The sequence below is a fragment of the Lepisosteus platostomus genome, chromosome 8 (genome assembly GCF_059453375.1).
Source record: "Lepisosteus platostomus isolate fLepPlt1 chromosome 8, fLepPlt1.hap1, whole genome shotgun sequence".
In the NCBI taxonomy this organism is placed as follows: Eukaryota; Metazoa; Chordata; class Actinopteri; order Semionotiformes; family Lepisosteidae; genus Lepisosteus; species Lepisosteus platostomus.
The window spans coordinates 17195011-17761931 of NC_142618.1; the positions used below are offsets into that span (position 1 = coordinate 17195011).

A 566921-nucleotide genomic window follows, 5' to 3' on the forward strand; every position below is an offset into this window, starting at 1 on the left:
GGTAATTGACATGATTCTGACTAATTGGGAGTCATTTGTGGACTTTTTTGAACACAGTTTTTAAAGCAGGGATTTGGAAGTCTGTTCCAAAAGTGTCCGAGCTAGGGTTTGGGTTAGTGTTGGAACAACACCTACACATTTTCTAATGCCTTTGCTGTGCTTTAGGATGTATCTGCAGTGCAGGAAATGTGTTGTTTTGCTGTTTCCTGGAAAAACAAATTTGACCCAATTTTGCCGTTTTTGCTAAGCCGCGCGCCTGTCAAAAATGGTCGAAAATCAAAATTCTCAATCCACACTTTGTACATGCTAAACTTTCTTCTTTTCTGTTTTGAAAACTAGAGGAAAGAACAATTTTGGCCCAACCTTTCTGGTAATTGTAATGCTGACGTGAAAACCACTCGATAATGGCATGTTTGAAATGTCTTTCCAGCAGCAGTTTTGTCAAAAAAGCAATGCCACAGAATTGAATCCCTTTCACTCTAGATGCATTAAACAATAACTGTGGACTGGTAATTGACATGATTCTGACTAATTGGGAGTCATTTGTGGACTTTTTTGAACACAGTTTTTAAAGCAGGGATTTGGAAGTCTGTTCCAAAAGTGTCCGAGCTAGGGTTAGGGTTAGTGTTGGAACAACACCTACACATTTTCTAATGCCTTTGCTGTGCGTTAGGATGTACCTGCAGTGCAGGAAAGGTGTTGTTTTGCTGTTTCCTGGAAAAACAAATTTGACCCAATTTTGCCGTTTTTGCTAAGCCGCGCGCCTGTCAAAAATGGTCAAAAATCAAAATTCTCAATCCACACTTTGTACATGCTAAACTTTCTTCTTTTCTGTTTTGAAAACTAGAGGAAAGAACAATTTTGGCCCAACCGTTCTGGTAATTGTAATGCTGACGTGAAAACCACTCGATAATGGCATGTTTGAAATGTCTTTCCAGCAGCAGTTTTGTCAAAAAAGCAATGCCACAGAATTGAATCCCTTTCACTCTAGATGCATTAAACAATAACTGTGGACTGGTAATTGACATGATTCTGACTATTTGGGAGTCATTTGTGGACTTTTCTGAACACAGTTTTTAAAGCAGGGATTTGGAAGTCTGTTCCAAAAGTGTCCGAGCTAGGGTTAGGGTTAGTGTTGGAACAACACCTACACATTTTCTAATGCCTTTGCTGTGCTTTAGGGTGTTGTTTTGCTGTTTCCTGGAAAAACAAATTTGACCCAATTTTGCCGTTTTTGCTAAGCCGCGCGCCTGTCAAAAATGGTCGAAAATCAAAATTCTCAATCCACACTTTGTACATGCTAAACTTTCTTCTTTTCTGTTTTGAAAACTAGAGGAAAGAACAATTTTGGCCCAACCGTTCTGGTAATTGTAATGCTGACGTGAAAACCACTCGATAATGGCATGTTTGAAATGTCTTTCCAGCAGCAGTTTTGTCAAAAAAGCAATGCCACAGAATTGAATCCCTTTCACTCTAGATGCATTAAACAATAACTGTGGACTGGTAATTGACATGATTCTGACTATTTGGGAGTCATTTGTGGACTTTTCTGAACACAGTTTTTAAAGCAGGGATTTGGAAGTCTGTTCCAAAAGTGTCCGAGCTAGGGTTAGGGTTAGTGTTGGAACAACACCTACACATTTTCTAATGCCTTTGCTGTGCTTTAGGATGTATCTGCAGTGCAGGAAAGGTGTTGTTTTGCTGTTTCCTGGAAAAACAAATTTGACCCAATTTTGCCGTTTTTGCTAAGCCGCGCGCGCCTGTCAAAAATGGTCGAAAATCAAAATTCTCAATCCACACTTTGTACATGCTAAACTTTCTTCTTTTCTGTTTTGAAAACTAGAGGAAAGAACAATTTTGGCCCAACCTTTCTGGTTATTGTAATGCTGACGTGAAAACCACTCCATAATGGCATTTTTGAAATGTCTTTCCAGCAGCAGTTTTGTCAAAAAAGCAATGCCACAGAATTGAATCCCTTTCACTCTAGATGCATTAAACAATAACTGTGGACTGGTAATTGACATGATTCTGACTAATTCGGAGTCATTTGTGGACTTTTTTGAACACAGTTTTTAAAGCAGGGATTTGGAAGTCTGTTCCAAAAGTGTCCGAGCTAGGGTTAGGGTTAGTGTTGGAACAACACCTACACATTTTCTAATGCCTTTGCTGTGCTTTAGGATGTATCTGCAGTGCAGGAAAGGTGTTGTTTTGCTGTTTCCTGGAAAAACAAATTTGACCCAATTTAGCCGTTTTTGCTAAGCCGCGCGCCTGTCAAAAATGGTCGAAAATCAAAATTCTCAATCCACACTTTGTACATGCTAAACTTTCTTCTTTTCTGTTTTGAAAACTAGAGGAAAGAACAATTTTGGCCCAACCTTTCTGGTAATTGTAATGCTGACGTGAAAACCACTCGATAATGGCATGTTTGAAATGTCTTTCCAGCAGCAGTTTTGTCAAAAAAGCAATGCCACAGAATTGAATCCCTTTCACTCTAGATGCATTAAACAATAACTGTGGACTGGTAATTGACATGATTCTGACTAATTCGGAGTCATTTGTGGACTTTTTTGAACACAGTTTTTAAAGCAGGGATTTGGAAGTCTGTTCCAAAAGTGTCCGAGCTAGGGTTAGGGTTAGTGTTGGAACAACACCTACACATTTTCTAATGCCTTTGCTGTGCTTTAGGATGTATCTGCAGTGCAGGAAAGGTGTTGTTTTGCTGTTTCCTGGAAAAACAAATTTGACCCAATTTTGCCTTTTTTGCTAAGCCGCGCGCCTGTCAAAAATGGTCGAAAATCAAAATTCTCAATCCACACTTTGTACATGCTAAACTTTCTTCTTTTCTGTTTTGAAAACTAGAGGAAAGAACAATTTTGGCCCAACCTTTCTGGTAATTGTAATGCTGACGTGAAAACCACTCGATAATGGCATGTTTGAAATGTCTTTCCAGCAGCAGTTTTGTCAAAAAAGCAATGCCACAGAATTGAATCCCTTTCACTCTAGATGCATTAAACAATAACTGTGGACTGGTAATTGACATGATTCTGACTAATTCAGAGTCATTTGTGGACTTTTTTGAACACAGTTTTTAAAGCAGGGATTTGGAAGTCTGTTCCAAAAGTGTCCGAGCTAGGGTTAGGGTTAGTGTTGGAACAACACCTACACATTTTCTAATGCCTTTGCTGTGCTTTAGGATGTACCTGCAGTGCAGGAAAGGTGTTGTTTTGCTGTTTCCTGGAAAAACAAATTTGACCCAATTTTGCCGTTTTTGCTAAGCCGCGCGCCTGTCAAAAATGGTCAAAAATCAAAATTCTCAATCCACACTTTGTACATGCTAAACTTTCTTCTTTTCTGTTTTGAAAACTAGAGGAAAGAACAATTTTGGCCCAACCGTTCTGGTAATTGTAATGCTGACGTGAAAACCACTCGATAATGGCATGTTTGAAATGTCTTTCCAGCAGCAGTTTTGTCAAAAAAGCAATGCCACAGAATTGAATCCCTTTCACTCTAGATGCATTAAACAATAACTGTGGACTGGTAATTGACATGATTCTGACTATTTGGGAGTCATTTGTGGACTTTTCTGAACACAGTTTTTAAAGCAGGGATTTGGAAGTCTGTTCCAAAAGTGTCCGAGCTAGGGTTAGGGTTAGTGTTGGAACAACACCTACACATTTTCTAATGCCTTTGCTGTGCTTTAGGGTGTTGTTTTGCTGTTTCCTGGAAAAACAAATTTGACCCAATTTTGCCGTTTTTGCTAAGCCGCGCGCCTGTCAAAAATGGTCGAAAATCAAAATTCTCAATCCACACTTTGTACATGCTAAACTTTCTTCTTTTCTGTTTTGAAAACTAGAGGAAAGAACAATTTTGGCCCAACCTTTCTGGTTATTGTAATGCTGACGTGAAAACCACTCCATAATGGCATGTTTGAAATGTCTTTCCAGCAGCAGTTTTGTCAAAAAAGCAATGCCACAGAATTGAATCCCTTTCACTCTAGATGCATTAAACAATATCTGTGGACTGGTAATTGACATGATTCTGACTAATTGGGAGTCATTTGTGGACTTTTTTGAACACAGTTTTTAAAGCAGGGATTTGGAAGTCTGTTCCAAAAGTGTCCGAGCTAGGGTTAGGGTTAGTGTTGGAACAACACCTACACATTTTCTAATGCCTTTGCTGTGCTTTAGGATGCATCTGCAGTGCAGGAAAGGTGTTGTTTTGCTGTTTCCTGGAAAAACAAATTTGACCCAATTTTGCCGTTTTTGCTAAGCCGTGCGCCTGTCAAAAATGGTCGAAAATCAAAATTCTCAATCCACACTTTGTACATGTACATGCTAAACTTTCTTCTTTTCTGTTTTCAAAACTAGAGGAAAGAACAATTTTGGCCCAACCTTTCTGGTAATTGTAATGCTCACGTGAAAACCACTCGATAATGGCATATTTGAAGGCATCTACTCTTGTTTGTTCTTGGGGTGGATCCTCCTGTGTGCAATGCAAATGTACATCTGGTATTCTAATGATCTAACTCACAAAAGAGGATTGGAACAACCTGAAATAATTCAGACAGAAAAAGCAAATATCTGAAGACTTGAAAGAAGTATCTTAATATTCCAAGTCTAACACATCTTCAGATGTGTTATCTATGGAGGAATGTAGAGTTACAGAAAAAGACTTTTATTACACATGCCTGTTCTTTGATTCTGCAAGCTCAGCTCCACAGCTAAGCAGATGCTTCTCATTGTATTACGCAATTCCTTCATAATAATTTGAAAAACCGTTAATAAGATTAACACATCAACAGAGACTACATTCTGTAATTAGAATTTTGAGATTACAGTCATTGTTTTTCTTTAAATGTCAATGCACTAGCATGTGCAAACTTTAAATGTTCAATAGGTGTGTAGGAGGAATAATCAAAATACTGGTATTAAAACAAGAAACCTCCTCCTCACTGTAATTTAACTGAAAACAAAATATCAAAGCAAGTTTTATTAAATTCTATACCTGGTGGAAATTACAGTTTCAGTAACAGTGCTAAGTAACCACACTGATGTGTTTTTTATAGGTATAAAACTGATATTAGTGTTAGTTTCCTCAACCTTGCTAAGAAAAGGTCTGTTGGAATTGTATTTTTCTTGCTCTGCTTCCCCGGGGCATGACTCTATTCATCACTAGCATTACGCCAATGCACTTATGGTTTAAGAAATTATCATCGTATATCACTGCGATTAAATCATAACACTGTTATTGAAGTCACACGAACCTTTCTCGCCTTATCTTAGATTAACTCCCTACAGCTGGCACATCATTTGTTCTGTCTTTTGTATTTCAAAATAGCAGATTTGAAACCATAAAAATAGTTTCTCAGACCATAAAACCACCACGTTTTTTTTTCCTCATATGGATTTCCCTTTTCTCTTGTCTGTGTAAAAGATGTGTATCGAAAGTGCTTGAATTGCTGTTGGTTGAACTTGGATGGGAAAAAAAAGCATCTGCCACGCTTTGATTTTTTTTCACAGCTTATGTTGCAAACTCAAATGAAATTACCTTTATATGGGATTTTTTGTCACTGATCACTCTGTGTCGACATCACTCTACAATGGAGAAAACCTCATTGTAGGCCACCTGTGTTGGAACCTGGGCTGGAACAGAAGGAAAGGCAGACAAATTAGAGAGAGAAGGCAGTAGGACACCTGCAGGCTAAGCCAAGAGTGGGATGCCAGACAAGCCTGTGGCTGAGGAGGCAGCATCAAGAACAGCAGGGGAAGAAAGAGAGAAAATCAAGGTCAAAGGCACATAAGGTGTCATCTTAAGGTGTTATTCGATGTTGGGCACAGGTAGAAGAAAGGGTAAAAACAACATGCAACATGCAGGAAGGGCACAAACATGGGGCTGGGTTGTTAAAACAAGGATTATATAAATCAAGAGGCAGCAGGGACAGCATAAAAAGAAAAAGAAGGGATAGTGTCACAGATTGGGACTCCTAAATGCTTTTTTAAAGTTATGGCCAGCTACTCCACCTAGCAATTATAATGGTGCTGGGACCCTTTCCCCCCTGTGGTTCTCTATAAGTGGGAGAAACAGGGCACTCACAGACAAAACAGTCACCCCTGTTAAATACCCTATTTGATTACAGTCTGTCAATTTACTCATCACATAGAAGCCATGACTTAAGTTATCCACAAGGGACTCACTCACAGATCATATGAACACAAGGACAACAGTTACCACAATCCCAGTGTCCCAAGAAGCAGTTCAACATCCCTGTTCTCTAAATCCAGCTCCCCGTGATGACCTGGTGTGCCTCCTTCCATCACAGCAAGGAAAGTCCGTGGTGTCTGAGTCCTTTCCTGAGTCCAACATTGCAATCTGTGTCCCCCTCAATCCTACCTTCTCCAGTCCTCTTCTGAGTGTTCCAGACGTGGGTTCCTCAACCCCAGGCATGCCAGAGCTCAGGATTCCTTCTCAGGTGGGATAGAAATGTCCCTTTAATGTCTTGGGTGTGGACCGACTTAATTGCTTAGGGCTTATTGATCAACTGACTGTACGCGGATGGCCAGGTGTAATGATGAATTGTGTATTCACTCCCTGTTCTTAAAGCCCCTCCCCTCTCTCACAGTTTGACAGGATTTTCAATCCCACATGTCACCTCTAAACTGTGTGGTGATTAACAATGGTCTGTACACTTGTTGATGGGAATAAGATCAAAGAACAAGAACGTTTAACACATCAACTCATCATTGGGAGACACTGGCCAAGTCAATGCAACCTTAAAGTCAGCACAGTCCCTGATGCCTGCTGCCCCTACGTCCTTATTTTTCACTGAGTGGAAATAGCCTAGAAGCAGTAAAAGCTGAGTCCGACTATAAGCAAGAACAGGAAATGTTAAGAGAATTAAAAGGACAAGTTAGGATGGAAGCACAGGCAGCACAGGGTTCCTTTCAGTAGATGAGAAGCTCCCGTCACAATGGATGATGTCACCACCAACCATGGAAGTAGACTGGAAACTCACTTTCTTCAAGGCATTCCTTCTGAAAGAAATACCATTTTTATGAAAGGTCCTTTGCAGCTTGTCTAGAGTTAATGAAATAGCAGACAGAGATGGAAATGACAGCAAAGACTCTGGGATGAACACCAGGAGCAGTTCTGAATCTTTTGGGAGCTGCAGAAGTGCAGGAACATAGTCCTGGTGAGATTAAGAGGAGCAGCATGGTGATAAGGAACCAGAGACACCTGCTGGAGTCTGAACAGCTCTTTGTCAAAGCGGCAATCTGGAGATCCGTATCAAAGAGGAATACTTCTGTGAAACTACAGTGGTGAAACAGTTAAGAAATCCTATCAGAAATATTTTTTTTTCCATCTGTTGTTGTTTTATGAATGAGATGAAATATGAAAAGAAAAATATTTGCGTATCATATATATATATAGTAGCTTCAAGAAGTGATGTTGGAAATGATAATAATGGAGAACAGCTGGAACAAAAGTGATCTGGTTGTCTTCATCCCTCCTGAACTTCAGTTAAGAGCATTCTGTTAAAGCTAAGGTATGTTTCTTTGTTCAGTAATTTAAAAAAATGATTTGAAAGAAGACACGTCAAGTCACTTCAAATAACAAGTTGCTACCAGATAAAAAAACTTCTTATATAGCCAACCTCATTTAAATAAAACTCTGATAGCAACACATTTCCTTATCAAATAAAGCTTTATTTTTCCAAATAGCAACATATTTCTGTATCAGATAAAGGTAAAATAAACTTTTTTCTTTAACAAACTCTGTTATTAAATTACTTTATTGGTGGTTCTATTCTATTATGTATAGTTGTATCATTTCCTTTGGGTAATATATTGAAAAAATATATTTTAAAACATAAAAACATAACTGGGGATTTCACATTTTGTGGATTTTCATTCCTGCATTATTTAAAACTAGTGATGGCACATATCAAGGCTCTTAAATAATTAATCAATCTCGGTTTGATTACCTTATTCAGAAGGTTTGGAAAAATTGATATTGTTGTATAGCATTTAAGCAAGTAAACATGGATGACAAAGATGATCAGAATGAGGCATAATAATTTATTCAGGTTAATTAGCTTCACTGTAATCATTTAGATATCCATATAAAAGAATAAACATACAACAGTGGCCATCCCTGATGAGGTCATTAAGCTAGTCTTCATACTGTTGGAATGGGCAGTGAGATAAGTAACAGCACATGTCAACAAAAACCTAAGAGAAATAATAAAATGTTTATTGCATTGTTTTGAATGATTCAGGACCATGAGCCCTTTGGCTGCAATCAGGGTTACAAGTGTTTTTGGTAAGCCCCATGAACGCCGATCACCGTTCAATGCAATGCGGTTGGTGCAATTTTTGACCATTTGTCTTAGCAGACATTCTCATTCTATATCCAATTGCCTTGGGATCGCTTATGGATAGTAGTAGTAATAATAATAATAATAATAATAATAATAATAATAATAATAATAATTTCGTACACTTATATAGCACTTTTCTGGACACTCCACTCAAAGCGCTTTACAGGTAATGGGGATCCCCTCCACCACCACCAATGGTGGTGGTAGTTCTCACCTCTTTCCACAGATTCTCGGTATCTGTTCTCAATTCTCATTTTTTCAGGGTCACTCCAAAGTCAGCCACTGAACTCTGTAACGCTTTCAAAGTAGCCATTGACCTGAAGGTGACATCCTTATCCAGTTTACTCCATGCTCAGTTGCTCAGTTTGGAGGGACAGCCTGATCAAAGTAGTGTCTAAGTGCTTTCCATATTTATTTTACAAGATAATTTAAGAGATGAAGGGGAATAAATTCTGAAACAAAAAAGGATTCCTTGGGTTTACCAGAGTAACATAATAATCATGTAATTCCCTCCACAATTGTATGTTTTTAAAACGTGTTTTGAATTCCTAGTGTAGCAGAAAGGCATACATGACCCAAAGGATGACCCATGACCCAAAGGACAATCATCCAATGAGGAACCTGCTGGATACTGTAGATATCAGGATTATACCTGATGACATCCTAACCAATCATCAGCTGTAATTTATGCTTTTTAAGGTAGTACCTATCTCACTTTGTTGGTTAGCTTGCAGGCACGGTCATCTGCTCTCTCTCGTAGCCTGACAATCTGACTTTTCCAACCACGTGACTGCAAGCAATCCGAGTCGGAACTTTAATTTTGCTTTAATTGTACACCAGGTTCTGCACTGCTTCAGTCTGGCCTTGGTCACATGCGGTTTCCAAATAGCAGAAATTGGTAAATGTTGCTCTTTCTGTGACTGACAAACCTACAGTGTATGAACTCTTTCACAATCTGTTCTCTGTCTCATGTTGCTTTAGAAACTCACACATTAAACTGTCGATTTTAATATATCTCTTATAGCAGAAACACTTTGGTAATAATTATTGACATTAAAATTGAAACACGTTGAGAATCCTTCTTGATTGAAATTTAGTTACTTCAAAATACAAGTCTTTTTTTTGTAGGTTTTTCAACTATTCTATCCACCATCTGTACATACTATCTGAACTCCTAGTAAAACACTATGCACATATTCAGCGTGATCTATAATATCTATATATGGTTCTAAGGCAGCATGGTGGGTCCAAACCTGGACTTGGAATGTTGTCCAAGTGGAGTTTGCCTGGGTTTCCTCTGGGTTCTCCAGTTTTCTCCCACAGTCCAAAGACATACTTGTTGGTTAAATGGCTTCTGGGAAATCTGACCCTGGTGTGAGTGTGTGCATGTTTTTGACTTTCTCTCTGTGTCTAACCTGCGATGGACTGGTGTCCCACCTAGGTTGTGTCACGCCTTGCATCCATTTGCTTGCTGGGACAGGCTCCAGCTCCTCCGTGCTCTTGTAGTGGATAAAGCAGTTAGAAGATTACGGGCCTTTCCCCCAGACTATGCTAGCAGTGTTTAAATTGAACGTCTACATGGTATTTGATGGATTCTGTAAAATGTGAGAAGAAAAAAATAAATGCATTGAAAAAAAAACTTACATTCAAATAATTAAGGAGAGACCATCTAAAGAAAATTGGTATGCCCACCAATTATGTTTATTACAGCAATAATTACAATGAAACAATACAAAAGTATCAGTATTAGTAAGTCTTAAGTATAACATCATATTTATTAGTAATTACACGTACATGTGTGTTTGACAGTGTTTCTCAATGTAGCTAGTGGTTAAGTGTAACAGGTTAAGTTATAACAGGAAACATCACAAAATCACAAATAAATTGTGCAGTTATTCCAACATCATTAAAATTGCATGTATATTCAATTATATTTACCATGAAACAATCATATAAGTATTTATTTACCCTGTAACACCATAAAATAATTCAATGGATATTTAATAAACATAATGTTGAATTCAAATATTTGACAAACTGTACTCAAATATCTGGCATTATATCTTTGTTTTTTCGTTAGTAATACGCGATGTTTACATATTCATGTCAATATTTGTATTTCTTTGAAAAAATAAAACAAATGTATAGTCTATTTGTTAAATGCTTTTTGCGTTTCTCCAGTTAATTAAGCAAATCATAGACACATCTGGCAAATCAAATGTTCACACAATTTATCTTCACACATTAAGCTCATGAATATTTGTTTTGAACACATGCCTCCAGCTATTTTTGAGCCTTTCAGCTCCTACATGTTTGTGTAAAACACATAATGTAAAGTAGCTGAATTGTTTTTGTATGTGTGTTTGTGGTGTGACTTCAGCAGACACTTATTACATATTTAATAACTGAGAAACTGTTAACTGAAGCTCTCTACATATGCAATATGCTAAGGCAGGATTATATAAAAAGATTTTATGTGTAATGAAACAATGCCCTTGGGAATCTTTTTTGCTTAATTTACATTGCATTCATTGCTTGTGTTTGCAGTATAAAGTATTTGTCATCTGTAATCAAGACAGCTTCAATGAACAAATGTCAGTGCAATAAACACTTGACTATCAGCTAAATATTCTTTATATAGGAGGTAAGACCAAGTAAATAACATGGTCTCCATTACTTTAATAATAAAACCAGGCAAGTTCAAATTGTTTCGGTACCATTACCTACAGGAACGTTATTTGTAAACCGTGATTGAGGGGACAGCCTCTTTCTGTACAGGTTTTAAAAAATAGATTAATGCCATCTTCCATTTTAACATCATGTATATATAACTTCAGAAACATGTTTAACATTAATGTGGAGGATGTAAATAGGTTTTGTCATATCTAAAGCTTTAGGATAATAAAAACAAAATCAATATTTTTTTGTTCAAGGAAATTAAACGCAAACAAATCAAAGTATTTTCTATTCCAATGTTGTCATGTTCGACAGGTATACTCTAACGTAAGTAACATAAGGTGAAATTGTATAAAAACAAGGTCTAACTAAATTTTTAAAACAGCCCCGCATTATGAAAAAGCACCATTTGCTAGATTCCCAATTTAACAAAACATACTCATTACCTCTTTGTATGTATCTCTTTGTAAATCTTGTTCAAAAACTGGCAAAAATGAATCAGCTGCCATATAAATGTTCAGTATATCAGGTGGGACAGAAATGCAAATTAAACAGGCTCCGGGATTAGTGATCAGCATCATTTGTAAACTCTGCTTGAGGGCCTGATAAGGCTAACACTCAGTGTCTGAGATGATAAGTGAAAGTAGCTTGCCTTACTTTGTAATTAGCAGTTCATTAAACTGTCGTTATTAACTACTGATATACTATGGTGGTTCAAAATTTAGTTGTAGAGGAAGTGTGTGGACAGTCTGTCAATGTTTTCCACTAATTTAGAGCTTTTCACATTCCCCTGACAAGCTAGATCTGTGACAACATCAAACAGGGTCACCATGGTCAGAGGTAGAGAACCATGCTAATTTTTTACATCTTGTCCTGAAATTCGGTTCACTTGCACCGTTCAGCTTTCCTGAAGTCTGTGCTGGTGAAATTGAAGGCTGAAGTGGCTTCTACCAGTTTATAGTTATAAAACTCTTAACCACAGAAGTATAATTTCCTGTAAAGAAAAAAATAGTCAGTAGGTGGACTTTAGAGCTTGTGAGTCTGAGTATTCAAAGACATTCAGAAATAATCGGATTTTTGCATATGTGTGATATTATTAAACAGTTTCAGTGATTTTTTTGCCTCTTTAACCTGATGGTCCACAGGACAGGAATATATCCACATTTTCCAATAGTTTGTGCAGGATGTGATCGGCCCCCAGGCATACCTTCTCAGTTAATGGAAGTTGTGACCATTACTGGCTGATAGCTGAGCACCGAAGTTCCTGGGTTGTGATTATGCCTGGTGTTTCCACTGCATAGACTCCACCTTGAACTAGGTGTGATGACGATGACTCCATGTTTCATCGGCTCTATGTCCTTGCCTTTCAATTCCACTGATGCAGTTCCCCCTCCTGGAGGAATCAGGTGTACCATCTTGCAAACACCTTGGACACGCAGCAGATACCATAGTTCAGGTTTATTTTAAAAACAGTTCCACAAGAAATATAAAGTTCTGTCATGATCAAACGGACCAATAGGCAAAACATGTGTTTTAAATGCTTCTGTTTCAGCAATTGCTCTGAGTTGTCCCTTCCAATAGGTCTATGACCAAGTTTCTTCTAGAGTAATTCTAATGTAATGAGGTACACCATCACAAACAGACTCGTCCAGCGCGTGTCCGTCACTCGCGGAAGTTCTTCGTTTAAATAATAGATGCTCACAACTACAGTTCAACTTTAGGGGAAACTCTTTAGGTTTAAACGTTCATTCTGGGACATAGAAGGTCAGTCAAATAATATTGTCATGCTAAGCTGATGCTTGAATCTAAATAATTTGACAATTTTAAAATGTCTCCTAACAATGAGTCAGATGTGGTCCGTCTATAAATGATTGATTTAAAGGTAAAGTTCAATTACAGATAGTATTTTATTAAAAAAACGCAAAATGTTCAGTATTCTATTGAATAGTTAATTGTGTATATAATTAATAAATAAATAGTTTAAACAGACAATGTCTATGAAAAATCTTTCTCCAAAAGAAAGAAGACAAAAGGTTTCCCTGCATTTGTTTATTAAGGATCTGTACTTTGTGGTGCTTGCTGCTGTTTTGTATGCAGGCTATTTATAAATTCAGCAATATTAACTAATTTACTAAGATTGTATCAATTAATCTTTTGCATTGTACGGTACATCTTTTATCAAATCATCTCAAACAAAAATCTAGGGTTCGTATAGGCATTACAGATTGCATGCATTAAACATAACAATAAACCTTGACATACATAAGCTTCATTCACTTGGACCAAACTGCCACACTCACATCTAATAACATGAGTTAAACTTGCTTCATTTTCCTACGTTTTAAATGCCCGGAACATGAGATTCAATAAATGTACTCCCCCCGACAAACCCATTTTCCTAAAATATACTGGATATATTTTTTTGTCCACACAAATACTTCTGTCAAATTAAGCAAACTCACACTCTCAAACTCACACAGGTACAGTATTATTATATTATTGGGTTATTAACAGTACTGGTTCTTTTTCCCTTTTTTATTTGTGGAAGAAAACCTGTACAAGCTTCTGACTTTTATTTTGGTTATCAGCTTAGTAATAAAAATATTTGTCTATTATTTAAACACAAGTGGTACAGTAGATTGGTTTGGTTTCCATTAGTGGATATTCTACTAGTGGATATTTCAGATTACCTACAGATAGCTCATGCTGAATACTTAGCTGTTCTTCTTATGTTTTCCACTGACCTCGAAAGACTGACACTGCAGGTTGCATAAGTGCTAAAGCATACGGAAATTAAATTGCACCACTAAAAGAAACAAAAACACAGAATTTGTCATTTTAAAAGCAATATCACTGGTCATTACAGGATTTTTCACCATGAGTCAAATCCTATAATTCTTTCAGAGGAAATGCTTCAAAAACAATAAAAATACCAGATTCAGCATAGCTGAGATTTCACATTTTAACAATCAACACCCAAAATTTGAGTTGAAAATCATTTTTTAAGACGCAGTCAGTTCATGGTTAGGTGAGAAAGCACAAATCAGCATTTCTGGAAAAATAGTGATACTCATTTTTCCTTGTGTTTATGTAAAAGTGTAGATTTTGTGCCTGGTTCTCTTTTTTGTTTACAATGTTCACCACATTTTCTTAAAATAAAGATGGAAAGTGTGTCTAATTTTACTTTGCATATCCAAAAAATGTATTGTTGATTCATCTGAATGCTTGACTGCATCCGTAGTTGACTGAGCATTAAAGCGACAGCTAGTTTAGTCTTAATCTTTTAATCTGTCTTTTATGTTTAATTTGTGACTATAAAATTAATCTTTTCTCTTCCCAAGGTAATTCACAATCTTGATAATTTGATCCCCTAGAAACCATTGCTTGTTTGGAAATAATTACTATTGAATTTATTATTATTTGAGCATTTCCTTTGAAAGTTACACCTCTTTAAGCACAATTTAACCTTGTAATACTTCATTTATCTTTCTGCTGTTGGCATACTGCAGATTAAATTTTTTAGAAGATATGACTTCTGTTCAAACTCTAGAACAAAACTTGTAGTACAAGCACATACAAATGTCTCCTACAAACACTGTAACAAAATGCTTTATACATGACTTATTTTTCTGTATTCCATCATGTAATTTATTCAACGCTACACCTGTTCACTGGATTCTGTAGGCTTAATGCCAGATGTGCCCATTCAAGAAAAACTGGACTTGAGTGTAAATACTTGCGCTGAATTTAACACTTCACTACAGATAGATCACCCCATCCAGACACTTTGGACATTGCTGTTATATCCTTGAGCAACAGACTTTATCCTGATTGGTTCAATACACCCAGCACTATGGATACACTAGCACTGCTGGGGACAGTCCTGAGATGAAAGAGTACTCCATCCAGGAGTGAGTCCTAAAGAATCAGTCTACTTCACAACACAGGGACAGGGCCAGACATTGGCATGATGGCCCAACACATTTGAGGATAGTCTTTACATGTGTGATTCCTTGGGGTCTTGGCTTGATTTAACAGGTTTGTGTGTGCTCTACATCTGAATTGTACAGATTCTTCGCTTCCGTCTTAACGAGAGTTTGTATGGCCCCTGGCACCGATTTGACAGAATCTGGTAGGTATACATTAATGAAACTGGCTGGTTCCACCCCTTAATAAACAGTATATGACTGTCAGCTACACTAAAAGTCCTGATTTTAATTTTTAATTTTCCTTCCCCTTCATATTGTATGGCATAGTGGCTCAAGCGGTGTAGGCCCAACCCTAATGAAAAAGTGGATCATCTTGCTCTATAGAAGACTTTTAGAGATAATCCACATACTGCATTGTGTTTACAAAATGTACAGTTATTTCCTCATGTCATTTTTGTCACAGAAAACGCAAAACCATCTTTTAATATGGTTTACTGGCTTAAAAGGAAGCATGGCAGCATTGTGTTATAGAAGTACCCTGATGCATGTAATAATACATTTTGATAGAATTTCTAATGAAGCATCTCCACACAGTATTTATATTTCAAAGTATATTACATCACAATTAAAATATATTGTTTTTACATTCACATGCATGTGTACTTAAAATGAAACCGCGTTGCATAAGACACATATACTGTGCTCACGTGCCCTGAAAATATAAAAATATTGAAAAAGAGCAAAGTGCCAAGAGAAATATACATTTAACTACATTTCAGTTATAGTCACTTTTTAACAAAATTCTGTTACTGTCACTGAGTTTATGATATACTGAAGAAATAAATTCAGAGGTAGAAAGAACAAGGCAGGAAATGTTCATCAGTAATGATCACAACAACCAGTCTGAAATTATGCATCAAATTCAAATAAATTAAAAACTACTGAATGTTAAATAAAGCATCAATAAACTCTAATAGGAGAGTGTGATCTATATTGCAAAAGACTAAACTTTTAAAACTAGCCTTAACAGTAAGAATCTCTGTTTTACAATTAACCTGGATCTGACCATCCTTTTACACAAAGTGTTAATGAGAATACTGCAGTAGAAAATAAAAAAATGAGTTATAATGAATTTCCTAATCAGTCAAAACACTCAGTGTTCAAAGATTTCTTTACAAAAGTACAGAATTTGCTTTTAATTTACTTACTTTAATTATAAAAGTGTGACAATGCCTGTCAGACTAGAGACAATATGCAGTAGATTTGGAAAAATATATTTTTAAAATTTATTTTACTTATAAAATAATGTAGGGATTTTTGGTGAATGGTATTCAGAGAGAGGAAAACTGTAGAACATTTTGGAATGGATTATAAAAACATAAGCTATGAGTATACTATCCATTTTGTCTTAAAAACTCATTCAAATTTAATTCTTTTCCTTTACTCTGAAAACAAATACTAAGTAGTTTTTTTTTAACTGACATTTCAATCTCTTTAGACCTGAGGGCAATCATTATAATAAAAAAACAAAGTCTGCTTATCTCACTAAGGCCTGATACACAGATTAAAGATAAAACAAAGTTAATTGTTAATTGTTATAATTTAATATATTTTAAATACAAGTTTCTGCTTATAGCAAATTGTGGATATTGAATAGATAATCACAACTGGCCTAAATAAGATTTAATTTACCCCCTTGCAATAAAGTGTATATTTCCCTGCTTGTTCACAACTAGTATTTTGAAAATGGTACACATTAAATGTAAGACATTCACGTAAAAACAGTGCCTTGCAAAATGATTCAGTCCCTTCCAAGATGTCCCATTTTGTGAAATTACAAAATGATGGATACACGTTCTTAAACACAAGACTTAGGATAAGATAAATTACAATAAATGTGAGCAAAAACTAATGAATAAAAAACTGAAATATTCTGATTGCAGGAGTCATCAGACCCGTAAACTCAATATGTGGTAGATGCACCTTTGATGGAAATAACAGCCGTAAGACTTTTTGGGTGAGTCTCTACCAACTTTGCACAAACTGGTGCAATTTTCATTCATTAGTCTTGGCAGATTTGCTCAAGCTCACTCAAGTTGCTTGTGGATCACTTATGGACAGCAGCTTTCAAGTCCTTTCAAAAGGAATTTAAAATGATCCAAGTCACGACTTTGACAGGTCAATCAAAGACATTCACTTTCTTATTTTCAAGCCACTCCAGTGTAGCTTTTGGTCTTGTACTTTGGATCACTGTCCCACTAAAAGGTGAATTTGTCTCAGTTTTAGGTCTGAAACTGGTTTTTACTCTAAGAATTGCTAGTACTTTGCTCCACTTGTGTTCCCATCAGCCTTAACAAGTTTTCTGGTCCCTGCTGATTAGATGGAGAACTAAAGCATAAAGTTTTCTCCAGAATGCTTGAAGGTAGGTTTGGTATTGACTAAGTGATGTGCTATGTTGGGTTTGTGTCAGATATAAGAGTGCAATTAGTCCACAAATTCCAATTTTGTCTTGTCTGACTAAAAATCCTTTTGCGAAAGGTTTGTAGAAACAAATATATTGCTGGCCCATGGACCTTTTATACTATCTTAGCCACTGGACTCTCCTGTCACTCATTCTAATCGGTGTCTGGTCCACTTCTTAATGATCACCATGCTCAAGGAGATATTATCTTAGAAATATTCTTCTTGTTGTTCTCCTGATCTGTGCTTTGATATAGCTTTATCCCTGAGTTGATATTAAAAGTCCTTCACCTTCATCTGGTAAAATCTCTGCTTCAAATGTACTACCTGATCCAGAAACCTTACAGATGTACTGTATGTGTATTTATTCTCAGATCATATGAACCACTATTATTGCGCACAGAAACAGGCCACTATACTTATATTTTGTGATTTACTAAGATAATTTTGTATACCGTAATTAATTTAGGTTTGCCACAGCAAAGGGTTTGAACACGTATGCAATAACATTTCCTTTGTTTCATATTATCTATTTATATCATTTTTCTTTGAATGTGTAGAGTAGGTTGTGCATTTAAGAAATTCTAATTTATACAAATTACTAGGTGACCACAAGCTTTAAAGCAACAAAATGTGTACAAGGTCTTAATACAATTGCAAGGCACTGCAGACATTAATTTGTATTTATCCTTTAAATAAATATAAAAAATAACACATGGATTTACACATGAAAAATATTTACACTGGTCAAGGTAAAAATAAATCTGTAAATAAAAAATAAAAGCACTCTGAAAATACATGCACAAAATACTATGGGGTAGCAGCTTTTGAGTGTGCTGGCACTGTCTCCAAAGTTATCTCCAAGCTTTCAATTTCTGAACTCTTTTTACCTCTGACAATAACTCGGACAGATTTCTTGGAGGTTTGTCGCATTTTTGGTTGCTGTTTAGGCTCTGGGGAAGTGCTTTCCTGAAGGCTAAATTGCACAGTGTTGACACTCACCTGGCAGCTTTTGGGGTAGTTTTTAAAACATTCAAAAGTGTTGTCGCATTTTTCACACGTACATTTAGAACATTCTTGGCCCAGCTGAGCAGAGGGGGCACTGGATCCAGTTCTCCTTTTCAAGGACTTTAAACTGATCTCAATGACTGACCTGTAGTGACATTTTTGCAAGCTCCTGATACACAAACAATTTCCCGAACTAATGTGCTGTAGAATTCCACAGTCTTTGCACACGAAGTTCCTGAAGTTGGGTTTCAGCAGAAGATAGATGATGGGATTATAGAGGGTGGAGGATTTAGCAAACACAGCTGGGATAGCAAAGGCTAGTGGAGGAATATTTTCTATGGAGCCAAAGGCAGCCCACATAGACACCAGCGCATAAGGACTCCATGCGGTGAAGAAGCCGATGCACACTGCAACACTCAGCTGAGAAAACGGAGACAACACTGTTATAAGATATAATTTGAGGCAGCAGTTTTCAAAAGTAAACGTTTCTTTCATTTTCTGACTAATTGACCCAGGGATCTCCACCACCTGTTTCTTAAAAAAAACAGGAGATCAGTTTCAGTTATATAGCTGAGCTATTGTTTCACACTCCCACAACATCAAGACCTGCCAGTATAAATTTAAAGAAATATCAAAAAACTGTAAATAGCTCACCATGCTGACCTCACAGCTCTGTAGTGGATAAAGTCATTAGAAAATGGATGGATGAATAAATGGATTTTATAACGAACGTTCATGAGGGATGACAACCACCAAGTTTAATCAGCCTTAGTTGTCAGTAATTTGTAATCAACCCTGATGTCTTTTTCTCCCCTAAACATTAGAAATACTATAAGTAATACCTTTCTCTTCCTCGTATACATGGACCTGTTTTGCATGGACTGTTCTACAACTCTGCATCTTCCCTGTTTCACTACTGCTGCTTTGCTTCGCAATAGATTTTCCCAGTATGCTGCTATTGGTGTAGGACACCTCGGGTCCTCAAGCTTACTCTATACCTGCACGTTCTCCTTCTGCTGCTTCACCGTCTAAGTCAGTCACTTCCAAAGCTTGTTTCAGCGACGGGTTCTGTCACGAAAGCTGGTTCTGACCCCCGTGAAGGTGTGTTGTTAAAGATCCTATGCGGCACGGTATTATCCGGAAGTGACTGGAGAAGGACATCAGGGAAGACCTGGCGAGGAATGGGCGGGATGACGGGCAAGGGGCAGTGAAGACGGTGCAAGGGGGGAGCGCAGGCGAACGAGTCCAAAAGGAACTCCAAAGGGGGACATCAGGGCGCAGTCCAAGTTCCAGGTGCCGGGAGATCCACCAGAGACGAACACACGGTGAACGGGGAACTAGGAATACGAAAGGTTAAAACCATAACGGGACAAGGCGCTCCGAGCCCCGGACTCAGAGGTCAGGACATCTGGGGAAAAGGCCTGTGCCCTCGGCCTGCTCCTGAGCCCGGTGGATAGACGGGCCTTCAGACATCCATCTTCCAAAGCTGAGCCCGGAAAAATGGAGACACCGGGCTTAAATAAGGGAAAGGGAATTAGACACAGCTGGGAACAATGAAAAAGGGTAGGAGCGCCCTCTAGAGGAGGGCTGAAGATCATGACAGGTTTGTGACAACTCAAGGAACAAGTGTTCTTTAAACTAAGCCACTCATCCAATGCTGTAAATCATTGGACATCAAATCTATTGGATGTCAACTTTAACTCTTCAATCTGTTCATCCTTCTCTTGCCGGTTCTTCACATTGGCAGTTTCTGCGATGAAGCTCATAGCTGCTCTATGTGCCCTCATAGTCCTTTTCCTTCATACTCTGCGTCACGTTCACATAACTATTGATTCACGTCTCGACTCCGATTGATATTCCCAAACTGGCTTTCAAATTACGTCATTACCCTGAATCACTCCGGATTCAGAGCATCAATAGCTAGAGCATCAGGGCCAGTGGTGCAATGGATAACGCCTCTGAGTAAGGATCAGAAGATTGTAGGTGGTGGTTATCACATTCGCCTCACACACGAAAGGACCCGGTTCGCAACCAGGCGGGAAGAGCATCATGTTCGGCCAGCAGTCATATCACCCTGCAACTCACCACTGGCACCCCACTGAAGCCCAGCAGTTACTGGAGCCAGTAGGGGGCACTCACCCTGCAGTACGAGTGAGTCCTAATGCCCCAGTATAGTGACGGGGACACTATACTGTAAAAAGGCACCACATTTCGGATAAGAGGTAAAACTGTGGTCCTGACTCCCTGTGGTCATTAAAAATCCCAGGGTGTTTCTCGAAAAGAGTAGGGGCGTAACTTCAAGCTCCCATTTCTCCTTTGTCTCCTTGATGATTTCCTCACAATCAACTTTCCTTCTGCAAAGGTCTCATCCACTTTGATATTGGTTTTCAACAAACTGAGGGTCCCTCTTGCCCGGGATGAAACATCAGATGCCCCCTCTCTACAGTCCTGGAATTCACTGAAATCATTGTTAATTCCAAACATTGTACAGTCACTTTACCCCACAACACGCTTGACCACATTCAATTGTATATTTCCACCTACTTGTCTGCTACGTTTTATGCGAAAAAGGAACCGTTGTCCTTGCTGGGTCACCTCAACTATGCTATGCAAATTATGCCCCAAGACAGGTCTTTTATTCCAAATCTTCTCGAGCTTTCGTCATCACTCTCATCCTTACACCAAGACATAACTCTTAATTCAAATGGAAAAACAGAGCTTTGGTTCTCCTCTGAGTTATCCTTGATCCGTGCTTCTGATCATTCATCCGCCTTATTCTAATTGTTTCCAACTGTCATGGCTGCTTTTTTTGGGGAGGGTAACTACTGGAAACAGAAACACTCAATAAACCTTTTGCTACACCTAATCTTAGCTGATGTAATTCCTGCTGCAATATCAATTATCCTTTGTGGAAATAAAGGCTATATTTCTTTGTTTGGCATTAGCTCTGACCAGAGGGCATCTCCACACCATCTTTTCCACCATCCCCATGAAGATGCCCCTGCTCAGGTAGGTTTTGAGTAGGAGACTCAAATGGGTGTCCTGTTCTGCACATCTATTGCTTTTCATGTTTTTCTCTAATTCTGTTGTACCTACTGTAAATGTTTTTAGACCCCTCTGGAACTGACTACTTCATCACAATCTCATCAACTTTTTTTTATGCTGGAGACTACTGGACCAAGGGAAATGTATGAAGATGGTTGTGACTCAAGGCACTTTACATGTGTATTGAATGAGGAAAATACAGTACATTGTTTCCAAAGACTTTTTTCTGTTTCTGCTATTTGCTGTTTGCTGTTTTTAGATGACTTTTGGCATAAGTCTAGGATTAGTCTGGGATTAGTGGAGAGGGTCATATGTTAAAAATATAATTGTGTTAAACACAAATTATTTGCCACTTACTCAAGTGCCCTTGATTTTTTTTTTAGAATCTAAATTTTAAACATTTAGAAATGCATTAATTTAATTAAAAACCTTTTCTACAAATTAACCCATTAACGCTATGTAGAAACAAAGCATTTTTCTCCTCACTGTAGTCCAATTTGTCTACTATTATTGCAAAACGGATTAGGCTTACTAATGTCTAAATGTTTACTATGTTTTCAAACCATGGAATGCACAGTGCCAGTTCACACAAGGTAATTCTGCTTCTGAGACTTGATAATCGCATAGTAATTAAGTTTTCTGTGGCTTCATTCCCTCGCTACTTGACTTCAGGGCTTATTGGATTATTATTTGACACAGAAGCCATAAAACATGTTAACAGAAAACAAGTTTATATTAGAGGCACAACTAATGGGCAGATGTAAACACTGCTGGTATATAATTAAGATTATCTTTCCCTATATGTAAAGAGCTGTGGAATACTTTAGAAGAAATGGGCCTTATACTGTAAATGCTGTATTTATTCATTTTTATCTGTATAGTTATAGGAACAAGTATTGGTAACAATTATAGCATGCCGAACATACTGTACATATAGTACATTTGAAAGTTGATAATTTGGAAAGCTTATTTTATTTTCACACACATTTACTCTAAATGCCGTATTATGCTATGTTATCCTAGTGACTGCACATCTCTCCCCTTCTCTGTTTCTGCATTGTGGTCCACTTGTCTCTTTCTGAGGGGGTCCGTGTCTCCTCATCCTATGGCCAGAAGGCTACCCCCTTAACCAAGCAGGCTTAGCCAAAACATGTTGCTGATGGTCACCAAGCCACACAATATATGACTTACATATACCGTACTCCTACTGTACGTACACAGCAGCCCCATTAAAAAATAAAAAATAAAGTTCCAAGTCACTTGTAATCTTTTATAAAGCGCACGGAGCTCAGAACTACCGTATGTCGTGTTGAACAACGTGGCTGGGCTGTGAAAGAACATGCATCCCGGACTGAACTCAGCGTTTAATCTCATAAATTCATTCTAACCAAGGACAGCAAGCGAACAACGGATGTGAAAAGCAGTCCTGGTGCAGTGACGAAAACGATAACAATAAAATTATTATGCTAGAATAAAAAATGGATCTATTTCATAAATATGAAAAGGGCAACTCACTATCAAGACTGCACCTGAACGCTGTGGGCTGGTGTTATTTACCGGGGAAACGAATAATTGAACATGCTCAGCGATCTGCCCCCGTGAAATCAATTACTACAACAAAGCACTGAGGGGATGTTATTGAGGAAATAGAAAAACTTTTAATTTTGTGGATAGAAGATCAAACACATGCCTCAAAGCATTGCCTCTCATTAAGGTATATGTTATCAAATATTACATTCATTTTATGGTTGCATTTAATCATGTTCTTTTCCAGGTTTTTAATATACTGTATAACATAAATAATATACTATATACACATCAGCAATGCTTACTGTAGCTTTGTCATAATAATAATAATAATAATTGCTTACACTTATATAGCGCTTTTCTGGACACTCCACTCAAAGCGCTTTACAGGTAATGGGGTCTCCCCTCCACCACCACCAATGTGCAGCCGCACCTGGATGATGCGACGGCAGCCATAGTGCGCCAGAACGCTCACCACACATCAGCTATTAGTGGGGAGGAGAGCAGAGAGTAATGAAGCCAATTCATAGATGGGGATTATTAGGAGGCCATGATTGGTTAAGGCCAATGGGAAATTTGGCCAGGACGCCGGGGTTACACCCCTACTCTTTTTCGAGAAACGCCCTGGGATTTTTAATGACCACAGAGAGTCAGGACCTCGGTTTTACGTCTCATCCGAAGGACGGCACCTGTTTACAGTATAGTGTCCCCATCACTATACTGGGGCATTAGGACCCACGTGGACCACAGGGTGAGCGCCCCCTGCTGGCCCCAGTAACACCTCTTCCAGCAGCAACCTTAGTTTTTCCCAGGAGGTCTCCCATCCAGGTACTGACCAGGCTCACACAATTATATTAGGGTCTTTATATACACAGTGTTTGAAGCTCAGTTATTCCTACAATGATGATGACCTCACTCTGTATATTTAACATTTCTTTACCTGGAACTGTCTTCAACACAACTAACAGACAACAGATAGAACTATGATAAAACACAGTGATATGGCCTCTCAACAGCAGTAAGTCCTGCAAGGAAATAAAACACACAAAGTATAATACCTATACTGCTACACACTATCAACCCAATATAAAAAGCAACAATTAATTATATACTGCATTTGTTCTTGTTTTTTTGTGAAGTTTTTTATCTTATAGATAATATTGGAATTTTGTATACTGTACATAATATAAACAGATCAAATTGTGTCTCTAGCACATAGTTTTTCCACAGGTTTAAGGCTCGATACGGACAGTATAGAAATTCTATGGAAATATGAAAAGGCGAGTTACGTAATATTCAGGTTACGTAGCCGGTTCAAGAATGTAACCCCTATGACTGACTGTATACTTAAAATATTCAATTAATATTCACAAAGTATTTGATTCTTGCATGTTGTTATTCCCATTGAATTTGTGCTTGGATCTGGATGATAGGACAGACCCAAGCTAGATTGAGGTGATTGAGGCTGATTTTGGTAAGAAAAGTACAAACTTGCATTTAAGATCTGTATGATATGTAAAGATTTTGAATAATAATACCTGCTGCTTGCTGGGATAAACTCAGCCTCCCTTGCAACCTTGTATTGGAAGAAGTGATTAGAAAATGGATGGATGTCGTTTGTACCTGAGATCTCTCCTCCTGTGGCTCGTGAGGCCTGAGCACATGAACAAACCTCTAGTGAAGGAAATACTGGGAAATTGGGACTTGACTCAAGTCAAGGTCTGCAGTCCACACAAAGGAAACCTACTCTAGCACCCTGACACCTGCTCTCACCAGGGAACACTTTCTATACGTGCCTGGGCTAATGGGCACCTGTGTGAGAGTATGACTCTCACCCGCCACCAATTAACCTGATTAATTAACTAACCCATCCCACGTGAATCTAAATACAGTCTACAGTATATACTGTGGAGGTGTGTACGCCCTCTAGTGGCAGGACAGCAGAAACGAATTCTGTACATCAATCCTGCTGGACACAGCGCACTGTCCTTTGAATTAACCTCTATTTACGGGAAACTGCTGAAGTTAAAGCACTAGGAAAAACAACCAGCACCAGAGTAAGAGCCTCACTAAGGAGATATTCTCCTTTTGCTCAGGTGTTGTTTCAGGGGCTGGACCCAAAAAAGTCCAAACTGAAAACAGTTTCTGTACAAAGAAAATAAATGAATCACACAATTAAGCCATTACCATTGGGACACAAAATGAAGAATGTGAATAACTGTTCTGTATTTGTATAATAATACCCCCTTCGTGTTTGTTCCTTAGATCACTGCTTTTATACTAATACACCTGTTGTGTATGTGAATGGATAACATTGCCCTCCAAGTAGGTTTGTTACTGTAATAAGCTGCTGCAATTTTTGCTCAGCTTGTAGATTTCTATTTCCTGTGAGTTGTGCGGAAATGCAGAAACCTCAAGCAGCTCCCCAGCATATTGCTGCACTTATAAAACTACCTGTAATTACATAGCACCCATAGGTTAAAGGCATTGCAAAAAGGGTGGAAATGAAAGCAGCAGCCAGCACAGCAAACAGCATGGTATTTGTACAGCCCCAGACTGATTATCATGTCATTTGCCTGAACCATTGGAAACCAAATAGGCAAAAGCGTACTAATTTCTAAAATGTGCTCACAAGCATTTGTTTCCTTTCACAGTTGAGTATTGCAACCGTTTTCTTCAATGAATCAGCTGTAATAAAAGTGATAGGTTCAACGGCGTGGGTTTTATTGTACAGTACATTCTCCCCCCCAAAAATTTAAAAAGCCTCTAAATATGAAAGTCTGAGGGTGTACAGGGAGAATACAAACTAAGTTATTCTGGGTCTTTCCATTTGGATTGGTCCAGTGAAGTACGTTTGTTTTGTTTGTTTCGTTCTTTATCAGTCCTGTCCATCTTGGGGGGGGGGGTGATTTTCCACGGCTTAAAGAGACAACTTCAAATTCAGGAAATCTTAGGATAAACTTGTGAGGACTTTGTATTTCGCAGGTTAACTACCATTTTGGTGTAGTGTAAACTGCATCAGAAGAGGGAGAATCAAAAGAAAACCAGCAAAAAAGAGCAAATAGTTTAGGACTCGTAGTTAGAGGATCTGGCCTCACTACATTTCACCCTTAATTCAGTTGGGTGAGGCAGTGTTTCACTTCTCTGCTGTGTCTTGGGGTTGCCTGCACACGATTGCAGTCACACATACCCGAGGGGCTTTGGTAGCCTTGGGGGATACAATGCACTATACAGTACCTGCAGCCTTTTTAATGTGTTTGCCACGAGTATTAGAACCAAAGTACAACAAATATGGGCCACTGAGTTGTCAAGTGATTATGGTGAAATGAGAATAGAGACACATGGCTAGCAAAAGAGTGATGGTGATGAATAGAACATCAATGAATGCTCAGCAGCCCAATGAGACAGGAACGCTGGAAGCAAAGCACAATAAATCAACCTGAATGAACGAAGGATCTCAGAAACTACAGTATCTGAGTCTGTATCTCAGTGTATTTGAAAAAACTCAACAATATAGTATTTTTTTTTCTGTAAACTATGCAACAAATTAAATGCAACAGAGAACCATGTGTCCATAACACTGTTTCTACTGTCTGTGGTGTTTGTGGTACAGTAGCTGGCTGTGATAAGAAACGATCATTAACTCACCTTAACAATGATAGTCTGGATGTTGCCCATTCTTGTTGGGGTGGACACATGCTGCTCCACTGCTTTTCTGGATTCTTTTACCGTGATCAGGATTTGCGAGTAAGAGGCAATGATTATGCCGCAGGGCAGAATGAAGCAAAACACGAACAGGACTACGGTGTAGGATTTTGCCACCGGGTCCGTGTTGGAGGACTTCCAGTCGATGCAGCAGGCGGTGCCGTAAGGCTCAGGGCCGTACTCCCCCCAGTGCGCCAAAGGCGAACACGCGAACAGCAGCGCGTATGCCCAGGCGCAGGCGATCAGCAAACGCCCGTGGTCGAGAGTAAACCTGTTTCCTGCCAACGGAAGAGAAAGAAGGAGTAAGGGGCACGTCACTCTGTCGGGCTGCCGCTTCCTTTCATGAGCTCGCTTGCCCAAAAGAACGTACGGTACAATTACGTCTTTAGTTATTTGTGTACAAGAGACAATACCGAGGCTGAGTCAGTCTACTTCAGTGCTAATACTGTAGCTGCAACGTGTGGCCGAACTGATTCCGCTTCATGTTGACACTCGGCCAATAGCTCTTGATTAAGCTTCTCCGAGTGATGTGGGTAGAGGACTCAGCTGCACTTTCTGTTGGAGTTTTTGTCTGCCGAACTGTAAACGCTCACATCAAAAAGAGTTGTTCACTAGCGGTCCCGGCACAAGAGCCCGCAGAAAAATCCATAAGCGCTAAATTAAAGCAGCGAAAGAAAATCCACAAGCGAGACGCATAAACTGTACAGTGAAAAATAAAACCCAAGGCAAAACAAAACATCAAAGGACCAGGTTATTATTTGCTTCTACAGAGCCTTGTAAAAGTGTCCAGATCCTGCCTGTGGTGTCCCACTTTGCGAAATCACAAAATGATGTGAACACGTTTTTTGAACTTCACAATTGATTCGAAAGCTGAATGTCCTGACTGAAGTCTTCTGGCGGTAAGGTTAGTAACAGTTAATCGAACTAATGAGAAGAAATTGAAATATGTAATGTAGGTGGGACAGCATGCAAAGGAAAATGCAAAGGTTTATTCCACGCTGAAAAGAGAGGAAAAGAAACACAGTGTTTCGGCTGTGGAGCCTTCTCCGGGGGGAAACTGAAATATGTTAAATTAAAGTATTCAGATTTGTTAGCACAACATTTGGTGGACATACTGTATATTTGAAAGCAGTTACAGATGCAGCTCTTTTTGGATAAGTCTCACGTTGTGTCCACGTTTGGCACCGGTTTGGTGCAATATTTTCCCTTTTTTCTCAGTAGATCAGATCTAGCTGTTTCAGGTTGCTTGGGAATTGCTTAGAATCGACAGTTTTCAAGATTCTGCAACGGATTCGAGTCAAGATTTTCATTATGCCTCTTAGGCACATTTACTTACTTAGCCTTAAGCCACCCCAGCATGGCTTTGGCCTTGCTCTTTGGATCACTGTGCTGCTAGAAGGTGATTTTATTCTCTCGTTTTTTATTATTTTGCAGAATGAAACAGTTTCTGTTTCCTCAGGTCAGACCACAGGAATGGTCTTTGCAAAGCATTGTAAATGACAGATTTTCTTGCTGTAGTTCAGCAGGATGGTAATACAGATCTTTCTATGATCCTGAAAGTTAAATTTAATATTAACAGACTTAATAACTAACAGACAGCTTTGGTTCAGTTGTTCTAAAACTTCATTTTGTTTTGAGTACAGGAATAAGTGGAGAAGGGGGGAGGTTATGATTTCAAAAAATGTTTAAGGAATAAACCAAATCACTTGTTTGAGTTTAAACCCTGTGACCAGTGAAGTTTCCATACTTCACTGGTCACGCTATTATTGGACATCTCTGAATTTGTTTACTTATTGTGCTGACATGAGGGCAGTATGTATCCCACTTCTTAATAGATTGTGTGCATAGCAGAGCCCAGCACACAACAACTGAAGTTTTTCATCTCCAGATTAAAAATATTATTTTAATCTCCGGATCAAAAATATGATCTTGGGTTCTTTGAAAAGTGGCGATTCATTAAGCCATTTACTAAGCTGAAAGTTTTTTCAGCCATATATGAATTATCTATGATTTATTTTATTCTAGCATGAACATTTATTTTAATTTTGCAAAATGGACGTACTACCAATCATCAGTTTAGATCACCAGGTAATCCACTCTGACCTGACACTTTGCAGATGTTCTGAACACAGCCTCAAGAGGGAGCTTCAGCACTGCTCCAGAGTGGATTTAGAAGAGGCGCTACAGAACATGAATAAAGCCAATTCCCACGGGTCTGATGGAATACTGCCCATGTTCGCCCTTCCGGGACAGGCTGCTACTATTACTAGTGGAGATGATGCAGGGCTATAGTGAGATGCCTTTTATTAGCCATTTGAATACTACCATCGTTTCACTGTTACTGTTGAAAGAAAAGGACCCCTCTCTGTGTGCTAGCTATTGCCCCCTCCTTGATAACTTTGGACCTTAGGCCATGTGCCAAAGTATTTTCATGTAGACCTGAGACTTATGTGACTACATTGATTCATCCTCATCGTACAAAGTTGCTTACACTGGATGCCATTTGGCGAGAGTTTATATCCATCTGCTTCACTCTATTCATGCTGTCACTAACACCAAAACATCCACTGTACTGTACATTCCCTACTTTGAGAGGCTGAACGAGTATTCTTTGAATATAAGTGACATTGTGCGGCCATCAGTCAGTCACGGTTTCTCCTTAGAGGAATATTGTGATGATAGTCAGTTCCTCTGGCCAGGTGAACGGCGCAGCTGAAGAAATGTGCTGAGGGATGTGCAGTACATGTGTCCACTTCTTGCTCCAAGAAGCATGAAAGGAGCAGCTCTGCAGAGATCTCCAGAGACTATGTGAACTGTAAAGGATGTTGCCTTGAGTGTGAGGTGGTGCACTAGGCAAGGTTGTCAGAGGCCTAGAGTCATGAGGAGGCTCCTGAATTACTGTACCTACTGCAACTGACTGGGCCTTCTTGACTGGAGGTCATGGCCATCCCTAGGTGGGTGGGTTTTCCGTTGGAGCAGGCTGCTCTGGATCAACTGATTTGTCCAGGATTTTGGTGTCTTTTGGCAAATTAGTCAGGCTCATTATAACGTGATATTCTTCTGATATACTGTATGATGTTAGTGTATCACATATAATTGTGAGAGTTATATGAGATATACTATAACTAGTTCAGAAAGCTGTTATAGAAAGTTTTACAGGGGAAATGTTTTCCCTATTTACTTTGCTTTTTGTAACACCTGAAGCACTGAAAACACATTTTGCCAACTATTGTTAAAAATAAGGAGGATATTCACAAATGAAAATAACCAAGGGAGATCACAAGAGCCTTTGTTGTTGACAAAATACAGCAAAAAACAGGTTTCGAAATAAACGCATAGTTGTCACAAAAAATCATAAATCTAGCATTCATTCAAGGGGTTGGGATATATTTTTGAAAGAAAATTTATATAATGTGTAATAAGCAAAACTATGATATTTTAAGTAATTACATTTATGTTAAAAATCTCATACTAAGAGAGTAATTAGTAAGTTTTGTTAAATTGGCATCTAGTGATGCCAAAATGCAAAACACTAGAAGTGATACTTTGCAATGGTTGAGTCTAGTAAGTTATTGTACAGATTGCATAGTCTGCTTGAAGTACACCCACTCCCTGGGTTACATAAGATCCAGCTTTAAGTAAAGACCTCCCACGGGCCCCATAATAAACTTTTGGAGTTGTGGAAAGCAGAATTTCATTGTTTGAGAGATAAACCCAGTAGTAGCTGAGGTAAGAGGCAGAGTGGTAACGTAGCAAGGTGGGCATGCAAGATAAACAAGCAAGAGAATGCAATTAACAACAAAGCAAAACATGTAGCTGGCAATAAATACATTAACAAGGCCCAAAGGAAAATCAAAAAGGCATAGTGTCAAATGTAGTGGGGAAACTACAGGAAACTACAGGAGTCCAGGAACACAGGAAGCTGAGACAAAGCATTTGAGAGACTCCAAGTAAACCCTATACCAGAGTGCTGAGCACACTCAGAGGAAACCTTAAATTACCTGAACCACCTGAGGTGGGAGTGGTCTTAAATTGTTCCCAGGTGGCACAGGTCTCCTGTCTGATTACATATCCACGGCAACCAGTGTGAGTGGGCAGTTGCCATGGCAATACAAAGTTGCCCTGCAGCTCTCCAATAGGGACAAGTATGATGTAAAGATCAAGCAGTGTGGTGAGGTCCTTCTGCATGGAGTTAGTGCAATGTGGTCACACCACCATTATTCAATTTACTCTTCAGTCTCACTTTCTTTTCACACGTGTGGCACCCTCCGCATATTATCTTGTGCTCTGTCATTGGAAATGGTGAGTAATCCATACTGTAATCATGTCAGGGAAGCAGATTTATTATTGAGTATTTAAATTTGTGTTTAATTACTCAAGAGTGTAAGGTAATGACATCGTATATATAAGTTTGTCAAAAGGTAAATCTCTCTCTCCAATGTTTAATATACTTATATTAAGTGTATGTTGTATTAAAATTGTAATTATTCCTAAAGTAGGGTTACAACATTTTTATTCAAAGTTTTTAAATCTCTCTTCCTCTGTAATAACAAGGGAAGATTCCTTTTGTTCTCTGTACCTCCTGGACTGCTGGCATTCTGCTACAGTGCCTTGCGAAAGTATTCGGCCCCCTTGAACTTTTCAACCTTTTGCCACATTTCAGGCTTCAAACATAAAGATATAATTTTTTTATTTTATGTGAAGAATCACCAACAAGTGGGACACAATTGTGAAGTGGAACGAAATCTATTGGATTTTTGAAACTTTTTTAACTAATAAAAAAATGAAAAGTGGGGCGTGCAAAATTATTCGGCCCCCTTGCGTTAATACTTTGTAGAGCCACCTTTTGCTGCGATTACAGCTGCAAGTCGCTTGGGGTATGTCTCTATCAGTTTTGCACATCGAGAGACTGAAATTCTTGCCCATTCTTCCTTGCACAACAGCTCGAGCTCAGTGAGGTTGGATGGAGAGCGTTTGTGAACAGCAGTTTTCAGCTCTTTCCACAGATTCTCGATTGGATTCAGGTCTGGACTTTGACTTGGCCATTCAAACACCTGGATACGTTTATTTGTGAACCATTCCTTTGTAGATTTTGCTGTATGTTTGGGATCATTGTCTTGTTGGAAGATAAATCTCCGTCCCAGTTTCAGGTCTTTTGCAGACTCCAACAGGTTTTCATCCAGAATGGGCCTGTATTTGGCTGCATCCATCTTCCCCTCAATTTTAACCATCTTCCCTGTCCCTGCTGAAGAAAAGCAGGCCCAAACCATGATGCTGCCACCACCATGTTTGACAGTGGGGATGGTGTGTTGAGGGTGATGAGCTGTGTTGCTTTTACGCCAAACATATCGTTTTGCATTGTGGCCAAAAAGTTCGATTTTGGTTTCATCTGACCAGAGCACCTTCTTCCACATGTTTGGGGTGTCTCCCAGGTGGCTTGTGGCAAACTTTAGACGAGACTTTTTATGGATATCTTTGAGAAATGGCTTTCTTCTTGCCACTCTTCCATAAAGGCCAGATTTGTGCAGTGTAAGACTGATTGTTGTCCTATGGACAGACTCTCCCACCTCAGCTGTAGTTCTCTGCAGTTCATCCAGAGTGATCATGGGCCTCTTGGCTGCATCTCTGATCAGTCTTCTCCTTGTCTGAGCTGAAAGTTTAGAGGGACGGCCAGGTCTTGGTAGATTTGCAGTGGTCTGATACTCCTTCCATTTCAAGATGATCGCTTGCACAGTGCTCCTTGGGATGTTTGAAGCTTGGGAAATCTTTTTGTATCCAAATCCGGCTTTAAACTTCTCCACAACAGTATTACGGACCTGCCTGGTGTGTTCCTTGGTCTTCATGATGCTCTCTGCGCTTTCAACAGAACCTTGAGACTATCACAGAGCAGGTGCATTTATACAGAGACTTGATTACACACAGGTGGATTCTATTTATCACCATCAGTCATTTAGGACAACATTGGATCATTCAGAGATCCTCGCTGAACTTCTGGAGTGAGTTTGCTGCACTGAAAGTAAAGGGGCCGAATAATTTTGCACGCCCCACTTTTCATTTTTTTATTAGTTAAAAAAGTTTCAAAAATCCAATAGATTTCGTTCCACTTCACAATTGTGTCCCACTTGTTGGTGATTCTTCACATAAAATAAAAAAATTATATCTTTATGTTTGAAGCCTGAAATGTGGCAAAAGGTTGAAAAGTTCAAGGGGGCCGAATACTTTCGCAAGGCACTGTATGTTCTCTCTCTCTTTCCCTCTGCCTCGACCTGACCAGCACACACCCCTGTTAACCACCGCAGGGCAACAGACCCCGGTGAGCCTGCAGTTCTGCTCTCCTGTCTCTCCTTACTCACCTACCAGCACAGCTGGAGAAAATAAGGGAAAATCGCTGCAGTATCGTGAATGGTACATCTCTAGATGTGTTCATGCAGTGGGTAAGAAAGGGTCATTTCTGACTTATGTAAAATTCAGTTTACATAAAGACCTGCAGAGCAGAATCCTAATGTATCTCAGAAATGCACCTTTAAATCAAATCTGGCACACCTGGAGAGATTAACACCCCTGCCTTAAACACAAAATCAGACTCAGCAAAATAACAAGTAGGTAAAAACATACCTACCATACAGCGGATAACAGACTTTCATGCAACACACAATGCTAAGTAGGGTTAATGTTGAAAGACTGCATATTCCAAATAACACCCCACAGAATGCGTAGATTAAGCACATTGTTTTTCCATATAGCCACCTGCAACAAAAGAAAGAGTTCAGCCATTAGCTGTTAGTGTAAATCAAAGATCAAAGCTGTTAGTGCAAATCAAAGATCACCAGCCGTGGTCCTGTGGGTCAAATGGGTCTATTGGTTTTCATTCCAAGCAAGCCCTCAGTTACTTAAAAGATCCAATTATTTCTGATTAAATTAAGATCTGTGTTATTTTGGCTAATGCATGACCTCTTCAGGACAGGTGATGATTATAATGCAAGCTAATTTTAAAAATTATCTGCCCTCCTTTACTCCACATGTAGTGAGTTCAAGGCCCATGGTGGCTTTGCCATTAGAAGGCTGGAAAGACACAGCATTAGCATGAAAAAGTGAACATAAAAAATAAATACATCCAAACAGCAAACAACAATTATTAACAAAATTGTTAAAAAGCCTGATTTTACATTCTAGGCTACATACTATACAATGCAGAAAAGGCCACCACTGGTTTTGTAAGTAAACAGAGCAGACATGCGATTCCATACTGAGAGGGCTGGCCCGCACACTGCTTTAAACAAGTGCCTTGTCATGGCTGGTCCGAACACTCACACGTGTGCCTTAATGCTTCTCCCTGCTCAGTGAAGCAGCTCGTCACGGTGTGCCCCTGGTCCCGTGTGCATTGCTGAGCTGGCACATTCATATATAGGTTAGTGTGCTTCTGCCAAGCAAAAGCAGTAGTGGCATCTATTTATCCATCAATTTCTTCCAATTCAGGGGAAGTCTGCAGCCTAGCCAGGCAAACAACAGGCACACCCTGGACAGGACGCCAGTCCATCCCAGGGCACACACAGACACAAACGCGCGCACACTCACACTCACACCTGGGCCAGTTTTCCCAGAAACCAATTCACCCACCAGTGGGTGTTTGGATTGCAAAAACGGGGATAATGTACAAACTCCCCACATACTGTAGCACCTCAGGAATTAGAACCAGGGGACGCAGCACTGCAGGGTAGCAATACTAGCCACTGCACCACCGTGCCACTCTTTTTGGACACCGAATAATATTCGTTAATCACTTGTTTGCATTTTTTCTCGCATTTTTCATTAACACAGAATCTCAAAGTATGCACATGCAGGAGGAGAGCTACCTCCTCGACAGGAGTACAGCACCCGCCTGGGTGAGGTCTGCCAGTCATTCTGTAACAGCAGGTCCACTACACAGCACCACAGGTAGAGAAGTGCGCAATTTGCCCAAATCAGCTGTTCTTTGCCGTTTGGGGAAAAAAAAACTGTTAATGATTCATTTAGGCTCACTTTAATCAGTAGTCAAACCCATCCCTATTCTCACCACTTTATCCAGTACTGTGTCGCAGGAAGAGCCAGAGCCTATCTGGGCAAGCAATGGGCGCAAGTGCTGGAGCTCTGGGTTCGATTCCTGGTGCTGTCTGCGTGGAGTTTGTATGTTCTCCCCTGCTCTGGTTTCCTCCCACAGTCCGGAGGCAAGCTGGTAGGTTAATTAGCTTCTGGCCCTGGGTGAGTATGTGCATTTGTGGCTGTGTGCGTCCTGCAATGCACTGTTGTCCCATCCAGGGTGTATCCTGCCCTGCACCTGTTGCTTGCCAGTATAGGCTCCGGCTCCCCAGCGACCCTGAATTGCAAGAGGCTGTTAGGAAACGGATGGATGAATAAACAGACGCCTAAACATGCTTGTTTTTACATTCCTGTTTTCCTGCTCTTCATTTTTCTTGAACGCTGTCCTTAGGTGTAAGTATATAACCTGGGTGTTTTTGGACAGTTATCTTCCATGAAGAAATGTTTTGAATTTCCCAATCATATTGCCTTGTCAGGAAAGTCTCTTTATTGACGTGGTGATATTGACCTTCGAGAAGCTGCGAGGTGTGTGGTAAATCACTCTGTCATCTTGTTTTCTTCTTATTTTTCTTCTTCTGCCTGAGCCATTTCTCCCTGTGTAGCTACCCATTTCTCATATAGTACTGATTACAGTGTAGGCATTGATTTTCTTGCCTTTTCCCTATCAGAGCGCCTTTCTGTGTGAAGGGTAATTGCGAATACATGACTGTTCTATTTAGGAACACACGGAGGTTAATTCCATGCTGTGAAGTAGAAAGGGAGAAAAAAAGCAGTGCCATATCTACTGTGTTTTATCCAGGTCATTGTGACACTGTGGGGCTCTGGTGTTTCACTTACTGCACTTGGAACATTAGCACATAAAAAGGCTGCAAACAGATCCTCCTATGTTCCATTAAGCCCATTAAAGAGACTGATAACAAAAGCAGCTTGGAGATACTGAGACAACTCTGCTGCACATAAAGGGACACCACTCCAGTTTTTGAACCTTTCTCTGCTGTCCTGGTTTTTATCATTCAAGGCCATAGAGATCATCATATGCAAATGACTACTAATTCTAAGACATTTCATTATTACAATTTCCGAATTACATCTACTGTATGTGTTGTGGCCCCTTAGCAGTAATAATAATAATAATTAATGTTATTATTATCCTTGTTGAACTTGCAGACTCACTAGCTTGTATGTTTTCTTTCTTTTTCCTGAATCCAATTAAAATAAAACAAGGTGATAGTTTTTAAGATATCTAATTTATGCACAGCTCCGGGCTCTGTAGATTAAATGATGAGGAACACAAAGTCAGCATAGAATTCAGCAATATGTCGTACGCAGCCATCTTCATTGTTATTAAACTAATTGAACTTTTATAACCATCTTCTAATTTAGGGTATAGGATGCCAGTTCTTGTGTGCAACTCCATTCATATCTACAAAGCTGCATCTATTAAGCTCTAGACACCCAGTGTTTTAAATTAGTTTGTTCATGTCCATTTGTAAGGACACATATGGGTTCATTAAACAAAGAACAGGTACCACTGATAAATAAATATAACAATTAAATTTATATATAATTACTTAATAAAATCTAAAATTATAGCAAGTAAACTGGTTTTAGATCATTGATGCCAGGGTTTATTTCTGCAACTGCAATAACTATGAACTGATATTATCTCTCTGTTCTCCTCCACACTGAAAGCTGGTGTTGTGAGCGTTCTGGCGCACTATGGCTGCTGTCGCATCATCCAGGTGGGGCTGCACACTGGTGGTGGTGGAGGGGAGCCCCCATTACCTGCAAAGTGCTTTGAGTGGAGTGTCCAGAAAAAGCACTATATTAGTTCAAAAAATGATTATTAATAATCAGCAATACATTTCATTTGGTTTGCTAGCCAAGATGACAATGACCGAGATGGCTTTATTAATGTTGTGACCTTCCACACAGAAGAATTTTCACAACAGTTTCTTAGGCCAACTATCTATTGTCTCAATCTGTAAGAATAGCTGCGAGTCCCTTTCAAGGTCACTGGTTCAACTGTAATATTATCATGAGTGGCTTTCAGTTCCTTAGCTGGGGTGAATCTATTACTTAAAAAAGCTGTTGTTGCTTCTGCTTCATGATAGGTACTTCACATTGCAAATGTATTTACATTGAGAAAACATAGCTTACCTGTGAGATATGCTGGATGTTATTGCTAGAGGATATAAAGTCACAGTCATTCCCAGGTCACTGATGGCGAGGTTGATAATGAAAAATTCGGCTGGCTTCAATAAATGTTTTTTTTTGTATGAAACATACAGCAGCGTGCTGTTCCCAAATAAGGAGCAGATGCCTATGACAAAACAACAACGAACAAAAAAGTACACCAAGATATTACAATATATACAATAAACAAAACAAGTCAGTCTAGGAAGTACTACACAAAAATAATTTGTTAAATTATTCCATCGAGATTTGTAGTGAAAAGGGGTGTGGTACTAAAACAGTCTAAAAAGAGACCAAATACTTGTCAGGCGGAGTTGTACAGTAAAGCAGTGATTACACCCTTTCCATGGGTCACACAAGACTTAACTTACACAAATTAGACAATTCTCTCCACTAATTCTCTCTAATGTTTTTACTGTACTTTATACTTTTCATTGTGTGCTGTGATGAATAATTCTAACAACCAGGTTTTTAAATGATCTTTTTCATTCATGGTTATTTCATTTCTCTCCCCCTGTAGAAACAGGGCACGTTTCCTATCTCTCTCTACCTCATGGCCAGCGAACTGCTGCTACATCCTCTCTCTTCCTCTCTAACCCCTCCTTGATCAGCCACACACCTCTTAACCATGAAAGGACAGCAGACCCTGTTGAGCCTGCAGTCCAGCCCTCCTGTCCCTCCTGCCTCACTCACAGACACACCTAGAGCGAGTAAGAGAGGACGCACTGCAATACAATGACTGGTAATTCTCTCTGTTTAATCTCATAAAAGCTACAAAAGAGTCACTTTTGACTTACAGCAGACCCAGGTTAGAGTTAGACTTGTGGAACTGAACATTTAAGTACAGTAAGCTGGGCAGTGGGTGTAGAAAGGTACAGTACACATATGTACTGTATTGCAGAACTGAGGCATCAAAATGTCACTTTGCTCCAATTTTTGTAAGAAACTAAATGCTTTTATTTTCTTTTAAACCCAATATCCCCAAAGACCCACCCCCTTAAAACACAAAAATGTGAGGGGCCGTTACGGTGTGTCCCCTTTGTTTATTTAGATCAGGATGTCTACATCCAGTCCTGCAGGGCCAGCTTGTCATTCCTGCTCACTTGGTAATACCCCAGTCCAACAAATTATTGATTTAGCTTGAGCAGGTTAGCGACTCTTGCTGTTTTTTAAGGTGCTGCTAATTTAGAGATAACTATAAAATCTTCTGCACCTGGCACCTGGACCTCCAAGCACGGAATTAGTCCCCCCCCCCATTTAGGTTATCATCTGCGTGGCAAAGTCCTGTAGGAAACTCACTGTACGTGCACCAGACAAAACAAGCAGCTGACACCTAATGCTCATCAGAGTTTTGAATCTACAGTACCAGTAGTACCAGCATGACCAGATGAAAGAATGTTCAAAAGAGAAAAGGAACATACTGTAGTTAAAACAAGTAGAGCCATACTCTCTAGTAGGAGAGTGCTGAATGCATTTAAAATTGGCAGGCTACTTTGCTGTCACAGCTTTTTTTGTGCCTTTTGCCTACTAGAAGTTGTGTATCTTATGTTAAAGACTGGCGGAAAAACAGGACTGAAGATAACAATTGATGTAAAGCTCCAGGTAAGCACTTAAAATAAATGGATTTATCATTTTTCTTTTAGACCCCTCAAACCTGGAATTGTCCTTCTTACTGTACATACTTGGTTTTACCCAAGGTGCCCAATGCTGCATCAGTCGAATCAGGTTGAGGACTATGTACAGTACATTCTCCTCCAGTGCTGACTCAGCATCTCTCGGAGGTTAAATATGGCTCTCAGCCCTGCGTGTACTTAACAAGTTGATTTTTCCTTGACAGCAATAGTATGAAAACAGTAGATTGTCAGCGATACAAGTTCATCATTTCAAAGGTTCTTTTTTGTTTGGTTAATCTTTCCAAAACATTTGCACCCTTTGCCACGTCCTTTGTTCAATCAGAATATTGGAGCTTCCAAAGGAACATTAGAAAGGTTAAAAAACAAAAGGAGTCTGTTCGGCCCATCTAGCCCAGTGAGGTCGTTAGTGGACGACTGATCCAAGGATCCAGCTGTTTCTCGAAGGAGGCCAGTGTTTCAAGGTTTCAGCTTCAACACCATGGTTAGGTACAGTAGCTTGCTCCATACCCCCCCACAGCTCTTTGAGTAAAAATGTGCCTCTTTTTTCAAATTGAAATGCACTTCTACTGGGATCTCTGGTTGGTGCTTCACTGTTGATTAATTAATTCGGCTCACCCCTATTTATACAGTTTGAAGGAAGTTCCTTTCTCAAGCATAAGTAATAGCCATTAGAAACACAATGTTTCATTATTAGTCCAGAGCCCTAACTACTAGTCTCCAGTGTTCCCACATTTGGTAGAAAGACATTTCATAAACACAATTTTCAAAGGAATAAAAATATCACTGTATTTTAATTGTGAGGGCACAGCCAGTTCATACAACATGGCAGCCTTTTCTGGACCACATTTCCCAGAAGCCTTTGGGGAATGAGCTGCTGCTGCCCTCAGTCACCTGACCAGTGGTGGGAAGATGATTGGTCAAGTGACAGTTTAAAAAGCAGGACGTGGAGACTTTCTGGGTCTGTTTGTTGCCAGAATGGAGATGCCAGAATGGTGTGTTCAATATACCAGAGGGAGAAAAACCAATCATGGGGCAGTGGACAGTGAGAATCTGAGATTTTGGAGGAGTCTCAGAGAGAGTCTTGGTGAGAGACTTAGTTTGGTAAGTTTGGTAGTCTCAGACTGAGACTGAAGTTTTGTGAATTGTTGGTTTTAAGGGAGGAAAGCAGCTTATCTGTCTGGCTATAACAGTCAGGGACTGAAGAAGTTCAGTCAGGAGCACAAAAGGTGCTCTCAGGCTTTTGTTCTGATGTTTTGGTTTGTAGTGACTATTTTCCCTGTATTGTAAAGTAATGAACACTATTCTCTTACCCTAATGGCTGTATTGGTACAGTATGTCCGTTGTCCTGGGACTGCCTATTTTAAAAGATTCTATTAAGTTGTGCCCAGCAGGCCATCATAGTTATATTTGTCAAATATAGCATTAATAATTTAACATAGCAAAATTTTGTTTGACATTAGTAAAAATGAAATTTAATTCATGACTTTTAAATGTTATGATTGTGAATGTATGTGCAGTGATCAACAGTCCACAAGCTATTTACCATGATGTAAACAGAGAAAAGATTTCAAACAGATTTGAAAAACAGCATATAATTCAATTTACTTTTTCAAATTCTTAACTTTACATAAGATTAACCTTCTAGATATACAGTTGTTTCTGTATACATACACTCTTATTAGAAAAGAACACTTCAGCTTCATGCAAAGATTCTGCTTGTGGAGAAATATGTTCTTTTACATAATAGTATTTAATTACACCTTTGCAGACTATGCAAGATGACGCACCTGAACTACTTCAACCATTGTGGTATTTATTTTTGTTTATTCAAAGCGTCAAATGCAGTCGGAATCCAACTTTTTTTCCTTTGTTACAATGAGAAACTGCACCCAGCCTTTATAACTGTCGCATTGTAATGAAAGGATTCACAGCGAAAAATGATCAATAAACATTCACTACATAACATCTCAAGAATTACAGTTATACTTGAAACCCCCCATAGTAGAGTATACAGAGCACCTTGGACCTCCAAGCCATGTTTGGAGTTTGTGAACCTTCACAAAAAGATGATATTGTGGGGGTACATGAGTTTATACATTTCTGGGTACCTTAGACTATTTTGTTAGCGTAAATGAAAAAGGAAACAGAAGAACAAGGCAGATTCATCAGCCAATGTGGAAGCAGCAGTATTTCCACACAGACACTTGACCTGCCGATGATTATCACAAACTTTCTGCTTCTTCTAACTTACATTTAAGAGTAATCAGGATTATTTATATCCATGGATGGCAGAGGGATGTAAGTATGTATATGATTTATACTGCACTTACCCCAGAAGACTTTAATGATGTTCCAAGCATGGCAGCGAATTTCTCTAACCATGGTAGCATGCTTACTGGATCATTCATGCAGACAGATGGATTTATGGTAGGAAGACTGCAAGTGACCTAGATTAGAATATACTCTGATGAGAAGACCACCCGTTAAAAGCTGTGATACAGAAAAGCTTGTGCGCTGGCTCTCATGCATACTAAACAGCCACGCCAAATGTGACAGATTTGACACCCGCAATGGCTTTGCACAATGTTGCGATGGGGAAAGGGATGCATTTCTGCATCACGTGGTCCAAACTGACTGACTTCCAGTCTCCTTCCTCTTTTTTTCCAGTGCTAAAAATTAAAAAGCGATGCACGTTATTGTTAATGAGTGAGAATAAAAACCTTGCTGGATTTTTTGCATGCCCACGTACAAGAATGTTTATCGCTGATCCCAATTAAATATAAACTCTAATTAGCAACATGGTACCAGATAAATTATGCTTTCCACCAGAAGGCAGTACAAACACCTAATTAGTGCAATAATTACTAACTGAAATGATGTTGCTCATCAGCTGTATGTTAACAGTGGCTTAAGGATGCTTTTTCGCATTTGAAAAAAATATCCACTAAACAGCTTGACAGATATCAGAGGCATTAACTTCCTTTTCTTCTCATTAACTGAAATACTTTTTTATTCCATATGTTGGTTTTACTCATGTAGGTGCAGTGCACTACATACTGTAAGTATTGGGACAGTAAAGTAAAAAATGTTATCTTTGCGGTACAGTATAATCAAGCTCAGGAACAAGGTGTTATGGACAGAGGATAGATAAACCTCTAGGAAAGTGATGGCAAGGAGAAAGTGTGGAGAAAGGAACAAACTGCAGATGATCCAAAGTATACAACACCACTTCATCTTCATGGCTGCCTCTGGAACTGGCAAACTCGTCTTTATTGATGATGTAACTAATGAATGTAGCAAAAGAATGGCTTTCAGGAGTGTATAAAAACATCTTGTCTGCCTGTGTACAAGAAAATATCTCTAGATTCGTTGGTCGGCTTCAAGACAATGACCCAAAATACACTGCCAATACAACCACAGAGCCAACCATAGGAAAAACTGCCCACACCAGTCTCCTAGTTTAAATCCAGTTGAGCCTGTATTTCACTTGTTTAAAAGCAAACTGAAGTCACAAACCCCCAAGAACAAATAGCAACTAAAAATGGCTACAGCAAAGGCTTGGAAAAACATCTCAGAAGAACAAACCAATTCCAATGGGTTACAGGCTTGATGCAGTTGATGTGTGCAAGGGATTTGCAAACACCTGTTGTTTTATACTTCTTTAATTTACTTTAGGGTAATTTGTCCCAGAACATATCCTCACCAGAAATGGGGGAACACAACACAACACAACACATGGTGTTATTCTCAAATGTTTAAACATATATGCTCAGAAATACCCACAATTAAATCATGACATTCTGTATTTTTGTCTGATATTCATTTTTTCAGCTCAAACCTGAATTAGTTGAATATAGAGCAAACATTTTGATGACTTTACACTTTAAATACTTTTGCAAGGCATGAAAAACATGAGCATTGAGGCAAGAGCTTATAATGTAAGTAAAAATATAATTAGAGCTAGAAATATGTTTCTGTATATATTTACTCTTTACAAAATGATAACCCCAAACAGTATAGTATAAATAGACCATAATATAGGACTCATGCTACTTTGTGATTTATAAATGTGTTGCTCTCCCCATCTTCTTCATTGCAATACACCAGCGCAGTGCATTGCAACAGGTAAAGGTATTGAGTATCATTTCCATAAAACAAAATATAGAATTTGTCCATTTGGTAGCATCTCCTGATATAGAATAATATTTCTGTAAGTTCACATTTTCAAGCACATACTTATGTATTGGCATACTTTGTTCTCATTAAGGTTAATGGTAATATCCATTGGATCTTCATGAGAGGGCCTGCCAAGATGTACAGTTTATTGACTCTTTAAATGAGTAGAGTTGTTTTTGAGATATTAATATTCATGTTTTTAATATTATATTCAGACTCCTTTTTGATCAAATACAGAGTGTGTTCTAGCACTTGTGCAGTCAAGGTTATGGAACAGAAGGTCCAGCAGCTGAAAAGGTTTTAAAAATGCTCCTTCCGCTAAGATTTCTGCTGTAACATCATATTCCAGTAATGTAGTAAATTCATTAAGTTTAGAGAGAAAAAAATGTAATTGCAAAGATTCCTTTTAATTGTAAATTTGTAGTGCAATTCACATTCAGGGCTGCACTGTGATATATTACATAACATTTATTTTAAAATAATAAAATAAATTCAAGGCCCAGAAAAGGAAAAATACGGCTTCATCTACAAACAAGTCTTGGTTCTTTTAACTATACATTGCAGTTAGGAATGGTGCAATCTAATGCTTTAGAATCAAGGACTTTCATCATGTGTGAGTTTATACAGTATCCGTAGTATTTTAAATATGGGGCTTAGCTAATGCAAGATGAAGGCAGCCCAAGAAAATCTAAAATTAGACATGAATGAATACATCAAAAAAGCCATAAAATGTTTAAGATTGACAGAGTCAATCATTTTATTTTGTAAAGTGGGATATCTCAGGTGCAGTTAAACAGTGTGAGGGTTATTTCAGCTACTACAAATAAATTGCTACTCCTCCTAAAACTAATATCTTTCCCTTTATCTTTCTTTCCATTTATATATATTTCCCTACTCTTTTATTAAATTAATTTTCTTGTGCTACTGATTGGTTCTTAATGCCTTTAGCTGTCTTCATGGGGCTGTTAGATTGCTCTGTTTCACATTCATTTTGCCTCACATTAGTTCCCATCTATGGGTGAACAGGCAAAGCCTAATGTTTATACAGTTTGTCGCTTAATGTGATTAAAGACGCATATGTGATACAAATATGATCATTCTTTACTGTCTAATTTATCAGAAATCTCTTGTATCTAAGCAGATGTTATACATACAGAGAAACTTACAAACACATACTGTACGAACAGAACAAGCAAACAGTATACATACAGTAACAGAGATTCACCTATACACATTCATTTCACACGGCTTCTACTTAAATCTACATAACTACACCAGAGCCCTATCAATTTTCTCCCCCCACTATCACCCTTAACCCCCCTTCACTTTTTTACATACCTCCGATTGCACGTGTCCAAAAACCATTACTCCTTTATTGGGAACTCATTTGGTGATGAGTTATTTGACTGAGTATGGGATGAAAGAATTTATTGTTTTGCAAGTCTACACAGAGGGCCTGAACTGGTATGCTTCATGCAGAACACGTGAGGGAACAGAGATAGTAACACAGCCAGTCTCCACACACCCTTACCGTGAGCAGTGGGAAATCTCTGATCAAGTGGCTGCCCTGCTATCTTAGTACACGTCCTCAAGTGCATAATCTAAATCTAAAGGTCTAATAAAATAATTTAACGCTTAAATTTAAATTTAACCACAAGAACTCTCTTACAGGGATTAGGAGGGGAAATCTCTTAATCACTTTTTCCACCAGAAATAAACCGCAAAAAAGGAATTATTTCATTTCTAAAGAGAAGAAAAATGAATTTGGGTGATTTCCTTGATCAATAGCACTATGACATTGTATAATGAAATGGAAGTTCTTGATTGAAGTTAGGAAGGGGTTGGGATAAACAAAGCCAGTTTTACCTTTCTATTTTAAATCCCAATCATTACTGACTTGCTATTTACACATCTCTGCACACACTTCTTGCTTATTGTTGCATTCTTCGCTTTGTTGAGGCTTGGACCAGCTCCCATTTAAATATAAGACAGATGCAAAAATACAAATATTCTACCCTTTTCGCAAATCGCCTCACACATTATTCGTCTACACGTGGACAATGCTCCAAACAAAAAAGAAAGACAAAACGACAGAATAAAAGAGGAAAAGACATCTCGCATTTGCATCATGCATTATTTTGTAGACTATGCTCAGAACTACAAAAAAACAAAGAAATCTATTCTACAGTACATGTGATTGCAGAATGGATCTGTTACTGAAGTAATTTTGTAGGACATCTATTTGTTAAGTTCATTAAGAGGAACTTCCAGAATGCTTCGCAAAATTTTCTGAAAGAACTGTCTTTGATTTTCTCATGACTATCAGGTTTAGCTGCATATGAGGAAATAGCCAAATAGGAACACAGGCAACCTGGAGGGATGAGATTGTCATTAACTGCAACAGGGAGCTCATGAAGGTGGTTGATGATTCCATTAAAGACAGAAAATGCAGCTCCGTGAATTAAGAAGAATGTTATAGACAATTCCACTTTCTGTGAGTTGCCCCTTTCCCAGGTCGTCAGGTTTGTTCAGGGCAATAATGTCACTGTCAATGTACAGGCAGTGCGATGTACAGGACTGGGTGTTCACTGCCTGAACAGTAGATCTCAGTTTCATGAGTTTGCTGGAAGCATCAGAAACGATGAGGCAGACTATGTTTTGAACACCCTCTCCAGAAGAAGAACGGATCTGAAATCGGAATGCTCACTCACAGTTACAGCTGCTGAAATGCTCCTCTGCCTCTGCCCCTGCCCAGGGCTGGATCACCTTCTTGCCAGATTATGAATAGGAGTTTCCAGGATCACTATCCTGCTCTCAGTGCCCTTTGCTTTTCACCTGTAAATCTGTTGGAGCTGGACGTATTTTATTTTGGAGAAATTGCTGCATACCATCCTCTAAACACATCTTGACAGAGAGCTTCCTTGAACATACGACATGGAAACCAGGATGACTGTAGATTTAATTTTGCTGCATCCTTTGTCTGGCAAAACAGTTGTTATAATAATCCAGGTAGCAGAAGAATATTTCTTCAGCCTGTTTTGCCATTGAGGATGTAGTTGCTAGAATTAGCAGTAGCAGGAATCTGACCATCACATAAATGATGTATAGGATGCAATAAGTCACAGCATGGTGCAGCAAAGGCTTGAAATGAGTTTCAGTTTGGTATGAAAAAGGCCATTTTCTGAAGAACATCCAAGAAGACACACACAGAGTACATTTTCAGAAAGGTTTTATAGTCAGAGTGCAGCTCCAGTCACTATCTGTTATCACCAGAAATGGGTGTTTAGAAGTGATCATTGCACATGTGTCAGAACCCATGGAAAATGTTTACACACATAACACAATGGCTGTTTTGGTAAAACTCTACTTGAATGTTGTTGCATAATGGCTTTATCCCTTCATAACTGCTACATAAAATGTTATAATCCCGTGCTTGATGCTTTATAGGGACATGTGCAAAATATATAACGTGTGAATAAAACAGGACATTTGTTGTAACTTCACATCATACTAAGCACTATAAATAAACCAAATATCATGACCTCTTATGAAGCCTTTATGCAGCAACATTCAATTCAAACATTGCCACAGGTTATCCCTGTCGTAGAGTTATTACCGAAATGTCACATACAACAGATGTCTGCCTCTCTAAATTTAGAATGAACCCCAGGTTCTGCACTGAAGTGCTTCCATAATTCACCCTGTTAATCCAGATCCAGCATCACTTACTGTCCAAGTTCTGTTGTGACGAGAAAGAGATGAATCTTGAAATCCTTTTCCAAACACTTCTGTCTGCTTTGCTTATAGTGTTGTGATTCATAAAAAAGAAGGCTACTTGACAATAAATTACCAAGAAGCAACAAAGTGAGATTGATGGGCAGAATGGCTTACTCATAGTTTTCAGCTTTTCTAATTTACTAGTGTTGCTTTCCTATCATGTGTGTAATTAGGTACATTTTTTTTCTTCTGTTGTATTTGTAATTAAAATATTAAAAGATGATTTATGTACACAATGGTCAAGTGAATAAACAATTGTCCTACTGTACGGTGTATATATTGTTATTGGGTAGTGTCTGTTGTGGTGTCAATCTAAGGGACAGTGGTCAGCACCTGACTATTGTCAACATTTCTAGTTCTTGGAAGCTTCAGGGAAAGGAGATGTTTACTTAGCTGTGCTAGGTGTGAGACACATTGATGACCGGAATCAGCTGATCTATCTTGGTTAAGAAATATAAGAAATTTCACTGTTCACACTCAAAGCCAAGGGGGTAAGCTTTAATTTAAGACCTGAACCAGGCTCCTGCTATGTTCTGCTGCAGAGATATAACAAAATGTTTAAGGGGAGGAAATTCCAGGCGGACATAGGCTAAAAGGGTCTTCGCCACTATACTACCAGGTACCTAAATACACCTTTCTTCAGATATGGCAACAATTGAATTGAAGCTGAATTCAGCAGTAAAATAGCAAGATGATTTGGTTGCAAAATAGCCATAGGCTTCTAAACTTTCAACTACTAGCTTTTCAGCATAAGATAATCCTTGTCTGTACTGACTTTTTTTCAATTTCATCTGAGTTTTTCATAATTTAAATTCTTACATTTATCCCCTTCCTTGAAGCCATATAAAAATACTTAGTATACCAAATTCTGTCCTCTTTAAGGTTCTTTATTTAAAATAATCATTATACTTCTTGCAGATTTTCACATTTCTATTTTGCATTAGCATTATTTTAGTACATTTTTTAAGTATTGTATCACCATCATTTTCTCCATGAGAGAGCATAATATTAACTTAACATTTCTGTAACAGTAACAGTACTGGGAGAGGAAGGTAGGTGCAGACAAGATGGGGACACCTGTCTGAACTCCATTCCCCAGAAGGCTGTGGAGAATGACCTGCTGTCATCAATCACATGACCGGTTGGTGTGAGACAATTGGTCAGGTGTAAATTTTAAAACCAGGAAGTGGGGGGGGTCTTTATGACATCCCACAACAGGTGTATCACAAGTTTGTACAGTGTTTTAGTACAAAGGTACATTAAAAGGTATACTTACCAAATACTGAATATACAACTGCAACCAATATATCAGCATTTTCTGGTATACTTGACTTGAATGTAGAGTTAACAGCAGATATTCCCATCTGAAATTAAAGAATATCATGTAAAATATTGAAAACGCATATCACATAAACAAATAACAAACATCCATGGATCTTCCTTTTGTGTCAAACTCACAAAATCCTGGTATTCATAATTAACGCATTAGAACAAAGAGCAGCCCAAACATCTCGAAATCATGTCTGAAGGTGAACATACAGAAACAAGAAGTCATTTGTAGCATATTTCGGAGTAAAGCAAGCAGTTCAGTGTTTGGAACCTGTTCCCAGATCACAAATATGATACAGAAACTACAGAGAACCTGAAAGAGCAATAGTTAAACACTTGGAATATCTTGAAGGGAGAGAATAAACGCAAATGAGCTTGAGCACCAAAAAAAATAGCTTTATCATAATAAAGACGAAGATACTAATATGGCAATAGGTTGCACACGTAAATAAAGAACTGTTTATTGTTTTACCGGAGAAACACCAAAATTACACTTGCTGTTGTCCTTCAGGCTTTAAGATGGCTCAGACCATATTTCTGCCATTGCTGGTCTTTTCCTTCTCCCACAGGCCCACAATTCCATCCTAGAGGAATTAAGTGTAGGACCAAAAATAAAACCTATTGTTCTTTGTTAGGATTTGATTCTTACAGGCTGTGTCTTTCTGTGTTTTAAAAGTCATTATCATTTTTCCCCCACAGGTCACCTACCTCAATATAGTACAGTAGGACTCAACACTCGAGAGGGTTTGCTGCAGATAACTATTGCAAACAGCCAAATTCACAGTATAACCAAGTCCACCCCTATGCTTTTGCATAACGTACTACAGTATACTGTATATTGTGCATAGTTAAAAGTTACCCCTTCTCATATGATAATGAATATTGCAGTTTTAGTTTGAAATAGGCATTTGTACTTTGTACTGTATACTTTTCAATCAAAAGGAAATAGTCTTCAAAACCCTTTAGGTGAATTACAATGGACTGAAAACAGTGTACTAACTGGATTTTATCTCATGGCTAGCACACAGCTAACCACATATTGGCTATTTAGTTAAACTACTTCACTAACTAAAGACAAATTTAAACAAACCTGACTCTGAAATTAGTCCACAGCTCCAAAATAAATGTTCTCCATTGCAGCGAACCCTAAGTAACAGCTACTGCCCTCTAGAGATGACTAAAATAAGGGACTAATTTAAACCACCAATATTCGAATCACAATCAGGGCTAAAATTTCTCCCTTCTCCATCTGCTTTGCTATTGGAGCAGAGCATTGGCACTGTGGTTATGGCTCTCTCCCTGTGGCTGGAAGGTTGCTAATTCAAATCTCATGGCTGGCAGAAGAATCCTACTCCGTTGGGCCCCTGAGCAAGGCCCTTAACCCCAGCTGCTCCAGGGGTGCTGTATAAATGGCAGACCCTGCACTCTGTCCCCAAGCTTCTCTCTTTCCACCTGTGTGTCTCATGGAGAGCAAGCTGGGTTATGTGAAAAGACAAATTCCCAATGCAAGAAATTGTATATGGCTAATAGAGTGATCTCTCTCTTTCTGTCTCTATTTGGTGGGGCTGTAGGTGCCGATTAGCTGCCAGGTGTGTGAAGCACCTCAGAGGTGAATCACAGATCCCCTTTTGCCTGCAGGCTCTCCCATGGGCCAGGCTTTTGGATAAAAAGCGTTACAGCAATGTGTCTTAATTATGGGTGTATAAAGTTATATTTTTGACAAAGATTAGTGAAATAATGGAACACTAATGGACTGTCAGCACTGTTTAAACCTTTCATTATTTCACATTTCTTGTCTTTCTTCCATGTATGTACTTCATAGCACACAGCACAGGGCTTATTAAAAAATATGATTATTTCCTTCTCTAGGTCAGGGCATTAAACTCCATGAAGTGTATTGTTCTAATAAACTCAGTCGTTCCAAGTTACTGTATTCCACTGTGTTCCCCAGAGAGCTGGGGAGGTAGAGTTGAACTAATTGAGAGATTTCCAGCTGAAGGCTTTTTTTTTTAGTATGGCACTTAAAGTCAAGGACAAACCTAAACAATATGTAGATAATGATTTGTCAGAACAATCATTTTCAAATGGTGAAAATTAGTGTTACCTCAACGGGAATTTTAAAAAACAAGGCAAAAAAAAACTTAGTAATGGTTGTGAAAGTACTTCTCCACAAGCATCTTGATTGAGTTCCCTACAAGAGGCCAGCACAGTCCGGCAGTTAATCATGTTTGTTTTCCTTAATTAGTACAGTCTGCATTGTTATTTTAGCAAATTTTAGCTTTTTAAATGGATACAATTAAACATTAAAGGAAAGTGTATTTATTGGAAAGCCAATGCAATAGTTTTAAAGAAGCTGTATTTATTCTGAGTTGATCGCTCTTAGAGGCATGGGAATCCACTTGACCTGCTGGAACTCATCATAGTAAAGAGATCATAGGTTTATTGGTCCTGTGATCCACTACATACACTGACATATGGCTGACAAACAGTTAAGCACAAAATTCAGTATGATACCGTCGGTTCTATCTTATATTTGTTTCCAGCAGATACTGTATATTTCAACTGTCATTCTGCTGACAGCAGTCAGAGTCCAGAGTCAACCTGCTCAACAGGTTGGGAAAGAAGTGTTGACAGTGTCTTGAAGAGACTATGATACTGTATGTCAATCTTTCAATTAAGTCAGGGAATTTGGGATGACCTTTCTTCAGACTCCTTCAGCTGAAGATTGACCTTTTCAATCTGCTGTATTCCAGCATTTTTAACATGTGACCTCAGAATTATTGAAAAAACATTCTTAACATCAAGAGAAACATTTAAAAAATTGGCAAATCTATTAATATGCGACTAATTGACTTGAATTCTGACATGCAGAATCTAATGTTGAAGAATGTATGAAGCCTCAGATTCATTTTTGATTTCTGTTAGGAATAAACAGAATAAACACAATCCAAGCCATTAAAAGCAGGATTGTGTAGCTGCATGTGGTTCTGTACTGCAACATTCTAATGATGGATTAATTTGGAGTGCAAAATCAGATGACCTGCTGCTGTTTTTATGCATTACAGGTTTCTGTCTAACATTAAGATATGGATGTAAAAGAAATTGCTCAAGATAAACCATGACACGTTTTGCTCACAGGTTCATCAGTCTGCAAAGTTGGTGTCTTCAGGGTTGTTGCTGGCAGTGCTGAAATCAAGCCTTTGAAGGACATTAGAAACCATGGTGTTACTTTTGACCTTGTTTTAGCATTTGAAATGCATTTTAGGAACATCACAAGGGAATCTACCCATACAGAATCGCTAAGATAAGACCCTTGCTCTGAAAATTTGATATAGAAATATTGATACTCACCTTTATATTATCAAGAGTAAACTGTACTTTCTTACTAGGGTATCTTCAAAGACACCAAATAGGTTTCAGGATTCCACAGCCTGCATCCTAACTAAAAATACAAATCCATCAGCGACACTATGTTTTGAAACATTGTGAAATCTCATTTAAACACCTTAATTTTTTCCAAGGTTTTAATGTACAGTATAATGTCTTTTTACATTGGACCGTTACAAAGGCAATTTGATGAGTCTTTTTCCACTTTCTGCTTCTGCTGTGCATTACACGTTATGTACAGTGATTTTAGTTTGAGGAAAAGAAATCATAAATAATATTGTATGGTTTTTTATAAAATCCTGCAGTAAAAACATGAGAATGTTGTTATGATTATATACACTGATTATATACTGATATGATTATATACAGTGCTTTGCAAAACGTCTTCCAGTGATGTCACATTTTAATGGAATTAAAAAAGAGTCTAAATACTATTTCTTTCCTTTCACCACAAAAACATTAATTTCAGCATTTAAGTTTTGATTAAATATTCTATTTAAAAAAATGTATATACCTCATTTGTAATTTAATGAGGCCAATTAACAGCGGTGTTATATAGAGCTCAAAATCCAGAGGGAATATTTTTCTTCTCTGTACTCAGTGGCATGAATGGACTACAGCTAAGTCACTCCTATAACATGCAAAAGGGAACACCATGATCAATGACAGCCGCAAAGACCACCTACTGCTTCTGAGTGTACATCTGCATAGAAATTAGAACATTAAATAGATGAAAAATCAAAAGTACTGTATGTCAATTTTATGGATCTAAGAAGATGGATCATTCCAAGGCTGTTCTTCCTAATAGAGCCCCAATTTAACCAAGCAGTATCACTAGTGACTGACATCAACTGTAGTCTGTGAGATACTTCATGTATCACTACTGATATCAGCTGTACTCTGTAAGATACTTCATGTATCACTACTGATATCAGCTGTACTCTGTAAGATACTTCATGTATGACTAGTGACGTCAACTGTACTCTGTAAGATACTTCATGTATGACTAGTGACGTCAACTGTACTCTGAGATATATCATATACATGAATTACCAGCTGTAGTCTGTGGGATACTCATGTATCACTACTGATATCAGCTGTACTCTGTAAGATACTTCATGTATCACTACTGATATCAGTTGTACTCTGTGCCTTACTTCAGCACTCAGTACTAGTTAGCATGTTGAAGTCAGACCAAAGCTCCATGAGATCAAACATTTGTGTGGTATTGGACTCCTTTTGTTTCACTCCTGTAACCACAATCACTGAACACTGATGTTTCACCATTTATGGTCCATAAGCCCTGAAATCATATGCAGCCATTAAATCCTAAATTAGTGAGCTGTCTTCCAGTTCGAGTTCCACCGGAGCTCTCAGTTATTTACCACTTAAGCACTTTTTCCAGGTTTTAACCAGATGGTCAGGTGATGACGTAAAGGCATCAACAAATCTTACAGACCTGCAACTGAAGATTTGTTTGTCTTTTCTAGATTGTATTTTAGCTGGTTTCAGATGTGTATAGTACAAGGCTGGGGTTTTTATCTTTTTTTTATTTTTATTTTTCACTTTTTTTGTTGTTGGTGTTTCATGATTGTTTCTGTTTTCAAATTTTCAACTGTAGGTTATCTATAAATAATGAAATCATAGTTTTGATAAGGTCATCTACTTAGAATGATCCATTTTACATTATATTTTGTAGTAAAGGGTTATTTAGGATTTTAATTAGTATACACATGTCAAAAACATTTTCTATGGAACATTCACATCCTCAAAATTAATAATAACATTTTTATTCCAGTCTGATATTGCCTTTGGAATATTTAAACACATAACTACACACATATGGCAAGCAGTAGAAAGTGTACAGTAAACAATGTTTTTTTGTTTGTTTTAGCTATACCTTATTAACTAATAGCAAGGAATCAGAGCAAACAATACATAATATCTCCCCACTTCTATTAACAAACCCCTAAAAAATGAAAAAGAATGAAAGAAAGAAATAAAAAATGAAAACCTTCCCTATATTCTTGTGTCTAATACTTATTATGGAAAAATCAATTTTGTATTTATAGCTTCACACAGGTTTCTTTGAAAATGCCATATCGATTCAAATTCATTCAGAATTGTCAGTAAATTATGATCTACAAATTCAACACTGATCCTGTCCCTCACCCTCACCCGTCCTTCAGACTGCCTCATCACCCCAACACACCTGGAGACCGTAGGCTTAAGAGGTAATCTTTCCATTTTTTTACTTTTCTGTTTATTACTCTGTGTGACAACAGCAGTGCTTTTCCACGTGAGAAAGACTGTGCCACAGAGCTAAATTAAAGAGAAAGCTCAGGCTGTGGTTTTACAAAATGTAACAAATGTAAGTGTCACGCCTTGATGATTCCCACTAACTTAACTTCACAGGGATGAAAATATAAAATATTTAATATTTTAGTCCGTTTCAGTTTACCTCACCTCAGTATCAGTCCCTCTCCATACACTTTCTTGAACCTTGGTTTTTCTAAAGAGATTTAGATAAATGTTTTGTATTGTAACAAAAATGCAGCGCTGTGCAGCAAGATAATCGATTTAAAAGAGAGTGATGAGAAAAAAGGCTTGTTGTGCTCCCTAAGGGTAATACATATTATAACAGATTATAATGCTCGAACAGGAGTTTTAATTCCACTGACATGTATCGATGTTGGTTGGCTGAATGCCTAGCTGTATTATTAAAACAATGCGTGAGGCGTTTTCGACAGGTTGCTTCAGCAGGACTAATGATAACTGAAAATGCCTCTTGAGCAACTTTTGGTGACCAATGTATTAATTGTCCTGAATTATGTTGTGTACTTTGTGAAGGCCCATTAAAGAATGCCAGGAGTAAATACTACAATTATATCAAAATAATACACTTTTTACTTTTTACCCTTTGATAACATACTAAATACTTCAATTTAATCAGCTCATTAAAACAGAAATGCAACAAGGATCCAATTCCAAACCAAGTGTCAACAGCAATGGGTTCAGAGATGATGAAATAAACACGGCCGAATTGAATGGCAGCTGGAAATGGTAAATTATTGTCGATGTAAGAATTAGGAAAATCTAAATTAATTGGGCCATTTAACTTGCATTCTCACTTGTTGGTTGAACAAATCCACGTGTGTCTGCAACTCCTTCCAAGTGAGGCATGGTATAGCACTCTCAGATGTCATCCTCATGAACAGGGAAAACAAATACTGCACAATAAATGACCTACTAAAAAGCCACACAAGCTACAATATATGGGGCCAATAGCCTCCTCTCATTTTATGTTCTTATACCCCATTACAATTATATTATATATTAATAGTATGGAGGTGCAAATCACAGCTTCATAATATTGGGGTCCTACCAACCCTACAACTGTGAGGCTGTTCCTGTCATAGTAAGGCAAATAGCTTTGGAAATAAACTGGATAGACACTGTTAAGCTATGATCTTGGTAATTATTTGTGTGAGCCCCTGTGTCCTGGCTAAAAACATATACAGTATGAGTTTGCAAAGCCTGGCCTACATTCCACCTGAATTCAATTAGTGAAGCAATTTCTCACTTCTCAACCTGTTCTGCTCTGTAGAGGGGTTGGCCCAGGTGGGGCTGTACTTAGTGGTGGATGTAGTGGGATCCCTGCTATATGTAGAGCAATCTGGAATCCTTTGAGATGAAAAGCATTACATAACACAATTACTTTTACTATGTAAATGCTTCAGATAGATGAAATATCATATGAAGCATACTACGGTACTTAAATAAGAGTAGTACAGGGCAACTGGAAAGAACTACAAGTTGATCTTACACTTTCAATAATTGTATCATGTAGGATCATGTTGAGTTGTCACATAATCTGTCTAGATGGAAGAAAGACTTAAGCCTGTATCTCTGAAAAGCCCATTTATTTTGGAATTGTATAAAGTAACTGTAAATTTCTGGTCAGGGGGGTTTAAGACGTATCGTCTAGAAACATCAAGTTAGTGTTGAAAATGTCAACTGTAATAAGCTTGTCAAAGTGCAGACATCTATAAGCCTTTAAACATGTATCCCGTCAAGAGAGAATTTAAAAATGATCAAATACTCCATACATATGTAAGGATGATTAGTCATACACTTTAACCACCTTAACTACAAAATACAAGAAGATTTACTGTGAATAGTTCATTAAATAAAATCCAAAGTACACTTTTCAGAAGAACATTTTCTTGGATATGAATAACCCTAACGTTACACGTAACAGAAGTAGAAAACATGCAAAGACTAGGAGCTCTAAGATTTAAGACCCCTTAACCAGGCTTGACAACAATTTTCATTTGTAGTAAAATAAATGCAAGTTTACTTTCTGTATGTACTGTACAGTGTTAACTAGGATTTTTTGGAGCATCAATAAAGGTAACAAAGTGTGAACCAGGAAACTCAGACCAATCAGACTTATTTGAGATGAACATGTAAAGACTGATAAGGTACAGCTTAACATACTGTACCTACAATATACCTACAGTACATTATCATTTATAGCATGTGTTTTAAAAAAAAGTAATGTTTAAGTTTCCTGATGGATTTCCTTGATTAAACAACAGGTTGAACCTGCGTGTACTGTTGTTCCTGTATTCTACAGTTGTTAGAGCCCCTGTATTTTGTGTGTGGATGTCATGTGTCCCCAAACCATTACAGAACTGGCCTGTGCACCTAGACCTGTCTGTCTCCACTGCAATCATCATCGGAGGGCTGCCCGTCACCCCGCTGCTAGCTGCCAGCTGAGTCTCGATCCGTCCATGAAGACGAGGCTGTGCCACCAAGGTCGCAGCTGGCATGAGCACAATCGGCACCACTGGGAATCTGCATCATGGAAATTTTTGAGAATCCTGGACTTACAGTACTGTTGGTCAACAGTGACAAATATCATGTTATTGTAACCTTGTTGCCAAGGAAACATTGCTCCAGGGTAGGGTTTCCTTCTACATGAGCTTTCTTCCTAGGTAGTGCTGATTGTTTTACCTCTCTTGTAAAACACTTTGAGATGTCTTGACATTAAATGCACTATAATTATATTTGCAGATAGATTATTTAGTTGCTAAGACCGGGTTGTTAGAGTTGCTATCTCAAGGTGATTGTAGAGGTCTTGAACATGCCTGACTATTGACATTGTGACATTTTAACATTTCAAAATTGCTAGTAGTGCTTCTGTGGCATCTGTAGTGGCATGGAACACCTTGTTGGGATTTTTCAGCTTGAAGCACCTACTGTACGATCACGTACTGTTGGGTGATCATGGCAGGACTTAACTAAACTTAACTGTTTGTTTGCTTAACTGTTTTATACGAATTACTCCCCTGCACTGATATGCCACACTTAAATGTGTTTGTCTCCAGTTTTCACGAGAGAACACGATTTTAAAACAGTACGTTGTGAAATACAGTATACTCTATATTGGAGTAAAAAATATATACAATATGTGAATCACATAACGTACTACAACAATAACTTTTATTCATATTCGGTCATTTTCCTTAAGAAACAAAAACAATGGAACAAAGTATTAAGTGTAAATGCTAAACCATATCTTTCATGAGTATGGCAGCTGTTGCAATACCACTCACAAACAGATTGAACTTGACCTTTACATTAAAATTCAAGTCAAAAGCCCATCAAAATAAATGGATATGATCCTCAATACACTTAACCCACTGTACAGCATTAAAATAGAAGTCACAGAATTAATTAGGATTTAGAGTACATATGGCAAATTGGAGAGACTCTTCATCAAGGCAGATAATTTTTTGGTAATTCATGCTGCCAAGGAGTACAGAATAAAACAAATCACTGAAGCCAGTCTAGCTTCTCCAGCTTAGCCATTGATCTATCAAGTATATTACTGTATGTGTTAGATTTCTTAAAATCAGTCATCCAAAACTTTTCCATAAAAATACAAGCAAAGACCACACTGCAGATTTAATAACTAGTTTGAAATGATCACTGTGTAATATCTGAAAAAAGTTACATTTGTCTCAATATTTATAGTCTGTGCAGTTTTAAATGGAAAAGGCGGATATGATCAGATCACTTTATTGGCCATATACAATTTCTTGCATTAGGAATTCGTCTTTTTACGTACCCCGGCTTGCTTTCCATGAGACACACAGATGTGTGTGCCAGATCAGAAGAACAATAAGACCTTGACATTTCTGCAATGACGCAGACAGTATCATGTATATCAGAACATAACATAATTCAAGTGAAATATTAAAACCATCCTTTCATTCACTTTATTCTGCACAAGGTCCCCAGAGCCTATCCTGGCAAGCAATGGGAACAAGGCAAGGTACACCCTGGACAGGATGCCAGTCCATCGCAGGACGGATGGACACAAACACACAGTCACACCAGGGCCAGTTTTCCCAGAAGCCAATGAACCTACCAGTATGTCTTTGGACTGTGGGAGGAAATCAGAGCAGCTGGGGAAAACCCACACAAACACAGAAACTCCTCACAGAGAGCAGGAATTGAACCCCAGGCCCCCACCCTTGTGAGGCAGATATGCTATCCACTGTGCCACCCTTCTGTATTAACTATGTGTTTTTCACAAGAGCTGGAAAACGAAGGAATGGCTGTTGGAATTTCACAGACGGAATGGCAGGGGATAATGACAGCACATATTATGACTGCTTGGGGGAAGACGCCAAGAGCTGATTTACATCGGATGTCCTTTCGGAGAGCTTTACCCAAACCCTCACATTTCTCGTGCTATATCAGGGTAGCAAAGAAATTGTAAAGAAAACCTGATTGGCGGTATTATTAGCATGCACAACATAGTGAGGATCACTATCAGTACTGTGTGACACCACTGATATGAGGAGAAAACAAATGACTTGTGAGGGGCATCCAGGCTCCTCAATCATTTTAAAGAGCTGACGTGGTTCACTTTCATCAGTTTGAATCCATATTTTTCAACATCTCCAAATAAAACACTATGTGCCTTATAGTTAAGATACTTAAGCACCTTAATGCCCAGAGAAAGCATTAGGGATTTAAGCACCTAAGTGTTTTGAATACAGGCCCCCACATGTTCCTATATAAACAACATACCTTGTATCATATAGTCTCTCATCTTTGTTATTCAAGCTTAAACACACATAGCCTTTCAAATTATTTGGTCTTCACATATTTTCTCAGTTTTTTCTAAAGCCAGCTTTCAGAATGATCTCCCATTGTATGTGCTGGTCTAAGCTCCCCCTGTGCCATAAAATTGATTGTGGGATTAACTGTTTTTTATCTCCTTGCAGATTACAAAAACAGGCACTGCAGGCGTGCTTCCTCATGACGAGCTTTATGACACACACACAGCGGGCACACCTGTGTCATTGCGAGTACACGCACACACATCAATCACACACTCACAGAGTGCGATCAAAGAGGCCCCTGGTTGGTAAACTCAAAACTGCCATCTGTGTGTACATTTCCCGTTGCGATCTTCAATTTACAGCTTCAGCTTCCGAAAACCAAGAACATATCATAACCTGCCTCTGCCTCTTTACTCGTTGATATTTTCATTGTCCTCCCAAGTCCAGGCAAAGACTGTGTGATCCCAGAAACTCAGCTCATTTGACTGACAGACTTCCAGCACTGTCACACAAACATAATTAATTACGAACAGTATTATGTACTGTATGGCTCCTGTTCCTCACAGTGGGGAAGGTAAATCCTTCTGGAGGAATTCAATTATGGAAAGAGAGATAGTAATAAGCAAATTTCCATTTTCTCCATTCAGCCCTTTCAGCTTCCCATTAATGCACATTATATGTCCCCTTATACGATGATTAAAAATGGAATCATCATATAGCTGGATGCAAAGGTACTTGAAGATTCATGGAATTACCTTTCCCAACAAAAGGAGACACATTCATTGGCTGTGGCCTGTTTCCAATTGGCAGCAGCTCCTGAGTCTTCCAGTTCAGAGCATAAGACAAACCCATTGACCTAGATTAGTGTGTAAGACCAATGGGTCACATCATTAGTGTGACTGTCAGGACCTGGCTGAGTCATCAGTGAACCACTGACTTGCCTCTTGACCTTTACTTGGATTCCTGAACATTTGCTGGTATTGAGCATAATAAGACTGTCTCATAATTAGTACTCCAGCTCTCCTGTTTTCATTCCAATTCCAAAACATAAGATTCAACCTACCACCAGGCAGCCGTACAAAATTCTCAGATGGTATTCTTCTAGTAGAAAGCGGAGTTTGGGGATCTCTCAAATTACATAAGAATGTTATCTGTCTTTTGATTATTTAGATTATTTGATTTAAATGTTCTTAACTCGTGTGTACTGGTTTTGAAGACAATAAATGCAGATGTGATTCTATTTGTGTTTTTGACAACTGTATAACTGTATTTGTCAAAAACAAACTAGGATGTTCCACTGCCCTCTAAATGTATTGGGATGGCAAAGTCAAAACTCTTTTCTGTGCTTCACAGTCAAGCAGTCTGTATTTGTGATCGTGAGATTCATTCTCGCATACAGAGCGTACTCCATGACACCTGAACCTGCAGCATTTAACTTGATGAATTCTGAATGTCACATTGCACAATTAGAATTCTAAACAGAGCCATCTCGTTAATGTAAAGATGTGTAGAAGAATGTGAACAAGGGCCAGGAACCCTCGAGATGCTAAATCAAATTAGATCTGAATGGACTGTGGTTGAACAGAGGCGCAGCTGTTAGCATCGCTGCCTTGAATCGCTAGGGCCCTGGGTTCAATTCTGCACCTGAGATGCTGTCTCTGTGGAGTTTGTGTGTTCTTCCTGGTCTTACATGGGGTTCCTCTGGGTGCCCCAGTTTCCTCCCACAGTCCAAAGCCCTAGTGTTAGGTTAACTGGCCCTGGCTGAGTATGTGCATTTGTGTCGGTGTAGCGGAGCTAGTGCGGTGACGTCAGCGCCCTCACTGCGCGTAGCAGGGACCTCAGCTGCTTGGGCTGGGGGAAGTCTCCTTTAGCTCATGCGGTTGGTGCCCTGTTGCGTTACGCCGGAGACCCAGGTTCGTGCCCCAGGTGTGTGGGATGGAATGGGTGGCAGGGGGCACGACACCGCGGGGTAGCGCAATGATCACATTGGTGCCGTGACTTGGGCGGAAGACAGGAGACCTCCCTCAGCCCAGGCAGCTGAGGTCCCTGCTACGTGCAGTGAGGGTGATGATGTCATCGCACTTACTCTGCTACATCTGTGTGTGCCCTACAATGGACTGGTGTACCCCACCTCATGCCCATTGCTTGCCAGGATAGGCTCGGGCTCCCCCATGACCTAGAATTGGACTAAGTGATTAGAAGATGGATAGATGAATGAATATACTGTCTTAAGTTAAATAACTATATCATGATTTTTGTACATCAAACAAATTATTGAAATACATTGAAAGCATCACGCCTTTAATTAAAATTATCACGTGCTCATTTTAAACCACTTTAGAAATGGTTTCGAATCAAATGTTCCAGTTATAAATAAACTGTATCACTAACAGGTCTGAAATGTATAATGATGTGTGTGTGTGCTACTCACACGCGTTCATGCCATATGATTCTACAGGTTTTTAAGCGAGTCTCGCTGTACACTGACACCTTCCCACTTCACAGACGACTTCCAGCAGACAGCCTCTCCATCACAAACATATGGCAAAATATCAGACAGATCTGGATGTCTCTCTGTAATTGTTATTAATAATTCTGTAGCAATTAGCAATTCTTTTTCCCAATAAAAGAGTAAGAAAACATATTTAATTACAAGTTGCTGCTGATTAATAATCAGAACAACACTGGTTCTCAGATCTTGAATCTTGCATCATTATAAAAGCATACTGATTTAGTCTGTCTCTTAACGAAGGCATAATTTAACATTGTTAAATGCAAACAAGAAAAACACTATAAATGAAGATAGAAATTGTACATAGTATATGTTGTAACGTCATGACAAATCAAACTGAAATTACCCAGGGAAGCTTGTGCACAGAGGGCACTTTACTTGCTGCAATTGCACAAACCCAGTAGCTACAAAACCATCTGAAGAAATATAGTACAGGAGTACATTTTTTGGAATTTAAAGATGTGCAGCATTTTACCAGTGGCAGCAATAATTTAATCTAATACCATGTGCTAAAACTTTTCTACATGAATCACAGATTTGTTCAAAACAAGTCTTGGCATTAATGGACAGTTAAATATGGGAGTTAGCTGTCTGCATTAAGCTGTGTTTCAGTCACAAAGACAGAGCCGAATAAGGTTTGCCTGCCCTGTGGTATTGGACTGTATTTTATGAAGTCAGAAGATTGCTGTCTTGGGCATTTATAGCAGAAGACGGTGCCGATTGTTAATGGGCCTGGGAATAGTATCACCTGTTGCTGAGGTGCCCTTAAGAAAGCAGGACCTCTTTCTATTCCACCTTTATTGACAGTGGTCACCGTAGTCCTACAGTCATTTACTCCACAATCAGTGATGCTGCCTGAAAAACGGAGCCGCTAAACGAGACTTCCTAAGCCCCGTTCCAATGCCTCTATTCAAAACTAGCTTCCCAGCTAACCTCATCAGTGAGTCCCTGACATCTGCTCTTCTGCCTGTAGGACTCGAGTTTACTGCAATCACACCTATGCTGAGCAGGACCTCCAAGCCCTTAACAATTATTGACCTATTTCCATGATGTGGAATGGATCATGGTACTGTAACTTAATTACTATTGCACCAAGCATCTGATGAACGATTTGAATCTTCTCAGTTAGTGTTTAGACGCTTCTATTCTATTTGATTTTTTATGTACTTTATGTATTATTGTTGTTTATACAGAAGCTCACAGCAAGGCTAGGGTCTGGTCTAGAAATCTATGACAGTCTTTTTTCTTGTTTTGGAAATAAATCTAAGAACTGGTCAACTGATGTGACCCAGCTCCTGAGGACTATTTCTGAAGTCACAACAGAATCCCCTGGCAATGCAGCTACCATAACTATTCCAACATAATTCCGAGTTCATCCTAGCACCACCGGAGTGATGGTGATGCCGAGATCGGCTCCTCTCTGTTTGCAGTTCCAACAGGGATGCTCACATGTGGACATGTCTCCACCCGTCACAAGTCTACTGACGGGGCAGAGTGAACTATCAATGAGGAGTTTGCCACCACACCTGATGACGTCGGCACCAATCATGACACGGCTTCAAGCTTGTTGCAGTACATCCTGTGCTTGTTCTCTGAGATCCTGGCATGCTGACAAATGAATCACTCAGCGGTGACCAGCCCTGTCCTAACAGAACCGCTAAGCCAAAAGAAACACTCTTGAGCTAAACTTCTGACAAGATTGCCATTATGCTCATAGGCTCCAAATATCGGATTTGCGAAATTGCTGACTTCATGGTTGTTGGCAGTGCTGAAACCAAGCCTTGGATTGTATCTAGCTCTGACATTTCAATGGTTTCAATGGTTTTCCTGGTCACAACCCAGGCCCTAAATGCTCTAGATCATAATTAAAAGTTTAAGATATAAATACAATTTCTCGTATATTATATCTCAATTAGAACCATGTAAGTGATCTGCCCTCGTGTCTGACAATGCAGACATTAATATTGAGTAAATCCTGTATTTCTAGTTTTTACTTTATTCAAGCATGATTGGCAAAGATCCAGGTAAAGAGCTGGCAGGTATAGTGGCTTATAGAGCACGAGAAAACGATAATGACAAAAAGGGAAAAAATACTACCTAATATAGGCTAAAAGTAATATATTTATGATCTACTGTAGGAGAAAACTTGTGGATTAGGTTGGTTAGGTCCTAAAAATTTGAATTAAATGTTAGATTATTTTGGTCCCAATTATTTTAATTGTATTTTGCTTGCCTTACTGTAAGTGCATTGCACAATACAATTAACAGACTAATCCAAATTCTACTTTTAAAAAGCATGTTCTTTCTCCAAGTATACTTTTCTGGAGATAATGTGTAGCACTATAAATACCTTATTTACATAACTGGAACATATTTACATAACTCACTTATTTACATAAAAATTATATTAAGATAATTATGTAAATAACATGTGCAATACCACTTTTGTATCTAAAACACAGTTAAAAGAGAACAAATTGAACTTAACAAAGAAAACAGAAATGCCAGTGAATTGACCACCTCAAAGGAATCCCTCATTTTGTAAAAAACACTAATATTGTATTAGGATTCAGTAATGCAAACACAATTGCAGCACACACATCTCAGCAGTCACGTTCACAACTAACATTACTGGTGTTTATATAAACCAAGTAAAAAGGGAACCCAGAATTATCTGATAAAATGTTAATCACACAATCAAGATTAATCAAAATTAATTAAATTGCACAGTCATACACACACACACCTACTGGCTTTTGTTCCACTGGAGCACTCAATTAAAAAATTATATAAATCAATTCTTTAATACAGAGCTGATTTATTAAATACTTAAAATAAATAATCTATTAACTGCCAACTACCAAACAGGCTACATGGGTTAAATGACCTCTTTGTTGTGCTGTTGTAATTGCACTCTTTATAGAATTAGTTATAGGATTATCACGAAATCTGTTTTCTGTTCCTCTACAGTATATGCAAGAGGCAGTCTTTTAACTATTGCATTTAAGTAACTTAAAATTTCCAACATTTGAGTAGAAACAAAAGTTGCAAATGTTCTAACCAAGCAACTTGTTGGTTCAATAAAGGGTTCTTTGAAGTGCAATGAAAGCCATCAGGTGTGTTGGTCTCCAGGACCAGGAATTGGAGTCACTGTCCAAGTTAAAGGCTCAATATTTGGGTGATCACACACCTCAGCAGGCTGAGGAGTTTTTCCTTCATGTCACCTCTGGTTAATTCTCTGATTCTGAACGGGATATTATTCTCAGCCCAATACTTCGTCTTTCCAAGCTGGTTTCTCTCCTCCACCATTCCTACCTGAACCAGATCTTCAACACTCTTCACTGAGGCTCGGCGACACATGGCAAGCCTTATACAGTACATACAGTACATATCCTCTACACACTCTCTGGGTTGGTCACGGCAGTGCCTCCATCTCAGGCACAATCACAAACACTTTCACCAGGTCCTTGAATTCCACTACACACAATTCACAAGACAGAAGGGCTCCAGAAAGTGCACCTAAACTGGGACCAGGTATGTAAGCAAGAGCAGGAATCTCCAGATGACTCATTGTAAGTTACTACATCATTTTTGCCTCCTATCTCCCAGGTGCAGGAAAATTAAGATATATGGGGGGTTTGGAGGAAGTCGTGACTCAGCCAGCCCTACTAGTGGCTCCTTCCTTCATCAGGTGTATTGGCTTTGCTTTGACGTTAAAGAGCTGTGAGGTGGTTGCATACGGTGTCTGTTTCCTAATTATCCTTAAACCAGGTTTCATGTCCTTTCAAGCAGTCAACCATTGTTTTTTTTCAAACCCATACAAAGGTTTCAATCTTACTTTTGACTCATCCGATCTCTTGTTTGGTTAACTCTCTATTGAAGGAACTTTGCTAGGAAGATCAAGGTCAATTTCCGTCATACATTTCACAATTGGTCTTTACTCACCCCTGTACTGTAGTGTATGGGGGGTACTAGCTTCTAGCTCCTGTTGCCATAGTTGTGTACTAGAGTCTGAGTTATATATAAATCAAGTATATTGATGTAAAGTACTAAATTTAGCTCCACATTCTGTTTGTTTCAAGCAACCTATTACTTATCTGCTCCCTCATCAGGCTCAGTGTCATTTCTACCTTTATACTTCCTCTAATCTCCTAGAAAGGTCTCCATAACCCAGGTAATTTAAAAAAAATTAGCTTATTAGAATGGGTACCTGTTAACTTGCAAGCATTTAGCCAATTTCTGACAGAAGGGCCGCAGGAGACTGAAATAAGGAAGTAAATTCTTAAGATCCCACTACATTGTATGGAAGCAACACAGCTGAGACCTTACCATTGGAACATAGTTTATATTGAGCGCAAAACAGCTGGAATATTAGGCACACACAGTGAAGGGGTGAGTCATACAAACACAGTGAAAATTAAATACAGACAGCAAAGAAGTGACACATTTTTTTCTCACAAGTAGAACACAAAAACAAAATCAAAACAACTTATCAAGAAACAGCCAACCAGAAAACACAAAACAGTTGTAGTCCAGAGAGTCCAAAAACACTAAAAAGAAAGTTCTCACCCATGTGTCATGTGTCAAGTAATACTCTAGTCCAGTAGCTGCACTACACTTCAAATGTAGTTTGAGAGGGCAGAGAAAGCATGTGAGTTTTTAAAAGTCTGGTCTGTCTTCATGGTCTCTTCCTCCCGACCACCGTAGAAATCACCTGAGCGTCTTTTCCCATATGTTTCCCTCCCTTTATTCTTCCTGGTATGCTGACTCTTTCCTGGAAGTGAGCCTGCCCACAGTGCTCTAGGAACTGATCATTTCCCTTCCCTTAAAGGAGCATGATGGGTCCTAATTTACCAATGATAATAATCTGCAAACATTTTAAGAAAGTCCTGAGAACATCTTGGCCAGGGTGTTGTGCACACTCACAAACCACTTTAATTGATGTAATGCTTGTTGCAGTACTGTACATATCAGCATCACAAATTCAACCCCATAGGGATTGTATAATGATAAGCACATTTCACACTGCTGGTATTGGTATATATCAAGTAAAATCATTTTAATTCCACAAATTTACAAATTTGCAATAAATGTTTAATTCCTATTTGGACTAGACTATAAATGTAATATAAATGTAATGATAATCTCAATCATTATCACAGTCCTCAGTAATTGTGTTTAGATCCTTTGTGGCACGTGTATGATACATTTTAAGATAAAAATCAAAATATGAATTAAATGTCTTCATCTTTGAGCAAAACAAGAACCTGCACATCACAATTTCATAAACTGATCGAAAATTATTGGAAGCTTTAACTGCAAGTTTTAGAAACATTCTGATTAAGACATCTCTACATCCTTACCAGCTGGAGCTTTTATGAATAGATTTCAGCTGTATCTATAATAAAAATTATCATTGATTTCCTACTAGGTCTCTAGGTTTCATATCCCAAAATTCACAGAGAAGTCATAACAAGACTGTGCTCATTAAAGATTTCTGACATTGATGGCTGTTCCTAGTTTTGCTGTAATGAGAATAAATCCAATATTTCAGTTCTCTTGTGGTTTTACTCAAATGCACACAGTCCAGAAGGACAATTCAAAATATAATTAAAAATCCTTGGTAGGATAGGTATTCCATCCGTCCATTTTCTATCAGCTTCTTCCAATTCAGGATCGCAGGAGAGCCAGAGTCTATCCCGGCAAGCAATGGGCGCAAGGCAGGGTACACCCTGGATGGAATGCCAGTCAGGATTGGTAATCATTTTCTTTGCCATCAGAGAGTAAATTATTTTATAGTTCAGGTGCCAAAAGGGCAATGAGTAAAAAGCAGACCCACTTCAAAAGTGACTTTGTCTGCTCCTGTGACAGATGAGGATTTTTTTTCAATTTTTTTGGCTTAATATTCAGAATACAGAAATGTACTTCCATTAATTTTGAGAGTGTTCTGGAGGGTTACCACCTCCTTTAAAATGCTTACTTGTAGGAGGTATATTTTAAATATAGTGTCCTGGAAATTAGGTCAGAGAGCAACTCAGCAGCCTGCCAAGAAGGAAATCAACTGTCAAGAGTAACACTTCTGTGGTTCTCTCACCATTTGGAGAAACATTGAAAAATATTGAATGGTCCTGGCAGAAGGCATAGTCACCAGAGAGAAGGACAGACCAGGGTCAGGAGGAACTTTGGGACTGTAGGGGACAGAAAAGGCGCGAGGTGCTGAATTCCCTTTGCCTTGTCAAATAGGTTTCACTCAAAACGCATACTGTTACACAATGCACATACTGCTCAGCAAAACTGCAGAAAAAGACAGCAAAAATCACCCTACTGATTTCTCAGACTGATCAGTTTGGCCATAATAAATATCCTTTACTTTCTGCAATCCAGTTACTCTTTTACAACACTAATTTCACAGTATCTAGTTCCATGGGTAATGGTTAGCCCTCCGGGCTCTGAATCCAGCCATCTGAGTCCAAATCTCGGTGAAACCTGAGTTGAATATCCTTTTCAAGAGCAGACACTTACCACTAGATTCTAAAATAACTTCTACCCACAAGCAGTGCGACTGGCGAACACTTTTGGTCATGTCCCTCGGACCACACCTAAACCATCTACCTCATTGTAATTTCATTTATTGCACATCTGCAGTCCTTGTTTACATTCGAACTGTTTACTTGTACATCGTCTACTGTTTGTTTGTATATTGTCTTGATCCACTGTCTGCACTTTGTGTTTTACACTTTTTTTTAACAATCAAGAGACTGTCTGTAAGTAAGAATTCCATTGTACCAGTACCTGTACCAGTTACATATAGCAATAAAGCTCGAGTTCTAAATAATAAATGAGTCGCTTGCAGTGAAAGTGTAAATATTATAGAATCATCATGAAATGAAATTGCAGTGGAAGCATTCAGTGAAAAAGCGCACAGAGACCTTAAGATCCCCATCTCATCAGTGAGCTGATCTTCAGTCAGCTTCAGCTGAAGTATTTATTGAGGATTTAGCTCACTGGAGTGGTCATTCTCGAGTGGCATGTAAATTAACAAGTACTATACATCAATATCTTGGTAGAAAAAATGAGCATAAGCTATTTCCTTCTAGTGCAGTTATGGCATTAAAGCATTTATCTTGGGAAACAAAGTCATAAGGAATATTCTTTGTTTCATCGTTTTTCACTGAAACCAGAATCCAACACTTATACTGTATAATATTTAATGCTGCCCCTTGAATATTCTGTCCATAAACACATTCCTGTGTTGATTATATATACTAGTTACACAGTATCTTTTAAAAAAAAGATGTAAAAATGTTCATGCCTGGAAGGCATAAATCAATACACTTGCATCATGTTCCACATTTCAAACTTGCAAATCAAAAGAGAAATTTCACCTTTGCTGTTTCATATTAATTTATCCAATTAGATCAATTTATTTTGCGCGTTAGTTGAACCAATTAAGTTCTTTCTGGCAACCCTATGCATATAGTTTACATTATTGTAGAAGAGACATCAACACATAAGAGACTCTCTCGGTGCAATCAAAGGATTTTGGATCTTAGTTTTATATAATTTATGACAATACATTCCAATATTATTATTGTAAAAGCTAAACACCTTCATAATTAAATTAGAAATACTCTGAATTCTCTCCATTAAAAACCTACTAACATGATCACTTTAAAGAGATTGAATGGTCCTGAGTAGGTGGGGTACTGACATTAAGGCTGATTATTTTTAACTGGGAGTGAGGTACAGTAGAACCATTTTGTATCATTCATTTCTTGTCAATATACCACATTTTAGGCATGATCAGAACTAAACAGTTTTTGGAAATAAGTGGTAAAAGCAGTTAACTTCTCCATTTCAGTTCTTTCACCATTGGAGTCCACCTGGAAGCATACTTTAAGTCTGAATGACTTCAAGCTTTATGGGATTTTTACTCAATCAACAAACTCACAAAAAATCAGAACATTACAGTTTTTCTCAATTGCTTGCTTATATGCAGTTCCTGAAACAGTATTGCCAATGTCAATACAGTGAACACACCCCTCCAAAAACTATTTCAGTTTGCAAAATAATACAAGACCATAAACGTCTTACGGCACTCAAAATATTTTACACTAGTCTCAAAATCAAATAAATCTACCAACAAGTACCAGTATGGGTAAATGAGAAGCTCTCTTTCTTAGTGTTTAAACAGCACCATACTGTCACGATCGTCATCCTTCCTCTTAAGGTCACTCTGACCCTTTCCTATTTTAGTTCATTACTGTATGTGCACCTGTCCATTGCTTTCCTTATTACTCAAAGCCTGGCGCTCCCACTATCTCCCGGCTCCTGGACCTTGGACTGCGCCCCGGTTTCTCCTTAACACTACCTTAGGACTTGTTCGCCTGTGTCACGCCCCCTGAGTCTTATTCCAGTCACTTCCGGAATTATATCGTCTGCAGAGGGTCGAAAATAGTAGCAGCGTGAAGCTAGTTACATCAACCGATGTGAATGCACTACTCGGGAGTCAGGACCAGCTCCCGTGACACAAACAAAATACTGAGCATCAACATCAGCCACAACTGGGAACCCACTGAAGCTTGTGCAACTCACAACTGGGAACCCACTAAAGCTAAGCAGGTGTGAGCCTGGTCAGAACCTGGATGGGAGACCTCCTGGGAAAAACTAAGGTTGCTGCTGGAAGAGGTGTTAGTGGGGCCAGCAGGGGGTGCTCACCCTGTGGTCCATGTGGGTCCTAATGCCCAAGTATAGTGATGGGGACACTATACAATAAAAAGGCGCCGTCCTTCGGATGAGATGTAAAACCGAGGTCCTGACTCTCCGTGGTTTCTCGAAAAGAGTATGTGTCCTGGCCACATTTCCCATTGGCCCTTACCAATCATGGCCTCCTAATAATCCCCATCTATGAATTGGCTTCATTACTCTGCTCTCTTCCCCACTGATAGCTGGTGTGTGGTGAGTGTACTGGTGCACTATGGCTGCTGTTGCATCATCCAGGTATGGCTGCACATTGGTGGTGGTGGAGGGGAGTCCCCATTACCTGTAAAGTGCTTTGAGTGGAGTGGCCAGAAAAGTGCTATATAAGTGTAAGCAATTATCATTATTATTATCAATATGAGCGAGAGTACTTATTCCTCTACCTCACAGTCCCAGCAGACAGCGATTGTCATTGAATTGGGGGGTCTAATGTTGGAAAATCCTGTTCTGTCAATTACCGTACCTCCATACTGTGTGAGAAATGGTTTCCAAGTTTCGGTTATCTTCTAAAAATGAAAAGTGACACCCAATACAGCGCAGAACACAAAAACAGAATGCCACATGTGGCGATGCAGTCACTGCCCGTGGCCAATGCGCTGTGTTGCCGGCAATGATTGTTCTTGTTATGTTCTGATTAAGCACTGGCATCATGACTGTCTGAAGAAATCTCTTTTCTCTGCTGTGAACTGTAGGGTTTATGAACAGTGTGTACATATCAGACAGTTCAACACCCCCATACAATAAAAAGAAAAACGGGGTTTGAATAAAAAATGACTCGAACAGTTATCTAGTTACCAAGAAGTTCCATAATTCATTAACTTTTATTCTGCTGATCTATTCAACAGTACGAGTTCTTTTTTGGCAGTGGAGAGCGTCAGTAATAGAAATCATTGAACTACAGTATTTCTGTTCTCTTCATACTTTATGACTGTAGTTACAAACCACGTGACAACGAAAAAGAAGCTAATTAAAATGATCAGGTTTGTGAAGTCTACATAGGAAGATATTGTTTTAATCAATAAATCAATACCAAACATGATTCCCCGTGGGAGGATGTGTTCTAGTTAAATTGTACGCTAACCGCTTATACGAAAAGAATTCAGGGTACAGTACTGTGACAAACCCACATAAGTTGCTTCTACTTTCTTCAAATCTACTGTATGCGATAATTGGTATCATGGGATGCCGAGGCACTACCGAGGTAAATTTCCGAAAGCCTTGTTCAACATTTGTAAGATCATAAAAAACTTGTTTTCCTCCGTCTCCACGGCTCACCTTGAATAGGAACACCTGTTACTTGTACAATCCTGCGGACGTCTTGTTTTAAAGAACAGACAAAATGAATTTGCATCAAGACCACATCGTGAACCAGCAGGGAAAGACTACCATTAATTGGGCAACAAACACCTACCTGAACGCCTAAAATGGATGGGATTTTGTCTTCCAATGTGCTATGCAAAATCTGTTTTAAATTCAGCAGCTTGATCATATGGATTGAAAGCATATGCAGTATTTTCCCGGATATTCTTATATCCGTAACCCTTTCGGTTACTTTTCTTTGCGTTCATCTATTCAAGTTTACAGAGCTCGGTTATGAAATGGTATGTTTTTACCAATTTAAAACAGACCTACTTTGAATTAAGAATTAAAACACATCGCGCTCAATCTGACAAAGTACTGCCTGTCATGTCTTCAAATGAAGAGACTGAATTTTACCCATTGAAAAATGCTGTTCTCGTGGTACTACGTAGCCTTTATTTTAATTAGATTCATTCTTAGTTTTCGACTGCTGCGCACTCCGTCATACAAGAAGGGAAGTCCCGATTGCAGACATTATAGCTTTCAAATTGCTTCTCTGCAGCTCAAGTCAGACAGGTGGGTACTGGCGTCACGTCCCGGTGTTTCCAGTGGAACAGACGCGGGTGTCGGAGAGGTGCTGTTCTGTGCCGAGTGGTCAGGCGGTCACTGTCCGCGGATGCTAGAGGGGCAGAAACAACACTCTCGCCTGCTATCCCTGCTACAGTAAATAATACAACGAGACCACCCACCTACTGATGGCGAAGAGATTGGAAGTCGTCTGCTAAATTACGCGGAGCTCCGAGTATGTACCTAGTAATAAGGCAGTGACTGAAACGGAGAAGCTGCCAACTTCTACCAGTGTGGCACATTGAATAGCGCGGATCTATGGTATCTTCGAATTGCTCTGTGACATCTTGCTACAGAGCGCGTCTTTACTGTCATTGCAAAGACCGCACTTTAGGTCGAACATTTAGTTTGAACTTTTTTGAGTTAAACAACTTCTGTCCTGTCACACACCCGAAGAAGGCTCCACAGCCGAAACGTTGGGTTTCTTTTCTTCTATTTTCAGCATGGAATAAACCTTTACTGATTTCTGTCTTGGTTTGTTAGAACAGCGGTTAAATTAAATCGGAGCCACTTGCTGTTAGTGAAATGAATGTCACACATCCACATGATGCAAGAGTGGGCATTATCGTTAAATTACAAAATCACCATACAAAGCTCTTACCTTGCAATTATATCTGAATCTGTGCAAATCGCAGTTGCGACCTTTGATCCAGTTTCAAGCAAAGCCCATCCGTATAGCTCAGTCTTGCCGAAATGACGGTGTGAGAAAACTTCATTTGGATCTCTTTCTCAATCTAACTTTCTCGTCTGTCTCCGGAGTTGTAGTGGCGAATGAAAAGCATTCGGAATGATATGATCCAGGGGTTACTACTGTAGATGTAGTGTGAATCACAATCTCAAGACTGCAGCTTACGCACCGTGCAGTGCCATAGAGGCAACTTGCTCGGCGCTCCCCCCTTATAAACCGCTAGTGAGAGGCTGAAAGGGAGCGCTTTGCCACCTCCCACTCCCACGCGCGAGGCTGACACACTGACCCGCCACGCGTCGTGCACATTTCTCCGACTCCGACAGGTTTCCTTTCGTCGTCTTCCCTCTTTCCTCTGGTTTGGATTCATTTGTACACGACGTCGGAGGCTGGTGGAGACTGTCCGCCTAGATGAATGAAAGTGGATGGGATTTTGTTTTCCGAATTCCCGTGCAACAGCTGATTCAAATCCAGCAGCTTCAAGTCTTGCAGATAGAAAACACGTTATTTACCCGCATGTTTTCATATCCCTAACCCATTCGATGACGTTTCATTTTATACAACTCTTCAAGCTCACAGCATTCATTTATGAAAAGGTGTTTATTTTACAAATTGGAGGTTTTATGAGAACTACAGTATGAGTTCTAGAGTTCATATGGGTATAGAACACGATAAGTATTACTGAAACTGAAAAATGAAAGATGGAAAAGTAGCTGCTCCCCAACACAATGTTGCCTCTATTCAACTTTCTCCACCAAATACTGTCGCAAAATATGGATTATTAAGAGCGTACTGGTGGATTATTAAAGTCCACCAGTACGCCGTGGGAATTCTGTAGTTACAATGATCCGGCCATTTCGCAGTGTGATGACGATGTCGGAGGCTCTGTTGCCCGTAGATAACTATTCTATTATCTACATTGAACAACTGACTCTACACCATCAACGAAAAACGCCTTAAAAGGCCTTAAAAATTTCTTCGTGTAGGAATAATCTACATTTATAGCCAGTTCTCAACGTCATGCAGTACAAATGCAGATGACTGTGTAAAAAATAAATAATATTTTATAATTATTATTTACGCTAGCAGCTATACCACCCTGCAGCTCACAACTATGATGTCATTGAAGCTCAGCAGGTACTGTATGAGCCTGGCCAGTATCTGGATGAGAGAACTCTTTCTCTCCTGGGAAAACTAAGGTTGCTGCTGGAAGAGGTGTTAGTGGGACCACAAGCGTGCTTGTGATAAAAGTTTCAGGTTTTTCAAGGTAAAGTCCTAAATTTACTGGAGTATTTATTTATTATGAATTTAACATCTCTTTAAACTGTGCTAACATTTTTGTTAGAATAAGTATTAAATTTGGTAAAGCTTTGGTTAGGCATTTGGTTAGGTTTTGAGTGGCCTGCCCCTAACCCTATTTTTCCCATAAACCCTGTTATTTTCATTGCGCGATTTTGCATAACACGAGGTTTTATAGGAACGCATCTATCGCGTTATAGCAAAGACGCCTGTACTATAATAAATGGATGCCGTGGTGGTTCTGGGAGAAAAAAAGAACCTGTTGAAATTATGGACATAAAAATCTAAAAGTATAGAGACAGAAATGATCTTCACAAAATTAACACATGCAATTAAGTGGAGAAACAAACAGCACCAGTTGGTAAGGTCAGAAAGTTTTGCTTCACTGATCTGTACGTGTAGATGCAATTAAAACGGCAAAACGAAATGTTGAGTATAGCACGTATTTACAATGCTTTTTAATAAAATATAGTTAAAAACCTACAATTTAAATTAAAAGATGTCATCATAACATTAGAGTAGAGCACCAGTAGAGCCTCATGCAGAACATTATATACAATTTTTGTTACCTTGTTATAAACAGATATTGCAGCTCTAGAGAACAGGAGGTACTTAGTTATCCGAAGTGTTGTGAGAGGATGGAACAAGTTCCTCAGCTACCGATGTTGTTGAACGATTCTGTCACGCCCTCGACAGCTAGAGGGCGCTCCTACTCTACCCTGTCCCTAGGTTCCTGTGCTTTGCTTGTCCTTTCAGTGTGTCTCTGTCTGGAGCTATACTGTATATTTCCGGTTCAAGCTTTCCTCCTGGCTCATGCACCAGGTCACTCCCACGTCCGTGGCCTGAGGGCATAAGTTTCTATACGGCATTTCCTGGATAGCTGAGCCCCGGCTAAACCCCGTCCTGCCGCGACGCATAGGGTCTTTTTTCGCTATTTCACGGTTCGTCCCTTACGACATCCGTGACAGATTCCCCTGACTTGTTTCAAGAAATGACTGGACAAGGTCCTCGGATCAGTTAGCTACTACTGTGCATACCAGTCAGTAGTATGTCTGATCTAATTTTCTATTCTAATACTAACAGGGCCGAATAGTCTTCACTAGTTTGTCCTCCCTTATTATGTTCTTCTGCGAATGTCCTTGATTCCCAGATAAGTACTGCTGCCAGTCAATGGGTAATTAGAGGGAGGGTAATTTTCAGTAAGGCAGAGTGATTCGTATAGCTGCCTCCTAGTGCTGGGGCCCTGAATTCAATTCCTGGGGTGCTGTCTGTGTGGAGTGTGTATGGTCTCCCTGTGTTCATGTGGGTGATCCAGTTTCATTTCGCTGACAAAGACATATTGGAAAGGTTATGGCGTCTGGGAAAATTGGCCTTGGTGTGTATGTGTGCGTCACCATGTGACAGACAGGTGTCCAGTCCATGGTGTATCCTACCTTGTGCCTGTTGCTTGCTGGGATAGGGTCTGGCTCCCCTGGGACCCTGAATTGGATAAAAGAGTTAGCAGATGGATGGGTAATTTTCAGTATAACCTTGAATAGAAAATAAATCACCTTCATTGCAGCGTAAAGGGAACTGTCTGGGGAAGAAAAAGGATAAAATCAAGAGTATGTAAAGAAATCTTATGCTGTTGCTCACTACACTATATTCCCCACACCTCTTGGCTGCTTCAGAGAGGTATTCTAGCATCTTTAAGCAGATAGAGGGTTATAATTCTCAATCAACAATTCACTTCCAAAACCAAATTCTTTGAACAACTGGAACAACTACAAGGATTTTCTTAGATATAAAATAATTTATTTAGAGACCCATTGAAGTTTGTTTGTATCTATTAAACAGAACAGTAGGTGCTGAAGTATTTTCTGTCAAGATAAAATTAAATGTTATTATTGTAAAAAAAGACTCTTACCTTTTCTGATGATAGTATGTTTTTGGTTAATGCAATCTAGAACAACTCTGGTCCTCAAGTTTATTTGATTATCAGATTTATTATTTCCCCAGTCCTTTGCACCTGGCTGAAGTGGATCTGGATAGATTTTCTAGGTATTACTGGATGCTGTCTGTAAAACAGCAACACCTATACACAGGTCTAAGTTACAAGCACAGCACTGGTGTTGGGGTAGCTGGTACACAAGGCCAGTATCCATGTCTAGGATGCATGGCATGTCTCGGAATCTAGTTTTCTTCATCTGTATTTTTGGTTTTGGATAGGGGCGTTTTCTCTTCAGAAAACTGTTAGTCACATTGCAATTTACGTACAAGACGTTTGTCGCTGTCCACAGTGCAAGACAAGTAAAAGGAAATTTAGCTCAGTTCCAGGAGCCATCAGGCTTGCAAAGAGTGGCTGTAAAGAAGTCTTATCAATATGATGTCTATTGGACAGAGCCCCCTCTACAGATGTGTGCCTACTTTAACACCTTCCCAAATACCGTTTTCGGTTTTCATCTAAGTACAGTATATACTTTTTTTCTAAGCTTTTTCTGCTCTCATGTGTTGTGTGCTGCACTGCTTTCTGCTTAAATCGTCCCCCTACTGGAGACAAATAAAGTATTTTGAATGGAACTGAATATCACTTATGAGCAGATTTACTGCAGACCTTTCAGAAGGGGTTCGAAGGGTTCAGGTAATAATCTGATCCCTGCTGTGTCCAGGCCAATCATTCTTCACTATAAGCAGAGTCACAGCAGGATCTGGGTTATGAATCTTGGCCGGGAATTGATGTTGCTTTCTGTCCCCAAGACTAATTCATCAGCAATGTTGCAGTTGCTGAGACTGATAGTTAAACTACTGTTTAAATTTAAAATGTGATCATTTAGAGTGCACTTAGCAATCTTTAACAGTCATTTGTTCATATTTACAGTTCAGAATACAGTATAAAAAATATTGACTGGCCCTGATTTTATTACCCTTAACCAACCACCACATGTTCGGCACAAATGTTCAAATGTAAGTCTGTGCTTTCTGCATCTTTAATTTGTCTTTTAATTTTCAATGCTTATTTACCGCCCAACCAACAATTTTGACCTGGAAAATTAATGAACCTGACCTTGCTCTGTAATCTCTGGCTTGTGGGGGTGTTTGTAAAGAGGAAAAAGAAAAATGAACCGAGAAACAGAAAATCTATCGGAACTCGCAAAAATGATCATCCGCTCATTATTTAGTTTTTCCAGACAAATACACCTCTGTGTTTCTCCCCGCTGTTTTAGCAGACAAACAAAACAGCATCCAAAATCAAAATTCAAATTAATGTTTTTCCTCAGGACATGATTTGCTAGATATTTTAAAGGAACTTTGTAAAGAAAAGTAAAAAAAAACGACATTAAAAATACTGAAGAAAGGAGTTTGAAGATACTCTAATCGTTATAATAGTTAATGTTGTGGGTGGCGAGTTGGCACATTGGTTCAATGGTTAGCGTCACTTGCTTGCAGTGGGTTCAATTCCCAGGGTGCTATCTGTGTGGAGTTTGTATGTTCTCCCCATGTTCACATGGGTTTCCTCCCACAACCCAAAAACATACTGGTAGGGTAATTGGTCTGTGGAAAAGCTGGCGAGAGTGAGTGCCTGTTCATGTCTGTCTGTGCCCTGTGATGCACTGGCATCCTTCTCTTCCCAGTATAGACTCTGGGCCACCATGACCTTGAATTGGATAAAGTAGTGAGAAGATGGATGGGTTATCATTTGAGAAAAGTGCTTTCCTGTTTTTATGATACAACAGCAGTGTTTTCTTCTTGTGGCTTGATCTCGAAGATGAGTAAGTTGAACCCATTTGCGGCTGTAAGTGGACCAGCATTTTCAAAGCTGTGTCCCAAGATGGTGATGGGGAACATTATTCCCCATCTATTGGGGATATACATACTTTTGCAGGATATGCCATTCTAAGTAACTGGTCATTTGACATCCCACTGTTCTTAAGAATGGCTAAATTCCACACTGGGGCCCAGGGTTCAATTTCAGAGATGGGGTGCGATCTGCATGGAGTTTCTCCTGGTGCTCCAGTTTTCTCCTGCAGTCCATAGACATACTGGTAGGTTAACTGGCTTCTGGGCAAACTGGCCCTGGTGTGATTGTGTACATATTGTCTGTGTACTCTGTGATGAACTGGTGTCCCGTCTAGGGTGTACCCTGCACTGCGCTCACTGCTTGCCAGGATAGACTCCAGCTCCCCCGTCAACCTGAATTGCATAAAACGGTAAGAAAATGGATGGATGAAAATAAAGCGCTTTCGAAAAATGATTATAATGAATATCAAGTTAAAGATAATACATACAATGAATCATAAGTAAAATATAACAGGATAATCAATGAGCCAAGAGAGAAACTGAAAGGAATATTGCAATGGAAATTAAAAAACAGTAAAAGCTTTACTATTCAGCCTTTTGATACCCAGGATGCTCTGTTAACAAGCATTTTCTGCTGAAATTATTTACCACGCGGGAAACTGCTGGTTCAGTCCAGCTTGCATCCTCTGTCGGTGCCACGGTTCTGTAGTTCAGGATGCTGTCCAGAGAGTGCACTCAGTTACTGGAAACATCCACCAAAGCGCAGATATCACAAATTCACACTATTACAGTGTTATTATTTCTACACACTTTAACAATAAAACCATAATTCAAGCTTTTCAGCTGTGACTGAAAGGGAAACAATGCCGACATACAGTGTGAAAACACACAGTGGAAATTATTTCAGACCATGCACACACAAGAGCAGATATACACAAGAGGCAAAATAGAACTGAGGACGCAATCAACTTTTGTGCAAACTCAGATTTATGCAGGATAAAGACTATGAAGGAGAAATAGCTTAACGAATACTTCACTCAGGTGTTCATGAAGGAAGAAGTCAACAACATGCCTCAGACATTGGAAGGTCAAAGTCCTCCATTGGATAGTATCATCATAGAAGAGGCAAGAGGCATAGAAGAGGCAATAGAAGCTCTCAAAGATTAATCACCCCCCAGGGCCTGATGGTATCTTATCAACTTTACTCGAGGAAACAAGATGTTATTCAGAAGTCATGGATACGGCTCTTTCAACAGTCACTCAAGACAGAGGATGTACCCAGGGCCTGGGGAATCGTTAATGAACCCATTTGCAAAAAGGTTGACAAAAATGAATCAAGTAATTGTAGACCAATAAATCTGACTTCTGTTTTATTTAATGCTACAGATACTTATTTCTTAGAACTAGAGGATCTGAAAATAATTATCCCAGGAAATGATCCACATGGATTTAGAAAAAGGTAGGTCTTGAATAACCAACTTGTTAAGAGCTCTTTCAGAAAGTTACAACAGGGATGGATACACACAGGGCAAATTGTGTGTTTGGATTAAGAATTGGTTATTAAAGAGAAAACAGAGTGTAAAGATAAGTGGTGAATTCTCACACTGGGGTGAAATACCGTAAGTAATTGAGTAACTGGCAGATGACTTTTAAGGTAGACAAGTGAAGGGACTGCATGCAGATAATAAACATGTATACATACTAAATGGAAAATGCTGTCCTAGAAGATGCTACTTATGAAAAGGAGATGTTGAAGTTAGCACATATGGTAAAGATATTAAAAAGTCTAACAAAATGCTAGGATATATAGGTAAAGGAGCATAATTTAAGTCAAGGGATATGAAAATTGTTTAACGCACAAGCAAGGCCAACAGATCTACAGGACATTGTATACAATTCAGTGTGTAAATTCTTTTGATCTTATTTTCCAACTAAACAAAATAGACACTCTCTTATCCTGCCTTCCCATTGTGAATTAAAAAAAAATCTTAAAACAAATTATCCCTCAAAGTGCAATTTTACATTTTGTTGTATAAAAATTCTTTAAATTGATTTATCCTATTTTCCAAGCATTAATTTAAATTAAATATTATAGTCCATTTACATATTTGTTTGATCCAATAGGAAATTGACAGAATCTAAACAAATAAACCATGCGTCACTTAAAATATATTAATTTTTAAGGCTTATGGTTGATGAAACATTAGCATTCATATTCCTTCATATTCCTTTATATTCCAGCAATTAAAATCTCACGAGAACCTGATCAAGTTATTTAACTTCGCCTTTATATGCACATTTCTGAACACTACTTTCGGATATGTAAAATTGCAGTTTTCAGGTTTGTCAAGCCAGGTGGTGAAACTAACTTAAAATGCAATTTTACATGCCTAAACAATTCAAAGCTGTTGAATATTTTTTCTTTAAAAAAATCTAATAAGATTTGATATGCATGCATTGTTCTTCCAAAGAAGTGCTGAGCTCCAAGCTTTAAAAACTAAAACGCACTGAATAAAGACGAGACGATATTCATTTGCCATTTATCTACACTCTTCCAGCAGTCTCTTGAGACTAATAGGATAGAGTTCTTTAAACAACAGGACGTGATATAATGGGATATATACAGTATATGTAGATTTTCACTTGGCTTTAGATTAAGATCTTCATCTTAAAAGATTTTGTAAAGGATGCGTGTGCTTGGATTTAGTGGTGGTTAATGGAAAGGAAAGAGTACAGATAAGAGGTTAATTTACAGATGTAGGTGGCAAAATTGGAATGACACAGGGATCCTCTTTGTAATTTCTACCCATGACTAAGATTTTGGTAAAGTTAGCAAACTAGTCAAGTTCGCAGAGAACAGCACAGCAGGAGGATTAGCAAACACTGTAGAAGCTGCAAAACAAATTCTACATTAAATAAGACCTGGATGAACTCCAAGCAGATATTTCATTTATGCAAGTGTAGGGTTCTGCAGGCAGGTAACACAAAACCAGAAATCTAAACTGGAAAATGACAAACAACCTTTTCACTCTCCAGAGAATCTGGGGTAGCAATAAAAAGGCAAAGAGAAAATTGGATACGCAGTTAAAGGTGTGGAATTTAAACCAAGTGATGTGATATGTCAACATTTTACAATGCATTAGGTCTCATTTAGAATATCGTGTTCAGTTTTGGTCACCCTTTAGTCCTAAAGGGAGAAAACCATGAGGGGACCGAATTCACATATTCAGAATCCGCGAAGTAACAGACAAAAGCCAGACACAAAATCCTTTGGCATCAAGCCTGAGAAAGGGTACCTTCTAGCTAGTGTTACCTAGACGTCACCGGCTGAAGGGGAGCACGAAGACCAACGACGGGAACAACTAATTGGATCAGCCAGCGGCTCCCAGCCTCAGCTACCAGTACAAGGACCGGACAGTGGTGCAGCCACTCGAGACAGAGACTTCACATCTACCCACAACCCCAGCAGATATACAAATTAGTCTTAATTTAGAATCTGAAACTAAAATTTTTGGAGTATTTGAAGTTTACATTTGGTGGCTTTTAAAAAAAAATGTAACCTACTGTACATTAAAGCATCTCCCTAGAAACGACTGTTCAATACAATACACCTGTTAGTATAAAGAGGACAGTATCATTACTGACACACAGTTACAGCATGAAGAAAAGGACTAATGAGATCAAATTCACAATGTATTTTGGTTATGTTTTATTCTATTTACAGTAAATTTGTTATAAATATATTACATCATTTTCTGAAAAGCAGTCTAGATACACTTAAATAACATCTTAATCAAATGGTCAAGTTACACAGTAAGGGAAATGATTCGTTTATAGAACATTAAAATAACGTGCTTGTGAGATCAGCACAGTTTCCCTCGATATTTTAGGGTTGATTTTTCATCGTTGGCTGCATTAGTTGATTGATCCTCCTTTTCATGTATGAGTTATGATCAAATTTAAATAACATTAATTGTCTAATTACGGGATTCGTAATAAAAAATAAAATGCAACCAATGAAATCTAGTTTCTGCTGTAGTTGCTTTTATACCAAAGACATGTTCCTCTCATACAATATAGAATTAACCCAATGGAGATTGAATGTCTGTTTAATACAGCCCGGTAGATAGTTTTCCTTTTATTTTAAACCATAGAACCATAACTAAACAGCCACAAACAGAATGTGAGGAAGACAAATTAGTGCAGACAAAAAAGCTGCTGTTCATCTTCCGCCAGCTGTAAATATTTAGTTATTGTTATAAAAAAGACTAGGTACAAGCTGAGATGAAAGATAAATATGCTGAAAAAAATCATCACATACACACTTAAAAGTCCATAATGCTTTGCAGGTGACACATAAAATAAGTTTAAGATCTTGCCATTGCAATCTATACAAGCAAGTCTGATGCAGGAATTTTTAAGAAGTACAAAATGATATCTGTTTCCAGTATTTATCTGAATTGAGATCCGAAAGTTAGTTTCAGATGTTGTTGATTATGATTAATGCTGGCATAGAGTTTTGCTGGCTAGTTTCACACATTGATCCTTGATCTGTCAGTTTAGCAAAAACCCTAGGTGTCCCAAGATTGTAGACCCCAGCATGGATGAAGCAGGCTTTGAGATGAAGCTTGTAAACTTCCTGAGCTTTCAGCTGAAGCTTGTACTGGGTCTGCCCAAGCCAAGTGAAAGAACCGTGGACTTCTAATGTCTCAGGACTGAAGGCAAGGGAGAAAGACAAAAATTGAGAAAAAAATGTTAAGAATTTCTGTTACATATTTGAGAACATCAAATATTAACCTAGATGTATACAGATTGTGCCTTATTTTTGTCATGAATGTCTTGTATTGTGCTGTGCTGGGCATTACAGCAGTTTCACCTGATGAGCTGCTAAATATTGTCATTCTGTAACCTTATTCCTCTCTGTAGAAAATGAAAGGTGCAGTTCAGATGATACTGTACTAAATTTTTTAAACCAGTTCTCACATTTACTTATGCAAACCTACTTTATGAGCTATTTTGTTCAATAATTTTTATGGCGAATATAGAGCGACAGATATTGAATGTTCTAAACTATGCAATTAAAGCATACTGTATGAATGGTTCTCCAACAGTGCTGTCTGCTGTTTGGAATAGCATTATTGGCTTTGAAATGTCTAGAAATCAGAAACCTCCCTTTTATTTGGTTGATTCAGTCTGTTTAAAATTTTAATGAAGCTTATTTGCATGGGAATTACATGCTGTTTTTTATGCAAAGGCATTTATTATTTGGAAAAAATGACAGCAAAACTATATAGTATGTCATGGAAAAGGGCACTAAACACTAATACCCAGCCAAGTTTTTATAAAAAACTACACTTCATATGTTCTTTTTCCAATTGGAAATGCTGATTTTTGGTTATGTATAAAACATGTTATAAAGCCATTATAGCACTGAAGTACACTTTATTAGTACCATTTATCACAAATATTTTAATCTGAACTCTCTTTGTATCATAGTTTTTAAAAGTAAAAGTCAACAGTTTTTTTTTTAAAATAAAAACCCTAATCACTTAGACTTAGTTTTGGTAAGTCACTGTTCTCTTATCAACTACCACCAATGTGATACAAAATGAATTATTTTGTTACGTTTTAATCTGCATATAATTTATATCTCTTACCTTGTGGCTTTATGACGCAAGTCTATGATAACATCAACTCCAGCCAGGGAGCAGTTCGAAAGCATTAGAGTTACAGGTACCATGCACAGACTGCAAGGAGATAAAGAGAACCAATCATTTGTTACGCGACTTCAATATTTTATCTGTTGTCAACACATAACATTAAAGATTATGTAAATTTATTTTTGGGTACCTGATCCTGAGACACAACCAGTGATGTTAACTGGTGAATTAAAGCAGTTTATGGTAAAACACATAAGTAAATAATTATCTAATAACTGCTTATGCTAAACAGTTTTATAATAGTTTTATATAAAGAAAGATAGCATTTAATAGCTCTCAGCTTTGAGACAGCAGCAACAATAAACATAATCAGCAGCTCCTCATTAACAGTATTCTGATTCATGTCAACTCTGGGATTTTTACATATTTGCAAAGCCTATGTTGCTCAAAGCTGGTGAAACCCTTAAGAGACTTATTAGTGCTTTAAATAAAAAAGGAATGCTTTAAACAGCTCAGAGAAACCCTGTTTTCTCTCTCACTGATTTATGTACGGAGAATGGATTAAGAGAATGGGTTGATAATTTTTCATGATTTTCCAACAGAAACACAGCATTTTATTAAAGATATTTTGAGCCTTAGAATTTGTTTCATTTAAAAAATAATTAAAAAAAACCTTCTAATGAATGGCACCAAGTGGTATAGCATAGTTCTAAAGTTGCTGCAGTTTGAAAACACTGAGGGTCTATGAAATCACTGAAATGGCTCCCCCAGCAGGGACTCGATCTAATGCCGGATTAACTCGTGATCCGGGCACAGAGGTCTGAATCTAATAATTCCTTACACTTATAGAGCACTTTCCTGGACACTCCATTCAAAGTGCTTTAATGGTAATGGGGACTCTCCTCCACCCACACCAGTATGCAGCCCCAGCTGGATGATGCGACGGCAGCCATAGTGTACAGTATGCTCACCACACACCAGCTAACAGTAGGGAGGAGAACAGAGTGACGAAGCCACTTCAGAGATGGGGATTATTAGGAGGCCATGATTGGTAAGGGCCAAAGGGAAATTTGGCCAGGACACCGGGCTAACGCATCTATGCTTTTCAAGGAACTCCATGGGATTTTTAGTGACCACAGAAGGTCAAGACTTTGGTTTTTCATCTCATCTGCAGGACAGCGCCTTTTTACAGTATAGCATCCCCATCACTATAGTGAGGCATTAGGACCCACACAGACCACTGGGTGAGCGCCTCCTACTGGTCCCACTCACACCACTTCCAGCAGCAACTTCAGTTTTTCCCAGGAGTCACCCATCCAGGTACTGACCAAGCTCACACCTGCTGAGCTTCAGTGGGCTGCCAGCTGGGAGTTGTAGGGTGATATGGCTGCTGGCGTCTGGCGTGCTTGCTGGAGTCTGAGTTATGTGACTAGCTGACCGTGACCAGGGTGCCCTAAGCTGAGGGTAGGATGGGAAGCATCAGCCAGTACTCTGCAGCAGGGACCCCTGTGGCTTGTCGCATGCTTGGAGGTCGGCTGTGCCGAGAGTGAGGAAGATCTCTTCCAATTGACTCTGAACCTCCGGTATGTGGCTGTGCAGTCAGTGAGATCATAAAAGATGACTAGCCTAAAGGCGGTCAGACAAATCTTCCTACATTTCCATATTCTCTCCTCTGTGGTCCTCCTCTGAGGCTGTAGGATTTCAAGCACTGCGCTGAGACATAAAAAAACAAAACTAGCAAGCCCTGAACTGGAATTGGGGGGTTAAAACAAAACATTGGTGATCCTGATTTTTCATGAAAAAAAGAAAACTTAAATCACAAAATAGATCTGTGACTTGAACTGACCCACTAATATCAACTGCCTTATTAATCTAGTGTCTGCTGCATTTTAAAAGATCTAGTAAATCTTATAATAAATAATATACCTTCACTGCACACCAAAGGAAGAATTATGCACTTAACACAATACAACGGAGGAAAAACTAATCATGGGATATCATGTTATCCGAGATATAACAGGGAGGAAACATCCCGAATATCTCTCATCACAAGAAAATTCAGAATAATGTCTAACTGGCTTACTGTAAGATGAGTTAAGAGAGCAATTCAGCATTGGCCTTGACACAGATCTGGGTCAGGGAAGGAAACATTAACCTTCAACCCAACACTACAGAGAGGGTGACCAATAAACAAGGTTGCAATTTTAGACAAAGTAGTGTTCAGCACCGTGTACACCAATTAGTTTTTTTAGCCTTCTCGGTCACATATTTTTGCAAGGGGGTTGATTAGATGAGAAACTATTTTCACATTTTATTTCTCTCAAATTTGAGGACAGTCACCAAATCACAAACTGACACCACAGAAACCAAAAAGAGCTAGCTGGGGTGTTGTGTGCTGGATGATCAATATGATCAGGATACAATATTACATTGCCACAACACCACAGGCACAAGACAGTTTGTATGTTAGTATGTAACAGGCAAGCAGTAACCACCAGCCTGCAATAGACAGGCTAGAAATGTCACCCCTACACAGCAATGTCACTCATATCCTGGTACCCAGTAGCATAACAAGGATATCTCGACAGACCTACACCATAGATCTTTTACTGGGGTGTGATAAAAATGCACAAGTTCAAAATTGTGTGCTTTCTTCGGCACACATGCACCACAAGAAACAAGAACTGTATCTGCTTCCACAGGATAATCATGTTGTTCAGGAGCAGAACACAACATCCCCATCATGTGCTCACACACATTCTGGCTGAGGCAGTACTTAACAGCCTGTCAAGATGTTAAAACAAATTCTACACTTATATAAACTCTAATAAATCAAAATCAAAATTTCCCTCAAGAGTTTCAAGTTAAACACAAGCTACTACAAAGCATTTATAGATGTATTAGTGAAATACCTAAACGTGTATGTTTTGAAGCTTGTCAGTACTGATTGATAAAACTACATGTAGCTGTAGAGATGCTTACATATTTAACTGTAATTGAGGACCACAGGAGATACACAAATAGCTGCTTCACAAACCATTCTGTACAGCCAATACTTACATTTACAGGCCTATGTTGTCCTTAAATAGCAAACCACACAGTCTCAGACGACTGGAGGGCCTTCCAGACCTGCAGTGCTTCAGCATGGCTTTTTATCTTTGAATGTTTTCTATGAAGAAAACATTCAAGGACCAAATAAAAGTATTTTATAAATTAGCTCTAGTCAGTTTGGTTTCCATCGTTTGAGAGCTCTAATGCAATTGCTTTTGTACTGCCTGGCTCTGAGAAGGAATCAAGCTTACGTTCCCACTAGACACAGCTGAGAATCTAGCTACAGTTTTGGCTATTGATTGGCTGTTGAACTTCTGACTAACCACAACATTGTCTCCACTTGGACCATGGACCCTGCTGAGGGTGAGGTCTTCCTTAGCGATTCACCACCATATAGAAAACATAGGCCCTCTTTAGTCATACTGCCTCAGGTTTTTATCATTGCACTTTGCATCGGACTCATTAAACTTTTGCTTTTAGAAATAGCACAAAATACAGCAACTAAAACAAAAAGATAAATGAAATGAACTCTACACACTTTCTTAATCCGGAGATTAATTTTCTTGTTCGGATAATCTAATCTTTTTTTTTGCCACTCCTATGTCTCTATTCCCGGCCTGGAGGGAAAGTTCCACAGTTCCACAGGTCTACTCATTCAATAAGCAGAATTGTAATACGTCAGGAGGACTGATTTTTCACTTTGACAGTGTGTTTCATATTTTCTTTTCAATCACAAACAAAAGAAGAACAAGATCTTGGGCAGGTGATGGAGGTACAGTAGACATGGAGGAAGACTGCACTATACCGCCTTATTTGTATTCCGCTGTTTTGTGTTAGCTGTGCGATTTTCCAATTCAGAAGAAACAGAACACCTCAGTCAAACCTAGCATCATAGGGGTCATCGACTGTGCCTATAATTAAGCAAATTATTTGAGTAAACAACCATAAAAGACCTTAATAAAAATCTTATATTTGAATCGATTACTCAGGTTCAGAGAAGACTAGGCCATTCAGAAGTTTAGTCTGGAAGCCCTACCCTAAATGTTAAAACAAAAGGTTTTAGGCTCTACAAACAAGCAAAGTAGTTTCCACACAAGTTCATACATTATCTTATTAATTTTGTGGCCTGATGTGGGTCTTGTATTTCAAAGAAATTTCTTGAACTCTCATTAATAATGTCATTTGTCTGTCTCTGGACCCTTGGGAAATTTGATTGAATTGTCAACCTGAGGTTAGAAAGTAATGGAGGCCGTTTGACCCACTGTGCTTGCTTGATTGCGAGCAGCTTGTTGAAAGAGAAGACGTGCTACCTCTGATGTTCTGTGAAATCCTCCTTTAGGTTAACACAATCTGGCCTACTTAAAGTTTCTCCTTTTTGTCAATTGGTTATTATTGCAGTTAGGTCTAACTTAACATTCTCAAATTCGCGTATTCGTCATTCGGGCTGGCTGACAGGGACTTGGATGAAAGAGAAGAGTGGGATGAAACCGAGGTGAAGGGTAAGTGCAACTTTCAAATCGGCCAGTTGCATTAAAGTGGAGCTGGGTTGGGCTAAGCACAGACGCACAGAGGGAACGTGCAAGTATACGCTTGACGCACTGGAGAGTTTTGTGTTGTTTAACTGATTACTGTAAGTTTGGAATACCTGTTGGTTCTTTCAGTTGATCAATGTTATTTAAATTAAAGACAATGCATTAGTACTTTATCGTATAAGGAGGGCAACTTCCATCTTCTAATCATACATACTATATACTGTGTAGCTATGGATGGACTTGGTTATATGTGGATTTGGCTGTTTGCGATGGTTCTGTGCACCGTACACTCGCAAACGCTAAGACCCAAGGCAGGGTACACCCTAGATGGGATGCAGTTTTTCCTGCAATTCATTCTTGTATATTTGCAATTATCAACAGCCAACTATGAGATAAATTAACGTTGCTTAGTTTATGGCTGGGAGTTCCAATAACCGAACATCTGTATAACAAGCAAAAAAACGACAAAGTGAGATGACACTGAACTGCTTGATTAATTAAGCCTGAAGTAGACTGAAGTAGACTTTAAATTAAGTTTAAAGGGGAGGGAGAAAGATGGACATTTTAAAGCTCCAATTACATGAAAGTCCATTTAATCTGTTAATATGTTTAATTTGTCTGTAAAGGGCTGTTTTACTAGGAAGCTATGTAAAATGCCAAGCTATATAATATTAATATTATGAGAAGAAGAAAAAACAGTTTTTAACTTGAGCTGTACCCTTTTAATACAAATATACTTTAGTCTGCTCAATATAAAAGAAAAATGATTATTCAGTCTTATCCTTAGATCTTACATAGCCCTAAGTAACTGAAATTAGACACCTATTTGTATGGAGCCTCAACTTCAAAGTACCTATAAGTTAATAGAGTATGCATCTAACAATAACTGCCTTTAAGCTACTAAAATAGCTACTATAATAAAAGCACTTAATTTAAAAAATGTCAATATGCAAAAGACATTTTTTTCTGTGGTTAACATTTTAAGTAATGTTAAAAAGTAACAGAACAAAGACCGGAAAAACTGCAGTTAGTTTTGAAAGCTAAAAGCAAATCACTTTCCACTTTAACAGTGTAAGTAAAGTAAGGGGAAATGAGGCTGATATCTACTATGTTTGGGTATCAATGGACAGACAGTTTATATGCAGTTTCCTGATACAGACAGAAACTTTTGGCAAGACTACCAAAAGTTTGCCGATAGAAGAGAAAAGCCAACAGAGAAACGAAAATGTCTGATTAAGAGTGATTATTTTAGTTGTATAATTTCACTTATTTTTTTCCAACCTTTGTCTTATTCTCAGCTCAAACATACCAGACAGTTAAGTTACAAATCTTTCTAATACTTTCTCTGGAATTTCAGAAATTATCTTAAGACTTCCCTCAAAGCTGTAAAAAATACAGGAAAAATTATAGACTGCAAAAGCTTGTAAAATATTCAGTTAGGTTTTTTTACTGAATTATAATGTCATAATACATCAAAAACACATTTACAGTAAATCAGTAATAGGATTCAAAATATCCAAATCAGAATTAGGTGCAACTTAATCTTTTAACAAGCATCACGCAACAGTTAGAATTATACATTTTACCATCTTAAGTTTGTGGAATTAAATTTTTGTATACATTCAAGCTTTATACAATATAGCTTGAAGTTATACAATAAACAAGAGTGACAGAACAGAAGAGAAGAAAAAAGCAAACCATTGCTTAACAGTCTGGCACATGATCCAGGCAGCAATCTATTAACAGCTTACAGAACTATACAAACATATTAAGGTCACCTCTTCTCTTTTTAAACAGAGAAAGCATTAGGTGGTCCTAGTTGTGAAGTCAGGCAAAGCCTGTTAAATCACAGTGTCTTTCTTGTTGTCATAAAAATAAATTGGAAAAGAAATGAGACTGCAACAATAAATTAGGTGAGGCTACCATCATTTGTAGTTTTCAAACTAAAATTAAACTGCATTTTCCTCATAAACACCCCGTTAGCAGTGTGACCCCTTTGAATAAAAATGAACCTATGGTACAAAAATTAAATATTTTACATAAGGTGCTAAAAAATGACAGAGATTTTCCAGTAAAGTTCTTTTAAAAAAACACTTTTAGCAAGAACCAATCTTTATAAAACAAAGTATTTAAATAATGCAGTCTTGTCATATTATTCTTAAAGTAAGGTGCCCAAATAGTTTGTGTACAGACCATGTTGCTGCCAAAAAAAAAGAGATCTTGTAAAAACCAAATGAAGTGTGAGAGAATGTTAAGTGAATGAGATTAAACAATATGAGCTTTTATTCATGAAACTGAAGGAGGAGCAGTACAAAAAGAGCTGTGGTTCCCCGAAAGAACAAGAAAGATAGGTCAACACTATAGTTTAAAGCGGTAGCGCAGTAGTTTTTCTTCAGTACTAAGGAAAAAACTAAGTTCTGATTTAGCAACCCCTTCTTTTACATAATATTTTCTAATGTGGTAGGAAAAAGGTGAACTTCAATGTGACTCGATCCCTTCAGGACTAAACAAATGCAAATAGGTGGTTTTCCTGCAAATATGATTAAACGCAGATCTTAAGCATTTCAGTTTGAAAATAAAATAGCCAGTTGCCTTGAGGTTGAGATAAAGAATGAGTGACAAGAGAGGGAATTGAGTCTCTTGTTACTGAACAAGATACAGTCACTGGTGAATCAATGCCTTAGCAAATCATTGAAATTGCAGCTGGTTTCTTGCTTCACTTAGGAGGTTAATGCAGAAAACTCAGATTGGTTTTGTCGCAAATCCTGATTTTTCACTGCACCTTTTAAACCAAAGGCACCTTCAAAACTTCATAAAAATTTAAATCGCTTCGAACAATAAGCTAAAACGTTACAGAAGAAAATGTAGAGCGATTTAAGTGACTCACAATAAGACTAAAAGAAACGAGATCTCAAAGCAGTAATAATAAAACTAATTAAAACTGCCCCATTAAAAAAGTTGAACGTGTGCGCTTTAATGTGAAATGTGTACAAATGATGTTTTTCCCTAATCTACTCTGAAAGCTATTGGAAACTGAATTCGGAATGACCCAAACTGCACATCATCCAATACATATGCTGTCATCCAATATTCAGATTCTAAGAAACAAATTATATCCTTGTCATGGATTTAATAATCTTTCAACATCTTTAAAAACAACTGCACAAAACTACGAATACTGTCACATTTTATATCAATCAGCCGTACACGGGTTCTTTAAAATGACATTTCTCAACACAGGGACTTTTCAAGCCTTCTCTTTGGACAGTTGCTATACAGCAGGTAGGTATTGGAAATTACATGTACTTTTCAAGAACGCAATAAAAAAACAAGCATTTTCACTTTCCAAACTAACATTCTAATAATCAATAACTGTACAACCTTCACCCACATGATACAAACAAATGTATCATGTTGCAACCATTACATCCGAAGTTCAGTCAGTTACACATCTAAAACTAGTAAGGACTGAAAGAGTTTTAACACACTTGAGAAAAAAAAGCTGCTCAGTAGATAATCAGCAACAAACATGTAGAAAAAAACGGCTTTCTGGCAGCTGTACATGTGAAATGCTTAAGCAAGCAGCAGCATCGTCTTAGAATGTCTGTTTTTATTTAAAAGCTAATATCAAAACCAGACCTTTACTGAGATCACATCATAGCTTTATTGCACTCATTAGAACTAGTACCCTTTGAAGTATTTGTTCCTTAGAACATGTTGTATGCTGTGTATATGTATAATGTCTTAACTTTTTACATTGATTTTCATAGGCTATACACCAACAAAGCCCCCAAAATCTAATATTTTAAGCAAATCATATTATTTTGTACTGCCATTCAATAAACTACGTTCTTTATACCTTCAAGACACAAATTACGCATCGGCTGCCTCACAGCATTACTGATGTTATGTCATTCAAAGCACCAGTAGGCAGCCAAGGGGTAGCAATCTGAATTTTCCATTTTTTGAGAAATGTTACTAATTTCCTAAGGTTCAAAACAGCTGGAATGCCTACTGCATTCTATCAAAATGATAAAAAAGGCTTGGGGTAAAAGATGTCCCCTTCTCAGAGCTTCATCTATCTCACTAAGATATTTTTTCTTTGTACAACACTGTATTATTGGTGCTGCAAACACTAAGCGGGATAATAGCTCCCCTTATGAAAACAAATGGCTTCACTATTAGCTGAAGAGTGTGCATAAGCATATGTTCTTTTTCACTACATCAGTAAGTCAGCCCTTTTAAGGCAGGTGGGGTGTGAACCGGTGCAGATAATAAAAAACATGGCTTTTCTATGTTCCTGGGTGCTTTGTGATTTTATCAGTGCTGCTAAAAGGACGTTCCCTCCACCTGCCTTGACAGGGCTGTCGCCTGAGCCAAAAGCAGCCCTCAGGGCATCACCCCAAAGAGGAATTCCTTTACCCAGAACTGCATACCACCTCTCCTTCCCTTCCACCCTTCTGTTCTCTAGGCCAGCAAACACAAATTTGCCACTTTGTCAAAAGAACAAGTAAAGATTTATTCCATGCTGAAAAAAAAAAGAGACTAAATGTTTCGGCTGTGGAGCCCTTTTTACCTTTTCTTTTCAGCGTGGAATAAACCTTCACATGTTTCTTCGCAGTTTACACATGCTGATGCAGATTCCAACTTGCACTTTATAAAACGACCTTTCCAAGGGAAGCTTTTTTCCAAAACCCACTGAACATTTCCCAACACCTGACCAATTTACTAATCACCGCGGTCTTCTTGTCCACATGTCCCTTAAAACATCCACAATCATCGTCCAAGTCGGGCACCTTCCGTTGCACCAGAAGCTGTGATTTCACACAGAAATACTCATTCAGCATCAGAAGCATTCCTGGCCACTCCAGCTATTTCAGGATCATCCAGAGGGCATCACTCCTGTCCAGCTATTTAACCGATTTACCTTCTTGAAAAAGGAGTCCTGCAAGTTACATTGGTGAAACCAGGAGGAGTCTGGTCGAGCAGTTCAGGACATATGTCACATCAGTGAGGATCAAAGATTTCTCTAAGGTGGTAGTTTCACATTTTACCACTCCCAAGCATGATTATACAGCCCCTTCTGGTATCTATCATTTCACAGGGATTAAATGACATGTAATTTAAGGAGTTTGCCAAAATCATCTTTAACCCAGGTTCATGCATTTCTCATTCTCTCATTTCTAAACAATGAACTTTCTGAATCTTTTCACTCATTTCCAGATTTCAATCTCTTTGACCCTCATCCCACCTATCCACGCTTGTCTCTTCACATGTACTTCTTACCTACCCTTGCCACATATTCCTGCTCTTTATTCCTTCTCCCATATATATGAAAAGCTTCACAGGTTATCTTTTTTTAAACAAAGTGGAAATAAACACATAGCACGCATTCATACCGACACAGCTACCCACTCTAATCATGATCAAATCACAACAAAATATTACCTTATAAAACTAAGTCCGGAGAACCCTAATTCACATTCATGACCTTTCTAAATCCCCTGTTTCTAAAGACGGAAACAGTTTTTTGTTCTACTTCCAAGCTAATAATGTCTAAAATTAATAGAACTCTGGTCATTGGTTCACTAAGAGAGATGACAGCCCAGATTAAAGAGATGAAATGCCAGCAATCGCATGGTCTAACAGGTACTGAAATTGTTTACTTAAAGCATGTCTTACATTTTCCCTGTAAATTTTAAAACAACCGTTAATATATAAAAAAATATATGAATTGCACTCTTTATATACTTAGGGCCTCAGGATATTTAGAGAAAAATATTTCAACATTAAAATCCAAGAACATTTACCTTTTCTGTAGAAATGGATGATCATAGGACTCAGGATAATGAAGGCTTGTTTTTATTAGGTGAGAGAGCTGTTCCATAGATGGTCTCGAGAGTGGAGGGGGCTGTTCAGGGCGGATAAACTTCAGCAACACCATTTCTTGAGCTTCCTGTAGATTAAGCAAGTTAAGACTGAGTTTTATTTAAACAGGTTTGACAGAAAAATATCAATGTTTTTTGTTAAAGGGAAATGGTATAGTCATGAGGGAATATTAATCTACACACTCACAAGTAAAACACATATGTTTTACAATATAAAAATTAGTGTTTCACAATTCAAAAATCGACATTTAATTTTGATGTAAAAGAGATAAAGTCAATATTTTGTTCCCCCTACACATAATGCTGAATAGATTTCTTGTTTGAATACCTCAAGCCATTATTTGGTAACAAAATGTGAAAGTTTTTTTCATCTTTTTAAAGGAAAGCCATTCACAAGGCGCTCTGCGATTAATCTTCTAACTGATCAAGCAAACCAGTATTCTGTAAGTACATCAGTAACATCAGAAGTAGTAACCTGCTTTTACTTTAAGTATGAAATAATGACAAGGCAAGGAAAAAGGCAGCTGTACTTAGAACAAGTTGATCTGATTACCGACTTGCTGAAAAGCTCTCACGTGCAGGCTAAAAACAGCCACGAGCATAAACAGACGGGTACAATTTCTCCTCCTTTGAGAAGTTCCCTTGCCTTATACATGAATGCCTATTCTCGGGACACAGTTGCTATGCAACACTACGAAGTGATGGGTTCACTATGGTTTCATCCTTTGGTGGAGGCGGGATAAAAAAAAGCGTCACATTTCAGCCCTATTTTTAAACCTCTTTGTGGATTTTTTCACCAAACCACTAAGAATCATTCTGAAAATTATGGTAAGCACAACACCCTCAGAGGATTTCATGTGTGAGCTCCATTAAAAAAAAATGACTGCACAAAACACTGAAGGAAAGAAATATCCCTAACAAATGCAAAAACAATAAATGTACAATAATTGCACTAACAACTACATTGCACACTTTATTTATTAACAAATGATCATAAAAATGAAATGGTAAGTTTCCGTGAAAATGGATTTGTATAATTTCCTTAACCATCTCACAGTCATGTATATGAGAGAGATAACACCCTGGGTTGGAATTTAGTCATCTGCACTTACATTTCTACAAACTTGTGCATTCTTACTGTTTCACAAGAGTAAATCTGAAGGTAGAGCGCCTGTAGACATCTACACTCACATGTACAAACTGAATATTTTGAAACAATATGATATACAGTATGCACCAACTGGAAGTGTGTGTCTAAGTTTGACATCTTACAATATCTGGTAAACAGCTTGTATTTTCCTATATATGCCATCCAATCTGCATTACTGAGTTAACAGTATACAAATCAAGCACAAATCTGCTCATTCTGTAAAACAATACAGATCAGAAAAGGTTTTTGGGGGTAGTTCACAGTAAACTATCAAAATTCATGCTTAGATGGTTTAACACCCAGTACTAGTACTAAATAGTTCTATGACTTACATCAGGGTAAAGTAGGTGGGTCAATGAGTGCTAACCAGTTAACCGAGATAACCAATGGAACTAAAGATCGAAAATAATGTGGAGGAGCAAACTTAAATAATTGCAAGAAAGCAGGTCAGTTACTCTTCCTACAAGTCTAGCCTCATGCCTCGAGCTAAGGAAACATCAGCAGAACTGAGGAAAAAAGTAGTGAATTCTCATCAGTCTGGACAAGGTTATAAAGCCATTTCAAAAAGATTCGGACTCCATAAATCTACTGTTAAGCAAATAGTACACAAGTGGAGGACATTTAAAACAACGGCAACCCTGACAAGAAATGGACGTCCTCCTATAATTTCACCCAGGGCCACAAGGAGACTAATAAAAGAGGTAAAAGGTAATTCTAAAATAACATCCAGAGATCTACAAGCCTCCCTAGCTGCCTCTGGAGTAGTGATGCATAGATCAACAATAAGAAGAACCCTGAACAGAAGTGCCATCTACAGAAGTGTTGTCAGGAAGAAGCCTCTGCTGTCGAAAAAGAAAAAAGCTGCCAGAGACCACCCGGACAAGCCTGAAGAGTTCTGGAAGTCTGTTCTCTGGACAGATGAATCCAAAATATTTGGACAAAACAAGAGGGCTCATGTTTGGCAAAGAGCCAACACAGCCTACCACAAACAAAACTTTATCCTTACTGTCAAGCATGGTGGTGGGAGTGTCCTTGTATGGGGCTGTTTTTCTTACTCTGGCCCTGGGCAACTTGACATCGCAGAGGGAATCATGAATTCTGAGAAATATCAAGTCATTCTTAAGAAGAATGTCAGGCCATCAGTTCGAAAACTCAAGCTGGGCACAAAGTGGATGTTTCAACAAGACAACGATCCCAAACTTTCAAGTAAGTCCACTAAAGAATGGCTTAGGAAGAAGAGGTTCCGTGTCCTGGAATGGCCAAGCCAAAGCCCTGACCTGAATCCTATTGAAATGCTGTGGCAGGCCCTGAAAAGGGCTGTTCATGCAAGACATGCTTCACACCTCACAGAGTTGGCACACTGTTGTAAAGAGGACTGGGAAAAATCCCTCCAGCAAGATGTCAGAGCCTGATAATTGGTTACAGGAGCCAACTGTGAAGTTATTGCTGCTAAAGGAGGTGCCACAAGTTATTGACTGAAATGAGTTCATTTTCTTTTGCACACAAGAATATCTGGTGATTTGCTAAATATTACAATTTAATAATCTATGAGTTCAAATCCCTTTTTATGTGTGGGAAGTCTTTATTTAGGATATTCATTCTATATATTTATTAAGAGTTCAGGTTCATATTATATCCGTATAATATCTAAAATAATGACCACCTTGAAGGGTTCACATACTGTAGTAAGGGACCTACTGTAACGAAGGGTGCATTACCACATGGGCAATGCACAGCAGTAATTAGGAGCCTCATTACAGACCAGTTCATGTGGAGAACTGATTAACTGCTGCAAAATGATAAAGGAAGGACAGATTCTTACAAACTGGGACCTTGTTTTAATGTCTCACTCAAAGGACAGAATTGATTTGTGGAGTAATTAGAATCAGCACTCCTCCTCACTTTTGTAGGGGTGTTACCATAGCATCCTGGCCGAAGTTCTCCCTGGCCTTTACAAATCATGGCCTCCTAATAATCAGCATCTATGAACTGGCTTCATCACTCTTTTGCATCATTCAGGTGGGGCTGCACATTAGTGGTGCTGGAGGGGAGTCCCTTTTACCTCTAAACCGCTTTGTGTGGAGTGTCCAGAAAAGCACAATACAGATGAAGGGAATTATTGTTATTCTTGTTAATAAAAAAAAAATAAAACAATAATAAATTCATATTCTGCAATGAACTCATTCAGGTGGCTGAGAAAACAAAAAGAGAAAAATCGTCAGATATTGCTAAAAACAAGCTCCAGCTACAAAGGAGAGACTAAATTTTAAAGGTGCTACAATACATACAAAAAAGACAGCTGTGTACACTGACTGTATATCGTCTAGAAACAAAAGTAGGAAAAGAAGAAACAATGGAAAATGTTAGATTAGTGAAAAGCAAACAAAAAAATGAAATCGATGGTTGTTGGGTTCAAAATGTAAAATACATTAGTAAGACCTCATTTTCAAAACCTGTGCCCACTGTCCTATGCTGACAAGCTAAGACAGCTCAATCTTGAACAACCAAGACTGAGGAGCTTAGTTTCAAGCCTTAAAAATCCTCAAAGGCACTTGCAAAGCTAACACTAAGGACTTCTTCAGAAATCAGCGGGGAAAATAAAAGAAGTGGAAACCAAGTTGAAGTGCATATACTGTACAACTGAGAACAGCAGGCACTTCTTTACACAGTTTTTCTTGATGTTGTCATGTCAGTCCAGGCAAACAGTACTGCATTATCTGAATTTAAACAGCTTGTTGCTAACATCTGCCACTGCAGATAAAACAAAAGTAGGTCACAAGTGAATAAAACTTTCCAGTAAGGTATGTTAAGAGGACATGCCCGGGTTGAACACGTTTATTCTCAAGTTTATCACAGCACTAACATTTCTGATCGTGAGAGATTCTACCTTGCTCAGTGTGTAAAAATATTAGAGTGAATACTGGACGAGGTATACAGTAAAACTATAAAAACTGCTCAGAATGACAAAAAGTGCATATGTTTTGTGAAAGGCAGAGGGAATATTTCGATGAAGGATTGCAGTGAAATTATAGAACAGCACTTTGTTTTATTTTACTGTGAACTGATTTACTTCTTAAATATGATCATTTTAAACAGGTCTTTCTTTCTCGGCAACTGTACATTAAACTGAACTACTTGTATTGTTCTTTTAAAAACAGGAATTGCTTTTAAATGAAAAAAGCAGGTTTCCACCTCCCCCTTGTGGTGAAGTGCCACACAAAACAATATAATTGGTTACAATGTTTATCATCCAATGAAGCCCAAGGCATCAGTATATCTTCCTTGACCCACCAAGGCAATGTGTGAATTTCAACAAACATAAAAAATTTGACATTGCAGCCCTAAAAAGAGTTCAAAAAAGCACTTGAACTGTTGATGGTCTCAAAGGAATGTCATGCACAGCTAAATTAAAGGTATTGAATGTCTTCAGTCTTAAAACAGGATTACTGGAGGGATTTCAAAATCTGACAACTGTCTGAAAAACTCGGCGAAGAAGACTACTTCATACTCAATGATATGACGATCTAGGCTAAAAGAGAAAACTAGGAGTTTACAGGTAGGGCTTCAACAGTGCTGCAAGCACTGTGCCAGCATCTGGAGGTAAGGCAAGGTCTGAGTCCTCGGACAACACTCTTGGTTTACAGGCTGATCAACATTGCCTGTCCTCGCCTGAGATCGTGAACTCGGGGCAATGACAAGAACAGGAGTGCTGGTAGAATGAGCACAGGTCAGGTCTCTCTGCAGGGGAGCTGGGCTTACTTGCCATGACAAGATGAGGATGGGGCAGGGCCTCTTTAACGTCACTTCCCCTCTGGCTCAAGAAGAGGGAAGGTACAGTAGATAGGGAAAACTCCCAGAGCAGAGCTTCAGTAACCCTGGGCACGCTGGGCAGACTGCACATCTCGGCTAGCCTGGGAACCGCAGGAGAGGAGGCGAAATCTTTTTCCTCCGCTCCATTACTTGTGAATCTCCAAACACTTTCAGCACTCCAAGACGAGAGCTGTGTGATTTCACGATACAGCTGTGCAGACAACGTTATCTCTATCCAATATTAACATCAACAGACTTGTTTGTTCTGCAGGCAGATTAATTAGAGAAGATTATACCCTGCATTTCCTCCTGAGCTCACAGCTGGCACAAAACAAAAATCAGCTCCAAAGTTTACAATCAAACTCCTACAACAGAACCAATTTAAACACTTACAGGATATGCCAACAAACAAAAGAAAAGCATGTATTTTTTCACACAATTGAGTAAACCCTTTTAAAAAGGTTAGCTAGGCACTTGCTATGTTTTGTCAGTTATGAGAACAACATATACACAGCTTTCAATTTCACTGTAAAGGCACATATCAGCAAGCTGTGTACTGAAGCACATCACTTCTCACTTTTTCAAGCTAAACAAAACCTGTAACAAATCTTTGATACACCTTCCTTTGTGTGTAGAAGTATCTATTACATTTTAGAAAGTAAAACCTTATTAGTTTTTGACATGGTGGCACGATAGTTGGCACTGCTGTATTGCAGCACTGGGGCCCCTGGGTTCGATTCTTGGGCTGCTGTCTGTGTGGAGTTTGTATGCTCACCCTGTGTTCACGTGGATTTCCTACAGTTTCCTCCCATAGACCAAGGACATACTGGTACGTTAACTGGCTTCTGGAAACACTGGCCCTGGTGTGAGTGAGTGTGTTTGTCTCTGTCTGTCCTGTGGTGGACTGGCATCCTGTCCAGGGTGTATCCTGCCTGGCACCTGTTGCTCTTGTCGGGATAGGCTGTGGCTTCCCTGAGACCCCGTGTTGGAAGTTAGAAAACAGATGGATGGAAACCTTGTTCTATTACAAGGGTACCAATTACCACCTGACTACTCAATCTTCCCTCAATGAGTTAATGTAGCTTTACTGTCTCAATACAGAGAAAAACAGTTATTTACCACAAGAACTAGAAAACACTTAGCACTTTTGAGGTTTCTAAGCAAGTCTCTTTACAACTACTTGAAGAGTGTGAGTTAACTGTAAGCAAAAGAAAACCACAATGACTCCTATTAACTTTGGAGCTCCTTTTGAGGAACAGCCATCAGTAAAATGAATACTTCTGACTGCTGCACAACTACGGCAATCAAGTTTTATTGATAGATTGATTTTATTTATCGCCACACGGAAGAGGTGCACGGATTTGTACCTCAAATAATAACTCTCATACAGGGAAACCAGTGGTTGAAAACTGTAAGGACCGGGAGTACTGAAAAACAAGCTTCTCAACCTGTTCTCTGAACATACCTTCCTATTGCTCCACAGTGCTGGTCTCCCACTGAGGTTCAATTACTAACCAGAGCAACATTATTTTGTTGGGATAAAACAAGCAGCTGCAAATTAATTTTAACCATGAGCATTTAGACCGTGACAACTATCATTTATAATTCTTGGTTTTGTTTTTACCTTAACATTCTTTGCTGAAGATTTTTATGCCCTTCATCAATCTAGGACACAGCTTTTTTACATAACGGATATTTCCTACACAGCATTTCTCTGCCAAAGGCACATGAATGCAATGACATGCAGTAGTGATTTTGGTTCTATTCACAGCTGCACTCTCTCATTCACCTAGAACCTCAGCACAGAGCAAAAGCTATAGATCTATATTGGAAAGCTATTTTCCTTATAGCAGTAAGCATCCCCTGTTACACCACAAAATTGTTTTTTTCAAAGTTTCTCTTCTGAAAATAATGCACAGTTGTCCCAACAATAATATTAAATTTAAGCACATTCTGTATTTATTTTTTTACTGAAGAGAGAAGATCACTCACAAATTATTTTCAAATGATTACAGTAGACTTCAAGGCATTAACACTTGAAGGTGAAGGTGGAGGAATTAAAAAAAGTAGCAAGTTCACTCCTATACAGGCAAAATGATTCATGATGTAAAATTGCAGGAGTTACCTTTGATGATGGCTTTCTGAGCACTTGCTAATACCACCCTTACTATAAAGTGCATTTAAAATTCCAGTTAGAATTATTTTAGTAAATTGAACATTTCAATAATATTTTCTTCATTCAGGTCTGTTGAAGATTCAGCTCTGTTTTTGTCGTCACCTGCTTCCTTGATGCTAACATTTACGTACAGCTCCATACATAGCTATGTTAATTATCTGTAATTTAGCTTGCTAAGTAACCTTCCTTTGCAGCCGACCACAGAACAGACTATAAGCTGGCATGCATCAAGCAATAAGGTGCATTCTATCATTAATATAACCTCATTACTGTCAATCATTATTTCACTACTTCTTATCCTTTAAAGAAGAAAGTAAGCTTTTAGTATAATTGTTTAAACTCACCGAAAAAAAAGTCACAACAAAAGCCAAACTAGTTATTTCCTAATCAGATATTGAAAGCTAAAGTATTCTGTTGAATAATTCAGGCTCTGAACATCAGAAAGGACATTCAATCTAAGCTTTCATACATGCAGTACAGACTACTTTTATTTTTTGAATACTTAAAAGTTATCCACAACTTTTAAATGATCTTAAGAGGTTTTTAACTAGGCTACACAGAGAAAAATATAATCTAATGGCATGCATACAGTGCAGTTAACCTTAGGATGGCAGTAGTCATGGACAAACATGAAGGTTGCACAAAGGAATTTTTTTCTTTACATTAAAACCAGACAATAAGCCAATGTAATTTCATCACAGTTCAAAATGCATGACCACACTGTGAATCAATGATTGTTCTCTACTTGCAAATAGTGAGCAAACCTTCAAGCAGAATGGAAAAACAGGAAAAAATTCCCCAACGCTGAAGAAGTGCCAAAGCCAAATATAAGAAGTTAATAAAAATGTACCTGTTTCTGTGATAAAGAACATGCTTCCTTCCCAATGGTCTGAAGAGCCACATGGAGCTGACCTTCCAAAATGAACTGCTTGTTGTCTTCAACCACGTATGCCTGTGAAATAAGATCAGTAGGTCAAATCATGATTCATGTTAAAAGTCTGAACAGCAAAGTTCAACAATACAAAGAACACTTGACCTCAATCACTAAAAGACAGTAAACTGCCATTACCACCACCTGGTAAAGGGAAGTAAAATTGTCATATAAAATAGTTTTTCAAAGGTACATCAGAGTGCTGCAAGGTGGTGTTCAACAGAATAGACCCGAATACAGAGCTCTGCTGAGTGCTTTTACTGGAATAGGCTCCATTGAGAATGGGAGATAAACTTCATTTCCCCTGCTGTTGACAAGCTCACTCAATGCTACACATTTATCAGAAAGTACAGCAGAACTAGGGTTTCTGATGATGGTTATTAACTGTTAAGCACCAAAAAAACACTCCTGAAGTAAATTAATTTCATAACTTTGTTTTTTCCAATGCCAAGTAGAACAATACTAAACTATCAAAAATGTTTTACAATTAAAAAAGTATTAGAATACAAGTAAAACACTGGGGAAAACTCCCAAAATACAAAAGCTATTACATTTTAATTATAAAATAAGACTATAATAATATAATAAAATAATACAGTAATTATTATCTATATTATACTGGACCAGAAGTCTCCTTCACAGGTCCTGCAAAGTCCCAATCCAGTTATTCTCATACGATGCCTAAAATGACCCATCATCTGAATATTAAGAACAATGCAATGATGGGGAAAACTGGAAAATGCTGATCTCCCCGTTCTTTATAGGATAAACACCGATTTTAAAGAAAAGAGCAAAATGGAAGATCTCAACTGCTCAACTGTTTTGCAGCCTCTTTTAGCTACAGGAAGCATCAATTTGGTTGCAAGTGAATGCTGCCTCATTTAATATAGAACCATACAGCGGGGTGATAAGAACATCACTCTAATAATCCTGATGTGTCCCTGAGCACCAAGCATTGTTTTCCAACATAATTAAATTTCTTCCAGGACTTCGTTTGAGAGCCCTACATTTATTCGGTATCAGAGGAAAGAAAAGGCCCAAAGCTCTCCTACTTGATGACAGAGATCTCATAGTGCAACTCACTCGCTGCTCCATTTCTTCACACACTACAACTACAGGAAATTAGAGATGTGAGTTTTGTGCAAGCTCCAGTTAAATACAGCCCATTTAACCAGTAGATTTTGACCCCAATAGTGTAAATATACTTCTATAGTGCAAATCTAAAAAATACACACCAGTTCAGTTCATTAATTCATTAATCAATGCTTCACGTAAAAGCATACCTTCCACAACACGATGATATTCAGATCCACTTCAGTGCACTTTCTCACCACCCTTGTTATATCGTCTTTTGGCAATCCTGAAGGAACACCTCTGTTATGAGCAGCAGGTGCAGTCTTCTTTGGCTCTCTAGTTAGGCAGCTTCGAAAGAAGAAATCTGCACAAGGAGTGGTAGCACTGACTATCTATTAAAAGACAAAGAAAAGACAGGCAGTACATCAGATGGGAAAAATAACTGCTTGCTTAACAAACATAATTAGAAATATACAGTATAACAAGCATAATAAACCTAGAAACACAAAAAACTGTGTATTGAGTGTATCACACCTCTTAGTTTTGAATAATTATAAAGAGAGTGTTTTGATTGGGAAGGATATAATCTTTGTCCACCATAAAGAAAATCATTTATTTATCAGTTTGCCTTAGTAAAAGGATGTGAGAATATTGTGACACTGGGGGTGTGTGGCAAAATCAGTTTGCAGTTCACATCATGATTACACTACTCATGGCCTTACTCAGAAAGCATAAAACATAACACAAAACTCTGCAAGCACAAAGCATTCATAAAAAGGTGTATAGTTTTTAGGTTTTCCCCAATTGTAGACGGGCTTTAGACAGTTTCTGATTATGTACTCTGGTTAAGTAAATTAATGGTAAATCCCTAATTACCAAGGCAGAGGCAAAGGACAGAAAAGAGGTAAGGAAGACAGAGAGAAAGTGGAGAAGAGACAGAAAAGACGGAACCATCACTCTATTCTGATCAGTCTTGGAGACCAGATTCTGCGTAGGTACTCTGAATATTATTATAGTTAACCTGCTGTTTTATTTTAGCAAATTATTACCTCCTATATATTATGGAAGCCTCAGACTAAAAAGTTCTGTCCTAGATTGGTGATGCATATTAGAATAGGGAGATAGATTCCGATCCGATTTTGAGCGTCCATAATATAGGACAGAAGACTTAGTTCTGTTTAGGGTCCATTTTCTTAGGATGCAAGAAGCTATTTTGCAGTGTTTCCAGAAGGACAGAATTCAGCTTTTCAAGGTCTATAGAACATAACTAACACTCCACCCCAAGTGTTTTACAGGTAATGGGGACTCCCCTCCACCACTACCAATGTGCAATACCCACCCGGGTGGTGCACAGGCAGCCAAAGCGCACCAGTACACTCACCACACACCAGCTATCAGTGGGGAGCAGGACAGAGTAATAAAGCTAATTGATAGATGGGGATACTTAGGAGGCCATGATCCATAAAGGCCAAGGGGACACAGGCCTCTGGAATGCATAGATTAATATACTGTATATGGTATGTGTTATCATGTAACGTTGTGTTATGCTTCTGTGTTAATTATTCTTAAGTATTTGCCTCGTCCAAGTATGACTAATTCATTACTCCAGTACCAGCTAAATTGGAAAACATGAACGTGTGTGCCTCAATATTTTTCAAATGCACAGTTCATTTTCTGATCCTGTTATTTGTAACAATTTGCACAAAAAAAATAAAATTTCACCTGTTCATTTCCTAGATTTATGTCGGCAAATGTATACTTCTCTAATGCACTTGAGGTAGCTGTGGAGAAGAAAAAAAATGTTAAATACAGAAACAATAACAAACTTAAAAAAAGATAACTTTACTGTATATAAGTAACCCACCTTCTTGGCTTTTGCATTTTGATGCTCTGAAGCACAATTTTCCTCTTTCTCTGCTTGTAAGTTTTGCGTCTGCAGAAACAAGAAGTGTATTACATTCATGAAGCATGATTTTCATTAACTTAAATACTTTAGTTTTTGTGTTTGCTGTTGATCATTTCCTCTGAGCATTTTCTTGTGTTTAGATATACCCAGTTAAAAGAATGTACAATCTGCAGATATATAGTTTCTTCTCATTAAAAATATAGAAAGCAAAGAGATCTAAATAAATTCAGCCTTTGAAGAAACTTGAATACTTCTGGTCTACAACTCTAAATGGGAATATCAGAGCAGACTGATTTTTAAAAAGCAAATTGGTGAAACGAATGTACATGTTTTGATAATCAAAGAACATCAAAAGTATATTTTCCAGTGTGTGACTTGCAAATTCCTTGAAGCCTACTGACCCAGTTGTTTACAACAGACAGTACAGTCACCAGAAACAAATGCAAAAGCCTGCAACTCGTAAACAAAAATACATGTTTCACCCAATAAAGAAGACTATTCACTAGATCGAGGAAAGAGAGTTAGGAAGCTCCTGTGGTCAATCAAACCATAGAGGCCATTTATCACTGCAAATAGTAATAAATGCCAGAAAAAGCAATGTAGAATATCATATTACATTCTTATTTTCATTTTCCCACCATTTAACAAAGACAATTGTTTATTACATTTGATGTATTAACATTTCATGAAACAGGTAAAATAACATATCAATGAAGCAAAATGAAAACAGCACAGCTAAATTCATGAGAAAATAAAAAGCAAAAATAAATTATTAAAAGCTTTAGTGTACAGGTCTTTACAAAAAGTAAGTCATAAGAGTGTCTAATGGATTAGAGCAATGCATTCCACTAGTTACAAATGTTAAAATCTCTATCACTCATTGTGTGAAACAGCTGATTTCAATTTAAGAGCCAAATCATATTTATATAAAAAAGACCTTATAATAATAATAATAATAATAATAATAATAATAATAATAATAATAATAATCTGGATCTAGACCATTCTTTGCCTTTCATATAATCAGGAGAAGCATACATTCAACACAATATATTACCGCTAATTTGCAGTGGACAGGGCAAGTTTATTTAGAACCCACAGAGACCTATTTAATACCTTTCAAGATATCCCGGCAAGTAAGAAGATACAGTGGGCTAATCTTGATTAAGGTATGTATTTTAAGATCAGAGAGGAAGAGCAAGGGGTTACACTGAGCAGTGTTATGTAGGTGGAAGAAATACACCCTTGTGACATTCCATATATGCACCTGTAATGATCACAAATAAAAGTAACCAGAGTTTTCATGTATTTGGTATACAAATAAATCTGTGGGTCTTCAGCATAGCAGGGAATACAAATGATCTAAACAAGAGGCAACATGCAAATATTACAAATAAAGTACCTAGCACAGACCCTGGAACACTCATCATTGCATTTTAAACCACAATTTCCGTGCAATCCAGTTGGATGTGGTGACTGACAGTATCAAAGGTTGCACTGAAATCCCAAAAAAGAAGACTATTATATCAGAAGACTGTAAGAAAATCTTTAACACAATTACTGCAGTTTCAGTGCTATCATGTCTAATACACTCTGGGGAGCTCATTAAATGCCAGATGGGATTTAATACAATTGTCAATGCCTATTCCTGAAGAAAGGGCAGACTGGGAATAGGGGGTCTACACAATCACATATTCATTTCTATAATTATGAAGTACATTAAATAAACTGTATAGTCAGCAGCCAAAATATCTATTAAGAGTGTATACCTGTTTCCTGTATGAAAAAAAAAACAACAACCTCTAATATAGATTACATTCAATACTCCACTATTTTTTTAACTTTTTAAATTTTTAAGGTGTGTGACATCTAGGAACTCCAACAGCAAGACTACATGTGTGGTAAGTGGCTACAAAAATGAAGGAACTAAAGGAGTTCAAAGAGCTCCAAGAGACTTAAGAACCAGCAAAGCCAATATTCAGGAAGGCATGCAACTGAAATTATCAGAAATCACAACATGGAGAAACTAAAAGAAGCTAGCCACACATTTCCAAAGCTTTCTAAAAAATACCACTTATTATCCCACAACCAGGAAAAGTCAAGGCAATTAGAGCACAGCTTGGGTGTAAATTCTCAAAATGGGGGTAATGTAACTAGTGGAGTTCCACAGGGATCTGTACAACGAATACTGCTTGACCCAATTATATCCGTGTTCTTGAATGTAGTTACCAGACTGGTCAAACTTGCAGGCGACAACAAATAAAGAGGATTAGCCTAGACCAGGAGCACTAAATTAATTTTCAAAAGACAAAATTCAAGACTGAGAAAACACCTGGCACATGACATTGAATGCTGTGTTTTTCATGCAGGTAGTAAAAAGGGTTACATAAGTCTAGGCCAGAGGGACAGAACAATTCTGGTTTTCCTTTGTATTGTGAGCTCTTAATTATATGACTTGAACTCACTATTTGCTTAACTGAAGAAGCTGAAACCTGTCCTTGTTCTTCCGAAGCTAGGAGAGGACTAAAAAACGTGCTGGACAGCAGCCCCTGAGGACCCAAACTGAGCACCCCCTGCTCTAGAAAATGCGTATTGGCATAAAAAAAGGCAAGATAAAAATTCAAAATCAAAGAACATAAATTGTGGGATGTTAGGCTAAGAATATATAAGGCATTAATAAATTTAGAATATTGCGTTCAATTTTAGCTACCGTGTTATAGAAACTATATTGCTGGAATCAGTCCAGAGAAGAGCAACCTGACATTCCGGAGCTTAAAGGACTGTCCTACACTGACCAGCTAAAGGAACCAAACCTTTGTAGTCTTGAAGAGAGAAGACTAGGAAGGAAGCCAATACAAGTATTTCAAATCTGAAAAGGTCAAACCAGCAGACATCTTCAGAATGAACACTGAAACACAAAGAGGAAACTGCACCAATGTGTCTAATTGTGGTTTACAATGGCGAAGACTTCATATCTTACACTGCAACATTGTCAGAGCTCAAACCAATGGGTGGGGAAAAAAGCCCTTTTGTTAAGTGGTCCCCTTTGTAAATAGATGTGTTAGCCTTGTTAAAAGAACTAGGAATGTTCCTAAAGCTCCCTCCCCAGATGATGAGAAAGTTAAGCCTGTTGTGCACAGTTCAAAACATGTAAAATTAACTGCATACCTGGAACCTAAAAGTACAAAATGTGCAGTTCTCAATATAAAAACATTGCAGCTGAATTGGGAAATGGACAACTGACCTTTGTCTTCAGAAGGGTTAATACGTTTCTGTAGCCTCCATTGTTTACTGCTGCTGGAAACCTGCACGACGTGAAACTCTCGTACGCCTGCTTCATTCTGAAAAGAAATGTGCATATTCAGCTGGCATCAAAATTGGGTAAAGAAAGATTAGCTCAGATTCAAAGGCACAGGAATCTATAAGATTAATTCACTAAAATCACACACCATGTGTTGTGTGTTAATTAGGCGCTAAAGCAACATACACAAAGGAAACTGTAAGAAAACACACAAAATGCGTACTAATGGACATTAAGATCAATATCTTCCATCCATTCATTAGCTAACCGCTTCTTCCCATTATAGTTCAGGAGGAGCCGGAGCCTATCCCAGCAAGCAATGGGCACCAGGCAGGACAGGAGGCAGGTCCATTATAGGGCACACAGACACTCTCACTCCAGGGTCCATGTTCCCCAGTGCTAATTCACCTACTATTATGTATTTGGGACTGTGGGACGAAACCCAAGAGGTTATGAGGAGAACATACAAACTCCACGCATACAGCACCCCATTAATTGATCCCAAGGAAATGCTAACCACTGCTCCACTGTGCCACCCCAAGATCAATAACTTGCCAGAAGAAAACAGAACTAAGTAAACTCACAGTGTTTACATTTTCCACATCAACAAAAACAAGCATGTTGCCATTTCTTCCATCTTCCTCATCCTGGAAGGTATTGCTTCGGCACACTGTTGCCCTCACACTTAAAGACCGGCTTGTACAGATCACTGCCGTGTGGCGCAAGACCCTATGGCTGTAGAGAAAGTTCCACATTGGGAAGAATCATTTAAAATAAATTTCACATACAGTAAAACTTTTTTTTTAATCTATAACAACTTAATAGTTAAGATAAATCTCTTTTACTTCAATTAAACCCTTCCAAGTCCCTTGCTACTTCAAAATCATCATATTTATGTAGTCAGAGCAGATTTTTATTACTGTATACTGAATCAATACGTTTCTATGTATGGGATGAATTCAATTTTCGTTTGCATGTATATTATGGTCTGAGATTTATGAAACCCCTTGGTTGGTTTGTATTCTTGAGTATATTAAACTTAAAAAATACCTATATGTGAAAGATGTCATGAAGATCTTAATAAAAGATAAAGGTAACACTACTAAAGACGTAAGGCGAAGACATAAGATATAACTGGATGATTTGATGAACACAATATTTAAAAGCAAATACCCTCAATAGAATTAATATGTGAACCATTTGATTCAATAACAGAATTGCAGTTCAATAATTCCTTGACATGAGTAACAATCACTTAAACTAGACATTTCCTAGCTGCCTCTAACAGCAGGACTTGTGGCCCCTGTCTCCATTCAGAACCGCTTCTTGTCAGTGTAAGTTCTGACTCTGACTTGGACAGTCACAAATTTCTTCTTCAGCTATACTGTTGTAGAACTGCTTGTATATTTAGGATCACGGTCTGCAGTCATCATGACTGCATGACCTTTTCTCCTGAGTTTCGGCCAATGAACGGATGACCTGACTCCTTTGGAGGAGATGACTCTCCTCCAAAGCTTTGCCAATACTGTACAGTCCTGAAGCAGCGAAGCAGCCCAAACCATGATACTATCACCACGGTCCTTGATGGTCAGGAGGAGGTTCTTATAATAGAAGACAGGATTTGGTTTTTGCCATACACAATGTTTCTCGTTGGGGCCACAACTTTCTACTTGCCTCTCTCTAGAGACTATTCATCCAGTACTGTTGTGGATCGCCCAGGTGATCTTTGTTTAAATTAAAAGAGGGAGGCATTAATGTGCTATTTAGGGAGCACTGGTTAAGGATCTGCAGCCTGCAGATCCTTAGACCTAACTCTGGTGTTGTTTGTCATTTTCTGGATGACTTATTAGGTTCTCTTAGAGAAATCGTGGCAGGACGATTTTAGTAAATGGGTGGAGCCTAAGATGTTTAGAAATAGTTTTGCAGCCCTCTCAATCTGATGAGCATCATCTACTCTTTTTCTGAAGTCCCCTGAAATCTCTTTTGATTGTGGTACGATGTGTTTCTACTCAACTGTATGGTGCAGACCAAATTCAGAGTTTCAATCCTTTAAATAAGACAGGGCTGCCCAAACACCTTGTTTACTTTGACTATCTAATTAACTTATTCTAATTACTCCCTTTATTGCACAAAGAAAACTAGGGGTTCACCTAATACATTCATCAATTTTCTAATCACTTCATCGAATTCAGGATCACAAGGCAGCCAGAGCCTATCCCAGCAAGCAACGGGCACAAGGCAGGATACATTCTGGATGGGACACCAGTCACTTAATACACTTATTCTTAATGATTTGTTTTTCTAATTCATACCCAATTACATCTCATTGAATTTGGATTCATTCGATTTCAATGAAATAAGGGTTTCATGGCATAAAATTATAATTTCCATACTGAATTTTCGTGGCACTGTATGCTTACATCAACGTCCATATATAACTTAAGAATAATACAGCAGAATACTCCTACGCAGTGTCATTTCTTGAGCTGACAAAAATGTTAAAAATCGAAAGCATGTATGGACGGACGTATTAACATGATAAAAAGTTTTTATTCCTTTGGCCTTTATTATAAATGTATATTTGCAGCTTTGGATACATTAGCTTCTGTTACATAAACACGATTTTTTTTAAGGCAAGCAACTTTGAGATGAGCGAATTTTGATGCAAGCCAAAACTCCGTCCAAATCTTGTGAACTGACTGCAGTTGCCAATCAAGAACTCAGATTCTTTCAGAGGTTGAAACGTGAACCTACATCTAAACAAGTCTACAAATTAGAGCTAGTATTTCATGCAATAAAGTGTCTTGGTATCGTTCAGACCATGATGGGACTAACCACTTAAATCCCCAAAAATCCCAAAAGCTCTCATTGTAGTCTATTGTTTGTTTTCACAAGCAAGTCATTAAAGTGTGTATGACAAGAACAAGCAAAAAGAAGACACCCATTTATATAATTTTATATGTTATTCCAATATAATTCTGAGATCATGAAGCCCAAAAAAATACAGCCTTAAATATACACTAGAACAGCAATTAGACACTAGAGTTACTGCACAAGTCAGGAGAGATCTGTCACACTTGACTCAGATTTACATTAAAAATCATCTGCAAGTCTTGACTGAGACCAAATTACAAGACTCTAACACTTGCATCCAACACATCCCCCTGACATTTATAGTTGAGCAATGCCTTAGCTTTTGGTGTTTTCACTTACCTCAGCTTTGAGGTCTTCTCTGTGCTTTCGTAATAGAATAAGAAGTTAATTTCATGGACGCCCTCTTTATCGGGTCCTCGCAGCCACATGGGCAGCTGAATAGAGTTTCCTGGCAAAAGCACAGAATCCGGCAGTGGTATATCAACCACCCCCAGACAGGGGTTTTCGCACCCGACTCCAAAGTCCGCCGGCGACACAAGCGAAGTCACTGCCGTGCCCAAAGGAGAACCGGTGACTACGGTCTTGTAAGCACTACAGTTTTCAGACGCCGTAGGGCTCAGCGGTGTCAGCGATGCAGTATGGCTTCCAAATGTGAAGAACTCCGGATGCTTAGAAACCACCTTTAATCCTGTGAGGGGAACCTTGCTTACATTCACAAATTCCACATACGCTTTCCTGATCTCCCCACAGAGCAGTCCGGTAGGAAAATTAATGAAGAACACCTGCAAAAACAAAAAACAAACAAAAGTTTTGAATACTTGTGCAAAACTACAATGACAGCAAATAAGCATCTTCATTTTTGAAAAACTGTAGATAATTTATCGTTCTATTTTTACTTTTTTTTTTATCTTACAATTTAAAATACTTGATCATAAGTTATGTTCCAGCCATTGGCACGGTGGTGTTTATCATCTCAATTCCCAAACAGTATAGTATGTTACGGTGACGCAATTCATTCTGTTGACTGCAGAAAGCTGAGAGTGCAAACGCAGTACTTATGCTCGAATCACATCTCCTGACATCTCGAATTCGCATCTGTCAAGACTGAAGAGACTCAGTTCCCTTCAGATGCCCCTGACAAGCCCCTGAGGCCAGAGCCAGGCCCCGAAGCGGATAAGGAACGGTACCTCGAGCAGCGGCATCGGCGGGGCGACGATGGGGTCAAGCCGCCGGTCCGGGCCGTGCTTGACGGACGTCTTCTCTTCCTTAGTGCTGTTCAGGCGGGGCCCCTGGATCTCTAGGGCCTGCTGGCCCCGAACCGAAATTCCAGCGCTGCCGAGATTGCCTGTGGAGGAAAATGCGGATGGAACCTTCACTGGAAAACTGCAACAACAAAGCACCTAATGGGAACCAGTGACAGGGCTTTATGCTTTATGCTTTAAGCCTGAAGCGGTGTTGATGGGCTGTTGAACAATATTTTGAGGAGAAGCTCCCCAGCATTAAATAGAAGTGACGTAAGAGGACTTCTTAACAGATTTCATCAGCTCTACCAAATCTAAAGAATTCAAGAAACATTATTTACATTATTTATTCTAAGGAGAAGAAGAATATTCAAACCTCAAAACATCAATAAATTAGTTCTGTTCTTAATTTTAACTATTTTGAAAGTAAACAAACTAACTTACCTTTTTAAGATTTTATATATTTAAATCATACTTTATATCTGAGAGATGCGAGTAAGTTGAAACTGAGTACGCTATTTTTTATTTTGATCAAGCCTCTGTAGATAAGGTAATCATGAACCAATTTCCTGTTTAAAAACTACAACACACCATGTCAAGGAGTCTTAAGTTTTTTCATTTTTAGGCAATGAAGCAGAAAAAAAGGTCTGGAAATGTTTGTAAAGCATGTAGACTACTGGATTTAAAAGCGCACGTGTTCTAACTCAATATAAAGCCTTGCTTTCGCTACCAAGCTTTGGTCATACCTCTGAATTTTGTGTTGTACTGAAACTCACCTTCCATTTGGACCCCAGAAAAAACGTCTGTCCCATCTGCAGCTGGGACTGTACCCAAATTGTACACCACTCCAAGAATATGAAGCTCTCCTGTTTGATGAGGAAAGAGTTTCAAGCGTGCCTGTGGGAAAAAGTTTACATCAAAACCAACATTAAGGTTTTACAGAAAGCACAGTCAGATTTTCAGAATAAAAGTAGGCTATTTTTTTCCAACTGCAAAAATAAAAAATCAGTGAACCCTAAAAGAAACATTGTAGGTTGCACAATTATTTGTAAATATCAGTTACCAATATTTGCAATTATTTATAGAATTTACACAGTCACATATACAGAATGCAGTTGAGCTACAGCGCCATTTTCACTAGTTTAAAAAAATTAAAAACTTTTTCTGGCAATTCCAAACCAAGCGCTTTTTGAGTATACTCAGTAAACACTATGGGACTGTGACTCCTTGATGGGAAAATTTAATGTACAGTATACGTAATTTATATAGTAGACTAAAAAGTCATCATCTTCAACTAAAATTCTTGTGATGCCATTTTTTTTTATTTATTCACAAAGTTAATTTAAATTATATACTTACATAGCGGTTGAAAGCTAACTTTTAAAATACATCAATACTGTACACACACTTTAAATGTAGTTCTGACGGACAACACAACTCTATTGCCTAATGTACTAAGGATTATGTGAGAACAACTCACCACTTTTGTCTCTTCATGACCCATGTAAAATTCTGATATTACTTCAGTGCCGATAAGATCAGTTTTGAATGTGGCCTGCAAAATGGAAAACGAGATCATGATGTAATTTCTAAAAAGCTGTAATAATTAAAAACACAACGAAAAGTTAAAACCTGTCGGCTTGCCAGCTGGCTAAAGACAAATTGAATGGACTAGATCAGAAATGGCCAGGTTTAAGGAGCCTTGCTCTGATCAGCCCAGGGGTGGGAATTTAATACCACACAGGTATACATGCTGGTATAACGAGAACAACTCTTTCACAGGTGAAGAAAACAGTACATGACCTGTTTTTTTAAATCAGGACACATGGTTCCTAATTGGGAATCTGCTGAAACAAATTCTAGTAATATCACCAATTTCACATAAAATATTTTGCAGGTAAAGTTTTAGGATACAGTACAAGTTATTAAATGTTTTTGCTGAGAGGGGCAAAGTACAACATGTAGACAAAAGGAACATGATTAGAAACTAGAGGAGAAACTATACAAAGTATTTAGGCTTTTGGAAATCTCCAGTTTAATTTAAAAATAAAAAAGTGCATCCTGGACTGATTAATATCTTGAATACTCAAGTTACGTTTCCAGTTATCGCAAAATTGGCTGATTCCTCATGAAAAACATTTTATCCAACAAATCCAAAAAATAAAAACAACAAATAAAAACCTTTTATGCAATAATTGTGCACAATAAAAAAACATCATGTCTGACCATTAGGAACAAACTTCATAATTTGTGGTCTTCATATATAATCATAGTAGCACAGTATGTGCTAGAAATTCATTTTAAAAGTGTCGAGACTGCTTTTTAAAAACAAAATGAAAATACAAATTAATAATTGGTCCCTACTATCTGGAAATGATAACCGAAGCAATCTGCTTCTCTAAAATATGGTGACTTGGCTATTAAACACTGAAAAAATAGTCAACACAATAAGATAAACATTGTCATCTAGTGCATAAAGCAATGATTAATTTTACACTGAAAATCCTTGAATACTTCAAATTGCTTTGGACACAAAAAGGAATTCATGCATGCATACTGACATCTGTTACCTTAAACCTGAAGGTTTAAAACTACACTTTGGCAAACATGGGGATTTAACAACTGAAACTCAGGCTCAGCCTCACAGAAGTTTTTTTGTTTTTGCAGTTTTATTTTTAAAAGCAGGCAATTTTCATGTAGTTAACTGTTGTATTATCTGAATAGCTACCTTTCAGACAACCGACAGGTAATACAAAGTAGTTCTTTTCATTTTATACAAAGGAGTCCAATGTTTTGCAGCTTTCATTCTGGTGAACTGGTTTGAAATGCCTGTCACAGAAAAGTCATTTTATCTTTGACCAAACTAAACTTTTGATTACATTTATGAACTATACCAATTTTAGTGTATTTTGTCTAATTGTGTCCCTCACTAGAAAATGTGAAGAAATGATAATTAAGGCCAATAATTCCTTTGTTTACACGGTAAAATAAAATTTCCAGCAAGGGGCATATTAATGAGTTATTATATTTTTGTAATCATGTATCATAATTGTAATAATGTCACTTCAAGAAACAAATTTGGATGCATGATTAATTTTGGCCACTAAATGACATGAACTTCACTGCTTGTGCCGACATCAGTCTAAAAAAAAGAATTATTGATCTTACTGGATTCCTCTAAATTCTTCAAAAATCAACTAAGTTGGTCAGAAATAGCTACTTTCACTCATAACCTTTCATGTAGCCTTATGTTAATAGGATACATTTTCATTAATTCAACTTCCACCACAATCTAAGAAATGCTGAACAAAGAAATACAAACACTGCAGAAAACTCATCAATGCAGATTGCCAAACATTCTTTGTGTCTTACAAACTAATTTGCTAGAACCGTACAGATGCAATGTCAGACATCATTACACAAGTAAAACAACTCAAGAAAATCAGTCCTGCATTCAAACACTAAAGTGGAAATGTCTGTTTGTACCAAATGCTTGATTACAGCTTCAACTGCTTTAACTAAAATCTGAAGGCGTCAAACGTAAAATAAAAAACTTATTTTAACCCTAATACTATGTGTAGTACAAATCAAAATGAGTTGTTCATCATACATTTGCAGAACATTCTCCAGTTTATGCCGTTTTAAAAGTATTTGTTACATAAATAGGTTATCACCTTTAGGTGTAGATCAATTAAATTAACATGTAAAGAAATAGAAAAGTGAGAACTAAGACATCAGTACAGTTTATGCCAATATACAAATGTCTTTATACCATTAATCTGACCTCTATGAACATTGAGGCAATGACTTTCTGATGCGTAGTGATCTGACTCCTGGAGATATCAAAATGTCCTTTTTATAAAAAAGTAAAAAGAGTTGGTTATCAAACTGCTTCCCCATTAAACAGTTGAAACCCACACTCTGGGTTTACTAAACTATTAAAAGAACATGAGTTTATTGGCCTCCACACATTAACTAGCTTATGTTCCTCCACTCTTTCCAATGTACTCTTTAGTCACAAACGAAGCTTCATAAGAACTTATGCAGTGAACACAATTTACATTGGTGATAGGACATAAAATATGCTCAGAAAGGGTACAGGCAAAGCAAAGATCATGAATGCTGTTGAACTACAGGATTATTGAAACAGGGGCAGCATTCACTTCTGTAGTTGTACATTTTACAATAAATTGGACTAAGCAGTCTTCACAACTTGAGCAGCACACAGATATTTTGCTTTATACAGGGATTTACCTTCATATGTGCATCCTTCTCGTTAGTTACTGCCTCGACAGCCTCCCCATTCTGAGGCCGACAGAAGTCTTTAGGGTGGAATTTCCACAGCAGCGAAAGGTCAGTGAGGACAAGGGGAACCTTCAAGGGGTTTCTGAAGACCACCTCAACAATCATTGGCTCTAAAGGAAACCAAATCATGTTAATGTTTTAAATAGGCATCTTCAAAAGAAAATAGAGAAAAATGGAAAACAAAACACCATCAAAAGATCAGAAACCTGATATAAGACCTTTCACAGAATACAGAGGGTAAATTGTTAGCATAAATCATTTGTCTTGTTTTTTACCCTTTTTCAAAATAGGCTGTTTATGTTACTCAGAACAATCTGAAAGTTTAAATCAAAGCTTTTCAACACCCTACAGTACTTTTGCTCCTGTAGAGAAATTGTCCTTTAACAGTATGAGCTGATAGAGCCAGATAAAAGATTGTCACTTTCTGAACTGATGAAGTTAAATGTTTTAATAAATCCCAGTGTTTGAAAACAAAAACAAAAAAACAAAAGTGCACAAAGACCAATAGAGTGTGTTTTTATTCAAACAATTCAGGTTTTTATCTTTTATTCAATTCAATTCAAGGTGCTTTATTAGCATGACTGATAGGTACAATCAGTGTTGCCAAAGCAACAGCATTCTCTAGTGTAAGTCAAGAATGTTGTTTGAAGAAACATGGAAAGCAAAAAAATAAGGCTTTATAAAAATGAAACCAGGAGTTTGCTAAATACTTGCTCTTTGTGAGGGTCTGTACATATACAATAAAAAACGATTACAACACAAAGCAGCAAGGGCATTTGGGAAAGATGGTAATTGACTTTCATTGAGAGGAAGGTGCACTTTTATTCACAGAACAGGAAAGAAAGAATAGCTTTTCTATACTAGTGTCAACAATAGCAATAGAATAAAGAATTGTGTAAAACAACTCATTTTGATTTTTTCCTTTGTAATCTTCTGTACTGTTTGACCTCCAAACTGGACAAAATGAAAATAATGCGATTGTGAAAATGAACAGCTCAGTGATAGCTTTGATTGTTATACTTTTTTATCACTAGTGAAGGGAATGTTTTCCCATAATAATTAACTTATTTATTCAATATTAGAGTTTGGCAAGGAGGCACTGTGGTTAAAATTGCCGCACTGCAGCCCTGAGGCCCCCAAGCTTGCATGTTCTCCCACGTTCGTGTGGGTTTCCTGTGGGTGTTCCAATGTGTGTCCTTCACATCGTTTGAATGAAAGACAAACTGGTAGGTTAAATCGTTTCTGGGGACATTAGCCATAGGTGTGAGCATGTGCATGTGGATGGGTCTGTCTGTCCTGCAATGGACTGGAGTCTGGTCCAGATGTATCCTGCCTTATGCATGTTTATTGCTGGGATATACTCTGGCTCCTCTGCGACCCTGCAGGAAGCGTTAAGGAAACGGATGAATGGATTCCATAGATGAGGAAAAAATTCCTGTGAATCCTTCCCAGAAAAATTCGTCTGTGTGCATGGTTTCACTGTTTTGCAAATTACTCACCAGTGGCATGAAATGACGCACAAATAATTTCTGAATAATAATAATTATAACTATTACCTTCTACAACGGCCAGTGGAAACCGTAAATTGTCCGTCTGGCTGTTCAGACAATACTGAGTAGGTTGAAAGTTGACAGGGACTGTTCCTCTGTTGACAATAGATACAACTTGTTCCTCAAGCTCCTTCCACTGTTGCGACAAATCCCGATCAAATTCCTGGTCGAGGCTGACATGAGTGGCAGCCTGTTTCTCTCCTGTATGGAGAAAAAAAATTGGTAAAATATAAAAAAAACAACCAGTTTAATAAATTGAAAAAAAATTCATATAACACAGCATAAGAACATAAAGCTTACAATTTAGCCCAATTGGTTGATGGTCGCTACTGGCAATCGATCTGAGGATCTTGAGTATGCATAAATCTAACATGCTATACCTTACTAATACATGCGACAGGTTATTTGCATTAAAGATGATGAAAAAGATAAATGATTGCTTTCTCAGGACCTTATTCTCTTTTGCAGATGAAGCCATTATGTGCAGAACACATGTAAAATGAAAAAAAAAACAACCATAAGGCACATGTCTGAATCTCTAGTACTGCTCTACTCCATTCATGGAAAACACACCTATAAGGTTATATAAAAAATTAAAAGCTGTACAAATACTGCTTCCCTTACTCACAAAAGGCCACATGCTTTAAAACAATTTCTACCATGTTTCAGCTTGGATTTACATCTTTTGCAATACAAAGAACTAAGTTCAAGGACTTGAACACTCAGCTGACAACAATACAACAAAAGCTCAAGGCTGTCATTTAGTTCTTGGCTTTCGTACAATGTGTGAGTCCATTGTCCGCTCGTCTTTATTCTGTAACCACAAAACAGTGGTTTTTGACTTGATGCTCCTCTATGTGCAACATTTTTGCCAACATCTGCCAATTCTCCTGCTAGAATAGAAGCAGTAAAAACACAGTATTTTGAGTTGCCGAATAGGTTAAGTCTGGCCAATAAGAACCATTTGTAAATAGAATTATCCAAATTAGGTTAAAATCTTACTGAAAACTGACACCTTCATGAAATTCCTTAAGGCTATAATTTTGGTTAAAAAAAAAGAATGTTAAATTTTCTACCCTCAAAAATTATGATGCAAGACCTACTTTTTCCATGTTGAGTATCTCCTAGTACCTGATTCATACTTTAATTATATAAATACTGTCCTTTTATATACAGTTGGTGATCATGGATTTTCAGAAGGCTTTTGATCAAGTTCTTCATAAAATATTAATTCTCAAATGACAAGCAGTAGGAATTCAGAGAGCTCCGAGAGCTCTGGTAATATTGCGAATTGGTTAACAAACAGAACAGACAAGGGATGAACGCTCAAATTATGGTGACATTATTAGTGAAGCACCACAGGAATCTGTACAAGCAGGATTGCTCCTCCATGTCACATCACTAGTTTACACTTTGGCATTGTTTGCAAACAAGTCAGAACATAGCAAATTAGGAGGACTGGTAAACACAGTAGAAGCAACACACGGAAATCAAAAAGAATTTGATCAATTTAAAGACAAGACAAACACCTGACAGATGATGCTTAATGTAGACAAGTGCGGGGTTTTGCATAGGTCATCTATTGCTGACAAATCATTCCCCCCACACTGTACCTTCAATACAATGTGGGGAATGAAAATAGGCAAACTGTTAGCATTTTTTACTGCATAGTTAAAATGTAGAATTTTAAACAAGGGCTGTGATGCTACAATTGTACAACACACTAATAGAACTCATTTAGAATATTGTGTACAATACTGGTCACCATGTCCTAGAGAATACACTCTTGCTCTGGAATCAGTCCAGAGGAGAGCAACCAGATCCATTCCTGGGCTGAAGGGAAGGTCCTACACTAACAGGACTAATCGCTTTAGTCTTGAACAGAGAAGACCAAGAGGGGAGCAGATACAAATAGTCGAAATCCTCAAAGCCACTGACAAAGTCAGCCCAGTGCACTTTCCCATACATCTTCAGTCTTCTTCAGAATCCACAGTGGAACAGGAATCAGAGGACACAGGTGCAAACTATGTGGAAGTGCATTTAAAACTAAGAACAGGAGGCACTTTTTTTACACGAAGGGTTATGGCAGCGGTGAACAAAGTGCCCAGACATGATGTTGAAGGAAACAGATAGATGTGATCCTTCAATTACTTAGATAAGATCACTTTATTAGCCATATACAATTTCTTGCATTAGGAATTCATCTTTTCACATACCCCAACTTGCTCTCCAGGAGACACACAGACAGGGAGAGAAGCTTGGGATCAGAGCGCAGGGTCAGCTATTGTACAGCGCCCCTGGAGCAGTTGGGGCTAAGGGCCTGGCTCAGGGGCCCAACGGAGTAGGATTCCTCTGCTTAAATGGGCTGAACCGCTTATATGGAATGGGTCTTACGTTTTTATGGTAAATAATAATAGAAAATGTGTGTTTCACAATACATGAAATAAATCTCTGTTCGTCTTTTAAGTTTTGCTGCAATGTTTCTTACCCCGGTATTTCACTTGTGTGTGCTACGAAACGATACACTAGCCTTGAGATAAAACGGGTCATGCAATGAATAGAGTTGACTTTCTGTGGGATTGAAAAAGCAATCACCTTTTAATAGTTTCTTCCTTTCAAAGCTCAAAGCTAATACAACCTGATAAGGTAAATGTGGGAGGAATAAATTGGTACCTAACAGCTATGGTATGTGCATGAAATAACTTCAAAATGACTGCATTATACCGACAACATTTAATTTCTGCATAATTCCAGTAGCTCAGTACAAACCCAACTAAAAAAAACTCTAAAAGACCACCAGAAAACAGACTGGCAAACTTTTTTTACAGTACTTGAAAGAATACCCTCAAGACCAAAATTAATCAATTCATCCTATAAAACAATAGACATTAGAATTTCTTAGATTTCAATTTATAATTACTAATACAGACTGCACAAAACGTGCATAGAAGATATTTTCCAACATTGATTTTTGTCTGAGTTTAACAAGAAAAGACCATGTTAATGCAATCCAAATAATTTTAAGGCTGCTAATTTGTTCACCCTTTTAGACTGAAATTACCATAAGAACAGCTATAAATGAATTGATAATGTAAATAACCTGTCTTTTTTAATACTGCATTTCTATTACAAATTAATTTGCACATTTAGTCCAAACTAGAATAAAAACTAGTTTGGACCTAGCAGGTATGTTGTCCATAAACACATTTCCATGTGAGATTCTCAGCAATGAAAGCATGAAGCCAGCACATCTGAGGCGGCACCTTACCACGAAACATGCGCTCTTGAAGGATAAGCCTGCTGATTTTTTTCAAAGGAAACTTAAAGATCTGAAGCAGCGCAAGTCCACCATAAGGAACAGTGTCACTCCAGTTTCCAAAGCCCAAGAAGCATCTTACCATGCAAGGTTGCCGATTGCAGAGAGAGCGCGTTAAGATGAGCAGATGCTTTTCACCGCAATTAGATGAATCTGTAGGTGTCGTTGATTTGGCCAATTTGCTCGTTTACGTTAGATATAAGTTTGAGGGCATGTCGCATGAGGACTTTCTGTTCTGCAAGCTGCTACCAACAAGAACTACAGGAGAGCACATATTTCAGCTTCCGAATGAATGTATCAAGGAGCGTGGCATTGGCTGGAAAAAACGCATCGGAGTTTGTACAGACGGTGCTAGAGCGATGACAGGCAGACACAGCGGTGTAGTTGCACGAATTAGAGAGGTTGCTCCAGATATGAAGTGGACACACTGCAGCAGCTACCGCGAGGCCTTGGCAGCCAAGAAAATGCCTGAGGGTTTAAAATGTGTTAGACTCGGCTGTCAAAGTTGTGAATTCTATCAAGGCTCGCCCAATGAATTCACGTCCGTTCAGTGTGCTTTGTAATGAAATGGGTAACGAACATGTGCAGCTTTTGCTACATGCTGAAGTGAGATGGTTATCAATTGGGGAAAGTGCTCACGAGGCTCTTTGAACTACACTCTGAGGTACAGATGTTTTTGCATGACCAGCAATCTCCCTTGGCAAGTCTATTTGACGATCCAGTGTGACTGGTAAAACTAGCCTACCTGGCTGATATAGTCACGTTTGAATGAGCTGAATATGGGACTGCAAGGGCTCGTAACAATTTTTGATGTGTCTGACAAAATCACTGCTATGAAGAAAAAGCTTTTTTGTTAATAAAATCAATGCAAGTGATGTCTCTGCTTTCCCAACTTTGGAGAACTATCTGCATATGGTGTGGCACTTGATGCTGCTGCTCATGATGTGATTGCAGTGCACCTCTTGTCATTGGAAGAACAGTTCTCCGAGTACTTTGCAGTTGAGGCCACACCAGGGTGGATCAGGAACCCCTTTACTGTTGATGTCGTAGGAATTCCCAAGGATCTGAGAAGTTGCTCGAGTTATCATCTGATGTGAATTTGATGTCAGAATTGAAACAACAGTCACTGTTGGATTTCTGAATACCCAGCTCTTTCATTAAAGGCTGTGCGGTTTTTGATGCCTTTTACTACTTCCTACCTTTGTGAAAAAGGCTTCTCTACTCCCACTGCAATCAAGACAAAGTACCGCAACAAGATGGATGCTGGGCCAGATCTGCGTTTGAAGCTCACTGCCCTTGTTCCTGACATTGTAAGGCTTCACTCGACTAAACAGTCTCACCCCTCTCACTGAAATTGTAAATGCTCAGTGCAATTGTTATTATATATGTGTGTGCGTTCATGTTGGTCACTCATGATTTTCTGTGCTTCCTATGAGAAGATGATTTGTAGGTGGTACTTGGATGCTTTGGTTTGATCAGGGGTGGTACTTGGTCCAAACAGTTTGAGAACCACTGGTTTAAGCTATACACTAGTCACAAAATACATCAAGTTGAGCAGTCTCAAAGTCCTCAAATTGAACTATATCTGCAGTCTGATTTTTTTTATATAAACCAAACCTCTTAACAGCAGTACTTTGGCACATACCATCTATTTCGTTTACATGAACTTTTCATGCGACCTCTTGGCTTAAGAGACTGGTGCATATGTTACTGAAAGCATTAGTGGTTTGGCTTTGGAAGACTTCTGGTGAACAAAACCACATTTTCAAAAAGCTCTGAACAGCCATTTTGCAACGAAAAAATCTTGATTAATGAGAGAAACTCATTATATGGTATACAGTATGTGGCATGATTCATTTTTGGAAACAAAATGCATTTTCTATGAGACCTTATTTAGTCAATATGTTTAAAGTCTTCCGCTATCTGAAATTGCTCTGTGCTCAAATTTATAATAAAATGTAATAATAAATTTACCATTTTCCATTAAAAGAGAGTAGTTTTTAATTAAATGATGTTAATTCATCCTTCTTTTCTTTATCAAGAATTTATTCATGGAAGGGCTTCCAGTGGCATGTGTACAATTATGCGTTCAATTTAACCCTGCTCCAAGGATGTTAGATATCCAAGGTTTACTGTTAACCATATCTCCATTCAATAAACTGCATTTTTGTACAGTGCCATTCTGGCAACAAAAAGGAAAACAGGCTTTATAATTTAAGTAAAATAATGCAATGCCTATTAATCAAGCACAGCTTTGAATTCTTCATATGATGCATTCCAGCTGCTTTTGCAGAAGCAAAATACTTTTCTCTTTTCTCCTTACCTTTAGAAAGAAAACATTTGAAATCTGTTTCTCTAAAGAAAGGTGTGCGACACGGTGGCACCACTGTGGTTAGCATTGCTGCCTTGCAGTGCTGGGATCTGGATTCAATGCCTGGGGCGCTTCTTGTGTGGAGTTCGTATGTACTCCTCGTGTTCGCATGGGTTTCCTCCCAGAGTCCAAAGACATGCTGGTAGGTTAACTGGCTTCTGGCCCCGGTGTTGAGTGTTTGCACGTTTGAGCCTGTGGGCCCTGTGATGGACCGATGTCCCCTCCAGGGTTTACCCTGGAGCGCGAGTCGCTTGCCGGGACAGGCTCCCCCGCAGTCCTGAATTAGATGAAGCTGTCAGAACTCGATGGATGGATGGATGGACGCATGTTCGAGAGCTGTACAAAGACTTGTGACTAGCAGATTTTATCGTTCGCGTTTTTCTTTATTTAATGCACTGTGGCAGCTAGCAGCTTAAAAGAATTTTAAATATTATTTTAAACTATATGCCACTTGGGGAGCTACATGCTCAAATCATTAAATGCTAGATAGCATTCCCAGCAGGTCTCTTCGTAACAGTCTCTCCAAGGTCAGATTCATGCAGTTTTTCATGTGCAGCAGCAATTTCTTTGGGCGTGTTTAAGCTTCAATCAATACAAGGCAATCAATACAATTGCTTCGATGTAACAGCAGAATGTAAACCGCAGGTATTAATCGATGATGGAAAGAGATAAGCTTGTGGCCAATGAAAAAGGCAGATTCATTCCTCACTACTTCTTTGACGCACTTGTAGCGGCAATTCTTATTAATAATACAGGAATTAAGTTTGCTGTCCCCCTGCCAGTCTCTCTCCCTCATCTCAGTGGTGCTAGAAACAGAGAGGCCATTCCATGTGGTTCAGATTGAAGGTGTTTTTCTGTCTGATAAGAGTTTTCTGATAAGGAACAACTCCCAGGGCTGAGATTCTCCAGCTACCCAAATGAATGGTCATCTCTGGCGCCTTTCTGTCTGGGAGATTCCAAGGGAGAGTCTCATCCTAAGATGTTTACAACCCTAAGGTCAGAGAGCGCTGTTACTCATCCTCCACCTTGATCAGCCAATCAGAACTGGTAGGGCAGGGTAACCCCACTTGGGTCTCAAATGCCTGCAAAACATTCCACCAATGAACGACCGTAGTTCCTCCAGATAAAAGAGGCAGCACAGGGCCCAGAAGATGCCCCTCTAGGACATACTCAGACTTAGCTCGGACAATCATGTGATGGCCAATGTGGCTGAGTGCCAGGACTTTATTTTGTAACCAAAGGATCCACCCAAAGTTAGCCCTGCAGCAAGTCTCGTGAACCACCGGTGCCCCACCGCGAACGCTCGCCTGATCAACGAGTGAACTATGGTCGGAACTGCGGACAGCTGAATCTCAGTATTCAGGACTAGCGCTACATTGGGAACGAACCGGTCTTCTTCCTGTCTAAAGAGTGTGACTTGCTCGGACCTGCAGTCAATTTTCATGAGCACAAACTCTGCTAGTTCTAATTAGCAGGACTAACTAGCCAGGTCCTCAGAGAGGACAGTTTAATTTTTCATTGACAAAGGAAGAGAAAAACTGAGATACTGCTATTCATAGGAAACAAATCCACACATGCTATTTAACCTATCCTTATTAAAAAGAACACCAGTGGAAATGTAGAAAATCTGAAAAAAATTGTTTAAACCAATGCACTCAAATATATAGTTCTACACGTAGGTGATTAGGGTCTTGGTTAAAACTATACAACTACACTTTTCCCACTGTGAAGAAGACTGTAGAATTAAACTGCATAAAAACTGATTAAACACTAAACCAAATTACTAAAACCCAAATGAACTGGATGGGTTAAATGGCTCTAATGTACCTCTTATATCTATTTTTGTGGTAACTTAAATTTTGACAGCAGATATCAAGGTTGACTGTTACCGTGCATAGTTATTTAACATTATTGATAGGAAAATAATCGATGGTATACCAGAGGCAATAGTTTACATAGCCTACTTAGTTTCACCTGACTAGAACTAAAGTTGTGCAGATGGAAAAATATATATTTCACATAAAAAAAAGCTGCCGGACAAGACAGAGCAGTTTTCTGAGTGGTGCTGAACACAGAAGTGCTCACAAAGACTCTAAACTTAAACCCATCACTATGGAATAGGCTATATATGGAGTATATTGGTATATAATACTGAATGGATGAATGGACGCTTTATTAAATTTAAAGCAAAGAGACAAATAATATGTATTCAACTTTCAAGTACGCAACCATCTAAAGTGTGACTCAAATATTTTACCCAGAACAAATAACTTAATGTGGAAGAGATTTAAATATAAAGCATCCAAAGATGTCTCAACCTCCAGTTCCAGTTGTTTCTCAGGCGTGTTGAAAGAGAGCGACTCACCCTCTGCCAGTCTCCGGTCGTGCCCGAAGAAGACCCTCGTGGCTGAGCTCTGAATGCAAGGCAACGGCAGCTGTGGCAGTGCGCCCTCTGGGGACAGCTGGCTCACACTCTGCACCCCAGAAACATGAAGCAGTCAGTGCAACCAGCGACAGCCTAGACACGCACGGGTTTACTGCTGCGCAGCTGCTTTAGTTAACTTACGGAATTTAGGATACGTTTTTGTTCTCAAAATGAAAAAAAAAATACAATTTGACCGTTCTTGCACATAACGTTATAAGAAGGAAAGATTCACTATACAGCCAATAAAATGTGTGGTTTATTGTGAATTTGATTTTCTTTTTAATTCAAAGAAAATCTGATCTGCATCTTTTCAATATAATTACAAAACCATAAGATGAAATATAAAAATTCTGTCTTCCACTTCATTTCCCCTTTCACGCATCGTTTAAAAGTGTAGGCTCTCCTGTACACTTTTACACTCTGCTAAACTTTGTATCTTTTCAGAATTGTTCTTAATGGCAAACCTAAGACACTAATAAACAGTAAACTACAGAGAATGACAGACTGCTGTTTCTTTACTTCTTCTTTTCCTTTAATTTTTCTTAACTGAAATATATATATATATTACACAAAACTAGAGTCCCAGAAAAGCTTAATTAAAAATCTGTCTGGCAGGAAACACTCTATAATGACTATTTAAATACACAAAAGGTCTTACACAATACCAAAAATCGAAAACCTGCAATGACATTTTTATACTTTCACTGTAATATAAAAAACTAACACTGCCTAAGTACACCTCCATTAACTATCCGCTTGTGACAATAATAGACAGTTGTGATTTGCTTCATGTTGCTTTGCTTCGATACTCTTATCATCTTAGATAATTGGCTTCTAGGATGCCAATTATCTAAATCAATACATTACATAGAAGAAAAAAAATATTTTCTCTAGAGAAGCAAACGTGGCATATTACTTTGTAAAAGGTAGAGTCTATTTAACGTCGTAACAAGGTTGCAGTAAATTGACTGGACCTTTCAAGTGTGCAAACAAGGATGTAAAATGACAGTTTGGAGATCTGAATGTTCCCATTACAAAAATAATGTTTTTTTCATATTACAGTTGATGATGGGTGTTTGATTTAGGAACCACTTTGCCTCAAACAATCAGATACAAATGTTTGTATCAAAATATAAACAATTCATACAGAACATTACAAAAATGTAAACGTTCAAATTTCAGTTTTGCATTTTGCAAAACAGCTAGTGACATATTATATGCATTTGTTTTATAGCAAAAAGATATCAACAGTTCCTTAACCTGCAAAAATAAGAGCATAACCACATTAATGCAAAATGAACACAATCAAGAGAGGCCTTATCAATTTTAAGCCATATTCCCAGCCAGTCGCCTTCAGTTTACCCACCTTGTAAACATAAAGATATTCCCTCAGGAATGCTCCCTGCTGAGATGCGGTTTGCTTGCTCTCATTGATCAATATATGCCTGAAGGCTGAAACAGCATTTTCCAATTGCCTCAATGTGTAGGACTGTCGTCCAATGGTGAAATTAATATGGTCTTCAGCAAGGGACCAGCCTTTTCCCTTGTACACCTGCATTGCTTGACAGTAACACCTTAGGGCATGCCTCTTCTGCAAAAACAGGAGAATGAAAGCCATAATTTATTAAGAATACTTTCCATAAACCATTTCCACATTCAGCTGTTCCAACATCAAAAGGCTAAAATTTACATAATCAGTAAAACTTAAATTGTTAGCATGTTTCTCGATAGTACTTACAAGCCTTTTAAATTTGGAGGTATTCAAAAGTAATAGAAAAATTAACACTTACTGAAAATGCCACAACGTTCCCCATAGGAATTATGAAACTAATAATAAAAAAATCTCTTACTTATGGGATACACTTTTAAACTAAACAATCAGATGCATTTTAATTCAGAAAGAGTTATGACTTCAGGATGGATATGCTTTAAAAGCCTATCTGTGTGACAGTTTGAAAGTTGATTACAGTATTTTTTTTCCAGTGAAGTTGAAATTACTGGAAGGCTTAGTGAGAAGCTAAAATAAATATATATATACACACAAAGAAAGTCTATTAGATTGCACTAAAAATTTAAAGCTCTGGCAAACTAACATTAATAGTACTGAAGGTGAACTGTGTTCATAAAGATGAAGACAGATTAATTAATATTAACAAACTGAATTCAAATGACACTTTTCAAACTAAAGGATATCAGAGTACTATACATGTGCTGGGAAGAAAAAAAATAATTTACCAGTTGAGAAGACCTTTAGGTTGGCCAGACACTGCAAGGCCAGTGTGTAACTGAGCCAGGATATTGGAATTAACTCTACTGAGTGCCATGAGATCTTTAATGATCCAGAGATAAGGACCTCATTTTAATGTCTCTTTTCAAGGACAGGCCCTTCTAGAAATAATGATAAATTTTGTGTCCAGAGGGAAGAGTGTCACCTGGTGATTGACTTTCTAAGGCTGCTTTAAAGACCTTTTGTTCTAGAGCCCAGTTTGTTCTCCATTTTATTGAAGCTTTAAGCTAACATACCACAAGACAATGTATGCATGGAGAAGAATAGGGGAAACAATATTTTTCACGCAAACAACAGGAGTTTATTTTCTGTCACAATGTGAAACAAAACCAAGAGCCTTTAAGGGTTTCCACCTACTGCTCACTATTTTCTTCTCATTAAAAATGTGTAGCACACAGCTTCAGGGTACAAAAAACTAACTACACACGCCTCTCAGATCTCTTTCAATTCCCTTTCATAACCTACTGATTTTCTGATTTCTCTCTCCAGATACCCCCACCTAGACATACTTCCCATCGCCTCAGTCCTTCATCTCAAATATCTTCCCTGGCAGGATTCTCCTCATCTAGGTCTCGAAAGTAGTTTACTACAACTTTCCCCTACATCAGTGATATACTGTACCTTCAGCATAAAAGAGAATTTGCTAGCAAGGTGAATCTAAACTTTGCCCAGTCAATTCAGAAGCAGCTTTCACTGGTCTGAAATAGGCTTCCCAAAAACCACAACTCTTTGTAAAGAGTTTCCTGTTCCTAAACAAATTCCATTTTATTTTCCATTTGTGACCTCGTGTCCTCATTTATTTTTTATTTCTAGGGGAAAAATAGAGATCAAAGTGAAAGTGTTGCCCTTCAATGGAATGTGGAAACTAATTTTACAGTGATGCTCTAATTGTGGTTGCTATTTCAAATTTATATTTGTTTTATGTTGCAGTCCAATTCCATTTCAATTTTTGTAAGATATCAATAATGGCATTTGCTTTAAAACACTATCACTTTAAGTGTCCTATAATGTATATAATGTCCTATAATTTTTACTTCACTTTTACTTTCATACCGATTACTACCACTGAGGAATACACAAGAATAGGTCACAACAGGGAACAGCAAGTATACAATACTAAGAAAGAAAAATTACATTACCGAAAACTGCTATTTGCATAAGTGCTAGCAATCATAAAGACAAATGATCATGTGCCTCCTTACAAAAAAAATGCAAAGAAGAATAAAATGTGCAATGCCTGTGTACTGACCATAGTTTTGCGTTTACGTAAACAAAATCACTATTTCAAAAGTTTAAGACATTAAATTAAACATTCGTAACATAAAAGATTTTCACAATAACATGAGCTGCAAATTGGTTAACATGACAGTTTCAATCTGTAAGTAAAATGCCAGGTTAATTATATATTCCACCTCAGTGTGGTTTAAAATTAAACTTTCATGCCACCTAATAGAACACTCCTTTGATGGTATGAAATTGATTTAATTTGCAATCAATTTTTGCAAAGCACATGAATTTAGTCTTTTTCTATAAATTAGTGACACCTACAGTATGTCTGATCAAACGTGACTGTTTCCAGTCATTCAGAAGGACTGTGTCTGTATATTGTAAGAGAAGAAAATTAACAGAATTTCATCTTATCCACATTGAGCCTACATAGTTGGGCAAACGGCAGTACCGCAAAAGAAATAAGCTGTCCTATACAGCATCAGTCCACCTTTAACATAAAGGAATGCTGATGCTCAAAATAAGAATCAAAAACTTGCTTAAAATATGAGTGTTATTCCAGTCCAGTGTTGACTACTGGACTGAAAATCATGGTGGGATTTGAGCTGTAAAAACAAAACCACAGGGTATTTAAGCCTAGCAAGATACAGAAGGTACCAATGCCTTCTTTGTTTGCAGCCCATCCTATTGTTTCTGGAGTACAGAAAACTGATCAGTCTACAATACCCTGCCCTTACATTTTTAAGACAAATATCTCATTACATTAATTGTGCAGAAAATTATACTAAACTACGAAGTTGGATTTGATTGAATGTGAAGACAGGTGTCAGAATTGTATCTGAAGTACAAGAAAAAAAAAAACCTACCTGGCCAGCTTTACTAAATCTATGCCCTGCCAGGATCATGTGAAAGGCAAACTTCCGCACCATCGGGCTCCTCATGTTAATGAAGCAATGTGCTGCCTGCTCCAGCAAGAGGGCACTCCGCAGGTCCGAGTCCTAGAACACAACACAGAAGGGGATTAGTAAAACTGCCGGAGAGAAGCAAAAGTCTCCAGACAGAAATTACGTTTCCACTCTATGGTTAAGTATGCCTCCCATTAGCGAGTCTGAATGTTATCATGAAATTCTCTTTTGCACCATATAATAGAAATAAAGCACAAACAATGTACTTGTGTCTAAGTGTGGAAGGGCACTGACTTTCACCCCACGTTTCAAAAAGTTTTGTTTTGTTTTTTATTTAAAAAACTGAGCTACCGATACCACTCTGAACTCAAGACTGCTCCAGTGACGTCTCCTCTTCAGCACTCACAGTGTGTGTTGTGTAGTTTGGGGGCTGGAAGACGCCTCAAAGAGATGGTAATTAACCCTGATTGACCACAAGCTGCACCACAATCACACAGGAGCACAAAACAAGCATATAATGATACAGTGCTTAATACAAAAAATATTTTATATTGTAAAAACCAAAATGTTTACTTTGGAAAAACCCATTAGTTTAATAGTTTGAAGCAAAAGCCATAAAGACAGGATCCTACATACAATCTAAGCATTCAATGTTCATTCTAAATTCCAAAATGGAGACGTGCATGACTAACACCTCTCACCTCACTGGTCATTCTGATTAAGAGTGTTGCAGCTTCTGAGTACTTGGCCTGGCTTTTCAGAACCTCTGCACTGAGCAAAGCACACCTCTCCGCTAGCACCATATTTCTGCGCGAAAGAGAGGAAATTAAACTGTTCAGAAAAACACAAGTGCATAGCAGAAGAGAGACATGCAAAAAAATGTTAATGTTGCCAAATGTCCCAACAACAAACTTGTAGCGAGACAACTAGAGAAACCTAAACCTGCTATGGTGGTGTCATAGCCAGGTTGTTTTATGGCCAAGGGAACAGCTCCTCGGTGAATGGGATATCTGCACTATCATGAACATACTGCAGACAAACACACCTTGTTAGCTGTATACAAGGGGTGTTGCGTTGCTTGAGCACACTAGATTCTTTGCATGTCCACATACCTAACAAGCTGCTGTTTTTGCTATCCATTAAGTTCCCGTTTCTACCTTCTTCTTGAATAGTCTGGCATAAGTGCCTGACAGCTGTATCCCACCTAGCTATGCATAGATGTAATTTGACAATCATTCTGCGGCTGTTTTATATTATTACATATATATATTATATGCATAATATTGCTTATACAACATACTTGCACACATCCCTGTATGTCTGAATAGCTGTATCCATATAGTGAGCTGGGTAGGGTCTAGGAGCCCCAGGCTGTAGAAAAGCAGAAATGGCTGCCATTTCCTGTAAGAAAAGTTAGGCATTTAAATGTTCAAGAGCAGATCATGATTTAAGTCAAGTAACTCATCTCTTTGGAAAGAATGTACCAAGAGTTTAATAAATATGGTGAATCAGACAGTCAAACTACATTGTTAATATGGGTACCTAATACAAATATATTCTATTTAATTCCTTCTGTATCTGACAAATCCAAATGTTGTTAGCTTACAGACCTTTTGTAATTTAAGAGAAAGCTCAGGGAACAAGCATGACTTTTTCAGAATGTTTCTGTCTACTTGTCCCAACTACACTCCATGTTACAATTAAGGGACAGGTAACTTCCGGTCATTGTATTTCTTCCACATTAGAAAGTCAATATTCCATGTCGCTTCTTTAAACACGCAGTCATATCTACTCTAAATCAAATACAGCAGAGTTTCATGACATTTGTGTTTTACAAGATCACTGTTAATTAATAAAAGATGACACATGTTAATTCAAAAAAAGTGTACTTCAAAAGTATATCACAGGGATGCAAATCCATGCAGTCAAAAACCTTTAAGCAGACCTGGCAAAGTTACTGAGCTCCAAACAATATTGAAATGTACAACTTATAAATGTACTGGAAAAAATGAATGAACTGTTATCTATGTGTGCTGTCTGGAAGCAACCATACTAACCAGGGCTCCAGCAGCATAAAGCATGGCTTGATCATTCAGGAAGTCTTTCTTGGCAGTGTGGTAGCAGCTGTATGCTAAATCATAATGCTGGACTAAGAAGCACAGGTCCGCCATCTTCCTTATTTGCAGTTCAGGAGCTTCTGGAGGGTACCTACAACGAGAGATAGATCTGCATGGCACGGTTTGTAGTTTAAGGTCTGCAAATGCAAAAAACAGGGCATCTCTGCTAAACTGTAATGACTAAACACTTTCAACAAATGAATACAACCACTCCCCGGGTTAAACATCACTCAACCTAATTAAAAAACACCCCACAGATTCCATAACAAAATCTGAGCCACTGAAAGTTCATGCTGGATGAAGAGCCAGCAGGGCGGAGTAAGAGCAAAGTGGGGATGGATTTCCATTCAGTCTCACTTTGGCAACATCATGAATGACCCATATACCAGTCATAGATTCAATTTTGCATTTAATCACTGAACACTACAGAGTAGGGAAATGAAATGTACAGTATTTATATATCATCCAATGTTTATTTTATTATTTACTGTGTTTTGTTGATTTTGTGTTTAAGTATGCTAATCATAGGTTTTAAAAAACTTTTTTAATTAAGCAAAATGTTCTTATTTAGAAATATCATGAATAGAAATTATCTAGATGTATTCAGGCATTGGCTAAGAAAGGTTAAGTAAAAACTTGCAGAACAGAACCTAAACCTAAGTTGTGGAATGGGTGTACCTTCAAAGACATGGATTGATACACTAATCTATGAACTGGCGTCATTACTCTGCTCTCCTCCCCACTGAGAGCTGGTGTGTGGTGAGCGTTTTGGCGCACAATGGTTGCCGTTGCATCTTCCAGGTGGGGCTACATATTAGTGGTGGTGGAGGAGATCCCCATCACCTGTAAAGTGCTTTGAATGGAGTGTCCAGAAAAGTGCTATATAAGTGTAACCAATTATTATTATTATAACGGGACACAATGTCAGACTCCTTCGGTTTAATTACAAAGATAATTTCCATTACCTAATAAACATGGTGCGCTGCACGGCGGCACAGCTGTTAGCACTGCAGCCTCAAGGTGCGTTCAGGTCTGGACCTGGGGTGCTATCTCTGGGGAGTCTATATGTTCTCCCCATGTTCACATGGATCCCCTCTGGGAGTTTCCTCCCACAGTCCAAAGACATTCTGGTAGGTTAATTTGCTTCTGGGAGAATCTCTGGTGCGCGCGTGTGTGTGTGTGTGTGTGTGTGTGTACATGTCTTTGTTTGTGGCTGCGTGTGTCCTGTGATGGACTGGTGTCTTGTCCAGGGTGTGACCTGCCTTGAACCCCATGATTCCCAGGATAGGCTCTGGGCTCCCATGACCCTGAACTGGATAAGTGCTGATTGAAAGTGATGTGACGATGTTCATTTCAAAATAATATATAACAATGTCCAACAATTTTTAGTTTCATGATTGAGATTCTATTTAAAAGTGTCTGTTTTTAAATATTTTATACCACTGGCCTTTGTGCTTGTTTAAAGCTACAATAAATACCAGGATTACAAAATGTACTCACTATATTTTCAGCACATTGTAGACAGTAAATTAGATCAGACTAATGTGTAGCACAAGATATTTAAAATGAATTAGGATTTGTGGTATACTTCCATGATTGCTTAATGTAATAAAATAATTCTGTTCCTCTGAAACTTGTGAAGAGAACTATTTTAAAGAGGGCAGAGGTTGCAGTTTAAATAAAAGGAGGCTTACAATACAAAGATTAAAAGGTCCTGTCTTCTAATCTATGCTTAATCCCTTAAAGGTGGAAACCACGTACACATGATTGTACTTAAATGATTGTGTATTGTGAACAATTAGGTAAACTAAATATACAGTTCACTGTCAGGATTTACTGTAACCCCACATTTTTCAGTATAGTGACCCAATATCATTGTGTCAGGAAGCAATGAGATTACTTCAGATTCTTTCTGTGCATTCTTATTATCCTAAATTTAAGGTGGAAATACATACTTCAGCTGCAAAATACAGCAATAAGCAACAAGAAAGAAACAATATTACAAGCATCATTTAATCTTAGTTGTACCAAATTAATTCTGCTCCTTTATATACCATGCATTCTGAATTCCAAAGACAGCAAATAGTTTGATGAATGATCTGTTATACTTTGCTTTTTCTACTACTGACCAGGAAGAAAGAGCTTGTAAATGATAAAAATTTGAAAAATAAAACACTGAGCAGTATTTAGTATTAGTATGCTTACTTATGAAGATTTTGTTAATGAACACTATTATGGCATCATTTTGCAGATTGGTTATAATAGCTTTTTAAAATGTTTAAATTTGTTCAACATGTCTTATTTTGTTTATGGAATGTCTAACAAAATAATTTGATACCAACATACTCTGGTATTAATCTTTATTTTTTTATTTTGGTAATTCATCTGAGGTGTTATTTTCTTTGTAATTAAATAAGAGAGATCCAGTGATAAGGCTTTTTTTCCAGTAAGATGTTCAGGGCACATAGGTATAAGGAATGACAAATAGACATTTTTCCACAAAGCTTTCCAAGAGTGATACGGTAGTCATTAATTTACAAAATGTTTAGCATATTTACACAAAACTAATAATGCATAGCATTTTGTCATTACTAGATTTGTTATGAAAAAAACCATCTGAAGAAACAAATATAAAGATAAATAAGGGAAATACATTTTTATAGAAAAGAGCAGCTGCCATCAAAAACAAAATATCCAGATAAGAATCCCACTGCAAAATGCTTGGAAAACTATTATATTTTAAATGCATGTGGTATGTTTTCTTTTGTTACAATGCCCTTAAGATGGAGTGTTTTAAAAAAATGTTTCCTCTCTATATTGATTGGCATACAGTGTTTTACAAAAGTATTCACCCCGTTCAAATGATGGCCCATTTTGGTGAATTGCAAATGTACCCACTTTTTTAAAAATCCATACTTTCAATCAAAACTTGAAAGCTCAGATCGATCACTTAAACCTGAAAGAAGGAAGATATCAGCAAAAACTGCAAAGCAAAATATTTAAATTAAAAGGAGCGCTCCAAATGTTACTTACAACAGGCCTGCTGTGTTTTTCAGCTCATTGATGCTTTTTTCTGGTACTTTGCTCCCACTAAACCACTTCTTTGTTGCAGAAAATAAAGATCGGCTCAGGCCCTTCCGGGACAACAGCTGACGGAAAACAAATACAATGTAAGAGTTAGCAGTTCATCCAGAAAATTATATGCTCATTTAAGACACAGGGCCTCCTCTGGGGCTAGTAATCTTCCCTTTCGCAAAGCTATATCCTACTGTCAGTATAGAAAATGTAATAAGATACAGTACCATCTTTGGGCAGATGCTGCACTACAGGCATGCTATCAGCAAACTAAAGTAAGAAGATACAACACACTACAAGTGCATGAGTGACATCCCACCTCCTAAAGACTTGCTTGCTAAGACCGATTTGCTAGTCGGTTATGTGCACTCAGCTCCGCTCTGGACCCTCACTTCAGCAGGGACCCTCTTCCCTGTTCCAGACTAAAAAGGTTCAGTTCTGTTAGCTTGTAATGTGGGTGCCTATAGGAGATCATTTTGAGCCTGGGAATGTAGCTGGCTAATAAAACATCACTTGATTTAAATTCTATCCTTATAATCGGTTTATCATTTTATTGCTTCCCCTACATTGTCAAAAAACGTAAAAGGGATGTTGAAAAACAGCTAATTCTTTTACATAAGCAGCCTCTTCAAACTCACTTTTATTTACCCAAGTTTCCCATTTTATATTTATAGTTCATGCTTTTTCTACTTTCTTGCAACACTTTACACGTCTGAACAAATGTCACCTGCCAGGTGTTTGTCTGATCCGTAAGTTATCTAAGCCATTCTGAACTTCCTTTCCAAAATCTTCAATTCTAATTCTCCTTGCGTGATCATCTGCTAAGCTGACGAGGAGCCACACTTACCTGGTCATTGAGCTGCCGAATGGTTTTTTCTATGTGCGGCAAAAGCCCCCTGAAGGTGAACTCCTGGATGAACTGCCTGATTCGGTCGTGGTCGGTAAGTGTCAGACAAGCACCGTGAGTTGTAACACTGGTTTGTTTCTTAGCATCAGAGACTGGTGTGGTGGACTTTAAGACATCAAGGCCATCAAACTGGCCACCGGGATCACTGGGGTGGTCTAACTGCAGAGGGTGGGCTTTAAAATTGTTGGGGATCCCATCTACTGAAGAAAAAAAAGAGCACTACATTACATATTTAATAATACTGTTAACAAACTGAACAATTTAGATCAATAAGCACTCCTGAACTCTCGCTCTCTCCCTTTTCATTCATCTGAACAACTTAACTAATCTCCTGTTAGAACAGAAATTGTTTTACTACATAAAGAGTTTCCTACAGAACTGCTCTGATATATCAGCCATTAAATGCCGTGAAAGCATCTATGAACTCATGCTTCTGTTCTCCGGTTTGCGTGTTGGTTTGGTCTGTGCTCTCTCTGTAGACAGGTTTAAGTGAAGAACATGAATATTGTAATCAAGACAACTTAAATGTATTTGTGAATATAAAGAGGATGTGCCTAACGTGAAACGTTAACGTGCCTAAGACGAAAACTGGTCTAGAAGAAAACAATGCTTGATTTACCTTTGCCTGGATGATCAGGACCATCAACTTCTGGTGCACTTATGTTGTTTTCCACATTCTTATAGTTTATGACTACTGACGAATGTTCTTCATGTAACTCCTGAAAAAAGTTTTACAAGGTTCAATGTTTCAAAGAGGACTGGAGATCCCAGGTTCTGCAGTCTCCTAGGTAGAAACTGCATACATTTTACTACAAAACAGACCAAATGTTTTATTTAATAAAATCAACAAACTGGGGATAATAAATGTAATGTATATGAAGTTTTAAAAAATAGTAAATAAATATGACAGAAATTAAGAGCAAGCTTTGGTGGCTTTTGTTTTGGAAGGAAATTAGAGTAACAATCCATTGGCAAGGAAGAGCGAGGATGAAACAGGGCGAATGTTAAAACTAATTAGTTTTTCTCACAAGTACTATCAGAAAGCAGAAAACGCCTTGGGAGTTTCATGCTGTACCACAAAGAAAGGAGGAATATCACATGGAAGCCAGCTATTGCCATTAACTGACTGTCATGGACTGCCATCTTGTGGGGGGAAAAAAAAAGATATTTCTAAAGATAAAATCATCTCTAAATCGTAACGAACAGACTGTAACAAGTAACAAGTAACAAGTAACAAGTAACAAGTAACAAGTAACAAGTAATGGCAGTAAATAATATTTTGCAAGCTTCAGAGATACTGGATATAGTTTGCTCCTGTCTGTTCTATATGGTAATTTAGAATACTGTGGCACTTTGCAGCTGTCACTCCATTACAGCTCTGTCGTCCCTCAATGCTGTGGCTGGCATGCTAGTGTTCTTCTCGTGGGTCTAGTTCTGAACACACGGCACCACATGGACGTTTGTAATCGTAAACTAAGACTTTGCACTCAGGTACTAAGGTACAGTTCTGCAGCACTGTCAACAGGTACTGTTTTACAACTGCAGCCTACACTGTCCAATCCCACGCATGTATAGGTGTCTCTTACTAAAGAGCAAAATGCCAGTGCTATGCACTACGCTCAAAAATAGACTAAGCTTCTCTCTATATTCCATAATCTGAAGAATGGAAGGTATCAGTTACAAAGCCAGTTATAAGATGATGTTGCAAACTACTCAATCAAAGGGAATACAGTATACCCTGTATTAAGCTTCAGATAGTTCCTTTTTTATCATTTTCAGAATGGAAACTGTGAGTCTAACATGATCAGATTAGATCACCTCACCTTTATAGTTTTTTCTACACAGCCTTTTCTCGCTAAAGCAAACCACTGCAGTACTTTTCAACATACTACTTTTTCCAATAGTTGCATTATTTTCATAGTGTGCAATATGCTTTACCCTTCAGCTTTCAAATCTAACTCTAGTCTAACTGTTAAAAGTCTCAGCAGTGTGCCAATGAAAGCACCTCACATATATTTTTGGGTTATTTCTAAAGAAGCCCATTCATCACATTGCAGTGATCAGAAGAACTTTTATCCAAATTAAACAATACCTGATTCTGGAAGTTGCTTTTCTGTAAATACTGGCTCCAAGGGTCAGGAATCTGTTCGTCTGAGCCAACTGCCGTAGCCCGTGAGTTAATTTTGAGCAAGTAGCAACCCTGAGTTCCATACCTTTGTTTCATTTCCTCATAAACAGAATCAGCCCTAGAGAAGAAAATGCCAAAAAAAAAGTTTAGTTTAGAGGATAATAAATTATCAAAGCTCTCAGTGCATCTCAATGTATAATAGATATATATTATTAAAGAATGGCTGACATATGGTTAAATGCCAATTGCAGCATGCCTAACCACAGGTCTTGGAGCTTATGTTGGAAAAAGAGTCACCTCTAATTAATCTGGCATATCAACGCAAGAACTGTGGAAATGCACCAAAAGAGAAAAAAAATGTGTTGCTAAATAACCTTGAGAGGTAAAACAAACGTATCATAGTATATCAATAGTGCTAAAAAAAATCTAAAACTATTTTAAATGAGAAATCATGGATGTCCAAGGCCTGTTTCCAGTAAATACTCGGAATACTAGAATGCTTAAACTGTAGAGAAATTAATGTTCCAAACCAGACCCCCTCACTGGTGTATGGAGCACATCAAATCATTGTGTTCTGATTCCAGAAGATTGTATGACAGGCCTTAAAAGCACATTACCTTTGCTCATCTCCTTCACTGATGTCATGGAGTAACACGAAATACTTGAGCGTGTTGGGAATGAACCACTTGGGATAGGAGAACTCGCTGCTGTGTTGAATGCGGTGTTGCTCCTGAGACAGCTTCAGGAACTGCTCCACCGGCTCTGGCTCGTGAGAAGAAACTACAAGCATACCTTTCAAGAGTCACACATTAAGGAAATTATCGAACAGACTTTATTCTTCAGTGTACAAGATTCATCAACCAAATTTAAACCGTCTTCATCTCCAATGAACTATCATTCTCCAATCATAATACATATTATATTAATAATGGAAAAAGTGATTACATTAATTGATCTGTTCGCATAGACAGTTCATTTGTTTCTGTGCTCCACTGCGAGTTCCCCAAATACACCACTTCAAGGTTACTCTTTACAAGAATAATACCCAGAACCTTAAGCAACTTGCTGACATTTATTTTGTTCTAAACTGTTTCAAAGCAGATCCGCTACTGATGAACGGTAGCAGCCGGAAAAGGCAATGTGTAATCAACGTTGCAACAATGAGCAGTTTTGTTTTTTCCTTTTGGAGCCATCCAGTTGATGACATTTCGCAGTTCTAATGCTCTGAAACTGATACAAGGTTGATACCAATTACAATCCTCAGCTAAACCCACTAGAGCAGAAAGCAAAAAATCTGTCTCAAACAGAAAAGTGAAATAAAATTTTAAGTTCTTAATAAACCTTTAAATTAGTTATAAAAGACTCACACTGCCTCACCACATGCTCAACACAAGGAGTTCAACCTCCATAAACATTCTTGCAGCATTCAAGTTGAGTGTAAAAGGTTAAAAAAAACTTGCTTGTGGTTTGGGCATCACTATCAATAAATATGAATGCCTTGCAACACTGAATAAGTCTCATCTAAAATATGCTTGGTATTCTTCTTAAAAGTAAGAATTAAGCATGCTCTAAGGCTTTTCAGCCCTTTATAAAGCATATCTGTTAAAAGGACACCAAAATAAAATAAGTAATTCTCTAAGCAAGGACATGAAAGTCATTATAAATGTAACTTAATAAGCATGGGAAAGGATACATGCCAGATAATGATTAAGAAACTCATGATCTGAGGCCGGCATGGACTGAAAGAAGTTCTCTCTGTACGTCTCAAACCAAGGGGTAGTTGCTGAAAAGACACAAGTAGGTACAAAATCAGCTTAACTGCTGAATTAAAAGTTCTGTGCACAAAAATAAAACTGAAGAGCAGGAAGACAAACTAGACAGCACTGGAGACCAAACTATCAGAAAAGTCCACAAGAACTGTATATATACTCAGAATTCAGAGATAACATTGAAGATCTGCAGTGGAGTAAATTCTATGCATTTCTATGTACTATGTATTACTACCTACATACCTTACATAGTGATACCAAAGGCAAAAGAGAAGAGCTAAAACTCAAAACAAACATTCACTACAAAGACGTACCTGTCTGCACTTTGAGAATGCAACATTTTTCAAAAACAAAAGGAGTATATTTCCCTTTATCTGAACTAAAAACCAAAAAAACACACAATGGAAAGGGACATTCGTGCTCACCAGTTTCTAAAAGGATTTAAATAATAAGCAGTACAATATTCCAGTGCAAACATTTCACAAACTGAAGAAACAGTATCGTACTTGAACATTCTTCTTCAAGGTTGTTATTGTATTGTTCTTACAGCTCATAGCCTGAACTTCAAGAACTGTTGAGAAAGCTTGTCTGTGAATCAGTTGTTTATGTTGAATCAGCTGTTGGTTTATGTTTTCAGACTCCTCCTTTGCGTGGGATTTCTTCCTTCACTCTGAATCGCCACACCAGGAAAGATGAAGGTAACACACAGTAACGTGTGTCTGGTGAAATGAGTTTTGTCTACCTTTTCATTTTCTCACGCTGCAGAGAGGGTGACAAACTGGTGTATGAAAGACCAGTGCACCCCAGACTTCTACCCTACAAGCTACTCCACCCCACAGGTAGTTCCCTCCAGCCACTGCCGGGCTAGAAGACACTCCAAGCAGAACTATTTACCCTCTGAGGCACTTAAGAATAGCAAATCCTTTTACATTTAGCTTATTTTAAAGACCTACAGTAACCAACTTTGTATAAGAGACGTGACTTGTTATACTAATAAACTTACAACTACTAAGTAACATTATTTCAAAATAAAGTACTGCGTGGGAGAGGCAATTTTAATTCAAAGCATCGACATCCCATGTCTAATCCACCTGTAACCTTAACTACCATATTCTGCTGGAAAGAAAAAGCCTATATATCTCACTTCATGAATCAGTGAATGACACACAAGGTACAAAAACTGCATTTAAAGCCATGACTATATAACACCATAGCCCTATTGCTGGGATTCCCCTCCAACGTTTACGGAGTTCAACCTCCATAAAAAGTTACTTTTGCTTCAGAGTTCAATTAGACAGAAGACTATTACCTCTCCACTGGTACACTGGTATACTGGAGGAAAAAGCAGCAGCTTGAGATGTACCTGTTGATGGTTAAAACTTGAGCAATATCATGTGTACAACACTCAGCAGCAGAGAATTTGTTCTGCAAAGAATTTCTCATCATCTGCAAATGACTGATACTTCCAAGAAAAAACAGTGCGATATTTTTTTTACCAACACAGAACACGGGTAAACTTCAGCTATGCGTGATAAATTAGAGCTTCTGCTACAATACAGAGACAAAGAGCTGGAAGAACAAGGAACACTGAAATGATTTATTGCATTTTATTCAAAGCTCAGAATCAAGAAGGTTTATACAAAAAAAAACAGTGGTTACAAGAAGTGGCCCACAGCAGCCTATCCAGAGGCTTATACTGCCAGGATTATGACGATGTTCCAGGACGTCATACCCTAAAACTTTGTAACATCTTTCTGCTGACAATGCATTGTTTTCAGCTAATACAGGAAACCTATGCTTCTTTGTCCTGTACCTTTGCTCACTTTTTCTCTTTTGTTTTTTTTTTTAATTCATTTAAAAATTTCAATTAAATCCATTACGCCTAAGTATTGTTTCTTTTGTGAACTATTACATGTGGTATGAAACTTTCAATGAATCCCTTTGCTGTATTAAACAATAACCTTGTGTTAATTTCTAAAAGCCTCTAGTTAATGCACTGGTTGTGCAGAGATGCCCATTCATATTTTATTAAAGATCAAGAACAGAATTCATGTGAAAAATCCTGTATTCGTTTTAGGTCATCACACTGTAGAGGCCAACTATAAATGGAACCAATTTCGTTTTTATTTTATTATTTAATTGCACGATTTAAGAGCACTCCTGAAACTTCAGACAGCTACAGGAGACAATCGAGACCAATAATTTCAGTAAGCCAGGGTAACAGTACTTATTGTAACCACTTCATAATGATTTGAGCTTTTCTGCAATTCATCATTTTCTACACACTATAGACTAGAAAGCATCCCCAACATGAAGGAGACTGTACAAAAGGGGGATCTAGGAGGGAGAAACCAAGAGTTCACTACACAGCAAGTTAAGCTATAGGACACATTTGCAGTGGGTACAGGAAATGAAACCAAGACAAAGTATATTAGCCCCACACCAATTTGTAAGAATACCTGCATAGAACTTGGAAGTGTAGAGTTCCATCAGTGTTTCTTTCCAATTATTGTACCAAGGAACACTAGCTTTAAGAGAGCGATCTGATGGAAATAAAATACAGTATGATATTATTTACCATTTTTTTCTGTTGTCTCCAGTATTTTAAGATGAAAAATATGGACCTTAAGTTTTTGTAAACATAAGAGTTATTAACTAATGACCAATACTATAAATACTGAGAATGTATCTCAAACAGGAATGTTACTGTAATCTGCTGGAATTGTAAAACTACACATAGCTGAACACTAAACCCCCATAGCCAACTAACATCAATGTTAAAGTCTCACATCCACATTCAAAAACCCATAGAACCAAAAATCTGAAAAAGATCAAAATCACAAATAAAAAAAAAATTGTATATAATATATATATATAATTGGGTGCCTTCCTCTCTGTCACTTTATGGGTGAAACAAAATCCGGTCAGAACTTTTGCACTACTCACAGTTAGCTTTTCGTCTCATGTACAATATTAAACTATTTGTGCTATATTCTTAAATGCTCTCAAATGTATTTCTGCAATAACTGAGCATTTAAAGCAGTCTGTTAAGTCCAATATTTGCCCCCCCTTACACCATATGTTCCCTCATTAGAAAACAAAAAGCAGAAGTAAAAGAATTCCAAAAATTCACGAGTGATCGTGTTATTTGTTATGAAGGTGAACCGTTTGATTTTCAAGGCATTTTTGCCCTGGAGTAGAAGCTGGTAGTAACTTTCAAGCTAGTAAAATTTAGTAGTAGTCAGATTTAAAGTGACTAGTCTAGCAAAAAACATTAAAATTGTTCCATCGAGTGAATGTGACAAAAGTATACATTTCAAAATAATTTCACAGAGCTTTAAGTGTCCTGCAACTTACCACTTATATTGAGATCATAATCTCCTGCTGTAATCACATTAGCTACTAATCCTTCTGCAGGCTGACTCACTGACACAACTTCACTTAGCATGTTCTGGATAGCCATCGGCTGAGGAGGCTGTGTCACAATGTTCGATATGCTAATCTTCAGATTTTTGATTACGTGGATCTGGTTGCTGGGATCTCTCATATGACCTGCAAATAAAAAGGAAAAGAATTCTGTTGAAACTATAAAAAAGAATTCTTCAATTAAGCCTATTCCAATTGTGGATCCTGAATTGCCACTTGTAGATTTTAACAGATTTAGAGCTGTATTCTAACACCAACAGTCTGTCTTTATGAAGTATGCATTTTGCATGCCATGATCCTTCTTCATAAGCTATTGAAGTTCATAACAGGACAGTAAAGCAGTTTTAAAGGCCACACAAGAAGTCTAACGTATACAGTGAAACAGACTGAACAAGTAACTCTGAATTCCAGTTCCGCTGCATGTCAGTTGTTCCTGTAAAAAGCAATACCAAACCAACAGGTCTATGAAGGTTAAGCATCATTTCAATCAGAAGTGTATTCAGATTCTATTATCACAACGGACAGCAGTGCATAAATATTTCAGGTGAATCTTCTTTTTATTTCAAACGTTTGGGACAGCTGCATTTGAGTCTGCTGTGCTTTTTCTCCATACAATATATGCACCATGACCTATATTCACTGACAGTCTGCTTTGCTGTGGGAGTCTGGAATAAACTACCTCAGCAAGCCCTGCAAGATTGTATCGAGGATATCCTGGCTGCTTTCAGGAAACGGCTGGGGCTGAATAAGACCCTCCAATCAATTAGCTTCCTCTCCTTTTTAATCTTTCCACGGTCCAGCCACTACTAAATCATTCTGCCAGGTCTGAACAGTTAATCAATTCCAGATATTTCTCTGGAACACGTTCTTTTCCACCTGGTGAAGAATATTTTAGACCAGATCCAAGCAGGGTCTCAGTTGTACCTGAGCTTCACTTCGAAATTCAATGATACCTCTTTGTTTTTCTTATACACTCAACATTTAGATGTAACCAAGCTCCAACTATATTCTATATTCAAGAGTGGGCTGACATCAAAGAGTTTCATTAAAATGAATTTAAAAACATGTTTAAACATACTGTCTATTTATATAGTTCAGGTGGGTAGCTGCGTCACCATGCGTAGGCTGCAAAGGAACAAGTAATAGGTTTATTCCATACTGAAAAAAAGAAGAAAGAGAACACAACGTTTTGGCCGTGGAGCCTTCATTCCTCCTCCCTCCCAACCTTTGTTCTCCCGCTACTTTACATACTGCCCTGTCTCTCTCACACCTGAAGAAGGCTCCACGACCGAAACGTTGTGTTCTCTTTCTTCTTTTTTTCAGCATGGAATAAACCTATTACTTGTTCCTTTGTTGTCTATTTATATAGGCTAAAATACAAACTGCTTTGAAGTATGTGGACTTCTGTCAGAGAAAAGCTTCAAAAACAGGTGATTTTAACAATAAATTTTTTCATCTCTGTATTAAGGTGCAGTGCTTGCTCTGGGAGAAAACAGGACAGTGTGGGGGGAAAAAGGGAAAATCTGCCCCTCTTATTCCACCAGCATATACAGAGTTCACAGGACATAAACCAAAATAGAACCATGATCTGCAAGAGAATATTTCACAAAAGTGTCAGAAGGCTTTGAAACACTGAAAGAATGGGCCATACCTTTCAACTTTCAAATCATGAAAAGTCCACTCAAAAGCTGACATTGACAGCATCCTGCCAATATCTGTTTGAAGATACCAACTTAGAAGCAGCATAAAGGTCCAATCAGAAAGCATGCCAACAGAAAGCTAAGGGACAGCAACCAATAGGTAAGGGTCAGTTTTTTTTTATGTGGCAGACTCCCTTAAAACCTCCGGTGATAACTTGAACCAGAAACCAAATAAAAAGCATACAAATTAACCCTAAAAAAAAACTTCCTAGAAAAACTCTCAACTTGAACACGCATATAGAGGGATGAATATTGAAATACTACACGTAAGCTTTAAGCCTGAGCTGACTTCTAGTCATAAAGATAGACTTCGACTGTACATGAGAAGGTCTGTGTTGCCAGCAAACAAAACAAAGTCTAAGCTATCCGATAAAGTTAGTCTAAGCTAGTTCGATAAAGTATAACATTGATAAGGCACTCTGATATAATTAGGCAGCCTTAACCAGTACTGGTCTGAGATGTTTGTGTAATATGTTTTTAAATTTCTCTACACAGCATTCTCACCTGAGCTCAAACAGCATTATTGACAAGCAATGGGGATCTCCTGTCATTAAGTAGGAAGAGTAAACATAAATTATTGGGTTTGCTTACATGAATAATTTCTTTTCAATTCACAAATAAAGATTTGAAAACTTCGTTTTGATTACTACTGCTAATCATCAGGCTCCCACACAAAACTTGCTTTTACTTCAGTAAAATATAGCCAGACCGAATGGTGAGCAACACCAACATAAATCCAAACAACAATAATATAAGATGCAAGCCACTTATGTTATTTTGCAACAATGTGTCGTAATATGCCCCGCCCATTTCTAAAATAATTCAATCATATAGCTGATTACTAACAGACTGGCTGTCAGATCCATCCAGCCATTTTCCAACAGCTCTATCAAATTCAAGGTCGCAGGGGAGCTGGAACCAACAAGCACAAGGCGGGGTACACCATGGGTAGACCAGTCTGTCGCAGGGCACACACTCACACAAGGGCCAATTTCCCCAGAAGCCAAGTATGTTTGTGGAATGTGGGAGGAAACTGGGGCACCTGGAGGAAACCCACGTTGAGAACATACAAACTCCACACAGACAGCACCCCAGGGATGGAACTCAAGGCCCCGACACTACGAGGCAGAAACGCTCACCACTGTGCCACTGTGCCACCTACTATCAGATGCTTCCTTCACATAATGTACTATGATGTTATTAGCAGGGAACCTGAAACCCACAGAACACGGGACAAATGCGTGCAGGAGATAATCTAAAGTCGTAATACTTAACATGCATCTCGAATCACATAATAAAATCCCAGTTGCTACCTCAAATGCTACATGAATTTAGCCAAAATGTCAAAACCTACGACCGTGTGATCATTTTCACCTACAGCATAGTTTGAGAGTTTAATGCTTTTTGTAAAGTAGACATCTACTTCAGAGGTAGAAGAATACTTTTTTACATACTAGGATTTAGCCGTTTCCCTCTCATTCTGTAGATGCCAAGCATTCCCACCAATAAAGTGCTGAAGCACTCTCAGTACAGACAGCTCTCTTCTGATCGGAGAAAGTGTATTTGACTTAACAATATCTGGCCCTACAAATTTCATTGGGTGAAGAAAAATCTAAGTCAGAGGTGCTTGTGGGCAACCTGACTACATGAAAAAAAGAACAGAAACACTTTGTATCCTGAGTCACCGCTGCTGAAAGGAAATGGGCTAACACAAGACAACACATTGCTAATAATGTTGTGGAAGAGAATGCCTTAAGGGTGCAGTTGTGATTGCTAATAAGCTTTAGCATCCCAGGTTTTATTGTAATATCTTTGCAGTAACATTTAAACAAAGGATTTATGATGCTGTATTTTCTTTTGAGACGGTTAGCCTTTCATAAGACAATGTTTCATCCTAATTCCTTTCACGTCAGCGTGATTTTACCAACATATCCAGATGTTCCTATCATCTGGTTTGCCATTCGGTATTGTAATGGGATATATCAACGATGGTCCAGCTTGGTTTCCATGGAATCAGGTTACCAAGCTATTGGGCAACAACTGCTAATGGAAAATGTGGCACTACATGTCCTAGTACTGATTACAAGCAAGAAAGGAAGTAAATAACCATGTAACAGTCCACTTTGCCACTAACACTTTTGTTAGCAGGTCTCCTCATTTAGTGTGAACATGTTTTTTTTTCCAAGAAAATCTATGACAACACAAGCAGAAAGAACACAGAGATAAAGACTACAGCACGTTCAATATATCCAACTATTTTCTAACTGTTTCATCTGATTCAGGGTCACAGTGGAGGAGGAACCAATCCCAACAGCAAATGGGGATAAACCCCTGTCCATTCCAGGGCAGACAGAGACAAACAAACACACACATGCACGCACACCAGGGGCAATTTACCCAAAAGCCAATTAACCTACAAGCACGTCTTTGGGCTAGTGGAGATAACCAGAGCAACTGGAGGAAAACTCTACGTTGACAGTACCCCAGATCAGGAACACGGGACCCTAGTGCCATGAGGCAGCACTGCACTGTGATGCCTCCACATACAACAGAATCAAATCCAAAAAAACAATATGGTGGTGGGGTGCATTGCTTATGGTGAACCTTTAAAAGGTAAATTCCTGGGGCCTCTCAAGAGGCTCAATTGGAAAAAAGATGCTCACACTAGTGCAGGCTGAGCTCTGTGATCCTGGGTTATGTCACTAGCGGACTGTGACCAGTGGAGGAACTTGATGCAAATACTGTGGACCATTGTTCTCCCCCGTATTCATAGGAGAACTGGGCGGTATGTACCTAGAAAGCACTGAGCCATAAGTCAATGAAGGCTTAAAGCTCCAACTCTCCTCTGGGTGCAACCTGGAATAAATTCTCTGTTTTAGCTAGTTTAACTGCTGCCTCAAACTGCTCTCTACTAAGAGCACCATGTCAGTGACAGACTAAGACTTTAGGTCTTGTGTTGATGACCTACGGCTAATTTTAAAAAATGCCAAGACTTTCTCTTTTGCTCTTTTATTTTCCCCATGAAGCTCTTGGCAACTAAATACGTTACTCAAATTTACATGACATTTTATGAACTCAACCCCAGAACAAACCCTGGCCTTAGCCAGATTCAACAAAAACTTTCTCAAGTAGATGACAATTTAGAAAGCATCTGAGACGGTGAGGATTGTTCAGTATTGGGCAGCACCCAACGGCCGCAGCGGCTCGTATTGCTGCCTTGCAGAGACAGGGCCCCGGTGCTACTATCTGCCTGGAATTTGTAAGTTCTCCCCGTGTTTGTGTGGGTTTCCTCCAGGTGCTCCAGTTTCCCTCCCACAGCCGAAAGACATAACAGCAGATTAACTGGCTTCTGGGGAAAATGCTGCCCTGCTGCGAGTGTCTGTTGCTGTGTGCCCAGCAACGGACTGACGTCCTGTCCACGGTGTACCCCACCTTGCACCCGTTGCTTGAGGGGATAGGCTCCGGTCCCCCCACGACCCTGTACTAGATATAAAACAGTTAGCAGACGGATGGAAGGACATTCAATATTAGTGGTATAAACCAGTGAATCACAACAAGTGCATAAGACTTATAAGTGCATCTTTCTAAAGATTAGGTGGGTAGCTGCGTCAGCATGCGTAGGCTGCAAAGGAACAAGTAATAGGTTTATTCCACGCTGAAAAAAAGAAGAAAGAGAACACAACGTTTCGGCCGTGGAGCCTTCTTCAGGTGTCAGGTGTCACACCTGAAGAAGGCTCCACGGCCGAAACGTTGTGTTCTCTTTCTTCTTTTTTTCAGCATGGAATAAACCTATTACTTGTTCCTTTCTAAAGATTATACCGTTTAACCATTTACCGCCTGTCATGAGTTCTAAGGGGGTCCATACTTAGATGCAGAGGGGCTGTGCATGACGGGGGCCGGTGGCTCAGCCAGCAATGGGGTACAAACCGGCGGAGCGGCCCCGCCCACTTGCAGCCTCCCTGGCACTCCAGCCATACAGGGCTGCCGTCGCTGAACCCCTGCGGCCCTGTGGGCAGGCGAGAGGAGTCTGCCTGCGCTTCCTCATTCTGCTGGGTGAGGTCACGGTGTTTGCAGCCGAGCTGAGCTGTAAGTCACATGCAACTGGCCGGCCCAAATCAGGTCAGGATAGCAAAGAATTAAAGAATTGGCGATTCCAAATTAAAAAATAAATAAATAACAGATTTCATTTTCAACTGTATAATCCGATGACAGGGAAGAGTTTCCAGACACCTGTGTTCATATATCGGATATATACAATATATAAACAGTGTAGGAGAACACACGTATAGTGGTCCTGATCATTCCCATCCTAGAAAGGGGGTTTTACAGTAGTTGGCGTGATTTTTAACACGAAATAATTAAATGATTTATTCAGAAAGTTCCAAACCTATTTTAGTGATTTTTAATACAGAAAACACTGTCGTGAAAAAGTCCGATGATGCAAAAAACATGGTAAAGCTTACATTTCCCGGCCTGTGTAATGTAAGAGATATGTAGCCGATGCACGACTTAAAAGAAGGAAACACTAAAGCAAATTTTACAGTGCACATAATGTGGCATAAAGCACATATACATTGGATGCTGGCAACGTGATGCTTTCTCAGTCTTGTTATGAATGACCGTTCTTGTCGAAATGAAGAGTCCAACACGAACACCACGCCTCAGCACCGCTTCTCTAGACGTGAACAGGACTGCTCTCCCCGGACAGCCCGCAGAGCCGTGAGAACTGAACTTCTTCAGTCACCATCTACGGCTCCGCTGATATTACCTGCCCAGAGCAACAGCAGTTTATTAACCACTTCTACTCGCTGCTGTCATCTGAAGGGGTCAGTGGGACCGATCCTTTCCCTCAGGCGGCATCCGCTAACTTTCGGGAAACACGCAAAGGTGTGCGGCATTCGCGGGACACGGCTTCACTCACAGCCGTCACGCAAAAATACACTCGGCTGCGCCGCGTAAAATGTAGGTTACTGATTCTATATCCAGTCAGGCGTGGTGACCCACAGTACATTTCCCCCAAACACAGCGCCTTAACCCTTAACATTAGGGAAGACGCTATGCGGATCTGTGTAATGAAAGTGTATCCCTCACCGAACATCTCTTTCGGCCTGCTCCACGGAGAGAAAACGCCACATAAAACTAAGTGTACCTCCATTTTGACTCTTCGACAATAATGCCAAACTACTGAGATATTAATGAACCGCCTCAAGGAGACGGAACTTAAAACCCGAGAAGGCCCTGGTGCACCGAATTATCTCCCCTTTAAATATTGAATTATAACCAGCCCTGCCTGTCATTTGTCAAGCGCCGACAGAACAAGGGTATCGCAGTACACACAGACATCCCCACGAAACGAAACTACCCACATTGCATGGAAGTTAAAACAAAAAAAAAACACAAACCTTCCGAGGTGAGCCGACAGAAAGGCCTCACCAGCTCTGAGAAATTCAGGTTGTTTTTCCGAGTCACTTTCTCCGCATCTTCGCTGCACAAGACGGCCACCATGGGCACGAACGAGTCCTGAATAAACTCCTGCACGGACTGGAGACACTGGGCCATGGCGGACACTGCGCTCTCGGTCGCTACGTCCGGAACAAAAATCCAAGCCGCGGAAAGATTTGTCTTTTGTTGTTCTTTCAAAGTTAACCACTAGCCCCAGAGTTGAAAACAACTCCCCTACTGACAGCCGAGAGCAGCCATGTTGGATTCTCCAGCTGCCTGCTGATCGATTTCATTCCCGTGGAGCACCGGGGCGGTCATGTGATCGCGCTCACCCGCAGGTCACGAGCCGCAGACAGCTGTGCACCAGGTATTTCCTGTGCGCTGGCTGCGGGGATACTTCGTGTATAGAAGGGGACGTTTTGTTGTTGCAATCCGAAAAGATATGTGTTGTGATGGGTGATGTCGTACAGTACAAGTCGCAAGTTCAAATTAGACGCCGCAATTTCGATATTTTGCCTTCCTAGCGATAAATATATACCTCGATACTGGTAACGTTTCAAAGCTTGAAAAATTGGAAATGTGGAGTACAAAGTCTAATGTGTATCACACATCAAAACACTGCTTAGCTATGTGTATCGTAAATTATTTTGATTATTTCTAAATCCGACATGAGGTTAGGTTTCCAATTTTTTTTTCTTCTCTCGGTCAGAGAAACAAAGTTAATATAAAAACAAACCCGAGCAACGAGCGTGTTACAGACGAGAGGAGGTCATTCAGCTAATTTAGCCCTTTGGCAGTGAATTGATCCATGGAGCTCCTCCAGACGTTTCTTAAAAGAAGCCAGGGTACTGGCTTCAACATCATGGCTGGGTAGATTGACCCACACTCACCACCCTTTGTGTAAAGACGTGTCTCCTGTTCTCTATTATAATACTTCCCAAAAAAATCTCTTCATTCAAGCCAGAGTTGAACCAGTGACCTAAGGATAGTCAACAGCTGTTTCACTGCTGTCCTCCACTCTACCAGTTTGAAATTAAAGGAACTTTACTCTCTAAATACAGTTGTACAAACACAAGAGCACACCACAAATCCCACTACCACTGTAGTCAGCTTGCAAAAAAAGTGTAAGAAGGGAACCGAAACTGATTAAACTTTGAGACTTCGTTTTTATGAGTATACAGAAGTTCTTCTGCTTCTCCTAGCACAAACACACAGATGACACTGTGTGTTCAGAGTGATAATCTGACAAATGAGTTCACACTGAAAACAACAGAAACAGCACATTTGTTTGAGACAACAATTTAATGATATCAGGAGTAACCATCATTGGTCAAAGGTTTTTATAATAAATTCTCCTTGTTTCAGTCTGGCCTCGAGATCACCCCTCAGTCAGACAGTTCTATACAGCACTGTTAAACAGGCATGACATAGGTTGTTTCATTACGCTGAATAACAATTTGTCATTATCATGGGTGATCAACACAGCGTGTGCTGATAAAGGCTCGCAGGGCATCGCTGGAAACAACACACACTCCACCTCTGTGAAGCATACTTTTCCCCGGGATGCTGAGGCTGTGTTGTGGGAGTCAGTCCTTTTTTCTTCTTGCAGATCCTGGACAAGCATATGTCTGGTGTACGAGCCCTAGACGCCACACACGTTTCCAGCTCGTTGTACAAGACATTTTGGGCATGACGTCACATTCCCACCTCTCAAGAAAGCCCTGGCAGTGTGAATCTGAATCTGTCTCCGAAGAACATCTTTTGGATTTGTGATGTTTTATAAAACATCCAGCTAAAAAAGCTGTCCCAGAGTTTTGTAGTCATTCCCTGCTTTCAAATCTGACTCCCTATTTGAAAACAACACTGATAAATAAATATTTAATTAGTATGTATCTTCCCTTTAATGAGATCTGCACTAAGCAGGAAACAAGCACAGGCTTTATAAATATAAGATTGGATGGAAACATATGAGATTCAGCTTCCTGTTCTGTAATACCGAAAGTGAAAATGTTGCTTGTTGGCTCGTGTTTTATGGTACAACAGCATCAGCACATTTTAAATGCTTTGTGGACTGCAGCACAAGCGAATCCTGCCTCGACCAGCTCTTCTTACAACTTGGTAATGTGCATTTTTACTAAGGCTCCTCACTTCAAAGCGATAAAATGAAAATGGGCATTGTTACTGTGTCTGAGTTTCTGACTATTTTCATAACATCTACTGTTTGTGTTTAGCTGACGTTAAGAATGTTCTCTTCTTATTATGTTGTTTCTTTTTCTGACTGTGCAGTAAAGTTCAAGTAAATAAAGTACAGTATGCATGTGTTGTAGGTTTTAAAAGAACATGTTTATTTCTACCATTCATTTCATATGCAAAACATTTATTTTAATGTTCTCTGAAAAGCTCAATATTTCCCCATGGTGCATTTAATGAGTGATACTAGCTATACATGCTTATCAAGTTTATATATGACCATGTACAGTATGTATCTGTACAGCAGGTGAAAGATGATATTGTACAGCTTTAAACACAAGCATTGACACTACCTGTATATGTCAATGACTTGACAGAAGGATATCTATTAAGAATAATTAAAGTTGTTTGTCAAGCTCTTAGCCACTTGTGAACAACTAATTCAGCCTGACCAGTACTAAAGCTATTCTGATGAGATAAGGTATTCTGAAGGTATTTTTTGTCATCTCTATATATAAAAATTAGATGCAAGACACAAGGCTACAGTACACAGCTACAATTTATAGATAGCTGTTAAATATTCTGTTAACTGAATTTTCAAATACGTCTTTTGTGGCTTCCTGGAATGTAGGGGATTTATGTGTTTTAAAAACATTCCTTCAGCATCACTGGAGATAGATAGCAGTTTAACGGGCGTTTTGGCATACCGTGCTCTCACACGCAAAGTAAATTTGGACCTGCTGAATATTCAGTTTTAAGTAGGTGCCCAACAGCTACCTTAAACATTTGTTGTTTTCTTGCTTGAGGGGTATCGTGGGCATCATACGAAAAATAAACTTTCACTTTTTGTTTGCCTTTTTCCTTTAAATGTGTGTGACGCAGGAAATGTGCAAGCATGACAAAGCTGGAAAGTCCCGTAAATATTTATTTCTCACTAAAGGCAACGGATTTGGTTCACTTCCACTTTATTTTCTATTTCACAGCATCCTGTTTAATACCCGGTGAGCACTCACACAGATACGAATTCAATGCAATTTGACATTTTAAAGCAATTTTAAAACAATTTCAAAGCTATACTTATGCAAATTATGCTGTATTGAATTTTTGCATGGAATGTTTACCTAAGAATACTACAGAAAACAATTATTATGGTAATATATAAGGATGAATTAGCACTTAAATTATGCACACATTTATAAGGCTGAGTATTTGTGCCTCAGATGTCTGTGGAGTACTTTTAAAATATTATGAGACTTTGCGTTTGTATAAATTGAAAATTAAGCAGTTTACACCTGTACTTGTCTTTAAAGCTTAAATGCTATTAAGCTAATTAACCTTCTGTGAATGAAACATAAAAATAGATCGCAGAGCTTCCTTCCCACCTCACGATGGGATCCGCTGAAGAAGAAGGAGCCAGGCCGCCCGCAGAAGAACCATTCAGCGATCTGGATCTCTCGGGGGATTTTGACTGTCCAATATGCCAAGAAGTCTTCAAAACACCCATCAGGACCAAAACCTGCAAACACGTGTGAGTAAAATGGACTGATCTTTTCACTGAGCCCCTGAATTTAACATTTGATGGACGTCCTATTTTGCTTTTCTGCATTGTGCAAGAGCTGACCCCAGCTAATGATAATCGTTACTGTATGTGGAAGGTGAGCTTGTAGATTTGAACACTGCAGTATCTGCACCCCTTCACGAAACAGCTGGGAGGGGAGAGTGTGGGGGGCGTGGCTTTCAGCGATGTTTCCTCACGGCTTCGGGGTCCTGCGTTCAGTCCTGGGTGCTCCGGTTCCTTTTCACCTCCAAATGACACGTTGACTCAGCTGGGCAGACCCCTTGTGTCCTGCACAGCCTGTGTTTGCTCTCCGTCCTGCGTTGCTGCCCACTGCTGTGACCCTCTCCCGGATGAGCAGCTCACTGACCCTGCACACAACACCTCAAGGGTGAAACTGGACGTAGCAGTGCAGATTTAAAAACCAGGCCAGGGAGATCCTATGGGATGAGCCAGTGGGCTGGTGCAGGAGATGAGGGTTGAATTGCCTGTTAGCCCTCTCCGTTCTGCCACTTCTAGAGTCGGTTCCTTATCCCTTAGTCCTTGCTCCTCAGTGGAGGGATGAGCCACAAGCAGAACAAAGGACTGCCCAGTCCTGAGCTCCTTTCAGTGCATCCTGTCGGCTTCCTCCTACATCTCTCAAACTGCTCCTGCCGTTCCCTTGCTAGACAACAGGGTCCTCACTCCACCAGAGCCTCCACATAATGGCTTTGTACCCACACCACCGGGGTGTACACACATTTAATAATAATAAAAGCATCACTTTATTAACCCTTTATAATTTCTTGCATTAGGAATTTGTCTTTTCACATACCCCAGCTTACTCTCCATGAGACACACAGACAGGGAGAGAAGCTTGGGGTCAGAGTGCAGGTTAAACATTGTACAGCGCCCCTGGAGCAGTTGGGGTTAAGGCCCTTGCTCAGGGGCCCAATAGAGTAGGATTCCTCTGCCGGCTGCGGGATTTGAGCCAGCAACCCTCCAGCCACAGGCACGGATCCTTAGCCACAGAGCCACCTCTCCGCCCCGTTTGTCCTGGTGCTTCCCACTTCGTTCATGTATGGGTTGTATTTTGCATGCAGAGCCCTTTCCCACATTTGTGTGCTTGTTTTCATTTTCATTTCATTTTTTCATTTCCTTTATACTGTCTTGAATTCCATCTGTCCATTTCTTAAGCATCTGTCTGTTCCGTTACGAACCATTTCATCCAATTCGGGGTCGCAGGGCACGCACACACACACACACACACACACACACACACACACACACACACACACACCCACCCTTAACTGAGATCTTCTCTTTAATTGCCTTTTGTATTTACACTTAATATACAACTTCATAAACACGGTAAGCTGCCCTAGTTAAATAATAATATCCAGCAGGAAAAGTATTTTCAAGTATGCATTTATTTCTCAGTCAATGCCATGTTAGTTTACAGTATCAAATTCTGTGTATCAATGTGTGTGACCCTGCATCAATGTGTGTGTCCCTGTATCACTGTCTGTGACCCTGAATCAATGTGTATCACTGTCTGTGACCCTGCATCAATGTGTATCAATGTGTGTGACTCTGTATCAATGTGTATCACTGTGTGTGACCCTGCATCAATGTGTATCAATGTGTGTGTCTCTGACTCAATGTGTATCAATGTCTGTGTCCCTATATAATGTGTATCGATGTGTGTGACTCTATATCAATGGGTATCAATGTCTGTGTCCCTGTATAATGTGTATTGATGTGTGTCCCTGTATAATGCGTATAATGTGTATTGATGTGTGTGTCCATGTCTAATGTGTATCAATGTCTGTGTCCCTGTATAATGTGTATTGATGTGTATGTCCCTGTCAAATGTGTATCGATGTGTGTGTCCCTGTATAATGTGTGTCAATGTGTGTGTCCCTGTCTAATGTGTATCAATGTCTGTGTCCCTGTATAATGTGTATCGATGTGTATGTCCCTGTCTAATGTGTATCGATGTGTGTGTCCCTGTATAATGTGTTGATGTGTATGTCCCTGTATAATGTGTGTCGATGTGTGTGTCCCTGTATAATGTGTATCGATGTGTGTGTCCCTGTATAATGTGTGTCGATGTGTGTGTCCCTGTATAATGTGTGTCGATGTGTGTGTCCCTGTATAATGTGTGTCGATGTGTGTGTCCCTGTATAATGTGTGTCGATGTGTATGTCCCTGTATAATGTGTGTCGATGTGTGTGTCCCTGTATAATGTGTATCAATGTCTGTGACCCTGTATAATGTGTATCGATGTGTGTGTCCCTGTATAATGTGTATCAATGTCTGTGTCCCTGTATAATGTGTATCAATGTCTGTGTCCCTGTATAATGTTTGTCGATGTGTGTGTCCCTGTATAATGTGTGTCGATGTGTATGTCCCTGTATAATGTGTGTCGATGTGTGTGTCCCTGTATAATGTGTGTCGATGTGTGTGTCCCTGTATAATGTGTGTCGATGTGTGTGTCCCTGTATAATGTGTGTCGATGTGTGTGTCCCTGTATAATGTGTGTCGATGTGTATGTCCCTGTATAATGTGTGTCGATGTGTATGTCCCTGTATAATGTGTGTCGATGTGTGTGTCCCTGTCTGAAGGGCCTGAGCACAGCCGTGCTGTGACTCCTCTGCCTCCCGACCATGAGTGTGTCATGTGTGTGGGATCTCTCCCTGCAGGTTCTGTAAGCACTGCTTCGTGGCGGCGGTGAGGGCTTGCGGGCCGCACTGCCCCATGTGCCGAGGGCCCGTGTCAGAAGACGAGAAGAGAGCCACCGACGTGGCCCGCCGGATGAGGATGAGGAGGGGGCGATGCAGAGCCTGCGGAAGTTGTGTAAATACTGTGTTTATTTACTTCCTGTTGCTGAAAGGGTGCTCACTGAAATTGACTGCAGGTCAGCAGTATGCGTTCCCCCCCAGGAATAAAACTGTAGTTTGAGACATCGCAAAGGAGAGAATAATTTTCGCAATTTTGTATTAAAAATAGAAAACAAAAAATAAAAACACTCTAACTGACCCGTTTGCAAAAGCAAACTGAAACTTTTAGATGGGTATAAAATTACCGGTACTTTTCTGTTCCCAAACAGCTGTTCCACAATGGATTGACCATCATAGTATACTACAGTTTATTACTGCAGATCTGCAGTTTATTACTGCAGATCTTTTCAAAAGATATGCCTATATTAAAAAAAAAAACAACGATGGAAAGTACATTGTGCAAAAATGTTTTAAATGAAAGTGAAACTCAGATGGCAAGTGAGGAACGGACTTTTAGATTTTGAGTGTTTTTAAAAGCGAAAGTGATTCTTCAGGTGCTGGCCTGGTAAATTGGGGACTCTCTGTCCTTGTGCCTGTAAGTTCCCCTGCCCCAGGTTCTTGAGCAATTCTGAAAGCAGAAAACCTCTCTCTCCTGATTGCTTTCAGAAATGCGTGTGCGATCATGTTGACGGCCGATTGTGCGATAAAGCTGCAGTGTTCTTCCACAGAGTGTTTTCAGTCAAATGAGGAGGCATTACAAGTACTGCAGGAAGTACAGAGAAGAGTATGGGGACCCTGTTGTGCCCCGAGCCCAGGGAACAGTGTCTGGCGGAGCACAGAGCACAGCCACCATCAGGTAACTGGCACCAAGCAGCCCCCTTCCACTCATTGCTCAACAGGCTAAGAAATGCAGCGGAAATCTGCTAGTTCGCCTTTTGTGGCAAAGCAGTGCAAGAAGATTTCCTAATATCGTAAGCCCATATCGAACAGTTTTGTGCTACTCTGGAAATACAGTACCGCAGACAGGAATTGTGAATCTCTGTGCTTGGCTCAGAGATGCGATGCACCTTCCAAAATCTTTCTTGACTCTAAAAAAGAATTAACATGTACATCAGCTGAAAGATTTAGCTTAGTTTTAGCTGTGAAGTTACATCTATTCTGTATTTGGCTGTTCATATGTCCATGTTGACACATCAGGACTATTCTATTTCAACTACTATTACTGTCCAGTCCACAGACCACTTGTTGGTCAGTCATTAAGGACTACAGAGAGCCCAAATCTAAGACAATGTCGGAAAAGTGAACATTTCTTTAAAAAAATCACTTCTGTCTTCTTGTTTTATACTGTATATGTTTTCTAAATGTATCTTTGCCGGAGCTTGCGGGCATGGGAATTTTTCAGCGTGTGGAAACAGTGACCCCTGCTGTTCAGAAAGGTCTATGGCAGGTGTTCCTGTGTTGACACGCAGTGTGCAAGATCGCTTAGAGGGAATTTCCGCTTTCACAGAAGACTAACTGCCCTGGCTCGTCATTTTAGTCATGAAAGTAAAATAGTCTTTACAAAAATAAAAAAGTCTGACATCTGTTAGTGACTTTTACACAGCAAAGCAATAAAATGAGCCATATTGTATACAAACTCATTATAGTCATTATAGTATTTTGTTGACTTTTAAATATTTTGAGAAACGTTTTGTATGAAAATAGTTTTGCTGAATACGACTTTTATTGACATCTAGGAACCTGACTGCGGTGCACGACCATCGACCCGTTCTTGGGCCTGAAAGGTGGGAACGTTGAAGATAAATCAATAACGAGGCACAGATTCCTCAATAAGATGCTAGCTAGATTTTTGATTCTGCTACAAGAACTGCTAGACCATAACCTTTAAATGTTATTCTTTATTCAGACCGTTTCTAAAAATAACGCCAGGCTCTCATATCTTTCATAATGATGGGTGCATACAGGTGTTCGTATATATTTTACGACCTTAATCTTGAAAGTTATGTACTTGTAGTTTTCATATGAAATCCCCCAAAATGCATTTATTTGGAAGAGTGAAGGGACCACAGTGCTAACCTGGCAATCTTGTGTATTCTCGTGTCCTAGCATGAGCATGACGTACTCCTGCCCTTACTGTCAGCAGCCGGGCTTGTCTGACATGAGCCTGGTGCAGCACTGCAGAGGCAATCACGTGGGAAACCCCGCTCCGGTGGTGAGTAGCGGAGCGGTGACGTCATCGCCCCCGGCGCCTGCTCCTTGCGGTTTCACACAGAGATGATTGGCTCGCCTTGTTCTTGCAGGTCTGTCCTATCTGCGCAGCCACCTCCTGGGGAAATCCAAGTTACTACAGCACGAATTTCATTGGCCACTTAAATCAGAGGCACAGGTTCAGCTATGACAATTACACGGTGAGGCCTCATTTTACAAAAATTAAAATCGACGTTTTAAAGCTTAACCGGGGAAGTCAAAGTACCGTATACGAAATAAACGTAGTTCAGAAACTTCTGTCTGTATGCAGCCTTTCTGAATGACAAATATCCTCTTCCATTAGCTAAGGAAAATAATTACCACAAGTCATTTTTGTACAGCATACGGATAATTTGCACTGCTTTGACGAATAAACAAGAGAAAGTGACTTCTTTCCTAAAAAAAAGGCAAGATTCTATATTGCCTATTGATTGCTAGTAGAGGGAAAACAGAACTGTTAAAAAATGCTAGACCTTTACTTGTTCTCTGAGTTCCTGGCTGAAAAGTATAATTTCCCTTCTTTTATATCGATCCAGAAATCACATGCAAACCACATCACTCTTTCTGTACTGCTAATGCTCATATTATCCTTTTTTCAGAACACACGTGTGGATGAAGATGCCCTGTTTCATCTGGCCATGGAACAGTCTGTACGTCATAGTCAGAACAATCAGCTATAGTTTGGAAGCCTTTGCTGCCCCCAGCATTCTGCGTGAAGCTTGAACTCTGCCTCTTGCACCTCTTGATATAAAATGACTGCATTGCACACAGTGCTTGATTTCTGAAAATCTAGCTTTAACAAGAGAAGTGCAAGTGTTTAACGAACCCATACAAACCCCATGAGTTTACATATAATATCTGTGGATCGGGCGGGATGCCCACAAATATCACTTTTTAATTAAAAGATTTCTGTATTTCTATTTATATATAGGAACAAGTAATAGGTTTATTCCATGCTGAAAAGATAAGAAAGAAAACACAATGTTTCGGCTGTGGAGCCTTCTCACGCCTGAAGAAGGCTCCACAGCCGAAATGTTGTGTTCTCTTTCTTCTCTTTTCAGCATGGAATAAACCTATTACTTGTTCCATTGCAGCCTACCCATGCTGACGCAGCTACCCACCTGAACTATTTATATATAGTTTATTTATATATAATGATGAATACTTTTGAAAACTCTAGTTCTGATGAACTAGAAGTGCGTTACTTCCGCTAGGGAATAAACACAGTTTTAAAATGCTTCCAAGAAATCCATCGTGGGATAAAAACCTATAAAAATCTGTTGTGATGAAAGTGATGTACATATCTACCACGGGGATTATTTCAGCATAGGCAAAGTGCCAGAGGACATTTTACATGAAGATTCTTTCAGTCGTGTACTAGTAAAAACTGAATGTGATTTTACAATTAAAAATTATTATTTTGAAACTGGAGGGCATCCTTATCAGTAGGAAACAGTATCTTATATAAGCTCATGGATTTATAACACTTCTAGATTACTAGGCTATTATTCAGAAAAGTACCATGACATTTAAGTACACCTGCAAATAATCACTTTACTTTTCCTGGTTTGAAGCAGGTGGGAAAAGTATTATCCAGCATTAGCTCTTCTGTCTGCGTGCAAGTGCTTATGTTCAGCATTATATAGCTGATCACTCAGGAATTGCGCACATAGACTTTTTAGTGCCGTATTTTTGAAAGACATCATGTGTGAATTAAAAAGGGACAAAATAAAGTTAAACAAATCCAGTATGCAAGTTTCTTTATTTCGTGTTTGTTGTGAAAAAAATAGTATTTTAAATTATATCTTAAAATATTGTATCTGTACAGTAATACATTCATGACAGTACTATGTGATTAGTTTTATAACTTTTGAACACAATTATGACTAACAGTAGCGTAAGGCAGAATATTTACAGACATTCAGTTGTTGCTGTATATTTATTCTTTGAATCAGTGAATAATAACGGCCTGATATATGGGTTCTTAACGTATCATATGACATGCCATATTCTACAAGCACCTTTATAATAAAGACACTTTACTGTTTATAGGCTCACCAGTTGAAGCACTAATTTTATTAATATTGTATTGTATTGAAATCAAAATGTGCCTAAAGCCTTCGGTAAACCACTACTAGAATACAGCAAGCGTGGCTCTCTCATACGTACACTTAAGCAGTAATGCTGCAACGCAGTTTTTCCAGCTCCATAACACCTGTCAAGTGCCAGGTAGGTGAAATTACTTTCAAGCACGGTTCCCGAAGACCTTGTCTGTTCTGTTCCAATCTGACTAGTAAATCAAACAATTAACCTACACTGGACACATACAGCTTTGCCTGGACGCGTTGTACTGTACTGTAATTGTACAGTATTTATCATTCAGAAATGGGAGAGAGGATATTGCCTTATATTGATTTATGAGATCCCTTTTGCATTGTGCTTGGTATTAAGATACACCATAATTTTAGACTGACCCTTTGTTGTTGGTATCATTTATTAATAAGATTCACATTTGTAAAACACAAATTATAACAGACAGATAGCCCAAAGACATAATGAAAAATGATTTCCAGTGGCTTGCAAAAGTGGACAACCCCTTGGAAAGCTTCCTCATTTTATTGCTGTCAGAGTTTGCAATCATTATACTTTATATTTAGAATATCTTGCAAATACCTTTCATTATTTTTGCAGAGTGTAAATGCAACATTAGAAATAATAATTGTGTGCCCTCTAAACACCATCTCAGTGTCACTGTTAAATCAGTCTTTTCTGGGGGTGAAAGTAGCAACTCCTAAGTGAAGAGATAAGATCACTTTATTAACCATATACAATTTCTTGCATTAGGAATTTGTCTTTTCACATACCCCAACTTGCTCTTCATGAGACACACAGACAGGGAGAGAGAAGCTGGGGGTCAGAGAGCAGGGTCAGCCATTTATACGGCGCCCCTGGAGCAGCTGGGGTTAAGGGCCTCGCTCGGGGGCCCAACGCAGTAGGATTCCTCTGTCGGCCGTGGGATACAAACCGGCAACCTTCCAGCCACAGGCACAGATCCTTAGCTACAGAGCCGCCGCCCCAGTAAGAAGGACATCCAGCTCAGGTTCCACCGAGATTGAATTACACCATGGAACCGATAGCGAGTATCTTGGCTTGTTCACATGTTTTCATCTAAAACTAATCATATTTTATGTGGCTGTTTGTCACATAAACCACTTCAAACAGAGTGAGTTTTTTAAACATCTCTATATACATGCTGTTACTCTCAACATTTTCTTTGTAATATTTTCTTCTGTTTCACACTGTCCTCTATTACATCTTGATACAAGTGCAGCCTCGCAGGAGGGGATTTAGTAATATGAAGCAGTAGCGTGACTCAGATATTTCTGAGGGTTATTTGGGAGCTGTTTGTTGAATTACTGTAAATAGAGACAGAGATTGAACGTATCTGTACGTGGTGATAAAAATATCAGGAAGCTGGCAAGAAAACGGAAATTACAAACGTTCTGTGTGGTGTAGCGGCGAGGCTTATTAATAAGGCAGAATTAAGTGTTTCTGAGCTTCCCAAATTAGGCCTAATTTCTCTGTTCATCTCTGTGGTGCAGCCACAGAGAAAGAATTCATGCAAGCTGATTTAAGATGTTTTCTTGTGATAAGAAACCAGCTCCCAAAGGGGGATGCACTAAGCTAAGCCTGGCTATCATGATCAATGGTCATCCATTGGCGCCTATCTGTCTAGGGAGTGCGAGTTGGACATCTGGATTGCATTCCTAAGTGTCAGGAGTAAGTGACTCATATCTCACCTTGATCAACCAATCAGGGACTGGTAGGGCCGAGTAACCCACGTGGGACTCTGATGCCCATGGAACTTTCAGCCAATCAATGAGCTGAAGTTCCTCCAGGTAAAAACAGGCAACACAGAGATTCAACAAGATTCAGAAGGGATTCTGGAGAGGATTCTGTGGACTGTTCTAAAGGGAATTCAAAGGAGAATTCCAGGGCAGGACGGCCCAGGAGCAGAAGGCTCCCAAGGGCAGGACATCCTCGCAGCGCGCCTCCTGACCATCCTGAGACTCAGCCCGGACAACCACAGAACGGCCAGTGTGTCCGAGTGCCAGAACTTTCCTTTGTTCTAAGAGTCTAGAGTGGAGGTTGCCAGAGAGTAACCAGCAGCAGGCCTCGTGAACAGGTCAGAACTGTGGACAGCTGAATCGCTATTCAGAACTAGCTCTTCATCAGGAACGAACCAGTCCTCTTCCTGACTTGCTGGGACCCACAGTCATCTTTTCTCCTGTGCACAAACTTAACTAGCAGGCCAGTGAGCGTCAGCAGCACACCGTCGCAAGCCGCACAGCACAGCCTGGCACCGAGCCAGAGAGCGCGGATTGGACAGCAACAGCCTGCAACTGTTTCTTTGTGCCCGCAGGAGATCTGAATCCCCAGAGATTGGATGAGTATTCAACTTCAATGCATTACAGCTCGAGAATTCAATTGTTATCCCAACCAGTTGATATCAATTTAATTCCTAAGGGTTATGTACTTGTTTCGAGTATCTAATGTAGAAGTTATAACCAAGTTCATTTATGAAACGGTCTAAATGAATGATATACTGAACGTATGTCCTCTTGATATGTGTAACTATTTGTAACTGACTGAATATATACCTTTTGTATTCTGATAACCCTCTCGATAAGATCTGTTAGGTTTAATGCATATTCTATGTATTAATAAATGTATCCTCGTGTATTAGTACCTGTGTGTGCGCGTTGTTTGAGTTATGTCGCATGGTTGGATTCTAAAGCCATCAAAAGAATCAACTTTGTGATTTACTGCTACAATTAATAATTGTCTCAGTAAATGCCCAAACCCTACAGAACTGGTGCCTTCAGAGAGCCAGTTTTCTTACATATTTGGTGTCCCTGAACGGCTATGAATCACTACAGTGGTATTGTGGGTAAAGTTGTGTTGCATAGTTTGGGAGAGATGTGTTAAAGCAAAAGTAAAACAACTTTCTCAGTGCTTCAGCAGATCATGGAGTCTGGAACTGCAGGTGGTGACACGCAAGTCGAATTTGAGTGCCCAATCTGTAAAGATGTCTTTCTGGATCCTATTTATTTACCCTGCAGACATGCGTAAGTAGAGAACAGTACTGTCTGAACTCAGAAAGCGAACTGTGATGGAATACATTGAGCACAGGATTGGTCTTTTGATCTGCCTCTGTTAAGCGATAATTTTTCAGTTCTGTGGGTCAGACGGAATGCTGGTATTGTGCTATCTAGATTACATGACCCAGAATGAATTCTAAAATCTTTTTATTATGATTTTAATTGTTTTCGCACTTGAAAGTGAAGTCAAACGTTCAGCCTTCTAAGAGTGTAAAGAACAGATAAGCAAGTTGTGAGTCAGAGCAAGCAAAGGGTGCAAGGCAGTATACACCCTGGATAAGACACCAGTCTATCACAAGGCACGCACAGACAAACACACACACTCACACACAATTTTCCCAGGAGCCAATTAACCTACCCGGATGTGTCTGGGAGACTGTGGGAGGGAACTGGAGCACCCAGAGGAAACTCACGTGAACAGAGAGACAACATAAAACTCCATGCAGACAGCACCCCAGGAATTGAACCCAGGGCCCCAGAGCCCAGCTAGCCACTGCACCACTGTGCCAGCCAAATGCGCTAGTATTTATATGTATATTAGTATACAAAGTATATAATTCGGAAAAATAAATATTTAGATTCAGTGCATCAGAGAGGCTTTAACGATTTCCAGCAAAATGTTTTGCTGTAATGCTGATCCAACCAATTCTTCTGGGAGAGTAGATTTTACTGCAATAGAATCTAATGCCTCTCATTTTCCAGTATCACAGTACTATTTTGAGTGGTAATATGTGACTTGTGTGCTGTGATCTATGGTTATTATTTGAGGCAAAAAATAAGCTCAGGAACTGAGTTTTGTTGTGAAACTGTCATATAGACCTTTAACTAAGTCAGTCTTTAAACAGGTTCTACAATAATAAAATTATAAAAGGCTAAAAATATCTCTGTCTATTCGTTTCTGATAAGTGTTTATTTAGTGACACAAAGAGTGTATGAAAAGAGTCATTCTCTTGTCGGGTGTACAGACCAGGTCATGTGATCGGGGAATTCGTAATGATGGCAAAAATTCTGGCTGACTTGACTGTGCTATTTCCTTAAAATGTATAGCTTTGGTAAAAAACAACTTCTATAGAATTTCAACCTACTGTCCTTGACATTGGATAGAGCAGATGGTAAAGATGTATTCTTTTTTTATCACTCCATTTTAAGTCTTTAGAACAGAACAGATCAAGAATGAATCAGTAGTGAAGCTTCCACACCTAGATTCTATTATACCAGAATACAAATTTTTCTGCTGTACTGTAATTGAGGGTGTACCCAGCGTTGCACTTTACAGAGTACTTTACAAAAGTAACTCTCTTATCTCCTGTAACACTGTCTCTGTTGGTAATGTTTATCTTCTTTGTTTTATTGTTGTACTGGACTGTGCCATAAAACAACCCCACCCCACCCTCCTGAGGATAATGTCTTTGCAGTGTTTATTGGATTTATTTGATGCCTCTACAGTAGTCTGCTGTATTACAGAAAGCCTGCTGATAAATACATATGATAAATTCACTTTAGGACTTCTTTGGCACAGGATGCATTAGGGGCGTTAGAGAGCAAGTATACGAGACATGAGATCTGAAACTGGTTTTAAAGGAATTACAGCTCAGTACACGTCTGACAGGTCTGACTGTAGTTTGGCATGGATATGGGAAAAAACAATGTAACAAAGGCCGTGACAGAAAAGTCAACATTGGTTATCTCTGTGCCAAATCACTGGTGATTAATGTTCTATATTATATTTCTGAAGAATTATTCATATCTGTGCTGTTTTTGAAAAAACTTTAGTTTTTTTGACAATCATTACTGCTGCTCTAGTTGCTTGTGGTAGTGTCAGGGGAGCCGGGACTAACTCCCGTGAAATGCGTTGTAACAGACCCTGTGCGTGACGGTATGATCCGGAAGTGTCTGGAGAAGCACATCAGGGAAGGGACAGCGAGGTGAGGTCGGGTCAACAGACAGGGGGCACTGACGGTGGTGATCCGGTGCACAGGGAAAGGCTGAGGCGACAAATCCAAAAAGTCCAATGTCCATTGCAAGGAGGTCCATCCAAGATGAACACAGGAACAAGGAAGTAGTAACACGGAATGGTAAAGCCATAACGGGGCAAGGCGCTCCAAGCCCCGGACTCAGAGGTCAGGACGCCTGGGGAAAAGGCCTGTGCCCTCGGCCTGCTCCTGAGCCCAGTGGATAGGCGGGCCTTCAGACGTCTCCCAAAGCTGAGCCCAGGTGAAACTAATAAACTAAGAACAACACAGGAGCGCCCTCTAGAGGAGGGATGACGACCGTGACAGGTAGCATGACAGTCATATTGACCACAATCGTTGTAGAAGGGTCCTTCTGCAGAAACACCTATATCTCTGTTCCGTTTTCTCTTCCAGCTTCTGCCGGTCTTGTGTGTCTGAGGCTCTCCGGACCAGGAGCCACTGCCCCGTCTGTAGGGGTCCCAGCGATGGGCCGGTCACACCGGCGAGAGATGTCGTGCAGAGGATGGACAGCACCTCCGGCACTTGCGCAGAATGTCGCTCCGTGGTAGGCAATACTCACCGCGAGAGAGAGGAGAGAGAGAGTTTGTTTGCCATAAATGTCCATATACATTAGGATTTGTATTGGCGCTGTTCTCTCGGGATCTGAACAGGGCAATAGGTAAAGCACTTTCACACAATGTGCAAGTACATTACAAAACAGTAAATAATAAATAATGACAGTACAACAAAGCACAACAACATACAACAGTCTGTACAAAACAATAGTCATGCGGGACAATAAACACATGAATTTATGTAAAACTGAGTTTTTGACTCTCCGTGGTCATTAAAAATCCCAGGACGTTTCTCAAAAAGAGTAGGCGTGTCACCACAGTGTCCTGGCCATATTCTCCCCTGGCCTTTACCAGTCATGGCCTCCTAATAATCCCCCTCTCTGAACTTGCTTCATCACTCTGTTCTCATCCACACTGGTAGTACTGGTGCACTATGGCTGCTGTCGCATCATCCAGGTGGAGCTGCACACTGGTGGTGCTGGAGGGGAGTCCTCATTCCCTTAAAAGCGCTTTGAGTGGAGTGTCCAGAAAAGTGCTATATAAGTGTAAGGATGATTATTATCCAACATACACTGTATATATCATATCTGAATCATGCGAAGACCTCAGAATCTTATTTATTTCCTGATGAATGGTTGTACAAAATAAATGATCCTTCATGGTAGATTCTGAGCTGTTTTGTACAAAGCCAAATAAAATTGTGAAAATAAGCTCTACTCAGCAGCACCAAAATCTCACAAAGCTTAAATGTAAATAGTTCTCTGTCATTGATATTAACTTATTACAAATAATACATCTTTGTGACTAGTCTACCAGCCCCAAATAAGAACTCAAAATAGGTAATTAGTCATCAATCAGTTAAAAACATTTTCAACCAAATACAGGATGTGCAGCTACTCCAGATGTTATTCCTCCACTCAGACTCCATTAGTCTTACACAAACAGACAGTGCCCTGGGTCAACAGCACCACCCTCTTGATGAAAAGAGAATGTTGTCAATTGTAGTGTAAACACAATTTACAGGGACTGCAAATCCCTACCAATACAAAGACCAAGAGCTTTAGTAGTTAGAATTAAGTAACATAGTCTATAGGGGAGTGTTATTTCTCAAAATGCCTGAGAAAGAAAGCAAAGAAAACTGAAGAAAGAGCAAAACAATTCCAGGGGCCTTTCTTCCTCAACACATAAACTGGTAAAACCATTTTTGTATATGCATCCCACGTATTGTTGTTGTTACAAATAGCTTTCCGGTAACATAATCTCTAAATACCCTTGATAAAACTTTTACCTGAACACTAATTCACTTAAGAGTAACAAAGGGAAAATATGGTATGCTTTTTTGTGAAAACATCATGCATGATCTTTGATGATATGTATGAGCATCACAAATGTTTAACTGTTTAATTTGAATAAAAGCACAGCTGTACTTTACTTTAAAACTCCAGTGTCCAGCAAAAGTGGCTAAATTTTGATCATCAATGCACATGACATAGGACCTATGGTATATTAAACGAAGAGTAATTATGATGAAATACAGTATACTTTATAATTGAGTTGTCTTTTTAATATTAGCTAGAATTTATTCCAATTAGCTTTTTTTTTTAAATGTAAAAGCTAATTATTCTTTCATTTAACCAACAAGATATTATAACTAGTACTCAGGGTATCATTCGTTTATAAGTGATAATATTGTGGTAACTATAGCAGTAGTGGCAAATACACTGGGGCAGATAGCACCCCAGGATTTAAAACAAGGTCCTTGGTGCTGCAAAGCCGTAATGCGAACCACTGCCTCTGTAAAAGGCTGTGATCTCTGATGCCTTGACATGGGTTTTGAGCCCATATGGGCATCCCAGTCAGGTTCAGCCCACTGAGCTACCTCAATTCTACAATGCTTTAAAGGCAAACCTTGAGAACTGAAATAAAAAGTGAGGCTGAATCACCATCTGAAAGGCTTTTATTTGAACAAATGAAAATCTGATGATTCCAATGTGCCACACTAAGACAACTGAGATGGATGAAGAGTGCTGATGCCCCCTTACAGAATAAGACAGACAGCCCGTAACGCTGCCCTCTGTTTCCTAGGTGTTCTTCAGCCAAATGAGACATCACGCTCAAAGGCACTGCTCCGTCCTCCGCGTTGCACGTCCCTCTCCTGCAGGCCCGGCGGTGACTGTTGAAGGGTGGGTGTCTCTTACTGCCCTGTCACTTTCTCAGTGTCACAAAGCGTTCTCTCAGGACCCTATGCAGACAACACAATCTGGGGAGGAGTGAAGAAAACACGGGGAAAAAGGCATGCAAGGGGGCTGGAAGGAAAACAGGGGGAGTGTCCAGGGTGCATCCTGACAGACAAACAGAGTTAAAAACCGGAGCGGGATCCGGCGGAGGGTCGGGGAATAAAAAGGGGGTAACGGGACCAGACGCTACCTAATCCCGGACCCAGATGGTCAGGACGCCGTTGTGAAGCCTATGCCGTCGAGTCGCTCCTGGACTCGCGGGTAGGTGGGTAGGCGGGCGTCCATCTTCCAAAGCTGAGCCCCGATAGGCAGGAACTTATATATCTGGCTTTTATAGCACAGGGGGCTGGAACCGGAGGCAGGTGTGGGAAATAAGTATAAAACAAGGAAGAGCTGGAGTGTCCTTAAGAGGAGGGGTTTACGATCGGGACACTCAGGCTACAGACAGGAGGAGGCAATTCATCCTGTCTGACTCCTGGATTGCTCTGTTGTTCGAAACACGCGTGTCTGTGCTCCTATAATTTACCGTTGTTCGGACAGATTCCAGATAGCTGCTTGGGGTCGAGGATATCAACTACAAAACTGCCATGTGGGGCAGAAATGTTTCTGAAGCCATCCTCTCTGCCACTCCCACCTCTTCCCACGTACCCTTTTGGTTCCTTTAAAAGATACTTCATCTTTTGAGAACTTAGAGAGAAGTCTCTGCTGACACTGTGCTGAGCTGTCGACACTGCGACACTGGGTCTGTCATTTGTATTTGCATATTGTACGAGTATGATCTTTAGGCATTTGATGGAAGTTTTTCGTTTGAACGAAAGCGCTTCTTGTTGCAGTGTCCCAGTGATGACCTTTCAGTGCCCATACTGTGAGGAAGCTGGTCTTGATGAGCTGGATTTGCTGGACCACTGTAATGAAAACCATCTCCGCGACACCAGGCGTGTGGTAAATAAATTACCATCAAATTACAAGCTGTTAAACTGAATATATTTAGTGACCTAAATCCAAATGAACCCTGAATCAATGCTCTTATTTATTCTATTCTATTATTCCAATTTTCCAATTTATTTTCCTTGCAAGGTTTGTCCAATATGTTCAGCTCTGCCTCATGGGGATCCTACTTATCAGAGTTGAAACTTCATTGGACACCTAATCCTGAGACACGGCTTCTACATGGAGGACTTTATGGTGAGTTATTATGAACAGAAGCAATGACATTGAATTATTTGAATTGAAATTTAATTGTGCACTGAGGTTTACTTAGCATAATGTGCAAAGAAATATCTTACAAGTTTATGGTGGTCACCGAAAGTTTGATCACATACAGTATTTATGACAAAGTAGAATACATTGAATTGAACTGAATCCAATTGAATTGAATCAAATTGAATTGACCTTCATTGCCCTTAATGGAATTAATATTGTATTACATACTTGACAATAATTCACTACAGCGACAGTACATGATACAAAACAACATTTAACAGCAGTGCTCAGTCAGAACCCATAGGTATCATAAGGTTAAAAGATGAAAAACAGACAATTATCTAGTAAAGTGTCTAAAACAACAAGAATAATAAGATCCCTGCATGCAAACATTGCATTTCATTTGATTGCATTGATTTTTAGGTGGAATTAAATTTGAACTTACAGAAGGAAAAGGGTTTGGCTGTGACACAAACTCTTGGAATTGATGCAATCCTTTCAGAAATATCTTATTTAGTCAGGATTTATTTAGGCACTCCAATTCCAATAGTTAATAATCAATAGTATTTTAACTCTTACTTTCAAAAACAAACAAACCACTTTTGGTGTGCTTGCCCAGCGTATTAACTAATCTGATGGTCCAAACCAATACCTTCTTTTGACACTATCTCAAACACTTTTTTTTACAGGACACGAGACATGATGACACCATTAACGAGCAAGCTGCAATCTTAGCATCTTATAACGCACTAGTGCAATAAGCCTGGCATGTTTCCAACCTAAATGTAGTCCAAATTTATAGAATGGTCCTCATCAGATACCTTGAGTAAAATGTAATTTCTGTGCTTCCTGTACTAATTACTTTAATCACAAAATCAATGTACTGTATATGGGTCCTGTCAGTCATATAGTTTTGGATTAAATCAAAACTGCTATCCATTTGTCAATCCCAAAGCTACTGTACATGGCAGACTGTCATAGTTTAAAATGAAGAGGCAAACAAGTTGACATTAAGACCAGGGACTGGCGAGGGGATTGGAAGTTTGATTTATCCAGGCCTCACTCTAGCATTAAGGATTTCAGTCTCTCTCATTTGCTCAGGTAAGAAGGACGTCAAAGTAAAACATGCTCTTTCAGATCAAAAAGTAGGAACCAGCATAGAATGCATCAAGTCGCTTTTGTTAAATGTTGTGACAAACTATAAAGTTTCTATAAAGGGTTCACATGGGCGCCCTCACCACTGCCACATCAGGTCAGCCCACTACCATCAGGGACTCAAACCCAGGCCTCTGGCATCACTCAGCAGGGACCCAGCCTCTTGAGCCAAAGGGAAATCTCCCGTCAGGCCGGCGGCTGCGGTCCCTGCTATTCACAGGGAAGGGCGGTGGCGTCACCACGCTGGTAAGCCGGCTCACACAAGGAATGGAGGCCGTAAGCGTTACAATAGCTTATTTCTAAATGAGGCTTTGCTGTTGTATACGAGACATGGCATAGTGTGTGCTGTTGGGTTTTCTGTGATTCTTTGTAAGTTTTGTTATGATTTCTTTCCATATGTAACATATTAAAATCATATGAGAGATCTATAAATATGTTCTTGTGAAGAATCTGCCATGAAAGGTAGAGTAGCAGGTGGAAGCTGCTCATAAAACCATCCTTTCATAATATAAAAGTGTCTCTGTTGTCATTAAAAATCCCAGGGTGTTTCTCGAAAAGAGTAGGGGCGTCCTGGCGAAATTTCCCATTGGCCTTTACCAATCATGGCCTCCTAATAGTCCCCCTCTATGAACTGGCTTCATTACTCTGCTCTCCTCCCCACTGACAGCTGATGTGTGGTGAGCGTTCTGGCGCACTATGGCTGCTGTTGCATCATCCAGGTGGGGCTGCACATTGGTGGTGGTGGAGGGGAGTCCCCATTACCTGTAAAGCGCTTTGAGTGGAGTGTCCAGAAAAGTGCTATATAAGTGTAAGCAATTATTAACTATTATTATTATTATTATTATTATTATTATTATTATTATTATTGTCAAATTCTAGCTGTAACATAACATGGAGCCCAACTATCCAGGTACATCAGAAACCTATCTAAACACAAAGGGTTTATGTTCAGTTATGAGCTCTTGGAAAGAATCAGAAACTTTTATATGACTTTTAATGGAAATGTAGTGCCACTTTTACAAGTCTTTGTTTTTCATGAATTTTGGAACCAACATTTCTCATCTGGTGAGGGATGAGTGTACTATATTCCAATAGTCCAAGTGTGGTCTTAATAGTGTCCCACGATGTCAACGTCATACAGCATGTCTTTGTGTGAATTCTGTAGGATTAAGGTGAAATATGTATATTTCACACAAAACCTTAAGGGAGAAAACCAGCTAAAGCAAAATTCACATTGCAATAGAGAGTAAGAAATAAAACTACACAGCCTCTTTAAAACGTTTTTGGAGAAAATCATACATACAAGAGTTTCACTTCTCTTCATCTGCTTTCCACCCTGAGCAGGCCGGTGAGGCCGGATGTTACTAGTGATACACATTAACAGGGCAGGAATGTGAATCTTTGCAACAGTTACTGGCTTTTTTGTTGAAGGAGAGTATCTCAAGCGCTCACAGGCGCCCCCTAGTGGTAAAGGACATTTTTTCTCTAGACTCGGCGGCCAAACACTTTTAGACAACATTTGTTTTAGAAAAATCAGATTCAGAATTTCAAAACAAATGCTAAAGCTTTATCATACGTTTGCTTAGATTTACCAAACACTGTGTACTAATTTTAATGTTTCATTTTTTAATGTTAGTTAACATACCTCCGATTACGTCAGGTTACGCCTATGAAATGGATGTAAAATGAATAAAGTAATGCATAGTCATGCATATAATTTTAAAAAAAATTTAAAAGGATCTGTGCTTAAAAATAACCACAGTTCTATTTAAGGTGAGGCAAAGGAAAAAATAAAACTCCATCAGTCTCCTAGACTTTGGCTTTGTTCTCATAAACTGCCTTCTGGAATTTATGATGGGCTGATAAAAAAGCCCCAGGTGTACTTGGCAATGATCTGTATATGGCAGACAGTTACAACACAGCCACCACAGCATGGAATAAACCTCTACTTGTTCCAGATGGCCCATGTGAACTTATAAACGCTGCATGTCTCCTGTTGTACACAGAGTACTAATGCCTTGTGCTCCAATTTGTCACGATCGCAACCCCTCCTCTGAAGGGCGCTCCAGCCCTTCCTTGTTAGTTTCATCTCCCGCACCTGCTCCCTGTTCCAGCCCCTTTTCAGTTCCCCCTTAAAAGCCAGACGCTGACGCTAATCTGGGCTCTGCATTGGTTCCCGCATCGTGCGAGCCCAGGACCTGGTTGCGTTATGGTTTTAGTTTCTGTTTCTTGTTCCCGTTCCAGTGCCACCTGCCGGTACTGACCCAGTTCTGGATTTACATCGTCTGTCTCAGATGGATCGCCTGGCCTCTGACTTTTTCCCTGTTTTAGGATTTCCCGTTTGTCTCATCCCTGGATCATTTGCCTCGGCCACACCTCCCCCGACCACCAGCACTCCATGAACACGTCCCCCCTGTTTTCATCCCCATATCCTGCATGCTTTTTTCCTCAGGCTTTCTCACTCAACCCTGGATCGTGTCGCCCTATAGGGTCCAGAAAGAACACACCATGACATAATTAATAATATGAGCATTTTCAAGTGGGCTTTACTGATGAAAGAGCCACAATGGAGAGTTTAGATTGTAATAAATACTGTAGGAAAGCTTAGTAGAAATAGAGACCCTCTTGAACCTTTGACCTTTTAGGGTTCATTTCTTGTAGTATAATCCCTTTTATTTCCATCTAAATAATAGTCCCACTGTGACAGTGCATGATGGAACAAGTGATGTGACAGGTTGAGAAGGTTTGAGGAACCTGATTTTTTTGAGGCTGTATCGTTTCAGAAATCACTGCACAGTCTCCTACATCCTCTCAACATTATCAAAGATTACTCTGCTAGAATTCAATCTCCTAAATGATTCTAAGGCTTCTTCACTTCACTGCTGTGAAGATACCAAATATTAATAGCTAAGAAGTCTTAAAATCTTTCAATTTGTTCTTACGTATCCATGTTCCTGGGAAGCCATGGGGTCTTAAAAGGTAAATGTACAGTATATCAACTTGTTCTACTGTATGGTGAAGATTCTGATTTTATTTTTGGAGACTCCTGTCTGGATGTCCTGCTGAGATCCCTGACATCCCATAAAAGGGAACAAGTAAAGGTTTATTCCCTGCTGAAAAGAGAAGAAAGGAAACACAACGTTTCGGCGGTGGAGCCTTCTTCGGGCGTGAGGAAGACAGGGAAGTCAGCAGAGATTATATAGCACAGGAGAACAAAAGCCAGGAGTGGAGAGGAGGCAGGAGCAGGAGGGAGGCAGAGTGGGCACTCAGGCGGTGTGAGGTCTAGAGAGGTGTGAAGTCGAAAACCCACAAATTAATAAAGAGGATTAGAAGGAAACAAGTCTGTCATTGAGAGAAGGGGGAGGTGTGAACCTAGTTTCAGGTCCTGAAAATCCTTGTTTCCTTCTAACTCTGCTGTCTTCCCTGTCTTTCTCACACACGAAGAAGTCTCCACGGTCGAAACATTGTGTTTCCTTTCTACTCTTTTCAGCCTGGAATAAACTTTTAACTTTTTAACGTTCCTTTGCAGCCTGCGCATGCTGATGCAGCCACCTCCTTGAGCCTCTTCATCCTGTATAAGGGATAGCGCTTTCCTGTGACCCCCAGCTCATCCATGAGGATTTCAGCTACAGCCCTGGAAAGGAGGAGCTCATTTCTGGATAACTGCTTTTCCTGCAGGGTTTCCCACTGTGTGTGAAAGAGGCCAGGGTCAGGCAGAAATAAAAACTCAAGACACATCCCGAATGTGACAAGACAGATCAACCCCACTGCACCCATGTGCTCAATAGCTGTTGGATGTCTTCAATTCAGAGCAGGGTGCAGTATTTCCTTGCTGTTGAGGAGTTCAGCAATGACAGCAGATACACCAAGCAGGATTGTGACCTCTTTAGGTCTTTAATATAGAAATCAATATTCAGTTCAGATTGCACATTATTGTTAATATAAAATGATGCCTTTTTACTTCTGGGAGCACACTGTTATCAATTAGTTACTGAAAAACTGAAACATTCACTTGAAGGGATTAATAATCTCCTGTATGTAACCATTCTTTCAATATATCTTTTGTGAGTCTCACTGAGATGATGCTGAAATGTTTGGATGTATTTGATATTTTGGTCAGGTGACACAACCGGATGTACAGTACGTGAATCCCTTCTCCCTGAATTTTGGGAGTCTATTTTTGTTTTGGAACTGGCTATGGAGCTATCAGAGGAGAAAGTAGAAATCTTTTTTTCGGAAGGCAGGATTATGCATTGGCTATAAGTCATGTAATTGGTCGCTGGTCTGCCAAATGGCAGCCATGATCCAGTCAGTCAGGTGATGTTTTTATAGTTTTCACAGCAATCGCTGTGCAAGGTACTTTTACCCCAGTGAAACTTGGAGTCTATTTCTGATCTCTGCATTTAATCTCTGTCAATTTGCCGTGTTGTTCACATTCAGAACATTTTCAAAATATTAAAGTACAATACAATTCCAAAAAAGAAAAATAATAACACTGGGAGAAAACATGATTATGGCCTCTGGCATTTCTTCTACAGCTGGACAGGATATTTGCTTCTCACTGTGGGCCAGTGAGCCTGGCTACCTGGCACAAGTTTTGCATTTATAAAGTTCTAAGTTGTGCGCTGGCTGCTTCTTGTGTTCTGTGGACATGATGTTTTGCTGATGAACTGAGGTTAGAGCTCACCTGATGACCGTTGCCCCACAATATCAACACAAAAAGGGGAAATGCCTTATGATGTAGGGTCACTCACAAACATGTTATTAACTCTGCACTCAGGATCAAATATCATGCAACAAATTATACATTTTCATAATGAAAGTTATAAATATGAAAAGAGACAGCAAGCAAAATCTGTGTGTATGTTATAGAGAAGGTGGATTCACAATAACTTGAATGTAATGGACTTGAAAGCAAAAAAGGCTTAATATTTACAATATATAGCAAGTGTTTTATCTTAACTGCAAGGACTGAAGTTTATGTTGTTAATATTTAAGTTATGATAAGTACTGTCTCTGAGGGCAAAGTGGTGCAATTCGAATGTACAATAAAACTGTAGTTTTATTGTATCTGCCTGTCTTGTGACCAGTAACCCAAGAAGAATGGACACGTACTCTGCGTTTCTCATTCTGAGTTTGTTTTGCCAGCAATGTCTATGCATGGTGAGTACTTTAAAAATATAATCCAATCCAATGTAATATTTTGAAACTCTGTAACAACAATGTAACACATGAACATTTTTTGAGAAAATATATTTACAAAACTCCATAACATTCACGATTCTTGTTCTCTCTGTAAGAAGGAGCCAGTAAATTAGTACAGTAAATTCAATGTTTGAAAAACACATTTCTTTATTAAACTTTTGTTAACATACTTTTTGGGATCAGTAACTGAGTTAGATACTAATGAAAGGGAACAAGAGAAAGACAAATATAAGAATAAAGCATAAATATAAAAATATTTATTGGCCATACACAATTTCCTGCATGAGGAATTTGTCTTTTCACATACCCAGCTTGCTCTCCATGAGGCACACAGATGGGGAGAGAGAAGCTTGAGGTCAGAGCACAGGGTCAGCCATTTATACAGCACCCCTGGAGCAGCTGGGGTTAAGGGTAACAGAGTAGGATTCCTCTGCCAGGTGGGGGAGTTGAACCAGCAACCTTCCAGCCACAGGCACAGATCCTTAGCCACAGTGCAAAGGGTGTCTGGCTTAGCTCGCCTGGCTGAAACTGGCAGGCTACCCAGCCCCCCTTTGTATCATAAGGAATGAGGCAGGGATCTGCTGCAGGGGTGTAGATGAGGGGGAACAGAGGGGTACGAGCATGATCCGCTCAAGTCCTGGGTGTGAGACTTATATACACAGGTGAGTGGAATTGTGCTAAGAAATTACTCAAATTCAATTAACTGACTCTTCAATCCATAGCAACTGAGAGGAATTATCTATTTTTTTTCCACATGCATTCTGGTACACATTTACACAGGTGCATTATGTACCTTATTCAACAGTGAAGTAGCAGGGGCCTCATGGGATTTTAACTACAAACCTCAAGAGTCCTCACAACTACTCTTCACTGTTCCTTTGAATCAGATCATCTGTACTGAAAGAACATGACTTGCCAGTGCTCAAGGACTGATCCTATAAAGGTTGGGCTGTAGGCGTTATTGCTGAGTTGAGATAGAGTGAATTTGTTCACATTTGTTCATGTGTTTTCAACAGCCTGAACATGGTGCTGTAGTATGTGGTTAGGTGAAAAACGATGGTCTTCATCAGTAAGCCTTGATTCCTTATGTATTCAATTTAGAGGGCAACATTATTCCCTGGACTATTGTGCTGTGAAAGAATTTCATGCCCCTACCTTAACTAATATTCTCTAGACTTTGTCTCTGTGATTCATAGACTGAAGTGTGTATTATAGTCTAAGTGATTCAGAGAAGGCATTACCCTTAAAGACACAGTAGAAAACAAAGAGCATGTGCAGATAATTTTCCGTCTGTCTGACAACACTATATGTTTTATAACTTTTTTTTAATACTGAGGGTCTGGAATAAGACCTGTATCATTGTAGGTTCTAGAAAGTACCTTGGGATCATTTTAGAAATGTTTGTGTAAGAATTCCATTGTACTAGTACATGTACCGGTTACATATGGCAATAAAGTTCAAGTTCAAGTTCGAGATCAGAATGTCCTCCTTGTTTTCAACCTTTTCTGATGACATATAAAACCTTTGTATTTATTTAGTTTTTCAAGGTCTTTCCAATCTTTAAATAGTTAGAATTACAGATTGGAATAAAAATAGTTAATGTTGGCATTAAAAATAGTTTAAAAAATCATTTTCTAATATACTACTCTAATGAAGTCAATATGGTCAACTAAATTCAGCCTGTTCTTGTTGGTTGAGTGCTGGTTAAAAACAATGATTCCCAATCAGAAGAGATTATTACTCTTGTAAAACATCAGATTAAACTAAGCAAGAGAACAACAGCAAAATCAAGCAATGGGCATGGACCTGAATGTTAATTATTTTTATTAACACTAAACCAAAGGCTAATTTGTCACAATTACAGCTGTGCTCTTACACTGTGATACTGTATAACTTCGATATCACTTTACAGTGTTTTATCTTTTTCTTCCTTTCAGCCAACATCTCGGGATATCGGTGAGTGTATTTTCCTGATTTTTTTCAGATTTCTGTTTTAACAAAGCTGCTACTGTGAAACCGACGTTGGATCCTTAGTGAACCTACTGTACATTTTTAAAGTCTGTATTATTTGTGCTGCACATGGTTTGTGTTATGTGATGCCTAAAAAGCAGAAGAATGAATTTCTCCTTGTTTCTTTACAGAAATTGATGTGGATGGTGGAAAAGATCGAGACATTTTCGATATAAATGAAGGTTTGCTATAAAGATGAAGCTTTTATTGAATACATTCAGACTAAATATTTGAACTGAAGCTCATGAGTGTCTGTTATCTTTGCTTCCAGAATCAGGACTGAATCTTGTAGAAGGAGACATAGAGTATGACCAGGTAAGGCTGTCATTTGTTTTTGTTTTTATTAAACATGATCTTATCGTGGCTTATTAGATTATTCTTTATTATTCTCTCCTGCCACTCAACAATAGTTGGTGGAATTTGCTATTGGTACAGCAAGAACACAGATGAGACATACTGTACATAGAAAGCCAGCCACAGACAGAGATTCTGTTTTATTTCATTTATTCTAGTTATCCTATTTCATACAGATTTTGATGCCTGTAGGTAACTTTGTTGCATATTACTGTCATTTATCATTATTATAATTTTGGCAGCTGTATTGGCACTTGTCAGATGCCAGAACCTACTCACTTGCGTTAAGGTTAGGGTTATGACAGGTTTAATCTAAAGGCCATTTAGTCTATATAGATCACAAACACAGCACGACCTGTCCTTTGATAACTACCCAGGCACTCCTGTACAGCCTCAGTCCCTTACTAAATGGTAAATTTGAAAAGGATTTCAGTTATGTTAAAATATGAGGAAACTAGATAAACCAGAAGATTATTTCAGAGGGTACCTCAGGTCTTCGGTTAACATTTCTGTGTCACTTCAGAAACAGGGGAGAAACTCCATTTTGGGGGATGAGTACAGATGGCCAAAAATAATTCCCTACTATCTGGAAGACAGTTTAGGTAAGAATGATCGAGATATCTGCATTTATTCAGTCAGGTAATGTATAATACATAGCATAGGAGTACTTTCATCATTTAATAACACTTGACCTGTTATACGTCCATCATTTTATAGTCCATTTTAAAAACTACAAGACACCTCAATGCCATTTAATAAATGGTTTCATAACTTCTTTTAAAACTGATTATAGTCAGATCGGGTCAAGAAAATAAGAGAACACTTGCAATTATACAGTATATACAATTACACAATCAATTTATGTCATCTAAAACTATTATTATTTGGTAAAAATAATTACAATTGTTTAAAAATAATTTAGATAAGAGTCTATCTTACTGTGTACTGCATCCACTATTTGAGTTGGATTGGAAAAGTTGCTAGTTTATACTGAAAATCCTTTCTCACATTCCTAAACACACTAGAGACTTGCACCCAGTCACAGAAGCTTGAACTATCCTGAAGTAAATATTGAGCTGTGAAGTGAGCTTTTACTTGAATGAAAGATCAGTGAAACAATTGAACTGCATTACTGTTCGGATCACACACATTTATTTGTAATAATCTAAGAAGCGATTAAACCATCATAGTTGACATAGTGATAAAAAGCGACATGAATCATATGGATTGTGGAGCTATGCTGGGCAGAGAGAAGCACACTGTTTTAATGTGCCTTACCTTCAATATAAGGACAAGACACATTTCAACAGTTTTTGCTTCAGTACAAAATCATGGCAAATAACCTCCAACTAGCTGGTAGCAAGACTGTGCTGCAGTGAAAACCTATGCTTGGCATTCCTAATTTATATAGAATTTTTTTAGGCTGGTTTTATACCCTTGAACGTCTACAAGAACCCTGAATATACAGGGGCTAATTTAGCTCTGAAGCAAAATATTTTTCATATTGTGCTGCAAATGCATGTTGTACATATGTAAAAAAACGGAACTGCAACTAATACAACAGGAGCGATTAAAGCAGACCACCCTTGTGCCTGTACTGTTTCTGATTGCTCTCCATTGTTAGGTGCTCTTTGTTGGGACCTATTGACAGTGCAATGGGGATTCTAGGAACAGCTGTAGAATGGAGCACCAGGAGGCTTACATGTTAACAGGCTTACATACTACTGCAGAGCACAGATTTGCAGGAACTGATTTGTTCAAACACATTCAAATCAAAGCAACACAGGAAATACGAGGACATACTGTATGATATGTTTATATGGTGGATAGAACATAGGTGTTTTTTTCTGGAAATCCAGAATTGATTTTGAATTAAACTACAAAGATGGCAAAAACATTGTTCTTCTCCTATTGGAAAACTGACCTGACTTGAAATTCCCACTTAATTGTAGCCACATCTGCAAAGTCACAATGTAATGAAATATTTTTTGAGTGACACTCAACAGAGAATTGCTCTAATTTGTGTCCTCCATCTAAAATCCTTAGAACTGAGCTTTGCTTTTACAGTATTAGATATTCCTCACTAAAACTAGTACACCCAACACTTTTCTTCCCTATTTGAAACTTCTTCAGAGTAAGATGGAGATGAGTGTAAGCAATATTACTTTCCTTCCAACAGTGTTTATATAGGAGCTTAAACTATAGACAGTTTTGCACACAGGTTCCAAACCAGCTCAGAGCTGTAATTTTGGGGGTTTCGGGACTTAACCAGCCTAATTATCTGTTCAGATTCAAGATTTGTAGTTTGTTTGCTGGGACTTCGCAGCATGCCAATGAAGTGAAAGACTGGTTTAAATTTCAGAATTAATTCCTCTGCTTTTTTCATAGAAATTAATGCCAAAGGAGTTATCTTAAAGGCTTTTGAGCAATATCGGCTAAAAACCTGCATTGACTACAAGCCCTGGGAAGGGGAGCAAAATTACATCTCTGTCTTCAAAGGCAGTGGGTAAGACCGCCTTCCTGAAAACAAAACTTCCACTGTGATGATCATTTAAAATTAAATCATTTATTGAACAAGGCAAAATAAATGTGCTTTAATATTCCATGATGAATATCAGAATAATCTTTAAAATTTGAATATATTGATATATTAAATTGAACTGCACTATCTGCATACAAAATTCTGCATGGAAGTTTTTCTCCCATTGTCCTGAAAGAAGAAGAGAGACAATTTTAGGGTGCATTTCTACCAGGCGACAGCATAGATGCAGAAATTAGGAATACAGCAACCTATCTTTTTCAATCAGAAGTAGATCTTGAAAATGAGTTGATCTGCTCTCAATGAATCAAACAGATTTTGCACTTGAGTAAAAAGCTTGTGAAGTCATTCTGCTGATCCACTCTCATGACAAACATCTAGGAACTAGGCTCTTACATGTACTCTGTAAAATACAGGCCTGGCACATTGACAAGTAAGGGATGTAGATTCTAAGAACTGCAATGATAGGTTTGATAGGTGCACTACAGAGAGAAGCTCCTGAAGTCATTCTGATGATTCACTCTCATGGTAAACATCCTGGAATGGGGATCTGATTTAGTGAGACCCAGGTATATTATAAGATCACTTTTATTGGCCATATACAATTTCTTGCATTAGAGATTTGTCTTTTCACATACCCTAGCTTGCTCTCCATGAGACACACAGACAGGGAGAGAAGCTGGGGGTCAAAGCGCAGGGTCAGCCATTTATACAGCGCCCCTGGAGCAGTTGGGGTTAAGGGCCTTGCTCAGGGGCCCAGTGAAGTAGGATTCCTCTGCCAGCCACGGGATTAGAACCGGCAGCCTTCTAGCAACAGGCACAGACCCACCTCTCCGCCCGTCTATTAAACATCTGCATTGACAAACAAATAACGTTGATCCCGACAACTGTAGTTGGTCAGTTACTTCCCAGAGGCTGTCTTGCAACCTTTTTCGGGGCTTCAGTCTGGTCTTTCCTCCTTTAGATGCTTCTCCTCAGTTGGGAATCGCCATGTGGGGAAACAAAGATTGTCCATCGGGAACAACTGTGACCGGATCGCCACGATCGAGCACGAGTTCCTTCATGCGCTGGGGTTCTGGCACGAGCAGTCCAGATCGGATCGAGACGACTACGTCAAAATCATGTGGGATCGCATCTCCGAAGGTATTGCATCCCTGTTGTGTTGAAAGCTGACCTTCTGAGTGCCCCAGAGACTTGTACATGTTGGCTTTTATTTAACTTAGCCCATGGTGGTTAAATGCTAAGGATTTCTTTTTTCATGTGTTATTCTGTAACAGTGTCTTGAGGAGCTTGGTGAGCAATTTCACTCTGCAGAACAATACACTATGCGCCACCCTTCCTTTACAGGGTTTGTACAGGCGGCTGCTGTAATTCAAATTAAAATGGATTTATAGCGCCATGCGTCATCACTCATCCATCCATTGTCTAGCAGCTTCTTCCAATTCAAGGTCATGGAGGAGAGAAAGGCTGGATACACCCTTGCCAGGACGCCAGTCCATCACAGAGCACACAGACACAAACACACTCACACTCATACTGGGGCCTGTTTCCCAAAAGCCAATTAAATTACTAGCATCTCCGTGTAGATAGCACTGCAGGGCCCCAGTGCTGCAAGGCAGCGATGCTAAGCACTGCACTATCATGCTGCCCAACACGCTACATCAAATGCTTATCCTGTTCTTTTTTAATGCACTTCAGAAAAGGGCTTTAGGAGCACTAACGATCCGAAAAAAAATATCACACCGCCTGGCCTAGAAAAATTTAAATGAGATCAAAATTATTACAATTATTAAAGGCATATACTACAATTGTACTCTTGTTTTTTTTTTTTGTTTCTACCAATTCATCACTTACAGGCGTCTGTTGTCGGTTTTTTTTCAGGCAAAGAGCACAACTTCAACACCTACAACGACACCGTGTCCAGCGCACTGAATGTCCCCTATGACTACAACTCCATGATGCACTACAGCAAGACCGCCTTCAGAAACGGAACCGAGCCCACCATCCTCACGAAGATCCCGCAGTTCATGGACGTGATTGGTCAGCGCATGGAGTTCAGCGACAGCGACCTTCTGAAGCTCAACCGGCTCTACAACTGCTGTAGGTCTCCTGCCGCGCTCCACAAATAGCAATGTCAGCAGTCCTATATCCTGGTAACTAAATAAATAGCTAACCTTTGGTTTGTTTTCTTAAAAACATGAAGCACAATTAATTAAGATGATATTGCTGAAGATAAAACGGATTGATTGCTAAGTAATATATATATATTAATAGCAGGTGAATTATATATATTAATAGCAGGAACTGCACTCTGACCAGATCATGTATTTATCTGAATCACTCACCTGCAAATTAATTCACAATCGTGTTCATGTAGTTAAATGCAGGTTTCCTTCTCTGACTGCGCGGTAACGTTCTTGCTAAACACTTATGGGTAAGGATCCATGGTCCATGTTCATCAGTCATCGACGGCTGACGTAACTTGCAAATGCCTCTGTTTACAATGACAAATACAATATCTCGAATTAGAAAGTAAAAGGAAAACTCGTTTTACCTGAAGCTTCGTAGCAGAATCATTGCTACACTGGTGCTGACTGACTCCTCACTTTATCGCCCAGATGGTGGCTCGTTCACACCCATTACCCACTCATGAACATTAATCCCACACGTCCAGACGCTTTTCCAAGTTCTTCACATTTCCTGCACAGTTCCCCCCCGCCCCATTTCTCTCATGCTTAATGGCCAAGGTTGGAATTAAATATTACAACACAATTTGTATGAGACAATTTGCTTTAGAAACCTCTGTAACCACGCGAAAACGCAAACCTGCTCTCTCACCGGGGTAAAGAGACGCGTGGAGCGCGGAGGAGTCGACACAGCGCCTCAGCGTCTAGAGCCGGTTGTTTCGCGGGGTGACAGTGGACCGTTCTTCTTTAAAAATAAACTGTACAGCACTTTTCACGTGGAAACATATGCTAAGAATGGTTTTAGCCAGATATGTCAGGGTCACAGAGAAGTCACCATTGCTCGTATTTGCAGTAAATAAGAAAGTAAAAATACAATCGATGTTTAATGATATAGAATTAACAGACTTGCCTTTTCCTCCTTATGTTATACCCTGTGATTTTCTATATCTAAGTGTTCTACATTAATTGCGAGGGATTTGGCACAAAAAATAAAAACACCGAGGGAGCAAACCTCTTCATCCACATGGGTTTTATTCGTGACTACCTCCTGGCATATACATGATCAGTTTGTACTCATCTGCTCGGTTATTAAACTATTTATCTACTTTACAGCTGTCCAAAGATTTCTTGCTGACATTTTCATACCTGCAGCGTCAACGTTAACGTTTCTGGAGCAATGCAGCTTCGAGCTGGAGAATATCTGCGGGATGATCCAGGGCCCGGGCGATAACGCCGATTGGGAGCGTGTGAAGCAGGTCCCGAGCAAGCCGGATACGGATCACACGGACATGGGCAAGTGCAAAGGTGAGAGCCCCGTCTCTGACGTCGAACCTCCTATCTGCTCGCTACCGGTGAACCGCCGAAGCAAAGCAAAGTCAGGCGCATGAAAAACACACACGCCTCTTGCCTCGCCAAGGGAGTCAGACCCTGTTTTGTTTTCTTTTTTAACTAGGCCGGCAGGCTACAGTAGTCAATTCTTGTCACAGTTAGGTGAAAATTAGGCAAAGATAAAAGCTGTTTTTATTTTGACTCTACATGTTTTCAGGTCGTCCATCAAAAACATACTGTGTGAGATGACAAGTCGATTCAAGACATTTGGGCCAAAAATTGTTTAACCTTATCTATTGCTGCGACAAAAGGGGCTGTAAAGGTGGCCAAAAGGTTTTTATTTTTTATTTTTGAATTGTTAAGAGATCTGTACAGAAAGAAAAAAAGACATTCAATCTGACTAGCAGGATACTATTCACATTTATAATATTGTTAATTAATGTTAATATTTTTTACAACGATGAGTTCAGGAGGGGTGACAGAAGCCAGGTTTAACAGGCTCAGCTGCCTAAATCCTAGTCATTCCTATTGTTATTTCCTCACAATATCAAAACTTTGAAAACAACTGTGAAGGCTATATTCAAACCCCTTCTCTGCTTCATATTTCTTGATTCCTCTACTCCATCTCCACCACCTCACTCTGAATGGGGTCTCAGCCTCCTTGCCCTCAGATCTTTTAGGGGGAAAACCACACCACACCACTGGCTCCTCAGACAAGCACTGACACCAGATATCTGTCCCTGCAGCTCCTCTTGTACTGAGCAGGATTACCATGGCAACAGCACAGCATCAGTAGGGTAGAACTCACCTCTCATGACTGTCTAAACCCAGCTCAGCCGAGCAGGTCAAGTCAAATATACTACGACTGAAACACTCAAACATTCACAACTGCTGTCATTCCTAGTGAAGTATCTGTATATAAACCACAGCTGAAGACGAAACGGTAGGGTCATGAATGTCATGAAACTTTCAGAGGGGGTTGGAGTGATTTTTCTTCGTCAGCACAAGTAAGAAAAACCTGCGACCTATTCATTTGAATAGTCAGCTCAAAGTCTCTCAGTGGTTTAGAAAAAGAAAGCCTCTTGAAAATATGGCCAATAAAGTGATCTTACTGGAACCCTGTTTGCAGGTGCAGGCTACTTCATGCACTTCAGCACAGCCACAGGAAGTGCGGGAGACAAAGCCTACTTGGAAAGCAGAATACTGTACCCCAAAAGAGGCTTCCAGTGTCTGCAGTTCTTCTATTACCACAGTGGAAGTGCAGATGATGAGCTGAAGATCTTGGTCCGTGAATATGATCAGGATAACCCTCAAGGAACCCTTAGGCACATGGGGAATGTCACAGGTAATACTTTTAATACTAAAATGCTGGACTGAGCAGTAGAAATGTCTTTATATATTCATTATTGGCACCACAGTGGTCAGAACTGCTGGTTTGCAGTGGTGGGGCCCTGGGTTCAGTTCTGAAACTGGGGTGCTATCCGTGTGGTTTTTGTATGTTCTCCCTGTGTTTGTGTGGGTTTCCCCTGGGTGCTCTGGTTTTATTCCACAAGCCGAAGAAACGCTGGTGGGTTAATTGGCTTCTGGGAAGATTGGCTCTGGTGTGAGCGTTTGTTCTGTATGTGTGCCCTGTGATGGACTGGCGTCCTGTCCGGAAGTTGTAGCCCGTTGCTTGCTGGGATAGGCTCCAGCTCTCCTGCGAGCCTGAATTCGAAGAAGTGGTTAGAAAATGGATGGATGGATTTTCCTTTTAATCTGTTTCTTTGTCTTTCGTGAACGTTATTGATTAATAACTGTTTGGAACCGAACCTTAAGATGCGGACTAATGTAATGACTTTTTCACAACATTTTTGCGGAATGTGACAGGTTAACACAAACATAGAAAAGATAGTTTGGACCACAGAAATAATGACATTATTTTCCTTGTAGCATCCCCTGAAGACTTGTGGAAACTGTATCATTTACGCCTGAACGTCTCAAAAAAGTTCCGGGTCGTATTCGAAGGAACAAAAGGAGGAGGAAATTCACTTGGAGGTTTTTCTATTGATGACATCAACTTATCAGAGACAGAATGTCCGGATCATGTGTGGCACATAAGAAATTTCACTCACCTTTTAGCAAATAGTCCCCCCGGAAAACAGGGAAGGATTTACAGCCCCCGATTCTACTCCAGAGCTGGATATGCCTTTCAGATTGGTCTGTATGTAAATGGTACCGATGACAATCCTTCTAATCTCGCCATCTACTTCCACTTAACCTCTGGAACTAACAACGACCGACTGCAATGGCCTTGTCCATGGCAACAGGCCACAATGTTACTGCTGGACCAGCACCCTGACATTCGCCGACGAATGTCCAACCAGAGAAGCATCACCACTGACCCCACAGAGCAGAAAACTGAATGTAAGTTATCAAGGTCATGTGTGCTTTTAGGCTGATTTAATAAACAGGCTGCTGATATTAGATATGAACGTTCTGTTGACTTTAGCAAAATTTAAACACTGAAGGGAAGATACAACCTCCAAAACGTGTTATACTGTATCTGTTTTGAAAATACAGATGTTTTTACACAGCCCAAATAACTTGCTCTCACTTCCTTTGAGACTGGGCAATGTTAATAAAAAGAAGTCAGAAAAAACGTAAGCATTTAAAATACATTTCACTAGGAATAACAACACTCAAGAATAAGGTGTCCTGAAAGGATTATGGGGTCTTTAGTGAAAATGTGGTTTAATCTGCTTGGCTGAGGGCTGACCTCCTGGCCCTGGCCATTGGAGAGTGGGCCAGGACCCCCATGCAGAGTGAGGAGTGACCAAAGGGCAGCAAAAGAGGAAGAGGGAGAGAAGGGGATCACATAAGTATTTATATTGTTTTAGGAGAGCAAAATACATCAGTGGTGATTGCTAATTACTGACAGCCAAGTCTGATTGAACTGGGTTGTTGTCATCCCTCCCGAACGATTGTTACAAACTCCATTAAAAGGCTTAACACACATATTTCAAATCATTTACACATCAGTCCTGCCATTTAAAATCATAGGCTTACAGTTCCATTTGCGCATCTGTCATTTCCAGCGAATGGGTCCCTATATTATTTTTGGGATAAACCTGAAACTGTAGGACAGCTTGTCCGTGATCCAGATGGAACTGAGTACTACAGAGGTCCAGGAAGAGGCACCAGTGCATTCCTAACTCATGACAGGCTGAGAAGCAGAGAGTTCATAAAAGGAGATGACGTCTTTTTCCTCATGACTGTGGAAGGTATGCCCCCTTGAACAGAGGTTTGGAAAAAAAACTGTTCTACCTTTGCGGTATAAAAGAGACAAAGATTTATAGCCTTATTTTATTTACACTAATGTCCAAGGCCTTTTCATGGACTGACACGTTCATGTTTGTCGGTTTGTGGAAGAGGTTAACCAGGAGCAGATCAACAAAGATCTGAAGGTGATACAGAGGGTCACTAAAATTCTAGATATGTTCTAGATTAAACAGTACTGTGCTGAAGTTTACATTACACCTAAAGAAGAAAACGTTGTCTGTATTTTCTTTTCCTTTGCAGCCTACGCATGCTGACGCAGCTCCCTATTTAAAAGTTTATGTTATTCATTTTAAATCTACAATGTTATTTCTCTATACAATTACTAATTACTGTGACATAAAATGTATTACAGTCATAAAAAGGCTACTGTATTCGTTAAACATTTAACAGAGGACAGCTTGCTTCAGGGTATGTGGAATTGTGGTGGAACATTTGAAGAGATTTTACACTAACTGTCAAGTAAAGGCTGCGATGTTTGGTGGATCTGTACCCCTGATTTCAGCTTCTCGCAAATGGATGTGAAACAAAATCTTATCAAACCTTTGCTGAATCATTCTATTTTTCTGGGGGGTTAGTTCCTGTCTGTCTGACAAAGCTGTCACCATGAACGTGACAAAAGAAGTATGTTCCCTCTGTTGCAGATGTTTCAAGACTTCTTCTTACTCAGCCAGTCCCACCATCCACATTTTCCCCCACTACCACAGCGTCTCCCGGTGAACCCTGTAAAAACCACACCTGTGAAAACGATGGGATCTGTGTGGTAGAGAATCAGCAGCCAGTCTGCAGGTGAGATCTGTTGCTGGAGAAACTCCAAAATAACGAGGTTGATCCAGGAATACTACACATGGGTTTCTGGGGAAGATCTGTCTGCTACAATGTCAAACAGTAAAAGAAAATCAAAATCATTGTAAATGTAAACTGACACCAGGTGATTTTATTTGCTGGGTCCCTGGGTCCAATCCCACACCTGGGGTACTGTATGTTCTCCCTGCATTTGTGTGGGTTTCCTCCCACAGTCCACAGACATACTGATAGGTTAATGGGCTTCTGAGAAATTGGAAAGCTGGTGTGAATGGGTGCATGTTTGTGCTTGCACGTGTCCTGCGCTGGTCTGGCATCCCGTGCATCCTGTTTTGCGGCTCTGGCTGCCCTTTGCCCCAATATAGGTTGAAGTGGTTAGAAAATGGACGGGGGGTTGATATTGTCTGATACGCGACAGGTGACAACACTCGCAACAACATCAGGAAATGTCCAACTTGACGTCCATATATCCTCCTCAGGTGTGCAGCAGGTGAAGACTGGTGGTACATGGGGAGCAGGTGCCAGAGGAAAGGGAGATCTGAAGACGTTGTTATTACAGCAGTGGCCTCATCTGTGTCCGTGTTTGCAGTCATGTTATTAATCACGGCTGTGACCGCATGCTGCCTGAAAAAGAAGTACAAGAAGAAACCACGCAATGACAACCAACACATGGTGATGGAAAATGTAAGTATTCAGACATCAAATGGCGGGACAAACAGCAGTGATGATCATTGTGTTTTAAAGCAGAAAACAAATCGGTGTTTGCATGTTGCAGAAAGCCATTTCAATTAATAACGCAAAAGACAAATAAAAAAACATTGCTGAGGGATATTTAGGTTTGCGATTCCGTTCCCGATACCAGTCTGTTCTTCTCGTCTCCATTTCCTATAGCATTCGTCAGTTGCCGATCAAATGCCCTCATTCCGCACGTCTGTTAGTAAAATGCTTCCTTAACGTTTTTTTAAGGAAAGAGAGGGAAAAGGGTCTAGATTTTGAACGCTTTGCTTGCTTGTTTTAGAGTTTATGCAGTTCCTGTAATAATCTGTTATTAAGGTTGGAATAGCAGCAGATATACGAGGTGCAGAGTGAACCCAAGTGCTGGGCGAGAGGCAGCTGAGACAGGGAAGCTTGCAGGCAGTGTGCACCCGGAGCCCTGCACAGGCAGGGTGTGCTGAGCACGTAGCTAGTGCAGGACTCAGGGAAGCACAGAGAGACGGTGTGCTGTGAAAGAGAATCTCAAAGCTCAAGTACAGTGGAGGTTTCTAGAGAGTGGTCAGATCAGGTGAAGCAGGAATCTATTCCAGGAAGATACTGTAGTGAAGTGAGGGCAGAATAAAAGTTGATATACATTTACATTATATCTAAAGTTTTTAAAAATAATTTTATAAACTACGAAGAGTGCAAGGAGCAGTTTATAAAAACCAATGCCAACACAAGGAAAACATGCAAACTCCACACAGATAGCATCGCAGGTCTAGGATTGAATCTGGGGCTCCTGCACTGCAAGGCAATAATGCTAACTACTGTGTCAGCATGCTGCCCACAAACTAATAATAACCCATGAAAAACCTGTTTAAAGCCTATCAAAAGTTAACATAGTAAAATAATTAGATTAATAGGTATTTTATCACAATAAATGTTCACCTATTTTATGTTAAATGTAACATTGGTATATATCTGGTGCTTGCGAATAAACTTCCAATTTTCTAGTTAAGTCTCTCGACATCATAAAGCTTTTAGTAGTTAATTGCAGAAAGGCATTAATTTGTTTCTTCTATAAGTGGCTACAAGTTTACCCACAACATATTGCTTGCGTTTCAATTTTCATGGCAAGTCACTAGAGCTATCGAGAATGGTTCTGAATCAGCTTAAGTTTTTAAACAGCATTTTACAGGACAGTCCCAGTCCTGGTGAAGTACTGAGTTCTAAATTTGTAGTGTTTACTGATCTGCTTGCTTGTTTAGACTTTTGGTTAACTTAGTTTGGCCTCACTGCCAAGTTTCAAGAATACCTTACTTCAAATGGATGGTTTCCAATAAAGTAAACAACGTCAAGCAGACCTTCCTCAACTAACTTCTTTGTAATCCTACCTAAACAATTGATGATCAGTTTCTTCTAAAAAGATGGGAATGACATTTTCTCAAACAGCCCACGATGAGCATTATTCTTCCCTCCGCAGAGGCCCAGTTGGTTACCAGTCATGCGGCACACCCGAATGAGGGCAGTTTTCAAATTAAAAAGAGTTGTTACACAGGCGATACCAAGTACAATTCTCAACCAACCTCTCATGAGCTGAAAGTCTTTAAAATTAGGCTCCAAATAAGTCAATTATCCAGTGATCAAGAACTTGAGTTGCAAAAGCCATGAAGACAAACAGTTCTCCAGGAACAACAGGGTTGGTTCACAATGTTTTGCAAGAGTTAAAATATTCTATGTCATGAACTTTATGATGACACATTAGCTTTTAACGTGTAACTGCGCACTGAACCAGGAAGAAGTAAGAAGTAATCCCGATGTAGTTGCTCCTAACCAGAACACACCGCTCACAAGTCTCTGACCCGTAGCCTTTCTGTTGAGGAAAACGCACGGTCATACGAGACGAGCTGGCAGAAGCTATTACTGTCTCATTACAGTCAACACGTCTTCATTGTGACTTAGGTCAGAAGGAAGTGTTTCTAACACAAGGATTTCCAACCCACCTACAAGAAAATGATGGAGTCTGCTAGCAGAATATGTATGTTACTCTGTACCCATATAGTGGTAGGAGCTGTGAACTCCTGCTGAATTCACATGCTAAAGTCGAACCTTCACACTTGCTTTGGCAAAGATGCTTCTCCCTTCCTGTACTGAACTTCCATCTTCTGTACTAAACTCCCTGATGGGGAATGTTTATACTAAACTCCTGCTGAGAAAAGAAGGTTTAAGTGCTTTCTGAGTCCTGGGGTTTCTTCAGAAAGCTACCTCAAAGAAAGGAGGGGGAGGGTGTAGAGCCATATCCCCCCTGAGCAATACAACAATAAGCATCAAATGTGTTGTTCCTTGTAGACATACAATAAAGCTTGAGATGAATGGACACTTCAGGCTCGAATCTCTTGGTTTCTAAAGTAGTTCTTAATTTAATGTGCTATTGAAACTTGTATTTCAGACCAACACTCTTAAAGTGGGCTGTACTAGAGCGAGTGGAGAGAAAGTGTAAACCACCAAGCAGATTGCACACTGGCAGCAATTAGAACTTGAAGAGACCAGCTGGAATAAAAGCTAGCAGACCGAGGGGTCCTCCAACCCTAGTCCAGCATGTTACATAAATCATATAAAATCCCTTACCAGAAATTGTAACAAGTTTAATCAATTAAGCAAGTGATATGGCAAATTAATTAAGAGATTAACATGTAAATATGTTTTTCTCCTCAAGGACTAGAGAGATTTTAAATGACCGGTCTTCAAATCCACCCAGTGAATATCTTCCATATCCACAGTGAAACGTGGAGGAAGGGTAAAGAGATAGATCACGGTTGGGAATCTTTTACGTTTCGATACGCAGTACATGGTTCTTAACAAGAGTGTTGAAAACTGGCAGATTCGAGTGACAGTGTCCACTTCATCTTGTCTTTTTTTTTCCCCAGAGAACTGCCCATTGAAGATGACCAGAAGAAGAAAAAGGAGCAGTCTATCACCTTTTCATCTCCCAAACAGCTGAATTTCTTTTTAAAAAAGTGACCTTGAGTTTTACGTGCCCAAAATTTTAGAATTTCATTCAGAAGTTTGGAGATTCTGAATTTCAGGCCAAAATAATCTTCTTGCATTTGAAGCACACACACACCTTTCATTTTAGTCCAACACATTTTAAGATGCCAACAGGTTAAGAGCTATTAAATAGTAGACTGGGTGTTTCAAAAGAGGTTTTTGGAGTCACCCAGAGCCACTTTTTAACAGGAATTTTAAGCCAACTATTGTATAATCCAGTAAACTGCATTTCTGCATTGTATCATAGTCTTGCATCTTAATAACCATCATCGGGTGATGATTAAGCTAGAAATTTTTTTTAGGAATTTTATAAGCTGTAGCTTATAAAATTTCTAACAGATTTGATGCCTTCATCGGTGCTAGTTGCAGAAGTATACAGATACACCTCTCAGTAATGAGCATCAAAGAGACCACTCTGTGTGGCACAGAGTGCAGTAATACTGTATGTCAACTGAAAAAGCACAGAGTATAGGGACCACCAAAGGATGAGCAAATACCAAAGTTTTTTTTTTAAATACCTGAAACACCATTTCCTTGTTCATTATTAATGTTATAATAATTCCTATGCGATGCTAGAATATAGTATAGGAAAACCTGAATTAACTGGTTTTCTACATTACATACTAGAAGTAATGTTAGTGTAGTCAGCACAGGGGGAGAAAGGGGTGTTTTCTCAAGGAAAGGACGGTGACAGTCATTAGAGAAGATACAGAAACCACTGTATGCACATTGAATGTGCAACTCCAGGCAGTTCCACATTTCTTCAATCATTAAAAATTGCACTTCGCACCAATGTACAGGACACAGGAGGATCTGGAGAGGTTGGCTTTAGGATTTTAGTTTAATTGGAACCCAGTAGTCCTTAAAATATTCCCCATTTATACCTCTAATTAGTGTAATAAAGCTCCACGTGCTTTACCAGATATGGAAACATTTACCAAGCTTTTTCCAGAAATGACTGATTTTGATTTTTAATGAAAGCTAAAATACCCACATTAGCCATAAATTTTAGATTAGTTCATAAAGAGCGTTTTTTATTGAACAACCTATATGCACAGTGACTTACAGCATTTTAACTTTCATATTTTATTCCTTCTAAAAAGCATTAGGAAGAGTAAATGACTCAATACTCTAAATATATAGACCTTAAAATTTAAGTTTAATAGCTTACAGCGCAAGAATGATGGCTGTACTTTTAAGATTTATCCTTGAGTGAAACTTCAACACACTTGGGTGGACCCAATTGCAGACACTGGCACCTTACGAAAAACAAACATTTATATACAGCTGTACAGAGATTTACAAAAGTGAAATTACAAAAGTGCGCACACACAACCTCTCAATTAAACATGTCATCGGTCAGCTGGACTATATCAGGAAAACAACATCTTCTGACACCATAACCTGATTGTCATCTTGCATTTGACCGAGAAGCTGTTTGACTTCGTCGGGCTCAAACGGGTCATTATTGCCTTTATTGATGTTTGCGATGACCTCTGGAATCGAGATGGACTGAGAGCGGGTCGCTTTGAAAGCTTTCAGCAACGCCGCCTTGAACAGTTTCAGCCTGGTTTGAAGAAAACCAAGAAAATTAGTGCAACAGCCCTGGTTAACTTCAATAGCCGAGTGAAAAGCACATCTCTGACAGAGAGGCTTGTGTCAGATTTTAATTCAATGCACTAAATTTGAGAATACAGGAACAAAATGTCAGGCAGGCTGCCTTTGATTTTGGAAACGCAGAATTTCGATGGAAAATATCCTTTTTTGGAAAAAAGAACCATGCACAAAAGGTTCGAATGGGAAAAAAAAAACAGGTTGTGTGTAGAATGTTTTGTGCTAGAGGCTCTTTGGGTAAGGGTCCAAGAACAGGATTAACATTTGCACAACTTTTAATACTAACTTTGACAATTGAAATTATATTGAGGCTTTAAACTGGGTTCTATAAATCAAGGTTTAGTAGGTTTGTTAAAGATCACTTACAATAATGGAGGTGTAATATTAAAGCTTCATTTATGCAATTTAATCTTAACTCCATAGTCATTAATCTCCTGAATACCAGATGGAAGTATTTTCATATAATAAATACATTATTTCAGACAACCACAAGCTCTTGAAACAAAAGCAACAAAAAAAAAATCACACTTGGGGTTCTACCTGTCTTTGTGGACTTCAGTCTTTTTCTTTGGTGTTCCTCTGTCCTCTGCACGTCTGTGCCTTTGTCCAGAACCCACTATACCAGCAATACAAAAACAGCAGGCACTAAATTCAGCTCGACAGGGGTTAAATATGATTGTACTGACATTTCAGAAAAAAATGTTTTTAAAATCTTTCCCTTCAGCCTGGGCATCAAAACCCATTTGCTGCATCTACGTCCCAAGCTGTAAAAAGCCTTATGAAAACTCACGCTGCACATCTGCATGCTGTTCATCAAGGCTGAAGTCATAGCAATCCATGTCCTCGGCTTCAGTCGAATCCAGATCCTTGGACATGAGCCTAGAACTCTTTCTGTGAATGGAGGGAGGGGATACATTATCACAGATCTCCCAGAGCTCTGTCATGGGAAGACTCTAAAAACTGTCGATTTACCTCATGCTTCTCTGGCTTGAATCCTCTTGACTTTGAGGGACGTCGCCATTCATACTGTCCATGTCCACCTTTTTCTTTTTTTCTTTGTCCAAAATCTGAGAAAACCGAAAGTTGAGATTTGTAAGAATAAAGAGGTGGGGAGGGAGGGAGGGGTGCTCGACTTCAGTCGCACAAAACAAAACGCATACCTTTTTAAAGTAAGCAAACTGAATGAGCTCCAGAGCCGCCTGAGAGTCCTGAAGTTCAACGGCTTTGCTCATCCTGGCTTTCGCGTGGGCCGTGGCCAATCGGATCATGGTCTCCAGAGCTCTGGCCGTGATTGGCATCGTCTGAGCATGCCGGAGAAACAGCGTCCATCACAAACCTACCGACTGCTTTCTCAGCGGTGCGGAGGCGAGAGACTCTCCCACTGTGGGTGACTATTTACCCGAGCGGAGTCGGAGTTCAGCTGATCATGACTCCTCAGCCTGGAGTACTCTTCAGAGATGAAGTCCGCAGCCTCCTGGGTCAGCAGGGGCTTCATCAGCTTGGCAACATGTACGTACTTCTTAATGAACTCCATGCTGACTATCTTCTCTCTGCCAAGCCAGAATAACAGTCTGACTGCCTCGGGTGCACATTGGTTTAAAACCCAATTTCAATACAGAGTAACAGACAGTTTTGTGCAGTATTAAAAAAAGAATAACTCCATATTAAATGGACTAGACATAAAACTGCAAAAGCTAAAACCAAGACCGCTAAAAATGTCCTGAATTGGAAAAAGGTTACTCTGTGCCAACATCATTTAGGCTAGATTTTCATGTCAAATTAAGAACATACTTTTTCTTTCGATGTCCGTGTAAAAGGTTGTCCCGCTTTTCATATATCTGAAGTTCTCGGTCAGCTGCTTCGGTAATATTTGGATCCTCTGTGGCAAACAGATCTATTGTGCAACCCAGTGGCAGAGCTGAAATAAGGGGGGGGAAGAGACACAACTTAAATCAATAACCAAATACATTTTAAGATCCCTCAGACGATGTTTGCACTAATTTTGGGTGACCAAGTGTTAACAGCCATCCAGATTCAGAGCCAGTGCCAATCAGAGATATGCACGTGTATCTTGAGCATTTATTCAGCTAAACTAAAAGCTAAAAAATTATCAAAAATGCAGGTGTACATCAATGTTTTGCAATTCATGAAAGGAGTGCTGAATAACAACAGCATAATATTCAAGTTTATATCCTGTAAGAAAGCTTAAAACAAAAGATGTATATTCTATCCTCTAATGCTCCAGGTCATCCAGGAGTTTCACAAAGCCTTTGGAAAAGTTCCATAGAAGTCTCTGGAAGTTGTATTAATAGCCACTATTAAGGAACGGTTTGAAAGCTTAGCCGCACTGAAGTTAGAGACCAGACAGAGCTGCTGTAGGTCTTAAGGTTTCTTTACCCTCCAGAACGCAACACCAAAGTGTATTAAAACAGAAGAAAATACTGAATGCAGACCTGTATTTCTATGCTAAGTTATCCTTGAACTGGAATTGAAAGCTATGAAAAAAGTGTTGTACAGTATAAATTTATCACGGCATAATACGAACTTTGAGGTTAATTTTTCCCCAATTTGCTTGGAATGCGAGTTCAATTAAATCAGGGATTGAACTGGAGATATGAAAGTTAAAGCCTTACAAAAACACTTACACTGGAAAACTCAGTTGAATACATGCTTTACGAATGAAGAACGTCCTCTCTTACCAGTGCCGTCTTGCTCTCCGGGAGCTCTGTATCTGTGCATACGAAGAACATGCTCAGAGATCTCTCTGTCACTGTCGGGGTCCATGTGGTCCAAGACTATGAACAACAGATCAAATCTTGACAGCAGAGAGTCCTGCAGTCCAATATTCTCCATTGGGGTTCTATATTGATCATACTGTAAAGGCAAGAGATATTTTCACTGTTATGGAAGCTAATGATCATTGCCAGCAGTGCCAGATGTCCTTCTAGCAAAGATCTTTAACTGGGAGTTTCATGGTGAGAAATAGCCTACCAGGAAGACATGGGGGGCTGGTCAAATGAGAACTCAAGCATAAAAGTTGGGTCATTTTTCCAACAATGAAATTAACATCTGCTGATATTGCACACATTGGAATAATGCTCTCTGCTGTCTTGTGTGGTGCCCAGACAACCTTTAATCATATTCATTTTTGGCAATTTCAGGCAAGACAACCATCCAATGTCTTACCAAACCTCTCTTTCCAAAGAAAAGAGAAGAACCCATCTTAGGAAGGCAGTACAACAGATCGTAAGGCTAACAAAACTGCTGCTGAAGCAAGGCTGTACCTTTGTTCCCAATTAGAGGCTATACAATTATGTTCCAACCACTGTAATTTACCATTAACATACTGTACAGTGTCAAGCACCAACCTGTTGGATCAGTTGATGTGCAATGGGTGGATGATATAACATGGAAGACACAAGCTGAAGCATCAAACCTGCTTGATTAATCTTCTGCTTTTGGTGCCACAACTGTCTAGCAGGCAGAATTGTCAGCACTGTGGGAGTACCGTCAAAGCTGTGTTAACTGCAGAGCAGTGTTCAGCTGTAAATGTCAGCTGGCCGACCACGCCACTGTTGCACAGATGGACATGTAGAGTCAGTTCTCAGGATAGAGAAGAACGATCTGGAGGAACTAAGATCATTGCAGAGCAACCCAAAACAAGTTTAAGACCTCCAATTTTATTTGATACATTTTATACCCATCTCCGGAGGTTAGAGGCAAAAAAATAAAAATCAATGACCATTTGGAAAAATACATTTTGCAGGTGGACATTTTCTTTCATTGGCCTAATGTGAATACCTGCAGTTTCATACATAAATCCTCATTTCAAAACTTATCAGTGCTGCAAGGATTTCAAACCTTTTAGCAAGTTGTCCCTAATTGGAATACAGTGAGGCCATCTTCTGACACAGGGGTTATACAGTATGTTCCTCCATCTCTGTACACTGGAGAAACACAACAGCTTATGGGAAAATTGGTTGTCAATAAATAGATTGCACAACATCCCCACTTATCACCAGATATTTTTTACACTGTTTATAGAGGGTTATTTTAATAATTCAATAACTTAGTGTGCAATAGCATGTACAGAAGATCCTATTTTAAGATTTCATAAGGTTCCAAAGAAAGCAACCTTGGTGTTTTTTCACACTCACTCCATCTGTTCACTCACTTTGAACAATGCGGCAGTTAACTCGGCTAAGCTGGAATTATCTCCATTCCACTCACTTTCAACCCCATGACTCGGTGACACCATGTTGTGCAGTTGGAATGCAGGGACAACCCACAATAAACCAGAAAAACTGGTTTGTTTTTCTGAATGAATGGATTAATAGAATGATGAATAGAACCAGTGAGAACAGTGAGAAGGGGGAAAAGAGCAACACTGGACTGGGATGCTGGGAATATCACAGTGCTGCCCAGAACAGAACCGATATGAGATAATGAGAAATACAACTCAGCAGAGCTCCAGCGCAATTTCTGCCTTGTTGTGACACTTCCAATGCTTGGGGAAATTTTGGTTGCTTTTTTTGTGACGTGTGCTGGTGAAACCACGTCAGGAGGGGGCTTACTGTAGACTGTTACAAACTCGGGTTCAAAAGGCTGCATATTACTCACCACACTGCTTACAAAGAGTGCCATGATCTAACCACATTGATTACGCAGCTGCAGGCAGAGAGAAGCATTGCAACCGCGGTTTAGAAACGGGACGACGAGAGCTACATTTCCCCACAAAGCTTCCCTCCCGTACCTGTAGCTGCTGCTGCTCCTCGCGCCACTCGTTTCCCCGACGAAGCTCTAACTCACCCTCCCGTAAACCGGGTTGGCTGCGGCCAGCACGCTGCAGCGAGCGTTCAGCCGGGCCTGGATCCCCGCCTTGGCGATCGTGACGCGGCCCTGCTCCATCACCTCATGGATGGCGGTCCGGTCCATGTCAGACATCTTGTCAAACTCGTCGATGCAGACGACGCCTCGGTCCGCCAGCACCATGGCCCCGGCCTCCAGCCTGCGCTCCCCTGCGGCGAGGTGAGGAAGGGTTCACGACACGCGATAGAACCAACAGGCACCGGCGCTAGCAACAGGCGGGTTCAGGTCAGCTCACCGGTCTCCTGATCCGTGGTGACGGCTGCGGTCAAGCCCACCCCTGACGACCCCCTTCCAGTGGTGGGAATGGCCCGCGGAGCCGTGAAGAGCACATAGCGCAGCAGCTGGGACTTCGCCACAGAAGGGTCGCCTGAAGGAAGCAGATTCAGCAGAAAGCGGTTCATGCAGATGAAAGGAGGATTGAAAGTCCACAGTGCTCGACTGAAAACCGGTGCCGAGACATTTGTACCACCAAAAAATATTTAACTCCTTAAAAATACTTCCAACGGGAGAAGTTACTCATGCAAGTGGTTGTAGTAAACAGATCAACATCAGATTTCCATCATTCGGATTTTCCCTAAAGCTTGCTTCAGGCCCAACAACGGCTCTTCCAGAGTCGAGCCGCGTTTTAGGATCTGCATCATGTCACCATAAAACACTGGACCTTTATGGGTTTTGAATTTAAAAAAAAAAGTTTCCCTTTGATTACAGCTAGGCTCCTTAAGGTGTTATGCTTACTATCATATGTTGGTTTATATTGTTAAGGAGAAAACGCACATTTCACTCAAGTCAAGATTGTGAAGAGAAGCCTTTTAAATCGGCATGCAGAAACAAAATCTTACCTATAAGTAAGATATTGATATCGCCTCTTATACGCGTCCCATTTTCCAAAATCTTCTCATTTCCTCCAAGCAACAGACACAGAATTGCTTTTTTAATATACTCATGGCCATGGATACTAGGTGCCAGCGACTTGCTCAAATGTTCAAAGACATCCTGGTTAAGGTTAAGAAAAAAAGCAATTAATATGCTTCTTATATGTAAAAGGTCTTGGTCAACTACCCAAGCAAAATGCTTGTTCTACCTCCTCCTAGAAACTCCATGTTTAACTGAACTGCAAGAATGATTAATACAACAGCCATGTAATTACTTGTCTCCATTGCATGATGAGGGAGAACTGCACATACATGTGGGATCAATTCCACTGAATTTTGCATTCGTCCAAGGGTCCTGCAAACCTCAACACAAACACTTTAACAGGTATCAATATGGTCAAGCCAATATTTCAAGAACAAAGTTTCCAGATGTAGAACGGCCAAATGACCTCTCACTCATCGGGCTGCTGTATACAAATCCACAAATCAGCCTACAGCCACATCTTAAAGGATACTAAGGAACCTGGTACAAGAGCATAGCACAGTTTGATCCAGGCAGCCCTTCAATTATACTCCTTTAAAAGACTAAAAGTGGCTTGAATGAGCTATTTACTGAATGGGGAAAAAAAAATACATTTCCACAAAAATAACATGAGAGATGGTTAACACTGAAATTGGATAAAGATTTTTTTTGACTTTTTGGAAGTATACATACTTTGGAATGGGTTCTACTGAACTTCTTTATCTTGCCCACATCATCAGCAGAAAACGTAGGAGCCATTTCCTTGCTCAGAAGCTTTATATTGTTGGCAAGCAGGGTTGTCCTATTCAGAAGGGGAGAATTAAAAAAGGGCTTATTTAACAGTAAAGGAAAAACTCAACACTTAGGCCTAAAAGATAAAGGAAAAGGGTGGAAAAAGGTACTGCAACATGAATTTCGGTGTATGCAAACAGCTGACAACAATAACCTACTAAGATATGCTAGCGGTTTTAAAAAAGGCCGCTATCAAGAGCCCACTGGGCAAGTTCACATTTCATGTTACCTGAACGTGCCTGAAGTGTAGCCTCCATGCTTGGCTGGGAGACAACGATAGACTCCTACCAGCTGCACTCTGTCTCCAGGCTTGACTTTGTCAACCAGATCATCGTCGGTGATTATGTCAATCGAGCGAGGCAACTGGCCTGCAGGTGCCTTTTCGGGCATCTCCTGGATAGTCAGCGTCTGATGGTCCTTGTAAGTACTGAGCCCAAATTCAGTCTCTAAAGGATTATTCTCTTCATCCTGGAGAACGATATTCCAGGAGTTCCGAGTCTGTCTGCCTGGACCTCCCAGGCATGCATAAACCAGCACTCACAAACGAAAAATTGACATGCCGTTTTAGGTTGTAGTACTGAAATATGACATTCCTCCTTTATTCTTAAACATTTGCATGCCCTTAACACTATCTGTAGAAATGTGTTGCCCTGAAAGAGAGCTATGAATTAACTACCCCAGCAAAACTCATCCTGCTACTATTCTTCCATTCATCCTACTTCTAACCTCTTCATTTAATTCAGGAGCGCAGGAGAGCCATAGCCTATCCCAACAAGCAATAGGCGCAAGAGAACATACACCCCGAATGGGATGCCAGTCCACCAGAGGCTCTTCTTCCAGCTGAAACTAACCGTGACGCAAAGTCACAGAATATCCGATTTGATGATGAACCAGGTTTTGCAGCAGTTGGCAGACTGAAAAAAGCATACCTTAGTTGGGTAGATTGCACTTGAAGGAAAAGCATCTAAAGAGGTGAGGTCAGTGTACCTCCTTTCAAGCATTTTCTTAGTAGCGGGACAGTAGTGTACACTACGGGTCACCTTGGGCCTCACCAGTGAGCCTTGTAAGAAAAGGTCAGAAAGAGCAATTGTGTCATGCCACAACTGCTGGAGCAAAACACTAGATTATTAACAACTATGATAATGATATGATATCATTATCAGACAACTATGGTGGTCTGACAACATTTTTTTGGGGGGGAGGGGGAAGGAGCTACAGAAATATGTCTCTAATTCCACATTTTCTACAAACTTAAAATGTCTATTAGGGTAGATGTACAAGCATAAGTGGGTCAACTCTGGTGTGATTGTTTTTGGTATTTGGATAGCACCCTTCATCTCAAAACGACATCCTCTTTGTGTAGCTAAGAGGTCTAGTAATTGACAAATTGAACAATGAAAAACAATCTTACACTTGGTGACGATTCCTTCGACACAGACCATGTTGCCAAGTAAACGTGCAGTCAGCGTGCGTGGAGAGACGTGCTTCCCTCCGAAACTTCCTTCCAGGCCCACAAAGAACTCTTCAAACTGCTTGGCATAGGTCCCATCAACAGAGGCCACAAAATCTTTTAAGGCTCTTTGAAAAGCAATGAGCTCCTTAAACGCATCGTTAACCAACCTGGAAAACAAATAAACTATTGATCCACGGCATAAATTTCTAACATTTTCACGAGTCGGTCATTTTCAGATCACCAACAGTTTTGGCATACGCCAAAAGAATCAAGCACGGCCTGATTTGCCATTGTGCCTGTCCAGAAAGGTTAAAAAGATTGAAAGATGATCCCAAACTAAATATAACGCATAAACATGCTTTTCATTATTCGACAGTCCAAGATGCTGAACATCAATAGCAGGGGGGCTGTCGGGGAGTTTTTCTTGTTGTCCACTCAGTAGATGTACTGTCTCATGAGGCAGGAATGAAGGAAAGTGTGTAAAACGGGAACAAAATTAACATCAGGTGAATAATGGCAAAAGGGAACTGGCAGGTCCCGCTGAAAAGCTTAGTCCATTTCAGAATGAAAATTATCTAAAGAGTTTAGCATGAAGACCCCTACTACATTGTTTCAAACCTAATATTCAGTCGTTTCCAGTTACTTAAAAACTGAATGTGCTCCAAACTCCATGTAGGCAAGACTGGGTCTTCTTATTTAGGTTAGTAAGAAGTTACGGTGACCCATGATGGGTCAAAAGATGTGAGCATGTGTTCGAAAAGCTGAAGGTTTGGGCTTTTGTCCCATTTCCCGCATGTTGATTCATTCTTCCCAGTCCCTCAGAGCCTGATTTATCAGGATCAAATTGATCAGCAAATTGATAAGTGGAATCTCATCTCTCTCAGAGAAGACCTACACCTAATCAGCCATTCTGGACCGTGAAATGGTTTAAGTCAGAAAAGCTTCACGATTCCCCATATGGCGCACAGTTTAGCAGTTGTGGGGCTTAACATTAGGGGAAACTGCAATGTTTTTTTTAAACTTTCTGAGCCTGAAATTTATCAGCATTGATGATTGTATTTAAAACCAGAGTGAGCAGTAAAATGTACATATTGTGCAAAACATAAATTGCACAATACTATGCACATCACAAAATAGACTGAATTTCCAGGTATGTGCAGCTCCATATTCTGCGATTCAGAACAAGACTACTCAGTTTCTGATGAGGTGAAGCACGCTTGAGAAGACATCTCTTCCAATGCGACAGAAATATTGCCCCCGACTTTTAGACCATTTTTCCAACAAAATACTACTTGTTCCAACAAGATCCGCTTGTTGGAACATTTCTGCAGGAAAATGTCTGCTGCACAACCTGTACATCGCATTACATTAGGCATTACAGTGACTAGTGAGCAGGAAAGGCCACATCACGTCAGAATTTGTGCAAACTCTCACTCTCGCCCGTGGAGAGACCAGGTTTGTGACAACATGGCAACGTGCAGTACTCTACAAAGCTCACAATTATGTACTTAATTCTGAATTGATCAAATTTCAAGATACATTGAATTAACTAAATTTTGTTTCTGAGATTTAATAACCAGGCTGAGAAATTGGGACTGCAGCTCCTTTTTGGCAGACGTTAAAAACACCACCTCGAGGCAGCACTGGCTGCCTGCCCACATCATGTACTTATGCATTTAGCGCGTGCGATCTTCAAGGAACACTGATGTAGTCATTGGCTTCTTGGCCCCGATACAGAGCCTGCCATCGGGCTGACACCCAGAGGTGGGGCTGCTGGAGGGCTCAAGAAGGGTTTGCCGAGTTGTGATGGCGAGTTGGCAAGACAATTTTTTTAAAAATCAGGAAAAATCACCAAAGAGAAGAATATCGATTTGTATTGGCATAATAATATGGCGTGCACAATTTAGTTGTCATACAATATTTCATTCGATATGAAACGCAAATCCCATTAAAGGTGGTTTCCCCAAAGTCCAAATTTTACTACTCATAAAATCACGAGCGTTTACAAATCTTAAGAAAAAAATTGCACTTGAATATTAAAAAAAAAGTCAAGGAATGCTGAAAGTCTTTCAGGAGACAAATTCAAAAACATCTATTAAAAACCTCAGAGTTTCAGACCGCCATCCAACATTAATTCACACAATTAATACGAACACTAAAATTTACCAAGGTAATTTTGATACAAATCGGGAAACGTGTAATACACGTTTCTATGTATTACATTGAGAAAAAAATAAAACCTAACAGAGAATCAGACTTAAGGGCTCATATTACTTTCAATTTGCCATCTCAAGGATTCAGCGACGTTTTCCGCGCAAGGGGAGCCGACTCCTAAACTTTAAGCAACAAATACAATTAGCCGTGAAGTTGTTCTTCCTTTTTTGTGAGAATATTAACTGTATAGAACTTCTGGTTTGCGATTTGACCGTTGCTCTCACTCTGGTTTTGCTGTGATGAACAAAGGTGAACAGGCTACCATGAGCAAATCTGTTTGTAACCAAACGGGCGATGAAGACACTTTTCCTTTTCCTGGAGTCCTGTGAACAATCACCAGGTACACTGCTACTTCCACGGGGTGAAGAACTAAGCCCCTCGTTCACCTTTCATATTAAAATAGTTCTGACGCTAACGGTCCTACAGCACCTCGCTTCAGTTTCTAGTCCTCTAGTTAAGAATACTTACAAGTTGGCTCTCTTCTCATTTCTTCTTCGGAGATCGTTAATATTGACAATTAAACGACAGCGATTTTCTGAGACCATAGCTCTTACTTTCCCATGATAAACACCTTGATCTTGCTGTAGGGGGGTAAAAAAAAAATAAATTTCTCAATCTCGCAAAAGAAACCGGAACATTATTTAGTCGAACGCTTCGCAGCTCCAAAGCAACTTTAACGTTTCGCTTGCTAACAGCAAAGTAGGGTGTTTTTTGTTTTAAAAAGGCTTATCTTGCCTTCTGAGAAATGCTGAACGCCTTGTACAACTAGAATTCAATTAGCGAGGTAAGGCAAGGAGATGAAAGGCCATTTATTTCTACCTAGAGCTGTAATTACGCTCTTACTCATCCAACTAATGAGCTTTTCGCGTCACACGCAGAAAGACTTTTCACAGACGCGACAGGCAGTAAACTTCTTCAGCAGCTGTAATATATGATGTGTAGCAGCATCTACGCTTATTCAAACAAGCTGTTCACATCCCAAGACCAAATAGCCCAACAGACATAGCACTGCGAGTTCTTGCTTTTTGCATTAGAAACGTACATGTTAAATATGCAGCGTTGGTACGTTTTATGTGACAAACACGGTGGAAAGCGTAATCATCGCAGACCTAGGCTAACAACTCAAAACACAAACACCTATGGGTCCAACGGATGTAAAAAACGTATTCGCCTACATCATCATCGAGAAAATCCAAGTACTCTCTCTGCGCTTCACGCAGCTCTTGGTCTTCAAAACCACCGTCCATTCTATTAATCGAGTCTTTAACCACCCGAAAACAGAAGATTTAGGTCCACGCTCAGCCGACTTGCTTTATTCCGGAAGAAGGGAACCAATCACAGCTTTTAAAACTACACGTGTGCAGAAAAATTAGGTGTTCTCTATTATTACCTAATGAAGAAATTAAATTGCCTGTGACTTAAAAACATAAATAGCATGAGATTAGCCAGGGCATTACCTTAACGCTTCAATGTCCGAGCTGTCAGAAGCATTTTAGTGTATTAATGTAATTAACATCTGATAACTCACTCCCTGCTAAATCATTTGCCTTGACTTAACGGATAGATGCAAAGAAATGCCTGGTGACTTTTTTTGTTTTTATTACGCGTAATTCGCTGATAGTATTTTTTTTCTTATCTGTTTGTTTACTACAAACCACGGAGATGCTGTTAAGTGGAAGAAGCGGTAGAAATTTGAAAGCACCTAAAGCCCGCTAATTTTCTCACAAGTTCAGCATAATGGACTGATGTATGGTCAGTCAGGGAGAAAGAGAAGGAATTTAGGCGTAAAGTAAGGAGGGCTAAGACGGATCTTAAAAACAACGTTGAGCAGAACCGTTTCTGCTGCGGTATAATCCGCAGTGTTATCTATTGAAATACTGTACAATAAATAGTGTGAAATTAAGTAGCTGAGGTGGGAGCATTCAAAGGGCAGCCCTGAGAGCTCGGATACGAGGAACAGAGATAGTGAAGGTGTGTGGTTTTTGGGACGGGGAAATAGCATGAGATTAGCCAGGGCATTACCTGGGCAATACCTTAACGTTTCAATGTCCGAACTGTCAGAAGCATTTTAGTGTATTAATGTAATTAACATCTGATAATTCACTCCCTGCTTGATCACTTGAATGCCGGCAGCCATATCACCCTGCAACTCACAACTGGCAACCCACTGAAGCTAAGCAGGTGTGAGCCTGGTCAGTACCTGGATGGGAGAAATCCTGGGGAAAACTAAGGTTTCTGCTGGAAGAGGTGTTAGTAGGACCAGCAGGGGGTGCTCACCCTGTGGTCCATGTGGGTCCTAATAACAGGCACTGTCCTTTGGATGAGATGTTAAACTGAGGTGTAAACCTTATCTCCTGGCCAAGTTCCCCATTGGCCCTTACCAATTATGGCCTCCTAATAATCCCCATCTATGAATTGGCTTCATTACTCTGCTCTCCTCTGTTCTGGTGCACTATGGCTGCTGTCGCATCATCCAGGTGGATGCTGCACATTGGTGGTGGTGGAGGGGAGTCCCCATTAGTGTAAAGTGCTTTGAGTGGAGTGTCCAGAAAAGCGTTATATAAGTGTAAGCAATTATTATTATTGGCCTTGACTTAACGGATAGATGCAAAGAAATGCCTGGTGACTTTTTTTGTTCTTATTACGCATAATTCGCTGATAGTATTTTTTCTTACCCGTTTGTTTACTACAAACCACGGAGATGCTGTAAGTGGAAGAAGCGGTAGAAATTTGAAAGCACCTAAAGCCCGCTAATTGCCGACACAGAAACACATTATTAATGAGAATTGCTTATTATTCTAAGGACAATCACTTTAAACCTTACGTATCTACGTGTAAGAACCAGCTAAACAAAATGTTAAAACATAACGTACTGTTTCAAACTGGACAAAGGGATTCCCTTCATTAACACTGCTCTGAGCTGTGAAATTTCAACTTCCGTGCTCGCTGTTTGGGGATACAAAACGGACTGGAGAATGCGGGCATCGATCCCGCTACCTCTCGCATGCTAAGCGAGCGCTCTACCATTTGAGCTAATTCCCCTCTGCGCCTGAGGCCCTCTCTTTTCAGTCATGCTAGTTTTAGCCAATCAACGTTCGTCTTGCTACCACACTTGACCAATCAAGAGTGCAGATTCTCAATCTGGGTCAATTTCGCCCAATCGTCGCCCCAACTCCTACCATGATGCGGGCAGAGTTTAGCCAATCACGTCTGGGAGGACTGTTGACTTGTTTACCCGTCTCCTGTCGCTCCCGCACCTCGAACTGGGAGTCCGGGAGATTCGCGTTTCCCCTCTGTATTCCCAAATTAAATACTTAGATGAATCGTAGAATTACTGTTTCTCCTTGCTTTTTATTTTCCACGGCATCATCGTTTCATCATCCCGAGTGCATTGCTGGGAAAGAAATACTTGTTAATTGAAACATACTCCTTTTTTAACAATTTGCTAACCTGCAGTTTTCTTTGAACAGATGTTGGTAAATGTAAAAAAAAACGTTTAGTAAAATGTTATTGTAAAGGGTTTCCTGAAGTGAGATTAACACGTGTTTTATTTACTGTTATTTCTTTAGTCTCGGGTGTTTTTATTTGTAATCGTGCGCTGAAGATCCCGACAAAAAGAAAAGTGTTCAGTTCCACACTGCTGTGATATGATACTCCTCAAAGTCAGAACAGTACCGGAGCGCCCCGTCCTAAACGCTGGACTGACTTCTGAAACCTCACCCAAGCTTTTGCCAGGCTGATTCTGTCTCACACCCTCGACAAGAACGGTGAGGTCTCTTTTTTGTGCACATGTATCTCAGGCGGACACCTGTGTCTCTGCTGCTCTCGGCACCAGCCCCTCTCCGTGTGGAGCAGGACACTGTGTTCTGAGGTCAAGAAACCTGAGCGAGCTGGCAGCTCGCTGCACTATTTGATCTGATCCTCATAGCTGGACACGGGGCGGTATTGGAATGAACTCACGAAATGTTTGTCTCCAGCCACTCGCTGGAGTGTTCCCATATTACAACAAAAATTACGCGTACCCGTGAAGTCAAATTACAGAGGATCTTGCATGATACCACTACACCACTGACACCAGAAACGCTTGAAACAAGACTGCAGAAACGAGTTAAAATTGCAATACATTGCAATACAGTGCAATACATTTATATTTATATTTATATCTATGGTTACATCTATATTTATATTCATACGTGTGATACGATTTTCTGTGTACTGTTCTGTTCTAGTTTCCTCTTGTGTGTCCGGACTGTGAGTAACTCTTGTATTGTATTGTATGTATTGTACTATTAGTATATAATTCGTTACACTGTGGCTGTGTTGTGTGTGTTAAGCTGCTGTTGCACTGCAATTTCCCTCACGGGATCAATAAAGTATCTATCTATCTAAAAACCTGACGTCGAAATGAGATTGAAATGACCAGGAACACCGCACGAATTTGGGCTGAAAGTGTGAGAAAAGAAACTCTTGTCGTCGTCCCTTCGATAGCTCAGTTGGTAGAGCGGAGGACTGTAGTGGAAATCGCTGGGAATCCTTAGGTCGCTGGTTCGAATCCGGCTCGAAGGAAGGAACCGTTTTATTGTTCCCCGGTTCTCTGGATCAGTCTCTTGAAAATTAAAAATAGCGCATCTCAGCGGTTGGTCGAAAGCTTAATAAAGGCTGAAGCAAACGCTCCCGGTGTTGGTTGTCCTAAAGTGTGATTGTCCCGTTTTTACCGAAGTATCCAGTGTGTCGACTCGCCCTGATAGCCCCAGTCAGTGACTGGTAATCACAAACTCAATGAAACAACCGCAGAGAAGTGAGCCTGTCGGGGATGTAGCTCAGTGGTAGAGTGCATGCTTTGCATGTATGAGGCCCCGGGTTCAATCCCTGGCATCTCCAATCATGCTTTTGTTAAATGTGATATCTATCCTTCCTACACTAGGTAAGACACGTTGTGGGCAGTTTTGTTTTCACGTTGCGATGCAAAGAGCCTCAAAAGCCCAGTATGACAGTAACCGAGCTGGAATGAGCTCATACTCGCTCCCCGTGCTAAAACAGACTTAGTGCTTCCCCGAGCACCGTCTAGAGCTGCTGGATAGGGCTCTGTGTCCTACTGCTCCTGTCTGCCAGCAGTGACTTTGACAAAAGGCTAAAAAATACTTGTGCTCTTTCAACCTTCTGGCAACGGCCGGCGAGACTGCAGTAGGCACAGGGTGGAGACACCCGCTGGTCCACCTTCTGTAAGTTTCACACTAAGCAGTAGCCTGATTCTTTAATCAATTGACCTGAATTGAAATCTATTTTTTTGTTTTGCTTTATAATGGTGTAAAACCACTATAGAGTCTTGTGACAAACTGCATACGTAATCCATGAGCAGGATTAAAATAAGAAGATTTTATGTTACTTTGTGAAGGTTTAAAAAGGCATCACTTTTATGCGCCAGCCGGGAATCGAACCCGGGTCGCAAGAATGGGAATCTTGCATGATACCACTACACCACTGGCGCACCTGAGATATGTCTCCACACGACTACTTTAACGCTCTTTCCTCTTTCAACAAATGGCCAAGAGCAGGGCTCAGATGCACAGCTGCTACAGTACATCATAAACGTAGACAGGTATCCATGCAGTTCCATGGTGTAATGGTTAGCACTCTGGACTCTGAATCCAGCGATCCGAGTTGGATCGCACCTAGATCTTCACGGAGTGCACTGAGTGCTAAGAAGAAGCTGAAAGTTAGAATACGTTTGCATTTCAATGTGTTAAGAACATTTTCGGATTCACTACCACTATTAATGTGATTTGTGTTACGGTCCGTGGTTGGAGTGTTATTTGTTTTTCTAATTGCTCTCGCCTCTTTTCCCAGGTGTTGCCAATTCATTAATGAAGTAGCCGAGGCGGGAGCATTTAAAGGGCAGCCCTGAGAGCTCGGATACGAGGAACGGAGATAGTGAAGGTGTGTGGTTTTTGGGACGGGGAAATAGCATGAGATTAGCCAGGGCATTACCTGGGCAATACCTTAACGTTTCAATGTCCGAACTGTCAGAAGCATTTTAGTGTATTAATGTAATTAACATCTGATAATTCACTCCCTGCCTGGTGACTTTTTTGTTTTTATTACGCGTAATTCGCTGATAGTATTTTTTCTTACCCGTTTGTTTACTACAAACCACGGAGATGCTGTAAGTGGAAGAAGCGGTAGAAATTTGAAAGCACCTAAAGCCCGCTAATTGCCGACACAGAAACACATTATTAATGAGAATTGCTTAGTAATCTAAGGACAATCACTTTAAACCTTACGTATCTACGTGTAAGAACCAGCTAAACAAAATGTTAAAACATAACGTACTATTTCAAACTGGACAAAGGGATTCCCTTCATTAACACTGCTCTGAGCTGTGAAATTTCAACTTCCGTGCTCGCTGTTTGGGGATACAAAACGGACTGGAGAATGCGGGCATCGATCCCGCTACCTCTCGCATGCTAAGCGAGCGCTCTACCATTTGAGCTAATTCCCCTATGCGTCAACACAATATCGGAGTGTCCCGTCCAAAACGCTGGACTGATTTCTGAACCCTCACCCAGGCTTTTGCCAGTCTGACACTGAATGTGTGTCAGTCTGACACACATTCTGTCTCACACCCTCGACAACAACGATGAGGTCTCCTTTTTGTGCGGATGTATGTCAGGTGGACACCTGTGTCTCTGCTGCTCTCAGCACCAGCCCCTCTCCGTGTGGAGCAGGACACTGTGTTCTGAGGTCAAGAAACCTGAGCGAGCCGGCAGAGTAAAAAACCTGACGTCACTGGCTCACCTGAGAGATGAGTCTCCACACGACTACTTCAGCGCTCTTTCCTCTTTCCACAACTGGCCAAGAGCAGGGCTCAGATGCACCGCTGCTAGTGTACATCATAAACATAAACAAGTAGCCATTCGGTTCCATGGTGTAATGGTTAGCACTCTGGACTCTGAATCCAGCGATCCGAGTTCAAATCTCGGTTGGACCTGGGAGGTGTGTCCTTTCTTACATCTTTCTCAACCTAAACGGGTCAGCGTTTTGTAAATCTTAAGTGTAAAAAAAGAAACCTCTCATATGTCGTTAAGTTAAAATCGATCACTTCCTGAACGTATGTACGAAACTCTTGATTTCGGCTCTCATTGCTTCATTACAGGTGTGCTTTTAGGATTCCAGAGCCGTTCAGGTAATTTTCATTGATGAAGGAAGCTTTTTTTTTCAGAATCTGTGATCTGCTCGCCCAACAGGGTCTGCTGTCCTTCTGATTTATGTTTAAAAGGTCACAACTGAATAATAATAAAGGTCACAACTTAAAAAATATCTCCAATTGCTCAACTGAGTGAAACAACAACAGGACCTAAGATTACACTAATTGAAGAGATAACTAAAGTCTGGAATACGTGACAGCTGTCACGTTTGCAAGAAAACGGTTTTTCTTTGATGTCGAAATCAAGCGGAGTTTCAACGTTACACATAGATTTCGACAAAATGTAGAAAACACCTGTATCAAGTTAGAAAAGTTGGAGCGGGGCGATGCCGTACTAGTAGCGGCACGGAGCTGACTGTGGTGCGGTGCAGCTCTATCAGCGGGGCCAGTGGCGCAATGGATAACGCGTCTGACTACGGATCAGAAGATTGTAGGTTCGACTCCTACCTGGCTCGTCTTTCTTTTAAACACATCGGGCTGCTCACTAGCACATTGCCTTCTGTTCGTTGTTGGTAGCCTTAACCAATCAAGACCCGTATAGCTAACAAGAATTGTCCAATCACAGTGTCCGCTCTCATTTTAGGTAGTTTTCGCCCAATCACAGCGCTCCTTGCTGCCAAGATATGGGTCTGGAGTTCGGCCAAGCAGGTGCTGGTTTGACACTCACACATTTACTAATATGTAAATAAAGGTTTGTCGATTTCAGTGTTTTGTGTTTTTACTAGTTCCATTCTTAGTTGACTTTATGGTTTTGATTTTGAGGCTTTATAATATTAAGTCTGTCTTTCTCATTTATCTTCGTCTTGTAAAGTTTGAAAACCCATGTAACTGTGCTATAAATGTGTGCGGGGACACTCATCTGTTTATACTAGCAGTAACTTCGAAAGTGTTACTGTCAAAATACAGCTACGGTGCCTTTTTCGGGAGTTGAAAACAGAGAAGTTCTCGATGATTTGGCAAAATGTAATAATAATAATAATAATAAACTTTATTTTATATAGCGCCTTTAAAGGTGGCTTCTCAAAGCGCTAAAATGTAAAAGAGGAAAACCCCCCAGCCTCATAGACGAGCAGGAACCCCTCATTATATAAGGCTAGTTCAGGGGGGTAGCTGCGTCAGCATGGGAAGGCTGCAAAGGAAAAATAGGTTTATTCCATGCTGAAAAAAAGAAGAGAAGAAAACCTGAAGAAGGCTCCACGGCCGAAACGTTGTGTTTTTTCTCTCTTCTTTTTTTTCAGCATTATATAAGGCTGTTGTTTTGTTATTGTGGCATCCTTATACATTATTTTTAAGCTAATACGATTTTATAACCGGATTTTGGAGCAAAGTTCACACATTTTTTCTTCTTCAGATTCCTGTACTTAACGCCAACAAAAAGCCTCTCTGGGGAAAATCCACTTACAACAGGTGTACAGTGAGTCTGGTCTTACACAGCATGTTAAACACAGCAGATACAAGTTTAACAAACGCTCCCGCCGCAAGTAATACCCACCTATCACCGTTCACTCCGTCACTATTTCAGTTACCCTCTTTCCTCACTTCCCCGCTCACTCTGGCGGGTTCTCCTCGAGTTCGCGTTATTTCACTGCTAGTCTCCACTCGGTTTTTGATCTTCTAGCCTGCCCCTCGATTTCAACCTTGTTTTGAGTTTTGGTTGCTGCTCTCTGGTTGTCTTTCTCGTTTTCCGACCTTCTTGCTTGCTTCCTGGTATACGTTTTGCTTGGCGATTTGGATTGGTGTTCCCTCTCTCTCCTGAGTCCTGCACAGGATCCATACTTCCTACCTGCCCGTTCCTACAATCAATCTCGAAATCGCTAAAAACTCACACTGAAGAGCTCGGTCTCTTAGACACGTCCGGACTCGCTCCCAACCACCACCCTGCTGGTCTGAGAGAATGATCTCCTACAATCTGAAAACGAAAATAAGTCACGGAAAAATAATCCCACAAACACCTTCAAGTATCAAGACGTCTCGCTATGCAACAAGGTCTTTGTGCCAAGCAGATCTTATTTTCACTTTCTTACACACAGCAGCTCTGAGTGTCGCTGCTGTCGCTACACAGACTTCGACGTCACACACACCGGAGTCTCACGCAGACAAATTAAACACGCAGAAGATCTCGTTACGGATCTTTAAAGGTTGCTCACAAGCCAGCGTTTCCAGTGATCCGAGTTCAAATCTCGGACAGCAATTATCCAGTTAAATTGCGGTGAAGTGCTCTTCCACGCGACTATTGCAGAGCTCTTTACTCTCACAAATGACCCAGAGCGCTGGAGCGGAGTATCTGGAGCCCGATGGTTCTGTCATGGTAAAACATGCTATCGAAGGAACGGAGGGTGGAGCTTTTCTCACAAGTTCAGCATAATGTACTGATGTATGGTCAGTCAGGGAGAAAGAGAAGGAATTTAGGCGTAAAGTAAGGAGGGCTAAGACGGATCTTAAAAACAACGTTGAGCAGAACCGTTTCTGCTGCGGTATAATCCGCAGTGTTATCTATTGAAATACTGTACAATAAATTGTGTGAAAGAACTATTTCATGTTACAACATATCTTTCTCTTTTTTGTGCACTCTTTCTTTTTGGTGAACTCTTCAACATACAGCTTGTGTTGTGCCGTTTTTTGTTCGTGCTCATTTTTGTAGTCCATCACTTATGAACCACCGTAAATAAATTTTTGCGGTGTACAAACAGTCCACAAATTGTAATAGCAACTTTTGTTATCTTAACTGGAAGGGTATGTTTCCACGCGACTACTTTACCGCTCTTCAACTCGACACATAAAAACTTTGGTTTAAAGAGACGTTATTTTAAAACACAAAATGTAGGAAACACGTGTATCCAAGTCGATGACTTCAGCGCGATTTCCTCTCACAAATGACCCAGAGCGGACGAGCGGAGTATCTGCAGCTCGAATGTTATTTTTTGGTGATAGTTAACAGACGTGGTTCAAGTAGGTATCTGCGTCAGGAGGGAAAAGGAGTCACTTCCCTGACCGGGAATCGAACCCGGGCCGCGGCGGTGAGAGCGCCGAATCCTAACCACTAGACCACCAGGGAGACGGTCGGTTCTCTCACTGTGTGCGAAGAGAAGACAGCGGTAACTGGGATTCGCACCGGTGAATTTTAAAAGGACACAGAGAGCGATCGACACGCTTTTACAGTCTGTGTAGCGCAGCAGCGACACTGAGAGCTTCTGTGTGTAAGAAAGACAAAATAAGATCTGGTCACCAACACTTGTTGAGATAGCCTTTATTAGTATGTTTTATAAGTCACCCTTAATCACCACCTTTTTAACAACTGGCAACCCACTGAAGCTAAGCAGGTGTGAGCCTGGTCAGTACCTGGATGGGAGACCTCCTGGGGAAAACTAAGGTTGATGCTGGAAGAGGTGTTAGTAGGGGGTGCTCACCCTGTGGTCCATGTGGGTCCTAATGCCCCAGTATAGTGATGGGGACACTACACTGTAAACAGGCACTGTCCTTTGGATGAGATGTTAAACTGAGGTGTAAACCTTATCGTTCCCCATTGGCCCTTACCAATTATGGCCTCCTAATAATCCCCATCTATGAATTGGCTTCATTACTCTGCTCTCCTCTGTTCTAGCGCACTATGGCTGCCGTCGCATCATCCAGGTGGATGCTGCACATTGGTGGTGGTGGAGGGGAGTCCCCATTAGTGTAAAGTGCTTTGAGTGGAGTGTCCAGAAAAGCGTTATATAAGTGTAAGCAATTATTATTATTGGCCTTGACTTAACGGATAGATGCAAAGAAATGCCTGGTGACTCTTTTTGTTCTTATTACTAAGTTCTTATTGGCTAGTTGTCCTTCGATAGCTCAGTTGGTAGAGCGGAGGACTGTAGTGGGACTTATTAAGAATCCTTAGGTCACCGGTTCAAATCCGGTTTGAAGGAAAAGAAGTGTTCTTTTATTGTTGTCTGGATCAATCTCTTGAAAATTAAAAATACCCATCTCAGAAGTTGGTCGAAAGCTTAATAAAGGCTGAAGCAAACGCTCCCGGTGTTGGTTGTCCTCAAGTGTGATTGTCCCGTTTTTACCAAAGTATCCAGTGTGTCGACTCTCCTTCCTACAATAGGTAATAGGTGCTCACCCTGTGGTCCATGTGGGTCCTAATGCCCCAGTATAGTGATGGGGACACTACACTGTAAACAGGCACTGTCCTTCGGATGAGATGTAAAACTGAGGTGTAAACCTTATCTCCTGTCCAAGTTCCCCATTGGCCCTTACCAATTATGGCCTCCTAATAATCCCCATCTATGAATTGGCTTCATTACTCTGCTCTCCTCTGTTCTGGTGCACTATGGCTGCTGTCGCATCATCCAGGTGGATGCTGCACATTGGTGGTGGTGGAGGGGAGTCCCCATTAGTGTAAAGTGCTTTGAGTGGAGTGTCCAGAAAAGTGCTATATAAGTGTAAGCAATTATTATTATTGGCCTTGACTTAACGGATAGATGCAAAGAAATGCCTGGTGACTTTTTTTGTTCTTATTACGCATAATTCGCTGATAGTATTTTTTCTTACCCGTTTGTTTACTACAAACCACGGAGATGCTGTAAGTGGAAGAAGCGGTAGAAATTTGAAAGCACCTAAAGCCCGCTAATTGCCGATACAGAAACACATTATTAATGAGAATTGCTTAGTATTCTAAGGACAATCACTTTAAACCTTACGTATCTACGTGTAAGAACCAGCTAAACAAAATGTTAAAACATAACGTACTATTTCAAACTGGACAAAGGGATTCCCTTCATTAACACTGCTCTGAGCTGTGAAATTTCAACTTCCGTGCTCGCTGTTTGGGGATACAAAACGGATTGGAGAATGCGGGCATCGATCCCGCTACCTCTCGCATGCTAAGCGAGCGCTCTACCATTTGAGCTAATTCCCCTCTGCGCCTGAGGCCCTCTCTTTTCAGTCATGCTAGTTTTAGCCAATCAACGTTCGTCTTGCTACCACACTTGACCAATCAAGAGTGCAGATTCTCAATCTGGGTCAATTTCGCCCAATCGTCGCCCCAACTCCTACCATGATGCGGGCAGAGTTTAGCCAATCACGTCTGGGAGGACTGTTGACTTGTTTACCCGTCTCCTGTCGCTCCCGCACCTCGAACTGGGAGTCCGGGAGATTCGTGTTTCCCCTCTGTATTCCCAAATTAAATACTTGGATGAATCGTAGAATTACTGTTTCTCCTTGCTTTTTATTTTCCACGGCATCATCGTTTCATCATCCCGAGTGCATTGCTGGGAAAGAAATACTTGTTAATTGAAACATACTCCTTTTTTAACAATTTGCTAACCTGCAGTTTTCTTTGAACAGATGTTGGTAAATGTAAAAAAAATGTTTAGTAAAATGTTATTGTAAAGGGTTTCCTGAAGTGAGATTAACACGTGTTTTATTTACTGTTATTTCTTTAGTCTCGGGTGTTTTTATTTGTAATCGTGCCCTGAAGATCCCAACAAAAAGAAAAGTGTTCAGTTCCACACTGCTGTGATATGATACTCCTCAAAGTCAGAACAGTACCGGAGCGCCCCGTCCTAAACGCTGGACTGACTTCTGAAACCTCACCCAAGCTTTTGCCAGGCTGATTCTGTCTCACACCCTCGACAAGAACGGTGAGGTCTCTTTTTTGTGCACATGTATCTCAGGCGGACACCTGTGTCTCTGCTGCTCTCAGCACCAGCCCCTCTCCGTGTGGAGCAGGACACACTGTGTTCTGAGGTCAAGAACCTGAGCGAGCCGGCAGCTCGCTGCACTATTTGATCTGATCCTCATAGCTGGACACGGGGCGGTATAGGAATGAACTCACGAAATGTTTGTCTCCAGCCACTCGCTGTAAAGTGTTGAAATTTCTATTAAGAGTGTTCCCATATTACAACAAAAATTACGCGTACCCGTGAAGTCAAATTACAGAGGATCTTGCATGATACCACTACACCACTGACACCAGAAACGCTGAAACAAGACTGCAGAAACGAGTTAAAAACCTGACGTCGAACTGAGATTGAAATGACCAGGAACACCGCACGAATTTGGGCCGAAAGTGTGAGAAAAGAAGAACTCGTCGTCGTCCCTTCGATAGCTCAGTTGGTAGAGCGGAGGACTGTAGTGGAAATCGCTGGGAATCCTTAGGTCGCTGGTTCGAATCCGGCTCGAAGGAAGGAATTGTTTTATTTTTCTCTGGATCAATCTCTTGAAAATTAAAAATAGCGCATCTCAGCGGTTGGTCGAAAGCTTAATAAAGGCTGAAGCAAATGCTCCCAGTGTTGGTTGTCCTAAAGTGTGATTGTCCCGTTTTTACCGAAGTATCCAGTGTGTCGACTCGCCCTGATAGCCCCAGTCAGTGACTGGTAATCACAAACTCAATGAATCAACCGCAGAGAGATGAGCCTGTCGGGGATGTAGCTCAGTGGTAGAGCGCATGCTTTGCATGTATGAGGCCCTGGGTTCAATCCCCGGCATCTCCAATCAGGTTTTTGTTAAATGTGATATCTATCCTTCCTACACTAGGTAAGACACGTTGTGGGCAGTTTTGTTTTCACGTTGCGATCCAAAGAGCCTGAGATGCCCAGTCCGACAGTAACCGAACCGGAATGAGCTCATACTCGCTCCCTGTGCTGAAACAGACTTAGCGCTTCCCCAAGCACCGTCTAGAGCTGCTGGATAGGGCTCTGCGTCCTACTGCTCCTGTCTGCCAGCAGTGACTTTGACAAAAGGCTAAAAAATACTTGTGCTCTTTCAACCTTCTGGCAACGGCCGGCGAGACTGCAGTAGGCACAGGGTGGAGACACCCGCTGGTCCACCTTCTGTAAGTTTCACACTAAGCAGTAGCCTGATTCTTTAATCAATTGACCTGAATTGAAATCTATTTTTTTGTTTTGCTTTATAATGGTGTAAAACCACTATAGAGTCTTGTAACAAACTGCATACGTAATCCATGAACAGGATTAAAATAAGAAGATTTTATGTTACTTTGTGAAGGTTTAAAAAGGCATCACTTTTATGCGCCAGCCGGGAATCGAACCCGGGTCGCAAGAATGGGAATCTTGCATGATACCACTACACCACTGGCGCACCTGAGATATGTCTCCACACGACTACTTTAACGCTCTTTCCTCTTTCAACAAATGGCCAAGAGCAGGGCTCAGATGCACAGCTGCTACAGTACATCATAAACGTAGACAGGTATCCATGCAGTTCCATGGTGTAATGGTTAGCACTCTGGACTCTGAATCCAGCGATCCGAGTTGGATCGCACCTAGATCTTCACGGAGTGCACTGAGTGTTAAGAAGAAGCTGAAAGTTAGAATACGTTTGCATTTCAATGTGTTAAGAACATTTTCGGATTCACTACCACTATTAATGTGATTTGTGTTACGGTCCGTGGTTGGAGTGTTATTTGTTTTTCTAATTGCTCTCGCCTCTTTTCCCAGGTGTTGCCAATTCATTAATGAAGTAGCCGAGGCGGGAGCATTTAAAGGGCAGCCCTGAGAGCTCGGATACGAGGAACGGAGATAGTGAAGGTGTGTGGTTTTTGGGACGGGGAAATAGCATGAGATTAGCCAGGGCATTACCTGGGCAATACCTTAACGTTTCAATGTCCGAACTGTCAGAAGCATTTTAGTGTATTAATGTAATTAACATCTGATAATTCACTCCCTGCCTGGTGACTTTTTTGTTTTTATTACGCGTAATTCGCTGATAGTATTTTTTCTTACCCGTTTGTTTACTACAAACCACGGAGATGCTGTAAGTGGAAGAAGCGGTAGAAATTTGAAAGCACCTAAAGCCCGCTAATTGCCGACACAGAAACACATTATTAATGAGAATTGCTTAGTAATCTAAGGACAATCACTTTAAACCTTACGTATCTACGTGTAAGAACCAGCTAAACAAAATGTTAAAACATAACGTACTATTTCAAACTGGACAAAGGGATTCCCTTCATTAACACTGCTCTGAGCTGTGAAATTTCAACTTCCGTGCTCGCTGTTTGGGGATACAAAACGGACTGGAGAATGCGGGCATCGATCCCGCTACCTCTCGCATGCTAAGCGAGCGCTCTACCATTTGAGCTAATTCCCCTATGCGTCAACACAATATCGGAGTGTCCCGTCCAAAACGCTGGACTGATTTCTGAACCCTCACCCAGGCTTTTGCCAGTCTGACACTGAATGTGTGTCAGTCTGACACACATTCTGTCTCACACCCTCGACAACAACGATGAGGTCTCCTTTTTGTGCGGATGTATGTCAGGTGGACACCTGTGTCTCTGCTGCTCTCAGCACCAGCCCCTCTCCGTGTGGAGCAGGACACTGTGTTCTGAGGTCAAGAAACCTGAGCGAGCCGGCAGAGTAAAAAACCTGACGTCACTGGCTCACCTGAGAGATGAGTCTCCACACGACTACTTCAGCGCTCTTTCCTCTTTCCACAACTGGCCAAGAGCAGGGCTCAGATGCACCGCTGCTAGTGTACATCATAAACATAAACAAGTAGCCATTCGGTTCCATGGTGTAATGGTTAGCACTCTGGACTCTGAATCCAGCGATCCGAGTTCAAATCTCGGTTGGACCTGGGAGGTGTGTCCTTTCTTACATCTTTCTCAACCTAAACGGGTCAGCGTTTTGTAAATCTTAAGTGTAAAAAAAGAAACCTCTCATATGTCGTTAAGTTAAAATCGATCACTTCCTGAACGTATGTACGAAACTCTTGATTTCGGCTCTCATTGCTTCATTACAGGTGTGCTTTTAGGATTCCAGAGCCGTTCAGGTAATTTTCATTGATGAAGGAAGCTTTTTTTTCAGAATCTGTGATCTGCTCGCCCAACAGGGTCTGCTGTCCTTCTGATTTATGTTTAAAAGGTCACAACTGAATAATAATAAAGGTCACAACTTAAAAAATATCTCCAATTGCTCAACTGAGTGAAACAACAACAGGACCTAAGATTACACTAATTGAAGAGATAACTAAAGTCTGGAATACGTGACAGCTGTCACGTTTGCAAGAAAACGGTTTTTCTTTGATGTCGAAATCAAGCGGAGTTTCAACGTTACACATAGATTTCGACAAAATGTAGAAAACACCTGTATCAAGTTAGAAAAGTTGGAGCGGGGCGATGCCGTACTAGTAGCGGCACGGAGCTGACTGTGGTGCGGTGCAGCTCTATCAGCGGGGCCAGTGGCGCAATGGATAACGCGTCTGACTACGGATCAGAAGATTGTAGGTTCGACTCCTACCTGGCTCGTCTTTCTTTTAAACACATCGGGCTGCTCACTAGCACATTGCCTTCTGTTCGTTGTTGGTAGCCTTAACCAATCAAGACCCGTATAGCTAACAAGAATTGTCCAATCACAGTGTCCGCTCTCATTTTAGGTAGTTTTCGCCCAATCACAGCGCTCCTTGCTGCCAAGATATGGGTCTGGAGTTCGGCCAAGCAGGTGCTGGTTTGACACTCACACATTTACTAATATGTAAATAAAGGTTTGTCGATTTCAGTGTTTTGTGTTTTTACTAGTTCCATTCTTAGTTGACTTTATGGTTTTGATTTTGAGGCTTTATAATATTAAGTCTGTCTTTCTCATTTATCTTCGTCTTGTAAAGTTTGAAAACCCATGTAACTGTGCTATAAATGTGTGCGGGGACACTCATCTGTTTATACTAGCAGTAACTAGAAAAATGTGTGAACTTTGCTCCAAAATCCGGTTATAAAATCGTATTAGCTTAAAAATAATGTATAAGGATGCCACAATAACAAAACAACAGCCTTATATAATGCTGAAAAAAAAGAAGAGAGAAAAAACACAACGTTTCGGCCGTGGAGCCTTCTTCAGGTTTTCTTCTCTTCTTTTTTTCAGCATGGAATAAACCTATTTTTCCTTTGCAGCCTTCCCATGCTGACGCAGCTACCCCCCTGAACTAGCCTTATATAATGAGGGGTTCCTGCTCGTCTATGAGGCTGGGGGGTTTTCCTCTTTTACATTTTAGCGCTTTGAGAAGCCACCTTTAAAGGCGCTATATAAAATAAAGTTTATTATTATTATTATTATTATTATTACATTTTGCCAAATCATCGAGAACTTCTCTGTTTTCAACTCCCGAAAAAGGCACCGTAGCTGTATTTTGACAGTAACACTTTCGAAGTTACTGCTAGTATAAACAGATGAGTGTCCCCGCACACATTTATAGCACAGTTACATGGGTTTTCAAACTTTACAAGACGAAGATAAATGAGAAAGACAGACTTAATATTATAAAGCCTCAAAATCAAAACCATAAAGTCAACTAAGAATGGAACTAGTAAAAACACAAAACACTGAAATCGACAAACCTTTATTTACATATTAGTAAATGTGTGAGTGTCAAACCAGCACCTGCTTGGCCGAACTCCAGACCCATATCTTGGCAGCAAGGAGCGCTGTGATTGGGCGAAAACTACCTAAAATGAGAGCGGACACTGTGATTGGACAATTCTTGTTAGCTATACGGGTCTTGATTGGTTAAGGCTACCAACAACGAACAGAAGGCAATGTGCTAGTGAGCAGCCCGATGTGTTTAAAAGAAAGACGAGCCAGGTAGGAGACAGGGAGAAGAAACACATTTACTCACCTAGGTCTTCACGAAGTGCACTGAGTGCTAAGAAGAAGTTGAAAATGAGAAAGTTAGAATACGTTTGCATTTCAATGTGTTAAAAACATTTTCGGATTCACTACAACTATTAATGTGATTTGTGTTACGGTCCGTGGTTGGAGTGTTATTTTTTGTTCCAATTGTTCTCTCCTCTTTTCCCAGGTGTTGCCAATTCATTAATTAAGTAGCTGAGGTGGGAGCATTCAAAGGGCAGCCCTGAGAGCTCGGATACGAGGAACGGAGATAGTGAAGGTGTGTGGTTTTTGGGACGGATTAGCCAGGGCATTACCTGGGCAATACCTTAACGTTTCAATGTCCGAACTGTCAGAAGCATTTTAGTGTATTAATGTAATTAACATCTGATAATTCACTCCCTGCTTGATCATTTGAATGCCGGCAGCCATATCACCCTGCAACTCACAACTGGCAACCCACTGAAGCTAAGCAGGTGTGAGCCTGGTCAGTACCTGGATGAGAGACCTTCTGGGGAAAACTAAGGTTGATACTGGAGGAGGTGTTAGTAGGACCAGCAGGGGGTGCTCACCCTGTGGTCCATGTGGGTCCTAATGCCCCAGTATAGTGATGGGGACACTACACTGTAAACAGGCACTGTCCTTTGGATGAGATGTAAAACTGAGGTGTAAACCTTATCTCCTGTCCAAGTTCCCCATTGGCCCTTACCAATTATGGCCTCCTAATAATCCCCATCTATGAATTGGCTTCATTACTCTGCTCTCCTCTGTTCTGGTGCACTATGGCTGCTGTCGCATCATCCAGGTGGATGCTGCACATTGGTGGTGGTGGAGGGGAGTCCCCATTAGTGTAAAGTGCTTTGAGTGGAGTGTCCAGAAAAGTGCTATATAAGTGTAAGCAATTATTATTATTGGCCTTGACTTAACGGATAGATGCAAAGAAATGCCTGGTGACTTTTTTTGTTCTTATTACGCATAATTCGCTGATAGTATTTTTTCTTACCCGTTTGTTTACTACAAACCACGGAGATGCTGTAAGTGGAAGAAGCGGTCGAAATTTGAAAGCACCTAAAGCCCGCTAATTGCCGACACAGAAACACATTATTAATGAGAATTGCTTAGTATTCTAAGGACAATCACTTTAAACCTTACGTATCTACGTGTAAGAACCAGCTAAACAAAATGTTAAAACATAACGTACTATTTCAAACTGGACAAAGGGATTCCCTTCATTAACACTGCTCTGAGCTGTGAAATTTCAACTTCCGTGCTCGCTGTTTGGGGATACAAAACGGATTGGAGAATGCGGGCATCGATCCCGCTACCTCTCGCATGCTAAGCGAGCGCTCTACCATTTGAGCTAATTCCCCTCTGTGCCTGAGGCCCTCTCTTTTCAGTCATGCTAGTTTTAGCCAATCAACGTTCGTCTTGCTACCACACTTGACCAATCAAGAGTGCAGATTCTCAATCTGGGTCAATTTCGCCCAATCGTCGCCCCAACTCCTACCATGATGCGGGCAGAGTTTAGCCAATCACGTCTGGGAGGACTGTTGACTTGTTAAATAAGAAGATTTTATGTTACTTTAAAAAGGCATCACTTTATGCGCCAGCCGGGAATCGAACCCGGGTCGCAAGAATGGGAATCTTGCATGATACCACTACACCACTGGCGCACCTGACATAACTTAAAAATATCTCCAACTGCTCAACTGAGTGAAACAACAACAGGACCTAAGATTACACTAATTGAAGAGATAACTAAAGTCTGGAATACGTGACAGCTGTCACGTTTGCAAGAAAACGGTTTTTCTTTGATGTCGAAATCAAGCGGAGTTTCAACGTTACACATAGATTTCGACAAAATGTAGAAAGCACCTGTATCCAAGTTAGAACAGTTGGGCGGGATGACTAGTACTAGTAGGGAAGCTCACTGTGATGCGGTGCAACTCTATCAGCGGGGCCAGTAGATAACGCGGACTGGACTGCGGATCAGAAGGTTGTAGGTCCGACCTTTTTTTAAACACATCGGGCTGCTCACTAGCACATTGCCTTCTTTTCATTGTTGGTAGCCTTAACCAATCAAGACCCGCATCGCTAACAAGAATTGTCCAATCACAGTGTCCGCTCTCATTTAAGGTAGTTTTCGCCCAATCACAGCGCTCCTTGCTGCCAAGATATGGATTTGGAGTTCAGCCAAGCAAGTGCTGGTTTGACACTCACATGGTTTTTCAATTTAGACGCGCCAGGAGTACCGATTGCTCTATCTTCGTTCTTTGTCCGCTTTAAAATATTCTTCTTATTTGCGAGCTATCTGTCATACAAACAGAAATCGGTGCGCGGTATTTTAACACACCTGGTGTTTGGATTCAGTGGGAGCTACTTCTGCTTCGTATTCAAAAATGGATAATATGTAAATAAAGGTTTGTCGATTTCAGTGTTTTGTGTTTTTACTAGTTCCCTACTTAGTTGACTTTATGGTTTTGATTTTGAGTCTTTATAATATTAAGTCTGTCTTTCTCATTTATCTTCGTCTTGTAAAGTTTGAAAACCCATGTAACTGGGCTATAAATGTGCGCGGGGACACTCATCTGTTTATACTAGCAGTAACTTCGAAAGTGTTACTGTCAAAATACAGCTACGGTGCCTTTTTCGGGAGTTGAAAACAGAGAAGTTCTCGATGATTTGGCAAAATGTAAAAGAGGAAAACACCCCCAGCGTCATAGACGAGCAGGAACCCCTCATTATATAATAATAATAATAATAATAATAATAATAAACTTTATTTTATATAGCGCCTTTAAAGGTGGCTTCTCAAAGCGCTTTACAGGATGACAATAACAATAAATAAGAAGACTACAACAATAAATAAGAAAATTTCACAAGACAGGACACAATTATAATTACAACAATACAACAATAACAATAGAGGAGACCGTGGAAGATGGTATTAAGAAGAGCAGAGGGGTGAAGAATGGAACCAGTTAAGTAAAGGCTTTTCTGAAAAGGAGGGTTTTGAGTCTGGATTTGAAGGAGTTTAGAGAAGGTGACTCTCTAATATCCTTGGGCAAGGAGTTCCAGAGCTTGGGGGCATAGCAGGAGAAGGCCCTGTCGCCCATACAATGTAGACGGGCTTGGGGGACAGTAAGGAGGGCAGAATTTGAAGAGCGGAGGTTGCGAGGTGGGGAGTAGGGCGATAAAAGTTCAGACAGGTATTGAGGTGCCAAGCCATGTAAAGCCTTGTAGGTGAGCATGAGGATTTTAAAGTCTACGCGGAATTTGACCGGAAGCCAGTGCAAGGACTCCAGGATAGGAGTAATGTGAACACTTGCACTAGATCTGGTCAGGATTCTGGCTGCTGAATTTTGGACATACTGCAGCTTGTTCAGAGTAGATTTAGATACCCCAGGGAGCAGAGCATTGCAGTAGTCAATTCGAGAGAATACAAATATGTTGATCAGCTTTTCAGCCACAGTTAATGATAGCATAGGGCGTAGTCTTGCGATATTTCTAAGGTGAAAAAAAGATGTTTTGACAGTATGCTGTACATGTGGGTCGAATGTTAAGCCAGAATCGAATATAACCCCAAGGTTTTTCAATTTTGATTGGAGCTCAAGTACAGAGCCATCTACAGACAAGGTTACAGGACTGGCTTTACGAAGTTGATGGGGGGTACCAATAAGCATGACTTCAGTCTTGTCACAGTTAAGATGAAGGAAGTTTTGAGTCATCCAAATTTTTATGTCAGAGATGCAATTAGATAGAATAGAGACAGCCACATCAGTGTCGGGTTTGGTATGGATGTATATTTGAGTATCGTCAGCGTAAAAATGAAAGCTGAGGCCATGTGATCTTAAAAGCTGACCAAGTGAGAACATGTAAATGCTGAAGAGCAAGGGGCCCAGTATTGAGCCCTGAGGGACACCAGACTTGACAAGACCAATTTCAGACCTGTACCCATTGAGAGAGACAAAGTGACAGCGATCAGTGAGGTAAGACTTAAACCATTTGAGGGCAGTGTCAGAGACTCCAAACACAGTCTCGAGACGAGAAAGCAAGATGTTATGGTCAACAGTGTCAAAGGCAGCACTGAGATCAAGAAGGATGAGTATGGAAAGAGAACCAGAATCAGAAGCTATTAGGAGATCGTTGGTGACTTTGACTAGGGCGGTTTCTGTGCTGTGAAGTTGACGGAAGCCAGATTGGAGGGGTTCGAAAAGGTTGTTTGTCATGAGGTGGTTATGTAACTGAAGTGTGACAGCACGTTCTAGAATTTTAGAGAGAAAGGGTAAGTTGGAGATGGGGCGAAAGTTGTTAAGATTGTCGAGAGCCATGTTAGGCTTCTTTGGCACTGGGGTAATAGCAGCAGTTTTGAGGACCGTTGGTACAATGCCGGTGCTCAAGGATTCATGTATTATATTGAGGACAATGGGACAGAGAGAAGAGAAACAGGACTGGAATAAAGTGGTGGGAATGGGATCTAAAATAGATGTGGTGGGTTTCATGCGCGTAACTAGTTTGTTTAGGGATGCTGAGTCAAGAAGAGAGAAGCTGGAGAGACGGGAACCAGAGAAGTTGGATGAGGAGGGAGGAGGTGTGGAAATTATATCCGTAGTGGAGAGAATGTGATATAAGGCTAGTTCAGGGGGGTAGCTGCGTCAGCATGGGAAGGCTGCAAAGGAAAAATAGGTTTATTCCATGCTGAAAAAAAGAAGAGAAGAAAACCCGAAGAAGGCTCCACGGCCGAAACGTTGTGTTTTTTCTCTCTTCTTTTTTTTTCAACATTATATAAGGCTGTTGTTTTGTTATTGTGGCATCCTTATACATTATTTTTAAGCTAATACGATTTTATAACCGGATTTTGGAGCAAAGTTCACACATTGATGATTTTTTCTTCTTCAGATTCCTGTACTTAACGCCAACAAAAAACCTCTCTGGGGAAAAACCACTTACAACAGGTGTACAGTGAGTCTGGTCTTACACAGCATGTTAAACATAGCAGATACAAGTTTAACAAACGCTCCCGCAACAAGTAATACCCACCTATCACCGTTCACTCCCGTCACTATTTCAGTTACCCTCTTTCCTCACTTCCCCGCTCACTCTGGCGGGTTCTCCTCGAGTTCGCGTTATTTCACTGCTAGTCTCCACTCGGTTTTTGATCTTCTAGCCTGCCCCTCGATTTCAACCTTGTTTTGAGTTTTGGTTGCTGCTCTCTGGTTGTCTTTCTCGTTTTCCGACCTTCTTGCTTGCTTCCTGGTATACGTTTTGCTTGGCGATTTGGATTGGTGTTCCCTCTCTCTCCTGAGTCCTGCACAGGATCCATACTTCCTACCTGCACGTTCCTACAATCAATCTCCAAATCGCTAAAAACTCACACTGAAGAGCTCGGTCTCTTAGACACGTCCGGACTCGCTCCCAACCACCACCCTGCTGGTCTGAGAGAATGATCTCCTAAAATCTGAAAACGAAAATAAGTCACGGAAAAATAATCCCACAAACACCTTCAAGTATCAAGACGTCTCGCTATGCAACAAGGTCTTTGTGCCAAGCAGATCTTATTTTCACTTTCTTACACACAGCAGCTCTGAGTGTCGCTGCTGTCGCTACACAGACTTCGACGTCACACAGACACCGGAGTCTCACGCAGACAAATTAAACACGCAGAAGATCTCGTTACGGATCTTTAAAGGTTGCTCACAAGCCAGCGGTTCCAGTGATCCGAGTTCAAATCTCGGACAGCAATTATCCAGTTAAATTGCGGTGAAGTGCTCTTCCACGCGACTATTTCAGAGCTCTCTCCTCTCACAAATGACCCAGAGCGCTGGAGCGGAGTATCTGGAGCCCGATGGTTCTGTCATGGTAAAACATGCTATCGAAGGAACGGAGGGTGGAGCTTTTCTCACAAGTTCAGCATAATGTACTGATGTATGGTCAGCCAGGGAGAAAGAGAAGGAATTTAGGCGTAAAGTAAGGAGGGCTAAGACGGATCTTAAAAACAAAGTTGAGCAGAACCGTTCCTGCTGCGGTATAATCCGCAGTGTTATCTATTGAAATACTGTACAATAAATAGTGTGAAAGAACTATTTCATGTTACAACATATCTTTCTCTTTTTTGTGTACTCTTTTTGGTGAAATCTTCAACATACAGCTTGTGTTGTGCCGTTTTTTGTTCGTGCTCATTTTTGTAGTTTTGCACTTATGCACCACCGTAAAGAAATTTTTGCGGTGTACAAACAGTCCACAAATTGTAATAGCAACATTTGCTATCTTAACTGGAAGGGTATGTTTCCACGCGTCTACTTTAGCGCTCTTCAACTCGTCACATAACAACTTTGGTTTAAAGAGACGTTATTTTAAAACACAAAATGTAGAAAACACGTGTATCCAAGTCGATGACTTCAGCGCTCTTTCCTCTCACAAACGACCCAGAGCGGAGGAGCGGAGTATCTGCAGCTCGAATGTTATTTTGTGGTGATAGTTAACAGACGTGATTCAAGTAGGTATCTGCGTCAGGAGGGAAAAGGAGTCACTTCCCTGACCGGGAATCGAACCCGGGCCGCGGCGGTGAGAGCGCCGAATCCTAACCACTAGACCACCAGGGAGACGGTCTGCTGTCTCACTGTGTGTGAAGAGAAGACAGCTGGGATTCTCGCCGGTGATCTTAATAGGACACAGAAAGCGACAGACTGTGCAGCGACAGCAGCGACACTGAGAGCTGCTGTGTGTAAGAAAGAGAAAATAAGATCTGCTTGGTACAAAATGCGTACCGAGACGCTTTGAGACTCGAAAGTATTTGAGGGATTATTTTTCCGTGGCTTGTTTTCGCTTTCAGATTTTAGGAGATCATTCTCTCAGCACCTAGGGAGATGGCCGACAGCGAGTCCGGCGTGTCTGAGAGACCGATCCCCACGGAAAGTGACGCTTTATTGATACAATTGACGCAGGAGCACAAGGGAAGACCCCACATGTGAGAATCCGCCCACAAGTAAACTTAGTTCTCTTCAGGAGCTCACATGCTGCTGATGATATTTGCGTGTAAAACAGATTTTCTTCTTGTATTTAGATACAAAGACTCGAGTTCAACGGTCCTTTTGTGCGTCTCGGGTGAGTCCGTTTCTAACAAAACTCTTCAGTGTTTTAGTTTTTAGTGGGATGGAAGCACCGTATCGGACTAACAGAAATAATCCAGTTAAACCGCAGTGAAGTGCTCTTCCACATGACTACTTCACTACATGACTAGTGGTGGAGTGGTGACTCTGCACCTGTGGCTGGAAGGTTGCTGGTTCAAATCCTGTGATTGGTAGAGGAATCCTACTCTGTTGGGCTCCTGAGCAAGGCCCTTCACCCCAACTGCTCAGTGACTGTTAAGCGGGAGTGCGGGCAAGTCTATGAGACTGAAAGTGGATGGAACTGTTCATAGGGCTTAGGTGGTTGGTTCCATGGTGTAATGGTTAGCACTCTGGACTCCACTGATCTAAGTCTCAATCTTGGTGGAACCTGCCCTGTCCACCTGTCTTACTATTTAATTGGTGAGTGTTTTGTTAATCATAGTTGTATAAATGAAACCTTTAATATTATCATAAGGTTAGAATCGATCACTTCATGAAATGAAGTACAAAATTCTCCTCTTGATTTCAGCTTTCTTTGCTTTACTACAGGTGCGGTTTTATGATTCCAGGTCAAGTTCAGCTGCTTTACTTGCTGAAGGAAGGTCTCTTCTCTTCCATTTCAATCATATTTAAACTGTATTTTACTTGTTGCAGAGGACACTAATGTCAGAACCCTCCCCTTCAGACAAGCAACAACTGCAAGCAGCTGCAGATAAGGCTTTGCAAAGCATATCAAAGGAACTCATTAAGTGTCAAAATGAAAAGATTTTGATGGGGTCACAGTCTTGAAACAGTATTGCATGTAAGGGGTATGTGATGAAAATACTAACTTTACGCTAGATTAATTTACTTTAAGTTGTCCCAAAAAGTAAGATGAGCTGAACCTGGGGAGTTCAACACAAAAGCATTTTGTTCTTACACGGTTTAATATGCACGTGCAAACACATCCACAAATCAAAGTTGACATTCTGCACTTTATCATTTGGCTTTTTGCATATTTCAATAATACACAACAGAACTGACAAATTTCACATCATTGTCCCAGTGCTAAGCTTTTCACTGCATATATTCTTACAAAGTTCTGTACATCTTGCGAAAACAGAAATCCAAGGAAACAATCACAAATATGAAATGAAACACAAATACAAATAGAGTACCTGCTAAACAGCTTGAGATTTCAAGACATCTAACTAAATTCCACAGAAGGACCAAAGGCGAGTACTTTACAGATTTATAATGTCAAATCAGACCTGACCCCAGTTGAAAGTGAAATTACTCGCAACAACTATTATTCAAGTTAGTACAGGTGTAATAAGAAATCACTCTGGGGTGCAGCCACAGGGGAAATTGGACACAGACACTGATAAATGTTTACCAGTATTTAGTCAATATTCCTGGTGTTATAATGATCAAACACAATAAACAACAGACATACTACTGCAAACAGAAGGCAATCTAATGTGTTTATTTAAGCCTTGGTCAAAGGATGTGGGAAGAGTTCAATATCCCAAGCATGACAGCCTCTGTTTCTGCTCAGCTCAGCAAGGGCCTGTTCTCCTTGCCCTGGCACTCCTCCTGTCTGTGAGAGCTCCTAACATGCTCATTAAGGATCACAAGATCGGGGCCTCCTCTCAGTCCTGGGCAGAAGAGGGGATACAGCCTCCCACTGAACCTGTCCTCAAACCTGAAGATGAGTTTTAACGACTCCAGGTTGTAGAAGGATAGGATTCCTGCATCATAGTTCAACACTACTCCCATTCTCCGCGGGATCTGATCGAAAGGTAGGCTGCTTCGGGGATCTGTCAAAGCCCAGAATTCCTGCCCATCTCGGAGCCCCAAGGCCCAAATCCCTTCACTCCGGATCAGTGGGATCCGTCTGGTCCTCTCTACTGATTCCTTGGCCACTCCAATATCCCAGTATTGGAGATCACCCACATCCACCTCCCAGTAGTGTGTCCCTGAGGTGAAGCCCTCTGTTGCCAGGACAAAGGGGTACTCCATGAACCTGTATGTATTTACTGAGTGTCTCCGGGTCTCCTCCAAGAAATGAACACATTTCCCATCCAGAGAGACATCGAGGTTAGAGTGAGCAGTTGAGGGGTCTAGTTTCACGTCAACTATAGGAAAGACAGAATGGATACATTGACTGGATATTACAGTACATTAACTCTGCACTGAGAGAGAGGGGTTAATACAGTACAGACACACTGACTGGACACTCCAGTACATTAACACTGCACTGAGAGAGAGGGGTTAATACAGTACAGACACACTGACTGGACACTACAGGACATTAACATTGCACTGAGAGAGAGGGGTTAATACAGTACAGACACACTGACTGGACACTACAGGACATTAACATTGCACTGAGAGAGAGGGGTTAATACAGTCCAGACACACTGACTGGACACTACAGTACATTAACACTGCACTGAGAGAGAGGGGTTAATACAGTCCAGACACACTGACTGGACACTCCAGTACATTAACACTGCACTGAGAGAGAGGGGTTAATACAGTCCAGACACACTGACTGGACACTAGAGTACATTAACACTGCACTGAGAGAGAGGGGTTAATACTTTCTTGTCACTGGACATCTTTGTAAATGTTGTGATAATTATATCAGCTGTGGGAACATTGTAAATCACCAGTCATATCAATAAATGTCATGCTGCAGCAGGCAGGAGTAGTGGGACCCAATGCGTAGCAGTCTCCAGTGGAGAAATGAGAGCCAAGGTTGAGGTCGAGTACATTAACAGGGAGTCAAAAACTGCTAAGGACAAAAATGAGAAAAAGGTTGCCTTCAGGAGAAGGCTGTAATGGAGCAGGTCGGTGAGGTTCCCTTGCCTCTCGTTTTGGTCTAGCTATCCTCTCGAATCCCTTCCCATCTCCTGACCCGACTCCACTGGAGACTGCTACGCATTGGGTCCCACTACCCCTGCCTGCTGCTTGTGAGACAATAAAGCCATTTGATTTCATTTGAATTGAGTACATTAACACTGCAAGAGAGAGATCAAGATAGTACAGGCATCATGACTGCAGCTAACTACCCTTTGTATTTGAACCATTCACTGACTGATTGCCAGTAATCTTGTCACTTGTTGAGAAAGCCCTTATCAGTATGTTTTATAAGTCACCCTTAATCACCACCTTTTTAAGTTTTGGAACAAAAGTTAACTTAATGATAAATATAACAGGCAACTGCATGACGGGATAAATATTGGTGGTTTGTGGCTTAAAGTCATGATTATTTCCAAATAATCTTTAAAACACTACATTTAAAAGATCTCCTGCTTAATAGATCACAATTAAAATGTTCTGAGTCTTTACAAAGTGGAGGGCAGCTAAGGGTTCTTCAGTCATGTTGGGATCTTCATGGCCTGAATCAGCTCGTTACTGACCCCCCAGGACCAGGACTGACGTCCCCAGAACTATATAACGACAGGGTACAAACTTAAGGGCATCGTAACAGTGTGGCCCTGCTCACCTGAGTGAGCCTGACAGGGAGAAGAAACACATTTACTCACCTAGATCTTCACGAAGTGCACTGAGTGCTAAGAAGAAGTTGAAAATGAGAAAGTTAGAATACGTTTGCATTTCAATGTGTTAAAAACATTTTCGGATTCACTACCACTATTAATGTGATTTGTGCTGTTACGGTCCGTGGTTGGAGTGTTATTTTTTTTCTAATTGCTCTCTCCTCTTTTCCCAGGTGTTGCCAATTCATTAAGTAGCTGAGGTGGGAGCATTTAAAGGGCAGCCCTGAGAGCTCGGATACGAGGAACGGAGATAGTGAAGGTGTGTGGTTTTTGGGACGGGGAAAGACGTGGTGCATGTTTCTTTTTGTTTTGATTTTGGTTTGTTAGTGTAGATAGGTGTAGAATGCAGAAGACTTTTTTTTTGGTACGGTCTTATTGTTTATGCACTTTTTTTCTCCAGTTCTAGTCTATCTAGTTTATTTTTCTTTTATAATCAGTTATCTTTGCTTGGGGTTTTTCTTACTTTCCCCTCCTGATTTGAATATGAACATTGACTTCTGGTTCCCTGGATTTGAGATAATAATAAAATTGATTTGTTTTCTCAGGAAAGTCCGATTTCTCTGATGTTCTGTTGATGTTGAGGCTTTTGGTCAAACCCTCGACGTATTTTTAAGGTCGAAACAGTCTCAGCAATGGAACGAATTCTCTTTGATTTTCCTTCATCCCATGTTGTTTCTACTGCTGTGTCAGTATTAATATTAATAACGGCACCTTGCTGCCTCTGGACCTCACCTTCTTGTGTCAGAGTAGTCTGGACAGTGGCAGCACCTCCCAGCTTACAGATGACCAGGTCAGCCGGATCGTGACCTGGAGAGAACACTGGGTACAGGTTCCCGCAAAATTTCTCCTCAAACTTGAAAATCAGATTCCTGTTCTCCACATTGTAGAAGGACAGTACCCCCCTCTCATGGTCCAGGAACACTCCCATTCTCCTGGGGATTTCCTCCGGTGGGATTCTGGTCCGGGGATCTGTCAGGGCCCACAACTCATTGCGGTCCCGGAGACCCAGGGCAAATAGCCCCTCTCTCGGGGTTAGCGGGACCCTTCTGTTTCTGGGGAAGGATTCCTGAGCCACCCCCACGTCCCAGTACGGCTTCTCCCCCAGCTCCACCTCCCAGTAGTGTCGTCCAGCAGGGAAGCCCTCCATGCCCGCGACGAAGGGGTGCTCTGTGAACCGGGTCTCGCTCGGGGGCAGCTTCCTCCTGGCCTCCCAGCGCCGGACCTTCCACCCCTGTCCCCTGATCGAGAGGCCGGGGTGGGCGGTATCTGGGTCGAGCCTCACGTCCACTGTGATTGTGACAGGGGAAGAACCGAGTAGAATCACCATCGCTGTTCTCTGCCAGGGCTCACTGCTCCTAACAATTCATCATGGCTTCTATTGCTTACTACTTGCAGTACCTGGGACCTATACTGCTGTTTTTACTGATTGCTCTCCAGCTGGCATGGCGGCTATTGATGCTGGTACCAAAGCCAATTCAGAAACTGATACTATCCATCACTGAGGCCTTACAACAGCCTGTGTAGCTTCTAATACTGCTCCTTCTATATTACTGCTCTATTTAGCAGACAAGGAGGAGGAAAAGACAAAGGGTGTAAGTACTGGAGTGATCACTGCTGCAAGTATTACTGCTCATGCTAGTTGACCAATTACTGTACATCGCACATCTGCAGTTCGTGTTGGCATTATTACTTCTGATGTTACCACTGCTATCAGTGGAAATACTACAAGTGATGTTGTCGTTACTGTTCCTACTACTGTTACTGCTTTTCCTTCTTCATAGTTATTTTTATTGTTATCAGTTGAGAAGATATGCCCACCCACATGGCATGACCCTGCCTTAAACCCACGATCACAGGACTCAACATGCAGTGCTATTGTTTGAACGACAGCTATTATAATAGCAGTGCTGCTAATTACACTATGGCATTAGTGCTCTACTCTGAGTGTGACGTGTGACACAGCTGCCACTACTAAAAAACACAGTGAAGAAATCAACTCTTCCTGTCTTACCAGCACAATCCCGGATGGCTGACCATTCTAAACAAATAAAGAAAATGTAACAATTAAACAGGAACAGAGAACAGTCAGTGTTTTTTTTAATAACTGGATAAAAAGGACAATAAGTGATTCAACTCACCTGTCTTTGGGATCAGTTTCCCGGCATCTAGGGACCAACACACACAAATCCAGACATAAAAAAGAAGAATGAATAAAGAGTCTTCATAACGAATACAAAACCTCATTGTCAAAAGCAAGAGCACAGACATACAGATTTTGACCCCATAATCAGGATGCTTGACTGCTCTGTGTTAAGTCACATCATGGCTGTGACTAACAGTATTTAACTTGTTCATTAACACTCTTGTCTGTGTAACATGGATCAGTGCACCAATATAGAAGTAAAACCACACAACTCTGAAATCTAGACAGTGTAAAACTCTGACTAGAGAGGGGACTTGTGTGGCTTTGGGCCTACTTGTACTTCAATCCCTGTCAGTAGTGTATATCACAATCCACCCTGCCACTGTTGGGATCCAATCACTATCACTAGTGTATATCACAATCCACCCTGCTCCTGCTGGGATTCAATCACTATTCACTATCACTAGTGTATATCACAATCCACCCTGCCACTGTTGGGATTCAATCACTGCCACTAGTGTATATAACAATTCAACTTGCCCCTGCTGGCATTCAATCACTATCACTAGTGCATATCACAATCCATTCTGCTTCCGCTATGATTCAATCAATGTCACTAATGAGCCCAGAGCAATCACAATCACAAACCTCAAAGACACTGACCAGGTTATCCCAGAGGATTTCTTCAGAATCAACAGTGAAAGAACTTCTAGTGGACAAGTAGACACCTTGAGGAAGGTATTAGGAGTGTGCAATACGCTACTCTGCCATGTTGTTGAAGACCACATATTAAACAGCTGGATAGTATCATGAGCCGAATGAATGTAGTACAATGAAAACAGCAGTGCCAGTCACTGTGCACTGCTGTCTCTGGTGTGGAGACAAGCAACATACTGCAAATCCATATGGAGGTTTTACTCAGGACCTACTGTACTAGACTGAAAATATCATAGTCCAATATAGCTGGTGGGCATTCCCAGACTCATGAGGAAAAAGAAATAAGAGGATAGTACATGGACATCATGCCACTGCCAGGATCAGGGTAGGACCTTACCAAACTCCTCACGCAGCCACAGGCATTCTGCAAACACAGAGAACACTGTTAGATTCTTACTGCCACTGCTTCAATTCCTCCTAATGTTACTACTGCAATTACTGCAAATACTGCACCTGTTACTACTGTTCCTACTACTGGTAACACTACTAACACTGCCAATATTAGTTACTACTGTTCCTACTACTGTTACTAATACTAATACTGCTAATACTGCAACTGTTACTACTGTTCCTACTACTGTCACTACTGCTAATACTGCCAATACTGCACCTGTTACTACTGTTAACACTACTAACATGGATAATCCTGAATCTGTTACTAGTATTCCTATTACAGTTAACACTACTCATACTGAGAATACTGCAGCCGTTACTACTATTCCTGTTCCTTCTATTACTCCAACTGTATAACAAGTTGAGAGTGATGTAAGAGTCTTACCATCACGGGCTTCCTTTCTTTTGCGGCGTTCTGAGAAAAAGGTAAACAACAGTCAAGTTCTTTCATTCTCAACAATACACACATGATTCACAGAGAGATTTGTTCATGCAGGAAGTGGAGGGGGCAGTTCTATGCACTCTTGAAATGTATTCAGTATGACAGAGTCAAGCCAAGAGGGGATATCTTCAACTTACAGCACTTTTGTACACATCAGCTGTAGCACTGAAATGTACTTAATAGTATCTCATACTGTTAAAGCTGGTGTTCCTATACGAAGGATAGCATGCTGTATTAGAGTGAAGTGAGTGACAAGCTACACATAATGGATAGATCTGGACACCTCTGTGTTCACAGGATGTGCAGCTGTCTCACTTATTTTGAAACAAGCAAATAAATTACAGCTGAATTCTACAAATACCACCACCACCGTGAGGATGGTCAATGGGTGGTAGATACAGTGGTGGCCATAACAGTACGACAATGTTGGCTTGCGTGAGCAGTCGCAGAGCCTGGTGCATTTTGTGCTGCACTGATCCCATGTGCTGCACATCACTCATTGTGATGTGCAGTGGAGCGTGGAGCAGACCTGCCACGGTCGGGTCTGCTCCACGCAGAGGCCACACTCTCCCTAGCAGGGCGAGCAGGTGGGCCACTCACCCTCCCGACTCATCCAGAGCAGCCCGGCGCCCAGGCCGACTGCAGCCACGAGCAGGAGTGCCAGCAGGGCCACCGCCACTCTCCAGGGCAGCAGGACGGGGAACACGGCTCCTGGAGGAAGATGAGCACCGTCAGGACCCCACTCGCCCATAGCACCCAGATAGGAGGAATACTCAGGCTGCAGTGCTGCCATTACAAGAATACAACAGGGATGCGTGCTGGTTCACCAGCCTTCCCAATTTATATAGTGATCCTGGAATAGTTCGCAAACTATTCTTTTCTATAAACTATTGCAGATCACAGGGAAGGTTACAAACGAAAGTCCATTCAGTCATTAGTAGTCAATTGGTCTGAGGACCTCATCTAGACATTTCTTGAAAAAAGTTAGGGTATTGGCTTCAATACCATAGCTGGGCAGCTTGTTCCACACACCCACTACTTTTTGGGTAAAGAGGTGCCTCCTCTTCTACATTTTATATGTATTTCCACAAATTTCTCAATTGTATCATCTGGCTCATGTTTTAGTCTTGTTAGAGTCTTTGAGGATTTTAAATACTTGTATCAGGTCCCCTTATAGCCTTCTCTTTTCAACAGTAAAGAGATTCAGTCCCTCCATCATGTCTGTGAGGGACATTTCTTTTAGAACCAGAACGTATGGGGTTGACCTTTATTAAACTGTTTGCTTTGAAATACACATTCTAACATTTTGTTTGTCTTTATAATTGCTTCCTTACGTTGTCTGGGAGATGTAAAAGATGGCACAAATACGTCAGTTTCTAATGTAGCCTCTTCTGTCTCAGTGTTTCAAATTTTGTATTTGTAGCTCATGTTTTTTCTACCTGCATGTTAACACTTGGAGGGTGTCTACATTAAACATTGCATGCTTAGCTAAATATTTTAGAATTTAAACTTTACCTGACATTCAGGAAGGATGATGACAATGAAGCCTTTTGCCCAAACTGTTCTAAATCATAATCAGCCCCAATGATATTTCTCCAACCTATATACAAAACACACCCCTTCACAATCACCTCATTCCTCCTCCCTCCTCTCTCCTCCACCTCATTCTTCAGGGGGTTCCCAGTCTCCTCGCACTGTGGCCAGCGGACAGGCCCTCAGCCAAGCGGGACAGGACAAAACCTCAAAATATTCCATCTACACCTTGCTGTTCTGAGTGGATCATCAGCACTGAGCTGTCATCAGTACTACAATTGTGACAGTGTGTCAGTGTGCTTCAGTGGTAACTTTGTTTTAGTGTGTACAAGACGACGACCTGTGAACAGTATCTCGGAGTGATCCGATGCGCCGGTGTGCTCCAGGAAGAGAGTGCACCTCACACTCTGCCTGTCCTTCTGTCTGGGAAACTGCAGGTGGCTGGAGACGCTGTACAGGCCCTGCTCGTCCTGGGTGGTTTCTGTCTCAGCACTGAATGTCCAGTCCTGCTTGTGTGGATCGCTCCAGGAGAGCTGTGGGAGGGGGTACCATCCGCTCACCGAGCAGTCAAGAGAAAAGCTCCAGCTGTCTGGGGGCTCTGTCAGAGAGATCACTGGCTGCGAGCCTACGGCTGGGAGAGAGAGGAGGCAAGCAGAGAAGATCAGGAAACTCTGCCTTCTGCATATTTGTTTGTGATGGTGCTAGCCTTCGTGTGTCTCTCCTCTCTGTCTCTGCCTGGGTCTGCTCACCTGTTCCTGTCCATCTGCCCTTTGCTGGTCACCTGTCTGCCATTCTCTTAAGTTACTCACTTCAAAATTAAGTTAAATTTGAAGGGCTTTTTTGGCATGACTGATGAGTTACAGTGTTGCCACAGGAGATACAATTAACAGTACATTCACAGCAATTTCCAGTACAAGGTTGTAGAGTCAGTCTCAAAACAGTATTAACCTGTATTAACCCCTCTCTCTCAGTGCAGTGTTAATGTCCTGTAGTGTCCAGTCATTGTGTCTGTGCTGTATTAACCCCTCTCTCTCAGTGCAGTGTTAATGTCCTGTAGTGTCCAGTCAGTGTGTCTGGACTGTATTAACCCCTCTCTCTCAGTGCAGTGTTAATGTCCTGTAGTGTCCAGTCAGTGTGTCTGGACTGTATTAACCCCTCTCTCTCAGTGCAGTGTTAATGTACTGTAGTGTCCAGTCAGTGTGTCTGGAAAGTATTAACCTCTCTCACCTGTCACTTTTAGCACCAGGTACTCTTGGCTGTAGTAGGAGCTGGTCCTGACAAAGCAGACATATGTTCCCTCGTCAGAGACGTGCACCCTGCTGATCTTCAGAGACACATGGCCCACTGTCAGCCCCTCTCCTCCATGTGACAGAGTCGCTCGGCCCCCCAGCCCACCACTCTCCACCCCCTCTTTCACCATGATGACGGTGGAGTCGCTCTCAACCCTGGACCAGCGCATCTGGGCACTGCTGATATCTTGGGAGGGGGCCAGCTGGCAAGGCAGGATCACGTCGGTGCCAACGATGGCGTCCACTGGGTCAGAGGGCACGAGGAGGGAGAACTGCCCTGATGGAGACAGAAAGTTCAGACTCACTGAGCCTTTTACAGCAGGGCAATCAGACTGTGCCAGGAGACAAAGGGGTTAATAAGAAAGGTCATGAAGACATCATCTGTCACCGATGTCAGGTGTCCACACTGCGTGGGGCAGAGAAATGTGTGGCTGGCCATGACCATGAGACACAGGAAAATGCTGGACTTTGTCAGAGGACCCTATAAGAGGACCTGATCCAATTATTCAAAATGTGAAGGATCCAAGGATCATAATCTGGTAAGCAATAATCTGGTAATAGGGTTTTAGTAAAGCCAAAAGTGATAAATATAACATGGAAAATGCTGAGGTACTGTAGTAGAAGCCACTTATGAAAAATACTTTGGTGTTCATGACGACACATCATTTATATCTTCTATACAGTGTGGGATGCAGTTAAAAAGGCAAGTGAACCTAAAAAACATAGATTTTAAATCAAAGAGCTGTGTGAAAATTAAATTACAAAGTAGTAAGGTCTTGTTTATTTTGTGCACAATGTTGGTCAGAATGGTACAGACAAGACTCTGCTGCTCTGGAAGAGAAGAGCAGCCAGATCTGTCCTATGAATTAAAGTAATGTCATGTTTTACACTGATAATTTGTAGGACCTGAATATCTTCAGTCCTGTACAGAGAAGACTACGAGGGGATCTGATACACGTCTTCAAGATTCTCTAAGGCACTGACAAAGGCTACCCAATTTCTTCAGAATTTACAGTTAGACACAAATCAGAGGACACAAGTCCAAACTGCAGGGAAGTGAACTTAAAGCAGAGGACAGCGGGCCCTTCTTTACTGTAAGGGTGGTGGGTGTGTGGAACAAACTACCCAACCATTTTGTATGATATCTGGACCTCTTTCAAGTTACAAGATCAATTCTCAATCCTCAGATCAAACAACTTACAACTACCAAATGGGCCAGATGTCTCCTGGCGTCTCATGTTTCCACGTCCTTACCAGAATCAGAGCGAGAGAGCAAGGGGAGATAGAGAATCAACACCATCTGGAGGCAGGGGGGCATCATTTCTTCTGCTACCTGGACAGCACTGGCAGCTCCAGCCTGTGGGAGAACATGATCTCAATGACAGAAGGAGACATAGCCTTGAAGCAGGAGGACTTACTACCCTCCAACAGGGGGCTACAGTTAAAGGGCTGCAGACATTACAATAAGGGCTGAAGTAGCAGTACAACAGAATACAAAAGAACAGGTAAAGGTTTATTCCACGTTAAAAAGAGAAGAAAAGAAACACAACATTTCAGCTGTGGAGCCTTCCACGAGCGTCAAATAACAGCATAAATGAATATTCCTCTTGGAATACAGCACTGTAGGTGAAGCAGAGTGTGAGAGGACAGGCTATTGTAAATGTACAGGGAGGCATTTAAGCTCCAGTATGGCAACAATATAGTATGGAAAGAATACTGCGCGACTGTGGTACCGGGAAATTCGAAGCACCTCACATTTCTTGTGCAGAGTGAGCTCCAGGGAAACAGAGGTTTACACGCTGACGGAGGGCAGCCGCCACAGCAGACCCACAGCCACACGCGGTACACAGCAGGCTGGACCGGTGAGGGAGAGCACCGCAAATGACGGGACCGCCTAGCGGAGTCCGGGCAGATCAGGACTCGAGCAGGCAACAGGGACAGTCCAGGCAGGGAAACAAGAGCAGACGGAAAACAGGGAAGAAGCAGGGACAACTCCGCTGGGAAACTGCCTGCTGGCAATCTAAAGGTGCAGGGCAGGACAGGGAGCGGACGGCAATGCTGGGCTGCTGAGGGGAAGCCGATCGGGACTGCAGCACCTGCCCCTGGCTGGTCTCTCAGTGCGTTCAGGTGCTGCTCAGCAGCCGGCGCAGGACGGACAGGAGAGAAGAGCCCACAAGCCCCGCAGCTGCTCCGCAGGACAGACGGAACAGGGAACAGAGGTTCCCCAGCGTGGCCCACATCCGCCCTCTGCAGTCAGGGGGCAGAATCTCCGATAGGCAAACTCTTACTTCTCAGAACATTTCGACATGTCGATACACAAAAGGCAATGTTTGTTTGTACCTAACAGATTCTTTGCATGAAGTGACAGTTCTCTGCGGATGGAAATGGGATTGAGAGTGTAACGCTTACGGCCACCATTGCAGGTGGTTCAAGCCAGCTTACCAGCGTGGTGACGTCACCGCCCTTCCCTGTGAATAGCAGGGACCACAGCCACTGGGCTGACGGGAGATTTCCCTTTGGCTCAAGAGGCTGGGTCCCTGCTGAGTGATGCCGGAGGCCTGGGTTTGAGTCCCTGATGGTGGGGGGCTGACCTTAGGCAGCTGAGGTGAGGGTGTATACCCATGTGAACACTGGAGATGGCTACATTACTGTTAGCACTGATTACATGACTACACTAGCATTGATTACATGCCACATTGTTTCCTGTTACTTTAGTGTCTAATTTGCTAATTAACAGTACAATTGTTAAGACCTCTACCAAGGCTTGAGGGCATTATACAGGCGACTGTATATTTGACTGAACTGCATTTTTTTTCCAGTGATCATCAGTAAAAGACCGTATGAAAAATCTCCTAATTCCATAACATGCCATAATTGGTTAATTTAGTATTTATGAAGACACCCGGCCCTAATAAAGACACCCAGGTCAGTGACTAACCCAGGGGTCCCAGTTCCAGTCCTGGGAGGACTCCCACACCTTCTGGTTTTCCTTCTCAAGTGAGCTCTTTATTTTAAGGAGTCTTTAACTACTTGGCTACAACCTTTTGGAAGTTTTTGTTTTCTACTTTAAGGTTGAAGATCTTCAGCTATTTCCAAACACGTTAGTCAAAAGGCAAAGAGCTCGAATTAATCTTATTTTAAGCCTGTTAAAGGATTTTTTCATTTAAAATTAATTGAGCGATGAGGTGGAACAACAGGTGTGGGCGTCCCCTCCACATTTCTTCAAGTCCCCCTCCTAAACACCGAACGGCCCTATGGTCTCCGTACTGCCTTAGGGTCGGCAGTAGTTTCGCTTTCGAGCGATCTGTTATTTTCCCTTCGGACCTCATCTGCCAACTCAGCTAGCCAGTAGATACAGTAAACGCGTTAAGCCGCTGTAGGAATTGTTAACGCACTCGCCGTGTCAGTGAGCTAAAAGCGACTGTTCTTACTGGGAAAGGACGCTCACTTCTCCAGAGTTAATTCTTGTCTCTTGTGCTTCTCCCAGGGCCGGTTTGATCTCGGACCGAGTTCAGTATCCCCTGCAAATCAGGATTCTCTCTTTTACAAATGCGCAATGCGCATGTGCGGTGGATATCGCGGTGGGTCGATTTGGTTTCGATTCCGTGTGCAGTTGGACTTTGAGATCGACCGATGACTCAGACATAATGACAGCCGGCTCCCGGGCTCAGTACATGTCAGACAACACGAATTCATTCAAACGCCATTTCAAATGGCACAGTTTCAAAATTCGAATTAATTAAAAAATTCAGACGCACGGCTTGATAAAAGTCTACCACAGGGCTCAGGGAGATGTGAACTCACACTCTCCACTGACCGTGCAGAAAAGACACCCATCGGAGCCAGAACAACAGACACACCTGTATGACAGCCTCTCCCGCCCGCCTCACCTCGCCTCAACAGCCTCTCTAGATGTAATCAACATCAATTACTTTGAGTTAACAATCGATTTCCGAATAAATCACTAACAATAACTAAGGACTTTCTTGTTTCCGAGAGAGAATTATCAGGGATCAAAAAGTTCCTTCGTCGTGAAGGAGCCACGAAACGGCATTAGAGGCGGTCTCACGGGGCACTGCCTGAAGTCGGACATGCCGCCGCACACGACTGGCCTGTATAGCAGCGATCGGACTAAAGACTGAAGTTAACACTCCTTACCCAACACCAAGCAGTCAGAGCCCGAGTGGCAGCGTCTGAAACTGCGCGAACTTCCCGTGCGTGGCGCAGGATCTCACCAAGCTCTCAGGGCGATCTTTATTTAACAGAAGGACGAAGGATCTTTTGCAGAGATGTAGTCAACAAAGAAAGCGGCTACTGGGGTTATGTTTTGAACGAATTACTGCGGTATTAATATTGTTAGCAGAACGGTCTGAATACCCCAAACATGGGAGTGGTCTAGTGGTAAGGATTCAGCACTTTCGGTCTGTTTTTCCTCCTTTAAATAATCTTTTTATAGAAGTTTGAACGACCCTTTTGGGCATTGAAGCCAGACAGGAGATTGAAGAAGATGTGACTGCTTTTTACTTAAAAGCAGTGTATACTGTATATATACTGGCACGAGCCAGGCAGGAGTCGAACCCCGTTTCTGCTTTGTGTTTGTGTTGAGGTCACCAGAAGTAAAAACATCGTGTTTCTTTTCTTTTCAGCATGGGATAAACCTTTACCTGTTCCTTTTGCAGCCTACGCAAGTTGACGCAGCTACCTACTTGAACCACGTCTCTTCACTATCACTACAAAATAACCTCCAGATACTCCGCTCCTGCGCTCTGGGTCATTTGTGAGAGGAAAGAGCGCTGAAGTAATCGACTTGGTTACACGTGTTTTCTACATTTTGTGTTTTAAAATAATGTCTCTTTAAACCAAAGTGTTTATGTGTCGAGTTGAAATTACGCTTGATTACGAAATCAAAGTAAAACCGCTTTCTTCCAAAATATCACACCGTTTTCACATCTTCCAGACTGCTTCTCTCTTCTAGTACTAAAGCAGACCAGAGAGTCGGAATGCAACTTCTTACATCAAGCAAAGCACCTGAAGACCCTAAAATAGTAAAAACACACCTGTAATAAAGCAAACAAAGCAGAAAATAGGATGAGAATTCCGAACTCAAGTTCAAGAGTTCATCACTGTTAACCTAAAGTTATATTTACGGTCTCATCTACACTTGTAAGATTAACAAAAAGCTCACCTCATTAAGAAAAAGTAATAGGTTTATTCCATGCTGAAAAGAGAAGGAAAACACAACGAGCCTTCCTCAGGTGTGAGTCTTCTTCAGGTGTGATCATTAAGAAGAATCTGCGCTCAGGTTCGACAGAGATTTGGAGTCCTGTTTAACAGTCACCGATCAATAACCATTGGGCTCCAGATACTCCGCTCCTGCGCTCTGGGTCATTTGTGAGAGGAAAGAGCGCTGAAGTAGCCGTGTGGAGACTCATTTCTCAGGTGCGCCAGTGGTGTAGTGGTATCATGCAAGATTCCCATTCTTGCGACCCGGGTTCGATTCCCGGCTGGTGCAATAACAGTCGAACTACCTTAAGATAGCAAATGTTGCCGTTACAATTTGTGGACTGTTTATACACCGCAAACATGTCTTTACGGTGGTGTATAAGTGCAAAAAACACAAGCTGTATGTTGAAAAGTTCACCAAAACGAAAGTGCACAAACAAAAGAGAAAGAAATGTTGTAACATGAAATACTTCTTCCACACTATTGTGCAGTATTTCAATAGATAACACTACGGATTCTATCGCAGCAGAAACGCTTCTGTTCAACTTTATTTCTGAGATCTGTCTTAGCCCTCCTTACTTTATTCCTAAATTCCTTCTCTTTCTCCCTGACTGACCATACATCAGTACATAATGCTGAACATGTGAGAAAAGCTCCACTCTCCGTTCCTTCGATAGCATGTTTTACCATGATATAACCACAACCGTCGGGCTCCAGATACTCCTCTCCTGCGCTCCGGGCCATTTGTGAGAGGAAGAGCGCTGATGTAATCGCGTGTAAGAGCGCTTCGCTGCAGTTTAACAGGATAATTGCTGTTAGTCCGATACGGTGCTTGCGTAAAAAACGGACTCGCCCCAGACGCACAATTGCTTTATGAAGAGAAATTATCAAGCCTATGTCTTTTTCGGGCTGTATCTAGCTGTTAACAGGCCTTTTAGAAAGACATCTATCGCGAGTGTGAAACTTAAAGAAGGTGGATATGCGGGTGTCTTCATTCCGTGCCTACTGCAGTCTTGCCGGTCTTATTCTTCGTCAAAGTCACTGCTGGCAGACAGGAGCAGTAGGACGCAAAGCCCTATCCAGCAGCTCTAGACGGTGCTCGGGGAAGCGCTAAGTCTGTTTCAGAACAGGGAGCGAGTATGAGCTCATTCCAGCTCTCAATCCATTCCGGCTCAGTTACTGTCGGACTGGGCATTTGAGACTCATGTGATCGCAACGTAGAAAAAAATGCAACACCTGTATCCAAGTTAGAAAAGTTGGAGCGGGGCGATGCCGTACTAGTAGCGGCGCGGAGCTCACTGTGGGCGGTGCAGCGTTGTCAGCGGGGCCAGTGGCGCAATGGATAACGCGTCTGACTACGGATCAGAAGATTGTAGGTTCGACTCCTGCCTGGCTCGTTTTTCTTTGAAACACATCGGGCTGCTCACTAGCACATTGCTTTCTGTTCGTTGTTGGTAGCTAATCTAAGCCGAACGGTAGATATGCTCAATGTCGGTTCCGTAATGTAATGTTGAGCATTTTGGACTCTGAATCCAGCAATCTGAGTTCGAATCTCGGTAGAATCTGTGACGTGTACCCTTCTTACTCAGTGGAACAAGTAATAGGTTTATTCCATGCTGAAAAAAAGAAGAAAGAGAACACAACGTTTCGGCCGTGGAGCCTTCTTACACCTGAAGAAGGCTCCACGGCCGAAACGTTGTGTTCTCTTTCTTCTTTTTTCAGCATGGAATAAACCTATTACTTGTTCCTTTGCAGCCTACGCATGCTGACGCAGCTACCCACCTGAATTACTACTTCTTACTCAGTCCTTTGGTTGTTTTGTTAATCTTACCTTAAAGACCTTAAGAAAAATCTCTTATTTCTACAATATATTGGGTATTATATTGAGTATTTAGAAAGACACCCATCCCTAATTGACACCCGGGTCACTGATTAACTATAGATATTTCACATTGAATGAATGTGTTAAAATACCGCGCACCGATTTCTGTTTGTATGACAGATAGCTTGCAAATAAGAAGAATATTTTAAAGCGGACAAAGAACGAAGATAGAGCAATCGGTACTCCTGGCGCGTCTAAATTGAAAAACCATGTGAGTGTCAAACCAGCACTTGCTTGGCTGAACTCCAGACCCATATCTTGGCAGCAAGGAGCGCTGTGATTGGGCGACAACTACCTAAAATGAAAGCGGACACTGTGATTGGACAATTCTTGTTAGCGATACGGGTCTTGATTGGTTAAGGCTATCAACAATGAAAAGAAGGCAATGTGCTAGTGAGCAGCCCGATGTGTTTAAAGGAATGTCGAACCTACAACCTTCTGATCCGCAGTCCAGTCCGCGTTATCCACTGGCCCCGCTGATAAAGCTGCACCGCATCACAGTGAGCTTCGCGCCGCTACTAGCACAAGTAATTAGTCTTTCATCATTGCTGGCAGACAGGAGCAGTAAAAGACGTTAGATGTTATTTTAAAAGATAAAATGTAGAAACGCGTGTATCCAAGTTAGAAAAGTTGGAGCGGGGACACTCATCTGTTTATACTGGCAGTAACTTCGAAAGTGTTACTGTCAAAATACAGCTACGGTGCCTTTTTCGGGAGTTGAAAACAGAGAAGTTCTCGATGATTTGGCCAAATGTAAAAGAGGAAAACACCCCCAGCGTCATAGACGAGCAGGAACCCCTCATTATATAAGGCTAGTTCAGGGGGGTAGCTGCGTCAGCATGGGAAGGCTGCAAAGGAAAAATAGGTTTATTCCATGCTGAAAAAAAGAAGAGAAGAAAACCTGAAGAAGGCTCCACGGCCGAAACGTTGTGTTTTTTCTCTCTTCTTTTTTTCAGCATTATATAAGGCTGTTGTTTTGTTATTGTGGCATCCTTATACATTATTTTTAAGCTAATACGATTTTATAACCGGATTTTGGAGCAAAGTTCACACATTGATGATTTTTTCTTCTTCAGATTCCTGTACTTAACGCCAACAAAAAACCTCTCTGGGGAAAATCCACTTACAACAGGTGTACAGTGAGTCTGGTCTTACACAGCATGTTAAACACAGCAGATACAAGTTTAACAAACACTCCCGCCGCAAGTAATACCCACCTATCACTGTTCACTCCCGTCACTATTTCAGTTACCCTCTTTCCTCACTTCCCCGCACACTCTGGCGGGTTCTCCTCGAGTTCGCGTTATTTCACTGCTAGTCTCCACTCGGTTTTTGATCTTCTAGCCTGCCCCTCGATTTCAACCTTGTTTTGAGTTTTGGTTGCTGCTCTCTGGTTGTCTTTCTCGTTTTCCGACCTTCTTGCTTGCTTCCTGGTATACGTTTTGCTTGGCGATTTGGATTGGTGTTCCCTCTTTCTCCTGAGTCCTGCACAGGATCCATACTTCCTACCTGCCCGTTCCTACAATCAATCTCCAAATCGCTAAAAACTCACACTGAAGAGCTCGGTCTCTTAGACACGTCCGGACTCGCTCCCAACCACCACCCTGCTGGTCTGAGAGAATGATCTCCTAAAATCTGAAAACGAAAATAAGTCACGGAAAAATAATCCCACAAACACCTTCAAGTTTCAAGACGTCTCGCTATGCAACAAGGTCTTTGTGCCAAGCAGATCTTATTTTCACTTTCTTACACACAGCAGCTCTGAGTGTCGCTGCTGTCGCTACACAGACTTCGACGTCACACAGACACCGGAGTCTCACGCAGACAAATTAAACACGCAGAAGATCTCGTTACGGATCTTTAAAGGTTGCTCACAAGCCAGCGGTTCCAGTGATCCGAGTTCAAATCTCGGACAGCAATTATCCAGTTAAATTGCGGTGAAGTGCTCTTCCACGCGACTATTTCAGAGCTCTCTCCTCTCACAAATGACCCAGAGCGCTGGAGCGGAGTATCTGGAGCCCGATGGTTCTGTCATGGTAAAACATGCTATCGAAGGAACGGAGGGTGGAGCTTTTCTCACAAGTTCAGCATAATGTACTGATGTATGGTCAGTCAGGGAGAAAGAGAAGGAATTTAGGCGTAAAGTAAGGAGGGCTAAGACGGATCTTAAAAACAACGTTGAGCAGAACCGTTTCTGCTGCGGTATAATCCGCAGTGTTATCTATTGAAATACTGTACAATAAATTGTGTGAAAGAACTATTTCATGTTACAACATATCTTTCTCTTTTTTGTGCACTCTTTCTTTTTGGTGAACTCTTCAACATACAGCTTGTGTTGTGCCGTTTTTTGTTCGTGCTCATTTTTGTAGTTTTGCACTTATGCACCACCGTAAAGAAATTTTTGCGGTGTACAAACAGTCCACAAATTGTAATAGGAACATTTGCTATCTTAACTGGAAGGGTATGTTTCCACGCGACTACTTTAGCGCTCTTCAACTCGACACATAAAAACTTTGGTTTAAAGAGACGTTATTTTAAAACACAAAATGTAGAAAACACGTGTATCCAAGTCGATGACTTCAGCGCGCTTTCCTCTCACAAACGACCCAGAGCGGAGGAGCGGAGTATCTGCAGCTCGAATGTTATTTTGTGGTGATAGTTAACAGACGTGGTTCAAGTAGGTATCTGCGTCAGGAGGGAAAAGGAGTCTCTTCCCTGACCGGGAATCGAACCCGGGCCGCGGCGGTGAGAGCGCCGAATCCTAACCACTAGACCACCAGGGAAACTGTCAGTTCTCTCACTGTGTGCGAAGAGAAGACAGCGGTAACTGGGATCTGGTCACCGGTAACGGTGATCTTAACAGGACACAGAGAGCAATCGACACGCTTTTACACTCTGTGTAGCGACAGCAGCGACACTGAGAGCTGCTGTGTGTAAGAAAGACAAAATAAGAAATGGTCACCAACACTTGTTGAGATAGCCTTTATTAGTATGTTTTATAAGTCACCCTTAATCACCACCTTTTGAAGTTTTGGAACAACAGTTAACTTAATTATAAATATAACAAGCAACTGCATGACGGGATAAACATTGGTGGTTTGTGGCTTAGTCATGATTATTTCCAAATAATCTTTAAAATACTACATTTAAAAGATCTCCCGCTTAATTGATCACAATTAAAATGTTCTGAGTCTTTACAAAGTGGGGGGCAGCTAATTGTTCTTCAGTCCTGTTGGGATCTTCATGGCCCGAATCAGCTCGTTACTGACCCCCAGGACCAGGACTGACGTCCCCTGAATTATATAACGACAGGGTACAAACTTAAGGACATCGTAACAGTGTGGCCCTGCTCACCTGAGTGGGCCTGACAGGGAGAAGAAACACATTTACTCACTTAGATCTTCACGAAGTGCACTGAGTGCTAAGAAGAAGTTGAAAATGAGAAAGTTAGAATACGTTTGCATTTCAATGTGTTAAAAACATTTTCGGATTCACTACCACTATTAATGTGATTTGTGTTACGGTCCGTGGTTGGAGTGTTATTTTTTTTTCTAATTGCTCTCTCCTCTTCTCCCAAGTGTTGCCAATTCATTAATTAAGAAGCTGAGGTGGGAGAATTTAAAGGGCAGCCCTGAGAGCTCGGATACGAGGAACGGAGATAGTGAAGGTGTGTGGTTTTTGGGACGGGGAAATAGCATGAGATTAGCCAGGGCATTACCTGGGCAATACCTTAACGTTTCAATGTCCGAACTGTCAGAAGCATTTTAGTGTGTTAATGTAATTGACATCTGATAATTCACTCCCTGCTTGATCATTTGCCTTGACTTAACGGATAGATGCAAAGAAATGCCTGGTGACTTTTTTGTTCTTATTACGCGTAATTCGCTGATAGTATTTTTTCTTACCCGTTTGTTTACTACAAACCACGGAGATGCTGTTAAGTGGAAGAAGCGGTAGAAATTTGAAAGCACCTAAAGCCCGCTAATTGCCGATACAGAAACACATTATTAATGAGAATTGCTTAGTATTCTAAGGACAATCACTTTAAACCTTACGTATCTACGTGTAAGAACCAGCTAAACAAAATGTTAAAACATAACGTACTATTTCAAACTGGACAAAGGGATTCCCTTCATTAACACTGCTCTGAGCTGTGAAATTTCAACTTCCTTGCTCGCTGCTTGGGGATACAAAACGGACTGGAGAATGCGGGCATCGATCCCGCTACCTCTCGCATGCTAAGCGAGCGCTCTACCATTTGAGCTAATTCCCCTCTGCGCCTGATGCCCTCTCTTTTCAGTCATCCTAGTCTTAGCCAATCAACGTTCGTCTTGCTACCAACACTTGACCAATCAAGAGTGCAGATTCTCAATCTGGGTCAATTTCGCCCAATCGTCGCCCGAACTCCTACCATGATGCGGGCAGAGTTTAGCCAATCACGTCTGGGAGGACTGTTGACTTGTTTACCCGTCTCCTGTCGCTCCCGCACCTCGAACTGGGAGTCGGGGAGATTCGCGTTTCCCCTCTGTATTCCCAAATTTAATACTTGGATAAATCGCAGAATTACTGTTTCTCCTTGCTTTTTATTTTCCAAGGCATCATCGTTTCATCATCCCGAGTGCATTGCTTGGAAAGAAATACTTCTTAATTGAAACATACTCCTTTTTTAACAATTTGCTAACCTGCAGTTTTCTTTGAACAGATGTTGGTAAATGTAAAAAAAAAACGTTTAGTAAAATGTTATTGTAAAGGGTTTCCTGAAGTGAGATTAACACGTGTTTTATTTACTGTTATTTCTTTAGTCTCGGGTGTTTTTATTTGTAATCGTGCTCTGAAGATCCCGACAGAAAGAAAAGTGTTCAGTTCCACACTGCTGGATATGACACTCCTCAAAGTCAGAACACTACCGGAGTGCCCCGTCCAAAACGCTGGACTGACTTCTGAAACCTCACCCAAGCTTTTGCCAGGCTGATTCTGTCTCACACCCTCGACAAGAACGATGAGGTCTCCTTTTTGTGCACATGTATGTCAGGCAGACACCTGTGTCTCTGCTGCTCTCAGCACCCGCCCCCTCTCCGGGAGGAGCAGGACACCCTGTGTTCTGAGGTCAAGAAACCTGAGTGAGCGGGCAGCTCGCTGCACTATTTGATCTGATCCTCATAGCTGGACACGGGGCGGTATTGGAATGAACTCACGAAATGTTTGTCTCCAGCCACTCGCTGTAAAGTGTTGCAATTTCTATTAAGAGTGTTCCCATATTACAACAAAAATTACGCGTACCCATGAAGTCAAATTACAGAGAAACGCTTAAAACAAGACTGCAGAAACGAGTTAAAAACCTGACGTCGAACTGAGATTGAAATGACCAGGAACACCGCACGAATTTGGGCTGAAAGTGTGAGAAAAGAAACTCTTGTCATCGTCCCTTCGATAGCTCAGTTGGTAGAGCGGAGGACTGTAGTGGAAATCGCTGGGAATCCTTAGGTCGCTGGTTCGAATCCGGCTCGAAGGAAGGCTTTTTTTATTGTTCACTGGATCAATCTCTTGAAAATTAAAAATAGCACATCTCAGAGGTTGGTCGAAAGCTTAATAAAGGCTGAAGCAAACGCTCCCGGTGTTGGTTGTCCTCAAGTGTGATTGTCCCGTTTTTACCGAAGTATCCAGTATGTCGACTCGCCCTGATAGCCCCAGTCAGTGACTGGTAATCACAAACTCAATGAAACAACCGCAGAGAGGTGAGCCTGTTGTAGCTCAGCGGTAGAGTGCATGCTTTGCATGTATGAGGCCCCAGGTTCAATCCCCGGCATCTCCAGAAAGGTTTTTGTTAAATGTGATATCTATCCTTCCTACACTAGGTAAGACACGTTGTGGGCAGTTTTGTTTTCACGTTGCAATGAAAAGAGCCTCAAAAACCCAGTATGACGGTAACCGAGCCGGAATGAGCTCATACTCGCTCCCTGTGCTGTGAAAATTAAAATTAAAAATTAAAAATAGCGCATCTCAGCGGTTGGTCGAAAGCTTAATAAAGGCTGAAGCAAACGCTCCCGGTGTTGGTTGTCCTCAAGTGTGATTGTCCTGTTTTTACCGAAGTATCCAGTGTGTCGACTCGCCCTGATAGCCCCAGTCAGTGACTGGTAATCACAAACTCAATGAAACAACCGCAGAGAGCTGAGAATGAGCTCATACTCGTTCCCTGTGCTGAAACAGACTTAGCGCTTCCCCGAGCACCGTCTAGAGCTGCTGGATATGGCTCTGCGTCCTACAGCTCCTGTCTGCCAGCAGTGACTTTGACAAAAGGCTAAAAAAATACTGGTGCGCTTTCAACCTTCCGGCAACGGCCAGCGAGACTGCAGTAGGCATGGGGTGGAGACACCTGTTGGTCCACCTTCTGTAAGCTTCTGAATCCAGCGATCTGAGTTCAAATCTCAGTGGGACCTGGCAGGTGTGTCTTTTCTTACATCTTTCTCAACCAAAACGGGTCAGCGTTTTGTAAATCTTAAGTGTAAAAAAAGAAACCTTTAATATATCGTTAAGTTAAAATCGATCACTTCCTGAACTTATGTACGAAACTCTCTTGATTTCGGCTCTCATTGCTTCATTACAGGTGTGCTTTTAGGATTCCAGAGCCATTCAGGTAATTTTCATTGATGAAGGAAGCTTTTTTTTCCAGAATCTGTGATCTGCTCGCCCAACAGGGTCTGCTGTCCTTCTGATTTATGTTTAAAAGGTCACAGCTGAATAATAATAAAGGTCACAACTTAAAAATATCTCCAACTGCTCAACTGAGTGAAACAACAACAGGACCTTAAATGACACTAATTGAAGAGATAACTAAAGTCTGGAATACGTGACAGCTGTATGGTGTTTTGCAAGAAAACGGTTTTTCTTTGATGTCGAAATCAAGCGGAGTTTCAACGTTACACATAGATTTCGACAAAATGTAGAAAACACATGTATCCAAGTTAGAAAAGTTGGAGCGGGGCGATGCCGTACTAGTAGCGGCGCGGACCTCACTCTGGTGCGGTGCATCGCTATCAGCGGGGCCAGTGGCGCAATGGATAACGCGTCTGACTACGGATCAGAAGATTGCAGGTTTGACTCCTACCTGGCTCGTCTTTCTTTTAAACACATCGGGCTGCTCACTAGCACATTGCCTTCTGTTCATTGTTAGTAGTCTTAACCAATCAAGACCCGTATCGCTAACAAGAATTGTCCAATCACAGTGTCCGCTCTCATTTAAGGTAGTTTTCGCAGTGCTCCCTGCTGCCAAGACATGGGTCTGGAGTTCAACCAAGCAAGTGCTGGTATGTCACTCACATGGTTTTTCAATTTAGACCTGCCAGGAGTACCGATTGCTCTATTTTCGTTCTTTGTCCGCTTTAAAATATTCTTATTTGCAAGCTATCTGTCATACAAACAGAAATCGGTGCGCGGTATTTTAACACACCTGGTGTTTGGATTCAGTGGGAGCTACTTCTGCTTCGTATTCACAAATGGATAATATGTAAATAAAGGTTTGTCGATTTCAGTGTTTGGTGTTTTTACTAGTTCCATACTTAGTTATCTTTATGGTTTTGATTTTGAGTCTTTATAATATTAAGTCTGTCTTTCTCATTTATCTTCGTCTTGTAAAGTTTAAAAATCCATGTAACTGTGCTAGAAATGTGCGCGGGGACACTCATCTGTTTATACTAGCAGTAACTTCGAAAGTGTTACTGTCAAAATACAGCTACGGTGCCTTTAAGCTAATATGATTTTTATAACCGGATTTTGGAGCAAATTTCAAACATTGATGATTCAACCTTGTTTTGAGTTTTGGTTGCTGCTCTTTGGTTGTCTTTCTCGTTTTCCGACCTTCTTGCTTGCTTCCTGGTATACATTATACTTGGCGATTTGGATTGGTGTTCCCTCTCTCTCCGTAGTCCTGCACAGGATCCATACTTCCTACCTGCCCGTTCCTACAATCAATCTCCAAATCGCTAAAAACTCACACTGAAGAGCTCGGTCTCTTAGACACGTCCGGACTCGCTCCCAACCACCACCCTGCTGGTCTGAGAGAATGATCTCCTAAAATGTGAAAACGAAAATAAATCACGGAAAATAATCCCACAAACACCTTCGAGTCTCAAGACGTTTCGCTATGCAACAAGGTCTTTGTACCAAGCAGATCTTATTTTCACTTTCTTACACACAGTAGCTCTCAGCGTGCTGCTGTCGCTTCACAGACTGCAAAAGTGTGTCGATCTCTCTCTGTGTCCTATTAAGATCACCGGCGCGAATCCCAGTTACTGCTGTCTTCTTTTCACACACAGGGAGGGAGGCAACCATGTCCCTGGTGGTTTAGTGGTTAGGATTTGGTGCTCTCACCGCCGTGGCCTGGGTTCGATTCCCGGTCAGAGAAGAACTCCTTTTCCCTCCTGACGCAGATACCTACTTGAACCACGTCTGTTAACTATCACCACAAAATAACATTTGAGCTGCAGATACTCCGCTCCTGCGCTCTGGGTCATTTGTGAGAGGAAAGAGCGCTCAAGTAGTCAACTTGGATACATGTGATTTCTACATTTTGTGTTTTAAAATAACGTCTCTTTAAACCAAAGTGTTTATGTGTCGAGGTGAAATTATGCTTGATTACGAAATCAAAGAAAAACCGCTTTCTTCCAAAATATCACACCTTTTTCATATCTTCCAGACTGCTTCGCTCTTCTAGTACTAAAGCAGAGAGTCGGAAAGTAACTTCTTTCATCAAGCAAAGCACCCGAAGACCCTAAAATAGTAAAAACACACTTGTAATAAAGCAAACAAAGCAGAAAATAGGATGAGAACTCCGAACTCAAGTTCAAGAGCTCATCATTGTTAACCAAAAGTTATATTTAGGCATCATGACTGCAGCTAACTACCCTTTGTATTTGAACCATTCACTGACTGATTGCCAGTAATCTTGTCACTTGTTGAGAAAGCCCTTATCAGTATGTTTTATAAGTCACCCTTAATCACCACCTTTTTAAGTTTTGGAACAAAAGTTAACTTAATGATAAATATAACAAGCAACTGCATGACGGGACAAACATTGGTGGTTTGTGGCTTAAAGTCATGATTATTTCCAAATAATCTTTAAAATACTACATTTAAAAGATCTCCCGCTTAATTGATCACAATTAAAATGTTCTGAGTCTTTACAAAGTGGGGGGCAGCTAATTGTTCTTCAGTCCTGTTGGGATCTTCATGGCCTGAATCAGCTTGTTACTGACCCCCAGGACCAGGACTGACGTCCCCTGAATTATATAACGACAGGGTACAAACTTAAGGACATCGTAACAGTGTGGCCCTGCTCACCTGAGTGGGCCTGACAGGGAGAAGAAACACATTTACTCACCTAGATCTTCACGAAGTGCACTGAGTGCTAAGAAGAAGTTGAAAATGAGAAAGTTAGAATACGTTTGCATTTCAATGTGTTAAAAACATTTTCGGATTCACTACCACTATTAATGTGATTTGTGTTACGGTCCGTGGTTGGAGTGTTATTTTTTTTTTCTAATTGCTCTGTCCTCTTCTCCCAAGTGTTGCCAATTCATTAATTAAGTAGCTGAGGTGGGAGCATTCAAAGGGCAGCCCTGAGAGCTCGGATACGAGGAACGGAGATAGTGAAGGTGTGTGGTTTTTGGGACGGGGAAATAGCATGAGATTAGCCAGGGCATTACCTGGGCAATACCTTAACGTTTCAATGTCCGAACTGTCAGAAGCATTTTAGTGTATTAATGTAATTAACATCTGATAATTCACTCCCTGCTTGATCATTTGCCTTGACTTAACGGATAGATGCAAAGAAATGCCTGGTGACTTTTTTGTTCTTGTTACGTGTAATTCGCTGATAGTATTTTTTCTTACCCGTTTGTTTACTACAAACCACGGAGATGCTGTAAGTGGAAGAAGTGGTAGAAATTTGAAAGCACCTAAAGCCCGCTAATTGCCGATACAGAAACACATTATTAATGAGAATTGCTTAGTATTCTAAGGACAATCACTTTAAATCTTACGTATCTACCTGTAAGAACCAGCTAAACAAAATGTTAAAACATAACGTACTATTTCAAACTGGACAAAATAAGTCACGGAAAAATAATCCCACAAACACCTTCAAGTATCAAGACGTCTCGCTATGCAACAAGGTCTTTGTGCCAAGCAGATCTTATTTTCACTTTCTTACACACAGCAGCTCTGAGTGTCGCTGCTGTCGCTACACAGACTTTGACGTCACACAGACACCGGAGTCTCACGCAGACAAATTAAACACGCAGAAGATCTCGTAACGGATCTTTAAAGGTTGCTCACAAGCCAGCGGTTCCAGTGATCCGAGTTCAAATCTCGGACAGCAATTATCCAGTTAAATTGCGGTGAAGTGCTCTTCCACGCGACTATTTCAGAGCTCTCCTCTCACAAATGACCCAGAGCGCTGGAGCGGAGTATCTGGAGCCCGATGGTTATGTCATGGTAAAACATGCTATCGAAGGAACGGAGGGTGGAGCTTTTCTCACAAGTTCAGCATAATGTACTGATGTATGGTCAGTCAGGGAGAAAGAGAAGGAATTTAGGCGTAAAGTAAGGAGGGCTAAGACGGATCTTAAAAACAAAGTTGAGCAGAACCGTTTCTGCTGCGGTATAATCCGCAGTGTTATCTATTGAAATACTGTACAATAAATAGTGTGAAAGAACTTTTTCATGTTACAACATATCTTTCTCTTTTTTGTGCACTCTTTCTTTTTCGTGAACTCTTCAACATACAGCTTGTGTTGTGCCGTTTTTTGTTCGTGCTCATTTTTGTAGTTTTGCACTAATGCACCACCGTAAAGAAATTTTTGCGGTGTACAAACAGTCCACAAATTGTAATAGCAACATTTGTTAAAAGAGTATTCTGCGTTATATTTATATATAACGTATATAAATATACGTATATAGCGTAGAAGAACGCTTCTTCGCTTCCTACACTGGCTATGTCCCTGACCTCTACAAACGATATATTGACCACATGCTCCAACGATCAGCTTGAGTTCTTCCTGCACCATTTCACCAACTTCCACCCGTCCCTCAAATATACGGTTAACATATCTTCCACTACTCTTCCGTTTCTAGACGTCAACTTCTCCATTAACTACCCCTGACTGTCCTCTATATCACCCTGCAACTCACAACTGGCAATCCACTGAAGCTAAGCAGGTGTGAGTCTGGTCAGTACCTGGATGGGAGACCTCCTGGGAAAAACTAAGGTTGCTGCTGGAAGAGGTGTTAGTGGGGCCAGCAGGGGGCGCTCACCCTGTGGTCCACGTGGGTCCTAATGCCCGAGTAGAGTGATGGGGACACTATACTGTAAACAGGTGCCGTCCTTCGGATGAGACGTAAAACCGAGGTCCTGACTCTCTGTGGTCATTAAAAATCCCAGGGCGTTTCTCGAAAAGAGTAGGGGTGTAACCCCGGCGTCCTGGCCAAATTTCCCATTGGCCTTAATCAATCATGGCCTCCTAATAATCCCCATCTATGAATTGGCTTCATTACTCTCTGCTCTCCTCCCCACTGATAGCTGATGTGTGGTGAGCGTTCTGGCGCACTATGGCTGCCGTCGCATCATCCAGGTGGATGCTGCACATTGGTGGTGGTGGAGGGGAGACCCCATTACCTGTAAAGTGCTTTGAGTGGAGTGTCCAGAAAAGCGCTATATAAGTGTAAGCTATTATTATTACAAACCCACGGATTTACACAGCTACCTGCTGTACAACTCATTTCACCCCAACCACACTAAAAACTCTCTTCCTTTCTCACAGTTCCTTAGGTTACGACGATTATGCAGCGACGACCGACTTCGAGAACCAAGCCCTCGAAATGTACTCATTTTTCATCAACAGAGGATACCCCAGCAGTGTGATTGACAGGGCCCTTGCCCGAGCCAAAAACACCCCCCGGAACATCAACCCGATCAGGAACTCCCGCCGTAACAACCGCATTCCTTTGGTGCTTCCTTACCACCCTAACACACTTCCTATCCCCAGGACCATTAACCAGAACTTTTCCATCCTACAGGATGATCCCTCCATTGGGGCCCTCTTTTCTGATCGCCCTATCATCTCATATCGCCGACCACCTAATCTGCGTAACCTCCTTGTTCACAGCTCCCTTGACCGCCCTCAACAACCATCCACACCAGGCACTTTCCCTTGCAACAGAGCTCGCTGTATCACCTGCAAGTACACAGCCACCACCACAGTCATTCAAAGCCCCTCAGGACAATTCCAGATCACCGAGACAGCATCTTGTACCTCCAGCAACCTTATTTACTGTATCTCTTGCAGTAAATCCCCAGCCATCTACATTGGAGAAACAGGAAGGAGACTCGGAGACCGCTTCAGAGAACACGTCAGGGCTCTGAAGATTAAAGATCTCTCCAAGCCCATTGTGTCTCATTTCACCTCTGACGGCCACGACCACTCTAATCTCTCCGTCTGTGTTCTCAAAGACGGTTTTCGGAACTCATACATCAGAAAGACCACGAAACTAAAATTATTCTGCAGCTGTATGATGTTTTGGAAGAAAACGATGTTTCTTTGATGTCGACTGTAAAAGCGTGTCGATCGCTCTCTGTGTCCTATTAAGACTTCCAGCGCGAATCCCAGTTAATGCTGTCTTCTCTTCACACACAGGGAAAGAACTGCCTGTCTCCCTGGTGGTCTAGTGGTTAGGGTTGGGTGCTCTCACTGCTGCAGCCTGTGTTTGGTTCCTGGTCAGGCAAGAGTCTACTTTTCCTCCGTTTGTGTCCTTTACAGCCTCCCTGGACACTGAAGATGAACAAGATGTGCCTCATTTTTTCATTCAGTAGAAACATCCGTAGGAGATTGCATGGATAAACACAATTCTGTGTTTTTAATGTAAGATTCAGCAGGACAGGGTGAGCTCTTGAATAAAAATAAATGTACTTGCAGTACATCTCTGTCCCTCTTTGGACCCTGCTCTTTTGTTCTGGATGTTTCTGAAAATTGGATGGCACTCATATATATATATATAAATTCCATGTGAGGGCAAGGGCAAACAAGCATAGTTCTGTAAAAAACATGCTCCTTGTGCAGAGAACAATGCCTAAGAATGTGTGCAGGGCCGAATTAGGCAAACACAAAAGAAATAAAGTGTTTATTAAAGAAATAAAATAAAATACTGGTTACACCTGAGAAACAGTGACCAGCTCTCCTTCTGCCACAAGGCCCTGCTGAGCAAGGAGCTGAGTCCACTGAAGAGCCCTTCTCAGCCAGTAGGCTCTGAAGTACACTGACACCAGCCTGCCTCAGGACAGCACTGCTTAATCAGCATGAACCACAATAAACCAAATCACAGCATAAGCGAAACAACACTACCTCAACCACTGGGACACACACACATAAACACAACACAGACTTGAACATCAACACACACAAGCTGAGTATCTGACTAAGGTAATAGACAGGTACCAAAAACAGACCCAGATGAAGTATAGGCCCAGTGTCACAGGACAGGCACAGTGACCACAACCTATACATAGACATCACTCCGTGAGGAGCAGGGCCCCCTGTGTTCTGAGGTCGAGAAACCTGAGCGAGCGGGCAGCTCGCTGCACTATTGATCTGATCCTCATGGCTGGACACGTTTGTCTCCGGCACTCGCTGTAAAGTGTTGCAATTTCTATTAAGAGTGTTCTCAAATTACTACAAAAATTACGCGTACCTGTGAAGTCAAATGACAGAGAAACGCTTGAAACAAGACTGCAGAAACGAGTTAAAAACCTGACGTCGAACTGAAACTGAAATGACCAAGAACACCGCACGTATTTGGCCTGAACATGTGAGAAGAAATTTTCATGCCGTCCCTTCGATAGCTCAGTTGGTAGAGCGGAGGACTGTAGTGAAAACTGCTGGGATTTCTTAGGTCGCTGGTTTGAATCTGGTTCGAAGAAAGGTGTTGTTTTGCTGTTCTCTGAAATAGAAAACTAAAAATAGCGAATATCAGAGGTTGATCGAAAGCTCAATAAAGGCTGAAGCAAAAGTTACTGGTGTTAATTGTCCTCACCTGTGATTGTCCTGTTATTACCGTTAAAAACTCGCCACACTTCCTGACAGAGAGCTGTAGTCAGTGACTGGCAACCCCTCATTGTATAAGGCTGTTGTTTAGTTGCTGTGGGAGGTTGTGTATACTGTGCATGAGCTTCTTTGGTGTAACAAGCAATCAAACACATCAGCTCTATGAGTTGAAGATCTAGGTTCGAGTCCTGGCAGCAGTAAAACTGTGTTTGGACTGGTTTCAGTGATGTGTATTTGTACATATCATTTAGAACTGTGTTTTAAAGGGAGCTGAATGGAGAACCTGAGAATTTGTATCTCTTATAACTTAAATTACAACTCAGAAATAAACCTCTTGTGTGTTCTGGCTGAAAGGTGGAGGTTTAACATCCCACGGTCAAGATGTGGAAGTAACCTCTCTTACTTCATATGGATATACATCCACACGAAGGTCAGTGTCTTGCAGACTAGTTAATATATTATTTGGAGATCGTCTCAGCTTTAAGCTCAATTGCAACAAAAAAACTTGTGGAACAAAATTGGAGACCAAAGTCCACCTTCTGTAAGTTTATCAATAAGCAGTAGCCTGATTTTTTAATCAGTCAATTGACCTGTGAAATCTATTTTTCGTTTCTACATTTCTTTATTATGTTGGTGTAAAACGTCCGTGAGATAAATTGCACAAGTAATCCCTAACAGTATTAAAATAGGAATGATTAACAGTGCTTTATTAAGGCTTAAAACAACACCATTTCTTATGCGCCAGCCGGGAATCAAACCCAGGTCAAAAGAACGGGAATTTTGCATGATACCACTACACCACTGGCACTCAGGAAAATTAATTTTCCACGCGCTCTTTCCTCTCACAAATGACTCAGAGCGCAGGAGCGGAGTATCTGGAGCCCGATGGTTAATGATCGGTGACTGTTAAGCGGGAGTGCGGACGTATCTGTGAGACTGAAAGCGGACAGAACCGATTGTAGCGCTGAGATGCACAGCGGCTACAGCAGAGCATCGACGTCACAGATACTGTAGTCTCACTCAGACGGGTTTAACATGCAGAAGATCAGAGCGGGGATCTGTAGACGCGTTTCACAGCTGCTGGTTCCATGGTGTAATGGTTAGCACTCTGGACTTTGAATCCAGCGATCCGAGTACAAATCTCGGTGGAACCTAAGTCGACTAGGTTTTAGGATCCAAAGTCAAGTTCAGATAATTTGCTTGATGAAAGCAGCTCTTTTCCGAATCTGATCTGCTCGCCCAACACGGCGCTTTCCTGCTGAAAGAGAGAAGCAGAGTAAGGAGAAACTATTTCAAACTGCTCAACTGAGTGAAACAACAATAACATGGCCTAAGTTTAGACTAATGAAAGAGAGAACTAAAGTCTGGAAGCCGTGACAGCTGTATGATGTTTTGGAAGAAAACGATGTTTCTTTGATGTCGAAACGAAGCGGAATTTGAACGTGACACAAGCGCACAAGTAATTAGTCTTTCGTCAAAGTCATTGCTGGCAGACAGGAGCAGTAAAAGATGTTCAGAGATGTTATTTTAAAAGACAAAATGTAGAAAACAAGTTAGAAAAGCTGGAGATGGGTTAAGATAAGTTGCTGTGTTGCTGGTGTTTATAGACCACTTCCTAGTCCAAGACCAGGACAGCGCAGCGCAGTGCTGGACAGGGATACGTCTCACTCACCAACAACCGAAAATGTGTGCCTCTCCAAGACGTTGAAATTCCGCTTGATTTCCAATTCAAAGAAAAACCGGTTTCTTCCAAAAACAGCATAAAGCTGTCATTTCCCAGGCTCTGCTTCTCTCTTTTAGTAGTAAAGCAGACTTTATTGGGCGAGCAGATCAGAGAGGCGGGAAGGAGCTGCCTTCATCCAGCACAGAACTTGAATCTGACTCTGGTATCGTAAAAACACACCTGTAATAAAGCAAACAAAGCCGAAATAAGGAGGAAAATCTCGTATTTAAGTTTAGGAAGTGATCGCTGCTAATCTAACGATACATGAAAGGTTTGAAGTACACATGTAAGATGATCAAAATGCTCACCGAGTAGTAAGAGCGAGCTGAAAAAGACAGGTCCCACCGAGATTTGAACTCGGATCGCTGGATTCAGAGTCCAGAGTGCTAACCATTACACCATGGAACCGATATGTTGAGCAGCAGCAGTAGGACACAGAGCCCTTTCCAGCAGCTCTAGACGGTGCTCGGGGAAGCGCTAAGTCTGTTTCAGCACAGGGAGCGAGTATGAGTTCATTCCGGCTCCCAGCAGCAGGGACGTGCGGTGCAGGGGGGGCTACAGTGGCCCGAGCCCCCGCCCCTTTGCCCTTATTGGCCCAAGTGCCCTGTTCTGCTTGTGGAAAAAAAGTCCAACCAATTTGATTTTTTTCGTCACTCGACGATTCTGCTTCTGTATTTAGAACGGATCTCCCGCTAGAAAAAAACATCTTTGACCTAATTGATCTCACCCGAGCATAAGTGCCCGCCTCCTGTTCGTTGTAAAAAGCGATGAAAAAAGCAGCGATAAGCAACGGAGGAAACTACACCTGCGGAGGACGAGTTAAACATTTTTGAACGGTGAGAAGATAATACACAGAGTTTTCAGGACTGTACAAAAGCAACACACCAAGGGTGTCGTATTGAGCAGTTTGTGTTTAAGAAAGACTATTTTCACTCACCTATTCTAAGTTTTGCAAACCGACGAGCTCGCCACGTTATTGTCTGCTGCTTATCTAGCTAGATTTGAGATTTCCTTAAAGCTATTTACTTAAATGAGTAGACAAGCCAGTCGTTTTGCATTTGATATAAACAGCTGCCATGCATATTCTTTGTTGTATAAATATGGTTCAATTACAGAAACAGGAGAGCAGGTCTTCAGAAAAAAAAGAGAAAGAATTTAGGGAGGCAGCTAAAGGGAGTACATCGCTTCATAACTGGGTCACAACTGGCGGCAGACGAACAGGTACTTGGTCATCAAGAGGTCCAGTTCCTTGTTTTACACGCTACGTTCGCCTCAATAACACAAGATTCCCGTTTGGAACGGACTCGCTCGAGAGAGAGAAAAGGACCGTTGAACTCGAGTCCTTGAATCTAAATACAAAAAGACAATCTGTTTTACACGCCAATATCATCAGCAGCATGTGAGCTAAGCTAAGAAAACTAAGTTTACTTGTGGGCGGATTCTCACATGTGGGGTCTTCCCTTGTGCTCCTGCGTCAATTGTATCAATAAAGCGTCACTTGCCGTGGGGATCGGTCTCTCAGACACGTCCGGACTCGCTCTCCACCATCTCCCTGGGTGCTGAGAGAATGATCTCCTAAAATCTGAAAGCGAAAATAAACCACGGAAATATTATCCTTCAAACACCTTCGAGTCTCAAACCGTCTTGCTATGCAAGCAAATCTTAGTTCCAAGCAGATCTTATTTTGTCTTTCTTACACACAGCAGCTCTGAGTATCCCTGCAGTCGCTACACGGACTGTAAAAGCGTGTCGATCGCTCTCTGTGTCGTATTAAGATCACCGGCACGAATCCCAGTGATCGCTATTCAATTACAAGTCCCGACGCCCGCTTCTGGTCTAGAAGACCAAAACCTCACATCAGAGGCAGGCACGGATTGTTTTTTGTGTGTGTCCGCCGTGGCACAGTAGCGTTCAGCAACCTAGGTAATTGTTGCTTAACCTGTGTGTGTGAGAGTATGTATCATAAGGTTCCGCTAATTCTGCTGATTATACCGATCGAGGATTGCATTGTAAATTGGAGGGTGAGCACGGAGAGGTTCTAAAATTTCCCCTGTAAATACATGACAAGATTTGGAATGCATGACTAACATTAAGATAATATTGCGGATAGATGCGAGTGTGCATTTTACAGATAACTATTCAGATCGCCTCTAAATGTCCTGCAGTATTTTTAAGTGAACGACGTTTACAGAGCTAAAATAGCCCGCAATAAATTAGCCAGCAGCCATATCACCCTGCAACTCACAACTGGCAATCCACTGAAGCTAAGCAGGTGTGAGCCTGGTCAGTACCTGGATGGGAGACCTACTGGGAAAAACTAAGGTTGCTGCTGGAAGAGGTGTTAGTGGGGCCAGCCTGCTCACCCTGCGGCTCATGTTGGTCCTAATGCCCCCAGTATAGTGACGGGGACACTATACTGTAAACAGGCGCCGTCCTTCGGATGAGATGTAAAAGCGAGGTCCTGACTCTCTGTGGTCATTAAAAATCCCAGGGTGTTTCTTGAAAAGAGTAGGGGTGTAACCCCGGCATCCTGGCCAAATTTCCCCAGATAGCTGATGTGTGGTGAGCGTTCTGGCGCACTATGGCTGCCGTCGCATCATCCACCAATGCTGCACCATTACCTGTAAAGCGCTTTGAGTGGAGTGTCCAGAAAAAGCGCTATATTATTATTATTAAATTATTATTAAAATACATCCAAAGTATGTATTTGACGCTTTCATTAGCTTTTCATTAGCACACTATCTTGCAATTAAAGGTACGATGAATTGGCACTGTAATGCGACTATAACAATTGAGTGTGAAGTCTTGTGGGAAGTCACGAATTTCCCAGTTAGGTGTCTTTTGGTATCGAAAATAGAAAACTGTAGCATTGGCGCGGACGGACACAGAGATTCATACAGTCGTTGAATGAAACACGTGCCTTTATTTTTCGGCACAGGTAGCACAGCACCCCCGCGCCCCTGCGCTAGCAGAGAGAGTGAGCGAGCAGGTAGTTACACAGCGGTAGGGTGGCAATTGGGTACAAGTATGAAAGGGGTGCGAAACCAGGGAGCTATTTACAAGAATGCGGGCGATCTCACCAAACTGTACGCCCGTTTTGCAGTCAGCGGCTTTCCTAGTACCCCAGCCGGGCGCTCTTCGGCCGCAGCGCCAGGCGAATGGCTACAGTACTCATTTCGTGGGTTTCGTACAAGTTTAGAAGTATCATGAAGAATCAAACAAGATCTTCAGAACTTAATATTTTAATACCTTTGCAGTTTTTATTCTCATGGCGCCTCACTCGATATTACCCTTGGGGAGATGCATTTACTGATGCATTTACAACCTGTGGTTGTAATGTATGTAAAATCACCGTGATTGTTGGGGTATGTCATATCGCGATATGCGGGCTCTATGTCGTGACATAGGGGCAGGGCACTTTTGTCGGGGTATGTCATATCGCGATATTTGGACTTAATATCGCTAGTGGCGCCATGACAGTGGTGGGCCAGTCGCAATGTGTCTCACGATGTGATCCTGATGCCCTCACTCCTATGGTGACATGCTATCGGAGTCGTGACCTCGCTGTGGATGCCATGACGTTCTTTGTCTGCTATTCACTTTTGACCTCATTGCGACTTCTCTTCTCTGATCAGTAATTGGAAACCAATGCATGTGTTACTGTGTATCCAGCCTACTCCGAACACTGACACAGTTACAAAGTGCACAGCTGCTGAAGTCACACTCCCACTGTTCACACTCCCTGCCCCCTTGGTTGTTAGTATATAATTCATCTCAGGATCTCATACATGGCTGGGCAGCTTGATCCACACCCCCACCACTCTTTGTGTAAAGAAGTGCCTCTGTTCTCCGTTTAAAATGGGTCATTCAGACAAATAGAAATTGAATGATAATTTATACATATTAAGATCACCTTGTTGCACTAGTCTGTCCTGCTTTAAGTAATTACTAAGACATTTGTAGACAGGGCAGATAATAATAATAAGATTAATTATTTTTATAAGGTAATAAGATTCAAAGCATCAGGAGGAAGAGAATCAGACAGTGCCACTTGTCTGTCCACTGTATCACTACAGGCCTGTGTGGGCTTGAGTTAGACATAGTCCCTTTGGCATCTATTCTGAATGATGGGTTTTTAAATGTCTAACTTATTATTATTATGGGCTGGGGGAGCCCATTAGATAAGAGTTTCACTTATCACTTTATTCACAGTCAGACAAAAGGAAACTGATATAACTCTTTGCTGTGGGCACCTACTGTATGAACCTCCCCTAAATCTCTAAATGGTCAGATTTCACTGAATGACAGCTAGTTTCACCTATCAGAGCACTCCTTTCACATTGAGCATTAGATCCCACCCACTCATTCTTTTTTTCTGTGGGTATTATTTGGATTCAGGTCCAGATACGTGACAAGAGTTTTTGCAGCCACTTAATAAGAACATTGGGTTTTTGATACTTTGTGATTTAACAAGGTTTTACATTTACGATATGAGGTTTTTACTGTAAAAATTGCAAATAAGCAGTTTGTGATCTTTGAAAAGAGTGCATCTTTTTAATGCATAATCAGGAAAATAATCTTATAAAAATTAAGGAAAAGTTGTTTTGTTTCTTACGATCTATAGTTTGTGGTGTTGTCTTTCAATTTTTCTGCAAAAGTTGATTAAATCTACAAGTGAAGCTCTATATGCTTTAATTAATGAACTCAATGCTGGGTCATAAATTTGTTGTTTTTTTTTTTTTAATTGTGTTTTTAGTCTCAACAGAGCCTACAGTCCCGATTGTGCTGGGAGTCCTGTCTGTGATTGCGGTGGTTGTTTCTGCTGCACTGTGCTACTGGAAACACTTGAGAGACAAGAACAAAGAAGGTAAGAGTCTACAGTATTTTTTAGTGTATCCCTAATCGATAAGTGGATCTCATCCAGATGTTGCTTGGAAGAAGCCAGGACATCGGCTTCAATGACTGGCTCAGAAACACTGTCCCACACTCCCACCACCCTTTGTGTAAAGAAGCGCTTCCTGATCACAGTTTTAAATGCTCTTCCACACAGTGTCCACTTCTGTCCCTTGCTTGAGTTTTCACTGTTGAAAACAGAAGAATCCCTGGGTTGAGGGCTGAAGTTTGAGAATTTTGATCTCTTGTATCCGGTACCCACTAGTCTTCTCAGTTCAACACCAGATATGTCCTGGTTCTTAGGAACCTCAGTGTAGAACATTCCTTTAAACTCTGACGTTCTCAGCACTGATCAGCAATATTATTAAAAAAATATGCAATATTCTAAATTAGGGACGGTAGAACGCTGGCCTGTGATTACTCCTCCTGTCTCTCACTGTGCCTCCTGTACTGTTGTGTTTATTACTGAGGGATTCTCTGTGATCTCCTCTCTCTCGCTGTGCCTCCTGTCCTGTTGCGTGCATTTATTACAGATTGATTCCCTCTTGTCTCCTCTCTCTCGCTGTGTTAAGGTCCTCACAGTGATGTCGTGTACGCTGACGTAGCAGCTCAGCTCCTCTCAGCCCCGGACTCCAGGGTCAGCTCCCAGCCCCAAGCCGGTGAGTCACTGTCTCTGTCCGACTGCTGTCCCAACTGGTCACCGACTGTCCTGCTCTCAGAGCTCGGTTTGACACTCCCTGACCTCCCTGCCATGGACGGGTTGAGACAGCTCAGTCTCCTCTGGAACAGTGGGGCTGAGACTGAGAAGGGGTTTGATCCAGGCAGAGAAAGGTTGAGCCCAGGGGCCTGTTTCACACTCAGTGGTGAAACAAGGACACAGGGTCACAAGCAGAAACCAAAGGGGAATTAGTTTAGGATTAGTTTAAGATTTGCTCATCTACAAAAAACTACAAATAATAATAACTTACACTTATATAGGCTTTTCTGGACACTCCACTCAAAGCGCTTTACAGGTAATGGGGACTCCCCTCCACCAATATGCAGCCCCACCTGGATGATGCGACGGCAGCCATAGTGTGCCAGATCACTCACCACACATCAGCTATCAGTGATGAAACCAATTCAGAGATGGGGATTATTAGGAAGCCACGATTGATAAGGGCCAAAGGGAAGTTTGGTTAGGAGATCAGGGTTACAACCCTATTCTCTTTGAGAAACATCCTCAGATTTTTAAATACCACAGAGAGTCAGAACCTCAGGTTTACATCTCATCCGAAGGACGGCGCCTGTTTACGGTATAGTGTCCCCGTCACTATACTGGGGCATTAGGACCCACATGGACCACAGGGTGAGCGCCCCCTGCTGGCCCCACTAACACCTCTTCCAGCAGCAACCTTAGCTTTCCCAGGAGGTCTCCCATCCAGGTACTGACCAGGCTCACACTTGCTGAGCTTCAGGGGGTTGCCAGCTGGGAGCTGCAGGGTGATATGTCTGCTGACATGAAGCTGGCACAGGGTGCTTGGCCACCACCACACGGCTCAGGCGGCTGGCTCTTCAAACCATCACCTCTTGCCAGGGGGTGACGGAGGCAGCAGGTACCCAATCTCCAGGGGTTAAGGGGTCAGGCGCCCACTTTTCCCAGTCCTCCACAGCACCAGGGAACGGGGGAAGGAAGACAGCAGCAGCCTCTGTCACAGCTCCCTCTGGTCAGCCCACCGGCCATCGTCATCACACCCTCCAGGGGGAATCCGGGCCTGACCCTCAAACCCAAACTGGGGATGCTGGGGTACTTGTGTACCTGTGAGATGAGGTTGCACACACATGGGACGGGTTTTTTTCAGCTGTGAAATGAATGAATTCCTCTTGTTTCACACGTCTCACTCGATTGGTTTGTGTACCAGCTGCAGAGATCTGCAGGCACTGCTTTGCACATTCATTGTGCCTCATACATGCAAAGCATGTGCTCTACCACTGAGCTACATCCCCGACTAACACCCTCATCAACTAATATAATAACCTTCGCCCTCCTCTTCTTCATCCCCTGCCCCACACCGTCCTGGGCCACTGACTGAGGCTCTGTGTCCTGTAAGGCTCCTGCTACATCACCATCGTTAAGCCATGATCTACTGCATTACATGGTTCACTCTGGGGCCCTTATTCATTAGAGATATCTGGGTGCCATCACCTTCCTCCTCCTCGCTTCCAGCACACAGACCCCTCTCCCTCCGCCAGCCGCCTTTTCCTGCTCCATCTCTCAGAAACCCTGACGCACTGGGAGCCTTATCTACCTGTGCCCAAGCACCGATTGTCTGATGGGTGAACACTTGGGTGAACACTCCAGGGCTGGAGGTATTCATGGCCGGGGAGCAGGAAACCAGGCCCTGACTGGAGCAGAGTGCTCAGGGTGCCGAGAGCTGACATTGTCCACCACTGTCCTCCACTGTCCTCCTCCAGCTGCTTGTTCCTGCTCCATCGCTCAGCAGCACTAACGCACTGGTGACCCAGAATACTATACCTGTGCTCACGTAGGGATTGATCGTTGAGCACTTGTGCACCTGTGAGGTGAGGTTTCACACACTTGGGAGGGGTTTTTTTCAGCTGTGAAATGAATGAATTCCTCTTGTTTCACACGTCTCACTCGATTGGTTTGTGTACCAGCTGCAGAGATCTGCAGGCACTGCTTTGCACATTCATTGTGCCTGACATTAACATTTCGTGTGGACACAATTAAAATGATCTAGTGATTTTGCAAAGCATGCAGCAAAGAGAAGATGCATCTTTTGAGGAAGGAGAGTTTTAAGCAATGACTTCTGTTCTAGGAAAACCCGTGTGGTGTGGCAATATCAGTACAGGGGGAGAGGAAAGAGATGAGAGAGACACAGAGGAAGAAAAAGGGGGTTGTCTCAAGCTGTGCTCTCAGGTTGTGATCAGGGAAGAGCTGTGTCAGAGTAAACGAGAGTGAGACAGAGAGAGGAAGAGCAGGGTTATCGCGAGCTGTGCTCTTGAGTTGCAGTCAGAGTCTGGCAGGAGGAAGTCTGTCTCAGAGAGAGGAAGACGAGAACTGTTGTCAGCTGTGCTCTAGGGATGTGGTCAGGCGCAAAGGTGTGTCAGACTGAACGGTTCCTGGTTTCGCCCAGGCCAGAGGTTTCTCAATCTGCTGTGTCTTCTGTTCAGGTGGACAGGGAGCAGAGAGGCTCCCCTGGGGAGTGAGACAAGAACCCAAAATGAAATAATATAAGAACAAAACATATAGAGCAAAAGAATACAGGAACTTAAGAACATACAAGCAAATACAAGACAAGAGCAGAAGGAACAGGAGAATGTGTGAACATAAAATAGCTGGCTAATGAGTGGAGCCCACCTTCAAGCCCACTTGGCTGATGGCTTCTGATCTCGATGGGCTCCTACCTTTGTGACTGACCTTCTTCTACGTTTTTGCCTTTTTATGATTTTATGATTTCCTGTCCAGCTCCAGAAACAGCGTTGTGGTTAGTAAACACTAAGCTCATATCAATCGGTGTGGAATTTACCAGTTGCTATAAGAGCTCTATAAAGCCGTAAGTGCCGCGTTCACCAGCTTCACTGAGCTGTGATTGTCCGCCCTTGCCCCGCTAGCAGAGTGCGCGCTATTATCGCTACATAGACTGCATGAGAATCCAGCAGATCTTATTTACTCTTTCTTACACACAGCAGCTCTCAGTGTCGCTGCTGTCGCTACACAGACTGTAAAAGCGTGTCGATCGCGCTGTCCTGTTAAGATCGCTGTGTTCTCTTCACACACAGTGAGAGAACAGACTGTCTCCCTGGTGGTCTAGTGGTTAGGATTCGGCGCTCTCACCGCCGCGGCCCGGGTTCGATTCCCGGTCAGGGAATGGCCGTCATTTTGTTTGTTTTTTAAATCCGCTTAGGAGCAATGAACTTGAACAAAATGCAGCAAATATTTTAATCCTGTTGAAACTTTGTAACAGAGTGAATGAATGAATTTGTTTCTCGCAGATTTCACGAGAACAGGGTAAGAACGTGAATAAAAATACATTCGTGTGGCAGTCTCTAATCTACGGAACCTGCTGTTTTGCTCCGGCAGTAATTTTTTTACAGTTCCTAAAACGAAAATAAAAGTCACAGCTCAGGTTCTACTGAGATTTGAACTCAGATCGCTGGATTCAGAGTCCAGAGTGCTAACCATTACACCATAGAACCACGACACAAGCGCACCAGCTACAGGTTCCCACTCTGATCAAACTGCCTCCGTGAGACTACGATGTCTGTGTGATGTTGATGCTCTGCTGCAGCCGCTGTGCATCTGAGCTCCACAAACAGGTCCGTCCGCTTTCAGTCTCACAGACACGTCCGCACTCACGCTTAACAATCACCGATCAATAACCATCGGGCTCCAGATACTCCGCTCCTTCGCTCTGAGTCATTTGTGAGAGGAAAGAGCGCTCAGGTAGTTGCGTTGACAAAGCTTCTTCAGCTGCGCCAGTGGTGTAGTGGTATCATGCAAGATTCCCATTCTTGCGACCCGGGTTCGATTCCCGGCTGGCGCAAATAAACGTGGTTTATTTTTAACCTTCACGAAACAACGCAAAATACAGTTATTTTAATCCTGTTGTGGATTACGATTGCAGTTTATCGCAAGACAGTGGTGGACGGACACAGAGCCCTATCCAGCAGCTCCAGACGGTGCTTAGGGAAGCGCCGAGTCTGTTTCAGTACTGGGAGCGAGTATGAGCTCATTCCGGTTCGCTTACTGTCGGACTGGCCAGCAGCTTCATAGGATTATTGCTGTTGGTCCGATATGGTGTTTCCGTCTCAGACTCAACCACAGCACAGACTTTATTTTATGTTTTGCTCCATGTGAATTTTATTATTTTTATTTGCTTTAGCAACACTGATTGTACCCATCGGTCATGCTAATAAAGCACCTTGAATTGAATTGAATTAATAGCGTTTCGCGCAGGCTAGTAACTGACTAGTAACTAGTAGTTAAACCCTCGCTACCAGGCTGCTGCACGCCTGACTTGTACATATCTCTGAAAACCCTCCCATGTGTTTTTCTATTTTTTTAGAAAATAAACTGTTAAAAGGGAGTCCTGTGTGAGCTCCTCCTGCGCGCACCGGTGACTGCACACGATCAGCTGTAAATCTGACAGAACTGGGAGGGATCCGCTGACGTCACCACAGCCTGGCAGAATAGGGACTGTGACGTTGGCGCCGTCAGGAGGTCGAGCAGTGCATTATGGGAGTTGTAGTTAATAAAACACGGCTACGTCTGTGAGCAGCTATAGCCAGTTCTAATACCCGGCTTCCCGTAAGACAGGGTTACAAGTGCACAAACAAAAAACGGCAACACAAAGAAAAATGAGACAGAAATGCTGTGACATGAAAAACTTCTTCCACACTATTTATTGTGCAGCATTTCTATAGATAACACTGCGGCAGCAGCACAACGACCTGAAATGCGGGATTGTTCCCAGAAGTTTTTCATGAAGAAGAAAGCCTGTGTATTTCCCGCAATGTGGGGAAAAAGAATAGTTTTCACCAGGCCGCCCTCCACAGAACATTCTACTGTCGTGGTGTTTTTAAGATTTTAGAAAATTCGCAAAAACGTCTCAAGAGCTCAACACGCGCTCGCCCCTCAGCGCTGCCCTCTTCCCTAACAACAGATTATTATGAGAACCTATTTCCATTTTGAACACTTTTCACGCGTGACGCTTTTTTGTGTTACTGTTTTTTGTTTGTGCACTCATTTTTTGTGTTGCCATTTTTTCTCTGAGTACTATTTTTAGTTTGTGCACTCTTTTTTGTTTCTGTGTTTGGCACTTCTGGGTCACCGTACGTTTATGACCGACATCATAATGTAATGGAAAAAGGAAAAATGCGATTCGAATACCTCAATTGATTTATGAAGAGAAATGATCAAGCCCAAGTCTTTTTCGGGCTTTTGTTCTCCTACATTACCTTTGCTTACTGCCCTGTCTTTCTCACTGCTGAAGAAGGCTCCACGGCCGAAACGTTGTGTTTTTTCTTCTCTTTTCGGCATGGAATACATCTATTGCTTGTTCCAATTAGTGTTTCGTCAGTCATTGCTGGCAGACAGCAGCAGTAGGACACAGAGCACTTTCCAGCAGCTCTAGACGGTGCTCGGAGAAGCTCTAAGTCTGTTTCAGCACAGGGAGCGAGTATGAGCTCATTCCGGTTCGGTTACTGTCGGACTGGGCATTTGAAGCTCTTTGGATCGCAACGTGAAAACACAACTTCCTACAGCGTGCGTCTTACCTAGTGTAGGAAGAGTAGATCTCATATTTAACAAAAAACTTTCTGGAGATGCCGGGGATTGAACCCGGGGCCTCATACATGCAAAGCATGCGCTCTACCACTGAGCTACATCCCCGACAAACCCTCACGTCTTCGGTTGTTTGATAGAGTCTGTGATTACCAGTCTGACTGCAGCTCTCTGTCAGGACGTGTGACGTGTTTTTAACGGTAAAAACAGGACATTCACACGTGAGGACAATAAACACCGATAACTTTCGCTTCAGCCTCTATTGAACTTTCGATCAACCTCTGATATTCGCTATTTTTAATTTTCGATGTCAGAGCACAATAAAGCAACGCCTTCCTTCGAGCCGGATTCGAACCAGCGACCTAAGGATTCCCAGCGGTTCCCACTACAGTCCTCCGCTCTACCAACTGAGCTATCGAAGGGACGACAAATTGTAGCGCTGAGATGCACAGCGGCTACAGCAGAGCATCGACGTCACAGATACTGTAGTCTCACTCAGACGGGTTTAACATGCAGAAGATCAGAGCGGGGATCTGTAGACGCGTTTCGCAGTTGCTGGTTCCATGGTGTAATGGTTAGCACTCTGGACTTTGAATCCAGCGATCCGAGTTCAAATCTCGGTGGAACCAAAGTCGACTATGTTTTAGCATCCAGAGTCAAGTTCAGATAATTTGCTTGATGAAAGCAGCTCTTTTTCGAATCTGATCTGCTCGCCCAACACGGTTTGCTTTCCTGCTGAAAGAGAGAAGCAGAGTAAGGAAAAACTATTTCAAACTGCTCAACTGAGTGAAACAACAATAACATGGCCTAAGTTTAGACTAATGAAAGAGAGAACTAAAGTCTGGAAGCCGTGACAGCTGTATGATGTTTTGGAAGAAAACGATGTTTCTTTGATGTCGAAATGAAGCGGAATTTGAACGTGAAACAAGCGCACAAGTAATTAGTCTTTCGTCAAAGTCATTGCTGGCAGACAGGAGCAGTAAAAGATGTTCAGAGATGTTATTTTAAAAGACAAAATGTTGGTTTGTGTACCAGCTGCAGAGATCTGCAGGCACTGCTTTGCACATTCATTGTGCCTGACATTAACATTTCGTGTGGACACAATTAAAATGATCTAGTGATTTTGCAAAGCTTGCAGCAAAGAGAAGATGCATCTTTTGAGGAAGGAGAGTTTTAAGCAATGACTTCTGTTCTAGGAAAACCCGTGTGGTGTGGCAATATCAGTACAGGGGGAGAGGAAAGAGATGAGAGAGACACAGAGGAAGAAAAAGGGGGTTGTCTCGAGCTGTGCTCTCAGGTTGTGATCAGGGAAGAGCTGTGTCAGAGTAAACGAGAGTGAGACAGAGAGAGGAAGAGCAGGGTTATCGCGAGCTGTGCTCTTGAGTTGCAGTCAGAGTCTGGCAGGAGGAAGTCTGTCTCAGAGAGAGGAAGACGAGCACTGTTGTCAGCTGTGCTCTAGGGATGTGGTCAGGCGCAAAGGTGTGTCAGACTGAACGGTTCCTGGTTTCGCCCAGGCCAGAGGTTTCTCAATCTGCTGTGTCTTCTGTTCAGGTGGACAGGGAGCAGAGAGGCTCCCCTGGGGAGTGAGACAAGAACCCAAAATGAAATAATATAAGAACAAGATAATATAAGCATATAATATAATATAATATAAGCAGAAGGAACAGGAGAATGTGTGAACATAAAATAGCTGGCTAATGAGTGGAGCCCACCTTCAAGCCCACTTGGCTGATGGCTTCTGATCTCGATGGGCACCTACCTTTGTGACTGACCTTCTTCTACGTTTTTGCCTTTTTATGATTTTATGATTTCCTGTCCAGCTCCAGAAACAGCGTTGTGGTTAGTAAACACTAAGCTCATATCAATCGGTGTGGAATTTACCAGTTGCTATAAGAGCTCTATAAAGCCGTAAGTGCCGCGTTCACCAGCTTCACTGAGCTGTGATTGTCCGCCCTTGCCCCGCTAGCAGAGTGCGCGCTATTATCGCTACATAGACTGAATGAGAATCCAGCAGATCTTATTTACTCTTTCTTACACACAGCAGCTCTCAGTGTCGCTGCTGTCGCGACACAGACTGTAAAAGCGTGTCGATCGCGCTCTGTCCTGTTAAGATCGCTGTGTTCTTTTCACACACAGTGAGAGAACAGACTGTCTCCCTGGTGGTCTAGTGGTTAGGATTTGGCGCTTTCACCGCCACGGCCCGGGTTCGATTCCTGGTCAGGGAATGGCCGTCTATTTTGTTTGTTTTTTAAATCCGCTTAGGAGCAATGAACTTGAACAAAATGCAGCAAATATTTTAATCCTGTTGAAACTTTGTAACAGAGTGAATGAATGAATTTGTTTCTCGCAGATTTCACGAGAACAGGGTAAGAACGTGAATAAAAATACATTCGTGTGGCAGTCTCTAATCTACGGAACCTGCTGTTTTGCTCTGGAAGTAATTTTTTTACAGTTCCTTAAACGAAAGTAAAAGTCACCGCTTAGGTTCTACCGAGATTTGAACTCGGATCGCTGGATTCAGAGTCCAGAGTGCTAACCATTACACCATAGAACCAAGCTGACCGTCTCTCTGGTGGTCTAGTGGTTAGGATTCGGCGCTCTCACCGCCGCGGCCCGGGTTCGATTCCCGGTCAGGGAACAGTCTACTTTTCCTTCCTTTCTGTCATTACTGCTTCACTGGACACTGAAGATCCGTAGCTTCTTCTAGTCCCAGACTGTCCTGGGGTCAGCTGCTTCGTTGCTCTTCTCCACTTGTCTCTGTCGAGCACATCTTCCTCACTCACTTCACATACCTCCATATCTTTTCTCACACAATCTATCCATCTCTTTCTAGGCCTGCCTCTTCCCCTGTTACCTTCCACCTCAAATTCCATTACCCTCTTTGTTACTTCCTCAACGTCCCTCCTCATGATATGTCCATACCACCGTAACCTCGCCTCTCGCATCTTCTCAACTACATCCACCACCCTACATCGTCTACGGATTTCTTCATTTCTGATCTTATCCATCATTGAAATCTACAGAATCCATCTCAACATCCTCATTTCAGTTCTTCTCATCAAGTTCTCTTCCCTCTTTCCAACTTCCAAGCATTCAGCTCCATATAGTAGTACAGGTCTAATCACAGTCTTGTACATTTTGCACTTTAACTTTCTAGGAATTCTCCTGTCACAGATTATTCCAGTTATTCCCCTCCACTTGTTCCATCCAGCTTTCACTCTTTGTTTTACTGCCTCCGGTGTTTCTCCTCCCTTTACCAGTTTTGATCCAAGGTATTTAAAGCCATCAACCTGTTTCAGTTTTCCTCCATTTGTCTCCTCAACATTGGTCATAGTATCTCCTCTTCTCTCCATTACCATTATTTCAGATTTTTCTGCATTCATTTTCAGTCCACCCTTTTCCAGACTCCTCTGCCATTTGAACACTTTCTCCCGTAGTTCTACTTCTGAATCTGCCATCAGTGCCACATCATCAGCAAAGATGAGTTCCCAAGGCACTTCTGTTTTTACCTCCTCTGTCAGTGTGTCAATAATGACACAGATGATCAAAGTGGGGATCTGTGGACTACGGTTTTTAGTACGTGGTTCCATGGTGTAATGGTTAGCACTCTGGACTTTGAATCCAGCGATCCGAGTTCAAGTCTCGGTGGAACCTAAGCAGCGTACGTTTTAAGATCCAGAGTCAAATTCAGATAATGTGCTTGATGAAAGCAGCTCTTTTCCGAATCTGATCTGCTCGCCCAACACGGTTCGCTTTCCTACTGAAAGAGAGAAGCAGAGTAAGGAGAAAGTATTTCAAACTTCTCAACTGAGTGAAACAACAATAACATGGCCTAAAATTACGCTAATAAAAGAGAGAACTAAAGTCTGGAAGCCGTGACAGCTGTATGATGTTTTGGAAGAAAACGGTGTTTCTTTGATGTCAAAATCAAGCGTAATTTGAACGTGACACAAGCGCACAAGTAATTAGTCTTTCGTCAAAGTCATTGCTGGCAGACAGGAGCAGTAAAATATATTAGGCGATGTTATTTTAAATGACAAAATGTAGAAAACGCGTGTATCCAAGTTAGAAAAGTTGGAGCGGGGTGATGCCGTACATAAACACGTGGTTTCTTTTAAACATTCACAAAGCAACTCAAAATATTGTTATTTTAATCCTGTTGTGGATTACGAATGCAGTTTATCGAAAGACTCAGACGGACCCAGAGCCCTATGCAGCAGCTCTAGACGGTGCTTAGGGAAGCGCCGAGTCTGTTTCAGTACTGGGAGCGAGTATGAGCTCATTCCGGTTCGGTTACTGTCGGACTGGCCAGCAGCTTCACAGGATTATTGCTGTTGGTCCGATACGGTGCTTCCGTCTCACTTAAAACTAACACTAAAGAGCTCGGATTGGAAAGGGTGCAGGGCCGAATTAGTACCCGCTATTGATAATCATACAGAAAAGAGTATTAAAGTAAGTTATTATAAACCCTCCCATGTGTTTTTCTATTTTTTTTTAATAAACTGTTAAAAGGGAGTCCTGTGTGAGCTCCTCCTGCGCGCACCGGTGACTGCACACGATCAACTGAAAATCTGGAAGGGATCCGATGACGTCACCACAGCCTGGCAGAATAGGGGCTGTGACGTTAGCGCCGTCAGGAGGTCGAGCAGTGCATTATGGGAGTTGTAGTTAATAAAACACTGCTCCGTCTGTGAGCAGCTATAGCCAGTTCTAATACCCGACTTCCCGTAAGACAGGGTTACAAGTGCACAAACCAAAAACGGCAACACAAAGAAAAATGAGAAAGAAATGCTGTGACATGAAATACTTCTTCCACAGTATTTATTGTGCAGCATTTCTATAGATAACGCTGCGGCGGCAGCACAACGACCTGAAATGCGGGATTGCTCCCAGTTTTTCATAAGAAGAAAGCCTGTGTATTTCCCGCAATGTGGGGAAAAAGAATAGTTTTCACCAGGCCGCCCTCCACAGAACATTCTACTGTCGTGGTGTTTTTAAGATTTTAGAAAATTCACAAAAACGTCTCATCAAGAGCTCAACACGCGCTCGCCCCTCAGCGCTGCCCTCTTCCCTAACAACAGATTATTATGAGAACCTATTTCCATTTTGAACACTTTTCACGCGTGACGCTTTTTTGTGTTACTGTTTTTGTTTGTGCACTCATTTTTTGTGTTTCCATTTTTTCTCTGAGTACTATTTTTAGTTTGTGCACTCTTGTTTGTTTCTGTGTTTGGCACTTCTGGGTCACCGTACGTTTATGACCGACATCATCATGTAATGGAAAAAGGAAAAAATGCGATTCGAATACCTCAATTGATTTATGAAGAGAAATGATCAAGCCTAAGTCTTTTTCGGGCTTTTGTTCTCCTACATTACCTTTGCTTACTGCCCTGCCTTTCTCACTGCTGAAGAAGGCTCCACGGCCGAAACGTTGTGTTTTGTCTTCTCTTTTCAGCATGGAATAAACCTATTGCTTGTTCCAATTAGTGTTTCGTCAGTCATTGCTGGCAGACAGCAACCGTAGGACGCAGAGCCCTATCCAGCTGCTCTAGACGGTGCTCGGGGAAGCTCTAAGTCTGTTTCAGCACAGGGAGCGAGTATGAGCTCATTCCGGTTCGGTTACTGTCGGACTGTAGAGTCTGTGATTCCAGTCACTGACTGCAGCTCTCTGTCAGGACGTGTGACGAGTTTTTAACGGTAAAAACAGGACATTCACACGTGAGGACAATAAACACCGATAACTTTTGCTTCAGCCTTTATTGAGATTTCGATCAACCTCTGATATTCGCTATTTTTAATTATCGATGTCAGAGAACAATAAAACAACGCCTTCCTTCGAGCCGGATTCGAACCAGCGACCTAAGGATTCCTAGCGGTTCCCACTACAGTCCTCCGCTCTACCAACTGAGCTATCGAAGGGACGACAAGCAGCTCTTTTCTCACCCATTCAGCCCAAATTCGTGCGGTGTTCCTGGTCATTTCAATCGCATTTCGACGTCAGGTTTTGGAAAAAGGAGTATGTTGCAATTAACAAGTATTTCTTTCCAAGTAACACACTGGGGATGATGAAACAATGACACCGCGGAAAATAAAAAGCAGGCAGAAACGGTAATTCTGCGATTCATCCAAGTATTAAAATTGGGAATACAGAGGGGAAACGCGAATCTCCCGGACTCCCAGTTTGAGGTGCGGGAGCGACAGGCGTCAACAGTAAAGCAGCAAGCATGGAAATTCAAATTTCAAAATTAATACAAGGGCTCAAAATCAAAACCAAATCCAAATAATAAAGTCAATTGAACACTTAACGTTTAATAACGCAGAATACCCTTATATCGACAAAGAGGCTTTACTTATATTTTCATTTATTTTTGAATTACAAAGCTGACGGAGCAGTCCTTGACATTCAAACACATGCAAAAAAGATTATCTGTTGTATTTTAACAGAAACGCCTTTCTTACTTTAATGGGGACACTATACTGTACAAGAGGCGCCGTCCTTTCGGATGAGACAGAAAACCGAGGACCTGACTCTCTGTGGTCATTAAAAAACCCCAGGGCTTTTCTTGAAGAGTAGGGGTGTAACCCTGGCATCGAAAGTCTGGAAGCTGTGACACTTGTATGATGTTTTGGGGAAAAAAACGGTGTTTCTTCGATGTCGAAATCAAGCGGAATTTGAACGTGACACAAGCAGACACGTAATTAGTCTTTCGTCAAAGTCTTTGCTGATAGACAGGAGCAGTAAAAGATATTAGGAGATGTTATTTTAAAAGATAAAATGTAGAAAACGCGTGTATCCAAGTTAGAAAAGCTGGAGCGGGGCGATGCCGTACTAGTAACGGCGCAGACCTCACTAAGGTGCGGTGCAGCTTTAGTTTTCTCCAATCGCAGCGCTCCCTGCTGCCAAGTGTCGTGCTGGGAGTTTAATGTAGTTTAATCAGCAGCATGTGAGCTCATGAAGAAAACTAAGTTTACTTGTGGGCGGATTCTCACATGTGAGGTCTTCCCTTGTGCTCCTGCGTCAATTGTATCAATAAAGCGTCACTTTCCATCGGAATCGGTCTTTCAGACACGTCTGAACTCGCTCTCCACCATCGCCCTGCAGTGCTGAGAGAACGATCTCCTAAAATCTGAAAGCGAAAATAAACCACGGAAAAATAATCCTTCAAACACCTTCGAGTCTCAAACCGTCTTGCTATGCAAGCAAATCTTAGTTCCAAGCAGATCTTATTTTCTCTTTCTTACACACAGCAGCTCTGAGTGTCGCTGCTGTCGCTACACAGACTGTAAAAGCGTGTCGATCGCTCTTTGTGTCGTATTAAGATCACCGGCACGAATCACAGATACCGCTTACGTCTCTTCACACACAGTGAGAAAGCTGACCGTCTCCCTGGTGGTCTAGTGGTTAGGATTCGGCGCTCTCACCGCCGCGGCCCGGGTTCGATTCCCGGTCAGGGAACAGTCTACTTTTCCTTCCTTTCTGTCATTACTGCTTCACTGGACACTGAAGATCCGTAGCTTCTTCTAGTCCCAGACTGTCCTGGGGTCAGCTGCTTTGTTGCTCTTCTCCACTTGTCTCTGTCGAGCACATCTTCCTCACTCACTTCACATACCTCCATATCTTTTCTCACACAATCTATCCATCTCTTTCTAGGCCTGCCTCTTCCCCTGTTACCTTCCACCTCAAATTCCATTACCCTCTTTGTTACTTCCTCAACGTCCCTCCTCATGATATGTCCATACCACCGTAACCTCGCCTCTCGCATCTTCTCAACTACATCCACCACCCTACATCGTCTACGGATTTCTTCATTTCTGATCTTATCCATCATTGAAATCTGCAGAATCCATCTCAACATCCTCATTTCAGTTCTTCTCATCAAGTTCTCTTCCCTCTTTCCAACTTCCAAGCATTCAGCTCCATATAGAAGTACAGGTCTAATCACAGTCTTGTACATTTTGCACTTTAACTTTTTAGGAATTCTCCTGTCACAGATTATTCCAGTTATTCCCCTCCACTTGTTCCATCCAGCTTTCACTCTTTGTTTTACTGCCTCCGGTGTTTCTCCTCCCTTTACCAGTTTTGATCCAAGGTATTTAAAGCCACCAATCTGTTTCAGTTTTCCTCCATTTGTCTCCTCAACATTGGTCATAGTATCTCCTCTTCTCTCCATTACCATTATTTCAGATTTTTCTGCATTCATTTTCAGTCCACCCTTTTCCAGACTCCTCTGCCATTTGAACACTTTCTCCTGTAGTTCTACTTCTGAATCTGCCATCAGTGCCACATCATCAGCAAAGATGAGTTCCCAAGGCACTTCTGTTTTTACCTCCTCTGTCAGTGTGTCAATAATGTTTATAAAAAGGAAAGGACTTAGTGCTGACCCTTGGTGTACTCCAACTGTGATTTCAAACTCTTTTGCCTCTCCCCGTTGTGTGACCACCTTCGTGGTTGCATCTCTATAGGTTGCTTGAACTAACTTCACCATGTTTTCTGGTACCCCTTTCTTCCTCAAGCACCAATACACCACATCTCTGGGTACACAGTCATATGCCTTCTCCAAGTCCAGAAAGGCCACATACAGCTTTTTCCCTTTCTCTAGTGTCTTCTCCTGTAACTGTCTCATCACAAAAATGGCATCTGTTGTGCTTTTCCCTGCTGAGAATCCAAATTGTGAGTTGTGGATCCTGACTATCTTCCTGAGTCTCTTGTTCAGAATTTTTTCCAGGATTTTCAATCCATGTTCCAGAAGTTTTATTCCTCTATAGTTTTTACACTCCATTGGGTGTCCTTTCTCCTTGTAGATGGTAACCATGCTGCTTTTTGTCCATTCTTCTGGAATTCTCTCTTCCTTTGCAATATTGCAAAGGATATTGCTATGGATCTTCATCTACTGAAGATCCGTAGCAGATTGCATAAATAAACACATTTCTGTATTTTTAATGCAAGTTTCAGCAGGCCAGGGTGAGCTCTTGAATAAAAAATAAATGTACTTGCAGTACATCTCTGTCCCTCTGTGGACCCTGCTCTCTTGTTCTGGATGTTTCTGAAAATTGGATGGCATTCAGATATATATAGATAAATGTACTCTTGTTTCTCCGGCTACTTACCTTTCCAATGTAGAAGAAAGACTTGCAGGCCTGTCAATGTACTGTCTTCTTATTTTCCATTTAGCTTCTTAGACGACTGAACCTGTCTCAGGAGTAGGTTCTGTAAAGAGAGTATTGAGGGGCGCTGTGTCGTGTCCAGAGAGGACAGGCTCAGTTACCACAGCCTGGCCATAGAGACTGGACACAGACAGACCTGACTGTCCAGAGAGGACAGGCTCAGTGACCACACCCTGCCCATAGAGACTGGACACAAAGAGACTCAACTGAACATGGAAGACAGGCTGCTGCTGAGGCAGGGAGTCAGAACTCAGGGCCTGGGTACACAGAGGTGTCCCTGAACACACAGTTCCTGGTGATTTCTGAGGAGCAGATTGAGCGAGGGTGATGAGTCATGAGTTCAGAGTAATGGACAGAGCGAGGAGCAGCAGAAAATAGAGGACTGTGTGGTTTTCCATGAGAGTGGACAATCAAGTTCAATCTAGGATCACAGAGAGGGCTGGAAGTACTTTGTCAAACCACTTCAAACACTAATAACTAAGGGGTGGCACTGGCTGTTATCACGTTAGTTTATTGGATATGCTTTTATTCCTAGAACATCTTCATATTAAAGTATCCGAAAGCAACTGTAGCGCTTCCCCGAGCACCATCTAGAGCTGTTGGATAGGGCTCTGCGTCCTACTGCTCCTGTCTGCCAGCAAAAGCTTTGACTAAAGCCTAATTCCTTGTGCGCTTTTAACTTTCTGGCAACGACTGGCGAAACTGCAGTAAGCAGAGGTTGAAAACATTCACTTGTTCAAATCAAAGTTTATTTATCAGATGCACAACAATACAGCGTGCAGCAGTAGTTGCTGGCAGTGAAATGTCTTTTCTGTGAGCTCACAAAAATCACAAGAATCACCAAATTAAGGTTACGAAAATAAGGTTACATAATAATAGATAAGATTTTTTTTGGACGGAACCGTTTGTAGCGCTCAGAGCATCAACGTCACACAGATACTCTAGTCTCACTCAGACAGATTGAACACGCAGAAGATCACATTATCACATCATCAGAGGATTTCATGGTGACACATAGGTGAAAAGCGCACAAGTAATTAGTCTTTCATCAAAGCCATTGCTGGCTGACAGGAGCAGAAAACACAGATGTTATTTTAAAAGACAAAATGTAGAAAACACCTGTATGCAAGTTAGAGAAATCGGAAGAGCGGTTGGTAGAGCGGAGAATTGTAGTGGAAACTGCTGGAAGGTCTAAGGTCGCTGTTCTGTTGTTCTCTGGTATCGAAATTAAAAATAGCGAATCTCAGAGGCTCATCGAAAGCTCAATAACGGCTGAAGCAAAAGTTAACGGTGTTAATCTGTTGATACCAGCAGTAACGTCGAACCTGTTACTGCCAAAATACAGCTAAGGTGCCTTTTCGGGAGTAGCAAAAGAGAAGTTCTCGATGATATAGCAAAATGTAAAAGGGGAAAACCCGCAGCCTCATGGACCAGCAGAAACCCTCATTGTATAAGGCTGTTGTTTAAAGTAAGAAAGGCGTTTCTTTTAAAATACGCCAGATAGTCGTTTTGCATGTGTTTGAATGTCAAGGACTGCTTACTCTGCTTTGTAATTCAAAAATGGATAAAAACACAAGTAAAGCCTCTTTGTCGCTATGAGGGCGTTTTGCGCTGTTACATGTTCTGTGTTCTATTGATTTGGTTTTGATTTTGAGACCTTGTACTGGTTGTTTTTTGTGTGTGTGTCCGCCGTGGCACAGTAGCATTCAGCAGCCAAGGTAATTGTTGCTTAACCTCTGTGTGTGTGAGAGAGAGAGACAGTATGTATCATAAGGTTCCGCTAATTCTGCTGATTATACCGATCGAGGATTGCATTGTAAATTGGAGGGTGAGCACGAAGAGGTTCTAAAATTTCCCCTGTAAACACATTACAAAATTTGGAATGCATGACTAACATTAAGATAATATTGACGGATAGATGCGCGTGTGCATTTTCCAGATAACTATTCAGATCGCCTCTAAATGCCCTGCTGTATTTTTAAGTGAACGACGTTTACAGAGCTAAAATACATCCAAAGTATGTATTTGACGCTTTTATTAGCACGCTATCTTGCAATTAAAGGTTCGATGAATTGGCACTGTAATGCGACTATAACAATTGAGAGTTAAGTCTTGTGGGAATGCCTTTACTGATGCATTTACAACCTGTGGTTGTAATGTATGTAAAATCACCGTGATTGTAAGATCTATGGTTTTAATTTTCTAAGGCACGTTTTCCTTTTCTTTCCCTACCGTGACACTCTGTTGCCAAACATTGAACTGTGGGATACCATCGCGACAAGCCCTCCGCAGCATGTCATGATAGGGACCCCATGTACAGTATATCGCATGAATATCGAGGCAGTGTATATCACGACTGGCGCCTTGCTTCCATGCAACCCTGGTAGCGCTGGTGCAACAAAGGTCTCATAACCGGACATGATATACCCAGATAGGACGTGTAGCGATATATGGACTCCATGTCGCGACATGAGGGCAGGGCACTTTTGTCGGGGTATGTCATCTCGCGATATGCGGCTCTATGTCGCGACATAGGGGCGGGGCACTTTTGTCGGGGGTATGTCATATCGCGATATGCGGGCTTTATTTCACGACTTGGGGGCGGTGCACTTTTGTTGGGGTATGTCAGATTGCGATAAGCGGGCTTCATGTCGCGACATGGGGGCGGGGCACTTTTGGCAGGGTACTTCATATCGCGATATGCGGTTGCGAGTGGCGCCATGACAGTGGTGGGCCAGTCGCAATGGGTATGTGATCGTGATGCCCGCACTCCTGTCATGACATGCTATCGGACTCGTGACTTCACTGTGGATGCCATGACTTTCTTTGTCTGCTATTCACTTTTGACCTCATTGCGACTTCTCTTAGAATGATCAGTAATTGGAAACCAATGCATGTGTTACTGTGTATCCAGCGTGCTCATACAGCACACAGAGTACACACGGAACTTCCGCTTTACCCACTCAGAGTGTCGATTCTCACTTTTCACCCAATGGCGGCCCGAACTGTTCGGGGCTTTAGTCAATCACGGGTCTGAGAGCTGTTCAAGCCAGCAGCCCTAGGTGGATCACCTTGTTTACTGTAAATGAGAATCTATTTTTAAAATGCTTTACTTATTTGCACTATAACTACATCGGCTTATTTTTAAACGTCTTTATTGATTCACAATGTCCCATACTCTTCGAAATAAATACATTTTTTATTTACAATATAACTGTCTCCGCTGCTTTCTGTAAGGAATACATGGTATTTGAACAATTTGAATCGTTTATTTAAGGTAGGGGGGACACCTTCTGCTTTGTGCTTCAATCATTAATAGACATGTAAAGTTTATTTTCATTATATTATTATCCTCGTGCTCTTAAATTTTGATTTTTAATGTTAAATTATATCGATCTTGAAACTAATACGAAAATGTGAATATGGGCTCTCGTGTTGTACCAGCGGTAATCTGGAAACTGGCGTCTCTTCACCAATGAAAGGAGTACACAAGCGATACATTTTCGAGAACATGGTTAAAAATGAAAAGAAAACATCTAACCCAATGTTCTAACATAGTAACTCCTCCCTAAATGTGAGACTGTTTATTCGCGTAAAGGCTGCAAAGTCTGTGCTCAACTGATGAAAAGATCACAACTGGAAGATCTGGTGGTCGTGACTTTGCCGTTTTGCCAGGAAAAGAAGGCGCTATATTGAAATATATTGAAACATCCACCTCACCTGATCAGATACACTCGGAAAAAAAATTGCCCCCATTGTTTTAATCACAATCAGGAGTTCAAGTACCGAGTTTGTTGGTACCCGTAAACGTCCTTGTAGATAGTCACGCAATTGCCCGAGAAAACAAGGCGCTATATCTCGGTAAAGCAGCACAAACGCTACTTACAGCGACACAAACCGGTACAAACGCAGCACTAGCGATTGCGGTGAGTTTCGACGTTTGTGCTGTTCGACGGGCGGGTGGGCAACTTCGTGGAGCAGGACGTGCAAACATGTCTGGGTCATTACATTGCAGACTGCAGAAGACTCGACTTCACCTGAGGATCTAACACAGGCGCCCATACCTGTGTCTTCAGAGGGCAGGCGTGCCTTCACGCTGTATTCTACACCAAGAACTGGCCGGAAACACGAAGATAAAAGGAGTGTGAGCTCATCGCTTCATGTTTGCGCATAGACCACTTTAAATACAAACACGCGGATAATGACAGTGTATTAAAGAATCCAGATATATGTTCAATTCTGTTATGTGAAAATAAAAGTTTCCGATATTGCCGCGGTCCGCTGGTGTGAGACGGTGGACTTTCCAGTATTGCTTCTCGGATGTGTTATTTACAACCTTGTACGTAGCGCCCTTAAAAACATACAAACAAATACACAAAGGCTACTTTCAACTGCACAAACCGGCACAGACGAATGAGGAGGGTTTCATTGTGCTGTCTGTAGGGGGGCAACTTCACGGAGCTCAAGGCAAACCCTGCATGGTATTTTAAATACAATATTTCGGAGGGATTTTGAATCTTGCGTTTTACATTGTGTTCATTGTATTTTGCAATCAATTATTAACTTCAGAGTAATTAACTTCAAAATACTGAATAATCTAAAAGCAAGCATAAGAAATACTTAGAACTGTTACAAGCAACAAGTGAAAATGAGCTCTTGCAGCGTTTCTTTAGCTGAAGACAATGTCCTCATATGAGAGACCTTTGCAAACTAGCTGTCATTTGAACGGGAATTTGCCGACTCTTAGACAGTGACGAGATTATCGCCATATTCAATTCCAAGTCCCGACGCCTGCGTCTGGTCTAGAAGACCAAAACCTCACAACAGAGGCAGGCACGGATTGTTTTTTGTGTGTGACACCCGTGGCACAGTAGCGTTCAGCAGCCTAGGTAATTGTTGCTTAACCTCTGTGTGTGAGAGAGAGAGAGAGACAGTATGTATCGTAAGGTTCCGCTAATTCTGCTGATTATACCGATCGAGGATTGCATTGTAAATTGGAGGGTGAGCACGAAGAGGTTCTAAAATTTCCCCTGTAAATACATGACAAGATTTGGAATGCATGACTAACATTAAGATAATATTGACGGATAGATGCGAGTGTGCATTTTACAGATAACTATTCAGATCGCCTCTAAATGCCCAGCTGTATTTTTAAGTGAACGACGTTTACAGAGCTAAAATACATCCAAAGTATGTATTTGACGCTTTTATTAGCACACTATCTTGCAATTAAAGGTGCGATGAATTGGCACTGTAATGCGACTATAACAATTGAGCGTTAAGTCTTGTGGGAAGTCACGAATTTCCCAGTTAGGTGTCTTTTGGCATCGAAAATAGAAAACTGTAGCATTTTCGGGGTCGGCGCGGACGGACACAGAGATTCATACAGTTGTTGAATGAAACACGTGCTTCTATGTTTCGGCACAGGCAGGACAGCACCCCCGCGCCCCTGCGCTAGCAGAGAGAGTGAGCGAGCAGGTAGTTACACAGCGATAGCCGTGCGCTCTTCGGCCGCAGCGCTAGATGAATGACTACAGTACTCATTTCGTGGGTTTCGTACAAGTTTAAAAGCATCACGAAGAATCAAACAAGATCTTCAGAACTTCATATTTTCCCAGTGGGCAGTGATTCGTCAAATCTACGTATATATCACGGCGAAAATTCGGCTATACGTATATATACGACGCCGCGACCTATAATCAACGTTGAATTGCAACCGTAAAATCGACGACCTTAATAACCGCATATACAGTATAACGTCGAAAACACATCTAACACAGTGCCTGAGGCTTTTTACTGTATATATCATGTGTGCCGGTGTCAATTGACATGAGAAATCTATTTGTCGTTTCTACATTGCTTTATTATGTTGGTGTAAAAGTAATCCCAAACAGTATTAAAATAGGAATGATTAACGGTGCTTTATTGAAGGCTTAAAACAACATTATTCTAAATGCGCCAGCCGGGAATCTTGCATGATACCACTATACCACTGGTGCACCTGATCAGTGTGTTTCAACACAACTACTTGAGCGCTCTTTCCTCTCACAAATGACTCAGAGCGCAGGAGCGGAGTATCTGGAGCCCGATGGTTATTGATCGAGAGTGCGGACGTGTCTGTGAGACTGAAAGCGAAAGGAACCGTTTGTAGGGCTCAGATACACAGCGGCTACAGCAGAGCATCGACGTTACAGATACTGTAGTCTCACTGAGACGGGTTGTACATCCAGATGATCAAACTGGGGATCTGTAGACTATTGTTTTTAGTACTTGGTTCCATGGTGTAATGGTTAGCACTCTGGACTTTGAATCCAGCGATCCGAGTTCAAGTCTCGGTGGAACCTAAGCAGCGTACGTTTTAAGATCCAGAGTCAAATTCAGGTCATTTGCTTGATGAAAGCAGCTCTTTTCCGAATCTGATCTGCTCGCCCAACACGGTTCGCTTTCCTACTGAAAGAGAGAAGCAGAGTAAGGAAAAAGTATTTCAAACTTCTCAACTGAGTGAAACAACAATAACATGGCCTAAAATTACGCTAATAAAAGAGAGAACTGAAGTCTGGAAGCCGTGACAGCTGTATGATGTTTTGGAAGAAAACGGTGTTTCTTTGATGTCAAATTCAAGCGTAATTTGAACGTGACACAAGCGCACAAGTAATTAGTCTTTCGTCAAAGTCATTGCTGGCAGACAGGAGCATTAAAATATATTAGGCGATGTTATTTTAAATGAAAAAAGGTAGAAAACACGTGTATCAAAGTTAGAAAAATTGGAGCGGGGCGATGCCGTACATAAAAACGTGGTTTCTTCTAAACATTCACAAAGCAACGCAAAATATTATTTTAATCCTGTTATGGATTACGAATGCAGTTTATCGCAATACTCTGGTGGACGGACACAGAGCCCTATGCAGCAGCTCTAGACGGTGCTAAGGGAAGCGCCGAGTCTGTTTCAGTACTGGGAGCGAGTATGAGCTCATTCCGGTTCGGTTACTGTCGGACTGGCCAGCAGCTTCACAGGATTATTGCTGTTGGTCCGATACGGTGCTTCCGTCTCACGTAAAACTAACACTAAAGAGCTCGGATTGGAACGGGTGCAGGGCCGAATTAGTACCCGCTATTGATAATCATACAGAAAAGAGTATTAAAGTAAGTTATTATAAACCCTCCCATGTGTTTTTCTATTTTTTTTTAAATGAACTGTTAAAAGGGAGTCCTGTGTGAGCTCCTCCTGCGCGCACCGGTGACTGCACACGATCAACTGAAAATCTGGAAGGGATCCGATGACGTCACCACACCACAGCCTGGCAGAATAGGGGCTGTGACGTTTGAGCCGTCAGGAAGTCGAGCAGTGCATTATGGGAGTTGTAGTTAATAAAACACTGCTCCGTCTGTGAGCAGCTATAGCCAGTTCTAATACCCGACTTCCCGTAAGACAGGGTTACAAGTGCACAAACAAAAAACGGCAACACAAAGAAAAATGAGACAGAAATGCTGTGACATGAAAAACTTCTTCCACAGTATTTATTGTGCAGCATTTCTATAGATAACGCTGCGGCAGCAGCACAACGGCCTGAAATGCGGGATTGCTCCCAGAAGTTTTTCATGAAGAAGAAAGCCTGTGTATTTCCCGCAATGTGGGGAAAAAGAATAGTTTTCACCAGGCCGCCTCCACAGAACATTCTACTGTCGTGGTGTTTTTAAGATTTTAGAAAATTCACAAAAACGTCTCATCAAGAGCTCAAGACGCGCTCGCCCCTCAGCGCTGCCCTCTTCCCTAACAACAGATTATTATGAGAACCTATTTCCATTTTGAACACTTTTCACGCGTGACGCTTTTTTGTGTTACTGTTTTTGTTTGTGCACTCATTTTTTGTGTTGCCGCTTTTTCTCTGAGTACTATTTTTAGTTTGTGCACTCTTTTTTGTTTCTGTGTTTGGCACTTCTGGGTCACCGTACGTTTATGACCGACATCATAATGTAATGGAAAAAGGAAAAATGCGATTCGAATACCTCAATTGATTTATGAAGAGAAATGATCAAGCCTAAGTCTTTTTCGGGCTTTTGTTCTCCTACATTACCTTTGCTTACTGCCCTGTCTTTCTCACTGCTGAAGAAGGCTCCACGGCCGAAACGTTGTGTTTTTTCTTCTCTTTTCAGCATGGAATAATCCTATTGCTTGATCCAATTAGTGTTTCGTCAGTCATTGCTGGCAGACAGCAGAAGTAGGACGCAGAGCCCTATCCAGCAGCTCTAGACGGTGCTCGGGGAAGCGCTAAGTCTGTTTCAGCACAGGGAGCGAATATGAGCTCATTCCGGTTCGGTTACTGTCGGACTGGGCATTTGAAGCTCTTTGGATCGCAACGTGAAAACAACTTCCTACAGCGTGCGTCTTACCTAGTGTAGGAAGAGTAGATCTCATATTTAACAAAAACCTTTCTGGAGATGCCGGGGATTGAACCGGGGGCCTCATACATGCAAAGCATGCGCTCTACCACTGAGCTACATCCCCGACAAACCCTTACGTCTTCGGTTGTTTGATAGATGAGTGTTGCTGCTGTCGCTACACAGACTGTAAAAGCGTGTCGATCGCTTTCTGTGTCCCATTAAGATCACCAGCACGAATCCCAGTTACCGCTGTCTTGTCTTCACATAGAGGGAATGATCTCACCGTCTCCCTGGTGGTCTAGTGGTTAGGATTCGGCGCTCTCACGGCCGCGGCCCGGGTTCGATTCCCGATCAGGCAAGAGTCTACTTTTCCTCCGTTTGTGTCTATTACAGCCTCCCTGGACACTGAAGATGAACAAGATGCACCTCATGTTTTCATTCAGTAGAAACATCCATAGCAGATTGCATGGATAAACACAATTCTGTGTTTTTCACGCAAGTTTCAGCAGGACAGGGTGAGCTCTTGAATAAAAATAAATGTACTTGCAGTACATCTCTGTCCCTCTGTGGACCCTGCTCTTTTGTTCTGGATGTTTCTGAAAATTGGATGGCACGCAGATATATATATATAAATTCAATGTGAGGGCAAGGGCAAACAACCATAGTTCTGTAAGAAACATGCTCCATGTGCAGAGAACAATGCCTAAGAATGTGTGCAGGGCCGAATTAGGCCAACACAAAAGAAATAAAACACTGGTTACACCTGAGAAACAGTGACCAGCTCTCCTTCTGCCACAAGGCCCTGCTGAGCAAGGAGCTGAGTCCACAGAAGAGCCCTTCTCAGCCAGAAGGTTCTGAAGCACACTGACACAAGCCTGCCTCAGGACAGCACTGCTTAATCAGCATGAACCACAATCAACCAAATCACAGCATAAGCGAAACAACACTACCTCAACCACTGGGACACACACACATAAACACAACACAGACTTGAACATCAACACACACAAGCTGAGTATCTGACTAAGGTAATAGACAGGTACCAAAAACAGACCCAGATGAAGTATAGGCCCAGTGTCACAGGACAGGCACAGTGACCACAACCTATACATAGACATCACTCCGTGAGGAGCAGGGCCCCCTGTGTTCTGAGGTCAAGAAACCTGAGCGAGCGGGCAGCTCGCTGCACTATTTGGTCTGATCCTCATAGCTGGACACGGGGCGGTATTGGAATGAACTCACGAAATGTTTGTCTCCAGCCCCTCGCTGTAAAGTGTTGCAATTTCTATTAAGAGTGTTCTCAAATTACTACAAAAATTACGCGTACCTGTGAAGTCAAATGACAGAGAAACGCTTGAAACAAGACTGCAGAAACGAGCTAAAAATCTGACGTCGAACTGAAACTGAAATGACCAGGAACACCGCACGTATTTGGGCTGAACATGTGAGAAAAGAACTGCTTGTTGTCCCTTTGATAGCTCAGTTGGTAGAGCAGAGCGCTGTAATAGAAACCAGTGGGAATCCATAGGTTGCTGGTTTGAATCCAGCTTGAAGAAAGGTGTTGTTTTATTGTTCTCTGAAATAGAAAACTAAAAATAGCGAATATCAGAGGTTGATCGAAAGCTCAATAAAGGCTGAAGCAAAAGTTACTGGTGTTAATTGTCCTCACCTGTGATTGTCCTGTTTTTACAGTTAAAAACTCTCCACACTTCCTGATAGAGAGCTGTAGTCAGTGACTGGCAACCCCTCATTGTATAAGGCTGTTGTTTAGGTGCTGTGGGAGGTTGTGTATACTGTGCATGAGCTTCTTTGGTGTAACAAGCAATCAAACACATCAGCTCTATGAGGTGAAGATCTAGGTTCGAGTCCTGGCAGCAGTAAAACTGTGTTTGGAATGGTTTCAGTGATGTGTATTCGTACATTATTTTTAGAAATGTGTTTTAAAGGGAGGTGAATGGAGAACCTGAGAATTTGTATTTCTTATAACTTAAATTACAACTCAGAAATAAACCTCTTGTGTGTTGTGGCTGAAAGATGGAGGTTTAACATCCCACGACCAAGATGTGGAAGTAACCTCTCTTACTTCATACGGATATACATCCACACGGAGGTCAGTGTCTTGCAGACTAGTTAATATATAATTTGGAGATCGTCTCAGCTTTGAGCTCAATTGCAACAAAAAAACTTGTGGAAAAAAATTGGAGACCAAAATCCACCTTCTGTAAGTTTATCAATAAACAGTAGAGTGATTTTTTAATCAGTCAATTGACCTGTGAAATCTATTTTTTTCATTTCTACATTTCTTTATTATGTTGGTGTAAAACGTCCGTGAGATAAATTGCACAAGTAATCCCTAACAGTATAAAAATAGGAATGATTAACAGTGCTTTATTAAGGCTTAAAACAACACCATTTCTTATGCGCCAGCCGGGAATCAAACCCAGGTCAAAAGAGTGGGAATCTTGCATGATACCACTACACCACTGGCACGCAGGAAAACCAAATTTCCACGCGACTTCTTGAGCGCTATTTCCTCTCACAGATGAGCCAGAGCGCAGGAGCGGAGTATCTGGAGCCCGATGGTTATTGATCGGTGATTGTTAAGCGGGAGGGCGGACGTGTCTGTGAGACTGAAAGCGGACGGAACCGATTGTAGCGCTGAGATGCACAGCGGCTACAGCAGAGCATTGACGTCACAGATACTGTAGTCTCACTCAGACGGGTTTAACATGCAGAGCGGGGAGTAGACGAGTTTCGCAGTTGCTGGTTCCATGGTGTAATGGTTAGCACTCTGGGCTTTGAATCCAGCGATCCGAGTTCAAATCTCGGTGGAACCAAAGTCGACTGTGTTTTAGCATCCAGAGTCAAGTTCAGATAATTTGCTTGATGAAAGCAGCTCTTTTTCGAATCTGATCTGCTCGCCCAACACGGTTTGCTTTCCTGCTGAAAGAGAGAAGCAGAGTAAGGAGAAACTATTTCAAACTGCTCAACTGAGTGAAACAACAATAACATGACCTAAGTTTAGACTAATGAAAGAGAGAACTAAAGTCTGGAAGCTGTGACAGCTGTATGATGTTTTGGAAGAAAACGATGTTTCTTTGATGTCGAAAGGAAGCGGAATTTGAACGTGAAACAAGCGCACAAGTAATTAGTCTTTCGTCAAAGTCATTGCTGGCAGACAGGAGCAGTAAAAGATGTTCAGAGATGTTATTTTAAAAGACAACATGTAGAAAACAAGTTAGAAAAGCTGGAGATGGGTTAAGATAAGTTGCTGTGTCGCTGGTGTTTATAGACCACTTCCTACTTCCAGACCAGGACAGCGCAGCGCAGTGCTGGACAGGGATACGTCTCACTCACCAACAACCAAAAATGTGAGCCTCTCCAAGACCTTGAAATTCCGCTTGATTTCCAATTCAAAGAAAAACCGGTTTCTTCCAAAAACAGCATAAAGCTGTCATTTCCCAGGCTGTGCTTCTCTCTTTTAGTAGTAAAGCAGACTTTATTGGGCGAGCAGATCAGAGAGGCGGGAAGGAGCTGCCTTCATCCAGCACAGAACCTGAATCTGACTCTGGTATCGTAAAAATACACCTGTAATAAAGCAAATAAAGCCGAAATAAGGAGGAAAATCTCGTATTTAAGTTTAGGAAGTGATCGCTGCTAATCTAACGATACATGAAAGGTTTGAAGTACACATGTAAGATTAACATCTTACTGTAGTAAGAGCGAACTGAAAAGGCAGTTCGCACCGACATATGAACTCGGATCGCTGGATTCAGCTAATCATTACACCATGGAACCAACAAATTGTGCGGCAGCAGTAGGACAGAGAGCCCTATCCAACAGGGGTAGACGGTGCGCGGGGAAGCGCTAAGTCTGTTTCAGCACAGGGAGCGAGTATGAGCTCAGTCCGGGTCCCAGCAACAGGGACTTGCGGAGCGGGGGGGCTACAGTGGCCCGAGCCCCCGCCCCTTTGCCCTTATTGGCCCAAGTGCCCTTTTCTGCTTGTGGAAAAAAAAGTCCAACCAGTTTGATTTTTTTCGTCACTCGACGATTCTGCTTCTGTATTTAGCACGGATCTCCTGTTAGAAAAAAATATCTTTGACCTAATTGATCTCACCCGAGCATAAGTGCCCGCCTCCTGTTCGTTGTAAAAAGCGATGAAAAAAGCAGCGATAAGCAACGGAGGCTACTACACCTGCGGAGGACGAGTTAAACATTTTTGAACGGTGAGAAGATAATAGACAGAGTTTTCAGGACTGTACAAAAGTAACACACCAAGGGTGTCGTATTGAGCAGTTTGTGTTTAAGAAAGACTATTTTCACGTACCTATTCTAAGTTTTGCAAACCGACGAGCTCGCCACGTTATTGTCTGCTACTTACATGGCTAGATTTGGGTAGGTACAACTGGCGGCAGACGAACAGGTACTTGGTCATCAAGAGGTCCAGTTCCTTCCTACATCCCCGACTAACACCCTCCTCACCTAATATAATAACCTTTTCCATCCTCTTCTTCATCCCCTGCCCCACACCGTCCTGGGCCAGTGACTGAGGCTCTGTGTCCAATAAGGCTCCTGCTACATCACCATCGTCAAGCCATGATCTACTGCATTACATGGTTCACTCTGGGGCCCTTACTCATTAGAGACAGATATCTGGGTGCCTTCGCCTTCCTCCTCCTCGCTTCCAGCACACAGACCCCTCTCCCTCCGCCAGCTGCCTGTTCCTGCTCCACCTCTCAGAAACCCTGACGCACTGGGAGCCTTATCTACCTGTGCTCAAGCACCGACTGACTGATGGGTGAACACTTGTGTACCAGTGAGGACAGGGGAGGGGAACAGGGCTGGAGGTATTCATGGCCGGGGAGCAGGAAACCAGGCCCTGTTGTTTTTTTCTGCTCTTGTTTTGGATATTTCTTTCTAGAGTCTAGAGTTTAAGAGTGTAGTACTGTATTGAGTGTGTACTGAGTAACAAATAACAAAATCCAATGTTTCTGACTGGATGACCATGGGGTTCCCTTGGTTTCAAGTGCCCACCCAGGCCTGTGCTGTCTATACCTTCCAAGATAAAGCAAGATGTTTAAGGGCACACCCAATCCAGACAGAAATGGCCTCTGTGCTGGAAAAGATGAATAATGGGAAACAGGTGTGAATGATACTCTCTAAAGCTGAGCAGGAGAGAGTGGCCACAGAGAACTTTTAGGGCATTGGTGCCAGCACATCCATGACCATCTTATATGTCAAGGTGACTTCATAGGTAATGGGGATCCCCTCCACCACCACCAGTGTGCAGCCCCACCTGGATGATCATCAGTCTGCTCTCACACACCAGCTCTCAGTGGGGAGGAGAGCAGAGTGATGAAGCCAGTTCAGAGATGGGGATTATTAGGAGGCCATGATTGGTAAAGCCCAGGGGGAAATTTGGCCAGGACACTGTGGTAACTGTTTTTGAGAAATTTCCTGGGAGTTTTTAATGACCACAGAGAGTCAGGACTTCAGTTTTACGTCTCATCTGAAGGACGGCACCTTTTTACAGTTTAATGGCCCCGTCACTAAACTGGGGCATCAGGACCCACATAGACCACAGAGTGAGCACCCCCTACTGGCCCCTCTAACACCTCTTCCAGCAGTAACCTTATTTTCCCAGGAGGTCTCCCATCCAGGTACTGGACAGGCTCCTACTTGCTGAGCTTCAGGGGGCTGCTAGCTGGGAGCTGGGAGCTGCAGGGTGATATGTCTCCTAGCAATAAACTGGCACGGGGTTCTTGGCCACCACCAGACGGCTCAGGCGGCTGGCTCTTCAAACCATCACCTCTTGCCAGGGGGTGACGGAGGCATCAGGTACCCAATCTCCAGAGGTTAAGGGGTCAGGCGCCCAGTTTTCCCAGTCCTCCACAGCACCAGGAAACAGGGGAAGGAAGACAGCAGCAGCCTCTGTCACAGCTCCCTCTGGCCAGCCCACCAGCCATCGTCATCACACCCTCCAGGGGGAATCCGGGCCTGACCCTCAAACCCAAACTGGGGATGCTGGGGATGCTGGGGATTGAACGGGGGGCCTCATACATGCAAAGCATGTGCTCTACCACTGAGCTACATCCCCGACTAACACCCTCATCACCTAATATAATAACCTTCGCCATCCTCTTCTTCATCCCCTGCCCCACACCGTCCTGGGCCACTGACTGAGGCTCTGTGTCCAGTAAGGCTCCTGCTACATCACCATCGTTAAGCCATGATCTACTGCATTACATGGTTCACTCTGGGGCCCTTACTCATTAGAGACAGATATCTGGGTGCCATCACCTTCCTCCTCCTCGCTCCCAGCACACAGAGCCCTCTCCCTCCGCCAGCCGCCTGTTCCTGCTCCACCTCTCAGAAACCCTGACGCACTGGGAACCTTATCTACCTGTGCTCAAGCACAGACTGACTGATGGGTGAACACTTGTGTACCAGTGAGGACAGGGGAAGGGGAGCAGGAAACCAGGCCCTGACTGGAGCAGAGTGCTCAGGGTGCCGAGAGCTGACATTGTCCTCCACTGTCCTCCACTGTCCTCCTCCAGCTGCTTGTTCCTGCTCCATCGCTCAGCAGCACTAACGCACTGGTGACCCAGAATACTATACCTGTGCTCACGTAGGGATTGATCGTTGAGCACTTGTGTACCTGTGAGATGAGGTTGCACATACATGGGACGGGTTTTTTTCAGCTGTGAAATGAATGAATTCCTCTTGTTTTACACATCTCACTCGATTGGTTTGTGTACCAGCTGCAGAGATCTGCAGGCACTGCTTTGCACATTCATTGTGCCTGACATTTACATTTCGTGTGGACACAATCAAAATGATCTAGTGATTTGCAAAACATGCAACAAAGAGAAGATGTATTTTTTGAGGAAGGAGAGTTTTAAGCAATGAAACAAATGTATTGAAAACAATTGCACTGCTAGATCTCATTTAAAGTACCGCAGTTTTATAGTCGTGGATCGACCATTTGCTATAAGAGCTCTATGAAGCCGTAAGTGCCGCGTTCACCAGCTTCACTGAGCTGTGATTGTCCGCCCTTGCCCCGCTAGCAGAGTGCGCGCTATTATCGCTACATAGACTGAATGAGAATCCAGCAGATCTTATTTACTCTTTCTTACACACAGCAGCTCTCAGTGTCGCTGCTGTCGCTACACAGACTGTAAAAGCGTGTCGAGTGCGCTCTGTGTCCTGTTAAGATCGCTGTCTTCTCTTCACAGACAGTGAAAGAGCCAACCGTCTCCCTGGTGGTCTAGTGGTTAGGATTCGGCGCGGCCCGGGTTCGATTCCCGGTCAGGGAATGACATTCGTTTTGTTTTGTTTTGTTTTGTTTTTAAATCCGCTTAGGAGCAATGAACTTGAACAAAATGCAGCAAATATTTTAATCCTGTTGAAACATTGTAACAGAGTGAATGAATGAATTTGTTTCTCGCAGATTTCACGAGAACAGGGTAAGAACGTGAATAAAAATACATTCGTGTGGCAGTCTCTAATCTACGGAACCTGCTGTTTTGCTCCGGCAGTAATTTTTTTACAGTTCCTTAAACGAAAGTAAAAGTCACCGCTTAGGTTCTACCGAGATTTGAACTCGGATCGCTGGATTCAGAGTCCAGAGTGCTAACCATTACACCATAGAACCAAGACATAAGTGCTACAGCTACAGGTTCCCACTGTGATCATCTGCGAGTTCAACCTGCCTCCGTGAGATTACGATGTCTGTGTGATGTTGATGCTCTGCTGCAGCCGCTGTGCATCTGAGCCCTACAAACAGGTCCGTCCGCTTTCAGTCTCACAGACACGTCCGCACTCCCGCTTAACAATCACCGATCAATAACCATCGGGCTCCAGATACTCCGCTCCTGCGCTCTGAGTCATTTGTGAGAGGAAAGTAGTTCTCTGTCAGGACGTGTGACGAGTTTTTAACGGTAAAAACAGGACATTCACAAGTGAGGACAATAAACACCGATAACTTTTGCTTCAGCCTTTATTGAGCTTTCGATAAACCTCTGATATTTGCTATTTTTCATTTTCGATGTCAGAGAACAATAGAACAACGCCTTCTTTCGAGCCGGAATCGAACCAGCGACCTGAGGATTCCCAGCGGTTTCCACTACAGTCCTCCGCTCTACCAACTGAGTTATCGAAGGGACAGCAAAACGTATTATTTATATTTTGATTTAATTTCGAATTACAAAGCAGAAAACCGAGGTCCTGACTCTCTGTGGTCATTAAACAAACCCAGGGCTTTTCTTGAAGAGAGTAGGGGTGTAACCCTGGCATCTCAAGTCTGGAAGCTGTGACAGCTGTATGATGTTTTGGAAGAAAACGGTGTTTCTTTGACGTCGAAATCAAGGGGAATTTGAACGTGACACAAGCAGACAAGTAATTAGTCTTTCGTCAAAGTCATTGCTGGCAGACAGGAGCAGTAAAAGATATTAGGAGATGTAATTTTTAAAAGACAAAATGTAGAAAACGCGTGTATCCAAGTTAGAAAAGTTGGAGCGGGGCGATGCCGTACCAGTAGCGGCGCGGAGCTCACTGTAGTGCGGTGCAGCTCTGTCAGCGGGGCCAGTGGCGCAATGGATAACGCGTCTGACTACGGATCAGAAGATTGTAGGTTCGACTCCTGCCTGGCTCGTCTTTCTTTTAAACACATCGGGCTGCTCACTAGCACATTACCTTCTGTTCATTGTTAGTAGCCTTAGCTAATCAAGGCCCGTATCGCCACCAAGAATGATCCAATCACAGTATCCGCTCTCAGTCTTGATAGTTTTCTCCAATCGCAGCGCTCCCTGCTGCCAAGTGTCGTGCTGGGAGTTTAATGTAGTTTAATCAGCAGCATGTGAGCTCCTGAAGAAAACAAAGTTTACTTGTGGGCGGATTCTCACATGTGGGGTCTTCCCTTGTGCTCCTGCGTCAATTGTATCAATAAAGCATCACTTTCCGTGGGGATCGGTCTCTCAGACACGTCCGGACTCGCTCTCCACCATCTCCCTGGGTGCTGAGAGATTGATCTCCTAAAACCTGAAAGCGAAAATAAACCACGGAAATATTATCCTTCAAACACCTTCGAGTCTCAAACCGTCTCGCTATGCAAGCATATCTTAGTTCCAAGCAGATCTTATTTTCTCTTTCTTACACACAGCAGCTCTGAGTGTCGCTGCTGTCGCTACACAGACTGTAAAAGCGTGTCGATCGCTCTCTGTGTCGTATTAAGATCACCGGCACGAATCCCAGTTATCGCTATTCAATTACAAGTCCCGACGCCCGCGTCTGGTCTAGAAGACCAAAACCTCACATCAGAGGCAGGCACGGATTGTTTTGTGTTTGTGTCCGCCGTGGTACAGTAGCGTTCAGCAGCCTAGGTAATTGTTGCTTAACTTGTGTGTGTGTGAGAGAGAGAGACAGTATGTATCATAAGGTTCCGCTAATTCTGCTGATTATACCAATCGAGGATTGCATTGGAAATTGGAGGGTGAGCACGGAGAGGTTCTAAAATTTCCCCTGTAAACACATGACAAGATTTGGAATGCATGACTAATATTAAGATAATATTGACGGATAGATGCGAGTGTGCATTTTACAGATAACTATTCAGATCGCCTCTAAATGTCCTGCAGTGTTTTTAAGTGAACGACGTTTACAGAGCTAAAATACATCCAAAGTATGTATTTGACGCTTTCATTAGCACACTATCTTGCAATTAAAGGTACGATGAATTGGCACTGTAATGCGACTATAACAATTGAGTGTTAAGTCTTGTGGGAAGTCACGAATTTCTTTTGGCATCGAAAATAGAAAACTGTAGCATTGGCGCGGACGGACACAGAGATTCATACAGTCGTTGAATGAAACACGTGCCTTTATTTCTCGGCACAGGCAGCACAGCACCCCCGCGCCCCTGCGCTAGCAGAGAGAGTGAGCGAGCAGGTAGTTACACAGCGGTAGGGTGGCAATTGGGTACAAGTATGAAAGGGGTGCGAAACCAGGGAACTATTTACAAGAATGCGGGCGATCTCACCAAACTGTACGCCCGTTTTGCAGTCAGCGGCTTTCCTAGTACCCCAGCCGGGCGCTCTTCGGCCGCAGCGCCAGGCGAATGGCTACAGTACTCATTTCGTGGGTTTCATACAAGTTTAGAAGCATCATGAAGAATCAAACAAGATCTTCAGAACGTAATATTTTAATACCTTTGCAGTTTTTATTCTCATGGCGCCTCACTCAATATTACCCTTGGGGTGATGCATTTACTGATGCATTTACAACCTGTGGTTGTAATGTATGTAAAATCACCGAGATCACCGTGATTGTTGGGGTATGTCATATCGCGATATGCGGGCTTCATGTCGTGACATGGTGCAGGGGTGTTTTGTCGAGGTATGTCATATCGTGATATTTGGACTTAATGTCGCTAGTGGCGCCATGACAGTGGTGGGCCAGTCGCAATGGGTCTCACGATGTGATCGTGATGCCCGCACTCCTATCGTGACATGCTATCGGAGTCGTGACCTTGCTGTGGATGCCATGACGTTCTTTGTCTGCTATTCACTTTTGACCTCATTGGCAGCTTGATCCACACCCTCACCACTCTTTGTGTAAAGAAGTGCCTCTGTTCTCTGTTTAAAATGGGTCATTCAGACAAATAGAAATTGAATGATAATTTATACATATTAAGATCACCTTGTTGCACTAGTCTGTCCTGCTTTAAGTAATTACTAAGACATTTGTAAGATAATAATAATAAGATTAATTATTTTTATAAGGTAATAAGATTCAAAGCATCAGGAGGAAGAGAATCAGACAGTGCCACTTGTCTGTCCACTGTATCACTACAGGCCTGTGTGGGCTTGAATTAGACATAGTCCCTTTGGCATCTATTCTGAATGATGGGTTTTTAAATGTCTAACTTATTATTATTATGGGCTGGGGGAGCCCATTAGATAAGAGTTTCACTTATCACTTTATTCACAGTCAGACAAAAGGAAACTGATATAACTCTTTGCTGTGGACACCTACTGCATGAACCTCCCCTAAATCTCTAAATGGTCAGATTTCACTGAATGACAGCTAGTTTCACCTATCAGAGCACTGCTTTCACATTGAGCGTTGGATCTCTCTCACTCATTCATTTTTTCTGTGGGTATTATTTGGATTCAGGTCCAGATACGTGACAAGAGTTTTTGCAGCTACGTAGTAAGAACATTGGGTTTTTGATACTTTGTGATTTAACAAGGTTTTACATTTACGATATTAGGTCTTTACTGTAAAAATTGCAAATAAGCAGTTTGTGATCTTTGAAAAGAGTGCATCTTTTTATTGTATAATCAGGAAAATAATCTTATAAAAATGAAGGAAAAGTTGTTTTGTTTCTTAAGATCTATAGTTTGTGGTGCTGTCTTTCAATTTTCCTGCAAAAGTTGATTAAATATACAAGTGAAGCTGTATATGCTTTAATTTATTAACTCAATACTGGGTCATAAATTTGTTTTGTTTTTTAAAATAATATTTTAGTCTCAACAGAGCCTACAGTCCCGATTGTGCTGGGAGTCCTGTCTGTGATTGTGGTGGTTGTTTCTGCTGCACTGTGCTACTGGAAACACTTGAGAGACAAGAACAAAGAAGGTAAGAGTCTACAGTATTTTCTAGTGTATCCCTAATCGATAAGAGGAGCTCATCCAGATGTTTCTTGGAAGAAGCCAGGACATCGGCTTCAATGACTGGCTCAGCAACACTGTCCCACACTCCCACCACCCTTTGTGTAAAGAAGCGCTTCCTGATCACAGTTTTAAATGATCTTCCACATAGTTTCCACTTCTGTCCTTTGCTTGAGTTTTCACTGTTGAAAACAGAAGAATCCCTGGGTTGAGGGCTGAAGTTTGAGAACTTTGATCTCTTATATCCGGTCCCCACTAGTCTTCCAGTTCAACACCAGATATGTCCTGTTTCTTAAGAACGTCAGTGTAGAACATTCCTTTAAACTCTGACGTTCTCAACACTGATCAGCCATATTATTGAAAAAAGTATGCAGTATTCTTAGAGTAATTTTAACACCCCTTGATTTAAAGTCTATGATTCTGAATGTTTGTGTCAGTAAAACAAGATTAGTCTTAATAAAATCTTGCTTTCCCAATTTTCAGTGTTCATGACTGAGTGATTCTCTGTTATCTCCTCTCTCACTGTGTCTCCTGTACTGTTGTGTGTGTTCTCTGTTTTCCCTCCTGTGCCTGTGCTGTCTATATCTTCCAAGATAAAGCAAGATGGTTAAGGGCACACTCATTCCAGACAGAAATGGCCTGTGGAGGGCTGGGGGTAGAAAAGATGAATAATGGGAAACAGGTGTGAATGATACTCACTGAAGCCGAGCAGGAGAGAGAGGCCACAGGGAGCTTTTGCTACAAGCAAAACCCTGTAGCGTAGAGAACAGGGCATTGGTGCCAGCACATCCGTGACCAGCTTTCATGTCAAAGCGAGCAGAAACTGTATTTTAAAATTGAAAATTTGACCACACCCAACAGCTGTCCTATATTTTAGGAAACTCTGATTTCCTTAATTCTGAAATCCTTATGAGGAAGACATGTTAGTGGTATATTTTTAAGAATAGGCAGATTCTCATTCTCTTTGAGGCTTCTGGATTTTAGGAAGGGAAATTTAGCTCAGAGTCATATTCTGTCATTATAAATAAAGACGGTATTTTGTCTTATTGGCTTGTTACGCATAATACAGGATTTCAGATTACTGGGTAAACACTCTGGGTTTTCAGGGACGGTAGAACGCTGGCCTGGGATTACTCCTCCTGTCTCTCACTGTGCCTCCTGTACTGTTGTGTTTATTACTGAGGGATTCTCTGTGATCTCCTCTCTCTCGCTGTACCTCCTGTCCTGTTGCGTGTGTTTATTACAGATTGATTCCCTCTTGTCTCCTCTCTCTCGCTGTGTTAAGGTCCTCACAGTGATGTCGTGTACGCTGACGTACAGCTCAGCTCCTCCGAGCCCCGGACTCCGGGGTCAGCTCCCAGCCCCAAGCCGGTGAGTCACTGTCTCTGTCCGACTGCTGTCCCGACTGGTCACTGACTGTCCTGCTCTCAGAGCTCGGTTTGACACTCCCTGACCTCTGCCATGGACGGGTTGAGGCAGCTCAGTCTCCTCTGGAACAGTGGGGCTGAGACTGAGAAGGGGTTTGATCCAGGCAGAGAAAGGTTGAGCCCAGGGTCCTGTTTCACACTCAGTGGTGAAATAAGGACACAGAGTCACAAGCGGAAACCAAAGGGGAATTAGTTTAGGATTAGTTTAAGATTTGCTCATCTACAAAAAACTACAAATAATAATAACTTACACTTAAATAGGCTTTTCTGGACACTCCACTCAAAGCGCTTTACAGGTAATGGGGACTCCCCTCCACCACCACCAATGTGCAGCCCCACCTGGATGATGCGACGGCAGCCATAGTGCGCCAGAACGCTCACCACACATCAGCTATCAGTGGGGAGGAGAGCAGAGTGATGAAACCAGTTCATAGAGGGGGATTATTAGGAAGCCACGATTGATAAGGGCCAATGGGAAATTTGGCCAGGAGATCGGGGTTACACCCCTACTCTTTTTGAGAAATGCCCTGGGATTTTTAAATACCACAGAGAGTCAGAACCTTGGGTTTACATCTCATCCGAAGGACAGCGCCTGTTTACAGTATAGTGTCCCCATCACTATACTGGGGCATTAGGACCCACATGGACTGCAGGGTGAGCACCCCCTGCTGGCCCCACTAATACCTCTTCCAGCAGCAACCTTTTTTTCCCAGGAGTCTCCCATCCAGGTACTGACCAGGCTCACACTTGCTGAGCTTCAGTGGGCTGCTAGCTGTGAGTTGCAGAGCGATATGGCTGTTGGATTATTAAGCAGGATGGGTCAAATGGCCTCCTCTCATTTGCAAACAGTGCAATTAGTCTCCTGTTCTTTCTCCATGGACATGCCTGGTTATTGTTGACTGATGGAACTCTAGTCCAGTCTTATCTTCCAGCCTCTGACAGGCCATAGTTGACGATCATGTGCTCATTCTTCAGCTCCTGTGCTCGGTGTCTCACCCCGACTCTCTCTCGGCAGGATGCTGATGAGCCCTGTGTCTATGCTGTCATTAACACTTAATCATCTGCCTCGCCCCACCTCATGGGGGTCCGGGAGATGACACTCTTCCTGGATCACCATAGGTCAAAGGTCAAGGTCAGCATCTCCTGGTGCAGCACACCGGGTGTGGTCTCATGTCAAACTGCAGAGGACTCTGGGAGCCGGCGTGAGATCATATTGAGTGCCGTCCGACAGCAAGGGCCCAGTGGAAAAAAGTCAGACTGGACAAGTGGTCGCTGCAGTCCCATCATTCCTAAAATGTGTGACCTGAGCTTGGCCAAAGATCACAGTCATTGAGTTTGAAACGCCGCTGCAACAGGAATGATTCCCAGTGCACCTCCCGTTCCAGAAACTGCAGGTCACTTTCAGACATTGTGGTAGACGCACGCCTCTGGACTTTCTGTTTTCTCTGCAGCAGTGTGAGTCTAAAGCAGTAGTGCTTGAATTAGAGCATGATAGTTTATTCACTACTTGTGACTTCTGTCAACATCCTTTCATTATTCTGCGTAAATAGCCACAGAGGCTGGAAACAGTAGTGGGACAGTAGTGCTGTCGCGCGAGATGTCGGTGATATCATTGCTTCAGCCATTCCATCCTGAACAAGTCAATAACTGTCAAATATATTTGTGTCCATTTTGGAAGTCCACAGAGCAGTGCAATAAATTACACTTTATATTGTCATAAGCAACACATTCTTTTTAGCATTTCACAAGGTATTGCACATGCAAGTAAACTCTAATATCCTCTAAATCCAAACATAACATGTATTTTCCCAGCAGTGAAACCATTTTCTAAATATTAAACATATTAATGAGACAACACTTGCCACAACAATAAAAGCACATACAGCCCTATCAGTCATTTTCATCAGCTTTTAGCCTCCAGATCAAAACACATCACAACAGGATACAAGAAACAAGACAACCTCTACTTCTGATCTGTATATTTTAAATCTTAGATATAAAAACATTGTTCTGATGAGTTAGTATGAGAGATGCTTGATATCAAAATAACACACACTGCTAATTTGGCTAGGAAAGCCAGGACAGATGGCAGGATATGGCTTTATAAAACCTCCTACGAACTTTGTTCTAGCAGTTTCAGATTTTTATCCAGTAGTAGACATATTGGAGAAGTTTGAGAAAAAAACTGTATTCCTGCATGTGCTACACCTTGAAAAATTGACTCTTGAATTAATAAAACGATATGTGTTTGTTGTTTTTTTCTGCTCTTGTTTTGGATATTTCTTTCTAGAGTATAGAGTTTAAGAGTGTAGTACTGTATTGAGTGTGTACTGAGTAAGACATAACAAAATCCAATGTTTCTGACTGGATGACCATGGGGTTCCCTTGGTTTCAAGTCCTCACCCAGGCCTGTGCTGTCTATACCTTCCAAGATAAAGCAAGATGTTTAAGGGCACACCCAATCCGGACAGGAATGGCCTCTGGAAAAGACGAATAATGGGAAACAGGTGTGAATGATACTCACTGAAGCTGAGCAGGAGAGAGTGGCCACAGAGAACTTTTAGGGCATTGGTGCCAGCACATCCATGACCAGCTTACATGTCAAGGTGACTTAACTCGACTCAAGGTAATGGGGACTCACCTCCACCACCACCAGTGTGCAGCCCCACCTGGATGATCATCAGTCTGCTCACACACACCAGCTCTCAGTGGGGAGGAGAGCAGAGTGATGAAGCCAGTTCAGAGATGGGGATTATTAGGAGGCCATGATTGGTAAAGCCCAGGGAGAAATTTGGCCAGGACGCCGGGGTAACTGTTTTTGAGAACTTTCCTGGGATTTTTTAATGACCACAGAGAGTCAGGACGTCAGTTTTACGTCTCATCTGAAGGACGGCACCTTTTTACAGTTTAATGTCCCCGTCACTATACTGGGGCATCAGGACCCACATAGACCACAGGGTGAGCGCCCCCTACTGGCCCCTCTAACACCTCTTCCAGCAGCAACCTTATTTTGGGAAGGAAGACAGCAGCAGCCTCTGTCACAGCTCCCTCTGGCCAGCCCACCAGCCATCGTCATCACACCCTCCAGGGGGAATCCGGGCCTGACCCTCAAACCCAAACTGGGGATGCTGGGGACTGAACGGGGGGCCTCATACATGCAAAGCATGTGCTCTACCACTGAGCTACATCCCCAACTAACACCCTCCTCACCTAATATAATAACCTTCGCCCTCCTCTTCCTCATCCTCATCCCCTGCCGCACATTGTCCTGGGCCACTGACTGAGGCTCTGTGTCCAGTAAGGCTCCTGCTACATCACCATCATCAAGCCATGATCTACTGCATGACATGGTCCACTCTGGGGCCCTTATTCATTAGAGATATCTGTGTGCCATCACCTTCCTCCTCCTCGCTTCCAGCACACAGACCCCTCTCCCTCCGCCAGCCGCCTGTTCCTGCTCCACCTCTCAGAAACCCTGACGCACTGGGAACCTTATCTACCTGTGCTCAAGCACCGACTGACTGATTGGTGAACACTTGGGTGAACACTCCAGGGCTGGAGGTATTAATGGCCGGGGAGCAGGAAACCAGGCCCTGACTGGAGCAGAGTGCTCAGGGTGCCGAGAGCTGACATTGTCCACCACTGTCCTCCTCCAGCTGCTTGTTCCTGCTCCATGGCTCAGCAGCACTAACGCACTGGTGACCCAGAATACTATACCTGTGCTCACGTAGGGATTGATCGTTGAGCACTTGTGCACCTGTGAGGTGAGGGTGCACACACTTGGGAGGGGTTTTTTTCAGCTGTGAAATGAATGAATTCCTCTTGTTTTACACATCTCACTCGATTGGTTTGTGTACCAGCTGCATAGATCTGCGGGCACTGTTTTGCACATTCATTGTGCCTGACATTTACATTTCGTGTGGACACAATCAAAATGATCTAGTGATTTTGCAAAGCATGCAGCAAAGAGAAGATGAGGAAGGAGAGTTTTAAGCAATGACTTCTGTTCTAGGAAAACCCGTGTGGTGTGGCAATATCAGTACAGGGGGAGAGGAAAGAGATGAGAGAGACACAGGACACAGAGGAAGAAAAAGGGGGTTGTCTCGAGCTGTGCTCTCAGGTTGTGATCAGGGAAGAGCTGTGTCAGAGTAAACGAGAGTGAGACAGAGAGAGGAACAGCAGGGTTATCTCGAGCTGTGCTCTTGAGTTGCAGTCAGGGTCTGGCAGGAGGAAGTCTGTCTCAGAGAGAGGAAGACGAGCACTGTTGTCAGCTGTGCTCTAGGGATGTGGTCAGGCGCAAAGGTGTGTCAGACTGAACGGTTCCTGGCTTCGCCCAGGCCAGAGGTTTCTCAATCTGCTGTGTCTTCTGTTCAGGTGGACAGGGAGCAGAGAGGCTCCCCTGGGGAGTGAGACAAGAACCCAAAATGAAAGAATATAAGAACAAAACATATAGAGCAAAAGAATACAGGAACTTAAGAACATACAAGCAAATACAAGACAAGAGCAGAAGGAACAGGAGAACGTGTGAACATAAAAGAGCTGGCTAATGAGTGGAGCCCACCTTCAAGCCCACTTGGCTGATGGCTTCTGATCTCGATGGGCACCTACCTTTGTGACTGACCTTCTTCTACGTTTTTGCCTTTTTATGATTTTATGATTTCCTGTCCAGCTCCAGAAACTAAGCTCATATCAATCGGTGTGGAATTCACCAGTAGCTATAAGAGCTCTATGAAGCCGTAAGTGCCGCGTTCACCAGCTTCACTGAGCTGTGATTGTCCGCCCTTGCCCCGCTAGCAGAGTGCGCGCTATTATCGCTACATAGACTGAATGAGAATCCAGCAGATCTTATTTACTCTTTCTTACACACAGCAGCTCTCAGTGTCGCTGCTGTCGCTACACAGACTGTAAAAGCGTGTCGATCGCTCTCTGTGTCCCATTAAGATCACCGGCACGAATCCCAGTTACCGCTGTCTTTTCTTCGCACACAGTGAGAAAGTTGACCGTCTCCCTGGTGGTCTAGTGGTTAGGATTCGGCGCTCTCACCGCCGCGGCCCGGGTTCGATTCCCGGTCAGGGAATGACCTGCGTTTTGTTTGTTTTTTTAAATCCGCTTAGGAGCAATGAACTTGAACAAAATGCACCTAATATTTTAATCCTGTTGAAATTTTGTAACAGAGTGAATGAATGAATTTGTTTCTCGCAGATTTCACGAGAACAGGGTAAGAACGTGAATAAAAATACATTCGTGTGGCAGTCTCTAATCTACGGAACCTGCTGTTTTGCTCCGGCAGTAATTTTTTTACAGTTCCTAAAACGAAAATAAAAGTCACAGCTCAGGTTCTACTGAGATTTGAACTCAGATCGCTGGATTCAGAGTCCAGAGTGCTAACCATTACACCATAGAACCAAGACATAAACACAGCAGCTACAGGTTCCCACTCTGATCATCTGCGAGTTCAAACTGCCTCCGTGAGACTACGATGTCTGTGTGATGTTGATGCTCTGCTGCAGCCGCTGTGCATCTGAGCCCTACAAACAGTTCCGTCCGCTTTCATTCTCACAGACACGTCCGCACTCCCGCTTAACAATCACCGATCCGCTCCTGCGCTCTGAGCATTTGTGAGAGGAAAGAGCGGTCAAGTAGTTGCGTTGACAAAACTTCTTCAGCTGCGCCAGTGGTGTAGTGGTATCATGCAAGATTCCCATTCTTGCGACCCGGGTTCGATTCCCGGCTGGCGCATAACAACGTGGTATCTTTTAAACATTCACAAAGCAACGCAAAATATTGTTATTTTAATCCTGTTGTGGATTACCAATGTAGTTTATCGCAAGACTGTGGTGGACGGACACAGAGCCCTATGCAGCAGCTCTAGACGGTGCTAAGGGAAGCGCCGAGTCTGTTTCAGTACTGGGAGCGAGTATGAGCTCATTCCGGTTCGGTTACTGTCGGACTGGCCAGCAGCTTCACAGGATTATTGCTGTTGGTCCGATACGGTGCTTCCGTCTCACTTAAAACTAACACTAAAGAGCTCGGATTGGAACGGGTGCAGGGCCGAATTAGTACCCGCTATTGACAATCATACAGAAAAGAGTATTAAAGTAAGTTATTATAAACCCTCCCATGTGTTTTTCTATTTTTTAAAAATAAACTGTTAAAAGAGAGTCCTTTGTGAGCTCCTCCTGCGCGCACCGGTGACTGCACACGATCAACTGAAAATCTGGAAGGGATCCGATGACGTCACCACTGCCTGGCAGAATAGGGGCTGTGACGTTGGCGCCGTCAGGAGGTCGAGCAGTGCATTATGGGAGTTGTAGTTAATAAAACACTGCTCCGTCTGTGAGCAGCTATAGCCAGTTCTAATACCCGACTTCCCGTAAGACAGGGTTACAAGTGCACAAACCAAAAACGGCAACACAAAGAAAAATGAGAAAGAAATGCTGTGACATGAAATACTTCTTCCACAGTATTTATTGTGCAGCATTTCTATAGATAACGCTGCGGCAGCAGCACAACGACCTGAAATGCGGGATTGCTCCCAGAAGTTTTTCATGAAGAAGAAAGCCTGTGTATTTCCCGCAATGTGGGGAAAAAGAATAGTTTTCACCAGGCCGCCCTCCACAGAACATTCTACTGTCGTGGTGTTTTTAAGATTTTAGAAAATTATGAGCTCATTCCGGTTCGGTTACTGTCGGACTGTAGAGTCTGTGATTCCAGTCACTGACTGCAGCTCTCTGTCAGGACGTGTGACGAGTTTTTAACGGTAAAAACAGGACATTCAGACGTGAGGGCAATAAACACCGATGACTTTTGCTTCAGCCTTTATTGAGCTTTCGATCAACCTCTGATATTCGCTATTTTCAATTATCGATGGCAGAGAACAACAGAACAACGCCTTCCTTCGAGCCGGATTTGAACCAGCGACCTAAGGATTCCCAGCGGTTCCCACTACAGTCCTCCGCTCTACCAACTGAGCTATCGAAGGGACGACAAGCAGCTCTTTTCTCACCGATTCAGCCCAAATTCGTGCGGTGTTCCTGGTCATTTCAATCGCATTTCGACGTCAGGTTTTGGAAAAAGGAGTATGTTGCAATTAACAAGTATTTCTTTCCAAGTAACACACTGGGGATGATGAAACAATGACACCGCGGAAAATAAAAAGCAGGCAGAAACGGTAATTCTGCGATTCATCCAAGTATTAAAATTGGGAATACAGAGGGGGAACGCGAATCTCCCGGACTCCCAGTTTGAGGTGCGGGAGCGACAGGCGTCAACAGTAAAGCAGCAAGCATGGAAATTCAAATTTCATACTTAATACAAGGGCTCAAAATCAAAACCAAATCCAAATAATAAAGTCAATTGAACACTTAACGTTTAATAACGCAGAATACCCTTATATCGACAAAGAGGCTTTACTTATATTTTCATTTATTTTTGAATTACAAAGCTGACGGAGCAGTCCTTGACATTCAAACACATGCAAAAAAGATTATCTGTTGTATTTTAACAGAAACGCCTTTCTTACTTTAATGGGGACACTATACTGTACAAGAGGCGCCGTCCTTTCGGATGAGACAGAAAACCGAGGACCTGACTCTCTGTGGTCATTAAAAAACCCCAGGGCTTTTCTTGAAGAGTAGGGGTGTAACCCTGGCATCGAAAGTCTGGAAGCTGTGACACTTGTATGATGTTTTGGGGAAAAAAACGGTGTTTCTTCGATGTCGAAATCAAGCGGAATTTGAACGTGACACAAGCAGACACGTAATTAGTCTTTCGTCAAAGTCTTTGCTGATAGACAGGAGCAGTAAAAGATATTAGGAGATGTTATTGTAAAAGATAAAATGTAGAAAACGCGTGTATCCAAGTTAGAAAAGCTGGAGCGGGGCGATGCCGTACTAGTAACGGCGCAGAGCTCACTGTGGTGCGGTGCAGTTTTATTAGCGGGGCCGGTGGCGCAATGGATAACGCGTCTGACTACGGATCAGAAGATTGTAGGTTCGACTCCTACCCGGCTCGTCTTTCTTTTAAACACATCGGGCTGCTCACTAGCACATTGCCTTCTGTTCATTGTTAGTAGCCTTAGCTAATCAAAGCCCGTATCGCCACCAAGAATGATCCAATCACAGCATCCGCTCTCAGTCTTGATAGTTTTCTCCAATCGCAGCGCTCCCTGCTGCCAAGTGTCGTGCTGGGAGTTTAATGTAGTTTAATCAGCAGCATGTGAGCTCATGAAGAAAACTAAGTTTACTTGAGGGCGGATTCTCACATGTGAGGTCTTCCCTTGTGCTCCTGCGTCAATTGTATCAATAAAGCGTCACTTTCCATCGGAATCGGTCTTTCAGACACGTCTGAACTCGCTCTCCACCATCGCCCTGCAGTGCTGAGAGAACGATCTCCTAAAATCTGAAAGCGAAAATAAACCACGGAAAAATAATCCTTCAAACACCTTCGAGTCTCAAACCGTCTTGCTATGCAAGCAAATCTTAGTTCCAAGCAGATCTTATTTTCTCTTTCTTACACACAGCAGCTCTGAGTGTCGCTGCTGTCGCTACACAGACTGTAAAAGCGTGTCGATCGCTCTCTGTGTCGTATTAAGATCACCGGCACGAATCACAGTTACCGCTGTCTTTTCTTCACACACAGTGAAAAAGCTGACCGTCTCCCTGGTGGTCTAGTGGTTAGGATTCGGCGCTCTCACCGCCGCGGCCCGGGTTCGATTCCCGGTCAGGGAACAGTCTACTTTTCCTTCCTTTCTGTCATTACTGCTTCACTGGACACTGAAGATCCGTAGCTTCTTCTAGTCCCAGACTGTCCTGGGGTCAGCTGCTTTGTTGCTCCTCTCCGCTTGTCTCTGTCGAGCACATCTTCCTCACTCACTTCACATACCTCCATATCTTTTCTCACACAATCTATCCATCTCTTTCTAGGCCTGCCTCTTCCCCTGTTACCTTCCACCTCAAATTCCATTACCCTCTTTGTTACTTCCTCAACGTCCCTCCTCATGATATGCCCATACCACCGTAACCTCGCCTCTCGCATCTTCTCAACTACATCCACCACCCTACATCGTCTACGGATTTCTTCATTTCTGATCTTATCCATCATTGAAATCTGCAGAATCCATCTCAACATCCTCATTTCAGTTCTTCTCATCAAGTTCTCTTCCCTCTTTCCAACTTCCAAGCATTCAGCTCCATATAGTAGTACAGGTCTAATCACAGTCTTGTACATTTTGCACTTTAACTTTCTAGGAATTCTCCTGTCACAGATTATTCCAGTTATTCCCCTCCACTTGTTCCATCCAGCTTTCACTCTTTGTTTTACTGCCTCCGGTGTTTCTCCTCCCTTTACCAGTTTTGATCCAAGGTATTTAAAGCCATCAACCTGTTTCAGTTTTCCTCCATTTGTCTCCTCAACATTGGTCATAGTATCTCCTCTTCTCTCCATTACCATTATTTCAGATTTTTCTGCATTCATTTTCAGTCCACCCTTTTCCAGACTCCTCTGCCATTTGAACACTTTCTCCTGTAGTTCTACTTCTGAATCTGCCATCAGTGCCACATCATCAGCAAAGATGAGTTCCCAAGGCACTTCTCTTTTTACCTCCTCTGTCAGTGTGTCAATAATGACACAGATGATCAAAGTGGGGATCTGTGGACTACGGTTTTTAGTATGTGGTTCCATGGTGTAATGGTTAGCACTCTGGACTTTGAATCCAGCGATCCGAGTTCAAGTCTCGGTGGAACCTAAGCAGCGTACGTTTTAAGATCCAGAGTCAAATTCAGATAATGTGCTTGATGAAAGCAGCTCTTTTCCGAATCTGATCTGCTCGCCCAACACGGTTCGCTTTCCTACTGAAAGAGAGAAGCAGAGTAAGGAGAAAGTATTTCAAACTTCTCAACTGAGTGAAACAACAATAACATGGCCTAAAATTACGCTAATAAAAGAGAGAACTAAAGTCTGGAAGCCGTGACAGCTGTATGATGTTTTGGAAGAAAACGGTGTTTCTTTGATGTCAAAATCAAGCGTAATTTGAACGTGACACAAGCGCACAAGTAATTAGTCTTTCGTCAAAGTCATTGCTGGCAGACAGGAGCAGTAAAATATATTAGGCGATGTTATTTTAAATGACAAAATGTAGAAAACGCGTGTATCCAAGTTAGAAAAGTTGGAGCGGGGCGATGCCGTACATAAACACGTGGTTTCTTTCACAACATTCACAAAGCAACGCAAAATATTGTTATTTTAATCCTGTTGTGGATTACGAATGCAGTTTATCGAAAGACTCAGACGGACCCAGAACCCTATGCAGCAGCTCTAGACGGTGCTAAGGGAAGCGCCGAGTCTGTTTCAGTACTGGGAGCGAGTATGAGCTCATTCCGGTTCGGTTACTGTCGGACTGGCCAGCAGCTTCACAGGATTATTGCTGTTGGTCCGATACGGTGCTTCCGTCTCACTTAAAACTAACACTAAAGAGCTCGGATTGGAACGGGTGCAGGGCCGAATTAGTACCCGCTATTGACAATCATACAGAAAAGAGTATTAAAGTAAGTTATTATAAACCCTCCCATGTGTTTTTCTATTTTTTTTTTAAATGAACTGTTAAAAGGGAGTCCTGTGTGAGCTCCTCCTGCGCGCACCAGAAAATCTGGAAGGGATCCGATGACGTCACCACAGCCTGGCAGAATAGGGGCTGTGACGTTGGCGCCGTCAGGAGGTCGAGCAGTGCATTATGGGAGTTGTAGTTAATAAAACACTGCTCCGTCTGTGAGCAGCTATAGCCAGTTCTAATACCCGACTTCCCGTAAGACAGGGTTACAAGAGCACAAACCAAAAACGGCAACACAAAGAAAAATGAGAAAGAAATGGTGTGACATGAAATACTTCTTCCACAGTATTTATTGTGCAGCATTTCTATAGATAACGCTGCGGCAGCAGCACAACGACCTGAAATGCGGGATTGCTCCCAGAAGTTTTTCATGAAGAAGAAAGCCTGTGTATTTCCCGCAATGTGGGGAAAAAGAATAGTTTTCACCAGGCCGCCCTCCACAGAACATTCTACTGTCGTGGTGCTTTTAAGATTTTAGAAAATTCACAAAAACGTCTCATCAAGAGCTCAACACGCGCTCGCCCCTCAGCGCTGCCCTCTTCCCTAACAACAGATTATTATGAGAACCTATTTCCATTTTGAACACTTTTCACGCGTGACGCTTTTTTGTGTTACTGTTTTTGTTTGTGCACTCATTTTTTGTGTTTCCATTTTTTCTCTGAGTACTATTTTTAGTTTGTGCACTCTTTTTTGTTTCTGTGTTTGGCACTTCTGGTTCACCGTACGTTTATGACCGACATCATAATGTAATGGAAAAAGGAAAAATGCGATTCGAATACCTCAATTGATTTATGAAGAGAAATGATCAAGCCTAAGTCTTTTTCGGGCTTTTGTTCTCCTACATTACCTTTGCTTACTGCTCTGTCTTTCTCACAGCTGAAGAAGGCTCCACGGCCGAAACGCTGTGTTTTGTCTTCTCTTTTCAGCATGGAATAAACCTATTGCTTGTTCCAATTAGTGGTTCGTCAGTCATTGCTGGCAGACAGAAACCGTAGGACGCAGAGCCCTATCCAGCTGCTCTAGACGGTGCTCTGGGAAGCGCTAAGTCTGTTTCAGCACAGGGAGCGAGTATGAGCTCATTCCGGTTCGGTTACTGTCGGACTGTAGAGTCTGTGATTCCAGTCACTGACTGCAGCTCTCTGTCAGGACGTGTGACGAGTTTTTAACGGTAAAAACAGGACATTCACACGTGAGGGCAATAAACACCGATGACTTTTGCTTCAGCCTCTATTGAGCTTTCGATCAACCTCTGATATTCGCTATTTTTAATTATCGATGGCAGAGAACAATAAAACAACGCCTTCCTTCGAGCCGGATTCGAACCAGCGACCTAAGGATTCCCAGCGGTTCCCACTACAGTCCTCCGCTCTACCAACTGAGCTATCGAAGGGACGACAAGCAGCGCTTTTCTCACACATTCAGCCCAAGATCGTGCGGTGTTCCTGGTCATTTCAATCGCATTTCGACGTCAGGTTTTGGAAAAAGGAGTATGTTGCAATTAACAAGTATTTCTTTCCAAGTAACACACTGGGGATGATGAAACAATGACACCTCGGAAAATAAAAAGCAGGCAGAAACGGTAATTCTGCGATTCATCCAAGTATTAAAATTGGGAATACAGAGGGGAAACGCGAATCTCCCGGACTCCCAGTTTGAGGTGCGGGAGCGACAGGCGTCAAAAGTAAAGCAGCAAGCATGGAAATTCAAATTTCATACTTAATAAAAGGGCTCAAAATCAAAACCAAATCCAAATAATGAAGTCAATTGAACACTTAACGTTTAATAACGCAGAATACCCTTATATCGACAAAGAGGCTTTACTTATATTTTCATTTATTTTTGAATTACAAAGCTGACGGAGCAGTCCTTGACATTCAAACACATGCAAAAAGATTATCTGTTGTATTTTAACAGAAACGCCTTTCTTACTTTAATGGGGACACTATACTGTACAAGAGGCGCCGTCCTTTCGGATGAGACAGAAAACCGAGGACCTGACTCTCTGTGGTCATTAAAAAACCCCAGGGCTTTTCTTGAAGAGTAGGGGTGTAACCCTGGCATCTCAAGTCTGGAAGCTGTGACAGATGTATGATGTTTTGGAAGAAAACGGTGTTTCTTCGATGTCGAAATCAAGCGGAATTTGAACGTGACACAAGCAGACACGTAATTAGTCTTTCTTCAAAGTCTTTGCTGATAGACAGGAGCAGTAAAAGATATTAGGAGATGTTATTTTAAAAGGCAAAATGTAGAAAACGCGTGTATCCAAGTTAGAAAAGTTGGAGCGGGGCGATGCCGTACCAGTAGCGGCGCGGAGCTCACTGTGGTGCGGTGCAGCTCTGTCAGCGGGGCCGGTGGCGCAATGGATAACGCGTCTGACTACGGATCAGAAGATTGTAGGTTCGACTCCTGCCTGGCTCGTCTTTCTTTTAAACACATCGGGCTGCTCACTAGCACATTGCCTTCTGTTCATTGTTAGTAGCCTTAGCTAATCAAAGCCCGTATCGCCACCAAGAATGATCCAATCACAGCATCCGCTCTCAGTCTTGATAGTTTTCTCCAATCGCAGCGCTCCCTGTTGCTGTATCGTGTATCGTGCTGGGAGTTTAATGTAGAAGCGCCAGGGAGTGCGTGTGTAGTATGTTCCTTCCTTCTCTCATTGAAAATACTTTTCTTAGCAGAATAACTGTTGTAAAACAACATTATTGATTTAGTTTCTCCAGTGCTGTTCGAGATCAATCTAAATCGGTACGTGGTATTATAACACATCTGGTGTTTGAATGAATTCGGGGACTGTCTGCTTTGTAATTCAAAAATGGATAAAAATGTAATTTAAGCTTGTTTCTCAGCTAATAGAAAATCACCATGGCATTGTCAGATAAGTTGCTGTGTTGCCAGTGTCGCTGGTGTTTATAGACCACTTCCTACTCCCAGACCAGGACAGCGCAGCGCAGTGCTGGACAGGGATACGTCTCACTCACCAACAACCGAAAATGTGTGCCTCTCCAAGACGTTGAAATTCCGCTTGATTTCCAATTCAAAGAAAAAACGGTTTCTTCCAAAAACAGGCTCTGCTTCTCTCTTTTAGTAGTAAAGCAGACTTTATTGGGTGAGTAGATCAGAGAGGCGGGAAGGAGCTTCCTTCATCCAGCACAGAACTTGAATCTGACTCTGGTATCGTACAAACACACCTGTAATAAAGCAAATAAAGCCGAAATAAGGAGGAAAATCTCGTACTTAAGTTCAAGAAGCGATCGCTGATAAGCCAACGATACATGAAAGGTTTACAGTACACATGTAAGATTAACAAAACGGACACCAAGTAGTAAGAGCGAGCTGAAAAGGTAGGTCCCACCGAGATTTGAACTCGGATCGCTGGATTCAGAGTCCAGAGTGCTAACCATTACACCATGGAACCGACATGATGAGCAGCAGCAGTAGGACACAGAGCCCTATCCAACAGGTGTAGACGGTGCTCGGGGAAGCGCTAAGTCTGTTTCAGCACAGGGAGCGAGTATGAGCTCAGTCCGGCTCCCAGCAGCAGGGACGTGCGGAGCAGGGGGGGCTACAGTGGCCCGAGCCCCCGCCCCTTTGCCCTTATTGGCCCAAGTGCCCTTTTCTGCTTCTGGAAAAAAAAGTCCAACCAGTTTGATTTTTTTCGTCACTCGACGATTCTGCTTCTGTATTTAGCACGGATCTCCTGTTAGAAAAAAACATCTTTGACCTAATTGATCTCACCCGAGCACAAGTGCCTGCCTCCTGTTCGTTGTAAAAAGCGATGAAAAAAGCAGCGATAAGCAACGGAGGCTACTACACCTGCGGAGGACGAGTTAAACATTTTTGAACGGTGAGAAGATAATACACAGAGTTTTCAGGACTGTACAAAAGTAACACACCAATGGTGTCGTATTGAGCAGTTTGTGTTTAAGAAAGACTATTTTCACTCACCTATTCTAAGTTTGCAAACCGACGAGCTCGCCACGTTATTGTCTGCTGCTTACCTGGCTAGATTTGAGATTTCCTTCAGACGGTTTAGTTAAATGAGTAGACAAGCCTGTCTTTTTGTATTTGATATAAACAGCTGCCATGCATATTCTTCGTTGTATAAATATGGTTCAATTACAGAAACAGGAGAGCAGGTCTTCAGAAAAAAAAGAGAAATAATTTAGGGAGGCAGCTAAATAAATTAAATAAAGCGTAACTTTCCGTGGGGATCGGTCTCTCAGACACGCCCGGACTCGCTGTCAGCCATCATCCTTGTTTCCTAAAATATGAAAATGAAAACAAACAACGGAAAAATAATCCCTCAAACATCTTCGTGTCTCAATATGCAAAACAAATCTTAGTTCCAAGCAGATCTTATTTTCTCTTTCTTACACACAGCAGCGCTCAGTGTCCCTGCTGCGCTATACAGTCTCCCTAGCCACGTCTCCCTGGTGGTCTAGTGGTTAGGATTCGGCGCTCTCACCGCCGCGGCCCGGGTTCGATTTCCCTCTCAGGGAAGGGTCTCTTTTCCCTCCTTGTCCCCATTACAGTCTCACCAGACACTGAAGACGCATACGATATAGCTCAGTAGTAGCACACATGCTTTGCAAGTATGAGGCCACGGGTTCAATCGCCAGCATCTCCAATAAGGCTTCTATGAAATGTAATATCTGCTCTTCCTTCACTAGGTAGGGCACGTTGTGGGCGGTTGTGTTTTTTCACGTTGCGATCCAAAGAGCATCAAATGCCCATTCCAACAGTAATCGAACCAAAATGTTCGGACTTGCTGCCAGCCATCACCCTGCGGTGCTGAGAGAACGAGCTCCTGAAAACGAAAACCAGCCACGGAAATATTATCCTTAAAACACCTTCGAGTCTCAAACCGTCTCGCTATGCAAACAAATCTTAGTTCCAAGCAGATCCTATTTTCTCTTTCTTACACACAGCTGCTCTGAGTGTCGGTGCTGTCGCTACACAGTCTGTAAAAGCGTGTCGATCGCTCTCTGTGTCCTATTAAGATCACCGGCACGAATCCCAGTTACCGCTGTCTTCTCTTCACACACAGTGAGAGAGCTGACCGTCTCTCTGGTGGTCTAGTGGTTAGGATTCGGTGCTTTCACCGGCGCTGCCCGGTTTCAATTCCTGGTCAGGGAAGCAGCTCCTTTTCCCTTCTTTGTGTCCATTACAGTCTCACTGGACACTGAAGATGAACAAGATGCGCCTCATATTTTCAATCAATAGAAAGCTTTGTAACAGACTGTATGAATAAACACGTTCTGATTTCCATGCAAATTTCAGCATTAAAGGGTGAGCTCTTGAATCAAAATAAATGTACATCTCTGTCCCTCTGTGGAACTTGCTTTTCGGTTCCGGACTTCCTGAAAATCAGCTGTTCTCTTGTTGTGGCGACTCAGCCCGCACCCCGGCTCGGCAGAGAGGTTGGCAACACAGAATAGGCAGGAGACAGGTTGGGACATTCACAGAGGCAGAGGGCTTTTACACTGTAATCCACCGGTCATTGCAGTAAAGCTGTTTGAATGTGAATTTGAATCATTGCCCTTCTAGCTGCAGAGGAAGGTGCTGATGAACAGGGAGGGATGAGGAGAAAGACGGCAGAGGGAGAGAAGGGGGGGGGAGATCAGGCCACAAACAGACGTCAACGCAATCACACTTCTTCCACCCCTGAAAGTGTTCAGTTTGAGCACTCAAGGTCGTGATGAAAAGGATTCACTTGAACACACCTATTCACACAAAAACAAAAAACAGACATCAGCAAAACCAACAGCAGTGAAAGAGTTTGGCAAATTGTTGAAGCTGAGGAATGTCTAATCGCTCTGACTCTCCACAGCCTCTGTGCTGGTATTGTGACAGAAGAGAGAGAGGCCGGATCTTGCAGAAAGAGGAAGCGTTGGTCTTCAGGAAACGAGACATCTTCCTGGCAGTTACTACAGCACCGGAGCCACCATGAGATCTGTTCATGTAGGGCTGCTGTACGTCGCTTGGATTTCTGGTAGGACAAACAGACTGAACGGCTTCCTGTGGCTTGTTACTGTTCTTCTGCCCTGTTATTCTCAGAAGGAGATCGCTTCACATCTTTCTCTTCCAACATCTTAGTTTTGTTTGTCGATCGGATTCCTGAGGTTGCAGTATCAATAATGTTAAGAAGGACTCTTCCTTGTGCTCAGGTTTCAGCTGTTGCAGCCTATTGCAGGCTTGTTAGTATAGTATCGGTACGAAAGGGAACGCTCTGCTGACCAGGGTCACTGCGTTTTTAATGCTACAAAAAAAGCCATTTCTATCTATTCCTTATTCTCTAACCCCTACAGGAAGTAATGTCCAGCAATCTTCCTCTTAGTCATACAGTCATGAGAAACTGGGGAAGTCAGGGATGTCAATCTGGAGGGCTGTGAGGTTTCACAGGAAAGTTCTTGGCTTGCAGATCTCCTTCACTCTGGCACAGCATTAAGAGTTGTTAATAACAGAGTTTGTAATTTTGTGGAATAATTGTGTTTTAGAGGTTTTTGTTAAAACCTTTAAGGCTTCAGATAGCTGAGTGCTTTTTGTATGATTGTGTGGCCAGACACAGCTCAATCTTCGTCTACTAATATGCTGATGACATTTCCATTATTGGCTGAGTCACTGCTAATAAAGAGACAGCCTACAGGGATGAGGTAAAGAACGTGTTAGATATGTTGTTAGATACGTCTACTATCCAGAAAACAGGGAATGGACCCTGTGCAGGATCCTAGGTTGCACAGAACCAAACCAGTGAATGAGGGAAGTCCAAGGCCAGGGTCTTGAGGCGAGCGGGGAGTCCAGAGTCAGAAGGTGAAATCAAGAATCAGGGTCCAGGAGCAAGACCCAAAAAGTCAGAGTTGAGAAACAGGCCAAAATCCAAAAACCAGGATAGCAGTCCAGGAGGACAACAAAAGATCAAGGTCTGAAAACATCAAACTGAAACAAAAAAACAGTCCAGGAAGCTACAACCAGACAAAACTCGGGAACAAAGGAAAAGTGAACAATGAACAGGGAGGTAAACAAGAGTAGGAGACAGACAAAACAGGAACCAGGGAAGAATATTGCAAAGTCTCAAATTAGCACTCAGGGTAGTGGCAACATCACTGAGCACAGTTTGAACCATGAGCAGGGTGTAAGTAGGCTGGAGGAGGGGAGGTGTGGTTAGCTATGGACACTAGCCGAGTAATGATTGGCTACAGATGTCTGCTTGGTTTGTGCCTGGGCTGCGCAGTCAGAGCAGGTGATAGAGGTTGGGGTGCCCTCTGGTGGCCGGATGGTGGAACCACAACAGAACCTGGTGGAGTGGTGCCTTGACAATGATATCGCCCTCAACATCAGCAAAACCAAAGAGCTGGTCATTGATTTTAGAATGCAGGGTGTGGACCACCTCCCTATTTGCATCAATGGGGTGGCTGTAGAGATGGTTAGCAGCTTCAAGTTCCTGGGTACATTCATTACTAACAATGTAATGTGGTCCCATTATGTAACTGGAGCTACAAAGAAATCATATCAGCGCCTTTTCTCCCTCAGACAGTTGAAAACATGTGGTTTATCTTCAACTATTTTAAAGGTGTTCTATTGAGAGTGTGCTCACATGTGGTATTAGTGTGGTTTGGCAGCAGCTTGTTGTCTAAGTGAAAGGCCGTACCAGGAGTGATCCCTGTATTGTGGATGTTTTTACAACTCGCTGGAAATATTGCAAAGGATACCAACCGGCCTGGTTTCTCACTTTTTTCTCTGGTCAGCGTTTCAAGAATATAAAGGCACAAACCTCCAGATTCAGAGACAGTTTGTTCCCACAGGCTCAGATTTATTGAATTCTACCCCAACCACTGACTTAACCATCTACTTTACATTGCTACACTTACATTACTCCTCCCATCAGTGTGTTTTTTTTCTCTTCTCACATGGCTTGTCTGACTTGCTCTTTTAAAGTTGTATGTGATTCAGCTTGTTGTTGCTGCTGCTGCTCTGGGTTTGTGTTTTGGTGATTCCAGTCTTTGTATTGGAGTCTACATGCAAATAAGCATTTCATTGCACTGGTGCAGATGACAAATAAACTGAACTGAGCCACACTATCAGCAGTGGGGATTTGTCACAGCACCATCACTTGTCCCTCTCTGCAGGTCTTTGGTTTGTCAGGGGTCTCGCCGAAATCTTCACCCTCAAACCTCCTTCCTGCAGCGCGTATGAAGGAGCTTTGATCCACAACAAGATCTCCGTTACATAGTGGATCAAATTAGCGACTGTCATACTTTTAACCAGGATCAAAGATGTTTTATAGGGAAAAGGGATGATTTGAGTAGAAGGTATGAAAGAATCATTAACTTGGTTGTGTGATTGACTGCCCAGATTGAAACCAGACCCCTGCTCTGCTCTGTGTCCCTGACTGCTGCACCCCCATTCTGAATACACTGGGGGTGAATCTGGAGTGTCCGCACCAGGGGGAGAGATGGGTGCAGCTGGGAGCCCCTGGTCCAGAGCCACTCCGGGGTGCAAGGTGCTGCAGTGTTCCTCAATCACTGTGCCATCCTGCAATACACAAGACTCCTCTAAAACAAGCTGGGGGCTCCATATAAAAACACTTCTGACTTGACCTTAACAGTTACGCCACCATATTTTCTTTCTTTTCTTTTTCTTTTCCACTATATTCTCTCTTTCTCCTGTATTAAGCTTGTTTTGAGGTCACCTGTCTGCTCTCTCCTCCACAGGGATGGACCCATCCTCAGCCCAGTCTGAGGGGAAGCAGCTGGTTCGTGCTGTGGGACAGTCGGTCACTTTTGAAGCCGCAGTGTTACAGAGAGGCTTTTTAACTCATGGAAGTGGCGGTATAGCAGCAGTGACTGATGGAAAGGGCAGTACTGATTTTGTGGAGAGATTCAAAGGGAGAGTGTCCTGGGACAGTCAGACTGGGCTCTTTAAAATCACAGACCTGAACACACAGGACTCTGGGAATTATAAAGTACAGAATAATGATGGACAGAAGACGATCACAGTGAAGTTCCTCCTAATAGTATACAGTAAGTATAACCACTGTGTCTACAGCCTTTAACCTGACAGAGGACAGTCCATGTGGGCCCAGGGAGTTTTACTTCACATTAAATACATAAATAATACATGTATCTTAATATATACATTGCTTGCAACCTCAACTTACACCACCAGCACTATGTTGCTCCACCTTCCTCCTTCATATCTTCCCCTGTCTCTTTACTCACATTCTTCCAACCTCAACTTTCTTTTTTTTGTTTCCCTATAAACATTTACATGAAGCGAGGGGGCGTTGTATCTTCTGTTGGGCTCCGAGTTCACTTTCATTTCACCGAACTTTAGTGCTCCCTCTTATTCTCGATTGTCCGAGCTCTCCTGACTCTTCCCTCTGTGTTGATCTGATGCCTGTGGCCCCAAGCCTGGCCTCCTGGAGACAGCAGCTCCAGTCCTGTAGACGCCTCCTGTCTGTCTACCCAGCCAGGCAGTGTCCCTCTGTGCCTGTGCTGCGGGCGCTCACCTCCCCTGTCAGCGCTGATCCTCTCTGACACCACTGGCCAGGCTTCAAGGGTCCTCAAGAGTCGGCCAGCCCAATCTGTCTCAAGCAGGTACCCCTGGCTGTGGAGCCCTCTCTCTCCCCATTCCCTCTGTACACTGCAGACTCAATCAGCCCAGTGGTGTCTCATTTAGCAGCAATTTCCAAACACCAGGTGGCCATCTTGGCTCAAGGTCACACCAATGGGCTCCATCACGGAGCCCCACTACGACTGCATCACATTATCTATACACTGTGCTTTTTATTTGCTTCTACACACTGTATTGAGGCTGTTTAACAAGTTCTTGATCAACGTGTATCCTTTAACTTGGATTTCTGTGGCGATTAATTTGCAAATCAAGTTCTAACGGACCTTATTAAAAGCTTGAAACAAATCTAGACACATTATGTCATCTACAGAGGTGAATCACATTGTTACTTTTTCAAACAATTCTATGAAGTTAATCAAGACCTATGTTGCTTAAGTCCATACTGGCTGCCTTTTAAAACGTCATTGTTTTAATAATTCTTCTAGTATAGCTCAGCCTAGTGGTTCTATAACTGCCTAATTTTCTATTGCCAGTAGTGTCTGTTTATAGTTTTCTAGTTCAGTTGGTCTCTTCAATCTAGACATCCCATCCTCAGCAACAGCTGATGTCTTTAAGGTCTATGAATAATATCTCTCATTTTTCCATTAACACAACAGTGAAAAAATACCATCTGTCCCTAGCAATATAATTGTCCTTTAAGTTGTCCTTTCTTGCAGGTAGTTTTTTGTAATGTGGCACATTACATTTGAGTTATGTATTCTTAAATTAATTCATGCTACTGTGTGTATTCACTGTGACTACTGTACTACTCTCTTTTCAAAATCCCTTGGGTATTTATCGGGTATTTATTAAGGAAGGGCAGATAATATGCCTCAGGAACGTAAGATATGTAGCAGCTCCAGAAACCAGATCTCTTTCTCACAAAACTCCAAAACACTTACAATGAATCACACATCCATAAGCTATCAGTCTGTTAGTCTCCTTTTCCCCGAGCTGCAGCACATCCCTGAGGCTCTGTTCTCTACCAGAGAAGCTGAGGTTGATGACTGATTGGAAAGCTCTGCTTCCTAGTTGTACAAACCACCTGACCAATTATCTTCCTACCACAAATCATGCAATTGAGGACTCGCTGCTGTTGTATCTCTACAGAGAGAGTGTCCAAGCCTCAGGTGTCCACAGTGTCCCAGATCAGTGAGAGCTGCTTTCTCCTGTGCTCTGTGAGTAATGGGAGAGAGGTGACCCTGTCCTTGCAGAGAGAAGGGGAGACACTGTCCCACATCAACAACCCTGATCTCAACACCCCCCTGACTCTCCCTCTGGAGATAGATGGACTCTCTCATTCCTACAGCTGTGTGGCCTCTAACCCAGTCAGCACTGAGACAGTCTCTGTGCAGAACTGCAAAGAGATAGGTAAGCAAATGTGTTAGTGTAGTGCTGCTATTATCTTAAATTACTGTGCCTTTCTATGTGTACCATTGTAAGCTGGTTTTCAGTCATCCAGCAATCAGTATATCTGTCTCTCTCAGTGCAGTGTTAATGTACTGTAGTGTGCAGTCAGTGTGTCTGGGCTGTATTAACCCCTCTCTCTCAGTGCAGTGTTAATGTCCTGTAGTGTCCAGTTAGTGTGTCTGTACTGTATTAACCCCTCTCTCTCAGTGCAGTGTTAATGTCCTGTAGTGTCCAGTCAGTGTGTCTGTACTGTATTAACCCCTCTCTCTCAGTGCAGTGTTAATATACTGTAGTGTTCAGTCAGTGTGTCTGTACTGTATTAACCCCTCTCTCTCAGTGCAGTGTTAATGTCCTGTAGTGTCCAGTCAGTGTGTCTGTACTGTATTAACCCCTCTCTCTCAGTGCAGTGGTGTTGTACTGGAGTGTCCAGTCAGTGTGCCTGTACTGTATTAACCCCTCTCTCTCAGTGCAGTGTTAATGTCCTGTAGTGTCCAGTCAGTGTGTCTGTACTGTATTAACCCCTCTCTCTCAGTGCAGTGTTCGTGTACTGTAGTGTCCAGTCAGTGTGTCTGTACTGTATTAACCCCTCTCTCTCAGTGCAGTGGTGTTGTACTGGAGTGTCCAGTCAGTGTGCCTGTACTGTATTAACCCCTCTCTCTCAGTGCAGTGTTAATGTCCTGTAGTGTCCAGTCAGTGTGTCTGTACTGTATTAACCCCTCTCTCTCAGTGCAGTGTTCGTGTACTGTAGTGTCCAGTCAGTGTGTCTGTACTGTATTAACCCCTCTCTCTCAGTGCAGTGTTCATGTACTGTAGTATTGTGTATTACTCTCTCTCTGCTGTTTCACAGATACTGGGAGCAGTTGGAGTGTGCCTTCAGCAGCTGTGCACTTTTTAACTGTGTCAGTGTTCGGAGTGCTGACTGTGTTCGCAGTCCTGGCTGTGATTCGGAATGAGCTCATCCTGAAGAAGCTGACAGAGAGTCATAAAGAAAGCAGGTATCTGTTTGTTTCACTGAGACCATGTTTCAGACATACAGTGTCTCTTAAGAAGAATACGTTGCTATAGTTTTTAGAAATACTGATTTTCTCTGCTTCTCAGTGGTATGCAATAAAAGCAAAGAATTATTCTATGTGTTATAAAAGAATCAGAGACAATTAATATTCCCATTCCCATAATTCATATCTATCATCACTCAAAACACAGTCTCAACAAATTACCCTTTTTATTAATGTACTTAACATTGGTGTTATAAAGAAGACTGATGGTCTCAGGCTGTGGGAGTCAGAGTCTATTTTTGTGATTGTAACTCCATTTCTGCGACCTTATATATGTGGTTTGATGGCAACAGTTGAGCAGTGAGACAACAAACCACAAGACCTTCACTGTGTGAGAGTGACAGAGCGAGTCTGCCATCAGCTGCATTTCCTGCGCCGGTGGTTGTCTGTAATACCACTCCGTTTAGGCTGGTCACCCTGAGGACCACGGGCTGAAAAATAAGGGTTATGGATCTCCTGCCTAAGGGTCTGGTGTTCTGCAGATTACCAGCCAATCAAGACCCGAGAAACAGAAGATAAGAATCCTTCTGGAACTAATAAGCTTAATGAAGTCCAGTGGGGGGATCCCAACCAGAGGACGCTGTTGTCTTGGATGGCTGGAGTTTCCCATCTCTAGTGTGTTGGTTTAATTGGTGTGATAGGCCAACTCTAGACCTACCAAGACTTACATGTCTGGCCTGATTGACAAATACTGATTGACAATATCCCTACAGACTGTGTTGCTGTCCTTTGTTTGAAATTTTAATCCAAGGTCCTGACTACTGGTTATAGACCCAGGACACTGTCAGTGAGAGTAGGGGTGTTGACCGCAGTGTCCTGACTGCTGGTCATTACAGACCCAGGACACTGTCAGTGAGAGTAGGGGTGCTGACTGTCACGATATTAGTTCCCCCTCCTTAAGGGTGCTCCAGCCCTTTCACTAAAGACTTCATTCCCTGCACCTGTTTCCCATTCCCTGCCCACCTTAAAAGCCAGGCGCTGACGCTCTTCCGGGCTCTGCATCTGATTTCCATATCGTGCGAGTCCGGGACCAGGAAGCGCCTGGTCCCGTTAAGGTTTTAACCTCCGTTCCCGTTCCTCGTCCGCCGGTTCCGACCCGGCCTTCGTGGTTTTTATTCCGAGTTCTGATGGATCTCCTGGTTTTGGACTTACCTTCGTGTTTTGGATACTCTATGGATTATTCTTTGGGATTGTTCGCCTCGGCCACACCTCCCCCGTGCACCAGCGCACCTTGGACACGCCCCCCTGTCTTCAGCCCCGTTTTCCTGCATGACGTTTCCCCAGTGTTCCCCCACTTCGTCGGATTGTGTCGTCCGCATAGGGTCCGGAAAGAACTGTTCGTTACACTGACCCCAGTGTCCTGACTGCTGGTCCAGTGGTGAAGCTTGAAAGAAGTAAAGAACAGAGTGAGGGAAGGGACGTGAGGAGAACAGAGAGACAGTAACTTGTGAAATGTTAACAAAAAGCAGATTATCTGCTCTACATAGAAAATCATGGGTGGAAAAGAGTTTTAAATTGTAAAGCTGTCTGACTTTCTGTGAAACTCTTTCAGAGCAGACAGCTCCATCAGAATGACACAATCACCATGTGCCACCACAGTAAACATGAGTAACAGCTGCTTGCAGACAGCTTCTTCATCATTCTCCATTAGAACAGAGTTTTCCTCATCATTTCTATAACTATCTGACAAACTGACTACCTACTAAGAGCCATTCAACCCCTCTCAGCATCAGAACCTCTTTGTCACTTACAGTAAAAATCATCTTGGAAATTGAGTGGAATTGATAGAGAAATCTCAAGTGCAGCCAGACAGCAGTTGATCTGAACAATTTCACCTTCCAGCCCTGCAGATGGAGGGACGCTGTCAGTCTCTACACCCTGACCAGACGAGAACGGGCCCCTGGATGATGAGAACACAGTCAATTACACCTTCTGGTCAAAATCGTAGCTCAAGTAACCAAAAGAAATGGTGCAAATGTTTTAATTCAACATTTCCGTGGAAAGCCAGAAAGGAGCTTTTTGTAATTGAAGACAGAAGTCAGTTCACTGTGTGATTTTAAGGGGGTGTGAGCGTCACGTGTGTTTGAATACATATACAGCTGTACAGTCAGAGCCCTGGGACCCCTGTACAGCACTTTCTGTACAGACTTCATGATGATGATGATGAAGGTGGAAACAACTCTGGATTTTAATTCCGTGAGGACAAGAATGAATCAAAACGATAACTCAGCACATACACTGAAAAATAAATAAAACTCCTTTCAATATAGGTGCTCTTAAATAAAACAAAGAGCATTGTTGCTCCATTATTTACTCGGCAGATGTGATTTCTTCATTTAAGACTCTGAGATTTTCCATAACAGTTTTACAGGTTGAATCATCGGCAATTTCGTTTCCCTCAAACACAAAATTGTGGAGCCTGAAAATGTATAATTATCTGGCGCACCTGCACTGGAAGTGTAATAATCAGCATCACAGAAATTTAACTGCTTTACGAGGCATTTTCTATTAATGTTTTAAATTGAATATTATAATTCTATGTGCTGATGTTGCTTGCTGTTCTGTTCATATTCCTAATAGCCATGAAGTACTCCTGCAATTTACTGTTCCATTGTATGGTTCTTCCAGTAAATTCACTACAGTTGCTTTCAGATGCTTTAATATGAAGATGTTCTAGGAATAATAATAATAATTACTTACACTTATATAGCACTTTTCTGGACACTCCACTCAAAGCATTTTACATGTAATGGGGACTCCCCTCCACCACCACCAATGTGCAGCCAATGTGTCTGTCCCAAGTGACAGGAAGCCATTTTGGCTGAAGGCCACACTGTTGGACCTGAGTTTTGAGCCAAGATGGCAACATTCACACAAAATCTTCTGCTTTTCCCGACCTCACACACTTCTAACCTACTTTAATTTAATTCGCGTTATTGTTAAGCATTGTTATCCACAGCAGCCATATCACCCTGCAACTCACAACTAGCAACCCACTGAAGCTAAGCAGGTGTGAGCCTGGTCAGTACCTGGATGGGAGACCTCCTGGGAAAAACTAAGGTTGCTGCTGGAAGAGGTGTTAGTGGGGCCAGCAGGGGGTGCTCACCCTGTGGTCCATGTGGGTCCTAATGCCCCAGTATAGTGATGGGGACACTATACTGTAAAACAGGCGCTGTCCTTCGGATGAGACGTAAAACCGAGGTCCTGACCCTCTGTGGTCATTAAAAATCCCAGGGTGCTTCTCGAAAAGAGTAGGGGTGTAACCCCGGTGTCCTGGCCAAATTTCCAATTGGCCCTTACCAATCATGGCCTCCTAATAATCCCCTTCTATGAATTGGCTACATTACTCTGCTCTCCTCCCCACTGATAGCTGGTGTGTGGGGAGTGTTCTGGCACACTATGGCTGCCGTCGCATCATCCAGGTGGATGCTGCACATTGGTGGTGGAGGGGAGTCCCCATTACCTGTAAAGCACTTTGAGGGGAGTGTACAGAAAAGCGCTATATAAGTGTAAGCAATTATCAATTATTCTTTCACATCACACTGTTGCTGGGAAGTAGTCAGCAACGCTTGCCTGGACTTTACAGTTATTTCATATTTTTACCGGTAGAAGATGGTATTTCCTGGTCCTGTTAGAGCTGGAGCAGACTGAGACCGAAAGCCCAAACGACACATTGCCCCTCAAAACTCTCTTCACAGAACCTACTCCTGAGACAGGTTCACTCGTCTAGGAAGCTAAATGGGAAATAATTCAATTAAACTTTATTGTCATTAAACTTACACAGGTGCATAGTATAATGAAAAGTGTTTCTCATTAGTCACTCAGGTGCAGTATATAAATAGGACAGAAGATAAGACAATAGATAGTAACACAATAGCAATAACAGTAACATGTAATAACATAACATAAATAACATGTAATCAAGTAATAAAAACTGTGCATAAATAAGAAGACAGTACATTGACAGACCTGGAAGTCTTTCTTCTACATTGGAAAGGTAAGTAGCTGGAGAAACAAGAGTATATTTATTTATATATATATCTGAGTGCCATCCAATTTTCAGAAACATCCAGAACATAAGAGCAGGGTACACAGTAGGGAGACTGTCCGCACATTTCTTTATTTTTATTAAAGAGCTCACCCTTTACTGCTGAAATTTGTTTGAAAACCAGAACGTGTTTATTCATACAGTCTGTTACAAAGCTTTCTACTAAATGAAAATAAGCGGCACATCTTGTTTTTCTTCGGTGTCCAGTGAGACTGTAATGGGGACAAGGAAGGAAAAGGAGAGCCCGGCCGCGGCGGTGAGAGCGCCAAATCCTAACCATTAGACCACCAGAGAGACGGTCGGCTCTCTCACTGTGTGTGAAGAGAAGACAGCGGTAACTGGGATTCGCGCCGGTGATCTTAATAGGACACAGAGAGCGATCGACACGCTTTTACAGTCTGTGTAGCGACAGCAGCGACACTGAGAGCTGCTGCATGTAAGAAAGAGAAAACACGATCTGCCTGGAACAGACTTGTTTTGCATATTGAGACACGAAGATGTTTGAGGGATTCTTTTTCCGTTGTTTGTTTTCATTTTCAGATTTTAGGGAATAAGGATGATGGCTGACAGCGAGTCCGCAGGAGCAAAACGTTAGTTCCCACACGTGAGAATCCGCCCACAAGTAAACTTAGTTTTCTTCTTGAGCTCACATGCTGCTGATTAAACTACATTAAACTCCCATCACGACACTTGGCAGCAGGGAGCGCTGCGATTGGAGAAAACTATCAAGACTGAGAGCGGATGCTGTTATTGGATCATTCTTGGTGGCGATACGGGCTTTGATTAGCTAAGGCTACTAACAATGAACAGAAGGCAATGTGCTAGTGAGCAGCCCGATGTGTTTAAAAGAAACACGAGCCAGGTAGGAGTCGAACCTACAATCTTCTGATCCGTAGTCAGACGCGTTATCCATTGCGCCACTGGCCCCGCTGACAGAGCTGCACCGCAGCACAGTGAGCTCCGCGACGCTACTGGTACGGCATCGCCCCGCTTCAGCTTTTCTAACTTGGATACAGGTGTTTTCTACATTTTGTCTTTTAAAAATTACATCTCCTAATATCTTTTACTGCTCCTGTCTGCCAGCAATGACTTTGACGAAAGACTAATTACTTGTGCGCTTGTTTCACGTTCAAATTCCGCTTCATTTCGACATCAAAGAAACATCGTTTTCTTCCAAAACATCATACAGCTGTCACAGCTTCCAGACTTTAGTTCTCTCTTTCATTAGTCTAAACTTAGATCATGTTATTGTTGTTTCACTCAGTTGAGCAGTTTGACATAGTTTTTCCTTACTCTGCTTCTCTCTTTCAGCAGGAAAGCAAACCGTGTTGGGCGAGCAGATCAGATTCGAAAAAGAGCTGCTTTCATTAAGCAAATTATCTGAACTTGACTCTGGATGCTAAAACATAGTCGACTTTGGTTCCACCGAGATTTGAACTCGGATCGCTGGATTCAAAGTCCAGAGTGCTAACCATTACACCATGGGACCAGCAGCTATGAAACTCCTCTACAGATCCCCGCTCTGATCTTCTGCATGTTCAACCCGTCTCAGTGAGACTACAGTATCTATAACGTCGATGTAGCCGTTGTGCATCTGAGCCCTCCAAACGGTTCCGTTCGCTTTCAGTCTCACAGACAAGTCCGCACTCCCGCTTAACAATCACCGATCAATAACCATCGGGCTCCAGATATTCCTGCGCTCTGAGTCATTTGTGAGAGGACAGAGCGCTCAAGTAGTTGTGTTGAAAGACCTTCTTCAGTCGTGTAGTGGTATCATGCAAGGTTCCCGTTCTTGCGACCCGGGTTCGATTCCCGGTTGGTGCACTTAAAATGATGTTGGTTAAAGCCTTCAATAAAGCACCGTTTATCACTCCTACTTTAATACTGTTAGAGATTACTTTTACACCAACATAATAAAGCAATGTAGAAACGACAAATAGATTTCTCAGGTCAATTGACTGATGAAAAAATCTGGCTACTGCTTATTGATAAACTTACAGAAGGTGGACTTTGGTCTCCAACTTTGTTCCACAAGTTTATTTGTTGCAATTGAGCTCACAGCTGAGACGATCTCCAAATAATATATTAACTAGTCTGCAAGATATTGACCTCTGTGTGGATGTATATTCGTATGGAGTAAGAGAGGTTGTTTCCACGTCTTGGCTGTGGGATGTTAAACCTCCACCTTTCCGCCACAATACACAAGAGGTTTGCTTCTGAGATGTGATTTAAGCTGTAAGAAATACAAATTCTCAGGTTCTCCATTCAGCTCCCTTTAAAACACATTTCTAAAAATAAAGTACAAAGACACATCACTGAAACCATTCCAAACACAGTTTTACTGCTGCCAGGGCTCAAGCCTGGATCTTGAACCCATAGGGCTGATGTGTGTGTGAGTGCTTGTTACACCACAGGCGCACATGCACAGTATACACAGCCTCCCACAGCAACAAAACAACAGTCTTATACAATGAGGGTTTCTGCTGGTCCATGAGGCTGCTGGTTTTCCCCTTTTACATTTTGCTATATCATCAAGAACTTCTCTTTTGCTACTCCCGAAAAGGCACCTTAGCTGTATTTTGGCAGTAACAGGTTCGAAGTTACTGCTGGTATCAACAGATTAACACCGTTAACTTTTGCTTCAGCCATTATTGAGCTTTCGATGAGTCTCTGAGATCCGCTATTTTTAATTTCGATACCAGAGAACAACAGAACAGCGACCTTAGACCTTCCAGCAGTTTCCACTACAGTTCTCCGCCCTACCAACCGCTCTTCCAATTTCTCTAACTTGCATACAGGTGTTTTCTACATTTTGTCTTTTAAAATAACATCTAACGTCTTTTAATGCTTCTGTCTGCCAGAAATGGCTTTGATGAAAGATTAATTACTTGTGCGCTTTTCACCTTCTATGGTGTCACCATGAAATCCTCTGATGATGTGATAATGTGATCCAGAGTCCAAAGTCCAGAGTGCTAACCATTACACCATGGAACCAGCAGTCGAAACTTTCGTTTACAGATCCCCGCTCTGATTTTCTGCGTATTAAACCCGTCTGAGTGAGACTACAATATCTGTAACGTCGATGCTCTGCTGTAGCCGCTGTGCATCTCAGCGCTACAATCGGTTCCGTCCGCTTTCAGTCTCACAGACACGTCCGCACTCCCGCTTAATAATCACCGATAAATAACCATCGGGCTCCAGACACGCCGCTCCTCCGCTCTCGGTCATTTGTGAGAGGAAAGAGCGCTTAAGTAGTCGCGTGGAAATTACTTTTTCCGGAGCGCCAGTGGTGTAGTGGTCTCATGCAAGATTCCCAAAATACTGACCTCCGTGCACATGGAGCATGTTTTTTACAGAACTATGGTTGTTTGCCCTTGCCCTCACATGGAATTTATATATATCTGAGTGCCATCCAGTTTTCAGAAACATCCAGAACAAAAGAGCAAGGTCCACAGAGGGACAGAGATGTACTGCAAGTACATTTATTTTTATTCAAGAGCTCAACCTGTCCTGCTGAAACTTGCATTAAAAACACAGAATTGTGTTTATCCATGCAATCTGCTACAGATGGTTCTACTGAATGAAAATACAAGGTGCATCTTGTTCATCTTCAATCCTAACCACTAGACCACCAGGGAGACGGTTTAGTTGCTCACTCTATGTGATGAGAAGACAGTGGTAACTGGGATTCGCGCTGGAGATCTTAATAGGACACAGAGAGCGATCGACACGCTTTTACAGTCTGTGTAGCGACAGCACCGACACTCAGCGCTCCTGTGTGTAAGAAATAGAAAATACGATCTGCTTGGAACTGAGATCTGCTTGCATAGCGAGACGGTTTGAGACTCGAAGGTGTTTGAAGGATAATTTTTCCGTGGCTTGTTTTCGCTTTCAGATTTTAGGAGATCATTCTCTCAGCACCGCTGGGAGATGGCTGACAGTGAGTCCGGACGTGTCTGAGAGACCAATCCCCACGGAAAGTGACGGTTTATTGACAATTAATACCGGTAAATTTAGGAACAAGTAATAGGTTGGAATAAATCTATTACTTGTTCCTTTGCAGCTTACGTATGCTGACGCAGCGACCCCACCTGAACTTCTACCGGTAAATTTAGCTTCCTTTCTTACCTTTATTGAGCTTTCGATAAACCTCTGATATTCGCTATTTTCAATTATCGATGGCAGAGAACAACAGAACAACGCCTTCCTTCGAGCCGGATTCGAACCAGCGACCTAAGGATTCCCAGCGATTTCCACTACAGTCCTCCGCTCTACCAACTGAGCTATCGAAGGGACGACGATGATTAGCACTTCTTTTCTCACACATTCAGCCCAAATTCGTGCGGTGTTCCTGATCATGTAATGTAATGTTTCTTTATTAGCCCTATACAATTTCTTGCATTAGGAATACGTCTTTTCGCATACCCCAGCTTTTTTTTTTTTTCCAGGGAGACACAGACACAGAGACAGGGAGAGAAGCTTGGGGTCAGAGCGCAGGGTCTGCCATTGTACGGCGCCCCTGGAGCAGTTGGGGTTAAGGGCCTTGCTCAGGGGCCCAACGGAGTAGGATTCCTCTGCCGGCTGCGGGAACCGGCAACCTTCCAGTCACAGGCGCAGATCCTTAGCCACAGAGCCAGCGCTCCGCTCATTTGTATCTCAGTTTGACGTCAGGTTTCTAACTCGTTTCTATAGTCTTGTTTAAAGTGTTTCTCCATAATTTGAATTTACGGGTGCGCATAGCTTTGGTAGTAATATGGGAGGACTCTTACCAGAAGTGGAACTGAACACTTTTCTTTCTGTCGCGATCTTCAGCGCACGATTACAAATAAAAGACACCCGAGACTAAAAAAATAACAGTAAATAAAACATGTGTTAAACATTTCAGGAAGCCCTTCCCAATGACATTTTACTATTCTTTTTTACATTTACCAACATCTGCTCAAGGAAGCAGACACTCCACTCAAAGCGCTTTACACGTAATGGGGTCTCCCCTCCACCACCACCGGTGTGCAGCCCCACCTGGATGATGCGACGGCAGCCGTAGTGCGCCAGAACGCTCACCACACATCAGCTATCAGTGGGGAGGAGAGCAGAGTGATGAAGCCAGTTCAGAGATCGGAATTATTAGGAGGCCATGATTGGTAAATGGCAATGGAAAATTTTGGGCAGGACACCGGGGTAGCACCTCTACGCTTTTCAAGCTTACCAATCACCGATCAATAACCATCGGGCTCCAGATACTTCGCTCCTGCGCTCCGGGTTATTTGTGAGAGGAAAGAGCGCTCAAGTAGTCGCGTGGAAACTACTCTGCCACGTGCGCCAGTGGTGTAGTGGTATCATGGAAGATTCCCATTCTTGCGACCCTGGGCGCTCTCCCGTCTCCATTCCTTGCCTGCTCATGGGGGCTCCCCTCCGCCGCCACATACACGCAGCACGGCTGCCCACAGTGTACGAAGTAGGAGTAAAACAATGTACCCTGAAGCAGCCCATTACGTGCTTTCGGTACGATCCCAGTTCGAAAGGAGTCGATGACACTGCTAGTTGTCTGTTTTTTTACGTAGTGGTCCATAGAAGCACTTCTGGACACGAATTCTGTTTTCAAAGTGAGTCTTTTTGCTGTAGTTTGCGATATTTAGGATGATTATCAAGGTTGGCCTGTGTTTGGTCGTGGGGGCCTCGGTACTGTATGCTAATGCTAAAGACAGTTTCACCCGTTTTCTGTATCAGTGCAGAAAAGTCAAAGAGTGAATGGCTGTACCTCTATTGTATCCGTGCTCAATGAATGAAATCACTAATAAATGAATATATGTATGGTTATACGAAAAAGAAATGTCGCTTGTTCCGCTATCTCGTCTCCACTTGTCCTTTGTCCTGTGAGAACTTGAAAACGTTGTGTAACCTTATTTTTGTAACCTTAATTTTATGATTTTTGTGAGCTCGTAGAAAAGACATTTAATTGCCAGCAACTACTGCTGCTACATGACTGCTGGTTGTAATGACAGAAGGGAGACGATTGAACCATATTTATACAACAAAGAATATGCATGGCAGCTGTTTATATCAAATGCAAAACGACTGGCTTGTCTACTCATTTAAGTAAATCGCTTTAAGGAAATCTCAAATCTAGCCAGGTAAGTAGCAGACAATAACGTGGCGAGCTCGTCGGTTTGCAAAACTTAGAATAGGTGAGTGAAAATAGTCTTTCTTAAACACAAACTACTCAATACGACACCCTTGGTGTGTTACTCTTGTACAGTCCTGAAAACTCTGTGTATTATCTTCTCACCGTTCAAAAATGTTTAACTCGTCCTCCGCAGGTGTAGTTTCCTCCGTTGCTTATCGCTGCTTTTTTTCATCGCTTATTACAACGAACAGGAGGCGGGCACTTGTGCTCGCGTGAGATCATTTAGGTCAAAGATGTTTTTTTCTAACGGAATCTCCGTGCTAAATACCGAAGCAGAATTGTCGAGTGATGAAAAAAAATAAACTGGTTGGACTTTTTTTCGACAAGCAGAATAAGGGCACTTGGGCCAATAAGGGCAAAGGGGCGGGGGCTCGGGCCACTGTAGCCCCCCCTGCTCCGCAAGTCCCTGCTGCTGGGAGCCGGACTGAGCTCATACTCGCTCCCTGTGCTGAAACAGACTTAGCGCTTCCCCGAGGACCGTCTAGAGCTGCTGGATAGGGCTCTGTGTCCTACTGCTGCACATCATCCTATCGGTTCCATGGTGTAATGGTTAGCACTCTGGACTCGGAATCCAGCCATCCGAATTCAAATCTCGGTGGGACCTTACTCGCTCTTACTAGTTGGTGAGCATTTTGTTAATCTTACATGTGTACTTCAAACATTTCATGTATCGTTAAGTTAGCAGTGATCACTTCCTGAACTTCAGTACCGGATTTTCCTCCTTATTTCGGCTTTGTTTGCTTTATTACAAGTGTGTTTTTACGATACCAGAGTCAGGTTCAGGTTCTGTGCTGGATGAAGGATCAATGTATTCAGAGAGCAAATGTGCAGTGAAAATTGGAAACAAAAGGACTAAATTCTTCACCCAAGGCCGCGGGGTGAGACAGGGCTGCAGCCTGAGCCCAACACTGTTCAATATCTATATCAATGAATTAGCAGGAATGTTGGAGCAGTCTGCAGCTCCTGGTCTTACACTACACGACACAGAAATCAAGTTCCTGCTCTACGCAGATGACCTGGTCCTGCTGTCGCCCACAGAACAGGGGCTGCAGCAGAACCTGGCACTGCTGGAGCAGTACTGTCAGACCTGGGCACTGACAGTCAATCTGGACAAGACCAGAGTTATGGTTTTCCAGAAGAAAGCCAGACCTCAGGGAAACAGGTACAAATTCACACTGAACAAGAACACATTGGAGCACACATCCAGCTACACATATCTCGGTCTCACCATCAGCTCTTCCGGGAGTTTTGACCTGGCAGTGAAGGCACTGAGGGAGAAGGCACTCAGGGCTTTCTACGCAATAAGAAGGAGGCTCTTCAACATCAACCCACCAACAAGAATCTGGCTCCAAATATTTGAAAGTGTAATCCAACCCATTGCCCTATACGGCAGTGAAGTTTGGGGTCCCCTCACAGACCAGGATTACACCCAATGGGACAAACACCCCACAGAAACTCTGCACATGGAGATCTGTAGAATCATCCTCCGTGTGCAGAGAAAAACTCCTAACAACGGGTGCAGGGCCGAATTAGGCCAGTACCCACTATTGATAAACATACAGAAAAGAATATTAAAGTATTGGCTACACCTAAAAAACAGCGACCAAAATTCCTACCACCACAAAGCCCTGCTGAGCCAAGAGCTGAGCCCAAAACAGAGCCCCCTGAGCCAGCTGGTCCTGAGGCTCACCGACCTGAGCCACACCAACACTAACCAGCCTCAGGACAGCACTGCTAGAGCACCACAACCCAGACTCAACCACATCACAGCACAGATCAAACAGCAATATCTCACACACTGGGACATACACACACAAACACAACATAAACTGGAATGCTACAGAACCTTAAACAGACAATACACACTAGCTGAATATTTGACCAAAATAAAAAATAACAAACAGAAACAGACCCTGACGAAGTACAGGCTCAGTGACCACAACCTGGCCATAGAAACTGGGCGACACAGGCAGACCTGGCTGCCCAGAGAGGACAGGCTGTGCTCCCACTGCCAGCAGGGAGAAATAGAGACAGAGGTGCACTTCCTACTGCACTGTGACAGATACTCTGGGATTAGAGAAACATTCTTCCCGAAATTCAGAAATCTAATCCCAGAGTTCCCACACCTGCCAAAACCACAACAGGTCCCAATCCTACTGGGAGAGGGAGGAGGGAACTCAGTTGATCTGGCAGCCCAGTATGTGATCTCCTGTCACAGCCTGAGGAACAGTGAGTCCTTCTCCCAATAATGCTCCAGCTGCCTACAGTATGTCAATATTATATAATATGTCTTTGTTGTAAATGTCTGTAACATGTCTGTAGATTTTATTTTACTTCTATTTTTTGTTTTGTTCTATGTTAATTTTATTATTTTTATTTGCTTTGGCAACACTGATTGTACCCATCGGTCATGCTAATAAAGCACCTTGAATTGAATTGAATTGAATTGAATTGAAGGAAGCTCCTTTCCGCCTCTCTGATCTGCTCGCCCAATAAAGTCTGCTTTACCACTAAAAGAGAGAAGCAGAGCCTGGGAAATGACAGTTTTATGCTGTTTATGGAAGAAACCGGTTTTTCTTTGAATTGGAAGTCAAGCAAAATTTCAACGTCTTGGAGAGGCACACGTTTTTGGTTGTTGGTGAGTAAGAGGTATCCCTGTCCAGCACTGCGCTGCGCTGTCCTGGTCTTGGAGTAGGAAGTGGTCTATAAACACCAGCAACACAGCAACTTATTTTAACCCATCTCCAACTTTTCTTACTTGTTTTCTACATTTTGTCTTTTAAAATAACATCTCTGAACATCTTTTACTGCTCCTGTCTGCCAGCAATGACTTTGACGAAAGACTAATTACTTGTGCGCTTGTGTCACGTTCAAATTCCGCTTGATTTCGACATCAAAGAAATACATTGGGAACCTGTAGCTGTAGCACGTATGTCTTGGTTCTATGGTGTAATGGTTAGCACTCTGGACTCTGAATCCAGCGATCCGAGTTCAAATCTCGGTAGAACCTGAGCTGCCACTCTCATTTTCGTTTTAGGAACTGTAAAAAAATTACTGCCGGAGCAAAACAGCAGGTTCCGTAGATTAGAGATGCGACACGAATGTATTTTTATTCACGTTCTTACCCTGTTCTCGTGAAATCTGCGAGAAACAAATTCATTCATTCACTCTGTTACAAAGTTTCAACAGGATTAAAATATGAGGTGCATTTTGTTCAAGTTCATTGCTCCTAAGAGGATTTTTTAAACAAACAAGAATAAGGCCATTCTCTGACCAGCTATCGAAACCGGGCCGGGGCGGTGAGAGCGCCGAATCCTAACCACTAGACCACCAGGGAGACGGTTAGCTCCCTCCCTGTATGTGAAGAGAAGACAGCGGTAACTGGGATTCGCGCTGGAGCTCTTAATAGGACAGAGAGCGATCAACACGCTTTTACGTAGCATGTAGAAGAAGGAACTGGACCTCTTGATGACCAAGTACCTGTTCGTCTGCCGCCAGTTGTACCTAGCCAAATCTAGCCAGGTAAGTAGCAGACAATAACGTGGCGAGCTCGTCGGTTTGCAAAACTTAGAGTAGGTGAGTGAAAATAGTCTTTCAAAAACACAAACTGCTCAATACGACACCCTTGGTGTGTTACTTTTGTACAGTCCTGAAAACTCTGTGTATTATCTTCTCACCGTTCAAAAATGTGTGTGAAGAGAAGACAGCGATCTTAACAGGACACAGAGCGATCGATACGCTTTTACAGTCTGTGTAGCGACAGCAGCGACACTCAGAGCTGTTGTGTGTAAGAAAGACAAAATAAGATCTGCTTGGTACAAAGATTTGTTTGCATAATGAGACGGTTTGAGACTCGAAGGTGTTTGAAGAATTATTTTTCCGTGGTTTATTTTCGCTTTCAGATTTTAGGAGATCGTTCTCTCAGCACTGCAGGGCGATGGTGGAGAGCGAGTTCAGACGTGTCTGAAAGAAAGATTCCGATGGAAAGTGACGCTTTATTGATACAATTGACGCAGGAGCACAAGGGAAGACCCCACATGTGAGAATCCGCCCACAAGTAAACTTAGTTTTCTTCATGAGCTCACATGCTGCTGATTAAACTACATTAAACTCCCAGCACGACACTTGGCAGCACGGAGCGCTGCGATTGGAGAAAACTATCAAGAATGAGAGCGGATGCTGTGATTGGATCATTCTTGGTGGCGATACGGGCCTTGATTAGCTAAGGCTACTAACAATGAACAGAAGGCAATGTGCTAGTGAGCAGCCCGACGTGTTTAAAAGAAACACGAGCCAGGTAGGAGTCGAACCTACAATCTTCTGATCGTCCCTTCGATAGCTCAGTTGGTAGAGCGGAGGACTGTAGTGGGAACCGCTGGGAATCCTTAGGTCGCTGGTTCGAATCCGGCTCGAAGGAAGGCGTTGTTTTATTGTTCTCTGCCATCGATAATTAAAAATAGCGAATATCAGAGGTTGATCGAAAGTTCAATAGAGGCTGAAGCGAAAGTTATCGGTGTTTATTGTCCTCACGTGTGAATGTCCTGTTTTTACCGTTAAAAACACGTCACACGTCCTGACAGAGAGCTGCAGTCAGACTGGTAATCACAGACTCTATCAAACAACCGAAGACGTGAGGGTTTGTCGGGGATGTAGCTCAGTGGTAGAGCGCATGGTCAGTCCGACAGTAACCGAACCGGAATGAGCTCATACTCGCTCCCAGTACTGAAACAGACTTTTTCTTCCAAAACATCATACAGCTGTCACGGCTTCCAGACTTTAGTTCTCTCTTTTATTAGCGTAATTTTAGGCCATGTTATTGTTGTTTCACTCAGTTGAGAAGTTTGAAATACTTTTTCCTTACTCTGCTTCTCTCTTTCAGTAGGAAAGCGAACCGTGTTGGGCGAGCAGATCAGATTCGGAAAAGAGCTGCTTTCATCAAGCAAATGATCTGAATTTGACTCTGGATCTTAAAACGTACGCTGCTTAGGTTCCACCGAGACTTGAACTCGGATCGCTGGATTCAAAGTCCAGAGTGCTAACCATTACACCATGGAACCAAGTAGAGACAATAGCCTACAGATCCCCAGTTTGATCATCTGGCTGTACAACCCGTCTCAGTGAGACTACAGTATCTGTAACGTCGATGCTCTGCTGTAGCCGCTGTGTATCTGAGCCCTACAAACGGTTCCTTTCGCTTTCAGTCTCACAGACACGTCCGCACTCTCGATCAATAACCATCGGGCTCCAGATACTCCGCTCCTGCGCTCTGAGTCATTTGTGAGAGGAAAGAGCGCTCAAGTAGTTGTGTTGAAACACACTGATCTTGTTTGATTCTTCGTGATGCTTCTAAACTTGTACGAAACCCACGAAATGAGTACTGTAGTCATTCATCTGGCGCTGCGGCCGAAGAGCGCCCGGCTATCGCTGTGTAACTACCTGTTCGCTCACTCTCTCTGCTAGCGCAGGGGCGCGGGGGTGCTGTGCTGCCTGTGCCGAAAAATAAAGGCACGTGTTTCATTCAACGACTGTATGAATCTCTGTGTCCGTCCGCGCCAATGCTACAGTTTTCTATTTTCGATACCAAAAGACACCTAACTGGGAAATTCGTGACTTCCCACAAGACTTAACGCTCAATTGTTATAGTCGCATTACAGTGCCAATTCATCGTACCTTTAATTGCAAGATACCGTGCTAATAAAAGCGTCAAATACATACATTGGATGTATTTTAGCTCTGTAAACGTCGTTCACTTAAAAATACAGCTGGGCATTTAGAGGCGATCTGAATAGTTATCTGTAAAATGCACACGCGCATCTATCCGTCAATATTATCTTAATGTTAGTCATGCATTCCAAATCTTGTCATGTGTTTACAGGGGAAATTTTAGAACCTCTTCGTGCTCACCCTCCAATTTCCAATGCAATCCTCGATTGGTATAATCAGCAGAATTAGCGGAACCTTATGATACATACTGTCTCTCTCTCTCACACACACAGAGGTTAAGCAACAATTACCTAGGCTGCTGAACGCTACTGTGCCACGGGGGACACACACAAAAAACAATCCGTGCCTGCCTCTGTTGTGAGGTTTTGGTCTTCTAGACCAGACGCAGGCGTCGGGACTTGGAATTGAATATGGCGATAATCTCGTCACTGTCTAAGAGTCGGCAAATTCCCGTTCAAATGACAGCTAGTTTGCAAAGGTCTCTCATATGAGGACATTGTCTTCAGCTAAAGAAACGCTTCAAGATCTCATTTTCACTTGTTGCTTGTAACAGTTCTAAGTATTTCTTATGCTTGCTTTTAGATTATTCAGTATTTTGAAGTTAATTACTCTGAAGTTAATAATTGATTGCAAAATACAATGAACACAATGTAAAACGCAAGATTCAAAATCCCTCCGAAATATTGTATTTAAAATACCATGCAGGGTTTGCCTTGAGCTCCGTGAAGTTGCCCCCCTACAGACAGCACAATGAAACCCTCCTCATTCGTCTGTGCCGGTTTGTGCAGTTGAAAGTAGCCTTTGTGTATTTGTTTGTATGTTTTTAAGGGCGCTACGTACAAGGTTGTAAATAACACATCCGAGAAGCAATACTGGAAAGTCCACCGTCTCACACCAGCGGACCGCGGAACATATATCTGGATTCTTTAATACACTGTCATTATCCGCGTGTTTGTATTTAAAGTGGTCTATGCGCAAACATGAAGCGATGAGCTCACACTCCTTTTATCTTCGTGTTTCCGGCCAGTTCTTGGTGTAGAATACAGCGTGAAGGCACGCCTGCCCTCTGAAGACACAGGTATGGGCGCCTGTGTTAGATCCTCAGGTGAAGTCGAGTCTTCTGCAGTCTGCAATGTAATGACCCAGACATGTTTGCACGTCCTGCTCCACGAAGTTGCCCACCCGCCCGTCGAACAGCACAAACGTCGAAACTCACCGCAATCGCTAGTGCTGCGTTTGTACCGGTTTGTGTCGCTGTAAGTAGCGTTTGTGCTGCTTTACCGAGATATAGCGCCTTGTTTTCTCGGGCAATCGCGTGACTATCTACAAGGACGTTTACGGGTACCAACAAACTCGGTACTTGAACTCCTGATTGTGATTAAAACAATGGGGGCAATTTTTTTTCCGAGTGTATCTGATCAGGTGAGGTGGATGTTTCAATATATTTCAATATAGCGCCTTCTTTTCCTGGCAAAACGGCAAAGTCACGACCACCAGATCTTCCAGTTGTGATCTTTTCATCAATTGAGCACAGACTTTGCAGCCTTTACGCGAATAAACAGTCTCACATTTAGGGAGGAGTTACTATGTTAGAACATTGGGTTAGATGTTTTCTTTTCATTTTTAACCATGTTCTCGAAAATGTATCGCTTGTGTACTCCTTTCATTGGTGAAGAGACGCCAGATTCCAGATTACCGCTGGTACAACACGAGAGCCCATATTCACATTTTCGTATTAGTTTCAAGATCGATATAATTTAACATTAAAAATCAAAATTTAAGAGCACGAGCATAATAATATAATGAAAATAAACTTTACATGTCTATTAATGATTGAAGCACAAAGCAGAAGGTGTCTCCCCTACCTTAAATAAACGATTCAAATTGTTCAAATACCATGTATTCCTTACAGAAAGCAGCGGAGACAGTTATATTGTAAATAAAAAATGTATTTATTTCGAAGAGTATGGGACATTGTGAATCAATAAAGACGTTTAAAAATAAGCCGATGTAGTTATAGTGCAAATAAGTAAAGCATTTTAAAAATAGATTCTCATTTACAGTAAACGAGGTGATCCACCTAGCGCTGCTGGCTTGAACAGCTCTCAGACCCGTGATTGACTAAAGCCCCGAACAGTTCGGGCCGCGATTGGGTGAAAAGTGAGAATCGACACTCTGAGTGGGTAAAGCGCCACAGCGGAAGTTCCGTGTGTACTCTGTGTGCTGTATGAGCACGCTGGATACACAGTAACACATGCATTGGTTTCCAATTACTGATCATTCTAAGAGAAGTCGCAATGAGGTCAAAAGTGAATAGCAGACAAAGAAAGTCATGGCATCCACAGTGAAGTCACGAGTCCGATAGCATGTCATGACAGGAGTGCGGGCATCACGATCACATACCCATTGCGACTGGCCCACCACTGTCATGGCGCCACTCGCGACATTAAGTCCATATATCACGATATGACATACCTCGACAAAACACCCCCCCACCATGTCACGACATGGAGACCGCATATCGCGATATGAAGTACCCTGACAAAAGTGCCCCGCCCCCATGTCGCGACATGAAGCCCGCTTATCGCAATCTGACATACCCCAACAAAAGTGCACCGCCCCCAAGTCGTGAAATAAAGCCCGCATATCGCGATATGACATACCCCGACAAAAGTGCCTCGCCCCTATGTCGCGACATAGAGCCCGCATATCGCAATATGACATACCCCGACAAAAGTGCCCTGCCCTCATGTCGCGACATGGAGTCCATATGTTGCGATAGGACATACCCTGACAGGATATGCTGACTCCATGTCGCAACACAAAGTCCATATATCGCTACACGTCCTATCTGGATATATCATGTCCGGTTATGAGACCTTTGTTGCACCAGCGCTACCAGGGTTGCATGGAAGCAAGGCGCCAGTCGTGATATACACTGCCTCGATATACATGCGATATACTGTACATGGGGTCCCTATCATGACATACTGCGGAGGGCTTGTCGCGATGGTATCCCACAGTTCAATGTTTGGCAACAGAGTGTCACGGTAGGGAAAGAAAGGAAAACGTGCCTTAGAAAATTAAAACCATAGATCTTACAATCACGGTGATTTTACATACATTACAACCACAGGTTGTAAATGCATCAGTAAAGGCATCGCCCCAATGGTAATATCGAGTGAGGCGCCATGAGAATAAAAACTGCAAAGGTATTAAAATATTAAGTTCTGAAGATCTTGTTTGATTCTTCATGATACTTCTAAACTTATACGAAACCCACGAAATTAGTACTGTAGCCATTCGCCCGGCGCTACGGCCGAAGAGCGCCCGGCTGGGGTACTAGGAAAGCCGCTGACTGCAAAACGGGCGTACAGTTTGGTGAGATCGCCCGCATTCTTGTAAATAGTTCCCTGGTTTCGCACCCCTTTCATACTTGTACCCAATTGCCACCCTACCGCTGTGTAACTACCTGCTCGCTCACTCTCTCTGCTAGCGCAGGGGCGCGGGGGTGCTGTGCTGCCTGTGCCGAGAAATAAAGGCACGTGTTTCATTCAACTACTGTATGAATCTCTGTGTCCGTCCGCGCCGACCCCGAAAATGCTACAGTTTTCTATTTTCGATACCAAAAGACACCTAACTGGGAAATTCGTGACTTCCCACAAGACTTAACGCTCAATTGTTATAGTCGCATTACAGTGCCAATTCATCGTACCTTTAATTGCAAGATAGCGTGCTAATAAAAGCGTCAAATACATACTTTGGATGTATTTTAGCTCTGTAAACGTCGTTCACTTAACAATACAGCAAGGCATTTAGAGGCGATCTGAATAGTTATCTGGAAAATGCACACGCGCATCTATCCGTCAATATTATCTTAATGTTAGTCATGCATTCCAAATCTTGTCATGTGTTTACAGGGGAAATTTTAGAACCTCTTCGTGCTCACCCTCCAATTTACAATGCAATCCTCGATCGGTATAATCAGCAGAATTAGCGGAACCTTATGATACATACTGTCTCTCTCTCACACACACACAGAGGTTAAGCAACAATTACCTAGGCTGCTGAACGCTACTGAGCCACGGCGGACACACACACAAAAAACAACCAGTACAAGGTCTCAAAATCAAAACCAAATCAATAGAACACCGAACATGTAATAGCGCAAAACGCCCTCATAGCGACAAAGAGGCTTTACTTGTATTTTTATCCATTTTTGAATTACAAAGCAGAGTAAGCAGTCCTTGACATTCAAACACATGCAAAACGACTATCTGGCGTATTTTAAAATAAACGCCTTTCTTACTTTAAACAACAGCCTTATACAATGAGGGTTTCTGCTGGTCCATGAGGCTGCGGGTTTTCCCCTTTTACATTTTGCTATATCATCGAGAACTTCTCTTTTGCTACTCCCGAAAAGGCACCTTAGCTGTATTTTGGCAGTAACAGGTTCGACGTTACTGCTGGTATCAACAGATTAACACCGTTAACTTTTGCTTCAGCCGTTATTGAGCTTTCGATGAGCCTCTGAGATTCGCTATTTTGGCTTTGATGAAAGACTAATTGTGCGCTTTTCACCTTCTATGTGTCACCATGAAATCCTCTGATGATGTGATAATGTGATCTTCTGCGTGTTCAATCTGTCTGAGTGAGACTAGAGTATCTGTGTGACGTTGATGCTCTGAGCGCTACAAACGGTTCCGTCCCAAAAAAATCTGTTTTTGTTAGTAACCAATATTTTATTACATTATTATCTATTATTATGTAAGCTTATTTTCGTAACCTTAATTTGGTGATTCTTGTGATTTTTGTGAGCTCACAGAAAAGACATTTCACTGCCAGCAACTACTGCTGCACGCTGTATTGTTGTGCATCTGATAAATAAACTTTGATTTGATTTGAACAAGTGGATGTTTTCAACCTCTGCTTACTGCAGTTTCGCCTGTCGTTGCCAGAAAATTAAAAGCGCACAAGGAATTAGGCTTTAGTCAAAGCTTTTGCTGGCAGACAGGAGCAGTAGGACGCAGAGCCCTATCCAACAGCTCTAGATGGTGCTCGGGGAAGCGCTACAGTTGCTTTCGGATACTTTAATATGAAGATGTTCTAGGAATAAAAGCATATCCAATAAACTAACATGATAACAGCCAGTGCCACCCCTTAGTTATTAGTGTTTGAAGTGGTTTGACAAAGTACTTCCAGCCCCCTCTGTGATCCTAGATTGAACTTGATTGTCCACTCTCATGGAAAACCACACAGTCCTCTATTTTCTGCTGCTCCTCGCTCTGTCCATTACTCTGAACTCATGACTCATCACGCTCGCTCAATCTGCTCCTCAGAAATCACCAGGAACTGTGTGTTCAGGGACACCTCTGTGTACCCAGGCCCTGAGTTCTGACTCCCTGCCTCAGCAGCAGCCTGTCTTCCCTGTTCAGTTGAGTCTCTGTGTCCAGTCTCTATGGCCAGGCTGTGGTAACTGAGCCTGTCCTCTCTGGACACGACACAGCGCCCCTCAATACTCTCTTTACAGAACCTACTCCAGAGACAGGTTCAGTCGTCTAAGAAGCTAAATGGAAAATAAGAAGACAGTACATTGACAGGCCTGCAAGTCTTTCTTCTACATTGGAAAGGTAAGTAGCCGGAGAAACAAGAGTATATTTATTTATATATATCTGAGTGCCATCCAATTTTCAGAAACATCCAGAACATAAGAGCAGGGTACACAGTAAGGAGACTGTCCGCACATTTCTTTATTTTTATTAAAGAGCTTACCCTTTACTGCTGAAATTTGTTTGAAAACCAGAACGTGTTTATTCATACAGTCTGTTACAAAGCTTTCTACTAAATGAAAATAAGCGGCACATCTTGTTTTTCTTCGGTGTCCAGTGAGACTGTAATGGGGACAAGGAAGGAAAAGGAGAGCCCGGCCGCGGCGGTGAAAGCGCCAAATCCTAACCATTAGACCACCAGAGAGACTGTCGGCTCTCTCACTGTGTGTGAAGAGAAGACAGCGGTAACTGGGATTCGCGCCGGTGATCTTAATAGGACACAGAGAGCGATCGACACGCTTTTACAGTCTGTGTAGCGACAGCAGCGACACTGAGAGCTGCTGCGTGTAAGAAAGAGAAAACACGATCTGTCTGGAACAGACTTGTTTTGCATATTGAGATACGAAGATGTTTGAGGGATTCTTTTTCCGTTGTTTGTTTTCATTTTCAGATTTTAGGGAATAAGGATGATGGCTGACAGCGAGTCCGCAGGAGCAAAACGTTAGTTCCCACACGTGAGATTCCGCCCACAAGTAAACTTAGTTTTCTTCTTGAGCTCACATGCTGCTGATTAAACTACATTAAACTCCCAGCACGACACTTGGCAGCAGGGAGCGCTGCAATTGGAGAAAACTATCAAGACTGAGAGCGGATGCTGTTATTGGATCATTCTTGGTGGCGATACGGGCCTTGATAAGCTAAGGCTACTAACAATGAACAGAAGGCAATGTGCTAGTGAGCAGCCCGATGTGTTTAAAAGAAAGACGAGCCAGGCAGGAGTCGAACCTACAATCTTCTGATCCGTAGTCAGACGCGTTATCCATTGCGCCACCGGCCCCGCTGACAGAGCGGCACCGCACCACAGTGAGCTCCGCGCCGCTACTGGTACGGCATCGCCCCGCTCCAGCTTTTCTAACTTGGATACACGCGTTTTCTACATTTTGTCTTTTAAAAATTACATCTCCTAATATCTTTTACTGCTCCTGTCTGCCAGCAATGACTTTGACGAAAGACTAATTACTTGTGCGCCTGTGTCACGTTCAAATTCCGCTTGATTTCGACATCAAAGAAACACCGTTTTCTTCCAAAACATCATACATCTGTCACAGCTTCCAGACTTGAGATGCCAGGGTTACAACCCTACTCTCTTCAAGAAAAGCCCTGGGTTTGTTTAATGACCACAGAGAGTCAGGACCTCGGTTTTCTGCTTTGTAATTCGAAATTAAATCAAAATATAAGTATTTTTCTTTCCCTTCGATAACTCAGTTGGTAGAGCGGAGGACTGTAGTGAAAACCGCTGGGAATCCTTAGGTCGCTGGTTCGATTCCGGCTCGAAAGAAGGCGTTGTTCCATTGTTCTTTGACATCGAAAATTAAAAAAAAGCAAATATCAGAGGTTTATCGAAAGCTCAATAAAGGCTGAAGCAAAAGTTATCGGTATTTATTGTCCTCACGTGTGAATGTCCTGTTTTTACCGTTAAAAACTCGTCACACGTCCTGACAGAGAATTACTTTCCTCTCACAAATGACTCAGAGCGCAGGAGCGGAGTATCTGGAGCCCGAAGGTTATTGATCGGTGATTGTTAAGCGGGAGTGCGGACGTGTCTGTGAGACTGAAAGCGGACGGACCTGTTTGTAGGGCTCAGATGCACAGCGGCTGCAGCAGAGCATCAACATCACACAGACATCGTAATCTCACGGAGGCAGGTTGAACTCGCAGATGATCACAGTGGGAACCTGTAGCTGATGAGTTTATGTCTTGGTTCTATGATGTAATGGTTAGCACTCTGGACTCTGAATCCAGCGATCCGAGTTCAAATCTCGGTAGAACCTAAGCGGTGTCTTTTACTTTCGTTTAAGGAACTGTAAAAAAATTACTTCCGGAGCAAAACAGCAGGATCCGTAGATTAGAGACTGCCACACGAATGTATTTTTATCCATGTCCTTACCACGTTCGTGAAATCTGCGAGAACAAAACGATTGTCATTCCCTGACCGGGAATCGAAACCGGGCCGCGGCGGTGAGAGCGCCGAATCCTAACCACTAGACCACCAGGGAGACGGTTGGCTCTTTCACTGTCTGTGAAGAGAAGACAGCGATCTTAACAGGACACAGAGCGCACTCGACACGCTTTTACAGTCTGTGTAGCGACAGCAGCGACACTGAGAGCTGCTGTGTGTAAGAAAGAGTAAATAAGATCTGCTGGATTCTCATTCAGTCTATGTAGCGATAATAGCGCGCACTCTGCTAGCGGGGCAAGGGCGGACAATCACAGCTCAGTGAAGCTGGTGAACGCGGCACTTACGGCTTCATAGAGCTCTTATAGCAATTGGTCGATCCACGACTATACAACTGCGGTAATTTAAATTAGATCTAGCAGTGCAATTGTTTTCAATACATTTGTTTCATTGCTTAAAACTCTCCTTCCTCAAAAAATACATCTTCTCTTTGTTGCATGTTTTGCAAATCACTAGATCATTTTGATTGTGTCCACACGAAATGTAAATGTCAGGCACAATGAATGTGCAAAGCAGTGCCTGCAGATCTCTGCAGCTGGTACACAAACCAATCGAGTGAGATGTGTAAAACAAGAGGAATTCATTCATTTCACAGCTGAAAAAAACCCATCCCATGTATGTGCAACCTCATCTCACAGGTACACAAGTGCTCAACGATCAAGCCCACAGGTAGTGAGCAGAGGTATAGTATTCTGGGTCACCAGTGCGTTAGTGCTGCTGAGCGATGGAGCAGGAACAAGCAGCTGGAGGAGGACAGTGGAGGACAGTGGAGGACAATGTCAGCTCTCGGCACCCTGAGCACTCTGCTCCAGTCAGGGCCTGGTTTCCTGCTCCCCTTCCCCTGTCCTCACTGGTACACAAGTGTTCACCCATCAGTCAGTCGGTGCTTGAGCACAGGTAGATAAGGGTCCCCTGGGCTTTACCAATCATGGCCTCCTAATAATTCCCATCTCTGAACTGCCTTCATCACTCTGCTCTCTTCCCCACTGGTGGCTGGTGTGTGAGAGCAGACTGATGATCATCCAGGTGGGGCTGCACACTGGTGGTGGTGGAGGGGATCCCCATTACCTATGAAGTCACCTTGACATATAAGATGGTCATGGATGTGCTGGCACCAATGCCCTAAAAGTTCTCTGTGGCCACTCTCTCCTGCTCAGCTTTAGAGAGTATCATTCACACCTGTTTCCCATTATTCATCTTTTCCAGCACAGAGGCCATTTCTGTCTGGATTGGGTGTGCCCTTAAACATCTTGCTTTATCTTGGAAGGTATAGACAGCACAGGCCTGGGTGGGCACTTGAAACCAAGGGAACCCCATGGTCATCCAGTCAGAAACATTGGATTTTGTTATTTCTTACTCAGTACACACTCAATACAGTACTACACTCTTAAACTCTAGACTCTAGTAAGAAATATCCAAAACAAGAGCAGAAAAAAACAACAGGGCCTGGTTTCCTGCTCCCCGGCCATGAATACCTCCAGCCCTGTTCCCCTCCCCTGTCCTCACTGGTACACAAGTGTTCACCCATCAGTCAGTCGGTGCTTGAGCACAGGTAGATAAGGCTCCCAGTGCGTCAGAGTTTCTGAGAGGTGGAGCAGGAACAGGCGGCTGGTGGAGGGAGAGGGGTCTGTGTGCTGGAAGCGAGGAGGAGGAAGGCGAAGGCACCCAGATATCTCTAATGAATAAGGGCCCCAGAGTGAACCATGTCATGCAGTAGATCATGGCTTGACGATGGTGATGTAGCAGGAGCCTTACAGGACACAGAGCCTCAGTCAGTGGCCCAGGACGGTGTGGGGCAGGGGATGAAGAAGAGGATGGAAAAGGTTATTATATTAGGTGAGGAGGGTGTTAGTCGGGGATGTAGGAAGGAACTGGACCTCTTGATGACCAAGTACCTGTTCGTCTGCCGCCAGTTGTACCTACCCAAATCTAGCCATGTAAGTAGCAGACAATAACGTGGGGAGCTCGACGGTTTGCAAAACTTAGAATAGGTACGTGAAAATAGTCTTTCTTAAACACAAACTGCTCAATACGACACCCTTGGTGTGTTACTTTTGTACAGTCCTGAAAACTCTGTGTATTATCTTCTCACCGTTCAAAAATGTTTAACTCGTCCTCCGCAGGTGTAGTAGCCTCCGTTGCTTATTGCTGCTTTTTTCATCGCTTTTAACAACGAACAGGAGGCGGGCACAGTTTGAAATAGTTTTTCCTTACTCTGCTTCTCTCTTTCAGCAGGAAAGCGCCATGTTGGGCGAGCAGATCAAATTCGGAAAAGAGGTGCTTTCATCAAGCAAATTATCTGAACTTGACTCTGGATCCTAAAACATAGTCGACTTAGGTTCCACCGAGATTTGAACTCGGATCGCTGGATTCAAAGTCCAGAGTGCTAACCATTACACCATGGAACCAGCAACTGTGAAATGCATCTACAGATCCCCGCTCTGATCTTCTGCATGTTAAACCCGTCTAAGTGAGACTACAGTATCTGTGACGTCGATGCTCTGCTGTAGCCGCTGTGCATCTCAGCGCTACAATCGGTTCCGTCCGCTTTCAGTCTCACAGACACGTCCGCCCTCCCGCTTAACAATCACCGATCAATAACCATCGGGCTCCAGATACTCCACTCCTGCGCTCTGGCTCATTTGTGAGAGGAAATAGCGCTCAAGAAGTCGCGTGGAAATTTGGTCTTCCTGAGTGCCAGTGGTGTACTGGTATCATGCAAGACTCCTACTCTTTTGACCTGGGTTTGATTCCCGGCTGGCGCATAAGAAATGGTGTTGTTTTAAGCCTTAATAAAGCACTGTTAATCATTCCTATTTTAATACTGTTAGGGATTACTTGTGCAATTTATCTCACGGACGTTTTACACCAACATAATAAATGTAGAAATGAAAAAAATACATTTCACAGGTCAATTGACTGATTAAAAAATCACTCTACTGTTTATTGATAAACTTACAGAAGGTGGATTTTGGTCTCCAATTTTTTTCCACAAGTTTTTTTGTTGCAATTGAGCTCAAAGCTGAGACGATCTCCAAATAATATATTAACTAGTCTGCAAGACACTGACCTCCGTGTGGATGTATATCCGTATGAAGTAAGACAGGTTACTTCCACATCTTGGTCGTGGGATGTTAAACCTCCATCTTTCAGCCACAACACACAAGAGGTTTATTTCTGAGTTGTAATTTAAGTTATAAGAAATATAAATTCTCAGGTTCTCCATTCAGCTCCCTTTAAAACACATTTCTAAAAATAATGTACGAATACACATCACTGAAACCATTCCAAACACAGTTTTACTGCTGCCAGGACTCGAACCTAGATCTTCACCTCATAGAGCTGATGTGTTTGATTGCTTGTTACACCAAAGAAGCTCATGCACAGTATACACAACCTCCCACAGCACCTAAACAACAGCCTTATACAATGAGGGGTTGCCAGTCACTGACTACAGCTCTCTGTCAGGAAGTGTGGCGAGTTTTTAACAGTAAAAACAGGACAATCACAGGTGAGGACAATTAACACCAGTAACTTTTGCTTCAGCCTTTATTGAGCTTTCGATCAACCTCTGATATTCGCTATTTTTAGTTTTCTATTTCAGAGAACAATAAAACATCACCTTTCTTCAAGCTGGATTCAAACCAGCAACCTAAGGATTCCCAGTGGTTTCTATTACAGCGCTCTGCTCTACCAACTGAGCTATCAAAGGGACAGCAAGCAGTTCTTTTCTCACATGTTCAGCCCAAATTCGTGCGGTGTTCCTGGTCATTTCAGTTTCAGTTTGACGTCAGGTTTTTAACTCGTTTCTGCGGTCTTGTTTCAAGCGTTTCTCTGTCATTTGACTTCACGGGTACGCGTAATTTTTGTAGTAATTTGAGAACACTCTTAATAGAAATTGCAACACTTTACAGCGAGGGGCTGGAGACAAACATTTCGTGAGTTCTTTCCAATACCGCCCCGTGTCCAGCTATGAGGATCAGATCAAATAGTGCAGCGAGCTGCCCGCTCGCTCAGGTTTCTTGACCTCAGAACACAGGGGGTCCTGCTCCTCACGGAGTGATGTCTATGTATAGGTTGTGGTCACTGTGCCTGTCCTGTGACACTGGGCCTATACTTCATCTGGGTCTGTTTTTGGTACCTGTCTATTACCTTAGTCAGATACTCAGCTTGTGTGTGTTGATGTTCAAGTCTGTGTTGTGTTTATGTGTGTGTGTCCCAGTGGTTGAGGTAGTGTTGTTTCGCTTATGCTGTGATTTGGTTGATTGTGGTTCGTGCTGATAAAGCAGTGCTGTCCTGAGGCAGGCTGGTGTCAGTGTGCTTCAGAACCTTCTGGCTGAGAAGGGTTCTTCTGTGGACTCAGCTCCTTGCTCAGCAGGGCCTTGTGGCAGAAGGAGAGCTGGTCACTGTTTCTCAGGTGTAACCAGTATTTTATTTATTTTGTGTTGGCCAAATTCGGCCCTGCACACATTCTTAGGCATTGTTCTCTGCACATGGAGCATGCTTTTTACAGAACTATGGTTGTTTGCCCTTGCCCTCACATTGAATTTATATATACATATCTGAGTGCCATCCAATTTTCAGAAACATCCAGAACAAAAGAGCAGGGTCCACAGACGGACAGAGATGTACTGCAAGTACATTTATTTTTATTCAGGAGCTCACCCTGTCCTGCTGAAACTTGCATGAAAAACACAGAATTGTGTTTATCCATGCAATCTGCTACGGCTGTTTCTACTGAATGAAAATATGAGGCGCATCTGAAGGACACAGTCTTCAGTGTCCAGGAAGGCTGTAATGGACACAAACGGAGGAAAAATAGACTCTTCCCTGACCGGGAATCGAACCCGGGCCGCGGCGGTGAGAGCGCCGAATCCTAACCACTAGACCACCAGGGAGGTGGCTAGTGTTCTCCCTGTATGTGAAGAGAAGACAGCGGTAACTGGGATTCGCGCTGGAGATCTTAATAGGACACAGAGCGATCGACACGCTTTTACAGACTGTGTAGCGACAGCAGCGACACTCAGAGCAGCTGTGTGTAAGACAGACAAAATAAGATCTGCTTGGAACTAAAATTTGCTTGCATAGCGAGACGGTTTGAGACTCGAAGGTGTTTGTAGGATAATATTTCCGTGGTTTATTTTCGCTTTCAGATTTTAGGAGATCATTCTCTCAGCACCCAGGGAGATGGTGGAGAGAGAGTCCGGACGTGTCTGAGAGACCGATCCCCATGGAAAGTGACGCTTTATTGATACAATTGACGCAGGAGCACAAGGAAAGACCCCACATGTGAGAATCCGCCCACAAGTAAACTTAGTTTTCTTCATGAGCTCACATGCTGCTGATTAAACTACATTAAACTCCCAGCACGACAATTGGCAGCAGGGAGCGCTGCGATTGGAGAAAACTATCAAGAATGAGAGCGGATGCTGTGATTGGATCATTCTTGGTGGCGATACGGGCCTTGATAAGCTAAGGCTACTAACAATGAACAGAAGGCAATGTGCTAGTGAGCAGCCCGATGTGTTTAAAAGAAAGACGAGCCAGGCAGGAGTCGAACCTACAATCTTCTGATCCGTAGTCAGACGCGTTATCCATTGCGCCACTGGCCCCGCTGACAGAGCGGCACCGCACCACAGTGAGCTCCGCGCCGCTACTGGTACGGCATCGCCCCGCTCCAGCTTTTCTAACTTGGATACACGCGTTTTCTACATTTTATCTTTTAAAATAACATCTTCTTATATCTTTTAATGCTCCTGTCTATCAGCAAATACTTTGACGAAAGACTAATTACTTGTGAAAACCGTTTTCTTACATTTTAATACTTGGATGAATCGCAGAATTACCGTTTCTGCCTGCTTTTTATTTTCCGCGGTGTCATTGTTTCATCACCCTCAGTGTGTTACTTGGAAAGAAATACTTGTTAATTGCAACATACTCCTTTTTCCAAAACCTGACGTCGAAATGCGATTGAAATGACCAGGAACACCGCACGAATTTGGGCTGAATGTGTGAGAAAAGAGGTGCTCGTCGTCCCTTCGATAGCTCAGTTGGTAGAGCGGAGGACTGTAGTGTAGCGAATATCAGAGGTTGATCGAAAGCTCAATAGAGGCTGAAGCAAATGTTATCAGTGTTTATTGTCCTCACGTGTGAATGTCCTGTTTTTACCGTTAAAAACTCGTCACAGATCCTGACACAGAGCTGCAGTCACTGACAACCGAAGAGATGATTGCTTGTCGGGGATGTAGCTCAGTGGTAGAGCGCATGCTTTGCATGTATGAGGCCCCGGGTTCAATCCCCGGCATCTCCAGAAAGGTTTTTGTTAAATATGAGATCTACTCTTCCTACACTAGGTAAGACGCACGCTGTAGGAAGTTTTTTCACGTTGCAATCCAAAGAGCCTCTAATGCCCAGTCCGACAGTAACCGAACCGGAATGAGCTCATACTCGCTCCCTGTGCTGAAACAGACTTAGCGCTTCCCCGAGCACCGTCTAGAGCTGCTGGATAGGGCTCTGCGTCCTACTGCTGCTGTCTGCCAGCAATGACTGACGAAACACTAATTGGAACAAGCAATAGGTTTATTCCATGCCGAAAAGAGAAGAAAAAACACAACGTTTCGGCCGTGGAGCCTTCTTCAGCAGTGAGAAAGACAGGGCAGTAAGCAAAGGTAATGTAGGAGAACAAAAGCCCGAAAAAGACTTAGGCTTGATCATTTCTCTTCATAAATCAATTGAGGTATTCGAATCGCATTTTTCCTTTTTCCATTACATTATGATGTCGGTCATAAACGTACGGTGACCCAGAAGTGCCAAACACAGAAACCAAAAAGAGTGCACAAACTAAAAATAGTACTCAGAGAAAAAATGGCAACACAAAAAATGAGTGCACAAACAAAAACAGTAACACAAAAAAGCGTCACGCGTGAGAAGTGTTCAAAATGGAAACAGGTTCTCATAATAATCTGTTGTCAGGGAAGAGGGCAGCGCTGAGGGGCGAGCGCGTGTTGAGCTCTTGATGAGACGTTTTTGTGAATTTTCTAAAATCTTAAAAACACCACGACAGTAGAATGTTCTGTGGAGGGCGGCCTGGTGAAAACTATTCTTTTTCCCCACATTGCGGGAAATACACTGGCTTTCTTCTTCATGAAAAACTTCTGGGAACAATCCCGCATTTCAGGTCGTCGTGCTGCTGCCGCAGCGTTATCTATAGAAATGCTGCACAATAAATAGTGTGGAGGAAGTTTTTCATGTCATAGCATTTCTGTTTAATTTTTCTTTGTGTTGCCGTTTTTTGTTTGTGCACTTGTAACCCTGTCTTACGGGAAGCCGGGTATTAGAACTGGCTATAGCTGCTCATTGACGGAGCCGTGTTTTATTAACTCCAACTCCCATAATGCACTGCTCGACTTCCTGACGGCGCCAACAAGATTTACCTGGTAGCGAGGGTTTAACTACTAGTTACTAGTCAGTTACTAGCCTGCGCGAAACGCTATTAATTCAATTCAATTCAAGGTGTTTTATTAGCATGACCGATGGGTACACTCAGTGTTGCTAAAGCAAATAAAAATGATAAAATTAGCATGAAGAAAAACATAAAATAAAGTCTGTGCTGTGGTTGAGTCTGAAGCTGCTGGCCAGTCCGACAGAAACAGAACCGGAATGAGCTCATACTCGCTCCCAGTACTGAAACAGACTCGGCGCTTCCCTAAGCACCGTCTAGAGCTGCTGGATAGGGCTCTGTGTCCGTCCACTACAGTCTTGCGATAAACTGCATTCGTAATCCACCACAGGATTAAAATAACAATATTTTGCGATGGTTGAAAAGAAACCACGTTTTTATGCGCCAGCCGGGAATCGAACCCGGGTCGCAAGAATGGGAATCTTGCATGATACCACTACACCACTGGCGCAGCTGAAGAAGCCTTGTCAACGCAACTACTTGAGCGCTCTTTCCTCTCACAAATGACTCAGAGCGCAGGAGCGGAGTATCTGGAGCCCGATGGTTATTGATCGGTGATTGTTAAACGGGAGTGCGGACGTGTCTGTGAGACTGAAAGCGGACGGACCTGTTTGTAGGGCTCAGATGCACAGCGGCTGCAGCAGAGCATCGACATCACACAGACATCGTAGTCTCACGGAGGCAGGTTGAACTCGCAGATGATCAGAGTGGGAACCTGTAGCTGGTGTGCTTGTGTCGTGGTTCTATGGTGTAATGGTTAGCACTCTGGACTCTGAATCCAGCGATCCGAGTTCAAATCTCGGTAGAACCTGGGCTGTGACTTTTATTTTCGTTTTAGGAACTGTAAAAAAATTACTGCCGGAGCAAAACCGCTGGTACAACACGAGAGCCCATATTCACATTTTCGTATTAGTTTCAAGATCGATATAATTTAACATTAAAAATCAAAATTTAAGAGCACGAGCATAATAATATAATGAAAATAAACTTTACATGTCTATTAATGATCGAAGCACAAAGCAGAAGGTGTCTCCCCTACCTTAAATAAACAATTCATTGTTCAAATACCATGTATTCCTTACAGAAAGCAGCGGAGACAGTTATATTGCAAATAAAAAATGTATTTATTTCGAAGAGTATGAGACATTGTTAATCAATAAAGACGTTTAAAAATAAGCCGATGTAGTTATAGTGCAAATAAGTAAAGCATTTTAAAAATAGATTCTCATTTACAGTAAACGAGGTGATCCACCTAGCGCTGCTGGCTTGAACAGCTCTCAGACCCGTGATTGACTAAAGCCCCGAACAGTTCGGGCCGCGATTGGGTGAAAAGTGAGAATCGACACTCTGAGTGGGTAAAGCGCCACAGCGGAAGTTCCGTGTGTACTCTGTGTGCTGTATGAGCACGCTGGATACACAGTAACACATGCACTGGTTTCCAATTACTGATCATTCTAAGAGAAGTCGCAATGAGGTCAAAAGTGAATAGCAGACAAAGAACGTCATGGCATCCACAGCGAGGTAACGACTCCGATAGCATGTCACGATAGGAGTGCGGGCATCACGATCACATCGCCATACCCATTGCGACTGGCCCACCACTGTCATGGCGCCACTCGCGACATTAAATCAAAATATCCCGATATGACATACCTCGACAAAACACCCCCGCACCATGTCACGACATGGAGACCGCATATCGTGATATGACGTACCCCGATAAAAGTGCCCCGCCCCCATGTCGCGACATGAAGCCCGCATATGGCAATATGACATACCCCAACAAAAGTGCACCGCCCCCAAGTCGTGAAACAAAGCCCGCATATCGCGATATGACATACCCCGACAAAAGTGCCCCGCCCCCATGTCGCGACATGAAGCCCGCATATGGCAATATGACATATCCCAACAAAAGTGCACCGCCCCCAAGTCGTGAAACAAAGCCCGCATATTGCGATATGAAATACCCCGACAAAAGTGCCCTGCCCTCATGTCGCGACATGGAGTCCATATGTTGTGATAGGACATACCCTGACAGGATATATGATGACCCCATGTCGCGACGTAAAATCCATATATCGCTACACGTCCTATCTGGGTATATCATGTCCGGATATGAGACCTTTGTTGCGACAGCGCTACCAGGGTTGCATGGAAGCAAGGCGCCAGTCGTGATATACACTGCCTCCATATACATGCGATATACTGTACATGGGGTCCCTATCATGACATTCTGCGGAGGGCTTGTCGCGATGGTATCCCACAGTTAAACGTTTGGCAACAGCTTGTCACGGTAGGGAAAGTAAAGGAAAACTTGCCATAGAAAATTAAAACCATAGATCTTACAATCACGGTGATTTTACATACATTACAACCACAGGTTGTAAATGCATCAGTAAAGGCATCGCCCCAATGGTAATATCGAGTGAGGCGCCATGAGAATAAAAACTGCAAAGGTATTAAAATATTAAGTTCTGAAGATCTTGTTTGATTCTTCATGATACTTCTAAACTTATACGAAACCCACGAAATTAGTACTGTAGCCATTCGCCTGGCGCTGCGGCCGAAGAGCGCCCGGCTGGGGTACTAGGAAAGCCGCTGACTGCAAAACGGGCGTACAGTTTGGTGAGATCGCCCGCATTCTTGTAAATAGTCCCCTGGTTTCGCACCCCTTTCATACTTGTACCCAATTGCCACCCTACCGCTGTGTAACTACCTGCTCGCTCACTCTCTCTGCTAGCGCAGGGGCGCGGGGGTGCTGTGCTGCCTGTGCCGAAAAATAAAGGCACGTGTTTCATTCAACGACTGTATGAATCTCTGTGTCCGTCCGCGCCGACCCCGAAAATGCTACAGTTTTCTATTTTCGATGCCAAAAGACACCTAACTGGGAAATTCGTGAATTCCCACAAGACTTAACACTCAATTGTTATAGTCGCATTACAGTGCCAATTCATCGTACCTTTAATTGTAAGATAGCGTGCTAATAAAAGCGTCAAATACATACTTTGGATGTATTTTAGCTCTGTAAACGTCGTTCACTTAAAAATACAGCTGGGCATTTAGAGGCGATCTCAATAGTTATCTGTAAAATGCACACTCGCATCTATCCGTCAATATTATCTTAATGTTAGTCATGCACTCCAAATTTTGTAATGTGTTTACAGGGGAAATTTTAGAACCTCTTCGTGCTCACCCTCCAATTTGCAATGCAATCCTCGATCGGTATAATCAGCAGAATTAGCGGAACCTTATGATACATACTGTCTCTCTCTCACACACACAGAGGTTAAGCAACAATTACCTAGGCTGCTGAACGCTACTGTGCCACGGCGGACACACACACAGAAAACAACCAGTACAAGGTCTCAAAATCAAAACCAAATCAATAGAACACCGAACATGTAATAGCGCAAAACGCCCTCATAGCGACAAAGACGCTTTACTTGTGTTTTTATCCATTTTTGAATTACAAAGCAGAGTAAGCAGTCCTTGACATTCAAACACATGCAAAACGACTATCTGGCGTATTTTAAAAGAAACGCCTTTCTTACTTTAAACAACAGCCTTATACAATGAGGGTTTCTGCTGGTCCATGAGGCTGCGGGTTTTCCCCTTTTACATTTTGCTAAATCATCGAGAACTTCTCTTTTGCTACTCCCGAAAAGGCACCTTAGCTGTATTTTGGCAGTAACAGGTTCGACGTTTCTGCTGGTATCAACAGATTAACACCGTTAACTTTTGCTTCAGCCGTTATTGAGCTTTCGATGAGCCTCTGAGATTCGCTATTTTGGCTTTGATGAAAGACTAATTGTGCGCTTTTCACCTTCTATGTGTCACCATGAAATCCTCTGATGATGTGATAATGTGATCTTCTGCGTGTTCAATCTGTCTGAGTGAGACTAGAGTATCTGTGTGACGTTGATGCTCTGAGCGCTACAAACGGTTCCGTCCCAAAAAAATCTGTTTTTGTTAGTAACCAATATTTTATTACATTATTATCTATTATTATGTAAGCTTATTTTCGTAACCTTAATTTGGTGATTCTTGTGATTTTTGTGAGCTCACAGAAAAGACATTTCACTGCCAGCAACTACTGCTGCACGCTGTATTGTTGTGCATCTGATAAATAAACTTTGATTTGATTTGAACAAGTGGATGTTTTCAACCTCTGCTTACTGCAGTTTCGCCTGTCGTTGCCAGAAAATTAAAAGCGCACAAGGAATTAGGCTTTAGTCAAAGCTTTTGCTGGCAGACAGGAGCAGTAGGACGCAGAGCCCTATCCAACAGCTCTAGATGGTGCTCGGGGAAGCGCTACAGTTGCTTTCGGATACTTTAATATGAAGATGTTCTAGGAATAAAAGCATATCCAATAAACTAACATGATAACAGCCAGTGCCACCCCTTAGTTATTAGTGTTTGAAGTGGTTTGACAAAGTACTTCCAGCCCCCTCTGTGATCCTAGATTGAACTTGATTGTCCACTCTCATGGAAAACCACACAGTCCTCTATTTTCTGCTGCTCCTCACTCTGTCCATTACTCTGAACTCATGACTCATCACGCTCGCTCAATCTGCTCCTCAGAAATCACCAGGAACTGTGTGTTCAGGGACACCTCTGTGTACCCAGGCCCTGAGTTCTGACTCCCTGCCTCAGCAGCAGCCTGTCTTCCCTGTTCAGTTGAGTCTCTGTGTCCAGTCTCTATGGGCAGGGTGTGGTCACTGAGCCTGTCCTCTCTGGACAGTCAGGTCTGTCTGTGTCCAGTCTCTATGGCCAGGCTGTGGTAACTGAGCCTGTCCTCTCTGGACACGACACAGCGCCCCTCAATACTCTCTTTACAGAACCTACTCCTGAGACAGGTTCAGTCGTCTAAGAAGCTAAATGGAAAATAAGAAGACAGTACATTGACAGGCCTGCAAGTCTTTCTTCTACATTGGAAAGGTAAGTAGCCGGAGAAACAAGAGTATATTTATTTATATATATCTGAGTGCCATCCAATTTTCAGAAACATCCAGAACATAAGAGCAGGGTACACACTAGGGAGACTGTCCGCACATTATTTTTATTAAAGAGCTCACCCTTTACTGCTGAAATTTGTTTGAAAACCAGAACGTGTTTATTCATACAGTCTGTTACAAAGCTTTCTACTAAATGAAAATAAGCGGCACATCTTGTTTTTCTTCGGTGTCCAGTGAGACTGTAATGGGGACAAGGAAGGAAAAGGAGAGCCCGGCCGCAGCGGTGAGAGCGCCAAATCCTAACCATTAGACCACCAGAGAGACGCTCGGCTCTCTCACTGTGTGTGAAAAGAAGACGGCGGTAACTGGGATTCGCGCCGGTGATCTTAATAGGACACAGAGAGCGATCGACACGCTTTTACAGTCTGTGTAGCGACAGCAGCGACACTGAGAGCTGCTGCGTGTAAGAAAGAGAAAACACGATCTGCCTGGAACAGACTTGTTTTGCATATTGAGACACGAAGATGTTTGAGGGATTCTTTTTCCGTTGTTTGTTTTCATTTTCAGATTTTAGGGAATAAGGATGATGGCTGACAGCGAGTCCGCAGGAGCAAAACGTTAGTTCCCACACGTGAGATTCCGCCCACAAGTAAACTTAGTTTTCTTCTTGAGCTCACATGCTGCTGATTAAACTACATTAAACTCCCAGCACGACACTTGGCAGCAGGGAGCGCTGCGATTGGAGAAAACTATCAAGAATGAGAGCGGATGCTGTGATTGGATCATTCTTGGTGGCGATACGGGCCTTGATTAGCTAAGGCTACTAACAATGAACAGAAGGCAATGTGCTAGTGAGCAGCCCGATGTGTTTAAAAGAAACACGAGCCAGGCAGGAGTCGAACCTACAATCTTCTGATCCGTAGTCAGACGCGTTATCCATTGCGCCACTGGCCCCGCTGATAGAGCTGCACCGCACCACAGTGAGCTCCGCGCCGCTACTGGTACGGCATCGCCCCGCTCCAGCTTTTCTAACTTGGATACAGGTGTTTTCTACATTTTGTCTTTTAAAAATTACATCTCCTAACATCTTTTAGTGCTCCTGTCTGCCAGCAATGACTTTGACGAAAGACTAATTACTTGTGCGCTTGTGTCACGTTCAAATTCCGCTTGATTTCGACATCAAAGAAACACCGTTTTCTTCCAAAACATCATACATCTGTCACAGCTTCCAGACTTGAGATGCCAGGGTTACACCCCTACTCTCTTCAAGAAAAGCCCTGGGTTTGTTTAATGACCACAGAGAGTCAGGACCTCGGTTTTCTGCTTTGTAATTCGAAATTAAATCAAAATATAAGTAATGCATTTCGCTTTCACTTCGATAACTCAGTTGGTAGAGCGGAGGACTGTAGTGAAAACCGCTGGGAATCCTTAGGTCGCTGGTTCGATTCCGGCTCGAAAGAAGGCGTTGTTCCATTGTTCTTTGACATCGAAAATTAAAAAAAGCAAATATCAGAGGTTTATCGAAAGCTCAATAAAGGCTGAAGCAAAAGTTATCGGTATTTATTGTCCTCACGTGTGAATGTCCTGTTTTTACCGTTAAAAACTCGTCTCACGTCCTGACAGAGAACTACTTTCCTCTCACAAATGACTCAGAGCGCAGGAGCGGAGTATCTGGAGCCCGATGGTTATTGATCGGTGATTGTTAAGCGGGAGTGCGGACGTGTCTGTGAGACTGATAGCGGACGGACCTGTTTGTAGGGCTCAGATGCACAGCGGCTGCAGCAGAGCATCAACATCACACAGACATCGTAATCTCACGGCGGCAGGTTGAACTCGCAGATGATCACAGTGGGAACCTGTAGCTGTAGCACGTATGTCTTGGTTCTATGGTGTAATGGTTAGCACTCTGGACTCTGAATCCAGCGATCCGAGTTCAAATCTCGGTAGAACCTAAGCGGTGACTTTTACTTTCGTTTAAGGAACTGTAAAAAAATTACTTCCGGAGCAAAACAGCAGGATCCGTAGATTAGAGCCTGCCACACGAATGTATTTTTATCCACGTCCTTACCACGTTCGTGAAATCTGCGAGAACAAAACGATTGTCATTCCCTGACCGGGAATCGAACCCGGGCCGCGGCGGTGAGAGCGCCGAATCCTAACCACTAGACCACCAGGGAGACGGTTGGCTCTTTCACTGTCTGTGAAGAGAAGACAGCGATCTTAACAGGACACAGAGCGCACTCGACACGCTTTTACAGTCTGTGTAGCGACAGCAGCGACACTGAGAGCTGCTGTGTGTAAGAAAGAGTAAATAAGATCTGCTGGATTCTCATTCAGTCTATGTAGCGATAATAGCGCGCACTCTGCTAGCGGGGCAAGGGCGGACAATCACAGCTCAGTGAAGCTGGTGAACGCGGCACTTACGGCTTCATAGAGCTCCTATAGCAATTGGTCGATCCACGACTATAAAACTGCGGTACTTTAAATTAGATCTAGCAGTGCAATTGTTTTCAATACATTTGTTTCATTGCTTAAAACTCTCCTTCCTCAAAAAATACATCTTCTCTTTGTTGCATGTTTTGCAAATCACTAGATCATTTTGATTGTGTCCACACGAAATGTAAATGTCAGGCACAATGAATGTGCAAAGCAGTGCCTGCAGATCTCTGCAGCTGGTACACAAACCAATCGAGTGAGATGTGTAAAACAAGAGGAATTCATTCATTTCACAGCTGAAAAAAACCCGTCCCATGTATGTGCAAACTCATCTCACAGGTACACAAGTGCTCAACGATCAATCCCTACGTGAGCACAGGTATAGTATTCTGGGTCACCAGTGCGTTAGTGCTGCTGAGCGATGGAGCAGGAACAAGCAGCTGGAGGAGGACAGTGGAGGACAGTGGTGGACAATGTCAGCTCTCGGCACCCTGAGCACTCTGCTCCAGTCAGGGCCTAGTTTCCTGCTCCCCTTCCCCTGTCCTCACTGGTACACAAGTGTTCACCCATCAGTCAGTCGGTGCTTGAGCACAGGTAGATAAGGGTCCCCTGGGCTTTACCAATCATGGCCTCCTAATAATTCCCATCTCTGAACTGCCTTCTTCACTCTGCTCTCCTCCCCACTGGTGGCTGGTGTGTGAGAGCAGACTGATGATCATCCAGGTGGGGCTGCACACTGGTGGTGGTGGAGGGGATCCCCATTACCTATGAAGTCACCTTGCCATATAAGATGGTCATGGATGTGCTGGCACCAATGCCCTAAAAGTTCTCTGTGGCCACTCTCTCCTGCTCAGCTTTAGAGAGTATCATTCACACCTGTTTCCCATTATTCATCTTTTCCAGCACAGAGGCCATTTCTGTCTGGATTGGGTGTGCCCTTAAACATCTTGCTTTATCTTGGAAGGTATAGACAGCACAGGCCTGGGTGGGCACTTGAAACCAAGGGAACTCCATGGTCATCCAGTCAGAAACATTGGATTTTGTTATTTGTTACTCAGTACACACTCAATACAGTACTACACTCTTAAACTCTAGACTCTAGAAAGAAATATCCAAAACAAGAGCAGAAAAAAACAACAGGGCCTGGTTTCCTGCTCCCCGGCCATGAATACCTCCAGCCCTGTTCCCCTCCCCTGTCCTCACTGGTACACAAGTGTTCACCCATCAGTCAGTCGGCGCTTGAGCACAGGTAGATAAGGCTCCCAGTGCGTCAGGGTTTCTGAGAGGTGGAGCAGGAACAGGCAGCTGGCGGAGGGAGAGGGGTCTGTGTGCTGGAAGCGAGGAGGAGGAAGGCGAAGGCACCCAGATATCTGTCTCTAATGAGTAAGGGCCCCAGAGTAAACCATGTAATGCAGTAGATCATGGCTTAACGATGGTGATGTAGCAGGAGCCTTATTGGACACAGAGCCTCAGTCAGTGGCCCAGGACGGTGTGGGGCAGGGGATGAAGAAGAGGATGGAAAAGGTTATTATATTAGGTGAGGAGGGTGTTAGTCGGGGATGTAGGAAGGAACTGGACCTCTTGATGACCAAGTACCTGTTCGTCTGCCGCCAGTTGTACCTACCCAAATCTAGCCATGTAAGTAGCAGACAATAACGTGGGGAGCTCGACGGTTTGCAAAACTTAGAATAGGTGAGTGAAAATAGTCTTTCTTAAACACAAACTGCTCAATACGACACCCTTGGTGTGTTACTTTTGTACAGTCCTGAAAACTCTGTCTATTATCTTCTCACCGTTCAAAAATGTTTAACTCGTCCTCCGCAGGTGTAGTAGCTTCCGTTGCTTATCGCTGCTTTTTTCATCGCTTTTTACAACGAACAGGAGGCTGGCACTTGTGCTCGGGTGAGATCAATTAGGTCAAAGATGGTTTTTTCTAACGGGAGATCCGTGCTAAATACAGAAGCAGAATCGTCGAGTGACGAAAAAAATCAAACTGGTTGGACTTTTTTTTCCACAAGCAGAAAACGGCACTTGGGCCAATAAGGGCAAAGGGGCGGGGGCTCGGGCCACTGTAGCCCCCCCGCTCCGCAAGTCCCTGCTGCTGGGAGCCGGACTGAGCTCATACTCGCTCCCTGTGCCGAAACAGACTTAGCGCTTCCCCGCGCACCGTCTACACCTGTTGGATAGGGCTCTGTGTCCTACTGCTGCCGCACAATTTGTTGGTTCCATTGTGTAATGATTAGCTGAATCCAGCGATCCGAGTTCATATGTCGGTGCGAACTGCCTTTTCAGTTCGCTCTTACTACAGTAGTTGTGGGAGCGTTTTGTTAATCTTACATGTGTACTTCAAACCTTTCATGTATCCTTAGGTTAACAGCGATCGCTTCTTGAACTTAAATACGAGATTTTCCTCGTAAAATTACAGGTGTAATTATTACAGGTGTGTTTTTACGATACCAGAGTCAGGTTCAGGTTCTGTGCTGGATGAAGGAAGCTCCTTCCCGCCTCTCTGATCTGCTCGCCCAATAAAGTCTGCTTTACTACTAAAAGAGAGAAGCAGAGCCTGGGAAATGACAGCTTTATGCTGTTTTTGGAAGAAACCGGTTTTTCTTTGAATTGGAAATCAAGCGGAATTTCAACGTCTTGGAGAGGCACACATTTTCGGTTGTTGGTGAGTGAGACGTATCCCTGTCCAGCACTGCGCTGCGCTGTCCTGGTCTGGGAGTAGGAAGTGGTCTATAAACACCAGCAACACAGCAACTTATCTTATCCCATCTCCAGCTTTTCTAACTTGTTTTTTACATTTTGTCTTTTAAAATAACATCTCTGAACATCTTTGACTGCTCCTGTCTGCCAGCAATGACTTTGACAAAAGACTAATTACTTGTGCGCTTGTTTCACGTTCAAATTCCGCTTCATTTCGACATCAAAGAATACTGTAGTCTCACTCAGACGGGTTTAACATGCAGAAGATCAGAACGGGGATCTGTAGAGGATGTCTTCCAAAACATCATACAGCTGTCACAGCTTCCAGACTTTAGTTCTCTCTTTCATTAGTCTAAACTTAGATCATGTTATTGTTGTTTCACTCAGTTGAGCAGTTTGAAATAGTTTTTCCTTACTCTGCTTCTCTCTTTCAGCAGGAAAGCAAACCGTGTTGGGCGAGCAGATCAGATTCGGAAAAGAGCTGCTTTCATCAAGCAAATTATCTGAACTTGACTCTGGATCCTAAAACACAATTGATTTAGGTTCCACCGAGATTTGAACTCGGATCGCTGGATTCAAAGTCCAGAGTGCTAACCATTACACCATGGAACCAGCAACTGAGAATCGCCTCTACAGATCCCCGCTCTGATCTTCTGCATGTTAAACCCGTCTGAGTGAGACTACAGTATCTGTGACGTCGATGCTCTGCTGTAGCCGCTGTGCATCTCAGCGCTACAATCGGTTCCGTCCGCTTTCAGTCTCACAGACACGTCCGCCCTCCCGCTTAACAATCACCGATCAATAACCATCGGGCTCCAGATACTCCGCTCCTGCGCTCTGGCTCATTTGTGAGAGGAAATAGCGCTCAAGAAGTCGCGTGGAAATTTGGTTTTCCTGAGTGCCAGTGGTGTAGTGGTATCATGCAAGATTCCCACTCTTTTGACCTGGGTTTGAATCCCGGCTGGCGCATAAGAAATGGTGTTGTTTTAAGCCTTAATAAAACACTGTTAATCATTCCTATTTTAATACTGTTAGGGATTACTTGTGCAATTTATCTCACGGACGTTTTACACCAACATAATAAAGAAATGTAAAATGAAAAAAATAGATTTCACAGGTCAATTGACTGATTAAAAAATCACTCTACTGTTTATTGATAAACTTACAGAAGGTGGATTTTGGTCTCCAATATTTTTCAACAAGTTTTTTTGTTGCAATTGAGCTCAAAGCTGAGACGATCTCCAAATAATATATTAACTAGTCTGCAAGACACTGACCTCCGTGTGGATGTATATCCGTATGAAGTAAGACAGGTTACTTCCACATCTTGGTCGCGGGATGTTAAACCTCCATCTTTCAGCCACGACACACAAGAGGTTTATTTCTGAGTTGTAATTTAAGTTATAAGAAATACAAAATCTCAGGTTCTCCATTCAGCTCCCTTTAAAACACATTTCTAAAAATAATGTACGAATACACATCACTGAAACCATTCCAAACACAGTTTTACTGCTGCCAGGACTCGAACCTAGATCTTCACCTCATAGAGCTGATGTGTTTGATTGCTTGTTACACCAAAGAAGCTCATGCACAGTATACACAACCTCCCACAGCACCTAAACAACAGCCTTATACAATGAGGGGTTGCCAGTCACTGACTACAGCTCTCTGTCAGGAAGTGTGGCGAGTTTTTAACTGTAAAAACAGGACAATCACAGGTGAGGACAATTAACACCAGTAACTTTTGCTTCAGCCTTTATTGAGCTTTCGATCAACCTCTGATATTCGCTATTTTTAGTTTTCTATTTCAGAGAACAAAAAACCAACACCTTTCTTCAAGCTGGATTCAAACCAGCAACCTAAGGATTCCCAGTGGTTCCTATTACAGCGCGCTGCTCTACCAACTGAGCTATCAAAGGGACGACAAGCAGTTCACATGTTCAGCCCAAATTCGTGCGATGTTCCTGGTCATTTCAGTTTCAGTTCGATGTCAGGTTTTTAACTCGTTTCTGCAGTCTTGTTTCAAGCGTTTCTCTGTCATTTGACTTCACGGGTACGCATAATTTTTGTAGTAATTTGAGAACACTCTTAATAGAAATTGCAACACTTTACAGCGAGTGACTGGAGACAAACATTTCGTGAGTTAATTCCTATACCGCCCCGTGTCCAGCTATGAGGATCAGACCAAATAGTGCAGCGAGCTGCCCGCTCACTCAGGTTTCACGACCTCAGAACACAGGGGGCCCTGCTCCTCACGGAGTGATGTCTATGTATAGGTTGTGGTCACTGTGCCTGTCCTGTGACACTGGGCCTATACTTCATCTGGGTCTGTTTTTGGTACCTGTCTATTACCTTAGTCAGATACTCAGCTTGTGTGTGTTGATGTTCAAGTCTATGTTGTGTTTATGTGTGTGTGTCCCAGTGGTTGAGGTAGTGTTGTTTCGCTTATGCTGTGATTTGGTTGATTGTGGTTCATGCTGATTAAGCAGTGCTGTCCTGAGGCAGGCTGGTGTCAGTGTGCTTCAGAACCTTCTGGCTGAGAAGGGCTCTTCTGTGGACTCAGCTCCTTGCTCAGCAGGGCCTTGTGGCAGAAGGAGAGCTGGTCACTGTTTCTCAGGTGTAACCAGTTTTTTATTTCTTTTGTGTTGGCCTAATTCGGCCCTGCACACATTCTTAGGCATTGTTCTCTGCACATGGAGCATGTTTTTTACAGAACTATGGTTGTTTGCCCTTGCCCTCACACTGACTTTATATATACATATCTGAGTGCCATCCAATTTTCAGAAACATCCAGAACAAAAGAGCAGGGTCCACAGAGGGACAGAGATGTACTGCAAGTACATTTATTTTTATTCAAGAGCTCACCCTGTCCTGCTGAAACTTGCATGAAAAACACAGAATTGTGTTTATCCATGCAATCTGCTACGGATGTTTCTACTGAATGAAAATATGAGGTGCATCTTGTTCATCTTCAGTGTCCAGGGAGGCTGTAATGGACACAAACGGAGGAAAAGTAGACTCTTCCCTGACCGGGAATCGAACCCGGGCCGCGGCGGTGAGAGCGCCGAATCCTAACCACTAGACCACCAGGGAGACGGTGAAGATGCTCCCTCTATGTGAAGAGAAGACAGCGGTAACTGGGATTCGCGCTGGAGATCTTAATAGGACACAGAGAGCGATCGACACGCTTTTACAGTCTGTGTAGCGACAGCAGCGACACTCAGAGCTGCTGTGTGTAAGAAAGACAAAATAAGATCTGCTTGGAACTAAGATTTGCTTGCATAGCGAGACGGTTTGAGACTCGAAGGTGTTTGTAGGATAATATTTCCGTGGTTTATTTTCGCTTTCAGATTTTAGGAGATCATTCTCCCAGCACCCAGGGAGATGGTGGAGAGCGAGTCCGGACGTGTCTTAGAGACCGATCCCCACGGAAAGTGACGCTTTATTGATACAATTGACGCAGGAGCACAAGGGAAGACCCCACATGTGAGAATCCGCCCACAAGTAAACTTAGTTTTCTTCATGAGCTCACATGCTGCTGATTAAACTACATTAAACTCCCAGCACGACACTTGGCAGCAGGGAGCGCTGCGATTGGAGAAAACTATCAAGACTGAGAGCGGATGCTGTGATTGGATCATTCTTGGTGGCGATACGGGCCTTGATTAGCTAAGGCTACTAACAATGAACAGAAGGCAATGTGCTAGTGAGCAGCCCGACGTGTTTAAAAGAAACACGAGCCAGGTAGGAGTCGAACCTACAATCTTCTGATTCGTAGTCAGACGCGTTATCCATTGCGCCACTGGCCCCGTTGACAAAACTGCACCGCACCACAGTGAGCTCCGCGCCGCTACTGGTACGGCATCGCCCCGCTCCAGCTTTTCTAACTTGGATACAGGTGTTTTCTACATTTTGTCTTTTAAAAATTACATCTCCTAATATCTTTTACTGCTCCTGTCTGCCAGCAAATACTTTGACGAAAGACTAATTACTTGTGTGCTTGTGTCACGTTCATATTCCGCTTGATTTCGACATCAAAGAAACACCGTTTTCTTCCAAAACATCATACAGCTGTCACGGCTTCCAAACTTTAGTTCTCTCTTTCATTAGTCTAAACTTAGATCATGTTATTGTTGTTTCACTCAGTTGAGAAGTGTGAAATACTTTCTCCTTACTCTGCTTCTCTCTTTCAGCAGGAAAGCAAACCGTGTTGGGCGAGCAGATCAGAGTCGGAAAAGAGCTGCTTTCATCAAGCAAATTATCTGAACTAGACTCTGGATCTTAAACCTTCGCTGCTTAGGCTCTAACGAGACTTGAACTAGGATCGCTAGATTCAAAGTCCAGAGTGCTAACCATTACACCATGGAACCAAGTGCTAAGGCAAAAGCTAGTCTACAGATCCCCAGTTTGATCATCTGCATGTTCAACCCGTCTCAGTGAGACAACAGTATCTGTAACGTCGATGCTCTGCTGTAGCCGCTATCTGAGCCCTACAAACGGTTCCGTTCGCTTTAGTCTATATATCCTGTGTGCCGCAACTATACGGCAATCTGCATAGTGGACGAAGTAAATTATTTTCGCAGTAATTTATTTACACGTGTATAATAACTATATTAATAAATATAGTACATATAGTAAAAAAATATAGTAAATAAATTAATTACTCTGAAAATAATTTACTTCGTACACTATGCAGATTGCCGTATAGTTCCGGCACACACAATATATACAGTAAAAAGCCTCAGGCTCTGTGTTAGATGTGTTTTCGACGTTATATATGCGTTTATTAATGTTGTCGATTTTACGGTTGCAATTCAACGTTGATTATAAGTCGCGGCGACGTACATATACGTATAGCCGTATTTTCGCCGTAATATATACGTATATTTGACGAATCACTGCCCACTGGGGAAATATTAAGTTCTGAAGATCTTGTTTGATTCTTCGTGATGCTTCCAAACTTGTATGAAACCCACGAAATTAGTACTGTAGCCATTCGCCCGGCGCTGCGGCCGAAGAGCGCCCGGCTGGGGTACTAGGAAAGCCGCTGACTGCAAAACGGGCGTACAGTTTGGTGAGATCGCCCGCATTCTTGTAAATAGCTCCCTGGTTTCGCACCCCTTTCATACTTGTACCCAATTGCCACCCTATCGCTGTGTAACTACCTGCTCGCTTGTTATAGTCAATTGTTATAGTCGCATTACAGTACCAATTGTTATAGTCGCATTACAGTACCAATTCATCGCACCTTTAATTGCAAGATAGTGCGCTAATAAAAGCGTCAAATACATACTTTGGATGTATTTTAGCTCTGTAAACATCGTTCACTTAAAAATACAGCAGGGCATTTAGAGGCGATCAGAATACTTATCTGTAAAATGCACACTCGCATCTATCCGTCAATATTATCTTAATGTTAGTCATGCACTCAAAATCTTGGCATGTGTTTACAGGGGAAATTTTAGAACCTCTTCGTGCTCACCCTCCAATTTCCAATGCAATCCTCGATCGGTATAATCAGCAGAATTAGCGGAACCTTATGATACATACTGTCTCTCTCTCTCACACACACAGAGGTTAAGCAACAATTACCTTGGCTGCTGAACGCTACTGTCCCACGGCGGACACACAAAAAACAATCCGTGCCTGCCTCTGTTGTGAGGTTTCGGTCTTCTAGACCAGACGCAGGCGTCGTGACTTGGAATTGAATATGGCGATAATGTCGTCACTGTCTAAGAGTCGGCAAATTCCCGTTCAAATGACAGTTAGTTTGCAAAGGTCTCTCATATGAGGACATTGTCTTCAGCTAAAGAAATGCTGCAAGAGCTCATTTTCACTTGTTGCTTGTAACATTTCTAAGTATTTCTTATGCTTGCTTTCAGATTATTCAGTATTTTGAAGTGAATTACTCTGAAGTTAATAATTGATTGCAAAACACAATGAACACAACGTAAAACGAAAGATTCAAAATCCGTCCGAAATATTTTATTTAAAATACCAGGTAGGGTTTGCCTTGAGCTCCGTGAAGTTGCCCCCCCTACAGACAGCACAATGAAACCCTCCTCATTCGTCTGTGCGGGTTTGTGCAGTTAAAAGTAGCCTTTGTGCTGTTTTTTATTTGTTTTTTAATGGCACTACGTACAAGGTTGTAGCGGGTAGTAAATAACACATCCGAGAAGCAATACTGGAAAGTCCACCGTCTCACACCAGCGGACCGCGGCAATATTGGAAACTTTTATTTTCACATAACAGAAGTGAACATATATCTGGATTCTTTAATAAACTGTCATTATTCGCGTGTTTGTATTTAAAGGGGTCTTTGCGCAAACATGAAGCGATGAGCTCATACTCCTTTTATCTTTGTGTTTCTGTCCAGTCCTTGGTGTAGAGTACAGCGTGAAGGCACACCTGCCCTCTGAAGACACAGGTATGGGCGCCTGTGTTAGATCCTCAGGTGAAGTCGAGTCTTCTGCAGTCTGCAATGTAATGACCCAGACATGTTTGCACGTCCTGCTCCACGAAGTTGCCCACCCGCCCGTCGAACAGCACAAACGTCGAAACTCACCGCAACCGTTAGTGCTGCGTTTGTGCCGGTTTGTGTCGCTGTAAGTAGCGTTTGTGCTGCTTTACCGAGATATAGCGCCTTGTTTTTTCGGGCAATCACGTGACTATCTACAAGGAAGTTTACGGGTACCAACAAACTTGGTACTTGAACTCCTGATTGTGATTAAAACAATGGGGGCAATTTGTTTTCCGATTGTATCTGGTCAGGTGGGGTGGATGTTTCAATATATTTCAATATAGCGCCTTCTTTTCCTGTCAAAACGGCAAAGTCACGACCACCAGATCTTTCAGTTGTGATCTTTTTATCAGTTGAGCACAGATTTGCAGCCTTTACGCGAATAAGCAGTCTTACATTTAGGGAGGAGTTACTATGTTAGAACATTGGGTTAGATGTTTTCTTTTCATTTTTAACCATGTTCTTGAAAATGTATTGTTTGTGTAGGCCTTTCATTGGTAAAGAGACGCCAGTTTCCAAATTACCGCTGGTACAACACGAGAGCCCATATTCACATTTTTAGTATTAGTTTCAAGATCGATATAATTTAACAACAAAAAACAACATTTAAAAGCACGACCATAAAAATATAATGAAAATAAACTTTACATGTCTATTAATGATCGAAGCACAAAGCAGAAGGTGTCTCCCCTACCTTAAATAAACAATTCAAATTGTTCAAATACCATGTATTCCTTACAGAAAGCAGCGGAGACAGTTATATTGCAAATAAAAAATGTATTTATTTCGAAGAGTATGAGACATTGTGAATCAATAAAGACGTTTAAAAATAAGCCGGTGTAGTTATAGTGCAAATAAGTAAAGCATTTTAAAAATAGATTCTCATTTACAGTATACAAGGCGATCCACCTGGCGCTGCTGGCATGAACAGCTCTCAGACCCGTGATTGGCTGAAGCCCCGAACAGTTCGGGCCGCGATTGGGTGAAAAGTGAGAATCGACACTCTGAGTGGGTAAAGCGCCACAGCGGAAGTTCCGTGTACTCTATGTGCTGTATGAGCACGCTGGTTACACAGTAACACATGCACTGGTTTCCAATTGCTGATCATTCTAAGAGAAGTCGCAATGAGGTCAAAAGTGAATAGCAGACAAAGAACGTCATGGCATCCACAGCGAGGTCACGACTCCGATAGCATGTCACGATAGGAGTGCGGGCATCACGATCACATCGCCATACCCATTGCGACTGGCCCACCACTGTCATGGCGCCAATCGCGACATTAAGTGAATATATCACGATATGACATACCTCGACAAAACACCCCCGCACCATGTCACGATATGGAGACCGCATATCGCGATATGACGTACCCCGATAAAAGTGCCCCGCCCCCATGTCGCGACATTAAGCCCGCATATGGCAATATGACATACCCCAACAAAAGTGCACCGCCCCCAAGTCGTGAAACAAAGCCCGCATATCGCGATATGACATACCCCGACAAAAGTGCCCTGCCCTCATGTCGCGACATGGAATTCCATATGTTGCGATAGGACATACCCTGACAGGATATATGATGACCCCATGTCGCGACGTAAAATCCATATATCGCTACACGTCCTATCTGGGTATATCATGTCCGGATATGAGACCTTTGTTGCGACAGCGCTACCAGGGTTGCATGGAAGCAAGGCGCCAGTCGTGATATACACTGCCTCGATATACATGCGATATACTGTACATGGGGTCCCTATCATGACATGCTGCGGAGGGCTTGTCGCGATGGTATCCCACAGTTAAACGTTTGGCAACACCTTGTCACGGTAGGGAAAGTATAGGAAAACTTGCCATAGAAAATTAAAACCATAGATCTTACAATCACGGTGATTTTACATACATTACAACCAAAGGTTGTAAATGCATCAGTAAATGCATCGCCCCAAGGGTAATATCGAGTGAGGCGCCATGAGAATAAAAACTGCAAAGGTATTAAAATATTAAGTTCTGAAGATCTTGTTTGATTCTTCATGATGCTTCTAAACTTGTATGAAACCCACGAAATGAGTACTGTAGCCATTCGCCTGGCGCTGCGGCCGAAGAGCGCCCGGCTGGGGTACTAGGAAAGCCGCTGACTGCAAAACGGGCGTACAGTTTGGTGAGATCGCCCGCATTCTTGTAAATAGTTCCCTGGTTTCGCACCCCTTTCATACTTGTACCCAATTGCCACCCTACCGCTGTGTAACTACCTGCTCGCTCACTCTCTCTGCTAGCGCAGGGGCGCGGGGGTGCTGTGCTGCCTCTGCCGAAAAATAAAGGCACGTGTTTCATTCAACGACTGTATGAATCTCTGTGTCCGTCCTCGCCGACCCCGAAAATGCTACAGTTTTCTATTTTCGATGTCAAAAGACACCTAACTGGGAAATTCGTGACTTCCCACAAGACTTAACGCTCAATTGTTATAGTCGCATTACAGTACCAATTCATCGCACCTTTAATTGCAAGATAGTGCGCTAATAAAAGCGTCAAATACATACTTTGGATGTATTTTAGCTCTGTAAACTTCGTTCACTTAAAAATACAGCAGGGCATTTAGAGGCGATCAGAATACTTATCTGTAAAATGCACACTCGCATCTATCCGTCAATATTATCTTAATGTTAGTCATGCACTCCAAATCTTGTCATGTGTTTACAGGGGAAATTTTAGAACCTCTTCGTGCTCACCCTCCAATTTACAATGCAATCCCCGATCGGTATAATCAGCAGAATTAGCGGAACCTTATGATACATACTGTCTCTCTCTCACACACACAGAGGTTAAGCAACAATTACCTAGGCTGCTGAACGCTACTGTGCCACGGCGGACACACACACAGAAAACAACCAGTACAAGGACTCAAAATCAAAACCAAATCAATAGAATACCGAACATGTAATAGCGCAAAACGCCCTCATAGCGACAAAGAGGCTTTACTTGTGTTTTTATCCATTTTTGAATGACAAAGCAGAGGAAGCAGTCCTTGACATTCAAACACATGCAAAAAGACTATCTGGCGTATTTTAAAAGAAACGCCTTTCTTACTTTAAAAATAACAAAACAACAGCCTTATACAATGAGGGTTTCTGCTGGTCCATGAGGCGGCGGGTTTTCATCATCGAGAGCTTCTCTTTTGCTACTCCCGAAAAGGCACCTTAGCTGTATTTTGGCAGTAACAGGTTCGACGTTACTGCTGGTATCAACAGATTAACACCGTTAACTTTTGCTTCAGCCGTTATTGAGCTTTCGATGAGCCTCTGAGATTCGCTATTTTTAATTTCGATACCAGAGAACAACAGAACAGCGACCTTAGACCTTCCAGCAGTTTCCACTACAGTTCTCCGCTCTACCAACCGCTCTTCCGATTTCTCTAACTTGCATACAGGTGTTTTCTACATTTTGTCTTTTAAAGTAACATCTGTCTTTTCTGCTCCTGTTTTCCAGCGATGGCTTTGATGAAAGACTAATTACTTGTGCGCTTTTCACTTTCTATGTGTCACCATGAAATTCTCTGATGATGTGATAATGTGACTTAGAGTTGATAGAAGCAACCTTAGTTTTTCCCAGGAGGTCTCCCATTCAGGTACTGACCAGGCTCACACTTGCTGAGTTTCAGTGGGCTGTTAGTAGTCTAGGTAATTACACTATGCTAACTAACCAATGCTGCACCACTGTCCCATGTGTGCTTCCTAGGCCACAATTGCAGGATGGAGGATCTTATCGATTTCCTCAGGGAGAGGGACATTCCAGAGTCCACTATCGAAAAAATGAAGGAAGAAAAGGTAGTTAACAGAATGTGTTAATGTCTATTATAACTAACTCCCACTGACCTACTGTAGATATTAACAGCACTTTCAGTACTGCGAAAAGTCAGAGACTACCCTTTCGTTTATTTAATTTCCAGTCAAAACGGTCATTAAGTGCAATTACTTTATTTTTCAATGTCAGAAATTATTCCAGGAAACATATATTTAACAGAAAATTACACAAAAGCATCCACAACTAAATATAATGTCAGATCTTTAATTGATTAGTGTGTCCACCCTTTGCCTTTATTACAGCTTCTGTTGTTTACAGGAGACTTTCTTTGCTTTAAAAATATCGTTACACTGGCAGGCACATTTAGTTATATCTTAACACGAGACATAAAAAGTAATACTTATGGCCTACAAATTAACCGACTGATTATTAAATGTGCCAGGCATTTTAATGTTATTTTTCAAGTAAGAAAGGCATTTCTGTTAAAATACACCAGATAGTCTTTTTGCATGTGTTTGAATGTCAAGGACTGCTCCGTCAGCTTTGTAATTAAAAATAAATGAAAATATAAGCCTCTTTGTCGATATAAGGGTATTCTGCGTTATTAAACGTTAAGTGTTCAATTGACTTTATTATTTGGATTTGGTTTTGATTTTGAGTCCTTGTATTAAGTATGAAATTTGAATTTCCATGCTTGCTGCTTTACTGTTGACGCCTGTCGCTCCCGCACCTCAAACTGGGAGTCCGGGGGATTCACGTTCCCCCTCTGTATTCCCAATTTTAATACTTGGATGAATCGCAGAATTACCGTTTCTGCCTGCTTTTTATTTTCCGCGGCGTCATTGTTTCATCACCCTCAGTGTGTTACTTGGAAAGAAATACTTGTTAATTGCAACATACTCGTTTTTTCTAAACCTGCCGTCGAAATGCGATTGAAATGACCAGGAACACCTCACGAATTTGGGCTGAATATGTGAGAAAAGAGCTGCGTGTCGTTCCTTCGATAGCTCAGTTGGTAGAGCGGAGGACTGTAGTGGGAACCGCTGGGAATCCTTAGGTCGCTGGTTCGAATCCGGCTCGAAGGAAGGCGTTGTTTTATTGTTCTCTGACATCGAAAATTAAAAATAGCGAATATCAGAGGTTGATCGAAAGCTCAATAGAGGCTGAAGCAAAAGTTATCGGTGTTTATTGTCCTCACGTGTGAATGTCCTGTTTTTACCGTTAAAAACTCGTCACACGTCCTGACAGAGAACTGCAGTCAGTGACTTGTAATCACAGGCTCTATCAAAGAACCGAAGAACTGAGTGCTGGTCGGGGATGTAGCTCAGTGGTAGAGCGCATGCTTTGCATGTATGAGGCCCCGGGTTCAATCCCCGGCATCTCCAGAAATGTTTTTGTCAAATATGAGATCTCCTCTTCCCACACTAGGTAAGACGCAGGTTGCGATCCAAAGAGCTTCAAATGCCCAGTCCGAAAGTAACCGAGCCGGAATGAGCTCATACTCGCTCCCTGTGCTGAAACAGACTTAGCGCTTCCCCGAGCACCGTCTAGAGCTGCTGGATAGGGCTCTGTGTCCTACTGCTGCTGTCTGCCAGCAATGACTGACGAAACACTAATTGGAACAAGCAATAGGTTTACTCCATGCCGAAAAGAGAAGAAAAAACACAACGTTTCGGCCGTGGAGCCTTCTTCAGCAGTGAGAAAGACAGGGCAGTAAGCAAAGGTAATGTAGGAGAACAAAAGCCCGAAAAAGACTTAGGTTTGATCATTTCTCTTCATAAATCAATTGAGGTATTCGAATCGCATTTTTCCTTTTTCCATTACATTATGATGTCGGTCATAAACGTGCGGTGACCCAGAAGTGCCAAACAGAAACAAAAAAGAGTGCACAAACTAAAAATAGTACTCAGAGAAAAAATGGAAACACAAAAAATGAGTGCACAAACAAAAACAGTAACACAAAAAAGCGTCACGCGTGAAAAGTGTTCAAAATGGAAATAGGTTCTCATAATAATCTGTTGTCAGGGAAGAGGGCAGCGCTGAGGGGCGAGCGCGTGTTGAGCTCTTGATGAATTTTCTAAAATCTTAAAAACACCACGACAGTAGAATGTTCTGTGGAGGGCGGCCTGGTGAAAACTATTCTTTTCCCCACATTGCGGGAAATACACAGGCTTTCTTCTTCATGAAAAACTTCTGGGAGCAATCCCGCATTTCAAGTCGTTGTGGTGCTGCCGCAGCGTTATCTATAGGAATGCTGCACAATAAATAGTGTGGAAGAAGTATTTCATGTCACAGCATTTCTGTCTCATTTTTCTTTGTGTTGCCGGTTTTTTTTACTAGCCTGTGCGAAACGCTATTAATGCAATTCAAGGTGCTTTATTAGCATGACCGATGGGTAAAATCAGTGTTGCTAAAGCAAATAAAAATAATAAAATTAACATGGAGCAAAACATAAAATAAAATTAAAGTAAAGTCTATGCTGTGGTAAAGTCTGAGACGGAAACACCGTATCGGACCAACAGCAATAATCCTGTGAAGCTGCTGGCCAGTCCGACAGTAACCGAACCGGAATGAGCTCATACTCGCTCCCAGTACTGAAACAGACTCGGCGCTTCCCTAAGCACCGTCTAGAGCTGCTGCATAGGGCTCTGTGTCCGTCCACCACAGTCTTGCGATAAACTACATTGGTAATCCACAACAGGATTAAAATAACAACATTTTGCGTTGCTTTGTGAATGTTTAAAAGATACCACGTCTTTATGCGCCAGCCGGGAATCGAACCCGGGTCGCAAGAATGGGAATCTTGCATGATACCACTACACCACTGGCGCAGCTGAAGAAGCTTTGTCAACGCAACTACTTGAGCGCTCTTTCCTCTCACAAATGACTCAGAGCGCAGGAGCGGAGTATCTGGAGCCCGATGGTTATTGATCGGTGATTGTTAAGCGTGAGTGCGGACGTGTCTGTGAGACTGAAAGCGGACGGACCTGTTTGTGGAGCTCAGATGCACAGCGGCTGCAGCAGAGCATCGACATCACACAGACATCGTAATCTCACGGAGGCAGGTTGAACTCGCAGATGATCAGAGTGGGAACCTGTAACTGGTGTGTTTATGTCTTGGTTCTATGGTGTAATGGTTAGCACTCTGGACTTTGAATCCAGCGATCTGAGTTCAAATCTCAGTAGGACCTGAGCTGTGACATTTATTTTCGTTTTAGGAACTGTAAAAAAAATTACTGCCGGAGCAAAACAGCAGGTTCCGTAGATTAGAGACTGCCACACGAATGTATTTTTATTCACGTTCTTACCCTGTTCTCGTGAAATCTGCGAGAAACAAATTCATTCATTCACTCTGTTACAAAGTTTCAACAGGATTAAAATATTAGGTGCATTTTGTTCAAGTTCATTGCTCCTAAGCGGATTTAAAAAAAACAAACAAAATGAAGGTCATTCCCTGACCGGGAATCGAACCCGGGCCGCGGCGGTGAGAGCGCCGAATCCTAACCACTAGACCACCAGGGAGACGGTCGGCTTTCTCACTGTGTGCGAAGAAAAGACAGCGGTAACTGGGATTCGCACCGGTGATCTTAATGGGACACAGAGAGCGATCGACACGCTTTTACAGTCTGTGTAGCGACAGCAGCGACACTGAGAGCTGGTGTGTGTAAGAAAGAGTAAATAAGATCTGCTGGATTCTCATTCAGTCTATGTAGCGAAAATAGCGCGCACTCTGCTAGCGGGGCAAGGGCAGACAATCACAGCTCAGTGAAGCTGGTGAACGCGGCACTTACGGCTTCATAGAGCTCTTATAGCTACTGGTGAATTCCACACCGATTGATATGAGCTTAGTGTTTACTAACCACAACGCTGTTTCTGGAGCTGGACAGGAAATCATAAAATCATAAAAAGGCAAAAACGTAGAAGAAGGTCAGTCACAAAGGTAGGTGCCCATCGAGATCAGAAGCCATCAGCCAAGTGGGCTTGAAGGTTCCACTCATTAGCCAGCTTTTATGTTCACACGTTCTCCTGTTCCTTCTGCTCTTGTCTTGTATTTGCTTGTATGTTCTTAAGTTCCTGTGTTCTTTTGCTCTATATGTTTTGTTCTTATATTCTTTCATTTTGGGTTCTTGTCTCACTCCCCAGGGGAGCCTCTCTGCTCCCTGTCCACCTGAACAGAAGACACAGCAGATTGAGAAACCTCTGGCCTGGGCGAAGCCAGGAACCGTTCAGTCTGACACACCTTTGCGCCTGACCACATCCCTAGAGCACAGCTGACAACAGTGCTCGTCTTCCTCTCTCTGAGACAGACTTCCTCCTGCCAGACCCTGACTGCAACTCGAGAGCACAGCTCGAGATAACCCTGCTCTTCCTCTCTCTGTCTCACTCTCGTTTACTCTGACACAGCTCTCCCCTGATCACAACCTGAGGGCACAGCTCGAGACAACCCCCTTTTTCTTCCTCTGTGTCCTGTGTCTCTCTCATCTCTTTCCTCTCCCCCTGTACTGATATTGCCACACCACACGGGTTTTCCTAGAACAGAAGTCATTGCTTAAAACTCTCCTTCCTCAAAAGATGCATCTTCTCTTTGCTGCATGTTTTGCAAATCACTAGATCATTTTGATTGTGTCCACACAAAATGTAAATGTCAGGCACAATGAATGTGCAAAGCAGTGCCTGCAGATCTCTGCAGCTGGTACACAAACCAATCGAGTGAGACGTGTGAAACAAGAGGAATTCATTCATTTCACAGCTGAAAAAAACCCCTCCCAAGTGTGCTCAACGATTAATCCCTAAGTGAGCACAGGTATAGTATTCTGGGTCACCAGTGCGTTAGTGCTGCTGAGCGATGGAGCAGGAACAAGCAGCTGGAGGAGGACAGTGGTGGACAATGTCAGCTCTCGGCACCCTGAGCACTCTGCTCCAGTCAGGGCCTGGTTTCCTGCTCCCCGGCCATTAATACCTCCAGCCCTGGAGTGTTCACCCAAGTGTTCACCAATCAGTCAGTCGGTGCTTGAGCACAGGTGGATAAGGCTCCCAGTGCGTCAGGGTTTCTGAGAGGTGGAGCAGGAACAGGCGGCTGGCGGAGGGAGAGGGCTCTGTGTGCTGGAAGCGAGGAGGAGGAAGGTGATGGCACCCAGATATCTGTCTCTAATGAATAAGGGCCCCAGAGTGGACCATGTCATGCAGTAGATCATGGCTTGATGATGGTGATGTAGCAGGAGCCTTACTGGACACAGAGCCTCAGTCAGTGGCCCAGGACAGTGTGGGGCAGGGGATGAGGAAGAGGAGGGCGAAGGTTATTATATTAGGTGAGGAGGGTGTTAGTCGGGGATGTAGCTCAGTGGTAGAGCACATGCTTTGCATGTATGAGGCCCCCCGTTCAGTCCCCGGCATCCCCAGTTTGGGTTTGAGGGTCAGGCCCGGATTCCCCCTGGAGGGTGTGATGACGATGGCTGGTGGGCTGGCCAGAGGGAGCTGTGACAGAGGCTGCTGCTGTCTTCCTTCCCAAAATAAGGTTGCTGCTGGAAGAGGTGTTAGAGGGGCCAGTAGGGGGTGCTCACCCTGTGGTCTATATGGGTCCTGATGCCCCAGTATAGTGACGGGGACATTAAACTGTAAAAAGGTGCCGTCCTTCAGATGAGACGTAAAACTGACGTCCTGACACTCTGTGGTCATTAAAAAATCCCAGGAAATTTCTCAAAAACAGTTACCCCGGCATCCTGGCCAAATTTCCCCCTGGGCTTTACCAATCATGGCCTCCTAATAATCCCCATCTCTGAACTGGCTTCATCACTCTGCTCTCCTCCCCACTGAGAGCTGGTGTGTGTGAGCAGACTGATGATCATCCAGGTGGGGCTGCACACTGGTGGTGATGGAGGTGAGTATCCATTACCTATAAAGTCACCTTGACATGTAAGCTGGTCATGGATGTGCTGGCACCAATGCCCTAAAAGTTCTCTGTGGCCACTCTCTCCTGCTCAGCTTTAGAGAGTATCATTCACACCTGTTTCCCATTATTCGTCTTTTCCAGAGGCCATTCCTGTCCGGATTGGTTGTGCCCTTAAACATCGTGCTTTATCTTGGAAGGTATAGACAGCACAGGCCTGGGTGAGGACTTGAAACCAAGGGAACCCCATGGTCATCCAGTCAGAAACATTGGATTTTGTTATTTCTTACTCAGTACACACTCAATACAGTACTACACTCTTAAACTCTATACTCTAGAAAGAAATATCCAAAACAAGAGCAGAAAAAAACAACAAACACATATCGTTTTATTAATTCAAGAGTCAATTTTTCAAGGTGTAGCACATTCAGGAATACAGTTTTTTTCTCAAACCTCTCCAATATGTCTACTACTGGATAAAAATCTGAAACTGCTAGAACAAAGTTCGTAGGAGGTTTTATAAAGCCATATCCTGCCATCTGTCCTGGCTTTCCTAGCCAAATTAGCAGTGTGTGTTATTTTGATATCAAGCATCTCTCATACTAATTCATCAGAACAATGTTTTTATATCTAAAGATTTAAAATATACAGATCAGAAGTAGAGGTTGTCTTGTCTCTTGTATCCTGTTGTGATGTGTTTTGATCTGGAGGCTAAAAGCTGATGAAAATGACTGATAGGGCTGTATGTGCTTTTATTGTTGTGGCCAGTGTTGTCTCATTAATATGTTTAATATTTAGAAAATGGTTTCACTGCTGGGAAAATACATGTTATGTTTGGATTTAGAGGATATTAGAGTTTACTTGCATGTGCAATACCTTGTGAAATGCTAAAAACAATGTGTTGCTTATGACAATATAAAGTGTAATTTATTGCACTGCTCTGTGGACTTCCAAAATGGACATAAATAAATTTGACAGTTATTGACTTGTTCAGGATGGAACGCCTGAAGCAATAACATCACTGACATCTCCCACGACAGCACTACTGTCCCACTACTGTTTCCAGCCTCTGTGGCTATTTAAGCAGAATAATGAAAGGATGTTGACAGAAGTCACAAGTAGTGGATAAACTATCATGCTCTAATTCAAGCACTACTGCTTTAGACTCACACTGCTGCAGAGAAAACAGAAAGTCAGAGGCGCGCGTCTACCACAATTCTGAAAGTGACCTGCAGTTTCTGGAACGGGAGGTGCACTGGGAATCATTCTGTTGCAGCGGCGTTTCAAACTCAATGACTGTGATCTTTGGCCAAGCTCAGGTCACACATTTTAGGAATGATGGGACTGCAGCGACCACTTGTCCAGTCTGACTTTTTTCCACTGGGCCCTTGCTGTCGGACGGCACTCAATATGATCTCACACCGGCTCCCAGAGTCCTCTGCAGTTTGACATGAGACCACACCCGGTGTGCTGCACCAGGAGATGCTGACCTTGACCTTTGACCTATGGTGATCCAGGAAGAGTGTCATCTCCCGGACCCCCATGAGGTGGGGCTAGGCAGATGATTAAGTGTTAATGACAGCATAGACACAGGGCTCATCAGCATCCTGCCGAGAGAGAGTCGGGGTGAGACACCGAGCACAGGAGCTGAAGAATGAGCACATGATTGTCAACTCTGGCCAGTCAGAGGCTGGAAGATAAGACTGGACTAGAGCTCCATCAGTCAACAATAACCAGGCATGTCCATGGAGAAAGAGCAGGAGACTAATTCCACTGTCTGCAAATGAGAAGAGGCCATTTGACCCATCCTGCTTGTTAAGCCAGTAGCCATATCGCTCTTCAACTCACAACTGGCAACCCACTGAACTCAGCAGCTGTGAGCCTGGTCAGTACCTGGATGGGACCTGGACTCCTGGGGAAAAACTAAGGTTGCTGCTGGAAGAGGTGTTAGTGGGGCCAGCAGGGAGTGCTCACCCTGCGGTCCATGTGGGTCCTAATCCTCATTATAGTGATGGGGACATTATAGAGTAAACAGGCGCTGTCCTTCGGATGAGATGTAAACCCGAGGTTCTGACTCTCTGTGGTATTTAAACTAATTCCCCTTTGGTTTCTGCTTGTGACCCTGTGTCCTTATTTCACCACTGAGTGTGAAACAGGCCCCTGGGCTCAACCTTTCTCTGCCTGGATCAAACCCCTTCTCAGTCTCAGCCCCACTGTTCCAGAGGAGACTGAGCTGCCTCAACCCGTCCATGGCAGAGGTCAGGGAGTGTCAAACCGAGCTCTGAGAGCAGGACAGTCGGTGACCAGTCCGGACAGCAGTCGGACAGAGACAGTGACTCACCGGCTTGGGGCTGGGAGCTCACCCCAGAGTCCGGGGCTCGGAGGAGCTGAGCTGTACGTCAGCGTACACGACATCACTGTGAGGACCTTAACACAGCGAGAGAGAGGAGACAAGAGGGAATCAATCTGTAATAAACGCACGCAACAGGACAGGAGGCACAGCGAGAGAGAGGAGATCACAGAGAATCCCTCAGTAATAAACACAACAGTACAGGAGGCACAGTGAGAGACAGGAGGAGTAATCACAGGCCAGCGTTCTACCGTCCCTAATTTAGAATATTGCATATTTTTAAAATAATATTGCTGATCAGTGCTGAGAACGTCAGAGTTTAAAGGAATGTTCTACACTGAGGTTCCTAAGAAACAGGACATATCTGGTGTTGAACTGGAAGACTAGTGGGGACCGGATACAAGAGATCAAAATTCTCAAACTTAAGCCCTCAACCGAGGGATTCTTCTGTTTTCAACAGTGAAAACTCAAGCAAAGGACAGATGTGGACACTGTGTGGAAGAGCATTTAAAACTGTGATCAGGAAGCGCTTCTTTACACAAAGGGTGGTGGGAGTGTGGGACAGTGTTGCTGAGCCAGTCATTGAAGCTGGCTTCTTCCAAGCAACATCTGGATGAGATCCTCTTATCGATTAGGGATACACTAAAAAATACAGTAGACTCTTACCTTCTTTGTTCTTGTCTCTCAAGTGTTTCCAGTAGCACAGTGCAGCAGAAACAACCACCACAATCACAGACAGGACTCACAGCACAATCGGGACTGTAGGCTCTGTTGAGACTAAAAACACTATTTAAAAAAAACCAAACAAATTTATGACCCAGCATTGAGTTCATTAATTAAAGCATATAGAGCTTCACTTGTAGATTTAATCAACTTTTGCAGAAAAATTGAAAGACAACACCACAAACTATAGATCGTAAGAAACAAAACAACTTTTCCTTCATTTTTATAAGATTATTTTCCTGATTATGCATTAAAAAGATGCACTCTTTTCAAAGATCACAAACTGCTTATTTGCAATTTTTACAGTAAAAACCCCATATCGTAAATGTAAAACCTTGTTAAATCACAAAGTATCTTAATGTTCTTACTAAGTGGCTACAAAAACTCTTGTCACGTATCTGGACCTGAATCCAAATAATACCCACAGAAAAAAAGAATGAGTGAGTGGGCTCTAACGCTCAATGTGAAAGTAGTGCTCTGATAGGTGAAACTAGCTGTCATTCAGTGAAATCTGACCATTTAGAGATTTAGGGGAGGTTCATACAGTAGGTGTCCACAGCAAAGAGTTATATCAGTTTCCTTTTGTCTGACTGTGAATAAAGTGATAAGTGAAACTCTTATCTAATGGGCTCCCACAGCCCATAATAATAATAAGTTAGACATTTAAAAACCCATCATTCAGAATAGATGCCAAAGGGACTATGTCTAATTCAAGCCCACACAGGCCTGCAGTGATACAGTGGACAGACAAGTGGCACTGTCTGATTCTCTTCCTCCTGATGGTTTGAATCTTATTACCTTATAAAAATAATTAATCTTATTATTATTATCTTACAAATGTCTTAGTAATTACTTAAAGCAGGACAGACTAGTGCAACAAGGTGATCTTAATATGTATAAATTATCATTCAATTTCTATTTGTCTGAATGACCCATTTTAAACAGAGAACAGAGGCACTTCTTTACACAAAGAGTGGTGAGGGTGTGGATCAAGCTGCCCAGCCATGTATGAGATCCTGAGATGAATTATATACTAACAACCAAGGGGGCAGGGAGTGTGAACAGTGGGAGTGTGACTTCAGCAGCTGTGCACTTTGTAACTGTGTCAGTGTTCGGAGTAGGCTGGATACACAGTAACACATGCATTGGTTTCCAATTACTGATCAGAGAAGAGAAGTCGCAATGAGGTCAAAAGTGAATAGCAGACAAAGAACGTCATGGCATCCACAGCGAGGTCACGACTCCGAAAGCATGTCACGATAGGAGTGCGGGCATCACGATCACATCGTGAGACACATTGCGACTGGCCCACCACTGTCATGGCGCCACTAGCGACATTAAGTCCAAATCTCACGATATGACATACCTCGACAAAACACCCCCGCACCATGTCACGACATGAAGCCCGCATATCGCGATATGACATACCCCGACAAAAGTGCCCCGCCCCTATGTCGCGACATAGAGCCCGCATATCGCGATATGACATACCCAAAAGTGCCCCGCCCCTATGTCGCGACATAGAGCCCGCATATCGCGATATGACATACCCCGACAAAAGTGCCCCGCCCCTATGTCGCGACATAGAGCCCGCATATCGCGATATGACATACCCAAAAGTGCCCCGCCCCTATGTCGCGACATAGAGCCCGCATATCGCGATATGACATACCCCGACAAAAGTGCCCCGCCCCTATGTCGCGACATAGAGCCCGCATATCGCGATATGACATACCCAAAAGTGCCCCGCCCCTATGTCGCGACATAGAGCCCGCATATCGCGATATGACATACCCCGACAATCACGGTGATCTCGGTGATTTTACATACATTACAACTACAGGTTGTAAATGCATCAGTAAATGCATCACCCCAAGGGTAATATTGAGTGAGGCGCCATGAGAATAAGAACTGCAAAGGTATTAAAATATTACGTTCTGAAGATCTTGTTTGATTCTTCATGATGCTTCTAAACTTGTATGAAATCCACGAAATGAGTACTGTAGCCATTCGCCTGGCGCTGCGGCCGAAGAGCGCCCGGCTGGGGTACTAGGAAAGCCGCTGACTGCAAAACGGGCGTACAGTTTGGTGAGATCGCCCGCATTCTTGTAAATAGTTCCCTGGTTTCGCACCCCTTTCATACTTGTACCCAATTGCCACCCTACCGCTGTGTAACTACCATCTCGCTCACTCTCTCTGCTAGCGCAGGGGCGCGGGGGTGCTGTGCTGCCTGTGCCGATAAATAAAGGCACGTGTTTCATTCAACGACTGTATGAATCTCTGTGTCCGTCCGCGCCAATGCTACAGTTTTCTATTTTCGATGCCAAAAGACACCTAACTGGGAAATTCGTGACTTCCCACAAGACTTAACACTCAATTGGTATAGTCGTATTACAGTGCCAATTCATCGTACCTTTAATTGCAAGATAGCGTGCTAATGAAAGCGTCAAATACATACTTTGGATGTATTTTAGCTCTGTAAACGTCGTTCACTTAAAAATACTGCAGGACATTTAGAGGCGATCTGAATACTTATCTGTAAAATGCACACTCGCATCTATCCGTCAATATTATCTTAATGTTAGCCATGCATTCCAAATCTTGTCATGTGTTTACAGGGGAAATTTTAGAACCTCTCCGTGCTCACCCTCCAATTTCCAATGCAATCCTCGATCGGTATAATCAGCAGAATTAGCGGAACCTTATGATACGTACTGTCTCTCTCTCTCTCACACACACTCAGGTTAAGCAACAATTACCTAGGCTGCTGAACGCTACTGTGCCACGGCGGACACACACAAAAAACAATCCGTGCCTGCCTCTGATGTGAGGTTTTGGTCTTCTAGACCAGAAGCGGGCGTCGGGACTTGTAATTGAATAGCGATCACTGGGATTCGTGCCGGTGATCTTAATACGACACAGAGAGCGATCGACACGCTTTTACAGTCCGTGTAGCGACTGCAGGGATACTCAGAGCTGCTGTGTGTAAGAAAGACAAAATAAGATCTGCTTAGAACTAAGATTTGCTTGCATAGCGAGACGGTTTGAGACTCGAAGGTGTTTGAAGGATAATATTTCCGTGGTTTATTTTCGCTTTCAGGTTTTAGGAGATCATTCTCTCAGCACCCAGGGAGATGGTGGAGAGCGAGTCCGGACGTGTCTGAGAGACCGATCCCCACTGCAAGTGACGCTTTATTGATACAATTGACGCAGGAGCACAAGGGAAGACCCCACATGTGAGAATCCGCCCTCAAGTAAACTTAGTTTTCTTCAGGAGCTCACATGCTGCTGATGATATTGGCGTGTAAAACAGATTGTCTTCTTGTATTTAGATTCAAGGACTCGAGTTCAACGGTCCTTTTCTCTCTCTCGAGCGAGTCCGTTCCAAACGGGAATCTTGTGTTATTGAGGCGAACGTAGCATGTAAAACAAGGATTTGGACTTCTTGATGACCAAGTACCTGTTCGTCTGCCGCCAGTTGTGACCCAGTTATGAAGCGATGTACTCCCTTTAGCTGCCTCCCTAAATTCTTTCTCTTTTTTTTCTGAAGACCTGCTCTCCTGTTTCTGTGATTGAACCATATTTATACAACAAAGAATATGCATGGCAGCTGTTTATATCAAATACAAAACGACTGGCTTGTCTACTCATTTAAGTAAATGGCTTTAAGTTTTGTTGTCTTTGTTGTATAAATATGGTTCAATCACAGAAACAGGAGAGCAGGTCTTCAGAAAAAAATGGCCATTCAGAACGGAACTGAATGTTACAAAGACAAAGGAACTGGTGGTAGATTTCAGGAGGAAAAAGGTCAAACCTACTCCTGTCTACATCCATGGGAGTGGCGTGGAGATGGTGGACTCGTACAAGTACCTGGGAGTGCACATCGACGATAGACTGGAATGGTCTAAGAACATCGAGGCCATCTATAAGAACGGACAGAGCCGACTTTACTTCTTGAGGAGGCTCAGGTCCTTCAATGTGTGTAGTAAGATGCTACACATGTTTTATCAGTCGGTGGTAGCGAGTGCCATTTTCTACGAAGTGGTGTGCTGGGGCTCTGGGATTAGAGCAGTAGATTCCAAAAGGCTGAACAAGCTCATCAGGAGAGCAAGCTCTGTCATTGGGTCTGACCTGGACCCCTTGGAGGTAGTGGCTGAGAGGAGAATGATGTCCAAACTAGAGGCCATCATGGACAACTTCTCCCATCCCCTCTATGACAGGCTTGCAGGAATGAAGAGCACGTTCAGCAATAGACTGATTCATCCACGGTGCGACAGGGAGCGCTACAGGAGGTCATTCTTGCCGTCTGCCATAAGACTGTACAACGCATCCACCTTGCGTCTTGGCAGAGGTAACAGCGACAGTGACCTGTTTCTGGACTAAACGCATATACACATCTACTGCTACATCTGTTCTCTTTCTTTTTCTTTTTCTTTTTCCCGTTTACAACCACTTTTGTGCAATATATGCCAGGGACCTGTGCAATACATTTATATTTATATTTATATCTATGGTTACATCTATATTTATATTCATACGTGTGATACGATTTTCTGTGTACTGTTCTGTTCTAGTTTCCTCTTGTGTGTCCGGACTGTGAGTAACTCTTGTATTGTATTGTATGTATTGTACTATTAGTATATAATTCGTTACACTGTGGCTGTGTTGTGTGTGTTAAGCTGCTGTTGCACTGCAATTTCCCTCACGGGATCAATAAAGTATCTATCTATCTAAGGAAATCTCAAATCTAGCTAGATAAGTAGCAGACAATAACGTGGCGAGCTCGTCGGTTTGCAAAACTTAGAATAGGTGAGTGAAAATAGTCTTTCTTAAACACAAACTGCTCAATACGACACCCTTGGTGTGTTGATTTTGTACAGTCCTGAAAACTCTGTGTATTATCTTCTCACCGTTCAAAAATGTTTAACTCGTCCTCCGCAGGTGTAGTAGCCTCCGTTGCTTATCGCTGCTTTTTTCATCGCTTTTTACAACGAACAGGAGGCGGGCACTTATGCTCGGGTGAGATCAATTAGGTCAAAGATGTTTTTTTCTAACGGGAGATCCGTGCTAAATACAGAAGCAGAATCGTCGAGTGACGAAAAAAATCAAATTGGTTGGACTTTTTTTTCCACAAGCAGAAAAGGGCACTTGGGCCAATAAGGGCAAAGGGGCGGGGGCTCGGGCCACTGTAGCCCCCCCTGCACCGCACGTCCCTGCTGCTGGGAGCCGGACTGAGCTCATACTCGCTCCCTGTGCTGAAACAGACTTAGCGCTTCCCCGAGCACCATCTAGAGCTGCTGGAAAGGGCTCTGTGTCCTACTGCTGCACCTCAACCTATCGGTTCCATGGTGTAATGGTTAGCACTCTGGACTCTGAATCCAGTGATCCGAGTTCAAATCTCGGTGGGACCTGCCTTTTCAGCTCGCTCTTACTAGTCGGTGAGCAATTTGTTCATCTTACATGTGTACTTCAAACCTTTCATGTATCGTTAGATTAGCCGCGATCACTTCCTAAACTTAAATACGAGATTTTCCTCCTTATTTCGGCTTTATTTGCTTTATTACAGGTTTGTTTTGACGATACCAGAGTCAGATTCAGGTTCTGTGCTGGATGAAGGAAGCTCCTTCCCGCCTCTCTGATCTGCTCGCCCAATAAAGTCTGCTTTACTACCAAAAGAGAGAAGCAGAGCCTGGGACATGACAGCTTTATGCTGTTTTTGGACGAAACCGGTTTTTCTTTGAATTGGAAATCAAGCGGACTTTCAAGGTCTTGAAGAGATTTTCGGTTGTTGGTGAGTGAGACGTATCCCTGTCCAGCACTGCGCTGCGCTGTCCTGGTCTGGAAGTAGGAAGTGGTCTATAAACACCAGCGACACAGCAACTTATCTTAACCCATCTCCAGCTTTTCTAACTTGTTTTCTACATGTTGTCTTTTAAAATAACATCTCTGAACATCTTTTACTGCTCCTGTCTGCCAGCAATGACTTTGACGAAAGACTAATTACTTGTGCGCTTGTTTCACGTTCAAATTCCGCTTCCTTTCGACATCAAAGAAACATCGTTTTCTTCCAAAACATCATACAGCTGTCACAGCTTCCAGACTTTAGTTCTCTCTTTCTAAACTTAGGCCATGTTATTGTTGTTTCACTCAGTTGAGCAGTTTGAAATAGTTTTTCCTTACTCTGCTTCTCTCTTTCTGCAGGAAAGCAAACCGTGTTGGGCGAGCAGATCAGATTCGGAAAAGAGCTGCTTTCATCAAGCAAATTATCTGAACTTGACTCTGGATCCTAAAACATAGTCGACTTAGGTTCCACCGAGATTTGAACTCGGATCGCTGGATTCAAAGTCCAGAGTGCTAACCATTACACCATGGAACCAGCAGCTGCGAAACACGTCTAAAGATCCCCGCTCTGATCTTCTGCATGTTAAACCCGTCTGAGTGAGACTACAGTATCTGTGACGTCGATGCTCTGCTGTAGCCGCTGTGCATCTCAGCGCTACAATCGGTTCCGTCCGCTTTCAGTCTCACAGACACGTCCGCACTCCCGCTTAATAATCACCGATCAATAACCATCGGGCTCCAGACACGCCGCTCCTGCGCTCTGGGTCATTTGTGAGAGGAAAGAGCGCTCAAGACGTCGCGTGGAAATTTCTTTTTCCTGAGTGCCAGTGGTGTAGTGGTATCATGCAAGATTCCCATTCTTTTGACCTGGGTTTGATTCCCGGCTGGCGCATAAGAAATGGTGTTGTTTTAAGCCTTAATAAAGCACTGTTGATCATTCCTATTTTAATACTGTTAGGGATTACTTGTGCAATTTATCTCACGGACTTTTTACACCAACATAATAAAGAAATGTAGAAATGAAAAATAGATTTCACAGGTCAATTGACTGATTAAAAAATCAGTCTACTGCTTATTGATAAACTTACAGAAGGTGGACTTTGGTCTCCACAAGTTTTTTTGTTGCAATTGAGCTCAAAGCTGAGACGATCTCCAAATAATATATTAAGTAGTCTGCAAGACACTGACCTCCGTGTGGATGTATATCCGTATGAAGTAAGACAGGTTACTTCCACATCTTGGTCGTGGGATGTTAAACCTCCACCTTTCAGCTACAACACACAAGAGGTTTATTTCTGAGTTGTAATTTAAGTTATAAGAAATATAAATTCTCAGGTTCTCCATTCAGCTCCCTTTAAAACACATTTCTAAAAATAATGTACAAATACACATCACTGAAACCAGTCCAAACACAGTTTTACTGCTGCCAGGACTTGAACCTAGATCTTCAACTCATAGAGCTGATGTGTTTGATTGCTTGTCACACCAAAGAAGCTCATGCACAGTATACACAACCTCCCACAACAACTAAACAACAGCCTTATACAATGAGGGGTTGCCAGTCACTGACTACAGCTCTCTGTCAGGAAGTGTGGCGAGTTTTTAACGGTAAAAACAGGACAATCACAGGTGAGGACAATTAACACCAGTAACTTTTGCTTCAGCCTTTATTGAGCTTTCGATCAACCTCTGATATTCGCTATTTTTAGTTTTCTATTTCAGAGAACAAAAAACCAACACCTTTCTTCAAGCTGGATTCAAACCAGCAACCTAAGGATTCCCAGTGGTTCCTATTACAGCGCGCTGCTCTACCAACTGAGCTATCAAAGGGACGACAAGCAGTTCACATGTTCAGCCCAAATTCGTGCGATGTTCCTGGTCATTTCAGTTTCAGTTCGATGTCAGGTTTTTAACTCGTTTCTGCAGTCTTGTTTCAAGCGTTTCTCTGTCATTTGACTTCACGGGTACGCATAATTTTTGTAGTAATTTGAGAACACTCTTAATAGAAATTGCAACACTTTACAGCGAGTGGCTGGAGACAAACATTTCGTGAGTTCATTCCTATACCGCCCCGTGTCCAGCTATGAGGATCAGACCAAATAGTGCAGCGAGCTGCCCGCTCACTCAGGTTTCACGACCTCAGAACACAGGGGGCCCTGCTCCTCACGGAGTGATGTCTATGTATAGGTTGTGGTCACTGTGCCTGTCCTGTGACACTGGGCCTATACTTCATCTGGGTCTGTTTTTGGTACCTGTCTATTACCTTAGTCAGATACTCAGCTTGTGTGTGTTGATGTTCAAGTCTATGTTGTGTTTATGTGTGTGTGTCCCAGTGGTTGAGGTAGTGTTGTTTCGCTTATGCTGTGATTTGGTTGATTGTGGTTCATGCTGATTAAGCAGTGCTGTCCTGAGGCAGGCTGGTGTCAGTGTGCTTCAGAACCTTCTGGCTGAGAAGGGCTCTTCTGTGGACTCAGCTCCTTGCTCAGCAGGGCCTTGTGGCAGAAGGAGAGCTGGTCACTGTTTCTCAGGTGTAACCAGTGTTTTATTTCTTTTGTGTTGGCCTAATTCGGCCCTGCACACATTCTTAGGCATTGTTCTCTGCACATGGAGCATGTTTTTTACAGAACTATGGTTGTTTGCCCTTGCCCTCACACTGACTTTATATATACATATCTGAGTGCCATCCAATTTTCAGAAACATCCAGAACAAAAGAGCAGGGTCCACAGAGGGACAGAGATGTACTGCAAGTACATTTATTTTTATTCAAGAGCTCACCCTGTCCTGCTGAAACTTGCATGAAAAACACAGAATTGTGTTTATCCATGCAATCTGCTACGGATGTTTCTACTGAATGAAAATATGAGGTGCATCTTGTTCATCTTCAGTGTCCAGGGAGGCTGTAATGGACACAAACGGAGGAAAAGTAGACTCTTCCCTGACCGGGAATCGAACCCGGGCCGCGGCGGTGAGAGCGCCGAATCCTAACCACTAGACCACCAGGGAGACGGTGAAGATGCTCCCTCTATGTGAAGAGAAGACAGCGGTAACTGGGATTCGCGCTGGAGATCTTAATAGGACACAGAGAGCGATCGACACGCTTTTACAGTCTGTGTAGCGACAGCACCGACACTCAGAGCTGCTGTGTGTAAGAAAGACAAAATAAGATCTGCTTGGAACTAAGATTTGCTTGCATAGCGAGACGGTTTGAGACTCGAAGGTGTTTGTAGGATAATATTTCCGTGGTTTATTTTCGCTTTCAGATTTTAGGAGATCATTCTCTCAGCACCCAGGGAGATGGTGGAGAGCGAGTCCGGACGTGTCTGAGAGACCGATCCCCACGGAAAGTGACGCTTTATTGATACAATTGACGCAGGAGCACAAGGGAAGACCCCACATGTGAGAATCCGCCCACAAGTAAACTTAGTTTTCTTCATGAGCTCACATGCTGCTGATTAAACTACATTAAACTCCCAGCACGACACTTGGCAGCACGGAGCGCTGCGATTGGAGAAAACTATCAAGAATGAGAGCGGATGCTGTGATTGGATCATTCTTGGTGGCGATACGGGCCTTGATTAGCTAAGGCTACTAACAATGAACAGAAGGCAATGTGCTAGTGAGCAGCCCGACGTGTTTAAAAGAAACACGAGCCAGGTAGGAGTCGAACCTACAATCTTCTGATCCGTAGTCAGACGCGTTATCCATTGCGCCACTGGCCCCGCTGACAGAGCTGCACCGCACCACAGTGAGCTCCGCGCCGCTACTAGTACGGCATCGCCCCGCTCCAGCTTTTCTAACTTGGATACAGGTGTTTTCTACATTTTGTCTTTTAAAAATTACATCTCCTAATATCTTTTACTGCTCCTGTCTGCCAGCAAATACTTTGACGAAAGACTAATTACTTGTGTGCTTGTGTCACGTTCAAATTCCGCTTGATTTCGACATCAAAGAAAAACCGTTTTCTTACATTTTAATACTTGGATGAATCGCAGAATTACCGTTTCTGCCTGCTTTTTATTTTCCGCGGCGTCATTGTTTCATCACCCTCAGTGTGTTACTTGGAAATGAATACTTGTTAATTGCAACATACTCCTTTTTCCAAAACCTGCCGTCGAAATGCGACTGAAATGACCAGGAACACCGCACGAATTTGGGCTGAATATGTGAGAAAAGAGCTATTTGTCGTCCCTTCGATAGCTCAGTTGGTAGAGCGGAGGACTGTAGTGAAAACCGCTGGGAATCCTTAGGTCGCTGGTTCGAATCCGGCTCGAAGGAAGGCGTGGTTTTATTGTTCTCTGACATCGAAAATTAAAAATAGCGAATATCAGAACTTGATCGAAAGCTCAATAGAGGCTGAAGCAAAAGTTATCGGTGTTTATTGTCCTCACGTGTGAATGTCCTGTTTTTACCTTTAAAAACTCGTCACACGTCCTGACACGAGCTGCAGTCAGTGACTGGTAATCACAGAGTCTATCAAACAACCGAAGAGATGAGCGCTTGTCGGGGATGTAGCTCAGTGGTAGAGCGCATGCTTTGCATGTATGAGGCCCCGGGTTCAATCCCCAGCATCTCCAGAAAGGTTTTTGTTAAATATGAGATCTACTCTTCCTACACTAGGTAAGACGCACGCTGTAGGAAGTTTTTTCACGTTGCGATCCAAAGAGCCTCTAATGCCCAGTCCGACAGTAACCGAACCGGAACGAGCTCATACTCGCTCCCTGTGCTGAAACAGACTTAGCGCTTCCCCGAGCACCGTCTAGAGCTGCTGGATAGGGCTCTGCGTCCTACTGCTGCTGTCTGCCAGCAATGACTGACGAAACACTAATTGGAACAAGCAATAGGTTTATTCCATGCTGAAAAGAGAAGAAAAAACACAACGTTTCGGCCGTGGAGCCTTCTTCAGCAGTGAGAAAGACAGGGCAGTAAGCAAAGGTAATGTAGGAGAACAAAAGCCCGAAAAAGACTTAGGCTTGATCATTTCTCTTCATAAATCAATTGAGGTATTCGAATCGCATTTTTCCTTTTTCCATTACATTATGATGTCGGTCATAAACGTACGGTGACCCAGAAGTGCCAAACAGAAACAAAAAAGAGTGCACAAACTAAAAATAGTACTCAGAGAAAAAATGGCAACACAAAAAATGAGTGCACAACCAAAAAACAGTAACACAAAAAAGCGTCACGCGTGAAAAGTGTTCAAAATGGAAATAGGTTCTCATAATAATCTGTTGTCAGGGAAGAGGGCAGCGCTGAGGGGCGAGCGCGTGTTGAGCTCTTGATGAGACGTTTTTGTGAATTTTCTAAAATCTTAAAAACACCACGCCAGTAGAATGTTCTGTGGAGGGCGGCCTGGTGAAAACTATTCTTTTTCCCCACATTGCGGGAAATACACAGGCTTTCTTCTTCATGAAAAACTTCTGGGAGCAATCCCGCATTTCAGGTCGTTGTGCTGATGCCGCAGCGTTATCTATAGAAATGCTGCACAATAAATAGTGTGGAGGAAGTATTTCATGTCACAGCATTTCTGTCTCATTTTTCTTTGTGTTGCCGTTTTTTGTTTGTGCACTTGTAACCCTGTCTTACGGGAAGCCGGGTATTAGAACTGGCTATAGCTGTTCACAGACGTAGCCGTGTTTTATTAACTCCAACTCCCATAACGCACTGCTCGACTTCCTGACGGCGCCAACGTCACAGTCCCTATTCTGCCAGGCTGTGGTGACGTCAGCGGATCCCTTCCAGTTCTGTCAGATTTACAGTTGATCGTGTGCAGTCACCGGTGCGCGCAGGAGGAGCTCACAAAGGACTCTCTTTTAACAGTTTATTTAAAAAAAAATAATAGAAAAACACATGGGAGGGTTTTCAGAGATATGTACAAGTCAGGCGTGCAGCAGCCTGGTAGCGAGGGTTTAACTACTAGTTACTAGTCAGTTACTAGCCTGCGCGAAACGCTATTAATTCAATTCAATTCAAGGTGCTTTATTAGCATGACCGATGGGTACAATCAGTGTTGCTAAAGCAAATAAAAATAATAAAATTAACATGGAGCAAAACATAAAATAAAGTCTGTGCTGTGGTTGAGTCTGAGACGGAAACACCGTATCGGACCAACAGCAATAATCCTGTGAAGCTGCTGGCCAGTCCGGCAGTAATTCAATTCAATTCAATTCAAGGTGCTTTATTAGCATGACCGATAGGTACAATCAGTGTTGCCAAAGCAAATAAAAGTATTTGTAACAGAAATACTGTAACAGAACCGGAATGAGCTCATACTCGCTCCCAGTACTGAAACAGACTCGGCGCTTCGCTAAGCACCGTCGAGAGATGCTGGATAGGGCTCTGTGTCCGTCCACCACAGTCTTGAGATAAACTGCATTCGTAATCCACCACAGGATTAAAATAACAATATTTTCCGTTGTTTTGTGAACGTTGAAAAGACACCACGTTTTTATGCGCCAGCCGGGAATCGAACCCGGGTCGCAAGAATGGGAATCTTGCATGATACCACTACACCACTGGCGCAGCTGAAGAGGCTTTGTCAACGCAACTACTTGACCGCTCTTTCCTCTCACAAATAACTCAGAGCGAAGGAGCGGAGTATCTGGAGCCCGATGGTTATTGATCGGTGATTGTTAAGCGGGAGTGCGGACGTGTCTGTGAGACTGAGAGCGGACGGACCTCTTTGTAGGGCTCAGATGCACAGCGGCTGCAGCAGAGCATCAACATCACACAGACATCGTAGTCTCACGGAGGCAGGTTGAACTCGCAGATGAACACATTGGGAACCTGTAGCTATAGCACTTATGTCTTGGTTCTATGGTGTAATGGTTAGCACTCTGGACTCTGAATCCAGCGATCCGAGTTCAAATCTCGGTAGAACCTGAGCTGCCACTCTAATTTTCGTTTTAGGAACTGTAAAAAAATTACTGCCGGAGCAAAACAGCAGGTTCCGTAGATTAGAGACTGCGACACGAATGTATTTTTATTCACGTTCTTACCCTGTTCTCGTGAAATCTGCGAGAAACAAATTCATTCATTCACTCTGTTACAAAGTTTCAACAGGATTAAAATATGAGGTGCATTTTGTTCAAGTTCATTGCTCCTAAGAGGATTTTTTAAACAAACAAGAATAAGGCCATTCTCTGACCAGCTATCGAAACCGAGCCGCGGCGGTGAGAGCGCCGAATCCTAACCACTAGACCACCAGGGAGACGGTTAGCTCCCTCCCTGTATGTGAAGAGAAGACAGCGGTAACTGGGATTCGCGCTGGAGCTCTTAATAGGACAGAGAGCGATCAACACGCTTTTACGTAGCATGTAGAAGAAGGAACTGGACCTCTTGATGACCAAGTACCTGTTCGTCTGCCGCCAGTTGTACCTAGCCAAATCTAGCCAGGTAAGTAGCAGACAATAACGTGGCGAGCTCGTCGGTTTGCAAAACTTAGAGTAGGTGAGTGAAAATAGTCTTTTCTTTCAAAAACACAAACTGCTCAATACGACACCCTTGGTGTGTTACTTTTGTACAGTCCTGAAAACTCTGTGTATTATCTTCTCACCGTTCAAAAATGTGTGTGAAGAGAAGACAGCGATCTTAACAGGACACAGAGCGATCGAAACGCTTTTACAGTCTGTGTAGCGACAGCAGCGACACTCAGAGCTGTTGTGTGTAAGAAAGACAAAATAAGATCTGCTTGGTACAAAGATTTGTTTGCATAATGAGACGGTTTGAGACTCGAAGGTGTTTGAAGAATTATTTTTCCGTGGTTTATTTTCGCTTTCAGATTTTAGGAGATCGTTCTCTCAGCACTGCAGGGCGATGGTGGAGAGCGAGTTCAGACGTGTCTGAAAGAAAGATTCCGATGGAAAGTGACGCTTTATTGATACAATTGACGCAGGAGCACAAGGGAAGACCCCACATGTGAGAATCCGCCCACAAGTAAACTTAGTTTTCTTCAGGAGCTCACATGCTGCTGATTAAACTACATTAAACTCCCAGCACGACACTTGGCAGCACGGAGCGCTGCGATTGGAGAAAACTATCAAGAATGAGAGCGGATGCTGTGATTGGATCATTCTTGGTGGCGATACGGGCCTTGATTAGCTAAGGCTACTAACAATGAACAGAAGGCAATGTGCTAGTGAGCAGCCCGATGTGTTTAAAAGAAACACGAGCCAGGTAGGAGTCGAACCTACAATCTTCTGATCCGTAGTCAGACGCGTTATCCATTGCGCCACTGGCCCCGCTGACAGAGCTGCACCGCACCACAGTGAGCTCCGCGCCGCTACTGGTACGGCATCGCCCCGCTCAAGCTTTTCTAACTTGGATACACGCGTTTTCTACATTTTGTCTTTTAAAATAACATCTCCTAACATCTTCTACTGCTCCTGTCTGCCAGCAATGACTTTGACGAAAGACTAATTACTTGTGCGCTTGTGTCACGTTCATATTCCGCTTGATTTCGACATCAAAGAAACACCGTTTTCTTCCAAAACATCATACAGCTGTCACGGCTTCCAGACTTTAGTTCTCTCTTTTATTAGCGTAATTTTAGGCCATGTTATTGTTGTTTCACTCAGTTTCCTTACTCTGCTTCTCTCTTTCAGTAGGAAAGCAAACCGTGTTGGGCGAGCAGATCAGAGTCGGAAAAGAGCTGCTTTCATCAAGCAAATTATCTGAACTAGACTCTGGATGTTAAACCTTCGCTGCTTAGGCTCTAACGAGACTTGAACTCGGATCGCTAGATTCAAAGTCCAGAATGCTAAACATTACACCATGGAACCAACTGCTAAAGAAAAAGCTAGTCTACAGATCCCCACTTTGATCATCTGCATGTTCAACCCGTCTCAGTGAGACAACAGTATCTGTAACGTCGATGCTCTGCTGTAGCCGCTATCTGAGCCCTACAAACGGTTCCGTTCGCTTTAGTCTATATATCCTGTGTGCCGCAACTATACGGCAATCTGCATAGTGGACGAAGTAAATTATTTTCGCAGTAATTTATTTACACGTGTATAATAACTATATTAATAAATATAGTACATATAGTAAAAAAATATAGTAAATAAATTAATTACTCTGAAAATAATTTACTTCGTACACTATGCAGATTGCCGTATAGTTCCGGCACACACAATATATACAGTAAAAAGCCTCAGGCACTGTGTTAGATGTGTTTTCGACGTTATATATGCGTTTATTAATGTTGTCGATTTTACGGTTGCAATTCAACGTTGATTATAAGTCGCGGCGACGTACATATACGTATAGCCGTATTTTCGCCGTAATATATACGTATATTTGACGAATCACTGCCCACTGGGGAAATATTAAGTTCTGAAGATCTTGTTTGATTCTTCGTGATGCTTCCAAACGTGTATGAAACCCACGAAATTAGTACTGCAGCCATTCGCCCGGCGCTGCGGCCGAAGGGCGCCCGGCTGGGGTACTAGGAAAGCCGCTGACTGCAAAACGGGCGTACAGTTTGGTGAGATCGCCCGCATTCTTGTAAAAAGTTCCCTGGTTTCGCACCCCTTTCATACTTGTACCCAATTGCCACCCTACCGCTGGGTAACTACCTGCTCGCTCACTCTCTCTGCTAGCGCAGGGGCGCGGGGGTGCTGTGCTGCCTCTACCGAAAAATAAAGGCACGTGTTTCATTCAACAACTGTATGAATCTCTGAGTCCGTCCGCGCCGACCCGGAAAATGCTACAGTTTTCTATTTTCGATGCCAAAAGACACCTAACTGGGAAATTCGTGACTTCCCACAAGACTTAACGCTCAATTGTTATAGTCGCATTACAGTACCAATTCATCGCACCTTTAATTGCAAGATAGTGCGCTAATAAAAGCGTCAAATACATACTTTGGATGTATTTTAGCTCTGTAAACTTCGTTCACTTAAAAATACAGCAAGGCATTTAGAGGCGATCTGAATAGTTATCTGTAAAATGCACACTCGCATCTATCCGTCAATATTATCTTAATGTTAGTCATGCACTCCAAATCTTGGCATGTGTTTACAGGGGAAATTTTAGAACCTCTCCGTGCTCACCCTCCAATTTCCAATGCAATCCTCGATCGGTATAATCAGCAGAATTAGCGGAACCTTATGATACATACTGTCTCTCTCTCACACACACAGAGGTTAAGCAAAAAATACCTTGGCTGCTGAACGCTACTGTCCCACGGCGGACACACAAAAAACAATCCTTGCCTGCCTCTGTTGTGAGGTTTCGGTCTTCTAGACCAGACGCAGGCGTCGTGACTTGGAATTGAATATGGCGATAATGTCGTCACTAAGAGTCGGCAAATTCCCGTTCAAATGACAGCTAGTTTGCAAAGGTCTCTCATATGAGGACATTGTCTTCAGCTAAAGAAATGCTGCAAGAGCTCATTTTCACTTGTTGCTTGTAACATTTCTAAGTATTTCTTATGCTTGCTTTCAGATTATTCAGTATTTTGAAGTGAATTACTCTGAAGTTAATAATTGATTGCAAAACACAATGAACACAACGTAAAACGAAAGATTCAAAATCCGTCCGAAATATTTTATTTAAAATACCAGGTAGGGTTTGCCTTGAGCTCCGTGAAGTTGCCCCCCCTACAGACAGCACAATGAAACCCTCCTCATTCGTCTGTGCGGGTTTGTGCAGTTAAAAGTAGCCTTTGTGCTGTTTTTTATTTGTTTTTTAATGGCACTACGTACAAGGTTGTAGCGGGTAGTAAATAACACACCCGAGAAGCAATACTGGAAAGTCCACCGTCTCACACCAGCGGACCGCGGCAATATTGGAAACTTTTATTTTCACATAACAGAAGTGAACATATATCTGGATTCTTTAATAAACTGTCATTATTCGCGTGTTTGTATTTAAAGGGGTCTTTGCGCAAACATGAAGCGATGAGCTCACACTCCTTTTATCTTTTTGTTTTCGGCCAGTCCTTGGTGTAGAATACAGCGTGAAGGCACACCTGCCCTCTGAAGACACAGGTATGGGCGCCTGTGTTAGATCCTCAGGTGAAGTCGAGTCTTCTGCAGTCTGCAATGTAATGCCCCAGACATGTTTGCACGTCCTGCTCCACGAAGTTGCCCACCCGCCCGTCGAACAGCACAAACGTCGAAACTCACCGCAACCGTTAGTGCTGCGTTTGTGCCGGTTTGTGTCGCTGTAAGTAGCGTTTGTGCTGCTTTACCGAGATATAGCGCCTTGTTTTTTCGGGCAATCACGTGACTATCTACAAGGAAGTTTACGGGTACCAACAAACTCGGTACTTGAACTCCTGATTGTGATTAAAACAATGGGGGCAATTTGTTTTCCGAGTGTATCTGGTCAGGTGGGGTGGATGTTTCAATATATTTCAATATAGCGCCTTCTTTTCCTGTCAAAACGGCAAAGTCACGACCACCAGATCTTTCAGTTGTGATCTTTTTATCAGTTGAGCACAGATTTGCAGCCTTTACGCGAATAAGCAGTCTTACATTTAGGGAGGAGTTACTATGTTAGAACATTGGGTTAGATGTTTTCTTTTAATTTTTAACCATGTTCTTGAAAATGTATTGTTTGTGTAGGCCTTTCATTGGTAAAGAGACGCCAGTTTCCAAATTACCGCTGGTACAACACGAGAGCCCATATTCACATTTTTAGTATTAGTTTCAAGATCGATATAATTTAACAATAAAAAACAAAATTTAAAAGCACGACCATAAAAATATAATGAAAATAAACTTTACATGTCTATTAATGATCGAAGCACAAAGCAGAAGGTGTCTCCCCTACCTTAAATAAACAATTCAAATTGTTCAAATACCATGTATTCCTTACAGAAAGCAGCGGAGACAGTTATATTGCAAATAAAAAATGTTTTTATTTCGAAGAGTATGAGACATTGTGAATCAATAAAGACGTTTAAAAATAAGCCGGTGTAGTTATAGTGCAAATAAGTAAAGCATTTTAAAAATAGATTCTCATTTACAGTATACAAGGCGATCCACCTGGCGCTGCTAGCATGAACAGCTCTCAGACCCGTGATTGGCTGAAGCCCCGAACAGTTCAGGCCGCGATTGGGTGAAAAGTGAGAATCGACACTCTGAGTGGGTAAAGCGCCACAGCGGAAGTTCCGTGTATACTGTATGTGCTGTATGAGCACACTGGATACACAGTAACACATGCACTGGTTTCCAATTGCTGATCATTCTAAGAGAAGTCGCAATGAGGTCAAAAGTGAATAGCAGACAAAGAACGTCATGGCATCCACAGCGAGGTCACGACTCCGATAGCATGTCACGATAGGAGTGCGGGCATCACGATCACATCGCCATACCCATTGCGACTGGCCCACCACTGTCATGGCGCCACTCGCGACATTAAGTCAATATATCACGATATGACATACCTCGACAAAACACCCCCGCACCATGTCACGACATGGAGACCGCATATCGCGATATGACGTACCCCGATAAAAGTGCCCCGCCCCCATGTCGCGACATTAAGCCCGCATATGGCAATATGACTTACCCCAACAAAAGTGCACCGCCCCCAAGTCGTGAAACAAAGCCCGCATATCGCGATATGACATACCCCGACAAAAGTGCCCCGCCTCTATGTCGCGACATAGAGCCTGCATATCGCGATATGAAATACCCAGACAAAAGTGCCCTGCCCTCATGTCGCGACATGGAATTCCATATGTTGCGATAGGACATACCCTGATAGGATATATGATGACCCCATGTCGCGACGTAAAATCCATATATCGCTACACGTCCTATCTGGGTATATCATGTCCGGAAATGAGACCTTTGTTGCGACAGCGCTACCAGGGTTGCATGGAAGCAAGGCGCCAGTCGTGATATACACTGCCTCGATATACATGCGATATACTGTACATGGGGTCCCTATCATGACATGCTGCGGAGGGCTTGTCGCGATGGTATCCCACAGTTAAACGTTTGGCAACAGCTTGTCACGGTAGGGAAAGTAAAGGAAAACTTGCCATAGAAAATTAAAACCATAGATCTTACAATCACGGTGATTTTACATACATTACAACCAAAGGTTGTAAATGCATCAGTAAATGCATCGCCCCAAGGGTAATATCGAGTGAGGCGCCATGAGAATAAAAACTGCAAAGGTATTAAAATATTAAGTTCTGAAGATCTTGTTTGATTCTTCATGATGCTTCTAAACTTGTATGAAACCCACGAAATGAGTACTGTAGCCATTCGCCTGGCGCTGCGGTCGAAGAGCGCCCGGCTGGGGTACTAGGAAAGCCGCTGACTGCAAAACGGGCGTACAGTTTGGTGAGATCGCCCGCATTCTTGTAAATAGTTCCCAGGTTTCGCACCCCTTTCATACTTGTACCCAATTGCCACCCTACCGCTGTGTAACTACCTGCTCGCTCACTCTCTCTGCTAGCGCAGGGGCGCGGGGGTGCTGTGCTGCCTGTGCCGAAAAATAAAGGCACGTGTTTCATTCAACGACTGTATGAATCTCTGTGTCCGTCCGCGCAGACCCCGAAAATGCTACAGTTTTCTATTTTCGATGCCAAAAGACACCTAACTGGGAAATTCGTGACTTCCCACAAGACTAAACACTCAATTGTTATAGCCGCATTACAATGCCAATTCATCGTACCTTTGGGTGTATTTTAGCTCTATAAACGTCGTTCGCTTAAAAATACTGCAGGACATTTAGAGGCGATCTCAATAGTTATCTGTAAAATACACACTCGCATCTATCCGTCAATATAATCTTAATGTTAGTCATGCATTCCAAATCTTGTCATGTGTTTACAGGGGAAATTTTAGAACCTCTTCGTGCTCACCCTCCAATTTACAATGCAATCCTCGATCGGTATAATCAGCAGAATTAGCGGAACCTTATGATACATACTGTCTCTCTCTCACACACACACAGAGGTTAAGCAACAATTACCTAGGCTGCTGAACGCTACTGTGCCACGGCGGACACACACACAGAAAACAACCAGTACAAGGACTCAAAATCAAAACCAAATCAATAGAACACCGAACATGTAATAGCGCAAAACGCCCTCATAGCGACAAAGAGGCTTTACTTGTGTTTTTATCCATTTTTGAATGACAAAGCAGAGGAAGCAGTCCTTGACATTCAAACACATGCAAAAAGACTATCTGGCGTATTTTAAAAGAAACGCCTTTCTTACTTTAAAAATAACAAAACAACAGCCTTATACAATGAGGGTTTCTGCTGGTCCATGAGGCTGCGGGTTTTCATCATCGAGAGCTTCTCTTTTGCTACTCCCGAAAAGGCACCTTAGCTGTATTTTGGCAGTAACAGGTTCGACGTTACTGCTGGTATCAACAGATTAACACCGTTAACTTTTGCTTCAGCCGTTATTGAGCTTTCGATGAGCCTCTGAGATTCGCTATTTTTAATTTCGATACCAGAGAACAACAGAACAGCGACCTTAGACCTTCCAGCAGTTTCCACTACAGTTCTCCGCTCTACCAACCGCTCTTCCGATTTCTCTAACTTGCATACAGGTGTTTTCTACATTTTGTCTTTTAAAGTAACATCTGTCTTTTCTGCTCCTGTTTTCCAGCGATGGCTTTGATGAAAGACTAATTACTTGTGCGCTTTTCACCTTCTATGTGTCACCATGAAATTCTCTGATGATGTGATAATGTGACTTAGAGTTGATAGAAGCAACCTTAGTTTTTCCCAGGAGGTCTCCCATTCAGGTACTGACCAGGCTCACACTTGCTGAGTTTCAGTGGGCTGTTAGTAGTCTAGGTAATTACACTATGCTAACTAACCAATGCTGCACCACTGTCCCATGTGTGCTTCCTAGGCCACAATTGCAGGATGGAGGATCTTATCGATTTCCTCAGGGAGAGGGACATTCCAGAGTCCACTATCGAAAAAATGAAGGAAGAAAAGGTAGTTAACAGAATGTGTTAATGTCTATTATAACTAACTCCCACTGACCTACTGTAGATATTAACAGCACTTTCAGTACTGCGAAAAGTCAGAGACTACCCTTTCGTTTATTTAATTTCCAGTCAAAACGGTCATTAAGTGCAATTACTTTATTTTTCAATGTCAGAAATTATTCCAGGAAACATATATTTAACAGAAAATTACACAAAAGCATCCACAACTAAATATAATGTCAGATCTTTAATTGATTAGTGTGTCCACCCTTTGCCTTTATTACAGCTTCTATTGTTTACAGGAGACTTTCTTTCCTTTAAAAATATCGTTACACTGCCAGGCACATTCAGTTATATCTTAACACGAGACATAAAAAGTAATACTTATGGCCTACAAATTAACCGACTGATTATTAAATGTGCCAGGCATTTTAATGTTATTTTTAAAGTAAGAAAGGCGTTTCTCTTAAAATACACCAGATAGTCTTTTTGCATGTGTTTGAATGTCAAGGACTGCTCCGTCAGCTTTGTAATTCAAAAATAAATGAAAATATAAGCCTCTTTGTCGATATAAGGGTATTCTGCGTTATTAAACGTTAAGTGTTCAATTGACTTTATTATTTGGATTTGGTTTTGATTTTGAGTCCTTGTATTAAGTATGAAATTTGAATTTCCATGCTTGCTGCTTTACTGTTGACGCCTGTCGCTCCCGCACCTCAAACTGGGAGTCCGAGAGATTCACGTTTCCCCTCTGTATTCCCAATTTTAATACTTGGATGAATCGCAGAATTACCGTTTCTGCCTGCTTTTTATTTTCCGCGGCGTCATTGTTTCATCACCCTCAGTGTGTTACTTGGAAAGAAATACTTGTAAATTGCAACATACTCCTTTTTCCAAAACCTGCCGTCGAAATCCGATTGAAACGACCAGGAACACCGCACGCATTTGGGCTGAATATGTGAGAAAAGAGCTGCGTGTGTCGTCCCTTCGATAGCTCAGTTGGTAGAGCGGAGGACTGTAGTGGAAACCGCTGGGAATCCTTAGGTCGCTGGTTCGAATCCGGCTCGAAGGAAGGCATTGTTTTATTGTTCTCTGACATCGAAAATTAAAAATAGCGAATATCAGAGGTTGATCGAAAGCTCAATAGAGGCTGAAGCAAAAGTTATCGGTGTTTATTGTCCTCACGTGTGAATGTCCTCTTTTTACCGTTAAAAACTCGTCACTCGACCTGACAGAGAACCGCAGTCAGTGACTGGTAATCACAGGCTCTATCAAAGAACCGAAAAGTTAAGTGATTGTCGGGGATGTAGCTCAGTGGTAGAGCGCATGCTTTGCATGTATGAGGGCCCGGGTTCAATCCCCGGCATCTCCAGATTTTTCAAATATTTTTCAAGGTTTTTTTCAAATATGAGATCTCCTCTTACCACACTAGGTAAGACGCAGGTTGCGATCCAAAGAGCTTCAAAGTCCGACAGTAACCGAACCGGAATGAGCTCATACTCGCTCCCTGTGCTGAAACAGACTTAGCGCTTCCCCGAGCACCGTCTAGAGCTGCTGGATAGGGCTCTGTGTCCTACTGCTGCTGTCTGCCAGCAATGACTGACGAAACACTAATTGGAACAAGCAATAGGTTTACTCCATGCCGAAAAGAGAAGAAAAAACACAACGTTTCGGCCGCGGAGCCTTCTTCAGCAGTGAGAAAGACAGGGCAGTAAGCAAAGGTAATGTAGGAGAACAAAAGCCCGAAAAAGACTTAGGCTTGATCATTTCTCTTCATAAATCAATTGAGGTATTCGAATCGCATTTTTCCTTTTTCCATTACATTATGATGTCGGTCATAAACGTGCGGTGACCCAGAAGTGCCAAACACAGAAACAAAAAAGAGTGCACAAACTAAAAATAGTACTCAGAGAAAAAATGGCAACACAAAAAATGAGTGCACAAACAAAAACAGTAACACAAAAAAGCGTCACGCGTGAAAAGTGTTCAAAATGGAAATAGGTTCTCATAATAATCTGTTGTCAGGGAAGAGGGCAGCGCTGAGGGGCGAGCGCGTGTTGAGCTCTTGATGAGACGTTCTTGTGAATTTTCTAAAATCTTAAAAACACCACGCCAGTAGAATGTTCTGTGGAGGGCGGCCTGCTGAAAACTATTCTTTTTCCCCACATTGCGGGAAATACACAGGCTTTCTTCTTCATGAAAAACTTCTGGGAGCAATCCCGCATTTCAGGTCGTTGTGGTGCTGCCGCAGCGTTATCTATAGGAATGCTGCACAATAAATAGTGTGGAAGAAGTATTTCATGTCACAGCATTTCTGTCTCATTTTTCTTTGTGTTGCCGTTTTTTTTTACTAGCCTGTGCGAAACGCTATTAATGCAATTCAAGGTGTTTTATTAGCATGACCGATGGGTAAAATAAGTGTTGCTAAAGCAAATAAAAATAATAAAATTAACATGGAGCAAAACATAAAATAAAATTAAAGTAAAGTCTATGCTGTGGTAAAGTCTGAGACGGAAACACCGTATCGGACCAACAGCAATAATGCTGTGAAGCTGCTGGCCAGCCCGACAGTATCCGAACCGGAATGAGCTCATACTCGCTCCCAGTACTGAAACAGACTCGGCGCTTCCCTAAGCACCGTCTAGAGCTGCTGCATAGGGCTCTGTGTCCGTCCACCACAGTCTTGCGATAAACTACATTGGTAATCCACAACAGGATTAATATAACAATATTTTGCGTTGCTTTGTGAATGTTTAAAAGATACCACGTTTTTATGCGCCAGCCGGGAATCGACCCCGGGTCGCAAGAATGGGAATCTTGCATGATACCACTACACCACTGGCGCAGCTGAAGAGGCTTTGTCAACGCAACTACTTGAGCGCTCTTTCCTCTCACAAATGCTCAGAGCGCAGGAGCGGAGTATTTGGAGCCCGATGGTTATTGATCGGTGATTGTTAAGCGGGAGTGCGGACGTGTCTGTGAGACTGAAAGCGGACGGAACTGTTTGTAGGGCTCAGATGCACAGCGGCTGCAGCAGAGCATCGACATCACACAGACATCGTAATCTCACGGAGGCAGGTTGAACTCGCAGATGATCAGAGTGGGAACCTGTAACTGGTGTGTTTGTGTCTTGGTTCTATGGTGTAATGGTTAGCACTCTGGACTCTGAATCCAGCGATCTGAGTTCAAATCTCAGTAGAACCTGAGCTGTGACTTTTATTTTCGTTTTAGGAACTGTAAAAAAATTACTGCCGGAGCAAAACAGCAGGTTCCGTAGATTAGAGACTGCCACACGAATGTATTTTTATTCACGTTCTTACCCTGTTCTCGTGAAATCTGCGAGAAACAAATTAATTCATTCACTCTGTTACAAAGTTTCAACAGGATTAAAATATTAGGTGCATTTTGTTCAAGTTCATTGCTCCTAAGCGGATTTAAAAAAAACAAACAAAATGAAGGTCATTCCCTGACCGGGAATCGAACCCGGGCCGCGGCGGTGAGAGCGCCGAATCCTAACCACTAGACCACCAGGGAGACGGTCAGCTTTCTCACTGTGTGCGAAGAGAAGACAGCGGTAACTGGGATTCGCACCGGTGATCTTAATGGGACACAGAGAGCGATCGACACGCTTTTACAGTCTGTGTAGCGACAGCAGCGACACTGAGAGCTGCTGTGTGTAAGAAAGAGTAAATAAGATCTGCTGGATTCTCATTCAGTTTATGTAGCGATAATAGCGCTCACTCTGCTAGCGGGGCAAGGGCGGACAATCACAGCTCAGTGAAGCTGGTGAACGCGGCACTTACGGCTTCATAGAGCTCTTATAGCTACTGGTGAATTCCACACCGATTGATATGAGCTTAGTGTTTACTAACCACAACGCTGTTTCTGGAGCTGGACAGGAAATCATAAAATCATAAAAAGGCAAAAACGTAGAAGAAGGTCAGTCACAAAGGTAGGTGCCCATCGAGATCAGAAGCCATCAGCCAAGTGGGCTTGAAGGTTCCACTCATTAGCCAGCTCTTTTATGTTCACACGTTCTCCTGTTCCTTCTGCTCTTGTCTTGTATTTGCTTGTATGTTCTTAAGTTCCTGTGTTCTTTTGCTCTATATGTTTTGTTCTTATATTCTTTCATTTTGGGTTCTTGTCTCACTCCCCAGGGGAGCCTCTCTGCTCCCTGTCCACCTGAACAGAAGACACAGCAGATTGAGAAACCTCTGGCCTGGGCGAAGCCAGGAACCGTTCAGTCTGACACACCTTTGCGCCTGACCACATCCCTAGAGCACAGCTGACAACAGTGCTCGTCTTCCTCTCTCTGAGACAGACTTCCTCCTGCCAGACCCTGACTGCAACTCGAGAGCACAGCTCGAGATAACCCTGCTGTTCCTCTCTCTTCACTCTCGTTTACTCTGACACAGCTCTCCCCTGATCACAACCTGAGGGCACAGCTCGAGACAACCCCCTTTTTCTTCCTCTGTGTCCTGTGTCTCTCTCATCTCTTTCCTCTCCCCCTGTACTGATATTGCCACACCACACGGGTTTTCCTAGAACAGAAGTCATTGCTTAAAACTCTCCTTCCTCAAAAGATGCATCTTCTCTTTGCTGCATGTTTTGCAAATCACTAGATCATTTTGATTGTGTCCACACAAAATGTAAATGTCAGGCACAATGAATGTGCAAAGCAGTGCCTGCAGATCTCTGCAGCTGGTACACAAACCAATCGAGTGAGACGTGTGAAACAAGAGGAATTCATTCATTTCACAGCTGAAAAAAAACCCTCCCAAGTGTGCTCAACGATCAATCCCTAAGTGAGCACAGGTATAGTATTCTGGGTCACCAGTGCGTTAGTGCTGCTGAGCGATGGAGCAGGAACAAGCAGCTGGAGGAGGACAGTGGTGGACAATGTCAGCTCTCGGCACCCTGAGCACTCTGCTCCAGTCAGGGCCTGGTTTCCTGCTCCCCGGCCATTAATACCTCCAGCCCTGGAGTGTTCACCCAAGTGTTCACCAATCAGTCAGTCGGTGCTTGAGCACAGGTAGATAAGGCTCCCAGTGCGTCAGGGTTTCTGAGAGGTGGAGCAGGAACAGGCGGCTGGCGGAGGGAGAGGGCTCTGTGTGCTGGAAGCGAGGAGGAGGAAGGTGATGGCACCCAGATATCTGTCTCTAATGAATAAGGGCCCCAGAGTGGACCATGTCATGCAGTAGATCATGGCTTGATGATGGTGATGTAGCAGGAGCCTTACTGGACACAGAGCCTCAGTCAGTGGCCCAGGACGGTGTGGGGCAGGGGATGAGGAAGAGGAGGGCGAAGGTTATTATATTAGGTGAGGAGGGTGTTAGTCGGGGATGTAGCTCAGTGGTAGAGCACATGCTTTGCATGTATGAGGCCCCCCGTTCAGTCCCCGGCATCCCCAGTTTGGGTTTGAGGGTCAGGCCCGGATTCCCCCTGGAGGGTGTGATGACGATGGCTGGTGGGCTGGCCAGAGGGAGCTGTGACAGAGGCTGCTGCTGTCTCCCTTCCCAAAATAAGGTTGCTGCTGGAAGAGGTGTTAGAGGGGCCAGTAGGGGGTGCTCACCCTGTGGTCTATGTGGGTCCTGATGCCCCAGTATAGTGACGGGGACATTAAACTGTAAAAAGGTGCCATCCTTCAGATGAGACGTAAAACTGACGTCCTGACACTCTGTGGTCATTAAAAAATCCCAGGAAATTTCTCAAAAACAGTTACCCCGGCAACCTGGCCAAATTTCCCCCTGGGCTTTACCAATCATGGCCTCCTAATAATCCCCATCTCTGAACTGGCTTCATCACTCTGCTCTCCTCCCCACTGAGAGCTGGTGTGTGTGAGCAGACTGATGATCATCCAGGTGGGGCTGCACACTGGTGGTGATGGAGGTGAGTATCCATTACCTATAAAGTCACCTTGACATGTAAGCTGGTCATGGATGTGCTGGCACCAATGCCCTAAAAGTTCTCTGTGGCCACTCTCTCCTGCTCAGCTTCAGTGAGTATCATTCACACCTGTTTCCCATTATTCGTCTTTTCCAGAGGCCATTCCTGTCCGGATTGGGTGTGCCCTTAAACATCGTGCTTTATCTTGGAAGGTATAGACAGCACAGGCCTGGGTGAGGACTTGAAACCAAGGGAACCCCATGGTCATCCAGTCAGAAACATTGGATTTTGTTATTTCTTACTCAGTACACACTCAATACAGTACTACACTCTTAAACTCTAAACTCTAGAAAGAAATATCCAAAACAAGAGCAGAAAAAAACAACAAACACATATCGTTTTATTAATTCAAGAGTCAATTTTTCAAGGTGTAGCACATTCAGGAATACAATTTTTTTCTCAAACCTCTCCAATATGTCTACTACTGGATAAAAATCTGAAACTGCTAGAACAAAGTTCGTAGGAGGTTTTATAAAGCCATATCCTGCCATCTGTCCTGGCTTTCCTAGCCAAATTAGCAGTGTGTGTTATTTTGATATCAAGCATCTCTCATACTAACTCATCAGAACAATGTTTTTATATCTAAAGATTTAAAATATACAGATCAGAAGTAGAGGTTGTCTTGTCTCTTGTATCCTGTTGTGATGTGTTTTGATCTGGAGGCTAAAAGCTGATGAAAATGACTGATAGGGCTGTATGTGCTTTTATTGTTGTGGCCAGTGTTGTCTCATTAATATGTTTAATATTTAGAAAATGGTTTCACTGCTGGGAAAATACATGTTATGTTTGGATTTAGAGGATATTAGAGTTTACTTGCATGTGCAATACCTTGTGAAATGCTAAAAACAATGTGTTGCTTATGACAATATAAAGTGTAATTTATTGCACTGCTCTGTGGACTTCCAAAATGGACATAAATAAATTTGACAGTTATTGACTTGTTCAGGATGGAACGCCTGAAGCAATAACATCACTGACATCTCCCACGACAGCACTACTGTCCCACTACTGTTTCCAGCCTCTGTGGCTATTTAAGCAGAATAATGAAAGGATGTTGACAGAAGTCACAAGTAGTGGATAAACTATCATGCTCTAATTCAAGCACTACTGCTTTAGACTCACACTGCTGCAGAGAAAACAGAAAGTCAGAGGCACGCGTCTACCACAATTCTGAAAGTGACCTGCAGTTTCTGGAACGGGAGGTGCACTGGGAATCATTCTGTTGCAGCGGCGTTTCAAACTCAATGACTGTGATCTTTGGCCAAGCTCAGGTCACACATTTTAGGAATGATGGGACTGCAGCGACCACTTGTCCAGTCTGACTTTTTTCCACTGGGCCCTTGCTGTCGGACGGCACTCAATATGATCTCACACCGGCTCCCAGAGTCCTCTGCAGTTTGACATGAGACCACACCCGGTGTGCTGCACCAGGAGATGCTGACCTTGACCTTTGACCTATGGTGATCCAGGAAGAGTGTCATCTCCCGGACCCCCATGAGGTGGGGCTAGGCAGATGATTAAGTGTTAATGACAGCATAGACACAGGGCTCATCAGCATCCTGCCGAGAGACAGTCGGGGTGAGACACCGAGCACAGGAGCTGAAGAATGAGCACATGATCGTCAACTCTGGCCAGTCAGAGGCTGGAAGATAAGACTGGACTAGAGCTCCATCAGTCAACAATAACCAGGCATGTCCATGGAGAAAGAGCAGGAGACTAATTCCACTGTCTGCAAATGAGAAGAGGCCATTTGACCCATCCTGCTTGTTAAGCCAGTAGCCATATCGCTCTTCAACTCACAACTGGCAACCCACTGAACTCAGCAGCTGTGAGCCTGGTCAGTACCTGGATGGGACCTGGACTCCTGGGGAAAAACTAAGGTTGCTGCTGGAAGAGGTGTTAGTGGGGCCAGCAGGGAGTGCTCACCCTGCGGTCCATGTGGGTCCTAATCCTCATTATAGTGATGGGGACATTATAGAGTAAACAGGCGCTGTCCTTCGGATGAGATGTAAACCCGAGGTTCTGACTCTCTGTGGTATTTAAACTAATTCCCCTTTGGTTTCTGCTTGTGACCCTGTGTCCTTATTTCACCACTGAGTGTGAAACAGGCCCCTGGGCTCAACCTTTCTCTGCCTGGATCAAACCCCTTCTCAGTCTCAGCCCCACTGTTCCAGAGGAGACTGAGCTGCCTCAACCCGTCCATGGCAGAGGTCAGGGAGTGTCAAACCGAGCTCTGAGAGCAGGACAGTCGGTGACCATTTGGGACAGCAGTCGGACAGAGACAGTGACTCACCGGCTTGGGGCTGGGAGCTGACCCCGGAGTCCGGGGCTCGGAGGAGCTGAGCTGTACGTCAGCATACACGACATCACTGTGAGGACCTTAACACAGCGAGAGAGAGGAGACAAGAGGGAATCAATCTGTAATAAACGCACGCAACAGGACAGGAGGCACAGCGAGAGAGAGGAGATCACAGAGAATCCCTCAGTAATAAACACAACAGTACAGGAGGCACAGTGAGAGACAGGAGGAGTAATCACAGGCCAGCGTTCTACCGTCCCTAATTTAGAATATTGCATATTTTTAAAATAATATTGCTGATCAGTGCTGAGAACGTCAGAGTTTAAAGGAATGTTCTACACTGAGGTTCCTAAGAAACAGGACATATCTGGTGTTGAACTGGAAGACTAGTGGGGACCGGATACAAGAGATCAAAATTCTCAAACTTCAGCCCTCAACCCAGGGATTCTTCTGTTTTCAACAGTGAAAACTCAAGCAAAGGACAGATGTGGACACTGTGTGGAAGAGCATTTAAAACTGTGATCAGGAAGCGCTTCTTTACACAAAGGGTGGTGGGAGTGTGGGACAGTGTTGCTGAGCCAGTCATTGAAGCTGGCTTCTTCCAAGCAACATCTGGATGAGATCCTCTTATCGATTAGGGATACACTAAAAAATACAGTAGACTCTTACCTTCTTTGTTCTTGTCTCTCAAGTGTTTCCAGTAGCACAGTGCAGCAGAAACAACCACCACAATCACAGACAGGACTCACAGCACAATCGGGACTGTAGGCTCTGTTGAGACTAAAAACACTATTTAAAAAAAACCAAACAAATTTATGACCCAGCATTGAGTTCATTAATTAAAGCATATAGAGCTTCACTTGTAGATTTAATCAACTTTTGCAGAAAAATTGAAAGACAACACCACAAACTATAGATCGTAAGAAACAAAACAACTTTTCCTTCATTTTTATAAGATTATTTTCCTGATTATGCATTAAAAAGATGCACTCTTTTCAAAGATCACAAACTGCTTATTTGCAATTTTTACAGTAAAAACCCCATATCGTAAATGTAAAACCTTGTTAAATCACAAAGTATCTTAATGTTCTTACTAAGTGGCTACAAAAACTCTTGTCACGTATCTGGACCTGAATCCAAATAATACCCACAGAAAAAAAGAATGAGTGAGTGGGCTCTAACGCTCAATGTGAAAGTAGTGCTCTGATAGGTGAAACTAGCTGTCATTCAGTGAAATCTGACCATTTAGAGATTTAGGGGAGGTTCATACAGTAGGTGTCCACAGCAAAGAGTTATATCAGTTTCCTTTTGTCTGACTGTGAATAAAGTGATAAGTGAAACTCTTATCTAATGGGCTCCCACAGCCCATAATAATAATAAGTTAGACATTTAAAAACCCATCATTCAGAATAGATGCCAAAGGGACTATGTCTAATTCAAGCCCACACAGGCCTGCAGTGATACAGTGGACAGACAAGTGGCACTGTCTGATTCTCTTCCTCCTGATGGTTTGAATCTTATTACCTTATAAAAATAATTAATCTTATTATTATTATCTTACAAATGTCTTAGTAATTACTTAAAGCAGGACAGACTAGTGCAACAAGGTGATCTTAATATGTATAAATTATCATTCAATTTCTATTTGTCTGAATGACCCATTTTAAACAGAGAACAGAGGCACTTCTTTACACAAAGAGTGGTGAGGGTGTGGATCAAGCTGCCCAGCCATGTATGAGATCCTGAGATGAATTATATACTAACAACCAAGGGGGCAGGGAGTGTGAACAGTGGGAGTGTGACTTCAGCAGCTGTGCACTTTGTAACTGTGTCAGTGTTCGGAGTAGGCTGGATACACAGTAACACATGCATTGGTTTCCAATTACTGATCAGAGAAGAGAAGTCGCAATGAGGTCAAAAGTGAATAGCAGACAAAGAACGTCATGGCATCCACAGCGAGGTCACGACTCCGAAAGCATGTCACGATAGGAGTGCGGGCATCACGATCACATCGTGAGACACATTGCGACTGGCCCACCACTGTCATGGCGCCACTAGCGACATTAAGTCCAAATCTCACGATATGACATACCTCGACAAAACACCCCCGCACCATGTCACGACATGAAGCCCGCATATCGCGATATGACATACCCCGACAAAAGTGCCCCGCCCCTATGTCGCGACATAGAGCCCGCATATCGCGATATGACATACCCAAAAGTGCCCCGCCCCTATGTCGCGACATAGAGCCCGCATATCGCGATATGACATACCCCGACAAAAGTGCCCCGCCCCTATGTCGCGACATAGAGCCCGCATATCGCGATATGACATACCCAAAAGTGCCCCGCCCCTATGTCGCGACATAGAGCCCGCATATCGCGATATGACATACCCCGACAAAAGTGCCCCGCCCCTATGTCGCGACATAGAGCCCGCATATCGCGATATGACATACCCAAAAGTGCCCCGCCCCTATGTCGCGACATAGAGCCCGCATATCGCGATATGACATACCCCGACAATCACGGTGATCTCGGTGATTTTACATACATTACAACTACAGGTTGTAAATGCATCAGTAAATGCATCACCCCAAGGGTAATATTGAGTGAGGCGCCATGAGAATAAAAACTGCAAAGGTATTAAAATATTACGTTCTGAAGATCTTGTTTGATTCTTCATGATGCTTCTAAACTTGTATGAAATCCACGAAATGAGTACTGTAGCCATTCGCCTGGCGCTGCGGCCGAAGAGCGCCCGGCTGGGGTACTAGGAAAGCCGCTGACTGCAAAACGGGCGTACAGTTTGGTGAGATCGCCCGCATTCTTGTAAATAGTTCCCTGGTTTCGCACCCCTTTCATACTTGTACCCAATTGCCACCCTACCGCTGTGTAACTACCATCTCGCTCACTCTCTCTGCTAGCGCAGGGGCGCGGGGGTGCTGTGCTGCCTGTGCCGATAAATAAAGGCACGTGTTTCATTCAACGACTGTATGAATCTCTGTGTCCGTCCGCGCCAATGCTACAGTTTTCTATTTTCGATGCCAAAAGACACCTAACTGGGAAATTCGTGACTTCCCACAAGACTTAACACTCAATTGGTATAGTCGTATTACAGTGCCAATTCATCGTACCTTTAATTGCAAGATAGCGTGCTAATGAAAGCGTCAAATACATACTTTGGATGTATTTTAGCTCTGTAAACGTCGTTCACTTAAAAATACTGCAGGACATTTAGAGGCGATCTGAATACTTATCTGTAAAATGCACACTCGCATCTATCCGTCAATATTATCTTAATGTTAGCCATGCATTCCAAATCTTGTCATGTGTTTACAGGGGAAATTTTAGAACCTCTCCGTGCTCACCCTCCAATTTCCAATGCAATCCTCGATCGGTATAATCAGCAGAATTAGCGGAACCTTATGATACGTACTGTCTCTCTCTCTCTCACACACACTCAGGTTAAGCAACAATTACCTAGGCTGCTGAACGCTACTGTGCCACGGCGGACACACACAAAAAACAATCCGTGCCTGCCTCTGATGTGAGGTTTTGGTCTTCTAGACCAGAAGCGGGCGTCGGGACTTGTAATTGAATAGCGATCACTGGGATTCGTGCCGGTGATCTTAATACGACACAGAGAGCGATCGACACGCTTTTACAGTCCGTGTAGCGACTGCAGGGATACTCAGAGCTGCTGTGTGTAAGAAAGACAAAATAAGATCTGCTTAGAACTAAGATTTGCTTGCATAGCGAGACGGTTTGAGACTCGAAGGTGTTTGAAGGATAATATTTCCGTGGTTTATTTTCGCTTTCAGGTTTTAGGAGATCATTCTCTCAGCACCCAGGGAGATGGTGGAGAGCGAGTCCGGACGTGTCTGAGAGACCGATCCCCACGGCAAGTGACGCTTTATTGATACAATTGACGCAGGAGCACAAGGGAAGACCCCACATGTGAGAATCCGCCCTCAAGTAAACTTAGTTTTCTTCAGGAGCTCACATGCTGCTGATGATATTGGCGTGTAAAACAGATTGTCTTCTTGTATTTAGATTCAAGGACTCGAGTTCAACGGTCCTTTTCTCTCTCTCGAGCGAGTCCGTTCCAAACGGGAATCTTGTGTTATTGAGGCGAACGTAGCATGTAAAACAAGGATTTGGACTTCTTGATGACCAAGTACCTGTTCGTCTGCCGCCAGTTGTGACCCAGTTATGAAGCGATGTACTCCCTTTAGCTGCCTCCCTAAATTCTTTCTCTTTTTTTTCTGAAGACCTGCTCTCCTGTTTCTGTGATTGAACCATATTTATACAACAAAGAATATGCATGGCAGCTGTTTATATCAAATACAAAACGACTGGCTTGTCTACTCATTTAAGTAAATGGCTTTAAGTTTTGTTGTCTTTGTTGTATAAATATGGTTCAATCACAGAAACAGGAGAGCAGGTCTTCAGAAAAAAATGGCCATTCAGAACGGAACTGAATGTTACAAAGACAAAGGAACTGGTGGTAGATTTCAGGAGGAAAAAGGTCAAACCTACTCCTGTCTACATCCATGGGAGTGGCGTGGAGATGGTGGACTCGTACAAGTACCTGGGAGTGCACATCGACGATAGACTGGAATGGTCTAAGAACATCGAGGCCATCTATAAGAACGGACAGAGCCGACTTTACTTCTTGAGGAGGCTCAGGTCCTTCAATGTGTGTAGTAAGATGCTACACATGTTTTATCAGTCGGTGGTAGCGAGTGCCATTTTCTACGAAGTGGTGTGCTGGGGCTCTGGGATTAGAGCAGTAGATTCCAAAAGGCTGAACAAGCTCATCAGGAGAGCAAGCTCTGTCATTGGGTCTGACCTGGACCCCTTGGAGGTAGTGGCTGAGAGGAGAATGATGTCCAAACTAGAGGCCATCATGGACAACTTCTCCCATCCCCTCTATGACAGGCTTGCAGGAATGAAGAGCACGTTCAGCAATAGACTGATTCACCCACGGTGCGACAGGGAGCGCTACAGGAGGTCATTCTTGCCGTCTGCCATAAGACTGTACAACGCATCCACCTTGCGTCTTGGCAGAGGTAACAGCGACAGTGACCTGTTTCTGGACTAAACGCATATACACATCTACTGCTACATCTGTTCTCTTTCTTTTTCTTTTTCTTTTTCCCGTTTACAACCACTTTTGTGAAATATATGCCAGGGACCTGTGCAATACATTTATATTTATATTTATATCTATGGTTACATCTATATTTATATTCATACGTGTGATACGATTTTCTGTGTACTGTTCTGTTCTAGTTTCCTCTTGTGTGTCCGGACTGTGAGTAACTCTTGTATTGTATTGTATGTATTGTACTATTATTATATAATTCGTTACACTGTGGCTGTGTTGTGTGTGTTAAGCTGCTGTTGCACTGCAATTTCCCTCACGGGATCAATAAAGTATCTATCTATCTAAGGAAATCTCAAATCTAGCTAGATAAGTAGCAGACAATAACGTGGCGAGCTCGTCGGTTTGCAAAACTTAGAATAGGTGAGTGAAAATAGTCTTTCTTAAACACAAACTGCTCAATACGACACCCTTGGTGTGTTGCTTTTGTACAGTCCTGAAAACTCTGTGTATTATCTTCTCACCGTTCAAAAATATTTAACTCGTCCTCCGCAGGTGTAGTAGCCTCCGTTGCTTATCGCTGCTTTTTTCATCGCTTTTTACAACGAACAGGAGGCGGGCACTTATGCTCGGGTGAGATCAATTAGGTCAAAGATGTTTTTTTCTAACGGGAGATCCGTGCTAAATACAGAAGCAGAATCGTCGAGTGACGAAAAAAATCAAACTGGTTGGACTTTTTTTTCCACAAGCAGAAAAGGGCACTTGGGCCAATAAGGGCAAAGGGGCGGGGGCTCGGGCCACTGTAGCCCCCCCTGCACCGCACGTCCCTGCTGCTGGGAGCCGGAATGAGCTCATACTCGCTCCCTGTGCCGAAACAGACTTAGCGCTTCCCCGAGCACCGTCTAGAGCTGCTGGAAAGGGCTCTGTGTCCTACTGCTGCTGCTCAACATATCGGTTCCATGGTGTAATGGTTAGCACTCTGGACTCTGAATCCAGCGATCCGAGTTCAAATCTCGGTGGGACCTGCCTTTTCAGCTCGCTCTTACTAGTCGGTGAGCAATTTGTTCATCTTACATGTGTACTTCAAACCTTTCATGTATCGTTAGATTAGCTGCGATCACTTCCTAAACTTAAATACGAGATTTTCCTCCTTATTTCGGCTTTGTTTGCTTTATTACAGGTTTGTTTTGACGATACCAGAGTCAGATTCAGGTTCTGTGCTGGATGAAGGAAGCTCCTTCCCGCCTCTCTGATCTGCTCGCCCAATAAAGTCTGCTTTACTACCAAAAGAGAGAAGCAGAGCCTGGGACATGACAGCTTTATGCTGTTTTTGGACGAAACCGGTTTTTCTTTGAATTGGAAATCAAGCGGACTTTCAAGGTCTTGAAGAGATTTTCGGTTGTTGGTGAGTGAGACGTATCCCTGTCCAGCACTGCGCTGCGCTGTCCTGGTCTGGAAGTAGGAAGTGGTCCATAAACACCAGCGACACAGCAACTTATCTTATCCCATCCCCAGCTTTTCTAACTTGTTTTCTACATTTTGTCTTTTAAAATAACATCTCTGAACATCTTTTACTGCTCCTGTCTGGCAGCAATGACTTTGACGAAAGACTAATTTCTGGTGCGCTTGTGTCACGTTCAAATTCCGCTTCGTTTCGACATCAAAGAAACATCGTTTTCTTCCAAAACATCATACAGCTGTCACAGCTTCCAGACTTTAGTTCTCTCTTTCTAAACTTAGGCCATGTTATTGTTGTTTCACTCAGTTGAGCAGTTTGAAATAGTTTTTCCTTACTCTGCTTCTCTCTTTCTGCAGGAAAGCAAACCGTGTTGGGCGAGCAGATCAGATTCGGAAAAGAGCTGCTTTCATCAAGCAAATTATCTGAACTTGACTCTGGATCCTAAAACATAGTCGACTTAGGTTCCACCGAGATTTGAACTCGGATCGCTGGATTCAAAGTCCAGAGTGCTAACCATTACACCATGGAACCAGCAGCTGCGAAACACGTCTAAAGATCCCCGCTCTGATCTTCTGCATGTTAAACCCGTCTGAGTGAGACTACAGTATCTGTGACGTCGATGCTCTGCTGTAGCCGCTGTGCATCTCAGCGCTACAATCGGTTCCGTCCGCTTTCAGTCTCACAGACACGTCCGCACTCCCGCTTAATAATCACCGATCAATAACCATCGGGCTCCAGACACGCCGCTCCTGCGCTCTGGGTCATTTGTGAGAGGAAAGAGCGCTCAAGACGTCGCGTGGAAATTTCTTTTTCCTGAGTGCCAGTGGTGTAGTGGTATCATGCAAGATTCCCATTCTTTTGACCTGGGTTTGATTCCCGGCTGGCGCATAAGAAATGGTGTTGTTTTAAGCCTTAATAAAGCACTGTTGATCATTCCTATTTTAATACTGTTAGGGATTACTTGTGCAATTTATCTCACGGACTTTTTACACCAACATAATAAAGAAATGTAGAAATGAAAAATAGATTTCACAGGTCAATTGACTGATTAAAAAATCAGTCTACTGCTTATTGATAAACTTACAGAAGGTGGACTTTGGTCTCCACAAGTTTTTTTGTTGCAATTGAGCTCAAAGCTGAGACGATCTCCAAATAATATATTAAGTAGTCTGCAAGACACTGACCTCCGTGTGGATGTATATCCGTATGAAGTAAGACAGGTTACTTCCACATCTTGGTCGTGGGATGTTAAACCTCCACCTTTCAGCTACAACACACAAGAGGTTTATTTCTGAGTTGTAATTTAAGTTATAAGAAATATAAATTCTCAGGTTCTCCATTCAGCTCCCTTTAAAACACATTTCTAAAAATAATGTACAAATACACATCACTGAAACCAGTCCAAACACAGTTTTACTGCTGCCAGGACTTGAACCAAGATCTTCAACTCATAGAGCTGATGTGTTTGATTGCTTGTCACACCAAAGAAGCTCATGCACAGTATACACAACCTCCCACAACAACTAAACAACAGCCTTATACAATGAGGGGTTGCCAGTCACTGACTACAGCTCTCTGTCAGGAAGTGTGGCGAGTTTTTAACGGTAAAAACAGGACAATCACAGGTGAGGACAATTAACACCAGTAACTTTTGCTTCAGCCTTTATTGAGCTTTCGATCAACCTCTGATATTCGCTATTTTTAGTTTTCTATTTCAGAGAACAAAAAACCAACACCTTTCTTCAAGCTGGATTCAAACCAGCAACCTAAGGATTCCCAGTGGTTCCTATTACAGCGTGCTGCTCTACCAACTGAGCTATCAAAGGGACGACAAGCAGTTCACATGTTCAGCCCAAATTCGTGCGATGTTCCTGGTCATTTCAGTTTCAGTTCGATGTCAGGTTTTTAACTCGTTTCTGCAGTCTTGTTTCAAGCGTTTCTCTGTCATTTGACTTCACGGGTACGCATAATTTTTGTAGTAATTTGAGAACACTCTTAATAGAAATTGCAACACTTTACAGCGAGTGGCTGGAGACAAACATTTCGTGAGTTCATTCCTATACCGCCCCGTGTCCAGCTATGAGGATCAGACCAAATAGTGCAGCGAGCTGCCCGCTCACTCAGGTTTCACGACCTCAGAACACAGGGGGCCCTGCTCCTCACGGAGTGATGTCTATGTATAGGTTGTGGTCACTGTGCCTGTCCTGTGACACTGGGCCTATACTTCATCTGGGTCTGTTTTTGGTACCTGTCTATTACCTTAGTCAGATACTCAGCTTGTGTGTGTTGATGTTCAAGTCTATGTTGTGTTTATGTGTGTGTGTCCCAGTGGTTGAGGTAGTGTTGTTTCGCTTATGCTGTGATTTGGTTGATTGTGGTTCATGCTGATTAAGCAGTGCTGTCCTGAGGCAGGCTGGTGTCAGTGTGCTTCAGAACCTTCTGGCTGAGAAGGGCTCTTCTGTGGACTCAGCTCCTTGATCAGCAGGGCCTTGTGGCAGAAGGAGAGCTGGTCACTGTTTCTCAGGTGTAACCAGTGTTTTATTTCTTTTGTGTTGGCCTAATTCGGCCCTGCACACATTCTTAGGCATTGTTCTCTGCACATGGAGCATGTTTTTTACAGAACTATGGTTGTTTGCCCTTGCCCTCACACTGACTTTATATATACATATCTGAGTGCCATCCAATTTTCAGAAACATCCAGAACAAAAGAGCAGGGTCCACAGAGGGACAGAGATGTACTGCAAGTACATTTATTTTTATTCAAGAGCTCACCCTGTCCTGCTGAAACTTGCATGAAAAACACAGAATTGTGTTTATCCATGCAATCTGCTACGGATGTTTCTACTGAATGAAAATATGAGGTGCATCTTGTTCATCTTCAGTGTCCAGGGAGGCTGTAATGGACACAAACGGAGGAAAAGTAGACTCTTCCCTGACCGGGAATCGAACCCGGGCCGCGGCGGTGAGAGCGCCGAATCCTAACCACTAGACCACCAGGGAGACGGTGAAGATGCTCCCTCTATGTGAAGAGAAGACAGCGGTAACTGGGATTCGCGCTGGAGATCTTAATAGGACACAGAGAGCGATCGACACGCTTTTACAGTCTGTGTAGCGACAGCACCGACACTCAGAGCTGCTGTGTGTAAGAAAGACAAAATAAGATCTGCTTGGAACTAAGATTTGCTTGCATAGCGAGACGGTTTGAGACTCGAAGGTGTTTGTAGGATAATATTTCCGTGGTTTATTTTCGCTTTCAGATTTTAGGAGATCATTCTCTCAGCACCCAGGGAGATGGTGGAGAGCGAGTCCGGACGTGTCTGAGAGACCGATCCCCACGGAAAGTGACGCTTTATTGATACAATTGACGCAGGAGCACAAGGGAAGACCCCACATGTGAGAATCCGCCCACAAGTAAACTTAGTTTTCTTCATGAGCTCACATGCTGCTGATTAAACTACATTAAACTCCCAGCACGACACTTGGCAGCACGGAGCGCTGCGATTGGAGAAAACTATCAAGAATGAGAGCGGATGCTGTGATTGGATCATTCTTGGTGGCGATACGGGCCTTGATTAGCTAAGGCTACTAACAATGAACAGAAGGCAATGTGCTAGTGAGCAGCCCGACGTGTTTAAAAGAAACACGAGCCAGGTAGGAGTCGAACCTACAATCTTCTGATCCGTAGTCAGACGCGTTATCCATTGCGCCACTGGCCCCGCTGACAAAACTGCACCGCACCACAGTGAGCTCCGCGCCGCTACTAGTACGGCATCGCCCCGCTCCAGCTTTTCTAACTTAGATACAGGTGTTTTCTACATTTTGTCTTTTAAAAATTACATCTCCTAATATCTTTTACTGCTCCTGTCTGCCAGCAAATACTTTGACGAAAGACTAATTACTTGTGTGCTTGTGTCACGTTCAAATTCCGCTTGATTTCGACATCAAAGAAAAACCGTTTTCTTACATTTTAATACTTGGATGAATCGCAGAATTACCGTTTCTGCCTGCTTTTTATTTTCCGCGGCGTCATTGTTTCATCACCCTCAGTGTGTTACTTGGAAATGAATACTTGTTAATTGCAACATACTCCTTTTTCCAAAACCTGCCGTCGAAATGCGACTGAAATGACCAGGAACACCGCACGAATTTGGGCTGAATATGTGAGAAAAGAGCTATTTGTCGTCCCTTCGATAGCTCAGTTGGTAGAGCGGAGGACTGTAGTGAAAACCGCTGGGAATCCTTAGGTCGCTGGTTCGAATCCGGCTCGAAGGAAGGCGTGGTTTTATTGTTCTCTGACATCGAAAATTAAAAATAGCGAATATCAGAACTTGATCGAAAGCTCAATAGAGGCTGAAGCAAAAGTTATCGGTGTTTATTGTCCTCACGTGTGAATGTCCTGTTTTTACCTTTAAAAACTCGTCACACGTCCTGACACGAGCTGCAGTCAGTGACTGGTAATCACAGAGTCTATCAAACAACCGAAGAGATGAGCGCTTGTCGGGGATGTAGCTCAGTGGTAGAGCGCATGCTTTGCATGTATGAGGCCCCGGGTTCAATCCCCAGCATCTCCAGAAAGGTTTTTGTTAAATATGAGATCTACTCTTCCTACACTAGGTAAGACGCACGCTGTAGGAAGTTTTTTCACGTTGCGATCCAAAGAGCCTCTAATGCCCAGTCCGACAGTAACCGAACCGGAACGAGCTCATACTCGCTCCCTGTGCTGAAACAGACTTAGCGCTTCCCCGAGCACCGTCTAGAGCTGCTGGATAGGGCTCTGCGTCCTACTGCTGCTGTCTGCCAGCAATGACTGACGAAACACTAATTGGAACAAGCAATAGGTTTATTCCATGCTGAAAAGAGAAGAAAAAACACAACGTTTCGGCCGTGGAGCCTTCTTCAGCAGTGAGAAAGACAGGGCAGTAAGCAAAGGTAATGTAGGAGAACAAAAGCCCGAAAAAGACTTAGGCTTGATCATTTCTCTTCATAAATCAATTGAGGTATTCGAATCGCATTTTTCCTTTTTCCATTACATTATGATGTCGGTCATAAACGTACGGTGACCCAGAAGTGCCAAACAGAAACAAAAAAGAGTGCACAAACTAAAAATAGTACTCAGAGAAAAAATGGCAACACAAAAAATGAGTGCACAACCAAAAAACAGTAACACAAAAAAGCGTCACGCGTGAAAAGTGTTCAAAATGGAAATAGGTTCTCATAATAATCTGTTGTCAGGGAAGAGGGCAGCGCTGAGGGGCGAGCGCGTGTTGAGCTCTTGATGAGACGTTTTTGTGAATTTTCTAAAATCTTAAAAACACCACGCCAGTAGAATGTTCTGTGGAGGGCGGCCTGGTGAAAACTATTCTTTTTCCCCACATTGCGGGAAATACACAGGCTTTCTTCTTCATGAAAAACTTCTGGGAGCAATCCCGCATTTCAGGTCGTTGTGCTGATGCCGCAGCGTTATCTATAGAAATGCTGCACAATAAATAGTGTGGAGGAAGTATTTCATGTCACAGCATTTCTGTCTCATTTTTCTTTGTGTTGCCGTTTTTTGTTTGTGCACTTGTAACCCTGTCTTACGGGAAGCCGGGTATTAGAACTGGCTATAGCTGTTCACAGACGTAGCCGTGTTTTATTAACTCCAACTCCCATAACGCACTGCTCGACTTCCTGACGGCGCCAACGTCACAGTCCCTATTCTGCCAGGCTGTGGTGACGTCAGCGGATCCCTTCCAGTTCTGTCAGATTTACAGCTGATCGTGTGCAGTCACCGGTGCGCGCAGGAGGAGCTCACAAAGGACTCTCTTTTAACAGTTTATTTAAAAAAAAAATAGAAAAACACATGGGAGGGTTTTCAGAGATATGTACAAGTCAGGCGTGCAGCAGCCTGGTAGCGAGGGTTTAACTACTAGTTACTAGTCAGTTACTAGCCTGCGCGAAACGCTATTAATTCAATTCAATTCAAGGTGCTTTATTAGCATGACCGATGGGTACAATCAGTGTTGCTAAAGCAAATAAAAATAATAAAATTAACATGGAGCAAAACATAAAATAAAGTCTGTGCTGTGGTTGAGTCTGAGACGGAAACACCGTATCGGACCAACAGCAATAATCCTGTGAAGCTGCTGGCCAGTCCGGCAGTAATTCAATTCAATTCAATTCAAGGTGCTTTATTAGCATGACCGATAGGTACAATCAGTGTTGCCAAAGCAAATAAAAGTATTTGTAACAGAAATACTGTAACAGAACCGGAATGAGCTCATACTCGCTCCCAGTACTGAAACAGACTCGGCGCTTCGCTAAGCACCGTCGAGAGATGCTGGATAGGGCTCTGTGTCCGTCCACCACAGTCTTGAGATAAACTGCATTCGTAATCCACCACAGGATTAAAATAACAATATTTTCCGTTGTTTTGTGAACGTTGAAAAGACACCACGTTTTTATGCGCCAGCCGGGAATCGAACCCGGGTCGCAAGAATGGGAATCTTGCATGATACCACTACACCACTGGCGCAGCTGAAGAGGCTTTGTCAACGCAACTACTTGACCGCTCTTTCCTCTCACAAATGACTCAGAGCGAAGGAGCGGAGTATCTGGAGCCCGATGGTTATTGATCGGTGATTGTTAAGCGGGAGTGCGGACGTGTCTGTGAGACTGAGAGCGGACGGACCTCTTTGTAGGGCTCAGATGCACAGCGGCTGCAGCAGAGCATCAACATCACACAGACATCGTAGTCTCACGGAGGCAGGTTGAACTCGCAGATGAACACATTGGGAACCTGTAGCTATAGCACTTATGTCTTGGTTCTATGGTGTAATGGTTAGCACTCTGGACTCTGAATCCAGCGATCCGAGTTCAAATCTCGGTAGAACCTGAGCTGCCACTCTAATTTTCGTTTTAGGAACTGTAAAAAAATTACTGCCGGAGCAAAACAGCAGGTTCCGTAGATTAGAGACTGCGACACGAATGTATTTTTATTCACGTTCTTACCCTGTTCTCGTGAAATCTGCGAGAAACAAATTCATTCATTCACTCTGTTACAAAGTTTCAACAGGATTAAAATATGAGGTGCATTTTGTTCAAGTTCATTGCTCCTAAGAGGATTTTTTAAACAAACAAGAATAAGGCCATTCTCTGACCAGCTATCGAAACCGAGCCGCGGCGGTGGGAGCGCCGAATCCTAACCACTAGACCACCAGGGAGACGGTTAGCTCCCTCCCTGTATGTGAAGAGAAGACAGCGGTAACTGGGATTCGCGCTGGAGCTCTTAATAGGACAGAGAGCGATCAACACGCTTTTACGTAGCATGTAGAAGAAGGAACTGGACCTCTTGATGACCAAGTACCTGTTCGTCTGCCGCCAGTTGTACCTAGCCAAATCTAGCCAGGTAAGTAGCAGACAATAACGTGGCGAGCTCGTCGGTTTGCAAAACTTAGAGTAGGTGAGTGAAAATAGTCTTTTCTTTCAAAAACACAAACTGCTCAATACGACACCCTTGGTGTGTTACTTTTGTACAGTCCTGAAAACTCTGTGTATTATCTTCTCACCGTTCAAAAATGTGTGTGAAGAGAAGACAGCGATCTTAACAGGACACAGAGCGATCGAAACGCTTTTACAGTCTGTGTAGCGACAGCAGCGACACTCAGAGCTGTTGTGTGTAAGAAAGACAAAATAAGATCTGCTTGGTACAAAGATTTGTTTGCATAATGAGACGGTTTGAGACTCGAAGGTGTTTGAAGAATTATTTTTCCGTGGTTTATTTTCGCTTTCAGATTTTAGGAGATCGTTCTCTCAGCACTGCAGGGCGATGGTGGAGAGCGAGTTCAGACGTGTCTGAAAGAAAGATTCCGATGGAAAGTGACGCTTTATTGATACAATTGACGCAGGAGCACAAGGGAAGACCCCACATGTGAGAATCCGCCCACAAGTAAACTTAGTTTTCTTCAGGAGCTCACATGCTGCTGATTAAACTACATTAAACTCCCAGCACGACACTTGGCAGCACGGAGCGCTGCGATTGGAGAAAACTATCAAGAATGAGAGCGGATGCTGTGATTGGATCATTCTTGGTGGCGATACGGGCTTTGATTAGCTAAGGCTACTAACAATGAACAGAAGGCAATGTGCTAGTGAGCAGCCCGATGTGTTTAAAAGAAACACGAGCCAGGTAGGAGTCGAACCTACAATCTTCTGATCCGTAGTCAGACGCGTTATCCATTGCGCCACTGGCCCCGCTGACAGAGCTGCACCGCACCACAGTGAGCTCCGCGCCGCTACTGGTACGGCATCGCCCCGCTCAAGCTTTTCTAACTTGGATACACGCGTTTTCTACATTTTGTCTTTTAAAATAACATCTCCTAACATCTTCTACTGCTCCTGTCTGCCAGCAATGACTTTGACGAAAGACTAATTACTTGTGCGCTTGTGTCACGTTCATATTCCGCTTGATTTCGACATCAAAGAAACACCGTTTTCTTCCAAAACATCATACAGCTGTCACGGCTTCCAGACTTTAGTTCTCTCTTTTATTAGCGTAATTTTAGGCCATGTTATTGTTGTTTCACTCAGTTTCCTTACTCTGCTTCTCTCTTTCAGTAGGAAAGCAAACCGTGTTGGGCGAGCAGATCAGAGTCGGAAAAGAGCTGCTTTCATCAAGCAAATTATCTGAACTAGACTCTGGATGTTAAACCTTCGCTGCTTAGGCTCTAACGAGACTTGAACTCGGATCGCTAGATTCAAAGTCCAGAATGCTAAACATTACACCATGGAACCAACTGCTAAAGAAAAAGCTAGTCTACAGATCCCCACTTTGATCATCTGCATGTTCAACCCGTCTCAGTGAGACAACAGTATCTGTAACGTCGATGCTCTGCTGTAGCCGCTATCTGAGCCCTACAAACGGTTCCGTTCGCTTTAGTCTATATATCCTGTGTGCCGCAACTATACGGCAATCTGCATAGTGGACGAAGTAAATTATTTTCGCAGTAATTTATTTACACGTGTATAATAACTATATTAATAAATATAGTACATATAGTAAAAAAATATAGTAAATAAATTAATTACTCTGAAAATAATTTACTTCGTACACTATGCAGATTGCCGTATAGTTCCGGCACACACAATATATACAGTAAAAAGCCTCAGGCACTGTGTTAGATGTGTTTTCGACGTTATATATGCGTTTATTAATGTTGTCGATTTTACGGTTGCAATTCAACGTTGATTATAAGTCGCGGCGACGTACATATACGTATAGCCGTATTTTCGCCGTAATATATACGTATATTTGACGAATCACTGCCCACTGGGGAAATATTAAGTTCTGAAGATCTTGTTTGATTCTTCGTGATGCTTCCAAACGTGTATGAAACCCACGAAATTAGTACTGCAGCCATTCGCCCGGCGCTGCGGCCGAAGGGCGCCCGGCTGGGGTACTAGGAAAGCCGCTGACTGCAAAACGGGCGTACAGTTTGGTGAGATCGCCCGCATTCTTGTAAAAAGTTCCCTGGTTTCGCACCCCTTTCATACTTGTACCCAATTGCCACCCTACCGCTGGGTAACTACCTGCTCGCTCACTCTCTCTGCTAGCGCAGGGGCGCGGGGGTGCTGTGCTGCCTCTACCGAAAAATAAAGGCACGTGTTTCATTCAACAACTGTATGAATCTCTGAGTCCGTCCGCGCCGACCCGGAAAATGCTACAGTTTTCTATTTTCGATGCCAAAAGACACCTAACTGGGAAATTCGTGACTTCCCACAAGACTTAACGCTCAATTGTTATAGTCGCATTACAGTACCAATTCATCGCACCTTTAATTGCAAGATAGTGCGCTAATAAAAGCGTCAAATACATACTTTGGATGTATTTTAGCTCTGTAAACTTCGTTCACTTAAAAATACAGCAAGGCATTTAGAGGCGATCTGAATAGTTATCTGTAAAATGCACACTCGCATCTATCCGTCAATATTATCTTAATGTTAGTCATGCACTCCAAATCTTGGCATGTGTTTACAGGGGAAATTTTAGAACCTCTCCGTGCTCACCCTCCAATTTCCAATGCAATCCTCGATCGGTATAATCAGCAGAATTAGCGGAACCTTATGATACATACTGTCTCTCTCTCACACACACAGAGGTTAAGCAAAAAATACCTTGGCTGCTGAACGCTACTGTCCCACGGCGGACACACAAAAAACAATCCTTGCCTGCCTCTGTTGTGAGGTTTCGGTCTTCTAGACCAGACGCAGGCGTCGTGACTTGGAATTGAATATGGCGATAATGTCGTCACTAAGAGTCGGCAAATTCCCGTTCAAATGACAGCTAGTTTGCAAAGGTCTCTCATATGAGGACATTGTCTTCAGCTAAAGAAATGCTGCAAGAGCTCATTTTCACTTGTTGCTTGTAACATTTCTAAGTATTTCTTATGCTTGCTTTCAGATTATTCAGTATTTTGAAGTGAATTACTCTGAAGTTAATAATTGATTGCAAAACACAATGAACACAACGTAAAACGAAAGATTCAAAATCCGTCCGAAATATTTTATTTAAAATACCAGGTAGGGTTTGCCTTGAGCTCCGTGAAGTTGCCCCCCCTACAGACAGCACAATGAAACCCTCCTCATTCGTCTGTGCGGGTTTGTGCAGTTAAAAGTAGCCTTTGTGCTGTTTTTTATTTGTTTTTTAATGGCACTACGTACAAGGTTGTAGCGGGTAGTAAATAACACACCCGAGAAGCAATACTGGAAAGTCCACCGTCTCACACCAGCGGACCGCGGCAATATTGGAAACTTTTATTTTCACATAACAGAAGTGAACATATATCTGGATTCTTTAATAAACTGTCATTATTCGCGTGTTTGTATTTAAAGGGGTCTTTGCGCAAACATGAAGCGATGAGCTCACACTCCTTTTATCTTTGTGTTTCTGTCCAGTCCTTGGTGTAGAATACAGCGTGAAGGCACACCTGCCCTCTGAAGACACAGGTATGGGCGCCTGTGTTAGATCCTCAGGTGAAGTCGAGTCTTCTGCAGTCTGCAATGTAATGCCCCAGACATGTTTGCACGTCCTGCTCCACGAAGTTGCCCACCCGCCCGTCGAACAGCACAAACGTCGAAACTCACCGCAACCGTTAGTGCTGCGTTTGTGCCGGTTTGTGTCGCTGTAAGTAGCGTTTGTGCTGCTTTACCGAGATATAGCGCCTTGTTTTTTCGGGCAATCACGTGACTATCTACAAGGAAGTTTACGGGTACCAACAAACTCGGTACTTGAACTCCTGATTGTGATTAAAACAATGGGGGCAATTTGTTTTCCGAGTGTATCTGGTCAGGTGGGGTGGATGTTTCAATATATTTCAATATAGCGCCTTCTTTTCCTGTCAAAACGGCAAAGTCACGACCACCAGATCTTTCAGTTGTGATCTTTTTATCAGTTGAGCACAGATTTGCAGCCTTTACGCGAATAAGCAGTCTTACATTTAGGGAGGAGTTACTATGTTAGAACATTGGGTTAGATGTTTTCTTTTAATTTTTAACCATGTTCTTGAAAATGTATTGTTTGTGTAGGCCTTTCATTGGTAAAGAGACGCCAGTTTCCAAATTACCGCTGGTACAACACGAGAGCCCATATTCACATTTTTAGTATTAGTTTCAAGATCGATATAATTTAACAATAAAAAACAAAATTTAAAAGCACGACCATAAAAATATAATGAAAATAAACTTTACATGTCTATTAATGATCGAAGCACAAAGCAGAAGGTGTCTCCCCTACCTTAAATAAACAATTCAAATTGTTCAAATACCATGTATTCCTTACAGAAAGCAGCGGAGACAGTTATATTGCAAATAAAAAATGTTTTTATTTCGAAGAGTATGAGACATTGTGAATCAATAAAGACGTTTAAAAATAAGCCGGTGTAGTTATAGTGCAAATAAGTAAAGCATTTTAAAAATAGATTCTCATTTACAGTATACAAGGCGATACACCTGGCGCTGCTAGCATGAACAGCTCTCAGACCCGTGATTGGCTGAAGCCCCGAACAGTTCAGGCCGCGATTGGGTGAAAAGTGAGAATCGACACTCTGAGTGGGTAAAGCGCCACAGCGGAAGTTCCGTGTGTACTCTGTGTGCTGTATGAGCACACTGGATACACAGTAACACATGCACTGGTTTCCAATTGCTGATCATTCTAAGAGAAGTCGCAGTGAGGTCAAAAGTGAATAGCAGACAAAGAACGTCATGGCATCCACAGCGAGGTCACGACTCCGATAGCATGTCACGATAGGAGTGCGGGCATCACGATCACATCGCCATACCCATTGCGACTGGCCCACCACTGTCATGGCGCCACTCGCGACATTAAGTCAATATATCACGATATGACATACCTCGACAAAACACCCCCGCACCATGTCACGACATGGAGACCGCATATCGCGATATGACGTACCCCGATAAAAGTGCCCCGCCCCCATGTCGCGACATTAAGCCCGCATATGGCAATATGACTTACCCCAACAAAAGTGCACCGCCCCCAAGTCGTGAAACAAAGCCCGCATATCGCGATATGACATACCCCGACAAAAGTGCCCCGCCTCTATGTCGCGACATAGAGCCTGCATATCGCGATATGAAATACCCAGACAAAAGTGCCCTGCCCTCATGTCGCGACATGGAATTCCATATGTTGCGATAGGACATACCCTGATAGGATATATGATGACCCCATGTCGCGACGTAAAATCCATATATCGCTACACGTCCTATCTGGGTATATCATGTCCGGAAATGAGACCTTTGTTGCGACAGCGCTACCAGGGTTGCATGGAAGCAAGGCGCCAGTCGTGATATACACTGCCTCGATATACATGCGATATACTGTACATGGGGTCCCTATCATGACATGCTGCGGAGGGCTTGTCGCGATGGTATCCCACAGTTAAACGTTTGGCAACAGCTTGTCACGGTAGGGAAAGTAAAGGAAAACTTGCCATAGAAAATTAAAACCATAGATCTTACAATCACGGTGATTTTACATACATTACAACCAAAGGTTGTAAATGCATCAGTAAATGCATCGCCCCAAGGGTAATATCGAGTGAGGCGCCATGAGAATAAAAACTGCAAAGGTATTAAAATATTAAGTTCTGAAGATCTTGTTTGATTCTTCATGATGCTTCTAAACTTGTATGAAACCCACGAAATGAGTACTGTAGCCATTCGCCTGGCGCTGCGGTCGAAGAGCGCCCGGCTGGGGTACTAGGAAAGCCGCTGACTGCAAAACGGGCGTACAGTTTGGTGAGATCGCCCGCATTCTTGTAAATAGTTCCCAGGTTTCGCACCCCTTTCATACTTGTACCCAATTGCCACCCTACCGCTGTGTAACTACCTGCTCGCTCACTCTCTCTGCTAGCGCAGGGGCGCGGGGGTGCTGTGCTGCCTGTGCCGAAAAATAAAGGCACGTGTTTCATTCAACGACTGTATGAATCTCTGTGTCCGTCCGCGCAGACCCCGAAAATGCTACAGTTTTCTATTTTCGATGCCAAAAGACACCTAACTGGGAAATTCGTGACTTCCCACAAGACTAAACACTCAATTGTTATAGCCGCATTACAATGCCAATTCATCGTACCTTTGGGTGTATTTTAGCTCTATAAACGTCGTTCGCTTAAAAATACTGCAGGACATTTAGAGGCGATCTCAATAGTTATCTGTAAAATACACACTCGCATCTATCCGTCAATATTATCTTAATGTTAGTCATGCACTCCAAATCTTGTCATGTGTTTACAGGGGAAATTTTAGAACCTCTTCGTTCTCACCCTCCAATTTACAATGCAATCCCGATCGGTATAATCAGCAGAATTAGCGGAACCTTATGATACATACTGTCTCTCTCTCACACACACACAGAGGTTAAGCAACAATTACCTAGGCTGCTGAACGCTACTGTGCCACGGCGGACACACACACAGAAAACAACCAGTACAAGGACTCAAAATCAAAACCAAATCAATAGAACACCGAACATGTAATAGCGCAAAACGCCCTCATAGCGACAAAGAGGCTTTACTTGTGTTTTTATCCATTTTTGAATGACAAAGCAGAGGAAGCAGTCCTTGACATTCAAACACATGCAAAAAGACTATCTGGCGTATTTTAAAAGAAACGCCTTTCTTACTTTAAAAATAACAAAACAACAGCCTTATACAATGAGGGTTTCTGCTGGTCCATGAGGCGGCGGGTTTTCATCATCGAGAGCTTCTCTTTTGCTACTCCCGAAAAGGCACCTTAGCTGTATTTTGGCAGTAACAGGTTCGACGTTACTGCTGGTATCAACAGATTAACACCGTTAACTTTTGCTTCAGCCGTTATTGAGCTTTCGATGAGCCTCTGAGATTCGCTATTTTTAATTTCGATACCAGAGAACAACAGAACAGCGACCTTAGACCTTCCAGCAGTTTCCACTACAGTTCTCCGCTCTACCAACCGCTCTTCCGATTTCTCTAACTTGCATACAGGTGTTTTCTACATTTTGTCTTTTAAAGTAACATCTGTCTTTTCTGCTCCTGTTTTCCAGCGATGGCTTTGATGAAAGACTAATTACTTGTGCGCTTTTCACCTTCTATGTGTCACCATGAAATTCTCTGATGATGTGATAATGTGACTTAGAGTTGATAGAAGCAACCTTAGTTTTTCCCAGGAGGTCTCCCATTCAGGTACTGACCAGGCTCACACTTGCTGAGTTTCAGTGGGCTGTTAGTAGTCTAGGTAATTACACTATGCTAACTAACCAATGCTGCACCACTGTCCCATGTGTGCTTCCTAGGCCACAATTGCAGGATGGAGGATCTTATCGATTTCCTCAGGGAGAGGGACATTCCAGAGTCCACTATCGAAAAAATGAAGGAAGAAAAGGTAGTTAACAGAATGTGTTAATGTCTATTATAACTAACTCCCACTGACCTACTGTAGATATTAACAGCACTTTCAGTACTGCGAAAAGTCAGAGACTACCCTTTCGTTTATTTAATTTCCAGTCAAAACGGTCATTAAGTGCAATTACTTTATTTTTCAATGTCAGAAATTATTCCAGGAAACATATATTTAACAGAAAATTACACAAAAGCATCCACAACTAAATATAATGTCAGATCTTTAATTGATTAGTGTGTCCACCCTTTGCCTTTATTACAGCTTCTGTTGTTTACAGGAGACTTTCTTTGCTTTAAAAATATCGTTACACTGGCAGGCACATTCAGTTATATCTTAACACGAGACATAAAAAGTAATACTTATGGCCTACAAATTAACCGACTGATTATTAAATGTGCCAGGCATTTTAATGTTATTTTTAAAGTAAGAAAGGCATTTCTGTTAAAATACACCAGATAGTCTTTTTGCATGTGTTTGAATGTCAAGGACTGCTCCGTCAGCTTTGTAATTAAAAATAAATGAAAATATAAGCCTCTTTGTCGATATAAGGGTATTCTGCGTTATTAAACGTTAAGTGTTCAATTGACTTTATTATTTGGATTTGGTTTTGATTTTGAGTCCTTGTATTAAGTATGAAATTTGAATTTCCATGCTTGCTGCTTTACTGTTGACGCCTGTCGCTCCCGCACCTCAAACTGGGAGTCCGGGGGATTCACGTTCCCCCTCTGTATTCCCAATTTTAATACTTGGATGAATCGCAGAATTACCGTTTCTGCCTGCTTTTTATTTTCCGCGGCGTCATTGTTTCATCACCCTCAGTGTGTTACTTGGAAAGAAATACTTGTTAATTGCAACATACTCGTTTTTTCTAAACCTGCCGTCGAAATGCGATTGAAATGACCAGGAACACCTCACGAATTTGGGCTGAATATGTGAGAAAAGAGCTGCGTGTCGTTCCTTCGATAGCTCAGTTGGTAGAGCGGAGGACTGTAGTGGGAACCGCTGGGAATCCTTAGGTCGCTGGTTCGAATCCGGCTCGAAGGAAGGCGTTGTTTTATTGTTCTCTGACATCGAAAATTAAAAATAGCGAATATCAGAGGTTGATCGAAAGCTCAATAGAGGCTGAAGCAAAAGTTATCGGTGTTTATTGTCCTCACGTGTGAATGTCCTGTTTTTACCGTTAAAAACTCGTCACACGTCCTGACAGAGAACTGCAGTCAGTGACTTGTAATCACAGGCTCTATCAAAGAACCGAAGAACTGAGTGCTGGTCGGGGATGTAGCTCAGTGGTAGAGCGCATGCTTTGCATGTATGAGGCCCCGGGTTCAATCCCCGGCATCTCCAGAAATGTTTTTGTCAAATATGAGATCTCCTCTTCCCACACTAGGTAAGACGCAGGTTGCGATCCAAAGAGCTTCAAATGCCCAGTCCGAAAGTAACCGAGCCGGAATGAGCTCATACTCGCTCCCTGTGCTGAAACAGACTTAGCGCTTCCCCGAGCACCGTCTAGAGCTGCTGGATAGGGCTCTGTGTCCTACTGCTGCTGTCTGCCAGCAATGACTGACGAAACACTAATTGGAACAAGCAATAGGTTTACTCCATGCCGAAAAGAGAAGAAAAAACACAACGTTTCGGCCGTGGAGCCTTCTTCAGCAGTGAGAAAGACAGGGCAGTAAGCAAAGGTAATGTAGGAGAACAAAAGCCCGAAAAAGACTTAGGTTTGATCATTTCTCTTCATAAATCAATTGAGGTATTCGAATCGCATTTTTCCTTTTTCCATTACATTATGATGTCGGTCATAAACGTGCGGTGACCCAGAAGTGCCAAACAGAAACAAAAAAGAGTGCACAAACTAAAAATAGTACTCAGAGAAAAAATGGAAACACAAAAAATGAGTGCACAAACAAAAACAGTAACACAAAAAAGCGTCACGCGTGAAAAGTGTTCAAAATGGAAATAGGTTCTCATAATAATCTGTTGTCAGGGAAGAGGGCAGCGCTGAGGGGCGAGCGCGTGTTGAGCTCTTGATGAATTTTCTAAAATCTTAAAAACACCACGACAGTAGAATGTTCTGTGGAGGGCGGCCTGGTGAAAACTATTCTTTTCCCCACATTGCGGGAAATACACAGGCTTTCTTCTTCATGAAAAACTTCTGGGAGCAATCCCGCATTTCAAGTCGTTGTGGTGCTGCCGCAGCGTTATCTATAAGAATGCTGCACAATAAATAGTGTGGAAGAAGTATTTCATGTCACAGCATTTCTGTCTCATTTTTCTTTGTGTTGCCGGTTTTTTTTACTAGCCTGTGCGAAACGCTATTAATGCAATTCAAGGTGCTTTATTAGCATGACCGATGGGTAAAATCAGTGTTGCTAAAGCAAATAAAAATAATAAAATTAACATGGAGCAAAACATAAAATAAAATTAAAGTAAAGTCTATGCTGTGGTAAAGTCTGAGACGGAAACACCGTATCGGACCAACAGCAATAATCCTGTGAAGCTGCTGGCCAGTCCGACAGTAACCGAACCGGAATGAGCTCATACTCGCTCCCAGTACTGAAACAGACTCGGCGCTTCCCTAAGCACCGTCTAGAGCTGCTGCATAGGGCTCTGTGTCCGTCCACCACAGTCTTGCGATAAACTACATTGGTAATCCACAACAGGATTAAAATAACAACATTTTGCGTTGCTTTGTGAATGTTTAAAAGATACCACGTTTTTATGCGCCAGCCGGGAATCGAACCCGGGTCGCAAGAATGGGAATCTTGCATGATACCACTACACCACTGGCGCAGCTGAAGAAGCTTTGTCAACGCAACTACTTGAGCGCTCTTTCCTCTCACAAATGACTCAGAGCGCAGGAGCGGAGTATCTGGAGCCCGATGGTTATTGATCGGTGATTGTTAAGCGTGAGTGCGGACGTGTCTGTGAGACTGAAAGCGGACGGACCTGTTTGTGGAGCTCAGATGCACAGCGGCTGCAGCAGAGCATCGACATCACACAGACATCGTAATCTCACGGAGGCAGGTTGAACTCGCAGATGATCAGAGTGGGAACCTGTAACTGGTGTGTTTATGTCTTGGTTCTATGGTGTAATGGTTAGCACTCTGGACTTTGAATCCAGCGATCTGAGTTCAAATCTCAGTAGGACCTGAGCTGTGACATTTATTTTCGTTTTAGGAACTGTAAAAAAAATTACTGCCGGAGCAAAACAGCAGGTTCCGTAGATTAGAGACTGCCACACGAATGTATTTTTATTCACGTTCTTACCCTGTTCTCGTGAAATCTGCGAGAAACAAATTCATTCATTCACTCTGTTACAAAGTTTCAACAGGATTAAAATATTAGGTGCATTTTGTTCAAGTTCATTGCTCCTAAGCGGATTTAAAAAACAAACGAAACGATGGCCATTCCCTGACCGGGAATCGAACCCGGGCCGCGGCGGTGAGAGCGCCGAATCCTAACCACTAGACCACCAGGGAGACGGTCGGCTTTCTCACTGTGTGCGAAGAAAAGACAGCGGTAACTGGGATTCGCACCGGTGATCTTAATGGGACACAGAGAGCGATCGACACGCTTTTACAGTCTGTGTAGCGACAGCAGCGACACTGAGAGCTGGTGTGTGTAAGAAAGAGTAAATAAGATCTGCTGGATTCTCATTCAGTCTATGTAGCGATAATAGCGCGCACTCTGCTAGCGGGGCAAGGGCAGACAATCACAGCTCAGTGAAGCTGGTGAACGCGGCACTTACGGCTTCATAGAGCTCTTATAGCTACTGGTGAATTCCACACCGATTGATATGAGCTTAGTGTTTACTAACCACAACGCTGTTTCTGGAGCTGGACAGGAAATCATAAAATCATAAAAAGGCAAAAACGTAGAAGAAGGTCAGTCACAAAGGTAGGAGCCCATCGAGATCAGAAGCCATCAGCCAAGTGGGCTTGAAGGTTCCACTCATTAGCCAGCTTTTATGTTCACACGTTCTCCTGTTCCTTCTGCTCTTGTCTTGTATTTGCTTGTATGTTCTTAAGTTCCTGTGTTCTTTTGCTCTATATGTTTTGTTCTTATATTCTTTCATTTTGGGTTCTTGTCTCACTCCCCAGGGGAGCCTCTCTGCTCCCTGTCCACCTGAACAGAAGACACAGCAGATTGAGAAACCTCTGGCCTGGGCGAAGCCAGGAACCGTTCAGTCTGACACACCTTTGCGCCTGACCACATCCCTAGAGCACAGCTGACAACAGTGCTCGTCTTCCTCTCTCTGAGACAGACTTCCTCCTGCCAGACCCTGACTGCAACTCGAGAGCACAGCTCGAGATAACCCTGCTCTTCCTCTCTCTGTCTCACTCTCGTTTACTCTGACACAGCTCTCCCCTGATCACAACCTGAGGGCACAGCTCGAGACAACCCCCTTTTTCTTCCTCTGTGTCCTGTGTCTCTCTCATCTCTTTCCTCTCCCCCTGTACTGATATTGCCACACCACACGGGTTTTCCTAGAACAGAAGTCATTGCTTAAAACTCTCCTTCCTCAAAAGATGCATCTTCTCTTTGCTGCATGTTTTGCAAATCACTAGATCATTTTGATTGTGTCCACACAAAATGTAAATGTCAGGCACAATGAATGTGCAAAGCAGTGCCTGCAGATCTCTGCAGCTGGTACACAAACCAATCGAGTGAGACGTGTGAAACAAGAGGAATTCATTCATTTCACAGCTGAAAAAAACCCCTCCCAAGTGTGCTCAACGATTAATCCCTAAGTGAGCACAGGTATAGTATTCTGGGTCACCAGTGCGTTAGTGCTGCTGAGCGATGGAGCAGGAACAAGCAGCTGGAGGAGGACAGTGGTGGACAATGTCAGCTCTCGGCACCCTGAGCACTCTGCTCCAGTCAGGGCCTGGTTTCCTGCTCCCCGGCCATTAATACCTCCAGCCCTGGAGTGTTCACCCAAGTGTTCACCAATCAGTCAGTCGGTGCTTGAGCACAGGTAGATAAGGCTCCCAGTGCGTCAGGGTTTCTGAGAGGTGGAGCAGGAACAGGCGGCTGGCGGAGGGAGAGGGCTCTGTGTGCTGGAAGCGAGGAGGAGGAAGGTGATGGCACCCAGATATCTGTCTCTAATGAATAAGGGCCCCAGAGTGGACCATGTCATGCAGTAGATCATGGCTTGATGATGGTGATGTAGCAGGAGCCTTACTGGACACAGAGCCTCAGTCAGTGGCCCAGGACAGTGTGGGGCAGGGGATGAGGAAGAGGAGGGCGAAGGTTATTATATTAGGTGAGGAGGGTGTTAGTCGGGGATGTAGCTCAGTGGTAGAGCACATGCTTTGCATGTATGAGGCCCCCCGTTCAGTCCCCGGCATCCCCAGTTTGGGTTTGAGGGTCAGGCCCGGATTCCCCCTGGAGGGTGTGATGACGATGGCTGGTGGGCTGGCCAGAGGGAGCTGTGACAGAGGCTGCTGCTGTCTTCCTTCCCAAAATAAGGTTGCTGCTGGAAGAGGTGTTAGAGGGGCCAGTAGGGGGTGCTCACCCTGTGGTCTATGTGGGTCCTGATGCCCCAGTATAGTGACGGGGACATTAAACTGTAAAAAGGTGCCGTCCTTCAGATGAGACGTAAAACTGACGTCCTGACACTCTGTGGTCATTAAAAAATCCCAGGAAATTTCTCAAAAACAGTTACCCCGGCATCCTGGCCAAATTTCCCCCTGGGCTTTACCAATCATGGCCTCCTAATAATCCCCATCTCTGAACTGGCTTCATCACTCTGCTCTCCTCCCCACTGAGAGCTGGTGTGTGTGAGCAGACTGATGATCATCCAGGTGGGGCTGCACACTGGTGGTGATGGAGGTGAGTATCCATTACCTATAAAGTCACCTTGACATGTAAGCTGGTCATGGATGTGCTGGCACCAATGCCCTAAAAGTTCTCTGTGGCCACTCTCTCCTGCTCAGCTTCAGTGAGTATCATTCACACCTGTTTCCCATTATTCGTCTTTTCCAGAGGCCATTCCTGTCCGGATTGGGTGTGCCCTTAAACATCGTGCTTTATCTTGGAAGGTATAGACAGCACAGGCCTGGGTGAGGACTTGAAACCAAGGGAACCCCATGGTCATCCAGTCAGAAACATTGGATTTTGTTATTTCTTACTCAGTACACACTCAATACAGTACTACACTCTTAAACTCTATACTCTAGAAAGAAATATCCAAAACAAGAGCAGAAAAAAACAACAAACACATATCGTTTTATTAATTCAAGAGTCAATTTTTCAAGGTGTAGCACATTCAGGAATACAGTTTTTTTCTCAAACCTCTCCAATATGTCTACTACTGGATAAAAATCTGAAACTGCTAGAACAAAGTTCGTAGGAGGTTTTATAAAGCCATATCCTGCCATCTGTCCTGGCTTTCCTAGCCAAATTAGCAGTGTGTGTTATTTTGATATCAAGCATCTCTCATACTAACTCATCAGAACAATGTTTTTATATCTAAAGATTTAAAATATACAGATCAGAAGTAGAGGTTGTCTTGTCTCTTGTATCCTGTTGTGATGTGTTTTGATCTGGAGGCTAAAAGCTGATGAAAATGACTGATAGGGCTGTATGTGCTTTTATTGTTGTGGCCAGTGTTGTCTCATTAATATGTTTAATATTTAGAAAATGGTTTCACTGCTGGGAAAATACATGTTATGTTTGGATTTAGAGGATATTAGAGTTTACTTGCATGTGCAATACCTTGTGAAATGCTAAAAACAATGTGTTGCTTATGACAATATAAAGTGTAATTTATTGCACTGCTCTGTGGACTTCCAAAATGGACATAAATAAATTTGACAGTTATTGACTTGTTCAGGATGGAACGCCTGAAGCAATAACATCACTGACATCTCCCACGACAGCACTACTGTCCCACTACTGTTTCCAGCCTCTGTGGCTATTTAAGCAGAATAATGAAAGGATGTTGACAGAAGTCACAAGTAGTGGATAAACTATCATGCTCTAATTCAAGCACTACTGCTTTAGACTCACACTGCTGCAGAGAAAACAGAAAGTCAGAGGCACGCGTCTACCACAATGTCTGAAAGTGACCTGCAGTTTCTGGAACGGGAGGTGCACTGGGAATCATTCTGTTGCAGCGGCGTTTCAAACTCAATGACTGTGATCTTTGGCCAAGCTCAGGTCACACATTTTAGGAATGATGGGACTGCAGCGACCACTTGTCCAGTCTGACTTTTTTCCACTGGGCCCTTGCTGTCGGACGGCACTCAATATGATCTCACGCCGGCTCCCAGAGTCCTCTGCAGTTTGACATGAGACCACACCCGGTGTGCTGCACCAGGAGATGCTGACCTTGACCTTTGACCTATGGTGATCCAGGAAGAGTGTCATCTCCCGGACCCCCATGAGGTGGGGCTAGGCAGATGATTAAGTGTTAATGACAGCATAGACACAGGGCTCATCAGCATCCTGCCGAGAGAGAGTCGGGGTGAGACACCGAGCACAGGAGCTGAAGAATGAGCACATGATTGTCAACTCTGGCCAGTCAGAGGCTGGAAGATAAGACTGGACTAGAGCTCCATCAGTCAACAATAACCAGGCATGTCCATGGAGAAAGAGCAGGAGACTAATTCCACTGTCTGCAAATGAGAAGAGGCCATTTGACCCATCCTGCTTGTTAAGCCAGTAGCCATATCGCTCTTCAACTCACAACTGACAACCCACTGAACTCAGCAGCTGTGAGCCTGGTCAGTACCTGGATGGGACCTGGACTCCTGGGGAAAAACTAAGGTTGCTGCTGGAAGAGGTGTTAGTGGGGCCAGCAGGGAGTGCTCACCCTGCGGTCCATGTGGGTCCTAATCCTCATTATAGTGATGGGGACATTATAGAGTAAACAGGCGCTGTCTTTCGGATGAGATGTAAACCCGAGGTTCTGACTCTCTGTGGTATTTAAACTAATTCCCCTTTGGTTTCTGCTTGTGACCCTGTGTCCTTGTTTCACCACTGAGTGTGAAACAGGCCCCTGGGCTCAACCTTTCTCTGCCTGGATCAAACCCCTTCTCAGTCTCAGCCCCACTGTTCCAGAGGAGACTGAGCTGCCTCAACCCGTCCATGGCAGAGGTCAGGGAGTGTCAAACCGAGCTCTGAGAGCAGGACAGTCAGTGACCAGTCCGGACAGCAGTCGGACAGAGACAGTGACTCACCGGCTTGGGGCTGGGAGCTGACCCCGGAGTCCGGGGCTCGGAGGAGCTGAGCTGTACGTCAGCGTACACGACATCACTGTGAGGACCTTAACACAGCGAGAGAGAGGAGACAAGAGGGAATCAATCTGTAATAAACGCACGCAACAGGACAGGAGGCACAGCGAGAGAGAGGAGATCACAGAGAATCCCTCAGTAATAAACACAACAGTACAGGAGGCACAGTGAGAGACAGGAGGAGTAATCACAGGCCAGCGTTCTACCGTCCCTAATTTAGAATATTGCATATTTTTAAAATAATATTGCTGATCAGTGCTGAGAACGTCAGAGTTTAAAGGAATGTTCTACACTGAGGTTCCTAAGAAACAGGACATATCTGGTGTTGAACTGGAAGACTAGTGGGGACCGGATACAAGAGATCAAAATTCTCAAACTTAAGCCCTCAACCGAGGGATTCTTCTGTTTTCAACAGTGAAAACTCAAGCAAAGGACAGATGTGGACACTGTGTGGAAGAGCATTTAAAACTGTGATCAGGAAGCGCTTCTTTACACAAAGGGTGGTGGGAGTGTGGGACAGTGTTGCTGAGCCAGTCATTGAAGCTGGCTTCTTCCAAGCAACATCTGTATGAGATCCTCTTATCGATTAGGGATACACTAAAAAATACTGTAGACTCTTACCTTCTTTGTTCTTGTCTCTCAAGTGTTTCCAGTAGCACAGTGCAGCAGAAACAACCACCACAATCACAGACAGGACTCACAGCACAATCGGGACTGTAGGCTCTGTTGAGACTAAAAACACTATTTAAAAAAAACCCAACAAATTTATGACCCAGCATTGAGTTCATTAATTAAAGCATATAGAGCTTCACTTGTAGATTTAATCAACTTTTGCAGAAAAATTGAAAGACAGCACCACAAACTATAGATCGTAAAAAACAAAACAACTTTTCCTTCATTTTTATAAGATTATTTTCCTGATTATGCATTAAAAAGATGCACTCTTTTCAAAGATCACAAACTGCTTATTTGCAATTTTTACAGTAAAAACCCCATATCGTAAATGTAAAACCTTGTTAAATCACAAAGTATCTTAATGTTCTTACTAAGTGGCTGCAAAAACTCTTGTCACGTATCTGGACCTGAATCCAAATAATACCCACAGAAAAAAAGAATGAGTGAGTGGGCTCTAACGCTCAATGTGAAAGTAGTGCTCTGATAGGTGAAACTAGCTGTCATTCAGTGAAATCTGACCATTTAGAGATTTAGGGGAGGTTCATACAGTAGGTGTCCACAGCAAAGAGTTATATCAGTTTCCTTTTGTCTGACTGTGAATAAAGTGATAAGTGAAACTCTTATCTAATGGGCTCCCACAGCCCATAATAATAATAAGTTAGACATTTAAAAACCCATCATTCAGAATAGATGCCAAAGGGACTATGTCTAATTCAAGCCCACACAGGCCTGCAGTGATACAGTGGACAGACAAGTGGCACTGTCTGATTCTCTTCCTCCTGATGGTTTGAATCTTATTACCTTATAAAAATAATTAATCTTATTATTATTATCTTTCAAATGTCTTAGTAATTACTTAAAGCAGGACAGAATAGTGCAACAAGGTGATCTTAATATGTATAAATTATCATTCAATTTCTATTTGTCTGAATGACCCATTTTAAACAGAGAACAGAGGCACTTCTTTACACAAAGAGTGGTGAGGGTGTGGATCAAGCTGCCCAGCCATGTATGAGATCCTGAGATGAATTATGTACTAACAACCAAGGGGGCAGGGAGTGTGAACAGTGGGAGTGTGACTTCAGCAGCTGTGCACTTTGTAACTGTGTCAGTGTTCGGAGTAGGCTGGATACACAGTAACACATCCATTGGTTTCCAATTACTGATCAGAGAAGAGAAGTCGCAATGAGGTCAAAAGTGAATAGCAGACAAAGAACATCATGGCATCCACAGCGAGGTCACGACTCCGAAAGCATGTCACGATAGGAGTGCGGGCATCACGATCACATCGTGAGACACATTGCGACTGGCCCACCACTGTCATGGCGCCACTAGCGACATTAAGTCCAAATCTCACGATATGACATACCTCGACAAAACACCTCCGCACCATGTCGTGACATGAAGCCCGCATATCGCGATATGACATACCCAAAAGTGCCCCGCCCCTATGTCGCGACATAGAGCCCGCATATCGCGATATGACATACCCCGACAATCACGGTGATCTCGGTGATTTTACATACATTACAACTACAGGTTGTAAATGCATCAGTAAATGCATCACCCCAAGGGTAATATTGAGTGAGGCGCCATGAGAATAAAAACTGCAAATGTATTAAAATATTACGTTCTGAAGATCTTGTTTGATTCTTCATGATGCTTCTAAACTTGTATGAAATCCACGAAATGAGTACTGTAGCCATTCGCCTGGCGCTGCGGTCGAAGAGCGCCCGGCTGGGGTACTAGGAAAGCCGCTGACTGCAAAACGGGCGTACAGTTTGGTGAGATCGCCCGCATTCTTGTAAATAGTTCCCTGGTTTCGCACCCCTTTCATACTTGTACCCAATTGCCACCCTACCGCTGTGTAACTACCTGCTCGCTCACTCTCTCTGCTAGCGCAGGGGCGCGGGGGTGCTGTGCTGCCTGTGCCGAAAAATAAAGGCACGTGTTTCATTCAACTACTGTATGAATCTCTGTGTCCGTCCGCGCCAATGCTACAGTTTTCTATTTTCGATGCCAAAAGACACCTAACTGGGAAATTCGTGACTTCCCACAAGACTTCACACTCAATTGGTATAGTCGTATTACAGTGCCAATTCATCGTACCTTTAATTGCAAGATAGCGTGCTAATGAAAGCGTCAAATACATACTTTGGATGTATTTTAGCTCTGTAAACGTCGTTCACTTAAAAATACTGCAGGACATTTAGAGGCGATCTGAATACTTATCTGTAAAATGCACACTCGCATCTATCCGTCAATATTATCTTAATGTTAGTCATGCATTCCAAATCTTGTCATGTGTTTACAGGGGAAATTTTAGAACCTCTTCGTGCTCACCCTCCAATTTCCAATGCAATCCTCGATCGGTATAATCAGCAGAATTAGCGGAACCTTATGATACGTACTGTCTTTCTCTCTCACACACACTCAGGTTAAGCAACAATTACCTAGGCTGCTGAATGCTACTGTGCCACGGCGGACACACACAAAAAACAATCCGTGCCTGCCTCTGATGTGAGGTTTTGGTCTTCTAGACCAGAAGCGGGCGTCGGGACTTGTAATTGAATAGCGATCACTGGGATTCGTGCCGGTGATCTTAATACGACACAGAGAGCGATCGACACGCTTTTACAGTCCGTGTAGCGACTGCAGGGATACTCAGAGCTGCTGTGTGTAAGAAAGACAAAATAAGATCTGCTTAGAACTAAGATTTGCTTGCATAGCGAGACGGTTTGAGACTCGAAGGTGTTTGAAGGATAATATTTCCGTGGTTTATTTTCGGTTTCAGGTTTTAGGAGATCATTCTCTCAGCACCCAGGGAGATGGTGGAGAGCGAGTCCGGACGTGTCTGAGAGAACGATCCCCACGGAAAGTGATGCTTTATTGATACAATTGACGCAGGAGCACAAGGGAAGACCCCACATGTGAGAATCCGCCCTCAAGTAAACTTAGTTTTCTTCAGGAGCTCACATGCTGCTGATGATATTGGCGTGTAAAACAGATTGTCTTCTTGTATTTAGATTCAAGGACTCGAGTTCAACGGTCCTTTTCTCTCTCTCGAGCGAGTCCGTTCCAAACGGGAATCTTGTGTTATTGAGGCGACCGTAGCATGTAAAACAAGGATTTGGACTTCTTGATGACCAAGTACCTGTTCGTCTGCCGCCAGTTGTGACCCAGTTATGAAGCGATGTACTCCCTTTAGCTGCCTCCCTAAATTCTTTCTCTTTTTTTTCTGAAGACCTGCTCTCCTGTTTCTGTGATTGAACCATATTTATACAACAAAGAATATGCATGGCAGCTGTTTATATCAAATACAAAACGACTGGCTTGTCTACTCATTTAAGTAAATGGCTTTAAGGAAATCTCAAATCTAGCCAGATAAGTAGCAGACAATAACGTGGCGAGCTCGTCGGTTTGCAAAACTTAGAATAGGTGAGTGAAAATAGTCTTTCTTAAACACAAACTGCTCAATACGACACCCTTGGTGTGTTGCTTTTGTACAGTCCTGAAAACTCTGTGTATTATCTTCTCACCGTTCAAAAGTGTTTTACTCGTCCTCCGCAGGTGTAGTTGCCTCCGTTGCTTATCGCTGCTTTTTTCATCGCTTTTTACAACGAACAGGAGGCTGGCACTTGTGCTCGGGTGAGATCAATTAGGTCAAAGATGGTTTTTTCTAACGGGAGATCCGTGCTAAATACAGAAGCAGAATCGTCGAGTGACGAAAAAAATCAAACTGGTTGGACTTTTTTTTCCACAAGCAGAAAAGGGCACTTGGGCCAATAAGGGCAAAGTGGCGGGGGCTCGGGCCACTGTAGCCCCCCCTGCACCGCACGTCCCTGCTGCTGGGAGCCGGACTGAGCTCATACTCGCTCCCTGTGCTGAAACAGACTTAGCGCTTCCCCGAGCACCGTCTAGAGCTGCTGGGTAGGGCTCTGTGTCCTACTGCTGCACCTCAACCTATCGGTTCCATGGTGTAATGGTTAGCACTCTGGACTCTGAATCCAGCGATCCGAGTTCAAATCTCGGTGGGACCTGCCTTTTCAGCTCGCTCTTACTAGTCGGTGAGCAATTTGTTCATCTTACATGTGTACTTCAAACCTTTCATGTATCGTTAGATTAGCTGCGATCACTTCCTAAACTTAAATACGAGATTTTCCTCCTTATTTCGGCTTTGTTTGCTTTATTACAGGTTTGTTTTGACGATACCAGAGTCAGATTCAGGTTCTGTGCTGGATGAAGGAAGCTCCTTCCCGCCTCTCTGATCTGCTCGCCCAATAAAGTCTGCTTTACTACCAAAAGAGAGAAGCAGAGCCTGGGACATGACAGCTTTATGCTGTTTTTGGACGAAACCGGTTTTTCTTTGAATTGGAAATCAAGCGGAATTTCAAGGTCTTGGAGAGGCTCACATTTTCGGTTGTTGGTGAGTGAGACGTATCCCTGTCCAGCACTGCGCTGCGCTGTCCTGGTCTGGAAGTAGGAAGTGGTCTATAAACACCAGCGACACAGCAACTTATCATATCCCATCCCCAGCTTTTCTAACTTGTTTTCTACATTTTGTCTTTTAAAATAACATCTCTGAACATCTTTTACTGCTCCTGTCTGGCAGCAATGACTTTGACGAAAGATTAATTTCTGGTGCGCTTGTGTCACGTTCAAATTCCGCTTCGTTTCGACATCAAAGAAACATCGTTTTCTTCCAAAACATCATACAGCTGTCACAGCTTCCAGACTTTAGTTCTCTCTTTCTAAACTTAGGCCATGTTATTGTTGTTTCACTCAGTTGAGCAGTTTGAAATAGTTTTTCCTTACTCTGCTTCTCTCTTTCTGCAGGAAAGCAAACCGTGTTGGGCGAGCAGATCAGATTCGGAAAAGAGCTGCTTTCATCAAGCAAATTATCTGAACTTGACTCTGGATCCTAAAACATAGTCGACTTAGGTTCCACCGAGATTTGAACTCGGATCGCTGGATTCAAAGTCCAGAGTGCTAACCATTACACCATGGAACCAGCAGCTGCAAAACACGTCTAAAGATCCCCGCTCTGATCTTCTGCATGTTAAACCCGTCTGAGTGAGACTACAGTATCTGTGACGTCGATGCTCTGCTGTAGCCGCTGTGCATCTCAGCGCTACAATCGGTTCCGTCCGCTTTCAGTCTCACAGACACGTCCGCACTCCCGCTTAATAATCACCGATCAATAACCATCGGGCTCCAGACACGCCGCTCCTGCGCTCTGGGTCATTTGTGAGAGGAAAGAGCGCTCAAGACGTCGCGTGGAAATTTCTTTTTCCTGAGTGCCAGTGGTGTAGTGGTATCATGCAAGATTCCCACTCTTTTGACCTGGGTTTGATTCCCGGCTGGCGCATAAGAAATGGTGTTGTTTTAAGCCTTAATAAAGCACTGTTGATCATTCCTATTTTAATACTGTTAGGGATTACTTGTGCAATTTATCTCACGGACTTTTTACACCAACATAATAAAGAAATGTAGAAATGAAAAATAGATTTCACAGGTCAATTGACTGATTAAAAAATCAGTCTACTGCTTATTGATAAACTTACAGAAGGTGGACTTTGGTCTCCACAAGTTTTTTTGTTGCAATTGAGCTCAAAGCTGAGACGATCTCCAAATAATATATTAAGTAGTCTGCAAGACACTGACCTCCGTGTGGATGTATATCCGTATGAAGTAAGACAGGTTACTTCCACATCTTGGTCGTGGGATGTTAAACCTCCACCTTTCAGCTACAACACACAAGAGGTTTATTTCTGAGTTGTAATTTAAGTTATAAGAAATATAAATTCTCAGGTTCTCCATTCAGCTCCCTTTAAAACACATTTCTAAAAATAATGTACAAATACACATCACTGAAACCAGTCCAAACACAGTTTTACTGCTGCCAGGACTTGAACCTAGATCTTCAACTCATAGAGCTGATGTGTTTGATTGCTTGTCACACCAAAGAAGCTCATGCACAGTATACACAACCTCCCACAACAACTAAACAACAGCCTTATACAATGAGGGGTTGCCAGTCACTGACTAAAGCTCTCTGTCAGGAAGTGTGGCGAGTTTTTAACGGTAAAAACAGGACAATCACAGGTGAGGACAATTAACACCAGTAACTTTTGCTTCAGCCTTTATTGAGCTTTCGATCAACCTCTGATATTCGCTATTTTTAGTTTTCTATTTCAGAGAACAAAAAACCAACACCTTTCTTCAAGCTGGATTCAAACCAGCAACCTAAGGATTCCCAGTGGTTCCTATTACAGCGCGCTGCTCTACCAACTGAGCTATCAAAGGGACGACAAGCAGTTCACATGTTCAGCCCAAATTCGTGCGATGTTCCTGGTCATTTCAGTTTCAGTTCGATGTCAGGTTTTTAACTCGTTTCTGCAGTCTTGTTTCAAGCGTTTCTCTGTCATTTGACTTCACGGGTACGCATAATTTTTGTAGTAATTTGAGAACACTCTTAATAGAAATTGCAACACTTTACAGCGAGTGGCTGGAGACAAACATTTCGTGAGTTCATTCCTATACCGCCCCGTGTCCAGCTATGAGGATCAGACCAAATAGTGCAGCGAGCTGCCCGCTCACTCAGGTTTCACGACCTCAGAACACAGGGGGCCCTGCTCCTCACGGAGTGATGTCTATGTATAGGTTGTGGTCACTGTGCCTGTCCTGTGACACTGGGCCTATACTTCATCTGGGTCTGTTTTTGGTACCTGTCTATTACCTTAGTCAGATACTCAGCTTGTGTGTGTTGATGTTCAAATCTGTGTTGTGTTTATGTGTGTGTGTCCCAGTGGTTGAGGTAGTGTTGTTTCGCTTATGCTGTGATTTGGTTGATTGTGGTTCATGCTGATTAAGCAGTGCTGTCCTGAGGCAGGCTGGTGTCAGTGTGCTTCAGAACCTTCTGGCTGAGAAGGGCTCTTCTGTGGACTCAGCTCCTTGCTCAGCAGGGCCTTGTGGCAGAAGGAGAGCTGGTCACTTTTTCTCAGGTGTAACCAGTGTTTTATTTCTTTTGTGTTGGCCTAATTCGGCCCTGCACACATTCTTAGGCATTGTTCTCTGCACATGGAGCATGTCTTTTACAGAACTATGGTTGTTTGCCCTTGCCCTCACACTGACTTTATATATACATATCTGAGTGCCATCCAATTTTCAGAAACATCCAGAACAAAAGAGCAGGGTCAACAGAGGGACAGAGATGTACTGCAAGTACATTTATTTTTATTCAAGAGCTCACCCTGTCCTGCTGAAACTTGCATGAAAAACACAGAATTGTGTTTATCCATGCAATCTGCTACGGATGTTTCTACTGAATGAAAATATGAGGTGCATCTTGTTCATCTTCAGTGTCCAGGGAGGCTGTAATGGACACAAACGGAGGAAAAGTAGACTCTTCCCTGACCGGGAATCGAACCCGGGCCGCGGCGGTGAGAGCGCCGAATCCTAACCACTAGACCACCAGGGAGACGGTGAAGATGCTCCCTGTATGTGAAGAGAAGACAGCGGTAACTGGGATTCGCGCTGGAGATCTTAATAGGACACAGAGAGCGATCGACACGCTTTTACAGACTGTGTAGCGACAGCAGCGACACTCAGAGCTGCTGTGTGTAAGAAAGACAAAATAAGATCTGCTTGGAACTAAGATTTGCTTGCATAGCGAGACGGTTTGAGACTCGAAGGTGTTTGTAGGATAATATTTCCGTGGTTTATTTTCGCTTTCAGATTTTAGGAGATCATTCTCTCAGCACCCAGGGAGATGGTGGAGAGCGAGTCCGGACGTGTCTGAGAGACCGATCCCCACGGAAAGTGACGCTTTATTGATACAATTGACGCAGGAGCACAAGGGAAGACCCCACATGTGAGAATCCGCCCACAAGTAAACTTAGTTTTCTTCATGAGCTCACATGCTGCTGATTAAACTACATTAAACTCCCAGCACGACACTTGGCAGCACGGAGCGCTGCGATTGGAGAAAACTATCAAGAATGAGAGCGGATGCTGTGATTGGATCATTCTTGGTGGCGATACGGGCCTTGATTAGCTAAGGCTACTAACAATGAACAGAAGGCAATGTGCTAGTGAGCAGCCCGACGTGTTTAAAAGAAACACGAGCCAGGTAGGAGTCGAACCTACAATCTTCTGATCCGTAGTCAGACGCGTTATCCATTGCGCCACTGGCCCCGCTGACAGAGCTGCACCGCACCACAGTGAGCTCCGCGCCGCTACTAGTACGGCATCGCCCCGCTCCAGCTTTTCTAACTTGGATACAGGCGTTTTCTACATTTTGTCTTTTAAAAATTACATCTCCTAATATCTTTTACTGCTCCTGTCTGCCAGCAAATACTTTGACGAAAGACTAATTACTTGTGTGCTTGTGTCACGTTCAAATTCCGCTTGATTTCGACATCAAAGAAAAACCGTTTTCTTACATTTTAATACTTGGATGAATCGCAGAATTACCGTTTCTGCCTGCTTTTTATTTTCCGCGGCGTCATTGTTTCATCACCCTCAGTGTGTTACTTGGAAATGAATACTTGTGAATTGCAACATACTCCTTTTTCCAAAACCTGCCGTCGAAATGCGACTGAAATGACCAGGAACACCGCACGAATTTGGGCTGAATATGTGAGAAAAGAGGTGCTTGTCGTCCCTTCGATAGCTCAGTTGGTAGAGCGGAGGACTGTAGTGAAAACCGCTGGGAATCCTTAGGTCGCTGGTTCGAATCCGGCTCCAAGGAAGGCGTTGTTTTATTGTTCTCTGACATCGAAAATTAAAAATAGCGAATATCAGAACTTGATCGAAAGCTCAATAGAGGCTGAAGCAAAAGTTATCGGTGTTTATTGTCCTCACGTGTGAATGTCCTGTTTTTACCTGTAAAAACTCGTCACACGTCCTGACACGAGCTGCAGTCAGTGACTGGTAATCACAGACTCTATCAAACAACCGAAGAGATGAGCGCTTGTCGGGGATGTAGCTCAGTGGTAGAGCGCATGCTTTGCATGTATGAGGCCCCGGGTTCAATCCCCGGCATCTCCAGAAAGGTTTTTGTTAAATATGAGATCTACTCTTCCTACACTAGGTAAGACGCACGCTGTAGGAAGTTTTTTCACGTTGCAATCCAAAGAGCCTCTAATGCCCGGTCCGACAGTAACCGAACCGGAACGAGCTCATACTCGCTCCCTGTGCTGAAACAGACAGCGCTTCCCCGAGCACCGTCTAGAGCAGCTGGATAGGGCTCTGCGTCCTACGGTTGCTGTCTGCCAGCAATGACTGACGAAACACTAATTGGAACAAGCAATAGGTTTATTCCATGCTGAAAAGAGAAGAAAAAACACAACGTTTCGGCCGTGGAGCCTTCTTCAGCAGTGAGAAAGACAGGGCAGTAAGCAAAGGTAATGTAGGAGAACAAAAGCCCGAAAAAGACTTAGGCTTGATCATTTCTCTTCATAAATCAATTGAGGTATTCGAATCGCATTTTTCCTTTTTCCATTACATTATGATGTCGGTCATAAACGTGCGGTGACCCAGAAGTGCCAAACAGAAACAAAAAAGAGTGCACAAAGTAAAAATAGTACTCAGAGAAAAAATGGAAACACAAAAAATGAGTGCACAACCAAAAAACAGTAACACAAAAAAGCGTCACGCGTGAAAAGTGTTCAAAATGGAAATAGGTTCTCATAATAATCTGTTGTCAGGGAAGAGGGCAGCGCTGAGGGGCGAGCGCGTGTTGAGCTCTTGATGAGACTTTTTTGCGAATTTTCTAAAATCTTAAAAACACCACGCCAGTAGAATGTTCTGTGGAGGGCGGCCTGGTGAAAACTATTCTTTTCCCCCACATTGCGGGAAATACACAGGCTTTCTTCTTCATGAAAAACTTCTGGGAGCAATCCCAAATTTCAGGTCGTTGTGCTGCTGCCGCAGTGTTATCTATAGAAATGCTGCACAATAAATAGTGTGGAAGAAGTTTTTCATGTCACAGCATTTCTGTCTCATTTTTCTTTGTGTTGCCGTTTTTTGTTTGTGTACTTGTAACCCTGTCTTACGGGAAGCCGGGTATTAGAACTGGCTATAGCTGTTCACAGACGGAGCCGTGTTTTATTAACTCCAACTCCCATAATGCACTGCTCGACTTCCTGACAGCGCCAACGTCACAGTCCCTATTCTGCCACGCTGTGGTGACGTCAGCGGATCCCTTCCAGTTCTGTCAGATTTACAGTTGATCGTGTGCAGTCACCGGTGCGCGCAGGAGGAGCTCACAAAGGACTCTCTTTTAACAGTTTATTTAAAAAAAAAATAGAAAAACACATGGGAGGGTTTTCAGAGATATGTACAAGTCAGGCGTGCAGCAGCCTGGTAGCGAGGGTTTAACTACTAGTTACTAGTCAGTTACTAGCCTGCGCGAAACGCTATTAATTCAATTCAATTCAAGGTGCTTTATTAGCATGACCGATGGGTACAATCAGTGTTGCTAAAGCAAATAAAAATAATAAAATTAACATGGAGCAAAACATAAAATAAAGTCTGTGCTGTGGTTGAGTCTGAGACGGAAACACCGTATCGGACCAACAGCATAAATCCTGTGAAGCTGCTGGCCAGTCCGACAGTAACCGAACCGGAATGAGCTCATACTCGCTCCCAGTACTGAACGCAACTACTTGAGCGCTCTTTCCTCTCACAAATGACTCAGAGCGCAGGAGCGGAGTATCTGGAGCCCGATGGTTATTGATCGGTGATTGTTAAGCGGGAGTGCGGACGTGTCTGTGAGACTGAAAGCGGACGGACCTGTTTGTGGAGCTCAGATGCACAGCGGCTGCAGCAGAGTATCAACATCACACAGACATCGTAGTCTCACGGAGGCAGGTTGAACTCGCAGATGATGACAGTGGGAACCTGTAGCTGTAGCGCTTATGTCTTGGTTCTATGGTGTAATGGTTAGCACTCTGGACTCTGAATCCAGCGGTCTGAGTTCAAATCCTGGTAGAACCTAAGGTGTGACTTTTACTTTCGTTTAAGAAACTGTAAAAAAATTACTTCAGGAGCAAAACAGCAGGTTCCGTAGATTAGAGACTGCCACACGAATGTATTTTTATTCACGTTCTTACCCTGTTCTCGTGAAATCTGCGAGAAACAAATTAATTCATTCACTCTGTTACAAAGTTTCAACAGGATTAAAATTTTGGTGCATTTTGTTCAAGTTCATTGCTCCTAAGCGGATTTAAAAAAACAAACAAAACGAATGTCATTCCCTGACCGGGAATGACATTCTATGTGATGTCTATGTATAGGTTGTGGTCACTGTGCCTGTCCTGTGACACTGGGCATATACTTCATCTGGGTCTGTTTTTGGTACCTGTCTATTACCTTAGTCAGATACTCAGCTTGTGTGTGTTGATGTTCAAATCTGTGTTGTGTTTATGTGTGTGTGTCCCAGTGGTTGAGGTAGTGTTGTTTCGCTTATGCTGTGATTTGGTTGATTGTGGTTCATGCTGATTAAGCAGTGCTGTCCTGAGGCAGGCTGGTGTTAGTGTGCTTCAGAACCTTCTGGCTGAGAAGGGCTCTTCTGTGGACTCAGCTCCTTGCTCAGCAGGGCCTTGTGGCAGAAGGAGAGCTGGTCACTGTTTCTCAGGTGTAACCAGTATTTTATTTCTTTTATGTTGGCCAAATTCGGCCCCAAGTCGTGAAATAAAGCCCGCATATCGCGATATGACATACCCCGACAAAAGTGCCTCGCCCCTATGTCGCGACATAGAGCCCGCATATTGCGATATGACATACCCCCGACAAAAGTGCCCCGCCCCTATGTCGCGACATAGAGCCGCATATCGCAATATGACATACCCCGACAAAAGTGCCCTGCCCTCATGTCGCGACATGGAGTCCATATATTGCGATAGGACATTCCCTGACAGGATATGCTGACTCCATGTCGCAACACAAAGTCCATATATCGCTACACGTCCTATCTGGGTATATCATGTCCGGTTATGAGACCTTTGTTGCACCAGCGCTACCAGGGTTGCATGGAAGCAAGGCGCCAGTCGTGATATACACTGCCTCGATATACATGCGATATACTGTACATGGGGTCCCTATCATGACATACTGCGGAGGGCTTGTCGCGATGGTATCCCACAGTTCAATGTTTGGCAACAGAGTGTCACGGTAGGGAAAGAAAGGAAAACGTGCCTTAGAAAATTAAAACCATAGATCTTACAATCACGGTGATTTTACATACATTACAACCACAGGTTGTAAATGCATCAGTAAAGGCATCGCCCCAATGGTAATATCGAGTGAGGCGCCATGAGAATAAAAACTGCAAAGGTATTAAAATATTAAGTTCTGAAGATCTTGTTTGATTCTTCATGATACTTCTAAACTTGTACGAAACCCACGAAATTAGTACTGTAGCCATTCGCCTGGCGCTGCGGCCGAAGAGCGCCCGGCTGGGGTACTAGGAAAGCCGCTGACTGCAAAACGGGCGTACAGTTTGGTGAGATCGCCCGCATTCTTGTAAATAGTTCCCTGGTTTCGCACCCCTTTCATACTTGTACCCAATTGCCACCCTATCGCTGTGTAACTACCTGCTCGCTCACTCTCTCTGCTAGCGCAGGGGCGCGGGGGTGCTGTGCTGCCTGTGCCGAAAAATAAAGGCACGTGTTTCATTCAACGACTGTATGAATCTCTGTGTCCGTCCGCGCCGACCCCGAAAATGCTACAGTTTTCTATTTTCGATACCAAAAGACACCTAACTGGGAAATTCGTGACTTCCCACAAGACTTAACACTCAATTGTTATAGTCGCATTACAGTGCCAATTCATCGTACCTTTAATTGCAAGATAGCGTGCTAATAAAAGCGTCAAATACATACTTTGGATGTATTTTAGCTCTGTAAACGTCGTTCACTTAAAAATATAGCAAGGCATTTAGAGGCGATCTGAATAGTTATCTGGAAAATGCACACGCGCATCTATCCGTCAATATTATCTTAATGTTAGTCATGCATTCCAAATTTTGTAATGTGTTTACAGGGGAAATTTTAGAACCTCTTCGTACTCACCCTCCAATTTACAATGCAATCCTCGATCGGTATAATCAGCAGAATTAGCGGAACCTTATGATACATACTGTCTCTCTCTCACACACACACAGAGGTTAAGCAACAATTACCTAGGCTGCTGAACGCTACTGTGCCACGGCGGACACACACACAAAAAACAACCAGTACAAGGTCTCAAAATCAAAACCAAATCAATAGAACACCGAACATGTAATAGCGCAAAACGCCCTCATAGCGACAAAGAGGCTTTACTTGTGTTTTTATCCATTTTTGAATTACAAAGCAGAGTAAGCAGTCCTTGACATTCAAACACATGCAAAACGACTATCTGGCGTATTTTAAAAGAAACGCCTTTCTTACTTTAAACAACAGCCTTATACAATGAGGGTTTCTGCTGGTCCATGAGGCTGCGGGTTTTCCCCTTTTACATTTTGCTATATCATCGAGAACTTCTCTTTTGCTACTCCCGAAAAGGCACCTTAGCTGTATTTTGGCATTAACAGGTTCGACGTTACTGCTGGTATCAACAGATAACCACCGTTAACTTTTGCTTCAGCCGTTATTGAGCTTTCGATGAGCCTCTGAGATTCGCTATTTTGGCTTTGATGAAAGACTAATTACTTGTGCGCTTTTCACCTTCTATGTGTCACCATGAAATCCTCTGATGATGTGATAATGTGATCTTCCGCGTGTTCAATCTGTCTGAGTGAGACTAGAGTATCTGTGTGACGTTGATGCTCTGAGCGCTACAAACGGTTCCGTCCCAAAAAAATCTGTTTTTGTTAGTAACCAATATTTTATTACATTATTATCTATTATTATGTAAGCTTATTTTCGTAACCTTAATTTGGTGATTCTTGTGATTTTTGTGAGCTCACAGAAAAGACATTTCACTGCCAGCAACTACTGCTGCACGCTGTATTGTTGTGCATCTGATAAATAAACTTTGATTTGATTTGAACAAGTGGATGTTTTCAACCTCTGCTTACTGCAGTTTCGCCTGTCGTTGCCAGAAAGTTAAAAGCGCACAAGGAATTAGGCTTTAGTCAAAGCTTTTGCTGGCAGACAGGAGCAGTAGGACGCAGAGCCCTATCCAACAGCTCTAGATGGTGCTCGGGGAAGCGCTACAGTTGCTTTCGGATACTTTAATATGAAGATGTTCTAGGAATAAAAGTATATCCAATAAACTAACATGATAACAGCCAGTGCCACCCCTTAGTTATTAGTGTTTGAAGTGGTTTGACAAAGTACTTCCAGCCCCCTCTGTGATCCTAGATTGAACTTGATTGTCCACTCTCATGGAAAACCACACAGTCCTCTATTTTCTGCTGCTCCTCGCTCTGTCCATTACTCTGAACTCATGACTCATCACGCTCGCTCAATCTGCTCCTCAGAAATCACCAGGAACTGTGTGTTCAGGGACACCTCTGTGTACCCAGGCCCTGAGTTCTGACTCCCTGCCTCAGCAGCAGCCTGTCTTCCCTGTTCAGTTGAGTCTCTGTGTCCAGTCTCTATGGGCAGGGTGTGGTCACTGAGCCTGTCCTCTCTGGACAGTCAGGTCTGTCTGTGTCCAGTCTCTATGGCCAGGCTGTGGTAACTGAGCCTGTCCTTTCTGGACACGACACAGCGCCCCTCAATACTCTCTTTACAGAACCTACTCCTGAGACAGGTTCAGTCGTCTAAGAAGCTAAATGGAAAATAAGAAGACAGTACATTGACAGGCCTGCAAGTCTTTCTTCTACATTGGAAAGGTAAGTAGCCGGAGAAACAAGAGTATATTTATTTATATATATCTGAGTGCCATCCAATTTTCAGAAACATCCAGAACATAAGAGCAGGGTACACAGTAGGGAGACTGTCCGCACATTTCTGTATTTTTATTAAAGAGCTCACCCTTTACTGCTGAAATTTGTTTGAAAACCAGAACGTGTTTATTCATACAGTCTGTTACAAAGCTTTCTACTAAATGAAAATAAGCGGCACATCTTGTTTTTCTTCGGTGTCCAGTGAGACTGTAATGGGGACAAGGAAGGAAAAGGAGAGCCCGGCCGCGGCGGTGAGAGCGCCAAATCCTAACCATTAGACCAGCAGAGAGACGGTCGGCTCTCTCACTGTGTGTGAAGAGAAGACAGCGGTAACTGGGATTCGCGCCGGTGATCTTAATAGGACACAGAGAGCGATCGACACGCTTTTACAGTCTGTGTAGCGACAGCAGCGACACTGAGAGCTGCTGCGTGTAAGAAAGAGAAAACACGATCTGCCTGGAACAGACTTGTTTTGCATATTGAGAGCGGAGGACTGTAGTGGAAACCGCTGGGAATCCTTAGGTCGCTGGTTCGAATCCGGCTCGAAGGAAGGCGTTGTTTTATTGTTCTCTGACATCGAAAATTAAAAATAGCGAATATCAGAGGTTGATCGAAAGCTCAATAGAGGCTGAAGCAAACGTTATCGGTGTTTATTGTCCTCACGTGTGAATGTCCTGTTTTTACCGTTAAAAACTGTGGTTGAGTCTGAGACGGAAACACCGTATCGAACCAACAGCAATAATCCTGTGAAGCTGCTGGCCAGTCCGACAGAAACAGAACCGGAATGAGCTCATACTCGCTCCCAGTACTGAAACAGACTCGGCGCTTCCCTAAGCACCGTCTAGAGCTGCTGGATAGGGCTCTGTGTCCGTCCACCACAGTCTTGCGATAAACTGCATTCGTAATCCACCACAGGGTTAAAATAACAATATTTTGCGATGGTTGAAAAGAAACCACGTTTTTATGCGCCAGCCGGGAATCGAACCCGGGTCGCAAGAATGGGAATCTTGCATGATACCACTACACCACTGGCGCAGCTGACAAGTGCATGTCATTTCAGGTACCCTGAAATTGGAAATCATTAAAAAGTTGGTGTCTTTGATGTATGACGGAAGACCTTCAACCAGCGGTCTCATGAGGCTGTCGAGAAAGGCTGAGATGTAAGTAGTTGGACAGTTACATGCTGATGCGATGGGGCGTCCAGGGGTGTCCGGTTTGTGGATTTTGGGGAGGAGGTAAAATTGAGATACCTGCGGATGTTCCATGATGAGCCGGTTTGCCTCCTGGGGGAGCTCATTACTGCTGATAAGAAGAGAAATGGTGGATTACCACTTCCTTTTGGTAGTCAGTGGTAGGGTCCTCTTGGAGAGGGAGGAGATTAGGGTCCTGTTGGAGATTAGGTTTCTGCAGTCTTGTTTCAAGCGTTTCTCTACCATTTGACTTCACGGGTACACGTAATTTTTGTAGTAATTTGAGAACACTCTTAATAGAAATTGCAACACTTTACAGCGAGTGTCTGGAGACAAACATTTCGTGAGTTCATTCCAATACCGCCCCATGTCCAGCTATGAGGATCAGACCAAATAGTGCAGCGAGCTGCCCGCTCGCTCAGGTTTCTTGACCTCAGAACACAGGGGGCCCTGCTCCTCACGGAGTGATGTCTATGTATAGGTTGTGGTCACTGTGCCTGTCCTGTGACACTGGGCCTATACTTCATCTGGGTCTGTTTTTGGTACCTGTCTATTACCTTAGTCAGATACTCAGCTTGTGTGATGTTCAAGTCTGTGTTGTGTTTATGTGTGTGTGTCCCAGTGGTTGAGGTAGTGTTGTTTCGCTTATGCTGTGATTTGGTTGATTGTGGTTCATGCTGATTAAGCAGTGCTGTCCTGAGGCAGGCTGGTGTCAGTGTGCTTCAGAACCTTCTGGCTGAGAAGGGCTCTTCTGTTGACTCAGCTCCTTGCTCAGCAGGGCCTTGTGGCAGAAGGAGAGCTGGTCACTGTTTCTCAGGTGTAACCAGTATTTTATTTCTTTTGTGTTGGCCAAATTCGGCCCTGCACACATTCTTAGGCATTGTTCTCTGCACATGGAGCATGTTTTTTAAAGAACTATGGTTGTTTGCCCTTGCCCTCACATTGAATGTATATATACATATCTGAGTGCCATCCAATTTTCAGAAACATCCAGAACAAAAGAGCAGGGTCCAAAGAGGGACAGAGATGTACTGCAAGTACATTTATTTTTATTCAAGAGCTCACCCTGTCCTGCTGAAACTTGCTTTAAAAACACAGAATTGTGTTTATCCATGCAATCTGCTACGGCTGTTTCTACTGAATGAAAATATGAGGCGCATCTGAAGGACACAGTCTTCAGTGTCCAGGAAGGCTGTAATGGACACAAACGGAGGAAAAGTAGACTCTTCCCTGACCGGGAATCGAACCCGGGCCGCGGCGGTGAGAGCGCCGAATCCTAACCACTAGACCACCAGGGAGACGGCTAATTCACTCCCTGTATGTGAAGAGAAGACAGCGGTAACGTGGATTCGCGCTGGAGATCTTAATAGGACACAGAGAGCAATCGACACGCTTTTACAGACTGTGTAGCGACAGCAGCGACACTCAGAGCAGCTGTGTGTAAGAAAGACAAAATAAGATCTGCTTGGAACTAAAATTTGCTTGCATAGCGAGACGGTTTGAGACTCGAAGGTGTTTGTAGGATAATATTTCCGTGGTTTATTTTCGCTTTCAGATTTTAGGAGATCATTCTCTCAGCACCCAGGGAGATGGTGGAGAGCGAGTCCGGACGTGTCTGAGAGACCGATCCCCACGGAAAGTGACGCTTTATTGATACAATTGACGCAGGAGCACAAGGGAAGACCCCGCATGTGAGAATCCGCCCACAAGTAAACTTAGTTTTCTTCATGAGCTCACATGCTGCTGATTAAACTACATTAAACTCCCAGCACGACACTTGGCAGCAGGGAGCGCTGCGATTGGAGAAAACTATCAAGAATGAGAGCGGATGCTGTGATTGGATCATTCTTGGTGGCGATACGGGCCTTGATTAGCTAAGGCTACTAACAATGAACAGAAGGCAATGTGCTAGTGAGCAGCCCGATGTGTTTAAAAGAAAGACGAGCCAGGCAGGAGTCGAACCTACAATCTTCTGATCCGTAGTCAGACGCGTTATCCATTGCGCCACTGGCCCCGCTGACAGAGCGGCACCGCACCACAGTGAGCTCCGCGCCGCTACTAGTACGGCATCGCCCCGCTCCAGCTTTTCTAACTTGGATACAGGCGTTTTCTACATTTTATCTTTTAAAATAACATCTTCTTATATCTTTTAATGCTCCTGTCTATCAGCAAATACTTTGACGAAAGACTAATTACTTGTGAAAACCGTTTTCTTACATTTTAATACTTGGATGAATCGCAGAATTACCGTTTCTGCCTGCTTTTTATTTTCCGCGGCGTCATTGTTTCATCATCCCCAGAGTGTTACTTGGAAAGAAATACTTGTTAATTGCAACATACTCCTTTTTCCAAAACCTGCCGTCGAAATGCGATTGAAATGACCAGGAACACCGCACGAATTTTTTGTTAAATATGAGATCTACTCTTCCTACACTAGTTAAGACGCACGCTGTAGGAAGTTTTTTCACGTTGCGATCCAAAGAGCTTCAAATGCCCAGTCCGACAGTAACCGAACCGGAATGAGCTCATACTCGCTCCCTGTGCTGAAACAGACAGCGCTTCCCCGAGCACCGTCTAGAGCTGCTGGATAGGGCTCTGCGTCCTACTGCTGCTGTCTGCCAGCAATGACTGACGAAACACTAATTGGATCAAGCAATAGGTTTATTCCATGCTGAAAAGAGAAGAAAAAACACAACGTTTCGGCCGTGGAGCCTTCTTCAGCAGTGAGAAAGACAGGGCAGTAAGCAAAGGTAATGTAGGAGAACAAAAGCCCGAAAAAGACTTAGGGTTGATCATTTCTCTTCATAAATCAATTGAGGTATTCGAATCGCATTTTTCCTTTTTCCATTACATTATGATGTCGGTCATAAACGTGCGGTGACCCAGAAGTGCCAAACAGAAACCAAAAAGAGTGCACAAAGTAAAAATAGTACTCAGAGAAAAAGTGGCAACACAAAAAATGAGTGCACAAACAAAAAACAGTAACACAAAAAAGCGTCACACGTGAAAAGTGTTCAAAATGGAAATAGGTTCTCATAATAATCTGTTGTTAGGGAAGAGGGCAGCGCTGAGGGGCGAGCGCGTGTTGAGCTCTTGATGAGACGTTTTTGTGAATTTTCTAAAATCTTAAAAACACCACGCCAGTAGAATGTTCTGTGGAGGGCGGCCTGGTGAAAACTATTCTTTTTCCCCACATTGCGGGAAATACACAGGCTTTCTTCTTCATGAAAAACTTCTGGGAGCAATCCCGCATTTCAGGTCGTTGTGCTGATGCCGCAGCGTTATCTATAGAAATGCTGCACAATAAATAGTGTGGAGGAAGTATTTCATGTCACAGCATTTCTGTCTCATTTTTCTTTGTGTTGCCGTTTTTTGTTTGTGCACTTGTAACCCTGTCTTACGGGAAGCCGGGTATTAGAACTGGCTATAGCTGCTCACAGACGGAGCCGTGTTTTATTAACTACAACTCCCATAATGCACTGCTCGACTTCCTGACGGCGCCAACGTCACAGCCCCTATTCTCCTGGCTGTGGTGACGTCAGCGGATCCCTTCCAGTTCTGTCAGATTTACAGCTGATCGTGTGCAGTCACCGGTGCGCGCAGGAGGATCTCACACAGGACTCCCTTTTAACAGTTTATTAAAAAAAAAATAGGAAAACACATGGGAGGGTTTTCAGAGATATGTACAAGTCAGGCGTGCAGCAGCCTGGTAGCGAGGGTTTAACTACTAGTTACTAGTCAGTTACTAGCCTGCGCGAAACGCTATTAATTCAATTCAATTCAAGCTGCTTTAGTAGCATGACCGATGGGTACAATCAGTGTTGCTAAAGCAAATAAAAATAATAAAATTAACATGGAGAAAAACATAAAATAAAGTCTGTGCTGTGGTTGAGTCTGAGACGGAAACACCGTATCGGACCAACAGCAATAATCCTGTGAAGCTGCTGGCCAGTCCGACAGTAACCGAACCGGAATGAGCTCATACTCGCTCCCAGTACTGAAACAGACTCGGCGCTTCCCTAAGCACCGTCTAGAGCTGCTGGATAGGGCTCTGTGTCCGTCCACCACAGTCTTGCGATAAACTGCATTCGTAATCCACCACAGAATTAAAATAACAACATTTTGCGATGTTGAAAAGAAACCACGTTTTTATGCGCCAGCCGGGAATCGAACCCGGGTCGCAAGAATGGGAATCTTGCATGATACCACTACACCACTGGCGCAGCTGAAGAAAACTTGTCAACGCAACTACTTGAGCGCTCTTTCCTCTCACAAATGACTCAGAGCGCAGGAGCAGAGTATCTGGAGCCCGATGGTTATTGATCGGTGATTGTTAAGCGGGAGTGCGGACGTGTCTGTGAGACTGAAAGCGGACAGACCTGTTCGTGGAGCTCAGATGCACAGCGGCTGCAGCAGAGCATCAACATCACACAGATATCGTAGTCTCACGGAGGCAGGTTGAACTCGCAGATGATCAGAGTGGGAACCTGTAGCTGTTGAGTTTCTGTCTTGGTTCTATGGTGTAATGGTTAGCACTCTGGACTCTGAATCCAGCGATCCGAGCTGTGACTTTTATTTTCGTTTTAGGAACTGTAAAAAAATTACTGCCGGAGCAAAACAGCAGGTTCCGTAGATTAGAGACTGCGACACGAATGTATTTTTATTCACGTTCTTACCCTGTTCTCGTGAAATCTGCGAGAAACAAATTCATTCATTCACTCTGTTACAAAGTTTCAACAGGATTAAAATATTAGGTGCATTTTGTTCAAGTTCATTGCTCCTAAGCGGATTTAAAAAACGATGGCCATTCCCTGACCGGGAATCGAAGAAAGAGTAAATAAGATCTGCTGGATTCTCATTCAGTCTATGTAGCGATAATAGCGCGCACTCTGCTAGCGGGGCAAGGGCGGACAATCACAGCTCAGTGAAGCTGGTGAACGCGGCACTTACGGCTTCATAGAGCTCTTATAGCTACTGGTGAATTCCACACCGATTGATATGAGCTTAGTGTTTACTAACCACAACGCTGTTTCTGGAGCTGGACAGGAAATCATAAAATCATAAAAAGGCAAAAACGTAGAAGAAGGTCAGTCACAAAGGTAGGTGCCCATCGAGATCAGAAGCCATCAGCCAAGTGGGCTTGAAGGTGGGCTCCACTCGTTAGCCAGCTCTTTTATGTTCACACGTTCTCCTGTTCCTTCTGCTCTTGTCTTGTATTTGCTTGTATGTTCTTAAGTTCCTGTATTCTTTTGCTCTATATGTTTTGTTCTTATATTCTTTCATTTTGGGTTCTTGTCTCACTCCCCAGGGGAGCCTCTCTGCTGCCTGTCCACCTGAACAGAAGACACAGCAGATTGAGAAACCTCTGGCCTGGGCGAAGCCAGGAACCGTTCAGTCTGACACACCTTTGCGCCTGACCACATCCCTAGAGCACAGCTGACAACAGTGCTCGTCTTCCTCTCTCTGAGACAGACTTCCTCCTGCCAGACTCTGACTGCAACTCGAGAGCACAGCTCGAGATAACCCTGCTCTTCCTCTCTCTGTCTCACTCTCGTTTACTCTGACACAGCTCTCCCCTGATCACAACCTGAGAGCACAGCTCGAGACAACCCCCTTTTTCTTCCTCTGTGTCTCTCTCATCTCTTTCCTCTCCCCCTGTACTGATATTGCCACACCACACGGGTTTTCCTAGAACAGAAGTCATTGCTTAAAACTCTCCTTCCTCAAAAGATGCATCTTCTCTTTGCTGCATGCTTTGCAAAATCACTAGATCATTTTGATTGTGTCCACACGAAATGTAAATGTCAGGCACAATGAATGTGCAAAGCAGTGCCTGCAGATCTCTGCAGCTGGTACACAAACCAATCGAGTGAGACGTGTGAAACAAGAGGAATTCATTCATTTCACAGCTGAAAAAAACCCGTCCCAAGTGTGTGCAACCTCACCTCACAGGTGCACAAGTCCTCAACGATCAATCCCTACGTGAGCACAGGTATAGTATTCTGGGTCACCAGTGCGTTAGTGCTGCTGAGCGATGGAGCAGGAACAAGCAGCTGGAGGAGGACAGTGGTGGACAATGTCAGCTCTCGGCACCCTGAGCACTCTGCTCCAGTCAGGGCCTGGTTTCCTGCTCCCCGGCCATTAATACCTCCAGCCCTGGAGTGTTCACCCAAGTGTTCACCCATCAGTCAGTCGGTGCTTGAGCACAGGTAGATAAGGCTCCCAGTGCGTCAGGGTTTCTGAGAGGTGGAGCAGGAACAGGCAGCTGGCGGAGGGAGAGGGGTCTGTGTGCTGGGAGCGAGGAGGAGGAAGGCGAAGGCACCCAGATAATTCTAATGAATAAGGGCCCCAGAGTGGACCATGTCATGCAGTAGCTCATGGCTTGATGATGGTGATGTAGCAGGAGCCTTATTGGACACAGAGCCTCAGTCAGTGGCCCAGGACGGTGTGGGGCAGGGGATGAGGAAGAGGAGGGCGAAGGTTATTATATTAGGTGAGGAGGGTGTTAGTCAGGGATGTAGCTCAGTGGTAGAGCACATGCTTTGCATGTATGAGGCCCCCCGTTCAGTCCCCGGCATCCCCAGTTTGGGTTTGAGGGTCAGGCCCGGATTCCCCCTGGAGGGTGTGATGACGATGGCTGGTGGGCTGGCCAGAGGGAGCTGTGACAGAGGCTGCTGCTGTCTTCCTTCCCAAAATAAGGCCAAATTTCCCCCTGGGCTTTACCAATCATGGCCTCCCAATAATCCCCATCTCTGAACTGGCTTCATCACTCTGCTCTCCTCCCCACTGGTGGCTGGTGTGTGAGAGCAGACTGGAGTATTATCCAGGTGGGGCTGCAAACTGGCTGTGGTGGAGGGGATCCCCATTACCTATAAAGTCACCTTGACATGAAAGCTGGTCACGGATGTGCTGGCACCAATGCCCTATTCTCTGAGCTACAGGGTTTCACTTGGAGCAAAAGCTCCCTGTGGCCACTCTCTCCTGCTCGGCTTCAGTGAATATCATTCACACCTGTTTCCCATTATTCGTCTTTTCCAGAGGCCATTCCTGTCCGGATTGGGTGTGCCCTTAAACATCTTGCTTTATCTTGGAAGGTATAGACAGCACAGGCCTGGGTGAGGACTTGAAACCAAGGGAACCCCATGGTCATCCAGTCAGAAACATTGGATTTTGTTATTTCTTACTCAGTACACACTCAATACAGTACTACACTCTTAAACTCTATACTCTAGAAATAAATATCCAAAACAAGAGCAGAAAAAAACAACAAACACATATAGTTTTATTAATTCAAGAGTCAATTTTTCAAAGTGTAGCACATGCAGGAATACAGTTTTTTTTTCAAACTTCTCCAATATGTCTACTACTGGATAAAAATCTGAAACTGCTAGAACAAAGTTCGTAGGAGGTTTTATAAAGCCATGTACTGCCTTCTGTCCTGGCTTTCCTAGCCAAATTAGCAGTATGTGTTATTTTGATATCAAGCATCTCTCATACTAACTCATCAGAACAATGTTTTTATATCTAAAGATTTAAAATATACAGATCAGAAGTAGAGGTTGTCTTGTCTCTTGTATCCTGTTGTGATGTGTTTTGATCTGGAGGCTAAAAGCTGATGAAAATGACTGATAGGGCTGTATGTGCTTTTATTGTTGTGGCTAGTGTTGTCTCATTAATATGTTTAATATTTAGAAAATGGTTTCACTGCTGGGAAAATACATGTTATGTTTGGATTTAGAGGATATTAGAGTTTACTTGCATGTGCAATACCTTGTGAAATGCTAAAAACAATGTGTTGCTTATGACAATATAAAGTGTAATTTATTGCACTGCTCTGTGGACTTCCAAAATGGATACAAATAAATTTGACAGTTATTGACTTGTTCAGGATGGAATGGCTGAAGCAATAATATCACCGACATCTCGCGCGACAGCACTACTGTCCCACTACTGTTTCCAGCCTCTGTGGCTATTTAAGCAGAATAATGAAAGGATGTTGACAGAAGTCACAAGTAGTGGATAAACTATCATGCTCTAATTCAAGCACTACTGCTTTAGACTCACACTGCTGCAGAGAAAACAGAAAGTCCAGAGGCGCGCGTCTACCACAATGTCTGAAAGTGACCTGCAGTTTCTGGAATGGGAGGTGCACTGGGAATCATTCCTGTTGCAGCGACGTTTCAAACTCAATGACTGTGATCTTTGGCCAAGCTCAGGTCACACATTTTTGGAATGATGGGACTGCAGCGACCACTTGTACAGTCTGACTATTTTCCACTGGGCCCCTCGCTGGCGGACGGCACTCAATATGATCTCACGTCGGCTCCCAGAGTCCTCTGCAGTTCGACATAAGACCACACCCGGTGTGCTGCACCAGGAGATGCTGACCTTGACCTTTGACCTTTGGTGATCCAGGAAGAGTGTCATCTCCCGGACCCCCATGAGGTGGGGCGAGGCAGGCGATTAAGTGTTAATGACGGCATAGACACAGGGCTCGTCAGCATCCTGCCGAGAGAGAGTTGGGGTGAGACACCGAGCACAGGAGCTGAAGAATGAGCACATGATCATCAACTCTGGCCAGTCAGAGGCTGGAAGATAAGACTGGACTAGAGCTCCATCAGTCAACGATAACCAGGCATGTCCATGGAGAAAGAGCAGGAGACTAATTGCACTGTCTGCAAATGAGAGGAGGCCATTTGACCCATCCTGCTTATTAAGCCAGTAGCCATATCGCTCTTCAACTCACAACTTGCAACGCACTGAAGCTCAGCAGCTGTAAGCCTGGTCAGTACCTGGACTCCTGCGAAAAACTAAGGTTGCTGCTGGAAGAGGTATTAGTGTGGCCAGCAGGGGGCGCTCACCCTGCGGTCCATGTGGGTCCTAATGCCCCAGTATAGTGACGGGGACACTATACTGTAAACAGGCGCCGTCCTTCGGATGAGATGTAAACCCGAGGTTCTGACTCTCTGTGGTATTTAAAAATCCCAGGGCGTTTCTCAAAAAGAGTAGGGGTGTAACCCCGATCTCCTGGCCAAATTTCCCATTGGCCCTTATCAATCGTGGCTTCCTAATAATCCCCATCTATGAACTGGTTTCATCACTCTCCTCTCCTCCCCACTGAGAGCTGGTGTGTGGTGAGCGTTCTGGCGCACTATGGCTGCCGTCGCATCATCCAGGTGGGGCTGCACATTGGTGGTGGTGGAGGGGAGTCCCCATTACCTGTAAAGCGCTTTGAGTGGAGTGTCCAGAAAAGCTCAATATAAGTGTAAGCAATTATTATTTGTAGCTTTTTGTAGCTGAGCAAATCTCAAACTAATCCTAAACTAATTCCCCTTTGGTTTCTGCTTGTGACCCTGTGTCCTTGTTTCACCACTGAGTGTGAAACAGGCCCCTGGGCTCAACCTTTCTCTGCCTGGATCAAACCCCTTCTCAGTCTCAGCCCCACTGTTCCAGAGGAGACTGAGCTGCCTCAACCCGTCCATGGCAGAGGTCAGGGAGTGTCAAACCGAGCTCTGAGAGCAGGACAGTCGGTGACCAGTTGGGACAGCAGTCGGACAGAGACAGTGACTCACCGGCTTGGGGCTGGGAGCTGACCCCGGAGTCCGGGGCTCGGAGGAGCTCAGCTGTACATCAGCGTACACGACATCACTGTGAGGACCTTAACACAGCGAGAGAGAGGAGACAAGAGGAAATCAATCTGTAATAAACGCACGCAACAGGACAGGAGGCACAGCGAGAGAGAGGAGATCACAGAGAATCCCTCAGTAATAAACACAACAGTACAGGAGGCACAGTGAGAGACAGGAGGAGTAATCACAGGCCAGCGTTCTACAATCCCTAATTTAGAATATTGCATATTTTTTTAATAATATTGCTGATCAGTGCTGAGAACGTCAGAGTTTAAAGGAATGTTCTACACTGACGTTCTTAAGAAACAGGACATATCTGGTGTTGAACTGGAAGACTAGTGGGGACCGGATATAAGAGATCAAAGTTCTCAAACTTCAGCCCTCAACCCAGGGATTCTTCTGTTTTCAACAGTGAAAACTCAAGCAAAGGACAGAAGTGGAAACTATGTGGAAGATCATTTAAAACTGTGATCAGGAAGCGCTTCTTTACACAAAGGGTGGTGGGAGTGTGGGACAGTGTTACTGAGCCAGTCATTAAAGCCGATGTCCTGGCTTCTTCCAAGAAACATCTGGATGAGCTCCTCTTATCGATTAGGGATACGCTAGAAAATACTGTAGACTCTTACCTTCTTTGTTCTTGTCTCTCAAGTGTTTCCAGTAGCACAGTGCAGCAGAAACAACCACCACAATCACAGACAGGACTCCCAGCACAATCGGGACTGTAGGCTCTGTTGAGACTAAAATATTATTTTAAAAAACAAAACAAATTTATGACCCAGTATTGAGTTAATAAATTAAAGCATATACAGCTTCACTTGTATATTTAATCAACTTTTGCAGGAAAATTGAAAGACAGCACCACAAACTATAGATCTTAAGAAACAAAACAACTTTTCCTTCATTTTTATAAGATTATTTTCCTGATTATACATTAAAAAGATGCACTCTTTTCAAAGATCACAAACTGCTTATTTGCAATTTTTACAGTAAAGACCTAATATCGTAAATGTAAAACCTTGTTAAATCACAAAGTATCAAAAACCCAATGTTCTTACTACGTAGCTGCAAAAACTCTTGTCACGTATCTGGACCTGAATCCAAATAATACCCACAGAAAAAATGAATGAGTGAGAGAGATCCAACGCTCAATGTGAAAGGAGTGCTCTGATAGGTGAAACTAGCTGTCATTCAGTGAAATTTGACCATTTAGAGATTTAGGGGAGGTTCATACAGTAGGTGTCCACAGCAAAGAGTTATATCAGTTTCCTTTTGTCTGACTGTGAATAAAGTGATAAGTGAAACTCTTATCTAATGGGCTCCCACAGCCCATAATAATAATAAGTTAGACATTTAAAAACCCATCATTCAGAATAGATGCCAAAGGGACTATGTCTAATTCAAGCCCACACAGGCCTGTAGTGATACAGTGGACAGACAAGTGGCACTGTCTGATTCTCTTCCTCCTGATGCTTTGAATCTTATTACCTTATAAAAATAATAGACATGATCTTACAAATGTCTTAGTAATTACTAAAGCAGGACAGACTAGTGCAACAAGGTGATCTTAATGTGTTTAAATTATCATTTAATTTCTATTTGTCTGAACGACCCGTTTCAAAGAGAACGGAGGCACTTCTTTACACAAAGAGTGGTGTGGGTGTGGATCAAGCTGCCCAGCCATGTCCTGAAACGAATTATGTACTAACATCCAAAGAGGAAGGGAGTGTGAGCAGCTGAACACATTGTAACTGTGTCAGTGTTCAGAGTGCTGACTGTGTTCGCAGTCCTGGCTGTGATTCAGAATGATCTTATCCTGAAGAGGCTGACAGAGATGGGCTGAATGGTCTCTTCTCATTTGTAACCTTTTTAAATAATAAAATAAATATCTAAATTAAAATAATTTAATTGCACACTGCTGGGATATTTAAGCCCAATGCAGGATTGCAGGATTGCGAGATGAATTAGAAACAAAAGTTGTTGAAATGCACTTTATATTGTTTCATACTCCTTTAATCCAATTGAAAGCCATTACTACTACTATTCCCACTCAAACACTTCAAACACAAACAAGTGCTGACCTGTCTCTTTGCAGTTCAGAATAGAGACTGTCTCAGTGCTGACTGGGTTAGAGGCCACACAGCTGTAGGAGTGAGAGAGTCCTTCTGTCTCCAGAGGGAGAGTCAGGGGGGTGTTGAGATCAGGGTTGCTGGTGTGGGACAGTGTCCCTCCCTCTCTCTGCCAGGACAGGGTCACCTCTCTCCCGTTACTCACAGAGCACAGCAGAGAGCAGCTCTCACTGACCTGGGACACTGTGGACACCTGAGGCTTGGACACTCTGTCTGTGGAGACACATCAGCAGTAGTGAGACACCAGACACCAGTCAATAATAACCACTCACTGACAGTCTGAGAGGAGCTGCAGTACAGAGAGACTCAGTCTGGCTCATCTTTCACTCCCTTAACCACCTACTTTAACAATGTTATAATTCTAAAACGGTAACCGAGGACACACACCACAACAAGAAACAAACAGCTTCTCTTAATACTAGGCCATAATTAATTAAATATCTAAAAGCACTTTTCCATTGTAAACTTTACAGAAAAATGTGCTATGACTGTAATAAATTAGAAATGATCATAAATACTAATTGTGCTTTTATGTGGAATGAGCTTTTATTCCAAAGTTAAATGCAGTCAATGGTTAAATGAACTTGGTCAGGGAGTTCCAGAGTCTGAATACTCTGTTTGACACAATGGAAACACTGACTGTCCATTGTCAGGATAAGTGCTTGTCATGGTGGTTATACTTACTGTATACTATTAGGAGGAAATTCACTGTGATCGTCTTCTGTCCATCATTATTCTGTATATTATAATTCCCAGAGTCCTGTGTGTTCAGGTCTGTGATTTTAAAGAGCCCAGTCTGACTGTCCCAGGACACTCTCCCTTTGAATCTCTCCACAAACTCAGTAATGCCCTTTCCATCAGTCACTGCTGCTATACTAACACTTTCATGTTTTAAAAAGCCTCTCTGTAACACTGCGCCTTCAAAAGTGACCGACTGTCCCACAGCACGAACCAGCTGCTTCCCCTCAGACTGGGCTGAGGATGGGTCCATCCCTGTGGAGGAGAGAGCAGACAGGTGACCTCAAAACAAGCTTCACTGTCAGTGTTGATGCCATGTGTTTTATATTGTTCTGATGCAAAACACTGTTTATGCTATGACACAGTGTCCTAGAATATTTGGACACTTAAAAAAAACATTTTTAAATGCACAAACTATTCTGCAGCAAGTACTCACACACTGCAATAGCATATTGTATTATACATACTTGGTGCAGTTAGTGTACTGTAGTGTCCAGTCAGTGTGTCTGTACTGTATTAACCCCTCTCTCTCAGTGCAGTGTTAATGTCCTGTAGTGTCCAGTCAGTGTGTCTGGACTGTATTAACCCGTCTCTCTCAGTGCAGTGTTAATATCCTGTAGTGTCCAGTCAGTGTGTCTGGACTATATTAACCCCTCTCTCTCAGTGCAGTGTTAATGTCCTGTAGTGTCCAGTCAGTGTGTCTGGACTGTATTAACCCCTCTCTCTCAGTGCAGTGTTAATGTCCTGTAGTGTCCAGTCAGTGTGTCTGGACTGTATTAACCCCTCTCTCCCAGTGCAGTGTTAATGTACTGGAGTGTCCAGTCAGTGTGTCTGGACTGTATTAACCCCTCTCTCCCAGTGCAGTGTTAATGTACTGGAGTGTCCAGTCAGTGTGTCTGTACTGTATTAACCCCTGTCTCTCAGTGCAGTGTTAATGTCCTGTAGTGTCCAGTCAGTGTGTCTGTACTGTATCGACCCCGCTCTCTCAGTGCAGTGTTAATGTACTGGAGTGTCCAGTCAAGGGAGTGTTACAAGTATACAGGAACAACTTGCAGGCATACAGTGTCTCTTAGGAAGAAGAAAAAGTTGTTACGACTTAAAGGAATATTACTTATCTCTCTCTATTTCACAGCCTGGAAAGCAGAGCAAAATAATTATGTTATGAAAGGACCAGAGCCTGTCAATATTGATCACTTGAGACACATCAAATTGCCCTTTTTATTAAGTTTACCTTAACCGCAGTGTTGTAAAGCAGGCTGCTGGTCACAGGCTGTAGGAGTCAGATTGTGATTCTGGCTCCACTTCTGGGACCTTAAGTTTGTGGTCTGAGCACAACTGTTGAAAAATGAGACAACAGACCACCAGACCATCACTGTGCAACTGAGCATGTTTGCACATCAGCTGCTCATGGTTCTAACTTCTTTCAAAAATTTTAATTTGTGATCTGAAATAACATAGAGATGAAGCACTAGCTCATAAGACTCCTGATGCACTGCAGTTAGATCCATGTCAGGTTTATTTTAGACGGAGACACTTAAATCAGGAGATAATGACGCTGCTGGGTAAAGTATTCATTCTGAGTCAACCAGCACACTCAGATGTGTGCAGTGAAAACAACAGGCAGAGCCTGCAGCTGGAAACCCTGGAGTGGATCTCACTGCTGTGCAGCGGGAGTCAGACCTGGTGCCCTGCAGTGTTAGAGGGGTCCTGGTGCTGACAGGGAGGTAACAGCCAGTTCATGAACTGTGTCAGTGAACCCCAGGATGAAGGATCTGACCTTCTGTGATGGGGCTCTATTTCCCAGCAGCCATATCACTCTGCAGCTCACAACTGGCAGCCCACTGCCTGGTCAGTACCTGGATGGGACACCTCCTGTTGTGGATTGTTAGTGGATTTGGCGATGCATTTATAGAACAGCTAGATTCACTTATGGCCACCCAGCACTCTCAGGAAGGGAGAATTAGCACTGGGCTGTACTGTATTCTGTTAATTTAGGAAGCCATGTGTTTCTTTTGTTGGTCTGTTTAGGAATTCTATAGGATTGCAGGTTACAGGAGTAGCATTCTGGGTTTATGGGTCTAGAACTTAAGCCTATGAGATGTCTTCTTTTGTAAATGTACCTTTTACATTGAATGTTGTGTTGCTATGTTGTTATTGGAAATGAATATTCATTTGAATCCTCTGTACTACAAACCAGGAAACGTTTATGAGGCCCTAATAAAAAATCCTGATGCTAATGCCTTTACCGGACCATGTGGCAATACGGCACCTTCAATTGCAAAAGCTCCTGAAAAGGACCTTTCCAAGTTCAGACCTGTGACTTCACTCATCTTGTGGTGCTATTTCCTTTCTGAGTTTAAGCTCAGTACTGGGCAGCGTCAGTATAAGAGAATGAACGTACAGTACAGTCCGCTATTCACAAACTGCAGCCAACTAGAATATTGTGGAGGAATTCAGAAGTGACAAAGGATGGGGATGAACACAGATAGATGCTAAAGAACAGACTTTCCCACAGAATTTGAGCCCAAAGCCAACAAACTTGGCAAAACAAGAGGCAAGAAAACTCATGTTTAAGAGCCCCTAGTGATTTTCTATTTCGGATTTGGTGAATACCCAAAAATTAGTTTGTTAAAGGTAATCAAAGAGCTTCCATATTTTTATCTGCATTTGGATGTGGTGATAAGGGCAGCTAAAGCAAGCCACCAGTAATGCCATTGTAGAAAAACAGGAAACACCAACATAAAGTGTCTAAATACTGTAGGTTGTTGGGGCACCACGAGCCACCAGAAGAGCTTCAGTGAGCCTGGGCAGAGACTCTCCAAGTGGCCGGAAGTCTCCTGGAGGGGTGCGGCACCATTCCTCCTGGAGAAATTCCAGCATTTGGAATCAACGGCCAAGTGGAGCCAGAGGTACGAGACCACGAGGCACCAACCACAGGCCCCCGTACAAGGGGTGAGCAGGCATCTGGTCACCGGAGAGCGTCTGGATGGCCCTGCACCAGAGGCTGGCAATCAGAGAGGTCCTTCACAGACACTCGCTCACCAGCAATCCGCACTGCCCCTGGGACACGGGCTTCACCGGGGAGACGCCAGGGCGGCGTGGGGCAGAGCTGACAACACCGTGCAGCTCCTGGGAGCGGGAACAGGGCTAAGCTACCAGAGCATCCTACCGGGACCAGCACTTTCCGGATTGGACAAGGGGACACAGTACTTGGCTTGTCTGCTGGTGTCCCTGATACAACAAGGAATAGAGTTTATAGCAAAAGTCCGGGAGGGATGACAACAACCCAGCTCAATCAGACTCAGCTGCCAGTCATTAGCAATCGCTCCAGACAATCCATTGCTCTCCCAAATAATATTGTAACGCTTACGGCCGACAAGCAGTGTGTAAGAGCCGGCGTACCAGAGCGGGTGACGTCAACGCCCTTCCCTGTGATAGCAGGACCACAGCTACTGGGCTGTGGAAAGATCTCTTTTTAGCTCACGGGGCTAGGTCGCTGCAGAGAGACGCGGAAGTCCCGGGTTCGAGCCACCTATACTTTGGGCCGACCAGATGCGGCAAGGGCGCCCGCCTGAGCCCCCGTTGCGTTACAATATAAATACCTATGAGATCCCTGTGTCTCTCTCTTGCACGTCTCTTGCATCCCACCTCCACCTCCACCTCTGCAGCTACCCCTTGGTCACCCTGCAGGGGGGTCCTGTCTCCTTGTCTTCTGGCCAGGAGGCCAGCCCTCAGCCGAGCGGGTTAAGCCACAATTTTACTCCACGCTTTCATCTTGGGTGTTTGTCATTCCTCGTGAACAATGGAACGTGAGGAACACTCTCATTCGGCACAGCGCAGAGTGGGGACGGAGGGAGCTGGAGGAGAGGATCCTGGCGGACCTCAGAGGGAGGATGAAGCATGACATCACCAGATGGGGCTTCTCCATGGCGAGAGAGCACTAGAAGGGACTGTGGGCCCTGTACAGGGACTAAAGTAGAGACCCCTGTTCCCGGAGCTCCTGCAGAGGACTTGGCAGCCACAGTTTCAGAGCCAGGACAGGGGAAAGAGACATGGACAACAGCAAGCGGTAGGGCTTGGAAGGACTCTTTCATTGTGCAAATCTGGCACTGATTGATGATGGACAATCACCTTTTTTTAAACGTTTTCATTTGATGATAGTTTGAGATTTTGTTAGAACATGTACCAGTTGTGAGATGTTTTCTTTGAAATCAAGTTTCTTGCGATAGAAAAATAAATTGGAGTGCTGTTTGATAGCGATGGTTAATCAGGGTGTTTCAGGTGCTGCTCCAGAATCTCCCATAGGAACGTAGTTAGGTGGAAATGTGGTGACAGAGACGTCCATGGTGTCTGATTCACGTCGTTTTCACGCTCATCAAACCCGCCTGTGCCCAGTCCTGCCCTGAGGATGGGGACACTATCATCCTGGGAGATTCCTCTCCCATCAGGATAGAAATGCTTCATGATCATGATCACTCAGAACGGCTTGGTATTTATTCACATTTACTGTACCTCACCGGCAACTGGTGCCTGCCCAGCACTGTCGCACATAACCCCAAGCATGATGGGATGTTAATTGTTTAATTAACTCAGGAGCCACACCTGTGTGGAAGCACCTGCTTTCAGTACACTTTGTAACCCTCATTTACTCAAGTGTTTCCTTTATTGTTGTAGCTAGCTGTAGATTGTCATAGTTTGGGATTTGCAATAAAAAATACATATTTAACCTTAATGTTATGTGTGTCTTTAAAGTTGGACTGAAATAATATCAAGCTGTGGTGCAAAAATCTAGGCTGAAATATTTCTGTCTCTGTTTTAATTGATCTCAGAAACGTTGGTTGGCAAAAGACAAAAGGTTGTGGGTTTTATTTTTTTAAAAAGCAAACTGTCTCAACAGTCTAGAAAAGAAAGTCATTCAAAGTGAATGATATTACTGCAAAATCTGTCTTGTCTGTCCTCCTCTTTGCAACACTGGTCCATGTGGAAAACGCTTCTGGTAAGACGTGATAGTGTAACTCAGAAGAGGAAAGCTCAGTAACAGGAAACGATTGGTGAGGAACAGCAGGCGTTAAACACAACACCCAAATTAACCAGCTATTTTAGGAAAGTCCCATTTCTCGTGTCAAAATTTAACAGCTTTGCCGTCTCCATCCTACAAACCGGAGCAGCGCTGTGAGCTGCCAGGCCTAGAGAAAGCTTGCTCAGGTGGACGTTTTCAGCCTCCTTGACACATGGATCACGGCAGGGACAAGGAGAGCTGGACCACTCACATACTGTACCAACACGGAGACCCGGAGCTCCTACACCAGGCGTTCCGGGACAAACGGCGCAGGCTGGCCGTCTTGTGAAAACCGTTATTTTAAGCCTGCAGTAGCACAGCATCTGCATGGTGTAAATGTGTCATCTGACCAAAAGCCCAGCAGATTGGGAAATCAAGATATCCTGTCTGTAGAGCTGACTGTCTTGCTCCACACTGTCTATTTTTGTCTCTGCTTTAACTCCTTGTTTTATTACTGGTAAAAGTCAGAGCACAAGGAAGGAGACACACACACACACACACACACACACACACACACACACACACACACACACACACACACACACACACACACACACACACACACTTGGCGCTGTCATGATAACACCAGACAGGTGGCAAACGAGTCGAGACCTTACAGCCCATGTAGCCTAGCGGGTAGTTAGAAGCTCATTGATCGGAGGACCTCATCCAGCTTGTTTCTTGATAGAATTTAGAGTATTTGTTTAGCAACAGGGGGAGACAGCTTGTTATACACACCCACCACATGTTGTGTAGGAGGTGCCTCCTTCTATTCTCAATTTTAAAAGCAAACGTTTTTCTCAAGACATCCACTGGGTTGACTTTGAAGATATGGATCAGGTCCCCTCATAGTCTTCTCTCTTCAGGACAAAAGAGATTCATTTTCTTCTGTCTGTCAGGGTGGGACACTCCCTTCAGACTAAAGGGACTCAGTTCCTTCAGCCTGTCAGGGTGGGACACTCGCTTTAGCCCAGGAATAGATGTGGCTGCTATCTTCTGGACTAATTCCAGAGCAGAAATATATTTTCTATTACATGGAGACCACAATCGCACACAGTAGTTTAAGTAAAGAAAGTCCATTAAGATTCTTTGTACACCAACCGACAACGCCATTTTTAACATTTGGCTGACAACACATTGACATTTTGGCACGCAAAGTACTCGTATGTACTGTACAGCAGAGGTTTCACATCTTCTAACAAATCAACCATGATATAAACACACAGCAGGTAGCCAGTTAAGACCTACACATAGTAAAAAAAAAACGAGTCAGTTATTTTATGTGCATGGCTTCATGGGTTGTTGTCAGCTCACCTCCTGATTGGTAAATAAACTTCACATGGTATTGATATTACTGCTATTGCTTCTGCTTCGACTACTGCAACTACTACTGCTGTTATCCCTGCAGCTGCCTCTGTTTCTAGTACTATAACTGTTACTGCTATTACTACTACAGCTGTTATTACCACTACAACCGTTACTACTGCTGAAACAGTTGCTACAGCGACAGCCTCTGCTTCTACTAGTACTGTTGCTACTGCTATTAACTACTACTATGTCTATTAGTGGCTACTAGACCACTGCAGCTAGGAACAGTGACAGTGTGGCTAGTCCAGCGAAGATGAAGAAGCTCTTACCAGCAGACCAGAGGATCAGCAGCAGAGTGACACTGACTCGCCTCATGACTGTGACTGCTCTGGAACTGGAGAAATGGCAGCAGATCAGAGTGAATGCTGTCTCGCTTCTGCTTCCTGTATGTTCCAACCCCCCTCTCTCGAATCCCTCCTCCTGTGGCCTGAAGCTCTGCAGACAGGAGTGTAATCGTCGAGCTTAACCAGTGGACCCTTGAAACAGCATCAGAATGTGTTGTCACCTTATCAAAGCCGACTGACACACCTGAAGAGGCTCGCAGCTGAAAGGTTGTTATTAATAAGAAGAATATATTGTATTTATAAAGCGCCTTTCCAAACCCAAGGATGCTGTAGTGCTAAAATGAACAAAAATTTTAAAATGATAAATCAGGAGCATACAGGGTTATACAGATAGAATATAGGTCAGACAGATATAGGCCCTAGTAAAGACGTGAGTTTTAAGTTTGGATCTGAAGAGAGTCAAAGAATGTAGCTTCAGGGAATTTGAACGTCCACCAGAGTTTGATGTTACAGGGAGGAGAGTTAAGTGATGGAGGGAGTGGATCAGAGGGGGGAGAAGTATTCATGTCAATCTGAGCATCACACGCTTAACAGTGAAACTGAAGACTATGTCTGTGTATCATCTGATGAAGAGGGAGCATATAAATAATAAAAAGCAAAGGGCCCAAGACTGAGCCCTGAGGGACACCGTGACCGACTGGGGCCAGGAGGGGATTTATGAGCACCAAGAGAGACAAAATGCTGCCTGCCGGTCAGATAAGAGCAGACCCAGTTAAAGACAGTACCCCCAACAGACAAGGATGTCTGCAAGCAATTGAGCAACACTGAATGATTTACTGTATCAAAAGCAGCACTACGATCAAGGAGCAGAAGGACACTTTTATCCCCCGAGTCAGACGCAACAAGTAGATCGCTCGCAGCCCAGTCTGGGCGCTATGATTAGAGTGAAAACGGGACTGGAATGGTTAAAACAAGTCAGTACCTACTTTAATCATGTGAGTCTGCAGTTGACGTGCCACCACATTTTCTAAAACCTTAGAAAATATGCTGAAGCTTTCTCAGGTGGAGTGGTGGCACTGTGGCTAAGGATCTGTGCCTGTGGCTAGAAAGTTGCCAGTTCAAATCCCACAGCTGGCAGAGAAACCCTATGCTGTTGGGCCCCTGAGCAAGGCCCTTAACCCCAACTGCCCCAGGGGTGCTGTATAAATGACTGCCCCTGTGTTCTGACTCCAAGGGTCTCTTCCTCTCTGTCTGTCTCCCTCATGGAGAGCAAGCTGGGGTATGTGAAAAAAGAAATTCCTAATGCAAAAAATTGTGTATGGTTAATAAAGAGATCTGATCCTAAATTAGAAACTGGTCTATAGCTCATCATAATCATCATATCAGAATCCAAGCCAGGCTTCTGTAGTTAGGGCATTGTGTTGTGTTTCTTCTTTCTGTATTTCCTCTATTTAAAGTAACCTAGAGTAACCTCTACTTGTTCCTTTCCAGACAACGCACACTGACGCAGCTCCCCACTGCAAAACCTTGCATAAGAACATGAGACAGGTCATATCCAGTCCCTATGCTAGTCAGTAGCTCATTAGTCCCAGGATACCATCCAGCTGTTTTCTGACACAAGCCAGGGTATCAGCTTCAACAACGTGGCAGAGCAACTGGTCGCACACTCCCGCCACCCTTTGTGTAAACACGTACCTCCTGTGCTCCGTTTCACCTGCTCTTCCGCAGTTTCCTCTTCTGCTCTCTAGTTTGTGTTTCACAGTTTATTCTGAAGAAGGCCTCTATGTTGAATACTCCCCCTCCATTAAATAAATACTGATGAATTCCAGGCTTCACAAGATAATGAAGTAAAATCACCCCCTTTGGTTTGTATTGCTGCATTGGCCTCCAGTGCGTCTGAAAATAACCCAGCACAGCCAGTATCTGATACTGAAGAGAACGAGCACTGGGCATTAACTGATCCTGTCAGAGACAGCAAGCCATAAGCACTAGCCTGCAGTCATGGGAGTTTCAGATTCATAGCAGTAGTATCGAGCAGGGCTGTAGCATATACTGTATTCCTTTCCAGAAAGCCCAATGGACATCGGTTTGGGGTCGGAAGTGTATGACATACTGTAACAACAACCCAGATGTTTTTAAAGTCCAAGTATAGGCTTGTTTTAAAACATTTCAAACTGTGCTCACTTAGCTACAAAGCAAACATAAACACATTATATATACATTTCTAAACATGTTAGAAAAGAGCAAGGCATGCTTTTTTGCCTTGAAAGCATGTTGCAGTTGTGCATTACTGTTAACATTTCTCAGCAGACTGTGGCCAGTCCTCTATCACAGATCTGCCCACGAATTCTGTCCCTCTGTCAGATTAATTACAGCTCTCTCCACAAGGCCTGCCTGCACCAATTACAGAATTGTACAGTAGCTTCCCAACAAAATAATTGTTATTTATCGGTAGGCACATGTTTTATTAGTGGACATTTTCTCTGATTTTGCATCAACACTTAAGGGTTATACTGACGAGCACAACTGGTGCTTTAAATTACGCACTTACGTTTACAAATGTCTTGACGGGCTTGTACAGTAACACACGTGATTATGTCCTTCTAAATACAACTGAGCACTTCCCTACCCGCGGGGAATTAACACGAGCGCAGCGTGACAGGCACGCTATTCACACCTCCTGGCTAGGTGGCGCTAGCAGGAACGTAGAGGATTCTATCCAGCTACACGCCCAGCCCCTAGTTTAACTGAGCACCGTTGTTTTGTGGTTTGGTGTTAGCGGCTGATTAAGTGCCCAACTGTCAGATCAGATCCGTGCCCAACTAAAGCAGCTGTTTTGCCGCTGTGCCGGTTATCAGCTTGCCTGTTCTGGTGAATCTTTGTTTCGGCTGGGTTGACGCAGACATAGCGGCTGCGAAGGCTTTGCAGACATCCGTGAGACCGTGACCGCTCCCACTGTTTTCAGCGGCCCGTTTCTGCACATACTGTGCTCGGTGAGCTTCAGATGAGATCCGTGCGCTGAGCCCGCAGCATGAGCGCTATGCAGAGTCTTCTCCGTGTGTTTCTGGTCTTTACCGCTGGTAGGTACTCTGCACACGCAGAGTTTTTCGCCTCTAAAAATTCGCTCTTTATTACATTTCACAACTTCTTTCTAATGGCGTGCAACAGCATCGGCCTGAGGCACAAGAGGAAATCGGTCGCTCTGGTGTGGGGACTGTTGGTGGAGTGGGTTACCTCCTGTGAGCAGAGAGCTTTCAGATTCCTGGCAATGAAGAGTGACGTAAACACTTAATAAATCCTCTTTCAAAACATATAAGTCAACATCACCTTAATGGTACTGCCGGATGAGACGTTAAACCGAGGTCCCGATTCTCAGTGGTCATTAAAGATCCCCGGGCATTCCTCGAGAAGAGTATCCCCGGGCCAAATTCCCACCCCGGCCTTTACCGTGACCTCCGTATTGTCCCCAAGTATGACTGGCTTGTACTTGCCCTGCGATGGATTGGTATCCTGCCCAGGCTGTACCCTGCCTTGCACTTGTTACGATATACGATACCGTATGGTATGAAGCAGTTTGGCAAATGACATGACAGGATGTGATGACGTATTTGAGCTTATTCTCAGGGATCGTAAAATAACAGCCTCGCTGAGTCTCTGCACACAGTATGAAATGAACTCCCCCTGTCACCGTCTGTTCACTGATGTTTCTGTTTGCAGTTCCCGGCCTGTGTTCTGCCCAGGATGAAGAGCAGCAGGTGAAAGGCTCTGTTGGACAGGCGGTCACTTTCAATGCCCAGGTGTTAAAGAGAGGGTTTTTAAGTCATGGAAATGACAATATAGCAGTAGTGATTGATGGAAAGGGCAGTACTGATTTTGTGGAGAGATTCAAAGGGAGAGTGTCCTGGGACAGTCAGACTGGGCTCTTTAAAATCACAGAGCTGAACACACAGGACTCTGGGAATTATAAAGTACAGAATAATGATGGACAGGAGACGGTCACAGTGAATTTCAAACTGACAGTCACAGGTAACAGTAAGTTTCTCCTGTATCCACAGTGTTTAACCTGACAGAGGACAGTCAATGTCTCCATTTTGTCCACATTGTTTAACTTGACTGAGGACAGTCAGTGTGTCCATTGTGTCCACAGTGTTTAACCTGACAGAGGACAGTCAGTGTCTCCATTTTGTCCACATTGTTTAACCTGACAGAGGATAGTCAGTGTGTCCATTGTGTCCACAGTGTTTAACCTGACAGAGGACAGTCAGTGTCTCCATTTTGTCCACATTGTTTAACCTGACAGAGGACAGTCAGTGTGTCCATTGTGTCCACAGTGTTTAACCTGACAGAGGACAGTCAGTGTCTCAATTTTGTCCACATTGTTTAACCTGACAGAGGACAGTGTGTCCATTGTGTCTGTACTGTATTAACCCCTCTCTCTCAGTGCAGTGTTAATGTCCTGTAGTGTCCAGTCAGTGTGTCTGTACTGTATTAACCCCTCTCTCTCAGTGCAGTGTTAATGTCCTGTAGTGTCCAGTCAGTGTATCTGGACTGTATTAACCCCTCTCTCTCAGTGCAGTGTTAATGTTTCTGTCTTTTTTTCAGGCCCAGGTGAGATTTCAGCTGGAGCTATTGCAGGCATTGTGTTGGCAGTCCTGGCTGTGATAGGAGGTGTGATTGGAGGTGTTGTGTACAGCCAGTCGAAGGCGGCCTAGTAGAGGAGAGGAGGCAAGTGTCTTCTGTGTCCCATGTCACCCAGCCTGTGTTCGAATCCCAGCAGGACTGAGCCACACTGGGCCCAGCGAAAGGACACACCAAGTGTGTCCAGAGACACAGGCCAGCTTCAAACACTCATTCCAAAATCCTCTTTTTTCAGCACAACATACACTCGTTCGCCTGGCTTTTAACTATCCCCAAAATAGTCAAAACATTCAGATTTCCAGCTAAATAAAATTTATCATCAATAAAACATCTGTAGAAATTAAGCTCCCATTTTTAACAAGGTATGCCAGCCATCGGCTGTTGGACTTTAACGTTTCTTCCAGATTCCAAAACAGCCCTTTCTTGTACAGGCAATCTGTACAATAGATTCTAACGTCACGGGGATTTCCATTGTCCTAAAGAAAGGTGTAGAAATGCCTCACCTCTTCTGCATGTGCAGACTAGTCATTGTGCTGAACCCTGACCCTGATGATGTCACACAGATGATGATGTCACATAAATCGCATGTGACATCCAGCACAGTATAGCTTTCCAGATAGCCTAAAATTCTCTTTGTAGTCTGCATGCCGAAAAGCTCAGTATGTTACCAGCATTGCACTCAAAACACTGAGCCAGGGTGCCGGATCAAGCTTGTGCTGGAGGATAGGATATGACCTGTAAGACTGTCAGTGAGCATCCCAGCATAATTCCTCCTTGTATGTCCCAGCGCTGTTAGTAAGCTGTACCCTTGTCTCATTTCAGCAAGACAGATAAATGGTCGAAATGTCAATTTTTTGTGCCTTGAGGGGAAAACCAGTTAGGAAAAGTATAATGTACACAACATCGGGTCATCACTGTGTCAGGAGGCCCAGACCTTTGGCATAGGGGAATTCCACATGACTAAATCCCCACAGGGGGCAGGGCTTCACCTGGCACACTCATCGATCTTCTCGGTCCCCAGTAGGACAGTCAGAAGTGAATCGTTATTAATGCTGAGCCAAATAACCATCCATTCATTAACCATTCATAACAAATTCATTAAGTACTAATGGATTTGTCAGCAAAGCATCAGTATCCTACTGGGGACGGAGAAGAGCGATGAGCCCTGCCCCCTGCGGGGATTGCAGTCATGTAGAATTCCCCTATGCCAAAAGACTGGGCCTCCAGACACAGTGACAACCTGACTTCCAGAACACCGGGGAGGTCACCAGCCTGATGCTGACTAACTGCATGAAGACGAAGAGGAATAGGCAACGCTCTCATACAGGATAGGGACTAGCCAGTACAGTATCTAGAGAAGTTCCCTGCAGAAGAGACCTGGGAGTGCAGTGGCCTAGCTTTGGACATCACTGTCCCCAGTGAAAGCTTGATCGCAGGCAGCAGTGTTCAGGCCAGGTGGGCAAGTTAGTAAACAGCACCTGGGCGAGTCGCCACAGATCTGGGGAAGACCAACGGCGAATTAAGGCCCTGATGTCGCCCCAGCTTCCATCCGGTATCCAGAAGGTCTAGATGTGGTCTATCGCTGACCTGTGGATGTAGGAGATCACTGTCCATGTGCACCTTTAAGTCCTGCCCCCTTTCGAAATACACAGATCCCACAACACGTTTCTAAGTGCTGTAACTCACCGGAGAAATGTTTGGGAACTGAGCTGCAGTTTGTGTGTGCTCGTGTTTTACTTACATGCGCGCAGGTGTGCACGTTATTAACCCACATGCATACAGGTGTGCACATTATTGACCCATATGTGTGCAGGTGTGCACGTTATTAACCCACATGCATACGGTGTGCACGTTATTAACCCACATGTGCAGGTGTTCACGTTATTAACCCACATGCATACGGTGTGCACGTTATTAATTCACATGCGTGCAGGTGTGCACGTTATTAACCCACATGTGCAGGTGTGCACGTTATTAACTCACATGTGTATGTATGTTTCACTAACTCATCTGCATGCTGCACATAATTTACTCTCATGTGTAGGGGGGTGAGTTTTACGGACTCGTGTCTGTGTGTGCAGCCCAGGTGTGCCACTCTCCCGTTCTCTGTGCCCGCTGTCACTGCGGTAGGTCAGCGACTCCGTTTCCCCTCGTCCTGGCGGTGAACCTCCTCCTCTCTGTGTTTCAGCTGGTGGGCAGCCTCTCTGACTCGCTGGTCCACGCCTCATCCCTCTGTGGCCCTGCTTCCAGGGACTGTTTGTCCAGGATCATCGTCCCATCCTCCGCAAGTTCGCGCCTCCCTGCCCCATGTGGGAAATCTCGAACGCTGCTCCCGGAGACCTGCAGTCCTGCTGGTTGGACAGACAGCTAGTAAATCACGCGCTGGGACCAGTTCAGCAGAGATCTACAGAGCCACCTGCGCTCAGTGAGCAATGCCTTCGTTGAACATGTCCCACCCCAGCTGCTCAGCAGCTCTCCAGTGTTCCTGTAGGACTGGCAGGGCTGGGGCTCTCCAGGCCACTGCTTAGACTTACACAGCTGTTACACGCTTAGCACTGTCTGCACGTCCGTTCTTGTAGAAGCGCTCGGGAAGTGTGAAGTGTGAGTAGGGTACATTGTGTACCTCCCAGCTCGCTTTGCAGTCTTAGTCAAAATCCCGCTGAGTTTAAAAAAGTGCCACCTGCCTCTTTCCATGCCTCCAGAAACCCCTGATGTGCTTTGTGACGTTAATTGTGGGTTAATTTATTCATGTGTGTTCCTCAGGAGGGAGGGGGTACGGGTGCGTTCAGCAGGGCTGCCGTCGTGCAGCCCGATCCGCGCGGATCTCAGGCGCTCAGCCAGGCTGGGCCTGGTCGGTACTGGGAGGGGAAACTGGAGTAAAACCAGGCTGCTGCTGTAAGTGGTGCTGGTGGACCAGTAGGGGGCGCTCTGCCCTCTGGATCACAACCTCAAAACCAGTTTGCCACTGTGGTGACTCCTGTCCTGACTGGGAGATCTCATCTGTTTCTGTCATCCCCAACTGTTTCTTGGAAGGAGCCAGGGTATCGGCTTCAGTACGGCTCGGTAACTTGTTCCACACTCCCACCACTCTCTGTGTAAAGAAGTGCCTCTGTTCTCAGTTTCAGATTCACTTCTTTAGTTTCTACTGGTGTCCTCTGGTTGGTGTTTCACTGTTGATCCTGAAGGAGTTTGCTGGGTGGACTGTGTCAGTAATTTTGAGGGTTGTAAACCTCTTCACAAGATTACTCCTCGTAATCTCCTGTGTTCAGTTCCCTCTCCCTACTGCTCCGTTTTCAGTGGGGAGTTCATCTCCTTTCACCCCAGAGACACTCTGCCACAGCTCCATGCTCGAGCTGAGTTAGGATGATTATTCTCTCCTCTTTCCTGTCAGAGCTTCTGAAAACCAGTGCATTCCCAGAGTTCGTCGTTTTGATTTATGTTTAATTTATGTTTGTGTGTTTTTGTCATCCGTGCTTATGAGTATTAAAGGATTAACGTCCATACCTCTGTGGTGTGCTCTCTTCAGGACAGTCTTGAGGGCAGTAGCCTTGAGGGGCCACTCAGTTTCCACACCCTCCCTTATCACACAGAGACGTGGGATGAAAGTGTGAAAAATTGGGGTGCTGTCTGTGTGGAGTTTGCATGTTCTCTCCAGTTTTCTCGTGGGCTTCCACAGGGTGCTCTGGTGTCCTCCCACAGTCCAAAGACTTACTGGCAGTTTAATTGACTTCAGGGAATGCGGGCCCCGGTGTGAGTGTGTGTCTGTGTGCCCTGTGACGGACTGGCGTCTCATCCAGGGTGTACCCCGCCTGGAGCCTGGAGCCTGGAGCCTGCCCGCAATGTGGCTGCCCTGCGGCTCTGAACTGGGTAGAGCGGTTAGGAAGTGGATGGATGAATAATTTATTCTATGATCTGTGCTATAGAGTATGTAATGAAGATATCCAGTTGTACTCTAGAAGGTACAGTATAATATCCCGACGGAAAGCAGTTTTCTCAGGCTGGCACAGGGCCTGTCAGTGCTTCGTCTCCCGGTCAGAGGGTCTCTCCTTGTGGTCCAGGAGCGCTCCCTAGGAATCTCTTCCTTCTCCTCCTTCCCCCCTGCGTCTTGCAAGTCTCTGCTCCCTCTACTCGCAGGGTGGGATTTAAACTGACCCCCTGCTGTTACAGGGTCAGTCCATGGGGCGAAACAGATCAAGCAGCGCTGACCATCTTGAAATCAGGAACTCCACCCCTCCCACCCCCCACAAGAATGCCTTGCTAATTCCTAGACTTCGGCCCACCCGAGGGTGAAGTTCAGCTCAAAACGTACCCTCCGTTTCCCGATGGGTGACCCCTCCTCACCTCTCACTGCGAGGGGGCCGGGGGGGTAGGGGAGAGAGACACGGCTCTCCTCTGTGCACGGGCCGGTCAGCGATCACCCCTCCCAGTTACCCCTCTACCCCGGACCTGACATGAGCAGCCGCTGCCTGGGTGACAGTCAGTCATCGTGCTGACCCCTCCCAGCCACAGAATAAACGCTGACTGGCCCCCTCTGAGCGCGTGCTCGTGCCCTAAACACACACACAGTGGCCCACTGGAGGCAACAATTAGCAATGGTCATTAATCACGATGAACAAAACGCTGCCAAACGGCTAATGCATGCTGAGTGTTGTGGGATTTAAACACCAAAGACATTAGTGAAAGAGCGCACTCCAGCAGGGAACCCCTCTGGGCAAGAGGGCTGTAGGCCTCATCTATACGATCCCTCGCTGAGAGGCGATGGCACAGCGTCAGAGCCTCATAGGGAGAGGATATTCGCACTCAGCTATTTCAGTCCACTGTGCTGCTCCATCAGAGAAGAATATCACTGCACAGTATCGCACACGGCAAGACAACCAGGGCCTGGACATACCCAGAGGACTATTAAAACTTTCTGCGCAGAACAAATTCATGTATTTCTGTATAGGTAAGTCCAGTCACAGGGCTCTAGACTCTTACAGTCCTGTGAGTGTATTGACACTGCCCAGTCACAGGCTCTAGACTCTTATAGACCTGTGAGTGTACTGACACAGCCCAGTCACAGGCTCTAGACTCTTATAGTCCTGTGAGTGTACTGACACAGCCCAGTCACAGGCTCTAGACTCTTATAGTCCTGTGAGTGTACTGACACAGTCCAGTCACAGGCTCTAGACACTTATAGTCCTGTGAGTGTACTGTCACAGCCCAGTCACAGGCTCTAGACACTTATAGTCCTGTGAGTGTACTGACACAGCCCAGTCACAGGCTCTAGACACTTATAGTCCTGTGAGTGTACTGACACAGCCCAGTCACAGGGCTCTAGACTCTTACAGTCCTATGAGTGTACTGACACAGTCCAGTCACAGGCTCTAGACTCTTATAGTCCTGTGAATGTACTGACACAGTCCAGTTACAGCCACACATAATATTCTCATTCCTATAATTAAAAACTATGCAAACAATACATAAGTGAATACATCACATTGGCAATGTTTTCTAATCATAAGAAAACAAATTTATAGAGAAATTAGTGCAAATCACTTTTCACTTGTGCTTTATTTAGGTGACAACTGTTTACAGTGCTTAATACTTAATATTCAAACAGCTATCATTTAAATTACAGAAAACTACAAATTTCTATCCCCTGCCATCTCCTTTCACTGAGTCTCCTGTCCTGTTGTGTGTATTAGGGAAAATAATTAAATGTTATGTCTTATTACTTAAAGTTTCCCATCCGGATGTGTGGAATAGAGCAGCTGATTCCATTACCATACAGGACAGGAGATAGAGTGAGAGATGAGATTAGAGAGGAGCAGATCTAGTAATATAGACAGTTACAGAGTTGAAAAGGAGACACAGTGGAGAACAAAGAGGGTTCTGTCTGTATATATAACTGGCATACAAAGTTATTGCAATTGTGTGCTCTAGCATGCAGAAATATTTAATAGTATTTGCAGTTGTCCTACATTGTCTTATTTGTATCTCATATTCATACTGATTTACTGTTTTGTAATAATGTGCTTTTTTCTGCTCAATGAAAGGAAGTGGATCATTGTTGAAGCCCCACCCCTCCATCCAGCTCCTTTCCCATTTGTCAGCTCTCTTGTCAGTCGCTCTTACAGTCCAATGGAGAAGGCCCCTGAGTCAGTGGACTGTTTTTCATCATATTTAAAGGACAGCGTCTGGTTACTCTTGTACAGATCGTTGCTGTTGGACATGGTCGACCTGATCTGGTGTTCGGACACCTGGACAGACAGAGGAAGGCAGACAGACAGAGCACAGAGTGAAGAGAGGCAGACACACTGACTGGACATTACAGAACATTAACACTGCAATGTGAGAGAGGAGTTAATACACTACAGTACATTAACACTGCACTGAGAGAGAGGGATTAATACAGTACAGACACACTGACTGGACACTCCAGTACATTAACACTGCACTGAGAGAGAGGGGTTAATACAGTCAAGACACACTGACTGGACACTCCAGTACATTAATACTGCACTGAGAAAGCCCTGACGTATTTAAATTCAAAATCATTAACATCATATCTCAGTTCTATGGATTAGGAGTTCTATGTTTACAATGAAATAACTTGACATTAAGATCAGTGTGAATCAGTACAGTGAAGTGCTCTGTCAAAGTTAGTGAGAATTTGATTGCAATATCAGTGAGATGGGCAATCACTCTCACAATAAAGTTAGTGAAACCAACAGTGGGTCAGACAGCTCTGTCATTTCAAGTGTAAATCCGAGTTGTAATGCAGCAATTAAGTGGGTGCTCTGATATGATCACACAGGCTACTGGACAAGACCTGACAGATCTGACTTGCATAGGAGCTGACTGACTAGTCCTCCACCTCTTCAAATTTCTTGGCCTTGTACTGCTCCGCCCCTTTCAGGAAGTTCAAGAGGATGATATCACAAAGGACAGTGCCCTGCAGCCAATGAGAGAAGAGCAGGATGTCAGTCAAAACGCCAGCAGAGGATGTTGTAGCTTATAAGAATGAGAATGAGAATGAGAATGAGATTTCTTACCACTCCAACTGAGGTGAAAGCTGCCACAATGTTGATCAGTGTTGGAATCATGTTAAATTTCCCAGCCTGGGTTAAAGACAGTTAATAGCTTCTTGTTTCTTCATATCAATATGTATTTACTTTATGCTTTTTCTACCTGCACTTGTCTAGAATACATGTCATCAGCCATTTGTGTGCCCAGTCCTGTCTGTGGTCTAAATCTTGGTGAATTTCCTTTGCTGTTTCTGCAGTGGCTGTTAAAACAACTAGTTTATGAACTGCACCGGCGTCTTGATCATCGATCCCTGTGGTGCTCCACTCATGATTTCACATCAGTTTTAATAGTCCTCCCTTTTCTGTGCTTGCTGCAGTCTTCACATGCTCTGTGTCTCTCCATTACTGTTGCTTGTTCAAAGATCTCTAATATGCTGGTTAAAATGTATTTAATAAATTCTTGTTGACCGGTTCATAGGATATTATTTACTTGATATTTTCTTTAGTTTATGTCTAATTATTGTTTCCATATCCTTACATGTGACAGAAGGCTGACACATTTATCTAGAATTACCTGGCTCCTTTCCACAGATGGGTACTACACTTAACAATTAGTAAGTCTCCAGTTTCCAGGTACCATCCCTGTCTCAGGATTCCGCTGGGAAACGACACGTAGTTTAAAGAACAACACTTACATTTCCATAGACAAGAACATCAAATCTGATGGCGTAGGCTTTGAGCAGGGTGCGATATTCTGTGCCGTTCTCCATCTTGTAATACTTGGCATATCTTCACCAGGGAGAGAGAAAGAGAGAGAAGGAAGTAAGTCCTTTTCCCGTATGAGCCCACCGGCCACACCATTCACAAATATTCTGGGAAGAAGCATTTAATGATCAATTTGTCACTCCTCCACAAGTATCCCATTCCTATTCTCCTAGTGCAGACCTTTGCCATCAAGACCCCCCCCCCCCACCTCCATACATCACATGACTCTCATCAAGGCGACAGAACCAAGCAGGTGGTGCTCCGACACCATCTTTGAAATCACGCCCCGATCTTTGGCATCTTTTAGGCATGTCCTAGCAAAATCTATTTTACTTTGCGGTTTGTGTTACTCTCGGCTGCTTGGACAGCTTCAAGATTTTCAGCACCTCTGATAAATAATCCCATTTCTCCTTCGCCCTTCTGTTCCATGTTCTTTTGCCCACTCTTCCCAGCATTCCCCTGGGCAGAGTCCAATCTGCCCTCGGTTTGTGACACAGCTGGGATCCCTCCTGCCATGGGTACAACATGGGTCCCTCCAGCCTCATTCAAATTCTTCAAAACCTGGACATTTTTCCCTCCTCTGTGCTTTGTGATGAGCAGCTGCACCTTCCCACCTACTGTACCTGTCAAGTTTAATCTGTCATTAGTAAGGGAGGTGCTGTCATCGCCGTGTCACCTCGAGGTGACATTGTCCCACAATACCGAGCTCCCGTTTCATATTGTTCAGATCTCTCAAAGCTTCTGTTGCTGCTTGTACTTTCAGAAACTGACCGGACCTGAGGGTGCCACGGCCGATAACATTGCTGCCTTGCGGGGCTGGGCTTGTGGGTTCAATTCCAGACCCGAGGTGCTGTCTGTGTGGAGTTTGCATGTTCTCATTGGGTTTGTGTGGGTTTCCTCCGGGTCCTTGGGTTTCCCCTTACAATCCAGAGACAGGCTTGTAGATGAATTGGCTTCTGTTGTGAGTGCGTGCATACAGTGTGTGTGTGTGTGTGTGTGTGTGTGTGTGTGTGTGTGTGTGTGTGTGTGTGTGTGTGTGTGTGTGTGTGTGTGTGTGTGTGTCTGCCTGCCCTGTGCTGGACTGGCGTCTCATCCTGCCTTGCACCTGCTGCTTGCCATAAGAGGCTCCAGCTCCCCCACAGCCCTGGACTGGATAAAGCAGTTAGAAAATGAATGGATGATCTGGCTCTGAACGACACTATTACAGTGACAGCAGAATATTTTCAGAGTTGATTGAAGCAAGACACCTTCTCCAGTCCGTAACTCATTCTGCTGAATGAAGCTTTTTGGTTCGTGAGGAATAACAAGACCCAAATTACTGAGGGGCCTCCAATAGTTTCCCGCGAAGGAATGTGACGTTCAGGGCTGAGCTGCACGGAAAGGGCCTCTTTGGAGGGGGAGACGCAGAAAGAGGCAACTCAGATCTGCCAGCCTGCAGCTGAATGACCACTGGCACCCTGTCTTCTGATCAGACAAAGATGGAGCTTTAGGTCCTGATCATCAGCGTTCTGTTTGGTGTCAAAAGGCGAAGCTCCTGTTGAGGAAACACTTGTGCACTCAGAGGAATAGGGGGCATCTCTCATATTTTGGGGTTATCCTCTTGTACTGCAGCTCAAGTCAGGAGAGGGGGAATTGTGAGCTCTGATACGGACCAGGACATTTCGAACAAAATGCCTCGTTCTTCCTGGCAACAAAATCAGGCTGGTTTGAAGTTGTCACTCCGGCATGGCAGTGATCCAAAGCACAGATCCACACTGGCAACAAAATAGGTCATAGCTGTGACACCACCGGGGGCAGCAGAGAGCCTCTTTTAGTGCGCTGGTGTCAGGCAAACACTTGCGCAAATGGAACAAAACAGCATTTTAAATTCAAGCTTTTCATCTGAAAGGGACACAACACTCCGCACCAGGCAGTACGGAGCGCTGACTAACTTCTCTTTCAGATATTCAGACCCTTTGCCGGAGGGCTCGAGTGCAGGTGTCACCACAGCAGCAGGTTCTGCGAAGGGTACCTGAAGTTGTATCCCGGGGACACGCTGGTCTTCTCAGACATGCTGTCCAGTCGAGTGAAGGAATAAGAGGGGATACAGTGTTCCTCCGACTTGTCAAGGTCACACACCCAGCCGATCTTAATGCCAATCACTCCCCCCTGAGAGAGAGAGGGGTTAATACAGTCCAGACACACTGACTAGACACTCCAGTACATTAACACTGCACTGAGAGAGAGGGGTTAATACAGTACAGACACACTGACTGGACACTACAGGACATTAACACTGCACTGAGAGAGAGGGGTTAATACAGTCCAGACACACTGACTAGACACTCCAGTACATTAACACTGCACTGAGAGAGAGGGGTTAATACAGTCCAGACACACTGACTGGACACTACAGGACATTAACACTGCACTGAGAGAGAGGGGTCAATACAGTCCAGACACACTGACTGGACACTACAGTACATTAACACTGCACTGAGAGAGAGGGGTCAATACAGTCCAGACACACTGACTGGACACTACAGTACATTAACACTGCACTGAGAGAGAGGGGTTAATACAGTACAGACACACTGACTGGACACTACAGTACATTAACACTGCACTGAGAGAGAGGGGTCAATACAGTCCAGACACACTGACTGGACACTACAGTACATTAACACTGCACTGAGAGAGAGGGGTTAATACAGTACAGACACACTGACTGGACACTACAGGACATTAACACTGCACTGAGAGAGAGGGGTTAATACAGTACAGACACACTGACTGGACACTCCAGTACATTAACACTGCACTGAGAGAGAGGGGTCAATACAGTCCAGACACACTGACTGGACACTACAGGACATTAACACTGCACTGAGAGAGAGGGGTTAATACAGTACAGACACACTGACTGGACACTCCAGTACATTAACACTGCACTGAGAGAGAGGGGTCAATACAGTCCAGACACACTGACTGGACACTACAGTACATTAACACTGCACTGAGAGAGAGGGGTTAATACAGTACAGACACACTGACTGGACACTACAGGACATTAACACTGCACTGAGAGAGGGGGGTTAATACAGTCCAGACACACTGAATGGACACTACAGGACATTAACACTGCACTGAGAGAGAGGGGTTAATACAGTCCAGACACACTGACTGGACACTACAGGACATTAACACTGCACTGAGAGAGAGGGGTTAATACAGTCCAGACACACTGACTGGACACTACAGGACATTAACACTGCACTGAGAGAGAGGGGTCAATACAGTCCAGACACACTGACTGGACACTACAGTACATTAACACTGCACTGAGAGAGAGGGGTCAATACAGTCCAGACACACTGACTGGACACTACAGTACATTAACACTGCACTGAGAGAGAGGGGTTAATACAGTACAGACACACTGACTGGACACTCCAGTACATTAACACTGCACTGAGAGAGAGGGGTCAATACAGTCCAGACACACTGACTGGACACTACAGTACATTAACACTGCACTGAGAGAGAGGGGTTAATACAGTACAGACACACTGACTGGACACTACAGGACATTAACACTGCACTGAGAGAGAGGGGTTAATACAGTCCAGACACACTGAATGGACACTACAGTACATTAACACTGCACTGAGAGAGAGGGGTTAATACAGTACAGACACACTGACTGGACACTACAGGACATTAACACTGCACTGAGAGAGAGGGGTTAATACAGTACAGACACACTGACTGGACACTCCAGTACATTAACACTGCACTGAGAGAGAGGGGTCAATACAGTCCAGACACACTGACTGGACACTACAGTACATTAACACTGCACTGAGAGAGAGGGGTTAATACAGTACAGACACACTGACTGGACACTACAGGACATTAACACTGCACTGAGAGAGGGGGGTTAATACAGTCCAGACACACTGAATGGACACTACAGGACATTAACACTGCACTGAGAGAGAGGGGTTAATACAGTCCAGACACACTGACTGGACACTACAGGACATTAACACTGCACTGAGAGAGAGGGGTTAATACAGTCCAGACACACTGACTGGACACTACAGGACATTAACACTGCACTGAGAGAGAGGGGTCAATACAGTCCAGACACACTGACTGGACACTACAGTACATTAACACTGCACTGAGAGAGAGGGGTCAATACAGTCCAGACACACTGACTGGACACTACAGTACATTAACACTGCACTGAGAGAGAGGGGTTAATACAGTACAGACACACTGACTGGACACTCCAGTACATTAACACTGCACTGAGAGAGAGGGGTCAATACAGTCCAGACACACTGACTGGACACTACAGGACATTAACACTGCACTGAGAGAGAGGGGTTAATACAGTACAGACACACTGACTGGACACTACAGGACATTAACACTGCACTGAGAGAGAGGGGTTAATACAGTCCAGACACACTGAATGGACACTACAGGACATTAACACTGCACTGAGAGAGAGGGGTTAATACAGTCCAGACACACTGACTGGACACTACAGGACATTAACACTGCACTGAGAGAGAGGGGTTAATACAGTCCAGACACACTGACTGGACACTACAGGACATTAACACTGCACTGAGAGAGAGGGGTTAATACAGTCCAGACACACTGACTAGACACTCCAGTACATTAACACTGCACTGAGAGAGAGGGGTTAATACAGTCCAGACACACTGACTGGACACTACAGGACATTAACACTGCACTGAGAGAGAGGGGTCAATACAGTCCAGACACACTGACTGGACACTACAGTACATTAACACTGCACTGAGAGAGAGGGGTCAATACAGTCCAGACACACTGACTGGACACTACAGTACATTAACACTGCACTGAGAGAGAGGGGTTAATACAGTACAGACACACTGACTGGACACTACAGTACATTAACACTGCACTGAGAGAGAGGGGTCAATACAGTCCAGACACACTGACTGGACACTACAGTACATTAACACTGCACTGAGAGAGAGGGGTTAATACAGTACAGACACACTGACTGGACACTACAGGACATTAACACTGCACTGAGAGAGAGGGGTTAATACAGTACAGACACACTGACTGGACACTCCAGTACATTAACACTGCACTGAGAGAGAGGGGTCAATACAGTCCAGACACACTGACTGGACACTACAGTACATTAACACTGCACTGAGAGAGAGGGGTTAATACAGTACAGACACACTGACTGGACACTACAGGACATTAACACTGCACTGAGAGAGGGGGGTTAATACAGTCCAGACACACTGAATGGACACTACAGGACATTAACACTGCACTGAGAGAGAGGGGTTAATACAGTCCAGACAGACTGACTGGACACTACAGGACATTAACACTGCACTGAGAGAGAGGGGTTAATACAGTCCAGACACACTGACTGGACACTACAGGACATTAACACTGCACTGAGAGAGAGGGGTCAATACAGTCCAGACACACTGACTGGACACTACAGTACATTAACACTGCACTGAGAGAGAGGGGTCAATACAGTCCAGACACACTGACTGGACACTACAGTACATTAACACTGCACTGAGAGAGAGGGGTTAATACAGTACAGACACACTGACTGGACACTCCAGTACATTAACACTGCACTGAGAGAGAGGGGTCAATACAGTCCAGACACACTGACTGGACACTACAGTACATTAACACTGCACTGAGAGAGAGGGGTTAATACAGTACAGACACACTGACTGGACACTACAGGACATTAACACTGCACTGAGAGAGAGGGGTTAATACAGTCCAGACACACTGAATGGACACTACAGGACATTAACACTGCACTGAGAGAGAGGGGTCAATACAGTCCAGACACACTGACTGGACACTACAGGACATTAACACTGCACTGAGAGAGAGGGGTTAATACAGTCCAGACACACTGAATGGACACTACAGGACATTAACACTGCACTGAGAGAGAGGGGTTAATACAGTCCAGACACACTGACTGGACACTACAGGACATTAACACTGCACTGAGAGAGAGGGGTTAATACAGTCCAGACACACTGACTGGACACTACAGGACATTAACACTGCACTGAGAGTGAGGGGTTAATACAGTCCAGACACACTGACTGGACACTACAGGACATTAACACTGCACTGAGAGAGAGGGGTTAATACAGTCCAGACACACTGACTGGACACTACAGGACATTAACACTGCACTGAGAGAGAGGGGTTAATACAGTCCAGACACACTGACTGGACACTACAGGACATTAACACTGCACTGAGAGAGAGGGGTTAATACAGTCCAGACACACTGACTGGACACTACAGGACATTAACACTGCACTGAGAGAGAGGGGTTAATACAGTCCAGACACACTGACTGGACACTCCAGTACATTAACACTGCACTGAGAGAGAGTGGTTAATACAGTCCAGACAAATGACACACAGAACTCGGCAGACAGACAGGGTAACACAGACTGGAAAAGCAGTGAGACAAGCAGCCAGACACATGAGATTCCCTGAGCACTCTAATACACTCACGCACCCAGAATCCCTGACACTGAGACACAGACACATGGAACCCCACCCTCGCGCACACAGCTGTACCTGGCTCGCCAGAGCGTAGAAGTCCTGGTGTGCGAATTTCAGGACGTCCCCCAGTCTGAAGATAGGGCAGTAGCGGTGCTCCACAGGGTGGAAGTTACAGGTCTTGATGTATGTCTTGGTGATGTTCGGCAGGAAATTCCCCCTGCACAGCACAGAGCACAGCGAGCAGAGAACAGGCTACAGACAGTGTAAACACTGTAGTGGACCACAACACACAGCGGAAAAGGCGCACTTTAGAGATTAGGAACCTGCCGTGGATAATGACAACATTACAGGGAGAGGGAGTGCTTGGCAAACCCAGACAGGAGTCACACAGGCAGCGAAGAGACAGGGGCAGTCCAGAACTGCTTAAGGAAAAACATAATGTCTGGGCTGTAGGATGTGTCTGTGTAGGAGAGGGAGAGGAGGATTATGAGGTGAGGGGTGAGGTGGGGAGAAACGTGAAAGAGAGGAGAGAATGGGTAAGGGGAGGTGAAGGGGAGATGAAAATATGGGAGACTAATTCCATAGACAGTGGGAAGAAAGAAATGGGTAAAGGAATTGTAGAGATTTGCCATTTGACTCAGCCTCCACTCTACCCTCTTCCCAGAGTTCCTGTGCTCTTTCCTCCTGACACAGGTCCACTCTACTCACTTCCCAGAGGTCCTGTGCTCTTTCCTCCTGACACAGGTCCACTACCCTCTTCCCAGAGTTCCTGTGCTCTTTCTTCCTGACACAGGTCCACTCTACCCTCTTCCCAGAGTTCCTGTGCTCTTTCCTCCTGACACAGGTCCACTACCCTCTTCCCAGAGTTCCTGTGCTCTTTCTTCCTGACACAGGTCCACTCTACCCTCTTCCCAGAGTTCCTGTGCTCTTTCCTCCTAACACAAGTCCACTACCCTCTTCCCAGAGTTCCTGTGCTCCTTCCTCCTGAGTTACCATATCACTTTCTCACTCACTTGGTGAAGTTGAACATCGGGAATCGGATGCTGTTCTTGATAAAAATGGTGAAATTCTCAGCCTCCATCATCGGGTCTCTGTCAAAGGGAATGAAACAGAAGACCTTAGTTTTGAACTTGTAGAGATAGGGTTAGAATCAAAGAGCTGCAATTTTTGCAGAGACAGCAGACGCTGACGGAGCGACAGAAAGGGACAGGAGAGCTGTGGGGTCAATGCAGAGCGGCCGAACAGAACAGGTTCATCCCAGCCGGGAGAAAAAATCTCAATGGAAAACCTGTTGCAATTAAATTAATAAAGCACTTTGATCCATCGAGTCTGAGAAGCAAAGCCGAAAGAAAGCACTTTCTAACATGATTTAAAAAACACCAAGCTCCAGTTAAAGAACAGGAAAAAACAGCACGGCCTAAGAAAGAAACAGTGCAGTCGTACAGAAAAAGAGGTTCTCCGATTTCCCAACAGCAGAAGAACAGTGAAGGATGAGGCGTCTCAGAGATAATGACATGATGAATGAAGAAAAGGAGAAGACGTTTGTATTCAATTAAGATTCCACTCAGGTGTTTGCACGGGGAGAGATGAGCAACGACAAAGGTCTGTATTAATGAGGTTAGAACAGAAGATGCAGGACGGTTTGGGGCTCTAGAAGCACTTACAGCTCTCTAGGGCCTGACATATCCTACCACTCGTACTCAAGGAAATGAGGGATGTAATTCAGAAGCCATTAACAAAGCTCTTCCACAGTCACTCGGGACAGGGGCGGACAGCTGCTGGCTGTTACTTGTAGTTTCCGTCCGTAGCGAGAGTGACAGGACTGACCCAGGTAATTATAGACCAATAGGTCGGATGTCTGTGGCATTTGCACGGAATAACAACAGGAATTAAATGCTTTTGGGAATGTTAATTGATGGGAAGACTTGGTGCGATCTGCTGAGGGCCAGCCCCCTGGCCTTCGAATGAGGGGGCTGGGAGCCCCAAAAGAACCCAGAGGGACCCCCAAACCAATGCTTGGGAAAAGCGAGAGAAATGAATGACGGAGGAGGCAGCATGGATGTCGAAAGCAGGGAAACTGGAAGGGAGCTGAAAGAACTGGAAGCACTTCAGTAGGAAAGCTGGGTGTCCCTATAAAACAGCAACTGGGGCCAGTGGAGCTGCTGCTGGAGAGGACGGCTCCCAGGAACATGGGATCGGAATAAGGAGGAATTAGGCGAAAATCCAGACTGGCACGGGGATCGGTGTTCTTGCGTTTCTGAAACTGGAAAGAAGAAGGCAAGGCGGAAGTACTGCTGAGGTGCCCTGGGAGGTGAGCTGCAACCATTGTGATTAGTATTGGACTGGCTGGAGACAGCCGATCGAGGGCACAGCTTGCCTTTAAGGATAACACCTGAGAGAACGAGCATGCAGCAGCCAGTTGGGGAATGTAAATGTTGGCGAAGACGAAGAGGTGAAAGGATCGAGGTCCGCTCTGCAGGGCCGAGGTCTGAGGAAGGAGACTGAGAGGGGGGAACGATGCAGGAGAGCGACGTGACGCCCCCAGGAATAAGGCTGGAAAGTCCAGTGTTCAGGGCTGGCCAGTGGGAATGTTGTGTGCCCTCGGCTTAACGAGCTGCAGCTTTAACAAACAAAACAACGGATTGTGCTCTAAGTAGTGCAATCCCAAACCTCCCAAACATACAGGCAAACCCAGAGTGACGTGCATGAAAGTCATGAAATTCTTAAGGAAGGGGCACAAAATGAGATGGGGGCAGTCAGGGGCCGACACGTGCCAGGTGGGACACCAGCAGAGCAGGGCTGGAGACATTGCTGGGACCAGAGGCACAGTAAGTTGGACACCTGGTGTTGAGGGAGGATGGAAATGAGGGGAATGGGGAAAGGGTTGAAGAGGCGGGATCCCACTCTGTGGCAGGTGGGATGCCAGCAGGGAAGGGAAACAGACAAGAATACAGGAGACATTGATGGGCTGAAGGCACAATGGGTGGGACACCTGACACTGCAGAAAGAGCAGAAAAGGGGGTTGAGGAGTCAGGAGCTGACACGTGTCAGGTGGGACCCCAGAAGAGCAGGGCTGGAGACATTGCTGGGCTGAAGCCACAGTGGGTGGGACACCTGACGTTGACGGAAGGGTAGGACAGAAGATGGTGGAGAAGAGGGAGTCACGAGCCACACTGGCAGGTGGGATGGACGTCACCAAGACAGTGGGCTTTAGGATTAGGAACCAAAGTGCAGGAGCTAGGGCTGCCAAGGGCTGTGCCAAAGAGAGGGTGAATGCTACATGATGAAATCACAGAAGAATCTGCTCGTCTGCAGATGATGCCAAAGCAGAAGGATTAGCAAACGCTGTATAAGCAGCAAAGGAAACTGAACGATTAAGGTCGAATCCGAGACTGGATAAAACAGCTGGCAGACGTGTCCATCTACTTGCAGACAAGTGCTGTTCATGCACAGGGGTGACATCGCTGCCTTGTAGCTCGGGGGTCCTGGGGTCAACTGACCTGTGGCGCTATCTATGAGGAGTTTGTATATTCTCCCAGTGTGGGTTTCCTCCTACAGTCCAATGACATACTGGCAGTTTAATTGGCTTCTGGGAAAACTGGCCCTGGTGTGAGCGTGTGTCTGTGTGCCCTGTGATGGACTGATGTTCTGTGGACCCGTTCTTGTGCACATTGCTTGCCAGCAATCCGGATCCCCTGCTACCCTGAATTGGATAAAGAGGTTAGGAAATATATGGATGAATGTTATATCCAGGTAGCAAAAATGAAGTACAAATACAAAACAGGAAGCCCATATGAAGCACACAGAGGTGTTAATGGTGGCACTTCATTTTCATCTTGTGGACAATACAGGGAAGCAATTGAAAAGGCAAACAAAATGCTGGGATACAGAGTTAAAAAAATGACGTCTACATCAAGAGATGCTTTGTTAAAAGTTTACAATGCAATCATCAGACCTCATTAAGAATACCGCTTCAAAGCTTGTGGTCACAGCATTATCGAGAAGATACTTCTGGAATCAGTCCAGATAAAACAAGATTCATAACGAGACTTAAAGGCACACCCTGCGCGCACAGGATGATAATGTACCGTTTTCATCACCATTTCAAAGAACAGATATTGTTGCTCTGGAATTTGTCCAAGGAGAAACTACCAGAGACATTCTGGGGATTCAAGGAACGTCCTACACTGTACACTGACAGGCTGAAGATACTGCATTTCCTCTGTTTTAAACAGAGAAGACTTTGAGAGGCCCTGATACACGTTTTCAAAAGCCTCAAATTTCACATGGCGGCATAATTTAGAAAGAACAATGAAACACAAAACAGAGGACACAAGTGGAAACTATATAAAAGTGCATTTAAAACCACAAAACGTATGTGGAAGTATGTAACAAGCTACCCAGCCATGTTGTTTAATCCATGACCTCAGCTGCTTTCAAGGAGCAGCTAGAAGACATCCTCAGATTAATAAAATACAAACCACTACATGGGATAGATGGGCCAATGTGTCTCCTCTGGTTTGTGAGGAGAAATTCTGACAAACACACTCACATGTGTATGGAGTCGACCTCTGCTGGACACCAGCCCTTCATCTCACAGGTTTTAAAAGTGCTGTTATAACTGACACACCGGCCAGTTTTTATACCTGAAAAAGAGACTGAGGTTAATACAGCCCAGAAACACTGACTGGACACTACAGTACATTAACACTGCACTGAGAGAGAGGGGTTAATACAGTCCAGACACACTGACTGGACACTACAGTACATTAACACTGCACTGAGAGAGAGGGGTTAATACAGTCCAGACACACTGACTGGACACTCCAGTACATTAACACTGCACTGAGAGAGAGGGGCTAAGACAGTCCAGACACACTGACTGGACACTCCAGTACATTAACACTGCACTGAGAGAGAGGGGTTAATACAGTCCAGACACACTGACTGGACACTATAGTTTCCCTGTTCTTCCTGTCTGTGTCACACTTGACTCACAACAGCCCTGGGCTCCCACCCTGCTCTGGAGCTGTGTGCTGAAAGGATGTGAAAGCAGGCTTGCAGACACATGGATTAGAGTACCAGGAAGTGGTGAAGAGAGGGGTTCAACACTGACACAGACAGAGCCCGGCGGACACACACTCATGGGCAGAGGTGACTCACCATTGCCCCCAGACTGCCCCATGTGTTTCCTGCAGTCAACATCGCTGTGACACCGGTACTTGACCTCACTCTGCAGAGACACACAATGAGCACCACTCACACGGTTACTGCTAGAATTGCACTTTCTAGTATTGTAACTACCTACCATCACTGCTACTACCATTATTACTATTGCAATTACTATTCATCACTAATATGTCACTACTACTCTATCACTAGTACTGCCACTCTGACTGGAGCTGTTAGTACTTCTGCCACTTATACTTGAGGTAATAAAGAGTTAAAAAGTTTTTAGCAAGCTAAGTCTAAGTTTCAAGTTCAATAAATACCGTGGCCTTGAGGTCCCGGGCACTCTGCCTAGTTCCCTAGTGCGCGACACCTGCACTCGTGTTTGTCTCATTCTCGTACTCGTACTCTCACGGATCGAGCTCTGCTGCTTAGCAGCCCCAACGATAAGAACGTTGTAACCTGCTCATTATAGTGTATATATATGCTGGGAAGATGAGCTGCAGTTTGAGCTCCACTTTGCCATCCCGCTAGGTGTCTGCTCCTTGTGAACACAATAAAGACTCGTTCCTCTGACGGAACCTGAGTCAAGTTTCTGATTCGACACTGCTCTATCACTCATACAACAACCACTTTACTCATAATAACAAGAGAGTGCTGCTCACCTCTGGACAGAGCCCCTGCATCTGGTTTTCTGTGGTAATTAACTTGGTGATAATGCAGAACACTGAAGCACCCTAACGAGGAACAGACAAGAAAAGCACAAACATTGGATGTTTTTACATTAATATAATACTGTGTTAGCTCCTGCACTGGGCTGTGTGAGCTCTGTTAGTATTACACTGCTGTGTGTGTGATATTAATATAATACTGCACTGGACTGTGTTAGCTCTGTTAGTATTACACTGCTGTGTGTGTGATATTAATATAATACTGCACTGGACTGTGTTAGCTCTGTTAGTATTACACTGCTGTGTGTGTGATATTAATATAATACTGCACTGGACTGTGTTAGCTCTGTTAGTATTATACTGCTGTGTCTGTTTGAAATTAATATAATACTACACTGGACTGTTAGCTCTGTTAGTATTACACTGCTGTGTGTGTGATATTAATATAATACTGCACTGGGCTGTGTGAGCTCTGTTAGTATTATACTGCTGTGTGTGTGATATTAATATAATACTGCACTGGGCTGTGTGAGCTCTGTTAGTATTATACTGCTGTGTGTGTGATATTAATATAATACTGCACTGGGCTGTGTGAACTCTGGCTCGTTCCCTCACCTGAGTTGGGGTGACGTAGTCGGCCACGTCCATCACCTTAGTGTTGTAGACCCCGAACCCCTTCACCTTGGTCATGACGGAGGACTCGATGGCCGTGTCCCGGACCTGGTAGGCCTTCTCGTGCAGGAACACCCAGCTGGACTCAGACAGAGAGCACAGCTCTTAATACAGCTCCTCGGGGTGGGAAGTGGGTATGGTATGGGTACAGAACAGTACCCGACGTCATCTGAAGACGTTCCTTCCTTGGCCCGCGGTCCGAGCGGGCCCCCCTCAGCGCTGTGAGAAAGCATGATGGAGCTGCGCGCCCACAGGGGGGCGACAGTGAGCCCTGGCCCTGCAGGAAGTGAGCCTGGCTCAAGGGGGAGCTCCAGGACCAGCGATCTCACACAGGAAGCAAGGCCCAACTCCTCCGACACGCCCGCCTTCCAGTCACTCGTCTCTACAGGTCTCCGGTAGCAGAGGATCAATGTCACAGTGACAGTCTCTCTCACGAGCTGTCAGACTATTCCACTCGTGGAATTCTGTTATTCCATCACAGGGACACTCTCTCACGAGCTGTCAGACTATTCCACTCGTGGAATTCCGTTATTCCATCACAGTTACACTCTCTCACGAGGTACCAGACTATTCCACTCATGGAATTCTGTTATTCCATCACAGTCACACTCTCTCACGAGGTACCAGACTATTCCACTCATGGAATTCTGTTATTCCATCACAGTCACACTCTCTCACGAGGTACCAGACTATTCCACTCGTGGAATTCTGTTATTCCATCACAGCGACACTCTCTCACGAGGTACCAGACTATTCCACTCGTGGAATTCTGTTAATCCATCACAGCGACACTCTCTCACGAGGTACCAGACTATTCCACTCGTGGAATTCTGTTAATCCATCACTGTGACACTGTTATGAATGGCTGAAAGTTACAGCCACGGTTCCACATTAATTTGTTTTCAATTAACTCAAGTTTATGAGCTGCACATACATTAGATATTTGTACTTCCTCTGACAGACTTCCCACACAAATCAAACCAAACACATAACACTCCATGCACTGCCCTCACTCTCCACATTCTGGAATCTATATTAAACCATTTGCTACTGTATGATTTCAGTGTTAGCAGGACACACACTTTTCTAAAAGCTATAAACCACATAAGCCACACAAACTCTATAATCAGTAGTCAAGGACTTCATTTTACACAGCATTCACAAAGTAAATTGAATAAAATGTGATGTTAAACTCTCTAGACTGTATAAATATATACTTTAGCAGTTCAGGTGGGTAGCTGCGTCAGCATGCGTAGGCTGCAAAGGCATAGGTTTATTCCATGCTGAAAAGAGGAGAAAGAAAACACAACGTTTTGGCCGTGGAGCCTTCTTCAGGCGTGAGCTTACACACACACCCTCACACCTGAAGGAGGCTCCACAGCCAAAACGTTGTGTTTTCTTTCTTCTCTTTTCAGCCTGGAATAAACCTATGACTTAGTCCTTTGCATAAATATATACTGTTTCACTCTCTGTATATATAGTATATTCCGTTTTGTGTGCATCAATAATTCAAACATTCTTTTCTGCAAAATTCTCACAAATGACACATATTTTACACACTGTCCTCACTGTACATGTGCTGTAGTCAACTTCTCTGCAGACACACTCTACACATACTCTACACACTGTCGTCACTGAACATGAACTCTTCAACTTTTCTCTAGGATCACATTCTATCAAGACTCATTGTCTACACACTCCCCTAACATTCTCCTCACTCACACTCACACTGTACTCACATTCTCCTCAGACTCACACTCACACTGTACTCACATTCTCCTCTCTCACACTCACAATGTACTCACGTGCTCCTCAGACTCACACTCACACTGTACTCACATTCTCCTCAGACTCACACTCACACTCACACTGTACTCACATTCTCCTCAGACTCACACTCACATTCACACTGTACTCACATTCTCCTCAGACTCACTCTCACATTCACACTGTACTCACATTCTCCTCAGACTCACTCTCACACTGTACTCACATTCTCCTCAGACTCACACTCACATTCACACTGTACTCACATTCTCCTCAGACTCACTCTCACACTCACACTGTACTCACGTGCTCCTCAGACTCACTCTCACACTGTACTCACATTCTCCTCAGACTCACACTCACATTCACACTGTACTCACATTCTCCTCAGACTCACTCTCACATTCACACTGTACTCACATTCTCCTCAGACTCACTCTCACACTGTACTCATGTTCTCCTCAGACTCACTCTCACACTGTACTCACGTTCTCCTCAGACTCACACTCACACTGTACTCACATTCTCCTCAGACTCACACTCACATTCACACTGTACTCACATTCTCCTCAGACTCACTCTCACACTGTACTCATGTTCTCCTCAGACTCACACTCACACTGTACTCACATTCTCCTCAGACTCACTCTCACATTCACACTGTACTCACATTCTCCTCAGACTCACTCTCACACTGTACTCACATTCTCCTCAGACTCACACTCACATTCACACTGTACTCACATTCTCCTCAGACTCACTCTCACACTGTACTCATGTTCTCCTCAGACTCACTCTCACACTGTACTCACATTCTCCTCAGACTCACTCTCACACTGTACTCACATTCTCCTCAGACTCACACTCACATTCACACTGTACTCACATTCTCCTCAGACTCACTCTCACATTCACACTGTACTCACATTCTCCTCAGACTCACTCTCACACTGTACTCATGTTCTCCTCAGACTCACTCTCACACTGTACTCACGTTCTCCTCAGACTCACACTCACACTGTACTCACATTCTCCTCAGACTCACACTCACATTCACACTGTACTCACATTCTCCTCAGACTCACTCTCACATTCACACTGTACTCACATTCTCCTCAGACTCACTCTCACACTGTACTCATGTTCTCCTCAGACTCACACTCACACTGTACTCACATTCTCCTCAGACTCACTCTCACACTGTACTCATGTTCTCCTCAGACTCACACTCACACTGTACTCACATTCTCCTCAGACTCACTCTCACACTGTACTCACGTTCTCCTCAGACTCACACTCACACTGTACTCACATTCTCCTCACTCACACTGTACTCATGTTCTCCTCAGACTCACTCTCTCCTCAGACTCACACTTACACTGTACTCGTGTTCTCCTCAGACTCACACGTACACTTGTACTCACGCTCTCCTCACACTCACTCTCGCATGACTCCCAGACTCACCCTATGAAGTATGTGATGATGAGAAGCTGCACGACTCTGTTGATGATGCCGATAGTCCAACTTTTCACCACCACAGACTTGGTCGTCTCGTAGGTGAAGAAGTCCTTGACGCAATTCATCTTCTTCCCTCCCAGTGTGATTGTCTTCTCTCCTGTCTCTCCGGAAATCTCTCTCCTCCGCGCGTGTTCCCTCTGCGTCCCCCTGTGGGAGTGTCACCCTGTGAATCAGTCGCCTGCCCGTCCGTTTCAGAAGTTTGCAGCTGTGTTCGCTCTGGTGAATTGCCTCCGTGAGCAGGGGTTCGGGGTTCCAGAGAACAAGCGATTCTGTCTGCGCCTGTCTCTCAACACAGCTGAGAGGCTGCTTCACTCTCCTCTCTCTCAATCCCACACCCACTCTCTGCCCTGCCTCTCTCTCTCTCCCCTGCCCTGCCCTGCCCCCTCTCCCGTCCTCTTTCTTGCATCTTCACTTCTCCCCCGTGCCCCGCTCAGCCTATGGGTCCCGCTGCCCTCCCCCCCCGCCCCCCCTCAGCCCTGCCAAAGCTCGACAGCAAGAGAGCGAAAACTGAGCGTGAAACAGACCCATCAGCAGGACGCTGAGAAAATAAAAATAAAAAACATCAAGTGAAAATCGCACACAGTAATCCATCAGCAAATCTTCCGTTCCCCTCTCTGCCCTGTCGGGTCTGTGCCGGGCTGGTGAGGACAGGGGACAGGGCGTGTGGTTACTGCAATGGGCTCGGGCCGTCCGCTCTGTGCGTGGTGGAGTTTTGTGAAAGGTGATTCATGAGATCCTTCCTTCCTTCAGCGCAGAACTGCAGTTCATGCCCGCGTGCTGGTCTCTCAAGAGAATTTCAAAAAGGCTGCGAAGCTTGAACTTTGCAGGTGGAAGACCTACAGGAGCAAAAGTCTCTGTACTGCTTCTGCAGACCAGAAACAGGGTCACAGCAGTATTGGAAGAAGAGCAGGGGGGGATGGCGGTTAACTCTGACGCTCAGGTTCCTGAGCGCGAGTCTGAACTGGGGTACATTCTGAGTGGAGCTTGCATGTTCTCCTTCTATTGGCATGGACTTCTTTTGACCTCCCATAGGTTTAGGTTAAATGGAGCTTCTGTGTGTGTGTGTGTGGGCACAGGGGCGTTCTGTGATGGACTGTTGTCCAGAGGGGAGATCGGGATTGTCTCTGTGTTTCCTGCAACTCTTACCAGCAATAGGCAACTCTGTGATAATGGATTATTAATAAGACAAACTAGACACTGCTGTTTCATTACAGGGCTCCTCATTAAGCCTTGACTAACGTCCTGCCCCAGGTTTCAGGAAATGCAGCACTAATTGTCCTCAAAACCACAACGCTGCCCCGATCCTGTACTTTCATTAATTATTTAACGAGCTACTCGGCCCAGCTGGAAGAGCTGGTCTCCCAAATGCCAGCGCTGTAAAACACAAGGCGCCCTGGTCACAACAGTCTAGTCTCCCTCTCTCTCTCTCCACCGGTCTGCAGCTGGATCTGTCATGATCATAGCGCATGAGACAGGTTACAGACAAGAAGAGGCCATACAGCCCATCCAGCTAGCTGGCCGTTAGTAGCTAATAGATCTGAGGATCTTATCCAGCTGTTTCATGAGAGAATCCTGAGTGCCGGCTGGCCATCATGGCTGGGAAGCTTGTTCCACACACCCACAGTTATCACATTATTGCTACATTCGACAGCTAGGACTACACAACGTGAAGCACAGGCTGGTCATCCAGTCGAGTCTGGACACAGCACTGACACACATGGGAGGGACAAACCAGTGTCTCACTGTGACTGGTCACTCTGGGCTGGTGTGTGTGGACACAGTCTGACCACTGCACTGACACACACTGGAGGGACAGACCAGTGTCTCACTGTGACTGGTCACTCTGGGCTGGTGTGTGTGGACACAGTCTGACCACTGCACTGACACACACTGGAGGGACAGACCAGTGTCTCACAGTGACTGGTCACTGAGGGCTGGTGTGTGTGGACAGTCTGACCACAGCACTGACACACTGGAGACACAGTGTCTCACTGTGACTGGTCACTCTGGGCTGGTGTGTGTGGACACAGTCTGACCACAGCACTGACACACACTGGAGGGACAGACCAGTGTCTCACTGTGACTGGTCACTCAAGGCTGGTGTGTGTGGACAGTCTGAGCACAGCACTGACACACACTGTGTCTCCAGTCTCACTGTGACTGGTCACTCAAGGCTGGTGTGTGTGGACAGTCTGAGCACAGCACTGACACACTGGAGACACAGTGTCTCACTGTGACTGGTCACTCAAGGCTGGTGTGTGTGGACAGTCTGAGCACAGCACTGACACACACTGGAGGGACAGTGTCTCACTGTGACTGGTCACTGAGGGCTGGTGTGGGTGGACAGTCTGACCACAGCACTGACACACACTGGAGGGACAGACCAGTGTCTCACTGTGACTGGTCACTCAAGGCTGGTGTGTGTGGACAGTCTGAGCACAGCACTGACACACACTGGAGGGACAGTGTCTCACTGTGACTGGTCACTGAGGGCTGGTGTGGACACCGTCTGACTGCAGAAGGTGCCTTCAGAGGCTAAGAGGTGTGTAAGATTGAGTAACACTGGATTAGGGACTCCAAGATCCTCAAACCAACCAAAGGACTCAGAGTGGGAAAAGGGCCAGAAGAAAATTACATTTCATCGAGGAAATTGAAATCTAATGAGGCAGCAGGCACAACAGTTTCCATTCGCTGTGTCCACTGGACCCTGGTGCTGCAGGACTGAGCTGGATATTAATCTCTAATTAATCAGCAGCAGTGACCTCCAGCGACAGCTCGGCAGCAGGGAAGGGGTTAAGAGTGAGAGAGTGAGGAGGCAATCACAGCACTGCAGTCAGCACACACACACACACACACACACACACTCCGCTGTCAGGGCTAGGGGAGGACAGTGGTATTATTACATTTCTTAAGTGGCTCCATTAGCGTTGAGGCCAGCTTCTGACATAGAGTACAACCACAGAGCAGCTCCCACACTGAGTACACAACCACACACAGCACACACTAATACTGACACACTGAAAACCCAACAATGCACAGCACACACAAATACTGACACGCTGAAAACACAACAACGCACAGCACACACTAATACTGACACGCTGAAAACACAACATCGCACAGCACACACAAATACTGACACGCTGAAAACACAACATCGCACAGCACACACTAATACTGACACGCTGAAAACACAACATCGCACAGCACACACTAATACTGACACGCTGAAAACACAACAACGCACAGCACACACTAATACTGACACACTGAATATACCACCTCACCAAATTATGCAAACATTTTACGAATCAGCTGGAAATTGAATTTCCAACCACATATGAAACAGTATTATGTCAACAGCAAATCTCGGGAAAGCAGGCATTGAAGGAAAGGTTTAAGTGAAGTACAATGGGATAGATATCCCATGAGTAGAAAAAAAGAAGGCAACAAATTCAACACAGGCTACGTGAAGCACTGACGGTCATCACCAAAGCTTAAAATCAGCTCCAGAATGGGTCAAAAATCAATCTGGAAACTTCCGAGTTAAAATAGGGAGCTTTAGGAAATCATGAAAAAACAGTAGGACGCAGTTAAAGAAAAGGAGTACACTGAATTGCAAGAACAGGTTTACAGAACATATTAGATGAGACTGAGAGAGAAACAGAAAATAGTACTTTAAGACAGGTTAAAATAAAATAAATAAGAAATTCTTTCATTTCTGCATCAGCAAAAGAAGAGTCAGGGAGGAAGGGAAAGGACACAGCTCTGGAGCAGAGGGAGGAGTTTTGTCCTAGAAGCACTGAAGATGATTAAACCCCCAGATGGTATCTTACTGACTGTACTCAAGGAAATGAGAGAGCAACTGTTCAACAGTCACTCATGACTGGGGTCGTACCCAGGGCCTGGAGTGCTGATATAATACCCATCCATGAAGAAGAAAACTGAGAAAACTGGACCAATAACTCTGACTTCTGTTTCGTGTAAGGTTTGAGAACCGGTTTGAAGAACTACACCAGAAGATCCTCTATATATGGAAATGATATCCTAGGAGACAGTCAGCATGGATTTAGAAAAAGTGGCACTGGCCTTAGGGGTTTGTTAGAGCTCTTTAAACAAGTAACAACAGTAATGGATACACACAGAGCACATCAAGTGATTTTCAGAAGTTGTTTGATAAAGTTCCTCATTAAACATTACTTCTCAAATTGCAGGCAGTAGACATTCAGGCAAATGTGAGTGTTTGAATTCAGAATAAGACAATATAAGATCACTTTATGAGCCATATACAATTTCTTGCATTAAGAATCTGTCTTTTCACACACCCCAACTTGCTCTACATGAGACACAGACAGGGAGAGAGACACTTGGGGTCAGAGCGCAGGGTCAGCCATTTATACAGCACCCCTGGGGTTAAGGGCCTTGCTCTAGGGCCCAACGGAGTAGGATTCCTCTGCCAGCCAGAGGATTTGAACCGGCAGCCTTCCAGCCACAGGCACAGATCCTTAGCCACAGAGCCACTGTGTTTTCTTATTAAGTAGAAGACAGTGATAAGCGATGGAATTTCACACAGAGGTGCTGTAATTAGTGGTGTGCCACAGGGCTCAGGGACTCTGTCAAAGTCAGGATCAGCAGTGAAACATTAACTAGAGCGCACAGGTGGAAACTGTGTGGAAGTAAAAACTTCTCTGCACTATCTGAACAGTAGACCTGTAGACAGTAGACCCTTCTTTACACAGAGAGCTGGGAGAATGTGGAAAAAGCTGCCCAGCCATGTTGTTGAAGCCGATTCTCTGACCACTGGCACCCACACTATAGACTTTCAGTGTAAGTAAACACTGTACAGTGTGTTCACTGACACACACTATACACAGACTCACAGTATACACACATACTGTACACAAACTCACACTATATACTGAAACACTGATACACACACAATACACAGACTCACACTGAACACTGTTCACATACAATACACAGACTCACATTGAACACTAACACACTGTACACACACAATACACAAACTCACATTGAACACTGACACACTGTACACACACAATACACAGACTCACATTGAACACTGACACACTGTACACACACAATACACAGACTCACATTGAACACTAACACACCGTACACACACAATACACAGACTCACATTGAACACTGACACACTGAACACACACAACACACAGACTGACACCGTTCACTGATCCACACGTTCACAGAGTCACTCTACACTCACACTGTATACACACACTGTGCACACACGGTACAGGCCCAGAAGCTCAGAGACTCCCCCGTCACTATACACTGTCGACTTATACCCATTTCAGCCCTTGATTACCGAACACCAGCTGTGCCCCCTTGCATGATTCGAACCCACAACCGCCCCCTGTAACAAGTGTGGAGCTGCTGTGCCACCCCATGGCCAGGACGTGCTCCAACAGCTGGCATCTGGAGCGGACCGGGGTGCTATGGAACAGGAGTCAGACGGCCAGCGGAGAGGGCGCAAGTCTGACCAGGTAACCACCCGGTCTCTCCTCCGAGCCGATGGAGAGGTCGGAGGGGGAAGATGGGAATCTTCAGACGTCCTAGAAACCACTCAGACTGCTCCTCTGTAATTCAATTCCCCGGTATTTGTTCCTCATTGAACAGAGTGCATTTCCTCTCTTGGCCCAGGATGGGGTGTCCGGTAACGCACCCAAAACTAATTACAGGGCTCTGAGATTCCCACAGAGATCGTCCCCCCCCCTCCTCTCTTCTCCGGGGGCCAGAGAGGTGGGGAGACAGACAGGCTGGGTCTCCCTCTAATCTAATGGGACTGCGGCTGCTCGCTGACCCTTCCCTGCACCGCCCAGGCGAGAAACAAGACGGGAATCATCCACACAGCAGGGAGGAGCGGACCGCAGGACAGCGGTGTGTCTGGACTGGGCCCACTGCACACTCACTGAACACAAAGTCTCTCTCTCTGTCCCTCGGGCTGAGACAGACACCAGGGACACGAGCTTCAGTCTAGACAAGTGTACAGACTCACTGAACACAGAGTCTCTCTCTGTCCCCCTCGGGCTGAGACAGACACCAGGGACATGAGCTTCAGTCTAGACAAGAGTACAGACTCACTGAACCCTGACACACTGAACACAGAGTCTCTCTCTGTCCCTCAGGCTGTGACAGACACCCGGGACACGAGCTTCAGTCTAGACAAGTGTACAGACTCACTGAACACTGACACACTCTGAACACAGAGTCTCTCTCTGTCCCTCAGGCTGTGACAGACACCCGGGACACGAGCTTCAGTCTAGACAAGTGTACAGACTCACTGAACACTGACACACTCTGAACACAGAGTCTCTCTCTGTCCCTCAGGCTGTGACAGACACCCGGGACACGAGCTTCAGTCTAGACAAGTTTAGAAATGCAAAATTGAGACTAGAAGAGGCTACTGGTGAAAATGACTGAGGTGCTTATGTTGAGACATCATTCACATCATCTTCCTGACAATGAAACTGACAAGGGAACTGAAAAGAGGAACAAAATGCTGGGATACAGAGTTAAAAATATAGAATTTAAATAAAGAAAAGTGTTAAACTCATATAACACACTAGTAAGGCGTCATTTAGAATCCTGTGAAATGTTTTTGTCATCACATCATAGGGAAGATATAGCTGCTCTGGAATCAGGCCAGAGAAGAGCAAGATGAAGGGACCTGAAAAAAGTATTTAAAATCCAGTGTCACTCAGTATCTATGTCTGGGCTATGGTAAGTGAGATCACTCTCTGGACAGCCAAACCTCTCCGTGACCAGGCTGTGGTCACTCAGCCTGTCCTCTCTGGACAGTCTGGACTCAGCCAGTGTGTACTGTCTTTGTAGGGTCTGGTAGTATTCCAGTTCATGTGTCCGAGTGTGTGGGGAATGTTTGTCTTGGACAGAAGTCAGCGTGTTAATAATGTGTCAAACCCCAGAATTCCTCCCACCTGCCAGAATCAGAACAGCTCCCAGTCCTACTGGGGGAGGAAACTCAGCAGAGCTGGAGCCCAGTATGTGACCTCCTGTTACAGCCTGAGGAACAGAGGAAGACTGAAATAATTAGAACAAATGTGATGGTGAGAGGAGAGAGAGAGGAGAGAAAGAGGGATGGTGAGACAGAGTGAAGGATAGTGACCCAGGCCCTGAGGAAGTACAGGCTCAGTTACCACAGCCTGGCCATAGGAACTGGACACAGGCAGACCTGGCTGTCCAGAGAGGACAGGCTCAGTGACCACAGCCTGGCCATAGGAACTGGACACAGGAAGACCTGACTGTCCAGAGAGGACAGGCTCAGTGACCACAGCCTGGCCGTAGAAACTGGACAGACAGACCTGGCTGCCCAGAGAGGACAGCCTCAGTGACCACAGCCTGGCCATAGGAACTGGACACAGGCAGACCTGGCTGCCCAGAGAGGACAGGCTCAGTGACCACAGCCTGGCCATAGAAACTAGACACAGACAGACCGGACTGTCCAGAGAGGACAGGCTGTGCTCCCACTGAAATAGAGAAATAGAGACAGAGGTGCACTTCCTACTGCACTGTGACAGATCTCCTGGGATTAGAGAAACATCAATTTCCCTATGGGATTAATAAAGTATTATCTATCTATCTTCCCCAAATTTACACATTTAATCCCAGAATTCCCACACCTGCCAGAATAACAACAAGGTCCCAATCCTACTGGGAGAGGGAGGAGGGAACTCAGTTGAACTGGCAGCCCAGTTTGTGATCTCCTGTCACAGCCTGAGGAACGGAGGAAGACTCTGAAGTAATTCAAACAAATGTGATGGTGAGAGGAGATACAGGAGGAGAGTGAGGGATGGAGAGATAGAGAGAAGAAGACAGAGGGATGGAGAGACAGAGATAATAGACTGTAAAAAGCCGGTTGATCTGATTGTAATGTCAAATCACTTTAGAAGTGAGTGGGGTGTCATTAGGATTGTGTTACAGCTCAGACAAGGAAGAGCGGCCGTTTCAAATTAACACTTCAGTCCCCTGTAGGCCGAACACAGCACCGACTGGACATTTCTACAGCCTGCACTACCTGAACACTTGGTTTACTGAACACTTCACAGTCTTTGCACATCTTTTTTCCGTCACCTCATAGGATGAAGACAGAACCCGGTCCCAGAAAGACGATGCAGGACGTGGCGCCAGAGAGCCAAGGGTGAGGAGGGGAGTGTTGGTGCGACAGTCACGGTTCTGCGTGGGGTCGTGCCCCCCGCCGCCCCCACACCTGGGGCGCGAACCCGGGTCTCCGGTGTCACGCAAAAGGGCACCAACCGCGCGAGCTGAAGAGACCTCCCTCAGCCCTGAGGACCCTGCTACGCGCAGTGAGGGCGCCGACGTCACCACACCAGCTCCTCTACCTCCTCGGCACCTTCGGACTTGACGGAGGGAGGGGGCTCGATAGACTGAGCAGCTCTGGTCAGACCACGAAGAGGCTGGCGGAGGAGAGGGCTCTAAATCGTTCAGAGACCTGCTCCACCTCCCAGCCGAGTCTAACCGGGAGCACTCAGCTTCCACGGACATGGCCAGCCGCTCTCCACCGAGCTGACAGGGCAGCTGAGAGGGAGGAGAGAGTCAGCAGAGCAGCAGTTAAGATGAGATGAGACTTGAGATGAGCAGGGCTCTCTATGCCTTTAGAAGGAGGCACTACAATATCAACCCCCCTATCCAAAATCTACCTACAATGATTTGAAAGTTTAACCCAACCCTTTGCTCCATACGGCAGTGAAGTGTGGGGTCCCCTCACAGACCAGGATTACACTCAATGGGACAAACACCCCATAGTGCACACAGAGTTCTGTAGAAATGTCATCTTTGTGCAATGAAACACACCTAACAACACAGGCAGGCCAGAATCAGACCAATGCTCATTGTTAATCAATACACAGAAGAGAGCAATCAAATCTCAGTTACATCTGAGAAACAGTGACCAGAATTTGCACCACTACAAGGCCCTTCTGAGCCAAGAGCTGAGCTCAGAGAAGAGCCCCCTCCAGCCAGCTGGTCCTGACGCTCACTGACACCAGCCAGCCTCAGGACAGCACTGCTTAAACAGCATGAAATCACAACACAAGGCAGACAGCTCTACCTCACCCACTGGGACACACAAGCTGGAATGCTACAGAACCCTAAAAAGACCAAACAAACTAGCTGAGTATTTGACACATAACAGACCCTGACAAAATACATAATAATGTTTTTTGTTGTAAATGTCTTCAAGTTTTTATTGCTTTGGAAGCTCTGTACTTCATTGTCCAGTGGAGCTGGTTGAATCTGCTCAGGAGACACAGGGCGAGACGACTGGGCGGGCGGGCTGGAGGAGAGGAGGGATCAGACTGCAGCTTCCCATCGTCCTGATCCCACAGAGGAAGAGGAAGGACAAGACAACAGCTGTGCCGCATGCCAGCCTGTACTGTGCCAGTCTGTACAGTCGGGCCTGTACTGCGCCCTGGTATGTCTGTGCCAGTCTGTACTGTAGGGCCTGTACTGCACCCTGGTATGTCTGTGCCAGTCTGTACAGGTGGGTCTGTACTGCGCTCTGGTATGTCTGTGCCAGTCTGTACAGGTGGGTCTGTACTGTGCCCTGGTATGTCTGTGCCAGTCTGTACAGGTGGGTCTGTACTGTGCCCTGGTATGTCTGTGCCAGTCTATACAGGTGGGTCTGTACTGTGCTCTGGTATGTCTGTGCCAGTCTGTACTGGAATGATGGGTAGCTGTGGAAGGGATTTAACTTTTGAAAAACATGGCTTTCTGTGATGCACTGTAAGGTCCCGCATTTAAATTCTGAGTAAGAGAAAAGTGATCAATTAAGAAGAAAAACTACCAAATCAGGATATCCTTTTTATACAAAATGTTTATTGATTTGAGCCAGTACACAAAAACAAACCATTCCACATGGTTTCAACTTGACAATAAGATCTCTAGACTTCAACTCTATTCTGTAGTCTATTCTAATTCAAGCTCTTTTCTCCTCTGTCTCTGGCGTCCTCGTGTGCGTTTATTACTGTCAGATTTTCGGTGATCTCTCCGTCTCCTGTCCTGTTGTGTTTATTATTGATGGATTCTCTGTGATCTCTCTCACAATGTGTCTCCTGTCCTGTTGTGTTTATTATTGATGGATTCTCTGTGATCTCTTTTCTCTCTTGTTGTGTCTCCTGTCCTGTTGTGTGAGTGTCTCACACATTAACATAGAAGGCCGAGCAAAAGAGGGACCGTGTCAGGGAAAAGACAAGTCAGTTCTTTGTAGAAAATGTAAGTGTGAAATCCTGATAGTCAGCTTTCGCACTACAGACTAGAGAGTTGTAAGAGGCTGGAAGGCAAAATAAAAAATAAACTACAATTCCCGCACTTCAGCAAGGCACATTAGGCATCCACAGCACAGAAGTACAAGCAAATGGCCTTCATGCAACATACAGTCTCATCTTCAACCTGTGTTCACAGACTTGATCCCCAGATTAACGAGAACTACAGTTCCCATGCTACACTGCATTGAAAGCAAAGTAAAGGGGTGCCAAACAAGTGGGATTTGCAGTCCTCTCGAATGTTTCTAAGGACTACATCATCCAGGGTACACTAGGATATAGTGATAAGAGTCTGGGTCACAAAAAGAAATCACAGGAGCTCAAGGGAGGTCTAAGTTAATACTATTGTATCAGTACAAAGTACACTACCTCCCCTGGAATCCAATATCTGCATTTGCACACAATGCCAAAACCAGAATGGTTCACAGAAGCATGGATTTGCATGGTACTGGAGCACAGACTTCACATCCCTTTCAAATCCAAAGGAACATTACAGTTACCCTCTCCCATCAGCAGATCACACCCATCAGATAGTTTTTCTCTGTCCTCATGCCCATGGGCAGGAAGCAATGGGAAGTGTAGTTTTTCTGCTCTCATACCTAGCAGTCAGAATCATGGGAAATGTATTTTATTTTCTCTTCCAGATGAAATAATCCTATAAAACACTGTCATCAAGCTGAAAGTACAGGATGTCCAGAAACACTAGAGGTTTTAATGAGTACGCATTTCCCAGAGGTGTGCTCTGAAACAACAGCACGCTTGAAAAATGGCCCAGAACCTTCTTAGGAAAAAAAATAGGGTAATCAAACAAAATTGAAAAAATTCAAATAAATCTTGAGGAATGGGCTTAATCTCTGACTTCAGTCATTCGAACTTTCAAAGACTAAACTTGAGTCAGTTCAGCAACAAATACAAGCCTACAAATCACTATTTACAGAAGAAAAAGCAGAGTGTGTTCTGCCTGTGTGATGCTTGGGTCCCTCTTGGTCACTTTTCCTCTCATTGGTTAATGAGTCCAGTTTATTGGTTAACGAGGTTGGCTTCAGTCGGATCCAGACTCCTCAGAGCTGGGGGGAGTACTTGCGATCTCCTCCTCATCTGAGCCCTGTGGGAGAGAGAGGGGACACATCATCACACACAGTGGCCCCAGCGACCGGGGGACCCATCAAGAGCAGGTGGCCCAGTCCTCAGGAGAGTGGAGTGAGGGAACTCCCGTGCTGCCAGACAGGCTCTACCAGAGTCGCGATCTCCACCCCGCTGCCATGAAAAGACATGATCCAGAAAGACAGCTCTGAGATCTCACGGTGCTGTGCTCTGCTCCCCAACATCCACCTGACTCACCACCCAACCCTGGGGACCCAGCACCTGCACAACCAAGTACGCCTCAAGAAACAGGCCATCGGTTTCTTCACCAGAACACTGAAGGACACCACACTGGGCACATCTCAAGGCAATCTGGACCTACATAGCACACAGCACACAGCACACAGCCAGGCCAGGCCCAGTACTACACATCATAGCTTTGACCCAGCTCAGCAACAGAACCAAACCAGGACCAGGAGTACACAGCACCGACCTCACGCAGCACAGCAGCAGGACTGGACCGAGCCCGTCCAGGACAGCTACACTGCGGCTGCAGCCAGCACAGCGGGCAGAACCAGCTCTGAGCCCAAAGTGATACAGCACCCCCTGAGGTACACCTGCACTCGTCTCACAAACTCCGACACCAGCACATAAACCAACAGGACAGCCCACACACAAACCCCATAGAGCATTACTAAGAAGAATGAACCATGATAAAAAAACGAATCAGTACTGAGTCTATAAAGTGTTGCTGACAGCACTAACTCTACACTAGCTTGCTGCTGTTCCAGAAAACAATAAAATAAAAAGTTCTAAAGCCAGAATGAGCTCTCTTACCATCAGTACGTGGAACATTCAGGGCCTGGGCTCCTCGAAATCCAGGCTGAGGAGCACGGACCCAGAGTTTATTAAGAATACAGAAAGAACAGAGATCATGTTCCTACTGGAGACGTGGTGTCGAGGAGACACGGCCCCGCACTGTCCCCCAGGCCACAGGCCGATCACCCCCTGAATTACCCAGGGCCGGGTCGATGGGGGGACCATTGTGTGGTACAGAGAGGAGCTCAGTGACTCAATACAGCCTGTAAAGACAGGGGCATCACAGCTCAGGCTCAGAATAGGCAGACTAATCTGCACGTTCTTCATATTCCAGAGAGGAAAAATTCTCTCCAGCCTCCGCAGAGAGATCTGCCACCTCCAGAGCCAGGGAAACGTGCTGCTGTGTGGTGACCTCAACACACAAACAGGCACGCAGGCAGACTTTACCAGCACACAGGGAAACAGTCACATAGTTAGACAACCCCCTGTGTACCACACACCAGTCACCTCACACAGGTGCAGCCATGACACCACGGTCAACAGCACTGGGAGCGAGCTGCTGCAGCTCTGTCAAGGGCTGGGCCTCTACATCATCAACAGCAGGACCGGAGGGGACTCTTCAGGCGGGTTCACCTACAGCTCAGCTCCGGGCAGCAGTGTGGTGGACTACGCCATCACCGACCTGGACCCCTCCTGTGGTAGTGCCTCAACCGCCTCTCTCCGACATCCCGGTCACAGTTAAGATCACGCCCGACATCAAGAGAGCACACCAGCACAAAGACACATGCCTAGCCATCTGCACAGCTTTAACCAGTCCTAAATATTCGGAGACTACTGAATAAAGTCCTAAACCCCTCGTATCAAACCAAAAAACAGGCATACATTTGGCCACACAAAAACCAAGTCAAATATTTGACAAACCAGCATCAAAATGAATGCTAAAAGGAATAAATAAAAAAAAATCCCAAAAGGCCAAAGCTTGGACTCTTCAATCGCCGAGCAGGAATCGCTTGTGAGCCAAACAGCTCCCAGTGTAAATGGGCTCTTTCCGCAGATCCCTAAAACACTGAGACTCAGGCCACTACGACTGTACCCCGCAAACCCTCCTGTGCCTGGGGGTGGGGGATGCTCTCAGCGTCACCCCGACACGCAGCGCCACTGAGAAGCAGGGCACGCGACACAGCGAGAAACACTGCAATCCTTCTCCTCTACATCCTGGACCCCCCTGGCTGGCTTCACCATGGAGAAACGGCGCCCCCTGCTGCTCCCGGTGTGTCAGGCTACCTGCGTCCTTCCCAACTTAAAACAAACTTGCCCCCAAACCCAGCTGTCCTGCAGTCTAAACACCCCTTAGGGGAGGGCAGATCAATTGCCCTACAGGCTGGTCTAAATGACTCACAGGGGTGGCAGACCAATCGCCCCACAGGCCAGCCCAGACGTCTCTACATCTTCCTGCCCCGGAGGACCGCACGATGGCAGAGGGGGGTGTGTATAACTGCACTGGCTGACAGCAGACGGAGCGACTGCCCCTCACCTGCGCCTTGCTGCCCTTGCCGTGGTCAGAGTCGGAGGAGCTCTCGTCGCTGGAGATGAACTCGCGGCTCTTGAAGCTCTCGCTGCCCTTCTCCCTGTCCGCGGCCGGCGCGCCCACGCTCTTCGCCGGCTTCTTCTCCTCCGACTTGCCCTTCTTCTTGGCCTCTCTGAGCAGAGACACGAGCGGGACAGCAGGGCGGCGTCAGGCAAGCAGGGCGGGAACACTGCTCCAGTCACCCGTCTCCCCCAGAGTCGGTCCAGGCTGCGTCACTGAGTCTGTCCTCTCTGGACAGTGCAGTCTGTCTGTGTCCACTCTCTATGTCCAGGCTGTGTCACTGAGTCTGTCCTCTCTGGACAGTGCAGTCTGTCTGTGTCCACTCTCTATGTCCAGGCTGTGTCACTGAGTCTGTCCTCTCTGGACAGTCCAGTCTGTCTGTGTCCACTCTCTATGTCCAGGCTGTGTCACTGAGCCTGTCCTCCCTGGATAGTCCAATCTGTCTGTGTCCACTCTCCATGTCCAGGCTGTGGTCACTGAGCCTGTCCTCTCTGGACAGGCAGGTCTGTCTGTGTCCACTCTCTATGTCCAGGCTGTGTCACTGAGTCTGTCCTCTCTGGACAGTGCAGTCTGTCTGTGTCCACTCTCTATGTCCAGGCTGTGTCACTGAGTCTGTCCTCTCTGGACAGTGCAGTCTGTCTGTGTCCACTCTCTATGTCCAGGCTGTGTCACTGAGTCTGTCCTCTCTGGACAGTGCAGTCTGTCTGTGTCCACTCTCTATGTCCAGGCTGTGTCACTGAGTCTGTCCTCTCTGGACAGTCCAGTCTGTCTGTGTCCACTCTCTATGTCCAGGCTGTGTCACTGAGCCTGTCCTCCCTGGATAGTCCAATCTGTCTGTGTCCACTCTCCATGTCCAGGCTGTGGTCACTGAGCCTGTCCTCTCTGGACAGTCAGGTCTGTCTGTGTCCAGTCTCTTTGTCCAGGCTGTACTCATTGAGTCTGTCCTCTCTGGACAGTCTAGTCTGTCTGTGTCCAGTCTCCATGTCCAAGCTGTGTCACTGAGTCTGTCCTCCCTGGACAGTCTGGTCTGTCTGTGTCCAGTCTCTATGTCCAGGCTGTGGTCACTGAGCCTGTCCTCTCTGGACAGTGCAGTCTGTCTGTGTCCACTCTCTATGTCCAGGCTGTGGTCACTGAGCCTGTCCTCTCTGGACAGTCCAGTCTGTCTGTGTCCAGTCTCCATGTCCAGGCTGTGGTCACTGAGCCTGTCCTCCCTGGACAGTCAGGTCTGTCTGTGTCCAGTCTCTTTGTCCAGGCTGTACTCACGGAGTCTGTCCTCCCTGGACAGTCAGGTCTGTCTGTGTCCACTCTCTATGTCCAGGCTGTGGTCACTGAGCCTGTCCTCTCTGGACAGTCAGGTCTGTCTGTGTCCAGTCTCCATGTCCAGGCTGTGGTCACTGAGCCTGTCCTCTCTGGACAGTCAGGTCTGTCTGTGTCCAGTCTCCATGTCCAGGCTGTGGTCACTGAGCCTGTCCTCTCTGGACAGTCAGGTCTGTCCGTGTCCAGTCTCTTTGTCCAGGCTGTACTCACTGAGTCTGTCCTCTCTGGACAGTCTAGTCTGTCTGTGTCCAGTCTCCATGTCCAAGCTGTGTCACTGAGTCTGTCCTCCCTGGACAGTCTGGTCTGTCTGTGTCCAGTCTCTATGTCCAGGCTGTGGTCACTGAGCCTGTCCTCTCTGGACAGTCCAGTCTGTCTGTGTCCAGTCTCCATGTCCAGGCTGTACTCATGGAGTCTGTCCTCCCTGGACAGTCAGGTCTGTCTGTGTCCACTCTCCATGTCCAGGCTGAGCCTGTCCTCCCTGGACAGTCAGGTCTGTCTGTGTCCAGTCTCTTTGTCCAGGCTGTACTCACTGAGTCTGTCCTCTCCGGACAGTCAGGTCTGTCTGTTTCCAGTCTCCATGTCCAGGCTGAGCCTGTCCTCCCGGGGGTGTGGGGGAATGTTTGTGTTAGACAGACGTCAGTCAGTGTGTCCAGAGTGTGGTTACTGAGCCTGTCCACTCAGCACCCTCCTGGCCATGATGCCTTCGCTCTGACATCTCCGCAATCCAGGAGCCACCAGCCCAGCTCCAATGATACTTTGGGCAACGAGCGACATGAGAACTATCAGGCACTGGTACTACTGCATTCCACACTTACTTCTTGCTGGAAGCTGGGGCACCACCACCACCACCACCACTCTCCTTGTACTCCTTCAGAGCTTTCTCATAGTTTCTCTTCGCCTCCCCTGCTTTCTGATCCCATTCCTGAGAAAGAGAAGTACATTTTAGAGAGGCAGCACATTAACACTGCACTGAGAGAGGGGGGTTAATACAGTCCAGACACACTGACTGGACACTACAGGACATTAACACTGCACTGAGAGAGGGGGGTTAATACAGTCCAGACACACTGACTGGACACTACAGGACATTAACACTGCACTGAGAGAGAGGGGTTAATACAGTATAGTACACTGTTGAGAGAGAGACACACTGCACACAGACGGAGAAGGACACACCTCCTTCTTGTCCTTGCCCAAGCTCTTCCACATCTCCCCAGCCCTCTTAGAGATCTCCGTGACGCTGATGCCTGGGTTCTCTGACTTGATGCGCTCCCGGCTGGCGTTCAGCCACAGCATGTAGGCGCTCATCGGCCTCTTGGGGGCGCCAGTGTCCTTCGCCTTCTTGCTCTGAGAAGAGGGAGGCAGGGAGACAGGAGAGGCAGACACCCAGTTAATAACGCCAAACAAAACTGAACACTCAAACTCCCGACAACTTTCCAACTTCTTCAGTGAAACACGCAAGGTGTGGGAGTGAATTTCAGACCGAGAACACGTGGCACTTCTTTACACAAAGCGTGGTGGGAGCGTGGAACAAGCTGCCAAGCGATGTTATTGAAGGCGATACCCTGGGTTCTTGTAAGAAAAAACTTGATGAGACCTGTCATGAATTACCTGCTAACGAGCAAACGGGCCAGATGGGCAAAATCCGCTAACATGAGAACATGAAATGGGTCCGAATTGAGAGGAGGTATTTGGCCGTCATGCCAGACTGGACCAAATCAGAGGGTTGGCGTGACTCCCAGCATGCAAGTGCTTCTGGTTGCTGTCATGACCCTGCTGGTAGCTGTCCCCTGTCCTGCCCCTAACTGAGGGAGGGCCATATCAAGGCAGAGCCTCCTGCCCTGACAGAACCAGAGGAACCCCTTCAACCCACACAGCCGACTCAGACCTGCGAAGAAAGGGGCCCCCCTTCCCCCGGGGCGCCCCCACTTGCCCTCTCACCTCCTTCTTCCGGGGCTTCGACACTTTCTTCTCCTTCTCCACCTTGACCTTCTTGGGAGGCCTCTCCTTCTCGGCCTCGCTGTCGTTCTCCCCATCGTCCGCACTGCTGTCGCTGGCCGAGGCGTTGCTGTCATACCTGCGGGGGGGGGGAGTGGGGGACAGAGCAGAGGGTCAGGAGGACCCCGGAACAGAGCGACGCTCATTACCCCATCAACACTAACCCCACTGACGATTCCGACAAGTACTCACTCCTCCGCAATGTCCTCGTCCTCTTCTCCGGGATTGAAGGACTCGTCTGGAAGGGAAAGCCCAGAACACAACGCACGTGAGAACGACGGGCGGCGCTTTCCGCCGAAGCCGACCTCACTTCCTGTCAATGTGGACAGGGGCCCCGCCCCTCCGGTGTGACCCTCGTGTTCACTGACAGCCTGGTTGTGCCTCGGATCTCAGCCCCGTCCTCCCGTGGGAGGAGCTCGGGTGCCGATTCGCAGTGCGGCCCACTCTCTCCAGGGAACCCCACTGTTATTCACCTCCCTCAGGTCTCGGAGTGGACCTGCCTAACTCGGGTACAGTGCTGTCAGGGCAGTAAGACTTCCGTGTCCTTCTTCACGGCGTCTGCTGTTAAATGCCCCCCCTGCCCCTGAACAGTCCCCCGATTTAAGGAGCTCTACCGGCAATCGGACTCATAACGGGTCAAGGTTAGGGGTGTCCATTACTGCCAAGTGGCTGTGAAATCTCAAATGAGGTTTTTTCAGCCTGATCATATCTATAGTATAGCTATATATAGTATAAACATCATAAATAGTAGTTACATACAGTATAGTTACACATAATATAACTTTAATGTCTCACATACCTTAAAATTAGTTAAGATTTAGAAGGAAACAGCAATCAACACAGTTAACAAAAACTGTTTTTATCATGAACACACAAACTCATTTGACGTGTTGTAAAAATTCTGTAAAAAAACTCAGATGCATCTGACAGGTGCAAAAACACACCCATCACAATCGATCCACCCCTGTAGGGCACCAGCGGCACTCCAGAATTTTAAATTCCCATGTAGTATTTCTCTTCACCTTGTTTTTGTATTTGTGCATTTCCGTGGGGAAATTCGGGGCATCTCTGATTTTACAGACGAAATTTGAGCAGATTTTGCGAGTCAAATCGAGAGTGCGTTAGAGCTGTTAACTTATCGGGTGGTCCAGGCACGCAACAACTGCACAACCTCGCGCACACAACCCTCAGCTCTGATTGGCCCCCCTGGCCCGTCACTCACCGGTCTCCTCTCCCGATTCATCGCTGCTGTCGTTGGCCGCCTCCTCCCGGATCTTCCCTTCCTCCTTCATCCTCTCGAGGTAGGCATCGTGCTGGTCATCATCAGAGTCCGAGTACACGTTGTCGTTGCCCTTCATGCCCTGAAACCGCGACAAACCAGACGTCTGAGGGAGTGCGAACGCTTACAGGCACCGCAAAAACCCATCGGACTGGGCAACAGGCTTCTTCGACTCCCAGTGTGACAGCACTCTACCCTACCACCCCGACTCCATCTTCACCCCCAGGCTACGCTACGTAAAAATACATCTGGAGAGTCTGGCTCTTTAAACACTGCACAGGGGGGTTAATAAGGGAATCTGGAGAGTCTGGCTCTTTAAACACTGCACAGGGGGGTTAATAAGGGAATCTGGAGAGTCTGGCTCTTTAAACACTGCACAGGTGGGTTAATAAGGGAATCTGGAGAGTCTGGCTCTTTAAACACTGCACAGGGGGGTTAATAAGAGAATCTGGAGAGTCTGGCTCTTTAAACACTGCACAGGGGGGTTAATAAGAGAATCTGGAGAGTCTGGCTCTTTAAACACTGCACAGGGGGGTTAATAAGAGAATCTGGAGAGTCTGGCTCTTTAAACACTGCACAGGTGGGTTAATAAGGGAATCTGGAGAGTCTGGCTCTTTAAACACTGCACAGGGGGGTTAATAAGAGAATCTGGAGAGTCTGGCTCTTTAAACACTGCACAGGGGGGTGAATAAGGGAATCTGGAGAGTCTGGCTCTTGGAATAGTAAACTATCACTGTATTATTCTAATCTGTGTGCCCCAATCCTCCCTTCAGTCAGGGGCTGCAGATCAGTGTTAACCTGAATGATTCAGTGAGACAGTAGCTCAGGCAGTTCAGTCCTCTGATCCACAGTCCTGGAGGCAGACTGGGGCTCTCAGTGTTAATCTGGACTCACCGCGATATTGAGTTGAGCTCTGAGACAGAGCTATCACATCTAGAAACAAACAGCAGCTCTTCCTGAGACAAGGCACATACATCACTCAGTGAGAGTGTTTTCCCACATAAGCAACACATGAAGTTAATATAACCAGGGTAAGACAATAACTTTATACAACAAGGTACTTCATGCAAGGGTCAAGGGAGCTCAGTCCACTTCTTCAAACTGTCCGTGCTGGATGGACACAGCACATCTCTGCAGGAGGTGTCCAAATTAAAGAAAGTTCAGCTCACAGTCAAGTCGGTACAGTCTAAGAAGGCTTAGACTGCTCTGTCAGTGTCAACAGAGTCTGATTATAATCTCAGTTAAGTAATCATACAGTAAAGTCAGTCGAGTACAGCCTGGAGCATCTCAGACTGTTCTATCAGTGTGAGTCTGATTATAATCGCTGTTAACAACTAATCCAGTTCACAGTTAAAACAGAAAAGTCTGGAGAGGCTCAGACTGCTGTCATCATGAGTCTGATTATAATCCCAGTTAAAAACCAAACTCACAATAAAATCAACCCAGTGCAGACCATCCAGCAGCCTCTCAAGACTGCTCTGTCAGTGTCAGTGTGAGCGATTATAATCTCAGTTAATAATTTATCCAGATCACAGTCCAGTCTAGAGTGTCTCAGACTGTAAATGCGAGTCTAATTATAATCTCTACTAATCCAGCTCACAGTCCAGTCTAGAGTGTCTCAGAATGCTCTGTCCGTGCGAGTCTGATTATAATCTCAGGTAATAACTAATCCAGCTCACAGTCCAGTCTGTCCAGTCTAGAGTGTCTCAGCCTGCTCTGTCCGCGCGAGTCTGATTATAATCTCAGGTAATAACTAATCCAGCTCACAGTCCAGTCTGTCCAGTCTAGAGTGTCTCAGACTGCTCTGTCCGAGCGAGTCTGATTATAATCTCAGGTAATAACTAATCCAGCTCACAGTCCAGTCTGTCCAGTCTAGAGTGTCTCAGACTGCTCTGTCCGAGCGAGTCTGATTATAATCTCAGGTAATAACTAATCCAGCTCACAGTCCAGTCTGTCCAGTCTAGAGTGTCTCAGCCTGCTCTGTCCGAGCGAGTCTGATTATAATCTCAGGTAATAACTAATCCAGCTCGCAGTCCAGTCTGTCCAGTCTAGAGTGTCTCAGCCTGCTCTGTCCGAGCGAGTCTGATTATAATCTCAGGTAATAATTTATCCAGCTCACAGTCCAGTCTAGAGTGTCTCAGACTGCTCTGTCCATGCGAGTCTGATTATAATCTCAGGTAATAACTAATCCAGCTCACAGTCCAGTCTAGAGTGTCTCAGCCTGCTCTGTCCGTGCGAGTCTGATTATAATCTCAGGTAATAACTAATCCAGCTCGCAGTCCAGTCTGTCCAGTCTAGAGTGTCTCAGACTGCTCTGTCCATGCGAGTCTGATTATAATCTCAGGTAATAACTAATCCAGCTCACAGTCCAGTCTGTCCAGTCTAGAGTGTCTCAGCCTGCTCTGTCCGAGCGAGTCTGATTATAATCTCAGGTAATAACTAATCCAGCTCACAGTCCAGTCTGTCCAGTCTAGAGTGTCTCAGACTGCTCTGTCCGTGCGAGTCTGATTATAATCTCAGGTAATAACTAATCCAGCTCACAGTCCAGTCTGTCCAGTCTAGAGTGTCTCAGATTGCTCTGTCCGTGCGAGTCTGATTATAATCTCAGGTAATAACTAATCCAGCTCGCAGTCCAGTCTGTCCAGTCTAGAGTATCTCAGACTGCTCTGTCCGTGCGAGTCTGATTATAATCTCAGGTAATAACTAATCCAGCTCACAGTCCAGTCTGTCCAGTCTAGAGTGTCTCAGATTGCTCTGTCCGTGCGAGTCTGATTATAATCTCAGGTAATAACTAATCCAGCTCACAGTCCAGTCTGTCCAGTCTAGAGTGTCTCAGACTGCTCTGTCCGAGCGAGTCTGATTATAATCTCAGGTAATAACTAATCCAGCTCACAGTCCAGTCTGTCCAGTCTAGAGTGTCTCAGACTGCTCTGTCCGAGCGAGTCTGATTATAATCTCAGGTAATAACTAATCCAGCTCACAGTCCAGTCTGTCCAGTCTAGAGTGTCTCAGCCTGCTCTGTCCGAGCGAGTCTGATTATAATCTCAGGTAATAACTAATCCAGCTCGCAGTCCAGTCTGTCCAGTCTAGAGTGTCTCAGCCTGCTCTGTCCGAGCGAGTCTGATTATAATCTCAGGTAATAATTTATCCAGCTCACAGTCCAGTCTAGAGTGTCTCAGACTGCTCTGTCCATGCGAGTCTGATTATAATCTCAGGTAATAACTAATCCAGCTCACAGTCCAGTCTAGAGTGTCTCAGCCTGCTCTGTCCGTGCGAGTCTGATTATAATCTCAGGTAATAACTAATCCAGCTCGCAGTCCAGTCTGTCCAGTCTAGAGTGTCTCAGACTGCTCTGTCCATGCGAGTCTGATTATAATCTCAGGTAATAACTAATCCAGCTCACAGTCCAGTCTGTCCAGTCTAGAGTGTCTCAGCCTGCTCTGTCCGAGCGAGTCTGATTATAATCTCAGGTAATAACTAATCCAGCTCACAGTCCAGTCTGTCCAGTCTAGAGTGTCTCAGACTGCTCTGTCCGTGCGAGTCTGATTATAATCTCAGGTAATAACTAATCCAGCTCACAGTCCAGTCTGTCCAGTCTAGAGTGTCTCAGATTGCTCTGTCCGTGCGAGTCTGATTATAATCTCAGGTAATAACTAATCCAGCTCGCAGTCCAGTCTGTCCAGTCTAGAGTATCTCAGACTGCTCTGTCCGTGCGAGTCTGATTATAATCTCAGGTAATAACTAATCCAGCTCACAGTCCAGTCTGTCCAGTCTAGAGTGTCTCAGACTGCTCTGTCCGTGCGAGTCTGATTATAATCTCAGGTAATAACTAATCCAGCTCACAGTCCAGTCTGTCCAGTCTAGAGTGTCTCAGATTGCTCTGTCCGTGCGAGTCTGATTATAATCTCAGGTAATAACTAATCCAGCTCGCAGTCCAGTCTGTCCAGTCTAGAGTGTCTCAGACTGCTCTGTCCGTGCGAGTCTGATTATAATCTCAGGTAATAACTAATCCAGCTCACAGTCCAGTCTGTCCAGTCTAGAGTGTCTCAGATTGCTCTGTCCGAGCGAGTCTGATTATAATCTCAGGTAATAACTAATCCAGCTCACAGTCCAGTCTGTCCAGTCTAGAGTGTCTCAGACTGCTCTGTCCATGCGAGTCTGATTATAATCTCAGGTAATAACTAATCCAGCTCACAGTCCAGTCTAGAGTGTCTCAGCCTGCTCTGTCCGTGCGAGTCTGATTATAATCTCAGTTGTTAACGAATCCAGCTCACAGTCCAGTCAGTCTGCAGGATGTGCCTGTGGCCTGGCCTCCTCAGACCGCGATGCCACAAGATGGCAACACAACACGGGTCACGACCACAGAGATGGCCATTCCGGTCCGGAGGCTCGCACGGCGGGGGTCAGCGAGCAGCTCCTCACACTCGACAGCGTCCCACAGAGCCCCGAGGTCGCGGGGCCCCCTCCTGGCCGTGACCTCGGACAGCGCCGGGGGCACCGCCACACCACCACGGGGACAGCCCCCCGGCCAGGAAGAGCCCGCGTCTGGGGGCGCCATCGGCACGCTCGCCCGCCCTCGCTGGACGCCCCTGTGGAGGGGGACTTACGAGCCGGCCGAGCGACTGACGTCTTCAGGGTCACGACCTCACTACAGTGCCAGTGTCTTCCCCAGCGCACACCCCTCAAGCCTCAGGCTTGCCAGGGGTCCAGCTCTATGGGAACACCTTGTTCTATGAACTTATTGCCTCGCCCTTGGATTGTTAATGCAGACAGAACAGGGGTCATTGTGGATGAACACTGCTTTAATAAAGCACATATACAATTATTGGAAGCAAAGCAATTAGCCTTAAAATCAATCACTTTGTTAAAATCAAACCCACAATTGCTCTCCTTTGTTACTGAGATTCGATATTCAAAGCAAGATCATTGGCTCATACTGCTCGGTCAGTGTCCATGGGAGACTGATTATAGTCTCAGTTAATTAATCAAGCTCACAGGAAATTCAGTCCAGTTCAACCTGGAGTCACTCTGACCACTGTGAGTGTGAGCCTGATTCTGATCTGGGTTAATAACTAACCCAGGTCTCAATAAAGTCAGTAAAGTCCAGTCTAGAATGGAGAGTCTCAAACTGCGGTCAGTGTGAGGCTGATTATAGTCTCAGTTAACTCATCCAGCTCACAGTGAAGTCAGTCCAATTCAGCCTGGAGTGCATCCCTCCTCTGTCAGTGGCAAGAGGAGTCTGGTTATAATCGCAGTTTTATCTAGAGAGACTCAAGTCTGCTGTGTCAACGTAAACAGCAACTTAAATTGTGTAACGGTGGAGAAACCCTCTTTCAAACAAGCAAAAATAAGTTTGATCAAAGCAGGGAGACAAGATTCTCACTTATCACGTGTTTAGGGAGGAACTGAACCCAGCAAGGAGTCTGGTTATTTTACAACAGGTTGCCCCTGTTCCCTCTCAGAAACGGCTGTGTCTCCGTTTCAAGGTCTCAGGGCCTCATGGGTATGGCAGGGACTGTAAATAGCAGAAGCAGGTGCGGTCTGATGGCTCTTGCCTGCTGCCCAGTTTATTACCCTATCTCACTTCTACAGGAATGGGGAAACCTTACGCCCGGGAGAGTCACTGCTCAGTTTCCCAGGCCACAGGGGGCGGGCCTGACAGTTTCTAATCTGCTTGCCAGCAGGGGTGCTGGGGTCAGCCCCCGATTTTCTATTGACACTCGTTACTTCCCTCGGTCACCTCCTGTAGACACCCCCAGCTGCGGAACGTGCGGAATGGCATCGTTCCCATGCGTCTCTGCGGAGGTTAGCGTGACACCTCGCTATGAACTGGACTCGCAACAGCGCGCCGTGGGACAGGGCAACGGCAGGCAGAGCGAGGGAGGGCGGGCGGTTTTTCTACGCGGGGGCGACAAGGCGCGTTTGGGGTTTTTTAGGCGCAGCAACGGGCTGCAGGGGCACATTGGCAGACGGCGGCTGTGGGGCACAGACCAGTGCCGAGCCTCACACTTGCGCAGAACGGATGGGCTGAGTGCTGGAGAGACCGCAGCGCGAGCCCCCCGGCGCAGTCAGAAGGGCAGAGCAGGACTGTCTCCGCTCTCTCTCGGACAGGGACTCCCTGGTTTCTCCACCCCTGCACAAAGTAAGAAATCCCTTCCCCGTGCCTTCAGTAACTCGACACACTCACAGTCCAGTCCAGTCCGTCCAGGACGTCCACTGTTCGCAGCAGCACAAGCACATCAGCAGGTTACAAAGTCAAAGCCACTCAGATTCAAGAGATCTTATCTGGAATCATCCCCGTACAGGCCTTCGCATGGAGTTCAAGGAGACATTCAGATAGACACAGGGGGCCAGAGCAGGCATACACTGAAACACACCTACTGCACAGGACAGGAGACACAGTGACAGAGGAGACAGCAGGGGACCAGAGCAGGTGTTACAGTCAGTTGCAGGACACGACAGGAGACACAGTGAGAGGAGATAGCAGGAGAACAGAGCAGCTGATACAGCCAGTTACAGTACAGGAAAGGAGACACAGTGAGAGGAGATAGCAGGAGAATAGAGCAGCTGATACAGACAGTTACGGTACAGGACAGGAGACACAGTGAGAGGAGATAACAGGAGAATGGAGCAGCTGATACAGCCAGTTACGGTACAGGACAGGAGACACAGTGAGAGGAGATAGCAGGAGAATAGAGCAGCTGATACAGCCAGTTACGGTACAGGACAGGAGACACAGTGAGAGGAGATAGCAGGAGAATAGAGCAGGTGATGCAGACAGTTACGGTACAGGACAGGAGACACAGTGAGAGGAGATAGCAGGAGAATAGAGCAGCTGATACAGCCAGTTACAGTACAGGACAGGAGACACAGTGAGAGGAGATAGCAGGAGAATAGAGCAGCTGATACAGCCAGTTACGGTACAGGACAGGAGACACAGTGAGGGGAGATAGCAGGGGACCAGAGCAGGTGTTACAGCCAGTTACAGGACACGGCAGGAGACACTGAGAGGAGATAACAGGGAATAACTGTGATACTAAGAGTTACAGTACAGGACAGGAGAGGAGACACAGTGAGAAGAGATAGCACGAAAATAGAGCAGGTGATACAGACAGCTACGGTACAGGACAGGAGACGTGTGAGAGGAGATGGAGATAACAGTGAAATAGAGCAGGTGATAAAGTTACTATACAGGACCGGGAACAGGAAATAAGGAAATACAGTAAAGTATGCGATAGAGGTGAATGAAAGAAAGGTTTAAATAAACTACCATTTTACCCAAATAAAATGTATGTTTTGAATGATCATTTACAATGGATTGACTTTATAACCAGCTGATCAGAAGTCCCATATTACCCTGCAAGAAACAGTAAAAATCCACACCATGCAGTGTCCTCACCAACTTTAATCGCAAACCCTTGCCAGTACTCTGGACAAGAACCCACCTTATTTTTCTAGAGGACAAAACAAAAAGGAAAAATACAAAATTAAAAGAAGATCTCAGAAGAACAAGACACCAATGTTTATCACAGTTACTCAGAGAGAGACTACGTCCATACATGGTCACAGCATGACGCGCACGCTCGTCTGAGTCAGGCCCTGCATGACGGTATCGTGTCCAGCTGCTCATTCCAGCACAGCTGGACACTGGACACAGGGCCCACGAGGACGGGCTGTCAGGAGTGACCACGCTGGCACTGCTGCTGACCGCGAATCTCGGGCTACCTACCTCTTTGAAGCCCCTGTTCTTGATGTTGAGCTTCTTGACATTGACGAAGTCGAACAGCTTGCCATACTCCTCTCTGGAAGACAGAAAGATCACAGGTCATAGCTCACAGGCCCCTGGGTGAAGAGACACTGGCCTTGGCCAGTTGGAAACCACTTCACAACTTGCAACGTGCACTTACACAGCGCTTCCTGAAATAACTTCCACTACTAAACTCAGGAGTTTCAGATTTTTCTATAATTTCTACTTCTATATATACTGTACTATACAGCGATGTCTGGTTAGGCACTGTTTCTGTTAGTGCTGATTCTCCCTGCACTGATCAGTCTGGAACTAAGCGGGCTGCAATATCGTTCACTAGTGAATACACAAGTGTTTTTGTATAATGGAGGTTATTAACACAGTGTTTTATACTGGAACCGTGGTCCTGTGAGCTGGCCAGTGCCAGGATCCAGCTCGCACAGCCCTGCCGATGGGCGCAGGGGTCGAGCGAAAAGGACTCAGAGTCGGTTCCAGACCCCCGCGTCGAGGGCAGCCTGGGTATTTCGTGACAAGACGCCAGCTCTTTCTCCAGAACTGCAGGCTCTGCCCGAGGGAGAATGAGCCTCCCCAGCCCTCTCTCTTCGGAAACGCGTTCCTTCCGAGCGGCGGCGCCCTACCCGCACCCAGAGGTGCCGCCGCCGCCGCTCGGCTTCCTCCTGCCCACGAGCCCTTCTCCCGGAAGGAGCACGCAGCTCTCTCACCTCTCGATGCTGCTGAAGGTGTACTGGGCGGCCTGCTTGGTCTCGATCTCGAAGTCGAAGGAGCGGGTGGTGGTGGTGCCGCGGGCGAAGTTGACGCAGGCGATCTCGTCGAAGCGCAGGTGCACGGGGGGCTTGTGCACGTAGATGAAGCCGCGCTCCAGCGGGTACAGCAGCCCCGAGCTGGCCTTGTAGGAGCAGGTGATGCACTGCGCCCCCGAGTGGCTGTGAGGGGACGGAGGAGAGTCGCCGCAGGTCAGCAGTTTGATCCTGCTTCTTACAGCCAGGATTTTACAAGGCCTTGGAGGAACTGAGTCTCTTCAGAGCTGAACACCAGACTGCGAGGGGACCCGACACATACATTCAAAACCCTCGAAGACCGCGACCAGGTGAAACAAGACCCAGGGAGTATTTAAAACAGAGCAGGGCCCATTTCCTTACACAAAGGGTAGTGGGAGCGTGGAACAAGCTGCCCAACCCTGTAGTGGAAAACGATTTTCTGGTTTCCTTCATGAAATGGTGGGATGAGATCGCTGGATCAATTACTTACAGTCAAATGGGGCTAGATGGGCTGTTAGTCTGTGAGTTTGTGTGTCTCGTTGTGCTGTTCAACTGTGCAGACTTGACCAGCTGCAACAAGTGACCGCGAATCAGGCCCCCTGATTCACCTCATTAAACTACAGCCTAGATCCTCATCTTTACCAATTCCAGCCGGATTCGGACTGCAGAGGAGAGGCGGCGGGGGCTCGGGTCCTCTAGGAAGAGGGATAAGGGCCCGGCCCGCGTGGGGCGGCAGAGCGAGAGAGCAGAGCTCACCCCTGGAAGTTTCCGGGCACGGTGATCTTCCTGTTGACCAGCGCCTTCATCACACGGCTCACCATCTCGTACAGAGAGCCGGACATGTTCTTACTGAGCTTGCCCTCGAAGCGCTTCTCCACGTCCTCCCTGGGAGAGAGGAGAAAGAAATGGATTAAGAACAAGGGAAAGAGAGAAAGAGGTAGAGAGAGGGAGAGGGAAAGAGAGACCAAAGGGGAACTGCAGCCCCCATTTTCTCAGACCTGTTATTGAATCTCGGTAACAACTGACTCTTGCCAGATTCTACACATTTCAAATTAAGCACAAAATCGTGAAACTCTGTGACAGTACTGTAAGTCGCCATTCTGGCGCAAACCCCTGGTCTCACTCACGGCGAGAGCTCACATGAATTGTGTTGTGAAGCAGCCCTTCCTGCTCACTAGTCACGGTAACGAGATGTACAGGTGGTGCAGCAGACAACTGTTGCCTCGTTGTGAATCTCAGAATATGGCACTGCATACCTGAAAACCTCCTCTATTTTGTGATGTAAAATTGGAGTTGGTACAGATTACCGTGTATATTTGACTTTTATGGTGGTTCGAACCGCTCCCATCAAGGCCGATTCTTTCTAACCCCGAAATATACGAACGTAATGGTGTGGGACAGCGCCTCCTCTGCAGGCCGCACTCACTCGCTCATGTTGAGGGTCAGGGAGATGTCCTCCTCCTTGGAGAACAGCAGGATGAGGAAGTGGTAGCGCGTCTGACCCTGCTTGATGGGGGGGTCCAGACTGATCTGTGGGGGGGGGAAGCACAGAGAGACAGGTGTGGCTCACGTCCCCACCTCTAACGCACACGTGCGCGGCACGACCCCCCAGAGCGCCCGGCTCACCACGAAGAACATCTGGCGCTGGTCCTTGTGGGGCAGCAGGAAGAGCCGCAGCACGGTGGTGTAGGGGATCTTGTAGTCGAAGGTCTTGCCGTGCAGGTGCAGGAAGGTGGGGTAGATGCGGATGTCGTAGCGCCCCCTGGGGGTCAGGCACTGCAGCTCCCGGAAGATGCACAGCGCGTCGCCCGTGGCCTGGATCACGTCGGCCTTGGAGAGCACGTTCTGCGCGAAGGCCTGCGAGAGACGGAGACGCGGAAGAGAGGGGGTGAGGCCGTGGTGGGCGCAGGGAGGCGTCCCAGAGACGAGCGCACCTCCCTCGCCTGCTGGAGCTGGGGGAGGCGGAGAAGGTGCCCCCCCCCTCCGGCCAGTCACACAACGGCAAAGACAGGGTTGCTCCTGACTTGTGGACAGGACTAGCGGAGTGAAGCCCTTAACGGACCCAGGAGTGGGCATAATGGTTGCACACAGGGCATGTGGAGTGTTTCCCAGGACACATCAATCCTTGAGTTTACTGCAGTAGGTATTCAGGGAAATATGTACATTTGGACTGAGAATTGATTACTAAATAGAAAACAGTACAGATGTGGGGCAAATTGACACTAATAAACTGAAGTCTCTTCAGTCTGAAGGGAGAGTCCCACACTGACAGGCCGAAGGAACTGAGTCTCCTCAGTCTGAAGGGAGAGTCCCACACTGACAGGCCGAAGGAACTGAGTCTCCTCAGTCTGAAGGGAGAGTCCCACACTGACAGGCCGAAGGAACTGAGTCTCTTCAGTCTGAAGGGAGAGTCCCACACTGACAGGCCGAAGGAACTGAGTCTCTTCAGTCTGAAGGGAGTGTCCACACTGACAGGCCGAAGGAACTGAGTCTCTTGAGTCTTGCACAGAGAAGACTATGTGGGGACCTAATGCAAGCATTCAAAATCCTTAAAGACACTTGCAAAGTCAACCCAATGGATTTATTCAGAATCAAAAGTGAAACAAACAAAAATACAAAGGAACCAATGGAAACTATGCAGAAATACTTTTTAAATAGAACACACAAGGAACTGCTGTTTGAAGCCGATAGCCTGATAGCTGAGATCTTGGAATCTGTTAACTACAAAAGACCAAACGGGTCACGTTTATGACCTGTTCTGTGCTCACTAAGAGACCGGAGACAGAGAAGAAGGGAGAGAGACAAACCTCAACAGGGTCAAGCCCGTCATCCGCCGCAGTGGGGGGCACGTAGAAACGGACCTCCATGAGTGAGACCTCGGCATCGTCGTTCTGGTGGAACTCCAGAGTCACCTCATTCTTCCCTGTAGTGCACTGGGACACATTCGACAGGGGGACCTCGAACGCAGGACTGTCACTGACCTCGAATGACAGCAGAGGACCTGAGAGAGAGAGAGAGGGGTTAATACAGTACAGACACACTGGACACTCCAGTACATTAACACTGCACTGAGAGAGAGGGGTTAATACAGTCCAGACACACTGAATGGACACTACAGGACATTAACACTGCACTGAGAGAGAAGGGTTACTATGATACAGATTCACACACTGAGTATATATTTTTTCATACTTAAACCCTCCTGCATAAGGGTATGAAATTGACAACAGTGATGACACCCTGTCTGTACTTGTCCTGAACGCGTACCTCCAAACTTGGCTGTACCCCAGTTCCAGCCCTTCACACACAGGTCCTTCTCCATCAGCTCCACCCTGTAATTGTTCTTGAAATATTCCGAGATTTTCTCAAAGTCCTGCGGACATAAGAGGGCACGACATCAGCTCAGGGGGGCACCAGGCCCACAGACCTACAAGGACCCCACTGAGAGGCAGGCACCTGGGGGACACGAAGGACCACAATTCCCAACCTGGGACAGCGGACTCGTTCTGATCCAGATGGAGGTGCTCTGCCCGCACCAGTACACTAGCAATCGGGCTTCCTGAGAAATCATCTACCACAAAACTCTCAGAGGTCTCATCCACTTGTAAGTGCACAACAACATCAACTTGTTAGACTGTATGTTGCACTGAACTTGGTCCAAATAGCTCCAGGATTGCTGAACGATGATTTTTGTTTCTCTGAAGAGATCATTCACACGTTCCAGAGCTACATGATGCCGTTGGGAAAAGACTGCAGCTCTATTAAGACATCTTGTTTCTCAAATAAACATGTGTTCTTTAGATGTTTGATGTTTACGAACATCTACTGTACATCCTAATGCAAAACCCGATAACAGATAGGAAGGAAACTAATGTGTGCATCTTCTCACAGGGCTGTACAATGAGAGAGTGTCCCAATCCTACTGGGAGAGGGAGGAGGGAACTCAGTTGAATTGGCAGCCCAGTATGTGATCTCCTGTCACAGCCTGAGGAACAGTGAACCTGTAGCCCAATAATGCTCCATATGTCCATAAGTAAACGTTTTATGATGTGTCTTTATTGTAAACGACTGTAGATGTTTTGTTTTACATTAATTGTATTTGTTTTGCTTTGGCGACACTGATTGTACTCATTGGTCATGCCAATAAAGCACCTTGAATTGAACTAAATTGTGCGTCTTCTCACAGGGCTGTACACTGAGAGAGAGACAGTGACCTCACAGTGCAGTAGGAAGTGCACCTCTGTCTCCATTTCTCCCCCCTGGCAGTGGGAGCACAGCCTGTCCTCTCCGGGCAGCCAGGTCTGCCTGTGTCGCCCAGTTTCTATGGCCAGGCTCCTGTCACAGTCTGAGGAACAGTGAGTCTGTCTCCCAATAATGCTCCAGCCGCCTACAGTACATGTCAATATTTTATAATATGTCTTTGTTGTAAATGTCTGTAGATTTTATTTTACTTCTATTTTTTGTTTAATGTAAATATCATTACTTTCATTTGCTTTGGCAACACTGATTGTACCCATCGGTCATGCTAATAAAGCACCTTGAATTGAATTGACAGTGCGTCTTCTCACAGGGCTGTACACTGAGAGAGAGCGAGAAAGAGAGCGAGAGCGAGAGAGAGAGTGTGTGTCTTCAATGAGAGAGGAGGAGGTAAGAGGTACTGACAGGAGGTACTAGAGACACACACTCAGCATAACCCCTGTCATTCTATTGCAGCCAAGACATCTCTCCTAACAGACTCCGCCAGACAGACCCTGCTCATGAAATCCATACGGCACAACATCCCTGTCCTCGATCTCTGGCGGCGTGTGAGGGGGCTGGCCAGTGTACTCACACTTTCCCGAAAGCCATCGTATTTGTAGATGTGTCCTGTGCTGGTCAGCAGCTTCACCCCGTGACCCAGGCACACTCGCCGCCACACGCACTCTGTCAGCTCACTCGCGGGGATATTGTCCACCTTCCCGGTCTTACTGTTCTTATACACCACAGCCTGCTTACTGAGACGCAGACGACCATCATTCTGAAAGAGAGAGAGGGGTTAATACAGTCCAGACACACTGACTGGACACTACAGGACATTAACACTGCATTGAGAGAGAGGGGTTAATACAGTCCAGACACACTGACTGAACACTACAGTACATTAACACTGCACTGAGAGAGAGGGGTTAATACAGTCCAGACACACTGACTGGACACTACAGTACATTAACACTGCACTGAGAGAGAGGGGTTAATACAGTCCAGACACACTGACTGGACACTACAGGACATTAACACTGCACTGAGAGAGAGGGGTTAATACAGTCCAGACACACTGACTGGACACTACAGGACATTAACACTGCACTGAGAGAGAGGGGTTAATACAGTCCAGACACACTGACTGGACACTCCAGGACATTAACACTGCACTGAGAGAGAGGGGTTAATACAGTCCAGACACACTGACAGGACACTACAGGACATTAACACTGCACTGAGAGAGAGGGGTTAATACAGTCCAGACACACTGACTGGACACTACAGGACATTAACACTGGACTGAGAGAGAGGGGTTATTACAGTCCAGACACACTGACTGGACACTACAGGACATTAACACTGCACTGAGAGAGAGGGGTTAATACAGTCCAGACACACTGACTGGACACTACGGGACATTAACACTGCACTGAGAGAGAGGGGGGTTAATACAGTCCAGACACACTGACTGGACACTACAGGACATTAACACTGCACTGAGAGAGAGGGGTTAATACAGTCCAGACACACTGACTGGACACTCCAGTACATTAACACTGCACTGAGAGAGAGGGGTTAATACAGTCCAGACACACTGACTGGACACTACAGGACATTAACACTGCACTGAGAGAGAGGGGTTAATACAGTCCAGACACACTGACTGGACACTACAGGACATTAACACTGCACTGAGAGAGAGGGGTTAATACAGTCCAGACAACACTGCACTGAGAGAGAGGGGTTAATACAGTCCAGACACACTGACTGGACACTACGGGACATTAACACTGCACTGAGAGAGAGGGGGGTTAATACACTGACTGGACACGCCAGTACATTAACACTGGACTGAGAGAGAGGGGTTAATATAGCCCAGACACACTGACTGGACACTACAGGACATTAACACTGCACTGAGAGAGAATATACAGTATATCCTACGACTACAAACAACAGTAAAATTCTGAAAATTATAAGCCCCTCGTCACCACTGAATATTTCTCAATCCGAGATGCAGAGGAAGAGAGAGCTCAGTGTAACTCACCCACGATCCTTTCACCTCTTGGTAGATCTCGTTAAATTCCAGAGTGTCTCCCATTTTTCCACTGCGACACTCCACGGGTTACAAACTGAGACTTCAAATGTCTGTAGCTGCGAAATAACGGGCTCTATCAACAACGAGGTGCGGTATGGTACTGCTCCGAGTGCCCGGCACGATTCGAAACCAACGACTCCTCTCCCGGCGCTCAGTAAGTCACCACGCCGAGTCAACACAACATAGCGCATAAATAACAAGGGGTTTAAAATGTTGCTTTGCGGTGCCCCAGCTGCGTCTCTTAACTGTTAATTTCGATTGCGAAGAAATGAAAGGACATGCGCTTAGTCTTCTTGGACTTACAACTTTCGGTGCCCCTGTTGTAAAATGTCTTCGGAAATCGCGATTACTTGTGTTACAGAAGACACTTTCCCGCGACAAACCCGCCACCTGGGCCTCTACCGGAAGAGGAGCCGGAAACTCAAAGCGTTGACTTCCGCTTCCTTACGACCTGCCGTATAACACAAAGAACTGGCGCAATGTATTTTACTCTGCCTCCGCTTGAAAAGGGCGAGCCCAGCCAAATACAATCTATATGAACTATCGACCTTTACAACGCATAAATTTGTATGGTTATTGTTGTTCTTTTACCGTAATAGCGCACACAATCCGTGGGGACCGTGGAGGCGCTGTCTTGGCCTCGGGGAGTTTATATGGGCTTAGTGAGACAACACAGTAAACACGCTCTACAAACTGCTTCTCTCATACGTGTACAAATACACAAACACTCGCTTACACTGAGTGCACAATCCACACACTCACACAATGGACACAATACACACACTCTCACTCTATACATACAAACTGTATACACAATACACACACACTAGATACACAATGCACACACACTCTCACACTGTGTTCACAATACACACACTTTCACACTGTACACAATACACTCACACTCTACACACAATACACACACTCTCATACTGTATACACAATTCACACACTTAAACTGTATATGCAATACACACACTCTCTCTCTCACTGAGTACACAACACACACTCACACTGTACACACAATACACATGAAGTATACACCACACACACACTCACACTGTATATACAATACACACGAACTGTATACACAATAACTCTCACGCACTGTATAAACGATACACACACACTCCGACAGCAGAGGGAGACATAGACCGCGCTTGAGGTTTTCGTGCTCGGAGCAGCCGCTGTCGGTTCAGTGTCGCAGGGAGGCGCAAATACGTCCAATAATATTTTTCTGGACAGAATCACTCTAGTGTTTGAAAAACTTCAAAGATACAGACAAATATAATTTAAGATGGAGGAATGTATAATTCATGGGGTCTGTGAACTGAAAGCTTTAGCCTTGTGGGGAAACAAAGCAGCCGGGCTGTAGCGATCAGTGCAGCGGGTTTGTCCGGACTGTTCTGTAAAAACACCGCGCTTCCTGGCACACACTACACAAATTACACGCACACCACCCACACTACACAAACACCACACACACAACACAAACTACACGCACACCACCCACACTACACAAACACTACGCAAACTACACGCACACACTGCACAAACTAAACGCACACCACCCACACTACACAAACACCACACACACACTACACAAACTACACGCACACCAGACACACTACAAACGCACACCACCCACACTACACAAACACTACACATGCACACCACACACACTACACAAACACAATATGCACACTGCACACACACTACACATGCACACTACACACTGCACACACACTGCACAAATAGACTACACACACACAGATTACACACACTACATACACTCACTGTCACATACTACACACACTACACACACACCTGCTGACACACAATACATACACACTCCCTCACACACTGCATGTGAAATATACACACAATTGCTTACACTGCATACACAATACACACTCATACTCTCTCTCTCAGACCCTGTACACACAATACACACACTCCCTTTCACATACTGTACACACAAAACACACAATCTCTCTCCTGCACCATGCACACACTAGCTGTGGCCACACTATGTGTGCAGTCTGGTGTAGCAGTTGTCAGAGTGAGGTGCCATGGAGGTATTAAAGTAATCACCCAGCAAACACTGCTAATGCTTCAGGAATGACTGGGGCACAATAGGAAGAGATAGAAGAGGCACTGAACACAGTGAGACAGATACACTCTGTTTGCTTTGGTAATCTGGGATTAGTCCTGTTCCAACAGAGAGACCAGGGAGGGGGGAGATAGACCAGAGACTTTCACAATTAAGGACGAAACAGGAGAGCTTTTAAGCAGTCCTACACTGCTTAAACTTAACGTATACCTCCTGCACAAAACTGTACCATCTGGCAATGAGGTCTTAACCAGCAGCATCACGGAAACAGCTGAGAGAGAGAGGGGTTAATACAGTACAGACACACTGGACACTACAGTACATTAACACTGCACTGAGAGAGAGGGGTTAATACAGTACAGACACACTGGACACTACAGTACATTAACACTGCACTGAGAGAGAGGGGTTAATACAGTACAGACACACTGACTGGACACTACAGTACATTAACACGGCACTGAGAGAGAGGGGTTAATACAGTCCAGACACACTGACTGGACACTACAGTACATTAACACGGCACTGAGAGAGAGGGGTTAATACAGTCCAGACACACTGACTGGACACTACAGGACATTAACACTGCACTGAGAGAGAAGGGTTAATACAGTACAGACACACAGAGTGGACTCTACAGTACATGAAAACTACGTTGTTTTTGTAAAAGTATACTCGGAAAAACATCACAAGTCACAAAGGGAGGCCATTTGACACATCTCGCCTTCTTTGATAATTGGCAGTTAATTAATCCAAGAATTTCATCCAGATGTTTCTTGAAAGACATCAGGGTATCAGTTTCAACAACATGGCTGGGCAGCTTGTTCCACACTCCCACAACTCTTCCTCAAAAGTGAAGCTTTAAGGGGAGACAAAAAAGAAAATCCCAACATGTCTCTGCTTTCTGAGAGTACAAGGTGTCAGACTGGTGTGTTTGAATGCAGAGGAAAGGGAGTGTGTGTGTGTGTGAAGGAACGATTGTGAAAGAAGATGGGTGTTACCTTCACATTAAAATACTTCTCTCTTTCATTTTAAATTCTCCTTCTTTTATGAGCGATAAAGAGATCAATCTGAAGTGTTTAATGAGTGCCTTCGAGGTGAATAGGTTTAACACAGAGAGATGTAGAAGATCATGTTTCAGGAGGGAGAGAGAAGGGGGGACAGATGAAAACAGAGTAATGGAACAGAAAATAAGAGAAGGAGCAAGAGAGAGACATTCACACTGCACTGAGAGAGAGGGGTTAATACAGTCCAGACACACTGACTGGACACTCCAGTACATTAACACTGCACTGAGAGAGAGGGGTTAATACAGTCCAGACACACTGACTGGACACTACAGGACATTAACACTGCACTGAGAGAGAGGGGTTAATACAGTCCAGACACACTGACTGGACACTACAGGACATTAACTGCACTGAGACAGACCAGGCATGAGAAATGCAGTTTCCAAAATCTAAAATTTTAATCTTTCTTGAACAATCACTATGTCAAAGCTGTGATTACAATCCAGTATAAAAGAGGAGCGCAGGGCTCTGGAATAGAGGTGCTGGTGTGTGTAACACTGAAGACATTCACTCTTCGCTCTCTTCTCCACAGCGCTGGGTCACAGGGGGTACTCGTGCCACAGACTGGAAGACACAGAAAAAGGACTGATAACACTGTGTGCACACTGGCAAGTTATGCTCTGCAGTACTCACAATGCCTTCAGTATACAGTATATCCAGAGTAGAGAGTGTGTAGAGACTGAACAGCATATATACCGAGTAGAGTGTGTGTACTGTGCACAGTATATACAGAGTAGTGTGTACTGTGTGCACAGTATATATATACAATGAGAGTTTGTGTACAGTGTGCACAGTACATATACAGAGTAGACTGTGTGTACAGTGTGCACATGCACAGTATATAGATAGAGTAGACTGTGTGTACAGTGTGCACAGTATATATACTGTATACGGGTGTGTATATGCTGCTTGCATAAGTATTCCAGCCCTTCTAATCTCATGGCTCTGAATTAACACAGGTGAATGAAATTGCCCTGACAAGGATACAATTGTGTTACCATTGGCCCCTGCCTAGTCACTGTCACACTTACTGAAGTGACTGTCACATTTACTGGATAAAAACCCCAGTGTGTTTCAGGATCATTGGTCAGGCAGTGAATCTGAAGTAAAGCTATAAAGCCATGAAAATGAAGACTAAAGAGCATTCTAAGGACATCAGAGATAAAGTGATTAAAAATTGGATAGATTAGGCAATGAGTACGAGAAATATCACAGTGCCTGGATATCCCAGTGAGCACTGTCGGCTCAATAATCAAGGAGTGGGAGGCTGTGTCACACCACCCGGACACTGCCTGGAAAAGGCTGTTCCTCAGAACTCAGCATCCGAACAAGAAGCAGACCTGTGAAGGAGACCAGCAATCACTCTGAAAGACCTATAGAGCTCAGTGGCTGAGAGTGGAGTAGAGGTGCATCAGTCAGCTATATCAAGAGCTGTGGTCTTTATCACTGGCCTGTATGTGAGGATGGCAGGAAAGACACCCATCAAAAAAAACAATTCAAAGCCCGTCTGGAGTTCACCAGACAGCACAAGAGGTATCCAGCTAAGATCTGGACAAAGAGACCAAGACAGACCAAGATCAGCCAAAAGTCAAAGTGCTATGTGTGGCGCAAACCTAACTGTGCTCATGCCTTAAAGAAACGCAAAGCCTACCTCACTCCTGACCAGCGTGTAAAGCCTATCTCACTCCTGACCAGTGTGCAAGGCTATCTCACTCCTAACCAGTGTGCAAGGCTATCTCACTCCTAACCAGCGTGTAAAGCCTACCTAACTCCTAACCAGCGTGCAAAGCCTATCTCACTCCTGACCAGCGTGCAAAGCCTACCTCACTCCTGACCAGCGTGTCAAGGCTATCTCACTCCTGACCAGTGTGCAAGGCTATCTCACTCCTAACCAGCATGCAAAGCCTACCTCACTCCTAACCAGCGTGCAAAGCCTACCTAACTCCTAACCAGCGTGCAAAGCCTATCTCACTCCTGACCAGCGTGCAAAGCCTACCTCACTCCTGACCAGCGTGTAAAGCCTACCTAACTCCTAACCAGCGTGCAAAGCCTATCTCACTCCTGACCAGCGTGTAAAGCCTATCTCACTCCTGACCAGTGTGCAAGGCTATCTCACTCCTAACCAGCGTGCAAAGCCTACCTCACTCCTAACCAGCGTGCAAAGCCTACCTAACTCCTAACCAGCATGCAAAGCCTATCTCACTCCTGACCAGCGTGCAAAGCCTACCTCACTCCTGACCAGCGTGTAAAGCCTACCTAACTCCTAACCAGCATGCAAAGCCTATCTCACTCCTGACCAGCGTGCAAAGCCTACCTCACTCCTGACCAGCGTTTAAAGCCTATCTCACTCCTGACCAGTGTGCAAGGCTATCTCACTCCTAACCAGCGTGCAAAGCCTACCTCACTCCTAACCAGCGTGCAAAGCCTACCTAACTCCTAACCAGCGTGCAAAGCCTATCTCACTCCTGACCAGCGTGCAAAGCCTACCTCACTCCTAACCAGCGTGCAAAGCCTATCTCACTCCTGACCAGCGTGCAAAGCCTACCTCACTCCTGACCAGCGTGCAAGGCTATCTCACTCCTAACCAGCGTGCAAAGCCTACCTCACTCCTAACCAGCGTGCAAAGCCTACCTCACTCCTAACCAGCGTGCAAAGCCTACCTAACTCCTAACCAGCGTGCAAAGCCTATCTCACTCCTGACCAGCGTGCAAAGCCTACCTCACTCCTGACCAGCGTGCAAAGCCTACCTAACTCCTAACCAGCGTGCAAGGCTATCTCACTCCTAACCAGCGTGCAAAGCCTACCTCACTCCTAACCAGCGTGCAAAGCCTACCTCACTCCTGACCAGCGTGCAAAGCCTATCTCACTCCTGACCAGCCTGCAAAGCCTACCTCACTCCTGACCAGCGTGCAAAGCCTACCTAACTCCTAACCAGCGTGCAAGGCTACCTCACTCCTAACCAGCGTGCAAAGCCTACCTCACTCCTGACCAGCGTGCAAAGCCTACCTAACTCCTAACCAGCGTGCAAGGCTACCTCACTCCTAACCAGCGTGCAAAGCCTACCTCACTCCTAACCAGCGTGCAAAGCCTATCTCACTCCTGACCAGCGTGCAAAGCCTATCTCACTCCTGACCAGCGTGCAAAGCCTACCTCACTCCTGACCAGCGTGCACAGCCTACCTAACTCCTAACCAGCGTGCAAGGCTACCTCACTCCTAACCAGCGTGCAAAGCCTACCTCACTCCTGACCAGCGTGCAAGGCCTATCTCACTCCTGACCAGTGTGCAAAGCCTATCATCAAAACACTTAAAGCCGTTATTGCGGCAAAGGGCTGTTCTACCGATTATTAATGTATGGAGTTACATGAATACTTACGCAAGCAGCATATTTCAGTTTTTGAATTTCTTTAAAGATAAATGCTGATGTTTGCTGACAAATCTCATTTTGGGTGCGTGAGTTTGCCATAAAAAAAGCGTGACTGGAAAAGGATGTGTAAGGATTATTTGTAATCCAGCAACATCTGAAAACGTTTAAAAGGTCTGAATACCTTTGCAAGGCACTGTATATACAGAGTACAGTGTGTACAGTGTGAACAGTATATATACAGAGAGGAGTGTGTGTACAGTAGTGTGTACAGTATGTATATACAGTATACAGATAGGAGTGTGTGTACAGTGTGCACAGTATATATAGAGTGAAGTGTGTGTGTATGGTATGTATACAGAGAGGAGTGTGCACCGTCTGCACAGTATATAGTTAAGTGTGTGTATGGTATGTATACAGAGAGGACTGTCCACAGTCTGCACAAAATATATACATACAGAGAGGAGTGTGTGTACAGTGTGCAATACATATCCAGTGAGAGGCGTGTACAGTGTACATGCAGTGAAAATGAAAGTGTACAGGATAGGATGTACAGTATAGTACAGTGTGCACTGTGTGCAGTGCTTACAATACAGTGTATTCTATGTACAGTATTTAGTGTGTACAGTAAATGTGTGTACAATATGGTGCACACAGCATTACAGTAGTGCGTACAGTGTACAGCTTGTACAGTGGGTGCACTATCTTCAGTGTTTATAGTATGTAGAATATGCAGCATATACTGTATAGTGTGTACACTGTGTACAGTGAATAGAGTATTATCTATACAGTGTCAGTGTAAATATATTAAGCATAGCATATACCGAGTGTACAGTAGTGTGCATTATAGTGTGAAATGAATGGTGTGTATAGCACAAACTGTGTGCACTACATAGTATGCAGTACAGTGTGTACTGTACATATATTATCCACACTATAGCCTGTACAGTGTAGGCCATATAGTGCAAGCAGTATACACAGTGTGTACAGCTTAGTGTATTTAAACTCTCAGAAGCAACATACTTCTGAACTGTTCACTGCTAATAAACACAACCCCAGGTTTTTATTCTCTAGTACTGACAGGTTCCTGTCACCCCGGAGGGCTCTCGTCTTCCCCGGGTCAGGGAAAACCTGCTGTGAGACACAAACGTAACACTGCGAAGACGCAAACTTAAAACTGCCCCAAGAAACACTATCCCTGCGATCTGCTCCGTGAAGAGCAGCAGCCAGCCCCCTTGTGCACACTCACACTCCACAATAACTCAACACCCCTGTCTCCTCCCTTTCACAGCTTGCTCCTGCCAAGACAGCCCAGCTGTCTGGACTGCCTTCCTCCCTGAAGACCACCTTTGGTTCCTTGGATCCCCTCCAATCCCATCTTCTAAAGTCTAATTTTAGCCCCCTTGCCTCTGTTCTACTACATGTGATAAATCTGTCACTCACCTCCAGTCTCGTTCCAGACTGTGCTTACTTCTCTGCTTAGAAAATCTCAGCTAGAAAACTCAGAATTTGCAAAGGCGGCACGGTGGCGCACGGGTTAGCACTGCTGCCCCGCAGTCCTGGGTTCGATTCCGGATCCCGGGGTGCTGTCTGTGGGGAGTTTGCATGTTCTCCTCGCGTTCACGTGGGCTTCCTCCCATGTGGATTTCCTCCCACAGCCCAAAGACATGCTGGTAGATTAACATGGGATTTTGGGGAAGTGGCCCTGGTGTGAGTGTGTGTGCCTGTGTGTGCCCTGCAGTGGACTGGCGTCCCATCCAGGGTGTATCCCGCCTTGTGCCCGTTGCTAGTCAGGATCGGCCCCAAATCTCCCACGCCCCTGAATTGAATGAAGCAATCAGAAAATGGATGGATGGAAGAATCTGCAAATTGCAGTCCCATTTCTCATCTTCCCTTCAATGATCTTGGAGAGACTAATCACCAATTCTAACCCAAAAGAGCTAAAAGAGCTCTATGAGCAGTTTCACTCTGGTATCGGACCAGCTGTACAGAGACAGCCTTGGGCTCAGTTTTAAATGACCTTCTGTGAAACTCGGAATCTGGCTCCAGTTCTATGTTGGACCTGTTAGACCTGACAGCAGTGTCTGACTCTGCGGACCAGCACAATCTACTATAATTCGCCCTGAATGCTGTATCTGTCAGACTGCAACAGCTTTCAAATGGTTGGAGTCTTATTTTTCAAACCGGGGACAATTTTGTTGCCATTAATAATTTTCAAGTAAGAAAATACATTATTTTTCAATAAGTCTAAAACTGTCCCACTCTCTTCAGGTGTCCCTCAGGGCTCTATCCTAGGACCTATTCTGTTTGTATTCAGTTTACTCCCATTAGGGAAGGTTTATTAGCAAAAAGGGATAGAGCTTCACATTTCTGTCTCATCTAATCCTCCCTTTGACGTCTCCATTCTGTCAAACTATGTGAGGGAAAATCAGGCTTGGCCAAGTTCAAACTTCTTCCACTTTTAAATATGACAAAAACTGAGGTGATGTGCATAAATCCCGAGGAACATACATCTAATTTATTAAATTCCCTACAGGCCTCAAATTACACCCTGTAATGAGAAATCTGGGAGTCTTGTTTGATCAGGAGCTCTGTTTTGAAGCGCAAATGAAAACCACCTGTAAAGACTCTTACTTTCACCTCAGAAACACACTCCCACATTCGGTCTGTTCTTAATGACAGTCCTGCAGAAACCCTGACTCCTGCCTTCATCACCTCGCGGCTACATTACTGCGATAGCCTTTACTGTGAGTTTCCTCACGTGCTCACTTAACAAACTTCATAGGGTCCAATCAGGGCTCTGTGATCACATCCCAGAGTATGTACAGTGTATCCAATATATATTCATATAATATAATATATTATATATATATTATATTATCATATTATTGATTACAATACAGACAGTGTGTACAATATACATACACTGTATAGAGTATAGTGTAGTATACAGTGGACAGAATATAAGTGTGTGCAGTATATGATAGGTACAGTACATACAGTGAATAAAGTGTACTGAATATAGTATGTGTACAGTGTGCACCGTACATAAAGGATATACAATATGTAATGCATATAGTATACACAGTGTATACAGTAGACAGCGTGCACAGTATACACAGTATTGGCAGTGTGTACAGTAAAGTGTGTACAGCAGACAGTGTGTAGTATACAAAGTGTGTAGTATATACAGTGTGTACAGTATAGTGTGTACAGCAGACAGTGTGTAGTATACAAAGTGTGTAGTATATACAGTGTGTACAGTATAGTGTGTACAGCAGACAGTGTGTAGTATACACAGTGTGTACAGTATAGTGTGTACAGCAGACAGTGTGTAGTATATGCAGTGTGTAGTATACACAGTGTGTGGGATAAACAGTGTGTAGAATACTCAGTGTATACAGTATAGTGTGTACAGTGTGTAGTATATCCAGTGTGTATAGTGTAGTGTGTAGTATATGGAGTGTGTAGTATATCCAGTATGTAGAGTATATGCAGTGTGTAGTATATCCAGTGTGTACAGTGTAGTGTGTAGTATATGCAGTATGTAGTATATGCAGTGTGTCCAGTGTAGTGTGTACAGTATATCCAGTGTGTAGTATATCCAGTGTGTACAGTGTAGTGTGTACAGTATATGCAGTGTGTAGTATACCCAGTGTGTACAGTGTGTAGTATATCCAGTGTGTCCAGTGTAGTGTGTACAGTATACCCAGTGTGTACAGTGTGTAGTATATCCAGTGTGTCCAGTGTAGTGTGTACAGTATACCCAGTGTGTACAGTGTGTAGTATATCCAGTGTGTCCAGTGTAGTGTGTACAGTATATGCAGTGTGTAGTATATCCAGTGTGTACAGTGTTGTACAGTATACCCAGTGTGTACAGTGTGTAGTATACCCAGTGTGTCCAGTGTAGTGTGTACAGTATATGCAGTGTGTAGTATATCCAGTGTGTCCAGTGTAGTGCAGTATACCCAGTGTGTACAGTGTGTAGTATATCCAGTGTGTACAGTGTAGTGTGTACAGTATATGCAGTGTGTAGTATATCCAGTGTGTACAGTGTAGTGTGTACAGTATATGCAGTGTGTAGTATATCCAGTGTGTCCAGTGTAGTGCAGTATATCCAGTGTGTAGTATACCCAGTGTGTCCAGTGTAGTGTGTACAGTATATGCAGTGTGCAGCACACACGGTGCGGCTCGTGAGTGAAATTCCTCAGCGGATGTAATTACTGGTGCGAGAGCAGTGTCAGACAGGTGTGCTCCACAGGGAAGCTGCACAAGCATTCCAGGAATGGCCCCGGACCAGATGTGTGGATTAGCAGCCGGAGACGGGGCCCGGCTAGCCGCTGGCAGCGCGGCGGGGCGTACCAGTGCGTGTAGTCCTCCTCGGCCGCGTGCCGGCGCAGGATCTCGCGCACCCTCCGGGGCGGACTTAACCCCCAGCGCTCCGCTCGCTGCCAGCGCTGCAGCCGCGTGATTCCTGCGGGGGGGAGCAAACACACACACACACACACACACACAGTCAGGCAGGCTGGCACACAGGCAGCGCCCCCTCCCTCTCGGGGAGCCCCCCCCGAGCTGCGTACGGAGTCGGGGGACAGTGGCCAACTCTGACACCCCCAGGGGGGGGGCTGTTCGAGGGGCCACCTCCTTCAGGTCCCCTGACATCACAGATCCTAACTGCTGAGAGAGGCAGCAGGAGTGTACCCCTGTACCCCTGACATCACACAATACCACTGCTGAGAGAGCCAGGAGGAGTGTACCCCTGACATCACACAGCCCCACTGCTGAGACAGCCAGGAGGAGTGCACCCCTGTACCCCGACATCACACAGCCCTGCTGCTGAGAGAGCCAGGAGGAGTGCACCCCTGTACCCCGAAATCACACAGCCCCGCTGCTGAGAGAGCCAGGAGGAGTGCACCCCTGTACCCCGACATCACACAGCCCCACAGCTGAGAGAGCCAGGAGGAGTGTACCCCTGTACCCCTGACATCACAGAGCATCGTGAACCGTGATCAACGTGCAGGTGAAGAGCAATCACTGTGTAAAGAGTGATCACCATGTGCATGAAGAGTCATCACCATGTGCATGAAGAGCGATCACTGAGCAATCAGAGTGTGTGAAGAGTGATCAATGTGCACGTGAAGAGCAATCACAGTGCACGTAGACAGTAATCACCATGCACTTGAAGAGCTTGAAGTGCTTGTGAAGAGTGACTACAGTGCGCATGAAGAGTGATAACCGTGATTGTGAAGAACGATCATGGTGCACGTGGAGAGTGATGACTGTGCTTGTGAAGATCGATCGTGGTGGGCGTGGAGAGGGATCATTGTGCTCGTAAAGATCGATCACGGTGCACGCGGTGAGCAATCATTGTGCTTGTGAAGATCGATCATTGTGCTTGTGAAAATCGATCACGGTGCACCCAGAAATCGAGCACTGTACTTGTGAAGATCGATCATGGTGCACATGGAGAGTGATGACCGTGCTTGTGAAGATCAATCGTGGTGCGCATGGAGAGTGATCATTGTGCTCCTGAAGATCAATCATGGTGCACATGGAGAAGGATCATTGTGCTCGTGAAGATCGATCACGGTGCACCCAGAGAGTGAGCACTGTACTTGTGAAGATCGATCATGGTGCACATGGAGAGTGATGACCGTGCTTGTGAAGATCAATCGTGGTGCGCATGGAGAGTGATCATTGTGCTCCTGAAGATCGATCACGACGCACGCAGAAAGCAATCACTGTGCTCGTGAACTTCGATCACGGTGCACGCAGAGAGCGATCATTGTGCTTGTGAAGATCGATCATGGTGCACGTGGAGAGGGATCACTGTGCTCGTGAAGTTCGATCACGGTGCACGCGGTGAGCGATCATTGTGCTTGTGAAGATTGATCGTGGTGCGCGTGGAGAGGGATCATTGTGCTCGTGAAGATCGATCACAGTGCACCCAGAGAGCGAGCACTGTACTTGTGAAGATCGATCATGGTGCACATGGAGAGTGATAACCGTGCTTGTGAAGATCAATCGTGGTGCGCATGGAGAGTGATCATTGTGCTCCTGAAGATCGATCACAACGCACGCAGAGAGCAATCACCGTGCTCGTGAACTTCGATCACGGTGCACGCGGAGAGCGATCATTGTGCTTGTGAAGATCGATCATGGTGCGCGTGGAGAGGGATCACTGTGCTCGTGAAGTTCGATCACGGTGCACGCGGTGAGCGATCATTGTGCTTGTGAAGATTGATCGTGGTGCGCGTGGAGAGGGATCATTGTGCTCGTGAAGATCGATCACGGTGCACCCAGAAAGCGAGCACTGTACTTGTGAAGATCGATCATGGTGCACATGGAGAGTGATAACCGTGCTTGTGAAGATCAATCGTGGTGCGCATGGAGAGTGATCATTGTGCTCCTGAAGATCGATCACAACGCACGCAGAGAGCAATCACCGTGCTCGTGAACTTCGATCACGGTGCACGCGGAGAACGATCATTGTGCTTGTGAAGATCGATCATGGTGCGCGTGGAGAGGGATCACTGTGCTCGTGAAGTTCGATCACGGTGCACGCGGTGAGCGATCATTGTGCTTGTGAAGATTGATCGTGGTGCGCGTGGAGAGGGATCATTGTGCTCGTGAAGATCGATCACGGTGCACCCAGAAAGCGAGCACTGTACTTGTGAAGATCGATCACGGTGCACGCGGAGAGCGATCATTGTGATCGATCACGGTACGCGTGCAGAGCGCTCTGCGCGGTTCGCTGAGGAAGCTGCCTGTGGGCGCGGGCTGTTGCTGCACGTTTCCTGCAGAGCCAGTGCAATGGTCTCGACAGCTGTGGCAGGAAGCTGAGACACGGCTGAACAGCACTCGTCCGGATACGGGCTGGGAGCCACAGCAGCAGGCAAGCAATCACAAGGGTCCCAGTGCAACCCCAGTAACTCATGAATTCATTCACTGCATCCCCATACACAGTGCCCTGCAGAAGTACGGGGACAGCGAAGTATAAGTCAGGATTTTCACTAAGAACTGTAATCATTGAGATCATTTAACAATCCTGGCCGATGCATACAGCTCCTGGGTATTTTATTTTTAAGAGAAATCAATTCAGTTCTGCCCTCGGAGCCCAGATGAACACTCCGTGGAGGCGCTCGATTTGGAGGGGGCAGAAGTATCAGAACAGCTGTCCGTTCAGTCAGATGTTCGTTATTGGGGAATTACCCCGAACGCCCTGCCCGCCTGTCTCACTTCGACTTCGGCGCTCTGAGTCCGTATGTCGAAAGTCAAAATGAAATGTCAGAAGAAAAGCAGGTCATTTCGCAGCTGCAAGAAAGGAAAAACTCGATCAGGCCTTTAGTGCAGAACTTGGGTCGTGCCAAGATCCACAGCAGAAAGCAACTACAGGTAGAATTACCCACCAGCCCAGAACAGTATCCACGGCTGATGGCATCCTGACAAGCAGCAATCCTCTGACCTGTCTGGGAAAATCCCACATGCACAGTCTCCAGAGCGCAGAGGGAGGGTATTCAGTCCACAGATCACACAGATCTGATCAGCACCAAGAGCTGGAAAGCCAGGCCACAGTTTGCCCGCAGTTATAAAGATGAACCAGGAGAGCTTGGGAAGAGTTTTGTGGACAGATGACAGAAAGACGACCCTTCACCGAGGTGATAGAGGGGTGAGGTCGCGCAGAAAGACAGAGACACCAGCACAGGTGTGAAGCTCGGAGGTCCGGTCATGGCCGGACACGCATGGTCACCCCCGGAACCGGCTCGCTCGTACGCATCGACGACATGACTCCTCGTGGCCGCAGCAGAAAGGCTCCGGAAGCTCACAGCAACGTCTTTGCCCGCTCGCGTAGGAGAGACGCTTCTGGCGCGTCACCATCACCAATGCGCCGAGATGAGCGGGAGAGTCTGGGACCGGACCGGGCCATCTCCAGCAGCAGCTCACAAACAGAAGACAGGGACAGGCACGAGCTCTCCTGCGTTGACCATACACAGCCTGGTGAGCTGCGTGCAAGGCAGACATTGTGCACTTACAGAATCAAAGGCATCTGACTCCAGACAGTGTAATCAAGACCCCTGCTTAACGCCTCATCAGAAGAGTTGATAAAGCAGGGGGATATCATGCTGAACCATACTTTATCAGCGGCTATTTTCCCTCTCCCCCTCACACCTGAAGAAGGCTCCACGGCCGAAACGTTGTGTCCACGACACAAAATAATAATGAACGCGTACAACAGGACAGGAGACACAGTGAGATAGAGGAGATCACAGACAATCCCTCACTAATAAACACACACAACAGGACAGGAGACACAGTGAGAGAGAGGAGATCACAGTCAATCCCTCAGTAATAAACACACACAACAGGACAGGAGACACAGTGAGAGAGAGGAGATCACAGACAATCCCTCACTAATAAACACACACAACAGGACAGGAGACAGTGAGAGAGAGGAGATCACATACAATCCCTCAGTGGTCCCTCAGACTCAGGACAGGACAGAGAGCAGGTCACCTGTACAAGGCCCATAGTGCCAGTCCAGGTCAAACTTCTTCAGCTCCTCCAGGTCTTGCTCGCGTTCGGAGAGAGGGGGACTGTCCGTCTCGGGCTCTGAAAGGACAAGAGCACAGCCCAGCTCCTGATCTCCTCTCTGCCCAATCGGCCCTGTCCGCATCATGAATACAGATCGGGTCGGGAAGAGGGGAAACACACACTGCTGACAACTCACCTTTCTCCTCAACAACAGGAGACTCCTTCTTCTCCTCGATCCGCACCCTCTTCACCACCTTGAAGGAGTCAGTGATCAGTCTGCGCTTCGGAGCCATACCTGTAAATACAGTACAGACACTGCACTGAGAGAGAGAGGGGTTAATACAGTCCAGACACACTGACTGGACACTAAAGGACATTAACACTGCACTGAGAGAGAGGGGTTAATACAGTACAGACACACTGACAGGACACTCCAGTACATTAACACTGCACTGAGAGAGAGGGGTTAATACAGTCCAGACACACTGACTGGACACTCCAGTACATTAACACTGCACTGAGAGAGAGGGGTTAATACAGTCCAGACACACTGACTGAACACTACAGTGCATTAACACTGCACTGAGAGAGAGGGGTTAATACAGTCCAGACACACTGACTGGACACTACAGGACATTAACACTGCACTGAGAGAGAGGGGTTAATACAGTCCAGACACACTGACTGGACACTACAGGACATTAATGCTGCTCTGAGAGACATATTAGTAGTAGGTTAATGTTCACTACAGCTTTTTCAGTTAATGTAATGGGGACAGTGCACAGCTCTGAACCTGCAGCAGTATTAGCTAAAAGCTCATTTACTGTACATTTGTAGTCCATGGAAAGGACCCAATGAACAATATACAAAACACTGGAATATATAAAAACATGAAGACATATTGTAAGAAAAATGTTAAAAAAGATATTACAAATTGTAAAGTGCACAAAAATGGCACGTTAAATTAATAGATTTAAAGAGTCACAATAGACAACACTTATCAAGACCAATGTCATGGTGTTAGTCATTAAAAGAGACATCAGAAGACTGATTTGCTTTAAGCCGTGAGTTCACTTCAGTTTTAAATGGTATAAAATGAGACGACTGTCTAAAACTAGACGGTACTGTATTCCAGAAGCCAGAGGCTCTGACTGAAAATGCAAACTTTTCAAATTCAGTGGCTCTGTACAGCACTAATCATCAACTCCGATACAGGCTCGTGTTTCTGATACTGTCAGAGAAGAGCAATATAAAACATTTGATAGAGGGGGCACTGGGGTGATTTATGACACTAAAAAGCAAACAGATATCTGTAAATCATATGAAAATGATCAAATGACAGTAGGTTATGCTTGAGGTCATAATCACGGTCTTCTATCGCTTCAGTGACGCTGCGCATATTTCACGGGACTCTTTGAGAAAGGGTGCCCTTAGGTGAAGACACTAAAATGGTAAACTTAGCGAAATATGCATCGTTACATCTTCACCGAACTGATCTCGATTCTCGGTTACTAAGAGTCTGAGATCCCGAAACGAGCTCAGTCTGGGAATGCCTTCCTCGCGGACCTTTCTCCTAAGAAATGATCTGCAGTGTTGTGGTTCCGTAATTAATTAATTGCAATGCATTCATTGTTATTTGTTGCATTACTTTGCAGAATTCATGCAGCGAGCATTGCACGAAGATGAAAGCGGATATCATATCAGCTGCGCTGCAAACAAAATAGTTCGCTTCTTCTTACAGTACATTCAACCCGGCCGATGCACAAATCGGACATATATACGGCTTATCGACCGGAAAGCACAGAGGTCCTAAAGAAATAGACGTCCAGCACTTCACAAACAATGGCATTAGGTCGCCCTTACTGAGTCCAGGTGCTCTCGCTCCGTTTGTTTCGGCCTCTTAAAAACACGGAAGCGAGCGGGCGGTGACGTCAGAGCGGGGCGCTCGGGGTGTTAAAGAGACAGAGGCGCGAGCCGCTCTGGGCCGGGGGCGCCGGACAGTACCGAACCTCAGGACAGGAGACACGGGGATAGGAGAACGAGTCGGCTTCTCCTTCCGGTTTTTCATGCGTCTCTGCTCTACGGTGTCTCTCAGCACACGTGTCTGTGCTCCAGTGCTCCAGGGACTGCTGTCCAACCCCTGGCCCTGGTGTCTCCTGTTCTCCCTGTCTGACCCCTGACCCTGGTGTCTCCTGTTCTCCCTGTCTGACCCCTGACTCTGGTGTCTCCTGTTCTCCCTGTCTGATCCCTGACCCTGGTGTATCCTCTTCTCCCTGTCAGACCCCTGACTGTGGTGTCTCCTCTTCTCCCCATCTGAAACCCAGACCTGGGTGTCTCCTGTTCTCCCTGTCTGACCCCTGACCTTGGTGTCTCCTCTCCTCTCTGTCTGACTCCTCACCCTGGTGTTTCCTCTCCCCTCTGTCTGACCCCTGACCCTGTTGGTCACAATCTTTCTGTGAGGTTCTAGTGCTAATAAAAGAGAGTAATTGGGTCCCAAATAATCAAGCTTTGACATATAATGGGTATTTAATTTATGTAATTCATTAAATTAGTCTGAAGATTGGCTCAATTATATGATGAATTGTATAATAAAATTCCATATTACTTTGGGTTTCATATTATGACGTGCATGAATTTCAATGCTAATATTTTTTCCCTTAGAGTAATGCACAAGAGAGTAGATTCATCTTTCTCGCCTGAAACCTACAACACAGAGACCCTCTCAGTCTCAGAGAGCGCCTGTCACACCTCTTTTCTCAAAGACATTCCACACTAAAGACAGAAATCCTGGCTTTATACCTGAACAGACACTAAAAGCTTTTTTGTTTGCCTTTACAACAGAGACAATATTGACCAAAAGGCTTAACATGGATTAGTAAAGACACATTGACTGAACACTACAGTACATTAACACTGCACTGAGAGAGAGGGGTTAATACAGTCCAGACACACTGACTGGACACTACAGGACATTAACACTGCACTGAGAGAGAGGGGTTAATACAGTACAGACACACTGACTGGACACTACAGGACATTAACACTGCACTGAGAGAGAGAGGGGTTAATACAGTCCAGACACACTGACTGGACACTCCTGGACATTAACACTGCACTGAGAGAGAGGGGTTAATACAGTCCAGACACACTGACTGGACACTACAGTACATTAACACTGCACTGAGAGAGAGGGGTTAATACAGTCCAGACACACTGACTGGACACTACAGGACATTAACACTGCACTGAGAAGGGTAATGTTAGAGAAACACATAGGTGTGTGGAGTGATGGAGTTTGTGTGAGTGTTTTTACACCTGCAGGATTAATGTTAAGCCCCTCAGACGCCTCTCATTGTACTGGTGCTGAGCTCCACATCTTTCATCCTGTCTGTCGCTCTGCGTGGCTCCTGCGCTGTTGAAAGAACTCGGCGCTCCGGGATTCTCCCAGAACTCCCCAGAACTCCTGCTGCACACAGGCTTGGCCCGGTTGTTGCGGGACGAACCGGACGGGGTGGAGCGGCGGAGGGCACGAGACCGCGCGGAACTGCGACAGTCACACTGGCACACAGCGGGGAGAAAATAGGGGGGCCCGTCTGGCCAGTTGGGTGGTCAGTGGTTACTTGATCCCAGGATTCTTAAAAGAAGCCATAGAATTTGTTTCAACAACATGGCTGGACAGCTTGTTCCACACTCCCGCCATCCTTTGTGTCAGTAAGAGCCTCATGTGCTCAGCTTTAATTGCTCTTTCACTTAGTTTCCACTTGTGTCCTTTGGTTCGTTTCTTACTGTTAATTCTGACTGTCCACTGAGACTTTGAGGATTCCCTCATAGTCCTCTCTGTTCAAGAGTAAAGAGACTCAGTTCCTTCAGACTGAAGAGACTCAGTTCCTTCAGCCTGAAGAGACTCAGTTCCTTCCGCCTGTCAGTGTAGGACACTCCCTTCAGATTAAAGAGACTCAGTTCTTTCAGCCTGTCAGTGTGGGACACTCCCTTCAGACTAAAGAGACTCAGTTCCTTCAGTCTGTCAGTGTGGGTCACTCCCTTCAGACTAAAGTGTAGATTTAGTGTAGAACTTCCCTTTAATCCACTGAATGTCTCTGGCTGCTTTTGTCTGGGCAGGTTTTTAGCACAAGTTTAGCACAACACCCTTGTTTTTAATTCTCCACTATGGATAAACATTTTATCCATACGTTTGTATTGCTCCCCTACACTGTCTGGAAGTTGTAGCAACTTCTATTCTTTTTCATGTTTTTCAGCATTGATACCTTAGTCAGTAGACCATCAGACTTTACATCTGACGGCCCAGGTTCAAGCCTGTATTTGGGTGGGTCAGGTTGTTAATATTATCCAGATGGGCCAGACAGTTTCTCCCTGCTCTCATGTGCACGATGTGTCCTGAACTCCTCGGTTCTCTTCAAGCTGAGTGTTTCCCTTGTGATATCAGTAGTTTAGATTTCTGCTAGCAGATGAGAGAGACCAGTAGATGCACTGGCAGAGAAACACTCCAGGATCGGAAAACAATCCGAATCACAACAGCCTTCAGTCCTACAGCGAGAGGAAACTCAATAGAGCTGCAGCCCAGCACAGCCTGAGGAACAAATAACAATGAATTTTTGAACATGTCTAATAATAATACTACTGTTTATATTGTAAAAGTCTGTAACTTTTTACTGATTGTAATTGCTCTGGCAACACTTTAACTCATCTGTCATGCAAATAAAGTTCTTTGAATTTGAAATTTTTGGACTTGAAAAAACTTAGAGACACAAACAGGGAGGACAACAGACTAAGAGAGACAGGCACTGTTCTCCAGACAGACAGGTACTGTATATACGCACAGAGACACAGAGACAGAGACTGCACAGAGGCAGTAAGGATAACGGATATGGTAGACAGATAAATAGTGTACAGAGAACAGACACATAAAAGGAGACAGAATGAGACAGGCCCAAAGAGAGACAGTGTAGGGAGAACAGACACAGAGAGTGAGACAGGTCCACAGAGAGACAGAGTAGGGAGAACAGACACAGAGAGTGAGACAGGCCCACAGAGAGACAGTGTGGGGAGAACAGACACAGAGAGTGAGACAGGTCCACAGAGAGACAGTGTAGGGAGAACAGACACAGAGAGTGAGACAGGCCCAAAGAAAGACAGTGTAGGGAGAACAGACACAGAGAGTGAGACAGGTCCACAGAGAGACAGTGTAGGGAGAACAGACACAGAGAGTGAGACAGGCCCAAAGAGAGACAGCGTAGGGAGAACAGATACAGACAAGCAGACACAGAGAGTGAGACAGACCCACAGAGAGACAGAGAAGGGAGAACAGACAGACAAGGAGACACAGAGAGTGAGACAGGCCCACAGAGAGACAGAGAGACACCGTGAATCAGAGGAAACACAGAGAGACAGAGAGACAGAGAGTGAGAAGGAGAGACAGAGAGACGGAGAGAACACACTTTGGTGCCCAGCAGCATAGTGGCCTTTTCCTGAACGGTTTCCACCCTGAGAGAAAAGAAGCAAACCATTACATCTTCCTCAGACCACAGACTCGCCACAGCAAACACACCGAGGTCTCACTTAATCTGCAAAATAAACAACTCAGTTCCCAAACAGCAAAGATCTGAGCTCTGTTAGCAGCTACACCCTGAATCAGGACCTCCCCCTTTCAGCGGTTTTTGTGGTAGCGCCCAGCCTAGTGCCCTCCAGCAAAGTCAATGGAGGTGGGGAATGTTCCATTGTTAGGCAGTGGCCCAGGGCAGGGGGGGTGGTTGAGAGGGGCGAGGAGGGGGAGTTTGGATGATGTAGGACCGGTTAGGAGAGTGGGAGAGGGAAAAAGGAATGCAGATAGTTCCCTAGGCTACTGGAAATCTCTAGAGATGAAGAGAAGAATTTTTATGCACGCCAGGTGAAAGGAACAGCTGTGACCAGGGAGGAATGAGAACTCGCAGGAGAAAACAGAGGGTGATATTAAAAGGGACAGTGCAGTAATCCTGCGACAGAGCTAGGTGCGTCCACACCGGTCACTCTGTACTGCTCGCCGATCAGAGAAGCCTTCCCTGTACAGGTAACAGTACCGGTCACTGTCCTCAGACCAGCTGTCCCTCTACAGGTCACTGTCCTGAGACCAGCTGTCCCTCTACAGGTCACTGTCCAGAGATCAGCTGTCCTGCTACAGGTCACTGTCCTGAGACCAACTGTCCTGCTACAGGTCACTCAGTACTGATCACTGTCCTCAGACCAGCTGTCCCTCTACAGGTCACTGTCCAGAGATCAGCTGTCCTGCTACAGGTCACTGTCCTGAGACCAGCTGTTCTGCTACAAGTCACTGTCCTGAGACCAACTGTCCTGCTACAGGTCACCCAGTACTGGTCACTGTCCTGAGACCAACTGTCCCTCTACAGGTCACTCAGTACTGATCACTGTCCTCAGACCAGCTGTCCCTCTACAGGTCACTGTCCAGAGATCAGCTGTCCTGCTACAGGTCACTGTCCTGAGACCAGCTGTTCTGCTACAAGTCACTGTCCTGAGACCAACTGTCCTGCTACAGGTCACCCAGTACTGGTCACTGTCCTGAGACCAACTGTCCCTCTACAGGTCACTCAGTACTGATCACTGTCCTCAGACCAGCTGTCTCTCTACAGGTCACTGTCCTGAGACCAGCTGTCCCTCTACAGGTCACTCAATACTGGTCACTGTCCTGAGACCAGCTGTCTTGCTACAGGTCACTGTCCTGAGACCAGCTGTCCCTCTACAGGTCACTGTCCAGAGATCAGCTGTCCTGCTACGG

The 566921-nt window shown here is 43.3% G+C and overlaps 12 protein-coding genes, 7 long non-coding RNA genes and 123 other non-coding genes across 163 annotated transcripts; 68 read left to right on the forward strand and 74 right to left on the reverse strand.

The window, feature by feature from the left end:
- Positions 1–10047: 10047 nt before the first annotated feature.
- opn7a (opsin 7, group member a) lies at positions 10048–75322 on the reverse strand. 6 transcript variants are annotated; one of them, XM_088644320.1, is made up of 8 exons: positions 75060–75322; positions 72617–72734; positions 72244–72376; positions 47863–47950; positions 36964–37126; positions 33347–33474; positions 26671–27005; positions 10048–18870 (listed from the first exon to the last, which is right to left on the reverse strand). In XM_088644320.1, exons 4-8 carry the CDS (start codon positions 47948–47950, stop codon positions 18253–18255), a joined length of 1332 nt encoding a protein of 443 aa, XP_088500446.1. In that variant the 5' UTR covers positions 72244–72376; positions 72617–72734; positions 75060–75322; the 3' UTR covers positions 10048–18252. The 6 variants fall into 6 exon arrangements, with proteins under 6 accessions (XP_088500446.1, XP_088500445.1, XP_088500448.1 ...); XM_088644319.1 differs by lacking the exon at positions 75060–75322 and adding an exon at positions 74196–74284; XM_088644325.1 differs by lacking the exon at positions 75060–75322 and adding an exon at positions 74196–74284 and having other exon boundaries at positions 18738–19787.
- Positions 30709–35908, forward strand: LOC148656809 (uncharacterized). The gene is made up of 3 exons (XR_015941058.1): positions 30709–31029; positions 33002–33161; positions 34546–35908. It is a non-coding gene; the product is annotated as an uncharacterized LOC148656809 (long non-coding RNA).
- A 5766-nt stretch (positions 75323–81088) lies between the features above and the next one.
- Positions 81089–151246, reverse strand: trappc8 (trafficking protein particle complex subunit 8). 6 transcript variants are annotated; one of them, XM_088644265.1, is made up of 31 exons: positions 150908–151246; positions 143737–143931; positions 142839–142922; positions 141689–141742; positions 140304–140393; positions 139228–139402; positions 138575–138728; positions 137102–137201; positions 136423–136679; positions 135534–135649; positions 132441–132591; positions 131684–131784; positions 131085–131190; positions 130345–130476; positions 127331–127555; positions 125905–126013; positions 117859–118053; positions 116252–116412; positions 113478–113552; positions 112774–112894; positions 111944–112101; positions 111096–111538; positions 108467–108617; positions 107826–107922; positions 104540–104608; positions 104398–104456; positions 102885–103067; positions 101521–101622; positions 93457–93602; positions 83061–83150; positions 81089–82118 (listed from the first exon to the last, which is right to left on the reverse strand). In XM_088644265.1, exons 1-31 carry the CDS (start codon positions 151062–151064, stop codon positions 81884–81886), a joined length of 4491 nt encoding a protein of 1496 aa, XP_088500391.1. In that variant the 5' UTR covers positions 151065–151246; the 3' UTR covers positions 81089–81883. The 6 variants fall into 6 exon arrangements, with proteins under 6 accessions (XP_088500391.1, XP_088500390.1, XP_088500394.1 ...); XM_088644264.1 differs by having other exon boundaries at positions 136423–136682; XM_088644268.1 differs by lacking the exon at positions 141689–141742.
- Positions 151247–152907: 1661 nt separating this feature from the next.
- LOC148656811 (E3 ubiquitin-protein ligase RNF138-like) lies at positions 152908–161451 on the forward strand. Of its 3 annotated transcripts, none has more exons than XM_088642665.1 (8): positions 152908–153065; positions 154499–154665; positions 157377–157530; positions 158183–158310; positions 159191–159238; positions 159561–159666; positions 159755–159862; positions 160301–161451. In XM_088642665.1, the coding sequence occupies exons 1-8, from the start codon at positions 152955–152957 to the stop codon at positions 160379–160381; spliced, it is 903 nt and encodes a 300-aa protein (XP_088498791.1). In that variant the 5' UTR covers positions 152908–152954; the 3' UTR covers positions 160382–161451. The 3 variants fall into 3 exon arrangements, with proteins under 3 accessions (XP_088498791.1, XP_088498793.1, XP_088498794.1); XM_088642668.1 differs by lacking the exon at positions 152908–153065 and adding an exon at positions 153807–154138; XM_088642667.1 differs by lacking the exon at positions 159191–159238.
- A 3198-nt stretch (positions 161452–164649) lies between these two features.
- Positions 164650–175571, forward strand: rnf125 (ring finger protein 125, E3 ubiquitin protein ligase). The gene is given in 7 exon segments (XM_088644386.1): positions 164650–164830; positions 167230–167380; positions 169476–169573; positions 170461–170569; positions 170705–170812; positions 174230–174241; positions 175515–175571. Coding segments are annotated over 7 exon segments (636 nt in total). The 5' UTR covers positions 164650–164729.
- Positions 175572–177005: 1434 nt separating this feature from the next.
- On the forward strand, positions 177006–195494 carry mep1ba (meprin A subunit beta a). Of its 2 annotated transcripts, XM_088642670.1 has the most exons (16): positions 177050–177148; positions 177502–177558; positions 179128–179146; positions 179332–179382; positions 179472–179515; positions 180078–180156; positions 181943–182060; positions 183058–183236; positions 183975–184193; positions 185432–185584; positions 186738–186953; positions 187538–188011; positions 188683–188868; positions 189568–189712; positions 190207–190411; positions 193351–195494. In XM_088642670.1, exons 1-16 carry the CDS (start codon positions 177089–177091, stop codon positions 193363–193365), a joined length of 2220 nt encoding a protein of 739 aa, XP_088498796.1. In that variant the 5' UTR covers positions 177050–177088; the 3' UTR covers positions 193366–195494. The 2 variants fall into 2 exon arrangements, with proteins under 2 accessions (XP_088498797.1, XP_088498796.1); XM_088642671.1 differs by lacking the exon at positions 177502–177558 and having other exon boundaries at positions 177006–177148.
- Positions 194610–206639, reverse strand: mcm3l (MCM3 minichromosome maintenance deficient 3 (S. cerevisiae), like). Its single transcript, XM_088642669.1, has 17 exons — positions 206483–206639; positions 205776–205888; positions 203052–203260; positions 202570–202700; positions 201870–202108; positions 201542–201650; positions 200794–200947; positions 200190–200321; positions 199895–200103; positions 197785–197959; positions 196877–197003; positions 196485–196635; positions 196246–196386; positions 196058–196152; positions 195876–195976; positions 195626–195701; positions 194610–195038 (listed from the first exon to the last, which is right to left on the reverse strand). Exons 1-17 carry the CDS (start codon positions 206552–206554, stop codon positions 194840–194842), a joined length of 2433 nt encoding a protein of 810 aa, XP_088498795.1. The 5' UTR covers positions 206555–206639; the 3' UTR covers positions 194610–194839.
- A 1637-nt stretch (positions 206640–208276) lies between these two features.
- On the reverse strand, positions 208277–208349 carry trnaa-agc (transfer RNA alanine (anticodon AGC)). Its single transcript has one exon. It is a non-coding gene; the product is annotated as a tRNA-Ala (tRNA).
- Positions 208350–209785: 1436 nt separating this feature from the next.
- Positions 209786–209873, forward strand: trnay-gua (transfer RNA tyrosine (anticodon GUA)). Its single transcript is given in 2 exon segments — positions 209786–209822; positions 209838–209873. It is a non-coding gene; the product is annotated as a tRNA-Tyr (tRNA).
- Positions 209874–210116: 243 nt separating this feature from the next.
- trnaa-ugc (transfer RNA alanine (anticodon UGC)) lies at positions 210117–210188 on the forward strand. The gene has a single exon. It is a non-coding gene; the product is annotated as a tRNA-Ala (tRNA).
- Positions 210189–210724: 536 nt separating this feature from the next.
- trnag-ccc (transfer RNA glycine (anticodon CCC)) lies at positions 210725–210795 on the reverse strand. The gene has a single exon. It is a non-coding gene; the product is annotated as a tRNA-Gly (tRNA).
- A 938-nt stretch (positions 210796–211733) lies between these two features.
- trnaa-agc (transfer RNA alanine (anticodon AGC)) lies at positions 211734–211806 on the reverse strand. The gene has a single exon. It is a non-coding gene; the product is annotated as a tRNA-Ala (tRNA).
- A 417-nt stretch (positions 211807–212223) lies between these two features.
- On the forward strand, positions 212224–212295 carry trnaq-cug (transfer RNA glutamine (anticodon CUG)). Its single transcript has one exon. It is a non-coding gene; the product is annotated as a tRNA-Gln (tRNA).
- Positions 212296–212893: 598 nt separating this feature from the next.
- On the forward strand, positions 212894–212966 carry trnar-acg (transfer RNA arginine (anticodon ACG)). Its single transcript has one exon. It is a non-coding gene; the product is annotated as a tRNA-Arg (tRNA).
- A 2528-nt stretch (positions 212967–215494) lies between these two features.
- On the reverse strand, positions 215495–215566 carry trnae-cuc (transfer RNA glutamic acid (anticodon CUC)). Its single transcript has one exon. It is a non-coding gene; the product is annotated as a tRNA-Glu (tRNA).
- A 765-nt stretch (positions 215567–216331) lies between these two features.
- On the forward strand, positions 216332–216419 carry trnay-gua (transfer RNA tyrosine (anticodon GUA)). Its single transcript is given in 2 exon segments — positions 216332–216368; positions 216384–216419. It is a non-coding gene; the product is annotated as a tRNA-Tyr (tRNA).
- A 922-nt stretch (positions 216420–217341) lies between these two features.
- Positions 217342–217414, reverse strand: trnaa-agc (transfer RNA alanine (anticodon AGC)). The gene has a single exon. It is a non-coding gene; the product is annotated as a tRNA-Ala (tRNA).
- A 1181-nt stretch (positions 217415–218595) lies between these two features.
- trnay-gua (transfer RNA tyrosine (anticodon GUA)) lies at positions 218596–218683 on the forward strand. The gene is given in 2 exon segments: positions 218596–218632; positions 218648–218683. It is a non-coding gene; the product is annotated as a tRNA-Tyr (tRNA).
- Positions 218684–218918: 235 nt separating this feature from the next.
- trnaa-ugc (transfer RNA alanine (anticodon UGC)) lies at positions 218919–218990 on the forward strand. Its single transcript has one exon. It is a non-coding gene; the product is annotated as a tRNA-Ala (tRNA).
- A 536-nt stretch (positions 218991–219526) lies between these two features.
- Positions 219527–219597, reverse strand: trnag-ccc (transfer RNA glycine (anticodon CCC)). The gene has a single exon. It is a non-coding gene; the product is annotated as a tRNA-Gly (tRNA).
- Positions 219598–220535: 938 nt separating this feature from the next.
- Positions 220536–220608, reverse strand: trnaa-agc (transfer RNA alanine (anticodon AGC)). The gene has a single exon. It is a non-coding gene; the product is annotated as a tRNA-Ala (tRNA).
- Positions 220609–221025: 417 nt separating this feature from the next.
- Positions 221026–221097, forward strand: trnaq-cug (transfer RNA glutamine (anticodon CUG)). Its single transcript has one exon. It is a non-coding gene; the product is annotated as a tRNA-Gln (tRNA).
- Positions 221098–221694: 597 nt separating this feature from the next.
- Positions 221695–221767, forward strand: trnar-acg (transfer RNA arginine (anticodon ACG)). Its single transcript has one exon. It is a non-coding gene; the product is annotated as a tRNA-Arg (tRNA).
- Positions 221768–224418: 2651 nt separating this feature from the next.
- Positions 224419–224491, reverse strand: trnaa-agc (transfer RNA alanine (anticodon AGC)). The gene has a single exon. It is a non-coding gene; the product is annotated as a tRNA-Ala (tRNA).
- A 232-nt stretch (positions 224492–224723) lies between these two features.
- Positions 224724–224794, reverse strand: trnag-ccc (transfer RNA glycine (anticodon CCC)). Its single transcript has one exon. It is a non-coding gene; the product is annotated as a tRNA-Gly (tRNA).
- Positions 224795–229651: 4857 nt separating this feature from the next.
- Positions 229652–229723, reverse strand: trnae-cuc (transfer RNA glutamic acid (anticodon CUC)). Its single transcript has one exon. It is a non-coding gene; the product is annotated as a tRNA-Glu (tRNA).
- Positions 229724–231137: 1414 nt separating this feature from the next.
- Positions 231138–243839, reverse strand: LOC148656834 (butyrophilin subfamily 1 member A1-like). Its single transcript, XM_088642672.1, has 12 exons — positions 243724–243839; positions 241547–241649; positions 240231–240569; positions 239344–239634; positions 238071–238181; positions 237414–237443; positions 236973–236999; positions 235914–235940; positions 235787–235813; positions 234508–235062; positions 233764–233790; positions 231138–232347 (listed from the first exon to the last, which is right to left on the reverse strand). The coding sequence occupies exons 2-12, from the start codon at positions 241611–241613 to the stop codon at positions 231764–231766; spliced, it is 2085 nt and encodes a 694-aa protein (XP_088498798.1). The 5' UTR covers positions 241614–241649; positions 243724–243839; the 3' UTR covers positions 231138–231763.
- Positions 243840–245733: 1894 nt separating this feature from the next.
- On the forward strand, positions 245734–245804 carry trnag-ccc (transfer RNA glycine (anticodon CCC)). The gene has a single exon. It is a non-coding gene; the product is annotated as a tRNA-Gly (tRNA).
- A 1035-nt stretch (positions 245805–246839) lies between these two features.
- trnar-acg (transfer RNA arginine (anticodon ACG)) lies at positions 246840–246912 on the forward strand. The gene has a single exon. It is a non-coding gene; the product is annotated as a tRNA-Arg (tRNA).
- A 3196-nt stretch (positions 246913–250108) lies between these two features.
- On the reverse strand, positions 250109–250180 carry trnae-cuc (transfer RNA glutamic acid (anticodon CUC)). Its single transcript has one exon. It is a non-coding gene; the product is annotated as a tRNA-Glu (tRNA).
- A 1417-nt stretch (positions 250181–251597) lies between these two features.
- trnaa-agc (transfer RNA alanine (anticodon AGC)) lies at positions 251598–251670 on the reverse strand. The gene has a single exon. It is a non-coding gene; the product is annotated as a tRNA-Ala (tRNA).
- A 1151-nt stretch (positions 251671–252821) lies between these two features.
- trnay-gua (transfer RNA tyrosine (anticodon GUA)) lies at positions 252822–252909 on the forward strand. Its single transcript is given in 2 exon segments — positions 252822–252858; positions 252874–252909. It is a non-coding gene; the product is annotated as a tRNA-Tyr (tRNA).
- Positions 252910–255726: 2817 nt separating this feature from the next.
- On the forward strand, positions 255727–255798 carry trnae-cuc (transfer RNA glutamic acid (anticodon CUC)). The gene has a single exon. It is a non-coding gene; the product is annotated as a tRNA-Glu (tRNA).
- A 6774-nt stretch (positions 255799–262572) lies between these two features.
- On the forward strand, positions 262573–262644 carry trnaq-uug (transfer RNA glutamine (anticodon UUG)). The gene has a single exon. It is a non-coding gene; the product is annotated as a tRNA-Gln (tRNA).
- A 905-nt stretch (positions 262645–263549) lies between these two features.
- Positions 263550–263621, reverse strand: trnaq-cug (transfer RNA glutamine (anticodon CUG)). Its single transcript has one exon. It is a non-coding gene; the product is annotated as a tRNA-Gln (tRNA).
- An 8285-nt stretch (positions 263622–271906) lies between these two features.
- Positions 271907–271978, forward strand: trnae-cuc (transfer RNA glutamic acid (anticodon CUC)). The gene has a single exon. It is a non-coding gene; the product is annotated as a tRNA-Glu (tRNA).
- Positions 271979–272234: 256 nt separating this feature from the next.
- trnaq-cug (transfer RNA glutamine (anticodon CUG)) lies at positions 272235–272306 on the reverse strand. The gene has a single exon. It is a non-coding gene; the product is annotated as a tRNA-Gln (tRNA).
- A 276-nt stretch (positions 272307–272582) lies between these two features.
- On the forward strand, positions 272583–272653 carry trnag-ccc (transfer RNA glycine (anticodon CCC)). Its single transcript has one exon. It is a non-coding gene; the product is annotated as a tRNA-Gly (tRNA).
- A 1775-nt stretch (positions 272654–274428) lies between these two features.
- Positions 274429–274500, reverse strand: trnaa-ugc (transfer RNA alanine (anticodon UGC)). Its single transcript has one exon. It is a non-coding gene; the product is annotated as a tRNA-Ala (tRNA).
- A 226-nt stretch (positions 274501–274726) lies between these two features.
- On the reverse strand, positions 274727–274814 carry trnay-gua (transfer RNA tyrosine (anticodon GUA)). The gene is given in 2 exon segments: positions 274727–274762; positions 274778–274814. It is a non-coding gene; the product is annotated as a tRNA-Tyr (tRNA).
- Positions 274815–274949: 135 nt separating this feature from the next.
- Positions 274950–275021, forward strand: trnaq-uug (transfer RNA glutamine (anticodon UUG)). Its single transcript has one exon. It is a non-coding gene; the product is annotated as a tRNA-Gln (tRNA).
- A 1524-nt stretch (positions 275022–276545) lies between these two features.
- On the forward strand, positions 276546–276617 carry trnae-uuc (transfer RNA glutamic acid (anticodon UUC)). Its single transcript has one exon. It is a non-coding gene; the product is annotated as a tRNA-Glu (tRNA).
- Positions 276618–276874: 257 nt separating this feature from the next.
- trnaq-cug (transfer RNA glutamine (anticodon CUG)) lies at positions 276875–276946 on the reverse strand. The gene has a single exon. It is a non-coding gene; the product is annotated as a tRNA-Gln (tRNA).
- A 12-nt stretch (positions 276947–276958) lies between these two features.
- Positions 276959–277030, forward strand: trnae-cuc (transfer RNA glutamic acid (anticodon CUC)). Its single transcript has one exon. It is a non-coding gene; the product is annotated as a tRNA-Glu (tRNA).
- A 944-nt stretch (positions 277031–277974) lies between these two features.
- On the forward strand, positions 277975–278046 carry trnaq-uug (transfer RNA glutamine (anticodon UUG)). Its single transcript has one exon. It is a non-coding gene; the product is annotated as a tRNA-Gln (tRNA).
- A 2177-nt stretch (positions 278047–280223) lies between these two features.
- On the reverse strand, positions 280224–280311 carry trnay-gua (transfer RNA tyrosine (anticodon GUA)). Its single transcript is given in 2 exon segments — positions 280224–280259; positions 280275–280311. It is a non-coding gene; the product is annotated as a tRNA-Tyr (tRNA).
- Positions 280312–281776: 1465 nt separating this feature from the next.
- trnae-cuc (transfer RNA glutamic acid (anticodon CUC)) lies at positions 281777–281848 on the forward strand. Its single transcript has one exon. It is a non-coding gene; the product is annotated as a tRNA-Glu (tRNA).
- A 7981-nt stretch (positions 281849–289829) lies between these two features.
- Positions 289830–289901, forward strand: trnaq-uug (transfer RNA glutamine (anticodon UUG)). Its single transcript has one exon. It is a non-coding gene; the product is annotated as a tRNA-Gln (tRNA).
- A 2090-nt stretch (positions 289902–291991) lies between these two features.
- Positions 291992–292063, reverse strand: trnaa-ugc (transfer RNA alanine (anticodon UGC)). The gene has a single exon. It is a non-coding gene; the product is annotated as a tRNA-Ala (tRNA).
- A 2641-nt stretch (positions 292064–294704) lies between these two features.
- On the forward strand, positions 294705–294776 carry trnaq-uug (transfer RNA glutamine (anticodon UUG)). Its single transcript has one exon. It is a non-coding gene; the product is annotated as a tRNA-Gln (tRNA).
- Positions 294777–299458: 4682 nt separating this feature from the next.
- LOC148656858 (uncharacterized) lies at positions 299459–307293 on the forward strand. 2 transcript variants are annotated; one of them, XR_015940832.1, is made up of 4 exons: positions 299459–299725; positions 303466–303576; positions 304894–304979; positions 306051–307293. It is a non-coding gene; the product is annotated as an uncharacterized LOC148656858 (long non-coding RNA). The 2 variants fall into 2 exon arrangements; XR_015940831.1 differs by lacking the exon at positions 299459–299725 and having other exon boundaries at positions 301822–303576.
- On the reverse strand, positions 299522–299593 carry trnaq-cug (transfer RNA glutamine (anticodon CUG)). Its single transcript has one exon. It is a non-coding gene; the product is annotated as a tRNA-Gln (tRNA).
- Positions 300014–300101, reverse strand: trnay-gua (transfer RNA tyrosine (anticodon GUA)). The gene is given in 2 exon segments: positions 300014–300049; positions 300065–300101. It is a non-coding gene; the product is annotated as a tRNA-Tyr (tRNA).
- Positions 300520–300592, forward strand: trnar-acg (transfer RNA arginine (anticodon ACG)). The gene has a single exon. It is a non-coding gene; the product is annotated as a tRNA-Arg (tRNA).
- Positions 307294–310040: 2747 nt separating the features above from the next.
- trnae-cuc (transfer RNA glutamic acid (anticodon CUC)) lies at positions 310041–310112 on the forward strand. The gene has a single exon. It is a non-coding gene; the product is annotated as a tRNA-Glu (tRNA).
- Positions 310113–310369: 257 nt separating this feature from the next.
- trnaq-cug (transfer RNA glutamine (anticodon CUG)) lies at positions 310370–310441 on the reverse strand. The gene has a single exon. It is a non-coding gene; the product is annotated as a tRNA-Gln (tRNA).
- A 262-nt stretch (positions 310442–310703) lies between these two features.
- On the forward strand, positions 310704–310774 carry trnag-ccc (transfer RNA glycine (anticodon CCC)). The gene has a single exon. It is a non-coding gene; the product is annotated as a tRNA-Gly (tRNA).
- Positions 310775–311929: 1155 nt separating this feature from the next.
- Positions 311930–312017, reverse strand: trnay-gua (transfer RNA tyrosine (anticodon GUA)). Its single transcript is given in 2 exon segments — positions 311930–311965; positions 311981–312017. It is a non-coding gene; the product is annotated as a tRNA-Tyr (tRNA).
- Positions 312018–312975: 958 nt separating this feature from the next.
- On the forward strand, positions 312976–313048 carry trnar-acg (transfer RNA arginine (anticodon ACG)). Its single transcript has one exon. It is a non-coding gene; the product is annotated as a tRNA-Arg (tRNA).
- Positions 313049–313692: 644 nt separating this feature from the next.
- Positions 313693–313764, forward strand: trnae-cuc (transfer RNA glutamic acid (anticodon CUC)). Its single transcript has one exon. It is a non-coding gene; the product is annotated as a tRNA-Glu (tRNA).
- A 944-nt stretch (positions 313765–314708) lies between these two features.
- Positions 314709–314780, forward strand: trnaq-uug (transfer RNA glutamine (anticodon UUG)). Its single transcript has one exon. It is a non-coding gene; the product is annotated as a tRNA-Gln (tRNA).
- Positions 314781–316943: 2163 nt separating this feature from the next.
- Positions 316944–317031, reverse strand: trnay-gua (transfer RNA tyrosine (anticodon GUA)). Its single transcript is given in 2 exon segments — positions 316944–316979; positions 316995–317031. It is a non-coding gene; the product is annotated as a tRNA-Tyr (tRNA).
- A 955-nt stretch (positions 317032–317986) lies between these two features.
- trnar-acg (transfer RNA arginine (anticodon ACG)) lies at positions 317987–318059 on the forward strand. The gene has a single exon. It is a non-coding gene; the product is annotated as a tRNA-Arg (tRNA).
- Positions 318060–318984: 925 nt separating this feature from the next.
- trnaq-cug (transfer RNA glutamine (anticodon CUG)) lies at positions 318985–319056 on the reverse strand. The gene has a single exon. It is a non-coding gene; the product is annotated as a tRNA-Gln (tRNA).
- A 273-nt stretch (positions 319057–319329) lies between these two features.
- LOC148656872 (SLAM family member 8-like) lies at positions 319330–332622 on the forward strand. Of its 3 annotated transcripts, none has more exons than XM_088644361.1 (6): positions 319330–319485; positions 321472–321633; positions 324353–324665; positions 326368–326624; positions 327511–327658; positions 331974–332622. In XM_088644361.1, exons 2-6 carry the CDS (start codon positions 321588–321590, stop codon positions 332047–332049), a joined length of 840 nt encoding a protein of 279 aa, XP_088500487.1. In that variant the 5' UTR covers positions 319330–319485; positions 321472–321587; the 3' UTR covers positions 332050–332622. The 3 variants fall into 3 exon arrangements, with proteins under 3 accessions (XP_088500487.1, XP_088500486.1, XP_088500488.1); XM_088644360.1 differs by having other exon boundaries at positions 324353–324661; positions 326364–326624; positions 331974–332620; XM_088644362.1 differs by lacking the exon at positions 331974–332622 and adding an exon at positions 329561–330364 and having other exon boundaries at positions 319333–319485; positions 324353–324661; positions 326364–326624.
- trnar-acg (transfer RNA arginine (anticodon ACG)) lies at positions 332621–332693 on the reverse strand. Its single transcript has one exon. It is a non-coding gene; the product is annotated as a tRNA-Arg (tRNA).
- A 490-nt stretch (positions 332694–333183) lies between these two features.
- On the reverse strand, positions 333184–333255 carry trnaq-uug (transfer RNA glutamine (anticodon UUG)). Its single transcript has one exon. It is a non-coding gene; the product is annotated as a tRNA-Gln (tRNA).
- A 2716-nt stretch (positions 333256–335971) lies between these two features.
- On the reverse strand, positions 335972–336059 carry trnay-gua (transfer RNA tyrosine (anticodon GUA)). The gene is given in 2 exon segments: positions 335972–336007; positions 336023–336059. It is a non-coding gene; the product is annotated as a tRNA-Tyr (tRNA).
- Positions 336060–338482: 2423 nt separating this feature from the next.
- Positions 338483–338554, forward strand: trnap-cgg (transfer RNA proline (anticodon CGG)). The gene has a single exon. It is a non-coding gene; the product is annotated as a tRNA-Pro (tRNA).
- A 2334-nt stretch (positions 338555–340888) lies between these two features.
- Positions 340889–340960, forward strand: trnaq-cug (transfer RNA glutamine (anticodon CUG)). Its single transcript has one exon. It is a non-coding gene; the product is annotated as a tRNA-Gln (tRNA).
- Positions 340961–342279: 1319 nt separating this feature from the next.
- trnay-gua (transfer RNA tyrosine (anticodon GUA)) lies at positions 342280–342367 on the forward strand. The gene is given in 2 exon segments: positions 342280–342316; positions 342332–342367. It is a non-coding gene; the product is annotated as a tRNA-Tyr (tRNA).
- Positions 342368–342935: 568 nt separating this feature from the next.
- On the reverse strand, positions 342936–343007 carry trnaq-uug (transfer RNA glutamine (anticodon UUG)). The gene has a single exon. It is a non-coding gene; the product is annotated as a tRNA-Gln (tRNA).
- Positions 343008–350207: 7200 nt separating this feature from the next.
- trnar-acg (transfer RNA arginine (anticodon ACG)) lies at positions 350208–350280 on the reverse strand. The gene has a single exon. It is a non-coding gene; the product is annotated as a tRNA-Arg (tRNA).
- Positions 350281–350693: 413 nt separating this feature from the next.
- trnay-gua (transfer RNA tyrosine (anticodon GUA)) lies at positions 350694–350781 on the forward strand. Its single transcript is given in 2 exon segments — positions 350694–350730; positions 350746–350781. It is a non-coding gene; the product is annotated as a tRNA-Tyr (tRNA).
- A 421-nt stretch (positions 350782–351202) lies between these two features.
- trnaq-cug (transfer RNA glutamine (anticodon CUG)) lies at positions 351203–351274 on the forward strand. Its single transcript has one exon. It is a non-coding gene; the product is annotated as a tRNA-Gln (tRNA).
- Positions 351275–351427: 153 nt separating this feature from the next.
- Positions 351428–351499, reverse strand: trnae-cuc (transfer RNA glutamic acid (anticodon CUC)). The gene has a single exon. It is a non-coding gene; the product is annotated as a tRNA-Glu (tRNA).
- A 2296-nt stretch (positions 351500–353795) lies between these two features.
- trnaq-uug (transfer RNA glutamine (anticodon UUG)) lies at positions 353796–353867 on the reverse strand. The gene has a single exon. It is a non-coding gene; the product is annotated as a tRNA-Gln (tRNA).
- A 2418-nt stretch (positions 353868–356285) lies between these two features.
- On the reverse strand, positions 356286–356357 carry trnae-cuc (transfer RNA glutamic acid (anticodon CUC)). Its single transcript has one exon. It is a non-coding gene; the product is annotated as a tRNA-Glu (tRNA).
- A 641-nt stretch (positions 356358–356998) lies between these two features.
- trnar-acg (transfer RNA arginine (anticodon ACG)) lies at positions 356999–357071 on the reverse strand. Its single transcript has one exon. It is a non-coding gene; the product is annotated as a tRNA-Arg (tRNA).
- Positions 357072–357697: 626 nt separating this feature from the next.
- Positions 357698–357769, forward strand: trnaa-ugc (transfer RNA alanine (anticodon UGC)). Its single transcript has one exon. It is a non-coding gene; the product is annotated as a tRNA-Ala (tRNA).
- Positions 357770–359298: 1529 nt separating this feature from the next.
- On the reverse strand, positions 359299–359369 carry trnag-ccc (transfer RNA glycine (anticodon CCC)). Its single transcript has one exon. It is a non-coding gene; the product is annotated as a tRNA-Gly (tRNA).
- A 288-nt stretch (positions 359370–359657) lies between these two features.
- trnaq-cug (transfer RNA glutamine (anticodon CUG)) lies at positions 359658–359729 on the forward strand. The gene has a single exon. It is a non-coding gene; the product is annotated as a tRNA-Gln (tRNA).
- A 5025-nt stretch (positions 359730–364754) lies between these two features.
- trnar-acg (transfer RNA arginine (anticodon ACG)) lies at positions 364755–364827 on the reverse strand. The gene has a single exon. It is a non-coding gene; the product is annotated as a tRNA-Arg (tRNA).
- A 418-nt stretch (positions 364828–365245) lies between these two features.
- trnay-gua (transfer RNA tyrosine (anticodon GUA)) lies at positions 365246–365333 on the forward strand. Its single transcript is given in 2 exon segments — positions 365246–365282; positions 365298–365333. It is a non-coding gene; the product is annotated as a tRNA-Tyr (tRNA).
- A 420-nt stretch (positions 365334–365753) lies between these two features.
- On the forward strand, positions 365754–365825 carry trnaq-cug (transfer RNA glutamine (anticodon CUG)). The gene has a single exon. It is a non-coding gene; the product is annotated as a tRNA-Gln (tRNA).
- A 153-nt stretch (positions 365826–365978) lies between these two features.
- On the reverse strand, positions 365979–366050 carry trnae-cuc (transfer RNA glutamic acid (anticodon CUC)). The gene has a single exon. It is a non-coding gene; the product is annotated as a tRNA-Glu (tRNA).
- A 3505-nt stretch (positions 366051–369555) lies between these two features.
- trnaq-uug (transfer RNA glutamine (anticodon UUG)) lies at positions 369556–369627 on the reverse strand. The gene has a single exon. It is a non-coding gene; the product is annotated as a tRNA-Gln (tRNA).
- Positions 369628–372036: 2409 nt separating this feature from the next.
- On the reverse strand, positions 372037–372108 carry trnae-cuc (transfer RNA glutamic acid (anticodon CUC)). The gene has a single exon. It is a non-coding gene; the product is annotated as a tRNA-Glu (tRNA).
- A 643-nt stretch (positions 372109–372751) lies between these two features.
- trnar-acg (transfer RNA arginine (anticodon ACG)) lies at positions 372752–372824 on the reverse strand. The gene has a single exon. It is a non-coding gene; the product is annotated as a tRNA-Arg (tRNA).
- A 7503-nt stretch (positions 372825–380327) lies between these two features.
- trnay-gua (transfer RNA tyrosine (anticodon GUA)) lies at positions 380328–380415 on the forward strand. Its single transcript is given in 2 exon segments — positions 380328–380364; positions 380380–380415. It is a non-coding gene; the product is annotated as a tRNA-Tyr (tRNA).
- A 228-nt stretch (positions 380416–380643) lies between these two features.
- Positions 380644–380715, forward strand: trnaa-ugc (transfer RNA alanine (anticodon UGC)). Its single transcript has one exon. It is a non-coding gene; the product is annotated as a tRNA-Ala (tRNA).
- A 1375-nt stretch (positions 380716–382090) lies between these two features.
- Positions 382091–382161, reverse strand: trnag-ccc (transfer RNA glycine (anticodon CCC)). The gene has a single exon. It is a non-coding gene; the product is annotated as a tRNA-Gly (tRNA).
- A 288-nt stretch (positions 382162–382449) lies between these two features.
- Positions 382450–382521, forward strand: trnaq-uug (transfer RNA glutamine (anticodon UUG)). Its single transcript has one exon. It is a non-coding gene; the product is annotated as a tRNA-Gln (tRNA).
- Positions 382522–382780: 259 nt separating this feature from the next.
- trnae-cuc (transfer RNA glutamic acid (anticodon CUC)) lies at positions 382781–382852 on the reverse strand. Its single transcript has one exon. It is a non-coding gene; the product is annotated as a tRNA-Glu (tRNA).
- Positions 382853–386644: 3792 nt separating this feature from the next.
- LOC148656902 (uncharacterized) lies at positions 386645–388340 on the reverse strand. Its single transcript, XR_015941052.1, has 3 exons — positions 388234–388340; positions 387559–387644; positions 386645–386824 (listed from the first exon to the last, which is right to left on the reverse strand). It is a non-coding gene; the product is annotated as an uncharacterized LOC148656902 (long non-coding RNA).
- Positions 388341–393629: 5289 nt separating this feature from the next.
- On the forward strand, positions 393630–393701 carry trnaq-cug (transfer RNA glutamine (anticodon CUG)). Its single transcript has one exon. It is a non-coding gene; the product is annotated as a tRNA-Gln (tRNA).
- An 893-nt stretch (positions 393702–394594) lies between these two features.
- trnaq-uug (transfer RNA glutamine (anticodon UUG)) lies at positions 394595–394666 on the reverse strand. Its single transcript has one exon. It is a non-coding gene; the product is annotated as a tRNA-Gln (tRNA).
- Positions 394667–397063: 2397 nt separating this feature from the next.
- trnae-cuc (transfer RNA glutamic acid (anticodon CUC)) lies at positions 397064–397135 on the reverse strand. The gene has a single exon. It is a non-coding gene; the product is annotated as a tRNA-Glu (tRNA).
- A 643-nt stretch (positions 397136–397778) lies between these two features.
- trnar-acg (transfer RNA arginine (anticodon ACG)) lies at positions 397779–397851 on the reverse strand. Its single transcript has one exon. It is a non-coding gene; the product is annotated as a tRNA-Arg (tRNA).
- Positions 397852–398319: 468 nt separating this feature from the next.
- Positions 398320–398407, forward strand: trnay-gua (transfer RNA tyrosine (anticodon GUA)). The gene is given in 2 exon segments: positions 398320–398356; positions 398372–398407. It is a non-coding gene; the product is annotated as a tRNA-Tyr (tRNA).
- Positions 398408–398634: 227 nt separating this feature from the next.
- Positions 398635–398706, forward strand: trnaa-ugc (transfer RNA alanine (anticodon UGC)). The gene has a single exon. It is a non-coding gene; the product is annotated as a tRNA-Ala (tRNA).
- A 1874-nt stretch (positions 398707–400580) lies between these two features.
- On the reverse strand, positions 400581–400651 carry trnag-ccc (transfer RNA glycine (anticodon CCC)). Its single transcript has one exon. It is a non-coding gene; the product is annotated as a tRNA-Gly (tRNA).
- Positions 400652–400939: 288 nt separating this feature from the next.
- trnaq-cug (transfer RNA glutamine (anticodon CUG)) lies at positions 400940–401011 on the forward strand. The gene has a single exon. It is a non-coding gene; the product is annotated as a tRNA-Gln (tRNA).
- A 1285-nt stretch (positions 401012–402296) lies between these two features.
- trnar-acg (transfer RNA arginine (anticodon ACG)) lies at positions 402297–402369 on the reverse strand. The gene has a single exon. It is a non-coding gene; the product is annotated as a tRNA-Arg (tRNA).
- Positions 402370–410031: 7662 nt separating this feature from the next.
- trnay-gua (transfer RNA tyrosine (anticodon GUA)) lies at positions 410032–410119 on the forward strand. The gene is given in 2 exon segments: positions 410032–410068; positions 410084–410119. It is a non-coding gene; the product is annotated as a tRNA-Tyr (tRNA).
- Positions 410120–410347: 228 nt separating this feature from the next.
- Positions 410348–410419, forward strand: trnaa-ugc (transfer RNA alanine (anticodon UGC)). Its single transcript has one exon. It is a non-coding gene; the product is annotated as a tRNA-Ala (tRNA).
- A 1402-nt stretch (positions 410420–411821) lies between these two features.
- trnag-ccc (transfer RNA glycine (anticodon CCC)) lies at positions 411822–411892 on the reverse strand. Its single transcript has one exon. It is a non-coding gene; the product is annotated as a tRNA-Gly (tRNA).
- Positions 411893–412179: 287 nt separating this feature from the next.
- trnaq-cug (transfer RNA glutamine (anticodon CUG)) lies at positions 412180–412251 on the forward strand. The gene has a single exon. It is a non-coding gene; the product is annotated as a tRNA-Gln (tRNA).
- Positions 412252–412509: 258 nt separating this feature from the next.
- Positions 412510–412581, reverse strand: trnae-cuc (transfer RNA glutamic acid (anticodon CUC)). Its single transcript has one exon. It is a non-coding gene; the product is annotated as a tRNA-Glu (tRNA).
- A 10776-nt stretch (positions 412582–423357) lies between these two features.
- Positions 423358–423429, forward strand: trnaq-cug (transfer RNA glutamine (anticodon CUG)). The gene has a single exon. It is a non-coding gene; the product is annotated as a tRNA-Gln (tRNA).
- An 893-nt stretch (positions 423430–424322) lies between these two features.
- Positions 424323–424394, reverse strand: trnaq-uug (transfer RNA glutamine (anticodon UUG)). Its single transcript has one exon. It is a non-coding gene; the product is annotated as a tRNA-Gln (tRNA).
- Positions 424395–426791: 2397 nt separating this feature from the next.
- Positions 426792–426863, reverse strand: trnae-cuc (transfer RNA glutamic acid (anticodon CUC)). The gene has a single exon. It is a non-coding gene; the product is annotated as a tRNA-Glu (tRNA).
- Positions 426864–427506: 643 nt separating this feature from the next.
- trnar-acg (transfer RNA arginine (anticodon ACG)) lies at positions 427507–427579 on the reverse strand. The gene has a single exon. It is a non-coding gene; the product is annotated as a tRNA-Arg (tRNA).
- Positions 427580–428047: 468 nt separating this feature from the next.
- Positions 428048–428135, forward strand: trnay-gua (transfer RNA tyrosine (anticodon GUA)). Its single transcript is given in 2 exon segments — positions 428048–428084; positions 428100–428135. It is a non-coding gene; the product is annotated as a tRNA-Tyr (tRNA).
- A 227-nt stretch (positions 428136–428362) lies between these two features.
- trnaa-ugc (transfer RNA alanine (anticodon UGC)) lies at positions 428363–428434 on the forward strand. Its single transcript has one exon. It is a non-coding gene; the product is annotated as a tRNA-Ala (tRNA).
- A 1872-nt stretch (positions 428435–430306) lies between these two features.
- trnag-ccc (transfer RNA glycine (anticodon CCC)) lies at positions 430307–430377 on the reverse strand. The gene has a single exon. It is a non-coding gene; the product is annotated as a tRNA-Gly (tRNA).
- A 288-nt stretch (positions 430378–430665) lies between these two features.
- trnaq-cug (transfer RNA glutamine (anticodon CUG)) lies at positions 430666–430737 on the forward strand. Its single transcript has one exon. It is a non-coding gene; the product is annotated as a tRNA-Gln (tRNA).
- Positions 430738–432022: 1285 nt separating this feature from the next.
- Positions 432023–432095, reverse strand: trnar-acg (transfer RNA arginine (anticodon ACG)). Its single transcript has one exon. It is a non-coding gene; the product is annotated as a tRNA-Arg (tRNA).
- Positions 432096–439753: 7658 nt separating this feature from the next.
- Positions 439754–439841, forward strand: trnay-gua (transfer RNA tyrosine (anticodon GUA)). Its single transcript is given in 2 exon segments — positions 439754–439790; positions 439806–439841. It is a non-coding gene; the product is annotated as a tRNA-Tyr (tRNA).
- Positions 439842–440069: 228 nt separating this feature from the next.
- On the forward strand, positions 440070–440141 carry trnaa-ugc (transfer RNA alanine (anticodon UGC)). Its single transcript has one exon. It is a non-coding gene; the product is annotated as a tRNA-Ala (tRNA).
- A 1375-nt stretch (positions 440142–441516) lies between these two features.
- Positions 441517–441587, reverse strand: trnag-ccc (transfer RNA glycine (anticodon CCC)). Its single transcript has one exon. It is a non-coding gene; the product is annotated as a tRNA-Gly (tRNA).
- A 288-nt stretch (positions 441588–441875) lies between these two features.
- trnaq-uug (transfer RNA glutamine (anticodon UUG)) lies at positions 441876–441947 on the forward strand. Its single transcript has one exon. It is a non-coding gene; the product is annotated as a tRNA-Gln (tRNA).
- A 257-nt stretch (positions 441948–442204) lies between these two features.
- On the reverse strand, positions 442205–442276 carry trnae-cuc (transfer RNA glutamic acid (anticodon CUC)). Its single transcript has one exon. It is a non-coding gene; the product is annotated as a tRNA-Glu (tRNA).
- A 2727-nt stretch (positions 442277–445003) lies between these two features.
- On the reverse strand, positions 445004–447829 carry LOC148656931 (uncharacterized). Its single transcript, XR_015941049.1, has 3 exons — positions 447659–447829; positions 446984–447069; positions 445004–446249 (listed from the first exon to the last, which is right to left on the reverse strand). It is a non-coding gene; the product is annotated as an uncharacterized LOC148656931 (long non-coding RNA).
- Positions 447830–451586: 3757 nt separating this feature from the next.
- Positions 451587–453039, forward strand: LOC148656932 (uncharacterized). The gene is made up of 3 exons (XR_015941057.1): positions 451587–451779; positions 451908–452138; positions 452549–453039. It is a non-coding gene; the product is annotated as an uncharacterized LOC148656932 (long non-coding RNA).
- On the forward strand, positions 451681–451752 carry trnaq-cug (transfer RNA glutamine (anticodon CUG)). Its single transcript has one exon. It is a non-coding gene; the product is annotated as a tRNA-Gln (tRNA).
- Positions 452652–452723, reverse strand: trnaq-uug (transfer RNA glutamine (anticodon UUG)). The gene has a single exon. It is a non-coding gene; the product is annotated as a tRNA-Gln (tRNA).
- Positions 453040–455120: 2081 nt separating the features above from the next.
- Positions 455121–455192, reverse strand: trnae-cuc (transfer RNA glutamic acid (anticodon CUC)). The gene has a single exon. It is a non-coding gene; the product is annotated as a tRNA-Glu (tRNA).
- Positions 455193–455835: 643 nt separating this feature from the next.
- trnar-acg (transfer RNA arginine (anticodon ACG)) lies at positions 455836–455908 on the reverse strand. The gene has a single exon. It is a non-coding gene; the product is annotated as a tRNA-Arg (tRNA).
- Positions 455909–456376: 468 nt separating this feature from the next.
- Positions 456377–456464, forward strand: trnay-gua (transfer RNA tyrosine (anticodon GUA)). Its single transcript is given in 2 exon segments — positions 456377–456413; positions 456429–456464. It is a non-coding gene; the product is annotated as a tRNA-Tyr (tRNA).
- Positions 456465–456691: 227 nt separating this feature from the next.
- On the forward strand, positions 456692–456763 carry trnaa-ugc (transfer RNA alanine (anticodon UGC)). The gene has a single exon. It is a non-coding gene; the product is annotated as a tRNA-Ala (tRNA).
- Positions 456764–458641: 1878 nt separating this feature from the next.
- trnaq-cug (transfer RNA glutamine (anticodon CUG)) lies at positions 458642–458713 on the forward strand. The gene has a single exon. It is a non-coding gene; the product is annotated as a tRNA-Gln (tRNA).
- Positions 458714–463557: 4844 nt separating this feature from the next.
- On the reverse strand, positions 463558–463628 carry trnag-ccc (transfer RNA glycine (anticodon CCC)). Its single transcript has one exon. It is a non-coding gene; the product is annotated as a tRNA-Gly (tRNA).
- A 1381-nt stretch (positions 463629–465009) lies between these two features.
- On the reverse strand, positions 465010–465081 carry trnae-cuc (transfer RNA glutamic acid (anticodon CUC)). The gene has a single exon. It is a non-coding gene; the product is annotated as a tRNA-Glu (tRNA).
- Positions 465082–465724: 643 nt separating this feature from the next.
- On the reverse strand, positions 465725–465797 carry trnar-acg (transfer RNA arginine (anticodon ACG)). Its single transcript has one exon. It is a non-coding gene; the product is annotated as a tRNA-Arg (tRNA).
- Positions 465798–467935: 2138 nt separating this feature from the next.
- On the reverse strand, positions 467936–468006 carry trnag-ccc (transfer RNA glycine (anticodon CCC)). The gene has a single exon. It is a non-coding gene; the product is annotated as a tRNA-Gly (tRNA).
- A 3037-nt stretch (positions 468007–471043) lies between these two features.
- On the reverse strand, positions 471044–483176 carry LOC148656944 (SLAM family member 9-like). 4 transcript variants are annotated; one of them, XM_088644342.1, is made up of 7 exons: positions 482973–483176; positions 479319–479507; positions 476219–476531; positions 475491–475747; positions 474039–474149; positions 473356–473441; positions 471044–472288 (listed from the first exon to the last, which is right to left on the reverse strand). In XM_088644342.1, the coding sequence occupies exons 1-7, from the start codon at positions 483016–483018 to the stop codon at positions 472247–472249; spliced, it is 1044 nt and encodes a 347-aa protein (XP_088500468.1). In that variant the 5' UTR covers positions 483019–483176; the 3' UTR covers positions 471044–472246. The 4 variants fall into 4 exon arrangements, with proteins under 4 accessions (XP_088500468.1, XP_088500467.1, XP_088500470.1 ...); XM_088644341.1 differs by having other exon boundaries at positions 475491–475751; positions 476223–476531; positions 482973–483159; XM_088644344.1 differs by lacking the exon at positions 479319–479507 and having other exon boundaries at positions 482973–483153.
- A 2519-nt stretch (positions 483177–485695) lies between these two features.
- LOC148656945 (uncharacterized) lies at positions 485696–489827 on the forward strand. Of its 2 annotated transcripts, none has more exons than XR_015941050.1 (4): positions 485696–486067; positions 486705–486742; positions 487590–487712; positions 489814–489824. It is a non-coding gene; the product is annotated as an uncharacterized LOC148656945 (long non-coding RNA). The 2 variants fall into 2 exon arrangements; XR_015941051.1 differs by having other exon boundaries at positions 486008–486067; positions 486705–486784; positions 489814–489827.
- A 3332-nt stretch (positions 489828–493159) lies between these two features.
- LOC148656946 (P2X purinoceptor 3-like) lies at positions 493160–512099 on the reverse strand. Of its 2 annotated transcripts, none has more exons than XM_088644328.1 (12): positions 511711–512099; positions 508423–508558; positions 507802–507873; positions 507131–507200; positions 506520–506613; positions 502981–503058; positions 502043–502184; positions 497412–497548; positions 495331–495424; positions 494663–494728; positions 494485–494562; positions 493160–493867 (listed from the first exon to the last, which is right to left on the reverse strand). In XM_088644328.1, the coding sequence occupies exons 1-12, from the start codon at positions 511827–511829 to the stop codon at positions 493739–493741; spliced, it is 1215 nt and encodes a 404-aa protein (XP_088500454.1). In that variant the 5' UTR covers positions 511830–512099; the 3' UTR covers positions 493160–493738. The 2 variants fall into 2 exon arrangements, with proteins under 2 accessions (XP_088500454.1, XP_088500455.1); XM_088644329.1 differs by having other exon boundaries at positions 493786–493867; positions 494454–494562.
- Positions 512100–521641: 9542 nt separating this feature from the next.
- LOC148656947 (FACT complex subunit SSRP1-like) lies at positions 521642–545831 on the reverse strand. The gene is made up of 16 exons (XM_088644294.1): positions 545007–545831; positions 543549–543734; positions 541985–542090; positions 541525–541718; positions 540344–540574; positions 540144–540247; positions 539474–539602; positions 538661–538882; positions 537921–537993; positions 530135–530273; positions 529105–529150; positions 528856–528991; positions 528091–528261; positions 527730–527836; positions 525544–525709; positions 521642–523212 (listed from the first exon to the last, which is right to left on the reverse strand). The coding sequence occupies exons 1-16, from the start codon at positions 545058–545060 to the stop codon at positions 523150–523152; spliced, it is 2127 nt and encodes a 708-aa protein (XP_088500420.1). The 5' UTR covers positions 545061–545831; the 3' UTR covers positions 521642–523149.
- A 2788-nt stretch (positions 545832–548619) lies between these two features.
- pold4 (DNA polymerase delta 4, accessory subunit) lies at positions 548620–562151 on the reverse strand. Its single transcript, XM_088644380.1, has 5 exons — positions 561998–562151; positions 560331–560429; positions 560117–560212; positions 555965–556076; positions 548620–548804 (listed from the first exon to the last, which is right to left on the reverse strand). The coding sequence occupies exons 2-5, from the start codon at positions 560425–560427 to the stop codon at positions 548780–548782; spliced, it is 330 nt and encodes a 109-aa protein (XP_088500506.1). The 5' UTR covers positions 560428–560429; positions 561998–562151; the 3' UTR covers positions 548620–548779.
- Positions 558638–560110, reverse strand: LOC148656949 (uncharacterized). The gene is made up of 2 exons (XR_015941064.1): positions 559012–560110; positions 558638–558916 (listed from the first exon to the last, which is right to left on the reverse strand). It is a non-coding gene; the product is annotated as an uncharacterized LOC148656949 (long non-coding RNA).
- Positions 562152–566921: the final 4770 nt, after the last annotated feature.

Coding starts and splice junctions, on each gene's coding strand:
- mep1ba (XM_088642670.1), top strand. CDS start 177,089: ATGGACACGTACTCTGCGTTTCTCATTCTGAGTTTGTTTTGCCAGCAA. Junction 179,383..179,471: donor CATTTTCGATATAAATGAAG/GTTTGCTATAAA, acceptor CTTTGCTTCCAG/AATCAGGACTGAATCTTGTA. Junction 185,585..186,737: donor GGACATGGGCAAGTGCAAAG/GTGAGAGCCCCG, acceptor CCCTGTTTGCAG/GTGCAGGCTACTTCATGCAC.
- LOC148656872 (XM_088644361.1), top strand. CDS start 321,588: ATGAGATCTGTTCATGTAGGGCTGCTGTACGTCGCTTGGATTTCTG. Junction 324,666..326,367: donor CTCCTAATAGTATACAGTAA/GTATAACCACTG, acceptor CTCTACAGAGAG/AGTGTCCAAGCCTCAGGTGT. Junction 326,625..327,510: donor GCAGAACTGCAAAGAGATAG/GTAAGCAAATGT, acceptor GCTGTTTCACAG/ATACTGGGAGCAGTTGGAGT.
- LOC148656834 (XM_088642672.1), bottom strand. CDS start 241,613: ATGATGCCCCCCTGCCTCCAGATGGTGTTGATTCTCTATCTCCCCTTG. Junction 237,000..237,413: donor AAGAAAGGAAGCCCGTGATG/GTAAGACTCTTA, acceptor CTGTGTTTGCAG/AATGCCTGTGGCTGCGTGAG. Junction 235,063..235,786: donor AGCCATCCGGGATTGTGCTG/GTAAGACAGGAA, acceptor TCACAATCACAG/TGGACGTGAGGCTCGACCCA.
- pold4 (XM_088644380.1), bottom strand. CDS start 560,427: ATGGCTCCGAAGCGCAGACTGATCACTGACTCCTTCAAGGTGGTGAAG. Junction 560,213..560,330: donor TCCTGTTGTTGAGGAGAAAG/GTGAGTTGTCAG, acceptor TTGTCCTTTCAG/AGCCCGAGACGGACAGTCCC. Junction 556,077..560,116: donor GCACTATGGGCCTTGTACAG/GTGACCTGCTCT, acceptor TCCCCCCCGCAG/GAATCACGCGGCTGCAGCGC.
- trappc8 (XM_088644264.1), bottom strand. CDS start 151,064: ATGGCCCAGTGTCTCCAGTCCGTGCAGGAGTTTATTCAGGACTCGTTC. Junction 131,191..131,683: donor ACATACAGGGATGTGTGCAA/GTATGTTGTATA, acceptor TCTTTCGCGCAG/AAATATGGTGCTAGCGGAGA. Junction 126,014..127,330: donor AATATCTTTATGTTTACAAG/GTGGGTAAACTG, acceptor TCTGGGGTGCAG/AGTGTGAGCCAGCTGTCCCC.
- opn7a (XM_088644320.1), bottom strand. CDS start 47,950: ATGGGAATATCTGCTGTTAACTCTACATTCAAGTCAAGTATACCAGAA. Junction 33,475..36,963: donor ACATCCAGCATATCTCACAG/GTAAGCTATGTT, acceptor CTTTTGTTGCAG/GTGGCTATATGGAAAAACAA. Junction 18,871..26,670: donor TCCAGACTATCATTGTTAAG/GTGAGTTAATGA, acceptor CCGTTTTCTCAG/CTGAGTGTTGCAGTGTGCAT.
- LOC148656944 (XM_088644342.1), bottom strand. CDS start 483,018: ATGAGGCGAGTCAGTGTCACTCTGCTGCTGATCCTCTGGTCTGCTG. Junction 479,508..482,972: donor GCTGATCCTCTGGTCTGCTG/GTAAGAGCTTCT, acceptor TTGTTGTATCAG/GGACACCAGCAGACAAGCCA. Junction 474,150..475,490: donor TCTGAACTGCAAAGAGACAG/GTCAGCACTTGT, acceptor ATAATATTTTAG/TCTCAACAGAGCCTACAGTC.
- LOC148656811 (XM_088642665.1), top strand. CDS start 152,955: ATGTTGCTTGTTGGCTCGTGTTTTATGGTACAACAGCATCAGCACATT. Junction 158,311..159,190: donor CAGAGCACAGCCACCATCAG/GTAACTGGCACC, acceptor ATTGACATCTAG/GAACCTGACTGCGGTGCACG. Junction 159,863..160,300: donor TCAGCTATGACAATTACACG/GTGAGGCCTCAT, acceptor TCCTTTTTTCAG/AACACACGTGTGGATGAAGA.
- mcm3l (XM_088642669.1), bottom strand. CDS start 206,554: ATGGACGGTGGTTTTGAAGACCAAGAGCTGCGTGAAGCGCAGAGAGAG. Junction 205,889..206,482: donor TGGATTTTCTCGATGATGAT/GTAGGCGAATAC, acceptor ACCCCCCTACAG/CAAGATCAAGGTGTTTATCA. Junction 196,636..196,876: donor CACGGACATCGAAAGAAAAA/GTATGTTCTTAA, acceptor CTGGCTTGGCAG/AGAGAAGATAGTCAGCATGG.
- LOC148656946 (XM_088644328.1), bottom strand. CDS start 511,829: ATGAATTGCGTCAAGGACTTCTTCACCTACGAGACGACCAAGTCTGTG. Junction 502,185..502,980: donor CCGATGTTCAACTTCACCAA/GTGAGTGAGAAA, acceptor TGTGCTGTGCAG/GGGGAATTTCCTGCCGAACA. Junction 494,563..494,662: donor CTTTCACCTCAGTTGGAGTG/GTAAGAAATCTC, acceptor CATTGGCTGCAG/GGCACTGTCCTTTGTGATAT.
- LOC148656947 (XM_088644294.1), bottom strand. CDS start 545,060: ATGGGAGACACTCTGGAATTTAACGAGATCTACCAAGAGGTGAAAGGA. Junction 528,262..528,855: donor CGAAGCCCCGGAAGAAGGAG/GTGAGAGGGCAA, acceptor CCCTCTTCTCAG/AGCAAGAAGGCGAAGGACAC. Junction 523,213..525,543: donor GCAAGGGCAGCAAGGCGCAG/GTGAGGGGCAGT, acceptor TCTCTCCCACAG/GGCTCAGATGAGGAGGAGAT.